Source organism: Bactrocera tryoni, chromosome 4, assembly GCF_016617805.1.
Source record: "Bactrocera tryoni isolate S06 chromosome 4, CSIRO_BtryS06_freeze2, whole genome shotgun sequence".
NCBI classification, from domain to species: domain Eukaryota; kingdom Metazoa; phylum Arthropoda; class Insecta; order Diptera; family Tephritidae; genus Bactrocera; species Bactrocera tryoni.
In genome coordinates, this window is record NC_052502.1 from 79,156,070 (window position 1) to 79,605,548 (window position 449,479).

A 449,479-nucleotide genomic window follows, 5' to 3' on the forward strand; every position below is an offset into this window, starting at 1 on the left:
AATATACCATAAGGAGAGGTCAGATACCCTCATACACCACCATATAGACGGTACATCTGGATGTACATATGTATGTACATGCAAACGAATCCATTTTGTGCTTATGTTATGAAGTATAAGCTTAATGTTTAAATAAGTATTTCTTATGTATTATCCTTGGCTCCAAAAGTTTAATAGAGTAAAATTAGTGTTAACGCTGTTAACGTCATTTAAAAGTTTTTTTTTTATTTATTTTTTTTTTGTTGTTTTTTCCATATGTAGTATGTATGTACATATGTGTGTATATTAAGCAATCGCATTGTTGGGTGCGCACAACGTCAATCACAATAAATATTGGCCAACTCCAACGACGCACAGCACTTAACCGTAATTGTTGTGCCACATGCATGCCTATAAGCCAGCCATAATGGTCCAATAATGGTCGTACACTTGCGACTCATCTAATAATGAATGTCATGTGGAAATTGCGTGTTCAAACCGACTTTAAGGCCGCCAATTGAACGGCGATCTTTAATTTGAGTTTTCATTTTTATTGAACGTCAATTCATTGAAAAGTGCAAAAACAGTTATTTTTGGCGGAAAATGGTAGGGTGACTATTACATACATAGATAATTTTTCGCACAATGTACAAATATTCATGCATATGTACATGCTTACATATTAATGTAAAATAATCAGATAAGGCTATACTTGAATGTACCCCGAAGTTTATGGGGCGTATGAGTGATTCTGAGTGGAAACTTTATATGTATGTATGTACATATGTACATACATATGTATGACATTTCACAAAATTGTGTAAAACTTTGTTTCGTTTGAAAAAGTATGGTAAATGAATTTACAATTAGTTTTAATTGGCCGTGAAGTCATCACTAGAAATTTGATGTTTCATTTCTTAATTCATTACTTTATTTACTGCTATATTTCGCACATTTGTATGTACATCCAGCACACACATCACTATTAATATTTAGAAAATATCTCTACATACATATTCATATATAAATTTATATATTTATATAATATTTGTAGATAAATCATTCAATTATGTAAGTTTGTAATGAGATTCAATATGCAAATGTTGTGACAACGGTCACGTTTGCAAGATGCCTGCTTCACATTTTCAATTTACATGTGTATATGTGTAGATATACATATGTGTGTATATGTATAGATGTAGACATTTGCCAAGATTGCAAAATTAATAGTCATTGTTTTATTTGCTAACAAAATCATTTTAATGTGAAATATTCATATCGATGTGCATACATACAAACATTTACAGCTTTATTTGCATGTATTTTCAAACATAAAAGTACAAATTCCATACGCCATCCGTTACGTTAGCTATTTTTAGCTGCATTTGGCGCGACCAGCCTCTATTCGACACGTAAATGACTTAGAAATACATACCTATGTATGTACTTATGAATGTACATATGTGCATTCGTTTATAGTTATGAATTTTTATATGTTTTCGCTCACTCATTTAAATTCTTGCAAATGCATGTGCTTATTCCTTAAACTGCTGTTGCTTCTTTAGAGGACAAGGTGCGCGACATTAAGGCAGACGATGTACTACAAACATACTTATGTATATGTACAAGCCTTTAAAACTTTTCTTTCAGATATTCCTTATAACAATAAATTCTATATAATATACTTACATACATACATATCCAACTAATTTCATTCAGAAATAAATACTACTATGGTATGTGTGTATGTAAGAATTATGTGTACATCATACATACATACATATGTACACATATACCTACAAATGTACATGGTATGCATATACAACGTGTAGAGGCAGTGGGTACGAACTGCATATTTTTACCTGGAATTTACTGTATATGTACATATGTAGGTATATATAAGCAAACATACATACACATATACATATGTATCTACACATATACATACATATATTTACAGTGTGACAGAATGTTGAAATGCCTCGTTCAGCTCTATATTTTTCCACCTTTTTGCTTTTGTTATTATAGCCGTTATTCTATTCGTCGTTGCACGAAATTGCTATTTTGCTTTTACTGCACTGCCCGCAGTGCACTCAACAAAAATGGGAAATACTAAAATCGCTTGTTGGCTGAGGTGTTCATATGGCCGCACAATGGCAAAAAGCAGAGCGAAAACAGCACAGAACTATAGCTAAACAAAACGTATTATAAACAGTTGAATTTTCCATTCGGTTTCAGTGCAATTTGCGCTGGGTGTATTAACCCCTTCGTTGCTGTGGCAACCCAGCAAGAAAACATACAAAAAAGTGTGCGCACATGCCAGATTTTCGGAGTTGTTAAACTACCCCTAATAAACAACAAACTGTTGGATCGAAAGTTATGGAAAGTTTTTGCAACAACACCCAGCAGGGGTTGGAACCCGTAAGATTACAATCGTATATACATACCTGCCTGTATTATAGTGCCTTTGCATGCGCGTATGCTGTAAACAAGGTCTCGTAACTGTCGTAATTTGAACTTTCTAGAATATAGTAGCTCGCAGATCTGGCTAGCAAATCTGTCGTATCAACTATCGTCTCAAAAACGCCAGGTAGCTGAGTCGGCTTTGCAAATGGTGATGCGTGTTCTGAAACAGCGCACTGCCACTTAGCGGGTTAATACAGCATGAAATTATCGCTTTGTAGTTTATTAAATTGCTGGCGAGCAAAAATTCCAACGCAGATGGTGCCACTGTTTGTGCGGAGACACTTTTTTAAATTAATTTGTATGTTTCGACTCACATACATACATATGTATGAATGCACGTTTCCATATCTTTGTATGAATGTATGTATGTAAATAATAATGATATCTAAAAGCGTGTGTGTTGGGCGAATTCGCCCAGTGAACAAAGCAAACGTCCATTGCGCGACAAAGTACAAACGAATTGAACCAAGGTAAAATTAATAAAACCGCGGTTTCATACTTGCTGCATTCTTACATACATACATATGTACATATGTATATACATATGTATGTATATACATGCTTTTTATTTACATATGAAAATATGTATGTATAATTTTTACAGCGCTCGCATGCTTTTTATCGGCGCTAAGATTTTATATGTAACTCAATTAGGCAAATAAATGAATGAAATGCAGGAAGTCAAAGTCATTGCTTTTCACAATACATACATAAGTACATATATGTATGTAAATTAAAGGCGAAACTGACAATAAGCAAACGAAATTGCAATGCATTGCGACTAAAAATAGTACGCAATTAAAAATATAAATATTGGGCAGTCGAAAACGTCTTTTCGTATTTCTAATCAAACTTCTGCTTATTTTTTTTATATATTTATAATGAACTTTAATGTACCAAATACATATGTACCATTTTGGTCAACCACTTTTTCCATTTTTCCGTTGGAGACATTATTTCATCAGTGTAAATCGAAATTTCATTATTTCCAGAATGAAAGCGACCATGGTTGTGTTACACGAACTGATACAGCGTCGTCTCCGTAAACTTCACAAATTTCATTGGTGGCTTGTGTGGCATTCTTCTCTTTTTTATTTCCAATGATTTTCGAGCAGCTGTAACTGTTTTTCGACTAGCCAATACTGCCCGTCAATATTCTTATGAATAGCAGTTAAACGATTTAGAATAAAACAATTTGTCTCCAGTTTCAAAAAAGTTATAATTATTGTACTTTTTTGGAGCAGGCAATTTGTATAAACTCAGGCATAAAAAGTAAAAACTTTTACTCCCAACTTCATGTTAGTATTCTGTCCACTTTCCGCTACGTTTTAGGACTTGATTAAATCTTTTCAGCATTGAAACAATTATGTTTCTTAACCTAAGCTTTAAACACGACTTTTAGGTCTATGACTCTGTTAAATTGTCGCCCTTTAGTATAAACTCCCTTAATATAATACCCCACAGATTTGCCTTAAAGTTTAACCTGAGCTACGAATTAAAAATAGACGAAATTATCTACAACTTCGAAGTTGTGACTGACATCAGTGACGTGGGTGCCTAGTCGCGAGTGCGACGACTGTTTGTTTGATGACAGGAGATACTTCGTCTTGCCCTCGTTCACCACTAGACCCATTTGCTTCGCTGCCTTATCCATTCTGGAGAAAACAGAACTACGCCAGCAGCTGTACACTCTTATAGAAGATGGTGCCTTCTCTGTTTAGTTCTGCAGCTCGAATTATTTTCTCCAGAAGTCACAGGAGGGGAGTCGCCTTGTCTGAAACCTCGTTTGGCATCGAACGGCTCGGAGAGGTCCTTCCCGATGCTGACGGAGCTTTTGATGTTGCTCAGCGTCAGTTTACAAAGCGCGGATACCAAATTCAGACTTCGCAGCATAAAGGCAGTTCTTCGCGGCGTGTTTATATAGCTCGCCCAGCAATTCATCGGCCAGCAGGCAGGAGAAGTGTTCCCTCCATAATTTTAGTATGCCCTGAGCATCAGTCACGAGATCACCTCTTGGGATTCTACAAGAGTATGCTCCGGTCTTGAAACCTTCTGTTAGTCGGCGCATCTTTTCGTAGAATTTTTGAGCATGACCCCTGTCGGCCAGCGTGTCAAGCTCTTCGTACTCACGCATTTCGGCCTCTCTCTTTTTTTTGTCTGCAAATGCGTCTCGATTCCTTCTTCAACTCTCGGTGAGATGTGAAATCTATTTGTATCAAAATACGCTCCGATGCTTAAAATCGCCTGTACAAAAGTGAAAAACTTATGTACATATGTATATGCTAAAGCTTTAGCTTTGTTCTAATTGGATATTATTACACCTTCGCATTATTTACTATTACGTACTATTTTCCGATTTTACATGCAAAAAATTTCCGACTTCCTCTTTTGTGCCCAAGCGAGGTGCATAAATCAAAATATTAACATCTGAAAGTAATCTGTTAATAGGGTGTGTTAGTTTCGCAGTGATCTCTACTCCCACCTGTCACTCGGTATGCACATTTGTAGCTGTTAATGGAGCGCATATGAGATAAGTGGCGTTGAGTGCTGCAAAAAGGTCGATTGCCGACAGCTTGTGGACATAATATAAATAAATAGACGATTAGTTGTTCGCCAACTGGTATGACACAACCGAGCCTCGTGAATAACAAATGGCCGGTGGGTGGCAAGTGCATGCGATACCGTTATATCTTGGCACTTGTAGGTGGTTAATTGAATCACGCGAGAGGTCCGACTACCAGCCCCCTAGTGGGCATATATAAGTATATATGTACATACATACATACATACGTACATATGTATATGTATACATCGTATATTGAATTATGACAGGAGGGTGGAGTATGAGCTAATGAAAAGTAATGCAAATTGTGCTCGCATTTCTAAAGATGGGAATTAATTATTTTGCAACGTTATCGCTGAATCAGCACAAGAAGCTGCATAAATTAAGCATTTCCAATAGCGTTGATTGCATCGTCAACACATACATACATATTAAATTATTTATTTACTGCATACAAATCTACACATAAATATAAAAATGTAAACAAACAGCATGAAAATATATAAACCAAATACATACACACATGTATGTACATATGTATATGCAAGTGAAGCGTATATTGGAAGCATTGTTGCAAATTTTGGACTTTTAAATAAAAATGTGCGCTAACTACCAAGAGAAAAGCAGAGTAAGCACAGATCAGGTTTGCAAAATGAGAGCTATAGATCGCGCGTTGTACTATTATACTCGCCGTTGATCGTCTGTTTACACTTCAGTTTGCGAAAATCTTTGCGCACCCCACAGAAGCGTTGCCCACGCACGACTTTAAAAAGTCGCAAATTTTGTGTTAATGTTTCTGAGAAACTTTTATTACATTCGTTATACCGATAGTTCGCTTACATACAAACATACTTATATAAAAAAATATAAACCCTATACCTATTTATAATGCGGTTTTTGAACCACTAAGCCTACGAGCCATTCACTGTCACCACTTCCATTTCGTTGTGCTTCGCGCTCTCGCTGAGTCCCACCAGTTTCTCGCTCTCCGTCCATAGCCAATCGGCTGTGTCCTTGTTCTTTGCCCACGGTAGTAGCGGCCAGCGCATTGAATCGCTGTAGTAATCGCCACTGCAGAGTTCCAAGGCTGGATCAAGCGCCAGCCGGAGTTGTGTTTGCGCACCATCCTCCGGCGACTTCCACAAGAACTGCACCAGGTAATGCAACAAACCGAAGCCTGGAAATTTTATATGTCGCACCAATTCAGTGCGCACTACGCCAGGATGACAGCAGTTCACTGTTACGCCAGTGCCTTGCAAAAGTTCCGCCAATTTACGAGTAAACAACACATTTGCCAACTTACTTTGCGCGTAAGCGCCGAAGAAGCTCGAATAATGGCGTTCGCTATTCAGGTCATTGCGTTTAATTCGCCCGAAAATGTACATGGCTGAGCTGACGACTACAATACGGCTTGGCGCTGATGCTTTGAGACGCTCCAGCAGTAGATTTGTCAGCAGAAAGTGGCCCAGATGATTCACGCCCAACTGCTGTTCGAAGCCGTCAGCTGTGAGTTTGCGCGGCGTGGCCATAATACCCGCATTATTCACTAAAATATCCAAACGTTGCTCATCGCCCAGAAAACGCGTTGCAAACTGGCGCACAGATGCCAGCGAAGCAAGATCCAAAGTACGATTATAGACATGCTGATTGCCAGTGCGCTCTATAATCTCCAGACGCGCAGCTTCACAACGCACCGCATCACGACACGCCATATAAACACGTCCGCCTCGACGCGCCAATTCCAAGGCGGTTGCCTTGCCGATGCCTGTGTTGCAGCCGGTCACAATCACCACTTTACCATCAATGCGGTTCGCCTTGCGATAACGCGGACCCTGTATGCATTTGCGCAGCAGCCACAACAACAATACAACGATTAAGCCAATAAGGAGAATTGGTAGTAGCCGTGCCCAAATGCCATAGAAACACAGCCTCTCATCCTCATTATCTGGCATATTGTAATCGGATCGTGTATTATTGCTTGTTTGTGTATGTATGTATGAATGTGTACGCGTCGTAGCGATTTATTTTATTTGTTTAAAGTGAGACTTTGCGTATTCAGCGTCGAGCTTAAACTGACTTTCCAGCTCAAATCACTTCCACTGGCAGCGATTCGCGTTTTCCTCACTCGTTGATAAATGCTAACCAAGTCAACATAATGTTTGCGCGCTGCTCAAGCTCAGTAAGCTCTTAATATTAGCTGCAGCATATTTTTCGACAGCGGTGAAAGTGGCGGCTCCCATATACAGAGGCCATAGCACAAAGGTTCATACAAATGTACATGGAAAAGGTAAACGATAGCCCAATTACTCCGGGCAGCTTTCGAATATACACAATTGCGGCTCTGGCTTCCGCTGCAGTCGTTGTTAAATGTAGCGAGTAAACAGCGACGCATTAAAGCCGTCTTTATACGCTCGACTCACTAATAGATAGAGCGTTAAATACCGGTATTCTAAGCCTCTCGAAGAACTTTGAGCTCGGTTGGCCTCAGAACTTTACACACACAGTTTCGAACATTGTAACAATTATAAGGTAGAGCAGTTTTGAGCACCGCTGGCAGCACAAAACGAGGCTACGCTTCTCACATGTTTACTTGTCAAATAGCCTCTGTTGTGGCTGCTTTGTATTCCAGGCATACCAGCTGCAAGCAGCGCCCGTGCCAGTGTAAGTCAAAGCTGGCAACCGGTTCGCCATGAACTTCCTCGCCAACAGCAAACAGTCTATAGATAGACTTGCATATATGGTTGTATTTGTGTACCAGTTATAAGTACACGAAGTAAGAACAGATTATTTCGTTGCAAGCGGCGCTGAATGCAAGCGCTCTAAACAGTGCTGCTGCTATAGCTAAACTTGGTCAATGCTGAGCAGCTGCACCCTATAAGCGGTCTAGGCTCATAGGTATTACTGATATACGGTACCAACAATGTTATAATAAAATCAGTTCAAAATCAAATCAGCAAATCGTGAAAGTGATAACTAAGAAACCTCCTCAACAAATATTTACCATTGCCCAAATTAAAACAAAAAACACTCTCTTGTCACTCTCGGTGTTATTGTTGCTTTATAAAAATAACTAAATGTGTAATATGTGTATACTTATGTATATATGCAGAGGCTTAAAAATTAAGTAAATACAATCAAAAAAAACTAAACAAATGCGATACACACTGAAGCATTTCTTACGAAAGACGCGGAGGAATAGTGCGCTACCTTCCTGGGGCGAGGCTTTATTGATCCACCACTATTGTTTGCACCGCATTTGGCGTTCCTTGAAGGCCGACTAATTTTTCGCTCTCTTTCCATAACCATTCCGCCATCTCTTTGTCTTTTGCTTTCGGCAGCAGAGGCAAGCTGGTCGAGTCTGCGTAGAAGTCACCACTGCACTTCTCTAGCGCCGGATCCAATGCTACGCGCAATGTCGTCTGCGCACCGGCTTTGGGCGTTTTGACGAAGCAGCCAAATACGCGGAACCAAATGGCGTTGAACCAGTGCGTAGAAATGCTGTAGCGACCCAATTCAGTACGCACTATACCGGGATGGACGGAGTTGACGGTTACGCCAGTATTTCTAAGCATTTCAGCCAACTTTCGTGTGAATAGTATATTGGCCAATTTGCTTTGGCAGTAGGCACCCAGGAATTTTGAATAGTGCTTCTCACTGTTCAAATCGTCTTTGTTGATGCGTCCGCAGATGTAGGCCGCTGAACTCACCACTACAATGCGACTCGGTGCACTAGACTTTAGGCGTTCTAGCAGTATATTTGTCAACAAGAAATGGCCCAAGTGATTCACACCAAACTGCTGTTCGAAGCCGTCGACGGTGAGCTTGCGCGGTGTGGCCATAATGCCGGCATTATTTATAAGAATGTCCAAGCGTTGTTCCTCTGCTAAAAAGCGTTCGGAAAATTGGCGCACCGACGACAATGAGGCCAAGTCCAATGTGCGATTGAAGACGTTTTGATTTTGTGTGCGTTCAATGATCTCCAAGCGTGCGGCCTCACAACGCGCAGCGTCACGGCAAGCCATGTAAATGCGCCCACCTCTGCGTGCCAGCTCCATGGCAGTCTCCTTACCTATGCCAGTATTACAGCCTGTCACAATCACTACTTTACCATCGATGCGGGTCTTCTTGCGGTAAAAGGGTCCCTGTACGCACTTGCGTAGCAACCACATAATCAATGCGATAACAAGGCAAAAGACAAGTACGAGCACCAGCCAGGCCCATAGACCGCGAAAGCACAATGATTTTTCGTCGTCTTCCAAAGGGCTGGGTACTTCATCCGGCATATTCAGTGGCTTTATTTGTATATGAAACGTTGGTTTTCAACTAAAATGTCGTTTGTCGATTTGCGCGCTCGCGTTGTTTACTCACACTGCAACTTTCTTTTAGGCACCGTTACAGACAACTAACTGCCATCCACCAACTTCCATCATCATCACTGTGACTTTCTTTTAATAACCAGGCTAATACACTGCCTACTACCACCAGCCGGCAACAACTAATGTCTTATCGCGGGCCGCTCACAGTGAAGATGGAATGCTACGAGCATGAACAAGCAAATACCAGTTTTGGTTTTGACTGTAAGACCTCTAGCTCTCAACGGCTGTGGCACACTCACAGCCCGACATATATACATACATACATAATATACGCCGAAACCGAGTTGATATTTGTCTTTGTTGTTTTTTTACATGTCATATACATATGTACATATGTATGTAATTAACACTTAAATTTGAATATTCGCTAAAAGAACATGCAAAACATTTTAAATTCGAAATATGGGTTGCACATTATTTTTAACGTTTATACATATATATTTTTCGATCTGCTGATTAGAAATGGTATTTTTATATATCTCAATACCTTTATTACTATAATTTACTTTTAATTGAATACACCATTAAATGAACAAAGTATTGTTGCCATCGTGGCAGCAGTCAGACAAAAATTCAAACTTCATACATCTGCCTTAACCTTGTCTCACACGGCGATTGTCTCAATACGTTCGGTTCTGCTTAACCCAACCAACCGCTCGCTCTCACGCCACAACCAGTCAGTCATCTTTTTGTCCGTGGCCCACGGTGGTAGTGGCCATCGTATGTAGTAAGAGTAGTAGCCGCCTGTCGAACGTTCCAAGCTTGGATCAAGCGCTACACGTAGCGCGGTCTGTGCACCTGCGCGGGGTGTGCGAGCGACTAGTCCGTAAAGCTTGTAGATGATGTCCCACAGCCAAGTTGGCGTTTGGTTCTTAAACATTAATTTGGTATACACCATTCCAGGATTGCAACAATTTACTGTTACGCTAGTACCGTCCAATATTGTCGCCAACTTGCGGGTGAAAAGTATGTTTGCTAACTTACTGTTACTATAAGAGCCGAAGATCTTCGAATAACGCAGCTCACTGTTCAGATCGTCCTTGTTAATGCGTCCGAAGAGGTGCATGAAGGAGCTCATTACGACTACGCGACTCGGCGCGGCTGCCTTCAGACGTTCAAGCAGTAGATTAGCGAGTAAGAAATGTCCAAAATGGTTGACGCCGAATTGGTACTCAAAACCGTCGGCAGTCATTGAGCGTGGTATAGCCATAACACCTGCGTTGTTCACTAAAATGTCCAGTCGTTGTTCTTCCGCGTTAAAGCGCGCTGCAAACTGATGCACCGACTCCAAAGAAGCCAGATCCAGGGTGCGGTTGTAGATTTGCTGATTGCCCGTGCGCTCAATAATATTCAGTCGAGTAGCCTCGCAACGCGCAGCATCACGGCAGGCCATATAAATGCGAGCGCCACGCCGCGCGAGCTCCAGCGCGATCTCTTTGCCAATGCCACTATTGCAGCCAGTGATAATGACGACCTTGTCGTCGATGCGATTTCGCTTGCGGTAGTATGGACCTTGTTTGATTTTGCGCAAAATATACAATATGCCAACAACGAGGAATGTTATAAGGAATATTTGTATGATCCAAGCCCAAGCGCCGTGAAAACATAATGTCTTTGGTGAACGCTTTGAGGGTGTATTCAACACAAGCTCCTCGGTCATGATTAAGCGAAGCTACCACACTGCTGCTCTTAAACGGCCTTACCTAAGTCTGCTCTGTCTGAGTGAAAAAGTTGAACTAAATTTCTAAATCTGTCATTTTAAGTTTACTGATTTTTTTGGTAACATTCATATTTTAGAGTTCGATACACGAACTAACCCACACAGCTGCTATTTTCTAGTATTTAAGGAGACGGTTGCCTTGACCGACTACGTGTCAGTTTTGTCCGAGTAGTTTAACCGTTGCACCAAATACTTGGCCCTCGTCTAATACATTATTAAGCATTGCGTGCCTGTGGCTTCAGGCATTTTCGGCACTTAAAATTGCTACCAAAAGAAACTCGGAACTGAATGGAGGGAAGCATTGGGTGTAGCTGTAAACACCATTATTTTTCATAATTAAAAATAATTAAGCCAATTTAAAAACCCTGCAGTCGCTGCTCTTAGCGGCGCTTACTTACATTGCTTCGAAGAAAAGTTATAAAAAAGTAAAATAGTATTTTATTTGCCTTATTTAATGACTGGTCGAGGTGAATAACATTTATGGGTTTCTGTTTTGATTCTGTATTTGAAGTGACAGTTGTTTATTTTTATTGGCCGCGTGTGCGGCTGCCGCACCCAACGACAGCGCCGCACCGAATTTTATATCTTCAGATTTCTTTCTCTCATTCACTCTTCTCTTGTGCTCTTCTGAAGTTTAAACTTTTCGTATATAGGTAAGCATATTCACAACCACGTGTCATTACTGGTCGAAAGGCAAGCAGCTGAGAGCATTTCATAACTCATAGTTCTGCCAAAATAATTTCTGGTGAAGCACCCCCTCGTTTCCTAAGCCAACAGCTGACCATGAGCAGTATTATGCTGTAAAACCTTGAAACATATACATACATATGTACTTGTCGCAATTTCGTCATGAACTGGAATTGTGCGCCATCTCGCTCGCCACTGTAAGGCTTACGCACCGCGTTGTGCCTTCCAGGAAGTTTAAACGCACGTTAGTGCGGTGTTGCAAAGTACACGCGTGCCTTATGACTTCCAACTGCGCTGTTGGAACAGTCGTACATTGGAAAACAAGCCCCATTTCCAGTGGAATACACTTGGGAGTGTTGCATGCCACTGCTTTGTCAAAGTTCTTGTGCCGTGACGAGGGCGGGGACCTCACTAACGCCGATGTGCTGCCCTGCACGTACACCCAACCCAGTGACGTGGCAAGAGGAGCAAGTCTTTTGCAACGCGGAGTATAACTGTTGCCTAGTTCTCGCAATTTTCGCTATTTTTTGTCGTGCTTTTTCGGCTATGCGCTTTTATACCGCCCCCGCCGTCGCAGCTGAGCGCACTTGCCTGCTGGTTTGGCTTTCGCGATTATCGACCGAACTGAGTGTAGGTCATGTCGCTTGTTGCACTGTTGGAAGTTTTGCTTTTTTTGTGATTGTGCGACCGTGCGCTCCAATTCGCCGATTTAGGGTGCGAGGTGCGAAATATGCCTTACGTGTCGCATATACATATGTATGTATAGAGTATTTATACATTACCGGTTATGACACCGTCTCTCTCCTTTGTTTCTAAAATCTGCATTCGAGTGACTTCCTTCAATGCAGTATTTTTAGGCTTTTGATTCGCTTTTATTTTTGGTGGATATTTGTAATGATTAAATAATGTGGCGCTGTCTTTCTACTCTGTCTGCGGCTAAGCTTTGCATGCCACTATATTCTCATACATACATTCACATTTCAGTGCATGTCACGCCATTTTGCTTGCGGTTTATGTCGCTTTTCTAGAGTTTCACTGCATTTCTTTGCCCAACTATTCTGTTTTCCCCATTCGGTTGGCTGGCCGCCCATTTGCCGGGGCGCTGCAGTCAACGGCTGTTATTCTCAGACCGTTTTGGCAGATCCAAATACGCTGGCTTTTGTTATTGCCAAACAATTTAAAAAAATAGTTGCGTCAAACGTCATTAAAGTCCCCTCACAACCGCCACCCAAACGCCGCTAACGTAGGCAAACAATTTGGCATGTCAATATGTGTAATTAACAGCGTACATATACTTATATGTATGTACACTATTCTAATTTAATTAACTGCTTGCGCGATGCCGTGCGCAAGTAAATAACTATTTTGTTTTTGTTCTGTTTTTTTTTTGTGAAAATGACATCTGTATGTAAACAGTCTGTTGTTGTTTATCGCTTGGTTGTGACAGCTGGCGCTCAACAGCGCATCAAATACCTCAAACGATGGCAATTGAAATTGGAATTTGGGTGTTAGAATGATACCTTAATTTCTGCTAATTGTTCTTGTTTTGCCATGCACGTGCTATTTGTGTGTTTTGTGCTGAAAAGTGAGTGCAACAAGCGTGTGTGCGAAGGCCAAACTCATATATTGACAGATCGCGGTGCATAGCTCACCTTGAGCGCAATCGCATGCACGCCTCTATATATTCGCATGCTGCTATTTCTAATTTGCATATACTATATGTATTTATGTATGTATGTATATATCTGCAGCGCTTGCAACCGCACTTGCAAGTTTTCACTTGTCGCCAGCGGCTTGTCTTCTAAGCTTGAGGTCTCGTGCCTGGCGGCATACAAAGTTGTGCTATACTGCATGTAAGCCGCTCAACTCGTGTCTGCATTTTGACTCATACTACCTGTGGGCAGCATTCGCCTGTTTATACAAAATATTCGCATGAATTCGCGATTTTATTGCCTACAAATGATGCAAATTGCAAATTCAAACGGTGTGTGTAAGAAGACTTACTTAACGACCACGCGTACATACATATATACATATGTTTATATATTTATGTATGCAGGAGCTATATTCATACTTTCTATTAATAAGCATTGCTATTTTCAAAAAGGCGCGAATGGCTATATAAAATCGTTTACAAATACACGTTGCTTATTCATTCACGATTTATGTACATATATATACAAACATATAAGTATATATGTATATTATGTTTATTTTGATTTCTGCAAAGTGCAGGGGCCCAGCGGAAATTCCGCAAACAAAGGCTGACCGATGCATGCCAAGCGTTTGCAAATGATATTTTATCCATTTTACATCTTCCGCATTACAGTTAAATATGAAGGTTCAAGTTCCTTAGTTTTAAAGATATTAGTCTGAAATTTTGCACATAATCTTTTCTCACTAAGGAGCTGCTATAGCATATAGCTGTCATATAAACTAACCAGAAGGGTATTATAGCTTCGGTGCAATCGAAGTTAACATTTTTTCTTTTTTATTGTGAGCAGTTGCGAATTAATGAAATTCCATAGCTAGCAAAAAGCTGTGTGTTTTGTAATGCAACCCTTTTCACGCCCATTTCCGCATTATATATCACATTGCAGCAAGTACCTTGAGAAAAAGACCTAGAAATGCTACATATGCGGTCTTTTTGTGTGGTCTTTCTCGACATTGGACTTATTGGACTTGCTAGGTCACCATTGCGGCAACGGAGTGATGGATTTGATCCTAGTAGTTTTTTCTGCTAACATTTCACATAGTCCAATCACACTTTCTTTCACTTTATAAAGGCTAATTACAGCTAGGCAACTCATAAAAGTAACTGAAAGCTTGCGAAAATTCTGTGTTTCAACGGCTGCTGAACATATTTTGTGTCTGTCTAATATATTCCACTGGCATTACAAATTTATGCATATTAATATACATACATAAGAGTTATAAACGTATTTTGTTGAAAGTAGCTTTTGCCTCTTTCATACACTCGCGCGAAAAGAATGCGGAAAGCCAACTTCTAGCTTCAGAGCGCTGGCAATTTCCAACATCTGCAGAGGGCGGCTGCCAATTAATATGCAACGCTATCTATTGGCGGCAAATAAACTGTGTATAGTATAACTGTAATATATGAGTACAGGCGAGTTTATTAGTTTCACATTTATTAAATCATAAATCACACGAGAAACAACGCAATATAACTGGTCGAAATCGAGATACAATATTTGTGTGCGTCAAATTGATAAAATTGTGTGCATGAAAAGCGGGTCCAAGAGCTGTCATCTAATTGCAATTTGCTTTTATTGTGCACTTTATTGGCACTAGACTGTCTTTATTTGCATATTGTCATGTACATACATATATACAAGTATATTATGGAATTGGGTGCATTTAGCCTCAAGGTGGGTGGTTACATGAGCGCCCGTTAACCAGTCAAATGTTGGAGAAATCAGTAAGTGCTGGAAAATTGCAGTTCAAGTTTATTAAAGCTGTGGATTGTGATTGCCTGTGAGTAAAGAATTCAAATTAAATTGCTGCGACACATGAGACTTCTTACATAATTAGAAGTAAACAGTTGTCTTTCGGTCTTTTATGAAGGCCATTTGGCGGTTACAATGAGTATGTAGTTTTGCAAAAGCATAATATTTGGTAGTCGAAAAAGGCTTTTCGTATTTCTCATCAAACTTCAACTTACTTTTTTTTAATTTATAATAATAAATAAATAGAAATTAGTGTAAAACTTTCGAAGATGTAAATCGAAATTTCCAGAACGGAAGCGAGCGAACCATTGTTGTGCTACACGAACTGATGCAGCATCGTTTCCGTAAACTTCGCAAATTTCTTTGGTGGCTTGCGTGGCATTCTTCCCTTTTTTATACAAAAAATTTAAAATATAGCGAATTTCTTCATTATTTTCACTCATTTTTGAATAGCTGTACCTTTTTTTCAACTACCCCGAATTTAATATTTTTTGGTTAAATTAAGCTTAAAATCTCACCTATATGGTATACAATGTGATTGCTAGCACGGGAGATGTACGACTGCAACGACATCTATTGACAAAATACGAAAAGACTTTTTCGACTACCCAATACATATGTATATAAAATGAGCTTGTATCGATTTTGAAATTTTAGTTTTCTAATAAAAATCAGTGTAATTCTCCCCTCTTTATTATATTCTAATTACAAAATCTCTATTTTAAGGGACTTAAGATTACTTCGACTGTCAAAAAAGTTGATTCGAATTACTTTCGTCGAATTTAGTTATTGCCACAAACTTGCATGTATGTCCATATGTATGTATGTGCGCACATGACATTAAATTTTTAAAATTGCACAGTCTCTACCACATGCACTTCATCTATGAACAAATGTAAATATATATGTATATATACATATGTATGTAGGTATGTATGTACTAATCCTTTTGAGTGCACATCAATCTTTTCCATTTATATTTAATTATCTAGACATATGTACATATGTACATATATACATTTATTATGCAATCGAAAGTTTCACTATGAGGTAGTTGGAGGCAGTGTGACAAATGTATATGCAAGCCTTTGACGCTGGGGGGAAGGCATAACGTGCGAAACTGGGTGAAGGCCAGCAAGCATTATTAAAACATGTCTATAAATGTTTACATGTCAGTCGTATTGTCAAGGCTTGGTGGAGCCGTATTTAACTGCAAAGCATTATTCTAACAAGCGACGCAACAATACGCATTTCATACTGCACTCAGCCTGTATACATATGTATGTATATGGCTGTATATATTCCTTTATAAGGGAGTCACCTTAGCAAAGAAGCAGCTTGTCTGCTTTCGTTATTAATTATAACTACTTTTTATAATCAAAATATGTGACTAAGGCGCAATTAAATACAAAAACCAAGTAAAGCAGCTGTGCTATTCTAGTATTGAAAACCAGTTCATGGTACCACTTATTATTATGCGAGTTTACTCAGTTCTGCTCCGCTCATTGTGTTCGGTTTGATTTCATGTCGTGGTCAATATAACTTCATGATTTTGTGCGGCAGCGAAAGCAAATTGCAGGTGTTATTAGTGGTGGTGGACGCGATTATTGATTACCGTTAATCTGCGTTGTAATTATATGTTTCTACCACACCCTTTTACTCTTCACCATATTTTCTATGGCGTTACCTGAATAATATAACAGTAAACTGTTAAATAACCTTTGAATCCTTGAATCCTTCTACATATATCAAACCTTTTAGTTAAAATCAAAAGCGAATATTTTTTTGTATTAATAAGTATTTATTGTTTTATTTTCTTAGAAACAAATTCTTATCGTCTATGGTATATGTACGTTATACTTAGATATATTTTGTGTAGACATGTATAGGTTGTATACATTTAAAGCATTTCACTTAACAAATATTTTTATTTTAAGCAAACTAACTGTTTTTAAGTTACCTCGTACATATTTGTATATATAGATTGATGTATATTTAAGTAAAATTCAACACTCATAAATTATATAAAGCAGAAAACTTTAAGTTATACTTGGCAAGTCCATTTTTTATACAAAGTTCACACTATAACTAGCAGCTAGTAAATATCTAAAATTTGTTTCTTTTTCTTTATGAACTATAAATGAACTGTCACGAAAACTGGAACTCGGTTTCCTGGTTCCTAAGCTCCACATTTTCGTAAAAGTTCAAGTATAGATTTACAATATGTTTAAGAATCTGGTATGCGAATTTTTTTCTAATTTCTTAACAGCGCAATTCGGAAATGGCAGTTTCAAAGTTTTATAGTTTTCGTTTTTTCTATAAAATTTGGAAGCATATTTCCCTGAAAACCGTTTGAAACTTATTTTTTATTACCTCTTCTCACCCCTTTTGCTACCGGCTTCCCACTAAATAGTACTTTTTGTTGTAAATTTAATGAATAATTATTTAAGTGAAATAAATTTATTCGCTGTTACTAACACAACCAGTATCTCATATGGTTTCATATCACACTGTATTAGTTTTAATATAAAAATCTGTTGATTAAATTAGTATACTTTCAAAGTTCGAATAGTTTATAAAAATGTTTTTCATAAAATATAACTATTTTATTTGTTGAATGCAAAAATATACCCTGTATCTATAATATAATGTTTTTGTGTGATATTCCCTTACCAGACGTCGTATGAGGCCAAAAATAGCCAGTGTACTGATCGCCGTTGCCTGTGAAATTTCGCAAATGAGCACCGTTGAAGCGCATTTTTCTTTTCAACTAGCTGTCACCATTGCATTCGTTTGCCCAGATTCAGCTATTTACAAAATTTTTGGGCTGCTTGCCAATTTACGGCGCAATTTCTTGGCGCGCTCCCTCGTCTGTCTAGTCACCGCTTCTTTTCCAACTACCAATGCGGCTGTGTCCTTGCATTTGTGTTGGTCGCGTCAAGTACTGTATAGCCATAGTATGTCGCTACTGTGACAGCCTTCGCTTCCACTTTTCCTCCGCCTTGTTTCGCTCAACTAAAAGCAATGCGTACCAAACATCTAAAGCCAACATTGCTGCCACACGAAACCCAAAATATAGCTGAAAGCATGCAAAGCCTGTTCTGGTGCATTCATGCGGTCTTATCCTGGCGCGCTCTTCGAACTGAATCGTGAGGTTGAGCGACGCAGGAAATGCAGTCGTTTACGTGTTTTTCGACTGCGCCCAGTCGCTTCCGCTTGTTTTGGTTTATCTGCAGAGTCCGCAGCAGCGCCTGTTGTTGTTGGAGTTTTAGTACGTTTCTGCTGTAGCTTCTTGCCCGTTAGCAATTGACGTCTGTCGCCGCCGCCAAACAAGCTTGATCCATCCGAGCTGGAGTATAGCTCAATTGTCGACGTGGCGTCTATTTGAGCAACGATCGAGTGCTGCTCAGCGGCGGAGAGTTGCATTTTAGCAAATTTCTTATGGCAACGCTTGAGATTTGCACGCGTTAACGGCGCCGTGATGCGCCGCCCCAAGTGAGCGGCCAGTGAACTGGGCGCTGCATTGATACTGTTATCTTCGAACTTAGGCCAATCCTCTGCATCTTCAGCGACATCTGCTGCAACGATATCGCTTTCCTTGTGGGTTGTGGCGGTATCCGCCGACGCGCAGTCAACATCGCCTGCGGCCGAATGTCGTCTGCTTGCTCTACCTTCCGGACTGTCGGCCAACGAACGCTGCTGCGTTTCCCTATTGTGTTTAAAATTATTGTTTTCTGCTTTTGTTGTGCTGCCATCTTCATTAGGATAGCTGCCGCTACTGTTGCTGTTGTGAAGAACGCTTTCCCGTTCTCATGAACGCTTGGCGCTGTCCTTACGAAAGGACTTGCGTAGCTTATCGACCAAACGCAAATGAAATTTCGTGATATCGTTCTGGCTTTCCGTCGTATTTATTGTCTTGGGCGGACTGGAGGCCTGGCTAAAGGAACGTGTAGGCGAAAGTGCTCCAGCGGCAGACGAGTGCGAGGTACGCGATGCGTTACGGGGAAAGGCGCGCGATGATTGACAACGCTGCATCTGCATGCGATAGGTGTGTGAAGGTGATGTGGCGAAGCTCTCGGACTTGCATTCAGACACTTTGCGGACACGTCCATTGGCCGGCACACCCATGGCGGAAGACAGTGTGGGTGCGCCACCATTCGAGCTGGTTGTGGAGCACTCCGATGTTTTTCGTGAACGACTATCCTTATAGATATCGTAGTTATTCTTCATGACAGGCATCATAAAAGCCATTTCGAATGTGAATTTAATTTGTGCAAATCGCGATTTCAATGAATAAGTTAGAGAAAATTATTGACTAAACCGCAAACTGCAAAGGCACTCCACTAAAGCGAAGTTAATAATAATTATATTTGCGTTTGTAAGGTTTCTTCTAGAACCTTCCAATGACTTCGTTTCGCTTCACTTTTCCAGTGACGAATTGCAATGCACTTCGTTTATTCTCTGGCCATAAACATATGTATATACACAATCAGTCGCACTTCTACACTTTATATCTTTACTTCACAATGTCTTTTGTTGCTCTTGTAGTCGTATATATTGTCTTGTACATATGTATATTCACAATAAAGATTGATAGTATATAAGTCACTTTTAACCAGTTCGTTTTGTTTTGCTGGTGATTTTCTAATTTTCTTAGTCTTCACTATTTCTATTTCCGGCGTTTTGTTCTTATCTGCTCAAGAGTTCGACTCCGAATGAACGGCAAACGGTGGTGTGGTTGTATTTTATAGAAAATCCAACAATTGTGACGAACTGCAGTACTCCGTCACGGTAGGCTGGTGAGAGCCGCAATAGGTTGAAAATGAGAGAGCGAAATCGAAAAGGCAATGCAAATAGATAAATTACAAACACGCTATGTATACATATGTATGTACTGTTGCCGCATATATCTTGCGGATGTACATAGTATGTATGCGCATTGCTGAAAAATGCAGTTTTCTTATTTTCTCTATTGTTGATTTGATTTTCCGATGTAGCACTGTGTGTCTGTAAAATCGCTTGTCATTTGAGCGAATCTATGAGTTGATGGTGGTTTGCCTAAATACTTTGTAAAGTCGAATCTCAGAGAAACTTCTGTCACTGTTCTCTCCGAATTCGTTACACTGAGAAAAATATTAGATAAAACTGTTTTTAAAATTTCGACATTATGAGAAATAATGATTGTTTTGAAATGTATAAACTGACTACAATACTTATTGTGGAATTCTACCGTTAGAACTGGACTTTCCAAGACAGACGGTAACTCTTGACACTATTTTCTATACGCAAGAATTTTGATTACTGAGGTCCACTGTTACAATCAAAATGTAGGGCGATTAGGTCAAAACGCTTGTTATGGACAAATAATATGAATGCCATTCGAAGTCTATTGAGTGATCGCACATCTGTCTAGTCTATTGTTCCAAGAGTGTCCGGCACAGGCCTGATATTGGTCGGTGATCATCACAAGTTGGTGCGACTACAGCTGTGTTACACCGTCAATCACAGTCATCAAATCTAACTGTTGCACACAATACAAAAACATACATATGTATGTAAGTACAAATGAGTGCTTCTCCAACAAATCTGTTGTTGTACAGGTATGTTGTAGTAGGTCCACGGCGAGGGGTTTATGGTTTATGTAAGCATAGCAAATGTTATACTTAGCAACTCATTAGACACAGACACACACCGGAAAATTGAGTATGTACATTTATGGTAATATATACGATATGATGTAGAGCACCGAGTCGTTGTGCAGCCGATAAGTGATTGATTACGAAACCTCTTCAGGCTGTCAGCGCTCAAGTGGCGAAAACAAAATACTTGCAGATATTTTAAAACGATCAACAACGATATTTTTAAACAATGCTTTTTTTTGTTGATATTTCAAAGCACATTTGCGATTATTCTATTCGAACTATTTTAGCAGCGATAATTGGCCCTTCAGCAGCTATGTATAGTTGAACTACGTACTGTAGACTGTCAGAAATGATCAACCAATGCAAATCTGATTGGCATTGATTCAAAATATATGCAACTAGTTGCAACGCTTCTGATCCTGCTGCATGCAAAGTGATACAGTAGCTTGAACATTGTACTACATACATACATACATATGTATGTATAATAAAATTGCATGTACCTACACACATAAATTGAAATTTGAGATTGAACCAGCCATCCAGTTCAGTTTTTTTTGCATGGAAACTCACGTTTGTGGAAAATTTTTTACTTACTCGTTGGCACTTGTGAATAACGGCGTAGTTATTCGCACAATTTTGGCGTTTCGGCACGATAACTTTGCTAGAATCAGCCAGCAATCGCACAGAGCAGCAAATACCTGTACCGTGAAAGATTTTCAAAGTGAATTCTATTTAAAAGGCAAACGCTTCTTTAGTTGTATTTGTCATTTAATGTTTTTTTCTGAGTTATACTTAAATGTATGTATATAAGTTTTATATAATAATGAAGTGCATGAAGTCAATTACTTGCATATTATAAGTTCAAAATTTTGAAGCTTTTGCTTTACTTAATTCTTGGTTGGATTTTAACTAGAAATAAATAATAGTAAATACCGATTAACAACTTGTAATCGCTGCTTTAATTTTTTATTTATTTATTTTTTTATATTTTTTTTTTCTTATTTCTCGGATCGATACTTGATTGCTCGCATCTAAGTTTTCTCATTTGATTTATTGTTGATCCATTTATAATTTAATTTCATTTTTAAATAACCTTAATTGGTAATTAAATGCATTTCCAACAACTTAACTAATATGTGTATGTATGCACTCGTATGTATGTATGTATGTATGTATGTATGCATTTCGTCTGTAATAATTCGAATAACATTTTAATTATTATTGTAATAATTTTAATGGGATTTTAAGGACTCCATGAGCATGCACACATCTTCCGTTTGACAATAGCGCAATGGTAGTTCGGGTATGTGGTTTCGTGGTTCGCAAGTATGAGATTTATCAAAATTGTCTGACTTATTAAAAAACGTTTTTATATTTATGAACGAATCAAATCGTTTACTAGATTGAAAAAAAAAATAACAAGCATTTAGGGGAATATAGAAACACGTTGCTAATTTTACGATTTTAAGAAGACTTTCGAACTATACTATATACATATGTATATGTTGTGAACAGAACACCTCATTTCATAGCTGTGACATTTTGTTAGTTGAAATAGGAAATCAGTTAGAAAAAGTTGTTTCAAAATAGAAATATTGATGACAATGCTGAATATTGGTAGCATAGTTAGCCAAAACATAGCGCTAGAAAGCCGAAAATTTCGCACAACTTTAAGGCGAAGTTTAAGTAAGTGATTATCAGTCACAGTAGATACCAAAAGCTTTATTCAGCGGCCTCAAACGTAGCTTGGATTACTTGATCGGGAAAGGGCAGATTTATAACACTAGTGTACATTTTTTAATTGTTTACGCGTGGTGGTTTGGCGAGCAGCCAGTCACTGCAGGCTTTTTCATTTTAATTTGAGGGAGGACTTATGGGCGCCTAGTACACATGCTCGTGTTGCTTGTACGCTAACGTTACGGGGTTCAGGTTTTGTATGTTGTTATAAAAATACATGCATAAACATCTAGAACTTTGAATAGGATCTCTTTTGCTTACACTCTATTGAAAACAACAACAACAACGCTTACTTATTGATATTTTTCAAACAACTTTATCGGGTCCCGCGCAATTCCTAATCCTAAAGGAGCCAGTAATATCATAAGAAGTTTTCAAATCTTAGTTCCAAATTCCATTTGCTGCTAATCTGGTTACTAATATTTTAGTACTTTGGTATTATTTTATCTAATCCATCGAAGTTACTTGTGAAACTGGACGCGAACACCTTGAGAAACGGTTCATTAGCAAGGAAGAAAATTTTCGAACATTTAGATGCTGTGATTATTTTAAATTTTCGAAAGAATTCAGCAAGGTGTAATACTAAGCACTTGAATATTTCATTCAAAATATTTCTTTGTCTGTTTGGTTTTAGTGTTTTTCCTGTACACCAAAATTCATTAAAACTCTCAATTAACTAAGCTAATTCCATGTACTTATCGGCAAGTAATTGGTACAATATGTATGTATGTATGTATGAATGTAATTTGAATATGTATTAATGTATGTAAATATGTACTTGTAGTTGTAGTAGTTATAAATATTTATCCAAGCACTAGCTGATTTCATATTTGTAAAGTGATTAATAACTTCTGATATTAGAGCTTAAACAAAGTTCATATTATAAGTCTCTTTGTTCACAAGAAAAAGTATTCGACTTTCTATGTCACGCAAGGAACACTGCAGAGGTAGCAGCAGAAGCACGAAAATAACAAAATGCAGTGCTTAATATTATAATAAACTGAAGAGTGAAATTAAAAATTCCAAATATTGCCTGCTATCCATTCAATGTGTCTTGGTCCGATACCGATAGATGGCATTTTGAAATGATTAAAGGCTTAAGTTAATACAAAGAATTAGTCCTCAAGTAGATGTGTTTTTATACAAAAAGCATTAACATATTCTAAGCATCTGGTCGCCCCAACAAAACCTCACAAATTTAACTATTTAAATGTAGTTATATATTATAAATATTTTACTAGCTGATTTTAAAAGATAACTACGAGTTAAAACCGCGCTAACAAAACAGAAAGGCATTCGAGTGTTATCTAAGTAAGCTAAGAATTCCTCTTAAGAAATTTAACTTAAGAACTTAATACGCGTGAGTGGTGAATCCAGCAACTTGTTGTTGAAACGTCAACGGCCTCACTTGCGATTGTCTGGAAACTTTCGATTTCGGGGACTGTGCGAAACATCACGCCGCGGAAACTCGTCCAACTGAAAATAAAAAGCATGATCTTTATCAAGTGTGGATCTGTGAAAATACTTTTGTTCTGTAAATACCTTAGAGGAATTCCCTTTTAAGCGACTTGAACTTGCCCGTCGCATTGGCACGTCCATCTCGTCATCCGTGTAGCAACTATACTCACGCGACGAGTCACTAAAAACAACAATGAGTTAATGGTATATAAATCCATTTCGAGAAGTTACTACCCCATCAGTTACCTTGGTTCAATTCCATCTTGAGTATCGGGATCCAGTAATGGCAACATGTCCTCTCCTTGTTGTAGCAGATCAACACTGGTTATGGATTTGCTGCTTGTTACACCCTCCATCTCATCATCTGCAACGGCTGCGCTCGCGTTGTCGTCCGCTCCAGCGCCTGTGCCACCTTCACGTTTGGTTTCATGACACTCACATTGACAATCCTCCGGCTTCACATAGTTGTAATGAATTTTGCCATCCATTGTCACATCAGGTTGTGCTGGTTGATGGTCATGTCCATGACTATGTGTATGCGTCTGGGGCTGCGATATATGTTGAACACTCGAAGTGGTGGCATGAACTCGGCTGCTGCTGGTGCTAGTTACAACACCGTCTTTGGGTAAAACCGTGATTCGTTTTGGTGGCTTGCGCTTTTCTGGTATGTTTTCGAAATCTATCCAGTGTCCGGAGAGTTTTCGTTGTGTTGTTGTTGTGCCCGACGTTGGTGTGATTTGTGTTTGCGTGGTCTGCACGGTAGTTGTTGTCGCTTTGCTGACAGCAACTTTGGTTTTGATATCCAACTCGGGTTGTGTCTGCTTCTGCAGCAATTGTTTATTGGAGTCCTTACGTTCCAAATTTGACGAAGTAGCACGAAGACCTTCTTCGGCAAACTCAAACCAGGACTTGCCGCTGGTATTAGATGGTCGTCGAGGGGACTTTGCGCTTTGTACTCGCTCTTTTGTAGAGTCTTTTCGTGGCAAACTTATTCGTAGTTTTTCACCACGAACTGGAACTGAACCGCTAAGTTCGTGTGCTTGTTCCTGAGGTGTAACTATTCCACAATATTCTTCTAAGTGTGAAGGATTCAGTGGTGTAGTTGAGCGTGGTCGTTCCACGGGACATGTTTTCAATTCCATATTGGCTCGATCTTTCATGGGAACAAGTGGCACACCATGTGCACGTTCCTCTGGTAACGTGGTTGGCACATAAGGAAGCTCATCAAAAGACTCTTGCGACACGAGTCCTGTGCTTTCATGGTCTTCAATTGTCCCAACATGACGAGGCAAATGTCGGCGCTTAGGATCGGCTGCAGCTGACGAGCCGCCAGCTAGGTCCGAGTCTCGTTCGCTTTCAGATGATTCGACTGGTTCATCGGTTGAAGGCATTGATTGTCTTTCTGTTCCGACATGAGAGCCCTGTGAGCGACGTGTGGGTGTAGAGGTTCGAGGTGGTTTAACGGGCGTTTGTTTTCCGGAGCGATCTACAGGTGACTGTGATTGTGAGCGCGGTACACGTTGTGTGGGCGTTGGCGAACGACTTCCAGCCACGGATGAAGTAGTTGGGGGAGGTGATGGTGAAGGAGCTGTAGATGGTGGTGGTGGTTGAGGCAGTGTCGGTTTCCGTTGCTGATGTTGCTTTGATAACTTTTGGTCGTCGCGCTGTTCTGCGACGTGAACAATCGCATCCTCCGTGCTGTCACCATGTTTTGGTTCCGAAACACTTTGCCTTTTAGGTTTTCGTGGCACATTCTCATGATACTTTTTTCGCACATCGAAATTTTCCAAGTAACGTGAATGTCGTTGATTCACAATCCCACCACCAGCATCTGCATCGTCTTCGGAAGTAGAACGTGATTTTCTCCGTGGTTCCTCATGAGATTCCTTACGACGCATAACCACTGCAGTCACTGTTGTTTGCACAATATGCTTTTCATCTTCTGATGTGGAAATCGATTTCTGCCGCCGAGCTGAAATCTCCGTAGAGGTCCGTCGTTTCGGCGGCAATTTCATAGACTCTTTAGATTCTTGTATTTTTGTTGAAGCATTCAATTCCACTTCTTCCTCTGAGCGACGGATTACTGTGCCTTGCCTGTGTAAAGTCTCTGAGCCAGGGCTTTCTATTATTGTCTCTTGAACCTGCTCTGAAAGTTGGCTGGATTGACTTTCGGTTTTAGAAATACTAAATTGTGTAGAAAATATTGGATCCTGACTACCTGAACCTAAACGTGTGGTGAAAAGTAATCGACGCTTTTCTTTTGTATGTTCATTTTCAGGCTGAACTTGTGTAATGTTTACATTGACTGTAGCTACAGTCTCAACAATCTTTGTTTCACCGCCACTATCCACAGAGGGTAAACGATGAATTTCAGCTTCCGCTGCCATGCCATTTTCTTGCACAACATTTTCTTTAACATTGGCCAAATTTGAACGAATATTGACTTTTATAGCACTTGCATAGCTGGTTTCAGAACCAGCTGTCTCCTGTGAGTCCTGTGAGCTATACTTGTTCACTTCTAAGCTCCATGTACGTTCTTTATTGTCATCTTCCTGTGAAAGAGTGTGTATTGCATCAAGATTTTCGAGGCGTTGTAGTTTTTCCACCTGTTGTGAACGTGGTTGCGATTGGCCACTACCTGAAGATCCACTTCCTGAACCTTTACGAGCGCCCACTGGTTTCAAAGCAGCAGCGGCCGCTGCAAGCTGGCTAGCAGTTATTGCAGTTGGAACCGGACGCATCGGCTCGGCATTGAGTTGTTGTATACCGTGCAATAGCTTGCGTGCCTCTTTTTCCTCTGGTGGGGTATGAAGAGGTATGTGTATTACGCCTTCCACAGGTTCATCGTAATAACGTAACCTACTGGCAGGGCGAGATCCACCTCCAGTGGTAGTCGATGATGGAGTGTGTGACTTACTGCGCATTTGTTGCATCTGTTGCTGAAGCTCATGCCCATCGATAGGTGAGGAGCTCTTCGAAGATTTAGCATCGGCGCCTGCATTACTTCCACGTTTTCCTGGTTTGAAAATCGCTAAAACGGATTTCTGTTTACTTGGCGTAACGTTTTGTGACTGCGGCGTTGGGCGTTCTTTACTTTTACTGCGGGATCGTGAACGTTCACGGGGTGAATCAGGTGAGTCTTTACCGCCTAGTCGAAACAGCGAACTAAATGAACTCTTTCTCGAAACTGAAACAGTGGCTGGTGAAGGTGAACGACTACCATGTGTATCCTTAGTCAAAGCACCGTGTCGCGTAGGCTTAGGACTAGCCGTGGGTGTAAGCCGATTTTCATCCACAGCGGTCCGACCTAAACTTAATGAAGCAGGCTTCTTTTGACTTCGCGAATAAAGCGGAGCAATGCTGTTAGGAGCCTCCACAATTTTCTCATGGGGGGCAATACCTTTGTCGTTATACATATAGTCAGGCTTCAGGTTAATGCGTATATACTCGGTGCCGCTGGGTGTTTTTCCAATTACCATTTGTCCAGGGCTTTTATTACTTCTTCGCTGAGCCCCCATAACTGGCTTTGCAACACCACCAGGTGCAATGGCTACAGCATTGGGTCGCTCTGCTTTCTTAGTACTTTTCATTGGCGGTTTAGCTTCACCGTTTGATAGCGATGTCGGCTTCTTCTTCGGTGAACTTTCCACTGTAATACCTTCCGCCAAAACAGCCTGTGTTGGATCGTGCTTACGTGACAGCAAAACTTGCTCAAGTAATTCAACAGTCGGTGGCTCAATGGTGGTTGAAACTCGACCGTCCACTACGTTTTCCAAAGGCTTTGGACCACAAAATGATGTCTCCAAAAGCATGCGATGAGGTGAAGGCGAACGTGAAACGCCCGATACCGCTGAGAGTCGACTCACAGCCGAACCCTGACTGCCAACGCTAGATATGCGACTTGTGCGTCCGGAAATACAAAGCAATGCAGCGACCTCGGAACTGGCCGAGTCTTTGCGCTGGTGCTGTTGCAAATAGCTTTGATGATCGTCGAATTTGAAGATGTGCGGGGAGGAGCGTTTCACTTGCTAAAAAAAAAAAGAAACACAATGTAAGTGTAAAAAGTTAAGTGGAGAAAGAACAGTGAAAGAAAATAAATGAGTGCGAGTATGTCCAAAACCGGTTGCTCCACCTGTACCTGTAGTCTACAAGCTTATTATGAGCAAACAGCCTCTAGTAGGCGATCACTTACAATTGAATTTTAATTACCAAAGCCAAGCCAAGTGGTCTTACTGACAGACAAGCAATACAATAAGTTGTCAAGAACCACTGCAGAAATCCTGCAACTCACTGCCACGGTATAGTAGACAATGTCGTAAATGATACCCAGTCTATGTTGACTGTTGATGAATTTACAAAACTCTGGCAGACAGTTCGGAAGGACACAAGCGAGATAAGTGAATGAAAAAGATGAACAGAGAAACATTGCTGACTTATTGAATTAAGGACAAACAGTAAACTGAGGTGAGGACTACAACAAACAAAAAATGGCAGATACAAGAGTAGAATATGAAGGCGAAATTAAGTTATAAAAGTCTTGATGAAGCCGGCACAAGCTACTGTGCTGATGTTGAGGGCAGTGTGAGGGAGTTGGGGACCAGTTGAAACCCTGATTGTCCTTTAAAAGCGCACTGCCTTGATATAAAGAATGGAGTTCATAAAATTTATGACTCAAAGTTATATATCTACAACTCTCAACAACACATATTATCAATTTTCTGGTTATAGAACCATATAAATGGTTCTCTTATCGTTTCTTCAGTTGGGTAAGAGCCAACAACGCAAACAATAACAGTGGCACAATAAAAATTCACAAAATGTCGTGCGAAGGCAAACCCAACTATGCCATTTACTAAGTTTTTCCAGCGTTAACCTACATTTAGGCGTCGCAACCGAGGAGTGGGCAGCAGATGTACACACATGCATGTATGTAATGGTGTGTGTCTTTCCTGCAATATCCATGTTTTTTTGTTGCATGGGAATTTCGGAAGGGTTTTAATTTTCAATCGATCAGCTCGCCAAACACAATTGCACAGTAAAGTAGACCAACTGATTCGAGGCCGTGCGTGTCATCAGCCTTGCAATATCTGAATGATTTTAACGTTCACCATGGCGCTGCAACATTTTCGTTTTCCTCCTCATACAGATGTGTAAATAACTGTTTATATATGTATGAATGGCATGCTCCACTTATTCTACCACATACAAATGCGAGTATTATGTGGTATAGCGACAAGCCTATAGATCGATTCTCTGTCTACAAATTTATATAAAGTCCTTTCCTTTTCGCCCAAACAAGCGCAGTTCTAAAATGCAGGATGCGACTTTAGCATTGGAGCAACTTTTCACTCAAGATAACGGTTAAAAATTGTAACGAGTAAGTAACAAATAGTTTGAAATTACCTGCTGTTGTTGTATCTTCTCCTGCTCCTCTTTCTTCTGCTCCGGATCCATAAAGTACAATTCCTCGGTTGAGCTTCGTAGCTCCAGGGCGCCCTCTTCGCGAAAGCCCAGTCCGATTGTTTCCTGTAGGGTGCCAGTGCCAACCTTCATTTGATTATCATTTTTATTGCAAAACATGTACAACAAAAAAATCAAAACGCGACAACAATTTTGAAAACCAAAAACAAAGTCAAAAGCGCGAATATATAACGACGATTTTTGTGGAATTTAATGGCATTATAGACAAAGCGGAGTGAACCCAAAAGTATGCAACAACAAAAAGAGAGTGTGGATGAGCGGGTCACGGAGCGTGTACCAATTTGCACATAAAACAAGGCGGCAAATGAAGGACGTGTATATGTATATTTAATAAAAGGGATGAATAGAAGCATGTAAAGGAAGAAGAAGAAAAGAGAAAAGCAAAGAAAAATTTACTTTCCAAGTGTCAGTGTCGAAAGTGATTTACACATACACACATATAGTCTTATGCATATGTATGTATTAAGTGCGCGTGACTTTATAATTATGTATGTGTGTGTGTGTGTGTGCGACGCGTTGTGTTTACACTTTTACAAGATTGAACGCTCGCAAGCACAGATGTGTTCAAATTGGTGACATATGTATGTATGTAAATGCTCACGTGCGTGTATGTATGGGACATTAGTGTTCGTGTGTACATTAATTGCTTTACAACAATAACAATAATAATAATCTACTAATCCCATGCGTCGTTACTAAATTATCAGCCGCGTTCTGACAGATGTGTGAATGTCGAGCTCGGCTGGGCAGCGGTGCGGCAAAGGAATGCGGGTGCGCAATTAGTAGGCATTCAAATGTCAGATGATAAGTTGCAGGCTATGTCTTTGTGTGTGTGGGTGCTTTTGATAGGGTTGTGTCGTTGAAATCCGAGAAACGTGGCAACTTTTTATGGCGTCGTAAGCAAATTAAGTTAATTTAATTAAATTAATTAAGTAAAATTTGCCTAAAGACGGCAATTACACTTTTGAAATGAGTCGAGGCGTGAGAACGCGATGAAGAACTGAAGTCTTATTTATGATTGGCGTCTGCCATAAAAAAATGCTAAAATGTCTTTCAATAAATGCAAAACTTAACTTCGACTTCTTGAGTGCTTTATGGCGGTGCTCCCATTTACACTGCAGTGAAGATCAGAACTTTTCACAACCATTGAGTGCTGCTACGGTGACTGCCAGTTGAGTGGGTCATACACTTTATACTTTATACTAATTTTCCTTCGCCCACACAACATCAACTGTGCTTTGCGAAAAGTAAATTTTCCGTCGCTTGCTTTCAATTGGCTCCTGTGCTCCACAAGTCCTACGTATATGTGTATTTGTGCACAATTAATTTTAAGCGCTGCTGTAAAACTTCAGCAACAGGCAATGAAAGTCGTGCACTCCCTCCGAAGTGCACTCACTCAGCCATGATACAATATTTGAGGTTGGTGCATGTGTTGATGTTCGGCCAGGACAGCGGTCGGGTACTTTTAACGTCAGCCTGGTTAGTTCTATCACATTTAGGGCACACAGCAAAACAATCGTCCGAAAACAATTGCTGACAGTGGAGGGAAAGCAGTGCAGGCGACCACACAACAAGCGCAGTAGCTGAAATATCACAATTGCAACTTGTACTTGCCACCAACAAGCAATGGTAGAAATAATACAAGCTAACTGTTAACAATAATAGCTTGTCATCCTGTTTTTCTACATAGCGGAAATTCGGTTTGTTTTAAGTTGTTATTCTCTTGCCTTTGCCTTTATTTGCACTGGTGCTTGACTTTGGTTTGAGAACCGTCGAATGAGTTTACACATTTCTAAAGTGGGTCACGTTAACAGTTTCTTGACACATTCCAAAGACAGCCAGAAAACAATCGCCTATAAAAAACTTGTGACAGAAATTTTCATAAATATAACTTTCGCAAAAGTTTAAGGGAAAGCCCTCTCTCGACGAACAAAAACGAAACTCTATAAGTCACTCATTATTCCCGTCCTGCAACATCTGATAAGTCGACGTTGCGAGTTTTCGAGAGAAAGGTTCAGCGAAAGATTTATGGTCCTTCGCGCGTTGGCCTCGGCGAATATCGTATTCGATGGAACGATGAGCTGTATGAGATATACGACGACAATGACATAGTTCAGCGAATAAAGAGACAGCGGCTACGCTGGCTAGGTCATGTCGTCCGAATGGACGAAAACACTCCAGCTCTGAAAGTATTCGACGCGGTACCCGCCGGGGGAAGCAGAGGAACAAGAAGACCTCCACTCCGTTGGAAAGACCAGGTGGGAAAGGATCTGGCTTCGCTTGGAATCTCCAATTGGCGCCATTTTGCGAAGAGAAGAAATGACTGGTGCGCTGTTGTTAATTCGGCTATAACCGCGTAACGGTAACCGGTTTCTACGCAAGTAAAGATGAAGAAGAAAGTTTAAGGAAAATAACAGTATAGAGGGCAACGTGAAATGTCTTTACAAGTTTTGCAAACACAATAGAGTGATTGTGTCTAGGAAGGTTAATTGTTTTGGGTTCAGTATGATAGTGTTTAGGTCACCCGTCGCAGTTATCTACGCTGAGACGGCAAAAATTCGGAGATTTTGAAGATCCTCATCGTCATACAATCCGTACAGCCAATTTGATAGGCAGGCCAAAGTAGAGAGATGTCAGATCGGCTAAACGTCGTGTTAATATTCTGATACCATGAACATACACACCATATGTAATTCTAAAACTCTCATCTAAAAAATCTGCGACATCAACAACCTAAATGCACTTTCAATATAACCAGCACTATGCATTCTTTCTTTTGGTCTGCCTTGTGCTATATTCTGATTGTAGCTGGTCCACTTTCTAACTGAACTCATTAACCCACAAAATGAACGAATGAGCAGAAGGAAAGGTGCAAGAAAGTGAAGCCCATACACCAACCGTGCACAGTGCGACTGCTATTAAAGAACAGGCGAGCGGGTGAAGCAGCTCAAAAACATGCAGAAAATCATGTTGGAGGGGAAGGATGCAAATGCAGAGCTTTAATGTTGGAAGTTGTGTTGTTGTTAACGACTGACGACAGCAACGGGAAGTAAATTCAATAACGGCAGTTAGACATTAATGTGTGCTCTTTTGTGCGACGCGACAAGATGTGAATGTGTATGAGTAGAAATGTGCGATAATTACGGCAAGAACGAGGGAAAATTTCAAGCAAAAACTGCAAACATTCGCTCACCCACTCAATTCTAAAGCAAAACCCAACTGGCGTTACTTTGAACTTCTACATTGTCCGGCTTACACACTAGCTCGCACTCACACACAGCGACATCAAGCCTCATGCACATTTACTATACATACATATGTACATATTTACAAATCGCATTTCTCGCATTATCATCACCTGTTCGAACACATTCTCGGGACTGCTTTCCCGGCTGTCCTCTTCGTGATGCGATGACGACGATGCACGACTTAGTTCGATGCGGGGCGTGGATGGTGTGGCAAGTGTAGTGGCTCCCTTATACGCTCCTCCTACTCCAGCCGCCAGCTGCTGATGCTGCGTTTGAGGCTGACCAACAGTGTCGCCGCCACCTGCTGTAGTGCTGGCGGAAATGGTCGCCTTTAAAAGAGGTGGTCGCCTCGTATTGTTGCCTTCGTGTTTAGTTCTATTGCTTGGGCTGACTGCAGCGGCGGCAGCGATGGCGTCTGTTGCAACTACAGCACTTCCCGACAACGATACGGCAATACTAGGTTGTTCTGCTTGGGCATTTCTTGCTTTCCCTATTGCGGTTGCTGTGTCCGCAGCTGTTTTATTAATGTGCTCGCGTGGCTCCATCTGTGCAGAAGAGAAATATGAGTTGCAAAAAAAATAAAAACAACGTTGTGTATTTTAATGAGTCGTTAATTTGAGATCAATTTATGTCGAAGTACATAATTAATGACTATTTATAAACTTCAATTCGACACAGCTGTGCTAGAGTCTCAATGTATAAAGTAAACGATATTGGCTCGACGCAGGGGAACTTAACTTAACGCCACCCCAAAGTGTACTTCTCTAACATTTAAGAAAACTAACTTTTGCTAGAGTTTTATTTGTAGAGCCAAGACAAGAAGGGTCTTTCAGCGCAACGCAACGGTAAATAGAAATAATATTTCAAGTATATGTGTGTTCATCAGCTTTTTCACAAAAAGTTTGCCAATGCATTTCCATTTTCCATACACTTGTGAGTGGTGCTTCCGGTGTTGTCATTGCTTTATAGATTTCATCCTTGAGCATGTCAGCTAATGGCGGCGTATTTAATAGCACGACATAATTTTATTTATAGCACAACATTCCCGCATATCTATACAGAGTTTTTGTAATTAAATTGATTTCCTTCACTTCCGATTTTCGAAGCTTTCAACGAATCTGAAACTTGCCACTTTCGAAACTTTGCAATTTAATTAACTGTCAAAGGAAAACGCACAGATAACGTCACTGGAAGCCACAACAACGCCGCTGGCTGAGCAAAATTCACTGGTTACATATTCAAAAGAAATTTCTTTTCCACTTTTGCCACTTCACATTACAAAGAACACATGCATTAAGGGCTTTCTTAGCATCTTTTGCTAGTTCACCTTTTACTGTATTTGGTTTTATCGATAATTTGTGGCAAAAAGACCTTACAACTTTCAATCGTCGTAAGGATTTTCACAACTCTTTGAACTTGTACTCTTCTAGGCCAGTTTAGGCCCACCACTTATTGTCGTTTTGACTACGGTTTCGAGTTGCATTGCAATTCACTAGACGAAGTGAAACGAATCAAATATTGAAGTGCAATATAAGACTTCTTCAATTATATTCGCGTTTTTATTCCTTTTCAAAAGTGTTGAACTTTACAATACACTAATTTTTTGCTTTGCCTGTGTCTCATATATTTTTATATTCGTGTGAGTGAACAAGCTCATGCTTTATTGTTGCTGTGTGGGAAATTTCAGCTCAACTGCACTTGAGCTCATACAGAAGCCTTGGATTAGACACTTCGCAGAGCGCCGAGTTTTGTACTGCTTAGGCGCCCAAATTTATATTCTTGAATTTTACACATAACTATTTTTTTGGAAGAAACAATAATGCAGACTGCCGTCGAAGGATTGCACGCGCACGAGAAATATAGAGCTCAAGTTGTTTTTCAGTTTCAGGGTACACACAAATTTTCGGTCAGCAAATTTTTGGACACCAGCTCTGCATAGCCCCTGCACAGGAAAAACCAATTCACGCACATAGCAAGCTTGAGGCTTTCACATGCAAATGTTGCCAATTGCACATGTATTTGTTGTCAATTTAAGTGCCTCCATTTAATTTGTATTGGATTTTTGATTAGTTAAAGTAGCTGTTAAAGCGCCTAGAAGTAGGCAAAGGGTACACATACCGCTTTCACAGTAGATATGTGCGGTGGTGACGAAGGAGGTGGCAATGAAGTTCACCACTTCCAGACGAGCCCAGCGACTGCGAATCCTGTAGCTGCTTCACGCACGCACCGAACACCAACTGACAGCCAGCGCTTGTCAGCGGCGACGACAGCTTGTCTGGCGACTGGGCATGTGAGCTTTGCTGGGAAGCCCGCGTGCTTTTCGAATACACACCTGCTGGCGACCAGTCGCTTTAGAACTTGCACATAGCCGCGCATAAAGCGTGCCATTGTCGGTGGGTGTGTGTGGCCACACAGCTGTTGGTTGCAACGTTTCGGCAGCTTTTCTGTTGAATTCATAAGCTTTTGTTCAGCACATTGTCAGCTATGGCAGCATTTTGCACGATTGCTGAAGAGAGATATAAATATTGTGGCAGAAGAGAGTAACGTAAACCTTTTGTTTACATTCGCATGTGACAATCGGCCCTTCTGCGCATTGTTTTCGTTGGGTTTGCGGTGGCCCTCTCTTTTTGACAACCGCAGGCACGTGACTTTGAATTCGAGTGACAAAAAGCGTTGGGTGGCGCGTGTGAGTATGCAACGAATTATCTTTAAATAAAGCAATAACTCGCGCCGGAGTTCGCAGACGCACTGGCGTCTAAGCACTGTGACGGTTTTCTTTTTTTTCATAAGAATACTTCAGAAACTCGAAATTCTACGTAGCAATCGAGTTGCTGTACAATGAAGTATATACATACATACAAAAGTAAAATTAAGCTTTCAAAAGTATGTGATCTATTTCGGTTGTTGCATGCGACAAGCGACTTACCAACATCTCGCCATTGCTGTGAATGTCCTTGGCAAGCGCTTCATGTTCCTGCGACGCATTGAACTTCGTTGAACCCGAGATAGACGCTGCTGGCATAACTGCTGCTGCTGTGGCTGAGCTGCTGCTTGTCATAGCGCTTGTTGTGCTGGTGTGGGCCGTGTTGCCCGCTGCTGCCGTGTCCTCAAACGACTTCTCGAACGATGCAATTGGCGCGGCGCCGAGCCGCTTCTGTTTTCGCGCATCCATTTCGGACGCCCTGACTTCTTAGCAGTTATGACTTTTATTTCGCTGCTTTTATTGTAGATTTGTATGTGATATGATTTGTAGCACTAAAATGTTGTACGCACAAATGCTGCGTTTTTCATTGAACGTTTTTATGAGCATCTGGATGTGCGCGTCGAATGTGTAACATTTAGGTCATCACAGTCACTAAATGACTCATGGCTTGAACGCAGAAAGTTTACTCTAACTTAAAATATATTTATTTTGCATTTTTATTTTTTTCTGCATTTCGGTAGTGATTTTAAATAATTTTATTTTCGTCTTTTCTAAATGCATCCAAGTCACTGCCTTCAACACAACGGCATTCAATTTTTTTTGTCAGTCACGTCTGCACTGAGGCCGCTGTGTTGCTTCAGGCGCACTGAATTGCACGTTAACTAACCGTATGCCCTTGAGGGCAATAAACTCGAGGTTATTACCAAAGTGTAGGCAACAATGCATCAAGCCAACCAAGTCGCCGTTGTGTCATGCAACGGATGTGCATACAGAGGCTTGGTGGCAAACATTGTCGTTCACATAAATAAATAAATATAATTAAATACGAAAAGTTTGTTGCTTGTCAAAATAATAAAAGCAACCAAATGTCGTTTGCTGCTCGATTTGGCTGTAGGCGCTGTAGCCTGACCTGTTTGCATACGCAACAGTAAGCCTGGACACTCCGTCTAGGTTTTTGGCATTTTGGAATAAATTGCTGTTTGCATAAAAAATGTAACAAAAACTGTATAAAATTAAACGCATCGTTGCAATGGAGCGCCTGTGTCTCCTGGCACGGAAGTTACTGACAGTGCCCTTTATAACTTACGCGCGGTGGAGTATTCGTTCGTGGTTCCCTCACTTGCACAAGATATGCGATAATCTAACGCAAGCCTATGGTGAATTGTGCGCTACCCTTGCCGTTAGTACGCTTAGTTAAACACGCCGCTTTTTTGACGTATATGTAAATAAGTAAGTGGTATATATTACTATGTAGAAAAAAATTAGCTCTTCGCCTTCGCTTATTTAATTTTATTATTTCGTTTATTTTTAGATTTCTCGTGAAGGATTGAATTAATTTATTATATGGGATATTAGAAAACTTCACGAATTTGCACATTTTGCGCTGTTTCATCATAAATATTGAGTACTCAATGTACAGTTATTGTATTTTAATTATCTGCTGCGAGCATTCTACCCTCAAAGGCTTCAGGTTTTTTTGAAGGTAAGTTTTACTATACTATAACTGTCTGGCTTAATTTATTCGCCCGACGCAAACAAAATTAATTTGCCCACTGCTACCGTATAACGGGCAACGCAAATTTAAGCGCAGCAGCAGCTTGTGTAAATTTACCCTCTAAATCGAATTGTATATCTCGTCGAACACTTTAACTAAGCGCCAATGAATGTACTTGCCAAACCCATACTTTGCCCAGCAGACGCCATCGATTAGCAACTCACATCCACATAACCGTATATAGAACACATATGTATGTATGTACATAGATCAAATGTGGCTTAGATTAGTAGCCATGAACTGTTGGCACTGCAACTGAGTCCGAGAACTGTAGGGTATCGGAAGCGGAACCACCAAAGTTAGTATTCAAGGTATTCCAAATGGTAATTAGCACTGAGCCGAACCTCTCAACACACAATGGGTAGCAAAACAGGCGATAACTGTGAAAAATGTATACAGGCAATGGTACTGTGAACCGTAATTATCATTTTCCGTAGGTGATTTCGTTTGCATGTTGCGATAACGGCACAACCAGCACTCATTAGTGGTGCGACGGGGCGTATGAGCAATAACATTTCTGCCAAATAACGAAGATTATCACAAATACGTACGCATAAACGTTAAGCAGCCCCTATTGATGCGAACGACTGCCTCCTAATTCGGCACCCATTATACAATTTAATGACATCACAAATCCCTCGATATGGCAACGACACTGTCTAATGACGATATTGGCCTTACAATGTTTATATCTTCTGATGCTTCAGTCACACAAGCTGATAGTTAGCGCTATTAGTTTTCTTCACTTTTTACTACCCGGCAAACACAAATATTCGCATATTCGAACACCTCTTAATGGATGTTATCGCGATATTACCATTTGTAGTTTGTCGTGTTAATATTGCTGCTTCTGCGCAAGTAAATTGAGTAAAAAAAAAGTTAATTGGTTTTTAATTGTTATGCCAGCCGGACATGCGAGATGTTTTGCCACTAATAGACTGGCCAACGAATCAAAATCGATTAGCACTACGTCGGCTGTGCGGCAGGTGTGTGTGTTTGTGTGTATGCGCGTATGCTGCTAGATCAATGACCACAACAAAATGGTGAAATATGGGTCAGCAAGTTATTTATGGCGGATAATAGCTGAGCGGTGTGGGACGGCAAGTCTGGCTGCAAACTTACGTAAGGTTAGTTACGCTACAAAGCGCAAAACTGTCTATACTTCCATGAGCTCAAGTGCATCGGTCAAGTTTTTGTTGTAACTTTTATTATTTTTTATTATCTTTTATTCATATTTAAAGACTTATGCGTAGAAAGGTGAAATAATTGTTCCATTTTGAAAGTCAAATTGTATTGAGCATCAAAGGAGTTCAAACTTATATTAAAAAATCTCCGTGTGAATATCGCTAACAAAATAGAAAGGTGAAAACGAAATTCGGTGTCAGCCAGCGACAAGAAAACTCTGTAACCTGCTGTGACACTACATTTGTCTTCACAATGACATCAGAAAATAGCCCAGCTTTAGTTAGCATAAAATATTGGAATAAAAGAGGAAGTAAAAACATATCGCGCAATTGAGCGAGCAACGATGATTGCGTGTACTGAAGGAAAGTCATAGACACCGCTGGAAGTTTAAGTTTTTCTTGCTTGACATGTTGTCAGTCACCAATTGGCCTAATATTTTCTCAGTGACCTATTTACTTATTATAAATTCATAAATTGCATAACTTAATTGCCGTTTATTGGCTTGAACATGGATTACTTCAGCGCAGTGACAACTAACCGGCTGTCACGCTTCTCTTCCGCTGAAAATATGCATGCATCTGTCATATATCCTTCAATGATCGAACGCTTGCGATTAGCCCCGACAACAGCTAGCACTAAAGGGCTTGAACGTGAACGAGCACAACTAGGGCGTAACTTCAGCACAAACTGAAATACAACTTAAAATTGCTTTGTGTGCAGTTAATAATGTTTGCTAGTTTAAGTTGGTGTGTTGTGCTTGTGGTGGTGCTATGGTGCTATGTTGCTGTGGTGGTGCTATGGTGCTATGTTGCTGTGGTGGGAGTCAACAGCAGAGAGCTCTTGACTGTATTAGTTAAACGCTAAATAGCCCCAAAACCCCATTTAAATAGATACATACATATATGAAGAAGCTTTTGCGTGCGATAACCCTTTAGGGAATTTCCCTCTCAAATGCAGACGGTTTTCAGGTTCTCGCGCCTATGGCAAGCAAATACAGACTTGCGATTGTTTTTCTGTCTTGGCAAGCTTTTCAGAAAACTTGTCGAATCTGTTGTTGTTATTGTAGTGCCAGAATTCTGCCGAGTTGACAGTGCTTGGCCGGACAAAAATCCGTGTCCGTACCGGTTACGTACACCCGACTGTCCTGGGAACGTTCTTGTCGAATCCGTATTTATCGGTTATGCTCAGAAATTACATACAGTTATATGGACACCCAGGTACGACATTTCCGCATAACACTCTCTGTCAGTCATCAAAGTCTCTTTAACCTTCTTGACCAGTTTCTAAAGGAAATTAGTTCAGTTTAGAGCTGCTCGAGCCTATGCAGCTTTAAATTTGTCCTACAAAGCACGTGCCTGCATATCAAATAAATATATGTATGACACAAGCACCGCCGTACAACTGCATATGTACTATATATGTTTACACGCCCGCAATGGTGGCTTTAAGTGTCCACTGTAGTGCTGCAGAGACAATACATTGAGTGACGCGACCAACGGAGGCGATCGAAGTGTGTCATATAGTGTTTGATTTGCAATACACGCAAACGACAGAGACCAACATGTTTGTAACGATTCAAGTTGTTATGTTCGATTGTACGGTTGCCTGGTGCAGCTCATTGTCTATGCGCCTGCTGCTATACTACCCAATATACAAAGACAAAACTGAATTTGCGAGTGTGTATGCGAACACGAACCGGCTTTCTAGCAGATGTGGGTGTCTGCGCACACAAAGCCAGAGGCACGACCTCTTTGAACGACAAGCGCCAACCACCCCCGTCTTGCCAACTGCCACCGCCTATAGCGGCTTTTATGGTAGCAAAAAGTGCACAGAAATAGAAGAAAACACATGCAAAACATGGGTGTAGGCAATGGAGGAAATGTTTGCCGAAACCGCTTACTTGTAAATATCCATTACGATAGCAAAAACACAAATACAACATCCCATTGTTTGTGGGAGTGTGTTTTGTGTGTGCGCGCTCTGGGGGTGGTTCTGCTTTGGTACGCTCCCAACGAAATATTAATGAACATTTTCATTACGAAATTATTTTTGCTGCTTTTCGCCTAAAACGACATGCTTTTCATATGTATGATTGAATTTATGCTTGCTGAGCGGTATGTAGGCGCGTTCTTAATGCATTTTAAGTAAGTGAGTGTGAGTGTGTCTGTGCGCAATAGTAAAAAGTCTATACATATTTATGATGTAATATGTATGATTATTTACAAGTGGCACTCTTGCTTTGCTCCGCTTCTTGAATATTGCTTTCTTCTTATGAATGCGCCTTTTTCAGTTCGCATTTACCAAGCAAATATGTATTTGTTATGCTTTGTTGTAATTATAATGCCTTACACTCATACAATTCTTTGTATTCTTCTTCTACTTGCACGCGCGCGGCCGAATACGCTTGTGCTTTTTATTTTTGCTTATATTTTAGGTTAGCATGCCAACCGGCAACTCGTTACGGCGTAGCGTCCCGCTGTTATCCCCACCCATAGCACCGTCGCACCATCTTGTGTCGGCCGCATAAGTCACCACTGAAATACTGAGGAAGCGTGATGTGAAGGCATTTTAGTTTGGTCTGCCTTTTTGCGATGTCTCGGTGTTTGTTTGGTTTTGTTTTTTCTTTTTTATTTTTTGCTACGAGCAGACTACATTCGACACTACTATAGTTGGCAGCGCAATGGAAAAAACACGCACGGAAATTCGATTGCGCAAATATATACCATTTTCTATGTATGCATGTATATGTAGATGTGTATGTATGCTGCTAGAACCACATACATGTGTGCCGGAAAAACGGGGGGAGAAGTGCTGAAGTAAGAAGAATTCTTTGAATTGATGCGAACTGAACTCAACTCAGCGAAATACAAAAGAAAACTTCGATAGTTTTCATTATATAAGACTCCATTAAAAGCTTTAACATTCTTCAAAACTTGATGGCTTAATGACTTATTAAATTCAGGGAAATTTAATAAACAAAGTCGAGTAATACAGAGCCATATACCGCACTATAGTTTCATTATTAAATCAGCGCAGAAATGTCCAAGTTACCACATGCTTAAAGCCGCAGCACTTTTAACTTAACGATGCAAAAATTTCGCTTATTTTTCACTTTAATAATTTTATTTTAATTTTTTTTTAACATAATTTGTCCTAAATGTTTATATGAACGGACACTGACCGCTAACGCTGAACCGCTCGTCTATGCAAAGGTATTCACACTTCCATTGTCAGACTAGAAATACTCAGCGCTGCCTGCGCCTCTGTGCGGCGTGCGATTTAGTATATACGTTATTCGGCTCGCTACAACATGTTGGATGTTGCATGTTGGCGATCCAAACGACTGGCCCCACAGCCAGAGAACATAAAACAATTTGTTTAATTTCCAATTTGGCGCCGCGATGTGATCTGCTTTGAGAGTCACGTTGTGATTTCGCGGGAAGCTGGCTGCAAGTTGGCGCTATAAAAGAAACGCAGGCACCGTGCCTGGCCAGTGCTTTGGTGATTCTCGCGCCGCGATGTCATGTAGTTTAACAGTCGCGAGGTGATTTCGCGGGAAGCTGGCTGCCAGTTGGCGCTATAAAAGAAACGCAGACACCGTGCCTGGCCAGTGCTTTGGTGATTCTCGTGCCACGATGTCATGTAGTTTAACAGTCGCGAGGTGATTTCGCGGATAGCTGGCTGCCAGTTGGCGCTATAAAAGAAACGCAGGCACCGTGCCTGGCCAGTGCTTAGGTGATTCTCGCGCCGCGATGTGATGTCGTTTAATAGTCGCGAGGTGATTTAGCGGATAGCTGGCTGCCAGTTGGCGCTATAAAAGAAACGCAGACACCGTGCCTGGCCAGTGCTTTGGTGATTCTCGTGCCACGATGTCATGTAGTTTAACAGTCGCGAGGTGATTTCGCGGATAGCTGGCTGCCAGTTGGCGCTATAAAAGAAACGCCGGCACCGTGCCTGGCCAGTGCTTAGGTGATTCTCGCGCCGCGATGTGATGTCGTTTAACAGTCGCGAGGTGATTTCGCGGGAAGCTGGCTGCCAGTTGGCGCTATAAAAGAAACGCAGACACCGTGCCTGGCCAGTGCTTTGGTGATTCTCGCGCCACGATGTCATGTAGTTTAACAGTCGCGAGGTGATTTCGTGGATAGCTGGCTGCCAGTTGGCGCTATAAAAGAAACGCCGGCACCGTGCCTGGCCAGTGCTTGGGTGACTCTCGCGCCGCGATGTCATTTAGTTTAACAGTCGCAAGGTGATTTCGCGGGAAGCTGGCTGCCAATTTGCTTTATTGTTTTATGTTCTCAGCCGTGCCGGCAGCAGTGCCATGCAGCTCTTTCTTCGTGTAGAAAGTGTTGTCTGCACTGGGACACCGCGATAAAACAATAGAATTCCCGTAGTTAAAGGCGGTCTAAAACGCTTGCGTTAGAAATTTCATGTGAGAATTATTATCGTCGAGTTCAAACAATGTTAGAGAGTTCCTATCATAATGAAACTAAGTCACCATACAGCCACTCAGTGTACTCACTTCTAACGGTTGCAATGCAACCGCCGCTTCTGCAGACACAATGTTATAAGTGTCATTGACTGAGCCGGTCGTATTAATAGCGCACTCGTACAGTGTACTACATTCACGTTTGCTTTGTTCTGCAATTTTGCCTCGCACAACAGTATAAGGTGGTCAACTGCAATCGATATCCCATCCGCTGTGCCATTAAGCGCGGACGGTGGCATGCTGAACTCTGGCAGTCTCTCATGCTGGGGCAACCGCCCACAGATGAACTCTTTATAGCCACTTTGGATATTCTATGCGTTAAGTCTTTTAGGTAGCTTCTTAGTAATAAATAATAGTGAAGAAGGTCTTGGCTTTATTAAGAGTTTTCAGTTGGCGCCAGCTTGTGAGTTTAAATGAGACACGCAGTGTGATGAACCCATCAACCATCGATGTAGACGCATATTTTAGTTTTCAGGAGATGACGCAAATTTCTCATATTGGACCTTGTGAATATAACTGTAGACCACTTGCTGAGCAGGAGTAAACTTGCCTTTCAGAAGGTCTGATGTAAGTTATTCTCTGCCGACAATTGCAAAGTAATTTAGGAGCGTTGCAGGTGAGGTTGCCCAATTACATTGGCATCATTTGCATATCTTAGCAGTTAGTCTTAAACTTTCTTACTTCTCTTTCTACAACACCCCCCTTCCCCCCTTTTGGACATGTTTCTTTGTTTCGCACTTTGTGCTTCACCGCATTCCAATTTTTCCGCAGTTTTGTGCCGACATAGCTTGACTATTCTTCCTGCTAAACGGGCGTGATTAATGCACTTGGAATGCAAGCCTCCCAAAGCAGCTCTTATCAGGCGTGCTTGCCTCGTCACAGCTGCACAACTTCGCTTTTGCATATATTCTTTCCTTTTTTTGTTTTTGTAGTCCAACCGCCTTTGCCACATGCGGCGCTTTAACTTTGGCCTCACTCCATGCTTGCTAACCTCTTCAAACAGGAAAAGGAAGTGCACAACGCCGTCTGAGGGTGTCCTCCGCATGAACGAGTTGAATGAATTACGCCATGCTTCTGACTGTTGAATGAGAATGCAAGGATTATGTGTTTCCGTTTGTTAAAGAGCCTGGCAACAATTGAAATTGTGGGCGAGCTTCGGCAAGTGTGGCCGCCTCTCGAGTTCAAATGCAATACTGCGATAAATCCTGACTTTTGAGTACAGTTTTGTTCATACAACCCAAGCGTTTATAAAAATTAATCTTTTCACATACAGGTATATGGTATGTATACAAATTTATAAAGCAAACTTAGTTATCTAATCAATCTCCAGTGTTTTCAAGTTGTGGCATATGCTATCCGACTGCCGGTTCGCTTCGGGAACTACAGCTTTCGGTTTCTTGCTTTTGTCGATTTTCCATGCATCGGGGTTCATTAAATAATTCCTAACAAATACTCGAATTTAGTCCTCCTATAAAAAGCAAAATTATATTTTTCAAAATAGTACCTCTTCTCTATGAGTAGTCCCGTCCATTTCGCTTTCAAAACGGCCAAAGTGCCGGCCTTACCGCCATACTCTTCCGGCAGCATATCACGTGGAAAATGTTTGTAGGGCGTATCAGCATTAGGTAGATGAAAGTGAATCTGTTCTTAGCAGAAATATATATCGCAATTATCAATACGTCTAATGATTGCGACGGGGGCACTTACCAGCTTAAACACCTCACTCTTAATGAACGGCTTCACCACCGTCAACACTTTATCCAGATAAGATGGACAATTTAGTACGTGTATGGCCTTCAAGCGCACTGGGTGTGCCTCCTGTACGAATTTCATATAAACACGCAGCGAGCTGAGCACTGTGCGCGCAACATGTCGCAAACTGTAGCCGGCCATGTCGAAAATGGGTACCTCGCCATCACACATGCCCGCCTCGTCGGGGAGGACGAATCGCAGGTCGGCCATCATAAAGAACACCTTAATGCTGGCCGTAAAGTTAAACTGAAGAACAAACATTTATTTAACGTTTAAACTACAACAACAAAAATAAATAGTGCACCTTATCTGCATCGAAATCGATAAGACGATACAAAAGCAGCTTGTTTTTGTCCGGTGTCAGTCCAGGCAGCGGCAACAAGTCGCTGCAATAGTTTTTTAAATATAAAACAAACAAAAAATAACAAAAAAAAAACAGATTAAAAGGCAAACCGGTAACAGTGAAACAAGAATATGCAATATTACGGAAACCGCGGAAACGGTAAATATAGCAGTAATCATATGTTAGCAGCAACTGGTTTGGTCGACAAATCGCCAATCCAGCTCCTTCGCCGTTACTTACGCGACTTGCAACAGCTGCTGCGACTCTTGATCCGTGGGATCGCGTTGCAGAAATATGTGCGCATACTTGTTGCGCAGCGCATAATTGAGCTCAAGCAAGCGTTGGGCGCCCGCCACATCTCCGAACATCGAATAGAGGAAGCGCTCGAGTACCGGCTTCTCTGCAAAAGACATAAAAACAAACAAAAGCTCAGTCGAAGGCGCGAACAGAGCCTACTAAAACAACATTTTATGCACATATGTATGTATGTATGTATGCATATCTGTGCATTTATGTACATACATTTAAGCGTATGTATTGTTCACGCAAAAAACGGCGCGGTTTTGGCAAAAAATTGCACCTAAATCACGATGCTAGTGTGTAGCCCACTGTTTTTCACATGTTTAACACAATTTTCACGTAAACATGTAATTAAAGGTGCATTTACATATGTATGTGTATATATACATATATGTATATTTAAGTAGTTGTATATTAAGGTAATTGGCTTGTAAGTGCAATAGAAATAAATGACACCGCCTTTCAGTATCTTCTTTAATGGAACCGGTTAACCTACTGTTTTGTTATTATTTTGTTGTTATTCGTATGCCATACATACACTTACAAAGCAAATGAAAACTAGCTGGTACAAGTACCAACGCAGTGGCATTAGGAAAATTGCAGTAACTAATTGGTAGCCTAAACAATACATAGTACATGCCTTCTTTAGCACAACTGCAATTAAGTCTGGTCGAGGTGTGAATATACATATGTACATTACATTATGTACATTTTGGCAATGCAAAGTTGTGTAGTTATGTAATATTTGAGTAAATCATAAAAATTACTACATACATATGTTGTGATAAGTATCAAATCATTTTTTTCTTGAATATATTAAATTATATAACAATCAGAAAAAGTGTGTGTGCTGATAAAAATGTTCAATTGGAATAACTCAATCGTCCTTAAGCATACATATATTTGCTTATGTATATTGGGTAGTCGAAAAAGTTTCTTCGTATTTTGTCATTAGATGTCGTTCCATCGTATATCTCCAGTGCAACCAATCACATTGTGTCATACCATGTAGTGTAGGAAAGGTGAGATTTTAAGCTTCATTTAGGCAAAAAAAAAAAGGGAAAATAATGAAGAAGTTCGCTATATTCTGAAATTTTTGTATAAAAAAGGTAAGATTGCCACGCAAGCCACCAATTTACATATATGTAATTTGTGAAGTTTACGGATACGACGCTGTATCAGTTCGTGCAGCACAACAATGGTTCGCTCGCTTCCGTTCTGGGTATTTCGAAATTTCGATTTACACTGATGAAATAATGTATCTAGCGAAAAAAGGCAAAAAGAGGTCGATCAAAATGGCATATATGTATTTGTTTGTTTATTTATTTATTATTATAAATATAAATAAAAAATACGAAAACACTTTTTCGACTACCCAATATAAACAGAACATATTAGATAAGTAAAATGTATGCGCAAAACAAAAATAAATGTTTTGTTGACCAGTGTTATTTGTACTGACTTTTGAACTGCAGATCTTAATTTTTTTTTCCTTTTTTACGCTAGTAAAACTTATTATGGGGATTTAATGTATATTTTAATAAAGCACTTTCGCGCGTTATTATTACTACAGGTTTATTATTTTTGGTTATGTGTAGCCCTAATTAGGAAAGAGAGTATCCACACCACAACACTGTTTTTTTCTTATTGCTGCACACATATTGAAACATTAAATTAATTATTTAATTACAAAAATAGAATACAAACCGGGCTTCAATAAGTTTGCAATAACAAAATTTATCAAAAATTGAATTTAAACTGGCCACTTGTCACTGGCAGTCGAGCCGTAAATGGCGCACGTATGACTTTGAAATTCCCTCAAACGAGATCGAAATACTTAAGTAAACAAAACAGCGCCTGCTTAGTATGCCAGACAGCGCATCGGTTTATGAGCTGGATTAGTGACTGTGCTTTGTAGGCATGTCTGTTTGCAAACAATTATAAAAATTATAAACCATTTGCGTAGCCAATCAGCAAATCTTTGTCAAAGGCGATTTCTAAATAATATATTGAAATAATGTACTATATGTAAAACTTTGTAGTTGAAAGGTTATTAACTGTGATAGAATATTTCAAAACGCGCTATCTAAATTAAAAACTGCGGGTCACCTATAGCTTGTGGCAAGTGCGGCTGCGTCCTAATCCAATTTTCCAATACTTTGACAAGTTCATCTAACTCAGGTCTTAAAACCATTTTGTTCCTAGAAGGAATTGCAAACATCAAACCAGAGAAATTAGAAAAATAACGCAGTTACTTTTGTAAACAAATAATCAGTGAACGTTAAATTAGTTTTGTGAATTCCACGTGAGAATTGTTTCTTTCACTTTTGCACTTTTGAACTTTTAGGTTATCCAGTTTTCCAAACACACATATGTTCTACGGTATAGCGAAATTTACACTTCTATGCAAAAGATGAGCAACGTTGACAAACGAACTACCGCGTGCAAGAAACCCGCAGCAACTGTGCGCGCCTCCCAGCCGGACGAACTAATATGTGGGTATAAGCACGGCGACAAACTTTTACGAAGTTGGCTTGCATAGTACAAAGTACGAAATGAGCATCACGTTTAAGCCACATTATTTGCTGTTGTGGCTTCGATAGAGTCGCTGTTAAAACTCAAATGCAGCAACTTGTCTGCATGCCAGCCGTAGCAATTTGGGCCACATCCCGGCAGTCACAATGGAAGCTATTCATTTTCTTATTTTTCCATATTTTTAAATTCATTGTCAATTCTATGCAAAGTTACTTATGTATGTACAAAACGTTGTTTATTTAGCGACATTGGACCGTTACGCATGCGCGAGCACATTCCATTTATCAAAAGCCGCCCAAGCATGTGTACACACATAAGTAGATAGACGTGTCGTTTCAATATATTTCGAAATGTTTAATATATTGATACTTAGTTTAAAAGAATGAAAAATATTAAAAAATAAATGCAATTGTTAGATAAATTGTTTAAAAAATGATCTTGTTACGATAGCAAAATAGAGATTTAGGTTTTAAAACTTTTTAAATTACTTGTAATACATTTGTACATCCTGTTCAACATATTTACTTATAAGTTTATGCATTCTGTTCAATATAAACTAAGATGTGTTCATATGTGTGTCTGTCCCCATTGGCGCAAATTAAAAATTTCGCTTGTGCTGTTTACAGCGCCATCTATACTATTAACACCTAACTTTTTCGTATATTTTGTTTTAATAAAGCTTTTATATTTTAACACTTTGGCAACTCTGAACACAAAAAGCAAACACGAGCCGCATCGTCAACTTCACGCAGAAATTAAAGAAAAACATTGAAGAGTATACTAATTTTTTAATTATTAAAGTAATATTCAATATTTATAAGAGAAAATAGATTCGGAGTGGCAAAAAGGCAACAGAAGTTTAATAAAAAACAGTTTCCACATACTGTATACAAAAACACAGCAACAACGTGCCGCGTGGAGCAGCACATCCAGTTAATATATTTGACAGTATATTTAAGCCGCAGCACTGAATTCGTGCCACGCGCCCCTTCCGCTAGTCCACAGGATGGTACCAATAGGTGTTGTACACGGTCACCCAGGCGTGCATCAACCACAACCAATGCCCACGGCACCCTCGGGTCCCAACACCCTACAATCTTCTTCATCAGCAACAACTAGCACTCCGTCGAACAAGAGTTCAATGTCTGTAAAACCGAACTATGCGCTGAAGTTTACTTTGGCTGGACATACGAAAGCAGTGTCCGCTGTTAAGTTTAGCCCAAACGGGGAATGGCTAGCTAGCTCATCGGCTGATAAACTGATAAAAATATGGGGTGCGTATGATGGTAAGTTCGAAAAAACCATATCTGGCCATAAACTCGGCATTAGTGATGTCGCTTGGGCATCTGACTCGCGTCTATTGGTAAGTGCGAGTGATGACAAAACGCTTAAAATTTGGGAACTGAGCTCAGGAAAATGTTTAAAAACACTTAAAGGACACAGCAACTATGTTTTCTGCTGTAACTTTAATCCGCAGTCTAATCTAATAGTATCAGGCAGTTTTGATGAAAGCGTACGTATATGGGATGTTCGTACCGGCAAGTGCTTGAAGACTCTTCCAGCTCATTCTGATCCTGTGTCTGCAGTTCATTTTAATCGTGACGGCTCTTTGATTGTAAGTTCAAGTTACGACGGACTTTGTCGTATTTGGGATACAGCGAGTGGACAGTGTCTGAAAACACTGATTGATGACGATAACCCACCAGTAAGCTTTGTTAAATTCTCTCCCAATGGAAAGTATATTCTGGCCGCGACGTTGGACAACACTTTGAAGCTGTGGGACTACTCGAAAGGAAAATGTTTGAAAACTTATACAGGCCATAAAAATGAAAAATATTGTATATTTGCAAATTTTTCTGTAACCGGGGGCAAGGTATGTGACAATAATTATTAGAGCTTTGTGCCAACAATTTTTTATGCAATTTTTGTTGGCTTTCGCAGTGGATTGTGTCAGGCAGTGAAGACAACATGGTTTACATATGGAACCTTCAGAGTAAAGAAGTAGTGCAAAAGCTGCAAGGTCATACCGACACTGTTCTGTGTACAGCATGTCATCCAACTGAAAATATAATTGCTTCTGCAGCGCTAGAAAACGATAAGACGATCAAATTATGGAAAAGTGATACTTAAAATTATCTGGCCGCTTATTTTGCTCGGTTGCATACTTATAGTTTATTGATAAAATTAGTTTAAGAAATTATTATCAAAACCTTTAATATATAGTATGTATCTACTTTTTAAAACAAAAACTCACATATATATAAATTCATCTATTTCATTTCTGATATGTATCTGTACGAAGACGAAATTGTCATCCAAATAAAGTTCTGCACCAAGATTTTCGCGTCTGCGTTCCTCTCTTAACAAACAAAAGAATTAACATATTTTTACTGAGTCAAACCCCATACTTATCTGAACACTGAATTCGGGTGTTTCTATTATAAATTTGCCGCAATTTCGCAATATTATGGATTTGTTTGACAATCACAAAATCCAATGTCATTTTGCAGACAATAATATTTTTTTTTATTAGATACGGCAACATTGTTTTCTTATCCACGTGAAGCAAACTGGTGAAACTGCATCAGTCGTCTGCGTTTTCCAAAATATCCAAATTTATTTCGTGTATACTTTTTCATAATAATACGACAGAATAAATATTTTGCAGCATGTCAAAGGCGAAAGGAAAGAAGAAAAACGAACGGTTCGAAGATGAAGAGGATTCTGAACTAGTAAAGCCAGTGCCCAACAAGAGTAGTAAAAAGGGGAAAAAGGGTAAACGTGGCGGAGATTCTAGTGAAGACGAGTCTTTAGCTAGTAGCAAAGTGACCAGTATTGACGCCGATGATTTGGAAAGTGTAAAGTCTGGAAGTAAAACGGCGCCTTCGAAAGGAAAAAAAGGAAAGAAAGGCAAGCGAAAAGATGACTGGAGTGATAATGATGACGAACCAGATGATATCGTGCAAATTGGTGGTAAGAATAAAATGTCAAACGCACAAGACAGTGATGACGAGGAAGTGATTGTTCCTCAACCAAGTTCCTTTGCTAAGAAACAGGGAAAGAAAGGAAAAAAGAATAAAAAGAAGAATGAATTTAGCGATGATGAGGACAGTAATACTCCAAAGTCAAAATTCATTGATTTGGAACAAGAAGAAGAAGATATCGATGATGATGAAGACCTTATTGCAGCCGCTAAACCATCAGCAAAAAATTCTAAAAAAGAACACCAACACAAAGTCAATAAATTTGCCATTAGTGACGATGATGACGAAGAGATTGAGGATGAATTAGGACAAGAAGAAAACTCAATTGAAACGGATAAGCTTGATTCAGAGCCAAGCATAGCAAGTACAGAAAATGTAAAAGACTCTGAAATTACCAAACAAGTCCAAGACTTGCAAATTGAAGACAACGTGCCTAAAGAAGTGCAACTTTTACCCGATGAGGACCAAACTCAGGAAAAAGAAATCAAAGAAGCAGCTAAAGAGGATACAGTTGATTCTACTTTAAAAGAAAAAAAGTTAACCCACAAAGAAAAAAAGAAGCAAAAGAAACAACAGGAATATGAAAAACAAATGGAGCTTATGACAAAGAAGGGTGGCTCCGGACATTCCGACTTAGATAGCAACTTCACTATGTCTCAAGTGCAACGTACTGCTGGCCAGCAAGCACAATTAGAACACGCAGTCGACATTAAAATCGAAAATTTCACCATATCAGCAAAAGGTAAATTATTGGTACAATTATTTTAAAACTTCTTTCAGATCGGACTTGAACGATTTGTATCTTTTACAGGAAATGACTTATTTGTAAATGCCAACTTGTTGATTGCTCACGGACGTCGTTATGGTTTGGTAGGCCCCAATGGACATGGAAAAACTACTCTACTCCGTCACATAGCCACTCGTGCTTTTGCTATTCCACCAAATATTGATGTATTGCTTTGTGAACAGGAAGTCGTGGCCACAGATAAAACAGCGATCGATACTATTCTAGAAGCTGATGTAAAGCGAAATAATCTTTTGGCAAAGAGCAAAGAGTTGGAGGATCAGTTTGCCGCTGGTGATATGAGTGTGCAAGAAGAACTAAATGACACATTTGCAGAGTTAAAAGCTATTGGAGCGTATTCGGCGGAAGCCCGTGCTCGACGTATTTTGGCTGGTTTAGGTTTTAGTGAAGAAATGCAAAATCGTCCGACTAACAAGTTTTCTGGTGGTTGGCGTATGCGAGTCTCATTAGCCCGTGCCCTTTATTTGGAACCAACGCTACTTATGCTTGATGAACCTACAAATCATTTAGATTTGAATGCTGTCATATGGTTGGACAACTATTTGCAAGGTTGGAAGAAGACTCTATTGATAGTTTCTCACGACCAGAGTTTCTTGGATAATGTATGTAACGAAATAATTCATCTCGATCAAAAAAAACTTCATTACTATAAAGGTAACTACTCCATGTTTAAGAAAATGTATGTTCAAAAGCGTCGTGAAATGATTAAAGAATATGAGAAACAAGAGAAACGTATTAAAGAGTTGAAGGCTCACGGCCAATCGAAAAAGGCGGCTGAGAAAAAACAGAAAGAAGTTCTCACGCGTAAACAAGAAAAGAATAAATCTAAACAACAAAAGCAGGACGATGATGAGGGCCCACAGGAACTATTGGCTCGTCCGAAAGAATATATTGTCAAATTCCGTTTTCCAGAACCGTCACAGTTACAACCGCCCATTTTAGGTATCCACAACGTTACCTTTGCTTTTGAAGGTCAGAAACCTTTGTTTATCAACACTGATTTCGGTATAGATCTCTCCAGTCGGGTGGCCATTGTAGGACCGAACGGTGTGGGAAAATCTACTTTTCTGAAGTTGTTATTAGGCGAACTCGAACCGCAAAAAGGAGAACAAAGAAAGAATCATAGACTACGTGTTGGTCGCTTTGACCAGCACTCCGGTGAACATTTAACAGCTGAGGAATCTGCAGCAGAGTATCTGCAGCGTCTGTTTAATCTCCAACATGAGAAAGCACGTAAAGCTCTTGGCTCCTTTGGTCTCGTAAGCCATGCACATACAATTAAAATGAAAGATCTTTCTGGTGGACAAAAAGCACGTGTTGCACTTGCCGAACTCTGCCTGAGTGCGCCTGATGTTTTGATCCTTGACGAGCCTACTAATAATTTGGATATTGAGTCTATTGATGCATTGGCTGAGGCCATTAACGAATATGAGGGTGGAGTGATAATAGTTTCTCACGACGAAAGATTGATACGTGAAACTGGATGTACACTGTACGTAATAGAAGACCAGACGATCAATGAAATCGATGGTGAATTCGATGACTACCGCAAGGAGGTTCTCGACGCACTGGGAGAAGTTGTCAATAATCCCAGTGTCGTTGCCAATGCAGCTGTATTGCAATAACAACCGCTTTCTTTGATGTTAGTATTTTGAAATTGTTTTGTTACACATACTATACGAATAACATATTGAAATTATTTAAAGAAATATACTGTTAAAGTTGAGTTTAAAAAAGGGACCACTTAAACTCAAGATGAATATGTGACTGTTTTTCGTGCTATTTTAAAGGAATAATATAAACTTATGTTAAAAATATAAGTTATAGAAAAATTTAAGAACGATTCATTTGAACGATTGCAGAAACGAACTAAGGCTATAATTATTGTTATTATATTGAATTAACACATTTTGATACATGTCTAATATCAATAGATATATCATTAGCATCAAATACCCTTCATAAGTAGTTATACAAACAAGCGTCGTCTGACACATTCATAAATATTTTGCACACAACCCGCCTTAATGCTTAAAAATATCCATTGCACGCACCAATATAAATAAGTTGCTTTCATACGAAACATAGATATGTGGCATCACTTTTAGAGCTTTTAAATTTGCTTTGTCAAATGCAATTTATAAGTAGGTTGTCACAAGTCTCCCATTTTCAGTGAACGTATAAACTTGGCGAAGAAAATAAAAACAATGAAATTTGAAAGTAGATCGCTTTTATAGGTATTTGCTAAAAAGTGCTTAGAATAGTTAAACATTTCGTTAGTAAATTTCTAAATATCAAGTGCAGAAACACTCTTTCCTTAAGGATTAATAAAGTCTTCAGAAACAAAAGTTTTGAATGAATTGGAAACAGAGGGACCAGACTCAAATGCTTTGACCTCAAAGATCGAACAAGTTTCTTTTATTGGTTTGGAAAATAACATTGGACAGAGCAATACACTCAATAATCCGGCGATCGTAAAATTTCCTGAAAATAAAAGAACAATGGATAATGAAAATATCCGCCTGCCTATTGAAGGCATGACTTGCCAGAGTTGCGTAAGGAATATCGAGAGCACAATATCAGGAAAACCTGGAATAATAAATGTCCGTGTCGTTCTTGAAGATAAATGTGGTTATTTTGAATATAACCCCGAGCAAACGGATCCCAGCAAAATCGCATTTGAAATAGAGGAAATGGGTTTCGATTGTCTGTATACGCAAACGGAATCACAACCTGCCTTTGAAAAGACCATGGAAAGGGACAGTTGTGTTGGTGCTGACATTCAAATACGTATTATTGGTATGACTTGCAATTCGTGTGTTCGGAACATTGAAGGAAATATAGGAACAAAGCCTGGAATATTACAAATCAACGTTAGTTTAGATGATAAGTGCGCTACGGTAAAGTACGACGCAAGCCAATTAACGCCCACAGACATCGCTGATATGATTGACGACATGGGTTTTGAAGCGACCGTATTGGAAAAAGATAACGTTGGTGACGGAATTAGTTCAAGCAAAGTTTCATCTGAACAGGATTCAAAATCCCCTAAAAAGCAACAGGTGTCAAATGTGACTTCTGCGAACATTTCCCAAAAAGCTCATACAGAAGTGTCCGTGGATGGGGCGCTATCCAAATGTTTTCTACATATACGTGGTATGACATGCGCCAGTTGTGTGGCAACTATTGAAAAACACTGTAAAAAGATATACGGGCTGGATAGTATACTTGTTGCACTACTTGCCGCTAAAGCAGAAGTAAAATATAATGCAAATGTTGTGACAGCGGAAAATATAGCGAAATCCATTACAGAGCTGGGATTTCCTTCAGAAATCATCGATGAACCGGGCAGTGGCGAGTCGGAGGTAGAAATTGAAATCACAGGTATGACCTGCGCGTCTTGTGTGAACAAAATCGAAACGCACGTATTAAAAGTGAAAGGCGTTACTGCAGCGTCTGTTACATTATTGACTCGAAAAGGTATGTGAACAAAAATATAAATAATCTTAAAACTTTGTAGAAAGGTTTTCTTGCCAACTAGCTGTAGTAATTACATACACTATGTAGTCAAAGAAAAAATCAAATATTTCCAATACCTTTACTTCTTGTGGGATTAAAGATTATTTCTATTAAGTAATTTTTTATTTTGCCATAAAGGCACATAATATATATAAACTTGAATGGTACAACTTAATTAGTTAAATTGATAAAAAATATAAACGATATTCGATTCAATATTTTATAAAATTTACGGTCAATGCATGTGTACCTGTAAGCGTACATATTTACAAATATGTACACATTTGTGTATGTTTAAAATGTATGTCTGTTATTTACTAAATATGTATGAAATTGGTTTGAATTACATATATTCGATAATATTAATCCTCAAATTGAGAAAATTGAAAAAATTAAGAGGCAAATATATTTAGGTAGGAGTATGACAGAGTGTCGAAACAAATGTGATAATGATGTCTGCAGAATATTTAAATTCTTATTTTTTGAACGCCCCAATAGTGCTTGATAACAAAAGGATGGACACCCAACCGCTTATCACTGAAAATACTGCTAAGGCATTAAATTTGTTAGCAGTTATCTTAAATTCACATATAGAAGTAAGACTTTTACCTACAGTAGATTTTTTAATTAAGCCTCCCACAATTTCATGTCAACCGTGAATAGATATGTATGTAGATAACATAAAATTGTAATAATGATAGGGTGCCTACACCTTTGATATACATTTTCCTAAATACATACAAATGATATTTAGCAAAGTAGGTAGGAATACTATATCGACATCATTTGCATGAATTTGTAAATTTAAATTTTCTGTATACATTTATTTATGGGTAATATGTCATCATTAAAATGCAATTACATATACTCTGTCATTCTTATCATTTGTTGTGACTTGTGAAACGTTAAAAAAAGTAAAATATCCAATGGTTATAACCACTTTTCCTGAGCATAGAATTAATATAGAATATACATATTCCTCAAATTGGAAATTTAAAAAGAAAATTAAGTTAGATTTACTTTATCACTTACATTGTAGGTAAATTCCGCTTTAATACCGAAAAGACGGGACCTCGCAGCATTTGCGAAGCCATTGAGCGACTGGGTTTTCAGGCACGACTGCATAATGGCCGAGACAAGATGACCCACGACTATTTGCAGCATAAAGAAGAGATTGCAAAATGGCGCAACGCTTTCTTGGTGTCTCTTATCTTTGGCGGGCCATGTATGGTTGCCATGATCTATTTCATGGTTGAAATGAATGACAGAGGTCACGCAGCTATGTGTTGTCTAGTTCCCGGGTTGTCAATGGAAAACCTTGTAATGTTTCTGCTATCAACGCCAGTGCAGTTTTTTGGTGGATGGCATTTTTACGTACAGTCTTTTCGAGCAATACGTCACGGTACCACTAATATGGACGTACTAATTTCTATGGTCACCACAATATCCTATATTTACTCTGTGGCTGTAGTCATAGCCGCTGTGTTGATGGAGCAAAACTCCTCGCCATTAACTTTCTTTGATACGCCGCCCATGTTGTTGATTTTCATATCTCTAGGTCGCTGGTTGGAACACATTGCAAAAGGAAAAACTTCAGAAGCACTATCAAAACTCTTATCACTGAAGGCGGCTGAGGCATTGTTGGTTGATGTGTCTGCTGACTTTGACATAAAATCAGAAAAAGTTATATCAGTGGACTACGTGCAACGTGGTGATGTTCTCAAGGTAATACCGGGTGCCAAGGTGCCTGTGGATGGCAAAGTACTTTACGGTAGTTCAACATGTGATGAAAGTCTCATAACCGGCGAGTCAATGCCGGTTGCCAAACGAAAGGGCGCAGTGGTAATTGGTGGTTCAATTAATCAGAATGGTGTCTTACTTATATCTGCTACTCATACTGGGGAAAATACTACCTTATCTCAAATTGTGCGCCTGGTTGAAGAGGCGCAAACTTCCAAAGCTCCAATACAACAGTTAGCTGATCGTATTGCAGGTTATTTTGTTCCATTCGTTGTGGCAGTTTCGAGCATAACATTGATCGGTTGGTTAATTGCTGGATTCACTGATCCAGACCTTGTGCCCGTAGCTATGGAACACAAGATGCACATGGATTCACATGCAATTGTCATTAGTCATGCTTTCAAGTGTGCCCTTAGCGTGTTGGCAATTGCATGCCCCTGTGCGTTGGGTCTGGCCACTCCAACTGCCGTTATGGTAGCTACAGGTACTGGTGCGATCAATGGTGTACTTGTTAAAGGTGCCACAGCATTGGAAAATGCTTATAAGGTATGCTTTTGAAATAAATGTTTCATATTTGAATAAATTAAATCTTTCTTCAATAATAGGTTAAAACCGTGGTTTTCGATAAAACGGGCACCATAACACACGGAATGCCTATGACATCTAAAATAGTTATGTTCGTCAAACCCGCTGTCTGTAGTTTGGCACGTGCGCTAACTATTATCGGTGCTGCAGAGTCGAATAGTGAGCATCCAATTGCATCTGCTATAGTACGCTTCTCCAAAGATTTATTGGGCTTACAAACATTTGGCAAAACACAGAACTTTCTCGCAGTACCAGGTTGTGGCATAAAGGTTACTGTATTGCAGTACGAACAAGCGTTGCGTCAAGCTACTATTGCTGAAAAAATAATTAACTATGAGAATAATTACCGATCAAATCCAAACACAGTGCATACGGAAAACGGTGCAAGCATTGAGGAACTCATACCGCAGTTGCCTACCAGTAAATCCATGGAGCTACAACAGCAACAACAATTGCTCCAATTAGACGAAACACTATATGGCGCCGCAGCAAACACCGAAACTATCTCAAATGTATTGAGTAGTGAGATAAATGTGTTGATTGGCAACCGTGAATGGATGCATCGCAACGCCATAGCCGTGCCACATGAAATTGACAACTGCTTGAGTGAAGAAGAGTCGAAGGGACATACAGCTGTGCTTTGCGCACTGAATGGTCAGTTAATATGCATGTATGGAGTGTCGGACATGGTCAAACCTGAGGCGCATCTAGCTGTATACACACTAAAAAAAATGGGCATCAACGTAATTTTGCTAACTGGTGATAATGAAAATACTGCTGCAAGTATAGCTAGACAGGTAAGTAACAAACAACAAGGGAGAACGTTTGCTTTATTTTACATTATTACAGGTTGGAATTAAGCGCATCTTTGCCGAGGTTTTACCATCGCACAAGGTGGCTAAAATACAACTAATACAAGAAAGCGGTGCACGGGTTGCAATGGTTGGCGATGGCGTCAACGATAGTCCTGCTCTTGCTCAAGCTGATGTGGGCATTGCGATCGCTGCTGGTACCGATGTAGCGGCTGAGGCGGCCGATGTGGTACTTATGCGTAACGACCTGCTCGACGTGGTGGCTTGCCTAGATCTGTCCCGCCGCACCGTGCGCCGTATACGGTACAATTTCCTGTTTGCCAGTATGTACAATCTACTCGGTATACCGCTGGCTTCAGGCATATTTGCACCTCTCGGTTTCACATTGCAGCCGTGGATGGCATCGGTAGCTATGGCAGCCAGTTCGGTTTCCGTAGTCTGCTCGTCATTAATGCTTAAATGTTATCGCAAACCATCGGCTGCTTCGCTGCGCACACCCGAATATATGAAATATTTGGAGCAAGAACGCGACGGCGACCGTGAACTCGACAAATTGTCCTTACATCGCGGTTTAGAAGACCTACCGCGCGCGAAGTTAAATCGCTCAAATAGTTCTTTGTTGTCGCGAATTTTCCTAGGGGGAGCACAGAGCCGCTATAATCACAATGAAGGTAGTCTCTTGGAGACAGACGGTGGTGAATTCACACCTAAAATTGTAAAGACGAAGAGCATCAAGAACGTGACGGAAATGCAGAAATTGTAGAGTGATTAAAGGCAAGTGCTTAGTGATTGTCCGTAGACAGTGAAATGTAGAAGTTGTTTTTGTTATTTTATATGTTATATTTATATATCTGAGACATATGTATATAAATTGTAGGAATAAGAAGCATAGCGCAGAAAATTTTCCATATATTTAGGTTCCTCATTTTTAAAACCACCTCTTTTGTACCGTTTTTGTACTTTGCCTAATTATGAGCATTTACTTTGAACACATGTATGTACATATGTATATAACAAATATATGCATCTGCGCTAAGTCAACGGATAGTGTACGACGAACAAATATTGATTAAGCTAATCTATACACAACATTTTTTTTTCCATTTTTTGCCTTCCTATAAATAACCAACCTGAACAATAAAATCCTTAAAGGTATGACAAACTAACAAGTGTGCATATAAAATCGTTAAACATGTTAAACCTTATTTTTTATATATATACAATATAGTCATATACATAAATATTCTTCAAAACGATTAAGAATAAAGACCCTGTATCAGTAAAAATCCAAACAAATGCGTTAATTCTACTTTTTTGTGAGGTACCTGCGAGTAGTGAAGTATGCATTTGTTTCGTTTCTTATCAATTTAAGGCGATAGTGCAATACAAATAAAACGGAATTTCTGATAATTATAATTTTTAATATTTAAAATAGTAAAAGAGCTTACTTTAAGCTAATTTTAATTTATATATACATATACAACTCCCCTATGATCGACTGACTTTTAAATACATATCTACATACAGCCTCGAGAACAGAGATATATTCAACAAGATGATAAAAACATTACATTGTACAAGTTTTAATTTCAAAATTAATCACTACAGTGTTATTTATCATGTTCAATAGAAGAGAACAAAAGTTAATATTTGATAAATGTGCGAGCTGATGACTGTGGCCCATAAATCATTCAAATATGTTGCTAAAAAGAACAGAACTGCTTGAAAAGTAAAATAATTACTCGTGGCACAATTATTTCACTAAACAAAATTCTATTATTTATACAGCAGCGCAGATGTTTTCCTTCAACGCATTGTTTGCTTAAGGCGTAATAATATTACTTCCGTATATATATATATATATATATATGTATATGTATATATATACATATATATATGTATGTATATCAGTTTATACATATTTTTTATTTAATTTTCGACTAAATCAGCCAAAATGCCAACACGTCTACACCTACTATACAAAATAGTTTTTGACTTACTGCTGTTTGATCAAACACATAGCAACTTCAACTGAAATATTTTGCAAATAAATCAAAATCAGGATGAATTTATGATTGCATAAATACCTAAGAGACAAGGCCATCGATTAATTCCACCACATGTACTCCATTTAGTGATGAATGAGTTTAGTACCATTTTCTTTATATGTTCACTTGTAAGTGAATTCATTTTATTGACTCAAAATTTTCAAATTATTTCAGTTTTTTAAACTACTGCGAATAAAAAGTGGTAATTACTAATGCAGGGCACATCATTGCTTTTAAATTTATGTTGAACCACCGCCAGTCCACTATGTGTTACCGGGTTTTCCAAGAACTCTTCAATACCCTAATCTTCCATCGTGATTTTTTTAACATTCCTCTATTATTTCCATCGGCGAACGCTCTGTGCCATTTTCCAATTTAGTTTTAGTAATCGGGTATATATGCAAGTTTTCCTTAAAGTCCTTAATATCTACTATTGTTGTTGCGTCCCCATCCTTCGGTATGAACCGCACATCCAATTTGCTAGCTAATGCATTGAAAAGCTCTTCATCATCGACCTCCGATTCACTGCCACTGCTGCCCGCACTGTTCTCATTGGAATTCTCCTCGTCACGTTTAGCTGAACGCTTAGAGCGCACTGAGTCCTTATTGCCGATGACTTGCACCGACAACTTGCGTAAATTGGTTCGTTCGTTGTTTAGGCAAAAATCGATTATATCTTGCTTAGTTAGCGCTCGCAAAACGTCAACTTCACGCCGCCTTCGATCGAAAACATATTCCTCGGATGTGATCTCCTCCCAATTGTGAGACACTTCCTCTGCGAGTGATATATCAACAACCTGCTTAATTTTTATTAACGACTCACGAACATGTTCGAAGTCTTCTTCACTCATCTCTTCCAAAATTTGCAACATTTTTCCTCGAAACACTTCAATCCTTTCGTCTACATGAGCGGCACTAAACTTTGTTTCCTGTGAATTTACAGCGATTGAGTAACCAATTATGCCATAGTTCATTCGCACTGATGCCGAAACATAGTATCCCAGCTGCTCCTTCGTACGGAGTGTGTCGAATAATGGTTCCTCAACAAACATCATTAAGAGATCCAAGATGCTTTCGACTCGGAGAGAACACGGGCCTATTTGGTAAAAGTTACAAATTACGGTGTTCACATCCTCCTCATTGAGAGAACGGCAGCGTATGAAGTGAGAACCTTGAGGCAACTGGACGGTACGATTCTCAATGTATTTAGTCTAAGGCAACAAGATATTAAGATATATAAAGTTTTAGTAGTAAAGTGCTTCACATTTGCCATACCTCCTTGATATTGCGACAATTGAGAGTAGTTAACACGGAATTCATTACATTATGTGCTGACTCCTCTGTCAAATTACCCTGCATTAGTGTCTGCAAATATAATTCGCTCGTATAGGCGTCGGAGAAATGTAACACATCATTTAATGTAAGGCTATCTAAACATTTATATTTAGTTATAATGGGCCAGCGGATGTGCTCTACGATACTTAAACGAATATCCCTAAAAATAAACAATACGGATTTTTAGACTAGGCTGTGTACAAGTTTTCGATTTTCTTACTTGTTGAGAGTTCTCGGCTTGATCAACGAATTGAAATAAGATTTCTTCTGATCTGTTTTGAATATATTAAACTGATCTTCCGTTATGTGTTCACGCATTGACACCATAGCTTTGGTTATAATGCCCACAAGCAAATGTAATTTTTCATTATAACCATTCACCTTGCAGTAATAGGAAATAAGAGTAAATTAATCGTAGTGAATCTAAAATTATGTCAAGTATACATACCTTTAGTATAATGCCCTTTTCGGCAGTGTAGAATTGATACGAAAGGCCTGCAACAGTGGCTGGATACAATTCTTCACTAAGTCGGAATTTAACTAATCTTTCATAGAGGGCACACAAAGCGTCGCTATAGACATTAAAAGAAATAAGTAAATTTTTCAACAATGGAAAAAAGTGTGGTGTTTACTTTTTGGGATCCTTGCGCAATAATGGTGATATAAAATAAAAGTACATGTAAGCCTCAGGTAGGAGAAACTTATCATCTTGTCTAAACCACAATTCACATATATCCGTCTGAAGTATTTTCTTAGGGGCAGTCGGCAACTCTGGTTTTCCGTTTTCCTCCCAGTGTAAACGAAAATCATTCGAAATAAAACGATTTGGCTTCGGCAGGAACAACTCTGGCATGGGCTTTGAATTCTCCCAGAGTTCACGCCATTTTTGAGGCATTTTAACTGTGGTATATTCAGTACTGAACCATTTTTCTTTTTTGTCATATGTTACACCTTCATATTTGTGTTGCGAGGTGATCATTATATTGAATCTGAATTCGTTTAAATGCTTTACAACATCTTGAATGTGATCTTCATTGTACTCGTAATACAATTCAGTGCCAGTCAATATATCCTTTGGTGGATAATATTTCATTTTTACAGCTAATTTTTCGACATTGTCCAAAGCCGGTCGCTGAGATTCGAACCGGAAGTTAGTCGCCTCAATTTTTTGCAACTCTGTGAAAGCATCTTTGAATGGGCCGCAGCCGGCAAAGAGTTTAATAAAGGCAAAACTAGCAGCAAGTACCTTAAATAAAAATTAGAAAATTAAATTTAATACAGAATCGTATTTTGTGCCTACTTCGTCGAGATGCTGGAAACCGCGATCAGTTAAAAAGATTCCGATAACAAAGGAAGAATATATGGAATTTGATTCAAAACCGCTTTCATCGATCCCCGCTGTAAGTTCCAATGCCCACAAGCGTTTCCTTAAATAGGCACATAAACTGCCCTCTCCTTCGTATCCAATCAAATGTGAAATAAATTGATCTGGTTTTGTTTTATATTGCTATACGAACGAGAGGTATTGATTAGTAAATATATGTAGTACTTTTGATTATCAATATCCATACCTTTATCATAGACGGCAGTACCCATGTAAGTTCTAGTTTACAAATATTTTCCACTGGTTTAACAAAAAATACTTCTTCGAAAAATTCCTTTCGGAAAGCGTCTCGATAATTGTACGGCGAAAGATCTAAACCCGGAAGATCGTTACTAGGAATACCCGAGAAGTGTTTCACAACCATTTGCTCCAACTCGTCGATGGGAAGACGAGCTTGCACACAAACACACATACGATGAGCACTATAATGTCGCTTTTGAAATTCATGTAACATTGCATGTAGATCATCATCACTTATTCCATCTTTAAGAGTTTTGAGATTGCCCCACGGGAACGTGGCATGTGGGTAGCCTGGTGTAGCGTAGGCAGCTACAAGTTGATCTCGGCGAACTTCGTCGTCATGTACAATTTGCTGAAATTCGGACTCAACCGAATCACGTTCACGTGTCATTGCTTCTTTTTTCATAAGTGGTGCTTTCAGTAATGCAGAGAAATAGTCCATACTGCTGTCCAAATGCTCTTCAGATACCTCAAAATAGAAACATGTTTCTTCGAACTCCGTATGCGCGTTGTCAAATCCGCCACATTTTTTAATGTGTGCATCAAACGCATTCTCCGCTGGATACTTTTCTGATCCCATAAAGATCATATGTTCCAGAAAATGGGCTAACCCTTGGTATTCGGTGGGTTCCGCGAAGGAGCCAACGTCGACCAACAATGCACAAGCAGCCAATTTCTCGTCACCTGTAGAGTCGATATAGTCGATATAGTTTACATTTCAAAAGATGCATTTATAGATAGTCGTATACGGATGTGTAAGACTAACCTTCCTCTGACTCTAAGTCTGAATCACTTTCACCGTTGTCTGTTGTGGATGTGCTCATAGATTCTTCATCTTCACTACTGGTACTACTACTCTCTTCAGCACAAGAGTCTCCCGTGGAGTCATATGATGATGAGGACGATGAAGAAGTTAGTCCACAATGCGGCACCGGTGTAGGGTCCGACACAAGCAATGCTCGAATACCATTACTCAATAATAAGGTTCTGAAAAAAATTTGTCAAACTCAAAAATGAACTGAAAGTATTATAGTTTTTACTTATAATGTTTTTTGTCGCTTTCCGATTTATCAGGAATTTCCAAATATTTCACAGAAGATTCTGTATTCACCATGTCTGTGGTTGAGAAACTATTTCTAAAATATCCTCGACGAGAAAAACGAGTTGATGTTCCTCGTTGTGGTAGGTATTCCGATTTAATATTTAGTGATATCGCTTGTGCTACAGGCGTGTAGCAATTGGTAAGGTCAAAAGAATATTCCAAAGATGTTTTTGTCACCAACAATTTCGAAAATCTTCGAATAATCATAAACCCTTTCACTAACTTCTTGAATTTTGGATGATCCCTATTATTATTTTTTGTTTGCAGTAGCGTTTTGTAGTCAAGGTTTTGAATTTTTTGAATATGTTGCAATTTTTTTTATTTATAATTTATTAAATGTAATAAAAACGTTCTAGATTTTTATTCTTAACCAAATTTACCGCAACCTCCATCGAAAAATGAAAGCAAAGTGGCCGAAAATTAAATCCTACTGATGAGTTTTTGTTCTTCTCTGTTTGCTTTGACGTTTAGTCCACGTTCGCATTTCCCACTAGATTTTTACTCTCTCTTATTGATGAGAGAGCGGGTGGAGAGAACGTTCTCTTACGATTGTACATGACCGTAAAAAAGGCTCAATAAGAGTGAAGCAAATATATTTTCATTGACATCAATAAGATTTTCAAAACCTAAATATAATTCATTACAAATATATCAACTCTCTGCTCATTATATTGTTTTAATACCAAACAATGTATGTAAATAATTTAAATAAATATGAATTTAATTATGGATAAAAGTGCTAATATCCGAACTGTATTCATTTAGTAAAAATGCTACCCTGATTGCTAAACAGGGAATGTCAATGAAAGCAAGTGATCAAAGTGATTTGGGAAATAAGCTAAAAGTGATTGAAAGTGAATTTTTTAACTTCATTCTACTGAAAAATATGGAATTCGTCCAGAAAAATAAATATTAGCATTTGAAATGCTTTAGAATTGAAAAATGCCATCATAAGTGAACCTTTGAAAATCAGTGAAAAGAAAAATTAATATAGATTTATTAAATCTTTGGTATGACGTTTGTGATGACACTACATGAATAAAGAAAACAAAATTTGCCAAATTCGTCGGGAAGTACTATCATTACTTATCTCATGCAAAGCAAGGAAAAACGATCAAAACATCAAAGAAAATAGATTTAAGCTAAAGTACAGTGCTGACGCAGAGGGCGGACGCAGTGCTTGTTCTGGCGTTTGCAACACGCCCGCCCACAAATCACCTAGCTTTTTGACGCGATAGAACGGATAAAACCAACATTACATTGCAACCACAAACATTTAAGTAGCAACATTGCGTTAACTGAATATTAAAATTCAACCAGAGACGGTGACAATATCTATAGCATTGAATATAGTACATAGGAAGAAGGTCGACAACAAGCAGACGGTAGGCAATTATCACCAAACATGGCTAGTATATCGGACCGGAAGCGAAATACTTTTTTGAGTTATGTTGCACCCTCACCTGGAGATGTAAGTATAATACAATACTTTTGAAGTCGATTATATTCAATAGAACTTAGTGTACCGTTATGAGGAAAAATGACATCACCTCGTAATGTGCATTTCTTTTATGAGTTGCTTTACTCAACAATTAAATTTCGATTTGATAGATTCCTCGCCAAGAAGGTAGTGATGATTGGCTTCCAACAGAGCTACGGGACCTTCATTTGGCTAAACCACGATTATTACCTAACGAACTGGTTGTAGCATCGGCACCCGCTTATCTGTTTTCTGCTATTTTGCCTGCACCCACTGAAGGTTCTGAACTCGATATGTCCCGCCAGGCAATATTCGGGTTGTTAAGTGTCACCAATTTCAAAGTGGCATTTGTGCCACTACAACGACATAAACAAGAAACACCTCCCCAAGAATCGTATCAGGAGCATCTATACTTGCAACGTAACGATGTTACCCTAAATAACATAGACTATGTGTACCAGCTGGCAGAGGGCGGTAGAGTCAGCGTAAGCGCATTAAGTGGAGGAAATAGACGCAAAAAACTTGACGCACAACAGAAAGTGATGAGTAGTCGTATTACGGCCCTTCACATTATTTGCAAAAATTTTCGTTTACTTAAATTCGCTTTCCAAAATTCAAGATCTGGCCCTGACTATGGAAAACTGATTGCTTCAGCTTTAGCGCGATTTGCATATCCATCGCGTCATGATCTAAGTTTTGCGTACTGTTATCGCGAGCCATATTATTCCATGTTAGGAAAATCTAGTGTGACTATGTACAGCACAAAAAATGACTGGGCACGAGAGTTAATACGATGTGGTTCAAATGAATGGCAAGTTGTAAGTGCCGATAGTGTGCCTCAATTACAAAACGTATTGCAAGCCCCAAAGTACACCCTACCGCCTCACTTTGTCATTCCTAAATGCTGCACAGTTGAACGTTTCTTGGATTTATCACGAGCCTTCTACGATTCGCGAGCGGCATTTTGGGTATATGGTTATGGCAATGCATCGCTTGTTCGTTTGGCGGAATTGAAACCAGCAATGCAGCAAGACACGAAAGTGGAAAATGTCACCCTCGAACTCGTGAGAAAGTGTGATCCACGTCATGCGCTAAAACTTCTACAATTGACGGATCGCCTTCCTAGTATACAAGATGTGCAAAGAGCATACCTAAAGTTTCGTCGCCTTTGTACTCCGGAAAGTCCCCAAGAATTTCTGGTTCAAGATTCCAAATTTCTTTCAAATGTGGAAAAGTCGAATTGGCTCTTCTACGTGTCACTGTGTTTACGATATTCGTGTGAAGCTGCAGAATCGTTGCGAACCGGTACAACATGTGTATTGCAGGAAACCAATGGTCGGGATTTGTGTTGTATTATTTCGAGCCTGACGCAAATAATACTAGATCCTCTATTTCGGACAATTGATGGATTTCAGTCTTTGGTACAAAAGGAATGGGTGTCTTTGGAGCATCCTTTTCAAACTAGATTAGGCCATGTTCGTGGTGATGCAGCAGAAGAAGATGAAAGTCCCGTTTTCTTACTGTTTCTTGACTGCGTATGGCAGTTGTTACAACAATTCCCAGACGAATTTGAATACAGTCAAACATATTTGACTACATTATGGGATTCGTGTTTTCTACCTATATTTGATACATTTCAATTTGATACTGAGGCGGATCGAGCACGTGCGGTTAATTTTGGTAACTTGGTACTGCGTCCTGTTTGGGATTGGGGTGAACAGTTCGCTGAGAAAGATAAGGTATTCTTTACAAATCCTTTCTATCAACGTCAGCGACAGGAACCACAGAATCGTCGTTCGATAGCGATACCTGCAGGTGCTGTTATGCTACCCGGACTCGCACAAATTTCCTCTATTAAACAAGGGCAACAGCAACGCTTTACAACCATCAATCCACAATTGTTTGTTACCTCCTCTACAATACCAAAGGACCGCTTTTTGGAACCGCAACATCGCATGGTTGATTTGGCAATATGGGAACAATGTTATTATCGTTGGATGCCTATTTTAGAAATCAAGCACGGCGGCTTTCCGCAGATAGATCTTAATCATCGTTTACTGTTGAGTAATATTGCCAAATTACAGCGATGCTTAGAACTTCAGGACTTTGAAGATTTACCAGATATTTACTATGAACGGACCTGTGAAAAAAGGCCCCTCATAGATAATACTACAAGAAGAAGTAATAGCATTGAAATGATCGATGGCGTAGAGCGACGTCGCAAGTCTTCCTTACCGGCTACCTTAAATGGATTCAATAGCAGTGGATTGCTTCCAGAAATTTCGTCATTTTTCCCCTTTAGCATAAACACGGGCGAATCTGAGCAGCTTATCGACATACTAACAAATAGCAATGAATTCCTGTTAGAAGGATCATTTATGGAACGTCTATCAATCGCATAGCATTCAGATATTTGTAAAATGTCTCAAGCAGCTAAATTCGGTTAAGATGCAAATCTGAAATTGAGCTTTTTGGTTAAAATACCAGTTTTTCTTTTTATTTATTGCAATGAATTGGTCCAATTGGGATTTAGAAAGACAATTACATAAAAGAAATATTTAGAAATAGCATTGGTATTTTGTAAAAAGAACTTATCTTTTATGCTGGCATTTATTAAAATCATGCAGTACCATCACACTCACATGCTATTATCCAAGCAATTCAAAATTCTTAATACATACCTTAAATGAGAACGTTATAGTATTATTTGCTAATTCAATTTTCATTACCAATCTTTTTTTTTTTGTTCAGAAACTATTCCGACTATTCGTATAAAAGTTTATATTATTAAAAATCTACAAATTTACTGAAGTGACGGCAGTTATGAATGTTAATGCAGAAAAAGTCTTACTCGTTAGACTTGTATGAAATGTTTGTATTATATAGGCGTATTTAAATAATAGTTGCAGTTTTCTTGTAATTGAAAAAATAATTGAAATTTTACTTTTATCGAGGTGGTTTTTTTATGGTATCGGTTGAGACCGATAAAAAATAACGATTTCATCCGACCGCAAGACAACCATAATAAAAATGTCGCACCAATGTCGTTACGATATTGCCTACATAGGTATATAAATAAATATATATGTATATGAAAAACAAATACTAAAATATTTATTATATTTTAATATTTCACACGTAAATTACTAATCGAAGAATTAGTAAATAAATTAAAAATGTAAAATATATTCAATGTATTGTCGAAAAGGTAAATCGAAAATAAAATTGAAGTTATACGAAGTTTGAATTTTTTAATCGAAAATGTTTGTAACAAAACCACTGTGCATTGGTTTGGTTTGTACATTATATACATATGTATGTACATGTATATTATACATAATATACAAAGTGTGTCACGGTAAAATAACGGTTTTATTATCATAAATTCGAGAAGGTTTTGTGCGCATTTAGCGAACCTAATATTTTATTCGAATTTCGCTGTATAATTTACTTATATTTTTTTGTAAATGTCACCACGTCGGAAGAAAAGTGTTCCATCTGTGGAACAGATGCATCATCGCACTGCTTTCTCGATCGCCATTATAATTGCTAATATGGTATTTAGCGAACATCGGCAGTACTGTATGGAAATATTAAGAATTCGTAATCCTACTCAAATCTATGTGAAAATCTTGGAGCTACTTGCTTTTGCTGAATATAAGCACCGTCGGAAGAGTATGTAGAAAATACTTTGAAAGGGTGATCACCTAAATTCAACGCAATTTTATTTTATTTAACATTATTATAATATAATAAATGTTTAATATATCGCGAAAGTTACATAAATATCCAACAAATTTTCCAAAGTGCTATTAATAATTCAATGATTTTACTATTGGTCGGGTTTAGTACACTTTTCTGGGTTTTTGGCTTCTGTCAGTAAGAGTGATTCTATGCCAACCTTCTTTAGCTCCTCTATCAAATCGCCGCTTTGGTGCATTTGCAATAGAATATCACAACCGCCAACAAATTCGCCATTTATGTAAATCTGAGGGATGGTGGGCCAATCGGAAAACTCCTTGATGCCTATAAATTAAATTTTTGATAAAAAATAGTTTGGAAAACACTGTAAATTAAAGCATACTTTGTCGCAATTCATCGCTTTGAAGTACATCATGTGCGTCATATTGTACACCATGCATTCGCAGTATTTGCACGACTGCATTGCTGAAACCACATTTCGGTGTTTCAGGATTACCTTTCATAAATATTACAACCTTATTTGTATTTACAAGCTGCTTCAAAGTGTCCTTATTGAATGTTGGCTGTTTGGTGGTGCTGGTCGTACCAGTAGCTGTTGACGCACTTTCATATCGTTTAAACACAGGCACGCGTTGTGCAAGTGCGCCCTGTCGAAAGAGCTGACGTAGGATTAATCTTCCAGACATTTTCTATTTTTTTTAATTTTTATTTCAGTTTTAATTTTGTTAAATAACAAACAAATTTCGAACACTTCCGATTTCCTCACCTATTTGACAGTCAGCTGTTTTGTTTTTGCATATGTTCCTTAATTGAGGTTATATATAACTTTGCCATACTTACTTAATTTTATAAGAAAATATAGAATAGAATATGATGACATTACTGATTTTAGAAGTAATTTTACAATTTAACAAAAGTCAAACAAATTATCAACGCGCAGTAGGTACATCAAAAATTGGTTAAGACAATAAAAATAAAAGATTGGCCAGTTTTTTTTAAGTTAAAAAAATATATGGCAGTTCATTCATAATAATATAAAAAGTTTACCAGAACGGCATCTCTTGAACTCGCATTTTACACCGCGTTTTTTGTTTGCAAAGTATATTCCGCAATTAAAATAGTTTTATATATTTTAGCAAATATATTAAATAATGGCGAGTTCTAGTTTCAAGGCTAGTTCATCAGCTAGTGAAAAAGCATCAATTTCAGAAGGGCATGAACCAGTAGCGACACCAGTATGCATGATTGTGCTTGGCATGGCTGGGTCTGGAAAGACCACATTTGTTCAGAAACTTACTCAGCTTTCATTTAATCATTTCAAGCCGTATGTGATAAATCTGGATCCTGCTTGTCGTGAAACTCCATACCATGCTAATATAGACATCAGAGATACCGTGAACTACAAAGAAGTAATGAAGCAGTACAAACTTGGTCCGAATGGTGGAATTGTCACCTCATTGAATTTGTTTGCCACTAAATTTGAAAAAGTGGTGGAATTAATAAGGCGCGCTGGACAGCAGGGTCACAAGTGGTGCATTATTGATACCCCTGGACAAATCGAAGTATTTACATGGTCAGCTTCTGGCACGATAATCACTGAGGCCTTAGCTACCATGTTTCCAACTGTTGTAGTTTATGTGATGGATGTTGTGCGTTCAATAAGCCCGACAACATTCATGTCGAATATGTTGTATGCCTGCTCTATATTGTACAAAGCACGCCTGCCTTTCATAGTAGCACTCAACAAGGTGAATGTGGTACAATGAAAAATCAGAGCCGATATCTCACGAAATTTTATTGTACATTTTACAGATAGATGTGCAAGACCATGATTTTGCTGTGGAGTGGATGAGCGATTTCGAAGCTTTCCAGGAAGCACTAGAAAAAGAACAAAACTACATCAGTAATTTGACAAGAACCATGTCCCTTACACTCGATGAGTTCTATCGCAATCTACGAACTTGTGGAGTGTCGTCGAAAACGGGCATTGGATTTGATAGATTTTATGATTTAGTGGGCGATTGTGCGAAAGAATACGAACGGTAATGAAGATTGTTATTAAAATGTACAAATTTGATATTAATTATGTTTTTTTTTTGTTCGCAGCGATTATAAAGCAGAATACATCAAACTACGAGAGGCCAAAATAGCTGAAGAAGCGAAAATCAAAGAAAATAAATTGGTTGCGATCGCAAAGAGCAAAGGTGAAGGAAGCGAAGTACCTTTGGGTAGTTTTGTAGAGGAAGTAAGTAATGATTAATTATGAAATTATGTACATATCATGAATGAGTGTTGTATTTAGGTTGCTCTTGGCCGAGAATTGTCTGATATTTATCTGAAACATCCTGGAAATGAGAGTTCAGAGGACGAAGAAGGTCGAGAAGAAGAAGCACCTACCTTTAATGAAGACCATGTGGAGGAACAAAACTTCAATCAGTTCGTGAAACAGCACACGGACGCTCAAAAAGAGAAAAATATACAGAAATGATATGAGAAGTGCGTGAAACAATAATAGTAGTTTAGGAAGTTCCTAACGATGATAATTATAATTTATATATATATGTATATACTTTATTAATGATTTAAATTGAGTAGATTTTTAGGCGCAAAAGCTAACTTATGTTTTGTATTAGGCGTTACAATATTCCGGCTTATAAGATAATTGAAATGTACGCACGATATACATACATATGGAGGCTTATATTTGTAGTTGTGTAGTATTACTTCTGAATTTGTGGTAACCTGTAAATTTATATATGAATATACATATATCCTCTACAGAATATACATAAGCTACTAGTTTTGTGGTAGCGTAGTAAAAAACAAAGCACTGTGTAATTATTTTAGAAATAGCAGTTATATAAAGCTTAAAAATTCCTTTAATTTGACACCAAAATCATTAAAATCGGTTCAGATTTAGCCGAGTTATGGCCATTCAAAGTCCTAACTGCTCTGCTCTGCCGACGTGGGCAGCGCTGCTGGGGATCTGCGATTTTTGTAAATTACAAAATTGCCCATTTCTACCAGGCGACCATAAACGTGCAGCAGGTGGCTGCCAAAAAAAAGTGGCTGGTACATGTAGATATGTATTGCCCATTTCTACCAGACGCCCGAAAGTATGCAGCAGGTGACAAAAAAAAGTGGCTGGTACATGTAGATATGTATGCGGCCGGCCAGCAGGTATGTATGTATGTATATGTGGGCCAACGGAAGCGACATGGATTACGGTACCACCCAAGGGGAAGTGCATAAACCGGAACCGGAAATGTACCAGATACCAACTTCAACCGGATGTAAATTTCCGGAAGCGGAAGTAATTAACCGGAAGTTGCGATAAACTGATATTTTCTTTTCTGTACAACTTCCTGTTAGTTACCACTTCCGCCTTTTGAAAATTATATCCGGAAATTCCCCACCGCTCATGAACTTCCTGTATAACCGTAACCGGCTGACAACTTCCGTTTCCGGAAATTTACATCCGGTTGAAGTTGGTAACTGGCACATTTCCGGTTCCGGTTTATGCACATCCGTTTCCGGGGATTTGTATCCGGTTTGAGTTCATGTCTAGTGAGTATCCGGTTCCGGTTTTTACACATCCGTTTCCGGAAATTTACATCCGGTTGAAGTTGCTACCTGGTACATTTCCGGTTCCGGTTTGTACACTTCCCCTTGGGTGGTACTGTAATCCATGTCGCTTCCGTTGGCCCACATATACATAAATACATACCTGCTGGCCGGCCGCATACATATCTACATGTACCAGCCACTTTTTTTTGTCACCTGCTGCATACTTTCGGGCGTCTGGTAGAAATGGGCAATACATATCTACATGTACCAGCCACTTTTTTTTGGCAGCCACCTGCTGCACGTTTATGGTCGCCTGGTAGAAATGGGCAATTTTGTAATTTACAAAAATCGCAGATCCCCAGCAGCGCTGCCCACGTCGGCAGAGCAGAGCAGTTAGGACTTTGAATGGCCATAACTAGGCTAAATCTGAACCGATATTAATGATTTTGGTGTCAAATTAAAGGAAATTTTCAGACCTCAGTTCTATAGGTCATGCTGAAATAGATATGATTATCTATTGGGGAATGGTTACATTGTTTATAATTTCAACAAATATTGAAGTTTTTTTTTTTTTTTTGGATTATATACAAAGCGAAGAGTGGAACCTTTCAAACACATGATTTATTAGCAACTGCAAAATACAATTATTAGAGAGTTTACAGGAACATTTTGTAAGTTGTCTCATTACCCATGATCCACTATGGGAACACATTTTTAAGCCAATTAAAATAAATAAAGCCAATTTTTATTTCATTATTGTGTTTATATGTATATATTTTGTTGGAAAGGGTTTTATGTACTTTAAAGTGAATTCGCTGTCAACTCTTTTAACTAATCATAAATGACATTTTTGCTTTTGTTGTTGTCATGTGGAGGGACTTCGGTGAGATGAAAGTCTCCTCCACATATATTTTCAGAGTTACATACGATAGATACTTGCGAATTACAAACTGCACTTATATACTTACATTCATAGGTATGTATAAATAAAAACATGTGCGCATACACTATTATTGTTGTTTTTGTAAAAGCGGTCAAAGAAAGTCGTACATATGTATGTACATTTGACTGCTGCCAATTTCTTTGCTAATTATTTGGTTTGTGTGATCAGTGGGTATAGGTTTATATTTTCAGATGTGTGTTTATATGTATGTGTGGGTGTGTGTTGTTGTCAACAATTACGTAACCATTTATTTCATTTGTTGCTTACATTCGCTTTGCTAGTCTGCTGTATTATCATTACTATCCAGAATAACAAGCGGAAACATTCAGCATATATGTATGTATGTATGTATATAAATAAATATGTATGCGTGTGTATCATTTATATAGGACAGTGTGTGTGTGTATGCACTTCACTCATAAATAGTTTCGTGTGATGTTGCACCTAAATTTAACATTTATTCGAACTTATGTGTCAATATTTGTATGTTTGTATGCATATATGTATAAGCAAACTATAGGTATAGGTATGTATGTGTGGCATGTGGCATGCGTACGAATACTAATGCAAAATGCAAATTAATCACATACAATTGTACAATCTACAATATACATACACAAATATCTCACGTGGCTTAACACTTCTTTGCATAAATAGTTTACATTTACATACTTAACGGTTTATATGCGCGCATATGTGTGTGCGCAACTTCTGAACTAACTTTAAATATGCCATAAGAAATGCACATACACCCATACACAAAAGTTTGCACCCCCTCCCTCCACTGTTATTGGAACAAGTGCAGAATCCGGAAAGTAACTGCGAAATTTTGCATGATTTCCAAGGCAGTGACCGTTACGGAAACTCGAACTATGTAAATTCAAACGCGGGAGGAACTTTTCGGAGTATTCTTGTCTAGAAGTTTGAAAAAAAAACCTTACTTTTTTGGTAATAATTTTGCATATTTAACCTAAACACAAATATCTCCCTTTTTCGGGATTTTTTAAAATTCAAATAATTTCCGAAGTTAAGTCGTTTTAGTGTCGTGTCAACAGTACCGGTAAACGTTAACGTAAAACGCGTTTTTTCTACTTTTGTGCGGTGGTTGACATGATATCTCAAAACATTTAAACATTTTTTTCAAGTAGATGCCATTTTGTGTGACTTTGCCAAATCATCAATCCGATAGCGACCTCCTTACTAATGAAGAACTTCAATTTCTTTGTTTTAGATCACTACAAGCGTTGGAATCATGTCAACCAGGAAGCACCACTTCGAAGTTTTTTTGAGATTTTTTATAATCTTGAAATGTCAATAAAAATCATACCAAACAAAGGGCAGTAGGCGACTAGGTCAAACCATCCCCTTATGCTGTCATTGGCAATGCGAACATTTGTGTATGTGTTGGTATCTACATACATATGTACAGAACATAATTATTTAGTTTAGTTGTTGTTGCATGTGCTTTGTATATGTGTGTGTTAACACTAATTACGCTTGTCTACTTACTATCACATCGTCTTACAAAAATAGTTTTCAAATTTCTGCTCTTCTTCTGTTCGATAACTAGATTTTTGTTCAACTTTGATTTGCTTTTTGGCAATTCTAGGCCGAACACCGTGTTTCAACAATACAATTTCGGGGCGAATACAGTTATACAGTTGTGTGTGTGTGTGGGAATATACATATATATATGTGGCTGTACCAGTTATGGCGCAGGATCGTTTAGCGTTACATACATATAAAGCCATTGGATCAGCGCGAGGTGAATATCTAAATTTAGTTGTTGTTTTTACAAGAGTTCTAAGCCTGTTTTTACTTATGTGTGTGTGTGTATGTTTGCAGATGGCACAAGCAAGTTAAGGGTATTATAGATACGGGCGTTGCATGTAGTCTACTTTTAGGCGTTGCAACTGGCGCGAAGAAAAATGTACTTTTCCGAATGCCTGTCGAACACAGCGGACGTTTGCGATATTTACTTTGTTTTTATACATATTTATATGCAGGCCTACGTTTGTTTGTATGTATGTCTATACTACTTGTGATTTGGTGAAGTTTTCAATTTGATGCTCAATTACATAATTTTCTCTAATTACATTGCATACGCATTTTTTCGGGTTTCTGATTTTATACAGTGGGACCTACAAATATAGCTCTGCTGTGCATGCATACACGTATGTATGTATGTAATTTTCTTAAGCTTGCATAGCTAGCTTGTTTGTTCGCTTCACCATTATCTTTGAGAGTTGAATATGTAAATTTAGAAACTATAATTAACTTATTTATAGTAAGTATGGTACTTTAAATACACAGCATATTTAATTAAATACAACAGTCTTAACATGAATTTTGTCTGTTTTGAACATAAAAGTCATAAAAGTTGGCCGTTTCAAAGTGCGCTTTGCAATCATACGCTCCACTTTGTTGCTGTGCTTGTCTTTCAGAAATCTGCTTCACATACTTTTCGAATGAATATATATGCAATTAGGTAATACTAGTGGTTTCTTGAGTGTTATCAACACATCTAAAGTAATATCTTCACTTAATAATGCTGATTGTGTCCTGTGTGAGCTTTGCTTACTTGGGAGAAAATAAACCCTACGATCAAACAAATAGTAGCGAATCTGTTTACACGGCACAATACTCCCGCTTCCACTTGCGCGGCAATGGTGGTCATAACCAATCGTCGTTTTACTTGCAACCTCTTTAAGGGCAGGTTCTTCCGGCTGGGAACATGTGTCTGTGTATGTGTTTGACTGTCAACAAAATGTGTGGTGTTGTTGGTGGCGTATTTAATCCTCATCGGAGAGATTTGCATTAGTCAAAAGCGTTGTGTTATCGTCGGCACCGGCCTCCTCCACATCCTGCGAATAAACACAAAATAATCAAAGTTAGTAGCTCTGCTGCTCTAGGTAACCAATATATGTATATACTTACGTTGCGCTTTCGCTTGCGCACCGATGAAACGATGGCGCGCTTGTTGCGTGCTATCAAGCAAATTGCAATGATTAGGATCATGCCAATTAAGGCGAAGCCCAGCAAAGCTGGCAGCAGAACGCTGTCCTCCTTGTAACCCTTTGTAGCGGCGCCATGCAAGTATAAAAATAGATATATGTATATGTATTAATGACTTACGTATAAATGTACATGTATTTGTGCAGGTGTATATTAATAAGTGGGCATAAGTTTTATAATAATAAATTATTCACACGCTTTTAATAAAGAACTAAGGGCATAACTCCATCTGAAGCATGTCGTTTGCGTAAGGTTCCATAAGAAATACAAGTACATAGTTAAGAAATATGTTTCTAAAAATATAGCCTTTGAGTTTATTAGCTGCTCTTTTATAAGTTAAATATATTAATATTTTCAAGAAATCATATGGTAGTCGAAAAAGTCTCTTCGTGTTTTTTCAATAGATGTCGGTGCAGTTGAAAGTTTTACACTGATGGAATAATGTCTCTAGAGGAAAAATGGCAAAAAGTGTTCGACCAAAATAGTATATATTTGTTAGTATAAATAAAAAAAATAAGTTGAAGTTTTATTAGAAATACGAAAAGACTTTTTCGACTACCCAATATTTTGAATCTTAATTTTTGAAAATTTTCGCTCTAGGAACAATTTCAAAGACACAGAAGTAATAGAGAGCTTAAAGCAAGTCCACACATCTACAATTATTGTGTTGTCAAAACGGGATTTAATGCTTACAGTCCATTGGAAATATGTCGACGGATCAATGTATGGCCAATGCGACTGAATCCAGGCGGCGTTCTTTGTTTCCGCGTTGACCTTAATAGACTCCAACACATCGGTTCCACTGGTATCAGCGGCAATGCCATCGTCTTCGGTTGGCGCTTTATTGCTGTTTTGGTTTTGTGATACAATTTCTGAGTTCGTGCGCACCAGCACGGGCGGTATGATCGGTTTCTTTGCTGTAGACTTGAGCAGCGGCAATCGCATTATGCGTGTGGTAATGGTGGGTATGGTGGAGCTTTGATTGGAAATCGCATTAGCATTGGCTGACGATGCCACCGCCATGGAGGCAGCCGCCGGTGCATGTGGGGAATATATGCTTGTTGTGGAGAAGGACGTTGTTGGACGTATTGCGGCTGTTGGAATATTTTGAACTATCCGACTGGGCACTTGAACGCTATTTGCATTGGAGTCCAGCTCTGTATTGCTGTTGCTACTGATTTCATCTACATTCTGCGAGAGCTGTGTACGTTGTGTGGTGATTACAACGATCTTGGGGGGCTGAATACTGTCCGATTCGAAACGAACCTCTGTGACGAAATTACCTGTTCCATCCGGCGCCTGCTTGACAGTTGCATTAGTAGCCGACACATGCACATCCTGCAGTGCATCGTTGCTCAATCCCGGCATTGTGGTTGTGAGTAGTGCCCCATCCTTAGTCTCAATAGCCGTTTGTGATTCAACGTTTCCCGGAGAAGTTTTTTCATCAATAGGTGGAATAGGCTGTTCTTTGTTTGAACCATAAGCAATGGGTCTTATTTGAGTCACATTTGTATTTGACTGCGTCTGTGTTTTATTGACGCGCAAAATTATTTTCTCCACTCCGTCGCGATTGATAATTTCCACTTTTTGGCCAATGCTAGCGGCGCTGTTGTGTAGCGGCACGTGTTGTGGGCTGCCAATGCCATTTGCACCGGCTTTCCTTGGTCCACCGCTGTTTCTATGCAGCCCATTAATGTTGGCTCCGTGTGTTAGTGCTGCCTTTGTCTTCAAGAACCATTCCGTAGGGTTGGGCAGGCATTCGGCTGAGACCAAAAACGGTATCAAAACTGCACCCACAATAACGGTACAAATGAAAATCAATCCCAAGTATGCGAAGAATGAACGCCGTCTTGGTCGACGCGCCTTTCCTTTGCGTCCAGTAGTGGAACTGCAGTTACTGCCGGCACTTGATAGCTTGCCCTCAATGCGAAAATCATCATTTTGTGGCAGTATTGTATATTGTAGGCTGTTCTCGCCATGCCGCACCGTCTTGTACATGTTTAGAATGCAATTTGCGGCGCTGAGTTGGTGTGAAAGGACTCGCTAACGTACACTTGTTTGGTCTAAGTAGTTTGAGAATGCCTTAGCATTGCGAGGGTGGGTGAAAGATTACTAGCTTTAAATTTGCTACACACACATGCAGCTCATAGAGGGGGTGTCGGTGGTTGTAACGTAGTAACCACTACGTTCACCAATCGCTCTATTCGTTATTGATTAAACAATATTCTGTGGCACGACAGGAAATTAAGTACAAGAGGGCACAATGAGCGGCTGTTTTGTGCGATAACTGTAATGAATTGCTAGTAAGGAGGCCAATTTCGCTTTGAGAGCTTCCTCCGAGCTCTTACAGACTTTTATCGTTATTCGCCAGTCCTTGTGTGGGGTAGGTTGGGACATTCAATTATATTACCACCTTTTTGCTGTCCTCCGCAAAATGAAGTGGTTTTTGAAGCAATCTGGAGGATTTTATTTCTTTGCGCTCGATTTTTGAAACTTACATACACTTTTTGTTAAAAAGTCATTTCAAGACCAGATGGAATGTTGTTGAAGGACGATTTTCTATGTTTATCCTTTTTTACACTGAACGGTTTATTTTCACTACCTTAACTCCAACGAGAAGTCACAATTTCTTAACACAATTATTTCGTTTGCAAATATTTCTTTTGTCAGTTTTCTTGCAATAACTTCTCACTGAAGTATAGTTTGTTTTGGTAATTTTCATAAGCAGTAATTCATGATGTACTGCAATCCCAACAATTTTCGCAAATCGCAAATCGCCAATTCGTGTCAAATATGTTAATTTTGTGTGTACTCGTCGATAAGCGTTCACTGTCAGCCACTTGAGTTGAGTATTTGACAAATACTTCGAGTTTGCTTTTTCTACTCGGCAAAGAAAAATCAATAAAAAGGACCTGTGGACGTATTCCTTGTGTTCCTTTCCGCGCTCACAATAAATTGCAGTGAGAGTACCTTATTACAAAAGAGAGTGCGACTGCCTTCGCTCCAAATTGAGTTATGTGATTTGTCATCAGGCGTTCTGTGCTTTGGCCGGCCGTTTTTGACGCACTTAACAAATGCGACTGGCAATGCTGCATTTGTTATGGCACATTCTTGCTCATAATGTAACGGTATTAGAGTAGCTAGGACTTACTTCATATGGTGGCTGTGCGAAACGAACTGATGTGAAACGAATGGGTGTCTTTTTCAGGGATAAATATTCAAAAACTGTTGTTGTGGTTTACATTTTCGTATTACTAATTAAGAAAGCAATCAAAAAACATGTATAAACCAATCTATAAACTGAACAGGGTAGAATACCCTTCACAAATAAACAAATTTCCATAAAGAACTTGATTTTTAAACGTTGGTTTGTATTGGCAGCAATATGCTATTGTGATCGAAACTGAACAATTTCTTCGGAGATTGCACCATTGCTTTGGAAAATAACTTATACCGAATTTCTTACTTAATACACCCTGTTCAGGGTATAAAGGTATAAACGCGTAAAATCTGCCAATTGTCGCATAACTCGTAAACACGATAATGATAATGTTCCATTTGTTGGCAGGCCCCCATTTCTCTAATACATGGACATGTAGACGCGTACACCGCGACCACGAGCCTCTGCTATTGTTCTATATAATATATAAGTATGTGCTCATATTAGCTGCTTATGATCGCACAATTTTCATATGAATGTAGATGTTCATACATATATTGTATGTACATATTATCTACAATCGCCAAGCAAAATAATAGAGACGCGTGCAATTATTTATAGATTCAATTTATAAATTTCTTGTTTGAGGTAAACAAGCCAGTCAAACGGAGCGCGGTTCGGAAAATTTTACTTTTAAAGGCCATATTAGTTAATTTTATTTACAGTGACGCCACGCAAAATCATCACCAATTTGAATATTAAGGAGTTTTCGCATGGAATGCTTTGGTGGAGCCACGTTTCGTGCTGGCCTTTTCTATAGGTTTTCGTATAACTTAATTAATAAATAATAAATAGCGACTCTCTGAGCGCCAAGTTGGCCCCTTATTGGAAGAGAGATAACCTGCCGTCGGCCGCTCACTCAGTTGCCGCTGTTGACTGGCTAGAAATCAAAAATCGTTGTGCATGTGGACGCTAGTCGCAAGATTTTTCAGTTCTAGTGGAGCCTTTGCGCGGGTTGGTTCAGTCACGTTTCGTCAGTACTTGAATAAAAAACAATTTGATTAAATATTTCCGCTGTGACGTGGTTAACTACTGTGAAGATGTCTTTGGTTCGTTTAATTGGCGCTGAGGTGAGGCTTTTATATTAAACGCCCTAATACGAAATGTACATACATTTGTATGAATGAAGTTGCTTTTATATTGTAAGCAATTAACATCCAGCCGCATTGTTGAGATAATATAATATAATAATATAATAATTCAACACAACAATTGTTATATTGGTGTTTATTTTGCTCGAAGCCACGCGTGGCAGTGAAATTATCACAATAATGTTATGTAACTTATTCGTGGGTAGAACACGACAACTGCTTGCCGTTGCCTAGCGGCTGGATGGAAATATTTTTTGTATTGTTTTTGTGTTTTTATTTAAGTAGATAGATATAGCATTTTAAGTTAATAGATTACGCTCACCTTGCTGCCGGCCAAAAGAGCGACTTGTGCTGAGTGCGTGGCTACCGGTCGGTAAATTATGAATTCGATTTTCGCGCCGGTTAAAACTATATAGAGGTATAAGTACTTAGTACATAACTGATAATACGATACGAAATTTTAGTTAGTCCTTTGCGAGAAGGAAATAATAAATAACAAATCTTGGTGTTATCAATTTTTAAAATGTGAAATCAGCAACTGGCGAGATTTGTATTGTAGCACTAGCAAACTAACTGAAGCAAATTGTTGTACTGTCTGTAAGATTTTCGTGCAGGGCATGTATACTTATACTCTTTATGTACATACTTATGTGTATATAGTATATGGTATATGGAAACTGATAATAAACCGGTTCATAAGTCAACCTAACAAGTGGAAAGAATAGGCATATGTATGCAGATATAATCAAGGTATATAGTATACCTATGTATGTACATATGTATATATACCAAGTATACCACATTACACATATTTGGTTTAACACTTTGAGCACGTACAACTTTTTTTATATAAGCAATATAAACAATAAAAATGTGATATTGTGTTTATCAGTTAGAGAAAATTAAGAAGCAGTTGGCGATAAAACTATAAAAATTAATTAAAAAGTATAACGGCACCAAGAAAAAGTAATTTGATTTTTATGACAATATAAACAAACACTGTCATACACATATGTACATACATTATAATTTAACGGTATATGAAGTCGTATGTGTATTCGACATTGGAGTAAACTTTTCGCTGCTTGAGAGTGTTTACTCTCTTATTATAAATACATGTACATAACATTAGTATATTCCTTCATTGATAAGCTTGTGTGATGCGATTTGATGCATTTACCCAAGCACTTTGACTTTTGCTCGTGGAAGAGTCCGTGCAATGTCAAATCAATTAAAACTGAAATCAACAGTTTTATCAACTAAATTTGAATACCTCAACAGTTCATGAACCTGACAGTTTCAGAATGCATTTATGTAGCTATTAATTTACGCGACAAGGAAAAAGCGAACCCAAGCGTATGGAAATGAATTAAATAGAAAGGAAACAAGAGTAAAACATATCTGCATTTCCAAATAAAAGGATTTTAAGGTGTGCATTGGATGGAATTCAGTTTTGTATTTGATGGCAATGAATCAAAGACCGTCAAGGATACCTCCCTAGAGTTAATATTTTGGCAAAATATATTAATTGCTTTTCTTTTCTTGTTTTAGTGCCGTTTGTTGGCTAAGCGCGGCTACGCTTCTTCTCCAGCAACTACAAAAATGTTCATCGATGGCAAATTTGTGGAGTCTCAAACCAAAGAATGGATCGATTTGCACGACCCCGCTACCAATGAGGTCATCAGCCGCGTACCCAAGTGCACACAGAGTGAGATGCAAGCAGCTTTGGAGTCCAACAAAAAAGCGTTCAAATCGTGGAGCCAGCAATCAGTGTTATCCCGCCAGCAGATTATGTTCAAATTACAAGCATTGATCAAATCGAATATGGGTGAATTGGCTAAGAACATAACCAAGGAACAAGGCAAAACACTTGCCGATGCTGAGGGTGACGTTTTACGTGGATTACGTAAGTCATTTTTTTTTTACCACTATTCCCTCTTTTGCATTAACAGCCAATATTTTTTATATTTTATAATTAAAACAGAGGTAGTTGAGCACTCTTGTAGCATTCCCTCGTTAGCAATGGGTGAGACTGTGGCTAACGTGGCACGCGATATGGATACTTATTCGCTTGTCTTGCCTTTGGGTGTCACTGCGGGTATTGCACCTTTCAACTTCCCCGCCATGATTCCACTATGGATGTTCCCTGTGGCCATTACCTGTGGTAACACCATGCTTCTGAAGCCATCAGAGCGAGTGCCCGGTTCGACTATGCTGTTGATGGAGCTGCTAAATGAAGCTGGCTGCCCACCTGGCGTTGTTAATGTCATTCACGGTCAACATGATGTTGTCAATTTCATCTGCGATGCACCCGAAATCAAAGCCGTTTCCTTTGTCGGCTCTGATGCTGCAGGCAAATACATTTATGAGCGTGCTGGCAAAAATGGCAAACGTGTGCAGAGCAATATGGGTGCCAAGAACCACGGTGTTATTGTGGCCGACGCAAACAAGGAGAACACCTTGAACCAACTGGCTGGCGCCGCTTTTGGTGCTGCGGGTCAACGTTGCATGGCACTTTCCACTGCTGTGTTTGTTGGCGAAGCACAGAAATGGATTCCAGATTTGGTTGAGCGCGCCAAGAAATTGAAGGTGAATGCTGGTCATGTGCCTGGCACTGATGTGGGTCCAGTCATCAGTGCACAATCGAAGAAACGTATTAATGATCTTGTTGAATCTGGAGTAAAGGAAGGAGCTAAACTTATTCTAGATGGACGCAATGTCAAGGTACCTGGCTATGAAGCAGGTTACTTCGTTGGACCCACCATCCTCTCTGACGTTACACCCAATATGGAGTGCTACAAAGAGGAAATATTTGGACCCGTCTTGGTAATTTTGAAAGCCGATACCCTGGACGAAGCTATTCAAACCGTCAATGCAAATCCCTACGGCAACGGTACAGCGATCTTCACCACTAATGGCGCAACTGCACGCAAGTTCGTCAACGAAATCGATGTAGGTCAAGTAGGTGTGAACGTACCCATACCCGTACCTCTACCCATGTTCTCGTTCACCGGCACACGTGGCTCCTTCCGAGGGGATCACCACTTCTATGGCAAAATGGGCATCAAATTCTACACACAAACCAAGACCGTAACTCAATTGTGGCGCGAAACCGATGTGACGCACACCCAGGCGGCGGTAGCCATGCCCACGATGAAATAGATCAAAATTACAACCTATATAAAGTGATAGTCCAGGACATTCGTCTTCCTATTTAAGATGCCTTAGTGTCAATGACCGGTACATAAATAACGAAGTTCATATATTTTTGTACGCTTGATATTTTCAAAACAATCCATACATGGAAATGCTGCATTTATTTTTTTGTATATACTTAATTATTAAGAATGTAAAGTTGCTATGAGCTCATTTGTTGCATAAATGTTATTAAGAAATAAATATATAAATACATACTGATAATAAAAGAATGGTTTCATGAAATAAGTATTAAGGTATTTACACGAAGGGCTCACGAAGGCTATGATTTCGTAGGCACATGTACATATATGGTAGTGGAATAAACTTTCTAAGATATTGGGAAATCGATTTCTTGCTGTGACATTTGATATTTTATTGACACGAATAATAATGGAACGAAAAATATGATAGCATAAATAGTGTGTGCGATCTTCCGAAAACTGCGATCAATAGTCATAAAAGTCATCCGACTGTCATACCCTTCTATTCAGTTGTTCTAATCTTCTATTTAGCCCATGGCATTCTTCGATTACGTGTTAGAAGGATATACAATTTTATTGCCTCATTGACACTGTCAAATTTGTATATACTCATAAATTCATTGGATCATCGCAATGATTGTCCGATCTTCAAAGCCATCAAATGGTAGCGAAAATAAAATCAAAGGATACATGAAGTGTTTTTGCGAAGCGCCTTCGTCATAAATTTGACATTATTGTGTGACATTCTACTAAAGGAGTTATTTCCGCCTCATGCCCTTTCTCTAAGGCAGAGTGTTGCTTGCCAATCTGCGGAAGCATTGAAGCGCACATTTTGCGGATTTCATTGCCGATTTTGGCTGTTGTAATATTTTATTGGCTAAATTGATGATTTCAGCTGTGTAAGTTAGTGATCGAAAAAGGGAGGAATCGTAAAACTCCTAGTGTATTGCTTATAAGTAGACGTTGATTACGTGAGAAAATATAGTCAAATTCATAAATGTCAAATGTCTCATACACGACTCCTCTAGTAACGCCCACTAATAACTCAAACTAAATAATTGAAACCTTTATATAATAATTGCTCTCAGAGAATGCGATCCGAAAAAAGTGTCGAGAGCAAAAAAAATCATATCTCACTTACATATGTATGTAGGTAAGAAAGAAATTTAGAACATATATTGTTGAGTTCCTTTTATAAAAGTAGTGATGGCTTTAACGAAATGCAAACTTTTAATTAAGTAGTACCTACTGTTATATGGATTCCTTTTATTTGAGAATGTTTCAATACACACCGAATTCAATCTGTATTTACTTTCTATCAAATTAAGTAGGTCCAAAGAATAGGCCCTAACCCAAAGAGTAAAAAATAAAGAAAATAAATAAAAAAAGTAAGGAAGAGTTAAGTTCGGATGTAACTGAAAATTATATACTCTTGTAACTTGCAAGGATCTAAGTGAGGGAAATACTGTCAGGTGTAGTTAATCTTCATATTAAACTAGCAAAACCCTTAACTTCAGCTGCACTGAAGCTGTTATTTTTGGGAAAAAGAACGTGTGCAATTTTGTCCACACTTTAAGGAGTAATTACCCTTTTGTTAAGCTTTTGTGGGTTCAGTGAGCTAATAGTTTACATTATGAGGTCACTAACTATTTTGTTTATATTTTATGAGGTCAATGACCCTTTGGTTTATATCTAGCAAAGTCCGAAACCAAATCAATGTGGTATTTGTTTATATTTTTCCAAGGTCAATTTATGAGATCAATGACCCTTGTTTTTACATTTAGCCAAGTCCACAATCTTTGTTTACAAAAAGATTCTCTCCGAATTTCAATAATATATCTTAACATTGATCAATATATTAGGCAAACAGTCAGTTATAGGCACTATGATCCACATCTTCGATATCTGCGGGCTTGAACAGTGCGATTTTAACAATTTTTAGACTTGAGATGACATACATACTTTAAAGGAACTACTTGTCAAGGAACATATGTACATATGTACCGAGTTTCATGAAGAAACCTTACGTTTTATTAAAGTTACAGCCTGTACTAGTAGATGGACCGACGGATGGACAGGCAGTCACCCGGATTTCAATTCGGCTCATCAACCTGATTATATATATGTAAATAATATATGTATAAATATATATTATAATAGTATAACCCTACACTTGTCTACTATATTCTGTAGCAACATGTTGCAAGAGAATAAAAAGAAAGAGTCCACGCTCGACTCTAATGCAGAATGATTTATAAATCTTTCCACGTGCCATAAGCATAAAAATACATGCAGCACTAGAAAACGATATGAAAAATCGAAGGATCTCATTAAATTGCCTGCCGGCATAACAGCCACTCTTATTCAGAGCGGTTTTTACGACCGAGCGCCTTAAAATCCTTAGGAAATGAGGAAAAAACAAAAGAAATATATTGCTGTGTGCTTTGTGGTTTACAACTTCATTCGGCTGGCAGCATAATTTTAAATACAACGTTGCACGTATTAAGATCTTACACACCTTTTCGTAGCGTGGACAGACTGCACAATCTGCCGATGAAGACATTCTTGTCGCTTACGTACTTTCTGCGCAGCTGCCTTTATTTTCATGCTGGTCAGACTTGATTAGCACGAAGGATGTAGAGCATTCTCACCTGTGGCGCAACCACTCAGAAATAAGTGTACCGACTGTGTGCTTAACAATAGCAGAGATAATTAAATAGTCAACTAGGGCGCATGCGCGAATGCGTCAATGTTTTATTACACATTTGCAAAGATAAGCAGATTGTGAAACAAACTAATTCAGTAGCGCATAACTATTTTGACACGCTTTGCAACTTTAGCTCTGCGGAAATCAATTTCATACTTTGACAACTGCTTTCGTTATACGAAGATAGTACGAATGGCGTACAGGCATGTATTTAAATATATGTTGTAAAATGAAGACAGTTAGTTAAATTTTTATATTAAAATTAGCCAAAAATCAAATACCTGCTATGGTGTGACTTTTCTAAAAACGGAAGTTTTCTCAACAATTTTTTGGCGGCTTTCCTCAGAGCTCCAACTGAATAAGACAATCAAGCAGAAATGTCTAACTAAAAGTTTATAACTCGAAATGAATTATCATTATACATATAAAAACATTGCAAACATATGCAGTCCATTTCGATGTCCATGTTAAATACCCAAAACTGCTACCCATTAATCCACACAAAATGCACTTAGCAATAATAATTTGAGGGAATTTCCATTCAAGCGTGAAAACTTTTAACATTGATTATTTCGGAATATTGCGCAAAATCTAATTAATCCGATTAAACAACGCTAAAACTATTCCACTCATCAGCTTTGGGCTAAACGAGCTATCCTCTAAAAGCATAGTTGTTACCATACCACTACAGTATGTATAGTATATATGTACATATAAATATATAATAGAGTGTGTAAATATGGCTTACGAACCATCGAAGGGATAAATAAAAAGCAATGAAATTATCCAATATTTTTTGCTTGTTTCGTTTGGACGTAAGAGCTGTATATTCATATACTTATACATAAGTACCTTATATAGTATATTCAACAAAGTGGAAAATTAAATGAAATCCCTCACGTCTGTAAAAAAGCCACAATATTTTAGCAAAATCCATTTTTCGCAAGTTTATGTAACAACATTATAGACTCCCCCTCCGATATTTTCCACATTCCATCGCCGTTTCATGAAATTCGAACACGGCAAAGGCCGAAATCTTATTTCTTCAACCTTTGCCGAAGGATTTCCTGCATTTTGAGTGCATTGAAGCACGAAATTAAGAAAGTTCCCACAAGCTAATAATAATAAATCAGAAAAACTCTCTCATATTTTTCATACACATGCGATTAAGATGACAGTTGTGTTGTTGTTGAATAGGATAACATATCCTGTCTGTCAGTTTTGACGGACATAAGTCGATTTCTCCTCAAATAAATTGTCAACTCGGAAAGTGTCATTGGAAAAACATTATAATATATGTACATATGTAAGAACATTAATGATGTAGACACATATGTATGTGCATATACACACTTACATATTATATGCTATATACATAAGTATGTATGTATGGCGCTTAATTTAAACCCAAAACAAGTATAGCGATGCAATATGTGCAGTTAATTTCAATATACAAAAGTACATATGTATAATATATTTTTTGCTTGAACTCTGTGCTCGCTGCGAGTCTGCCGAGTGTAATTATGTGCATATAATAGCATAATTACAGTGCAGTCGCGCTTAGGTTGGCATGAACAAATTTATACTTTTGCTAGTCCACCCAGTAATGAAGCGCACTTTGAGCCAATTTTGATGCGCATATCTTTAACGCAAACAAATAAATGAAATACAAAATACTCGACATGTGTAAAGTGTAACAATGTGTGGTTCGCTGTCAGTTGCCTGACACCCTCCTCCATGTGCACATTTATGTTGACATCTTCGGCATATGATACCCACAAACATACGAGACTCAGCGCGCGTGGGTAGCACAACGCTTTGTGATAATATCGTAGAATTCGACAATTTTACATCCCGGCACGCAGTGTGCCTTACCGTCGTTTTTTATTTACTCGTTTTTGTGTGCATTCCAATAACTAATTGCATGAAATTGTCAGCCCTCTATCAATTGGCTGACCATATGGCGCGCGTGCGCTGACTCTGCTCGCAATTGCAATGTATTTTTTATTGTAATTGTCCTTTATCTAAAACGTTTCACTACTCTTTTAATGACATCGAACTAACTTATTTGAGGTGTTTCGCTGGGACATGCATTAAATTGCTTTTGATTATTTGATTAGTTTCGATGTGGGCAGTGTGCCTTCTAATGATATAATTTTTAGGAACTGTTAGAGAATCTTACACATCAGATACATACATACTTATGTATAGTATGTATGTACATACATATACATATGTATAAATTCAGGTCTGTGAGAAAAAATGCATATTTTATTTTATTACTAGAGCCTATTGGTAAACAATTTTTTCCATCAGAAAGTGTGTCCATTCACAAATGATGCTGAGTTCTTTTAGAAGCCCGCTATTTACACCAGATTTGATCTGTAGGCAGACCTACCTATTTGTAGGAAGTTGTGTTAACATTTACACTTATAAAATGTGATTATATTCGATTGAAATAGCCAGAAAAGCAATTTTAAACGAGCAATCAGCTTAAAAGGTCAGATAAAGTCGTGAGAAATTTTCTGAGATTAGGAGCTAAATATGTCATATCCAATAAAAAATCAAGGAGCAATACCATTATATATATTATTAAAAAAGAAGCTACTAAAATCGATTAAGGTGCCTATGAAATAATCGCCAAATTAAATCTCCCAATAGCATAAGTTTAAACTTTTTCATTGGGGGCGTTTTTGTACGTGACGGCTCCCAAACACAGCGCGCAAACACGTTTCGCCTTCTACTTGGTACTTCGTCAAAGACCGGAAGTCGTAAGCGGCCTGAGCCATATGTAAAAGAATCGTTTCTGGCCACTCCCAAGTGAATGGCTATCAGAGATATCTCCTCACTTGCGTGAACTTCTACACATGACTCCATCCTAAATGGTTTCTACGCCAGTAAAGAAGAATAGCATATGAGTTGGACTGAAGCTGACACGCACAAGTGCCTGTAATAACTGTCTGTAAATAATTCCCCTAGAATTAGCCGTGATTTTGGTGGTGGATATGTCCCTACCATACATATCCCTACCATGGAAAGCTCAAACTTGATGTGTTCTTTGGGTATTTGGAGGATAGCGTGGAAATTAAGTTAACGTTTCAACGGGACAATGCCAGCATCTACCTCTCCAAGAAGACTAAGGAGCATTTTTCTCTCCATACAATTGCTCTAATGACCAGCCGAAAGACCAGATTTAAACCTCGTCGAAAATGTTTGGGGTATAATTCAAGGGCTACGTATGCGAATGGGCGACAATACTTGGCCTCACAAGATCTAAAAACAACAATTTAGCAGGCAGGATATGGAGAGAGGTATATTGCAACAGTTAATAAACTCGATCTCAGCCAGAATGTAAGTATGTATAAATGGGTTTTTTTAGATTTATATTGCCGGTAGAGGTGCTACCGTTATTAGAAGAAATAGAAACTTTTGAATTCGTCAATTTGAAGTCAAGAAAAAATTATATTTTTGAGTATTCACTGGTTCTCATTTCCTTAATAATTTGAAGAAATAATGTGTTTCTTGTTTTCACCAAACCGGCACATTCTTTGATAAGTTAGAACGATTAAAACTAATTTCCTGTCATTAATTTCTGACACGGACAAACATTAGAGCGCCCACACATTGACACTTAAAGAAGTTAAAAAAAGGTAAAACGAAGAGGCAACTCGAGAGAGCCTTTAGAAGTAATGCGTAACTCGCCATATAATAGCTCGTACTATTACGGAATTTATTTAATAATTGGTCAGTGAGTGTCCTCGATGTACTGCCCTGACTGACTTACGTCCTTTCACAACAGGCCAGCCAAAACGTTAACCAGCGATGCATGCCATTAGTGGGACATCACGGACATTTGCGCAGTGGTTCACGGGCTGACTATTCGAAAAGTTTCTTTAAAATATAATGATTTTTACTTTGCAGAACTTCCGCCAAGGAAATTATCTTGGAACGTAATAGCTACATCTCGGTCATTGCAGGAAGGAAGTTGAGGGTGCGATTTATAACAGTTTCTGCTGATGTGCGATGTGTTGATTTTGTGGTCGACTCAATGTCTTGTGTGGGAAAGTGATTTCGTTTTGTACATACATACCTATGTATGTATGTGTGTATATGGAGAAGAAGGGTCATCCACACATTTGTGTACATGTGTATGAGAAAAATGCGCGCAAAAATTAGCGTTCGGACTTATGATTGCAGAAGTGAATCTGAGTTATTTTTATGAGTTTCCGTGGAACAATGTTGCGTACTTGCCAATACAAAAGATTGTTTACAACAAAAGGATTTCATTTACAGGGGAAATGTATTAAAATAAATTAACTGTTACTGCGTTGGTAACACACGTTTTTCGCATGAAATTATAGTTTGTAAAAAAATGCTAATCTGAGTTTCGGCTCGCAGAGACTATGTGTTCTGCCTATGGCTTCCCTTTTTATACACTACCGCTGCGGATGTTCAATGAACATGTTTTCAGTTAAATATGCATTTATGTATATAGAAATATGCATATTCATATATACATATGTAAGTACGTGTTGTACATATGCATATTTAATGTAATAAAAATTATGTAAACGGTATGACTGACAAATGATTATGTGTGTCCGCTGTCAAAATATATTAGTCTCACTGAAAAAATGTTCATTTGAGAAACTTGCCTGGGATCGTAAAAAAAAAACAGAAGAGAAGTAAGATGTGCTACTATGAAACAGTGGAATTCACGCTTAATTTATGCAACAATCTCCAGGTACGGGCATAAAATGCATATTTGTGAGTGATGGAATGTCAGTCAGAAACTAACAATCATTTCTTGTATTTTTTTTCTTCGTGGCGAAATGTATCCTTTCGCTAAAGGTAAAAATGAAACGATGATCATAAAAAACGAAGATGGCACGAAATGTAATTAAATTCTTGTTAGCTATGGTAAACCCAATATCGGCGCGAAAGGGTTACATTTGAGTGTGTCACATTTTTTTTGACATCTTTGCAGCATGGGGAATTCATTGAAAGCAATTGTATGACGCCTCAAAATCAGTTAAGACATGAAAATACCAAATTTGCCGTAAGCAAAAACATATTGTTGGTATGACAGTACAGACCAATAAATGTAAAGTCAACGAGGAATATTTTTGGAAATGAAATTTAATGATAACCTAATGCTTCGGTTATACTTCTGCGTCCTTTACTTAGTTTATAAGTATAGTTAATAACAAACGTTCCTATAAAATCAATAGCTCTTAGTATATAAGTATAGTATAGTATATGAATACATCACTTACATATGTACATTAGAACTCTCATATAAGGTATTCGCAACTTGTTTGAAAAATATAATTTTATGCAAGTAAAGTAGTTGTCAATTAGTTGTTATTTTTTCAACAAAATAAACTCGTTTTCGAGACTTCAATTTGACCACTTCCCAATTAGCAAGCATGTTGAATAATGTAGAATGCTCGTTTTCCAAGTGATATGCGGCGTAGGTCACCAGACCTGATCACTTTCACATGCTGCAGCTCTTCATTTGTAAGCTCAAACGGATCAACTGACATTTATGTCTGACAACTTTGTCCCATGACCGCTATATTTACATTTAAATAAACATGTTGACACTTACAACTGTCCGACGTGACGAAACAATATCAGAGGTCCAATAAAAGTCTTAACCAAAGCAATCAAAGGAGGCATAAGAAAACAGTTACAGGACAATAGAAAAAAGGGTAAATAACCCTTACAAACTAGCTGACGTATAAGTCGCAATGCTGAACAAGACGAGAGCAAAGAAAGTTACTTATACAAGATTGCAGAAATGTTGTAACCCGTCGCAGAACATGTAGTTTTGTCACAAGAAACCGGACCAAATATTTGGACATTTCGAAACACATCATTGACATTTTACGCTCAACAACGTAAAACGGGACAGTTATCAATGCAGTTGTCTGGCCGCGAGGCGTCAGCCGCACAGACCGATCGCTAGCAAAGGATTCATAAGAAAGTTTTATTTGTTTTCTTTATTGGCTGGTGACCACATTTCCACACCGTTTTCCACGTCAATGTAAGTATAAGGAAACTACATATAATATACATATGCATGTGTGTAGTTGTGAGTGGCATGCGACAAGCGACTTAGTGCGTCTAACCGCCAGAACAAACAGTAATCCATGTGTTCGTATGCATATTCTTTGAGGTTTTCGCCTGCAACAACAACAGACTTGTTTGAAAAAATATGATGAATTGTATGAAAAGCCAGATTTTCGGGATTATCGATTGTTGTTGGCAATTTAGGTGCATACGACAGCTGTCATAACTGCGACGACTACCGCATGAATTATGTATATATGTACATATGTATGTAAAAATGTCTAAATGGGACTAAGCAGTTGCAAAATAAATTGAAATTGAAATTGAAAAAAGGTGCTAAGACTTTCCTTGGCGTAGGCAAACTGCTACACTTCTCTATTTGTTCGTTTGCTTGATACTGTGATTGTTTGTATTTTCATTGAAGACAGAAGCAAACCGAAATCTAACGTGTTACATCTTGAACAATCGTATTATATTTTTCTCACTTTTGTCCAATAGCGGTATTTTCTAGAAAGGATTACGTACACAAAGCAGAAGTGACAAATACTCGCAGTCGTTGAATTTTAATATGAAATGAAATGTTGCTTTTCCAGCTAATAGCAGTTAAACTGTAATAATTAACGTTTGTATTAGCATTTGTAAGGGCAACTATTGCTGGGTGTTGCGAACCGCATTTGCTTTTTGCTGAACTACTTAAAGCACGCCAATAAGTTCAATTGCCATGCCTTTGAGAAGACCGCGCAAGCGCAGACGTCTTTTTTGCCGAAAAATATAAGAAATAAATCAGTAAGACAGCTGTATGGTGCAAGGGTCATCTTAACTAATGTAACGTTTGTTTAGCCAAAGGCTACTCACACATTGCTCACCGTGAGTGCTGCTGCGGTAACTAAACTCATAAGTCGGTCGCCTTTACCGCCAACCCCTACTGTGCCACCGGTTCTGATTTTCACCAGTGTCCTCGCAATTTTTCGCTACATTTCCTAGTCTTGCCAAAGGCAACAGCTGTCATTTGCCAATGCTATGGTCGAACGGCCGCTGCTCCAGTTGCATAATCTCGGCAAAAGACGACGAAAATCCCCGGGCAACTGCACTGCTTTACCTTTACATCTTATTGTTGTTGTCTTATACGATTGCTTTCTTTGACGAAAATCAAATAAATTATAATGGCAATTTGTATGCATGGCATCTGTCGGTTAGCCAATGCAAAAAAGTGTGTGGACAGGCGTGCAACGGGTGAAAAGCGTAAAATTGCTAGAAGATTTCGAGATATTAAGTGCAAAGAATTGAACGACCGTAACGAACGGTTATGTGGGTTGAAGAACTTACTAAGAAATGCAAATGAAGTATCATTTATGAAAACTATTTGGTTAAAGCGAATGAAAAAAAAAATAAATGCACAGAGGACCATTGTGCAACATCGGTTTATAAGACAGCCGTTAAGAAGCAGTTAAATATCTGCTTAGTTCCCATGAAAAAGTTTGTCCTCCAGGAAGTACTAATTTAACTACTAAGCAGCCTCGCCTCCTTTTCGCCCGTTCATTCCACTTCACTTAACCGACAAACGAAAGTGCATTTCAAGCGTACCACCAATTACCGATTTTCAATTACTTGCAATTGCTATTTTTTAGGATCTCGTGCAAACTGTCGCACATAAATTGCAATTTACTTTGAGCCAAATCGTGTTCAATTTACGATGGGGCTGCAATAGCAACATGAAATTATCCTTTCGTTTGTTGATCGTCAACTTCATTAACGATGTCTTTTGTTCGGCTAGACAAGCCTGCGAAGATGTGAGCCTCGCTAAAGGTGGAAATCAACCTAAAGGAAGATGCTCTATATTATTTGCAATAACTGCATTGCTGCACTATATCTCTTGTATTTATGTGTACATGTGTGTGTGTATGTGGTTGCCAAGATCGCATTCCGTTTGCTACATGCACAACGCTTCCTTCCACTCCACTTCTGCTCGACAGTTCGTGTAGGGTCCTTGACTGTGTTTGAGTTTTCATTACGTACTCATTGTTCTCATTTCAAAGATTTGTCTGTTTGCAGCACTAGCTGTCTAAGGCACTCAGCCGCTGCGTGTCCTGCTGTAGCCTGTCAGTTGTTGGATTTTTAGTGCGAAAAGTTATGAGCATAAACATGACATTTAGAGGCACAAAAGGATATTTTCTGCACTTCTGCACTTCTGCACTGTAATTTGGCAGAACGGATCGGCCATAATGTTGGCGACAATACTCACTGGCAGCCGCTTGAACAGGAAGTAAAACGAAAAGAACATTTCGAGATGATTGTTTTACTTATAACAGCCAGCGGTAAAGTAAATATAAAATAAAAACATTTATTAAACTAAACCGTTGGAAAATAGTTTTCCAAAACAGCAGTCAACGCTTTTATGCCTCACTTCCGTCTGGTCCGATGAGAACGGTCGTCGGACAATGGTCAGAGTCCAATTATTCTTCAAGCATAAAAACATAATGGTCAAAGAATTAATAAGATTGAGTTAGTTGCGAATAGTATTACTCCAGACGTGTCTTTATATATTGCAAGCAATAGTTTTGAAATATTGAGTGTGGTCATAACGTCCCAAGGCAACGTGTATTAACATTTTTATCGGATGATAAATCATTCATTTAAAAATCAATATTAAAATAGCAAACCGCTTACAATACCTAAATATAATACAAGCAGAACACTCACTTCGTTCCACCCTTTAACCGTTCGCTAATTAATCATTTCCGCACTCAAATATTATTGCGAATTCAAATCGGTAAGCCAAAGAGCAAAGGATTGCGATCGGCACATGCTCAAAACATATTCAAACACAATGCCCAAAACATACAAAATGCACCGAAAATATACTCTCCGTTTGTTTTACATTTGTAAGCGGTTCAATTGTTTGTATTTTTCTGCGAAATGGAAATGGCAACAACAACGCATTGCTCCAATATTTTCAGATTGCAAAAAGTCGAAAGGATAACTAATCAAAATCACATTATTCATTGTTTGACGTTTTTGTTGCATTACTTTGGGAAAACTAAACCCTTTTTAGCGTATTAATGCGGCGCTGTGTTTGCGATATAATGTAGCGGCGAGGTAAAGGGTGAAAGTGAATGTTGTTTTTCGGCTTTTTCATAGCGCTTTGCCACAATTCGCAACACCTTTCAACAACCTATACAGCAAACAACTGAAGTTTTTCCTCGAAATTACGAATTGTGCGCTACTGTCTTACGCAAAGACATAAATCGTAGCCATTTGAAGACCAAGGGTTTAAGGAGATATTATTAATGAAATGCTTTATTCTTAGATTTGTTTTGAAATTGAAACCTATAGAACTTTTGCTTTTATACGCTGTTATTAAGTTTGCCACGATGTTTGTAACAAAAGGAAACGTCGGAGGCCCTACAAACTAAGTACTATACACCCTATCAAGAAAGTATCGGGAATTCTTCATTTCCCCCTCTCATCTCCCGCTTAAATGGAAGACAGGTAAATTTTTTCTTAGGTTGGTTTAACTGTCCTTAATTATGACGCCAAAAATTAGCGCGATCTGTCAACCAGTGTGTTTACAGCAACTGTTTATGTCAGTCGGTCTCAGTAGTGTTTGTCGAATTTTAAAATTTAAATCTACGTATTTGTGTTAAATTCTGGTCAAACATTCAACAAATATCATTAAGCAAGCACCGTAATCACCTGATATGGCCCCCTGTGACTTTTACCTTTCTCCACACAGAAATATCCACTTCGGGCAATATGCTTCGACTCAATTGAAGACATCAAAACAAATTCGACGCGAGAGCTGAAGGACATCCCGAAAAGTGCCTATAAATATTGTTTTGACGATTGGAAGAAGCGTTGCCACATGTGCATCGCTTCAACTGGATGTTACTTTGAAGGCAATAAAATAAATTTGGATGATGATTGAAAATTTTTCGTTTTATTTATAAATTCCCGATACTTTCTTGACAGGTATACACTTGTTCAGTGGGATAAGCTGAGTAAATTTAGCCATGTCCGTATGTCCTTCTGTCCGCCTGTATATACGCGAACAAGTACCTCAGTGTTCGAGATATCGAACTGAAATTTTGCACACTTATTTTTCTCCCCAAGAAGGAATCGATATCGGGCCACTTTAGCATATAGCTACCATACAAATTGGACTATCGGAAATCAAGTTCTTGTAGAGGACGAGATGTTTTCAAGAAATTTAGGCATCGCTACAATCTGAGAAAATATTCATCAGATCATGTTAAATGATTTTTAATACTTTCTCTTTACAAATAAACTTTTAAAACTTTTTTACATAAATACTTGTTTTTAATCGACTGGATGTGCTAAGGGCCACAAAGTTACCACTTTTAATTCATTTCTTATCTTCTCTTAAAATGACGCGCTACCCACTGTTTTACTTTCTTCAACTTGACATACCACACGAACTCACTTTCTCGTTGAAACTGACACATTTGCGCACCATTAACTCAAGCACTCATTAAGAAAGATTTTACATGCAAATGTGTTGGAAAATCACTGAATTATGTGAATCGACGTTAAACGACTGAAAACCTTGCTAATTGTCCGTCCCTAATTGCTTTGCGGTTTGGTCGGTTTTAAAATTCTCTAAAAATTCAAATCCGATCATAAAAAATTCAATCCCTAACTAAAGCGGTCGTAGAAAAGGACATTTTTCAACTAATGATGTGCAAAAGTGCAGAGGTACACGAAATTTACCATACAGATATACCATATATCTATACATACATATGGTTATGATAATGGGTTCGTAAGTATGAATATGTCTTTGAAGGACTCATATGTAAATTTTGTTTTTTCTGTTGTTGATTTGACGATTATAAAATAAGTTGTACTACAAGAAAACAGAGCACACTAAAGGTTCTAAAGTGCTGTGCAAAAATAGATCATTTTTTAAACCGAAATTTATTTGACAAATGGTGTGGAAAGAAGACTCCCATTGCATTAAAAAACTAAGAAAACTCGTAATGAGCTCTGATGAGAGGTTTACTCGCCACAGGAAGCAAAGTGAGGTTACTACGTAGTTACACCAAAACTGAACTTATGAAGAAAGGAAAAGAAACTCATGGCAAGTTATTCAGCTTAAACGACGATTTGGTATTTCCTATATACATATACATACTTATATGTAATAGCAGTACTAATTTAATACTACTAACCAGCGAGTGGAAGGTGCTTGTCTAAATTTTATGCATACGAACGTGAAACTACACTAGACTTTACAATCTGTTGCTCTCGGTGCAATTTTGATCAAAATTGTCGCAGGAAGCAAGTGTCACATTTAGCTTTAATAAATGTCACCGTCGAGGAGACAATTTTTAAAAAATATATTAACTACTTTTTAACATGCAAAAGCACTGTTGCATGCCTCCATTACCTTTAAAGGAGACGGTTTGCTTCGAAATCTTGACACCCCAGTAAATTAGAAATTATAGTCTAACTAATATAAGGAAAACCACTTCCTCTGCCATCCTAATTTTTTCACATTTACTACCCACGATACGATCTTTCTCATATACAGGACTTTCAATTTGCCGCTATGACTGCAGGAATGTGTGTGAGTTCAAACGAACAATCACAAGATTTTATCGCGCTGCCTGGCAGGAAGAGCATAAGGAGATGAGAAAAGGCGCACAAGCAGAGGTGCACCAAAGCAGCTCATAGTCACCAACAATGCAATGTCCTTCGTTGTCACACGGCTCTCACCGAGGCGAGAGTGCCCGGAATTCCGTCGTTGCACAATACTATGTATTTGCTTGTGTTCGCATGACTTCAAGAGCGCCGTCTCTTTACTCACAACGAAAAGAGCACATTACGCAATGAGAGGTCGATTTAGTAAAGAAAACGGGGTTGCTATGTTAATGGCCATGGCGGGTATAAAAGCAGTTTCGCGCGCGTCGACTAATCAGTTTGTCAGCAAATGTGAACGAGAGCATATATATCAAGACGTTCTGAAGCTCAAATAATATTAGAAAAATATAAATATGTTAAAGTGGACGGCATCAGCGCAGAAGCTGAATCAGCTTACACCAAATATCCGAACGGCCACCACATCGATACGAACACCACATCCATTAGCGGAGGCCAAGCGTCGACGCCGACGTGCAACCATTTGTAACAAGGAGAACATACCATATACGTCAACTCCAATGGTGGAGAGAGAGCGTAATAGTCCGCTGTTACTTTCTCCATTAACGGATATTTTGAATGTCACACCAAAAGACATGTCGCCTTTAATGGAGCGTACACCAGGACGAATTCGAGTCACAAGCACGAGTGTAGCTAGTCGCCCACTGCCAAATCGACGACATTCAACAGTGGGTCTTTTTCTACATCCGGCACCGACTTACGCATCTACTTTGCCATGTTTCGAGGAAGAATATTCGCCGAGTACCGCGCTGCCGACCGGACAACAAGTAGCTCTAAGGGGACTACTGCCGGATCCCTTTATTAGCAATTTGCGTTACTTCAACACACCCGAGTTGGCGAAACGGAAACAAAAACAGGACTTAGAGAAACTAAAGGCCGCCAGAAAATCATTACCTAGAAAACTGGAAACAGATTTTGCGGAGATCGCGAAGGAATGTGGCGAGGAAAAGTTAACGAAGCACATAAAGAACGAGTCAGACTCGGCCGGTATGAGTGACCAAACTCTGGATAAGCTAATTGATGCTATTTTAGACTCGGCGCGAAAGGATGAGAAGAAGAAGGTGAAACCACGCAAATCTTTTAACCTGCGTCGTCGTACGCTACTCAAAAATCAAGCCGAACAAAAAGTCAGTGAATTGGTTCTTTCCCCATCCTATGCTGCAGGCGAGGATCCAGCGAGTGATCTCAGCTTTATCTTCGTTGACCAGCGGCCAAAGCAAGTGATGAAAACAGCGAACGCCACCAAATCACCACTTACTCCAGCGCCAGTAACGCCTCCGCCAGGCACACCAATATCCACTGATATTCTCCAAAAAATGCCCACACCCGCATCTACAAGTATTTCGACAACCGTTGCTAACTCTGCATACCAACATCATTACCTAAGCAGAGAACGACTGGACAACACCTTTCAGTTGGAGACGCCCGTGCGACTACCGTTGCAAAGAAAGCGGCAACGGCGTAAAACATTAGCAGCGCCAATCGGCAGTACGAAACGTTTGAAAACTGGAGGCACCAACTACTTCGAGGTGGGATTGGCGTTGCCTTCAATCTATGTCTAATATTGTTGCAGCTGTTGCTGTTGTTGTTGTACGAATTTATTTCTGTTTAAGATTCGACTTTTTGTTAATTTGTTGACAAACTAGGGGAAATGCTCACTTATTACGCTTTTAGATTTTAAGAAACTTATTTATTTTTAGTACTTAGCTAAATTATGTATTAAATGTTTACTTTTAAGTTATATTATTTGTTTAATGAGTTGTCATACATCATCATCAGCGGTCTGAAAATGCATCATCACCGTTCTCAACATATTGGTGACACACTGAGGCTTCAAATAAATATATTTAATATGAAACAAAGAAAATTGTTTGAATTTCCAGACTCTTTACTCTCAAATACTGATTTTAAATTTCGGAATGGCTTGAAATATGCCAGCAAAACAACAATGTCTGATCAACAAATTGATAACTTCAAGAGCTGAAAGCGCAACAAATTAATTTCAAAGTATTGACAGAAATTTAATTTACGGTTTGCCGATGGTAAACCCTTCCATACTTCCGCTCTTCAGCAGACACACACAAATTGATTATTTGAAGGTTTGATCAACCAGTTGCGGAGGAAGGTTAAAATTAAATAGATATTTTTTTTTATTACTATAACAGGTTGTTTATTATAGAGCAAGGGTTAAACGAGCGAAAAAATGTCGGAAATAAAGAGCAAGGTTCAAAATGTTTTAGTGAGGGCGTGGATAAATGCAGCTGTTCATATGACGAAAATTAAGAACAGTGGATAAAAAGGAACATTTCTTATACATATGTACAAGTATATCGGGTTTTTGAAACTTCTTTCAGAAGTTTAATAAAATACGCGAATCTATATAAATTATTTTTCGACATTAAAAAAAAGAACAAATTTTTAAATGAGACAATCATCACTATTTTTATGCATCAAAAGTTGATTTTCTCGACCCCGCCTAGAAATGAAAGAACTACTAGGTTTTAAAGCAACTTATTAGAAAAATATGATTGGATCACTTTAGACTTACTCCTTGCGATTAGTGCTTGCACCTAACAAACGAGTCGCGCATTTAATACGAAGATGTGACTGCACTATATTTATATATGTATGTTCGGACTTTAACAACTTCCTGTTCTTAGCTCTTTGTCGTTTCCACCCGCATATTCTACGGTCTCTTTGGAGCAATGGCTTAGATGTAACAACTCGTAACTGTAGCAGGTAACAGTAAAAGGTAGGTAAGCGCCTTTCAACATATGCAACGCCTATCAATTAGTTAACGCAATTGTTTACTTAGGCTCGTTAATGCAAACAATCCGTCAAACGCTGACGATCAGGTGCTTCCCGTTGGCACAGCTATTCATAAGAATTGTTGGCACGCTTACACTGTTATAGTTCACTTTCCAGTTACTCCTTATTTGAGAACTTCGGTTGTTGCACGTACATACGAGCAGCACATCTCGCCATGCCTGCGTCTTCGCAGCTGTCACCAAATTCGGGCGATCAATTAGTGCGACACTTGTTGGCACTGGAACGCCTTCAGTTGTCTGTGCCACGCTGCACAATAATTCCATTTTCTACCAGCATTTTTGTTGGTTACACCACATTTACTGCTACGTAATCCTGTTTTTCCAACGACAGGTTTTTCTTGTCTACACAATTCGTATTTTCTGCGGGTTTTTCCCTCGTACCGAGGGTTTGTTTTGTTTCAAATGCGTAACGGATTTGGATTAGAATTCTGCTTGTCAGTTGAGTTCGGTGGCAGTGCCATGCTTGCTGTGGGGAGTAGGAGTTGTTGTTGCCTACAGTCGCGCACGTGGCTGTTGTCTAAAGTTACTGACAAATTGAAATTTCCTATGCGAATTGCCGGACGATTTAAATGTGTTGCCGGTTTCGCGGTGGTGTTTCGGAGAATTGAAACCTGCTGCTTGTTTCTTATAGCAGACACAATTGGTCAATTGGATTTGTGGTTCAGAAGGCGTCACCGCGTGACCTTTCTAATTGAATAATTGCTTTCCATTTGTATCTGCTTAGAAATGCAAGGTGTTTTCAATGAATTTTGAAGTGTTCTAAAACATTAACAGGGCTGCAAATTTCTAAAATGTTCAATGCTTCACCTTCTCAAACTTTGTTCTCTTCCTCGATAAATCACCTCCTTATTTGGTAATTAATTCCCATTGCGTTTCTGTGTGATAAAATACCTTTAACCGCAAATTGTCACAGATGCTGCCATTTTAATTGATATTAACTTAGCTAATTCATTCATATCGTCAATCAGTTGCCAAAGTGCGAGCTTCCAGGTCTTGAATCAGCTGTGTCGTTGCCTTAAGGCATATTCCGCGTCTTGGGGTAGCACGACAACTTATTTGACAGGCAACGGTACTCTGAGATTTTGCGTACTTCTTTGGATTCGTACTCCCCTAGAGCTGTGCATCCTTTACCTCGCTTCGCGTACACATGCCTTTTGTTGTTTTTATTGCGCTTATGTAGTGGCAGGGCGTGATTTAATTTCGATTTCAATTCATATAATACTGGTTGCCAAGGTTGGCCGTTTGCTTCCGTTGTTTCGCAGTTGCACCTTTATGCTGCGCAGTTGCTTCAAGCAACGACTGATTCCTGTCTGCCTCTGCGCCTTTGCGGTCGTTGCCGCGGGCAATTTTACGAGTTTCTTCGGCTGATGGCTGACGGCTGATGTTGCACCAAATGCTGCGCGAAAATTCGAAAGGAGTTCGGTGTGCAGTTTGTAATTTGCAAAATTAAGGAAGCATCTGCGGCTACGACCTACGTACATATATACCTTCATTTACTTATTCCACAATTTTTAGCGTAAATACAGTTCATAGTCGTACTGCGCTATGCTTTGCAATGCATATCCATGCATTCATCCTGTGAGTGTGTTTTGTCATTGGTATTTCTCCGCGCACCAAAGCGTATCCTTGCGGACAATATTTATATAGGCAGACATATGAACACATAAAGGTTTTTTGGCGATTGTTTGCATGCTTTCGAAGTCCTTTTCTCCTTTGGTTTAAGACATTATCCTTTGGGTACATTTATAGTGATTTATCGAAACTTGTTGTAAAAAAATCGCTAATTTCTGCTGCTTTAAACAGTTTCCAATCACCAAACATTTTATTTCCGTTACCAAAATCTGTGCGTCGCTGTTACTAATACACAGACCGCCCTAATTATCTTCACCACACATTTTGTTTACTTTCAACCACAGGAGCCCTGTATTCTACCACTAAATTTTAAAAATCTTTTAAATTTAATCTGCCCCCGGATGTGACACCAGGCAACTATTTTCAGCCTCCACGCTGCTAATCAAATCTGCTTAGCTGCTTACGGAGAAAGTAAATCTTCACAGCCACAAACAACTGCGCGAACCCCATCACGTACACACCCATAGGCTTATGAGCTTGCTGTATTTCTTTCATAAGCTGGTCATTGGAATGGTGCTGCTGAGTGAAAGTAACCAAACTGCAATTATGTATTGGCAAATATTATGCAAACAAAGGTTTGAAGCATGTATGCAGCGGCAAGCAGCCCGCGCACCCTGCCGTGAGCGACGAGAAAAGTATCCTGCCAGCACTTTGCCTAAACATCAATTCTACCATTTTTGGCCTGAAGTTGTTACTGGATGCGCTCTAGAAAAGCAAACAAGATGCAAATCCCTTTTTTATTGTCAACATGCTGCAGCTCAAAGCACTCGGCGCCCAGGTTGGTGGATGGTGAACGTAAGCAAAATCTAATAATTATAATTCATTTTGTATATATTTGTTTATGCGTCGATTTGAGGATGTTCCGCCGTACACGCCCCTTCTCAGCGTTGGTATCCTGCTGAGCGTGAATGTAGACCATGCCAAGTGGAGGTTGACTCAAACCTTGTTAGTTACTTAAAATAATGCACCGTTTCCCTGTTCTTCGAGTTCTGGCTAAGTTCTTTCGTGTTTGCAAATAGCAATATTTGAAATATGGATTAACGGGTTCGGTTGTGGTATTTGCATGACGGGACCTTTAAGTGCTAACATCTACAGACACAAACCGCACATTTCACATTCAACTAATTTTAATTGCCAAATAATTAGAACACACATTGATGGTGTCAATAACTATGTAAATACCAAACCAAAGGTAGGACCTACAGACAAACGGCAAGGACTAGTGATTTGAAGTGCAAAGCTCTTGATATCCGTAGGTTTTCAATGCAAATTCTAAAAGCGTAAACAGCGTAAAGGTAGGATAAAAGTAGGAGCTGTAAACAAATATATTCTTCTTCTTCTTTACTGGGGTAAAAACCGTTTACGCGGTCAAAGCCGAGTTAACAACAGCGCGCCAGAACTTTTCTTTCCAAAACTCTTAACCTCGACTTATCAGATATTGTCATCGTTCATGCCTCTGCGCTATATAGCAGGGCGGGGATAATGAGTGACTTATAGAGTTTTATTTTTGTTCGTCGAGAGAGAATTTTACTTCTCAATTGCCTATTTAGTCCGAGGATGGAGTCATGTGCAGAAGTTCACGCAAGTGAGGAAATTCAGTAGGGGAGTGGCCAGAAACGATTATTTTACATATGGCTCAAGCAGCTCACGATCAAGTATCCTCCGGGTAGGCAAAGAACATCCGTTTGAAGGCGAGCTAAAGTAAGAAAGCGAAACATCCCTTCCATAGGGTTGTGCGCTGGGTTTGGGACCCGATGGAAATTCTGTCAGAAAAGCCTTTTCTAGAGGCCTAATCGATATTTTCCGCCCATTTGTGGATGTCAACACCTTCAGCTTACTAAGGAAGTGACACACATTAAACCATATACATATATGACAGTAAAAAGTTTGGTTTGGCATCGCCTGTCGAGAGACAACTAATATAAGAAATCAATTTTTAAATATGCGAAAGAGATAATGAAACTTAACCCAAGCAACTTGTCAATCCCTAAAATAAAGATTTCAGTTTCACTATTTCAGCAAGTAAAGTTAGGGAACGACCAGAGCATTCGAAAAAGTTTTCTCACATATTATCAATTGCTTCAAAATCTCAACTCGCGCATAAAAACCAAATTACCTTTTATCGGAAATCTCATTATGTGTGTCGACTCCCACTTGACTTGCGCGCTTTATTGCTACAACAATCCTGCGACTGTGCCTTCGTAAGTTTCGAAAAGCGCAAAGTTACTATTTGTACAAATTTAATCTCATCTGCCGCATAATGACAGCTACTCAAAATGATTCGCACATAAATCCGCGTTGAAAGCGGAGCGGCAGGATAATGAGCGTATGCAACGTTAATGCCGTCGCGGGCAACAGCGCTGAATCGCACCCTCAACACGTTGTCGTTGCGAGGTGTTGCATGATGAATGCATGATTCGCCAGAATGTGGAATAAATGCTTTTGGAGGGAGAGTGCGTGTCGAAACGGGGTAGTTGCGCAAAAAACTACATTCTTTCGCTATTATGGAAAATTACAATTTTATTTCATATTTTTCGTTTACGAATGAATAAGTTTCGCTTTGGCACATTCTTATGCTCAAGAGCATTGTGTAGACTTTTGAAATTTGATGAAGTGACATTTAAGAAAGACTTTCAAATGAAAATCACACGAGACTTCATTATTTCGGACCGAACAGGCCATTGCTGTAGGTGATTCCACAGCATTACGCACGAACAATTAGGTGTGCTCTTTTATTACGATTGAATAATAAAAATTGCGCATTCACTGCCACCGAAAAGGACATGCAGAATCTTCACGTCCTCCACATGGGTCCACTGCTGTCAACAGTACTCATATGAAGACATCTGTTTGATGTTCAGAAGTGTTTCGAAAAAAAAACAGAAATGAGCAACTGTATTTAGAAGAAAGCCACAGCAGTTACGACAAAAGCACTTGAGGATAGACCAATCGAACAGAGAAAGTAGTCAAGTACCCAGGAGACTCTCAAACTGTTTTCATGCGGCTGTGTCTTTGTAACCGTTGCGAGGCGGGTTTTTGTTTTGGAAATAAAAACGGCAGCGCACTCGAAATAACTCAAACGTCATCATACATCGATTGTACGCTATTGGCAGCTGAAGAATATGTGTATGAAGAGTGGCAGACGCCTATCAGTGGCGGTAGTCGGCCTGCAGTTTTCGTTACACGTGACCTCATTAAAATGCGCAAAATCCTCGTTGTACAAATAAAATAAATGAAAATTTAATGCAAGCGAAGTCAAAAAGTTAATGAAGCGCATTCGGCACTTTGCCGCTCCCAATAGGCGGTGAATATGCAAATCGAGGGTGCGCATTGCACCATCTCGCACTGCAGCATGTTGCAAGCATTGCCGGCGGCAGGTTAACAGAGCAGTCGGAGCACTGCCCGAAGCTTCAAATCTACTGATTATTTCTATGCTAGCATTAATACCCAACCCATAGCTGCTGATGAGTTATATAAAAGTGCTTAGGCAGAGTCCGTTGGTCAGCTGGGCGCATTGGCATGAGATGGACATCACACAACCGCCCCTAAAGAGTGAAAGAGTGAATAAAAAATATGAGAATCTACGATAGTTGCTTGTGTTAACCCTCAATATAGGGTGGCCATACTGCATACCTCAAATGCATTGAAACGCGTATAAAAAATATTTACTATTTATAAAGTGTTAGGAAGCTCGTTTACCAGCTAGTGAGGGGGAAGGCAACGTTTATTTCCAAGCGATTACACATGTCAGCACGCGCTTTCAGCTGTCCTGTCACAAAAATTGGTATAAAAAAACACGAAAAAATGTAGCGACAGCATACAGCGGCTGCTGACTGAATTTCCACTTTTGTCGGTAATTTCCTCCCAAAACAGCATTTAAGTGGAAAACTCATGGGCGGTTGTGACAAGGCGGGCGCTTTGTCAACGCGAATGAAACTGTGAGCAACACAAATGCTGCATAAGTTTAGCGGAGTGAAAACAAGTGACGACTGTTGCGGCGCTCGGTAGTCACCCAGCCACACGCTTGTAACTTTATAACTATTCTAAGTGACATTTAGTTGTCATTGTTGACAGATCAAATTCTACAGTCTGCAAAACGTTTAGACTGGCAGAACAATAACGGGCATTTGTAATACTTAGTAAAAGAGAAACTTTGACATCTGTGGCATGATTACAATGGTAAAAACTAAAAGCGAGGTTTAATTGAGTATTAACCGGGCGGTGGGAAAGACACACCATGTGGGAAACTTTTTCAACGAACTTTTTATTAAAAGTAAAAAATAAATTACGAAGGGTTTACTTAGTGTTTGGAAGTGAGAAGAAAAACGCTTTTGCGGGAGGAAAGCATAAAATAGATTTTTGTATGACTAATAAAATAAATTCGCTATAAAAATTAAGTTGAAGTTTGATTAGAAATACGAAAATACTTTTTCGACTACCATAAAATCATTTTTGTTGATCAAGCTTTCACGAAAATGCCATGCAGCAATGAAAGCAAAGCACTGCGCTCTCACCCAATACATGCAATACAATATGTGTTTGTTATGACTTTAGCGCGCTAAATACGATACTAAAAGCCTTTTAGATCACTTGAGTTAAGCTATTCCATATAATCCCGCGCGGTCATTGAAACGTCATATAAAGTATTGCGTTCGTTAGACAGGCACGCGCCGATTGACTTAGTATTGACGCCAAATCATGTAAACAGGTTTACGGTCACGTGAGCATGCGCAAGCGAGCGGTTCACCAACCCACTTATTTCGTCAATTTAACGGAGCTTAAGAGACGACGGCATATTTGCATAACCGTAAAATTAAATATTTGTTGAAAATGCATATGAAATGCAAATAAAAAGATCAAATACAAATAACCACTGGTTCAGAGGGGTGGAAAACTTGGTAAAATTATGAATGTGCTTTGGCAGGATAAGCGAGCGCAGCACTTGTGTAACAATGGAGCGCAGTTTTGAAAATTATGTGAAATCATAAAAGCATTTGTTTGACATAGCTGTGAGCTATTTATGGAAAATGAGTTGGAAAACGCAATAGAGTTATGTATATGTATTTGCGTCAAATGTGTGTTGGCGCACATTTAAATTGAATAAATGCGCCACCTCACGGCGGCCGTTATTGTGCGCGGTAAGCGGCCACAGAAAAAACTCGGTATGAACGGAAGTGAAAGGTGGGGTGAGTTGGGGTGGTGTATTATGTGCTTTTCAAATAGAACAATGCAGGGTGCTTCGTTAGCAAACAAACAATGTAAAGCTAATTACAAAAGGCAAGCAGGTTAGCCATGAAGGACCGAAGCTGGTAGGATTAAAACATATACGCCATAAAACGTAGTGATTTGCCACTTTAGTAGAACGAATTAAATATTTATTAGAAACAATACCAGCACTATTAAACAATAATTTAACTTGAAATATAATGAACCGATAGCTAATGGTTGTCTGTTTGTCTTATTGAAAAATTGCTTACAAAGGAACGCGAAGGAATATGTCATTGTCAGCATTGAAACCGCAACAAATTTGTATATCCACAGAAAGCAATGTAAAGGTACCCACAATTTAAACCTCGTTGGAAATCCCTTAAAAAATGACACGAAGGCACAAAATTCAGTGAAAAATGCGAGGGAAAAAATAACGAAAAAACTCGCGAATTTCAGTAGAAGACTGCATACCTATCCATTGCCTAGGTTCACATGATAGCAGTGGCTTAATGACGTGCCAAGTTCTATATTAAATTGATAAAAAAAAAACATTAAAATTGATTTGAAAACGCCATTGAAAAGTTATAACAAAGGGATGATGAAAAATGGTGAAAGCAGGCAGAGGCTGACAGAATAAACATTTGGATTATTAGAAAGTAATGAGGCGCAGAATGATGCGATATTTGACTAGAAACGGCGCAAATGCTTAAAAAGGGAAAAAACCAAGGAAAATGTTGTTTGTAAAAAGAGGATTAAAGAAGTGAGCAAAGGCTGAAAAGTTGCCTAAAATAGAGAACTGCAAATACCAATGAAAATGAGGGGCACATACTTAAAGTAACGTGTGTACATAAGATAAGAGAAATATAAAACCATTTTTTATATCGTGAGAGAGTATAATTCGCAAATATATTTATTTACTTTGCAGAAACGCGAGGTATCAACTGCAAGGAAATCAGTGGCGATGCAATGCTATGCTCTAAACAATAATATACGAGTACTGTATAGAATATGGCATCATATTCAGTTAAGTTTATATGTATGTATATAGGTACATAGGTAGAGGCTTACTTAAGTCGAAGATATTAGCTAACCCGCAGTAACCAATGCACTTATTATTATTTATAATATTATTTTTGAGGTATTGCTGTGCGATGCCTATTCCAATTTACGGATCAGCAACTGATTCTCACACCTCTGAATATTATACCCAAACTATTATATCTATTGATGTACGATTTGTAAACAAGGCAAGGCCCTAAAAACTTTAAATAATAAAGGTTATAGCTTGGTAGGTTTGTCAAAAATATGTGCCTAATTCAATAGCGATTTCAGCATATTTATTTCACAATAAAAAATTTCCTTTTTTTGTTCACAAATATAAAAAGATTTATTCCTAAGCGGTTAAATTAAGAACAAAAAAGTATAAATGCATAAATCATGGCTAACCAAATTTTACCCAAAATTGAACATGGAAATTTCTTTGAAATAGGCATATGTGTACATAGTATACTTGCATATGTATGTATGCATTTGTAATTTTCGCACGGCGAAATTTTCCGAAATTTTCAGTTCTTTTCGGCACACAGCACACCTTAATTACGTATGTCTAATCGCATTTTGAATATTCTAAATTTAAGGCCAGCTTAGAATTTGGTTATGTAAAAATTTATTATTGAAATGCCACTCAAGCATGGCAAAATTTGGCATGCCACACGGCGTCCATCCTAATAGCAAAGCAGATGGACGCACAGTGCAAGTCATGATGCGCCGAGATGGGCCTAAGGGATGCTGTGCCGAAAAACGTTGGAATGCGTGTATTAAAAGTGCAAAGTTTATGAGTTTGGCACAGGCCTACGCTGTTACCAAAACAATTTTCTTTATTTTCTTACAATTTACAAGAATTTATCTTTATGTATTTTGCGTGTACTTTATGGCTTTTCCTTGGGTGTACTCTGCCACTGAAGCGAAGTTAAGGTGAGGAGGGTTAGTAAGCCGAGATTTGTGACGGTAGATCGCCGTATGTACTTTTGGGGTGTCAGTTTGCCATCAACTGTCAATTGAGTTGATGTTTATGTGTCCGGTATTGTTTTCACTTCTGATGTTATTTCACCACACAACAACAGCAACAATGTTAATAGAGACATGAAATATGCTCATAAAATTTAATTTGCGATTTGATTCGTTTTCGACTGTATTTGAGTATGGAAAATAATTGCGAAAACGTCATAAAATCATAAAATGTGACTGTTGACAAGCTGGAGTACCTTTGATGTTTCACAATTTCTTAAGCAGAATAGCATAGAATGCATACGCTCCTAAAGAATGTGGAGTCTATAATAGTAATAAAGGTGCAGATCGCAATAAGACTGTGTGAAAATGAAGAAACTTGTCGAAAGTGAACGGAATGATAATTAATGAACAATATGCAAAAACCAAAAATAACTACAAGAATAACTGTCAAAAATCACTCGGAAAATGAGAGTCAAGTTAAAAGCAAAACACATTAAAATAGAAAAAGAGAGTACGGCTTATGAGTCCCTTACAAACGACTCCTCTGGGTCTGTAGAAACCGTTGCAGGAGAGAGGCAGTAAGTTTCTTTACGGATGGGTCAAAACTTAGGCGGAACTTCAGTTTCAGACTACCTGACTATTGCAGCATTTATTCAAGTAGAGGTTGCTGCCATTAAGGTAGTGGTAGATTTACTGCTTCGGTGTGCAGCCTCCTTCAGAGAAGTGAATATCCACTTTTCGCTCCAGGTTGATTAACTTCGTTATGAATGGCAGCGAGTCACTTTGTTTGTTCTACTACTGTATAGCGCCACAAGGCGCTTTACTGATTTGCAAGTTCGAATTACAGCAGTTAAATTTTTAAGGCAGTCCTTTGGCTACATATAGCAATCCAAGTGCGACATTAGAATCAGCCATTTAACATAACCTTATAAACGGCCTTCTGTTAAATGATTTTGAATTTAAAAAATTTCATTCAGGGCTACATTCTACATTATACATGTTTGATGAATACCCATCACCTGGTCATGTAACAATGAAACCAGCAGTCCACGAACCGCCAGTTTATTTCAAATAAAAACTTCAGAAACTTTAACCAGCAACTGAATTATGAAGTGTTGAAAGGGGTTGCCCCTCACCATGCCGGAATGAGTAGCTACTATGTGACAGCTCCACATTTTATAGTTCCAATGAATTAACAACATAATGTGGCCATATGGTTGCGCTCTTTTCAGCTGTGGGATTCGCTCATAAATTATACAAAACGCTTGGTTACGCTTCCTGAAAACTGTATGTTTTTAATATTAAATTTACATAAATTTAATGCTTTTGTAAAAGAAGTGAACGTCTTCGCATTGAAGACACGTTTCGGGGTATAGCACGTTCATGTATGTCTTGTGACTTTTGTCCGATTGTTAAGCATTTTAGATAAGCATCGACAAGTAGACGATAACGGTTGAAGTGCCAACCGCTTAGCGGTGGCGGTAGCGAGGGAGACATTGATAGTGACAAGCATTTTAGTTGAACACACGCGTCAAGTAAGCCACCTCACTTGCACAACCAACACACAAACCTTCCCTTTGAGACACATCACAAAAAATACTGCATAAATTAACCTTGCCAACTGTTACAACTTGAAAATTCTATTACAACCATACACATGACACACTAACACATAATTCCAACAATTTTACTATCCACATTACACACAACTGACTGTTGCAGGCACCTGAGAGTTGGTTGGCAACCCTTGCGATCACCGCGTGCCATATGTCCACGTGTCAGAGACTGCGCCTGCGCAAACGCCAACAACGCGCATGTTGTGCAAATTTACACCCTCGCTCTGCGCACACGACCACAAGCGACACACACACACATAAATTTATGCAGCATTGCGAAACCATAAGCGCCTCATGCGCGGAATGTCCTGCTTGACCGCAATTCAGCTAGTTGTACGCCCACAACTTCATGGCTTTGCTGCTGTTGGCTTGCAGCTTTTCTATCGCTGGCGGTGGTGGTGGTAGGAGCGTGCATAATTGGCGCTGTGGCCTAATTTAAATTATTTTGATTAACACAATGCCTTTGTTCGGTTTGAACAGCGAGATATTAGCGTTCAGGCGTTTTAATGTGGACAGTGCACATTCCGAGGGTGACCACAAGCTACTTGTGGACTTTGTCGTGCACTAGTTTGTGCGCGTTTGTTCGTGTTGAATTAGTATTTTTGGTCAGTTATGTAATTGGAAATATGAGCATACAATATTGAATGGAAATTAATTGCCCACGGGCTTTTTGTTTACTATAAAACACGTTGCCAGAAATAAGCTGTGTGAGCGTTAACGGAAATTTGCACAAAAAATAATAATACACCACTAATTGTACTACTTTGAACTATCCTGAACGAAATTAACAATGCACCCAGATTTCTTTTTCGATTCCTTAATGAAGTGAAAGCATAAACAAGTACTACTGTTTAATACATATATACACATATGTATGTGTATCTCGAGAGACTGTAAAATCAGAAAATCTGCAACTACTTGATGAATGTATATGCATTTGAGCCGATGACCAATTTATTAAGCGACGCACAAACCGCACATGCCACCCGTTGACGTTTAGGCATGGTTAGTTTTCACTGCCACGTGTGATGCACCATTAATCATTTCACTGAACTGAATTGATCACTGATGGTTCGGAACTGTGATCATCAGTTTTTGTTGACAATTTCAACACTCAGCACTTGGCATGGGCTCATACAAACTATGTGTAAGTATATACCCGCTGGTACATGGAAAAAATAGTCCTGTGTCAAATGTTTTTAAATCGTGATCGACATGTGGTGCACTGAGGGCAGAAGAAATGTGTCCAACCGCCAAATTTCGTGTGGTCGGTTTGAATAAAACAGATCCGTTGTTTTAAGATTACTAGCATCTTGTAATGAGCATAGGCGCCGGCGCTCATGGCGCTTGTGCGAGCGCATCCTTAGTGAAATATGAAAGTCGTGTCCACTACACTTCAGAAACTTAGCACAAAATTAGCCTTAGAAAAATTGTAAATACTGTTTTCAGCACTCTGCAAAAGTAGTCATGTGAGTTCGTTTCAAGTGGCTTATTATTGCTTTGAAGTAGTCATTACAGCTTAGTAAATGTGGAATACATTTCCATGCAGCATTCACAATGTCAAAGTGCTGAGTATTTTGTCAACCTACCTTCTGGCTATCATTTTTGTATAATAAACACGAGCTGCTAAAAGTTATGTGACCTATTTTCTTGAACCACATTTACTCTACTCTCCTTCCTTCCTGTTACAATCTTATCGCCTTAATTACCACATAAGTCCTATTGGACATGGTTCTAATATTATATTATTCACATTTTTACGAGTATTTTTCAGTTTATTTGCTTTTTTATGACCTTGTCCGAAAAACCTTACATGAAAATTGCAAAAAAAATGCGACGAACGGACGACCTTTTTTGCTTGTGATCAAATGTGTGCTGCAGACACTGTTACGTCTTGCACTGAGAGTTACTTTTTACGACCGAATCCAGGCTGCAGTGTGATTTTCAATTTTTTATGGTGATTTCCTGTATCTCATGAATGCAAAAAAATACGCAAATGCAGCGTTAATTATGCAATTTGGTTGGGGAAATTCGCAGCGGTTCATTAACTGACATTCAAAATGTGTTTGGTTGACCGAAATTTCTAATTTATTGGCAATTAACGAAAACATTTGAAAATAATTTACGGACATTCTGCCTTACGAAACTGGTATATACTAATGTACATACATACATATGTATGTTGCTTGTTACATGAGCTTGGTTTTTGGCTTGCTTAGCACTAATTTCTAACCACTGTTTTTAATTATGCTTTCGCTAAAGTATCAGTTGGGAAGCGTGTATTCGCTAAATAGAGCAATTAAATAGCTATTTCAGAGGTGACATTTTTCCTCTCCCGCAAACTCACTTTCAATTAACCACCTGTTCAAAGTACTCGTTGCGCTCTCAGCATGCTGCGTGTGTGGAAGTGGTAAAGCGACGCTATAAAATTCTCATTAGCAGCCGATAAGATCAAATGTCCTGCGCTGCGATATCATGCGTTGTTGACGTAACGTCCGGTGAAAGCAGCACAGGCCGAGCATTTCAATTTTCCCACGACACGATGGCTGAACACTAAAAACTTTTTAATGTACTTGTAATGGAGTGGAATGGAGTAACCCCGTCCGAACGCGGACGCAGAGGTCACGTGAAATTTCAATCAAATACAGCTACATTCATATTCGATTCTATACATGTACATACATATGTATATGTGTATATATACCCAACTTAGGTGTAATCAGCGAAGCATGGAGCGCCGTTTTTCTTTTGAAAACACTGACCACATTCACAAATTCCGGGCCACTCAATTCCCCGTGGTAGACGTCTGACCACACATAAATTCATATAAAATTTTGAAAGAATGTGCAAATAAAATAAATGTGAAAATTTATGACATGTCTTCGGTGGTGGCGAATTTGCGTGGAAAGGTGAGAGAAAGTAAAATAAACGTATCGTCGGATTTGTGGCATGAACTGTTAGGAGTATCTTAAATAATATTTACAGATTATGGTTGCTATAATAAATATTAGTTGGCAGTATAAGCAGATTTGAATAAAGTTTGTATAGAGAAAAGATGAGACCGCCCTTGGCTGCTTGGCTGCGTGGTGAAAGTGGTTAAGCATATGCATATCCGTACTTCGAATGTCACTTGGCTTATGACAGAAAGTGTTCGTATGTATATATAAGCAAAGGTTCTAAGTCACTTAGCCGACAGTGAATTTTCGCTGCAATACTTACACAGCTGCCCACTGTGCCTTTTGTCGCTACTGTCAGTCAAAACACATAAAATTTGCCAAAAATCGAAATTGATAAGCGTGCAATATTGCTACTGTTTCTGGTTCTATTTCGTGTGCGGTCATCGGTACAGCTGCGCGCTGTCGTTGTAATACAATATAAACAAAAACAGTTATAAAGCAATTTTGCATGCCTCGTTGTTTTATTATTGTAGCATTTTGTTTAGTATTTACTAATTTTTGGCTGCATCAGCAATTGCATATGCAACAACGGTCGCTTAAGCTACAAAAACATTGCAAACATGATTGCTGCCGCTGTACAAATAATCCACAACGGCTTAACTTGTTCTGCACGAAATGTTTTTTTTTTGTGTTTTTAATATCATTCATTAATTTTTCTTTTTACTTGGCGTAAATAATCGCAATATGTTCGCTCAATTTGCATTTGTCTTATAATTCACATAAAAATTGCTTTACTGCTGCGCATGCGCGGCTACCAAAAAAAAACCCGAAATGTCTGCGATGATGAATGTGCGCTGTGTGAACTGCCAAAAAAATCACATAATTATAAAATTTTCGATTTTTTCCTAAACTTTTGTGCAATTGCACACAAAAGTGCATTTTTTCTATCGCCAACGGCAGACATTATGCAGCCAAAAATTCTCATTGAAAGCGCGCCGTGAAGGATACCTGAAAGGGCTGCGCGCGCCAGTGCACGACAAGCAAAGCCACGTCGCGCCGGTAAAGATGCACCTAAAAAACGTAAATTCGCTGCTAAATTTTAATTAAAATGGGCAGCTTAAAAATCCAAATAAATGAAAAAAAATCAAGAAACTTGTTCTGAAAGCGCGGCGCGCTAATTTGATGCATTTGCCACCACGAAAAGCGCCAACAGAGTGCCAGAGTGCGAGAGTGCGCGAGCGACAGATATGAAACAAGATACGCGTGTTCCAAGATGCTGCATATGAGACACGAGATTATGCATATGAAATATAAAATGAACGTCAAAGGGTGCTTGGACAGACGGTCGTCTCGGTCGTTTGTCGAAAGGATGCATGTGAAGTGAAAGAATGTCTGGGGTGCGGCGCATTACCCACAAGTTGCTTGAGGTTTTTTGTTGATTTTTCTCATTGCGTACATATTGTGTGCAGCATTTGCCTCTCTGCGTTTGTAAGTTAAAGGATTTTTTCTTATTAATTTTTTGTTTAGGTAAATAAATCCAAATATGTTTTACATGCACGCTGAATGTTGCAGCAGCAACAGATCTGGAGGGGTGGTAGCGGGCTGTGCACGAGTATGTGTTACAGTTTGATATGGGTGAAAGCAACGGCTGGGCTTGGTTCTGGGTGGCATCGCATCTTGTAATTGTAATTGACTCATTTGAATGTGCTTACAAAGGCGCAAACAGCAACTTCAGTTGTAACGCCGATAACTGCAACTTGAAATCTGAGATTTCTTTTCAGCGATAAGCGGCGTTCATTTCATAGCCATTAGCATGTTTACATTAATAATGTGATTAAGGTTTAATCGAAGGATTCAAGGCAGATCATCATCTTTGATTTGGAAGAAGGGGTATAATTAAGAAGTCGGCGTACTAATGATTGATTTTCGTTATTTCTTTATAGGTTTGCTAAAAAAACATGTGCTGCCACATTTACTGAAAACGTTGCATTTAAAGCAAAATTTTTGAAACTCAAAGTTCGCGATTATTACATAGTCATTCAGTACGAATTACTATCAACATCGAAAGTCACAGTTCATTCATCCGAAAATTTCTAATTAATCTCTTTCAACCTCTGCTTTTTACCGTCTATTTTCGAGATATTCTGCTCGAGGAAAATTTGCGGTTTTTGCAGTTCTAACGCGCGCTCACCTTCTCCTTCCTGCAATGCATGGATTTTTTCAATTCAGTGCACATTTCAAAAAATATACCACATGCATGTGAAAACCCCAAGAACACCGTAAGCGCCCTCAATTGTCAATAGCGCAGTACGAGCGTGTCAAAAATGGCATTCATTTGACAGATGTGCATAAAAAATGAATGACTAGAGCACAGCATCGCAGCATAGCATGGCAGAAAGAGGAATGGAGTAGTGAGAGAGGCGGACAGTTGCTTTCATTTGCAATTTTTAGATTAATGGAAAAATGCAATTAGGTCGACAATGATCGATAAAATGCATGTAATTATGTGTGTATACGCAGAGAAGTCATTATCACTCATTTTTTACTGTATCCCGCAAAATGACTGGCGAATTCTGAAGCATTTTCATTTTAAAAGCGAAACCGCAGTTTTCTGGCATCTAAGTGACAAGGCACGTTTTCCAATGCAAGCGATTTTGGCTAATAATGCCAGTGAATAATCGATTTGATTGAATCCTTTGCATTGATTAAAATATATTACACGGCAGCTCGATGATGATTTTACGCTTGAGTAAATGTTCAGCTTTGATGAAAATGTGAGAAATTTGGATTTTTTCAACATTTAAATTCAGCGAGAGTTTTTACTACTAACGGTAGAATAATTTATAATGAAATAAGTAAGGAAGAAATAAGTTCGGGTCGCGGAAAAATAGTTTCAAGTGTGACATAGCCTTATATGGAGAGTGAACGGAGCTATCATTCCAATTCACAGGGTATCCCAAGTAAAAAATATGGTTTTATTCACTAGAAGATATAAGATTCTGGTACACCGCTGCAACTAATGGGAGGTATTCGCCTGCAACCGGCGGATACAGTGAAATATCTAGGGCTCATCCTGGATAGCAAGCTTTCATGCAACCAAATATCGAAGAGAGAGTAAAAAAAGCATCGAATGCCCTATACTGCTGTAGGAAAGAGGTGGGGCCTCTCACCGAAAGTAGTCCTCTGGCTCTATGACACCATAGTCAAGCCCATTATGTTCTATTGAGTTTTTATGTGGTGGATGGTTTTAGAGAAGACCACACTTGCAAAGAAACTCGAGTGGTGCACAAACTAATGGTGCACCATGGAATCGTGGTCATCGCCGGAAGGTGTATGGCTATTAGACTCAGAGAATCTGGGTTCTTAAAAGAACGGGTATCTGAACACTCGGGTATCCTCACACACTTTGACTGCGTACCGAATCATCTGAATCACGGAGTCGCCAAACCGAACCCTGGCGGCTCCTTCTCTGCCCATATACCGACGATGGAGTTATGGGTTCTTCCCAACCGTTGGAGGAGAGACGGAGTGAGCTTCTTGGGGGGATGTTTGGTGGAGAGGTTTACTGTCGGGAGCTCTTTATCTACTCCAGTTTCAGACTTCCTTACTATTGAAGTGTCTTCCAGGCTAAAGTTGCAGCGATAAAGATAGCAGCAGGTTTGCTGCTCCGGAGTGCGTCCTCCTTTAGAGAAGTGCCCATTTACTCAAATAGTAGAGCGGTGATACTTGCCCAGAACTCATTTACAGTGCGTTCAGGGTTGGTCGAAGAGTATCTAACCTCGCTATCATTACCATCCAGTGTCTTTGTGATAAGACTGGTATGGGTGCCGGGCCATAGCGGAATCACAGGTAATTGCAAAGCTGATGAGCTAGCAAGGAAAGTCATTCTCGAATCATTATCGGTAGAATGGGAGCGGGTCGGTGCTCCCGCATTCTCTTGTGTTCTACTACTAGATAGCTAGGACTCGCGGATACTTGGCCAACGCTGGGCTACTATCGGTACTTGCGCTCACGCCCTCAGTAAGGCTAGCCTCCTCCAAGTTGTGGGGCTTTTAACGGGCCACTGCCCTATTGGCGTACATTCTGTAAGATTGGGAATCTTACCAGACGCCGTCTGCAAAAGCTGTTTGGAAGAAGATGCGCCTTCTTGACTGTCTTCTTGACTGTCCCGCGTTTCGGAGGTCACGACTTAGATACTTGGGAGCGCATACCTTCAGACATTCCACCGAACTGGCGGGTGTTGAAATTAAGCGCCTTTGCAAATTTGTATTGATTACTAAGCGTTTTGCCAATCTGTAAGTCCGAACACAGAAGTTCTTATTTTCAATGGCTTCACAAAGGACTACTGTTACCAGTCCACGTGCCGTCTTTGATAAGCCATTTAACATAACCTAACGCAAAATTAAAATATAACGATAAACCACAATATCAATTATTGTGGAATATGAAAGGCTTTATAAAGCTGTCACTAAAATGTGTTTTAAGATATAAAAATTCTGAATTCTGTAAACCAGTACATATTTTAAATATGTACTTCTATATGAAAATTTCAATACAATAAGGCTCCAATTCAAAGGATGAAAAGCACATTTGGCTACGTAAAACTTTGTCTAAAAAATAAGATATGTCAAAATTGGAATTATCTGCCATGAAATTATCACCTTGTCTGCTTATATTAGAACACTGCTGTGCCGCACAATTACATTAAAATCCAATACCACACTCATTTACTTAATGCACACTGCCGCTGAAAAGCTACACACTGAAAAATGATACTTTGAAACGGAAACGCTTCCAGAATTTACATATTTTGCTCTCACACACATCAAAATATTTTCCCAACAAATCATTACAATTTGCATAGAAAAGCCATAAATTTCCTATTGCACTAATAATGTCAAACGAATGAAAGTTGCCGAGCAAATTCGAAATACTTGAGACAATCTTACAAGACTGACTTGCAAATTACGGAAAACGCTGCACCCTTTCTAGGCGACATTCAAGAGAATCTGCAATCATAAATTCGAAAATAGCATTAAATGAATTTGCAAAATTAGCCGCTATCCTGGTGTGACGAGGCCGCCTAATCCGTGCGAACAAATGTGTTGCAACAACTTTGACATGAACAAAACTAATTCGCTGTCGATTTACGAGTAAAAGACAAATTGCATGAATATTAATTAAAGGTGCGCTATAAGCGAAAGGATGCGAGGCTGCGCCGATTTTGCACGACCGCCGAGCGCTATCACCCTTGCACGCCCATTTCAGATAGTGTATATTACAACAAAAACAGCAGCTATGAGCAGTGAGAAAAATCAAATTTTCACAAATTTTCGCATATTTAATGAGTTGGCAATTTGAACAAATCGCTTGGACGGCCTTCAAACGTGCATTGCGCCTTGATGTGTGCCGCAATTACGCGCAATTTATTGGTAATTTCAGAGCTCGGTGCGCATTTGGCATCTGAAATTTGTCAGGCTTTGCGAAATGTATCGATTACACTGCGGCAGCGAAAGGGTTCTAACCGCTTGATGTTGTTGTTTTTTTTTTTTAAATTTATACTTAGACGTGCATTCAAGTGTGTGCAAGTCTAGAAATTGCACTCTAATGCATTCAACTGATGTGTGGCGTGACGAATGTGGGTTGGATTTCAATTTGCCAGTTCGGCCCTGCCGCTTTGACTGAGAAAATGTGAGCGCAATATTGCCAATTTTGACTGACAGTTCAATTGTTTAACCAGCACTCGTATATATATGTACATATATACATATACATATATATATGAAAGTAGTTTTGACGCATGTGTCTGAGTTACTGTCATTTAACTGTTTCTTGTGCTTTCATTTTGCGGTTGTTGAAAGACCGTAAAACAGAAAAAAATTATTGCATTTAGTTCAAAGAGCTAAGATTATTTCCCAAAGAAATCACTTTCAACTCTCTTTGTGTGCTCGATCGACTGGATATCGCTCGTCTGCGCAGCTCCAACGCTTTCCTTTAATATGCTTTACATTTCGACTTAATATCGCAATTATTGTACTCCAGTTACCCATGGCATTCAAATGGTTATGAAATATTTGACATGTGTCACATAAAAACGCGCATAAATTGCCTCGAGCTGAATGAAGTTGCACGCGTGTCCTCCGGGGTCTGCGCAATTCAACACAACTTAGATTTAGAGCAGGAAACGCAGGGCTAAAGCCAACAATTTTTTAATGCCAGCAAACAAAAGAAAGTAAGAAGCATTCACAGGCACAATGGCTTGACACACCTACACATTAGCTGTAATAGACACCAGTGTGTCACTGATATCCTTTCATCTGCGAAGAAAATAGGAGTGTGAAAGATATGTGCACGAAAAGCAATGGCATCTGGTCAAATATTTAATCGGCGCATGCAAAGTGGTCCAAGTGAATGGACACGATGTGCGCCGTTGATGAGCAGGACAGTGGTTGTGCAATGTGCTCGGCTACTGGTAGCGTTTATGAGCGTCTATGAAAAATTGTAACAAAAAGAAAGTAAGGCATTCTGCACACCGTACACTTTTTTGTTGCGAAAATCAGTAGGCTACTGCCACAGGAGGGCAGCTGCCGCATTTTTCATGCGCAAAAGAAAGTAGAGTAGCAGTAAATTTGGCAAAGAAACGGGAGAAAATACAAGAAAAAGTAGTCCATTATCTATAATATTTATTTAAGAGGTGTGTGTGCGCCTATTCATGTGGTCGCATCGATTTAGTTTGGCTGGTAGCATGCTGAAGTCACTGCCATGCCATTTTTCATATTGGACTATCAATGAAAGCCAGCAAGACAGGCGAACAAGAAAAATAAACTGTCACGAATTGGGAACAAGCGCAACGAATCAGCGTAGCTTCTGTCAGAGAACAAATAGTGGCTGACTGAAGAAATGCGAAGTTTTACGTATAACTGTGCACGGTATCGGCTACAACAAATCAAATATTTTCTTCTCTTCCCGTATCAAAACAAACAACTTAACAAAAGTCAGGAAAAGAGCTTAGACTAACTAAGGTACTGAAGTGATCAAAGATATAAAGTCAGCCATAGCAGTGACCAAATTTGAGAACCTGAGGGGAAGTGGATTTATTAAGACTACTTGCTGGTTCTTGGATTGACTTGATATAAAGAAAATTGGCTATAAAATTAAAAAACTTCGCTCCTTGAAAAAAGGTATTGCAAATCAAAAAAGATGCATCCCTTATTTTCTTATCTGTTAGTTTAACTAACTTCTGTTTTAAAATATTTTATTTATATCGAAATCCAGAGAGTTTAAGAGATCATACTACAAAATTCAACATTTTCCAGATAACAAAAACTAAACCTTATCCTTAATATGAAAACGCGCAACACCCCACACATATGCAACAATCAGAAAAAAATCACAGTCTCTGCGTTTCTATTGGTTACTCGCCCAGGTGCATTGTCTCAAAATATCTCTTTCCGGCTAGGAAGAGCAGACAGTGCATTAACACGGGCGCTCTTCATTAACGCTGAGACTGGGAGACGTCACGAGCGCTGTTAGCTACCGACAATTGTCGACTCGTGGCAATGGTGTCGTCATTTGATCCTTATCTGTGCGACTCTCTTCGGGCGGTGAGCAACCACCAACTGTGCCGAGAGCAACCAAACTGACAGCCGACCGTTGACTGATCGAATCGCACAGTGTAGTGCGCACGCGTCACCGCATGGCAGGATCATTCGAGTTTATTAACTCAGACGCAACAGACGTGCCTAAACATTACCGGCTGTGCAGAAATATTTATTTTGTAACTTTTTTGAACTTTTTATTTATTTTATTGCAAAAATTGCATGTGTTAATAAGAACAAAATTTTGTGATTTGTATTCGGCTTGGAAATTTTAAATTTGCATATAATATATATCCACTAAAGTTAAGTGTTAAAGAGAAATTGTAGTTTTGGTGAAAATTTTTAAATTCATATTGTGTATCGCTATGGATTTGCAACGTACTTGACAGCGCAGCTGGCAAAAGCCACAGGTGAGTGAATGCAGTTTTTCACAGCCGCAGCTGGAAAAGTAGACCTGATCATACCATTTAAAAAATTTTGATTTATTTAATTGCATCGACCGTTGCTGCAATCAGCGCAGTTAATCATTACAGACAAAACGCCTTCCAATAATTTACATTTTCTCGTGGCATGTAAATCCCAAAAAACACACGCACACAACTTCATCGAAGAAAGAAAGACCATATACGGAAATAAGTAGGTCCCGTGTCCCGAAACGCCTCAGGCAAAGAACTTCTAACATAAAAAAAAAATAAAAAGAAACCCATCCCGAGGATATAATTCGTCTTAATCGATTTTTTCGCTCGCACAATTCCAGTTTTTCCACCAATCAGCAGTTGTTAAGGCTGTTTTGGTTTTGCCGCTTCTCTTTCTTCCTTTTCTTATATCACTTTGGCGACCTTCAGCATTCGTATTCCCCTTTTCGATCATGCCGCTCTTTACCTCATCATTTGTCCTAGCAACTGCACTAGTTCTAATTTTAATTTATCTAATTTCCAACCCCTCTTTAGCAGCCTTGCTGCCAATTTTGCCGAATGCCAGGGTAAACACCTTTGGAGTAAGCCAGCGCTCTAAGCACTGTTGATTGCCTTTCGCCATCCCTCAATGCATAACGTGCCGACCGCTGACGTCTTCAAGTCTGCTGGGTAGAGGAATTTTTTTGATCAACTATCAGCTGTAGGACAGTGTTACCGGCAGTTGTATAACGGTATGTTGTTGTTGCAAGACAAAGATTTTTTTCTATTCGGGGGGTGACGTGTATGGATTACACCAGATATGCCATTCTCTTCATACACAAACATGCGCATGCTCATACATACATACAAACATGTTGAATCTTGTTCATTTTACAAATACCGTAAAATAACAACAACTGCTCTACATTCATAGCCGCATTCTCATTCTCAATCCAGCCTCCTCAGCATTTCGTACGACCTCATCTGTCGATCCAGCTAATCTTCTGCTCTTTCTTCTGCATGCACACCTTTTCTTTTTGCTTGGCTGTGGACTTCATTTCAGTCGATCTTTGTACGATCGGCCGTAAGCCAATTTGTCTAAAGGTACGTGGCCAAATGGGTCGGCTGATTGTAGGGCTGCCCTGATTATGCCAAGCTGCACTCACGACAGCAGCCTTTACTCGGGGTGAGAGTAATCCCTAAATTTTGTTTTTGTTACGGCACACATTTTCAGTTTTTTGTTCGCCAAGCCTTGATATTAAACTTTACTTGTTTGGCTAAGTGAGTTTTCTGCTTAAGCAGGATGTCTTACACCTTTCACTACAGACAATGCAATTTGTTGCAGCCGAGGTCGCGTGATTAGATGAGGCAAGCAGGCTTCTTATGCGCCTTTGCGGTTTTCAATATTTTGCATAGAATTGTGGTCTGGTCTGAGCACCAGAATAATAATAATAGAAGATAGAAATATATGATACTTAAAACTGATTTTTTCGTATGCAAGAAAATTATATAAACCGAAGTCCTGCGAACGTACCGAAAATTAGTATTTTATTCCTATATGTCTTTAGGGGAGCCCCCGTGTGAAATTCGCTCAGCGACGTTCATGCCGTCTTTCACTCCATGCTCAGTTTTTTTTTTATATAATACACTTCATTTACATGAAATAGCAGTAAATCAATCGCGTTTTCGGTAGGCAGCTCCTTTACAGCAGCTCGTTTACCACTCAATAGGAGCTCGTCGCTAAATAAGTTCTTTTGCAAACTTCCTGCCCAAACATACACAATATTTCGCGTAAATGTCTGCCAGTCCTTTGTGTGCCAATTCAATGTGCTGTCCCAAGCGGCGGCAGTCAGTCAGTTGGTCGCTCATATGACTGGCTGTTTTGGTCTGCATGGCGCTGAACAATGTCAGGAGAGCACTTAATAAACACCCAGAATGGCTTTCGCATAACACTCGCAACACGCTTTTCACTTTAGCACACAATAAAGTTAAATTAAAATATGAGAAAAAATTCGTATATGGCAATTTGGGAGGGAATAATAAGAAATACAGTATATTGAAGGAATATAAAAGCCAAACAAAGACGTGCATTCGCTAAAGTCCTGTAATAGAACACGAGCACATCCATATACATATATACTACTTTTAAAAAGTCCATGCAGCATAAGGTAAAAGAGCTCAAGCTAAATGTGGTTCCTAAAAGGGTTTGCCTGCCGCTTCGAAGGCAGTAATAAACTTTACTGGCATACACACTAATATTTCAGCATCTCTACTAGAAAGAAATCGAAATCGAAAAGGCAATTGGAAGTCAAAGTCGGCAACGACAAATCATAACGGAATCATTTGCTGTCTAATTATTTTTACAGAAAAGCTTGACAAGTAAAATACGATCTCATGATCAAACTAATTAAATGTCACATTATCGGAATGAAGCGCGCAACCATTGCGGCAGCTAAAAACCAGAAAAGCGAAAAATTCGTTGCAAAATAAAGAAAAAAAAAAGATAATAAAGGAAAGGAAGGACTGACGGCGCTTTGAAATGGGCAGAATGACAATAAATGAATACATTAAATAGCCGCATACAAGCCAAAAAATGGCAGAGACAATGTAAGAAAGTGCATGTACGCTCCAGCAGCTCCTCGGCTTCAGTTGTCTCGCTGGCAACGGACCATTGTATTTGCGGTAAGCGCGGATTGCATTTGCGCGAGTACACAAACCTGAAAGCTTCAGCCGCAAGGATCCCCAAGACAAGCACACACTTATACCACAGTCTACCTGCTCGAAGGATCGTTACAAAAAGAAAACAAAAAAGGTATAAAAGTAGAATTGAAAAGACATTAAAAATAATAGCAAAGCAGGCGCTACATTTTGCAATTGGCACAATAACGGGTTCTAGAAAAGCAAAAAATGACAAAAGCTCTGAAGTGAACCGCGTCGTGTCCCTAAGAGGCGCCTGTACAGTGGGCACGCTGTAGAACGCTAAGGAACATAGCTTATATACATGTAGGCAACGGATTTTCGCCAACTTCTATTATGATTTTTTCTTATCGCCCGACCCTTCTTCTGTCGTTGGCTGCTTTTCTGCATTTATTTGCTAAAGAAACAAATTTAGCTTTGGCAATTTGCTATCTCTGTGTTGTTTCATTCGCGCGTCTTTTTACCCCTTTGTCGATAGTAAATCATACAAATTACCAGTTTTCAGCGATAAACTGGATTTTTATTAGCAACAAACGAATCATTTCAGATCTGCAATTTTTCCAACTTTGCTGCGTAAAATCGAAATTTGTAGATGATGCGGTCAGCACAACGCGCGCAAGGACAGGAAAAAGTACTAAAAGGATATTATTAAAAATAAATAACACATTTGAAGCATAAATAAAAAGTAATGTCATAGCATAAATCGATATGAACCACCTCAAAAAGACCTCATGCGTTTCCCTGCCTTCTCGCGATCATAGACGCTTCTGGCACAAAAGCTACACAGCATGACAGCTGTCAGTCAGTAAAAACTACTTGCACATACCTTAAGTAACACCAACGTCTGGAGTACCAACAAACACACACACACACATTTCCACATGTTTCCGCAGATATGTATGGTAGGGAAATGAAAAACAAGATCAATCAGAGTGTTACTTGTAACGCATATCCCTAGCATCCTTCGCACCGCCTTCCCTTCTCAGCGGAAAAGGTCAAATTCAGTCATGTGACAATCAAAAGTCGAAGTAACTGAACGCATTACTTTTCCACAACAACAACAACAACAACAACTATGATGTATTTAAAGAAAACAAGAACAAAGTGTTTAATTTAGCTGATTGCAAGCAATCAAAAAATCATATCGCTCACTTTAAAGGCGCGCAAAGCATGCAATAGAGGCTGAGGACCACAGCGCGACAGCCGCCAAAAAAACAACACATATACACATACATACATAAGAACTTAGTGAACGCGTACGCAATTAACTTGCGCTGCTTTACAACAATAGGAGCGTTGCCTGTATAGTCGGCGTAGAAAGTGGCAGCAATTTTCCAGCGTTCAACCGGTGAAATTCCATTGCACAGGCATATAATAATGCAATCGCACCGAAAGAGGGAATTTGGAATGGCGCACAGCACATTTAACACACCGATACTTTGCCATTTCACGCACGGGTCTCTTAGCGTTTTCAATTGCGCTTGTGTACGTGAAAAGAACATTCAGCCAAGCAGCGTAGGTGCCTTCTGTTTTCTTTCCCTTACTCTACTATTGAATAAAATTTTTCTGTTTGGCTCAAACTATTATCTGGATCGAAATTTGTCTGTGCGTCGTTATACTTAGAAAATCTTCCTTTTCGGTAGCTGATCATGCCATTGTTTGATATCGATTGCGCGTTAAAATCTCCAGAACAGCTGCTGCGCGTAGTTATTCTTTCCATGTTTCGAGGGTACTTCACTGAGGAAGAAGGTTAACTGCAGTTTGATAAAGCAGTTTTCGAAAGCAATCAACAAGCCATTCAAAGTACATCTGTCTTCATATATTATCACACAAACTATTTCAAAACTTAATCAGCAGCACCACATATAGTACATATTTATATACAATATATGCGGACCTTATTTAAACTAACAGAATGGTTCTCGGGCTAATTTAACAATGAAAAATGTGAAAATGCCGCATTTGAGACACCTTGTATCTAAGATGTGTCTTAGCTTAGCAAATACAACAACCTCTCACCGAAAAATTATGTTCACAATAGGGAAGTAGTAAATAAACGCACCTCTACATCTTATAATTTAGAATTGTTGTTAATTTGTTATAACAAACTTTGTTAGAATATAGTTGCATTTGTAGGAAATAATATTTCAGAAAGTGTATCTGTTCGTTCTAGGCTTAATTACCTTTCTGTTTGTTCGCAATGCTTAAGTGGGGAAAACATCAAAACCAGAAGCTTATTCCTGTCATCTAAACTCCATTCAAATACACATGCACTATCATAACAAGGCCATATTTTTACACCTCACTAGCTGTGAAACCAACAACAAAATCTCTCAACCACAAAACGTTTTTTAATCACTCCACACCCAGATCAATCATTGAAGTAAATAATACAACAAAAGGAAATGCCTACTATGACGCACGTTCTCGAACGTCGACGCTTGCAACGCTATTCCCTTGATAACCAACTTGAAGCGCATTCACCACGTCGCGTCCGACACTCTCTTACCAGCGCCGCTAATAAAGAAAACTTTGGCGTTCATTTTACACGAAGCTCTTTCGGCAATACCTCGCTCACCGCATTTCAGGACCTCAGCAATGGAAAGAGCCCCCTGCGAGTCGATTACACACCAACTCGTCCACCTTTGCGTTGCCAAACTCAAGGCAATATGAATTTAAACGTTAAACGTCGCAGCGGTACCCCAACGTCGCGCAATCGTTTTTCGGACGATTTTGTCAATCCGGAGACGCAGGATACACCACTAAGTCATTTGCGTTTCCGCAGCGCTTCCCGAGACGATTCACTTTCTTCTTCGCGTATGGGCGACGTAACACTTGACCGTATGTTAGACGCGATTATTGAGAGTGCACGTAAGGATGTAAAGCGTGTGAATGTGGTTCGTCCCAGAGATAGCGATCAGCAGCATGAAGTAAAAACCGCATTAAGAAGCTCTTCGCCTGCTGTTGTTAGCGACAGCGAAATCAGCGTGCATGAAATGGAAGTGCGAACCCCGACACATCTCAAGCGCCAACGTGTTGTACGGCGTAAGAATACCAAAACCACGGAGTCCCGACGCAAAATAGATTCAAAAGAAACGAAAATTTTTGGAAATGTAACACCGCCACCACCGCTCCAGCAATCAATGATCGGTGTTCCACTAGCCGACGGTGTGCATAGTCCGGACACACCACTTTTTAAGCCAAGTGCCGTGACTAACGCAGAGCTATTGGCGATGCAAACGCCACCAAATTCAACAGAAATCGATACTTTCACGACCGCAGCAACGGCCGGCGCAACGACAGCAGAAACTCAATCGCAGCAGTGCTGCTCAACACCGACGTTAGAGGAGACACATTCGATTAAGCGTTGCCTGAGCTTTTCCTCGACTAGTGATGATGAATACGATGTGGATTTTAGCAACGCTGCGAAACGCAGTTCTGTCGCATCATCCAATACGAGCTCTACAATGGGCGATCACTTCGGTTTGGGACAAACTTCACGACATTCTCAGGGTTCTTGGAAAGCTCCCAACAGTGCTGCAGTGCGTGGCCACGTGGAACTATCTATACAAGTGGAGCAGCAACAATTAAATGTACATGGTGAGTTCCAAATTTTTTGGGCTTTGGCGAAAGTGTCAACAAAAATCAACAAAAATTCTATGCAATTTGCAGTTTACAAATATAATATTCAATTAATTTTTCAATTGCAGTAATACGTTGTCGCGATCTACAGCGACCCAATGGTTCAACTGCGCTGAATGCCTACGTAAAGGTTGCATTGATACGCAACAAACCGGCTTCTAAAAAAATGGACAATCACTTCCAACGCACCGCTGTACACAGACATTCGAGTCGTCCGTACTTTGATCATCGCTTCAAGTTCGATTTGGGCGCGAAACCACAAGCACAACAGCAACCTAAAAATGATGGCACTAACGAACGTCTACAGCTGGCCGTGTGGCACCGAGACCGTCAACTAAAGTGAGTACGATCGCAAAATAACGATTTTCGTATAACTCACTGGTATAAAAATTCATTATTTTTGCTTTCTCTTGAACTTTGCTTAATCGCTGGTTAAATATACACTCAAATGGTGACCAAAGTACGCGAGCTCTGAATTTGAAAACCGCATTGGAACTATTTTTCCACAACTCGGCAACTAAAAATCTTTTTCAAACAATGCATTTGAATATTCGGAGCTTATAACAGACTTGTCTTGTGCTTTTTCAATTTAACCACTTATTAAGCGACCACACACTCTCATTGTCGCTAGATAACTACCGTGTACCGGTAGAACTGAATCTACCACATGTAGAAGTATATCTTTGATTGCACCCGTGCGGATCTTTAGTAGTAATTGTTCTGGCTAAATCATTTACGAGCGACTTATCAATAATTTAAAGAGGTTGCCGCCCGAATGATTAGCCTTTGAGACTGCGTCGTCACTAAACTCTGAAACTAATTAAAAATATGACATGCGTTACGCGCTACAAAGATAGAATGAAAGAGCCAAAAATGAGTGTCAACGACAGTACGAGTCATACAGGAACCATTCATGTACAGAAAGATACACATACACAATATATGTCTGTAATGTGTGACGAAATTTATGCACAGGTTGGACGAAAAGCACAACAACAAAGCTCATTACATGTAAATCACTTTCAGTTAAGACTTTTGTTTGGGTTCGGCAGACGCACGAAAATTGTTTGAACTAATTGAGCTTATTAAATTTTCACCATTCGGTGATGTTAAAATTGCCGAAATACATTAGCAGCACCACAATCCGCCCCCAAATTATTAATTCTTTTTAGATGTTGTGGCATGCTTTTAAAAATTTGATTCTTGTGAATTTATTAACTCTTCGCGCCACATACTTTCTTATTTCCTGTTTTATTTAAACAGCTAATCTTGTTTTGGCTCTTTTCGTATTTCACACCTTTCTCCTTCTCAGTTGAGCGCAATATTAACAACGGCAGGCAGCTTTAAAAAGGAAATGCTTAGTGGATGCATGAGTGGATGGGACGGTCAGTGCAATACTGCACGAGATTTGTATATTTCCAACAAAATTCGGGGTAAACAAAGTAGCAAGTCCTTGTTGAGCATCTCATTTATGTGCTTGAACTCTTGCCTGCTCATCTGTGAGAATATAGATTGGGAATATTAAGCAGTTATACGCATGCGTCAAACGTTGCAAGCGATTGAGAATGAGCACGCAAACTTTTGAGAGAAGTGAAGAAAAGTAAGAAAAATAACGTAAAGTCAGTTTATCTTTTGGCATGTGACGCAAAGTTAAAATAACAGCTGTTCCCAGAGAAGTTTGTCAAGCAATGTGGCTTCACTTCAGCAATGTATAGGTAACCGTTTGCTTGGTAAATTTGTAATCATGAAATTTTCATAAAAACTTAAATCGAAAATGAGAAAAATTAATTTCAATTTCAATTAAATTTCAAAAATTATTTTATTTTTTTATTATTATTCAAATGAAATGTTTTTGTTCCGACTTTCTACATACTAAATGTCAAACCACTCAAATCTTACAACCCATCTATGTTCGCAAATACTTCGTCTTAAGCTTTCAGGCATGTAAACAAATCATCGGCTGCCGGCAAAATGACGCGATTTCACGTGCACCCACCACTTGTCAGCGTGAATGTAACGGCATGTGAGCTAAAAGCCACAAATCAGCCGATTACTTAAGCTTTCGCGTGCGCTCTCCCAAACGCTCTATGCGCTCGTTGTGTGCTCACGCGCGCCTAGTTTCATTTTCATGCCCTCAAAAAATTTCTGGGCGAAATTTTCCAAGCAGAATCTCGACTGAGCTCAGTTTGTCTTTTCTACTGGTGGCGTTTAAACGAAAACTCGGAAATCTTAACGTTAACCAACCGCTCCACAAGGTGCTCTTAATAACCTAGACTCAGTTCATTGAAGCACCTATTGCAAACAGTACATTGGAAGAATTGAAGAAAAAACGAAAAAGCAGCTAATTATGTGTTTTAAGAAAATTTTCGCTATTCAAATGCTAAAGAAGTTATTTATTCGCAAATCAGTGTTCGATTACAAAGTATAGAGTAGAGAAAAAAGTGAAGTCAAGTGAAAGTATGTTACTAAATTATATAATTCATTAACGTGCAACGATCAAAACGAACGCGAGCCGAGCAGAATGGAGCCCCAAAGTGGATAAGTGAATGTGGTATGGTAGTTTGTGGGTGTGTGTAGGGACAATCATTAATTTATAACAAAAAAGTGATGTACTAAATCAGCAATATTTTCTGCACAGACACATGCACAACAGAAATGTGCGGAAGAATATGGAAATGAAAAATCAATAAACTCTCAAATAACGTGCTTAAAAATATATTCAAATATCGTATTGCGTATCCTAGTTTTCGAGACTTAACGTCTATGGTATTGCCTGTGTATGTATGCGTGGATTATGTGAATGCGTTTGTATATGTTCGTTTGCGGGTGAGTTTACGCTTATAGAAATATTCCCGCTGACGTTCTCGCATATTGGGATAACAGGAAGCAAGCACAGAGTGAAGTTGCCGAACGAATGAACCAGCAAGCCATCTACACTGAGAAACGAAGAGGGCGAACTTCAACAACGACGCCAGCTGACCGAGCGCACAACTAACTGTCCAACCGACCGAAGGGAGTACGAAGTAGGAAACAGCAAAAGTACTTCCCTACGAAAGGAGTTAGACAAACCACGCTATGAGAAACGAAATAAAAAAGCAACGATTGAAAGAATAAGCGTTCGTGTAGTAAGCGTGCTCTCACGCGCTGGATGCTATTGGTTATGGACATAAATATTCATATACGGCTGTAGAATGTCGGGTAGCCGTCCGCATCCGCTTTGATATTTACTACTCTCTATGAATTTACTTTTTTTAGACTAATTCGTTATCAGTCAGTGCGTTTGTTTGTTTGTAGTGTGAATCAGTACGTGCCCGCGAAACCAAAGTATGTGGTGCCACAAAAGTAAACCAAAGCTTGTTTCAGTAGATAAATAAGAGTCTGTAACAACTCATATATAAGTAAGACCAAAGCAAGTTCGCGTATACGCCGTGGCACAAAATCTATGGAGTAAAAACAAAATTCGTGATTTGTAAATGCGAAGAAATTTATAATCAAGAACCAGGGCTACCTTACAGAAACAGGGATAAATTTGAATACACCAAGAGGACAGCAGGGCATGTAAGCGAATATTAATAAATTTAACAAGAACAAGTAAGGAAGAGCTAAGTTCGGGTGCAACCAAACATTGCAACTTTCAAGAATCAAAGCCTTTACTTTAAGGTGTAAAACTAATAATATAGCGTAAAGTCAGCCGAATGTTCGAAAGTCCTGATATTAGTTACATATATGGGGACTCGGCCAAGTTTTCGCTCAAATTTATCTACATATTATCTAAATTTCGTCGTGCTACTTTGTCAAATGAGAAACATTTCTATACAAATGCTTGATTCCGATCATTCAGTTCGTATGACAGCTATATGCAACAGCGGTCTGATCTAAACAATTTCTTCGGAGATTGCACTATAATATAGGAACTATATAAATGTTTATTAAATTTAAGATTTATTAAAAAATTACGAAAAAATAGAAATATTGAAGTTAAATTTCGAATGTCAAGATTAACTCTCTCATTTTCCGTTAAGTAATTGACATGGCGGAATTCACTATTGAAATTATCATGAATATATTCACCTGGTCAGCTTATATACATATAAAAATACAAAACTCTTTGTAAAAAAGTAAAAAAAAAATAAAACGAAAAAATTTATATGAATGCGTCACGCATCTAATTTAGGTAGCTATATTAATCTTTATTGAACTGCCAACTTAAAATCCCATTTTTCGCCCTTAAACATTTTCGGTTTACTTTCTCGCCAAGAAATCAGAATTTATTATTTTGAGTTCCATGTACGTGTTTGTTATCATTCAATTTGTTCTGTGACCACAAAATGAATTTTATTAGTTATTCGCCACTAAGCTGCAATCATCAGCACACATACGCTGACGTTGCGGCACGTGCCACACCTGGCAGTCAGTTACCAACAACTCTTTGCAAATGTGTGTGTTCGACTGCCTCAAAATTCCCAGCGCGTTAATACCAATAAATTCAAGCAGACACCAACCGTGCTGCTCGTGAACCATAATTTTCAACTGCTTTTGTATTTCGCCTTTCCCCTCTTTGCTTGTGGCGGTCCCAAGGTGCACGAAGACGTGTTGGCACGCTGCCGCATATGCCACAGACGACGAGGTACACCTTGCTATATACTACTAATATACTCAATTCACTGTTGCATCGTCATTGGCAAATTCTCACTTTTCACCAGTGCTCGTATCTCACATTCACACATCCTTACGTATGAATATAAACCAGCAGCGTACACGAGCACGATACTCGCAGGTCACGGCAAGTGAAATGAGGAGGGTTAAGTTGGTGGAGAAGGTGAAGTGGGCAGAAATAATTTCGCCAGATGCAAAATTGAAAGCGCGCTGTGATTTTGTTTTATACCTAGCTTTTGAAGACCAAAATAAATATTGGCTAAAAGACAAACATACACATGCACATAAGTGTATATTATAAGCGACGTTTGTATTGCACATTTTCAACCGCTTTCTACCCCTGCGCTCGTTGCGTCCATTTGGTTTTTTCATGCTCCACTTTCGCTTATTTTCGGTTATTGATGAGCGATTGAAACACCAGCAACAGCAGCGCTAAAAGCAAGACTTTAGCGACAAACGAGGATATGTGGCGGCCTTGCCACATGGCCAGTTTCCATTTATTCATTAACTCATTGGACTGTCGCCGCTGTGGCGCTAGTCGTTGTGGCCACTGCCAGTCATTACACATATTTCTTCGTATTTTGGAACATTTGATTACCCAGTCTTCTTTACTATTATTTGCCAATAGCAAAATTCGAATTGTTTATTTTTTGAAAGCTGTTGCGTGCAGAAATTTCAGTAATTTATAAAAAACAAGGAATATAAATTGTGTTGCGGCAAAAGTTTCAAAATTTACTGAAAAATCTACGTGTTTTGATGTGAAAAGACACTGTTAAATGTAGCGAACCAACACTTCCACATGTTCGGGCTAATATCGCCGTGCTTAGCGCTACTATGTAGTCATATACATATATAGTAAAGATTTCATAAAATCGAGTTTACGCCTACTTTGCTTGCTTGCTTTGTTCCGCAGTTTGGGGATATTAAAACCAATCAATGGCAACACTAAACTGTATTCAATTTGGGTTATTGTGTTTGCTGCTGTTGTTGTTACCAATGCGTTTGCTTATTGTTCGAATGCCGTTACTGCACCCACAGTCTATAACTACTTTCTAATGTTGCACAATGAAAGCAGCCTAAACTTGTGTCGGGATTGGGCGTAAAGGGCACTAAAAAGGTCCTGTGCCATTTTTAATTATGCGAACCGCAATTAAACATGAATTTTGTATGATAATGCGTTAAACGTCAGTTACGTTGCGGGTGACACGCATATACAAATTCATATAAGCGCTACAATTTCGTTCGTTTCGAGCATTTATTCAACAAATTTGGGTGGTAACATGGTGAACGCTTCATTGAAACATTATGCCACCAAAGCGGTGGCCTCCGCAAACATTCATTATACATGAGTGTAAGCGATTATGTGAGGAAAAGCGCAGTTTTAGGCGCAATGGGCACTTTCAGCTTTAATGGGGCACTGTACATTCTCTTATATATGAATTAGCGCTGTGTCAAGCCTCATTGTTTTATTTAATTTATAGTAAGTGCACACTTATTTGCTTCTACGTATACATATACCTGTAGGCAACAGCCGCTTGTGTGCGTTGAATATTTTCTGAAAGTTTTATTAGTGGCACATTGAGTGCGGATGTTGATGGACAGCACTTAATAATGCGTCAATAATATAAATTAAAGCCACGCATGGAAACCCGTAAATTAAGATTTGGTGCAACACCTGTTCATGGTAATTTTATAGAGAGAAGACAGTTATTACTATAATCGTTATAATTGTGTCTATTACTGGAAACATAAAATTACAACCACAATAAATTCAAACAGCACATTTCGAAAATATGAAAAAAGGTAAGACAAAAAAATATATTAACACTAGAAAGACGGGAGCTTAGTATAGGTATATTATATATAGCTTGTCGACAATATAGGTATAATATAAGTATATACTACTGTGCCCAAAAAATAAGGTGACATTTGAATTTAAACTGCGCGCGTCGAAGGATTTGGAGAATTATTTTTTTTTAGGTTGGTAGTACTGTCAGTCACATTTATGTCAAATTTCATGTCAAAATATTCATTAGTGTTTGAGATACGTGTCGTTTTGTGAGCTGCTAAAAGTGAGTTTTTCGTTTTTTGCGCTGTCGAAATTTGTTGAGCAAAGAATTTGCATTAAATTTTGTTTACGGAATCAATTTTCTGCTGCAGATACGTTGAGGATGGTGCAGAAAGCCTTTGGTGATGAGGCTATGTCTAAAAAAATGTTTACAAGTGGTATAGTGAGTTCCAAGCCGGCCGTGAACGTGTCGAAGACGAAGAGCGTCCAGGGCGACCATCAACCTCAACCGACGAAGCTCACGTTCAACAAATCAAAGATTTGGTGTTGAAAAACCGTCGATTAACAATTAGAGACCTTGCTGATGAAGTTGGCATATCGAAAGGCTCAGCCAATACCATTTTGAAGGATGTTTTGGGCCTCAAGCGCGTCAAATCTCGACTGGTACCGAAAACATTGAATTTTTTGGAAAAAGGCGTCGCGTTGAAGTGTGTGAAACGATGCTTTCCGACTACCAGGGTGTCATGAAACGCATTATAACTGGCGATGAGACTTGGATCTATGCTTACGACCCCGAATATCGTGCCAAAAAAGAGCCGAGACCAAAAAAATCGCGCCAAAGTCGCTCAAAAATCAAGGTCAAGTTGACTGTTTTCTTCGATTATCGTGGTGTTGTGTTGTGTTGTGCATTATGAATATGCGTCATTTGCGTAACGCTATCCGCCTAAAAAGGCCGGAATTGTGGAAAGACAATTCTTGGTTTTTACACCACGATAATGCACCATCCCATACTGCCCTCATAATTCGTGATCATTTCGCCAAAAACTCAATCCATATCGTTCCGCAAACACCGTATTCACCTGATCTGGCGCCCTGCGACTTCTGATTGTTCAAAAAGCTCAAAAGACCGCTCCGGGGACACCGTTTTTATAGGAGATTCAAGCCGTAGCGAAGTCGGCCTTCAGATCCCGGAAAGTGACTACAACCAGTGTTTCGAAGATTGGAAAATCCGTTGGCATAAGTGCATTGCATCGGGAGGGGATTACTTTGAAGGGGATGAAATTGATTCGGAAGAATAAATAAAGAATTTTCAAAATAAATACAAGTATTATTTTTTGGGTACAGTAGTATATATACTATATTGGAAGTGAAGGAAGGGGACAACAACAATGATTAATTAATCGATTTATATATTGTAGAAAAAGTCAAAATGACTTGCTTAGGCAATCTAGTGTTAACAAAAAAATGTTTGACGAGAGAATAAAAGCTTCGTTTTAGTGAATTATATACCTTAGGATTTTAAGATCTGAATTTTATGACATTTCGAGAATATGCACCAAGAGTTACTTTTAACTTTATGCTTTTTCACGTCATTTTACATACTATATATGTATAATGTTTTATGCTCAGTCAAATTTATTTGCGAATGCCCCCCCTACTTGGCTTTGCAAAGTGGCACAGTTTTTCAGTTGATTGCATTAATAATTGAACAGCGTTTACCTTCAACTCTCAACTAAACTGATTTTTGTGCTATTTTTACATATTCTGTTGCCAATTTGTAGCCTGTTTAGGTCGTACTCCTATTTACTCAACTAGGAAATGACATTCAAAACTCTGTTTAATAAAACTCTGGTATAAGACAAAAAACACACTATGTTCAGGCATAATATGAACATACTTGGCTGCCAAAGTTATTTGCAGAAGCTTTTAATAAATCATAAATCAGTGGATAATTAGCAGCCACGCCAGGCTTAGGTTAATATGATAAAAATGTGTAAACGTTGCTGTTTAAATACGCGATTGCAGTCTGACCTAATTTTATAGAACCCTTTAATAATACATTTTATTTAAATTGAGTTTTCAGCTGAAAATAGTATGCCTTACAGTGAATAAAAAAAGAAATAAAACCAATTTTATATGATTTTCGTGATCTGCTTGTTACTCATACGCCATGGAGACATGTACCAGAGCTGATTTTGATATTTATTGCAGAAAAATTGAATGCGGGACCTAGTACATTGCATTAGAGTGAATGTATCCCCTCAAGTATTGACTTCTTTATTGTGCGAGTGCATTTTATGTGCCGCGGCTTGAATACTAAGTATTGAATTTGCTTTCAGCGGAGAGCAGCAGCATGCGAAACCATTCTATGAATGTATGTGTGCCTTTTGTTAGTGCTCTTTTTCACTCTGTCCCGCGATGAAATTCAAATTTAAATCAAATCACAACGACGCACGACCGTCGTAAGATCTTACCACAATGGAATCTTCAAATATTGCCTCGCGTATGAATAAAGATGAAGATAATAAAAATGAATTTTCCGTACTTAAACACAGAGTCCAAATCAAAATTTTTTTTCTGAATTTGTATATGAATGTATAAGCTCTTTTCAAAATAAATTTTCACTAAAATTGCTACACTTTTGATCCCACAAATTTGCTGCTATGTATCACGTAAGACTTAGTTGCAGGTCTTCGTACACTAAGCTCTATTTTCTGATATAATCACTCAAACACACATACCTACATGCGTTTGCATGTATGTAGTACATATTTGTCTAGTATGATCTGCTCGCTTTTCTCGCCTCTGTGTAGCGCTGTCCGCAGCGAAATCGCATTAAAAATGCATATTGCGCAAAGTGGAAAGTCGGGTAGTGAACACAGCGAAACCAACTATGTTCTAGCTTACAAATATACAAGTCCAAAACTATACAAATACAGAACATATGCTCTTGAATATTACGAGTATTTACGCAAAAGAAAGTAAAAATAACATTCGGAAATTTAAAGACGTGCGCATTCATTGTTGCAGGAAAAATAGTGACAGCGTAAGTGCCTTGAAATATGCGTTTTCTTTCGCGAAATTTTTTCACATCTTGTTGTTAAGTAAAATTAGTATAAAAACTAAAACCTTGGTGGTTATTGTTGCTTTGAATGACGGTTATAGGAAGCAACCGCTATTCGTATTTCGCTTTTTAGTTTTCCCATTCCTTTTGTTGCATTAAATAAAGCACAATGTTAGCGAGTCGTAAAGCGTGTACATGCGATTCCCATTAAAATATTAAAAGGCGGAATTGCTAATGCGAAAATTAAACTGTTGCGGCAAAAGATACGTATTTTGTTGCTTTCTTTGTAAGAATTCTTAAATTTCTAACAGTAAAAAACAATTTAACAGAATCTGACAGCTCAATTCAGATCTTGTTCTTACCGAGATGTGCTTATATTGTAGTCGAAAAAGTCTTTTCGTATTTTGTCCATAGATATCGTTGCAGTTACATATCTCCAGTACTACCAATCACAATGTGTCATACCATATAGTATAGTAAAGGTGAGATTTTAGACTTCATTAAAAAAATTATATTCGGAGAAGTTGAAAAAAGTTACAGTTGTTCAAAAATCAGTATGAAAAAATGTAGCACAACAATGTTTCGCTCGCTTCCGTTCTGGAAATTTCGAAATTTTGATTTACACTGATGGAATAATGGTTCTAGCGGAAAAATGGCAAAATCTGGTCGGCAAATTGGTGTACATTTCTTTATTTATTTATTAGTATAAATAAAAAATAATAAGTTGAAGATTGATTAGAAATGCAAAAAGGCTTTTTCGACTACCCAATATATCCGAATGACATATCTCCCATATAACCGATTTTTCAAATTTTTAAATTTCAACTTAAAAATCGCTGGCTTTAAATCGCTTTTAGACCCAATGTCTCTTAAGCAAAGTTGTATGGAGTGAACCGCAGAGAACAGACGATAAAAAAATCCACTCGTTCAAATATACATATTTGTATTAATATTGAACGTATTGAGTGCATAGCAAACTTTTATTCGTGCGGAAATTACTATAACCAGCCAACTCCACCTTGCCACGCAAACACACACACACACCTATTCAGAATAGGTGGTTTGAAGTGAGCGTGCAACAAGCGTGAAGGACGTGAATACGTCAAGAACCATCGACTTATTTATGAATTTATGTACATACGTATGTGCGCATAAATAAATAAATATTTTCATTTCATTTCCGTGAGCATTTCAATAAAATCGGATCCAAAAGCTAACCGCAAAAAGGCTATTTGAAAAACGCTGAAATGTTAAAAGGAAATAGACTGCGCTAAAGTGTCGAGTGTGTGCGTGTGTGTTTTATTCTGTCAAAAGCACCTACACGGAATTCATGATGCACTGACACTTGCCGCCGCTACTAGGCACATTTAATTTGAAAGGGCTGCATGGCTAATGCGAAGGCGCTTACTAACAGCTGCTTCAAATAGGCCAACTAAAGGTCTATTAATTCGAAAAATTTATTTTTCCAGTTACAACACCTACGCCAATCGTAATTGCTGTGCACAGAGCCACGCGCGCGAAGCAGAAGTACGTGTATGTTCAACACATATGCCATTTACGACGCCCTACGATGACACTTCAATCCGTACCACACCGCTGTTACAGTCACACCTGAGCCACCACACAAATCCAAGCACAAATAATTTCTGTAATCTAGCTGTAACTCCTACAAAAGGCATGCATTCAAAGGCTTAGAGCTCTTGCCGACGTACCGCGGCAACTGCAACGGCACGGCCAGCCAGCTATTTATGTCAGTTGTGTCGCACTGCCGATGAGTTATGACTTTTCATTCATGTGTGGCATGCCACATTTATAATGTAAGTACATTACAAAAACAAAAACAAAAATACATAAAAAGAAAGAGTGAAATGGATTTTTTTAATTGTGTCACGTTGCAGGCGGCAAAACACTGTGCAGTGCAGGTGAAAGCACACAGCTGCTTAAATGGGGTCACTGGCTTACATTTAAGCCTTGGCATGTGCATCCAGTCATTGTTCTTGGTATCGTGTTTTTTTCGCAATTTTCGCTCAAACGGTTCTACACACAGCACCAAAGCGTATGCTGCACCTTTGAGCAGCTGTATCGTGACTCCTGCGTCCCCGTAAACGCGCAGATAGTGCCGCTTCCATGCGCTTTTAATGTGCCAGAAATCTGTGCCGCCAGCTATTTACTCTGCTTTTTCCTGAACAAGCAGCAAACCATTTAAGCTTAATGCGGCGTACTGTTGTTTTGTGCTGCATACAATAACAACAGTCAGAGTGAGCCACAGCTACACATAACTGGGTTTATTCGCACAACGCATTTCACATATTGAAGATGGGGAAAAAGGGGAACGGGGAGTATTACCGAGGGAAATAGCACTGGCTTTGTGGTAGATTCGTATTTGTTGTTGTGTTGTGTTGCAGTTGCAGCCACTTGGTGGGATTTGCTCAAAGCCCTTAATCAGTTTTCCAAGGGTTTTTGTATGCTTTGGGAATGTCACGTATACGCCATGGGACCCAAACTGCGCGCCCTCGTTGGTTCTGCAGTGCAATTGCATTGTGGCATTGCTGCACGGGTTGACAGAGATTTTTTGTGATCAACGTGGGGTTTCTAAAAACAAATTGTAATGGAATTTAGAGAATAATGCAGCGATTTTTCGGATTTCAGAGCGAAAATTAAAAAGGAATGAAAACTACACTGCCCAGAAGCATAAATTACCATTTGGTAACAATTTATACAAGGTTCTACAATTATTTCTAATTTAAGGTTAATTGGAGAGGTGTCAAAGCGTGTACATGCTTTCCACACTTTCACGTGAAGCTGTCAAATTTGCACGAAGAAATAATTTATTATTTGTAATTGTATGGCAGCGCTCACTTACTTCCCGCAGCGCTGCGGAAGTGCCAGTTGCAACACTGAGTGCTATGGCGAACCGACAGTAGCTGGCGTTGTGCCAAAGAAACGCTTCAACTGACTAATGCACCAAATTATGGTATAACTTTAGCTATACCTACAAATAACTGAGCACATGAACTGTGCTGAAATAACATATTTCCGTAATTTTCACAATTCCACCGCTCGTGGGTCACTCGAACTATTCACAATCGTCAACAGGAACGATTATATTAATTAAACCTTTACGCTGGGCAGGAAATGAGAAATGTAGAAAAGTTTCCGGTAGTGTTCATCACCCCGGTTATATATGTTCATAAATACATATTTATTATAAATTAGTACATTTGAAAAGAAATGTGTGGCGGAAGGACTAACAACAAATCCACGGCATTAGACGAAAAGTATGGGTGGATATGTGTGTCTGCAGGGAGAGAATTATAATGTGAATTAAGTGGGTATTCTAGTCGAGAGGTATGCATTTTAGGTAATTTTTAATGTGTCGTAAAATAGGCAATTAATATTTTTGGTATCAATTTTTATTAGTTATTTATTAATATGAGAACAATACAGAAAATAATCAAAAAATAAAAAAAATAAAAAATTAGCAGCTGATGAAGTGTGGATTTCCTTAGCAATAGGTCTCCTAGCAATTTGATACCCAAAAAAATATTAATCTAGAATAATGTCAAAATGTCAGGAATTACGGAAAAGTTGAAAAAAAAATAGTAATCACAAAATGGTGGCTGCCTACAAAAATAATTAAATATGAGGACATGGCTAGTTTTAGACATAAAAAAGTCTATAAGGAAGACCCTGTAAAAATTTCAGGTAAATCGGTGCGGTAGAACCTGAGAAATCGTGGGTTTCGTTTTGAAAATGTCACTCTCGAGAAAAACGTGTTTAAATTTTCGCTATATGGTCCAACTAATTTGGATGCCGGCTCAGCAAAATACTAAATCTCCTAAAATAATTTGAATTTTAAAAAATCTGCTTGTAGACATATTTTTGAAAAGTTCAATTTTGAAAATAAAAAAAAAATATTTTTTTTATTATGAGATCAGCATACCCCCTCAATTTACGAATTTTCGTTTTATAAATGAGAAGTTTACGTTTTAAGTGGATCTAGCAAATTATTTTCTACAAAGTAGTATTTATCTATGCGCACATTTATTTCATTAACAAGTAACTACGAGAACGAAGATGTCATAACATTTTTTTACGGAACACATCCCAAGTTTACAAGTATGTCTGAGCGTCAAAATTATATGACAATAAACTTAATTTAATTCCAAACAAGTAAGTTTGCCTTGCGAAATATCTACAAACATACACTCGGTTCCAACAGCTCAGATGTATTTGATGAGGTAACTATGCCGTTGCTGTTCTTTCGCCACAATTTGTCTGTTACCTTCCAGTAGATAAAAGTCATTTGGCAAACTTTCCAACAACGTTGCCAGTTGCCACAAGTGAAAGTTTATAGTTTCATACACACTCGCACGCAATTTACGGAGAGCAAAGAGAAAAAATTTTAAAATAATATGACGCACACGTTTAAATATACCGTTTAGCATTGCAAAAGTATGTGTCTTCAGCATTTTCTTCGTTAACAATACAGTTTTTTTCAGTCACAAATATAAACGCTAGTTAATGCAGTAAACTCGCAAACGTGCAGCGAATAAGCGGAATCTTGAGTATTTTTCTTCCAAAATTTATTCAACATGATTGGTGTACGCTTTACAAATGGTTTTAGTTATGCACGAGTATTGTAAACCGTTAAGAGCGAACGTTAGTTATGCGACCTAATGAGTTTGGTGACTTCAAGGTCAAATCTACAGCTGAACCATCGATCGAACCGCCAAATCCAAGCGGCAACCACAAATTTCAAATTTAACGACGATCCATTAGTTTCCTTTATAGCTCACTCTTTCTATTACTACTAACTTTTTGCATGCACTTAGTTGATTATCTGGTCTGGTCTTTTACGAGGCGTTTATTTCTTGCTTCCTCAAGCGAGTGAATGACTAACAATTTGCCTAACGAAAGCGCAAATCATGTAATAAATATGGAAAACAATGACGAAACATTGGAATACGCGTCAATGGGCACCGTAAACCACCGAAGCTGGTGTCAGTGCCTCTCTTTTACTGCATCAGTGTCGAAGAATTTCGTGTTGGTCAAAACGGATATGGCACACACAAGTTTCTCTTGCTGCTTTCTTCTTTCTGCTTGCACAGTCGAAGCGCATATTCGGCGGCTATTTTTGAACTTCTAGCAAACACGCAAAACCTAAAGGCCACATTCTTTTATGGTTTGAAAGTTGCAAAATGAAAGCTAAAAGTAACTTTCGCAATTCACTCAAGTTAAAACGTTGCATTACAAAATTTAATATAAATAGAGCGGCGCTTGAGGGCAAACAGGCGCAGTCGGAAGTGACGGTCATTATTTAACAGTTAAAAAGTTCAGAAATGTCCGTGGGTGGAACTTTGAATACGGTTAAATGCAAAATGTTTGCAGTGCAACCTTCATTAAACGCGACGCCTGGCAAATTCCAAGGGATTTCAATTTAGTTGTGGTTGATAGCTACAGGAGGCGTTAACGCTACGACAACCATCATTATCTTAACATAGTTATACTCGTCGAAGACACTTTGTTGAAAAATGAAACTCCAATGTGGTGCTGAAAGCTTTCGAACAACAAAGTAGAAATTAAAATGACGTTGATTTTTCTGAGTGCATCACTACACTGAAGAGCAATATTTGCGGCAAGTATTGTCTTTACATAAGACACAATCGCATAGACATCGCATCATCCCTACAATGTCTACTTAAGTTGCGAATATTATACTTTAATATTGGTAGTCGAAAAAGTCTTTTCGTATTTTGTCAATAGATGTCGTTGCATTGTGTCATACCATATAGGGTTGGAAAGCTGAAATTTTAAACTTCATTTAATCAAAAAACATATTAAATTCTGGGAAGTTCATACAGCTGTTCAAAAATGAGTGAAAGTAATGAAGAAATTCGCTATATTTTGAAATTTTTGTATAAAAAAGGGAAGAATGTCACAATGAAATGGAACCAATTCTGAAGCGAATGGTAACAGGAGACGTCTGTGGATCAAATACGATAATAATATGCGAAAAACATCATGGTCCAAGCGTGGTGAAGCTCAACAAATGGTCGCAAAGCCAGGATTGACGCCTCGAAAGCTTATGCTGAGTGTTTAGTGGGATTGGAAAGGAATCATCCACTATGAGCTGCTCCAGCCTGGTCGAACGATTAACGATTTTACTGTCAACAATTGAAGCAAGCAATCGAAAAAAATGGCCAGAACTGATCAACAGAAAGAGCTTCTTCTTCCATCAGGACATTAAAGTTCATTATAAATAAAAAAAAAATAAGTTGAAGTTTGATTAGAAATACAAAAAGACTTTTTCGACTACCCAATATAATTCAGCTTTGCAGTTGCCTTCAAGTGTTGTATTATGGAAAATGGCATTTGGGCGACCTCTTAACTTCACTATCTTTAATTACGAACAACCTTTAGTTTTTGTAAGCTCGTAAACATGTTGTACATACAAATGTCCTTATGGTTTCGACTGTAAATTTTTGAGAGTTTGTGCGGCAGTGTGCTTAGTCATTTTCCTACAGTTTATACGTTGAACATAAAAGGTGTGCCTCATCTTGTATGGGCATAGCCTGACACATAAACACTCGCAATGGGACCAACCGCACTAAACGACAAACATAAATATTTTTTATTTCATGAAACGCCTAACTTTTGCACAATTTCGTGTTACTTTCGTTACTTTATCTTTCTGGAATACAACCTGACATTAAAATAAAGTGAAATTACGCCATTTCATTGGACAGTTGGCGAATTATGATCCCACTAGTATTTTTGACTGGCGGAAAGAACCGTTTGAGTAGTTTTACCACAACGCGCAATGCCGAGTAAGAGCCCAGTGTTTCAAAATGGGGTTAACTTGAAGATAATCAATGGGAAAGTGTGGTCCATAAACTACCTTTTAATGTGTTATATTCACGAAATAATTGATATTTGAATTCGAGGAGCAAAATTAAAATAAATTACTTTATGTATTTGCTACAGTTTATAGAAGTAGGTTATGTTAGGCTGGTCTTTAGTAGTAACTGGTCCTTAGCAGTAACAATGGAAGCTTTATCAATCTATGCTTGTTTAGTTGAAAATTTATTTATTTTTAAAATAAAACCTTCGATCTTCATACTAAAAATTGCAATTAAAATTTTGATTACTGCTTAGAGTTGGGTGGCTTAAATTTACGTATACAAAAGTTTGAAATTTTAACACAAAACAAGAAAGTGAACTTGCGTGCATACCACACTTAATTGATGGCCGTGTGTCCCGGTGGCATTAGCGATGTGTCGATGTGTGAACACGCGAATTCCGTCGCTGAGCAACTTGGTTATTTCAATTTAATTTATTGTAACAAAAAATCTTGAGAAAAAAATCGGAAGCGATTGCGTGAAGTTGTCGAGAAATTATTGCGTGTGCAAAAACAGAGTATATGCAGGAATGTTTGACACCTTCTCACGCCCTAATTTCCTGCGCTCATTTAATGTCCCGCACCTGTTTAATTTTAACTAAATTTATTTCGCTATCGTTAGGATATAATCGACGTAGGTAAGCCTAGGTCAAAAAAGTTCTCTATATTCCCGGGAATTTCCAAACGCTACACGCTGGCCAATCACAATTAAATATGTCCCCAACTCAGCCCTATCTACTACATCGTTCACTTTCACTTAGTACATAGATTTACAGGTTTTTGTGTTTCTAGTCTGCAGGCGACTAGAAATAAAAGTTGAATAAACAGAACTTCAGTACAACAAAAAATCCGACAGACGTGCGAGAAAACTTTGCTGGCTGCTGCCATTGATTGACAATTTTGCGGTTTTTTGCTTGCTTCGTGTAGTACAGACACACTTTTTCACTTGTGTGCTTGCCGCCACAAACAATGTATTTATGTAGTTTTGTTATCGGTTTAAGTATCGCATTTCGCTGCCTGCACTTGGGAACTGGTGCGCTTGGCGCCTATTTGCAACTGGCGGGGACAAAAAATACGCACACGTCAGGACACTATGTAAGGCTTAGCTAAGGATTTGATTGATTGCTCAACCGCGTCTGATTGGTTGCTCGGTCAATTTGTCGACTCGTCCGGTGCTCACTGCAACTACACACATCTTACAAAGCAAAGGATTGGTTCATGGTTGCTGACAACACTTATATTTGTGGCGATTTGCATTGGCAACAACGGGAGCATGTAAGCCTTTGTATACATACCACAATAACACACAACTAGGAATGTATACTACAAAGCAATCGAGCATATTTTCAGGCGTGCACAGGTTATATCACTCGTACGCCCGGAATGACCTCGTTGTAAACACGGAAATGTGTAAATTGTGGCAAATTGCAATTAATTTCCCATTAAAGGGCGTCGGGTCAAATAAAACCCGATGACCGGTAGCACGTAAAGAAGAATTTTGAAGCTTTTAGTTAACTGTTAACTGAGCTGCATTCATACATTTATGAAAAACGATGAACTGCTTACTAGTTAAATACATGGAATTAATAGAAAATTAAGTTTTCCGTTAACTACTTTTAGACACAAAGCGGTGAAGAAAAACAGCTCAATCAGCTAATCATACAAAATAAGAGCATAGCAATTATGTATACTAAGGAATAGCTTGTTGTTTAAGGAGAGCAGTAGAAAAGTAGCACCCGGAAATATTGAAGCAAAATACACTCGAAAAATTAATGCGAAAAAGTTTAAAAAAATTCAAATTTTCCTTACTGATGAAGAATTAATAAATTCAATTCCATAAATATTTCTTGCCATGTGACTGATTGTTTGTTTTCATATTTCTGCGTGTGCAATTTGCATTCTCGATTCCAATAAAAGTTCAATATTCCTGCTTTTGTGCTTTTGCAACGCAGACACACAAACTAAAACAATTCACAAATAAATGGACGTGGTTAAAGACAAAGGGGCCTGAACTAGAGTAAATCGATCAAAGTTAAGCGCTGAAATGAAGTAAGAAAACAATAGCGGAAAGTTGTAAGAAAGCGAAAAAATCGACAAATCAGTGGAAGTAAGCTGTCGCCAAATTAAAATCGATTACCGCCGCGCATGACGAACCACCCTCGCACATAAATTTTGAAGCTGACCGCTTATGATATAGGAGTCACTGCATTACATTTGTTGTTGAGAATGTCGAACAGTTTCTGTACACTTTTTGTTATAATTTGATGGCAGAACCATAAAATGCAGCATGCCTTTTACATGCAATTCTCAATTTCGTATTTAGTTTAGCTATAAACACATTTCGTTCGTGAACAATGCAGCCAATACACAGTCCGTTGACACAAATTCGAGACCAATTGTTGTAAGTTGGAAAGTTTATTGTATTGAAATCAGGAAAACAGACCAACAAAAAAATAAAAATGTACAATTAATGATAGAGTATCTTTGCTGAGTTGTTATCGGCTTAAAAACGAGAATTTCAAATGAAAATGCATAATTTTGAAAAAGACTTCGGTAGGAACTCTTAAAACTTTCTCCGATAAATACACGAGGATAATACGCCAGTTGGAGAGGAAACTAGGAAACACATAGAGGGTAGGCGCTTGTGCCGGTAAGCAATGCTATGCAATTAAAATTAGTTTAAATTAAACGCGAACTTCGCCAATGTTAAGGTGAAACACATTCGGCTAAATAACTCTAAATCAAAAACGTTCACTTTGGTTGCACCGAAGCTCTTATACCTTTCAAAAATAAGGATTCCTTACAAGTACTGGATTTCAACCAGTCAGTTCGTAAGGCCTTAGACAATAACCCATGCCAAATTTCGTGAAGATATCTCGACAAATGAAAACGCTTTTACAAGAACTTATTTCCGCTCGCCTTATAAATTGAGGAAGCTATAAGCTATAGTTATCCGATATCGGTTCCGACAAATGAGCAGCTTTTTATTGGAGAAAAGGACGTGTGCAATGTGTTCGATGTCTCAAAAACTAATATGCGTATGTACAGACAGACGGACGGACGGAAGTTTTTTAGGGATCATAAAAATTTGTTTATCGGTTTTTGAGATTTGCGAATGAAGTTCAATACGTAGGTGCATTTTGATATTCCCTTGAATAGGTAAAAGTTGTTCAAAATGATTCGTAGAACATTTCTCGCATACTACTGTGAGCAAAAAATAGTAAGACTTTTTAATTTAAATTTCACGCGAAAACCCATTCGTCGAAATATTTTTTCTAGGTTCGTACGACTGTCAGTAGCATCTGCGCCAAACATCATTACTGTTTACATCAAGTGTATTAGGCGATTTTTACGATGAGTGAAATTATGCAACAAAGAAGTTCCATTAAACTTTGCGTGCGGAGTCGAATTTCTGATGGCGTACATTCAGAATGTTGGAAAAAGCTTCGGTGATAATTGTTTACATTAAGAATTTTAAAATTATGATCAAAGTCTTACTATTTTTTGTCTTGGCGATTTTATGGAAAAAATTCGACACGCTCTATAATATATATATGTACATACATATGTAAAACCTTTTGTACTCACTTTTTCGTCACTTTGCTCATGTCATAAATTCGGTGGTTGTCCGTTTTCATAAACTGCTCGGCGCTGCATGCATTTTTTCTCTTTTTGGATTTTGCATTGAAATATACGTATTTTTTGTTGTTGCTGTAGAGTAAGGGGTGTTGATGCTGATGGAACGTTATGCTGTCAGCCACTTTGCAACACACTTAACAGCCAATCGCTGACGCAAAATATTGCCTCATACGAAGTCCCACGCACACACACCCTTCTGACGTCGACAAGTGGTCTTGTACTAGTTCATATGTACCATAATATGGCGGAAATTGTTCTTGCTTACTCCCAGCCACTTGTAACTGTTGTAGTAGTTGCTTTTGGTTTATTTTCGTCATTGTGTGTGGAATTGCACTGTCACTGTTAACGTTGCTGATAGTTTCTTGGCAGCAATTTTCGTTTACTGTTTCTTGAGCAAAACAATTTTTTTCTTTTCTTTCTGCATTCCGGCATTTTTTGTTGCTTGATAGGATAGTTTGTGGGTGTCGGCGAAGGTTATCGGATGAAGGAGCTGACTTGAATTTATGGTCTTTTCACTTGGCAGTGATTAGGTGGCGAGATAAAGTCTCGCATTACAAATTCTTGTCTATAAAGCGGAAGAATTCAGTTGCAATTTCAGTTCGCTCGCCTCACAGCAACAAGACGGATGAGACAGATTAGCTGCTTGCTTTTTGGTTGAAGTACTGAAATGAAAAATATTAAAAAATATCATATTAATAAAGTAAAGTAAACGTTTTGCACACAGCTAAGTAGTAAAATATTTACTTTTATCATTATGTGTATCTCTTATACATAAATGGATATGTTCCCTTTGAAAATCAAAATGAATTTTTATACTAATATTACCCCTCATCTACTCTTTACAGACGCAGCGAGTTTTTAGGATGCATGTCATTTCCACTACACACATTGCTGCAGCAACCTGTTAATGGATTCTATAAACTGCAATCGCAGGCATGTCTGAATAGACCACAGTCGCCAATATTATTGCAGTATCCGGCCGGAGTTGCACACCCAGCGCAGGTCCACAGCCAGGCTCATCAAACCCCTAGCCCAACGTCACGGAATAACCAGATTCCTAATAGCAACGATAAATTCATTCACTTAAATCCCCACTCGCAGCCCCAGACAGCTGTGCCAGAGACAAGTGTCGCCAACGGTATACGCACAATGACATCAACGCTGACAAGACAGAAAAGCGAAGAGGATGTCATGAGCATCGACAGCATGGCTCAGGCGACAGCTGGCAACAATATCGAGCATCCAATGACACTGAGCCGGAAGGCTTTGCATCAGCGTGATGCCGATGAGAATCTGTTTTTACGTTTCCTCGAGTTGGACCCACCCACAGATACAGCTGCGCCTACAAATGCCACCAGTGCCACACCATCCGCTTCTGGCGGACGTCGTCTGTCCGCTACTAGTAAATCCGTCGGTCGTACACCATTCACTATGACTAAAAAACTGACGCGTACCGCTGAGCGTGGCTTCGGATTTTCCATTGTGTGGACACATCCGCCGCGTGTCGAAAAGATTGAACCAGGGCTCTCAGCTGATCGGGCCGGCATACAGCCGGGCGACTATGTGATCTTTGTAGACAAACAAAATGTAGTAACCATGCCAGAAGCGGATGTGCTCAACTTAATACGTTCACAAGGTTCTACGCTGACGCTAGAGGTTTTTAGACGAACCGGACCCGCCGGAGGTGTAGGACTCGGCTCTATGCCACCTGCGCTCAGTGTTAGCAGCCGCGGCCATCCACCTGCACCGGTAATGAATGGAAAAGCCACACCAAATACGCGTTTAGCTAGTACCGCAAGCGATGAGCAGCAGTCAGTTACTGGTGGTCCAACGCTTTCATCACGCCGTGTCGGCGTGCCGACTGCGGCACCAACAATAACTGCAGGACCATCAGCAACATTTGCTGTCACGAACGTACGTCCGTCCACAGCCTGTTCCGGCGGCACTACCTCGTCCATTGAGGCGGCGAAGCGGCGACTGCACCTACCGCAGGTTACGTTCAGCAAGGAGGTAGGAAAAGGTGTCATTGTATAAGCCTGTCTTCGGGCATGCTTTGGAAGGGTTAAGAAAAAGACTAGTGCCAAAATATTGTGAACGAATTTATATGTTTAAGTTTGGGGTCGAATAAGTTTTTGCCGTTTTCACTTAATAATTTTACTCATTAGTGATTATTTATTTGTATGTTTTGTTTTTATAATATTTAATTTGAAAATATGTGTAAAAGCACAAAGTTGCCTCAACTGACGCTCCCAACCGAGTGAAAATGTCAGCGCTTTAGAAGAGTTAAGCCATTTACATTTAAGTTATATTTTTAGATATTAAAACTTGAGCACTCTATAGTCAAATGAGACAAAAAAAAACCAAGTGAATGTTTTTAAGCGGTATACCTCGTAACACAAAATCACGTACCATTTGAATTTTTTAAGTTTTCATTTGTAATCATTATTTTACTCCATACGTTAGCACCAACCAATTGGTAATCACCAAATCTTATAGGATACATATATTTAATTAGATTTTTGTAACCCCAATTTGAAGTTAATTTTAATCAGTCTGTGCTGTTACTTCGCATTTTTTTGCACGCATTGCTGATTTTTATTAGAATTAACTTAACTTTGCGTTTTTGTTTATGTTTATGTTTATTAATCCCATTCGTTGTAAATTTTATGCTGCTATGTTGACAATAAATGCTTATTAAAAATTCATTAAAATATGTTTATTTTCGAAAAAATGTTTTTAGTTTCCCAGATTTAGCTTTGCACATTTCCGTGGTGTAGAAGTCATAGCTTTGCATCATTTCGTTTTTAAAAAGACTAAGCTGTATATATAAACTTTTTTCCCGTCACAGTCTATAGGGCCGATTACAGATAACCGTCGCCGTTTACTGTTGCAACTGATCAGCCGCGAACAGAACTTTATCGCAGCGCTGCACTTCGGCATGCAGCGTTTCGTTCAGCCGTTGCAAGACCGCAAAGATCTCATATCGCCAAATGATCATCGGACACTCTTTCAGAACATTGATGAGCTGTTGCGCATCTCCGAGGATATACTGGAACAACTGTGCAATGATGATCAGGAACCACAAATGAACTTTGCCTCCCGTGTGTATCTTTCCAAAACCACCGCTATTTGTGCGGCCTATAAAAAGTATTGCAATGGCATCAAGCGAGCTGACTGTGTGCTAGTACGTTTGCTTATCGCATAATTTCTTTACATTTTAATATAATATTAACATTTTCCCAGGTGAACAAGTCGCGACAAATGGGCTCGGAGTTCGTTGCCTTCATTACAGAACCACAAGTGCCGCGAAAACGCCCAGATCTTACGATGTTTATTCATAGACCCTTGCAGCATTTTCGTGAAATATTGAAGCTAATGCAACTGCTCGCTTCCAACTGTCACGTTGATACCGAGGAACATAAAAATTTCACTACTGTAATCGCTGAGCTTCAGGCTGCGTATCGCGAAATTACTGTGAGCAGTGGCTTAATGGAGCCGCTTGGCGAAGGCCGGCCTTTGCTCACGTTGCAAGATCTCGAGTCCCGCATGGTCTTCACTAAGTGCAAACCATTCACGCTGGCCGTACAAGGACGCCAATGGATATTTGGTGGCGACCTGTCACGCGTGGAAGGCCGCTCCGTGAAACCCTACTGGACCTTGCTCTTTAGTGATATCATCGTGTTTGCAAAGGTCAGCCGAGACCGCGTCTTATTCATAACCGAGGAGCCTATTCCAATTGCGAATATTGTAGATTCCTGTTTTCATATGCGTAAAAAAAGTTAGTCTGAATTCAACATCCAATCGAGAGCAATTATTAATAAATTTTCATTTGTACCGCAGCCACAGAGTTCCGTCTTACAGTCGATCCGAACGGGCGTTTGGCCGAGAGCCCAACCGGCTATTGTGCACCGGATCTTACTCGCACACCCAAGAAAAGTGCTCGTCGAAAGAGTCTTCTGCTGCGAGCGCCCTCTTTAGAGCTAAAAGCTGTCTGGCAGAACCTCTTACAACGTCAAATGTGGGTTATTTTTCAAAGTTGTTTGAAATTTCTACATTAATTATAATTATTTGCAGTTTTTTGGTAAATGCCGCCCTTGGATCGACGCCGCTCTCAAGTCCACTAGATTCTCCCGATGTGCTTAATACTCTAGTGCCACTTAGTGATATCGGAATTGCATCTGCATCCATTGGCTCGATCAAGCACTCATCCATGGACAGCATCAACGCAAAAAACAGTCAGCAACAGGTGCGTTTATTACGTCAGGGTGGCCATTTGGCAACCGGCGATTCCTATGAAAACTTACAACGTCTCGCCAGCACACTGGTCGCTTCGCGCTGCAGTACACGCATGACCCAAACCACGCGAACTGCTTCCTGTTCCTCCCAAACAGCATCGCCGGCGCGCCACACACTCACAGGTTGTCTTGGGGGTCACGGTGGTGGTATTGCTGGGCTTAGTGGTCTCACAGACAGTGCACCTTCGCTGCGCTCATTAACATTAACGCGACGCCATTTAGTTGCCCAGCAGCTGGATGCGCGACCTTTGGCAGCTGCTCGTGCATACAACTCAAGCGCAAATAACTCCAGTACTTGGCTCAGCTTAAGTGGCAGCAGCCTGAACACACAAACGTTATGTTCCGGAGAGCATTTGCCCACTTGCAAGTGTCTCACCGCTATCCCAGAGGCAGCATGTGAGCCCGCCGCTGCCGATACAAAACATGACATCGACACATTTTTCTTGCAACAACGTTGCGCTGACGGAGGTGAACGACTGCTTTTAATCGACGGACAAGGACGCTATTGTGTAACTACGACGGCCAAGAGTAATGCACGATCTCCTCGACGTAGCGATAGTGCATTGCACACCACTCAAGCGGCAATGTCAACGCCAGCTCGGAGTGTGCGTAGCGTTGTGACAAGCTCTGCAATTGCTACCACCAGTAGACCACCTAAGTTACTAGAGTTTTCGCTTAGCTCAGTGGGACGCTCCTTTATTGACGAAACCGATGTGGCGCGACCAAATGACTCGCAGAACCTCTCACTGACGACTCCCGATACACCCACACCGAATATATCGCCTTCCTCGCAGCCATGCCATTCAGATGCATTCTCTAATGATTTTGTTCCCACTCAAAATATAAAAACACAAGAACACGAAAAAGCCAACAAAGTTGATATTAACACTTGCTCAGATACTGATGTTAATGGGAAAGTAGATAAAGGAGAAGAGCGCAAAAAATCACATGTTGCCAAAGACATACCATTGGCGCAATTTGGTGGATCTTGGGATCTACTCGAGTTGGATATGAACCTTCAGGAAGTGAACATTGATCCTTCCTACGATACTGATGTGGAAGAATGCATATTTATGGGAGATGAACATGAGGTGGACGAAGATGATGAGATCGATGTGAGTGTTGTTGTGGACGATCCATTTGGAGTACTACCGACAAAACCGACGCCTCCAGACTCATTGGATCTGTGATTTGATTTTTGGTTAGAAGGTGCAGGTATTTACGATGAGGACGACGATCTGGACGGTGAGAACAATAGAGACGAGAATGACTTTGATTGTCACATAGAATACCAAGTATTAACTAACTGAAGACCATACAACGTAACAATTTGAGCCAAATGCAAACACATGCCGACTGACATTAGCGACAATGTATAAAACAACTTTTCAATTATACGCTCATTTCCTAGATATATTATTGACATTGAAAACATTTACTATCCATTTCACAAAACTTAAATGGAGCCGCTTATTCCATGGAAACCTCACTACTTCCGCACACCCAAATTCATACTATAGCAAATACATGTATTGCCGTATACCACCGATCCCTCTCAAACACTAATCCGTCGTTTGCTTGCTCTCACTTGCACGCTCCTCAGCCACATTGACTTCGATGCTTCCGCAAAATAAAACCAGAAACATTTAGATATTAGAGTTGATATTGTTTTTGTTGTTTTGCCCTTAGCCCAGGCCAACTACACTTTGACAGATGTGTTGTTGTGGTCAACGCGTGCGCGTAGCGTTGTGCTGTGCGCGACCCCTTACCCCAAAATTATTCAAGTAAGCGAAGCCCAGCGGCTTGTTACCAAAGCTCAGCCGGTTGATTAAAGACAAAATGGATAAATAAGTGCCATACGCTTAGATAGGACATACATACACGAATTCAGTTGAAAAAATTACAACTCATCATTACGGTTGTTTAGTCTTAGAAGACGCAAATAGAGTAATTAAGTTTAAAGTAGATTTCAACAAAGTAGCTTAATTACGTATTGATTTATTTGTTGTTGTTGATATGTGTGTAAACAATAAACTAACCGTTGTACAATGATTTACGCAACATGCCACAAAGAAAGCGGTATGATAACTAGTTACGAGTTTTAGATTCATGTTCCGAAGAGTATGTTCATTACTTTGCTTATATAACGTTTAACCCAAAACACACTACTTATATATGGAACAGTGGAAAATGGAAAATTGTTAATGGCTCAAGAATTGACGCGCACAAAGAGCGAACTAATTATTAGAAATCACCACTGGTGAGGTAGAAGTTATTGATGATATGGTAGTCGACTATTTTATTTAATTCCTTGTATTTGTGAGTAAGTAGTTCAGATATAATAACGGTTGTTACTACTAATTAAGGTTTTTGTAGCTCAAACTAAAATCGTAGAATTTTTATGTTCTATCAAATTCGAATTAAATAGCAAATAAGTTGTTAATATTAAAAACTTTATAAAGCTAGCTAATATGGCTAACTACAACAAAGATATTCCTGCCGAAACACTCATGTACATATATGTATATAGTGCTCTCAAGATCAAATTTTACCCGACAAACAGCTGGCAAAAGCTCGCACTAATTGACGTGTAATAATCCAGAAAAATCTATTTTATCGATGCGGTTTGCGCGCACAGTTTACATGGTCCGGTTTAATTTGATCTTGAGTGCATAAGTGCATCCCTTTTTTACAGCATAGCCGATTACCAGTAGTCCAGTGTTGGAGTTAGTAAACACTGCTCTAAACTTTATTTGCAAAATTCGTTTTTTATTCTATTTTGTTTATTTAAATTTAAAAATTATTTGTACGAGTATAAAAGGATATTCTGGTCTAGACGCCTAAATTTGAGGCAATTTTCAAACCAAGATAAAACAAGTAAGGAAGGGCTAAGTTCGGGTGTCACCGAACATTTTATACTCTCGCATGATAAAGTGATAATCAAGATTTCATTATCCGCCATTTACATATTTTTTTATTTTGCTGTAAAATTAATCAGATTAGCAGTTCCTGAGATATGGTTTTTGGTCCATAAGTGGGCGACGCCACGCCCATTTTCAATTTAAAAAGAAAGCCTGGGTGCAGCTTCCTTCTGCCATTTCTTCCGTAAAATTTAATGTTTCTGACGTTTTTTTAACGCACTTTTAGTGATTTTCAACATAACCTTTGTATGGGAGGTGGGCGTGGTTATTATCTGATTTCTTCCATTTTTGAACTGTATATGGAAATGCCTGAAGGAAACGACTCTATAGAGTTTGGTTGACATAGCTATAGCAGTTTCTGAGATATGTACAACAAACTTAGTAGGGGGCGGGGCCACGGCCACTTTTCCAAAAAAATTTCGTCCAAATATGCCCCTTCCTAATGCGATCCTTTGTGCCAAATTTCACTTTAATGTCTTTATTTATGGCTTAGTTATGACACTTTATAGGTTTTCGGTTTTCGCCATTTGGTGGGCGTGGCAGTGGGCCGATTTTGCCCATCTTCGAACTTAACCTTCTTATGGAGCCAAGAAATACGTGTACCAAGTTTCATCATGATATGTCAGTTTTTACTCAAGTTACAGCTTGCACGGACGGACGGACAGACGGACGGACAGAGGGAGGGACAGACGGACGAACGGACAGACAGAAATCCGGATTTCAACTCTACTCGTCACCCTGATCAATTTGGTATATATAACCCTATATCTGACTCTTTTAGTTTAAGGACTTACAAACAACCGCTATGTGAACAAAACTATAATACTCTCTTTAGCAACTTTGTTGCGAGAGTATAAAAATTAAGAATATTTTTACTATTACCGGCTGGTGAAGTGGAGCGACATGATTTCAACTGTTGGACTAAACCCAAAAATTCGTCACTAGCAAATAAGTTGCCATCGGATTGATCTTTGACTAAGAAAAAAATCATAAAATGGTGTCAACTTATAAAAAAAAGGTTTTTACGCCTTTTCTTGATCCTTTCGAACTTTTTAAAAATACTTGAAATTAAAATTTTCCAAAAGCGGAGGCAGAAGCGAAAAGAAGATGTATAATAAAGATGTGTATCAAATTTCAAAGGAATCGGTTAAGTACAATTCGGAATATCAAGTAAACAACCTCAAAAAAAGGCGTTTCGAGAAAAACGCGTTCAAAGTTTTACGTTAACAAACGTTAACGGTCTAGTTGCTACGACACTAAAACGCCAAAACCTTCGGAAATAATTTGAATTTCGAAAAATCCTTTTAGGAAGATATTTTCGAATACCTAAACTAAAGAATTATGAAACAAAAATTTAGGTTTTTTCAAATTTCTAGACTAGAAGACCACACGAGTCAGATTAGCTTAGTAAAAAACATTGAGTTCAGTTTAGTTGATCAACAATTTAGTTATTAGCACAAAAGTAGAATCAAAGCCTCGCTGGTAAGACGCTATAATTCTTATTGTAGCTTCAAAACTCTTAGATATTGAAATGCTATTTCATTTTACTATTTAAATTGGCGATTGTGTTATTTAAAAGTCAAAAATTTTACTTAACAATCATTAACTATTTTTACGCAAAAGCTTTCAGAGAAGTTATATCGGAAAGCCAACACAATTTGGCTAGATGAGTTAGCGCCCCCCCCCTCAACACACGTTGAAAACTCCATAAACTCGTAGATTTTTCTCTAAACTATTATTGGTTGTAAGTAAATCTCATTTAATCTAATATTAAAATGCAATTATGAAAGTAAGTCAAATTCATATCCACCACAAAAATGCTTCCAAATACTTCCTTTTGCAATCAGAATTATTCCATTTTAATAACAATGCTCAAATTTGTTTATAGTTAGTACAAATTTACAAAACATAATTAATATAAAATCGTTGTCCAAACAAAAAAAAGCAAAAAAAACACAAGAAACTGCAAACTAATAAAGAGTTACAAAATTATATACATACATACTTGGAGTGTATGTAAGCCTAAGTGGAAAAGTAAATATATGTGCTTTTTACAATCAATCCTTAACGAAACGAAATTATTTTACAGTTATTTAAATAATTACATACATCGACTTTTGAGAATTAAAAACTCGCTACACTCTAGTCGCTTGGCAAGTTTCAAATAATAATATAAAAATTAAAAATCGCTATAAATTTCATTAGTAAGCAATACGATTACATAGCATACGAAGACATACCAAAGTACATAGTACACCACAAGCATATAATTACATAGAAATACTTGTAAAATATTATCATCAGACACTCATGTAGTTTAAACAATGTAGCTTAATTGATTATATAAATATTTATAGATACATCTCTTCGTTCAAAGTGTATTAATAGTCATTAGTAAGTGAGTAAGTGATTTTCATTTACAGTAATGCATTACAACTTCTATCAGCGCAAGAAAGGGCTGAACATATAGAGTTACTAAAAAAGCAAAAAAAAATATTGCAATTGAAATTGAAGAAATTTATGAATGAGAATAAATAAAACAAAATATGATTCTTTGAATAAAAACGCTTGTGAATTTATTTCGACGTTTTGAGTGTTGTGCTTTAGTTTTCGCTGCTGTTACACTTTACATGCCTCTTCGTTTACGTTTTCATTTTAATTTACAATTTATACTTCCTAACAAGCCTCCACCTTGGTGCAACTTCCCAAAGCAAAATAAACTAATTGACTATTTCAAAACTGAGAATTCGGCAGTATTTCCACTTCCTTAACAATATTTTCATTAAACATATTTTTTTAAATTAAAACTAAACCTTTCTACATAAAATAAATTAATGAATCAGGCACTGCAAACATCAAGAAGCCAAAAAATTATCTATATAAAATTGAAAGTTGTGATGGACTCCATTTCAAAAAATTATTACAAAAACAAAGCATTTCTTGCGCAGAAATACCTTTCTCGTTCCTTTTTTGATTTCGTGCGCCGCTGCTTGAATCGATATTGAACAATATTGCTATGAGCACAAGGCAGATCTATCGAAACTCTTCTAACTCCTAAACATTATTTGTTACAAGCGTTTTTAATCAAAGATTATCCAGTCGAGAATGTGACACATTTGTCCTATATTTGTAAATATTTAGAGCTTAATTAGTTTGCTCAAATTTTTTTTATTAATTTCAAATGCAATAATTTTCACCTACAGTTCAGTAGAAACAATTTGAGTTTTTTTAACGTTTTCTTTGTAAAGTAGTTATTTTGCACGAAAGTTAAATGAGACCATCACAATTTTCCATTTTATAACAAAAATATTAATCTCAATGAAATCGAGTTTGTTTCTTAAGTCTTTTGAATATGAGCGCAAGTAGAGTCGCTCAGTGGTTCGAGGCGAAAGTGTAGCAATCTATTGGGCATCGAGTAAATTAACTCCTTAATTCCCCACTGCCCCTCTACATTTCACTTCTCAATTACTATGCCTCCATGTGTGTATGTATTTGTATTCTTCACACAGCAGAAACGTCATTCTAACGCATCGGAGCAAATAGAAATGTTAATCGATGAAAAGTGTCGCATCCTAAACAAGACTGGCACTTCCAAGTCGAATGCTCTTCATCTTGCCAACTGGATGAAAGGTCAGCTGGACAAACAACAGGAGCAAGCGCGACTGGCAGCGCAGCGTTCACGCGAGAACATCAGTCATGAAGAGGAGCACTTACTCTATCCGGAGAATGATCAAGATGAGCGTATAACCTTTTGGACAAGGCAGCAGCTTGAGAAGCGCACCAAAGAACTAAATTTGGCCAAGGAAAATGGTAGTATGAAGGCCCGGCCGAATTTCGGCGGCAAACGTTTAAGTGGCGTGGAAGAGCTTAGCATGAGTGATGCCTACTCAGAGAACGTGAGTCAGTTGAGTCAATCTCACAGCACCACTTCTGGTAGTCAGGTAAGTCTCGTTTGACTTTTGCTAGTTCATCAAGTTCTTGCTTAGGTGTGCACATCATTGATGCTTTCATTTTTCATGCATATTACCTCAACTCATTGCCAGATCACCGTACGCTCTAGTCCCATTGTGCTTGATAAGCTAGCAGTCTGCCGTCATTGTCATAAGAATTGCCAACAAGCCGCTTTGGGTCTTCAACAGTCAATGTCACCCGCTATGTCCGCCTTACACGCGCAACGCTCGGCCATTGGCGCAATGATCGCCGAAGGTAGTGTAGGTGGTGGTAGTGGCAGCGGACTGGTGTGTACGTCACTGAAGGTTCAACATAGCCAGTCGTCACCCAATCGCTGCTGCAGACTCAATGGGAATGCTAGTCAGGCTGGCAGCTCCACTAGCATATCATCGAGTACTATCACGGGCGATCAGCCCAGCGAACACTCATCCAAGGTAGTGGCTAGCAGTAGTAAACGGGAGACCGGTGATACCGAAAGTGATGTGGCTCAATTAATAACTGACGATCTTTCGCAATCAGAGGCTACGGACGACAGCATCGGTGGAATACCCAGTAGCAGCAGCGGAGTCGCCGGTGTCGATGAAATACAACGCCGACTCACCGACAGCTTCAGTAAATTACGAATTCTAGACGAACGACGTGAGGCTAAAGGTTTGGATGTCAAGCCTGGACCACAGCCTATGCCTCGAATACAGGACCCACAACATATTCAACAGACGGTATTTATGAATGGATATTGTTTATCGAGCTCATCTAGCGGTGATAGAGACAATGAAAAGAAAGCAGCTGGCGACAAAAAACCACAACCACAGCCAAGAACATACCGAGTTACATTACAAACTGCTACGAAGGAAACAGCAAAGGAAGCCGCCGACAAACAGGTGAAAACCATTGTTACCATTACAGAAACAGCGCAAATAATCCGTACACAAGAGCAGGATCGAATGCAGGAGCAGGAAAGCGCGCATTTTGTGGATACGAGTCGCACTACAACGAAAAGCCCAAAGTCTCCACACATGCCTGTCATATTAAAATCTCCTAAGTCACCTGGCGCACCGGCCTCAGCGGCTCGGTTCATAGCATGCAATTGTCAATGCACACCCGCTGATTTTCAAAATACCACACTCAGTCCCGATGAGGTGGAACAGCAGACTTGCAAACTGATCGATTCACCAAAGCAGTCACCTCAAATGCCACGTCAACTGCAGTTGCAGGGGTCTGCGAATAGCATAATAACTGAAAAGACGCACAAGGTCTGCAAGTGCATTTGCGGTGACCAATCATTGGTTACAGCAAAGAATGAGCACTCATCATTCCCATTTAACGGTTTATCGGCGAGACAATTTGATATAAAACTCACACCCACTACTCCGCTGCCAACACCAACGTCTACATCAGCACCAGCACGCCCGTCCGCCTCCATGCCCACCAGCAACTTCGTGCCCACTATCGCTGTTGTACCACCCACGCCTGAGGCGTTGCTTACAATGACCTCGACGAATGTTTGGGATAATAGCGGAACAAATTTAACAACTAGCACAACAACTCAGCTGCAGCTGAACAACACACCCGGCCAGGCGGTTATTGAAAATATTCCAGAGGACTCTTGCGATGAATCGCCCCTAGACGAAGAACCGCCCTATCGTCCGATGAATAATGCCCTACGGCGCTACGGCACTATGTCCAGCCTGGAGAAACTGCCCTCAGATGATCGGATGGACGGCGACTTAGACGAATTAGAAAATGATGATGATAAAAGCGAAGTGCCTGGCGATACTGAAGAAGATGATGATGATCTGGATGATAAAGCACGTGCCGATACGGTAGACAATATGTGTGAAACCAGCAAGTCTAGCGTATACAGCAACGAAGTGGTGGCTGGCGGTTCATGTGTACTAGTGGGTGGTGTCTGGACAAGTCGAGCAAGCGGACTGGTGGGCGGCAACAAAATGTCGTTTTTCGAGGAATCACGAGCATTTATCGATAAATATTTAGGAAGGTGGAATCAAGAACAAACGACTTCCTCACCTGCTGCCACTACTTCCGAAACAGACGAACAAGTCGACGAATGCACCTCGGGTGCCACATCGGGCGAGGAAGTGTGGGGAACACCAACAAGTGGTGGAGACAATGACGATATGCATCTAGTAAACTCGGAAAATACATACTCAGTAAGAAAGTAAAAACAAGTGGGTGAAGCATATTCTAATACTACTTTCCACTATTTCTCATTTTTAGTCGCCTACCAAGTCAAGCAATTCACTAAATGATGACGACGATACCGAGCTAATGATGGACGAACTACTTATGGCGCCACCAATGACTGCAAGCACCATTCGAGGACTATTGCCACGGTAAGTTCTAACGCGTAATTTATGCTTTCAATTAGTTGCAGATATACTGTATTAAAAAGATGGACTTATATACATAGATAATAAATTTATTTGCTATAAGGGTTTATTCATAATATTTGTGTAGTTTCATTAGTGCTACTCGTACTGTGGATATAAATCGGATTTGAAAGTAAATAAAAAGTATTGTATTCAAGACACGCATCAAATACTTTTTTATTCTTACATGTAAACGTATAAAACTAAAAAAAAAAAAAAGTAACGTAACAAATAGTTGGGATATAGTCACACCTTAATTTTTGCGATATTTAGGTTCAACTAGAACATATATGTATGTATATTATGTATAAATGTTTGGAAAAAAAATGTCAGCCGGATTTCAAATATAGCTCATATTCGGTGTAGAGATACGAGTACAATATCATTTGATATAGATTTTTATAACAATTGCATTATTTAAATACAATTAGAAGTTTACTCTTAGTATATCAGAATGATCACTAGTTTGTAAATCTCATTGTAATCTCTGTTATAATTTACTTCATCAAATCATTTGAAATTCATCATTTAAAAATCAAACAAAAATTCCATTCATCAATGCTGTAGACGTCGCTTAGAGCCACTTTTTGAGGAGGAGACTGAGAGCGATGAAGAAAAGACCCAGCAGGAAAGTGAAGATGTTAAAAAGGTGGGTCAGCTTTTTGCGTTTGCATGTATAGTTTCAATATAGAAATCAAGAAGTTGTATCAATTTTCTTATATGTATATGTAAATATTGTGCGTTTTGTTGAATCACAAGCTCACAGCTTCAAATATTTCCGAACATTTTGTAATTTATATTTAGTAGTGAACTAATAACAGTTATCGACATTTACTATTAATTGCCGTTAGAAATATTTTATTTATTTTTTATATTGTATAATCGAATCACGTTTTATCGTATGTCTTGTTCGCTTTTATTCGATTCTTATATTCTTTTCTTCATTACATCTATTTCTTTTCATACTACATCAACTTCATGCTTTCTGTTGCCCATTGGTGTATGCACTCATGTTGCCATTTGCCATTTTATCATTGCGCCACTACTCAATATCTTTATGTATGTATGAACGTATGTATGTGTATGTGTTTTGGTCTTCTAGAAAGTCGTAGTGCGGCTAGTGAAGCTCTAGCACAACTTGCAACATTGTCAATTCATACAAATCAAGAAATGACAATTGCTCTACGCCAATTTTACAAATACAAAATACAAATTAATTGCTTATAACAACAACTATAAATCCATCAAATTACATGCTCATAAACAAAAAGTTACAACAAACAACAGCAACCATTATTACCTTCTACTAACAATCAAAAAATAGACAAAACACAAAAACTCTTCTTGGAATGTGTTTGGGCATAGTATAGTACATAAACCTTAACGGACAGCTAACTCCAAAAGTGTTAGGAATTAAAAATCTTTCAATTTGCTGACACCAGTACGTGTATTAAAGAAATACAAACAGACAATCCAAAATAGTAACATTCGCTGACATATTGTTTATGTTAAACATTCATCGAAAATTCCGTGGAAACTAATCACTAATTCCCACACTATCATCGTCATTCCATTGGCGGTCTTTGCGAGTCGCAATAACACTCGTCCACCAACAGTCCACGACTCTCCAGAACCAACTACACACCCACCAACCACAACAAACTTATAGTACGCTATAAACCAGAATTGATTAGTTGAATTCTATTCCCAACAATTGGTAGGGGGAAACAACGACAAATGGCCACTATTTAAAGGATTCAGCTGGAAGCTCAAGCGACGAGGATCTCTCGATCGAGAAGAGCTACGAATTGGAGCTGGAGGAGGAGAACGTGAACCCAACGCCATACGCCCCGAAGGCACAACATATACATGGTCATATTCCACCGCCGACGTCAATTCCGACGAGCTGGGAGCAGGCGTTCGCGCAATCCCAACTTCCTCTTATGGCCAGCAAGGTAGCTCTGCCAGTCGGTGTTCTGAAGGCCTCATCTTGCGAGTACCTACTCGAACAGCGTACAATGGTCCCACTGCGTACAACCAGCATTACCAGCAGTCCACCAACAGTGAGAGCCAATTCGGCAACACCAATGAAAGCAACAACTCTGCCATCGGCGAAAGTAGAAGTGGAATTGGGGGCGGCGTCACAGCAGACTGTCACGATGGAAGTGGAGATGAAAGCGACGATGAGGAGTACTACTACTATGATGATGACGACGACGCGGACGATCAAGACGCCACCGTCGCCACGGAATCAACCTCCTTCATCGATTTCTACAACAATCAACAGCGCGAGCGCCAGTACCGTGAAAAGCAGTTGCAACAACGGCAGTGGGAGTACCCAAACTACATCCACAACAACTGTACGACCGGCGAAATTCGTACCACCGCCACCTCCACCGCGCCGACTATTACTAACACAAACAAATTTGCAGACAAGTGGCATGGACATGCCGAAGGCGGTAAGCACTGATTCAACCAACTTCACACTATAGTTTCATAGAAAACCGTAAATGTATGTTTCTTTTCAACAGCCAGTACCACCTCAACGAAGTTCTGGCGCTTCTGCTGACGTTGGCTACTCAGCGGATGTAAGCACCGCCGGCGAAAGTACAAATGCAACGCGCGCAGCCGCTATGCCTATCACAAAAGTAGCACCGTCGGCAGCGATGGGGAAGGGGACAGCGAACCAGAAAGCAGCCGGTGGCAATCTGCGTTCTGCTGTCGCCGCAGCCGTTGTACCAAAGCGGGTGTCTTCAACGATAATAGAGACATCACTGCTGGGATCAGGCACCAGCAAGGCAGCCTCCACATTATCAACAACAGTTTCGAAGACGACGAAGGAGTCATTGCAGGAGGAGCGACAACAACAAACGCATCCGTTCCAGAAAATCCCAACCGAAGTAGTGACGAAATCAACGGTAACACAATGCGGCAACGAAAGTTCAAAATCGGACGTTGTCCCAGCGCCCATTGGTTCGGGCTTAAGTCCGCGTCTAGAAATGCGATTGGCACTCAATCACGACATTCTCGGCGACGAAGACTTAATTTGTTACGATCCTGGTCCGGATCTAACAAGAATATTGGGGTACAGAAAAAACATTTATTGATTGTAAAGTTAGAATAATTTTTAATAATATTTCTCTTTAGGCACGACCTATCCACATTTCAGCGACGGACGGGTCGCGATTTATTGAGTCGTTCAGCAACGAATCGCGTTCAGCCAAAAGAGGCTGTCATATCGTTCTCTCAACAGCGAAACTCGAAGATGGACACTCCGACTGTGAACCGACGTCCACGTCCGACTTACGGCAACGTCAGCACTTCTCTAACGACAGGTTTGGTTGGTGGCGCACGCGTCGGCGGCGCTCCACAACCCCTGCTTCCAAATCGAAATACATGGAGCAATTCTGTATCTGCGGATCAGAACAGCGGCGTCTACGCAAGAGGCGACGAAAACAGCAAAAACTACAATTACAGCAGCGACGAGAGCAAATTAAGCGATCTCGAAATCTTAGCGAGACGCGAGAAGACATATTGCATGTCTCAATTGAAGAGTGGCTCACGAGTCAAGACGAAGACGACGGCGACGGCTACAACAACCACAATGGCAATGGAAACAATGGCGGTGGCGATGAACAGAGATTCCTTGACAAGTCCTCAAGCGACGAGGAAGAGTACTTCTTCGATGGGCATGGAGATTGAATCTGCTAATGTGCGATCACGTAAGATCGGGCGTGATGAGAGTGCGTTGATTGAAGCGGGCAAAGGATCTCGACTGTAAGTAGTAAGCCCACAATAGTGTAGATTTTGAGAACGCTACTGAATGAGTATACATTTCCTCTTTAGAATTAACTTCATAAAACGACGCAACTCGGAAAGCCCGACTTCTCCGAACTGTTCTCAGAGCTCACTAAGTGAATCTAACGCAAGTGGTACACCAGTCCATCGTCTCGCGGTACAAATGTCACCACGAAAAGATAATGTAAAACAAACCCTATGGTAAAAAATTTCCTTTAAAATAATTGTTCTATTTTCCATTGTAGGATAAACCTTCGCTAAATCGCCGTCTATGGAAGCAGATCACTAAACGACGGCGTGCCAATTCTGTCTCGGAAGTAGTTGCCAGCTAATTTTACACACATATGTCGTCGTGGGTGATGAACGCAAGAGCTATTCGCACGATTCCACCGCTACACGTCCCGGGCTAAATATATGCTATTTCTCTAGTGGTAGATACCTTTTCCAAAGCGACCTCTATAGACTTAAAAAAAAAAAGCGAAATAATCGAGAAAGCAAAGTATTGGAATATTTTTTGTAGAACGTAAGCGTAGTTGTTGTTGTAATTCCGTAGGAAAGGTTAATTCTGGCGAGGAACTGCTTTAGTTTAAACAAGTTGACTTATCGAAAAAATAGTGGTACAATGTTCGGATATTTGTAGAGTATTAAGCGTATTTTGATAGATTTGTAAGCTTCAGAAATGGAGTTAGCGAAGACAGAGCATAAGCAAGCGATCGGTAACGTAAACATATTATACAGATATGACCAATTAAATCGGCGTTAGGAAAATTTTAAATTCGGAATATTTTATTAAGCAAAGCACAGGTTATTTTCGGTGCACTTAACAATAAATCTCGGGTGTGTGAGTGCGTGTAAATCCGACAAGTTGTACATGCGGTTTTAGGTATTTTTTAATAAAGTTTGGGCGTTCTACTTACATATATACGATTATGCACGTAGAAAACAAATAAACAGTAGATATGTAACTTTGTCCAATTTAATGCAAATCGGTCCATTTATTTGCGCTTCTTGTGCAGTGATAACACGCTTGTCCATAATTTATTGCACATGCACATACGTCACTAAAAGACTCAGCAACTTCCTGCCACTGAAGGTTTAAATAAAGACGAAAGTAGTAAACGAAAGTTTACATATAAACGGAAACTTACAGATAAGATAATTTAACTTAATCTCATATAACATTTTATGCTGTTTACTGATTTTTGGCCTTAGGCGCTGTGAAGCAAACTTTGGTTGGAATATTCATGAAAATAGTAATGTCATCTACTTCGGTAATAAAGTATTTGCAATAATTTGTAGTTGAGGCTTTTTATGCAGTTTAGGGTTTTCATTGAGCTTTCATAAGTTTGCAGAATGCCAGCAGTGTAATGAAAATAGAAAAATTGTCACAGTCAGCTTCGATAATTAAACAATTAGGAAAGGGTCTTTAATAACTTTAAGCTAATAGTTTTCGCACCTTTCCGGTGAACACGGCGGCTTAATACGGTATTATTAGCTACACGCCAAGTTGTGGAAAGATCAAAGAAGCTGATCAAACATGACATTTTATTATTAATGATATTCGAATGCAATTGAAACACATTACAAATTTAAATTACTTTAATTAATAAATGCAGAGAAGTACTCGGACGTTCATGCGAATTTTTAAATTAAAACAAAAAAGAAAATTAACAAAAACTCAAGTTTAAGCTTTAATGAAAAAATCAGTAAAAACAAAATATTTCAAATTTATTAGGTATTTTGAATACATAACTGCATTGATATTGAATTAATTCAAATTTTACGGTATTTGAAATTAAAAAGAGTCCACGAATGAAAAAACTAAAAACATAGCTATAAAAACAGTACAACTGTTTATTATGAATAAATAACTATAGAGGTAAGAGAAGAATAATCCATAAAAATATTTAAGAGAAAATCATATTGCTGTAATCAAAATGGATATTTTTTTTATTAGAAAACTTCGGTAATGATAATATTTGCAAGCAATTCTTTAACATTGTGAAATTTTTAAATCATTCCTTAATTGGAAGCACTTAAATTCTTTACAGAATAGATGTTATGTAGCAAGTTGGTGGAGAGTTTTTGCTATTTTTACTGTTTAGCACTTTGTTCGTGTGAGTGTCTTTAGTAAATTTATGATCAAGTATAATATTTCGCAATATATAAGATTAACATACATATGTATCTAATGAAAATTTTACTTTATTAATATATTAATAATTATTGAATATGTATACATATTTAATAATCAAACAAGCAAAAATAAAGTGTAACTAATTGAAGAAAAAATCAGTTCGATTTAAGCTTTGTTTGCACTTCAATTAAGCAACAGACATATAACAAAAACTGTGCAACGTACTCGTAAATGCAGCGCTTCCAATGAACTCTTGTTCTCTCCCTTCCAATGAGTGCTCTCTAAGAAGTAGAGAAATGTCAAAAAGCTGACAAGCAACCAAAACACAAACACCTGTCTCTTAGCTGCAACGCAGTTATGTGGGATACATATATACGTATGTATGCACAACCAAGCATGACTTACCAATCTAAACACGCACACAAGCATTAGTGCAGGCATCAATGAATTTACTGACAAGGTCATGTTTATGCAAAATTCTTATCGGTACAGTTTACTGACTGCACCCAGCTGCTGGAGTAAAAATATTGAGCGGAATGGAACGGCAACAAAAATTATTTGTTTTACTTTCACAATAATATTGGGTAATCGAAAAAGTCTTTTCGTATTTTGTCAATAGATGTCGTTGCAGTCGTATATCTCCTGCGCTACCAATCACGTGCTGTCATACCATATAGTGTTCGAAAGGTGAGATTTTAAGCTTCATTTAACCAAAACAAAAATTCGGGGTAGTTGAAAAAAAGGCAAAGCTGTTCAAAAATGAGTGAAAATAATTAAGAAATTCGCTATATTTCGAAATTTTTATATAAAACAGGGAACAATGCCACGCAAGCGACCAATGAAATTTGTGAAGTTTATGGAGATGATGCTGTAAGAATACCCAATATACATATGTATGAAAGATTGAAACAATGGCTGATATTTTGAATTGATGCAGTCGCATCCAGCTGATATACAAAGCAAGTCATAATTCCCATAAATACTCAAATATCTGCTTAACGTCTGCGACTGTATGCAAACGCATACTAACAGCTGTTTACATTCGTCTCTCTGTAGAAAAGCGTAAGCTGAATATTTCCAGCCAAAAGAGACTAAACAGAGAAACGAGTTTCGTTTAAGAGAGTGACTTCATTTACAAGCACTACAAAGTTGAGCGTGATCACTGAACAGCTGTTTCAACACACACATACTACTACTACACTCGGAAAGCAGCTTGTAATTAGACTGCACGTTCGGCACTTCTAGTTGAAAGCTCAGCAACTGAACTCCCCAAAAGCACTGCTCTTGTCCTATGATCAGCACGGCGTTCATATTACGAGCAGCAAGTCGTAGTTGGGTTTTCGAACGGATTTCAGTTTTCGAACGAGTGTCACGTTATACGGTTGGTAGGCTATGTTGTCTGACATTGTACGCTTTCTTGGTCACAGTGTTTACTACGTTCAACAAGAAAAGCAGTAGCAGTATAGGCAATCGTTAAGCAATTTATGCAACAAACGCGATCGTATGCGGTCAAATCTGTTTTTATTCAACCGATCTTTGGTGGATGGACACTTGAAGCTGAAAAAGTGTGTGTAAAATATTGTTACAATAGCAAGCTTTGCCTTTACAAAATTTACTCCGTGCTTTTTCTACATGCGAAATCGACATTTGTTTAAACATTCAAATCACCATAAACCCACTTCAGGTTTAATCACAAGTGCAGCTGCGATTATGTGAAAATGTGAAATCAAATGAAAGATACAAATTTAAGCCAAATATAAATTGAGACAAGTGTGAAAGGCAAAGAAATATGGTGCAAATCAGCAAACGGAATTCTTTTGGGCTACGCTTGCGGGCGCCAACGGACGCGGGACGACAATTTGTATGAGTGAATTTGCTAAATTTGCTTTTGCTAAATTCGCACTGGTCTACTTCTGTGATTTATGTGCAGCATTTTGCTTCAATCTCTGCAATCAAAGGCAAAAAATAAAAATGAGAATTGCAAAATATGTAAACACTTCGGATTCGGTTGCGAAAGTTAAAAATGTGCATAGTTAAATCATATACCTGAACTTGGAAACTTCATTTCAGGCGTTAATAGCTAATTAAACTGACCGAAAAAAGGCAGTACAAGCCGCATTTTAAACAACAATTCAATTTATTTTAATTTTTCTTTTTATTTATTCATTTGTTTTTGTTATTCTTGTAGTGTACAAAATTATAATACTTTTACTTAAAAAGCAATTATTTTTAGCGTATACGTTGCTTTTTATGGCGAAAACGTCAGCAAGAATTGCTAAACACACAAACTGACTGACGTTGTGCTGATAAACAGTATGCGCTAAAAATACGAGTATATTTCCACTTTACTCAGACACCGTAAATAACAACTGCGGTGCATACGATTTGTAAAAGGGTGTATAGGTTTCTATAGTATAGTGCTTTGTAATTCATGCGGTTATAATATCACTGAAGTCCAAACGACTTTATAATAAAAAATCTAATTAATTTCAGTGAAAAAGTATCACAACTAAATCAAACAGCAAATTAACTGCAAATAATTAGTTTGCAATTTTAAAGTTGTTTCAGCAATAGTCAGTTGAATAAGTGGACAGACTGTCATCCAGTCATTCAGCGAATCGTTCAGTTTTGTGCGGAAAATTGCAATTGGATACTTTTCCCTTTTTCGCGTTATTTTTCACTTTAGTATCTGCATCATTTTACAGTATGTGTAAGTGTATATAAGTATATGTACATATATGCATATGTATACATAAGTGCATTTATGTAAGCGCTGACGACAACCGAGTGAAATTCGCATCGTATTACTGAGTGGCTTTGGAGGCAGACGCGCTGCCATGCAACCACACCTGTCAGCTGACTAAAAGCAGAAACACTAATTACAGCAGGAAATATAGTTTTAACTTCACCTAATTTGGGATATACTGCCCAGCAGTATTGCGGACAACTTGTCGAAAGCGCGCATTTTAAACGTTTGGATGTTCGGTGAGTATGCTTAAAAATGGAAAATACTCGTAGTAGGTTCAAACTCATCGGAAACGCAAGATAAAATAACAAACATTAAGCGAAAAATGTTTTAAGGGCGATCTGAGATCATGAAAAGGGAAGTGGAGGGGTGTGTTTAAATTTTGAAGGGTTAAAAACGGTATATTTCGATTTGCAGCAAAACTACGACTGCTATAAAAAAAGTTACATGCCATTTTCGTGGCACAATTTTACTTTCACAATTTCATCATGGAGCAATACAATTTATGTAAAAACGCAATTCCCTCTCTCATGACAAAGCAGAAGCACAACTTCCTGTGACACAAGGACTGTTTAGCTGGATTTTATCGCAATTTAAATTTAGCATCGCTAATGTTGCATTTAATCATGGCAACAACAAAACGCATACCAATTATACCAATTGGAAGTAACTAGACGAACATATGTACATATATATTTATATATAAAATGGGTATACAAGATAGCAACAACACAAAATCACTTGAAACTCAAGTAAAGCGCCGTAATTAGTAGTGGGGTGGTGGCAAGGGAAGCTGTAGTAGCGTGTCAGTAGTGAATGCTCAAAATTGTAGATGCTTTTAGCGCACTTTATCCCCTCAACTGCTCCCCGATAGCAGCTACTTTGGATTGGACTGTTGGATTTTGCGCAGCTGCCGTTTGCTTTTCCACATGCTCCGCTTCCAAACAGGCAACTCTAATTCATATCATTATGTGAATTTTATGTCACACGTGACAGCAAGGCTGTCGGCAAGACAGGCAGACAGCGCAATAGGCGCACGGCCGCACATACAAGCCACCAGAGGGTTGCGCGAAAATGTGTTGTCTACAAAGACGTTCAGACAGTGATATGTATTGTTTGAGAAAAAAGCTGCGCAATTTCCTTTGTACACAACGAAAGCTCCGTTTTCTAAGTTCTGTTGCCACACGAACTTAATTTATTGCGAGCTGTCAATCGCCACACAAAATACGCGCGCATTACTTTAAAGTCTGCCTGTATTACAGCATTTGTATGCGTATGTATGCATAGCCCTGAGTATGACAAAAGCTGAACAGCTGTACTCGAAGATACTTTAAGCTCGGCAGGATGTATTTAGGGGTTCTTCGCTGCGTCTTGTTTTTATTATACCTGCTTAGAAATAACCGATTTTTAACTTTGTGTGTACATAATAATTTTGGTGTGAGTTCCAAAAAAGCAGTGAAACGAAAATGTATGAGGAAAGAGAAATTTCTACTTATTCAAAGGTTTACTTCACGATTGGGTGTGTTCAAGATTTTTTCTTAGATTACAAACTTTCCTGTTACCGAAAAAACGGACTATAATTGTGCGACTTGCTCTACTGCAATCAACGAAAAATGTTGGGTGCCACATAAACTTGACAAACACCCGAAATGTACACATGCGCAAATACAGCATTGCATTTATCAGCGATAAACAACAGAGCTTTTGCAGAGGCAGAGACAACAGGCGCCGTTAACTTTGTTGGTGCAGCTGAAAACGATGCATATTGGTAATGTGTTAGTGGCGACTTAAACCTGCTGCCTAGTCACAACCCGCAGTGTCGGAGCATGTCGGAGCATGCCGGACCTGATATTGCACCATGTTGCACGGGCATACCGTTGGTCAACTGCTGCGGCTTTAACGCGAATGAATATAAAGCAAGCACCAAAAAAAATAAATTCGTGATGTATTCGCAAATGAAACTCAGCGCACAAAGGAATTAATGCATTGTTACACTATTACGGTTTCTACCGAAACTTTTTGCTCTAGGCTTTACTTCGTCTTGTCAATATATTTTTTTTTGCGGTGGCAATTGCCTTGAAAAGCGCTGGCTACCTCAACGTGTTGCTACTGCAACCGTCAAATATATACATACTTGCACAAGCCAATGTATGCTTGCGTTGGCTATTTCAGCGAGGAATTTCTGCTGGTTTTGCATTCTCAAATCTTTCAATTTTGCACATTCTTTCAGCAGCCTCACAGCAGCCGCCTAAACAGTTAAACTCAAAATACAATGCTGCGGTCCGTAACTTGTTTACCGTTTTATTCTGAATTCAATGAGCCAGCAACTTTAGAAGTTCCATAAAAAAAAGCACACACACACACATGTTGAACTATATGCAAGTGTGTAAACATGTTTATGCAAAACAACGTGAACCAGCAAATGAATGGACAGCACAGACAAGGTCTATAAAAATGCAGCTAGTCACCGTGCTGCCAAGTTGCCAGACCGTCGCAGCTCCCACCGGACCGTTCGGTCTGCAGCGCCCAGCTGGCTACCTGGTCGCTCAAGCTGCTATTATTGCACTGCCGCTGCGGTATTTTGCTAAGCGCAACCATTAAGCGTTAATTGATTTGAGGTGCTTAACCAACAGCTTTCTTATTTTTTCGCATTAGAAATATAACGAGCAAAATAAACCGAAACATCAAACAGCTGCAAGAACTCAGCTAACTCAATTTGATTTCTGCAGTATTTCGAGCGTTGAGTTGGCGACAGCTCCATTCCACTTGGTCTATGTATATGAGGGGCGAGCTACTGCAACAGCATCGACGAAATTGTAATTGCCAATGGCTGGCTAAAACCAATTTTGTTGATATTTATTGCACCTCAGGCAAATATGCGAATTACAGTAATTGCAGTAGTTGAACTATTCAAGAACGGCGACTAAACGTATTATTTACAGTTCGTTCCCATGATTAACGGCTTTCTGACACAAAACATAATATTGTGTTCAAGTTCATTCAGGAAAAAGTTATGCAAAAGGCTTTGCTTTATTAAAAGTACATATGTACATATGTATGTATTTTTGTGTAATTTGGAAGCAACTGCTGAAAGGGCTATCAATATCACCAAAATACATCATAAAACCTTTACTATCAACGAGTTCCCCAAAAATGAAAGCAAGCTGTTGGCCTCAAAGAACTAGACGAGCTGTAAACAGAAAATCAAATTCAAAATTGGCAAAAAAAATAGTCAAAAAGGATATCGCCGAACCATAGTGTTTGAGCCATATAAAACGATCTTGAAATTTGATTCGTGTCAGTCCATACATATGTACATATGTATATGTATATGCAAGTTCTCATAACTTTTTGCAAACAGAAATAAAGCGGTTTTACGATACAATCGCTATTCAGAAAAAAAATATTTAGCACGCGCCGGAAAGTGCCGAAAATCCCATTCATAACAACTTCGAAATATTTTCGAAAGGAAAACAAAAAAAAATCTGTCTGAAAGAGCTTGTACACTTGCCACTGCAATCGGTAGATTGGCCCACAAACAGGTGATCGCTTTAAAACAACAACTCACTTTTATATTTCTGTATTCCTTTTTTGCATCTTGTTTGTGTCTGTTGGAGCAACAGCAGGTCAGTAATAGAAACTCGTTTATAAATATACCATACCAATTCGATTCGTTGTACATGCTGTTGTTGTTACCGCGTGGCATGCAGGTGTGTTCAGCAAGTGAGTGACCATAATAACAACAAATCAGCCTGTCACATAACTAAATTGTTGACCCACAAATGCTGCAACCATTAGCAAAATGCCAGCGAATCGCCGAAAAATGCTCGTAAAATAAAATAACAGTAAATTTAGCACAACATAAAATACCTGAATGATAAAATAATACAGAAATTTCATGCCGAATTATGCGAACCGAAAAACAATTATATACACCCCAAAGCATTAATTATTGCCATGAGTGGAGTGTACGGTAGCAAGCAAATTTAATTAAAAATTATATTTATCAAAATATTAAGACCTTGCCAAAATTTAAGACAGTCGGAAAGCACAAATCAAGTACCATTACTTACTTGGTGCTTCCCCGCTGGCTTTGAGCTTCTAAATGGTTTGTGCTTCTATCATTGAGTCAATGCTAATCCTCTCCATCCATTCCATCATTTACACATTCAGCCGCTGAAGCACTCACCCGTGCAATGCAACGGCGCTGCAAGCCTTCAAGCAGTCAATTGCATTTTATGACTAAAACAAATAGTTTACGGACGAACTGGGGCCACATCTTAGGTGCTCGAGAGCCTCTTAACCCAGATAACAAAAATCAGATAATTGATGTGATTCAATACAAGCACACCGAAGCGTGTACCCACTTACAAGTGTGGATGTACAAACAACGAAACACGACTAAGATCTTCTATGTAAAACACAGATATACAATAAATAGGGCTAAAGTCTGGGCTACAATCAATTGATGTTTTATCACGCTTATTGCTAATATTCGGTTTAATTTTGCAGAAGATCCGACTCGTCAGCAACCATTTGCGTCTATCGGGTTTCTACAGGAGGAATTTTTGGCTGTTTCAGCTGAGCACTTTTCATTTTTTCGCTGGAAGTTGCTGCTAAGCCATAGCCAAGCTCCGCCGGCCTCGGCCAACACTACGAAAAACTTTTATAGTTATTTATTTGTAATTCGCTTTTTATTTATTTATTGTTGCTGTTCTGCGTTGGGGTGTGGTGAATATTGTAAAATTGCTGATGGAAGCGCAAAAATTAATTAAGCAAAAGCAGAAGTAAAAACAAAACACGAACGGCTCGATTTTTATGCGCACGCTGACCTACTGATTTCTCGCTTCGGTGCTCACAAAGTGTACGTGTTGTTGTTTATACATACGTAGACTTACTGTTTGCAGCACTCGCACGGAAACAAGCTTTTGTTGTAAATTTTGTTTGCATTCTTGGCCGTTTTTAAGCCTCTTCTCTTTTCTCTCCTCCTCCGCCAATTTTCCTTCCACAAGCTTTTCGGCCTTTCTATTTTTTCTCTTCTCACGCGCGCTGCAGCTTTTGTTATAACTATTTTGTACTTTTATATGTATTTTTTGACCACCTCAATATGACCGGTTTTCTGTTTTTCTTTTGGGAAGTGATTATTAATTTTTCCTCGAGCGTAATGGCTGCAATTAGTTTCAGTAAAAGTGGATCATAGCGCCGTAAACGATCGAACCACACAAACCGGCCCGGCCATAGGTGTGAGTAGCAATTGTTGTGCGAGTGCAAGTGCGGCTGCGCACAATGGAAAGTGCCGGAAAATGTACGAACTGTTACAAATAATTGTAATCAGACTGATAATAAAACACTTGACTCGCTTGAGCAGGCAAACTACTATTGCTTGTGGGCTCTAAGCACTTATGATGACTTGCACGACATTATGCAACAGCTGAGCGGCGCAATGAGCACTAAAGATAATTGCTGCAACAACTTGAATAGAGATTTTAAAATCAGATGTTGTGTCACTAATAAAATACAGTGTCCACTCACAGCATACAGGGATAGCTCTTAGGTCGCCGCACTCACTCTCGGCAGTAGAAGTTAACGAACCCGTTGGAGGAAATTACATGCACCTACAAATGTAGAAACATACTTTCTAACACGAAGAACAGTGGCAGTGATTCAGACAGCAACTATCACCACAGTTGCATAACGAGCTTGCTGGCTTGGCGTTAAGTCGAAGTATTGCAAGAATGACGCTGTGGCAGTGGAAATGGCAAAAACGCCAGCAACATGGAAAGTGTAAGATAAGGCGCAAAGAGAGCTACTGTATTTAATTACAGTATTAACACCCATACACAACAAAAAAAAACATTGGCAATTACACAAGAAAGGCACAAACAAACGGCAATAGGCTTATGTAAAAAGCGATAACAACAGCATGCGGAAGAACACGTTAATAACAGCCAGATGTAAAGCCAAGACCGATTCCACTTCCAGTTACAGCGCCAATGAGTACCAATAACAACACCAGCGGCAGAGGCAGAAGACACGCTAAGCTTGGCTTTAACAGTGGCAGTGCCAGGTGGAATTTTGATATCTGCAATCTACGCTACACAAAACAAAAACGCTAGACTTTGATCTATCGTGTGTGCGCTTTGCGGCAATTGGCCTTACTAAATGAAACACAGAGAGCAAGGCAATTCATTTTTCGTAGCGAGCCGAGATTCATATGTATACTAGAAACATACCAATACTCAAGGGAAGATATGACGCATATGCACATAAATATGTACATATTAACTTCGTATATCATACACCGGCAGCCACACCATGGAAATTTAACTACGACCGCAGTCACAACTACAATTATACTGCTGACACTCATCAGCAACTTCCAGCGTTACCCTCTCGACCTACCGGCCCCACACTGCAAGCGTATGAAGAAATTTCCGGCGGTAATTTATAGAGTCTGACACAAACTCTACTTTTCAGTTCATGATTCACAAATGTTTGACTGCTTCCGAAATGTTTGATTTTTTTGAGATTTTTATGTGGTTTCTAGATGGTTGCTAGTGCCCTTGTTTTTGTAATCCTAACGGAAATCTGTATACATTTGTGTGTATTTTTACAGCCTGACTTACGCAAGGTTTGCGTCAGATAGTGGAGTAGCCAGTACGTCATTTAGTAGCGAATAAGCGGCATTATCGAATTTCCACTGTAGTTACCTTTTAGAATCGGGTATTTTAACTTCGTTTAGCACGTAGATTATTCGTAACTAAATAAAGTTCATTGGCTTTAGCTGAGATGTCGTAAATTTGAACGATATATCATTAGTGTCCAAAACATCACTTCTTCTAATACATTTCTTAGTGAAATAAGTTAAAACAGGCAAAACAAGTTTTCAAAAACGTTAAACACATTGATTACAATACGAAATTCTGCTTTCAAGATACCAGCGAAAATGCTAATAATACCTGTATGCTACGTATAAAAGCTACCTTTCATTCTAACTAAGCACGAAAGACTTAAAGAAGCACGCAATATTTACACTAGGTCATTAACAAAACAGATGGCAGGTTATTATAATTTAGCTTACTTTTTGCGGGATTCGAAAGCGAGGCGAATCGTTTTAGCCGATCATAAAAGGCAAGCTGCGGCAAATAAAGGATGCAATACCAAAATAAATTAATTGCAGAATTGAAGAATCCAGTTATAACTTTGTACACTAAAACAGATTGGCCCCAAATTACGCTGTACAAAAATGTTCGAAAGTTAAAAAGTAAAACTCAGATGACCCAATGGTATGAGTGGTTCGGATTATTAAAGTGTTTTTGAATGAAGTATTTAAGGAAAGTTTCCCACCCTTCATTTCACCTGATGGACTGATTTATAACAGCTGCGCAAACGCGGAAACCTCTTCGATCTTATGAAAAAAATCCAATCAAATACAAAAGCTTGTTGAAAATGGATTGCGATACGTCATATAGAGCATTGTATGCTGCCACTTAGTACTTCGCATTACTTGATTGGCGCATTGAGGGCATTCAGCGCATGCGCAACTCAGTTAAGTGCCGCAAAGCGAACGTATACGCCATACAAAACTAATAAAAACATTAATATTTTGAAAACAGCATTTGCGTGCATTAACACATATGTACATGTGTGAGTTTGTATGCGTATGAGTGTTTGCCAGGGTAGCCAAGTGAGTATGTAATAATATAATCGAGGGCAATATGCAGCACTGAACTGCAATGAACTTTGTACGCCTTCTGATGTGTTTTCTATGTTTATTGTTGTTTTGCTGTCGTGTAGATTGAGCAAGAAGTAACTGCAGCACCGTGCAACAGTAGAAAGAGAAAGGTTGAACCAAACGTTCAATATCTTGAATAAATACACATTGTACATACGCACACATTCACGTGCTTTGTAGTATTTATTAGTCGCTTTATAGTTATTTTTTATGGATTTAGTTCACAATTGGTGCTAATCACTTTTGGCCGTCGCACTAAAAAATTATGAGCAATTTTAATGGCTGAAATGAATAAATGCAAAAACAAATAATGCCACCACAACTAAGGCACATACACATACATATATGCATACATAGAGAGGTGTACATAAAAATCAGGCACACAAGTCTAAAATTAAGAACGAAATAAAGTGAAAGACCTTGGGTGAAAGAACGGCCGAAGTCATTAAATCCAACAACCAAACCGGAAAATAACATTAGACAGAAAGCACACCAGCAAGATCGCACACTAATGCATACCATACACACATACACACAGATTCACACCACTGCAATGCAGCCACCAGTTGCTGTGATTTTATCGCCAAATTACAAAGCTGTGGAATTTACTTATAACTCATTTCTTGAATTAGTTTTCTTTGAATTATGGTAATGCGGTTTTATTTTTTGTTGGACATTTCAATTAAATTCCACACAAAGCGGAAAAGCGCTCGGTTGCTCATCAGCCAACATCTTTCCTCAGTACCCGGCTCTGAGCTCCTTATAATCCCAATGGCAATATTAATAAAAGCCACAGATAAAGCAACAAAAATAACCGCAGTACAATAGTAATTGCAGTTAGAGATTGTGCCTGAGGCCACCTCGCGTTTGGTTTATCTTAACAACATCAAATTAAGACCTCTGGTCACAATTACGGATTGCAGCAGCCAACACGGCAGCGTCAGTTGCTTGCGAAAATTGGCAAACAGCGAAAAAACAAAAACTCACACACGCGAATACTCAAATAGACAGTATCAAAGTGAATGCTAAAGTAGCAGCACTAAAGACTACCATATAGCCGGTTTTAGAATAGCGATAGCGAGAGAATCATATTCAGTGGAAACAATGGCGTCAAGAGGCGTCTAGGCAGCGTGGAATAGTTGTCGTTCTAGTCGACACGGATGGCGAACGTTGACTGCCATCATTTGCAATTACTGAGCGTCATTAATCAGGGCCAAAAAGCACTTAAGCTGAAAGTAGAACCAGCGGCATTAGCAACAACAATAGTAGATTCAACTTTGTGGAAGATTGATGAAGAAGTCACCAACACGAAAGAATTCTACAAAAATAATTCCGATAAACTCGTTGCATAACCACCAGATGCCAGAGAAGGCGCTTGCTTGTAGGAACCACCGAGTTTTGATATCCGCTACACAAGTATGTATATACATACAGCTATATACAGGGTTTGTCCGGAAAGAAAGAACCGAGGTGCATGCTGCTTGGATCCCCTTTGTTTTCTAAAAATGCTTGGCTTTCATCGGCCTTTTCAGACAAGGAAACCAAAAAGTCCGGAGGGCCACATCTGGGCTGTATGGCGGCTGCGAAAGCGTTGGGATGCCGGCCTTGGTTAGGTAGCTGTTCGCAAGAAAGACGGTGTGAGCCGGGGCGTTATCGAAATGCAACTTCCAATCGGCTGCGATGTCTTGTCGGACCCGATTGACCATTCTTTTGAGTCTCTTGAGGACTTCCACGTAAAATTTGGCGTTGACGGTTTGTCCAGGAGGAACAAATTCATGGTGGACGATGCCTTTGATGTGAAAAAAGACAATGAGCATGGTTTTCACTTTGGATTTGCTCATTCTTCTCTTTTTTGAGCGTGTGCCATTCGAAAGATTGCCTCTTTGCGTAAGGATCATACTCAAAGAGCCATGAGTCGTCACCTGTGATTACGTTATTCAAAAATTGGATTTCAACACCTCTGCTTAAGGTGCGCGCTGGCTCCGAAGTACAGTAGCGGCGAAAGAAAATCAGTCCTATTACCATCCGCACTTTCACACCGAGACGGTAATTAAAAATTGCTGCTACTTTTCCTTCTGCGTGATCTGTTTTAAACTGCGGCTTTCGTCGAACCCACTATGGGTACTTCCACATAGTGGGTAACAACATCGATAATACGGTAGATAACAAACGGCGAGGAGGCGCCGCAAAGGTAGTACTAGCCAAACGCACCAATGAACACAAGTTCAGCGACCCAAAAAAGCAAACAATTACAGTTTCAGTCGTGACAGCAAAGGCGGCACACGCGACTATGTATTATTATATTTTGTAGTTGTTGTTTTCACAGTATTACTTTAATTTCTGCGACAATGTTTGACCGTGTGATATAAATGGACATGTGATGAGTAGAGATCCTAGCACGCACGTCCTTCATAGGCACAAACCGCCCTGACAGGTTTATCTACTTACAAATGTTGCAAGCACTGCCGCTTTCCCTCATCATCGCTTGCGCAACGGGCAAACATGTTTAAACGACTATTTATCTGCTGTCGAATGACCTTGGCAAGGGCAGCTTTTTTTAACCTGTTACTATGTTAGCGCCATACTGGCGCACAATTCATCAGATACGAGTATTCATTCCCTTGCTAAGATACTTTTACAGTTTTTTTGCGCGGCCCAAACACAACAATAGCAATAAACTATAGATCAGCAATACAAGGCAATAAACAAGCATTGAATGAGCCGCTTCGAACACACCTTAAAAGCTTTCGGCTGGACGCTGGCGACTACGTCTGGAACGTGCACAATTGCATTGTTCCTCGCGTATATGTGTTGTGTGTTGGTGGTATGTGCGATTTTAAGTACTTTTATTCGTTAAGAAATACTTATAGCTTTTTAATGGCGTAGTAGCAGCTCATTAAGTAGGCATCTAATTGTATGTGGAAGTATGGTCGTAAGCATATACAGCTGCATTTTTTAATTTAGAATATAATTATTTATTTTTAGAAACCTTTTATTGGGTATTAATGTGAGTTACGAAATCTATTGGAGTATTTAGCATTTTCAGCGTAACAAAAGCAAAGCTATGAAATAAGCTGAACCACTCGACCAACCGCGATAAAATTTCAATTTAATAAGTTATTTTTAATTATCAATGAAATGGTGGTTTTAGTTTATTTTTGTAGCTGAGCCTCATCACTTTTGCATTAAGTTCCAACTGCGAGATTGCAAACCTCACCAAATAATTTAAGCACCAGTGAATTGGGCACACCCGTTTCGTGCAGCAGCACAATTATGTTATTTGCCAAAGTATTAGCAGCACTTAGCAGGCAGCAGAAATGTGATGCAAAAGTTGGCAGCAATTTCGATTGAATTAAATAAAAAGAAGGAAATTTCGTGGACGTCAATGGGCGACAGGCACATGCTGCCCACAGCCTACTTACACTAATGAGCAGCGACAAGAGCATATTTTAAAGAGAGGCGTGGAGAATGCGGTGTAGGTTAGCTAGTTAAAAATAATTTCGCACAAATAGATATGTAAATAACATCACTTTCTCAATCAATTTATTCCTTTAAACATTTCAAACCATTTGCAGATTTTTTTCTCATTTGAGAACGAATGTGAATTATAAAAGATTTTCGCCTCTAAATTACAGATTAACATAACAATATTTAGCGATAATGGGCAGTAAACTTTTACTTTCTTCATAAAAAAGATTATTTTCTCAACGCACCCAAAGAAACCGTAACATACTTAATAAGTTTGTATACAGTTTTAAGGAAAACCATGAACGATACATATTTCCTAGGAATTGAAAGCAAATAATTTGCTACATTTAAGCTTCATTAGCGCTTTTGCAGTCGCACAAAAAGTTCCATTATTGCCACGGAGAGGCTTAGTGAATTAGAGAGAATAGTAGCTCTATATACACAGATACATATGTGAAATAAGAAAGTAAATACGTATGTATGTAGATAAATCTCAATGTAAAATTTGCGGATTTTTGTGAAAGTAAGGCGAGTCAGAATTGAAATGCCACTTTGGCATTATACAAATGATATAATGTGAGGGGACCGGTTGTTCACCAATAGTCATAACCAGTCCAAATTAGTACTAACAGACAATGTAGAATAAGTTAAAATCCTGTGTATACAAGTAGAGATACCTACAAGTATGTATGTATGTAGTTGCTAATTATTTTAACCAAAATAAATGTTCACTAAAAAGTGTTAAGCTCGTAATAATAATAACCAAACTCTGTGTAATTTCGTCACATTTTGTAACTTAGCGTATACTTCACACTAAATTACGATAAACTCGTATAATGGAATGTTCATCGTATTTATGAGTGCTATATTCGCATAATAAAGCAATTTGTTTGTAATTTTTTTTTTGCATAGTTTGCGATTTGCATTTCAGTATTTGCTCATAATGATTGTTAAAAACTACAATAGGTTTTGTTTAAATAAATCTTGCCCAATATAAAAGATGAAACCTTTATCAAATTTGTCTGAACGCAGAGAAAAATGGCGAAAAAAGATTGTATTAACATTTCAAATCAAATAATCTCTGCTATTTACCCGGTTAATTTTGATACCTCTTGAAAGCCTTTAAACATACATATTATACTTTTGTAGCTACAAATTAATAAAAATTTAAAAACAATATACATATGTACATATATTATTGGGTAGTCGAAAAAGCCTTTTCGTTTTTGTCAATAGATGTCGTTGCAGTCGTATATCTCCAGTGCTAATAATCACATTGTGTCATAACGTATAGTGTTGGAAAGGTGAGATTTTAAGCTTCATTTAATAAAAAAAAATTAAATTCGGGAAAGCTGAAACAGTTATCCGGAAATATGGCAAAAAGTGATTGGCCAAAATTCTTTATTTATTAAAAAGAAATAAGTTGAAGTTTGATTAAAAATACGAAAAGATATTTTGCAAAAGTTGAAATAAAGTCATCGACAAATAAAGCAAATTACTCATATAAGCCTCGTTTTTATACTTATTCAAAATATTTATATTCGGTGGTTTAAGCTGAATAATATTGCATACGAATGAATTATGCCTATTTTGACAAAGTGTCATCTCAAATCACTTTCCAACTTATTACACAACATTAAAAATGCTTATTTCCCCCATTAACGCCCGACCGCAAACGGAAATATCTGGCCACAAAAAATTCATATAGAAATCCAATGCACTCGTTGTGACAGCGGATCATTTTCACAATAAGCTTGTGACACCGCACAACAGTCGAAATACTAATTAAATACAAATCATAAAGATTGCCCAATTTTTGTCGCCGTTAGAGACGGGTTAAGCGCACTGCTATTGCTGGTATGATTACAACGCGACCAGTTCGTGAAGACATAACAAAATTAGGGCAAAATGCAAATATGCGGTCACGAAGAGTGCGAAGTGTAATGTGAAGCGCTGCATCATTGTAACGCGCGCTTTGAATTGGGCTTTGGGTGAATGAAAGCACAGCACCGGCGCTGCTCGACATGTTAGGCGCGCAAAAAAGTCGAATTTTAACAACTCAGCTTAGCTGGATGTCAAGCAGGCAAACAGCTGTTTGGGCGGCGCGCACATCGTAATCAGGCACGCCATGACAAGTGTCTTGCGATTCATTGCAATTCGTACATTTATATACTTCACTTTTCGCTTTTATTTTGGTTTTATGTTTTCAGGCGACCCATCAAGTGCTTCATGAGTATTAATGTTTGAGCTTATGTGCAAATACTTCACAAAAAAGCTGGTAAAGTAGCTTTCGTTATGACGAAGGTGTGGATTTCACCACATGTACTGGTAAAGTACACAATTGCAAGCGAACTAAGATGCAAGACTTCGCACGCATTGCAGGTCGTGAAATAGCCATAATAGCTGGAGATTTTAAGACGTGCGCGGCTCAAAACTTGCCATCAATTTGAGCACACATTAGTTCACAGCCAAGCTTACCACTTTCAAAAAAAAAATTGTTTGTAATATTTTTTTGGTATACCCAACAACATTGCCTACGAAATTAACAGAAAATATTGAAAATATTTACTTTATAAAAATACACTAGGATACACTTAACTGACGACGCCCTTTTCTCTTCTTTACAGATTTCAAAATTCTTGCTTTCTAAGAGGTGAGTAAAAAACGCTCACATAACCAATAATTAGTTACAAACTACACAGATATGAGTATAAACACTTAGAGATGCTATAGAACACGTTATTACTAGTAAATTAGCAGCGATAAACGAACAATCGACAGATCGGCTATTCGTCCAACTTCCACGACGCCATCCGCCGCGTCACGCCGCACTTCACCGCACTGTCCTCACATTGCGATGCACCAGCAACGCTTTGTGTTCACTCACTGTTTAATATGCGAGATTGGTGATTTAGATTTGCGATGGTTGTTTGCTTGTTTTGTTGCTGCTTCTCAACTATTCGCCTTCTTGGCTAGCATTTTGTAAAGCTAGTAACTTATGTGAATATTATACATTCGCAACAAAAGCAACAGCTACCAGTTGTTGATGATTTTAAAACGAAACGGGCTACCTAAAGGTATGCATATGATAAAATAAATTTATAATTCAAGGTCGCGATTTCACAGTTCGCTAAATTGCGTTGTAAGGCGATATAAATGCAGAATATCGTGAAAAATAGCCAGATGTGGCGTTGAATTTAAAATTGTGTCTCATCGATTATACAACCAAATGAGAGACGGTGTAAAATACTAATGAACAAATCACATAGAAATTTATGTGGCATCACAATAAGAATATAAAATATTGCGCTCAAGTAACGTGATCCCAGAAAAATCCGGCTCAAATTTTTTCGAAAATTCATTTAAGTTCCAATTTAGATGCAAAAAAAAGCTGAAATTAAGTTAAATCATAATCAGCAATGTTATTGCTGCAATTCTGTCAGATTTCGAAACAAAAACAAAAACTTTAACCTTGCTGAACAGTTGATGGTTCGCAATGGCAGATGGAACCTCTTTCGGATATCATTTCAATTAACTCCTTCAGAGACTGGCTACTTCATAATCTTTATGCAGCCGCGACAGCCGTTCAGTTTTCAATGTAATTTTTGTTTCAGCATGATTTTTATTGCTTTGGCACTTTCTATCAATCAATCGTAGCAATTTCCAGCACTGCCAATAAGCGCACAAAAATCGAAGCAATACGTTAGCTGGTATTGCAAGCTGCATAAAACGGGCTAAATGAGACAACGGCATTGTGGCGGCGCGCTGGCAGGCGGTGGCAAGCAATGCGCCGTTATTGCATTGCGAAAGCGCCTCGGTATTACCATTGGCTTCGCATAACGTGAAATGTAAACAGCAAGACGTTTCGCACCTAAGCTCTCGGATGTTTAGTACAGTTCGTTTCTTAGCACGCAGAGTAGGGGCGAGAAGGTGAGCTAACGTGTTGTATGCGATTCGGCGCTGAGGCACGAAACGCCGTACACGTAACAAAGCGGAAGCGCAGCGGCGCGAAAAATGCGGCAATACCAACAATTACAGGGAAAATCGATTTAGCCAAAGCAGTCGCAAGGCGGCATCAAATATCGGTTAGTGGACAAGGAAGTTAAAGTGCTGAAATCAAGCGGTGTTTGTTCTTTTTTGAATCTGACCGCTGCACCGGGAAGTGGTCAGCACATAACCTGTTGCTGCTGCTGCCGTTGCCGTTGCCATTTTCATTCACTTTCTCAAACATGCAGCAATTCGCTACAGTGGAAATTTTGTGTGAAAATCAAGTGAAAAATGGAAAGTCGGTAAGACGAAAGTGTGTCACTAATTACCGAAAATCCATTTTCAAAACAGGATTTGTCTAATTTCGATACGAGAAAAATACTAAAAACTTAATAGCTATGCGCCACAAATCGTCGTAACCCAGCAAAAGCCACACGAGTTCGTACACGGTACATGAAACTAAAACTGGTAGGCCAACTTTTCCAGGCATGCAGGCAAACAAGCACATCGCCCATGCCAAGCATTCCCCCAGCTGGCCGGCGGCAAGAGTTCATCAATTCAACCAGCTATGCATTCTGCCATCCATCCATCCAACTAACTGACTAACAAGCCACTCGATAGCGGCTGCACGTACACGCAACGCAAATACTGCAATACTGACGTGCGGATAAAGAGCGAACCCACTAACGTTGCCAACAACGTGACGTCAAGTCGGTGCATTTTCAGTTTTCCTTTCTGCAACAAACTTGCAGTCAGTGTTGCACCTACATACATATCGAGCGCACAGGTGGCCGCCGCCGCTGTTAGCCAAAACAGGTTCTTGACCATAAACGTAGAAAGGGGCCAGCCACCAGGAAGTACAACAGCAATGTAGGCACCCAAATGAGCAGGGCAATAGAAGCGCAAAGGCAGCTTTTCAGGCGCGCCACAAATGCTGACAAGCTCTCCATGCCACGTGCACATGTCGTTATGCTCCAAGGATGCCGTATACGCGTCGTAGGCTCACGAACTTCATAGATTTTATATTTCCAAATTTGTTTAGAAGTTTTGGAAAGACGTGCATACGTCATATTCAGTAGGTATGTGTAAACTTAATCGCATGTATTTAATCTGCTTATCGTGTCATATATAATTTGTTGTTTTTTCATGAATTCTTGACTTTTTTTAATTTAGTATGAGCGTGTTTAAAAAAGAAAACAGGTTTTCTGCTATTTTGATTCTACGCTACGCTTCATTGTTATTCGCTGACTGCGGCAGTAATTTTGTTTGTTTTCATAACATTTTTGTTGTCAACTTTTATATAACTTTATGTATGTATGCACTGTGTAAATACTACATGCCTTCAAATATGTCATAGTGTGTGTTTATGTGCTTGTGTACATTTATCAGTTTGTAACTGCTTGAGTCGACTGTAAGACGACCTCATTTCAAGGTCGAAATTTCTTACATTTTATTGTCATCATTTGCGTGTTGTTTTTTTATTATTATTTTTTGTTGTTGTTGTTTTAGCACCTTCTATGCTTACTAAGTAATTTTTATTTATCTCAAGCAAAAAATTTTTTCTTGTTTTGGTTGCCGTATATTATCTGCTACTGGTTTGCGGGCAGGCACAGCGATATCGTTTCACTTTATTTATAATCACTTTGTACTATATGAAATTAAATTCGGTTTGTTTTATTAAGCACATACATACATACATATGTGAAATTCCAAAGCAGTTAACAGCAATTCGCTTGTGAGCTTTCGCTCCACTGGACTGATTTCAAAGCTGCCGACAAATGATCAACAAACAGACTAACCATATTAAATTAACAAGTGAAGTGGCAAAATCACGGTTCAAAAAAGGAATTAGAATAATAAAAATTAATTAATTAAAAGCAGTTCTATGTGCACATTTGACCACACAGTTTCGCGCACCGATTTCAACAAGTTTAACCACGGAATATTTCAAGTATTTGTCCGTAGTTTTATTTCAGTGAATTTTTATTCAAACCTTAGCCATAAATAGAAGTAAGCTTAATCAAAAGCTATGTGAGCACATAAATTTATGTTATTTAAATAATATATCCTCATTTCCATAAAAAACGATATTTTTTGTAATAGTTTTCAATAAAGTCATGTCATTCGTGTAAAAAAATTAGATGCAGATACTTGGAAAATAAGTGAGGTCACACAGTCGTACAATACTGTATATACTGTGTTCATTAAAATAATACTGCAACATATTCAAATATCGTTCCCATCATATTTGGGCTCGCAAAGGCAACATGAGTGATTATTTTGGAGAACTAGACATTTCAAATTTAAAAACGGAAAAATTCTGTTACAATTGCTTCCACTGCCTTTTCTATATTTTTTGCAAACACAAGCTGTTCGTTAAAACAGTAGTGCTTATCGTTAGGGGTGTATAAATGCAAGAATTGTTAAAAAGTTGTGATAAATAAATGTGTTAAGTGATTTCTGATGAAATTTTTTGAATTTTGAAATCCCAGTGCTCTTTTCATTTTTAGTGGGTAGAAGAAGAAATTGTTGTATTGAGAAGCGATAAATAATGCTTTGCTATAATTTGCTAACTGGGAAATGTCTATAAAAAAATACATTGGAACTGGATGATATGCATCAGAAAGGTTCGACGTTATGTTCTGGCCAGCGCAGGCACTGGACCTGAATTCAATCGAAAATTAATGGGGGAAATGTTAAACGAGCAAATTCATCAAGTAGAACACAATGTAGTGCGGTGGTCAAGGAAGCATTGGTTTGAATCCTTATAACGCGAGATCAGAATATAATAGACCCCATGCAACGTCAGTGTATCGATGTAGCCAAATATTAGCGAATCGAAAAAATATATTTATCTTATATATATATATATATCTTGTGTGGGTGTGTATGTCACTAAACTCCTCTTAAACTACTGAACCGATTTTGATGAAATTTTTTGTGTGTGTTCAAGAAGATTCGAGGATGGTTTAGATTCACAATTTGTTAGCTAAATACTAACGTAAATACGGTTGCGTCTAACCTATTGACGGTGAGTGTATGTACATACATATCTACAAATCGCGCAATAACTCAGGGCATCGTTATTTTCGTGCGAGCCACCGTTAGTGAATATATAAAATTTTAAATAACTAGATCTTTTTCAATACTATTGAACAGACAAATTTTAAAATCTTTTTTTGTTGCAGATATGTATATTGAAAAACTAAAACGGTGTATATACGTTTTAGAGGTCTTAAATTCATAGTTGGTATTTTTAAGTTGATTTTTCTGGCACTACAATTTCCATGAACACAGCTGTATGTACATATGTACATATTTCAGAGCACAACATAGTGCAATTTGTGAAAAGCCTAAAAAGTGAAACTTATACACAAAAAGCAAGTACACATAAGTTTTGTGTGATTACTACAACCCATTTTGGCCCTGCACCTAAGTTACATGCAGCTGTCGCTCGTCACTTTTCCAACTTGAACGCATTTTTTTATGGAAGCCCATATTTGCTGTGCATGTCACTCACTAAACTCGTAACGAAATATTTCAAATAGTTGTGCTGTTGCATTGCACTAAATCGCAACATTATCAGCGCCTTTATTGTGACATTTGCAACTGTTGCTGTTTTTGCCACACTACAGTTGACAAGTTTATCGCTGGCGCAATCAATGTGAGCCCGCCGCTTCCTTCTCAAACTGTGCTAGCTGGTGAGCGTTAAACCAGCAGAAAACACTAAACACTTCACAGTTTGTACTTTACTATCCGAAAAACAAACGCCACAGACAACCAACATTTTGAAAATAATAAAACCCAAATAACAATAAAAACGATGCTGAACAAACTAAACCAAGCACGCATGTGAAAGTTGCCACTTTTTCACTTGCGAAATTTCTAATCAACACATAGCTGGTCTGTTGAATACCACGCCATACAGCCGCATATATGAATGTGTGCGCATGGCAGTTCACAGCACTCCACAAAGGCGCATAAAAAGCAGCCAGCAGCAAAAGCACAGTGCCACTTGTGACGCGCCTGACTCCTCGCATGCGCCGGGGCTGCACAAACAGCTATGTATGCCTATGTGTGTGCGACTCGTTGCATCATGCGGCTAACAACAACTTTCGCACGTTGGCAGTTGCAGCAAGCGAGCAAACAAATGCGGCATTTGTGTGTGAGTGTGGGGGTAGTTGTTGGCGGCGGTGCTCGCAACAAGTAGACAAGTGGCATACGGCAACTGAAATGTGGCGAGTGGCAAGTGGCAAACGGAGTGTGCAACTTTCAGACTTAGCAATTTTTACGCGTGCTCCAACCAGTGGAAGCTTGAAATCCGCAAGCGAAGCAATACACATGCGCACTGGCGCACACAGGTGTATATACATATATGTACATATGTACCTACATATGTATGTCTATATTTTGTATGTATGTAGAAGTCGTTAAATGATTACTATTTAAACGTTGTGTTGCAAAACTTGCAATTCCACCAATTTATTGGCAATCAACGCCCGAGTCCTCACCCAAGTTAGCGAAAACACGAAACGTCAGCTTGGCATTTGCAACACTTGCAGCTTCCAAAATGATGACAATTTATTTGGCGAACAAGAAAAACAACTGCAAGCAATACCAGATTATTATCTTTATGTGTGTGCGTGCATGTATGTAATTGCACAGTCACATATGCATATTTAAAAAGTAAAAGTGAAATTTATAATATTTGCAATTTTTCGTTGTTGTTGCGTGTCACGCCAAGGATGTCAACAATTATTAGATATACATATATAATACAACACTGAATGACTTGGCAAAATCAAAGAAAAAAAAATACAGTTATATAATTTAAAAATATTTTTAAAAAATATAATTATAGTGGTAGATTCAATCGGGCAACACAAGTAGCTTAATATTTGAGAAGAGCAGATATTCAACATTTCCATTAACATTAGCATTTACCAACGGATGTACATTAGGGTGGTGAAAAAACCAATATTTTTTTCGCTTGGTACTTGAAGAGACTTTCTTGGAGGTGTCTAAGCACCCATTTTTCAGAGTACCAAGTAAAAAGAGTATACGTTTTTTAACCCACCCTAATGTACATATGTAATTTAGTAGTGTGGAGGTATTAAAATTTCGATTTCACCTATCAGCTAAGGTAGAAAAACGGCATGCCTTGTAACAACGCTCTATGCACTGTGCCATAATACTACAATATTTAATTAAAGTGCATTTTAAAAGCAGCAACAAAATCTAAATGACCAACCATAAACAAGTGACACGAAAAAATGTGGAAATCAAGTGAAAAGCAAATTGCAGATAATTGAAATAACTTGAAAATATAAATACAAACTTCGAAACTTTTACTTTGCCAGTTGAGCGAAGTTATTTTGGCATCGATGTGGCATCAATATTGTCGCAAACGTCCAGAAAGCGAAAACGGTAAACAACATACAGCTGGAGTCATTGACACTGCCGTTCATCACCCCTAATAGCCGCGTGGTTGTTACAGGCTGAACCAGAAAAAAAAGTTTTCTTTATTTTCTATGTTGCATGTTGCAGCCGCGGCAAATGATGGCAACTATGCGCCACAAAAGCACAAGCATCAAGTGAAGAAGTAAGCGGTAAACATGATTGAAATGCCGCACCGTTGCTAAGTACACATGTCTGTAAGTGCGTTTAGGTTGCGCGGGTCAATAGACGATGACCGCGATTAGACAGCTAGCAACAGCCATCAGTTAATATATGATGGACGTTCAAAAATTAATTATGTGCTAATCCAAAGTTTGCTTACTGGGGCGTCGAACATACGATGCATCATTGCGTGTTTTTTTCTTCTAAATTTTACTCTGTATTACAAAACTTTTTCATATTTTTGGTTAGTTTGTTAAACAAAAATATTATTTGGGTTCCTTCAATCTCACACAACAATTAATTTATCTAAACTTTCTATACTAAAATGACAAAGAATTAATCAAAAACATCAAAAATTAGTCTAGAGACATACGTTTGTATGTGGCACAGTTTTATTAATATCGCCGAGAGGTATGAAGTCGCACCAATGGACCTCCAGCCCAAACTATACATGGCTCCTAACTTTCTTCACTCACTAAAACAATAACAGCAAAAACGTTATGTACGTTTATAACGTTTCTTTTATGTAGTTACTGCACTTCTGCCGAGATAAACTGTGTCTGCAGTAACTGAATTTGCTCTCGTTGGGTGCAACTCATGCGGCAACGAACGTGCTGACATTGCAAACGATCGCGACCGACAACAAATACCGCTATTGAAAAATTACTTAATGCTGCAACAAGAAAACAACCTATATACTAGCGCTGGCATGCAACAAGCACTGTTGCACACGAAGTACCACGACTACACATTGCTATGCCGCATAGGTCTATTGCTCTTGTTGCTAGTTTCAGCTTTGCTGCTGCAAGTTCGGCGGCATGGCTGCAACCTTCAGGCGAAATTCTTGCAGCGAAATAAATGTCTAACCGTGACTTTTCCAAAAGATAATCACAACGTTTCCGCTTCTTGTTGTTGGTGCTGTTGCTGGCAATTAATACACATACATACATTGTAGGTAGTGCTGCTGTTGCGATATTTCATGCCGTCATAACAGCTAATGCGTTGCAATGGTATGTCATTGACAGCTGTTGCATTCAACAAATGCAGAACAACACTTCAAATAAGGTAAGCAGCAGAGATCACATTATTTCAGTGCTTGGCTGAATTTTTGTTTTTGGCCATAGCGAAAACAACGGCACATCAAAATTGAAAATCGCTTTCAGAGATTACAACATAACAACAAAAATGCGTGACAACTGTGTCAATGTGTCACATTAGCAATAGACACCTGCAAGACCACTGAACTACCGAAGCTCTCAAAAGCCAAGCAGCTGCAAAGGCCGCCAATTCAGTTTTGTGCAGACTCTTAGCAGTTTCAGCAATGACTGCCGGCTCTAACGCCAACGCCAAAACTAACATTGCCAACAACGCCGTTGGCGAAACAATCAAAAAAATACATGCTCGCAGATGTAGTGCCGTTATTTTTTATCAACTTAATTGTCGTTGCTACAACAACAATAAATAAACAAATAACTCAAATAAAAAAATCGTGCAAAAGCCAAATGAAATTAATTTGTATTTAAGTTTGTCTGTGCGTGGCAGCGCCAATCAATTCATAAACAAGATTATAAATTGCAGCAACAACAATTGTCAAACAGCAGTTACGGCGACCGTTCGTGTACGTGGATGCCGTCCAAAACTGCAATAATTAAGACGAGCCACTGTCGCTCGGCTGTCATATTTGATATACTATAAATCAAGAAAAAGCTCAGACAAGAGCCAATCATATTTTGAGTTTAATTTATGCAACGCATCTGCATATCCAGTTTTCAAACTGACTTTTCCAGCATAACTTTCGGACATTTTAAAGCATTTAAATAATATTCAAATTCGTATAACTAATGAGCTACTAAAAGTCGAAGAAATCGATAAGAGACATAAATCATCTGGCAACAGAATATAGCATTTAATTTTTCAAAAATTAGTTAAATAGGACGTGTTCTATAATAAAAACAAGAAAAAACATTAACCTCGGCTTCACCAATATTAGCTTTATACTTTTCAGAAATACAAAATATGCTTTACAAGAACTTCATTTCGATCGGTGAATTTGTACGGTGGCTATATAGTGTATGCTATAGTTGTCCGATTTGAACAATTTGCCTTAGGCAATAACTCATAACAAATTCCGTGAAGATACCTCGTCGAATGGAAAAGCTTTCCAAACAAGCACTGGATTCCAATCATTCAGTTTGTATGGCAGATATATGGTACAGTGGTCCGATATCGGTAGTTCCGACAAATGAGCAGCTTGTTGGAGAAAAAAGATCGTCTGCAAATTTTCAAATCGATATCTGAAAAACCGAAGATACGAACAGACGGAATTGGCTAAATCGGCTCAGCTCGTCATGCGGATCATTTATATACACATACTAGTGGATCCGGCCACGCAAAAAATAACAAATTTAAGGCTGCTAATAGAGTTCTCTGCTTCATAGATTGTACTTAATAAACATCAACAAATTGTGGGACCGGCCAATGTGCATGGTTAATGGAGACTTCCGCTTAAGAGAGTCCATTTAATAGAGTATTTTTAATTTATGAATTGTTTTTACTATCCTATCTTCTAAGTTGGTTCAAACTGGACACAGTGTGCTAAATTTTGATGAAATCGGTTCAGTAGTTTAGGAGTCCATCGCGGACAAACAACATGACGCGTAATTTTTATATATAAAGATGTACATATAATATATTTAGTACGGTCTCCGACGATTCTTTCTGGATGTCACAAATTTGGTGGCAACCTTAAAATACCCTGTTCAGGGTATAAATAAGAGTCCGAAATATATATAGAAACATTAGAGCTATGTGGACCCATAGCATGAGTTAATAGAAATACAAGAAAAATTGGCGAATGAAACCTAAATACGAGTGCATTAGAAACCTGTTCGTATACCTATGCATTTAAAAAAGTTCACTTCAATCATGTGAATATTGACTTGTTGTTAGAAAGTTACTGCAACACTGTCGACCACCAAATCCATATAGTAATTTAACAAATTCACTTAGATTAAGATCGCTGTTAGAGCTAATGGTTGTTTAAAATGCTGAGCGCGATGCGTAGTGGATTTGGTATGGGAAAATTTGTCTTAATGGACTTACCTCCGGCGTCGCCCAGTTGCATATTGAAATCTAACAAACATCTTGATGACTCGGTACTTGCTACCGCGGCCACTTTTTCCCAAATTCCCTCACTTTCTTTAGACAATTTTGTATACTTATCGATACTTGCAGACCAACATATTTATGTACAAATACGGAATTCTTGAGAAATAATAGATTTGAAGGTTTAAAACCCAATGAAATGCGGCTTGTGAGATGCTGCGGACTACCCAGGGTCATCAGCTGATGCAATGAAAATCACGCATATAAACAATCTCTCTATATCAATTTCGTAAGCAGACATATGTACAAATGTAGAAATAGCTTGCATTTTTCTTAAATAAATCGACTGGCATACATATATACAAGTATATGTATGTATATATATGTACATAACTGCATGCCTATACGAACAATTGGGTGTAAAATTTTATGTCATATTTCTAAATTTATGTTCACCAAGTGCATGTATAAACCTAAATCGAGCTCTTTGGTGCAAGGTGAACCGCAAATTGCGGCGGCGGCGCACAGCCAAGCCGAACGTTGCCACTTAACGGTTGCAACCAGCATTATTCTAGAGTTCAATGCTCTACATTCTATGCTATTCAAGTATTTGTGCGCGTGCAGCTGTATGTGCGTTAGACACGCCTGCGGTTACTGTTACACACTAGCAATATTAACTCGAATCGCAATTGCATTTCAAGTCACAGTGGCGCATGCGCATTGTATGCCACAACGTGGCTAAGTGACTGACAACATGCCGGCCGCACTGCATGTTGGGCTTAATGCTATTAAAAGCGAGTGACAAATAACAATTCCAATAAATGCGGGCTGTCGTCAAAGTTGACGTTCACGCTTAGTGGACGCCTATTCTTGTGCGAAGCACTCGCATGCGTATATACATATGTATGTATGTACATTCATATGAATGTAAGTACAATGAGCATAAATATACATAAACAAAGCACTGGTTTTATGTAGTGGCTTGATGGGAGGTTCCCTTAAAAAGGATTTACTCCCGAAGTCAGTAAGGCGACGTAACCAAATTAATCAGGCTTCTCCAAAGCTTATTATTTTGTTGCGCAATTCCGAGCATTGCAGTTTAATTGGAATTATATGGAATGAGAAATTATGAATTATGGGGAAATGTTAAGATAAATAAAAAAAACCCGTTCTGTTAGGTTTTGTAGGCGCTGCCGAGTGGCGCTAAATGTCATACCACACAAATCAAGCAATCAAAATTTACGTGTGAAGTATCGATTCGCCGTGTGTTTCTCGATATATTCAACTGGCGACTTGTTTGACTGTCTAACTGATCGCCACTTAACCGATTATGAACTCGTCGTTGTGACTGTTTGTTCATAAGTATGTCCAAGCGTCTGTATCTCTCAGGCAGTCGACCGCTAACCGGTCTTGCTTGGCTCCACAACCATTAGCGAGTGCAAATAATCATACACAAGCAAACAACGTAAGTACACTCTCTATGCATATCTAAAGCCGAAGGAATGCGCCTATCTTTCAGCGTTCGCGAATAATATCTTAAAGACTGTTAAACAAGAGAATCGCCACTTTTATTTGATACACCGTTGCCTTGTTGGCCTTTTTCGCTTTCAGTTTTCTTCGTTACGTTTACTTTTACCTACATTATTGTCGTTGCTCACATACATACATATTTACAAAAATGCATATACGAATATTTACGAAGATAAGTCAACACATGTGGGTACGAAGTGGACTTACATATGTCCATATGGCATTGTATTGCCGTCTTTATAATAATTATTATTATTAGTTTTACTAGTCGGTTAATGAGTTTTTTATGGCCATGTCTCTGGCGATAAGCCTGCTTTAGGAATGTTCGTGTATATGTGTGTGTGTGATTTGTTTTATTGCACAAAATTTATGTACGTGTACATACAGACATATGTACAGCTATGTGCATACGTGAGTTTACTGGTCATATTTACAAAACAAACGTGTTTCTTATGGCATTTAAGTGTTGCATGTGGCACGTACCGTGCAAGTACACATGATAAACACCGAGAGAAAAAATTAAACAATTACGTAAACACATACTTATGTACATTTAGATTATAGATATGAATATATGTTTCTGCAACACCCTTCCACAATTGCAAGTTACCCACCGAAGTGTTTGTCGGTTGCTTAAGTAAAATCAGGAAGTTTCATAATTCAACTTCAAGTTCGTAAAACGAGATGCTTGCTACAAGACCATTAATGAAGAAGAGGAAAGAAAGAAAATTTTCCTTGTTGCACGTAGAAAATATTTGTATTTATGTAAAAAATGAAATTGACTTCTTAACACAAATCATATTCAGCTCATTATACACTAATCATAACAAAATATTACGTCGCCGATTTTAACTTCACGGGCCCTGTAAGATCCAAAAAAACTTTCGTTTTAATGAATTGGTTTTCGGAATACATGAACGAAATTTAATAGCCAAAACTTCACATTGAAAAACTTTAAAGGCTGATACCTGCAGTAATGCTAATAAGCTTTTATCTATTGGAAATATACGAACTAGTGCGAGAGGAAACTAGCATTCGAAGATGTTTTATTCAAGCAAAAGTCAAAAATGTTCATCAGGCGGTTAGAGCAGAGGAAATTGGTGGTTGGTTGCAAGCGGAGTAGCACGACTGTTAAGGAATTTGTTTTTGAAAAAATTAATATTTTTGAAAAAATTAATATTTATATAATTTTGGATAATAGCACAGTTCACGGATATAAACCCGAAAACATTTTCAATTTGCAACACTGCCACTTGCACAAGGAAAACGAAATCTAGCAAATAATAGTCGACTATTTGCGCCACTGATTCGTGCCGCATTCCAAACGTCAGAGTGAGTTGAGAGACTTTGCTGCATAGATCACCAAACGAAGCTTGAGCACACACACAAATAACACATACATATATATAATGATTTATGTACATACGTGTGACTTTTGCTGTCAAGAAATAGCTTGCGACACATGAAAATTACAAAATTAAAAGTACTCGCTTAACTATTTTACGAGTGACTGACACAAGTTGTTTAGATTTCAAGCTGTTTTGAGTAACCTGGTTTCCAATTCATTTTACTGTTTAACACACGATGCTGATGACACATTTACTATGCGCTGTTGTTTTTATTATTTTTGGAAAGAAATACGTCTTTTCATTAGACAATCAAATAAGTTAAAACAAGAAAAAAGGACTTGATTCCGATTATTCAGATTATATGGTAGCAATATACTATAGCGATCCCATCTTAAATTCTTTTCCAATTTCTTCGGAGATTGTAGCGATACTTTTGCAAATTAGTCATAGCACATTTCGGGAACATAACAACTTCAGATCGATATCTCAGTAACTGAGGGACTAGTTCGAGTATATAGAGATAGACCGACGGACTCAGCTCATCACGCCGATCACTTGTATACTTGTATACTAATAGGGTCTCCGACGTTTTCTTCTGGGTTTTACAAACTTCGTGACAAACTTAATATACCCTGTTCAAAGTATCAGTAAAGGCGTACAAATATATTATAATACAATTGCATATATCACCGAGAACTTTCAAAGGAAAGAGAGGTAAAATCTAAATATTTGATGAAGGTATCGATGTAACATATTTTATGCCGTAGCATAACATATGACGCCAATTTTAAATGCATTGGCAACTGTATATTTATATACTTCGACAATGTACATATGTATGTATGTAATTCATTGTGGCTGCGAGTAACGCCAATTGCAACTAATTGACTATTCGCATAGTCAATGAGTTCAAGCAGTTATTAGACGAGTCTTTATCGTCACACATCCGCATATAAATAGTGCAAGTGACAAAACGGACGGACAAGTGACGAATGACAGACAAATTTGAAATGACATTTTCAACTCCTGTGCATTGTATGTCAGTCATTTAATCGACGGCTCTCTTCTTTATTCGTTGTGGGAGTGAATTTTGTAATTTTATTTGCTTTTATACAATTGCCCCGCTTTGTGGTTTTTCACATACATGATTGAAATGTGTATATTTACATACTTATGCTAAGAAAGTTATAAGAAACAAAAGCTACTAGCGAGCGACGTTATACATATATTATCCTATAAACCTTTTCTCTCGATGAAGTTTCAGCCGTATTTTGGCATTGCATTAACTCTTGAAAGTGTGTCAAAGTTAAGTGCATACATACATATGTATGTACATGCATGTGTGCGTTTGTTTGCAGCTACAGAGCGGTGATCGCTGTGAATCATCATTACAAAATGCACCGCAACAAGATTTTTAATAAAAAGAGAACATTGGCAAGTGTTGGAAAGTTGGCACTTTTCGGGTTTGCTTTTTAACTTAGCTCAAATGGGTACCGATATAAGAAGCTGTTGCTATAAGGAAATTAAGTTGCCTGCTGAAAGCTTATTATTTACTGTATGTTGGCTTGAGTTGCCCTTAATCACCGACGTCAGTGATGGATAAAACGACGAGGGGGAAAGGGAACGAATAAGGAACTAAATGGAAAGTAGCACTAATGTCTGCAACAACAGCCACTATGAAGTGCAGTAGGGAACAAAAACATGTGTATGCCACACTGTGAATTAGGGCACAATCGCGTCGTCAGCTGATAATTCACGTATTGGAAAAATATACATACATATATGTAAGTATGTCTCTGTTAGAGAAGGTTAATTGCGTTGTTGTTGTAGCGGTAGAAACCACTTCTGAATTAATTCCAAGGAATGGTGCCAAGCTGACAGCCCATGGCCGGATGAAAATTCGATTCTATTCTGGTTACTAAGACCTGACTGTCGTGGGAATGGTCAATCGTGTCTTTATCAGTTGGTCGTGTCTACAACACGTCACAACATTTTAAGGCCTTGAAATTTGCTTCTTTTAAGTTTTCGAAAAGCGTTTGAGTATCATAAGGATCTTTGCTGTGCGCTCCAAATGTATTATTGTAAATTCACTATTCACTTTTTATGCCACCAAGAGCATTGCAGATCTTAGAAATATAAGAGTTCGTGCCACTTTTTCTTAACTTTTCACCATACTCTTTGCTCAGCCGTTCATCAGTCGTCTTCTACCTATATTAGCCACTCTACCGCTATGTTGGTACTGCAAATTGAGGCCAGCGAATGCTAGTATGCCAAAGCGCGCAAAGTAAAGTTCGCCACAGCGAAAAAGTAAAGCTCAACATCCAAGTAGCAGCAAAGTATGGTGACTTTTGCGTGCTTAGGAGCTAGCACCTATAGTGCTTTTGAACCAGCGGCTACTTTGGTACAATTTCACTACAGAAACTACTTGTAGGCTCACTACTCGTATAATCTCAATGAATGAAATTTTTTTGCGGTTTTACGCTCCATTGCTTCTTTGTCACGCATTTCACTTTTCTTTCAATTTCATATCGTGATTTTTACATTCGGTGCCACAGTGTGGTGTGAGAATCAGTGCATCATGAAGCTAATTTCTATTTCTGTAATAACAAAACTAAAGTGGCAATGCATATATACGAGGTACATAAGTATATGAATGCCGTACTTGGCTATTGGCCCACAAAGAAATCACATTGCCAAAGTTAAGGTTGTGGCTGCCGTTGCTGCCGCGGTCACGGCGCACCCATAAATTGCAGCCAGGGAGCTAGTATTCGGTTCAGACTTGACTACGAAAAGCAGCGGGCAACAACAATGGTAACCTTAAAAAACCAAATTGCAAGAAAAACGGAATATAAGTAAACTAGAAAAAAATAAACTATGAAATTTATAGCGATCAGGTTGAAGTGATAAGAAATTGAAATGGTGTTTATTTTACAAACGACTTTGCTTCCAAACATAACAGCGCCAGCGACTGCCGAAACACTTCTGTACTATTCTTGCACCAATTACATGCCACAAAGAAGGGATTAATCAACATGAAGTGTTATCAATATCTAGTCAAGAACTACATATAAGGCCCTGTCTGTCGAACAATGCCGGGACACCATAAAAACATTTACTCTGTTCTTTATGAGCACAGTGTAAAGACAAAAATTATTTATGGATGTTTAAAGTAGACATCAGTAATTACTAAATTTGATCATTAAGCAAAAACCAACCTGACAGCCTGCATCAAAAACACCACATTCTTACCAGTTACGAATTCAGAGGGGAAATGGGGGGAAATTTCCAAAGTTTCTCAAAACTTTTCTATTCAATACAAGAACTCCCAGCAAAATTTATTTACTAATCTGTGTCAACCACCTTCTGTCCCTGTAACTAAATCGAACGATATTTTCTTATCGGTTTCTGCGTTCTCAGCCTTGTCTTTTGTGCCTTTGTACGATTACTTATCAGTGATAAATATCAATAGCCCAGTTTACCTTTCGCTCGCATATACAAATGCGCACCTTTGCAAACTGACCAGCCATTATTGCGAAAGCGCGTGAACACCTAAACATTCACCTAATCGATTGCTACACCTAACGGTTTTTAAATAATTGGCCGATAAAGACAAGACTGTGACACACTTCATCCCCCTATTAAGTTAGTCAATTATACAATACTTCACCCACGCTCCAACCCACCAGATATATAAATCCACACTGAAACGTGCGCTTTGGCGTGCGTGCCGCCCGTGCTGAAGCGCTTACCGTCTTTAACTTCCATTAGTAGGCAATGCAGGCGCGGCATGGCTTCGTTTGTGTCAAAAGCGCCTATATTGTCTCATTGATGAGCTCATCAGCGTCGCCATCCGATTGGTGATGAAGGACAGGTGCCGCGGCGCGTAATGTGGCTGCCTAGTAAAACAACTCTCAAACAAGGGTGGAGCTTCCTCAGATAAAAGCTTCTTCATTTGTAAGCAAAAGTATAATATAAACGCAATCACTGCAAAAGCAAAGAATTTCAATTGGCGCTTGCCAAAAATGGTAACAGAACGCTCCTTTTCCGTCATGGGCATGGTTTAAGTAAGCATTACAGCGCACTTAAAAATGTCTGTTCATCAATTTAAAGATCACTTACAACGCGCTCGTATAACAGACATACTCGTATATATGTATATATTTATACGCCTACACATATTACATTTGTAATATTGCATAAAATATTTGGCTTTAAGAGCTGTTACGCCGACAGTTCTTGGGCAGCGCCACCCAAACACATTTAATATTCAAGCAAATTAAATTAAGCAACGACTACAGTACAGTGTTAACTTCTGCCCGAAGTAGTTGTGTAATCGAAGCAACCGAAACTGTTGTCAAATAGCACATTGTCTTAAAAACTGCGTGAGTATTTATCATTTTCACAGAAGTTCAACATTTCTCACAGCCGGCAGCACTAAATTATTTTCCTCCAAGTGTCATACATTTTCTTATGGCATTCTACATTCAAAGTTCATTACTTATAGGTACTATATTTCAATGCTGTGCGGGTTAAAGTGGTACAATAAGTCCTCACAATATCTAACGGCAACTAAGTATTTCTCTCTATGATCACATAAGGTCCGGCATAAGCGTATAAAATCACAAAGAAGTTTTGACCACGCACGCGCCAACTATTTGCAAGTGTTTCAATACATACATATGTATGTACATATATTTATGGGATCCTATGCACCATCACCAAAGGTAGGCGGGGAGAGTGGTTAGATGGAGTGATCTTGCTGCGCATATCGCGCCATTGCTATTTGATAAGATAAAATTGACATTCTTGTCGCAAACAGTTTCACTGATAAAACAATTAAGCATCAACGAGCATATAGCAAGTACAAGTTAAACAAGTGATAAAAAAGAGCATATGTACATACATACTTACGTAGAGAAACATTTGATGTACATACATACGTATGGAGAAAGTATACTGAGAACGTTCCATGCAAATAGAAAGCACTCTAATTGCTAATCGCTCTGAAATGTGCACAAATTTGGGCTCTCGAAAGGAGGGAATATATAGTTTGAGCGCAAATAAATAAGTGTGAATAGTGGGAAGGTCGGTAAAGTGTGCGCCTTTACTCAATAACGGTACATTGCAGCTGGCGCCAAGCGCCACTTCGCTGGAAGCGCTGCCGAATGTGTCTGTGAGAGTTTCGTGTTATCAGGTCGCCAGGTATGGCAGGTGATAGTAGACACGTCGCCCCCCTCGCTTTCGTTTCAAATTCAAGGGTTGGTAAACATGTGCTTTTATATGTACTCATAGTATGCGCCAACTGAAGAGCGACTGTTATCGCACGTCGCGTGGATGACGCTGAAGTTGCCTATACCTTGAAACTGAAGTTAGCGGCAGAATTTAGTAAAACTTGTAACGCTTAGTCAGTCGTTTGCGGAATTTTCAACCGAAATCAACGACGTTTTTCGTCGCGGTTTATTTTTAATGTCACGCAATAAGAACATTGCTTAGAAAACTATATCGTAAATAACCGACAAGAGTGAATGTCAAAGCCATAAAACAAAAACAAATTTTAGTTGTTGGTTTAGTGAAATAAATAAAGAATTTTTAAGCGACAATCATTCTGATATGCAAAAATGGAATAATAACGAAAAGGTATATTAAATAGGAAAACGTGGCTGTATCCGAAGCAATCGTAATAAAAAAGATAATTAGTCGCAGAAGAAGTGGAAGTGGATGGATGTCAAATACTAAAATAATTATTTGAAGGTGAGAGCTACGAAGGGCAGAGTATTGATTGCGAGCTGTAGAAAATACCACGTACACACAAAAAAACTACGCATTTATTCTAATGCTTATATTTGCAAGGAGTTGGTTGAAGGGCTATAAAAATAACCAATAGTCGAAATTTTTAAGTAAAACAAGTAATTGTGATATTAAATCCACAAAAAAATTAAATTCGTACATTTTTATAACAATCATGCGATTTTGCTGATCGGCTGATTTTGCTTGAACCTACCCTACACGATGATGAGTCTATGAGCTTAGGTCAGAAAATGTATTACAAATATTTCACATTTGTCGAAAAAGTAAACAAATATGATGGGCATTTGACTTATACACATTGCTATAGTCCCCTAACTTTATGCCCTGAACAGGATATATTAATGAAACGTCGGAGACCCTATAAAGTATATACATATACAAGTTAGCAAGGTGATGATTCGTCTGTATGTCTGTTAAAATGTATATTTCAGTTTTTGAGACATCGAACTGAGATTATGTACACGACTTTTTCTTCCCAAGAAACTGCTCATTTGTCGAAAACGATGATATCGGACCACTTTAGCATACAGCGGCCATACCAATTGAACGATCGGAATAAAGTGATTGTATGGAAACCTTTTTCATTTGACGAGATATATTCACGAAATTTTGCATCGGTTATTTTCTAAGACAGTAATACAATCTCCGAAGATATTGCTCAGAAGCGATCACTCTAACATAAAACTGCCATACAATACCTCCGAAGATATTGTTCAGATCGGATCATACAAACTGAACGATCAGAATCAAGTTTATGTAAAAAATATTGTTTATTTGTGAAAGATACTATAGCTAGGTTGCAGCCGAATTTAACGATTTTTCTTGTTACTAAATCGAAATAAGGATCTGTTTGTGCAAAAACTCCTCGAATTATTGAACTAACCGTAATTAAAAATTCATTCCTTTGAAGAAGGGGATCACTGCTCTGAGACCCCCCGTATTAAGTACCTTTTAAATATTTACTTATCGATATGTTACATATTTACTTTTACAATGTATGGAAAAATCTAACACTCCGAATGATTTAAGTGTTTAGACATACTATATATTTAGATAATTTGTAATTGCTTACTAAATAAATGCCTTACTTTCCACACTCCAAAAAAAACTTGAAAATTTTCCATGACAATTTTCTTTGTGGCAAACTAGTAAAGCGGACTTTCAAAATACATATACAGTAGCGGCAAAATACCATATCTTAAAAGCAAAATGCTTAATATAAATTTCGTTGTTTCTACTTTGAAAACGTTTTTGCTAATAAATTGTAATTATAACTAAACGATAATTGCCCTCTAGGTATAATAATTGAAAACCTCTAATTTTATTAATATACGGAATCAATATTATATACAGATGTTCTTTTTAGCAAGCGTATAAAAAAACATAAAAATTTCCAAGTCCCCAGACTTAATTTTACTGTCTTGACTATTATAAATATCAAGTGTACTGTATTATCTATATGTTGGGACCACTTTAGAGATATCGATAATTGACAAAACGACATAACAAATAAAAGCAAGGGAAAAACGCCAAATTATTAAAACGTTAAGGAATTCCAGATAATTATGCCTTGATTATAATCAATCTAAACAATGGAATTTTAGTTAATTGCTAGATATTATTTAATGATACTTGTTAGTCAAGCAACAAAATTGAAATAAATGGAAATGGGTTAAACTGTTATTTTATTGGTATTTATTTTTCTTTCAGGCGAAACACTAGATGAAAACACAAATTAGCTACAAATCAATATAAATAGTCAACGCCGTCCAGAAAAGGCGCCAAAGGTAAGTGAATAATTTACTAGTTTAATTGAAGAAAGTGTGCATGGGTATAAAAGAAACAGCTAAAAACAAATACTGCTACGTATACCTCAACTAGTAAGTAAGTGCGTGTGTGTGTGACATAAGTAGTGCAAACATACATAATTAAAATGATTAACGCAAATATTCACTGCCAACGGACCGGCGCACCATCTTCGGCAGCGCCAAAGAATTAACGCAACAAAAGAGGGCCAGAGTTCAATGACTTGCCGGCTTGCATACCATTCGGCACTCAGTCATCATCAGCATGTCCGCTGGCTTGACCACAGACATCCAGCAGCAGCAAGTCACTGCCAGCGCAACGCAACTCGACTTAGCTTCATTTAAGCCATGTTCACGTTCAAATATTCAAATATACCTGTACAAACATATGTACATAAGCACAAATGTATGCATGAATGTATGATTGTGCACATAAAGCAAAAACAACGTGTAAATAGCAATGTTAATGATAAATGGGGTAACACACACTTTTGTGGGTTCAGTGCCGCCAAAATCCTCATATGGGCCAACTGAGTATGCGTGCCTCTTGGGCCTTTATTGTTGTAATTATTATTACTTTGGGTTAGTACAATTGGCGGGTGTGCTCATGTTTTTTTACTGTGGCTAACCGCATACTTTACTTTTGTTCTGGTATAGTCATAATTGTAAATTTAAATATGGTTAGTGGCACAAGTATTGTTCTGTCATCAGAGGTTATTCTTATATACTTTATATGTATGTTTGTACATAGGCATATTTGGACATTCCTTTTTTTCAGTAATCGATTATTGGTAGTGTTCCACTTTACTATTAAGTAAATTGGAACTCAAGAATTTCATTGTGAGCCATTTAAGTGAATGGCACGTGACACGTCCCTTGTTTGATGCGAAGTAAGCAAACCGTTATGTACTTTGATGTGAGGTCATAGCTTATGAGCATAAAATAATATGGAATAGCATATATCCACCCACAATTCGCAGCACTGGTGACATCTATTGACAAAATACGAAAAGACTTTTTCGACTACCCAATTTTTCATAAATTCATTTCTTAACATGTATAGAATACGGTAGTAAAGCGATTTTTTAAAACTCGAAGTCGTTTTAAAGACATAACTTTCAGAAAAAGAAACAATTCCTTTAAAAACACCTCGTCACATGGGATGACCTTCTTGAATCTCTGTAGAGTTAGTGCCTTTCGCTTACACACATATTCACATTTTTATTATTGCGCGATCTTAACGTTTTGAGTTTCCCACAATAGCACTTATAAAAGTTCTCGCATTAACTAATCGTTATTAAATTTTTATAATTCTTTCTGCTAACCATAATTGCTAGCAATTTCTACAGTACATAGTGCAGTTCTATATGATGCCTGATAAACAGGTTAGATATGTACTAAAATACTACAAAGGTCGTTAATAGAATTATTATTTAGAAAATAATATTGATTGTGATTAAGAATAGAAGAGGCGGCAAATCAGGAAGAAATTCATTCATTCATGTTTGAAAGTAATAAAATCTATTTCAGAAGACTTTGTACTCAGAAGATCTGCGGCATATCTGTTTGAATACCAATAAATTATAGGCTAGTTTCCGCTGGACATATAACAGTTTTCTATTCATTATTTCTATTTATACTAAGTTGAATTAGAAAGATTCTTCGAAGATTGCTTAAAGAAAGTAAGCCGCTATTATAGAATCCGTTTCATCGTATTGAGTAGATTTTTAATGCTAATCCGACCTTCATTTTACATACTACTTTTTCACAAACAACAACTCAAAGCTTTAGTAAGCGAAAAAAATCTTTGTTCAATTTAGCTCTCGAATATATGTATTTAGCTACTATCTTTCCACTATTCGACATTGTCCCACTAGCGCTGCGCCTAAACTATCAAGAACGAATCAACAAAACACCACACCGAACAAAGCTTTAGCTTTACTATTTTACTATTGGCTGGTAAGACGTGTCTTCGGAGAGGGGAGAAAAACACGACGTGTGCTATTTTATCGATTTTTCTATACTTCATTATTACTGTCTAATGTCTGTTGCCAAATAAGGCCGCACGCTTCTTATTGTTATGGACTTACTTCTCATTTGCTTCGTTTTGTTTAGCTGATAAAGCTAGAATAAAAGCAATTGTAGAGAGTAATAGTAAGACCGTTTTCCGATAAACGCTAACATTCGACATGAAAATTAATAAAATTTTTCATTTTAATTCATGGCATTTGCATATTCAGAAAACACTTTGCTAATTTCAACGTACCAACAGGTGAAGACACTTGTTCACCGCTGAAATTCCCAACCTATGCGGTCATTCGCGAAATAAACACATGTTTAAATCACAACTCATTTCACTTAAATTAATTACTAATTGTTTATGTATGTAAATATGACTTAATCGCCGTCAATAATTTACGTCGAGAAGGTAAGCAATGCGATGTTGACAGAGCGTATGAGTAATTCTCGTTTCGCCCAAGACGAATGTAAGAGTTGTTCGTTTTTTGAATGCTCGGCTTCAGCGCCAGATTATGTGTACTTGCAAAAGTGACAAAATTATAAGCTCTGGAGCCTATGTACATACATATGTATATGTTTGAATAACTCCCAATGAAATTAATATAAAAATAGACCGCAAACATTCCACCGATACGTGCTCGTTTACTCGGCGACACCGAAGTATTTACGTACACAACTCGTCCGCAATACCCAATAGCAAAGCACATAGCATATATAATTTTTAATTTTAATTGCATTTGTGTTAAAAGCGCTCACGCACTGAATGTCAATGTTTTGAATTTTTTCAAGCCCTTTCCTCCGCTTGCGCTGATGCGTTTGGCATTCAAAGTAATCGAAAACAACAACAGGCAAAAATAGTAAAGCCATTAGGTGCATATGAGGGGACTTCGATTCGCAGCAGTCCATAATAGTTGCCGTCGTACTATTACGCTTCCACTCGTATTGTATCATCTTCTAATTTGAATGGCGAGACGTAAGCATTTTATTCAGCACCTAGCATTAAGCGCATGTCAGCTACACTTGACGTGCTTGGAGATTTAGCTACTTGGCTGTTGAACCAGTGCTGGAAATTTTACTTGCATTCAAGTGTATTTCGATTTGTCAGTTTGAAGTAAATGAGCAAAGCAAAAATAATTACTCGTACTTGAGCGTCGGCATTTTCTCTGCTAATACACTGCAATGAATGTGATGTTTTTTATTGTTGATGGCACGTCGGGCTGACGAGCGTCGTATATAATTGTTTTATGGTGTTTAGGTATTTAATTGAACAAGGAATATATTACATTGGCACATTCAGTTAATTTTTATACCCTGAACAGGGTACGTTAAGTTCGCCCCGATGCTTGTAACATGGATACTTATATATAAATGAGCAGCGTGATGAGCTGCGTCGATTTAGCCATGTCCGTCTGTCTCTCTGTATATACGCAAATTAGTCCCTCAGTTTTTGAGATATCGATTTGAAATATTGAAATGTTGAATATACACTTGGTAAGCACATTCTTGTATGTACGTACGGACCGATCACTTTCATTTTATGATTGATTCGTGTGTTTCGATAATCTGTATGGTGCCATAATCTCAAAAAAAATAAGACGCAACAGTTGCAGGCAGAAGATTTCTTAAAGTTCAATGCATAAATTTATCCAAGCAAATTTGATCGCAATCAGCTGCCAAAGCGCGGTTGTTGTTGCTAAGGCTGCTGAGCAATTCACAGCTCACTACCGTCAATCTCCTTGGGGGTAAGCCGCCGTGCATACATATGTACATACATATGTATGTATGACATTCGATGCCACGATCATGCGCGAGTAATTACATAGAGCTCAAGTGCGCATTTGACTGCAACTAAATAAGGGTTGCGAGCAAAAATCAATTCATATGAGCTTAACCATAGTAAGCAATAAATCCTTCTAATTCTGTTTAAAATGCATGATAAAATTCTCGTTTTGACCAAGGAATTCGCACAACTATGCCGTAATGAATGGCTTTTAGAGTGCAAGACAGCGAGTATTCCAGCTTTATTTGAATTTTAATACGTCAGCAGCCAGCAGAAAACAATTGAAAAATATTTCTAACTGTTGAAGCTAATGGGGCGCACTCTAGCGCTTATCTGGTCTATAAACAGATAAGATGAAGACGTTTGACGCAAATTCTTTTTGGGCCCAAATTGCAAAAAAAAAACAAATATAGTTTTCATTATTAATTCAAATATTGACGGAAGGGAAATTAGTATTGAGATAACGTAGATATAGAGAAAATAGCGGGTTTAACACACAATTCAATGCATGAAATTATTGAAATTATTGCACTAAAATCAAAGTAAATTATTCCATCGGAAACTTGTCAAAGCCTTTGGTCTCATAATCTATACTAAAACAAAGCTATTATCAAAACGATAACGATTTTTTAACGACCACTTATAAATTTTGTTTACGATTACAAATTTGCTAACTCGTTATTATTATTTTAGGCAGCAGCAACCAAGGTTGGAACCACATGATATTATGGCTAAGTGCCCAAATTGAATAAGCGCTCATTAGTAACAAGTTTTTAAGTGTCGGAATTCTACTGTCTTTATCGTGGGCGCATGTTTTAAGCATAAATTATGAGCAACATGAAAAATGGATTCTCCACACTCAACCGGTGGTTGGGGAAAAGGAGCAAAGGTGAGTGTTATTGTTTGCCTTCTTTTCAAACCTAACGAATGATAATCTTAATTTCTTTATAGCCGACAAGGCAACACCTAATGGCAAACTGTCCAAATCTAGCACAAACCTAAATAGCTTGTCAGTCTCGTCCACGAACATCAACGAAACTAGTCAATTGGAATACAATCGTATCACACCGTTACCGGCAGCCACCAGTAATGCGCCCTTTGAACAGACATTCCGCATCACTGTACTTCTGCCGAAGGATCAGCTGTACGTTGCGAGGTTGGGCGCACGAGTACCACTAAGCAAACTATTAGAGTTAGTATGCGAAAACAAGCTACTGGATGCATCAAAATATGAATTTAGAAATCCAGGTACAATTTTTTTTGTTATTGTACACACTTTATACAACTTTTCTTTACTATTGTAGTTGATTCGAGTCAAGTATACAGCTGTGAATTAACTATTGGTGCGGTGGGCCTTTCTGAAATTCGATTATGTAACAAATCCGAAACGTATGGAAATTTTAATGCCGATGAAATTATAAAACTACATCGAACGGCAATCATACGTGACTCGCTCTCTTCATCAGAGTTCAGTAGTCGCTACTCAAAGCACACAACGAAAACGACTAGTCCATACAGCTCAAGCAACTCGCTTAATTCGATGGACTCAACAGGCATGAATTGCGTTCGCACTCCGGTGTCTCCACCTGCAACCCTCACAACAACAACAACTCCATCCATAATATCGGCTCCTCCACGAAAGAAGCGTGCTGCACCACGACCGCCGAGTCAAACTGCCATACCAGAGAAGACAGTGCTCGTGACCAATGGTGAAACTAACGTAAAAGATACGAACTCCAATATTGATAAATTAGAGGTGTTAGAAAGTTCTCTGTCGCATAAAAATCACTTCGTATCAACGCCAAATCTTTCTACATTGAACGAAGTGACCACTCTAAATTCCAATGGACACATAAGCAGTCTTAACGTTGATAGCAAACAGGAGTCTAGCTTAAATGGTTATATTAATTTGGAAATTGAAATGGAACAATCACAGGTCAAACAGAAAAATGCACGAAATCTGGTTGGTAGCAGTGTACAGAATTTAAATAGTGCTGAAAACGTCCAACAACCTATCGAGTTCCCAGAACCATCGCCGCGTAAACGCATGATACAAAATAAGAAAAAGACAACAGCGCCTGCACCGCCTCCCAGAGGCAGTTCATATGCAGATTCGGATACTCTTTCAATCCATTCAATGTCTTCATCTACACCGGGTACACCTTTAAGTCCACTAATACCCATATCGCCCGAACCTATTTCGGCAAATACAAATCTTGAAGTACATATAGATCCCAATAGCAATAATCAGCAAATGGCAAATATACAGTCCCGTTATTCCGACCCCGTTACTAATGAAATACCAACACCAATGCTTGAGACAACCTCTCCTGTACCTAAACCCCTTCCAAGAATAACTACCAATGCGTCTCAAAACGACCAAAATACATTTACGGAAAGCCAAGTTTCCTCTCCTAAACCAACGAATGTCTCCAAAATTATATTGAATCGTACACCAACACCGGAGCCCCGGTCCCTTTCTGCTGAGCCACAGGATAACGATAGTTATCTGGGTGTCCATATCAGTGCACTGAAAAATACATCCCATTTAGAACACGACCAAGAGTCTAAGCAAATGGACTCGGGTAATTATTTGAATGCACATTTAACGGCTCTTAAAAATGCATCAATTCTGGAGCATGAGGATGACGCTTTTTCGAAGCAGGCTGATTCAGGTATCGGCGAGCCTATACCCTCTCCGATTCCCGATAGTTTGCCATCAGAGAGTTCAGTAAATGATGGCAAATCGGCATTTGAGTCAAGCTCAGATGACGACGACATTATTAAGGTGTATAATTTCAAGCTTGGAAAAACCGTAGTTAAAACGCAAATGGAACCACAAACTCTGGAAGATTTCGTCGTTTTAGCCGCTGAGGAACAGGTAAATAGCGGAGATAATACACCAGCACCAGGAACGCAAGAAGCAACACCTAATTTCTCGGATAGTTCGTCTTGGAACTTTACAATTCCAATATCTCCTCCGCCTAATTTTGCTGATGGACGTTTTGTAGACGGTTTTGTAACTGAGAAGACTCCGGATACGCCAATCACCCCCAAGATTAAAGAACGACCAATGTTGGATTTTAAATCAATTTCCCAAGCAGAAAGATCTTTTATCGAAGCTGTTGGTAATTCAAATCAGAAACCAACGAACACACATGAGATGGAGTTTAAAAAAGAGAGCTTAGCTTTGCCAAGCCCCACAACCCCTTTAAATGAAATTGTGGAAGAACTTTCTGAAATAATTCATAACAAGCGTTTGGACACCCTAATTAAAAGGCCAGAAGATGAACCAAAGATACAGGCTGCTAAGCCAGCTACGTTATCCAACTTCAGTATCACAACAATCACACAACAGATTCAGGAAAAAGAAAATGAAGATCCAAATGAAGTTTCTAAACTAAGCTCAGAAAATAGTGAGCCGAATTCCAACTTTGAGCAAGTAACCAATCAGAATCAATTCCCTTTAGAGAAGCTCACTCGCATAGCTGGACAACAAAACGTGACCAACTTAGATAAACCATCAGCACAAGTTACATATGAGAAAGTGGATCACAACGGATTTAGCTCCAGTCGTAGACGATCGTCCGGTGAACTTAGTATTGGTGAATCGCCATCCCTTCAAAGTCCTGAAGTCATCAAAACGATTCTAAATTCAAGGAAAAATAGCTCGGCTAGTAGTAGTGATGCAGAAACCAAAGTAGCGGGGGAACTTAAAAGGCAAGACGAAAAGGATGTAGAACAGAAAGTAAACATTCCCTCATTAGTGGAGCCACCAAAGAACATAGTTAATGCACAAAAACAAGTAGACACGAATATAACAATGCCACAGTTTATTGTCACTTCCAATTTCGAGAACACAGAGTCAAAAGAAGTACAGAAAGCGAGTTTGGTCAACACAGCGGAGACACCAAAAAATAAAGTTAATGCAGAAAAGGAAGAGGAAACAAGAGTTTCGTCGACAGATCACACCAAACACAAAGAGGTGCCTAAAGTATATCGATACTCTGGACCCCCAAGCATTAATTTTTCTACTTGGAGTGAACGTCCAAAAGTACAAGTATCCATAAAAAATGAAGGTGACTACATTTTCGGAGGTAAGAATGCCGACAGCCAAAGCGCGGCCGTTACAACAGCAGCAATCGAGATTAACACGCGATCTCATATTCGAAATAATAGAGTTTCAATGCCAGCGGCAGCCTTTTGGGCGGAAAGAGAGAACGCACCGCCGCCAGTCGCTCCTAAACCCATAACACTCACAGAACGTATGGGCATCCCCGAGAAAGAGTACCATATACCAATGAGTGTTAAACCATTACGCGATGTAACAATTGAAAACGTCGATTTAAATACAACTACCAATAACACAACTCAGCAGAGACCGTCGCCTAATACCCAATGGAAATCAACAAGTATTACAACCGTTCTGCTAAATGGAAATTCGGAATTGGAAAATAATAAAAGTGAAACAGTAACCAAACCAGTATTTACATCGACTTTGCCCCGCAGCAACGCCAGCCGATTTAGTATGCCGGCAGTTAATAATGTGGGTTCAGTGTTGCTCCGTTCAACCTCCATCACTCAATTGGAAGCTAATAAGCCCAAACTCAATCAGTCTGAAGCTGTAGCGGCTCCATTTGGTCAGAACACACTGCGAAAGACTGGGATGAAAGAGAAAATACTCGCAAACGATACCTTACCAAAAGAAAAGGCGGAAACCGAAAGCAATATTCGGGATCAAATTCCCAAGTCTCAAAGGTCAAGCCTCAAATCTTCTACTACTACTTCCAACAGTGTCGTAGGTATGACAAATGTAACAACAACGTCGGAAACAAAAAAAGTCCACCAAAAACCGGTGCAAAGTGCCAAATCAGAACTAAAACTTCAGAATTCGTCCAGCGTCTATTTAAACAGAACGAGCTTGAATCCAGCAACTAACATTACAACGACAACAAAGGCTCAGTCAGACGTAAAATCTACGTCCTTAGTACCACCACCACCACCAACGCCTCCCAAAGGTGTAACACTATCCACACCAAATAGTAGCCCTGCAACTACGCCCAGCAGTACAGATCCCAGAGATCAACTACTAATGGCAATACGCAACTTTAAGCGTGATAATCTAAATCGTATTTGAGAAAGCACGAAGGAGATATTTTATATTAATACCAACAAATGTTGGACACAATAGTCACAAAGAGCTGGACTGAAACCATGTAAAATATTATTGTAAATGTGTTTTTATAAATAATGTATTTTATAAGAACTATAGGAAACGATTTAAGCCGAAGTCAACTAATTTTATTAGCATAGTTTAAGATATAGGGAAAGCCAGGCGCTCGTCTTCACAACCACAAACACAATTTAGCAGTAATTGTGTCAAATGCTGGAAGCCCAATGTCTTCCCAAAAATAATATGGAATAATAAAAGCTACTATATTATATAAATGCACAAATAATGATAGGATAACACATAGATATATACATATATACAAATACGAAATTTAATATTCACTTGAATGATAATAATCTAATCGACTACTGTATATTAGCAAAGTCCTTTGTGACTGAGCAAACACGCTAACCAAATGTTTTTCATCAGTCTGTCTACCGAAGAGATGCCAGTTTTGATGGTTTTCGTTTAGTTAACTGGCATATCACGTGTCCCATACGTTAGTAAATATTCTGTAAATTATAATCTATATTCTAATTAACGTATGAATGGACATATATGTATATCTGCGTTTTATTTATATTTACTTGTTTTACCTATATGTATAAAAATGGAATATTACAATGTTGATAATAAACCCCCTAAAAATACGATTGCGAAAGTCTTTATTTTTAACCCCTTTCATCAAATGGTATAATGGTTGCTTGAAATTATTTATTGCTCATGGACCTAAGCAGTTTGGAAATATGAAGGTTAAAAGTAAGTAGAAACTTACCGTTTTTCGTTCCCTTCGTTGTATTTGTACTTAAGTAGTTATGTATATTTTTGATAGTGCTAAATGTTTAATGTATGATAGTTGATTGTTGATATAAGTATATAGATGATAGGTTTGTATATACAGATGAAAGTTTTAAGTATTTTTGTTTTTGTTTCTGTTTTGCGAAATATATGTACAACTAAATAGAAGCCAATTTCATTGTTTGAAAAATGGTTGAATAACTTATTCTTGTTCTTAATCCTAAAAATTATTAAAAATAAAAATTAATCTTTACAAATATACTTCTATATGTGTATGCAAATAGCTTTTAGTTATTTGCATTCATTTACCTTTTTATTTCACTTAACTTCACATCATTTCAATTCTTAATACAGCTTTTCATTCCGTTATTTTCTTTTTATTCAAATTTTACTAAACAAATAATTGAAGACTGCTTATAATGGTCGATTGAGGCCAATTGTTGTTTTGGTTAATAAACCAGTGTCACCCATATCTTCATTGTAACCAGGGCGATATTTCATGCCAGGAGCCTGTAATACAAAAAAAATTGCTAATGATTAAAGACTCATCAAATAAGATAAATCTTACGTTGAACCACACATCGCGCCAAACTTTGCTGCTATCCGCATCGCGCACCAGTTCTGGTACGTCGTAACGTGGCACATTAAAATAGTTCATCAAAGTGCTTTTTTCGTTACAGTATTTAATACGGGCTTCACACCACTCAGCTTCCAGTGGGAAACGCCAATCCTTCATTTTTTTATTGTGGTGATCAACTTCGAACTGTCCGAAATCAATTCGTTCGATATCTTCAACCACAACTTCGGTCTCACCACCAGCAGTCCAATCGTAAACCAGGATTTCAGCATGGCTACTTATATCCTTAAGGAAATGTTGTTTATAAAACGTTTCAACATCCTTTAGGTAGGTATCAGTGAAAACCTTCGAATTAACTTCGTAGTCAATATTACGAGCTTTGATGCGTTGCTGCAAAATATCAAATTTGACAAATTAAATGCTTTTTACCGATTATTGAAGTTGATTTACCTTAACAGCTTCGACAGGGCAGTCCAAGTAGATTACCAAATGCGGTTTCAGTAGTTCATCAATTGTATTTTGGCGAATTTCATAATATACGGAGTGGGCACCACGCGAAATATAACCGTTCTTATACATTGCTTCCAAGAACACAAAGTCCGAATAGCAGCTTCGATCCAAAACTACACCTTGGCCGGTAGAAAGCACATGTTGTAAGGCATCTATATATTGTGAATATCTCAACATGTACATGCGGATTTGGAACTGGGCAGCCAAAGGATGATTGGGTTCACGGCAAAAGTTAGACACATCATAAGAACGACAGAGTTCAGGTAATTGAGGGTCTAGCTTGCGCATATCGTAGCCGTAGGAATTGATGTAAATCAAGTCCATGTTGACTTCTGGAAAATAACACATTTCCAATTCATCTGCCAATTCTTTGGCAAACTTGCTTTTGCCTGCACCGATCGGCCCTTCAACACATATGACTTTAGAGTTCTCATCCATACGTTTTGATGTTTTATCGAAAAACGAATTCAGCACAGTGTATCGTTTCTCTTTGTAGGGATATGGGGATTCTTTAGGCACCCGTGGACCACCACGCATAGATTTACCCATGATAGAAGCCTTTTGCGTCAAAGCCATTGGTGAAGCAGCTTGCGTGTTCAGCAATGCAGGGCTAGCATTACGGCCACATAGACGCACAATGCCCACACGGAAAACAGCGGCCATTCTGAAAATAAATTAATTCGAAATATCAATTTATGTTTCTACTATGGCAAGCACACTATATATTTTAAGCGGTACGACTATTGGAATTAACTCATTACATCACAGCTCTGCACCGAAAACGTACTAAAACGACAAATTTAAATAAAAATTAAAACAAGTGCGATATTGACCCACTCTATATGCAAAGCGAAATATTTAAGACTTTTAAGCTTATAAAAGCTTAAATAAAACGATTATGATTGTTTTTCTCACCTTAAAACTGTTTAATGCAATTTCCTTATTTATTTCCTATACTAAAAATTGGAGGCCATATGAGAGCTGTTGACAACTGAACTGTCACTGAAATTGATTGGCCGCACTGGTAGCTTACAGAGTGATGAAAAATAAAATATGTTAGAATATATTAAGAGATATTGCGTTGGAAAATATTAAGAAAATATATTCTTACAATCCTCCTTACCTTCCTGTAATAAGAGTAATTGACATGTTGAAGTATTATTGATGTTGGGAACACGAACACTTTTAATGGCACTGCACCATTTTGGTGAGTTTAATGTGCAAGGCGGGATCGTCATTATTTTTAATGCGCAGACGCGGAAATGAAATTTCCTAAGTCCTGTGCATATTTAGGGCGGAAACTCTTTTATGATATACCAGAAATATTTGGCATTACAACGTATTGAACGGTTTTTAAAAGCGGTCACACATCTACGCTGCCCTAAATTATTCATAAATATTTGATATTTCAAATTTATTTGAACAAAAAGTATTATAAATGCTCAAAAAATTGCAAAATAAGTTGAAAATATAATAAGGTGTGTTAAGATAATATTACCGTACAAATAAAATGTCATGAGTGCGTCAGAGCAATGAAAGTGCAGTGAAGCACTCAAGTGCTTGAATTTAATGATTTTGTTACGGTTAGCCATATCTCCTCGAAATGTTCAAAAGTTCAGAATTTAAGTAATATTTTATTACGGTTACATTGCATGTATTTATGTGGAATAAAAACATGAGTTCGAAAGTAATTTCAATATATATACATACATATATACGTCAATGAGAAATCGACAGCAGAGCACATACATATGTATGTATGAAAACAACAACGGCATTCAAACCAGTAGCCTGGAGCAAATACAGCTTCCTTATTTCCTCCACAAGCTCCTCGTACTCCGCTTTCCAGGGTCAGCAAAATAGCTAAATGCTTGTCGTCAGCAAGCATTACCCTACCCAACAAAAGTTATAATTACCCTACCCAATGGTGTAATGAAATTTACAGCCCGCGATACAGTTTGAGTGCCACTGGTGACTGTGCACTTGATGCTAAATTTCAACGCACCACCTCAAATACCAATGCAAGAAAAAAAAAATTTCCCCTTTGGTGAAAAATACCATCGTGCAAGCTCATGTCTGAATACGAGCATTGACTCTGCATGCCGGCTAAATATATAATAGGTGTCGTGTCTGTTGACATTTTATAGAACGACTGGTGCAGAGCTACGTTGAATCACATTTTCAAACATAAACAAACAGAAATTTTGCTGTGGGGATGGGTGGGACATGCGCAGCGCCTGTTTCCTGCACTGAGTATCTTCGGACTCTCTGTTTTCCTCTTGCAATATTTGCACTGCCCTTTAGACACTATTATGTACATATGCTGCCCGAAAAAGCAAGCAAAAAGGTTGAAATATAAAATTCAAAAGGTCTTCGCTACAAAGTATGCGTTGCGAAAATATTTGTTCAGAGTCTAATCAACAGATTGGTCGTACCATACTAGAACACTAAGATCCTTACTCACTTCATAAGCACACGTACATACACAGATACCTCTTTGAACATTGCTATACGTACTTGTTCAATGCTAATGCCAACATTTAATACTTTCCGGTCCGCGCTGCAGTCGTCGCTACCCAACCAACACATTTCAATTGTCACACGATGCTGATACGTTGGAAGAGCAAAGATAAAAGTTCATCGAACCTGAGCAGCAGCAACAGCAGCAGCAGCTCATCAAAGAAAAAACGAAAAGGACGTGAAGGAGGTGGGTATGGGGGCAAATGTGAATATTCAAATAGTTCATGAAGTTAAATGCACACAAGTAGTTATCAGTACATACATACATATATACACATCTACACAAGCACATATTTGTATGAATACGGGTTGTTCGGATGTAGGCGTCAACGCCGATTGCTCACTTCCGTGTCACCTTCTATGCAAAGGTATCTTCCGAAATCAATAACTACGACATAAAAATTTCAACATTTGTTTACTCATTAGCTCAAACTCTCCGGTGAGCGTTAATTAAAATCAATAGATAATTTGAGCATAAATTCATATTCGCGTAGACAGCAGAGACTGTGATTTGTATTATACATTTGCAGCGACAAACAAAATAATTTTGACCGATCTAATCTAGCTATCGAATATTTCCATAAGGATATTTTACAAAACTCAAAATTTCATTAAAATTTGTCTCAGGCTTAAAAATTATATACAAGTATGGGATATTTTAAAGAAGGGACAAACTTGTTTTCACCCACTGCATTCATATTTACCCCTTGCTTCCAGAAGAAGACTGGCAGAATGAGGCTAAAACTGGGCGTATGCCACCCAATGAGCAAGGTGAGTTTTACCAAAATTTCGAATCGAATAAGTATCAAGAATGCTAGCATACACCCAATTGTTTATTTCTACAGTTAGCGATCATAGGAGAGGTATGCGGCGAGACGATCCGCGACGGCACACCCTGGGTGGCGATATGATATTGTATGCCGGTAATCAAGGACAGCAGCAGCAGCGGGCAATGGATCTAGAGGTGATTTGGATAAATCAATAAATATAGGCACATAACTAAAACATTTCTTTTTACAAACACATACAGATGAGTACGCGCGCACAAAAAAACAAAAAGGTATTTACAAAACTCTAATGTAATTGTTTGTTCAAAATGTAAGAAAACTTTTTCATTTATGTTTTTTTTATCTTATTTAAGAATAATGTACCACGCGGCTATACTCCCTTGAATCAAGGACCTTTGTTCGACGATGACCCAGGCATCATGTCCGAGGTAGAAACGGCAAGCACTGGCTTTCGGCGTGGCAATAAACAACGGTCTTCGCTCCCAGTCGTTAGAACACCGTCGAAGACGTTGGAGCGCCCTTTAGGTGAATTTTACACAAAAATTTCTTTTATGCAAATATTTTCTTTAAGAAATACTAAGTAATTTTTTTTAATTTCATATGCAGGATTAGTATTTTTACAGTATCGATCGGAAACAAAACGCGCTTTATTGCCTAACGAAATAACCTCAATTGATACCGTTCGAGCGCTTTTCGTTCGTTCCTTTCCACGACAACTAACCATGGCATATCTAGAGGGTCCAAACGTCAAGATCTACATACATGATGCAAGCAAGGACATGTTTTATGAACTGGAGGATGTGCGTTCACATTTACGAGAAATTCGTGACCGCTCAGTATTGAGACTTTTCGAATCCACTGAAGTTGCTGCACCGCCACAAATTCTACCAGGTGGCCCTGGTGTACCTCAGCCTCTCCCACAAGTTACACCTAATCATTGGGACCAAGATCAGGTAATTGATCTCGCTTAATCGAATATGTTTTAGTATCACTAAACGCGTCTCTTTTTTTTGTTTCCCCAGAGCTATTTCAGCGAACCAGAATTTGATTCAGATTACAAACATCAACACATTCATAAATCAAAGGTGAGATTTTTATTAGCATAAAATATAATAAAATAATTTTAAATAGGCATAAGTATATAACATACATATGTACATAAAATACAATACAAAAGAATATTATCTACAAATTAAACTAGTTAATGCAAGCACTACCGATAACGCCGCCTGCGCAATCAGTCGAAGCCCGCAATTAAATGCGTATTAAAATGCGTCAACCTACGAAACAGCTGCAATCTCCCCAAGCACTCATAAACCTGCTGACTAGTGCGGTCTCTTCTGCCCAAGCCATGGTAATCAGAAATTACCACATCCACCCACACTTAATCCTTTCAGTGTGTTATCCATTTGCTCCTTGACATTTTTCCATGCAAATACGATAGCACCTTGGAATGGTTCCGTGTCACAGGCACTACACAACGCCATTACTGCCTTCACTTCTTCCTCAGCTGGCTCGCGATCGTGTTCCTGAATCTCATCTTCGATGTTCATTTTCTGTGTTAAGTCCTGTTTGAACTGTTGCCCACCAAAATCTGCCAAACCATCATACTTGAAACTATTACCGAATAACGGGTCATCCACAACGCTTCCGTCCTCAAGCAATACCAAACCCCGTTTTTGTAAATTTTTACTTGTTTGATCCAACGCTTGTCTCCGCCTTGGATTCGCGGCTCGTTTACGAACCACTTTCTGACCAAATAACGTATTGGTGTTGTTGGTTTTTGCATGGCGCTTGAAAATAATTCGTGTCTCGGTTTCATCTATAAACTGCACATTGGCTGGATTATTTAGCGTACTGAATTCGCGTGTCGTTGAGCTAGTTTGCACAGTCTTTGGTCGCAATGCCAACGCCGCATTTGGCTGTCCGATATGTCCCAGTAACTGTTGCGACACCAACCGCGAGCCGGTATTGATTTGGCCGTTCACAAAGTTCGTATTGATGGTGACGGCTTGTTGTTGATCAGACAGTGGGAATAAAGTGTTATCGCCACTCTGTAACTGTGGCACCGTCTGCGTTGGTATGGTTGGTTGCGGCTGCATGAGTAATTGTTGCGGCTGTTGTGGCGGTTGTGCTAGATTCAGACGCACTCGAGTTGGTATTTGTCCACTTGCAAGCAAGCTGTGCATTGGCAATGGCCGGTTTATCTAGCATTTTAAAGGAGGAAAATATCCAATTTGCTAATACAACTATATAATGGTGTGAAGATAATGAACTCACAGCAGGGGGGGCTCTTGTTGTGGTTGACAACTCCTGTCCTTCATGATCGAAGTGGTGAACATGATGATGCTTGTGATCGCGGTGTGCCTTACCCGCGCTCAGCGCAATATGATATATCTGTACCAAAGTGATCTCAAAATGTAGGCCCTGAGATAGAATACCCGTTGGCGATGGCCCGCCCGAAAAGAGTTTGCCTTTAGCGGGAATGGTATGGCTAACCAACTACAATAAAGGAATTACAGATAATAAAATGCCTATATACCGGCTGGTGACGCGCTCATTGAGGACCACTTAAATTCAATTTTAAGATCGAATAATTTAAATAATTTCAAAGGCAATGCAGCCACGAATACCGAGCAGACAAGCTTCGGCACACTCACCGCGTTGTTAAAACCACGTCCAATACGCTCCGACTTCACCCAAACCTGCCATTCACCTGTTTTCCCGTTCCAAGACGAACACTGATGATGCCATTGACGCACACGTAACGGATAATTGAGCCTATAATTAATTGTGGAGCAATCACAATTGCAAAATGCGGCGAAACAATCAATTAAAATGCATGACTTTACGAGTATGATACAAATTCATAAGCTCAATGTAAGCATTACACCTTTTACGGGCTTACCTATATATTTGTTGACCTTTTATGGCCATTGAAATAAAACTGGAATTCTGTGAGTTCGAAACCCAAAACTGAAACTCGCGCGGTTCATCCTTAACTGGTATTTGCGGATTAGAGTGGGTCAGTTGGTCAACGGTCGTCGACGGAAATAGGAAAATACGAAAAACATTTAGAAATATGAAATGAAAACAGAGAATATGAGCACTGGAATATATTTGGATGTTATAGGCTATTGAAAACTGCCAGCAAGTTTTTTTTTTTATTTTTTCAAAAATGTTGACTGTATTCGGATCTTCTCAATGCATTGGAAAATAAGCGAGTCAATGTAGTAGTCAACTGACCTACTGTTACTTAAGTATGGTGGGTTATTTCCCCGCATTGCAATCGTGAGCTTTAAGTTGCCGCAGCTTCAGGTTTGATTTTTGTGTTTGAGCATGTGTTTTCGCGACATAGTCATTCTATGAGCGTTGCATGCACGTGTAGTGTAAAAATCAATTGCATTTCCGGTGATGTTCATCAGCGTTATTTACTGCTTATGTGGGATAGCCATCATAATTAATTTGCAAATCGAAGCTCAAACTTAAACTCGTTTGAGGAATTCCCAAGCATAACAATTGCAACGCAGTTGGAAGTAAACCGGAAAAGATGTTGTGATGTTGAGCATCCATATGAATGAAAATGAACGTTGCAACCAACAATCCGTTGAATTGCAGATTTATTACAACTGCGGACGCGCTTACCACTACACGCCACACAACAGCGCACAGGTCGCTGCCAACCATTTGCAATTAGCACGTACTTAGCATTGCCTCGCAATAATTAAATCCTCACTTTTTGCAAAAGGTAATTTCACTTTTATTAGCGCACTGGCGCTATTATAATTAAAAATCCATTTAATTCCGTTACTTTTTTATGACTGTTCACCGACTGGCAATAAGTTGTGCCATATGCTAAAACCTGTAACTTCAATTATGCAACTTTGGCACAGACTGCTGATGTGTGGTATGAAAACCTAGTTTTGCTGTGGCGAAAGCCAGGCGGCATCAATTTTGTACGAGTGACGTGCGTTGCTTGTTGAGTTGCAGCATCGGGGCAGCGAGGTTACTTATATATTGGAATCACCGTAGGCGCGTAGCTCGTTTACGATACCGTGGCTTTGGTGGTATGGTGTGGCCGCGAGTTGTACCTTATTGTGTTGTGTCGTAAACTAACGAAGACAGCAGGAAGCTGGCTTCCTTTCACTTTTTATACATCTCATAATAACGCTATGGTTACATAACTTTCTTCTATTCAACAAATTCAAGAGATATTCGTGGCGATGTAACATTGTAGTTCAAATGACATCGTTTTTTCCAAACAAACTTTGCATGCTGAATTAATGCCACGATTTACTATACATATTATCCGCGCCACTTAATGTGTAAATATGTATAATAACGCATGAATGCACGCACTGAGTTTAGGTTGAGTGGTCGCCGCGTAGTTCCATGCAGTTGCAAACCTGTATCCGCAATGAAATGGTGTCATGCCACACCCAACCAGCTTAGAAAGATCCAAATTTAAAATAGAAAATTTAATCATATGACCAAAATCGAACAATTCGAATTTTGCTTATCATTGCTGTACAATTAACCCAATTAACAATTTGCCCGAGGCTGGTGATCTTTCATTTACCACTTACCCGAATAGGTTAGTAATACGTGATCGCCACTATGATTTGTATATCGTGACCAGAAACAAATCGTGAATTGACTCAAGTCGGGCAAATCATTTTCGTATGCAACGGTACCATCGTGATTAAAGGCGAACTTTTTTACAGCGCAGTGATCCTATTTCCAACAATAACAAAAGAAAACCACAAATCATCATTGATAATTAGAATTGTAAAAACTTTAACAGTAGCATGCGTTGCACTGATTTGCGCTTGGCATATCCCATTACCTCTCCAAAATCAGCACCACCGAATAAATCGCGTTCATATTCAAATTCGTCGGTTTCAAACTTCAATCCAGTATGTGATCCTGGCAGTGCTGTCAAAGGTGCTGATATAGCGATGGCATCACTAACACCACTTAGCACCTTGCTCGCGGACTTCTGAGGAAGTAAGGGCGACGTCGAATACTCAGAACTCTCAGCCGAGCTACTGCCAAGAGTTAATTGTTTTGCGCTTGTCGCTGAACCGGGATGGGATTGCTGCAGATTGAAGGAGGTGGTAATTGAACCACCCACTATAGGTTTCCAGCCATAACCTAAATAAATGTTATGTAGTACTCCTATCGTGAGGACAAAGAAATGTATCCAACTCCAATGCATTTTAATTCGCACTTTAAAGCGAAATTTCTCACATAAATAAGTATTAGTGCCTATGCAAAAAAACTTTCGATCTCTTCCTTATCTTCCCGTTTTTTTTTTCTATTTTATTTTCCTAACCACTTTCGTCGCAATTCACTTTCGTTTTTAAATTGAAATTTCGCGCATTCGCCTGGCTTTTCTATTCACTTTTATTTATATATCTCTGCGAGTTGACTTCGCGTAGACACACGTCTGCACGCGACGATGTTTCGAACTTTATTGGCACTCAACTGTGGCGGTGGCACATATGGAAGCGACTCTAGCCGGGTTGTGCGACTGGAAGATGGAACGCTCGCGACGCCAAAAAACTAGTTTGTAAGCACAACAAGCACGTTGCTCACCCCTCTTCCGTATCCCCTGGTGTTCGAAGCTTTTGAATGGCTCAAACCACTAATCTACAGCACAATCACCGCTAGTAATTTTCATTCATTCATCAAGCTCCGAATATCAAACGCATTACAGACTTCAGCGCCATTGTTGAACGGTGTAGCCTCTGGTAGTAGATCTACAAGATAATTGCCAACGTACAGCGATATAGATGACACCTGTCTACCGACTGATTATTTACACTTTTTATGCTCACCCAACTAGACAAAAAAGGAATGCAGTAGCATACGCCCCTGAAAGAGCAATGCAGGCGTTCATCTCAGACACAAAAAAGACGGAAATTAGTTTGGAATGCTTTTAAGTGGACAGCTCAAGACAATTTAGCAAAAAAAAACATCTTGGTAACACTCTGACACTATTTCCATTAGTTTCATTAAAACACAGGCATTCGCTTACATACTTATACATAAATATACATACATACAAAGCAGTTTTAACAAATCCATTGACAGCCGTCTGGAAAACACCGATTGAAAGTGAAATTGCAATGGAAATACAAAAGCGTAATCTGCAACTGCTGATTGCCAATCGATCGTTGTTTTACTCGCTTTGCGCGCCAAAAATTATTTACGTGATCGACAGTTCGAAAAATTTGCTTTGCAAAACTTGTCAGCAGAGAAAACACATTCGTATACAATATTACAGCAAAAATACTGAAGATTTCTACTTGGCCGCTACCGCATAGTATTCTCAAGCATAGTCACAACTGCCAGCGCCAGCGATAAAGGCTCGATTTGGCTATAATTGTAATGACTCTTAGTCAACGAGCATTATGACGTTTTCAAATATTTTTCCTACACACAAATTTTCGTCAGTGTAATTGTTGTTATTCACGCTTATGACGACACATCATCTACTAAGTTTCAGTTTGAACCGTTATGATCTTCGTTTGCAGATCGGTAAACAGGCGGCACCGTACTACGTGGGCACCTCGCAGACGTTACCGCGCGGTATGTACTCATCAGAGCGCACAAAAGTTCCCATTGGTAAGTTAAATGGCTTAAATAGAATTTAGCCTTGTATTTAATTGTTTCTTAAAGAGGTAAAACTAAATATGATAAGCATGAAAATAAATAAACTGTAAATATCTGTGCTCTATTTTTTCAATACAATCGCCATTTTTAATTTACTTTAGTAAATTCTATGTGTGTTCTATGTTTGCGATTACCGAGCCTTTGAATTCTTAATTTCATCTCACATCCATTAATTACACCTCGCCCATACATTTGTATATATGTATTCGTATGTTGTTCTCTTCATTATCAATTATTCACGCCTACTAATGACTACCGCTACCTCCCCTCAAACTCCATAACTGTACTATACTCTGTCCATGCATACATGTGTGTAGGAGCGCCAGTGAAACCCTTGCGGGCGCACAACTCAAGAGGTAGCATGGAGCCATTATTTCCTTATACCCCGGATCAGTTATATAGCATCCCAGGTACATACGTTGCATTCATTGCCATTCATTATTTCATTTATAATTTTTTTTTTCAAAGAAAATGTGGTACATTATTGAGTACGAGAATCAATTCGGTACACCAAGGCTAAATCATTAAATTTTCTTTCAATTCGTAATAATTAGATATTTGTATATATTGTGTAATTAACATAATTTAGAGTTTGTCATATACAAAATTATGAATATAAATTAATTTTTGATTATGTACTAACATGTTTCCCTCTTTGACATTAGTAAACATTGAAATTGGCATTAACTCAACAAAACTTATTGGAAAAAATTTCAGATGGTTACTCAAGTTCACCTGAACGCAGCACACGAGGCAACTACGAGGAGCCATATTACAGTCAATATGGAACCAGAGGACCAGTGGTTGCGCCAATCATTGATGAAGAGCAGGGGTTGGTACAAAAAAGTACAAAACATAAACAATTTATGATTTCAAATCACTTTTTCCATTCACTACAGTGATGTGGGTCTTACTGAGGATCAATACGCCGTATACGGAATGAAAGTAGGACCAGGGCGACTACCGAGACCGAACCAAATGTACGATTCGGCTAGGTGAGTAATTTGATGCTATTAGCTGATATATCAAACGGTTAATACCTATGAAAATGCAATAGAAATATAATTTGTGCGGCTAATAATAAGCCATGTATGCATGCACTTCATTCGGCGTAGCGCGTATTCTTCTGCGACTACGCCGATAAATTTTTATTCTTTTAACTCCACCATTTGTGTTAGTCACCGCAGTGGTTGCAGCAGGGTGAAAGTAGGTTGTGCCTGTGTTTAATGGTAAAATATTTTATTCACAAATTTAACTAACATTCCGCTTCCTACCTTTGCTCCTTATAGCTTGCACAATAAGGCAAAGCAGATATCCGCCGAAGGAGAGAAAAGCCAACGCCGTTATGGTGATATGGAATAAAGTTTGCAATTTAGAAGGCTTTTCCTCTGGTTGCCAAGGATGATGCTCGTAGCCACTTTAAATAAAAAAAAAACTGTTTTATACCGAAAGCTTGTTTTCAGGCGTTAAAGGATAGATAAGCCCCTTCAATAGTACAATTTGCTATTTTTATCTAAGCACATTAGTGTTGGCAATTTGTTGACTATATTAAGCGGCTGCCTGAAACACCTCTAAAATGCATTTTGTGTTAATTCTAACCGTTTCTCGGCGGTTAACGGTAAGGCTTGTGGACTCACACAAGAACTATTTTTATAATTTTCTTTAGGCGAATCACAAACACCCGAATCGTTCTTAGTTTTGTTAAATTCATTATTTAAGTTTGATTCAAAATCTTCCTTCTCATGAAGTTCAGGTAGTCTTTCCAATGAACGCTGAAGTCGCAACAATTCTGATATGTTCAGTTGCATAAGACAGTCAGTCAACATCTCTTTTTCTAGACTATCAGGCGAATTCTCCATTGTATATGACGGGCGTATTACCAAAATTTGCAGGAAACATATGAGTAAGAAGACTTTTTTGCGCAAAGAAAACATTTTGTTGCACCTAAACCGCCAAGAAACTATCTGAGACTGAATATACACATCTATCTGCTAGTCACGAATAGTGCGATAATTGCGAAAGGCGTTCAACTCTGTCACGGTCCAAAAACGAAATTTTTAAAACCATTAAAGTAAAAGACACATTGAATGGAATGACTGAAGCAACATTTTAAGGAAGCATACGCAAGTTAGTTGACACCAATTAAAAATTAAGTTCACAACACTAGAACTTTGCTAAGCAGACTGGAAAATTGGAGCACAGAATAAAAGCGTTACTAATCAAAAAAAAGAAAGAAAAAAATGTTCATATTTCTGCACAGAAGCTGTAATACCCTTCACAAATACAAAATATTCCTTACAAGGACTTGATGTCGATCGATCAGGTGGTTTGGCAGCGACATATATGCTATAGTTGTCCCATCTGTACAATTTGTTCGGAGATTACACCAATGACTTAGACAATAAGTCGTGCCTAATTTGGTGAATATGTCTCGTCGAATGAAAATGTTTTCCATACAAGCACTTGATTTCGATGGTTCAGGTTGAATGACAGCTCTATTCTGTAGTGGTCCGTTATCTGCGGTTCCGACAACTAAACATGACATGACTAAATCGACTCAGCTCGGCAGGCTGTCACATATATGTATGTAGTTAGTAAACTTCATGATTTTACTAAATATATCTATAAAAACATATGTATAAAAACGATCTTTTGGAAGTATATATTATAAGAATTGGTTCGATTAACCTGCCCCACTAAAATTATTTACACTTTATGACTAGGCCTGAAGACTTGCATCGTATTCGGGTAGAACATATGGAACGCCAATTGGCCAATTTAACAGGTCTAGTACAGAAAGCTCTCGTAAATCAACAGCCGCAAATTACACCGATTCCCGTGCCAACCTTGGATCAAAACTATTTGGTTGTACCAACGCAGTGTCAAGGTATGTATGCCATTTATCCCACATCTGTAATTATCTGTCTGTTTGCATTTGTGCTGCTTACACAGACGAAATATCAATGCAAGACACATTGTACTTCGTTAACCCAATTGTCGAACGTTACAAGCGCACGCACTTGCAACTATCAATAATTCATTAACATTTACACCATCACTATTATTATCACCCTAGCTCACCACCATCATCATCATCTCCTCTAACATCAGTTTCACTTTAACGCATTGTTGTCTTATTGCAAGTAAAAAATCAATACCCACAAAAATTACTTAGCCAATCGTGCGATCTTTTGTTATGCAAATATATTGTTGAATTTCGTTGAAAAAACTCATTTAATCAAAATGTTATTTTATGTGTATGTGCGAAAAGTCTTTTATACAAAAAAATGTATACATGTTGCGCGCGTTGTAAAAGGTAAACAATCACAATATTAAATGTACAAACATACACATAACAATGCACACAAAGCTATATTTTTGCTAAAAATTAACTTCAAAATAAAAATGGACATCATTTTTAAGCCAAATGACAGCGTACAGGTTTTTACAATACACAAAATTGATTAGCTAACGGCAGATGTATTATTTTAAATGGGCATGAGAGTGGCTATGTGGGAATAATAGTAGGTATTATGGACTGTGGACTTCATAACTGAATATTTTGCATAGTTTATCTGCTAAGGGAAAGGCACAGCCTTTAGGATAAAAAAAATATGACCTTAGCACTTTAAAAACCCGCACAACATTAAAAATACATACATATACTATACACATAATTGTATACGTTACTCATTTTCATGCGAGGACACCAAATGCAATTAATTACTATGCGCCCACACATAATAATATAGTATATCGTTAAACTATCACAATTAAGCCATTAATACAACTTTAATATTGAACGGCTTATATTTTTTACAACCATTTCATGTAGCTAACGGGTCGGGAAATGATTTGTATATAAGGGAAAAGGCACCGAAGTTAGGGAAGAGCTCATGCCGTAAGTTTCACAGCAATGGATATCAATCAAAGCGAAATTTATTTATCTGCATGCTTAACCTTCCAAATAACTTACATAACTTTGTTTAATATAAAATTATAAAATTAAGAGTATTTGTACAGAGTTGTCAAAGAGTGGTAGTTTCAGCGTAAAAAAGCAATATTCAATGATATACAACACACATGTGGTATTTAGACTCATGTGTTTCTATTATTATTTATATTTGTATTAAAATGCGACTAGTTCGCGCTTAAAATTCATTAAGCCAGACGTATTAATTGTATTTTAACGACTTTGCAAAGCGCTCATTATGAAAAAGTAATTCAAAATGCAGTATTTGATTGTTCATGGTACAAGTGCTCCTAATATCGAAGCGTATTTTTTAACTTTTTGAATGCATGTTTAATAAATTAGTTCAAATAATCAATTAGACGCCTTTTAGTATTTAGCGTTTTGTACAAAAACTAATAAATCTTGTGCCTAACAAGTTATCACGCTTTGGGGTTTTTCTAATGGTATTCATTTGTTTTTCAGAGAAATCAGTGTCGTTTGAAAAGTCAGTTTCCTTTAGTGACGACATACAAGGAATACCCAAATCTCATAGTCCTCAACACGCTGGTAATTAATTCTCTTCTCGGAATATCTTGCTGTTTCTTGTTGTGTATTTTAATTCATTATATTCATTTTATAGTTAAATACCTGCATGTACAGATAACCGATTGTGTAATCGCCATTCACCTTTGAAAGCATGTAAATCTTCAAATTCCTTATATACTCGTATAAGATTAGGTATACAATATTGCTTATATACCACAAACAATATCCAACCCAAGTATTTTAAAATTTCGATAATCATGCATATAAGCGTATAGTATATTCATATATACTATATAATATATATACCTATAGTATTACTCAAAAATTGCATGCGTATATTACTAGCAATCCATCCACTTGTGCCTATTCTGGTGCTACATCCATACATATTATATACAAGTCTTCATGGTCACAGCTACGCCGCATATTTTGTAATATTCTATTCTTATTCCACACATACAAACACACCTGTCACTAATACTCTGGCGCGGCCGATCAAATGCTTTACTACTCAAAACAAACTAAAAGCCGATAACAAACCTACAAAACCAGCAATAAAATCATCGACTTTACCTCGTACATCTTCCCAGGGTAAGTACACTTGCACTATTACTTAATGGCTACTTCTTCATTCACCCCAAAAGCTAAGCAGTATTCACACAAACAAGAGCAAAAATATCCTTAGATATTCTCAAACACATGCTCATATATATAAAAGCTTAATGTTTAAAACACTGCAACAATATCGGGCTTGGAATGCACACAGGAACCAACATGCACACAAATGCTAAGTCACCTACACACATGCATATAGAGAAAACTGTTTTAGTGTGTTGATCTTTTGTCTATATTTACCTTGCTCCAGCAGAGAGAGACCGCCTTAAACCGCCGCCGCCCCCCAAGCCACTGGTTTTGGCTCAGACGCACCAAACCTATCGCGCTGATATAGCTCTTGCTCCAGAGGTCTACAATCATTTGCGTGGTTTGCAGAAAAAGGCCAAGGATCTTCGCATGGAGGTGCGTACACTGCGTCGTCTATCTCAAGCACAGGCGGTCGCAGTGCGCGAAGACATCAAAGGAACTTTTATGCGCATACGTGCCACACTGCTGGCCAGCAGCGGTACATTTTGGGGCAGCCATCAGGGTGATCAAGATGCCACGCGAATCTCGCGCGAAGAGGAACTCTATAAGCAAGAAGTTATCAGACTGGAAAAAGACCTTAGCGACTTGGAGGCATCTGTGGAGACACTACGCGGCGAAGTAATTAATCGACGTACACGTGTCAATATGACTGCCGTGGAGGACATGGCATTGGTACTCAGCAGAGCCAGGTAACCAAAACAAAAGCAGAATACAGTTATGATAGAATACAGTTATATATATATATATATATATACCCACACACACACACACACACACACACACATAAAAACACTTTGAAACCATGTAATCTTACAGTAAAACCGTTGCGGAATTAAAAATGAAATTTCCTGGACTCTCCAATGGACTACGTTGCATGCTATCGAGCGAAATGGAACGTGTCGTACGGGAGGAGAAATTTCTAAAAGAAGAACCTGACAGGCTTGAGTCGGCATTAAGGCGATGTAAAAAACTAACGGGTACATTAGTGACCTTGAAAAGGTATGATTTCTTGTTGATCTCGAAGTTACCGCCAATTAACTACTCCCCTTTACAGGCTGGCCAGCGTACAAGAGCAACGATTGCCCCCTAACGAACCGCAAATCAACGAAGAGCCGCCGCGTTCGGCCGAGATCTCCAATGCAGACAAAGTAAGTTCTCTTATAAAAACTTAATTGAATTATCAGGCTTAATTATCCCTTATAATAGCCACGAGAACTTAAAAATTATCGGATATTTCCTGGTATGTTTGTAGACTCGTTACAAGCAAAGAGAAAAGCAAAAGGCATCAAAAGGACTTGGCTGTGTGATTTCTTTGCTAAATGTGAATAACTTTTCTGATTTCAGGTATCTGTCGGGAAATATTCGATCAATTCCGAGTTCGAAGTATCATTTTCTTCGATCGATCTTTAACCTTCCTGAATTGCACTGTGCGTCAAACTTAGTGTTAAATACCAGACCGTTTGGCGAATAGTGCAATCCTCTGGGCTAAAATTTGATTTAAAGAATGAAAAATAAATAGCATTGTCCAATAAAAAAAGAAAAAAACAATTTCACTGAAATATCAGAGTATTCATTAAATTGCCTACTACCATTTGACTATTGCATTCATTATAACCGATTACAAATTCGCATTAGAATTTGATTACTTCTACTTTTGATTTTTCTTTTACTTTGATTTCGGTTAAATTTACCATATTCGTATACTTTACTTCGCTGGATCATCTTGCAAATATTGCAAAGCAATTTTCATTTATTTTGGTATATGAAACCGTTGAGTAAATAGTAGTTGAAACGTTTCCCGAAATACTACAAAATGCTATAATAACTAGTTTTGTGTGTAAATAAATTACATTTAATTACGTTTTAGTTGAGTACGAAATCATATTATGAATGGCATAAATAAATCGATTTAAGTTGATTTCAATTTGTTTTGCAATTGGCTGTTTGCTTACAAACTTAGTTGAAGTATTTGTGTTTTGAGTTACAAATTAATTTGAATATTTTTGATCTTCAAAAACGCTAAAATGGACAGTCCCAACCCTCATTCTGCTGCTAAACTCCCCTCGTTGAAAAATACTTACAAAGCAGTTATTACAAAAACATTATCAAAATTACATATGTCACAAAGTTAGTTTAAACATATATTTTACCACTGAACGGAAGCACCACGAATATCGATATAGCTCTTGGCTTTAATCTTCCTAAGTAAATACTATCATTAACCCAATCCGGCAAAGCTAAAATCAATTACATTTATATACATACATATGTATGTATGTATGGAAATTTTTAGTTAGTCATAAACTCCCTTCCAAGTACTCAGGATAAGTCTTAAAGCCTATACATTATATCCGCAATTTTAACACAATCAAATGGAAACTGTATAAGTTACCTTCAACCTGAGTGAAATCCATTTTAGATTCATATTGAATTCTATGAAAGCTTCACAGCCTTGCCGGAAAGGCCTTCACCTGCGCTTGTTATGTATAAATCAATGCTAATTTTCGGATTAAAAGTAACTAGAAATTGTAAATCAATTGCAAAGTACCGTTCCATCAGTGATGTTAGCTGCGCTTACATACTTCTTTAGTTGTTGTTGGTTTAAGAAACGCTTCACCGATTCACTTCACGCCTAACAAACACTTACATGCAAGCATTGCATTACTAAACATCCAACTTTTGGACTTTTTATACGTGTTCTTTTTTATATTATTTTTGCACTAAACATTTTTCAATGAAAATCGCTAATCGAATTCGATATTACAATAAAATTGCTGCCAGCGTCCCAATCGAATAGTTTCGAATCGGTGTGAGGTGGCTGAATATTGTGATGAGTGGACGTCGGCGGACTGCAACCGAGATAAAAAGTAAATCTTTAACATTGAAAATTAGCTATAACATAAAAAATACATTAACAATTGGCCAAAATTATTTAACAAAAATCCATTGCGCATAGTTACATATGTACATTAGCAGCAGCAAAGCACTCCCATCATTGTAAATTTATACATACCTATGTGCTTATGCGATTACTACATTTTTTCACATTTTGCGCAAAAAAACGCGCAATTTGATTTATGTACGTAAATGATTAAACATAAGTGCATAAATAGATATGTATGGTTTCGTCTTTGCTGCGACGCGTTGAACATCAATTGGACTGCATCCACAAACGCAAAAATTATTACGAAATATTTTATTTAATTGATAAAAGTAGAAGACTTCACGTTTTATGTCTTGTATCTATCAAACATAAAAAAAAAACAGTTCGTTTATCGTCGTTACATAATTAATCATTTAAAATCAACGATACCAATGTGGTCTTGTTTTCTTCTTGTTCTTCTTTGTATACCATAGTTTAACTGGCGATGGAGTTCTAACTTCAAAGAGGCAATCACTGAGTAATAATCGCATTTTTCTAATCATAACAATTACAATTTCTTGTATGACTATTTTTCTATCACTAGTGATCCTTTTACGCTTGATCAAACCTAAACTTCAGAGACATATTCTAAATTACAATCAAATCTAAACAAAATCAAAAGTTAATAATCATAATAACAATCAAAATCCCAAGATTTTAAATTCTCTAAAAAAAATTAATGAAATACAATTGAAATTAAATAGCAAACTGATATACTGTGTTAAATACTAATAATACATAATAGGTTGATGTTACAATAATGTAAAATAATGTTTCTTTAAATAAAAAAGCTTGTTAATCATTCATATTTAATTTTCACTTATACTTTTCAAGTACAATACTTCTTTAATTTCTTTTTCAATTTAACAATTGTGTGCAAAATCTTAAATTATACTTTTAACTGTATGTTTAGCTTCACAAGAACTCTTTTTATTACTGTTTTGCGTATTTATTATGAATACAAATAATTTTACTTTTCACATTTTATATATGTTCTTCCCTCTTTTTTGTCGCATAAATATTTAACACATTTGTTGCCTCTTTTTCACATTGATGTCAAAATCGAAGATTTCTGTTAATTATATAAAACTTTCATTGTATTAATTTTTGTTTTTTATTTACACATTAATGAAACATCATCATATGTAATCATCACATACTTTAGTGCAATCTAAATTGATATTATTCATGATTCGCCACATAGAAACCTCTGTCTCATTGCATCCAACCACTTCTACCGGAATACATGTACAACGCTGGTATATTTGCTAAATATGGTATGTCCGCAAAGCTTTACTGCATTATCAAATACATATGTATGTATGTATGTGTGCATATTAACTAATAGAAATGTACACATCTAAAAGAACTTGGCCTTGCCCTTGTCATAACTTAAGCATCTACATATACTATAAATAAGTATATGTTTAAACAATTTAAAGCAGGCAAATCGAAGTAAAAGCCGCAAATATGGTAGTTGAAATTATTAAAGACTTCAATGATGCTAATGATCTGTAAGAATTATTTCTGTAACAAAATGAAAAACGAAGACAACCGTTGAATGATGATGTTGTATGAATATATCTTTATATGATCTATGCATCGCCTACCGATATCAGGTTTTATTGATAACTTAATGTTATTTTAAATGTGTCCCAACAAAGAACAAGAAATTATCTAAAAACCTTCTAAGTAAAAAAAAACGTTTAATGCATTCCGATAGATAAGTAAACTTGTATCGCCAATACTCGTACCAAGCCGTGAAGAAGACGTACTGAGTTTGAAATTATATTCACTTTTAACAAAAGAAGCTACTGTGTTTAAAACATAAGCATATATGTATATATCTACACATATACATATGTTGTGCCCGTGTCCATTAATTTCTTTATAAATCGAAAATAGTATTTAAATTTATTGAAATCATCCATTCATTCAGATACTTCACACCAGTCTGCGTAGAGCGAAGCGTTTTAGGAAATTGAAGCAAAAATAAAAATATTTTCGGCAATGGATCTCAAAATAAAGCATAAAGCTTGTGTATTAACTGCCAATCGGTGAAGTATTCTTAGGACGACAGTACATGCAAAGTAATCAAATTTAATTTATGGCTCATTTGCGTTGGCAAATTTGATACGCAAGAACACCTAACATTCATTTTTGCTTGTTGGACATCAGTCGAATCGCGCTCGTATTTAAACCCCCTCCCGTTCACTTATTCCGATGTTCTGTTTTTCAATTACGCAAACAAACAGTGCAGTCCATTACCGAATTGGTAGTGTGAGGTTAACTTTGTTTTTTTTTTCGATTAAATTTACTTTTTATGATTTTTGATCTTTTTTTTCATTTTTATCGGCTTGCATGTAGAAATTACGTTTAAAACGCTTCACATACATAACATAGACTTTATTTGTTGTTTTTAAATAAAATTTATATATGTATGTGTATTAGAAGCATTTTTAATCTCATAAGGTTACGAACGAACATCTATTCAATGTATATTTTTCATTCTAAACTGTTGCCCTTAATTGGCAATGCATTTTATGAATGCATGTATGTATGTGCATATAAAGTATGATTTATGATATTTCTAGATACGTAGCTTTTGTAGCTTATGCATGTACATATGTATGTATGCACTAACTCTCTCAATAAATACCTATTGCATCAACATACATATTTTACTTTGGAAGCAATTTTCTTATTTAGTAAATGTACACACTTACTTACATACTATCTCCACTATCTATACTCCTACAATCACTATCAATACAGATGTTCAGTACTTTGAATGTTTGTTAACTGTACTTTATGATATGATCATCATCTTTTGTATATGTACTTTTCATATTTTTATACGTTGCGATTATTATTATTGTAAATTTATTACTTTAGCCAATCCCAACACCCAGGATGGGGTCGTTCGCTATCAGCGGGGGACCCGAAAACGCACTCGATGCTCTGCTAGACGAATTGCAGACTTTTTCGAAACCACTCTCACAGAATAATGAGGTTGGTCCACAACTATACATATTGCTTATAATATTGACCAGAAGAAAATTACTATATATCCAATAGGTACGCCCCGATGATTCAACATCTGATGAAAGTTCACAAGCTCTGCAAAGCACAGTCACCACACAAATATCCCAAGCACGTCTATATATACAAACTACCGACGCAAGCATCATTCCAATGCAATCGCAACCCATTTCCACCGCAGCCGCCAGCATTGTTAACACTTTGCCACATAAACAAAGCAATCACATCACCAGCGAAACCATTGTTAATGCAACCAATGTAACCTCTCTAATGGTGCATACCAATGTCGGCAGTCTTCGACGTCTCCATTCATATCCCAGTGGGTCAGATACAGACATATCACCGCCACAGAACGTGCGTGCGGTGACTACCAAGCCACCAGTCCCCGAACGCACCGCAGATCTGATAACTAAAGTGACTAACAAACGTATACCTCCACCACCCCCACCACGTACTAGTTCCCGTAGTCCACTCGCTAGCCCCACAAACCCAAATGTCCCACACCAATTACCAACAGTTAGCGAAACCGACGTCTTGGGCAACAAGTCAGATAGCGGCGGAGTAAGTGGCAATTCCAGCGGTAACGAGTCGGCGAACGACCACGTCCAGAGGCAAGTGGCTTTGGAAATGCGTCATCAGGAATTGCTTAAAAAGCAGAAACTCTTACAGGAACAATACCAACGCTTGCAGCAAATGACGAAGATTACCGGCGTGGAAATGACCGCCATAGATAGCACAGTCCAACTACAAAAAACTAACAGCGACTCTAATTTACAGCACCAGTCACCAATAGCCAATGTGGGAGAAAAGTCACAAGACAATGGCATGCCAGGAACAGAGAAAAGTGACAATACAAAACAAGTCGTCAACGTCATTGCATCAAATTCAGAAGCGCTGGGAAATTCGGGTGGTGGTGGCAAAAGTGTTGGTAGCGCTGGGGGCTCTACCACGAAGCAGCTATATGAGACAGAAATACTCTAACATAAACCAGTAATAATGGTGGAATGGCAAGAAACTGAAATCGATATTTGAGTAAAGGATAAAAAGCACAAGCACACATGACGCACTGGAGCACAGGTTTTACTTGGAACACGCTTACCGCTGACAACTGGCAACTGGCAAACGTTATTGTAATAAACGCACAGAAAACCTACACCGCACTATGTTGCAAGAAAACAACGATTAACATTAACGGTTGGAGATTTAAGAGAATGTTAGAAATTGAATTGTTTGAAAGAACAAAAGACACTAGTATCTGTATAAATATGTGGTAATTGTGGTGGTTAGCAGATAACTGGCAGATAGTGTTGATTTGTATTATGAAATTTCGTGAAATGCTGATGAAATTTTAGTCAGTATACAGAACATATTAGTACGATTTAAAAAAATGCTAAGAGGTTCTTCTAACACCTATGTATTGTAATATATTCGTGACTACATTCACATTTAATATAGGAAAGTCTAGTCAAGCTATTAATAACTGTCCCTTGCTCAATCCACCTAGAAAGCAAACATTTATCAGATTTAGAGTGCCAGTCATTTGCATCTGACCATAGCGCAACCATAATTTAGGTGAACCTATGTTCTAAGCTTCTTTCAAAGCTCATAAGAAATAAATGCATGTCTCAAACTGCAAAACTGAAATTATACCGCAAATTGACCTGTTCGAGTTTAAATGAAAAATGTGACAACTTTGGTGACTATCAAATAGCAACCTGCTTCAAAAGCATCGCGCTCATCAAAGTAACCCGCAAACTCATTATCAATAAGCAGACAACAGGCACTTAAAACAAAACCTAATCACATCGTAATGTTACATTCTCTGCAACGATACTCAATATATTTTCACGGTTCACTGGTATCTTTGCAATAGTAAGTTCAAGGGATATTCCCTGGATATACTATCAGTATCCATGAGTAAGGGTACTCATTTAATGTAGCATTGATATAATAGTAGCAAAGTGGCAAAATGGCCTCTTAGTTTAAATGAATGCTCCGTGGCATTTTGCCATAAGACAGCTGTTTTTCATTTAGCCGAGATCGTTTTCTCCATAAATATTTAATCAATTTAATTTAAAATAATCAAATGATACAACATTATATTTAAATTTACTTTCATTTCTCAGCAAAGAAACCAAAACGCGAGAAAAGCGTAACCAGCTTATTGGGGTTTGCGACAAATATCCATAGATGCCACTGAAATAGTTTCGTACAGTTGCAAATTTGTTTTGCAAAGCTGTTTTGCGACATTAAATGAGTACCAGTAGTGTTTTTGTTAATTTTATCAATGTATTTTTTCAGTGCAGGGCCATCACAACCACTACACTTTCTCACACATCACACACTTTTATAAATATAGATATGTATGTGCACTGGTGCATATTCAAATTGTCTGGTCTTAGTTTTAGGATATAAGCTGTTGTACTTGTAGTCTAGGATACAGTACTGCGTAAGGCTTTAGATTTAGAAATAGTTGCTACACTTACGTAATTTATTTTGGTACAATAAGTACACATTAATTTAATATAAAAAAATGAAATGGTATTTAGACATGCATATGATGTAGAATATATTGCTGCAATGTATGTACGAAAAGTTGGTGACCATAGCTCGAAGTGAATCGAATCAAAGTGGGAACGAAAAGACACTATGTCTGCTTAAATGAAATTTAGAAGGCATTTGTTTTGCCTAGTTGTTATTTAGTTAATATTTTAAAATTGCTAGTTATAAATGGTTGAATATATAAATTAAATTATTTGCACTTACAAGGGTATATCCACATATACATTGCGAAGAGTGGAATGGTCCTACAAGTCCTCGATAACAATATTTAAACAAGTATATATAGCAATGAAATCATAGTAAATCAGCAATTTGCAGTGCAAGTTGACCTAATTAATCGTCAAATGTATGTATGACTATGAGATGTTATTTGTTGTAATGCACTTGAAATTCGCAATTTTATCATTATATAAGTGAAATGTTAGATTTTAGTACGTATACATACAAAATTTCATATCCATGTATTTGTTTTTGTTAAATGTTCACAAATACTCCACGTACTAAATACATATTTACGAGTATACGTTAATGCTTTAGTCCTTTTGTTAACCAATAGTCATAATTCACCTTATCCGATTCTTATATGTATGAATGTATGTATATTCACAGAATAATATGTACTTGTGTGTGACTAACATGCAAATGAATTATATTAAATTAGTAATTGTACTAGCATAAAATGGCAAAGATCAAGCAAGAAGTAGAAAATAGTTGAAATAAAATTAAACTGCCTGCACTGGAGCTCATTACTAAAAATTAAATACATGTATGTATGTATAAGATCTCTGTGAGAGTAGGTGTGTGACAAAAATGTGCAGGCAGTAACCCAATAAGTTAACCATATACACATAACAAAGTAATCCCTAGCATATTGATGAAAAAGTCATGCCAATTACGCATTTTACTTGACAAAAGTTTTGTTAAATTGGCAAGGAAAGTGAGACTGATAGTTTTATGTACATTACACGCATTCAAAAAATAAGCAAACAAACGAACTATAGTATTTCGAATATTTATGAATACCAAATACAACATTATATGAAATTAAAATATTATATTATCATTTAGTTTAACATCAAGCGGGCGGCAATAATTTGATTGAACATACCATGTATAAAAAGGCAAGACATTCTCAGCTCTTGGCTGTTTTCAAAAATATTTTAATTCACATCATTCTTTCCTTTGCCCGGCTACACATACACAGAGATTTTTAAACAAATAATTGCCCCCGCCAATCACGTAAGCGTCGAATCAAAGCATAACTTAGAAAACATGCGTAAATTAAAGCTAATCAAAGAAATAAAATAACTGAATATTAACCCTATTACACACGCCATTCCATTCAGCAGTCTCTATGTCATTATAACTTCAGAATAAAATAAAAAGACAAACAAGCTGCATACTCACATACGTATGTATAGTTAATAAGGAAGATTATTGTTTTGCCCTACTGAATACTCGAGTTGCCTCTACAAGTTTGAACAAAGAAAGCCAATAAAGTTTATGGAGAAGTAATTTTTAAAATATACATATGTATGTGAAAACAGAACTACAACAATATTTTACATTATCAATGTTTCATAATTGGGGCCAAGAGTATTCACGTGGATATTTAGTAAGAACCAAGTTATCCCAAAAGTACTTACATACATACATATGTACGTATGTATGTACATACATGACTGCATACAGAGATATAAACACATATTGGTTTGGCTAAGAGCACTAAACATGCATACATATGTGAAATTAACTAAATACTGCAAGTACTTAAAATTTTTCTTCATAATAAATTTCGTGAATAAAATCGTAAAAAGAGTGTGACAACTTTTTTGGTTTCGGGCATAGAATATGTGCAGTACCTGTATATGTAGTAGTAAATGTTTTAATAAAATGCATACACTATGTACAATATTTTCCCAACAGCTGGCTCTGGCACATTCCCCCTCCTTGAGGCTTATGATACGTGACAATTTTCCGCAATGCTCGTTTGGTCGGTCAGCCACCGCATACTCAGACTATTGTTTACGTCAGAAGATAAATTAGGGCATCTTTAGGACGTCTATTCGGCGCGGATTGGCGCGTTCTCAAGCCTCTTTCCAATAAATTTCATAACAATTGTCCAATTTTTCACAAAACAAAAAATAACAACACACACAACAACAATATTGAAGAAAAAAAACCGCACTGAAAAAATGTCGAATGATTAAAGGTGATGTAATGTGCGAAAGAATTCTGCAATGTTTACACAAAGAAATGTACGGAGTCGTGAAGAAAGGAAAGGTGCCAGCAAGAAGGAAAGGACATATGGAATGTTAGCACGGTTATTGCAATTCGATAGCAAATAGAAATGGTTACAAACGAAAGTGAGAAAAGAAAGCCCAATTGAATGCGCGGGCAAACAGAGCCATGTCAATGGAATAAAATTTAATGAATTGTGAGCGCCGATTGAGCAGATGTTCGGTTAATCTTAAGCAATTGTACGGTGGATTTTATCGATTCTTATACACATATAGGATTGTATGTACATACATATGAATGTATATACACATATGTGTACTTACATAAATATGTATCATACATGCATGCCTAGATGAGGAGCAAATGAGTCGCCACTAAATTCTTGTACCGCAGATAATTATTACTTTCATATCAAAAAAAAAAACTATCGCAATCACACACAGACACACGTACATACACACGGTTCCAACCAGGATTCAATTCCTCCAAGCATTTGAAACATTTTTTTCCTAAGCACTTCCTTACTAAATATTGCTAAAATATCCACTGTGTACAAATCAATTTTGCAAATACTTAAAGCAAACTGCAGAGCTGAACTGCAAATCGAAAACGTAGAGCAGATAGCTTAACAAATGCGAAAGCTTGAACAATGTTGAGTTTCAAGTAATTTTAACTTCAAAGTATGGATCTATAAATCTATATTATATATATGTACATACATATATACATATATGTATGTCGTATACCCGAATCCAAATTTTGCTCCACTCATTCCCAACAAAGATTTGTTTTCAACTCTACAATTCTCACCCTTATTATAGCAAAGTCTTCATATAATTTAGCGGAGACTTTACTCTCTTCAAAAATGACAAGAGTTTGAAAAGGTGGTGCTGCCACGATCCAAAGGAAATGAAGTGGTTAAAACGTAGCACTGCTTGCACTCCGGTTCACATTCGAGTTTTGTACACAGCGGTGAACGGACGAGTTTGCCGAGGCCATATTATACAAACAGTGTCAGTGCCTTTTACGCGAATAAAATCATACATGCCTATACCCCAACTGAAATAAAAGCACCATAGAAAACAACGATTTTTATTCAAGTGCTTAAAAAGGTAAAAAATTGTGAAACGTGTATATGTATGATTGTGCATGTTCTATTATTGGTAATAATTCAAAGCAGCAGCCCTTATAAAAAATTTTTTAATCAAACTTTTATGTACATGCATATGTGCGTGTAATATAATTCATTACGAATTGTTTAAATACTTCTGAAGTGCACTTAAAATGCGTGGTATTCGCTAAAAAGCTTTGGACATAATCGATCAACGCGAAACTAATTAAAACGGCTAGACTGTAAATGAGCATGCGCAGCCACGCGGACTAAACAACCACTTGCAGACGCAATGCAATACGGGCAGCATCGCCACTCGAACACCACTTGAGGCCACTCTACATTTAAATGGAATAAAAGGTACGGAAATAGTGCGCGCGCGTTTTAAAGGTCGCAAATCTGAGAAAGAGTTTCAAAAAATATGGGAGAGCACAAAAGAAAGCAAAAAATTTGCAAAAGCAGTCGCTTTTTAATTCCTGTTTTCCAATTGAGACGAAAATCTGCCAATGGCAGCAACACATTCTCATACTCCGCGAATATCAGCACATGCGCCAGAAGACAGCAATTGGAGTGGCCAAACTACTTTACTTGCAAACAAAAACTGCGAAGTTAATCATTTGTAAACCTGATTTTCACTGCCTTTTCCATAAGCGCTTTGTTTATCCGATGTACGCAGACGAACATACATACATGATTCGCTTTCGTTGCGCAGCTGGAATGCCGGCAGGCAGAGTCGACTGCTGGACCCTTAAATGCCGTCAAGAGTGAAATTAGAATAAATAATTTGGAAAAAACGTTTTGCGTACGTTAAATTAAACTGAAGTGACAACTGAGTGAATGCACACGGGTGCCAATTTCTCTTTTTTTATTCGGCAATTTAAACATTTTTTAAACTAATAATTTACACGGTTAATTAATTAGTTGTTCTCCTTTCTTTGCAGATATTTAACTAAATTTCTATAAACAATGCTTAAGTGGGCAGTTAACACACCGCGACTGTCCTATCTTACAGTGGACGAATCAAAAGCAAATACCGAAAACTTGCAGCTGAAAACTTTAAGCGCCTTATCCCCGGGAAAACTCAGCACTCCTAATGAAATAATTTCCACCCAAACACAAACGCTCTCCGTCAAGCGGCAGAGGCTGAAACGGAAATCTTCTGATATTTACCTTTCACGACGTTTGCAAAACTGGTTGGATAAGGAAAATCAAGTGACATCTACTCCACTTCACTCAAGCTCAAAGGTATATAACAAAAACGGTCCTTTGCGTCGGCTTAACAGTTTCAAAGACTTATCCAACATCATACCTTATGAGAACGCTGTCTCAAACAATCCCCCAAACCCAAACTTATCACAGTTTAACGCACCAAGTCAGTGTATAGATAATGATATATTAACAAAGAACAATCCTGTCAACTATGCTACTACACTGCCTACTCTCGAAGTCGAATACTCGCCATGCGGCCTAGTTCCCGGACCGATTCTGGCATTGCGCGGTTTGGGTATTGCTGATAGATACTTTGATCAACCGCGATATCTGCCACATAATAAGAGCGAGGAAACTATAGTACAAACAAAACCAACCATTAATATAATTAATTCTACGTTTCAAAATCAAAGGCATACACGACGATCTTTAAATAGCATACGCGATGATACTGCATCATTGAGCTCTTCCAAAATGGGTGATCAAACGCTGGAACGTATGATAGACGCGATATTGGAGAGCACAAGAAAGGAAAAGAAGCCTATGAAGTTTGCGAGACAATCAAATAACCAGCAGTGCATGGTAATGTCACCCACATACACACCTGCAGAAGATCCCGCCAACGATTTAAGTGAATTTTGGATTGAGACACAAAATGAAGAGCCGCTTTTACAAACAATGCGAAAGAAACGACGTTCTCGACCAGCTAGTGTTACATCAATATACAGCGAGCGAGAGGTTCGGTCTCCACATCGAACAAGCAACCGTAAACGTAATATTTTTCACTTGCGCCGACAGCGAGCAGTGCGTAGAAAACGGAAAACTCCTAAGGACAGCGTGAAACAATATACACATAAAATAGGTGAGCCAACATCGACAAACAAAGAACTAACAGAATCGGCCGAGCATAATTGTAAACGGGTTGATAATTCAAGCCCTGATAGTGGTCACAATTCCTTCAGCGAATTGGATGACAATTCCATCATGCTGGAGAGTAATTGCTTAGCGATCGTCAGCCCGCTGGAGAGCTCTGATCTGTGTGCTTTAAATTCAACAAAACGGCGCCTTAGCTTTACAAATCAGACGTCAATCGTATAGTATACATATGCATACCCATACATATGTTTTATGGATTAGCGTTATAATTTGTTGCATTTTCTGTTTATTACTTGATATAACGTTTTTTTACAATTTATTTTCGAATAAAATCGTAATCTTTTGTAGCTAATATTGTTTTAATTGTTCACGTCAACTACCGGTAGAGGCCATAATATTGGCCATTTCTGCCCCGTTTAACAATAATTCAATTCTGTAAACACTTCACTATCTACGCGAACTTACTGCCACTTATAAGCACTTTACGCGGGATAGTTCCGTAAAGTGGACACAGTATTGCATTAGTATTCTGCGGGTGAAGGGCTTGCAAGTGTTTACAAACCATGACTAAATTATGCGTAAATTTAAAGAAAGAACAGCATTTGAAGTTGGACCCCGGGTGGTGTCATATGAAAATTACCAGCAAATACGCCGACGCTGGTCATTAAACCATACGTAAATGTCTGAGGGCCTGGGAAACATGTGTAACTATTTCGCAAGGCTAACGTCATCGACAAACAGCTGCCGTTATGGTATTCAACACCGTTTCCGTTTCAAGTAGTCTCAAACACTTTGGCTTTTTAGTAAGAAAGAAAGTACCTGCTTACAAACTACTGCATAAGCATAGGAACCTACTCCGCTACAAGTGCATATGTTTCCTCGTACTCGTACACTAAAATAACACGGATATAAACATTCCGTTAAAATTGTAATGGGATCAGTACCAATACACTACACCTAATGATGCTTACGTAAAAATATGTTTTCAAGTTTTTGCCTATTCAATTCTTTAACACATTATACACACACATGTGTACAATCAGCAAAATTTCGTACTCTGAATCATTTATTCACATATAGTACACTCTTCGCAGATAATGCTCTATACTAAGTTGTTGAGCGGCTTATTGTCATTTTAATAGCTTTTGCTTGCCGCAGCTGCTCTAGTTTGAACTGAAATGTGTGACTGAGATTGTGCCATAGCCTATACGCTGGCAATAGATACACATACAAACACAATAATTACACGAATGAATGTCAGTGCGTCTTAAGTGAATAACGTAAACGTGAATCGACATACAGACATACGTAAAAGGATTTGTGTGCAAACCTACCTATATACATATGTATGTACATACATATGTACGGTAAGCGTACCCAGGCAATGAAAGCAACACACGCGTGCAGACTTCTTGATACCCGTATATCTTAGAGAGCCGTGTGTGTTATTCACATACATACATATGCATGCATAATTTAGCGCCAAAAATTGGCAGGCTGGTAATTTGGCGACATATGCCAACGACGAAAACGACGAAGTACGCGTTTGCGCAACGCGCATCTGTCGCCAGTAGCGGCACGAGTCAAGAGCCAACACAACAATAAGACCTACATATACAATGTAGCAGCCGAGGCGGGCGTTTGCGTTGGCGCTGCCCGCACAAATTGCATTGCCACCGAAGCACTCTTTGCCATTCTTCAGTAACTTTTGTTGAACATAAGTAAGTGAATTGCTTGAAATGCGTTTAATGGGTTGTAGCGGCGTCATATACATATGTATACATAAGTGCATATGTATACATATATATAGTATACTCGTATGCGCATCGTTTCAAGTGTTCCTCTCTATTACTCATTGAAACGTTATTTTCCTCCGCTCTAGTACATGCTTTGAGTGAAGCTGTGCAGTTGTCGCTGCTTAAAATTTCCTGCCCGCAATCGCTCTTCCGTACTGCATATATACATGTACATGTGGATATGTATGTACTATAATATGTATGTATTTACACACGTTCTATAGCATTGAAAGCAAATTAATTTTGTATGTCGAAGTATTGATTTAACATTTGCCTGCTGCTGATGAGTTTTAATAACTCATTTACTGCATTATGATAGAAGGATTGTCAACCTATTTGCTCGCGATCGATCAGCAATCAGAGCACATTTCATGCATACGACGTCTACATCAGCGGTGACATTTTGTCTTGGCAACAATTGATCGATGGCTTCCAATCTTTTGCTCGCATGTGTAAATCACACATTTATGAAAGTAAAATGATCCGAAAAGCACTCAACGTGAAATAATGATTATTTTCCAGCGGCAATGTAATTTTTCACAAATACTTAAGACACGCACATACATACATACATATGTATGTATGCAGGATAATGTATAACCGTTGGCAGAGAAGGAGAGTTTGATTAATCACTTTGATAGTGTTGCAGAGAAAAATACATATCTATATACATACATATTTATATATGTCGAGAAACTGATGACTTCTACTTAGTATTTTGGACGCTTTATACTTATGATCCTCGGTAACATTGTATTTTTGCTTCCATTTCTACTTTGTTTAAACAGCACGGTGTTCCTTTGCAATCTCCTTCTATACGTATCGGGCCATTGTTGCTTTCCGTCTTTGTTGCTCTTTTGATCTGTTACTCTAGAGCGACTTCTCTGCTACTTCTTGAATAGTTGGAATTGTGTCTAGCACAATAGCCCAGAATGCGTTTTATATCGATTCGTAAAGGTAACTGGAGCAAGTATTGAATAAGGTAACATTGTTCTCCAAATTTTGATGATGTTTCGTAGTTCTTTCAATCTGAAGCCAGCAACAAGCAACAGTATCAATAAAAGCGCGCCAATATTGGCGCAACTGCAAATGTGGCGATCACTCAATTGCTGCACATTATTACATGTGCCACAAAAATATTCTTTAAGGATCCGCAAACGTTCTATGGATACCCAAAAAACCTTATTGAGTTTCTTCCCATTTGTTTGTCGCAACTATATACGTAAATCCTGTCATATTTGTTAATTTATTATGCAAATCATTATGTTTATGCCAATCCTACCGGATCACGAGTCGTGCCCAGCACTCATTTCTAGTTCCCAACTCGCTACCCATAAATGTGTGTACATATGTGCGTGCTCCTGTATTACTATTAATTTTCCTCTCCCGATGTGCTTTGTACCTTTTTAATTTAATCAATTTCGGTGTTACGAAAGGTGTCAATCTTACTCAGTGTAGCCCAGCGGACGGACATTCGCAAATGTCCGGATGCCGGTGTCTCCTTTATCGTATCAAAATATGTCTCAAAAGAGGGTTAAATGTAAATTATGTACATACATACATATGTATGTAAACACAAAAAAGAAGAAAACAGCCCAACAGTGGCAGATGCCACAGGCCTACAGCAAAGTTTTCGTATGACTAGAAGATTATAAGATTCCCATATGGGACGCGCAACGTCCTTACGTCTCGCAAGAGCAGCACCTCGCATAAAAACTAGCTCGTTCATGCGACACCTAATGAGTTAGGTAATATTGTTGCTGCAATTAAATTTAAATAAAAAGGTACACTTTTTGTATTTTTATGTGAGCTGCGAAGGCACAACAAACTTAAACACGTACAATTCTCAAACGGGATCAATCACAGGGCTTAAGTAAAAAGTTGTTTCCAACAACCAGTCGTCGGCAAACGTGGTGCTGTTTCTATACATACTTTTCACATGCATATCTGCTTAATTAGCGGCATAAAAGGCGCTCAACAAACAGCCGTCGTTTGCAACCGTCTAATCAAGAGTAAAGAAGTCAAAGAATAATTCCAGGACAATTGGCTGCAGCTTTAATTCTGTTTCGATTTGGTCTAACTATTGCCTAAAATTGTCAAATTCGCCTACCAAACAGATTAATTCAAGTTACACACTGCGCGGAGGATCAATAAATAAAAAGGGTAGTTAAAAAGGTGGGCAGTGCATTTTGCGGAAAGCAACTGTAAAATTAATGACTTTTCTAACTGTCCTGTGCAACCGGACATGCCGTCAGCCACTACGGGTACATTATACCAACAATAATTACTTAAGTCATATTATAAGCGCTTCAGTGTGCAACACCGCGATTAATTGATTCTTAACTGTTTTCAAAGATATAAAAATAAGAACTAAAAAGCACCCCTCAAGCTTATCATAATAGATTTCTCAGATTGCGGTTAATGACCACGGGACACGCTGCGACCGCGCCGACCGACTTCTTATTTCTCCTCTAAATGTTTTTATTTACGCGCCTTTCTTATGTGCGTTTATTTAATTGACCAGTGACTACAATATCCGCACGAAAACAATGCTTGCATGTCTCGCTGCCTGACACTTTCTTTACAACTATTCATGCTTGACTGGACGAAAATATATTTGTAAATGCATACATATGTACATAAGTATGTATGTACATGGCTTTAAATATATGTAGATGACCCTTGTCAACTGTAAACAAAACAGCGTGGACAGGAAACAAGTAAAGCCGTCAAGGCAGTCAAGGTGATGTGGGCGCTTTCCCGTAGCCGGAAAATGAAAACTTTCATGAGAAAATGAATCAGTTACTTGTTTATAACTTGGAAATTATGCATAATGGACAACAAATGTTTATGGTCAGTTGAGCAAATGAAATCAAATTATGGGAGCTAGAATCGGCTAAGGGTAAAATACATTTAAAATCGGAATCAATCGCTAATTGCTATGTAAATACGTATGTATATGTGAGTGAAAACGATCTTTTCCAAAGTGGGAAGAATATTCCTTTGAACGACTATTGAGAACGAAGAATAATTGAAACACTCTGCAATAGTTTAGTTGATAGTTGATCTCTTGCCAACAGGTGCTACTTCGGACTAAGTAGGCAATTGAGAAGTAAAGTTCTCTCTCGACGAACAAAAATAAAACTCTATAAGTCACTCATTATTCCCATCCTGCTATATGGTGCAGAGGCATGGACGATGACAGCATCTGATGAGACGATGTTACGAGTTTTCGAGAGAAAGGTTCTGCGGTAGATTTATGGTCCTTTGCGCGTTGGTCACGACGAATATCGCATTCGACGGAACAATGAGCTGTTTAAGATATACGACGACATTGACATAGTTCAGCCATTTAAAAGACAGTAGCTCCGCTGGCTGGGTCATGTCATCCGAATAGACCAAAACACTCCAGCTCTGAAAGTATTCGACGCAGTACCCGCCGGGGGAAGCAGAGGAAGAGGAAGACCTCCATTCCGTTGGAAAGACCAGATGGAGAAGGACGTGGTTTCGCTTGGAATCTCCAATTGACGCCACCTTGCGAACCTTATTGTTAAGAAAAGTCTGAAAATTGCATCGTAACGGCATTGATCTTTTTCACATTAAAGAAATAAACCGTTCCCGAGACGATATCAAAATATACCCTATGCGAGGATAATAAATTTTCCACATATAACGGTGTCTGTAATCAGAATTCACAGTTTTAACTGTTACTTTAATAAAACACACACAAGAACTCTAAAAAACTTTAGAGCTCATTTGCTTTCAGCACTTTTTAATAACACAGCATCTCGTAGTAATTGCCTGTTCATTTTATAGATTTTTGATGAAGTCATTAAGTGAATAAAACAGCGCTCCTATCATTACATAAAAACACATTTATGTATGTACATACATATGTACATGTACAAAAATTGGAAATATTCTGCGCATAGGGGTTAATCAAGTAATACTCGATAATCAATAGGGGTTCCTTGTACAAGCAGAGAGGAGATGTTGGCGATGTACATACGTATGTACATATGTATGTAAGTACATTCATATTAGAGTGGTTTGATTTACAGGGAGCTAAAAATCGTATAAGCGATCATTCTGAATGCTATGGGCTTAAAACCGGTTTTCAACCAGCGATTTTTAATGTGATAATTTTAGTGATCAAAAAATTTCTTCGTTAAATTTTGCGATATACGAATTAAATTCAATACGTAACTGCATTTTTATATTTTATTGATCATTTATCAGAACTATACAACCGATTATGCAGATTAATTAAAGTTAGCCTTAAAAATCACTGGCTCGAAACCGGTTTCAGATCCACAGTCTCTTAGCCAAACATGTTTAGAATGATCCGAGAAACATTTCTCGCATACGCGATTTTATAGAAAAAAATCGACCTGTTCTAGTGTACATACATATGTGCCTGAGCTAAAGCGATGTGTGTGTGTCCGCTAATGCGGCTATTGTTCTTCGTCCAGCGTTCGAGTGAGGCGACATACACATCAATCTAATCAAAGCACTAATAGAGTTTGGACCTTAAATCAAAAAAGGCACTAACGATGACAGGACATGTGCAAAATATCATTAATAAACAGCTATTTTATATTTGTATGTGCCGAAAATTTCACGCAGGACATACCCGCATATGGTCCCGGTGGACGGAACGGCATATAAACACACAAGATTGCCTAATTTGGCACATTCACACAGCGTTATTACAAATGACTTTCATACTCTGCAAGCGACCAGAGAGATAAAGGACGAACTGAAAATTCCGTTGGCCGGCAGCACGTGCTGCATTGCCCGGTGCAGAGAAACCAATCAAACAATATACAAGTACGAATAAGAAGACACAAATAAAGAAGCAAATATTTATTACCAACGCTTACTTCTATGTCTTTGTTTGACAATAACACAGCAACCTCAAATAATTCCATTCATTATTGCTGTTGGAACTTCTACCTACTAAAAACATCTGCCCAAGCAGGGCATACTGGCGCATACTGAGATTATACGCGCGTGCGCGCCTTTTATGTAAATATTCAATTCCTCACACATATTATGTATAGACATATGTATGTATGTATGTATATACGTGCGGCTTAGTTAACATTGCTCGGATCAAGGCATTCCATTATTGATGCACCTGTACTGGCGAACCACATGCCCTCAGGTTCGTTTTTATGCGTACAAACATACAAATATACACTCCTCACATTTACCTAGTTCTTTGACCAAAATACTTGCAATTACTATATTTCGGTTGTATGTTCAAAGGAGCCTTCCCCTATTGATTTCTTATCAAAACGTTAACAGGTAAGTGCGGGCGACGGTAGATTGGCTCCCCATGACTGACCGTTGCCGTTGTCCTGCAGGACAGTTGCCCTGGTAAAGACTGAAAGCTACATATAGCTACTAGCAGGTGATAAGTAGGAAATTCAAAATATAAACCATTTTTGGCTGTCAACTTTTTAATGACCTATAAAACCATAAATAAATATACATATGTACGTACATACTTTACTATGGATGGAGTTGGTGTGAAAGAGTAGTTTGGGAAGCTAGCTAATCTGGTTTATAATATGTTACGACTTAAGAAGTACACACATTCCCTTAAATATTTCGTTTATAGACTCCATAAATAATCAATATCATCTTCGTTTTTTTCGCTAAAGTCGAAAAGTGTTGCTCTGCCGTTGCCGCAGGTATTCTACTTTTTCTAATTTTCATGCAACTGGTTCCTTTAACTGCAATCCTCTTATAAGCAGTGAGAAAGAACATTATAAGCAAGTGGGTATTTGCATACATACTATACATACATACATACACATGTATGTACATTTATTCAAATAATTATTGCATAAATGTGCTCAAAACGGTTTAACCAACACACTTGGGTTGCTTTCTACTACATTCTACTATTTACTTCCCAAAACGTCAGCATTTGAATGGAAATTGTGTCGGCAGTTGCGACGAAGCGTAAAACTTGTATATTATATGAATGCCATCCAGCTGAACCGTGCAGGACATACATATGAACCGGAGCAAAAGATTTTCCTCGCTACCATATGGTCAACAAAAGAGAAGCGAATGCATTACGAAGAATAGGCAATTCGACATGTGTCGTGTCTGTTTACAGAAATAATTGGAAACGTTTAGGCTCACATTTGACCATTTCGAATTATAAGTACGCACTTGCGTACTCAAGCGTTAAGCCAAAAAGGATAAATTAAATTTGAAGTCATAAAAACGTAACGACCTACTGACAACTTCTTAGCTATTTAGTTGGCGCGCTGATCTTGTGAATTTAGCACAGGTTTAGAAGTCTGCTTTGCACGGAAGTTCTTACATATGTACATATGTACATATCTCTGGATCTCTATCTTTTGCATGCATATCTCTGGATTATACGTACATACATATGTACGTTTATATTTGTTTGCCAGACATACATATGTATGTATGTACTTGAATGGATCTGTTATAAAACAATGTTTTTTTGCTGCCTCTTAGTATAACAAACACACATTGTAATAATACATACTTACATATACAAGGTCTGTCGCAAAAGAAACAGGACTTTTTAAATATAACTGTTTCTGGTGGCGCTACCTATCTGTGGGTATATGAAATAAAAAGTTCGATCTCTTGTTGACATTTCGTAAAAATTTTAAGACAATTGGATAACTACAATCGATCTTATCGATCAAAAAGTGACAGCAGCTTTTGGTCATCGGTCGTAAAATGCAAAGAGCAAATATTAAGTTTTGTTTTAAACTTGGGAAAACGTTTCTTCTTCTTCTTAATTGGCGTAGACACCGCTTACGCGATTATAGCCGAGTTAACAACAGCGCGCCAGTCGTTTCTTCTTTTCGCTGCGTGGCGCCAATTGGATATTCCAAGCGAAGCCAGGTCCTTCTCCACTTGGTCCTTCCAACGGGTGGAGGTCTTCCTCTTCCTCTGCTTCCCCGGCGGTGCTGCTTCGAATACTTTCAGAGCTGGAGTGTTTTCATCCATCCGGACAACATGACCTAGCCAGCGTAGCCGCTGTCTTTTAATTCGCTGAACTATGTCAATGTCGTCAGCATATATCTCGTACAGCTCATCGTTCCATCGGATGCGATATTCGCCGTGGCCAATGCGCAAAGGACCATAAATCTTTCGCAGAATTTTTCTCTCGAAAACTCGTAACGTCGACTCATCGGTTGCTGTCATCGCCCAAGCCTCTGCACCATATAGCAGGACGGGAATTATGAGCGACTTATAAAGTTTTGCTTTTGTTCGTCGAGAGAGGACTTTACTTTTCAATTGCCTACTCAGTCCGAAGTAGCACCTGTTGGCAAGAGCAATCCTGCGTTGGATTTCCAGGCTGACATTATTAGTGGTGTTAATGCTGGTTCCTAAATAGACGAAATTATCTACAACTTCAAAGTTATGACTGTCAACAGTGACGTGAGAGCCAAGTCGCGAGTGCGACGACTGTTTGTTTGATGACAGGAGATATTTCGTTTTGCCCTCGTTCACTACCAGACCCATTTTCTGTGCTTCCTTGTCCAGCCTAGAGAAAGCAGAACTAACGGCGCGGGTGTTGAGGCCGATGATATCAATATCGTCGGCATACGCCAACAGCTGTACACTCTTATAGAAGATGGTACCTTCTCTGTTTAATTCTTCAGCTCGAACTATTTTCTCCAGGAGCAAGTTGAAGAAGTCGCACGATAGGGAGTCGCCTTGTCTGAAACCTCGTTTGGTATCGAACGGCTCGGAGAGGTCCTTCCCGATCCTGACGGAGCTTTTCGTGTTGTTCAACGTCAGTTTACACAGCCGTATTAGTTTTGCGGGGATACCAAATTCAGACATCGCGACATAAAGGCAGCTCCTTTTCGTGCTGTCGAAAGCAGCTTTGAAATGGACGAAGAGGTGGTGTGTGTCGATTCTCCTTTCACGGGTCTTTTCCAAGATTTGGCGCATGGTGAATATCTGGTCGGTTGTTGATTTTCCAGGTCTGAAGCCACACTGATAAGGTCCAATCAGTTTGTTGACGGTGGGCTTTAATCTTTCACACAATACGCTCGATAGAACCTTATATGCGATGTTGAGGAGGCTAATCCCACGGTAGTTGGCGCAGATTGTGGGGTCTCCTTTTTTATGGATTGGGCATAGCACACTTAAATTCCAATCGTTGGGCATGCTCTCGTCCGACCATATTTTACAAAAGAAGCTGATGCATGCTCCCTATTAGTTCTTCGCCGCCGTGTTTGAATAGCTCGGCCGGTAGTCCGTCGGCCCCTGCCGCTTTGTTGTTCTTGAGGCGGGCAATTGCTATTCGAACTTCTTCATGGTCGGGTAATGGAACGTCTGCTCCATCGTCATCGATTGGGAATCGGGTTCTCCTTCTCCTGGTGTTGTGCGTTCACTGCCATTCAGCAGGCTGGAGAAGTGTTCCCTCCATAATTTAACTATGCTCTGGGCATCAGTGACTAGATCACCTTTGGGGGTCCTACAAGAGTATGCTCCGGTCTTGAAACCTTCTGTAAGCCGCCGCATTTTTTCGTAGAATTTTCGAGCATTACCCCTGTCGGCCAGCTTATCAAGCTCTTCGTACTCACGCATTTCGGCCTCTTTCTTCTTCTGTCTGCAAATGCGTCTCGCGTCTCGGAAAACGTTTACTGAAACATTTTAAATGATGAAAAAAGTTTATGGTGATCAGCGCCTATCCCGTAGTAATGTGCATGAGTGGATTAAGCGATTCCAAGAAGGTCGTGAGAACCTCTGTGACGATCAGAAATCGGTCGTCTTCAGAAGTCAAAAATAAAGACAATGCTGATTTGTTTTTACGGTTCCGAGGGTATTGTACACCGAGAGTTCGTCCCACCTGGCCAAACGATTAATGCTGTATTTTACCTAGGTGTTCTGAAGGGACCTGGCGCCTGTTGCACGATAATGCGCCGTGTTATCGGTCGACGCTTGTCACTGATTTTTTGACAAAAAACTCCATATTAACCATTAATCACTCATCCTACTCACCTGATCTGGCACCCTGTGATTTTTACCTATTTGGAAAACTTCATTTGCCCATGAAAGGACACTGGTTTCAGGACATTTCAGCTATCCAAAAGGCGACGACCGATATTCTCAAGAGTATTCCGAAAAATGACATTAAACACTCATTTGAAATGCTAATTGACCGGGCTAAATGCTATATCGAAGCACAAGGAAACTACTTTGAATAAAAAAAATATAACTTTTGAAAAATATTAATTTTTTGATGTTTTTTTTAACAGTCCTGTTTCTTTTGCAGCGGACCTTGTATGTATATATATATATATACATATATATATGTATGTACACAGAACGTTTGTACATCGCTGCTTTAAGAATCCCTCTTTTATGTATATATTTATGTTACTTTGTGTATGTACATATGTATGTACTATATGTAGGTATGCAATCATCAAGCTGCACACGAAACCGCATTGTCGTTCTTTATAGACTCTCAGGTGATAAACAAAAAATTACATCATGCTGCAATAGCCAACATCCGGTCAAGCGACATAATCTAACTGCTAAGATCATATCGGACACACGTTAATGTGCTGCGCGCGTGGCCAGTCATAACCACAGACCGGCTATTGGCTGCATCTCTGACTAATGTGCGCCGTCGTCAGCTGCCTCGGGGGTCTCGATCCTTTTGTTTTGGTCATTAACAACTGAACTGTATGTATTCTAACACGTGATAATAGTGATAACGCAAGCCAACATGAGTATGTATGTATGTATGTGTTTTAATTTTGTGGTTTACCGTTTTTTCTTACCGCCCACTGATTGTGTTGCAAGATAAGAACGTCATTTTACCAATTTTAAATGTTCGTTCATTTCGGTGTTTATTGCTTTAAACTTAACCCGATTGTGTGACAGTTTATTTAACCCGCTGTCAACACTACCAATGCAAACGTATTGGGCTGCGCCATTGCATACCGTCTCGCGAATATAAATGTATGTATGTATAGGCAAATACAGTTATAACATAAGAACTGCGCTTATAGTACATGTGGTTCGTTATTTCAAACATTAGCCCACACACAGCAGTGAATTTTACACGATTGTGGCATAAATGCAATGGAGGGATAGGATCTTGCGGTTGCATAGGCTCACCAATGATTAATGATTTTTACATTTTGGGTTTAGAATTTTTATAATTGAAATTGTTTTAAAAGATGTTAAATAGAGTAATGATAATTGAAAACAACTTAGGGAGCCTACCGCTAATGTTAAAGTCGCTAAATTAGAAAGTTGAATAAGTTTGATAAAAATCACTATAACATCATTAAATGGCGCGAAAACTAACACATACACAGCGTGCAACTCATAAGTCATTTGCAGCAGAAAGGGATGAACAACCGTGCAACGTACACAAGAATCTTGATTAACTTTGCCAATTCAAACTTAGGAAATCTTAACTCATAGAAACGTTTAACAGCGCTATTGGGTTACCAGTAATTTACCCGTTAGTCTCATTTCCAGTAGACGCACATTGACCTTGATAAAAGTAGCGAAAATCACCAATATTAGAAAGATAAAAACGACTTGTCCAATTATTTCGCTAAAGGTTGTTCGCATAATGCTGCTGATGGCACTCCTAAAATAGAACGACACTTAAAGGGATAACCAAAAACACCTCTCAAATAGTACTTGTTTACTTAACGAACTCACACAGTGCTCTTTGTGCCAACGTCAGACGACCGTCGATCATATAAAGTATGATGTTGCAATTTTTTATTGAAGAATCGAACCACGACAGCCGGTTCTACGTACCGGAATTGACTCGAATTTTATCCGACCAAGGGCTGTTTTTTCGGCGATCTAAAAAAAAAATCTACCTACCTACAAGTTTCATGAGGTGGTTCAAACAAAAGTGAATTTTTACAAAATATCTTCGATATTAAGTATATAAAATTTAGGAACTAGAATTTTTGAACTTTTGAAAATTTGGAGAAATTAAAGTATTTGTTTCATTCAAAGCATAGGGTAACTGTGAGAGTGACACGTCGCTAGACCAAGCTAGAAAAGTGCATCTTTAAGTTCTATCACTATTTTTATGAAAGATATAAGACAAATTCAAAGACTGAAGAGTATTCGAGTAAAAATTAATATTTTTCATTGTTATTCAGATTATTACATTGTGAGTGTACAACTCTTTATCTTTTATAATAAATTTTGTAAACAAATTTGTTGAAGTATTTTTCTGAATATTAAAAACCGGCGAAGATCGTTTTTCCGCCCCCAAGACGTTGCGCCCGGGGCGACGGCCCCCTTCGCCCCCCCTAGCTACGCCACTGTCTGCAACCACTTTGCGCGCTTTTACATATGTATTTATGTACTTATGCGTACGTATAGGGTGAAAGTAAATGTCATTAAAATTTATTCGCACATTGGTGAATATTTTGCATACGAAATGTGTTCAACAAGCGAGTAACGACAACTTAAACAGTCATATCCTGCGATCCTTTTTCAGACGTCTTACTTCAGGGCGTATGCAGCATGTATACCTATTCGATTGAAGAAGGAATAATTGTCATTTCGCCACCTTAGAAAACAAGTGATGCGCATTTAATTGTACTTCAAACGAAGAAAAACATTTTGTTACAAATTTGTAATTCATAGGTGCGGCTGACACATCATTTTTCTCACTATTACAATGCAGAGGCAATCGCTCTAACTATGCACATATGTACATACATATGTAAGTGTCTAAAGGGGTTACATGGGCATCGTTTATATACATGATATGGAACAAAAGGCGTATCCTTTTATATGTTAAAGAATACTTGAGCCATATGCAAAAATTTTAAAGAGTACAATTATAATTTATTTAAGTATGTGAAATCGGCACTGAATATAATTTATATTTTTGCTTAAGGGTGCTTGCAAATCTTTCAGAAAATTTATATAGGAAAAACTCTCTGCAAAAAAACAGCACCCCATCACGTACTAGGGCAAGATCACGCCACGTTGGAAGCAACATTAAAGATCGAAGTGGTCGGTGGCAGGCACCGTGCCCGGCCAGTGCTTAGCTGACTCTTGCGCCGCGATGTGATGTAGTTTAAACGTCGCGAGGTGATTTCGCAGGAAGCTAGCTGCCAGTTGGCGCTATAAAAGAAACGCAGGCACCGTGCCTGGCCAGTGCTTAGCTGCCTCTTGCGCCGCGATGTGATGTAGTTTAACAGTCGCGAGGTGATTTCGCGGGAAGCAGGCTGCCAGTTGGCGCTATAAAAGAAACGCAGGCACAGTGCCTGACCAGTGCTTAGCTGACTCTTGCGCCGCGATGTGATGTAGTTTAAAAGTCGCGAGGTGATTTCGCAGGAAGCTAGCTGCCAGTTGGCGCTATAAAAGAAACGCAGGCACCGTGCCTGGCCAGTGCTTAGCTGACTCTTGCGCCGCGATGTGATGTAGTTTAACAGTCGCAAGGTGATGAAGTTTAACAGTCGCGAGGTGATTTCGCGGGAAGCAGGCTGACAGTTGGCGCTATAAAAGAAACGCAGGCACCGTGCCTGGCCAGTGCTTAGGTGACTCTCGCGTCTCAACATTATGTGATTTGAAAGTCACAAAATGATTTCAGGGGAAGCTGGCTGCCAGCTATCTATTTCTAATAATAGTCTCTTTGGAGCAGCTGCTCCTTTAATTTTCGCAAGGAATGTTATCGGCTGGATATATATGTACATACATACTCTGCATATAATAAGTTAGTATATGTGAGGTTACAGAACTGTGATCATTTCATCATACAATTAGCGGCATATACATGTGAATAAATCAGTTTAATGTTATGTAATTTGCTTTTGTTGGTGTTATTAACAAATTTAAAAAATACTATGAATATTTAAAACATACATACATGTATTTATCCACAACAGCAAAGGCAAATCAGATACGGAAAGTGCAGGTTGACCGACAACTTCTGAAACGTGAGCTGAAAACAAATAATAGATCTGATATAAAATATGAGATTAATATGAGGCTTTTAGATACATATTTATAAAATACAACTAACACATTTTTCTATAATAAACTCAAAACTCAATTATTTATCTACAGTAAGCGTTTTTTAAGGTACCAATTAACCATTAAGTTATATACGATTTTAACTAAGAACCTCAGAACGTTTTTTTGGTGCATGCCAAATTGTGTGAGGATATCATGTGAAATCCATACAGGTATTTGTTCTTGATCGGTCAATTTGTATGACAATATATAGAGGTCCTATCTGAACAATTTTAAAGGGGTCATAAATTGTAAACAAAGGGTCATTGATCCTATAAAGTGTAAACACAAGAGTCAATGTGAGCAAAATGTAAACAAAAAGGTAATTGACCAATTAATGTTAACAAAAGGGTCACCGGTAGTAATTGCCCGATAAATGGTAAACAAAGTTGCACACGTTCTTTTTTTCAAGAAACTTATCATTACTCGGAACTTCCGATATCGAATCACTATAAGCTATAAATGCCATACACAGCAATGGGTCAAAATCAAGTCCTTTCTCGTGTTCAGGCGGGACCACTAGCATTTAGTTGCCATACAAACTGATCGATCAATATCAAGATAAAAAAAAGTATTTCCCCTTTTTTGATCTTTGCAAGATGCAAGAGTATAAAGAGTTCGGTTACATACACATGCATACCGAATACCGTTCAATCGTCAATTTTTTTGCGCAATTTATGCAAATAAATCAGCAGCAATAAATTTTTGCCTGCACCTCAGCAAAGTATCAGAAAACATAAGCAATACTGCTTGTGCTTTTCTAATATTTACGTAGCTCGAACGCACCCGATGTCTTGCTATATTTTCGCAGTGATTAACACTTGCAACATCTCAGCAGTCGAATAAATGATATATGTGCATATGCTTGTAATTACCTCATCGGGTTATTTATTCATTAAATCATCTTTAGTATTAAGCAAAACAATTTCAGTAACTACTGTAACATTTAAACCAACATATCTATTTGCTGTATACAATATAAAGAAAGTATAAGACAACAGACGTCCTGAGTTCAACAATGGCTTATAAAATGGAAATGTTATAATGTATTTAATGTTTTCGGGCTATAGGACTTAGGAAAATTATATAATTTTCCCCATCTTTTTACTCCGTATTTACTTTGTGCCTCCGTCTGTGTTTATTCCTATATAATTTAATAGATTTTTAACGATATCGGCGCTCCTCATAGTCACGGCCACGACGCTCGAAATCTCTTTCCTTAGGCCTGTTTCGCTCACGTTCACGGTCCCTATCACAATCCAAATCTTTTCTCCGTTCAGTTCGATTCCGACTTTCACTTCGACTACGACTTCTACTTCTAGAATGGTGCTTGCGCTTATGTTTTTTCTTGTGCTTTTCTCGGTAGTGATCCCGATCCCTGCTGCTGTGGTATGAGTTTGAAGGCGAATCTTCACGTCTTCTGTTACAGTAGTTATCGCGGTCATCGTGCTCGTCTCGATAACTCCCACTACTTGCTTGTTGAAGTCTGCTTCGACTGCTACCAGCGCCACCACTTCTGCGATCATAAATTGCATCATCATAGTCATAATTCGCACCTCCACTATTGGGTGCCACATTCCTTGCTGAGCTTAATTGCTGTTGACTTATATTATTTTTGCGACAATATTCCTCCAATTTCTTTTCTATTTGCTTTTGGATAGGAACAGGTATACGAGGAAATAATGTAGAAAACCAATCGAGCTTAGTGAGAAATTGATACACCACCTGGCCAATAGTTATAGTCTGCATTGTAAGAGAAAAACAAAAGCAATTACTAATAATTTCCATTTTGAGAAAATAATATTTAATGTTTATTGATATATTGACTCATACACTCGACTCACCTGTCCACCGCCAGCCTTTACATCAATTTCTTCTTCATCTTGAAAATAATCTTCATACCAGTCGTACAAATCTGCTGGCGGTTGAGTATATCTAAGGTACATAAAACCTGAAAATAATTCATTGTTTTAATTGTTTGATGTACATAAATTTTTCTTTAAAAAATGTTACATTTGCAAAATACCTCCGAAAGCAGAACTGGATTGATCTGATATATCTGGATATTGTGATGACGGTGCTGTTAACACCTTTTGACTTACCACCTACCTAGAGCCCTTATATAGGGTGAATCTGTGTGGTTTAGAAGTCCGTTAACCTGCTTTCTAGTCAGCCTAAGGGTGTACAATTTATACAATAGACAGTAAGCCGTGGATACAATGCCGCCAGCGCCCACTCCTCGCACCTTAAATATATGAATGCTATTTAGTATGAAAATAAAATCCCTTTTAACTACTGCAAGTAATTTAACTTTTATATGCAGTATATTTATTTAAAACGAAATACTACATTTCATAAACTCACTCCGCCACACATGCCAGTTTGTCCAGACGTTTTTCGAGATCCTCGCTCCCAAGGCTCCATGTGTTTTACTTGATAATAGATCTCGTCAACAACTTCATGATAAGTTTTAAGTTTGAACAAATGAACTATAATTGATAAAAAAAAAAGAGATAATAAAAAATCCTTCAAAGACCAAAATCAAATGTGTGTTCGCTACTGTACCTTTCGGGACGTACCTTTGAAATAGCTAGAGCCCTGTATGTTCGCTAGAATAAGGGGATTGAGGTTCATAGTTGCTTCATTTCCCCACAGCGGCAGAGTATTATGTTGTTTACCAATCTTCTTCGCCGCTGAAGACTGCTGCTGATATTCTACAAAATATATTACAATTATTGAATGAGTCCAACGACTTTAAACAATCTGCCGATCTAAAATTGACTTCGCACATATCTTTGCCAATTTACAGATACTTCCTCTTACCTTCATCCATTTTAATTAATAGTTTATTCTCACACACTTTACAATTAATAATCAACAATTTTTAATAAAAATCTATTAGTTTCCATAACTCACGATAAAATACCATAAACGTTTGGCGACGGAAAAATATGTACAAAACGCGACAACCACGAATTCAGCGGAATAAGAAATCATTCAGCAAAGCTCTTACTTTCAATGCTGCCACTAAATTCTCTCTTTGTGAAATTATTCAGACGTAGACGAAATTCAATAAACGACCGAGTTGACAAAACTAACAGACTAGACTACACACATTCTGAAATTTCTGTATGAATTAGATTCGATAAAAATTTTTCAGACGAGTCTCGGGTATTAGCACTTGCTGGGTTGTTAAAAAAATATGCTACGCTAAACAATTTATTAAATATATCAAACCTCATTTCTAGCCTCTTGTCTAAATATCTTAAAAATTGATTTTAGACTGACATAAACTTCCAATCAAAATTGTGAGGTTATCAGTTTGCAATATTTGCGCTTACCGTCATCCATTTCCGCTAACAAGTCTGTTCACTTTATATATAACAATTAACCAATTACAACCAATTTTACACAATATTCTTAAATTGTATTGTTTTAAGTTTCACTCACGATCAGCACCGTTTTGTTTTAAGAATTAGAATTAAAAATTTACTGTATGTGAAAAAATGCTGCAGTATGAAATAAGCGAAAACCGTCTCCATATCACGCGTTGTTAAACTTAGCGGGAAATTTTTCAATGCTACCAACTGATTTTTTTATATTTAAAATGTTTACAACTATAATGTCGGCTTTTTTCGAGAATCGAAATTAATAACGTAAATGTAACTATTAATCAATTCGTTGTTTCCAGAACTAGCAAAAAAATCCTAGATAAGCAACCCTGTTCGTCGTATCCTTGCAGTCCGCATTTTTAACAGCAACAATGTAGTATTACATATTTGGGGAAATTCAATGTCACACACAATACTACCAGAAGTAAAAAATTGTTGAACAATTTTAATTATTGCTCTTTTAAACGGTAAAAGAAATTAATGAAGTTTTTACGTTTCGTGATTTTAACAATTTCTAAGGATGTGAAAGAGAAAGTATACACCTTTTGTGTGGTGCTGTAAGACTAACTAGGCTCAAAGCTACATTATATGTAAAAATTATGAATACTTATGTTTGGTTATTAGCTACACAATAAGGGAATATAATATAATATATAACATAAATTCATAATTGGACCACAAAAATATATAAAATCTATCGAAAATGTTAAAGTTAAATACAACAATATATATATTGTATTCTTAAGTTTGTAACATATACCCAAAAGAAATTAAACAGCTGACTTAAAGATGGAATAATACCAAGCCCACACACAGTAAGCACAAATGCTGTAAGAAAAGTATATTTGTATATCTTTTTTTATCATTGTCCACAAAATATTTCTCTTCCTGACGAAGTACCAAAATATATATATATTTTTATAAATAAATTGATTATTGCAACCCTGTCAATTTCTTTGTACAATCCGGCTTATTTGCGAATTTGTGTTAGCAAAAAAATTGAACGTCCGATACCTTGTTTAGTTTTCATATAAAATGGATTTTAACATTTAGAAGTTGGGCGAAAGCAGTTATATTTTTTACTATTATTTTTCTGCTTTGCAGAACTGCGGAGCTGATGTGAAAACATAAAAATAAGAATATATACCACTTATGTACATTTAAAGCGGAAAGTCGTGCTCTTAATAATTACCATTTCGAACAGCAGTATAGAAAACTAAATATCTAAACGCCAATATGTCTAGCACCTCTTCTACCGACGATAGTGGAGATTTGTTCGATCCTCTTGCCGAAGAGCTCCAAAATGTTCAATCTGTAATACATGTTACGCGTGAAAATATAGATGCCCTTAATGCAAAGTTTGCAAATTTACAAGAGCCGCCTCCAATGTATATAACAGAATATCAAGAACTTACTTCGAAGCTTCATGATCTTTTCGTAAAGGAACATGAACTAATGGAGCAAGTGAGCAGCCAGCAAGAGGAAGCAAATAAAATAGATCAACAAAAAATCCAGTTTGAATATACCAATCACCAATCCCAATATCAGAATCAGAATCAGCAACAATCATCGCATCAACATGCGCTTTTACCATCAATTGATATGGTTTGTAAATTGTTATGGTTTTTTTATTTCATTCCTATTCATATGGTAAAATTTTTTATATTTAGACGGATTCTTATGTGGCAAACAGTAATAGTGGAAGTCGATGTAGTACTTTAACGCGACCACCAAAAGTGCTGTTGCGAGCTCATTTACCAAATCAACAGCGAACATCTGTTGAAGTTGTACCAGGTGTTCGATTACGAGATGCGCTTATGAAGGCACTTAAATTACGACAACTAAAACCAGACATGTGTGAAGTTTCTGCAACAGATAGTGGCCGCAGCATTATTCCATGGGACACTGATATTGGTTCACTCATGGTGGAAGAAATTTATGTACGCTTATTGGATAAATTTCCAATAATGACTCATATATCACACCAGTTCATAAGAAAGACATTTTTTTCATTGGCCTTTTGTGAGGGCTGTCGTCGTTTGCTTTTTAGTGGTTTTTACTGCAGCCAGTGTAATTTTCGGTTCCATCAAAGATGTTCCGATAAAGTACCCACACTTTGTCAACAATTTCCAATGGATATTTCCTATTATCAACGACTTTTGGCACAAAACCCAGAAAATTTTGTTGGAATATTACATCCTGGAAGGAATGCGATATTAAATCAAGGAAGGCACCCTCGCACAATTAGCCAACAAGATCGCTCAAACTCAGCTCCGAATGTGTGTATTAATAGACCATTAACAGAGGCGCAACGGTGTTTAGTGCAGAATCATGTTCCTTTACAGGTTACTATTGCAGAAATAATAATAAAGGTTTTAATATTCTGATGGATATTTAATTTCAGCATCATGGTAGCGATCACCCTAACTCAACACAGGCTTCACCCACCGGCACGTTGAAAACTATAAAGCGACAAAGAGCTCGGTCTGCAGACGAAAGCAATAAAAATCTTTTGTCACCTCGGGACGGAAAAGGTTCTGAAGAAAATTGGGTATGGTTTTTAAAAGCGAAGTGAAAAAGTACATTTAATCATACATTTATATACATTATAGAATATTCAAGCTGAGGAAATCCTGATTGGTCCGAGGATTGGTTCCGGATCTTTTGGTACCGTATATAAAGCTCATTGGCATGGTCCAGTGGCTGTAAAAACATTGAATGTTAAAACTCCAAGTCCTGTCCAGTTGCAGGCATTTAAAAATGAAGTGGCCATGTTAAAAAAGACCCGACATTGCAATATTCTTTTGTTTATGGGGTGTGTCTCTAAACCGTCGTTAGCTATTGTAACGCAATGGTGCGAAGGTTCTAGTCTGTACAAACATATACACGTAAATGAAACTAAGTTTAAACTCAACACTTTAATCGATATTGGTAGACAAGTGGCGCAAGGAATGGATTATCTTCATGCAAAAAATATAATTCATAGGTATAAGATTCAGCTGTATATTCGAAAATTATTTTAATCTGCAACGTTTGATTACCTTTTAGGGATTTAAAATCTAACAACATATTTTTACATGAGGATTTGTCGGTAAAGATAGGTGATTTCGGTTTGGCCACTGCAAAGACACGCTGGTCTGGAGAAAAACAAGCGAATCAACCTACTGGCAGTATTTTGTGGATGGCTCCCGAAGTGATACGCATGCAAGAACAGAATCCTTATTCCTTCCAATCGGACGTTTATGCCTTTGGTATTGTTATATACGAGCTATTAGCTGAATGTTTACCATATAGTCATATCAACAACAAAGACCAAATTTTGTTCATGGTTGGACGGGGATTGCTTCGACCAGATATGACTAAAGTGCGAGGGGACGCCCCACAAGCTCTCAAACGTCTGGCCGAGGATTGTATTAAATATGATCGAAACGATCGCCCACTATTTCGACCTCTACTGAACATGTTGGAAACTATGTTAAGGGCAATGCCGAAAATTCACCGTAGTGCTAGTGAACCAAATATGACGCAAACACAGTTACATAGTGAAGATTTCTATCAGTGCCCTAGTCCTAAAACTCCAGTTAACTTCAGTAATTTCCAGTTTTATAATAGTGCGGGTAATATCTAGCGATGCTGATCCGATATTACTATTGTGATAACAAAAATGAGGGACAGGCGATATCCCTTTTGAACACTAAAAACTAGTGTAGGTACCTTTGACTATGTAACAAAGAGCAAGGAAATTTAGTTACATACACTTAAAATTTTCGGGCCATTGTTATTGACGGCAAAATATACTTAAAATAATATTTTATTTTCTCTAAGTCTGAGTTAATATACAAACACAGTTATTGCATTAGTAAAAAAAAAATTCTCTAAACAGTTTTCAGGAATTTTGTTGAGCAAACAGTTCTTGGCTTAAAGTTCGTTCCGGTGTATAGATCCGAGTGTTTTGAAAGCATTTGCCAATTTGTTAATTGAATTTAATAAAACATGAACCGCTCGCCAGCAATGGTGACTTGTTGGTATCTTCGGAATCTTCAGCTTAGCCTGATATTTCATAGATGCTTATGAATAGAATTACGTTTTTGTGAAACACTACCTTAATTAAAGTTTTAAGTAGAATAATTAGAGGGCAAGAGCATTTAATTGCATTGAGAATGTAACTAAAAAATAAGTAAATTAATATAATATGTAAATGATTTTAAGATATTAAGATTATATAAAATATGTTTCACCGGACAAGTTTAGACATTAAGCTTGTCCAACTAAATAAAATAAAATTCAAAACTAATTTTACCTTTAATTAGTAGGTATATTTACAAAGGTAATATTTTGTGTGATATAGTATAAAAACATTTGAATTAAAGAAAACAATCATATTGAAGACACCTAGTGTACTAACAAGATTTTATGTATTTGTAATTGTAATAGATTGTTAGTTGCAAGTAGCGATATGGCATTATTCAATGGTATGGATTTTATTTTGACAAAATTATTTGTCACATCTGGCAATACTTTCAAACGATTTCCAATTGATGCTCTGAAATTTCTGATTTTTCGTGTGCTTAGAATTTTATTGATATCTGGTTAGTAGAAAATATTTTGGCTAAGTTTTAAATACGCAAAATAGTTTGAAAAATCATAAAAACATAAGAACGAGTGTAACTATATAAGCTTAGTGTTATTACCACAAGAAAACAAGTGAAACTACAAACGTTTTCGGTACTGCTTTCGTGTTTCTCGTCTCCTCGTTTTCGTATGACTTTTCTCTATCTATTTTCCTCAGCGGTTACAAATGCACTTGTTTGTGTACATAGTATAAATTATCCACTTAAACTATTTAAAGTTTTACTTATTTACTTTTTTTAATCGTGTACAACTTTACATTTTTAGTTTTCTGTAATTTAATATCACACTGTTCCTCTAAATGTAAGTAAATATAATTCATATGCAATATTACATATACATATAGTAAATATACGTACGCAAATGTGTATTCAAAATGGGTAGAGCAGATTGCGCAGGTTACCTCTAAAATACTAACGTTGTACAGCGTATTTTTACCTAAAAAATTTCTAAAAAACAGAGGTGTAATATCATTAAATTGTAAAACCTATGTGCTCCAATGAAGTTTCAGCGAGTCGCCACTCCACAGCCTTTTTATGAATTAGTTTCTACAACTGTCACCTAAACATGGATTCAGGCGACGGTGGGCTACTACATGTACCCAAATTTATTCTATTAGGAAAAGTTTGTTATCACATCATTTGGAGCAAACCACACCCAGGTTTATTAAATTGCATATGTGGAAAGTTCCATATTTTTTTTTATATTACAGTTGTTAGTAGGATGTATGTATATACGTCCACTATTATTCAAGGTTAAAAATTTTAACTACTCTGTTATCTTTGGGAAACAGCAAATTTTACAACGTGAAATAGTAATACTGATTGTAAAACCTTAAACAGACTTATCATAATATAAAAAGGATACCAAAGCTAATACAAATCACCAATCATAAGATAAAGTATTTCGAAGATAAAATCTACCTTTGCAAATGAAAGTGTCAAGTGTCGCTAAGTATTTCCGACAGCCAATGTTAAATACGATTTATTGTGATATTTCAAAATTAAATATATTAAAATAATACATGAATTATATATACACCATAAATATTTTGTTCAAAATAATGGTAGCTAATAACGAAGGGTACATGCCCACGAAAAATTTACGGCAATATGATATTGATTCGATTCTTAATTGATTTGAGCTTCTATTCCGTGTTCCGAAGAGGTCACCTCCACACCATTGGAACTGTTTAACAAAATACTGCATAAAGTACCGCTCTTAAAAATGAAATAGGGTCTTGTTTTATAAAAGTTATTATTGTATCTTCTGCAACCGAAAAAACCCTAATAGTCATAATATATCACTTTGAGATTAACATGATTTGTACATGTGTCCTTTATTTTAAAATATAGACCACAGGCAAATATCTCATGCATGCAGTAAGTATTTATCGTCTTAGGAACAGACCAGTTATATTAATTAGAAGGCAACTAGTGTCCTTCTATTTGGTACTCGTAACGACAAACTACCGTCATATGTTATATCCTTGAAATTTAAACAATTAGATATTCATAAACATAATGTTAAGTCTTTTGTTCATCTGACTACGTTTTTAGTTACGAGATGAGAGTAGCAAAACAATTGTGGCGTGTCTGATTGCCTGCTGTTCATTTTAAGAGTATATGTCAAAAGCAGTGAGCTAAGAGCTAAGCATCGAGAGAACAGGCACGCGTAAAAGATATGTATGTATCTGATTCGGTAGCTTGAACGTTGCCCTATAATCAGTTTTGATTTTAGTTTTCAATTGAATCTCGTTGGCAGTGGAATTAATACGCTTTGTTTGCCTTCTTTCTAGTAAGAAAATTCAATAACATGATTTTTCGCAAATAATTTGTACATATAGAACATACATAAGTAAATTTATTGTACTTGCACAGTGTCGCTATTTGCTCAAATTTTATACGAATGAAAATGCATTTAAAGATAAGTGGTTTTTCGTAATATTTAGAAACGGCATTAAAGCATTGCGGCGGACACAATATGGAAGACCCCAATCGTATGATGGCTCATACGGGCGGTATGATGGCTCCGCAAGCCTATGGTATGCCAGGTCAGGATGATGGACAAAATACTGGAAACGAAAATGAAGTGCGTAAACAGAAAGATATCGGTGAAATTTTGCAGCAGATCATGAGCATTTCGGAGCAATCATTAGATGAGGCGCAAGCAAGAAAACACACTTTAAACTGTCATCGTATGAAGCCGGCTTTGTTTTCGGTGCTGTGTGAGATTAAGGAGAAAACCGGTAAGTGAAAAATTATTATTTTTTCCCTCGTTTCCCCCTTATATTTTGGCCGACATATTTAAAATTTCTGCACCATAATCAATTGAGCGCAAAATCAACCAATATTTGTTGATTTTCATTAATTCTGTTTTATGTTTGCACAAATAGTACAAAACAAACTATATTTGCTTTGTCGCCAGTGTTCATAAAATGCAAAGCACGTTCCCAGTGGTCCACAATGTAAGATTCTATAGAGTATTTAAATCTTCATGCTACAACCCCTATTTTTCACATTTTCATTGGCGAAATGTAAGCTTATGTGACTTTATTGAAAATGTAACATGTGTTTTGAATGGGTCAACAGCATTGTCGTAGAAATCACAATTGACAATTTTCTTATGTAGATATTACTAAACCGAAAAAATGAGCAAGAGGTAAAGTGACAGGTTATAATAAAAAATATTAAAGACAAAAGTTGGTTCCTAGATGGAAACTGAAATCATCAGATAAAAATCAAATAACTATTATTTTAAATCCTATGTAATGCTTTTTAGTTGTTGTTTAAATAAGAAAATGTAGAATTATGTTTTGAATTTGACATGCCAACATATTATATACAAAAATATTAAACGTTTTAAAAGGTTTTTATTTTTCTAACTACGAATTTAAGTTTGAAATATAATATCAAGCATCATTTAATAGTTTTTCATAATTTTGAAACCATTTTTGTTATCTTAACGCATTCGCGAATATTTAACATGTTCACATCATTGTCTCAGGATCTTTACATATCTTAAATGTAGTGATGTTAGAAATCAAGAAGATGTTTTAAATGTTTATCCATTACTTGTCAGCTTGCACCGTTTAAACTAAAGTTCAGCACCGCAACTCTGCAGCATCGATCCGGTTTAATATTCAATGTCTCCTGAGTTCGTACAGTGTATAACAGGCATATGCAAATTGCATGTAATGTTAAATCTTGTCGCGCCTACTTGCTGTGACAGAATTTTATTAACGCGACAATGCTTTTTCCATAAAGTTGCTTAAAATATACTCGAATAAACAATTTACCTCATTTGTTTATTTGATATTCATATGTATGCAGGTAAATAATTGTCTTCTATAATTACGATAATACAAATGAAAGGGTATTATTATGGTTGTTATTAATAAAATGCTCTGCTCAACAGAAGAGTTATATGAATAAAATATGCCATATTCAATAAAAAATTAACCCGATATTGAAATTCTCTTGAATATCTCTCTGACCACACATTTTTTTCTACTCAATGGCATATCTATGTGCATTGCAGTTCCTTAAAGTTCTACCTTGCAAATTTAATCATGTTTTAAGTGCAAAATCTACACGGCATTTTAATAATTTTGCCAACTTGGTTCAGCTAGTGCGTGTGTTTCATTGCTTGTGCATACTTTCTTGTATACATAAAGACATATGTATGTATATTTACATATGCACTACGAGAAGCAAGCAAAGCAATACGAATCTATAGTGGCAACACAAAGGAATACAATAAGAAAATGAAAGCTAAAGTTTTTTAATCTAATCTTAAATTGGCATACAACTACTTTGCAAGCTCAGGGACCATCCCTGTGAGCTGTACGTGCCGATGGTTGGGGTTATGATGCGTTTGTATTTCTTGTTGTCTGTTTTTCTATTTCTGCCTTGGTTCATCCCTTCAATATGAGTAGCAAGCCACAATACACGGATGTGCGTTCTGAATGGTTGCGGACTATTTCGCACAAGTTTTAGATTAAATGATTTGGGTGTGGGCTATGCAAACGATGTAATGGTACAGGATGTTACTTTATGAGTACCTTGTTGTTAGCTTTGAATGAAATGTTTGCAACATCTTGCGTATTGAGTTCTGATTTTGTCTATTTTTATTTGAAAAACGAAACAAAATTATGTATATTGTCATGAGTATTTCTGGACAAAATGCAAATAGAGACAAAATCTCTTGAGTAACTGGGCAAATACAAATTGGGAATTTAATTTCATTATCTGTTGCAGAGGTGAATCTGAAATGTTATGCGATTATACGAAGTATGAAACTATAAAATAAATATAAAAAGGACTAAATATAATAATAAATAATAGATTCAGTCCTATGTTATAACTAGCTCAAGATTTTAGGCGAAAGTAAATGTATAACGAAAAAATAATTAGTGAAACGGCTTAAAAAATTTATATATTAAATGTATAAATAAAAATAATATATGTATATGAATACTTTGTTAATTAATATATTAAAAATTTTTTCTGCGAAGTCCTTTCAATTCGTAATACGCAAGAGGAAGAACCACCAGATCCACAGTTAATGCGTCTGGATAATATGCTTATCGCAGAAGGTGTTGCAGGACCAGAAAAAGGTGGTGGCGGAGCAGCGGCCGCTTCCGCGGCAGCAGCAAGTCAAGGTATATTCAACAATATATATACTTTGCTTTGCACTAAATTTTCACTAAACAGGATCTTCCTTGTCGATCGATGGAGCTGACAACGCAATTGAGCATTCAGATTACCGAGCAAAGCTTGCACAGATTCGTCAGATATATCATCAAGAGCTAGAGAAATATGAACAGGCGTGCAATGAATTCACCACACATGTTATGAACTTACTTCGAGAACAAAGTAGGACCAGGTGCGTAATTATACTAAGGATACAAATACATGGTTCTCGAGTATTCTCTATTTACAGGCCAATTACACCTAAGGAAATTGAACGCATGGTCCAAATAATTCACAAAAAATTCAGCTCAATACAAATGCAGTTGAAGCAATCGACGTGCGAAGCTGTAATGATATTACGATCTCGATTTCTGGACGCTAGACGTAAGCGTCGCAATTTTAGTAAGCAAGCTTCCGAAATTCTCAATGAGTATTTCTATAGTCATTTGAGCAACCCATATCCATCTGAGGAAGCAAAAGAGGAGTTAGCGAGAAAGTGTGGAATAACAGTGCGTTTATAAACCAAAATTATGTGTAAAAAGTTATGAAATATTTTAATTTTTTAAGGTTTCCCAAGTTTCTAATTGGTTCGGTAACAAACGCATTCGATACAAAAAGAACATAGGTAAGGCACAGGAAGAGGCCAATTTATATGCTGCTAAGAAGGCAGCTGGTGCTTCGCCATATTCAATGGCTGGCCCACCAAGTGGCACCACTACACCTATGATGTCACCAGCACCTCCACAGGATTCTATGGGCTACCCCATGGGCTCAGGCGGGTACGATCAGCAGCAATACGATAACAGTATGGGCGGTTACGACCATACTCTACATCAGGACCTTAGCCCTTGAGGCGGTTTAACATACCACACTTCACATGTATACGAGCAAAAGTGAACATCAAAAATCACTTGTGAAATATATTAAGATACATATTTTTATTATTAAATTAAAAACTTGATATGCTTTGTCAATATCTTAATATTATAATGTTAATTTCAGACAAAGTATTCAATATTTTTACAATTCTTACAAATCATATAAAATTGCAGATACCTTAACTTTTTGATTTCAATATACTTATTTACGTTATCCTAATCAATATCACGCCCAGTTCGTTTACCTAGGAAATCTTTTATTTTAAGCTTCAAAAGCATAAAAACTCCACTTTATATGTTCATTTTTGCTCCGCAGTGTGTATACGCAATTAACAATAATGTATACGTAATATTGCATACGATAATATGTAGGCATCTATATATAATTTGAATTAAGCGTAACAATCTTTTATTGAAATGAAAATCCGTATACGAAACTTTAGATATAAATATTAACATACATCATAGTAATAAAAATATAAAAAACATGTGCAAATTCAGAAGCAGCTATCAAAATCTACAATTTTAATTGTATGGTAACAGCTAAAACAGCTAATTATAGAGTGCAAATTCGATGATGTATGTAGGTGTGCATATAATATTAATACTTTGCCAAGCCCAAATTTACGATACTTATATTTTTTTAGCACAACCTTTTAACTGACGATACATCTCAAGAGAGGTAGATAAAAAAAGTTATGCAAGCTAAAGCAAAAATCTCAATATGAGCACATTTACTTATCTATTACCTATGTACGTAACTATTGTACTTTTGGCCAACATTCTTCAAGTATTTAATAGAAAGTATTGTAACAAGTTCTCTAATATAACTATAAAAAGCATTACCTTCAATTTATAATGTGTAATTATTTTAAATTAATAAAGTATATAAAATTGTGGCAAACAATTTATCTGACCGTTTATTGGGTTCATAAAACGATATGTGTACAGATTTATCGAATTGAAGACATGAATTAGAAAACCTGATGGTAATATGAGCGAAGTCTCTACTGACGTAGGTATACGAATATATGTAGTGACAATAGCTTATAAATGTAGTGTGAGAGAGACACTGAGCGCACACACAGAGTGAATGAATGAAGATATTTTCGCTTAATCGTCTCAACTCAACCCAATAAACATATGCTATTGTGAGTTGGTGAGACACAGGTGAGCCAGTAACTTTGTAGTGAGCTCTCTTCCAAATCACGTCGGCTAAGAACCTGCCTACATTCCACAGTTTAAGTTATGGCGGCAGCCTTAACAAGTTATTTCTGATCGAGATGGCTTCAACGATTCAGTTACCTGCTGACTTTCGAACGGATTCGTTGTATGTGCTCGTCGCAAATTAATTAGAAAAACAAGAAGTGTAATGGATTGAAAAGATCTCAAACGACACACATATACATACAAAAGTACAAAGCTGTATACGTACATAAATAAAGCAAATATTGGTCAGTGAATGAAAAAATTCTATGTGTGAATAAGAGTATAATATTAATATATTTTTCTGTAACAACCACATCCATGTGTGGAAACAAATGTTCGTTCTTAAAAACGCACACGAATAAGCGTAGTGAAATCGGTAAAATACACCAAAAGAGTCAATCCACACGAAAAAAGTCTATATAATCGGCCGGCTAAAATTTAAACACAAAAAGGAAATATCCGTTTTGGAGCACATTTCCTCATATAATCCCACGGTATTCTTGGTTTACAACACAAAGGTGTGACGGTTAAGTTTATACATACATATTTAATAACTAATCGAGTACAATTTTTTTTCAAGTAAATACATAGAAATATGCTATCGCACCTTAACTGAACAACAACGAACGAAAATTTAACTTCGTGGCAGTGGCTCATGCTATCGGAGCGATCTCACTAGTTCTCTGTGTATTGGTGTTGATCAAGTATGTATTTTTTAAGCCCTGCTGTGACCTGATCTCATGTGTAAAACAATATATACAACTGCATGCACTCTTACATATGCATATGTATATTAGTTTTATACCTTGCAATTCTATTGTTTTCGTTTTTACTTTTATCCCCACCTTTTTAGATAAATAAAGCAAATATGAAGTTATGGAAGTTGAAATTATTGAACTTTTCATTTTCCATGATTAAAAATTCTTAATAATGTGAGTGAACACAGCTATGTTTTTTTTACAATAAAGCTGCTACTTAGAAATACATTTATCGAATATAGGGGAGTCCACAAAATAACTAAATACCGATTTACCTAAATAATCAACCATCGAATAGCGGCTCAACCGTTAATCATGCGCAATAAATAATAGCATACAACTGAACAGGTTCCGCTTCTTCAATGCCTTCTAGAAAAGCAATGGCCACCAGCGACAGCTAAATTGCAGTAACAGTTAATAGCTTTATGCGCGTAAAAGTAAAAAAGGTCTACAATATTTAAGAAACTACTTGGGTATTACTATTATACTATTAAATTGTGCCCAACAAACAATCATTCTTGTATATGTGTCTGCAGTTTTATTTCGTTAACCTCATCTTAGGGCAAGTGAAATAAAAATATTACAAATAGAGCGCTAAAGAGAGGTAGCAAAAGAGCAGGTGCTCCGTTTGTGGAACTCTAGTGGGAGAGGGTGGAGAAAGCTCAGTTTATCAGATTTAAAATGCGTCAGTAGTTAATATGACTTATTTATTTATTTGATTTGCAATAATATTAGTTAAAAAAGGTTTTCCCTTGCTTCGGTGTACCTTCTTATTGTTATCAAATTCTCATTCAAGCATATGTGAACTCCATGCAGCTACCGTGTTGCTTTTATATCGTGAGTACATATAATAACCCGAGACTATTGGTACACCTGTGTTCTTATTATCCCTTTTCAATTTTTAGCTTTTAACGTTTTTTTAGTCACTGTCGTTGTAAAGTAATCAGTACTTCTATGAATTGACTGTGATCACTATTTAACCGCTTAACACCAAATGCATGAGTATCAGCTACTTTACGGTGTAGCAAATTGTTGACCAATTATCAGTGACAGTCGTACTCATTGACTGAAAAGACAACAACACCGATCGAATGTTTTGCATTAAACGCACCATTGAGCGAAGATATATGGACAGAGAAATCGCAAAGGGCAACAAACTGTAGGCAGCTAATGCGCTGGCACATACAGTAGACAGCTAAGGCTCGCGCTGTTACGCCGCCATTGTCTTTACCGACTTTCTTGCTTCCGTTGCGACTATATTTATAATAGACTACCATACCATCTGCGGAACGGTAAATCAATTCGATGAGCAATGGGTATTGCTTGAATATAACATACCGAAGGTTTGAGATCTGATAAAAAAAATGGACAAGGCGCGTGCCTTTTATTTTTGACTCATAACAGGGCATGCAGTTTCTCGGATAAAGCTTTTCAGAGAATTTTGTACTATACTTCTTTTATGCTATCATATATATGTATGTATATACTGTAACAGAGGGCTCTAAATAATTGATTGTTTTAGAATACTGTTATTGGCTGTTTTTTGAGTCGGGGCTACATATCGTCGCACTAAAATTCGTGACCCAATTTTCATATTTTCTCTCATTACTGTCCATCGATTCTCGCTTTTTTATTTTATTTTGTATACATTAAAATTCATAAAGAGTTCAATTCCCCCGGTGCCTGGCATGTTTGCATTACTCTTAATAATGCTAATCATCTCTTTTTATGCTGTTTATCATGTATTTTTTAACAGATGCAAATAATTTCGATTATATTTGAGAAACTACAAGTGTATTTCATGCGGCCACGCAGCAGTTAACAACTAATATTGACTTCGCGAAAAAAATATGTTGATCTTACTTTGCCCCGACACAGTCGCGTGTTGAACTGAGCGTTAATACATAGCTGATGCGCACTCAAGTGTTACTGATAAAAACGATTAGCAACTTACATATGCCAATATGATTCAGTGCCCAATGTCTAATTTCAAACATGTAGAATGGCAATAACATTCAATTCGGATATTTCATTAAGATTTGTTTTTTTTTTTATGTTTGTTGATTTTTTCATAAAACACCTGCGTACCTATGTATATAAATATATACGTTTTGTTTTTGCATTATATGAATAGTTGGCATAAACGCTAAGTAATGCACGAAGGTCTACGGGCATGCAACAAATGAAACTGACTGCAAAATGAATTAATTCACTTTCTTTGCGCACGCGCCTTTTCTAAACGATTACTCGACGTTAACTTGGGACATTGCCCCACAATGTAACATCCCAACTTTAAATTCCTAAAGTAAGCTCACTATGAATTAAATACTAAAGTAGACAAACTAAATGGAACATTTTTTCCACATATGTATGTTCATATTTCATATTTGAAAATTAATAATTTCCTTCTGAACACGTCCATATAATTAACTCCTCAGTACATACTTGGTAGATTCTTGCCTTGAGCTTTTGTCAAGCTTTAAAATCCACCTATGCAGTCAATAATTAACAATATTCGGCAGATGCAGACAAAATACGCCTCCGCCGCTCCCACTTTTATTACGACGGTTTAAGTTATGTTTGTATTACTATCTCAAAACTAGCTGCTCTTTGGAATTTCATATAATTTTTGCTATATAAAGTGTACTTAAGTTAATATCAGTGTGATTTCTTGATTCACACAATAATTGAAAAATATTTTCAACAATATTAGTAAATATTTACTTCGAAATCATATTTCCTTTTCTGATCTATTCTTTGTCAACACCAAGTGCTGATATTTTTGCTTTGGAATGCGGTCGAACAACAATGTTAAACGGTGATGTTCAATGGTGGCGCTCCCAGTTGAAGCAAAACCAACTCTCTACGTCGCCCGAAAATATCCTCTCTTCAAACACACCACTTGTATCATTGTATTGTATGTGTTGTACCAAGTAGTTTACATAGCTGTTGTTCAAAGAGCATTCAGCACTCAAATTTCAGCTGCCCATAAAAACAAGTTCTGCACCGATTCCGGCTTTACTCTGTCCGATGATCGGTATGCATACTGTTAGACTACGTCAACTCGAAAATCTACCAGTTTGCATTCTTAATATACAAGTGAAGGCATTTGTCAAACATATTTCGGTGTTTTGTTATCTAAGCACGATTTAACGCAGTGAAATGTGTAAAACCTACTTCCACAATTAACTCGAACCCAAACAGGTGAAAGTTTTTTATATCTCGATTTCTTGCACATTGGTTTAAATTGTTTAGGTCTGTGGTAGCTCTGATCACTGCTTAAAACGAGTGTTGAAAGAGATAGAAATTAAATTGGAATAAAAGATCTAATGAACTACGAGTGTGCATTGGAATATTAAAGGAGTCAGTGAGATTGCTGTTTAATTTCACTTGGCAAGCAATTGTATGTATATACACAACTCCAATTGATAATGGGAATAAAAAAGGTCGGGAAGTTTGTGTCTTCAGTCTATTGATTTCGACAAACAGGCGCAAAAATATGGCAGCTGGTTGACATAGTGTGCATTATGTTAAATGTAAATATACATACATATATAGCAATCGAACAATTAATTCGGCGCAAAATTAATTATTGCTGATTCAATGATTGAACTGCACCCATTTTGCGCCATAGATATGTCGTACCGCCTCCGTTAAATATTCCAGCCCACAACATGAAATAATGGACATCTCGGTGGGTGTCACTAGCATAGGTGCATCATATCTATAAAATGTTGAAGTTTGCCTATATCGCTCAGCAATGAAAGCCCACACATACAAAAATTTTCGTTTTTCTTATTTTTGCTGTTTTGCAAACTTTTAAAATGAATCTAGCAATTATAATTCAAATGAATGAATTTTTTATGTGTAAGTGCCAGTGGTGAACAATTGACGATGCGTAGGGTGACGGTGAAAGTGTGTAAATAGTGTGAAAGGTGCCAAAGCGACGTGAGAAGGTTTGTTTATTTGCTGGTTAGCGTTGGGTTTAAGACGAATTTTTGCTAGCAATGTACGCGTTTATACCGTTGACTCAGTGGTATGTATATGAGTAAACAGAAATTAACCGCCCAAAATGTGTTTGATTATTTTTAGAAAACATTTTACAAATATTTATACATGAAAAATTTTGAAATTATTTTTAAAACCGTTTCTTTCAGAAATGCAGTTAATGAACAATTAACATAAAAAAGTAAATTTCTACTGAATACCTAAAAGACGACTTGTACTCTTACTCAGGGGCTAAGGCAGATATTTGGGGGAAATGGATTGGGTGGAAGGTGATTTGGTGTGGTTTGACCCCGGCGTGGGTCATCCCATACCAGGCGAAATACAAGAGGTGCATCGTGCTGCTCAAGTAATTGTTGTACAGGCGCTCATCAAAGGAAAGGTTAGTAAATATAGTACTTATGTTATCAGTAAATATCTATAACATTCAATGGTATAACATCGTACAGAACAAACTAAAATTTTTAGCAAATGTGGAAACAAAAATACCTGGACCTTATCATACAGAAGTTTGATATTTGTTTTGTTTATATGCTCTAAATCAAAGAGACTTTAACAGTGCAACAGAGTCGCTGTGCATGAGCAATGCCGCCATGAGACCGAAGCAAAATCAAAACATCAAATCCAATCTGTATAGCGAAGAACTCTTAGCCGTAATACCGGAATGCTGTGTTAAGCAGCAACACGTTTCTTGGCCACATCTTGGTCAGCGCTGTTAATATATACGTAGTTTTGTTATACATTTTATCTAACAAGAGTGCAGTGCAGTGCGCTGTGGAGAGTAGTTGCTGCATGGCATCTTCAGTTGGACAATTGCCGATGTCTCTTTTAAACTAATAACAGTCCACTCTACTGACTGACATTGCAAAGTGTAGACACGTAGTTTTCGCGCGGCGTCTGTTGTCTATCATTTTTTTAAGAAATAGTTTCACACAAGAGTTTCGATATTTTGCAAATAAGCATGCGTATTGTGCGTTTTCATCTAGAACCATGGCAGCGGTGCGGTTCCATCACGCCCAGCCCGGCTCCATCGCCGTCAATTGCGATTTTATCGCCTCACATACAGCGTCGTCAGCGGCCACCAAGCGTTGAGAATGTTCCTTCTACAAACACTCAACTTGCGATAGTGCACTTAAAGCAACGGCATGATCAGGAACGCAAAGCAAAAAATCGTTACCCGCAGTCTGTGAAAAAGCTTTCGACAATTTGCAGCGATGTCATAGCAAAACACGTTCGTAACTGTTGAATATCCAAAACATTACACATACTTACATACATATGTATGTGTACTTATACACACGATGCAAAACTCGTTTTCAAGCAGCTTATAATAATAATATGAATATAAGTTTAATCATACTACTCCTGTTCTCTATTTTAGGCCCAGACATTTGCACTGCAACCAGGAGAGGGAAATTTACGACCGCGACAAGATCTTGGAAGTAGTGGTGTAGATGATATGACAATGCTGGAGGATCTACACGAAGCTTCATTGCTATGGAACTTACGTCTGCGCTATGATAAAGGTCTCATTTATACCTTCGCTGGAAGCATTTTAATTGCTGTTAATCCATATAAAATGTTTCCCGATTCTTATGGACTAGAGGTAGCTAAGAAATATGCTGGAAAACCTTTGGGCACAATGCCACCACACTTGTTTGCCATAGGTGCAGCTGCACATGCTGCATTACCATCACCACAAGTGGTAGTAATATCTGGAGAATCTGGTTCAGGAAAGACAGAGTCAACTAAATTAGTAATGCAATATTTGGCTGCTGTAGTACCGGGTGGTGGTTCGGCATCAGCCGTCATTGCTGAACAGATACTTGAGGCAGCGCCACTGCTGGAGGCCTTTGGTAATGCTCGTACAGCTCGCAATGATAACAGTTCCCGATTTGGGAAATATCTTGAGGTTTACTTTAAAAATGGAGCAATTGTTGGTGCAAAAATTACGCAATACCTATTGGAAAAGTCGCGTATTGTGACACAGGCGCCTGGAGAGAGAAATTATCACGTTTTCTATGAAATGCTTGGTGGGTTGTCGGAGACTGAGCGGACAAAATATGGTCTGCTTGAAGCTGATAAATATTTTTACTTAAATCAAGGTGCTACAGACTGCGCCCCCGGACGAGTGGATTGGGACTCACTTCAAAGCGCCATGCAAGTCTTAGGCGTTTCAGAAGGAGAACGCGAGGGGATTATACGAGTATTGGCATCGGTGCTACATTTGGGAAATGTGTATTTTCATCGTCGCCAACTACGTCACGGTCAAGAAGGTGTGGAAGTTGGATCTGATGCTGAAATCAAATGGGCGGCACATTTGTTGCATATATCTGCTGATGGACTTCACAGAGCACTAACTAGTCGAATTACCGAGGCTCGATCGGAACGTTTGCACACTCCCCTTGGTATTGATCAGGCGCTAGATTCACGAGACGCCTTTGCCAAAGCATTATATGCTGGGCTTTTTAATTGGTTGGTATCGCGTATAAACTCTATAGTACAGAAAGGTGGCACCCATGACGCTCATCGCATATCAATTTTGGATATATTTGGCTTTGAAGATCTTGTGGAGAACTCATTTGAACAGTTATGTATAAATTATGCGAATGAAAATCTTCAATTATATTTCAATAAACATGTTTTTAAACTGGAACAAGCTGAATATTCACGCGAGCGACTTGAGTGGACGCCACTGACATGGGACGACAATTTACCAGTCATTCATTTGCTGGCTAAAAAACCGGTTGGTATATTTCACTTATTAGACGACGAATCCAATTTTCCTCGTGCAACAGATATGAGTTTCTTAGAGAAGTGTCACTATAACCATGCCCTTAATGAATTATATTCTCGACCACGAATAGGTGCTCAAGAATTCGGTATAACACATTACGCAGGCCAAGTATGGTATTGCGTTGACGGATTTCTAGATAAAAACCGAGATGCTTTGCGAAGTGATGTTTTGGAACTGTTGGGATCGAGCAAATTGCAGTTAGTGGTGGAATTAACGAAGCAATTGCGAGCTCAACGTGACTCCGGCAAAACTCTTCCAAAGGGAAGCAATGGTCGATTTGTAACAATGAAACCACGTACACCCACAGTTGCGGCTAGATTCTCCGACTCGCTGCAGCAGCTTCTTCAATCAATGGGACGTTGCAATCCTTGGTTCGTTCGCTGCATCAAACCGAATAACGAAAAACATGCATTAAAGATGGATATGCCCTGTGTTCTACAACAATTACGTTATTTAGGTATGCTTGATACTATTCAAATTAGGCAAAAGGGTTATCCAGTTCGTTTGAAATTTCAACACTTTGTCGAAAGGTATCGCCACCTTCTACGTACGCCACTTCCTCGTGGTACACCATATCGTGAATTGTGTCGCATTTTACTGGAGTCTCTTCCACGTACCGGTATAGAAGGACCCGATTTCCAACTAGGTGCAACACGCGTATTTCTACGAGAAGCCCTTCATCGACTGTTAGAAAGTGGACGTTCAGATCGTCTCAAGTCAGCAGCAGTTATTATACAAAAGAATGTTCGCGGCATGTTAGTACGTCGTCATATGTTCCGCAAAAAGAAAGCTGCTATAAAGATTCAATCAACTTGGCGGGGACATCGTGAATCGAACAAATATTCACAGCTTAAGAAGAGTGTAATTCAGGCTCAGTCCTTATGGCGAGGCAAGATGGATCGAAAGAGAGTTGCTAAACTTAAGGCTGATTATAAACGACGATTGGAAATGCAAAAAGCACAGAAAGAACGAGAAGCCAAAAAACTGGCTAGAGAGCATATAGAGCGAAGCCAAGTAGCTTATTTGGACATACCAGCGGAACTAGCTTTTATTTATTCAAAGATAGACGGTTGGACTCCTGTGCATGGCGATCGCCATCTTGTTAAAGTAGTTGGTACCGTACCAGGGCCACCTGTAGCAGGAGATTTGCCAAAGGATCTGGATCAATTCTCTTTTGGTAAATTCAGCTCCGTATATTGCAATGGTATGCGTTTATCACCACGACGAGAACCGATTGCAACACCGTTTCTCACAAGAGCTGCTTCGCGAGACCAAGATTTTCAAGATTCTTTGGCGGTATTCAAATTGATCCTTCGATGGACAAATGATAAAACTTTAGATGGAAATAAGGAAAAAGTTCTCTCAGATTATATTGTACACAAAGGATTATCCTCTCGCGGGCTACGAGATGAGATATTGGTTCAGCTATGTAATCAAGTTTATAACGCAGAGGATTCCAACTCCCAACGTATATGGCAATTGATGGCGCACTGTTTATCATGCTTTCAACCTGGTCCTGCATTTAGTAAATATTTGATGAAATTCATAATGGACAATGCACCATCATCAATGAAGGAACTCCTTTTGAAAAAAATTTTACGCAATTCAAATAATACGCAGGCAAATGCTTGTCGAAATTTTGTACCATCATGGGTTGAATGGCGAGCTATCTCAAAAATGTCGGATATCGCGGTATCTTTGACGATGCCAGATGATACTTCTCAAACTGTTGCAATTGATTCATGGACTACTTGTGAAGAAGCAGCCTCCCTGGCTATATCTACTCTCGGGATAACAAATCGTGGCTGGACAGTCGTCTTAGATGATGGAAAGTTGATCACTGATTCATGTGGTTTGGACTACGTTTTAGATTTAATATCAGAAAAAGAATTATGTCCAGCCTTCCCTGCTGTTCGAAGTGATCTTTTTAAAACTGGTGCTAAGTTTGTGCGAACAAATATGCCTGAATCCGAGTCAAATAGCCCTAAAAGGCCGCAAATTCCACCTCCAGAACCTCCAAAAGCTAAACAGAGTACATCGAAAGAATCCCCTATCGCCGAGCCTAAAATAGAGCAGCCAGTTAGGAAAACATCAAGAGATTTGTTGTCACGAAGTTCCGTACTTAATGAAAGATATTTTGAACAAGAAAAAAATAGATCAAAATCATTAGATGACCTACTAGCCGGAGATGTTGCTGATCTTGATCCAACTCCTGAACCTGAACCCTTAACAAATCTTGGTCTATCTGAAAGTCGACTAAATGATAGGTATCACTCTGCAGAGCGTTTGACGCCTATGGGAAAAGAAACTGGTCCTCGCTATCAAAAGTCGCAACATGCTGGTCGTCGATCACATGCTGGTTCTCACTCTAGCAAATACATGGAAAAATCCGAGTATGCAACTCGTTCCTCAGCAATGTCAGACACAAGTGAAGCGCCATCGTTGGCTTCGCACGTTCGTCGCGTACGTGTACCATCCCAAGCTTCGGATGTCGATCAATTCCTTGATGATTTATTTAGTCCTGTACTAGATGGATCTTTGGATGAATTATCAGATGCAAGATCATTGGCAGCAAGCATACGAGGAGGCGGAGAGAAACAGTTAGAGAATACTAAAGCCTCAACTGATATTTACGAGTTTTTAGAAGTTCCTAACACTCTTCAATCGTCTGTAGACCTTTTTACAAATGTGGATGCCCTCTGCGAAAAAATTAAAGGCGGTGGCGATAAAAAGGATGGTAATGACGAATCATCAACTAATAATTTGGATGAGTACATAACGGGTCTCTTTAAGCCGATATTTATCAATGAAGCAGTTAACACACTAACAAAACAAGCTGAACTAATAGAGATCATTAAAGGGGGTGGTACCACACACACACAATCCACATCTAATTCTAGTTTCGTCACTTCACCGGTGGTTAGCCCAATAAGCCCCATGATTGCAAATGCGGATAATATTATGCAAATGATTAATATTCCTCCTGACACGGATCCTAATTTATATCAACAACAAGTTCAACGCGCGTTTCTGCAATCTGCAATGGCCCAAAACTTGCAAATTCAACAGCAGTTACTGGCACAAAATCAAGCTTTACAAACATTACTCAGCCAGCAGGATACACCTACGGGTACAACATCTCCACCCTTAGTACCCGTGCTAACAACAGTGCAGCAAACCAGTCTCACAACAAAAAATGTAATGACTAACGTAAACCCTTCACCACCAGTAATTCAAAATAATGTTCGAAAACAAAGTGTTAAAAACAGAATTTCTCAATTTTCTGAGAACGACCGAAACAGAAAAGCCTCCTCAGAAAGTGTTGGATCTTTAATACCACCTCCACCGCCTCCGCCTATGCCTCCACCTATAGAAGCTAAAGATCCATCAGAAACACGACATTTTCTTGATCCCTATGGTCGAGCGAAGACAGTAAGAATAGGGAAGTGGCGTTGGCCACCACCACAGGATGCCCCTCAGTTTGAAACTGAGGAAGACTTTTTTGCTTTCAAAATGCGGCAGTCTCAACGAAAAACTACACCGCAATCACAGTTTCACAGCAGTAACGGTTCATTGACTGGCTCAGCCATGGAATGGGAGGAATTTGAAATCGATACTTCTAATAGCCCATCCCCTGTTTCTAATATGCCACAAATGCATGCTCAAATGGTGCGAACAACTCTTAAGATCGAAACAACCGGAAATAAAATTTCTAATAAGGAGGTTATTGAACAGCAACAACAGCAAACATTAGTAACGACGAAAGTTGCTAAAAAGAGCTTCGAAATCGGTGCTGAAAGACCCCCACCTGGAAGTGTTGGCAAACTAAAATTAAGTTCTGAAATGCGTCAGAGATTGGAACAAGTAACTGCTGGTCATTCTGTCCGTTCAACGGTTAGTACCAAGTCAGAGCAGAGAACCCCAGCTAAACTTGAAGATACAAGAAAACTGATGTTACAGCAGCAACTAAGTGGACATTTTCTGAATATTGAAAGCAAACATGATAAGGACTTGCCCTCAGTGCGTTCACAAATTGAGCGTATGGAGGGTAAGCTTTCTCCCCCACCAATTTGGCCAACTGGTGTGCCTCCAGCTCCAAGCGTTCCGGCTCCACCGCCACCCATACGCCCCCCATCAATTGCACCCCCAGCTCCACCCCCTGCTCCAAAAACACCACCAACCCAACTCGGTTTTGAGGAGGATGACGTTATTTTCCGTAGTCAAAATGGTAAAGATATTCCAGCATTTATACAACGACAAGATCGAGACACTTTTGGAGCTCGCCATAACTGGAATGGCTCTGATGATTCTAAGGAGACATATGACTCTTGGGGACGTGCCGAAGCGGCCAAACTAGATATGGTGTATGAAACTAGTTTTAAAAAGGAAATTAAAAGTGAGCGAGAACGATCCAGATCACGATCTCGTTCCCGAGATCGCGATGACTTTTCAGAATCTGTTTGGGATCGAGCAGAAGTTGAAGGTCCATCTTCAAGTGGTAGCGATCGAGAAAAGGAGCGTGAAAAACGAGAACGTATCTACGAAATAAGACAAGTTGAACGTGAAAAAGAGAGCAATAAAGTATATCATCCGGCGCCACCCAAGGTGATAATGGCTACTGTCGAACGCGCTGATAAATCATCCATAGTTTCTCAAATGGAACGTAAGTTTTCGCAACCCTCCTTGCAAACCAACCAGAAACCAAACACTGCTTCAGTCAGCATGAATCCCGCCCCAATCACAGGTCCTGCCACATTTCGAACACATATGGCACAAAAATATGAAAAAGAACGTAAGCGAAAATCGTCTGCATCCACAGAACTGTCACAAAGTACACGTCGCGAAGAAGAGACTGATGGTGGCGACGAATGGCCATTGCCAGCTATACCAGCTCCTGTACCAGCCCCTCCGTCCATTAAAAGCCCAGCCACTGCGTGTTTCACATATAACAGGGTGCCATGGAGACTACGTGTCCGTAAAGAGGTCTTTCATCCGAATGAACCTATAGGCCCACCTATTGCATTGGATTTACTTTTCTCACAGGTGGTAGCCGACGTTTTTGGAATCACTCCCTGTTTACGCATTTCTCCACAAGAGAAATCTGTGGCAGTGAGTATGCTGAACGGGCATGGCGTAACAGTTGAGACTATATATAGTCAAAATGTTAGAGCATTGGTTAAACGTCATCTGATCGACATGGCACGCGGTTGGCCACTGTATTTTGCTCGTCTATTTGCAGTACAGGGCGCTCCACAGTATCCCGATGTTTCAATAATGGGTATTTCCCACAACGGTATTTACTTAGCACGCCGCGATGCAGAATATCTGATTGTTGTGCAAGCCATTTCATTGAGCGAAATTCAAAATGCAATCACACTGCCCCGACCTGCTTCATTGCAGTTAAATATACGCAGTGGAGAGCATTTGGCATTGCATGCAGCTCGGGCAGCCTCTATTCAGGCGATGATTACCACATTTGTTCAAGAGTATCGCAAGGTAAGTGAACAAACATTTCTCACGCACCAACTATATATGTACATATGTATATAAAAAATGTATTCAATAGAACAAAAAGAGGCTGCTTATTATAATATCCATAAAAATAATTGTACTAATACATATGTATTAATACCTGGCAGAATTGAAAATATTTTACTAGTTGATATGTCGTCCCAAAATACATGCATATTTTAAGAACAAAAATGGGAAATATAAACACATTGATAGACTGACAATAGCCGACGGAAGCGAAATGCCGGGCAAATTTGTAAACAAACGATGATTATAAAGCGACTGATTTCTAAAGCGTCCTATGCAATTGCGCCATACAAAAACCGGCTTGATCACACGACGAATCAAATAGGTTTATTCATAAATTTTACAATTAAAATAAAAGTCTCAAATGATAATGATAAAAGCTAGTATTTTGTGAAGGCAAAGTTTCATGGCCAAAAAGCCTTTTGTGTTTTACATATGTATGTATGTTTGTATCTCTGTGCTATGAAATTGCCCACATACTTACATACATATGTATATCACATAGGTATGCACAAGTGAGTACGCAAGTTAAAGATGCAATCTTTTATAATCAACAATTATGACAGTTTAGGTAAGCTTATTATATTGTTTATAACACCTATTTTTTTATATTCACCTATATTACAACTAAGCATACATATATGTATGTGAACGAAGTTGGAAATGTTGTAAACATTATGCATTCATGAATAAATTAATATGTATTTACCAAGCAAAATATGAAAGCTTCCATGCATCAAAATTAAACTAAAAAATAGAGTTCATTCAATTAAATTTCCACATTTTCGGGCTGAGCACACGTCCAAAACGCTACATCTATAATGTCAGAAGTATTTCAAATGTAATGGCGAGTTCTGCATATGCACACATACTTATTTGTGTATGTGTTTGAATATAAGTATATATGTACATATACCACTATCCATGCACAAACACATACATGCGTGTACAAATATATAGACAACGGATACCATTTTCTGACTCTTTGCTAGCTACAAAGTTGATCGTGGGCACAGTAAGCGAGTCTATAGATTCGACAAAAAAGTGCACTGAAACACACTCGTATGAGTATTAAGCCACGTACAGCTATCCACTGACGCACATACATACATGCATAAGTGTACAATGTGTATATGTATTTATATAATGCCGCAACTTGGCTTTCTGTCGACGATTGCTTGGTTAGTGAAATGGTCAAGTGAGTGCTCCGCGATTTTCAAATCTTTAGTTGCGACAAACGAGCTTCGGTGGCTACTACAGCTGTGCGGAAAATTTACCGTTTAATCACATAGCTGCAGAAAGTTTTTTTAGTCTCCAACAATTGGTATTATTAGATTTTTTTATATTTTTAACGGGATGAGAGATGGTCAGGCAACCAGTCGCGTAAAATAATAAAACGATTCGTAACTGTCACATAAGGTTATTGTATATCCGGTTGTAGTGCAATTAGTTCCGCTGCATCATATATGAATATACATATATAAAATAATAAAAAGTGAACATCATAGACAAAGTGTTGCAAGTTATGTATATTGAAACCGTTCTTACTCGATCGAATAAATGCGTAAACGTAATTGCGATGTTCAGCAGCTGGTATTTGGTCAATTGACAATAACTAGTACGCGCATAGAGTTCGTTGACAGTGCCGCGAAGCAGCTCAGTCGGTTACTTAGCCAATTACGGCCTTTTAATTGCGCAGAGACTTTGGTGTGCGGTCGGTGCTAATCGGTGCGCATATACAACTTTCACTTGTTTTGCAGCAAAGTTAACTAAAACAAGATGCTAGATACAATTTAAACAAAAGAAATATAGATACATATGTACATATGTATATGCCTGCAGACATGTGTGCCACTAAATTTAAATGAAGTTAAAGTTAAATTTGTCGAAACATATGCACATGCGTATAATGAATATGTGTCTGAAAAATGGACTATAAATTTCTTAAAGTTTTTAGCCGTACGTAGCAAAAATGTCATCTCAAGCGCAATCGATGTCTTCTTCTAAATCTCAAAGCAGCCACAGTAGTGGCTCATCTCACCATAAATTCAGCAGTATCGTCAATAAAGTTGAGTCTTTGATCAATAAAATGAACAATGACAAATTTAATAACTTTAAGCTACTCCAAAGCAATGCATTACTTCCTGGGCGGAAGTTAACATCTCGAATAGATGGACGTAGCAGTGTGACGAGCACGTTCCAGTCGGAGGAATTCGTTTTAAATTCTTGTGTGGAGTGTACCACTCAGCAAAATCAGCAAGGATTAGAAACCTTTGATGACACCCTGACGCGAACGGCATCTTTAGATTCCTTGAATCAGCTAACTGATGTGGAAGATGCGTTCGATAATCAAGATTTGATTTATACCGATTCGGATGATGCGGAAATTGCACATATAACTGGTACAACTGCTGTTCAGGTACATCGCCGTAGCGATTTGGATCAATTAACAGACGAGACAATTCGCGAATTCAATGAACAATGCTCCTCTCTGAGTCATGACGTTGACTTTGAAAATGCATGGAGTGCGGAGGATGATGAAGAGAAATGTTGGACGCAAGCTAGTGACGATAAAGGTTATTCTGGTGATAGTGATAGTCAAAAGAATGTCAACGAAACTTTTGGCAAGATATACAGATGTGAAACATATAGTAACCGCAGTGATAGTAACAATAGTAACGGCAATAACAGTTTTAACAATAGTGAAAACGGAAAATACCAAAGAGATACAAATAATAACAATAAGAGAGAGATTGTGCAACTAAATCATTCTCCAGAAAAAACTTGGAGTTCTATGCAACAAAAACAACAAAACTGTCAAGATAATGATTCCGAATTCGCGCAACAAAGTTATATTAATGGGTCTGAGGCGGACGGAAATGAAAACACGGAAGCTTGTCATGAACAATGCAATCCAGAAAATGGATATGAAAATTCATCGATAATTACTGCTGATGTAAACAGTAATAATGATACCCATAACGGTAGCATTAACAACACCACTAATCAAACGCAAATATCAACTAAGCGACGTCCAAGCCTGGCAAGTAGTGGTTCTGTTGGCCGAATGGAGACCATTCTCGAGGAACCTGGCGAATGCAAAGTATCTGTTAAAGAAATATTGGCAAGATTTGAAACAATGAGCCTCACAGAGGTAAAATTATTATCTGCAGCTATTTGTTACTTTTAAATATCCCTTCTACTGCACTTAACACAATTCTACTGTAATTTTATATTACTTTAATTAAAAACAAGAAAAAACGTTAACTTCGGTTGCACCGAAGCTAAATACCCTTCACAGGTGCATTTATGTTAGTAACTATGTGTTTAGTTTGTATGGAAGCTATATGCTATAGTAATCCGTTCTAAACAAGTTTTTTAGAGATTACTTTGTTGCCTTAAAAAATAACATATTCCAAATTTCGTGAATATATCTTGTTAAATGTGAAAGTTGTCCATACAAGAACTTGATTCCGATCGTTCAGTTTGTATGGCAACTATATGCTACAGTAAACCGATCTGAACAATTTCTTCGGAAATTACATTGTTGCCTTAGGAAATAACATATTCCAAATTTCGTGAATATATCTTTTCAAATGTGAAAGTTTTCCATACAAGCATTTGATTCCGATCGTTCAGTTTGTATGGCAGCTATATGCTATAGTTAACCGATCTGAACAATTTCTTCGGAGATTACATTGTTGCCATAGAAAATAACATATACCAAATTTCGTGAATATATCTTTTCAAATGTGAAAGTTTTCCATACAAGCATTTGATTCCGATCGTTCAGTTTGTATGGCAGCTATATGTTATAGTGGTCCGATATCGGCCATTCCGACAAATGAGCAGCTTCTTGAAGAGAAAATGACGTTTGCAAAATTTCAAAACGATATCTTAAAAACTGAGGGACTAGTTCGTATATATACAGACAGACGGACAGACGGACAGACAGACGGACATGGCTAAATCGACTCAGCTCGACATACTGATCATTTATATATATACTTTATAGGGTCTCCGACGATTCCTTCTGGGTGTTACAAACTTCGTGACAAACTTAATATACCCTGTTTAGGGTATAATGAAAATATTGATATACAAACATATGTATGTATAGTATACAAACTATATATGATGTGTTTGCGTTTAGCAGATATTTTGTAGGAACATCTATTTTGAAGTGTGCCATTAGATACTACAGTAATATCATTACAATTTAACCATAATAATAACGATGTATGAAACGGATATGAAATTCTTTTCGCTGAACTTCGAGAACAATTATTATTTTGATTCGTTAGTATATAATTCATTGTTTCTATCTATACTATATGCATACATATGTACATATATGACATATAATACATAAACAGCGGTTGTATGCACATATGTATATGCTGATATGCTGTTTGCCTGTACAGACATATGTATGTATGTACATATATATCAATGGCCTGGGATGCATGGAGGCCAAAAATTAATTAGCTGAGATGCAAACAGAGCAGAGTTCAATTCTACATTTCGAATATAAAATAATTAACTTGAAAATATGAAATAGAAAGTTACAGGTGCATGAAAATGATCCGAATAGCAACGAAATTACATGAGTTTATAAATATGGTCAGTGTTGTGACTGAACGGTCATTTTGGTGCATCGGCGCAAACCGCAATTCGCACTTCAGACTGGTTCATAGCCGTTGTGTTGTATCACATATGTACTTGCAACATATATTTATTTCATTATCAAAGTGAACGAGAATAAATGAAATTAAATTCACAGTCTTAATTTTCTCACTGGACGTGCTGCGTACAGGTGAAATGCATTGTTGAAGCGGTTCGGTGCCCGTACCGTACCGTCAGCCGTGAGCTACAGCTTCATAACATATGTACATATGTATGTATAAGTATGAACACTAGTAAAAAACGCAACACTTTAAGATGTAATGTATTTGGACGCATAAACATGTTCATTGTACTCTTATGTGTGTATACGTATGTATGTATGTAGTTATGTGCATATGTAATATACAAATTCACCATAAATGTGTCTATGAATGAATTTGTGTGTGTAATTGCTTAGTATAAAATGCTCTTAGGCTGTGAAGTCACTAGGACGCACCATAACGGTCACATACGCTGTGCTGCTGAAACTGGCCCAGTTCGTGTTGTTGCCATGATCATTTAACAACAAAGTTTAAAAAATATCTCATCTAATAAAAATCATTTTAATGTAATAAGTTAGGCCGTTAAAAATATGCGTGTAAACACATTTTCATCGTTTGTACAGATAATACCCAAAAAGGTTTTAGGGCAGAATCCTTAGTGTCAAGGCATTTTATCAAAGAATGTTCAAGAGGAATGAATATGGAAAAAAACTAAGCAATATTTAAAAAGCATGAAATTGATTTTATAACTTTTTTCATGTTTAATATTACTTAATTTACCCCGACATAGTTGGTCATTGTTAATAACAAGCATTAATATAAACACCGACTCGGTAAAACTTTTTAGCCAAAGGACAAACTTAAAATACAAAAAAAAAAAAACGGAAAAAGTCCGAATGAACTCTAAACGAGGAAGTATCACCCATGTATACCCATCCCTATATACCTGTATATATATTTGTATCCTCCACGGAAAATTGTCGGTTTGATCAAACCGCGCTGTAAATAGTTAAATATGCAAAAGAGCGTGGGTTACCCGTTACAAATATACGTGCATACACACTTCAACTAACATTTATGTCTACTGTTTCAACAGTTTGTTTGAATACTGCATGATTTATTTTCTTGAAGTGGTGTACAGCTTTCACAATTGCTTCGATAGACCAGTTTTTGGCCACTGATATGTACATATATGAATGACTTCATAACGGTAACATTTATTTTCCAAATTTCAGAGCCAATCGAAAGCATCTACACTATCTTCGGGTGCCCGTGCAGCTGCACAAACACTCAATGTTCCAATTGAACGTTTGGAATCGCGCCAATCCAATCACCGTGAACATGGAAACGCGGTCAATAACCATAACGATGTTGTAGCAATGACCTCTGCAAGTGGCCATGAAATTAACATGGAAAAGTCAGTTGCTATGCAACATGGACGACATAGTGTCGACACAGAGGTCGATGTTCATCAGGACGCACACCATATAATGGATAGCGAGGCTGAATCAACGGCAATTACTGCGGACCGTCATCAGTTCACAAAACAATCGAGTTACCTGCATCCTACGCGTAAAGTCTCGAATACCCAACAACAACATACGCAGCAACATCAACAACTTCAACATGGTAGCAATCACGTTTCGATGTCACATCAGCTTGATGCCAATTATTTGACAGAGGAACCAAATGGCAGCAATGGACCATCGCCATCTGTAACTAAATATTCTCTTCTTCAATTTGCCATGCAACACTTCCGGAATGAGTAATGGAATTTATTCACATATGCTTTCAACATACTTTCTTATTTACCAAACTTTTCACTTTTCAGTCAATACCCTGAAGGTCGTGTGAATAATCGCGATGCCGTTCGAGATCATGCCGATCGTAGAACACCTTCTTATGCAGATTTGGTGAAATGGCAAGGAACTCCGATTCGTATGCCGTTGCTGCGGTTGCCCAATGATCTGGCACCTTTGGCGCTTGAATGTTTTGAATGTATTTTACGCTATTGTGGCGATATACCGCACGATCCTGAGCTTACCGAAGTCAAATGTGTTTACACTGTGCTCATGGTAAGTTAAAAAATAAAAATATTGTGGTCTTGTTCAGCTTTTAAATGTGATAAAAAAAATTATAGCATTGCCACAAGTATTTGGCGCTGCGGGACGAAGTATACTGTCAGTTGATGAAACAAACGACTGCTAATCGCTCTCCATGCCCGGATTCCGCCCAACGCGCATGGCGTTTACTGAGCATTTTAGCAGCATACTTTGGTTGTTCAGATGCGCTACGCCCTTACTTAATGGAACACTTGACATCAGCAGCTTCAGATCGACGACGTTCTTGTCATGGCACCGCCGCAGTTTGCCTAGCCAATTTGCGTAAAACAGCGCGCTGCGGTGGGCGTAAAAACGTGCCTAGTGTTGAGGAAGTTACTGCTGTGTCAGCTGGACGTTCAGCGCGTCGTCAAATTTATCGTCTACCTGGAGGGGCGGAACGCGTAGTAAACACTCGCTGCTCCACTGTGGTCGCTGACGTTATTGCCGAACTTTGTGCATTACTGAGTGTGGAGTCGGAAGCTGAACAACAGGAATTTTCTTTATACTGCATTGTTCAAGGTGACGCTTTTACTATGCCCCTGGCAGCCGATGAATATATATTAGACGTTACCACGGAGCTCCTTAAATCAGGTCAACCATTCTACTTAATATTCTGCCGATCCGTTTGGCATTTTCCTTTAAAACGAGAACCAGCACCAACGCCGCTATACGTAGAAGTACTCTTTAATCAAGTGGCTCCAGATTACTTAGAGGGTTTGTTATTAGAACTACCTGGAAACGGTGTACCAATTCCAGAGATAGTCCGCGATATGGCACGTATAGCAGCATTACTTCATCGTGCTGCTGATTTAACACATGTTCCGGCTATGAAAGAAATCAAATTTCTATTACCCAAACCGGCGCTTAGTGTTCGAGAAATCCGTCCTGCACAATGGGTAAGCTTAGTGCAATCAGCTTGGCCACAAATTGCTGGATTAACACCTGGACAAGTAAAAGCTCAATTTCTTACGGTACTATCTGCGTGGCCTCTGTTCGGCAGTAGTTTCTTTGCGGTGAAACGCATTTGGGCCGAAGAGGGACCCCACGTCGAAGACAGCAACCCAATGTGGCGTGATTTGATATTGGCCTTAAATAGACGCGGTGTGCTATTCCTGGATCCAAACACGCACGAAACACTACAGCACTGGCCATTCATGGAAGTTATTTCCACACGCAAAGTAAGTACACTTACATACATACATATGTGTGTACCTAAATCTGATTTCACATTTTTACTTAATAACTCAAATATTTTAGGTGCGTTCGGAAGACGGTGCACTCTTTTTGGACATGAAAGTGGGCAATCTTATGCAGCAACGCGTTATACGCGTCCAAACTGAACAAGCACATGAGATATCTCGACTCGTGCGGCAATATATAACAATGGCGCAAATTAGCCAAAGAGACAAACGAGAACTGAATTAAATTCAAATTAAGTAGTTTGTTTCGCAGTAAAATTGAAATTCTATACGATTTCAATCTTATATAACGTTATTTCTCTAATATCTATATCTAGTTTTATAGTAATATTTGTAGCTCTTTAAGATAATTGACTTTATCGGAAGCAAAATTCTTGAATGTGAGCAGCTATACAAGAATACAATCTGATCGGCGGCTCGGTGGATATTATACTAACATACGTATATCTGCTATAAATAAAGTTTTCATTTGTTCAAATTGTTACAGTATCTATAAATTCTTATGTACATACAGTACATTATAAATATACATATCTAATAATTAGAGAATGGAAAAAATAAATATACATTCATATAATCTTAAATTATTTTTCACTTAGAGAATCACGTAAGAAGTTATTTTATATTATTAAAATGGTTCATGCAATATGTTGAAAGTTTTGTTGATATGCGAGTCTTCCATTTTCAATTCAAATTTAAGGAAATTTTTTTAATTAGTTATTTAAACATCCTACCTATGATGTGCAGCTGGCTTATCTACATATACGAGTATGTGTAAACTCGTATGCGTCGATTTATATAAAAATGTATTTCAAAATCAGAATTTAATGTCACTTACCACTGAAAAGGCGGGTGCAGTTTTGAAATGAATATCAACCGGAAGGAGGTCACACACTGAACGCACGCTGTGCAATGCATGGAAATTTCCATTCGAAAACTTGTACACAATTGCATTTATTCAGCGCGCATGAGTAATCAAAATACTTTTAAAATATGAAAAGAAACTAAAGCTTTACTATATATCTAATGTAATGCATAATTATCACTAAATAAAGCCGTTTTATCCAAATTATATATTTCACTCATCCTGCACTGTAAATTTCCGAATTTGTAACTTGTAGGAATGTGAAGGTTGCCACAAAGTTTACATCAATGTTCCTATTGATAAAATTACCAAATCGTTATTTTCTATTTTAGTACATATTTTAATAAAAAAAATATACAGAATATGGAAATAATTAAAATATATGTTTATATAATGTGTATGTGAAATGAAATTGTTAATTTGTAAAGTCAGATTAACATATTTGCACACGTAAACAAACGCAACTTTTCGTCAAATTCTGCCATAAATTCTAAAATTGGTACAAAAGAAGTGAAATGCAAAAGGAATTAATTTATTTAAAATACTTTGTTTCATTTTTGCATGCATTAAGCACTGCACGTCAAGAAACTTTTAAGAAAAATTTCTTTTAACGCGTTGAAAATATCTTTCAAACCAATTAATTTGACTTTTATGATATGGCAACTTTTGCATTTATTTACAGTGCAGCCAACATTTGCGAGTTTACTTCAACGCTCCGACAGTTATTCGCCGCAGACCGAACTTGGCAGCGGAATTGAGTTTTTCGCATTTTTCACAAACCAATAGTCCGATTGTGTGTTTCTCGTGTTATTAATTTCAATTTTTTTCTTGAGGAATTTATTTGATATTTCAAGTTGAGGTATACAGAAACAACGGCAATTGTAAGTTCTGTTTGTTGAGACTTAAATAAAAGTGAAGATTGTATAATTTTAAGAGTGAAACTAGAAGTGGGCGCGTTCATTTCAATATTGGCATGTGGGCAAGGCTTTGTATAATTTAGCGTGGTTTTGACTGTTTTCGTTTTTATCATTATCGAAAACTACAATTGCAATATTTTAAGAATTTGTGAAATAGTTGTAAAGTGGTATGCAAAAAAACATTTGCTAAAGAACTATTCTAAGTGGTTAGTTATTTATCGTAGGAACACAAAATTTTGCATATGCAAATGTTTCGTTTTCATCAGTTGAGGTTAGGTATTTCTTACTCGTAAGTGACGATTCATACGCAGCTGTCTACCGGCATTTATGTACAAGTTGAAGTAAATATGTTTCGGAAAATCGATTATTGTGAAAATTTCACGTAAAACTTGAAATTTTATGAAATTCATCACTCTGCTCACGGCAGCGTCGTTTGTATAGGATTTTGGCGCCAAAGCCTTGCTAGAGTTCGCAAAATTTTTATATATGCACATGCATATACCTTTATATACATACATATATATATGGACATATGTATATGTGTTTGATTTGTATGCGTCAGAAAATATTTCTAGAAAGCAGCGCTTGGCTTGTTTTTTAGTATTTCGATTATTTCTGGACTTTTTCAAATATTTTATATTAATTTATTTTATTTCCTAGAATCTCCATTAAGCAATAACGAAGGAAGCATTTCACAAATGGCTCAAGAAGGTGATATTCCCACATTCAAATGCGTTTTGGTCGGAGATGGTGGTACTGGCAAGACCACTTTTGTTAAGCGTCATATGACAGGCGAATTTGAAAAGAAATATGTTGCCACACTTGGTGTTGAGGTACATCCCCTTATTTTCCATACAAATCGTGGCGCTATCCGTTTTAATGTCTGGGACACTGCTGGTCAAGAGAAATTTGGTGGCTTACGTGACGGCTATTACATCCAGGGACAATGTGCTATTATTATGTTTGATGTAACTTCACGTGTCACATACAAAAACGTACCCAATTGGCATAGGGATTTAGTACGCGTTTGCGAAAATATACCTATTGTCTTATGCGGTAATAAGGCTGATATCAAGGATCGCAAAGTAAAGGCCAAAAGCATAATTTTTCATAGAAAGAAAAACTTGCAGGTAAGTTTTTTCGAAATAATTTTTTTATTTATAAATTACAAATATAAACATATTCTAAATTATTTTTCAGTATTACGACATATCTGCAAAATCAAATTACAACTTTGAAAAACCTTTCTTATGGTTGGCACGGAAATTAGTAGGAGATCCAAATTTGGAATTTGTGGCTATGCCTGCGTTACTTCCGCCAGAAGTCAAAATGGACAAGGATTGGCAGCTACAAATCGAGAGAGATTTACAAGAAGCTCAAGAAACCGCATTACCAGAAGAGGATGAGGATTTGTAATTTTTTCCTTAATGCCGATTTCACAAGTTATCCAGAACACACAATTCTAAAGTTACTGCAAAAACGAAAACGGCGAGAAAAATAGAAGTACTAAGATTTACATTGCAGAAATTTTGATATATATTGGAAAATAGTTTTCCATACCTTTCTTTGTTCATGTAATTGGTATTTAAGTTTTTCTATTTTCTTATTTTTAGTGTACAATTTAAATAATTTTGTATTAAATTAATTTGAATAATACTTGGAGGAGTTTGATAAATAATTTTTATTCTGTTAATGTATCCACTCAGGCCTCAATAAACATAAGTAAATAATGGCTTTTTGGGCTAATAAAATGTGGCGAGTAATTATGGCGTGGAGGGGCTGCTAGTGAAATAAGAGGTTTTTAGCATGTTAAGTGCATTCATATTCACAATTTTGTAGTAGCGCAATAATTGAAGTCAAATTGACGCAGCTGTTTTAATTGACATTTGCAAATCTTTTTGCGAGTTTTAAACATCCCTGTTTCCCGATTCAGTCATATGTAGCGGAACCGGAATCATACTAAAATGGTAATGTCAGTAGTTAATAGTCCTCAGACTGGTAAAGTGTTCATTTTCAAAGCTGTAATTTTTCATATGTACATAGTTGGAATAGAGACCTATTTTCTTTAAAAGTTGTCTTCAATAAGTAAGTATATTAATAGAACGTCTACTATCCTTTCTTGATTTTATGTGGATTATTTTTTATTGTAGTCTATTGCGAGTTGAACACAGGAAACGAAAATGCAAAGTTCGATATAATAAAGATATATAGAATTTTGAGGTTAGCATTTTTTATTTGGTAAAATATTCTTTGTGCAAAAAGTTAAGAAATTACTAGTTATTAGTAAACTCTTTGAAATTAATTTAAGTAGAGAAAATCGCGTCTTATGTTTAAATATGCTAAAAAGAGTGCTAAACGTAAATCAAAATTAATTTCTATGTGCAAGCTTCATCAAGAAATACATACATATACACATAAGCATAAGCGGAAAATTTTCTAATGGCTGCCTGGATAAACAGGTATGTAGCTCTGCAAGTGTATTTACGAATATGCATCCTTTTTCAACCGTGGTTATATAATTATTTATAAATAATATAACATAAAATATGTCTGATAAGTTTTAAAACAAAAAATGGCAATGTTTGCCATAAATTTTGCTGTCGCTGATCCTATAACTACATAACCTTCAGATATATATATTGCTTTTCTCTTTAAAATTCACTGGAATTACTATTAGGTATATTGGGCCCAATATACGCTCTTTCCCAAAATTAAAGAATCATATAAATGGCTTTGATTAATATGTTTTTATTTATAGTATGAATATCTACGACTATTTATACATTATTGGCTTATGTATATTATGAGTATGTGTGCAAGAATATCGATCAAGTATTTTTTTAAAATACTACTGTTTTCAAAAGTAGTTTGTTTTTTCTCTAAAATAATGTTTCAAACAAAAACTGCTTTTTTTTAAATATTTTTCTAAGCACATCTGCGCTCATAACTATGTATATCATATACAATAATATTTTGATGTCTTATTACATTATTCCTTTTTACCAAAAGTTTAAAACTTGCAGCAGTAAAACTTTACTCGGTTCGTACTTAATTGAAAGTGTTTCGGTTGTATTATTTTTCAAACTCAAAAGCTTATACTAATATCACTATTTCTACCAGCAATTTTATAGAAATATTTTTTTTTCATTGTATATACACAGATCCAATATATAATGAAGAATTTTAACAAAACCTTTCTATTTATTACCTTCCATGTAAATTGCAGTATTATTATAAAACTAGTTCCAATTTTATATTTGAAAACGAAAAATTAGATATTTGTATTATAGTTGCACAAATGTACATTCATAAATTTTGTTATCGATGATTAGTTCTCTTGATTTGTAACGTTGTATAGTATTTCCATTTGCTGAATAGATAAAATTTTATAACTCTTAAGGTGCATATCAGAGAATGTTGTGCTTTACTTATTGCCCTCAGTATTGATTATTTGTATTATAAATCAAAATCGGTTCTCTTTAAATTCAATACAGAATTACTAAATATATATTCTTGTTGAGTATATAGAACTAAAAATAAGTAGTAAGTGGATATCATAAATAAATATAATATTATGATATTTTGTAACAAAATGCACTGAATACATCCAGACGTGTAAACATGGTCTTTTCTGAGAAATTAACCAATATAATTATAAAATCAACTGCGTTATTGCACATTCAAAATGCAGTACTGAATTTCAATATAAATATTAAAAATTGTTGAAAATATATATGATACTTAAAGTTAAACAAATATTGCACTAAAATCAGATTTATTAATAAGCGCCTAATAGCACATAACTTTTATATAAATTTGTATCTAGATTAGTTTTGCTCTTTGAGCTGCTCAACGAAACTTACACACGAGTGTGCAAGTAACAAACTCTATTTACAAGTTCGTTCTTTAATGTGAGAATTAAATTAAAATTAATAACAAATACTTTCAAACATTTTTTTTTCAAATATATATGAATATATTTATGTATATGTATGATTTCAATATGTGCGTAAATTTATTATGGATTTTGCGGTCTTGACGCTTTCGCATATTAGCATTCATGTAAATAGTGCTTATATAGTATATGTATGTAGTAGTAATGTAAATAAATATGTTTTGTGTATATGTACACTTTATTTAGTGTGTGTGAGTGGAAGTTAATGTACTTCTGCATGTGTATGTTTTGATCCTTTGCATCTAACTTTATTGGAATTATAATAACTGCTTATCCTCAAGTCACCTCCTATTTTCTAGCGTAAGCGTGTGACTATACATATGCATGTATGTCATTGATACGTTACTCCTGGTGCAAAGGCAATAGTTTTTTGTCACCTAGGAACACATGCATACATATTAAATAAATATATTTGCATATGGGTTTAATGCAATCGTATTATTTTACTGGTATTGTCTTATTATTTATCGTTTTCTGTTCCTTTAATTTTATCAGTAAACGTGAATACATTCTTGTATATGTATGCGTATATTAACAACTAAAAACTGCATTATATGTTTAATAACATATGCACATATCTATAGTTATCGAAAATTATCTCTTGTAATGGCCTATAATAACTGAACTATGACTGGCTCAATTAAGCACATATGCTCGGCTCCACGAACTGGCAAGCGATTTAAGCAAAAATGTCGGATCATATCGGGAACAGCTTCAAATGGACGACTAAACTGGCCTAAAATGTATTGGCCTGATTCGTTGCGTTGGATACGCATATGCATAAATCCTTTGGCACCCCTAAATTTATTTCAAATTATTATATATTATATATACATATAAGTATCTTTGTTTTCAAAACGTTTTCTTTTAAATACTTACTTAAGTGAAAGTGAATAGTCTTGCTTGGTGGATTCGCAGTTACGCACAAGGAAACTTCCTTCATTGAGTGGCCGTAAGGTATTTTCTGCTTCGATGCGAGTAATGGCTCCATGATACCAACTTTATCGAAAATATTGATTACTATGGTTTTAACATTAATATGTAAAATGCATCTTACCCTTGGCGCTCAAGTGGTATGGAAATGTCAATTAAATCGACAGCCGATGTAAAGCCTTTTCCTATGTTAAGATTGAGTTCTTTATTGTTGGATGAAAGGCCTCGTAAGTCGAGACTACCGAATTTATTTGTTGGTCGCGGTTCATTAAAGTTTAAAGTTAAGTTTTGTCGAAAGATAGCACCGTCTGAGCCAAAGAAAACAAATATTTATATTATACTACTCTGCAACACACATTAATCGGTATATTTTAAAAAATTACTTACCTAACTTTAAGGAGATTTTGTTTTCATCACGCATTGAATGACTAGAAGATGCTTGTGACAATCCGCTGGATTCAGTACTATGACACAAAAGCCCTGTTTCTGTTTGATTCGTGCGAAGTCGTCTTCTCAGTTTCGGCATGTCAAATGGTAACTCGCCCAAATCCACAGATGTGGCACTTCCGGATGTACAAGCTTCCTAAAAATAAGTAATGATAATCATTTAAAGTTAGAGCTATAGTTGTTTTTTCTATTTAGTTACCTGTTGCAGAGCTTTTTTTCGTCTTAATTTTGGCATATCAAAAGGTAAATCACGTAAGTCTTTGGGTACCCCGCATGAATGGCCAGCAGTCGCAGCTGCGCTGGTGCTACTCTCATTTACTTTGTCAGACTGTGGGAAGTTAAGCTTTGAAAGACTAAAATTTTGAATACCAGCACTCAATTTGGAGTCTTCGCGCGAGTGAAGTGAAATGCCACTGTCCGAACCAATAATTTCATCGGTTAAATTGAGAAGTGTTTTGTTTGCGGGCAGCTTCTTTTTCTTTAATATATCTATCGATGTTTGTTGTAGGGTTTTTGTAATTTCAACATTTAATGTTGAAGTGTGGGAACCTGTTTGGAGCTGTTGACCAATTTGCGTAATTTCCTCAGGGGAGGTATGTTGAGTTTTATTTTGTTCTGACAATTCGGAAGCTGGTTCTTGGGAAGACTTGTCTGATATTGGACTTAAGATATGTAATTTTGAGTGGACAACAATAGGTGCTCGCAAAGGGAGCGCAACGCTCGAGCTACCAGATTCAGAGCTATGTGAACTCAACGAGGTTGAGTTCCTTGATTCTGAACTGGAAGTACTTCTATTTCCTTCACTGGTACTCGACCGCAAAGATTCCATGCTGCCACCACTACTCGATGTGGCAATGCTTTCGGTCGAGGAATAATTATGTGGCCTGCGACCGTCATTTCCCACATGGTGGCGGTGAGAGACGTGGCTTTTTCTTAGTTCCAATACTCGTCCCGATTCAATAACAAATGAGCGAGGTCTGTTCCGACCTCTTGAACTGTGGGATTGTGTAATATTATGAATGTTTCGTGAAGTTGAAGATGGTGGATTAACGTATGCGCTATCTGTAATGCTATTTTCATTACTAGTACCCACAGATACAGCATGTTGATGTTGTTGACGCAAAGAAGACTGTAGTGGAAGACGTAAGTCTCGCAATCGTGGATGAGCTGGATTAGAATATGGCAAGTTCGGAGCACTTTTTATACTATTCATTAGAAAACGGTCATGTTTTCCTGGAAATTTAATCGGTAATGGAGCAGTTGACGGAGGAGATGGAGTGTATCCACGAATAGGTAATTGCGATGTAGAAGTCGATGGTAAATCCGTTTGTTGGCCATCAATTTGATCGCTAACAAGTACTTTCTCGATGCCTGCTGTTATTTTTAAAATATGAGTTTCATAGTCAGCATCTTTCGGAGGGTCACCTTCTGGAGGGAAAGTCGAGAGTGGCGAACCATTTCCACTGGCATTTCCGCCAGAGTTGCTGCTTTTCTCTTGTATGGCATGATTCTTTGAATTTTTTAACCTCTTACCTTCGAGACGAGACTTCACTTGTGTAGTTTTTGTAGGGCGAGGCTCAGGCTTTATGACTGCATCAGTACTACTGTTCGGCTGAAATAATACAGAGTGGTTTGTAACTCGATCAACCTCGTCAAGATCGTCGTCCGATTTAGCTATTTTACAATCAAACGCTGTCTCATACAATTGTCGTGTTCGGCTAGACATTTCGTCGTCGTCTGCCTCAGCAATTGTACAATTTAATTGAGTTTCACTATTCTCTTCAAACACATTTCCAATAGAGGATTTGAAATTGCTTATGTCTGGTACACAGTCAGGGCATTCATGTACGCCATTTGGATGGACATAAAATATACTACGTGGTCGAAAGAATTCGTCAATGTCGTCTCCAACAGTCGGTGCAACACAGGCGCAGATTGCCGGTCCGAACTGTTTATGAGGAGGCATCGACGAATTGTCTTCCGCAACTGGCAGAACCTGTAATTTTGCAGTCTGATGAATACAAGTTCCTGTGTTCACACCTGCGTTAATTGGCTGAATATTACATGTTTTTCGAACTAAAGCTAAAGCCCTTGCATGCCACTGTCTACGCTTCTGACATTCACTACAATCAGATTCTTCAGAAGTTGAAGTGGTAGGCGAATCACAACGAATTATATGTACTCCCTCCTCAGTAAATGAGTAGCGTTTTGGTGTATCAATAGAACCAATGTCTGACACTAAGAGTGGCTTTGCAGAGCTTCCATCTTGTTCAATCTGATTATTATCGTGCTCTTTATCCTCTGGTATGTCAAGACTTGTACTTTTACGATAAAAACCTATATCAATAGATGAATGTGTCAAATGCGGTGGTTCAGACACAGTTGATTGACGGCTTTTGTTTTTTGTATCCTTATCGGGCGGTCCTATCTCGTTATCTTTGGGTTTTAATATGTCCGAGTAGTAATATGGTGACGGATTTCTTTTGCTAGTATCTGATGGGGCAGCTACCAATTTACGAGGGCTTCGATATAATTGCGAAGGTAATGCTTGTACAAGGTCGTCAGAAATGCTATCAGGTGAATTAAGCTCAGGAACTTTTATTGATTCATTATTTTCATCACCCGAAGACTTAGGACCTGATGAATCTGCAGACAAATATTTCTTCCACAATTTTAATCAATATACTTGTATTATATTGTCTCGAACTTACCTGAACTGCAATTAAAACGCTTGGTTATTTTTTGATCTTTAGCGGCGCTAATCTGATGCGCAGGTCGTTGATGTTTGTTTATCCTTCGCTTTACTCTCTTTTGTTTCTGTTTCTTGTGACGCTTGGAATCTTTAGGATCTGAGTAACCTTCGATAAGTTTAATCGATGCGTGCTTTACTGTTGTGGGAAGAGGAGGATGTGGTTGAAGAAGGAATTGCGGTTGCGGTTGCGATTGCGTTTGATTTGTCTGGTTATGTGATTTTAATTGAAAAGAGTGGTTGTTTAATGCTTGTAGGTCAGTATGTTCAGATTGATTAGAATGTTGTATGCTATTCGAAACATGTGTAGATGGAAGTATATTTAAAGTGGTCTTGTTTGGCGGTAACGTTGATAAAGATGCTGATAGTGGTGGAGGTGGTAGTGCTTCCAAGTCTTGAAATTGAGGTTCTTTCCTTTCGTTTAACGTAATCTGCATAAATATTTAATAAAATAATTACAAAATCGCAAAATTGCATAAGTATGTATGTATTAGCTTACAAATTCTGTGTGTGGACTAGGATGAATCCAATGCTCTGGATTGGTTGGAATAGCTTCTGCTAAGCATGGATCAAAGCTGGACGGCCGTTTCTTAACAAAATCAACTGGTAAACTGTAATCGTCACAGATGGCAATCTGAAGTGAAAGCAAAAAATTGTGTTAATATTTGAATTTCTGAAGTGTGTATTATTACTGCTATAATACGAAGGGAATTTGACTTGCGCACCTCAAAATATAATTGTAAACGATATAGCTTCCGACAATCATAACAATACCACTCAAGATATTTGCTTTCGTGCATTTTCTTACTAGTAGAAGGCGATAACCCAATGCATTTGTCGTGGAAAAGACGAGAACATGGTCCAGCACATTGTACAGTCATCTCATTTGATGAAAAGTTTATCCAGCACCGACGACAAAACATTTTATGTATTTTTGTTTAATATTAACTTTTACGACTAAATGTGCACATCTTTACTAAAAGAGTTACCGTTTACTATTAACGACATTTCCTTAGCATTACAATATAGTATCTCCTATCACATAACATTCTATCCTAAAATAAACCGTACGTGAGGGGACACACATACATACATATGTAGATTTCAAGCTCGAGGGTATTAATACATTTTGTAGAACGAATGCTGTTCCTCTAAAGAAATACTATTGAATGTGCGTTCTTTACAAATACAAAATATGGCTTGAGTTATTTTTTTTTCGCTGTAAGGTGTTTACATTGCTTAGATGAATGCGTCAAAGGAGAGTAGGCGTAGCTCATGTTTTATTTCGCATTCTTTTCATAAGATGTAGCTTGCTCATTAAAGTGACCGCAACTACACTTACATATACATATATGTATGTAATATCTTAAGTTTTTAGGGTATATTTATATGCATATACATATGTACTTATTTAGGTATTGAAATGTAAAAAGTGTAACACAAGTAATGATAGTTAACCCAAATAAATTTTTAACCAAATACTTAAGCAAGCTATTTATTGAGACTTTTTCAATGATTCATTTTACCCAGATACATATGTGTGTTTGTGAATATTAATATGAATATATATGTATATTATATAATATTTATATTCCTAACTTTAACAGAAGAATATCAAATTAAATTCGCAGAAACAGAACTAGTTGTTCTATAACTAAACCACTACCCACTGATGTACGGGCAACCATAGAGGAGTACGTAGGTGATTATTCGGCAAATAAGTTTCACAAGTTTTGTGATGACAATCGACTGAGACATTGGGAAACCCCTCAAGCGGGTTCCAAATGTGTCCCTTTCTCTTTTTATCAGCAACGATGAGTCATGAAGGTCGTGACGAAAACAAGGTATATGCTGTGGCGCTGTGCCTAGTATTTCTTCGAAATTTCGAATTATTTGTACACATGTATGTATGTACATACATATGTATATTCATTGCATTATATTTACATTCGAAGAGAGTAAAAGCGTCTGTTGAAAAGTAATGGCGAATGCAACCGTTCTTTAAAAAAAAACTTCAAGTTAAAAAATAAACCATAGAAGTACTTACAAATTAGCACTTCGATGCTGGGAAAATCAATCTAGTCGTTAATACGTATTTTTTATTGTTTTTAATTAAAGATTCATGTGTTTTACATAAAGGGATCAAAAACAAAAATTGGAATCACGAAATCTTTCCACTGTCGATTTTTTCAACATGTGCAACACACAACGATAATCACTCACACACAAGCGGATATACGCAAATGAAGAGGTTTTAGTGAAATTATGCGGAAATGGAATATATTGTATATTATCTCACCTTTTACAATTTCCAAGATTCACGAAACCTCAAGACTAGTTATACAAATATAAAACTTTTTTTTACATTAACAATAAAGTAAATAACAAAAAGGAAAAATTTCCAAAAAATTTTGTATTGAAGATGGATGGACTGTGCAATAGTTAAAAGCCGTTCCACAACGTTGTGGTGATATGTACGGTTTGTGTTCTACTTTGGTAATATGCGACTTTTCACTGCTTCGCTTACAAAATTGGATGTATCCACACAATACATTTCGTTTGTAATTTATTTTCAATTTGAGTTATGAATTATATTCACGAACCGGAAGGTAGCTTTATGTTTTTGTTTTTCTATTAAATAGAATAAAATGTTTCACTCATAAGTAATCTGTTTATTTCACTTGACGTTGACTTTAGAACTGCGGATATAATTTGCAGAAAGACATTTTACATCAAATTCAACCCCTAACAGCGAAAAAGTGGGGTTGAAGAGCTGCGAGAGCGATATTCGATTGCGAAAGCTTTTGCAATACGGATTCAGACTCTCTTTTGAACATTATATTCGAAAGTATGGATGTGAAATATCGGATCTAAATTTAAAAAAGTAATTAGTTGTGAATTTTTTAAATTAAATATAACATATGCATCATCAGTTTTAAAATATATTTACATATTTATTTATCTATATCTTCAGACATGACGTGTGAAAACGCGAACTTTTAAAATTTGTTGTCATGTAATATTTTAATTAGTAGATAAATTAATTAATATAACATTTTAGTTTTGATAAGAGAGATAGGTCAATAGGAAATTGCATGTAATTTGAAGTATCCATCCACCTATGCTATGCTATATTATATGAATCCATATTTTATATTATTTTTTTATATTTCGTACGTATGCATCTAACCAAAAATTATAACAAATTTGAATGATTCTCCTAGTACATTTACGTACATGTATATATGTATGTATGTATGTCTATTGTCAGTAATTAAGACGAATGATTGTCAGGAAATCCGTTTATAATGAATTCAAAATGCTGCGTTTCAAATTCGTGACACATCCAAGCATCTTTATGAACTATAATTGCATGTCTTTAAGTATATACACACATATGTACATATACGAGTTTGCCTAAATATGTACACCTATCATGTGTGTGTTATTGGTCAAAACTTAGCATACAGGGAACAAATATGAGTAATTTGTGTATGTACATACATATGTACATAGTACATGTAAATCGCCAGTATTCAGCGATTACGCTGTCGCCGGTAGATATATGGCAAATAAGAGTTTGTTCTAAACGCATCTACTATTTTTTCGGTCTTGCATTTGTGCATTCTACCGTAGCTGTGCGCTTATTCACAGACAATTAATACGTTGTTAGTATGTTCCTACATACATACATATACATATGTATATATATATATATATATTATGTTCGACTTCTCAACGTTAAATTGGCGGAAAATTACAAAAAAAAAGTAAATTTACATATAAAGAACATACATTTGCATATTGTCTTCGTATTTTTTGAAGCAAATATTAAATCCAATGCCTAAAAACTCACATGTACATATATATTATTCTTCTGTCGTACATATTTATACTACGTCTGCCTATTAACAGTGCAGAACTATTTTGGTTAAAATGAACGCGTACATAAAATGTTACCTTTTTCAAAACAAACCACATCAATTTAAAATGGACGGCTAGTAAGAAAAAAATAGGGAATGCCAAAAAATAAGCGAAAAACATGTGCTCGACAATGATTAATAATGCATAATATAGTTTCGACTTGTTTGCCAATTATAAACTTCTAAATTCTTAAAAGCAGATTCTAATAATAGCGTTGATCTTTTGATCTTATTAACAGTAATACAAAATACAGTCAAGCCGGATCAAGTGAAACGTGAAAAGTCACAAAACTATTCGAATATCATAAAAATGTATTCAATTGGTTTATAAAATTAATTTTATAGTTTTAATTTCTTTTACTGAATATAAAGCAGAATTTTATGAAGTAAAGAAAAGATATTTTTTTAAAACAAAATGCAAGAGATATTAAATTTAAAATTGAAATGAGAATGCTAAACTTAACCGAGTTTAGCTGTACAGTGCATGTACATACATAATTTTAGCATATCGACTTCCTTGTCGAATTGTATTTATTAATTACATATAACAATTTGCTTGTATGTATACTCATAAATATCGATAAACTCATTTCGTGAACGCTTTTAATTTCAAAGCTTGATTAATTTGATTTCCTTTAACACGTTGAGATTTTAAGTCACAACACAAAAATAGTTATGAACTTATAGTAATTTCTATATTAAAAATAGTTCCAGAAAGGAGTTTTTATATATTATGCTTCAAGACTTCTTCGTATTAAATTGTATGTGTTCTTGTTCTTTCGATGTTAGAGTATTGGTGTCATCAACTGACAATGAAAAATCAAATTGCTTGAAGTTAAGCTAAATGAAAGAAGAATAATTTGATAATCCTATGCCATTTGCGATATTCTGCTATAAAAGAATGTACCGCATGGCTTACAATCGGCAGTCTCTTTACAGTCCCCGTCAGATGCGAAGTAACCGGAACAACAATTCGTCAGTCGTAAATAAAAATAACAGATCTTAATTGTTTATAAAAATGAAAGGGGTAAATAAAAAGTTAGTTGATATAAATACAATATGTACATATATTAATACTCTCATTTAGCAAATTGCATTATTTATCTTGTGCGAGTACGTGTTATTCTCAAAAGTTATGAGCCTAGCTCCGCCTTCTTTGAAGTATTTACCGCCTGGAAATATTGGTGTTCCCTCTCGCCAATATTTGGCATCTGATCGAGACAGAAACTTGCACTATAAGAGAGTGAATGAAGCGCCGAGTGTTACAGAATACGAACGTGGTACTGGTAGTGGACGAACAAGATATGTTGCAACAAAGCATATACAGGTACCTATCGTCAGACAGGACTACGTAAGCGATTCAAGCGGAAATTATAATTTTGGGTAATATGCTTAAAAAAAGCTGTAAACCTATAGTTATTCGACATGAATATTTTCATAACCCAAATATGTAGATTCGAAACTGCAAATGGTATTCAACGCGTTGAATCGGGGGATATTTATAACAAACCGCAAAGCTCACTAAACGTGGAAGGTTCATATTCTTACACAGGAGATGACGGTCGTACATATACCGTTAAATACAGAGCTGATGAAAATGGATTTCATGCAGAAGGTGATCATTTACCAACGCCTCCGCCCTCACATAACCAGAATGGTGTAGAAGGAACTTTCTCTAGCAGTGGTTCTCAAAACAAAGCCAATGTTTACTCACCCTCGATACAATATCTACCACCTCAGCGTTTTTATTCGAAGCGGCATTAGAAAGATATTATTGAAAGTGTTTTTTTTATATTTTTTTGAGATGGCTGGTCATCCAAAATTAGTATTATATTCATATTTATAAATATATATATATGTGTAGCGTAACAGATACTCCTTTCATTGTTTACGTAGATTTAAAATAAAAACTTAACACTTGCATTTTATTTAAAGTTTTAATATCCTACCTGTTTTTTCATCGTATCTGTTAGTTCATCGATACACTCCTTTCTTTCGAATCTTTCGAATTTGAAGCTATTAGAGCGATAAAGTTCGTTATCTTCATGCCGTCGATTCCGGCATAACCGTCGCATTATAATATTACCACTGCCACTTCCTCCAAGTCGTGGGCTAGTTTAAATGAAATATAGTAAAGTCTAATAAGATTTCAGTATTTCAACAAATAATAAAGTACATAATTATTTGGAACAATAAAAGTTCTCACATAAACTTTGCATATTTGCTGGTTTAATTGGGATCATATTGTATATAACCATATTTTAGTGACTGTAACGAAAAGTATAAATTGTTTTAAAGCCTTCACTTTGCTAGATGTTACATTGTTGCACAAAGGAAATTATTGAAGTTCCCTTAAGAGGGTTTGGAAGACAAAGGCATGCGTATATGCGTATGTACAAGTTTTTAGATAAAAAGTGTGGATACAAGAATCTATGTATATATGAGAGTAGCTGGGACTGGCTGAGAGTGTCTGCGAAAGTGAAAATAGTCAAGCAAAACAAACATCTGCAGAATTTAAAAAGACGTATTTGGGCCCTTCGTAATAGGTATGTACATACCTACATACATATGTATATGTACGTATATGTATGCAGTAACTATACCTGAATACATGCGTACATAAGTTATTTATATGAGTTAATTTATTTGCAGCTGCTGGCATCTTTTTAATTCGCAACTGGTCTTACAAAAACGGAACCAAATTAGTTATTTTTGAAGTTTTCGTTTATAATAATAAGGGAGTTCATATAATATAATTTAATATTAATATGCATGTTGGGAATAGTTCGGGTTTGTTCAAAGACACTAAATGCTCTTATGAATACAAAAACCTAAATCGTTTAGTAATATCATGAAGGAACCCTTAATAAATATTTAAACGGACGACGGACTAACAGAACATAATTATTAAGCATTAGATTAACTATGTCAAATATATTGAGTTCAAGATTCGAAATGATTATGTATCAATTTCATATTAACTACTATGCGTACCCGCATGGCTTGCAATGAGTCATGTGCAAATCCCAGTTAAGGTGAAAATTGAACATGCGAAGTTTCGCTACGGCTCGTTGCCGTAACGATATGTCTGGAGCAGCTGATATGGCTGTTGCTGTTGCTGTAGTGGTAGTACCCGTTGCTTCTTGGCTAGAATCCACTTCCCGACCTGTATTAGGGTACATCATAACTGTGCCACTGGGTGCAGAGGTAGCCATTACCCGGCTTGACGAAAGCCTTAATTGGCGGTGATGACGGTGACTTCCAATTGTGGCATCAGAAGAGTCTTTTATTGTGTAAAAACCACCAGATGATCTAAAAATAGTTTTATTTATTTTTATTCGTAACAAAAACACAAAATCAAATGAAGACTTACGACATGTTATCACCACCGCCTCCTCCGACACAACTGACTCCACTTCGTCGCGAACGACTTTTACGACGACGTCGTCTGCGCCGATCAGATGATGCATGGCTATGGAGGACGTGTTGGCTCAGAGATTTTGGATATTGCGATGGTATATTCTTTCCCTCGGTAGCTGTTGTTGGTCCACTGCCTACTGTAATTAGACCGCTTGCTGCCAAGCGACGACCAGTGGCAGTACTGGAGGGCATGTTGCCAGTGTTGTTTCCACTCGCAGCTGTCATTCCCATATTGCCATCGCAAATACCTCCCCCCGAACTTGTTGTGTCAGCAGCTTGTGTGACGGTTGCTGTTTTTGACGAACGACCACCAAAGCTGTGATTAACTTTGCGCCACATACGTTCCATTTCAAAGAACACATATGCTTATACGTTGATTGAAGGGGCTTGCAATATGCACGTGATGTTCGAAAGTAACTATGACAAATAATGTTGATAGAGCGCCGATCTTACTTTTTTAATATAGTAAGGAACCATTTAAGTTATTATAATTATTTTGTTTGAACTGTTTAGACAAAAGGAACCATACAAGTCGATTTTGTTTGATTATTTATTTATGTGTTTTTGATTTTCTAATTCATCAATTGTTACTAAAGCATATACATACATACATGTACATGCGTATATTTTGTAATTATTATATTTTTTTATTTATTCCGCACGTTTGCAGCGCTGCTGTGAATTTTTACATTTGAAATCTGCATTTATATACATATGTCTATGGGAAATTTGATGTACATGCTTATTTATTGGGGTATACTCTATAAACTCAATTTATTACAAGTAAAATTACCTCTGCAACATTTCAGAGAATAATAATTATTATTATAAAATAACACAACTTTTTAGAGAATTGCCCTAATAAAAAAATGAGTAGACACGATTAAAGTCTGTCTACTGAACTGAGCACCTTAAAGGAATCGCATTGTCATTGCAGGAACTTAGCTTTGTAGTGCACTACAGTTTCTGCCAGAATGTTGAATACATAGTTATTTTCGTATACTTTTGAATAGTTATTACACTACTAGTTTGAATTATCAAAGGCATTAATTAACAGGATATCGAATTGTATCAGCAAAAATGTAAAGACCATATACATAAATATCGCTTTTGTAACGTATACACCAAGGATAGGCCGACGGATTTTTTTCTGTGGTGAACACAATCACTCATTTTACCAAATCACACACATTTTTCCATAACAATCGTCGTAAAAAAACAAATATGCGCAATTGTGTTTTTATTAGTTTTAAAATATTGAAATGTATTTTATGTATTAATTGACAATTACGAAAATAGACACGTTTTTTGGAAAGTATTAAATTTTTATGCACTGATGTATACAGTACTCGATTCTCAGCAAACCCTTCTTCACGAATAAAATTTCCACCATAGGAAAAGGTTTGCTCTGTTGGCTCAAAGCTTTTGATAGAAAATATTTTAGAAAAGCTTTTGGTTCACTCGCCACCTGTCATATGGCAAACATCAACAATTTCAATGCATCCTTTGGAAGGTGGTGGAATTTCCTTTTCAATTTATTCGAAATCAACCCTCGCACAATTCAAACGGCTCATACTTATTATACTGAGAGTTGTATTTTGCTCAGTAGAAGCGCTTTTTTCTGTGAATAGACGTTTTTCGAAAATTATTGGTTTGTTTATTAAGGTTTTTGATTTATAAAATTATAAGCATGTGTGCATTCTATATCTGCATATACTGTATTTACTTTTGTCATACAAATAAATTTCGTATTTCGTATAATTTTCGTATTCCTTGGTTGCAGTCAGGCTGAAAAGTTCGGTGTCGTCCCTTCGGTGAAATTTTTGTGAGATCACTATTGACCGATTTACGGTGTCAAAAATCAAAATGACAATATTCTAAGATTTCGACTTCGAATTGTTTCCGCATCTAACGTATGCTTCATATATGGCCTTAAGCAACTTTTTTTTATCATTTGCAAAAATAAGAATATATTTTTAGAGGTGTTTTAAGGATTTGCATTGAATGCACATTTGTGTGATATTCCAATTGGAAGTTAATAAGCTAACAATAATACAAATCAGCTAATTTATTTGAATTATTACTTTTTTAAAATGTTCCAAGTCTTCTTAGTATGCAAATACATCTATATATTTGAATGTAATTATTTTAATGTATAAATATGTATACAATATGAATATTTAAATTAAATATGTACATACGTGTATATACTTGCACATACATATTATGTTAAGTGCTTATCAGCATTTATAATTCCTATGTATGTACATAGCAAAATTATACCAACTTTTGTTACGTACATGCATACATACATACATATATACAAATATGTTGAAATAGACAACTGGTCTTTGCCTTATAGGGGCGTTCTAATCTGATCAGTTTTATACAGCGTTGCTCATATTGCAGATGAATTTAGAAAATGCCTCCTAAAGATTATTTAGGCAGCTTCTGTATACTTTTTGTGTGTCTCTTTGGAATAAATTCGTTTCGGTTGGTATGGACTTCTGATATCGCGCGATATGACTACTATCGCGTTTATCATGTGGAATTATCTATGCAACAACACGTTGCTTTATTCCAACAGTTGGAGGAAAAGAGTGACAGTTGTACATTTTTTGGTCATGCACGGCACCCAAAACAAAAATTAACTATCATGGTAGCTGCGCATAAAGTCGCCGATTTTGCCGATTTACTACAAACTTACGATATTAAGTATGATGTGTTGGTAAGAAGTCAAAGAAATAATAGACTCAACTTTGTTTTGGTATATTTATTTAGATTTTTTAATTATACTGAATAGAGTTACAATTTTCAAGAAATCATTGATCGAAACCTCGCAGAAGTTCTTTCAAAAGATATTGATCCAAAAAGTATGGACTGGAAACATTATTTTCATCTTGAAACTATTTATTCATGGATGAATTTCTTGGTCCAAGATCATCCCAACGATTTGGCAATTATAAATATTGGAGAAAGCGCCCAGGGTATACCAATCAAAGGCATTAATCTCAAGAAAAACAAAAAGGACAACGCTACAACAATATTCATTGAAAGTGGTATTCATGCACGCGAGTGGATAGCACCTGCAACAGCAAATTATATCATCAATGAGCTTCTTTCATCAAATGACACGGAAGTTCAAAGACTTGCAGAAAACTACAACTGGATTATCCTCCCTGTTGTCAATACAGATGGTTATAAGTATACATTCGAAGGTGATCGCATGTGGCGTAAAAACCGCGAGCTCTTTGGGATTTGTCGTGGTGTAGATTTAAATAGAAATTTTCCATTCCATTGGAATTCTACTGGATCTAGTGGCGATCCTTGTCGTTATGATTATTCAGGACCTTCGGCAGCGAGTGAAACGGAAACCAAACAAATGATAAAATTTCTTCAAGAAAATTTGACAGTTGACAATATAAAAACTTTTATTTCGTTACATTCATATTCTCAAATGATTATGTTCCCTTATGGACATACAGCAGATCACGTAGAGAATTATAATGATCTTTCAGCGATTGGAAGGAAAGCTAGTGAAAAGATAAAACAAGTATCCGGGCGCACTTACAAAAGTGGTAGCATTTATGAGGTCATATATCCATCGAGTGGTGGTTCAAAAGATTGGGCCCATGGCGAACTGAAAATTCCCTTAACTTTTTCATTTGAATTGCGTGGACCGCCCGACAGTAAGGACTTATTTATCCTTCCGGCTGCAGAAATCGAATCTACTGCGCAGGAGACATTCGCAGCAATAATGACCATAATAGAAGAGTCTGAATCAAGAGGATATTATTCGTGAAATTATAGCGCACATACATATACATACATACACATATAAATATTTCAATACTCACTGTTTTATTAAAATCGAATTTTGTAAATTAGCGATTGATACGCTAGAATTTATATGTTTCTTAAATGCAATAAATATATTCTGATTTACTTCGATCATTAACAAGTTGCTTTTTATAACTTTCATTTCGTTTTAACAAAGATAAATACCATAAAGATTTAAAAATATTTAGCTTTCGTCATCATAGAGTGATTTCGAACTCAACCCTCGTTTCGTGGAATCTCCCTATGATATTTTAATGCCTAAAGATTAATAGTAAAATACTCGTAACATATACATACGTATGTACATAATATAATACTTTTCCACAAAGATATTGGTAACAAATTCCAGCTATGTTACTTTGTTTGGTAATTGTGAATTTTGTTTAGTCAAAAGTTTTTATGTACATACATAATTATTCCCAGCATACATAAATATGTTTACATTTAATCTGTGTTTGCTAATTTGTTTTTCTAATTTATTAGAATCTAGTCTTCATTTGGCACTGTGGTGTTGCGCACAGCATTCATTTGTATACGATTTTCCCATTCCACTATGAGCCGGTGCGAAGAGGGCGCCTCCTCAGGCGTAAGATCACACAACTGTGCCAATGACATAGCGGGGCGCATTGTGCCACCTCCATTCTTTTTCAAATCGTAATCAGGACTAGGAGTTGCTCTAATAAAAGGTTTATTTTTTTAATTGGTTATACAATAGAATGTGTGTATTCTTGCCTACCTGGGAGAGATGCTATTATTTAATGATGTAGAGTAGGAGATTTCAGTGACAGACTTCGCTGAACGCAGTTGTCTAGGTCCAAGACAATGTTCTACTTCGGAATCTTCGTCATCTGTTTGTTCATTGCTGTGAATATATATGTGTTTGTTTAAATTATGAAATAAAAACGTCTTAAAATAAATTAGGTGACTTACTCGTTTTCAATTGACTCTAGTAAATCGGATGTAGATTGTCGAAATTTGTTGCGCTTTTTCAGTTCATGCTCACGAGCTTGTAAGTCCTTTATCTCTTTCTGGATCTTCACCTCCGCTGGTACGTAACCTCGCCGAATTACTCTACCTTCTGCATCTCGTTCGATTTGTGGTGGAGTCATAGTAACCGTTGGTATGATTATAGGAGGAGTCAGGGCTTCAGGCGTCATTGCTGGGTGTAATGCACTTGACACAACTGTTGGTGGCGTGATAGATGATGTGGAAATATTATTGTTAAGCAAAACATTTGCGGTTTTTGGATTTAATATAATTTGATTTGCTGTTGTATTATTGTTGCTTGGTTGTAATTTTCCTCGAGAAGCTATAAAGCGCTGCATGACCCCTTTGTTTGCAGGATTAAAAGCAAAGATACGTTGTCTATTAAGAACTGGGGGTGTAACCGGAACCGTGCCCGCGATCATCATCTGACGGGGTGGTTCTGGTGTAATTGTATAGAAATTCGGACCAATATAACGTTGTTCTTTTGACGGCTTCATCGGTTCTATGTAAAGAGGAGTAGCTGAGATGCCATTTATTGGACTTGGCGACGCTGATATTCCTGAGTCCTCGTCAATACATTCTTTACTATTAATGCTATTTTTACCATGTGATAAGGAATCTTCGCCGTTATTCAAAGACGAATGTGGTAAGGGACTGATTGATAGGCTATTAGAGCTATCATTGTCATTATGACCGTTATTATCATTAGTAATGTCATTTTCATTGTGCATTTCGTATTCGTCTGTTGATATGAGGGAGCTACCGGTGATAAGTTGGCGATGTTCTTCTTCGCGACGTACAACTTCTTTTATTTCTTCTTGAATGCGGATCAACGGATCAATTTTCTGAAAGTGATAAAATAAGAAATATGTAGGTGATTATGATTGTGTTTTTGTATCGCACTAAGTCTCAAAAGATTCCTTTTTCTTATTATTACTTGCCAAATCATAAAAAGTGTGCGCACATGCACATGCATATATCACGGCAAAAAATTTATCAAAAAATCTGCCCTGCAAAGAAAAATATTAACAAAATAAGGCTATGTATACATTAGGCTTGAAAGAAATTGCACACATCCATTCGACTTTTGATTTCTAAATACCTGCCTACAATTTATTTGTGGGGATAAAATGAGGGCTTTTTTCTAAACTGCAATTATATCTATGTGCACACATACATAAGAATATATTGTATGTGTGTTCCCATTGCACCCATGATTACATTTCCTTTCAGTATCTTAAAATACATAAATATTTGCTATCGTATCTACCTTCCATTTGATGGAATTATTTTGACTGATAATTATTGGTTCTTTACGAAAGCTTTTGTGATTAAATAACAAGTAAGTTATACGCAAACGTCGAAAATTTATATGTCCCAACACGCACAGGTTCCGCATACGAGTACAAACATTAGATCGGGTCGATTTTCTTTCTATACAATCGCGTATGAGGGATCATTCAACAACAACAACTTTGCCTAAGAGACTATGTGTCTAAACCCAGTTTCAAGTCAGCGATTTTTAAAGCAAAGTTTACCTTTAAGGAAATATAAATGACGAAGAAGTCAACTGTATCATATACATACATATCTCCCATATAACCTATTATTATTTTTTTTTAGTATAATGCTTTCAATTAAAAAGCTAAGAACTCGTCATTTTGCAGAATAGTCTGGTTGTTCACAATGAGTCGAAGATTTATTGTATACACGATTTTTCCGTTTTTTTGGCTTCCTATAAGTCAACCCGCTCTAATATTATTACGTACATACATATGTCTTATTAGTTTGTCGGCAATTTTATACTTAATTTGATTGACTGTGTGTTGAGTTTGCACAGGACTCCGTTTTGATAGCATTATTTATACACTATTATGCAATTCGCTTACATACAACGATAACGAAGGAATTATCATTATTTCTTATTGATAAATATATTTAATGTTTTCTATTAATAATTGATTTGATTTAACTTCATAGATGTTTTGCTAATGTGACCTTTTGAAAATACATATGTATGTAAGTACATACATACCTTCCTACTTCGATAAATTTTACCATCTAAGTATGTTAAATGAAATTTCATATTGAATTCAAAACATTCGACTCAAAAAGCATATTGTTTTCGCATTTAACCAAAGCTATATTAATTAGCCTGTTTTCATATTTCTGCCAGCTGCCGAACATATTCCGTAATGATTGTATGATATTAAGAAAATATTACCATAAATACTTAAAATTGAAATATATTACTCCATTTGTCGATTGTGATGGAAGGTTATATTGCAATTCATTTAGCGGTCACTCCAGTAACACTGGAGGCGCATTTTTAAATATTGCCGCCTATTTTGTCTCGCCTACCGACCTAAATGCTGGGACTTGTTATGACGGTAATGTGTTTTAGCAATAATCTTTTCAGTTTGTTTATGGAATTTTCGATATATAGACATATAAATATTTATTTTTGAGTAATTGACATTGAAAGTACACTGGCAATAATCCCGGTCAAATACCTGTATATGCCAAAATCAAAAACAACATACATATATAGTATATATGTTCGGTGCTTCCAGAAAAAGTATGATATGCTGTGTAAGACTTTTAAATATTGTCAAATCTTTTATCGTACATATGAGAAAAATGTCTGAAAATAAACTTTGTCATATGTTTATATTAGATACATGTATGTATGTATGTATTATATTATATACATACATGTATGTATAAACAACGAGATTATCTTGCGAAATGTGTAATGATGTTTTTAAATATTGTTACAATTTTAGTTATTGCATTTATATGCAAATTACCTTTACTATTTTATGATCATTACTATTTGGTACAAAACTCCTTTCAAAACCTTGTAATAGGCTACCGAATATAAATATAAAAGTATGTATAACATAATTAGGCAATTATCTCGTTTGGCAAAGTTTTTCCCAAATAAAAGAGGCTTATTGACGAAATTTTAGAATGACTCATATGTACCACTTGCCATAATTGCTCTATTCGTCAATAATAATTACAACTGCACGAACTTCCATGTTCGAAATATGTCAATATCTTATCAACTCGCTCGGTACATTTTTTCATTTTAAATTGCACAGGCTTTTTTAGATAAAGTTGTGCAAATTCACCGTCAAACCAGTATGTATGTAGGTGCACAGGTACATATGTGGATGTACTTTCGGAAAAATTACATTTCTCGTACACATATTTGCTTTTTCCTCGAATTTTAACTTGCTTACCAACAATTCATTTATTGAACACTTTTGTTATCGGTAGAACTATAAAAACAAAAATACAAACACAGTCATATTTGAAAAGTTTCTAATTTGCGATAAGGTGACAATGAGTAAAAAGAGTATAAATAATTGTTTATAGTATATCTGTGTATGTATATGAAGTACCTGAATATTATTTCGAAATTCTCTTTAATAATGAAGGCTAAATTAGCTTTGGAGGTGTACATTCTATGTATTATATATATGCATATACTATATATCAATCCATAAAAGTACGTGATTTTAATTAAACATTATTACTACATTTCTTGATAAAAATATAATAGTTTTAACGTGAATATACATACATATATTAATTATAGGTATATGTATATGATAAGCTTGCGAAGTCTGAAAACTCATGAGTAGTGTTTATTTGTATTTGACTTATGTAGTTGCGTTAAACGAACGACACCCTAAAATTAGAGATTCCGTAACCATTATGGTCCTAGTGTATAGTAGTGGAGGTCTTTGTCTGGGCTAACTGTTGAGCGTTAACACTGCATTCACAAAATGTTCAACATTTGGCTGTTGCTGCATCCGACGGTAGCTGTTGTGGAGTGAAACTAACGTTTCAGTTTGCTTTAATTAGATGTGAAAATATTTTCGAAACAGTACTTTTGTAGAGGAATAATGAGAGCTTCAAACAAGCATTCACCAAAGCCATTTAGTTTTACTTTCGTTGCTTTTGAAACTATATTCATGTAACGGATACATATGTATGTACATATGAACACATTACCACATGGAACAGAATATATGTATGTAGATATATACAAGTAGATATGAATGAGATTTTGTTTAATTGGTGTATAGGAATTGACATCGCACATTGAATTGATTCCATAATACTTATGTATATCATTAGTGAATTTATGTTGCCTTAGTACATCTGATAAGAAATATTATCTAAATACACAGTTGAGTTAAATTTGGGTTCAAAGAAATATGTAGGAATGTACAATTTGTTTTACTATTTTTGGAAAAGTCAAATAAACAGAATTAATAGGTGACTAATCAAATCTGAGTGTACATCAAAGCTTGGAATAAAATTTGGAGACAGAATTCCGGTTCACAAATTATAAAAATGTGTTGTCACGGGCTTAGGTAATTGCAATGTTAACAAACTCTGTCACGTTTCATGTTCCTACTTTCTTATTTTCGATGATCTCGTGTTTTGTTTTTTATGTTTTGTTTTAGTTTACATTTTTTATAGGTCATGGACGAATAATAATTTCAACAAAATTAACGGTACGGTCGTTACAGTATACATAATATACTGAATTTTATATGAAAAAGGCGCAATATATCACTGTCATTTTTTGCCAGTACGTCTGCAAGTTATGGGAAGTTAATATTGTTTATAAATCACTTTAGTAACAAGTTTAAATAATACAAGTTCAAATAATGCATATCATTTGCCTATGTACATATGTTATTAAAATAGTTCAGAGGTGATTGAACTCCTTCAGTATATATATATATGTATATATATGTATGTATGTATGTATTTCTTATAAAAACTAAGTATGTACCCAAGTTTATCGTACACGCAAGTTTGTACCCACATTATTTACTTTTTCACCATTTCATTTTTCAGCATGAAAAGAAGTAAATTAACTTTCCGTCTTTTCTTTTTCGTAGGCCGATATACCAGTTTCTGCTTTGGTGGAACCTGTGTTGGCTTTGCCATTAACAGCATCAATACTAACGCGAAGCACTGCGGCTTACAATTGCCACAAGTCTTGGCATTGTTTGTTTACCTCGCTATTCAGTGGCACGATCTTGTACTCTAACTTGGTTTTGATCGTGGCGTTTGCCATTGACAATACGTTTATATGAATATGTGGAATTTTTTTTGCTTCTTTGTTTTGCAAACGATTTAGGAGCATAGTGAAATTTCTACTACATACTATATGTTAGTTGTTATACTCACAATAATTTCTAACTCTTGTCATGCTAATTATAAGCTTATTTCGAACAGAAAAGTTTTTTTTTCATTTATCATAAACAAAGCTTCAACTAACGGAAAGATCATTGGCGACGTAAAATAAGAAAGATCAAGAATAGTTTGCATTCTCTTTTCCAACAGTCACTATCATACTTTTACATACTTATATTATAGTATTTTTTTTTATTTATATGCGTGTGGTACGTACATAAGTACATGACAATTAAATTTTTATGTGGTCGAAAAGTTTTTCCATAGGAAAAGAGTAGTATATCTTTTCTTACACTTACTCTTGGAGGAAAATCGCTGATTGTGCATGAACACAAAAAAATTACTTGGTGTCAAAAATGATTTAAAACGTCCACGATTTTCTTGACTTTGTTAATTAGCTTTGGAGAAAATATGCCTTATTTTTACATACTTTCATTTATATACATAGATGTACCCCAGAAACACCCTTAACACAATCATTTATTAAAGCATACTTCTTACATACCTAGGTATGTATGTATGTATTTGGACTTACTTAAGTGGAATAACAGTATAAACAAGTGTTTCCTTATGAAAGAAAATATTTACATACATACGAATGTAAGAATGATTTTACGAATACATTCACATGATCGTGGTAATGAAGGTAAATTGATGGTGAACTGAAAAACACACCATCTGTCATAAACAGAAATACAGAAAACTTTGGCTTCAGCTAAACTAACTCGTAGTCACCAACCGTAACGTATCCAACCAATGAATGCGACCGGGATCTATTATGGAACAAAACTAAGATCGTTTTCATATGCGAAAATCTGTTACCGGCAGTGATGGCTTCTGGTATATACATATCTATCTACTTACATATGTAGATCGGAACTTCTGTATGTACGAATGTACAAGTATAACATATGCACCTTTGAAATCTTTTAAGGTTTCATTCTAAAGAGTTTTTTGTTAGCTTTAATTGAGCACAGATAAAATAACTGTATTTTAAATCCTTATCATGTACATATAAATGTACCCACATGTACTGATTTCTTATTTGATAAATATTTTCGATATGCAAAAACGCTTACCTCACTTTTAATTTGACCCATGATAATTAACTATTTATTAATGATAAAAACGAATGTATGTTTATTATAATATTAAATTTTTTTTCTATTCCGATTTGAAATCAAATTAAAAATTCCATTTTACAAAATAAGTATGACTTTAAGCGACACTGGCTACGGATCCGAACGAAAGTTGGCAACAAACTAAATTCGAATACGTTGAGAAAGCAACCAATTCTTCTACTTCCAACTTCACGCTCCCAAACATGTAACATAAAAATTACTCTCTAGATTAAATGCTTTTATAATGAGCTCTGAAAACCAAACAAATTCACCACACTTTAGTGAAGGCTGCCACTTTAACAGTTAATATTTAATAACCAACTTCTAGTATAAATAGTAAAATAATTAACTTTAGATTATTAATATTATGAAGGATCTAATTTTTTTTATGAAAATTTATTTAAAATACTAATGTATGTATTTGTATGTAAATATCCTAACGTTCTTCGAGGTTATGGGTTGTCGTCATGCATCAAGCAGATTTTGGAATATGTCGGCTGAACTTACCAAAAATTTTTAATAATTTTAAACAACATCTACATATTATATATTTAGGAAATACGTTGTTATGAAAATAAATTTGAAATAAGTTATGGGATCAGCTCTCATACACATATGTATGTATGTAATAGGTATAAATTATATTTGATTGTTTTTATGGGAAAAGAAAAACAGATTTGAGTACTCACCGCGAACTGTTATTCATAAATTAAAACATGAGATTTTGTGATTACGTCTACAATTTATTGCGATTGTAAATCTGCAACTCATATTATTATATATTTATATTAAAAACTTCATTTTTAAAGTTATTAATGCTAATAATTATATTAATTCTGATGAGCTTGCTTAGCTACAATAACATTAGCAGCTTAAATCTGCAAACGTATGTATGTGAATGTAGTGTGTGGGAATTTCAAGCTAGATTTCATTGTTAAGTGCAGCACAAACTTAAATGTAGTTATACGCAGTTCATTTTAAAGCCAATATAAATATTTTTTCTTCCAAATATTAACAACTCTCTTTCAAATTAAAACTGAAATGAAATAAAAAAGAAATAACTTTGCATATTCTGTACACGCGAATATTATGAATTGGCTTTGCAGTTCGAACTTTTTAATATGCTGTGAAAGAAGAATATAGATACAGATGTTCGGAAGTACAAGACTCTACTTTCAATCTTGTTTTTTTTTTTTAATGTAATAAACCTTATTTTAAATCGTATAAAAGTTTAGAACGACCTTTTTCTTCTGTTCGTTAAGCGCTCATTCAACAAGTTGTTGTTTACATGTTGCATGATACGGTACTTTTACGATTGTGAATTTAGTTTTCGGTAAATTGTCTGCTAGAATGAATTCCACTTTGTCTAACGGCAATATTTCAATTTGTGGAACATCGCTTGGCACTGGCTCCTCTTTTGGCTTTTCCATTTCTTCATCATCTTCATCGTCAGCGGTAGGTGCGCCTGGCACTGGTTTCAGTACCGGAATACATTCATCAAAGTGATGTTTCTCTTTTTTAGTTGATTCTTCGCACTGATCAACATACAAAGCAGTGACGCGCAACAGTTCAACCGTCACACCCCACGTAAACACTTTCAATGTAGAAGCCACTTGTTGGACAGCATTCAAAACTATGTGATTCGTGGTCGCTGATTGTGATATATATGTCGGAATGATAAGTAACTTCCGAAGATTGGTACAAAGTTGTAATTTTTCATCAAATCCTGCTTTAATGTCGAAGTTAACAAGCTCAAGTTGTGCAAGTTCTTTTAGTTGTGCGACGGCGTCTAATATTTCCAGTGTACAACAGCTTGTTTCTTGTCCATTTTCAAGACGTAAGCGGCGCAGATTTTTTAATTTGGGAAGTACAACCTTTGCGAATGTTGAATCAAAGTCGCCGCATTCACCTAATTCCAAAGAACGTAAATTCAAAAGTTCACCAAGAACTTCGACCCCTTTAGAACCCAACTCGCGTACGGCAGTTAAAGACAACTGGTTGAGTTTTTTTAATGATTGTAGGGATTGCAAGTTGCCTGTAATTACACCTGGTTCACATGTGCGGAGACGCAGCTCTTCAAGTCTTATTAACATTCCAATGTGTTCAAGATTTATAGAATCATCATTAATGGCAACAGCATTTAAAATGCGTAGGTTTTTGTTGCTTTGAAATAAACCTTCAACAATACGGGCTGAGCAACGACATAAATCGATAATTTCTAATGAAAAGACAGTTCCAATATGTTCAGAAAATTCTTGCCACATTTCTTCACCGCGCGTGCTAGATACCAACATTTTTCTAAGATCCAAATGCCTTGTTTCGCCTCGGCGTAATGCAGCAGCAAATCCCGCCCAGCTACTCACTCTGGAGTTTTTCATGCGAACTGTTTGCCATAAGGATGTATCCTTTGCAGCAAGATTCCACAGTTTACACACTGAAGCTGCACGTGGACGTTCCTGTAGAAATATTGTTGAAACTACATAATTTGAATTCATAATATTTGGGTTCATTGAGTTTTTTTTTTAATATATGTACTTACGTGAATTTTCAAGTACTTAAGAATGCAAAGTAATGCGTCATAAGCAAAAGATACATTTGCAAAAAAATTTGTGGCAAACGCTTTGTTTGATTGATCTGATGTAGTTTGGGTGGGTGAAATAACGAGAGTTTGAATAGGTGCATCTAATGAAACTGTGGATGTTTTACGATTATTTCGGATGCTTTCATTAATTTGTTTCAGATCATTTTCGATATCGTTGACATGTCTGTAATTAAAAGAAATATATCAAAATTTAATCTCAGACTAAACTTTTAGCTTTAATTATAAAAATATTTGGCTCGCTCTCGCTCTTGTTTTCTTTCTTAATTATGGGAGTGGAGAAAATTTTTCTTGTGGGACACAATACGTTCGCACACTCACTCAGTTGTGGGAGCAATTGGTTTGGCAACCATCACATACTTTTTTCCTTTTACTACGGCAATTGTTTGAGGATACTTATTTTCAGGACGTGTAAGGCGAGCGTTTGATGGCTTACGTGCTACTACTTTTGTTGATATCTCTGGAACGGATGTACAAGCCTATAATATGGGATAAAAATCAATGAAATTCACAGAAATATGAGATTGAATATTAAAGCGTCACCTCACAAATATATTCACGTCCCTTCGTTTGAGAAATACCTTCTCCAGTAATACGATATTCACTATTTGAACGGTTTAATCCGACACACTCATGATGAAATAGACAGAGGCATTTTACACATTTTAGTTGCGGAATATGTCCCGTTGCTCGTGAGCATTTGATTGTGCATGGTTCAAGTGTTGAAATGGATTTGATATTATTTACTGATCCTGCATTTGACTGATATGTTGCAGTCACATTTGTAGTGATAGATCCCCTTAAAACCAGAATTCAAACTTTCTAATGAAAATTGCCAGTAAAATATTTAAAAATGAACAAATGCTACTTAATCCAACCAAAAAATAAAAGTATTGGATTTTTGTTACATACAGCTACAACAGCTACAAAAAACATACTAACGAGAGCGAGAAATAATTATATTATATTTCAATAAAATAATACTTACTTCTTTAATTTACTACTTTTATGACTTGTTCCACTACTGGAACTGGCATGCCGGCTACTTGGAGGTGTACCAGGAGTCGAGTTAGTGATATATCTACTCGAGGCAGTACCACTGAGCAAAGCATTATTCACTTTAAGCGCTCGCGTTGGTGTCCATCCTTGAGGAGGCGGACTTGCCCCTTTGGGGCCTTTAGGTTTAGAAATTCGTTTACCAATATTAGGAGTTGGAGCTGCAGCGATTGTAGCCGCCGCTGCTGAAACTCGTGAAGACGGCTTTGCACTGCGCACAGTCTCGAAATCCGACCCAACACCAAGAGGCTCTCGAGCAAAACTGAAATGATCTATAGTTAGATCACCCTCGAGTAAAGGCAAAATATCACTCCTTGTTCGCAATTTTTTACCACCAGGCGATATAAAGTACACATCAGCTTTATCTTTACTTGATTCTATATTTGCACGCCATACTAATTCACGTTTCCAACCATAATCAAAGGGCTTTTTATAAAAATCATTTTGAGCGGATAATGGCTTTTTGGTCACACCTATTCCACTTGGGGTTGCGGAACTTGTTACCACATTGATATTTTTCGTAATATGGGTTTCAGTTTCTTCATTATCAGCCACTATATGCTCCGATTGCTCTTCTGAACACTTTTCTTCTTTTTTAACTTGTTCTTCCTCAAACACCTTTACCAATGACGAATCTTTCGAAGATACTTGTAATCCTGGTGAAGTTCGTGATGGAGAAGCATTTGAATTCTAGGGAAAAAATGTTTTTTACAATTATATTTGATCGTAATAATTTTAAAATTAATTAATTAAAAACCTGTTGAGAAAACATACTTGCTTCATTTTTTTGATGGTTCGGGAAATTAAATTTGGACTTTCCTTATTTTCATGTTCAATAATCGTAACTTTCATTAGTGTTTCTAAATCTGCCTTTATAACCTTGGGTTCTCCACTTTGCTCATCAAATCCTAACAAACATTCGTTTGAATCTGAATGGTGTATTTCGTACCGTTTACGTTTGAGTGACATATTAATTGCATTCATTTTCATATCTCTATTTTGAGTATTTAATATTGATTGTTGACGTTCTGCGGAGCCACCGTCCCGACTATCTTCATCCTCTGTACCGGATACTTCTAACTTTAATGCCGACTCCAAATAAGGTGAATCATCCTCGTTTTTATCATCGGAATGTATTTCCATATTTTCTTCTTCGGGCTGTGATTCTATCTCAAAAGAATCCCCCACGTTTTCGCTTTTCTCAACAGGCTTTGAACCATTACGTTGCTCAATGTGACTGGCTGTACGAGAACTGCCGTTCTCTGCTAACCAGCGTGGAGACTCTGCCCGTTCAGCGTATATCGCATCTCTTGTCAGGCTAGAGGCATCATCCACTTCCATTCTTATATGATGAAAACTTTGCTTCCTTTTTGGTGAAATTTTCGCAAGTTTTGCTCGAGCAACCGCTTATTAATTCCCAAATTATCTATCTGATACACTTCCTACAACAAAGGCAAAGGAAGGTGCTGACACTAATGCTAATGTTTGACGTTTGCTTTGCCCGCTTTTTCCACAATGATGAGGTTATGTTTTGTTTGCGACGTTACGTTTTTGTTATTCACCTTTCGTCTTCTGTTTTGTAATTGTGTCTTTCTAGTCGTAAATAATTTATTAATGTATATTCAAAAACTTTGATTTCGCGAGTGAATGTGTTCTTGGTCTAATTTAAAGAAAACTTAATTTCTTAAATAAATAAAACAATTATGTTGTTATAGTACATTATTTTTAACGCAGTGCAAAACAAACGGTTTAATCGAATTCTTTATTCTTGTTGTTTTTCTGACGCTTGTCGAAAGTGTTACCAAGTGCATCAACAAACGAAACGCGAAAAGGATGATAGAGAAAATACAGAATATAAAATTTTGCATCAATGTAAAGAATGTTGCCAGTACAATATTTTAGTTTACAATTTTTAATAGGCATTGTGTATAGGAATAAGTGTAAAATTTCACAATTAACTTATATTTTCGTATAAACCTATTTGTATCTTTGGTTTAATTCGTAACTCAATAAGATCACTTTGAAAAAAATTACAATATTTTTGAAATAGATTTAATGCCAGTGCTACCAATTTAGTGAAATGCAACCAATCAAATCAGGATGGTATCGCTATTTTTGCATTCGGATGCTAAACTTTTATTCGTTCCCGCTCATTTCCTATTGGAATGCAGCTACAAATTGTTCATATCGTCATCCATTTAATGAACTTAAATAAATTGTTTAGGAAATAAGTAAAAGTATTGTTTTGAAATAGTGCGTTTGGAATATTAAATCAACACATTTGAGTAAACAAGACGACCATATTTTATAAACAGCTCAAAAGCCGGGAATGAAAACTCCGTTCTTGGTTGCAGCATTGTAAGTAATTTTATCTAACCTATTTTTTTTAACTTCTGTAATCCATTTATCTTTTCTGGTTAGTTAATTTTCATTTTATATAAATGCGTATATAATGTAAGTATGAAAAGACTTATTTCGTTCAATAATATTGACACTAGTTTAAATTTATTTGATACACAATCAAGTAGGATTTATCTTCTCATTCCCCTAACTGAGATTATGTGATGAGCGCATGTCACAAAGCAGAGAGCAATGTTATATGTAGGAGCAACAATTTATGTTCAATTCATGTTACAGTCGTCCTTTTGCCATTTAATAAGATTGTTCGGTGACCGGCGTAATAGTGAAAATGTTAAGATAAAGAAATGCTAACAAATTTGCAAATAAATAAGTATAAAAAATCACTTCGCTTGAAAGGTGGAATATCGAATGTGTATTAGGAGAATTAATGGACTAGAGGCTAACAATCATTATTTATTCAAAGTTACAAATAATTAGATAATAATACATATATATGCAATTGTTTTGAAATTGTTATTTTGGCACTATCGCGAGTATGCCGGTTGATATAAGTATATTTGTTTTCTGCTTAGTTATGGCATAAAATAATATATAAAAAGTGAAAAAACATGAATAATTTCATGAACAATTTGATTTAACATGAAACGCAAATACCATTTCTAGGTAGTATATTTGATTAAGGACTAAATGCTAATAAATGTTCATAACACGCGTGTACATTATTTTCAGGTATAAATTTATGTATATGCACATATGCTGCATGTAACTACGTAATTGTAGTCTATAATCTATGTGATTTTATAATATTTAAGATTTAACTAATTTTCAACATCACTGTCGCTTCAACAACAATCAGTATTACTGATACTTGGTTCAATTGCGGAAACTCTTTAGTCAATTTCACGGAAATGTGTACAACACAGTCTACAATATCTCCGACATGCATCATATTTGTATTGTCTGCCATCCGTACTGAAAAAATGCACTATCGATGTTTTCACATAACAGCTCTTCTATTGGAATTATTGATTGTGGCTGTATTGCTATTGCAACCGCAATCAGTTTCAGCAGGGTCATGTCGTGAAGCGCAGCTCTGCTGCAATGGGCGTGACTCCTCTTGTGTTGTTCAAAAGACACCAATTAATGCAATAATTGAAGACCTAAACGAAAAACCATGTTATTGTGACCACGCTTGTCTGAAATTAGGCGACTGTTGTACCGATTTTAAGGATCACTGTCGAGGTAAATTTAAGTTACAAAGAATAAATTAATCAAATAAAACCTAATAAATGAAGTTAGTAATAATTTTAAAGAATGACTGAATCGATTAAAATTTAATATATAAAATTAATATTAAAAATATATTTATATTCTTATTATCCAAAGAGAACACACACTAATATACCATATACATAAATATGAATGTACATATGTACATACATAAGGATGATAAGCTATTCTAGGATTACATGTACAAAGTTATTAAAATTTCGCTTAACACCATAATTGAATATAAAAAGGTAGCAAACATTAGAAATTTACATCCAGTTTAACTGATAATGTTTTTTTATAATTGTAACACAGTTCACATAAATATTATATTACGAATTAGGTAGGGCAACCAACCATTTCAAAAAAGATTTAGGCAATGTAGATTGGGGATGGTTGTTGTCAAATTTTGATGTCATTTTTTATTTTGGTAGAGGATAAGAGAAATGTTATTTTCGTATGCGTTAGGACATATATTTAGTGCTTATGTACGTGGGTCGCAACTGGCTTGAAGTTTGTGTGGTCTTCGCCAGCTTTCCCCGAAATATATTTAAAATAACACAACACCCATAAAGTGGTGCTTTATACATTGTATATACATATGTATATAATGGTATATGTATTATATGTATATTACCTTATGCGTGAGATTGCGATTAGCAGAACAAAAGCACGTTTTAATACACTCCCAACATCAAAGTGGTGCAACGTAGAGAATTAAATTTTTATACATTCAGTCGAAGGTGTTCGAGCTCATTGATCTATTAAATTTATAATCTAAAAATATCTGTATTTTCTGGTTTTAAGATTTTATCTTAAATCTGTAAACTTTTTAGAAAAGCGAATAAAATACTTGGCTCGTCATGTAACCGTAATTATGAGCGTTTATTTTATATACATATGTATGTAGGTGTATTTACATATGTATATGCGTACATAATGGCTCTATATATGTACATATATAGGTTTGATAAACAGATTAAAGGTACTTTTGATAAAATTGAGGTAATCTGAATATTTAGCTGTCCTGAACCTTTGTAATGTACATCTACCTAGTAGTCACCAGAAAAACGTCGGAAATTTTTATTGTGTGTTGTGATAAGTTTTGATTTATCCAGAAGCTGGCTTTATATAGAAATTGGATCTGCAATGTTACCTCATACAAATAATTACATGTGCATCATGTATTTTCTTGATTAAAAAAGTACAAAAGCTGATATTGAAAATTTGGGTATGTGATTTTATTTACAGATAAAGTTTACAAAATAAAAACATAAAGTGGTAACAAATTTCAAATATATGTATGTAATAAGGAAGTTAAATCAAAAATAGTCTTAGTACTAAATATTTATATGTGCATATTTGATTTTTATTTTTTTATAATCTTTAGTGATTATGTATATATGATATTAATAGCCAATATTATTACCATTATTCAGTATTACGGAATTAAGTCGGGATGGCATCTAATCCACCAAGGATTTAAGGTGGGCTGGATCAATATTGGCCTATTCTTAGTCTATTGCCTTTTTAAGGTCCTTGCTGTCTCAAACCGTTTACCGTTCTTGAACACTTTGTCAGAGACGATACCCCAGAGGATCTCAATCGGATTTAGGGCCGGACTTAAGGCGGACCAGTCCAATACAGACATATTACAGAATTAAGTCGGGATGGCATCTAATCCACCAAGGATTTAAGGTGGGCTGGATCAATATTGGCCTACTCTTAGTCTATTGCCTTTTTAAGGTCCTTGCTGTCTCAAACCGTTTACCGTTCTTGAACACTTTGTCAGAGACGATACCCCAGAGGATCTCAATCGGATTTAGGGCCGGACTTAAGGCGGACCAGTCCAATACAGGCATTTTTCGCCCCGTAAAGATGGATTTGGTGACCTAAACTGTGTGTATTGAAGTATTGTCCTACTGAAAAGTTCTGTCTTCGCCTTATAAATTGCCACCAAATTCTATTAATTCACTCTACAGGAAACCCACATACATTTGAATATTCATTAGGGTAGAGATGTAGCACTTATTTCCTTTCCCCTATGGCAGAACGCAGCCCATACTATCCCACTGCCAACGCCAACCCTCGCTTAAAACAGGATCGCCGATCCTCGCGCATATCTCTCCAATATCTTTTGTAACTACTTTATTACTAAAAATTACGTTATGCCATTCTTAGCATCAAAAACGGTACTTATTTGCAAACTCCATGCGAGCCTTCAAGTGTCGCTGTGAAGGCTTGGGTTTAGGCACCATGGGGGTATGTTTCAGTAATGGATTTTTATGGGTTCTTTGCACTATTCGACTGTCAGTTATTTGGAGACCCATACGACATTAAATTTTTTCGCTACTCATTAAACCAACCACAGCAAACAGCAAGTCCTTGTATTTGCCGTTTGCAACGCAAATCGATGTTGCTTTTCCGCCCACTTCGTCGAATTGTACCATATTAACTTAAATTTTTTAGGTAATTAGAGATGCAGTTCCGGTGTCGGTTTATTTTTTTTGCGATATTGGTGATGTTCGCACCGCTATCATGTATTCCTTTAATGATACCTTGTTCAGGGTCTGTCAAACTGGTTTCATGGCATTTTAACTAATCAATGTCGAAATATTTAAATTAATTCCACTATTTTGAACAATTACATACATACTTATATTAAATATCTCAAACTAATTTTTGCAACTTAACTTCCGAAAACGCTATTATCAGCAGTTGCGATCATTTCGCACTGATGTGCACATATAATTATTTACTACGCAGTACCGAAAGCTCACGCTCGTTTTGAAAGCAACGGTACAACGAACGAAAGGAGAAAGAAAAAATTTTGGTCATTTCACAACAACAACATATCACCAAAGAATTAATCAATTTCAGAAACAGGATAGTTTTTCATATACATATAGCGAGAAAACAGGAAACCTAGTTATGCACATATAATTATTTGTATGAGGTATACCTAAATATATTAATGTAATGTGCCTAAGTGCACCCATCCACAATAAACGTAAAATGTATACATGTGTAATTACTTAGTTATTATCCTTTACTGGTGTAAATTCAACTTAAATATTGTATTAATAACTGTAATCTTCTCTCTTCTAGTGGTTGACTGTCAAGTGAGTGAATGGACTGCATGGAGTGAGTGTGATAAGAGTTGCGGTACAGGGGTCATGCTGCGTACCCGTAAAATAATTCGGGCACCGCAAAATGGTGGAAAGCATTGCCCATCTCTGACACAAAAGAAAAGCTGTTTAGGTATTCGATGTCACACCGAGAGAGGAAAACGAATCTTTCGAGGTAGGTGGAAGTTTATTTTAAAAAATATGATTTTGTCTGCATTTTGCTGAATTAAATTATGAATATTGTCAAAAAACGTTAAATACAAAAAAAAGTCCATACACATTTTTGCATACCCACAAACGATAAGTAAGCTCCTCATTGCCTCGTGTCTCAAATATAATTTTACATTTACAATTGCTATTAGCAAAAGTAGTCGCGTTGAGGAGTAAAACGCCACACTTTACAAATAGTGTTCAAAACGAACGCTTGGCAATAATTACGTAAAAAGCAACTCTTTGCTCCTTGCTCCTTAACAGGGCAAAACTAATTGCACACAAACTCGCGAGAGTGCAGAAATTTAAGTGTATTTATACATACAAATTATACTCTTGAATGTATTCATATTATGTTAGTACTTAGTAAATTCAACTAGTTATAAACTACTTTACAACTAGTATCAGGAGAACTACTAGTCCATCGGCGGTTTTTTGTATTAAATTTTTATTCATGTTTTTATGTATAATGGTTCGGAATGGTTCCATCAGATTCAGAAAATTGAAGATATAAACCGCTTTCACTCCTTACTAGTTGACCGCAGAGTGAGCAAGCAATTTTATATAACAGTTGCCTATTTATGAGTGTACCTATGGCTATGTATTCGTCTTTTTATACACATGCATATAAATATATGAATATGGCCACATATATGCATTTAAAATTGCACGCGTGGGGGTGACGTTGTGACCGTATTATGAGTGACACAGTAATCACCTCTAAATTTCGTGATGCTGCGGGGAAGCATACAACTGAATTCTTGCAACTTAAACACATCGAGACTACAAATTGTCAGCGATGAGCACACTTTGTAATGCGTAAAGGGACGCACACATCAGAATGTTTTAAAAGTCTGAAAGTGAGCTTTGTAGTAAGAAAGTCATTTTCATGCCATCAAATTTGCATGAGGCTTTTATTTTTTGCCCTTTAAATAATATACATGTGCGAGTTTGTAGATGTATAAGTTCCACTAACTTTAGCAATATATGTATAATAATTAAAGCAAATTAACAGATGCTTTTCCATATTAAAATTAGCAAGAAGTTGCAGTAAATGTTTTTACGTAATATTACAGATGTAGACGATAGTATGTATTATACACGTGCTAAGTAATTGAAACAAATAATTGTATTTGATAATGTTGAAATAAGTTTAAATTACATATATGTATATTCATTTCTGTTTCATCCACTACAGTTAAACTTTGGTTCCGTTATTTTTATACAATAATCAATACATTCCGCTTAGAACAACATTTCTACACAATATTCTTGCCGATCTTCATTGTGTTTAACTTGTTATCTAAATATTTAAATATTTTAAAAATATTAAAAGGCACTTTCCTTACACTTACATACATATGTATGTATATACTTATGTATGTATATTGTTACATACATAAACATCTACATATATCTATTTAAATATGTTTTATTTTTATTTTAATACTAAAATTGTAAGGATTTTGGTATAATTTCAGAAAATGCAGTTCTACTTCCATCTTCGGTATTCTATAATTATAATTCAAATACAAGTAAAGAATCTCTTCGGCAAACAAACAATCTCAAGAGGTATGTCTCAATTTTTTATTAGATATTTACAATTATTATTAATAAATAGCTCAAAGTATATGTATGCGGTATGATAGGATTTAAATAATTTAATATACATATATTATATATTTTAGTATATACTGAATAATAATGATTTTCGGTTGTTCCTCCAAAGTCTTCGATTAGGCGCGTCTTTTTTATATATTTCTCATTGAAAAACTTGTCAGAAATTTTGGAATTAGCGAAAATAAACTAAATATAACAATAATACTAAAATGGGAATAAGAGAAATAAGTAATAATTGGGTCTGTCCGCATTCAGTAAGCTTTGCATACCTCTTTACTAGCGCTTTCCGGAATTACATATGTACGTTTTATTACTGTGCTGCCGAAAACCATGTTACGAATTTAGCATAATTTGCTTATACCATACCTGCCAATTGGCGGTCTGTTCTTACTCATTCCTTCGGATAAGCAGCACGTGAAACTCTAGGGACAAAATGTAATCCTCAGGAAAAGCAAATATTCGTGTACGAGGTGTTGATAAAGTAACTGAAAACAACCGAAACAGATGTATGGCAATTCAAACTTGAAATTTCTTTGTGTGGGTTTGTGTGTGTTTTCGGTTCTTTACAGCATTATGAACTCTTGCAAGAAAGAGTGACTTGTGAAAAGTATACATACAGCTGTTAGTTTATCTTTTGCCAATTATTATGTAAATTTGTTTAATTTCAAATTAGCTTTTGCTTTAAAATTAAGTTAAGTTTCATAGAGTGCATCAAATGAATAACAAATCAGATATTAACAAGTACTAAATATTTTTAAAAGTTAGATGACATATATTTGTACAAATTCGAACATATTGGTTATAACATATAACGTTTCGTCAGTTCTTTATTGAGAATAAAATAAATACTCATATTTGTAAATCGGTTTGTTTTGGACGGGTTTTCATAACCTTGATATAGCTTCGTTAATTTGAGAGCTCATACCAATATTAATTACTTCTATTTCCGTTTCGATTAATTGAGAATCGTCAGATATTGTTTCAGTGCCGACGTCTTGATAAAATGTTTCCAACTGAGTTAGCAAGCTTACATTGCTATTTATTGGTTCAGTGGGAACTTTATGAGCTTTTTTTTTTGCAACCGTGAACATAGGAAATGTACTCAAACAACTTTCTTCCTGATTAGCATATACAGCATTATCAGAGCTGTCATTTGTAAATCCTAAATTAATTCGTCTTAACTCTGTTTTAATCCTTAACAATTCAACAAAACAATTTCCAAACGATGGACGGTCTTCCGGCGGTTTACTCCAACATTGTAACAACAAAGTAAACCTGTGGATATTTCGATAATAAAACGAATCTGTATAATATTTTGTATATTAAGACTTACAGTTCAGCGGGACAAGTTTCAGGCTTCTCTAGTCTTCCTCCGTCCTTCACGTAATTTAGGACTTCATAGTTATTTCTTGCAGCATAAGGCTGCTGACCCAAAGTAAATATTTCCCAACAAAGAACGGCAAAAGCCCACACGTCAGAATGTGTTGTGAAAATACCATCGACTAGACTTTCTGGAGACATCCAACGAACTGGCAAAAGACCTTCACCTTCTTTACGATAATAGTCGCTTTTATATATGTCACGAGCTAATCCAAAGTCACCAATTTTCACCATACGTTTACTTGGATCATTGGAAGATACCAAGCAGTTACGGCATGCAAGGTCGCGATGTACAAAATGCATATCTTCTAGATAACAACAACCTTTGCATACGTCAATACACATTGATATTAGGTCTAAGAGTTTCAGGGAAGCTATAGGCCTCTATAAAGATAGTTTGTGTAGATTGTAGTCTCAATTTAATGAAGATAAAATAGTATGTAGGTACCTTAGAGTTCGGTCTTGAATTGCGAACATAAGTCAGTAAGTCCCCTCCTTCCATATGCTCCATTATTATAGAAATAGACTCAGTGTCAAAGCAAACACCAATAAGTTGGACAATATTATCATGCTTGAAGTTGCTCATTAATTGAGCTTCTTGTAGAAGTTCAGCAAATTCACTAGCACCTTTTCGGAGGCTCTAAATAATGAAATATACACACTTACTTTCGTTTTATTTACTTATATCATTTTCAATACTTGCTTTAATAGCAACTTTTTCCTGTTGATCACTATTTTCGTGTTTTATTAATCCTTCATAGACTTCTCCAAATGCACCGCTTCCCAAAAAATGCAATATTGTTATTTGGCTCCAATTGATGTGAGGTAAAAGAGCAATATCGGCATCACTAAGAGGACCACCAGTATACAATGTCGAATGGCTTGTGGTAGAAAATGCTCTATTACGAGATGCCATAAGTTGCTGGTGCTGTAGTGTAGATATATTGCTCCATATACTTGGACGGCTTTTTTCAAGTAGTTTTTTAGCTTTTTGCCGTCTAACTTGTACTAAATATGTAAAAGTTAATGGAATTGTTAATTGATACAAACAACCGTTTGGTATGTTGCAAGAGTGCAAAAAGTATAAGTGCAAACTTACATGTACGTAATAGAATTAAAATAATCACGAATGTAGAAACAATAGCTGCCGGAGTTATGATAGCTAATACCAATGAATCCCTTTTCTCTGGAGACACAAAAGGTTCTGAAATTCGTTCGCTATCCACACTATATGGACCCCAACCATATAGGTCGTTTCTTGCGCGCACTCGGAACATCAAAAGCCTCTGTATATAAATTTCTCGTATAATGCAACTTAATTCCGTTGTACTACATGCAACTATCCATTTATCTTCAATTGGACTTGGTTCTTCCGCCCAAAGAACTTGACTGTAACCGTCTACTGAATTATTTATGTAGTCTAGGTTTATCGCTTGACTTCTTCTTATGCGTTTGGTTTTACGAGCTTGTAGCGCCTCCAAAGAATATTCAGTTATTAACTCCCCATTATTTGGAGCTGCGTCCCAAAATATCCTAAACACGTCACTTATGGTATGTTCGATCTGCGGTTGACCCGGTCGTCCAGGAGCTGCTCCCAGGGTTTCATAAATGAAATATTCATTAGGAACCTCTGGCCATATATAAGGATCTACAAGAGATCCATAAAATATTTCAAGGAAAAACTGATATTTCGTTTTTGGATCTAAATTTGGTACAACTATTAAAGAAGAATCTTCTGTAATATCAATGCTGAACTCATTGTCTCCATTTACTTCTTGACATGCTAGAACCGACCTTGTAACGTTATCCGAAGTAACCCAACTTAAAGTGAAGTTATGAGCAGATTTTTTGACCAGCCAAAGTCGAGAAGGAGTTTCAAATGTCTTCACTATGACTGAAAGTGTGCTGTTGAATTTGGATTTGGTGGAAAAAGCTTTCAACCAAAATTTATACTCTCGAGAAGATTCTAAATTCGTAACTAAGTAGTTTAGACCGTTAATTCGTTTGTATGCCCCTTCACTAGAGATCGTCTCTTGCCAATGTAGTTCATACCATACTTTTCCACAATTGGGTCGCTCCGGAGGATTCCACATAACATAAATTTGAGTGGGATTTAATGCATATGCCGTAAAATTGAGAGGCATAGAAGGCGTACCCACATCTGTGAGCACTGTCATAATGTCAGAATACCATTCATCTAATTTGAACTTTCTTTGATAATATGATGATATAGACAATTGTAATGTATAATTGGTAAAAGGCTGAATATTTGTTACGTTTAGAGTGTTATCGAATGTTATATGGCTTCGCGACACTTTGTCATTATCTGTAATCCATAAAGTATTTTTTATCCCCGGAACTTTTACTTTACATTTCTCAATTTCATCTAAGTTTGGAAAACTCAATGTCATATAGTTTTCACCCACAGAAATTACTTTGGGGTTTAATGATTGCTTATTTTTTAATAAGATATTATGATCCGGTAAAAGGCAGTTGCGCTCAGGAAAATGTTGATAGTTATATGCCTTGACATTTTTTATGTGTTCAATGTTTACTTGATATTCAATTTTTTTGTTTTGGACACTATAAGAATATACTTTTTCATTTTCCAATATATATATATAATTGCCATCACGGTCTACTTTAATTATTTCCTCTGGGTTGGCCAGTACTGTTTGAATTTGTGAACTACATACACGCTTTGAAATGTCATAAATACAAATATTTCCATCCTTATCTACAAGGCTAACTGACACTGGTGATGACACAAACATTTTGTCAATATATGTGGTTTCGAAATCTATAAAGGTGGAATTACTCAAAATTCGACCAGCAAGAGAAGAAGTATTAGCTTCCTTGTCACGTTCAAGCCAAAGAAGAATATTCAAAAATGGCATTATCGTGAGGTCTCGCACATTCTTCCCTCTGTCAAGAGTAAGTAATTTATGTGGTGCCATTACTTTTCCTTCGAATTGACATAAATCAAGCTCATATATGGAGACACTGGATTTATCTTCTGTATCCAATTCGGCCCAGTATACAATTCGTTGAATCCAGTCAACTGTCAACGACAGCACTTCAGCTCGCATTCTGGCTAATTTGATTGGCTTTAAATCAGATATTGTCGAAATAAGCTCTACATTTTCGTTTACCCACAAAATACGCTTTTCGCTTGACATAACTGCTAAATGCTCCACTTGGCTGCTGATTTGTATTAATACTTTGCTGATATTTAAATCCAGATCATATTCTGCAATATATTCACTTGTGGCATATATAAATGCGGGTTTGGGTTGAACTTCTGGATTAATGTGAAGTTGAATTGTACTGTTCTGCCCTTGTTTTTCAATTCCCGATATAAAAGATTGTACTTGAAAAACATAAGACTCCCCAATACGCAGACCATCAATTGATATTTCATAAAATTGTTCATTACTCGAATTATATATTCTTTCAGCGTGCAGTTCCTTTCCAAGCCAACAATAAATTTTATATGCCATTTTGGAAGAGGTATTTTCATTTTCCGGAGATTCCCAACGAACTGTTGCGGTAATATTGTTTATAGCCTCAAGTGGATCATTGAAAGGCTCAATAAAAATTCGCATTTGTTTTGGAGGGGAGATACTAGTACTAGGGATAAAAATCGGTAGCGTCGTGGTTGAACCAAAGCTCCAATATGTGAACGGTGTTATAGAAATATTAAAATGTGACTCCAACGTGTGAGTTTTATCCATTACTACGAATGATTCGTTAGTCTTATAAATTACATTTGTTGGATATTTAGAATTATTGAATTGTAAAAGAATGTTGTAGAATATTGTATAATTTTCTGAGGTATTAACTGGATGCCATCTAATAATCCATTCATTTGTATAGGCTTGATTAATACGAATACTTTTGATGTCAACAGCTTCAGGAACAACAGACAAATCAATGGATAGTATATAACTTGACTTCAAATAAATGCAGTTTATTTTGCTTAACTGAGGAAGTTCAATTTGCATTTCATTAGTTGAATTGCCTGCTCTTGCAAAAATAATTGCATTTGAATTCGATTTCAACCAAATAACACTGTCAATTTCATGTAAAAATTCTATGGAGCCCGTTTGAATGTCATTTTCTATGAAACTGTATTGCAAATCATCTATAAACATGTCAATGCTAACTCGGAATAACTGAACGTCTCCATCGCCTTTTCGAACAACCCAAAACAGTCGTTTAGCTATAATATCCAAGGCAAATCCACTTATTATGTCTTCATTTGTGTTCGTATGGTAATATTCATATTCATCCGTGTCAAGCGTATCACCTAAAAGTCGTCTCACTAATCTCGTTCTTGTTGAGTAGTAAATGTGACCATTATGTGAATCTATTGCAATATACTCAGCGCGGAATATGGGTAGCATCTCTTCTTGACTGCCATCTAAGTTCGCTCTCTTCACACAATTTCCCAGAGAATCTACCCAATACATCTTCCCACCTCGCCACTCATATGACAAGCTAATCGCATTTGTGGCTGTAAATGAGCAATTTATCTCAGGATTTATGATGTTCGCACATTGCAAGCGATTGTCCTGAGTTATGTAGTATATTGTTGCATTCAACTGCACAAAATCTCTTACGTTTTCCATTTGACCGACCTGCTCTATATGCTCACCGGTTTCATTAATTTCGTATATACCATTTAGGCTTGCCGCTAAAAATATATACTCCCCAAAGGGCCAAGTACGTGTCAACAGTGCTCTAGACCACAAGCCCATTGTACCACCAAGAACTACACGTACACGAAACTTATACACATTGTTCGGTTGCAATTTTTCCACATTGAAATAGTTTGTCTTTATATTGCGTATATTAAAAGCGCTATTACTTGCCAAGTCCATTATTTCAAGCTCATAATCCCACTTGCGCCAAGCATATTCTGTCTGGTATTCATTTAGCTTCGGTTCATTCCAAACAATTTTCGCCATCTTAGAAGTGACAAAAGCTCTCACATTTTCCGGGATTTTCTCTAGCGTTGGTTGTGCTTGTATAAAATTAGCTTGTCGTGTCAATGGCGTAATACTCCAACACCATTCCAACTCTCTCACCATCGAAATGTCATACTCATTTGAATTGTAGTTCTTCCTGAATAAATGTGTACCGTTCGTGCCGAGCAGATGAATCCCGTTGTACCAAAAGCTTTGAATTTGTTGCATGCTAGCAGATAGTTTTAAACGAAGATTTTGTTTATATTTCCCATCAAAAGTGCTTTCATATAATTCGTGATCACTTGTGTTATAAAATATTATTAAACTCCTTTGATAATTGTTTGAAAAAATACCAACATTACTCTTAATTACGATTTCTGAGTAATTAGAAGCAAGATTTGTTCGAATAAGGCTGCCATTGTTGATCCAAAATAACCAGCCATTTATGGGATCTACTTGCATTTGATCTATTGACTTAGTTACATTTTTTATTATAAAACTATGAAAGTTTCCATCTAAATCCGTGGAAATAATTGCCCACTCGGCAATAGGTGTCTAAAATGGTGGAAGAGTATTCAGCTTATAACTATGAAGAAGGCATTTGCAATAAACTTACTTGGACCGCTATGAAAAGCAATTTATTTAACCAATCCACGCTAATTTTCTTCGGTTTAAATTCAGTCAATTTGTCTAAAGTAGGAATCGCACCTTTTGGATTTTCATCATTCCAAGGGACTCTGTAAATAGCAGTGATTTCGAATAACAAACAATAAATTTCTTATTTAAAAAACTATATAACGTACCTCATAATATTTCCCAAATAATCAATTATATAAACAATGTACTCTCCAAAATATGAGTAAAGCGCATAATCTATTATAAGATGCTCACTTTCGAATACAAGTTCAGAGTCTGTTAAAGATTCTAGACTTTTAATTCTAATGCTATATTCCCCAGCTAAAAGCACTAGGTCAATGTTCTCTGAATTTCCATACAAAAGCGCAACTTTTGTTTGAATAAATGTTTCAACAAAACTACCTTCCCCCTCCGAATTTAACATGGATAGTTTTACAGAGTATTTCGTAGCTGGTAGCAAATGAGAAAAAACAAAACTTCTTCTGTCGTGCGATAATATCTATTTACAATGAGACTAGTAGTTTTATAATTAAACATTCGCAACCTTTGCTTTTAAATACCTGTTTTTGTGATGAATTTGCATTTTCCAATGTCAACACATAACCTTTTAAAGGCCCACAAGTAAAAATACCTGGTTCCCAAGTGATACTGATGTGATTGGGATCTAAAGCAATTGCTTGTTTCAACAGTGGTTTCGAAAGCGGTACCCCCTTGGCTTTGGTTCTGAATGGCTTTGTTGGTGGTGAATGTAAAATTTGATTCATATTCTTTCCAAATTTCAAATTGTAACGAAACTGAAGAGGAAAACATTTCAATACAGTTTGTACAGCTTTTAAGTTTATGCTTACCTTATATACGGCAAAAGGAATCAAATCATTTAATATTTCGCAGATGAAATGCCGGTTGCAGTTAAAATTTGTAAGATTTTTCCAAGCTTGTGGTTCGGATATGTTTTCTTTAATGTATTGGTATTGTATGTATATACTAAACTGGTGGCTTGCAAAAAAGGAATCAGGAAACAATATATTCCAAACCAATTTAAACTCATCTGTGTTATTTGACATTTTTACATAAGGTACTTCTAGTTTTATTTTCGGTTCTATCGTTTCCTTTGCGTAATCCCAGTATCGCCTTTGACCCATCTCGCAAGCAAACGTGCATGGTAAATCAAGGCTATGTAGTTGCGTTGAAACCTAATATGTTGTAAAAAGGTAAGTGTGGGAATTAATATATGAAGCCTGATAAATAGTGCATGTGATGTGCAAGACCATATGCACATAATATAAACACTTACACATATTTCCTGGCAGCCCTCAGGGTTGGTTAACGCTTCCACCCATTGTTCACATCCTTTTGTGCACTGTAAGAATTAGTCTTTATATTTTAAATATACATACATACATACATAGGTATGTACCTACGTTAAACGCTGCATACTATGTATTAAGTGATACATTCGTTTTTCTCGCAGCTATATACTATACATACTATGTATGTGTGCAAGCATTCGCTAATAAGTCAGGTTGCAACCTTTGTAAGCTTAAGAAATTAAAGAGGAAGTTGGGGATGTTGATTTGTGGCACGAGTATAGTTATAAAATAATTGATTAGGAAAGTGAGATTTTAGGTACAGTAACCAAAATACAAACATATATTACTTGCACAAGGTAGTTTAAACACTGCGAATTGTTGGTCCATTCAAACTGTGTTTTAATTTATATGTTCCCTTAGGTAAACTTCTTACTTAGTTTTCTTGAAAACTTCAATGTCTCTTAGTCCCTTTCGTCTTAATTCTCCTTTATTTGTTCCTTACGATAATTCCTGTTCTCAAATTTCCATTGGCCATTGCACGCCGTGTTATTTTGATTGCTTTATATATTCGATTAATTTTTTTTCTTATTTTTCTACGTATACAAATTTTTAAAGGAAAAATACGTTATATCTTATTTGCCCTCAAATAAATTTTAACTATGATACAATTTTTATTATACATGTACATACTTTTAAGCGACGTTTGAAAAAAAAATATTTAAAAGGGATCTGACCGTATTTTTTCATTTGTAAAACATGCGAAAATGTATACGATTTTAGTGGCTTTAACCTTTCGATGTGACTTACGGTAATTAACATTTTTACTTACTCGTCTCTCGAAGCAAACGGAACTCCCGCCTTTTTCACCACAATCCAATCCGTACTCATTGAAATAATTAGCCGCCTTAAAAATATATTGCAACAATCAGTTTCGTTGGTATAAGAAAAATCAGTTAGTACATACTGTTATAATTCTTATTTACGAAACTACAATAGTAGTATATTAAATATTAGTAGTAATATTCAAGATAAATACGTTATTTCATGTATACACACGTATCTATTGTAAAATTATTTGTTTTATGTACTTCAAGCTTGAAGTATTTTATTTTTGTGCAGAATCGGTAAACAAACATCTAAAACAAACATTTTAAAGTGCTTTTTGTTTTTTTTGTAATATGAATAACATATTTATGTAGTAGTCTCGTGTTGTTGGGTTACGAAATTTTGCTATACTAAAATATAATATAGTATAAATCTATAGATGCATGTGACGTGCATATGATAGTAGTAATAGAACTAGGGGAGAAAAGGTCAATAAAAGAAGTTTTGAAATGATAAATTATGCACAACCATGGTAATTTGGTCACGTGTTACTATTTTCTTCTTTGGCTGAATTATATCTTATAGACAGTACTAGACATTCGAATCTACCTAATTTTGCAACTAGTCCTCACCGTTACTCACAAATGCTGCTGCGATTCATCTTGCTGAGCTTACTTAAATGCAATTGTATGAAGATCTCTAATCAATTGGCCATTGTTGTAAAAGGAATGTGCATTCGACTACATGTGTACTAATACATATGTATATATTCGGTGATATAGTAGCTATTAAATGTTAGCATTCGTTTATATAATTCATATTACATATTTAACGACTGCCCAATGAAGATGTGTTCCACATTTCTAGCGCAAGCAAGCTGTGCTCGTAGAAATCGTGCAAAGTGTGGTAAGCGGCGCTACCATAATGGCACTGTGTTTTCTATACATATGTACATACATACGTGAGTATATACCATATGTATGTACATATACGCACGTATGAGCTTATGCTTCTTTGCGAATTGTCTGTTTTAATTGACAAAAAGTACATGAGCTGCACATATGTATGTACATATATAAAAATCTTCACTGCTTAAAGACAATTTCAAACACGTGAGCAAGCAGCGTACGACACGGCACATGAGATTGGTTGATCTTAGTTTAGATGCTACTAATTAGCCGTTAATTAAAGTAAATATTTGGTATCTAGTATGTACATCTACGCCTATGTAAAAAGTGTCAGCTAATTGTAGTTATGTCATTGTAGAAGTGACAATTTAAGAAGTGCTTTTGGAAAAATACATTTTCAATCCGTCAAGTTTTTATTTAATGTTAAGATAATAGTGCAAAGGTGAAAAAAATAAAATAAATACAGTGAAATTCTCCATTACGGACAGATCTCATAGACGGAACGCTCCCATAACTGGACGAATTTCATGAACAAAACGTTTTCATTAATATGTTCATACAAAACCAATTTTAATAGCTGGACATAAATAAGTACGTTTCAATGATTGGACACAAACACTAATTCGCTCAAATTATCTCCGATAAACGGACAAGGTTTCATAAAAAGAAAAGTGCGAAAAATTTATAGTTCCCAATTTTTTTTTCACAACAAATAAATTGACTTGCGCCGGCGCCGTCTGGTTCGCGGTAGCTCAACGGAAACTAATAGGATGACAATCATTCATTCACTCCTGGCTATCATTGGTTCGCAATTATTAGTTCTGTAGAAATATAATTCTGAGTTTCAGCTACTGACTCTAAAAAAAAAACATTTTAAACACAAATTTTTGCCACTTCCCCACATATAGAAATTCTCTTAACCGGACGAAACACCCTGATGTGGGTATCCGGCTATGAGGAAATTCAATGTATATGGTATGTAAATATTGAACTACTCTCCATATATAAATGCTGTGCTATGACTAGCGGGAATTCATCAAAGTTAATATCTATTTGCTCAGTCATGTATTAAAGTAATTCTCTAGCAAGATGCATAATTGTTATTGCAAATAGGTATGCACATACGAGTTAATTATAATTACAGAAATCTTGTATTGCAAAATTACGTTTGTTTAAATACAGTGAGTACATATTTATAATTAATAAAAACTAGTTGCAAATCGCTACGTTTGCATTTCTTTCCATTTACCAATTCTTATATTGTCACAGATGCAATAATGATGCTCAGAGGAATAACTTTTTTTATATAATTTTTACCGTAAACTTACTTCCAGTTTGCAGTGTTCCAAACACTCGTTTGTTACATTTATAATCGTTGCATTTTTTACATTTATTGTATCAAAGATCTCTCCTCTTTGAGTAGTGGCGTATTCAGATTCAAGGTCAATTTTCTGTCCAATATTTGCATCGAACAGATGTGTAGTAACATTCGTTACTTGCTCGTCACTGTTTGTGCTGCCAGTAACTGCTTTGCTTGTCACTGGATATTCATTTGATTTGCACATATCACAACTAACCAACAATAGGAGTATTATCAGCCAATGAAATGAGTTCATTATTGATGCCAATGAAATTCCGTCACATATTTTGTTCGCACATTTGCAGGATATGTGACAAATTGTATATAGTCGTGCCCACACATCAACATGAATAATCATTCTTAATTGTTCTTGTACAATGATCTACATATGCATAAATGTATGCATGCGGTAAAGATCCCCTCCTCACGCAAGTTGGTTATGCAGAGAGTATTTAATTTTTAATACAAGAAACGGTCGCAGTGTTTGCTATGTAAGTGGTTTAGTAAATTCATTATAGTTGTGACCTTATTCACAAACATATTGTAAAGAACATTCCAAAAGCTAGTCTTTTTTAGCAGAAATTTTGAAATTTTCGGTATATACCAGTGCGTTAATTGTTTTCTTCAAGTCAACTTGAGACGCCGCGTGTATTTTAGATTCAATTAATTTTTTGTGTCGTCAATTAATTTTTATTAATTCGTATACCATATGTGAGTTGATATATATTTATTTAGATTTTTCTTTGTGAGTATGCACACATGCGGTTAACAAAACTTATTTCTCCATTTGAGAAATTTTTGTTGTGAATATAATTACATCGATTATATACCACAGTTTGAGTTTATAAAAAGTAAATATGTTATAATTAGACCATTATTGTCATAATATTGTTGATTTTTTGTACTCTGTCAATTACCACACTTTTTTGACTTTCATCAAAAATTGATTAAGCTATAAACTAAAATTATTAAGTATTAATTGTTCGCTTCTCTGGCATTTTTAATAATTAAATTTTCATAAATCTCTTTTATATTCACTTTCGCTCATTTATAGTATATACATATGTATATAAATATGTAGATACAATCTAATATGTAACTGACGTATACTTGTATATCGTTTTTGTTCAATATTTATAAGTTAAACAAAGTACGCGCGTTCTCATAGGTTTACTTTAGTATTCACTCGCGCTACCTTTGTTCTGGTGTTCTTTCCCGAACCACGCTCAAATCACAACTGATCGCTCAAAGCCAGCTCAGCTCTTACTTGTAGCTCGAATGTCAGTATATTTATTCTTGCAATGTGGCCTCTTAGATTCAATTCCAAACAAATATCTTTTCATATTCAGAGAGCTTTTCGATATACGCAAAAATATGTTTATAAGTATACCTGATATATTTTCATTGTATGTATAATGTATACATATGTAGGCTTATTTAGACCTTTGACAATAATTTGAAGTGTGAAAATTACTTCTGTTTCAGTAAAATTAGATTAAATTCTTATATAAAAACGCTGTAGAAAAACAGGAAGAGGGAAGACTGAATATGAGCAGTATAGTATGTGAATAAAAACTTCCGAGCACAAACCAATATTTAACTTCATTTCTCTTAGTTTGTAAAACAAGAAGAAACAGTTAATACAGTTTGTAATTTATAAATTAATTATTTTTTAACACATACAATTGACAATTTTTATGTACCTGCAGTAACAGATAACGGATTTTAATGATTTCCGTTTCCGTTAAGAAATGAATGAAGGTGCTATATTTTGATTTCCTTTACCTTTTGTGTTTAAAGTGCGTTCATGTGAAAAAGAAATGGTTTATTTTAGCGAACGGGCTATTGAAGCTTAAAAAATAAATTGGCTGGAAAATCTAAATTTAATTGGCACAATTTAATCCTGGATGAACATGTATGTACATATGTATGTAAGTTTTTTTATTTTCTTTCATATTTTATGTTTAAAGAAGTGTTTTAGTGTGAAAAGTGGATTCAAAGGGATGAATTAATATTTTGAGATATTTACGAATAAATAGTGGAACTGAACTCTATTTTCATAATAATTTTTATACATAATCATATACATATATTTTTGATCTTTCAGCTATTGCATAGAATTTGAAGTAATTAATGCAGCAAAGGAGTGCAACAAAATTGCTCCCTACAATTTTCTTTTAGAAGGTGATTTTTTTTTCATATTTTCTCTAATTTGTAACTATATTTATATGAAGAACATGTACACAAATATAAATAAAAACATATACATACCTTTAAAGGTGATCGAATATCAGTGCGATGTAATATAAGGAAAATGTCCAACAAATTGACCTTATGGAATGACGAAATGAATATAGCCGCGCAAAACTTTACATTGCGAGACACTAACAGAGTAGCAAAATTGAATGCACCGCGTTTGATGCCTAGAAACTCTGCAGTTCATAACAATAATATTAAATACAGGGAAAATACGCAGTGTCGTGGTGAAGGTGCGACGGGTAGATCTTCATGGTGGCGAGCATCCGCAATTCCGTCTTGTCAAGGGAAATGGCTGCGACTCACTCTAGAGACGGCTAAATGTTCACATACACATTTTGAATTCGCTTAAAACTATAAGCATATCAAATATGTAATTTTAAAATGTTTATATTAATTACACGAAACAAAATATTTATTATATGTATAATTAGAAACATTCGCCACAGGCAATATTATTGTAATTAAATACAGATATACATATGTATGTATAAACATGAAAGCTCAGTCTTTCAGTAGGAATTGACATCAATTATATAAAATTTGTAAGTTGGAAAGTCGACCCGACTTCCAACATATACTTTTATAAATAGTGAAAGAAAGCAATACTTATAAATAGTAAAATAAATATGAAATAAAAAAATAATTATATATATTTTCATTATAAGATTAGCACCTGAAACATAATTTATGAGTAGGTTTTAAATCCCGTTTTGATGTGACTGTCCTGTGATACAATTTCTTAATTCAAAAACGTAGATATAGAAAATTGCTTTGAATATAGTTAAAGCCGATTTTGTCAACCATTTTTTATATTAAGTTCCTCCGATATTTACTACATTTTAGTATATTAACCATAACATAACGGTACGTCAAAATGGTAAATTCATTTTTGTTTTAGCCTGAGAACGAAAGTCTGATCATTTGTATTCGGAGCAACTCCGCGCAGTTTACTCAGTCGGTCTTCATGTGTACCTCATAAGATTGAAAATGAATGAAATAAATGATCTCAGTTAAAAAACGAATAATTTTAAAAGTTTGACATTCTTATAATCTTCAAAAGAAGATATCGTCATTTCGACATATCGTTATCTTTTCAGTGGTATACTTAAAATAGCGTTATCTTTCTAGAGTTAAATACCAATATACTTGTATCTACATATATAATATATTCTTATGTCTGCAATAAATTCATTCTATACAGCGAAAAGTTGATGCAATAAGTGCACTATGGCTTTTTCAAATATTTTAAGTTAGCGAAGTCTTGATTGTTTGATACGAACGATTACGTTTAAAGTAGAATATGAAGTTATTTGCTATAATATAATAGAGCGCATTAAGAATATATAAAAAATTTAAATTGATGTTCAATGATAGGGGTAGATTAACCACGAGATTTTATTCATTTTCATAATATTAAATACTATATTACTTTGATTAAATCACTTGGAAACTCTAAATTTACGCATTTACATACATATGCAAATATGTATTTACATATATGTACCTGTATACGTATACGTGTTGATTGATTACCCGTGTTTTTCAGAGCAGCATGAAAAGGCGATGCACACATGTGACCCACAAGGATTTATTCATTTTTAAATTAGCATATAAAAAGTAATGGAGAGTTTTAGAGCATATGTTCCTCATCAGCTGGTTTTAAAATCCAATCAAAGTGTTTTTGTTTTTGTTTATATGTTGGGTAAGTACATATTTTATTATAATTTTATTGAATTGTTTTTCTTTTTGATTTGCCAATTCAGTACATGTCACATATGTATATTGAATACATTGAAAAGAATTAAAAGGCCGGTAATATATGGATGTAAAATTCTATATTTTAACTTAAAAAAGCAAAATTACCAATGAATTTAATAACATCATAGCTAGTACATACACTCACATACTTTCGTATACAATCTTACATAGGCAACAATATTTTCAATATTTTCTGTAACTTAATTTAAGTAAAATTCTGAAATTCTGTTATGATAATTAGAGCTAAAAAAAAGAACTCCCACCGTGACAATGTTTTCGTAACATTGCCGTGACCAGGATTCGAACCTGGGTTACTACGGCCACAACGTAGGGTCCTAACCACTAGACGATCACGGCTACCGGGAAGTTATTACAATTTTGACAAATGCCACAAATGCCACAAATGCCACAAATGCCGCACATATCATATTTGCCAAATTTCCATCTTATATTTATATGTACATAATCTTTTCAAGCTTTGATAAAATATTCGGCACTTACGGATTGAAAGGTAAAAACATAACATAACAAAAGGAAGTCTAAATTTATCTACATTTTCGAAAGTAATGGGCGTAGAAAGTAGTATTAAAATCGTATTAATGCACAACTTGTTTAGGATTTAGCATTTTTATTTTTCATTTGAATATTTCATATCATTTTTGTATATATGGTCTTATCTACTATACCACTTGACTAGTCCACGAGGCAAATAGGGATAATTCCTTCAGGATATAAGAAAGGTTGAAGAGTATTTTCAAAATCACCAAAAAGCCAGAAATGTACCTTCCCGCTGAAGATAATTTAACGATAGGAATAGAAATGTGAAAATATTTGCAAGCAACATTAGCTAAAATGTCTAACAAGTTTATTTTGTTAGCTGGTTTGACAGATATGTATAAATAGATAAAAAGGCGCTAGAAATTAAAAAATGTTTGCATATAACAAGCAAAGATTTTGTAAATATACCATACATTTATTTTTCTGTCTAAAGGTTTCTCTTGTATATCCAATTTGAAATAAAGGTGCATATAAGAATGTGAAAATAGTGGTACACTAAAAATCAACTGCAACGAAACATTCTATATGCTATTGTTTTCATTAATTTCGAGTTATTTACATATATGCTTATAAATAATATTACTTACTACTCTTCAAGTGAAATACCGGTTTTAAGAATTATGAAAAAATATCTTCCTCCGTGACAATGTTGATTACAACATTGCCGTGACCAGGATTCGAACCTGGGTTACTACGGCCACAACGTAGGGTCCTAACCACTAGACGATCACGGCTATTGAAGACAATTTAAAATCTAACCAAAGTACAATTATGTTCATATATATAAATATTTACCATACCGTTATTATTTACCAAAATCAAAAGCTTACAAAGAGCTTTCAGTTGAATTTTTATCAGAGAATTACACATACATTTTCATAGCGAGGCAAGGACAAAAGGAAGGAAGCATCAGCTTATGTATATTTTAATTAAGCCACCTCAAAAAGGGAGCGCGAGCGCTTTAGCTACTACTTTATTGTAATTTTTGTCTATTAAGTATTCGACGTTTTAGGTAATCTTTTTTTTACACGTTTCATTATCTTTTTGTATCTTTCTAATAGAAATAGTTTTTTCTATCTAAGTCGTCAGTGAGGGTATTAATAACAAATATTTCGCACATTTTTATCTTTGAAAATGGAAATTTTCAAATGCACAGTGTGGGCAGAATTTACTACATTATCAAAAAAAGTCCAAACCTATTTTTAAGCATAAATAGACAAGGGCATCGATAATTCATGTAAAAACCATTCTTTGTGACTATTTTTAGCATTTTTCCCCCGCTTACCTGATGTATTTTTTGAAGGTATATTTTTCAATGATCTCGTTTCCGAAAACTATAAATTCATTAACCTTGTCTGCTTTTACAGAATTGGGTCTTCATTCCCAAAATTTCTCAAGATAGACAATTACTTTATAGTTTCTCTGGTCCTCACCACTATACTTACTGTCTGCGTATTGCTACAAAATGTTTCTTTGAAAGAATGAAAAAGAGTAAATAATAATACAGTTCTCGGCTGTTTTAATGCATTTATTTTTATTTTTGGTTTTAGTACTTCATCCTTTAGTAATTAGTATTTTATTTTTTAATTTTCCACGAATGTGCACCTGTCCCAAAATATGTTTGTATATAGTACGTAAGTACTTTATTGAGTGCCATTTTAATAACATTTTTTACAGTGTTTTTCATTTAAATACGGTAGACTTCTTTTCTTGTTTTGTCGAACTTATGTGAGGTCGAATATCTAACATCGAACCAATGCTGTTTTAAAAAGTGCATTATTGCGAAATTGGTCAATTATTCACTTTACAGTTGTGATAAATATACAGACATGTACATATAAATGTTTCATATTATTGTAAAGTTGACAAGATTTTAGTTGTATGTCTGCATAAATATACATACATATAATCTACTAAAACATATAATCCAATACAATCAAAAGTAAAACAAAATTAAACATAACAGGGTATTTGCCTCTAGCGTTTATTATTTGAGGTTACGGGTGTGCATTTTTTGGTTACGTATTAATAAGTTATTTTATATCAACAACATTTTATTATTTTGTACCATATGCCTTTATACAAACATAATGCAACAGAAAATAAATTCTTAAAACAAATAGTAACAAGAATTAAAAAAAAAACATAAATTGAATCATTCTATAAACAAACAGGCATATATTTAATATATGTATATATTTGTTGGCTTGGATTATCCTGGAGACTAGGCGTAATACAAATACATATATTTAAGTATGTTTTTGCACACGTCAAAAACATGTTAATATTATTTTATTTGTAAGCCCTTTGACACTCATAACTACCTCTTGAAATAAATACATGGAAAGCTTTGAATCAATCGATATTATAACATCGTACATTATGGACATTATAGACATTTTTTTTTGTTTTGTTTTTTATGTAATTGAAATATAAAACTACCAACAATTGCACATAAGATAATCTGTAAGTTTATTTATGAAAAAATTCTTTAGATTGTTCAAGCTGTTTTACGCCATTCAAAAGGTACTGTATACCGAGCAGGTACTTTTGTAGCGCTAAATTCTGACTTAATTTATTTGTTTATAAATTTTCTTTAGGTAATTCAATTTACAAAAAATTAGTGTAACCTAAAATTATTTTCCTATTTTGTACTTTTTTCCACTGGTGATAGGTTCAAGTTTAATATTTTGAAATAGCTGACTCAAAAATAGACAACAAATATTTATTTATGTTTCATTTTCGTTTAAAAAAATGTGCAGTTGTTGGCAATTGCTTATTAATAAGCACTGATTCAATGACTGTTATTTAATTTTATGCAGAATTATATATAATTTTCTTTCTTGTGAATTTTTTATTTAATTTTTTTTGTTTGTTTCTGTAATATTTAATTGCCGATTAAACATTTGATTCGAACATCATATAAGTATTTTTGGATTAGTTATAATTTGTTGTGGTAATTTTGTTGCCTAATTTGTTAATTAGAGTGCCTCTTAAATATACATATACACACATTTTTTGCGGCTCCATAGAATTCATGTCAATATGAATACTCAAATGCTTCTATATCTGAATAAATGTTAAATAGAGTGGTATGAAAGCCAATGATGATTTCCTATTCTATATACATATGTACATATGTAGGTCTGCCTGTCGTCACTTATTTTCACAAATAGGAAAGTATTTTATAGCTTTTCGCATTTCTTTGGCATTGTTGCCTTATATTAAACTAATACATTTCATATAATAAATTTTTCAAACGTTGAAACTTTAGTCATGGTATATTTTTGAGTACATGAATATGTACATGTAAAACATTATTCATTAAATAAGGAAAGCCATTTGTTTTGTATTTTGTTTTTGTTTTGCTACTGCCATTTTCTTTTCGTTTTAAATTTTTGTTATATATTATACCATACATACATACATTATTAGGCACTTATACATTGTGATTAAGTTCGTTTTGCAAAAATCTGCAAAACCGTAATAATTTGTACAACTATTATTCGGTCCCATCGTTACTTTTAGACCATAAACATGTGTATATCTGTATCTTTTATATCAATTGCATCAAAGAGAATATTAGATCCAAATATTTAACTTCATGCTCAATTCTGAATATAGTAAAATTCCAATGTTTTTTTTTTATTTACACATCACACATTTAATATTTTAATCGTTATTTACTAAAAAAGAAGCATTATAATGAAGGCACATGCAACCGCATATATTTTATTTAAAATGAGCCAAGTTGTGTCATTTATGTCTTAAGTGATTTTTATTAACACCCATACATGCAAATTTTGACCACTTAATTTTATAAACCGCAACCGGCGCATATATTTATTTCATTTTAATTCGTTGAACTTTTCTATTCTAATACAATTTTCGATGCAAAAACCTTTTTGTATTGATTACAAACAAATGTGCATGGCGATTTACATCTTTAATATAGATTTCTGTACGTGTATAATTTGAAAAATAGAAATATTTTATTTTAAGCGCACTTTTAGAATGGTAACTCTTTATTCAAATTCAAACTATTTCGTATTGTTGATTTGTTTTCAGATTATATTCGTTTGAATGAACATTTAAGGCAACATTGAACATCGCATATTTTTAACTTTCGGTTGTAAACATCATTTCTTTTTTGTTTATTTTAGTATATTAGTTTTATACATTAATATATTTATAAAATATGAGGTTAGCTGAGTTTAGTTTTAAGCAGATCGTATGTTACATTGGTTGTTGCTAGTTCTGTTTATATAAGGCATTCTTAAATTACTGCATATATATGGAACCTCATACATATGCGCACATATATCACTTATATATAATATCATAAATTTTTGTTTAAATACTAAATTGCAAAATAAAAATATCTGTACAATTAAAACCTACATAAAATAAATACAACTATACATAAAGGTTTAGAAAGCATATAAAAAATATCAATCACGTAGCTCAGTTATTCTGCATAACCTAACCTTCGCATATAGAAATCTTTGTATATAAGATTTTGAAATTAGTATATATAAAAATGATGGGCTTTCTACACACCTAATCTCATTAACATATTACCATAATTAGTATGTAATTCATTGCAGTTTGACTTTGATTTTCTAGAATTTCACTCAGATCTGTTTACTTTTATCGGACCTTGATACTCGTATAACAAAGTGTGCCTTTCATTAAGCATAAAATAAAATAAATATTGTTGCTATTAAAAATAGTAATTACTGCTGCGGATGTGATTCTTCAAATAGCTATGTTTATAAAATATTTAGCAATTAAATTTTATATCTACTGGTTTTGTAGTTTTGGAATGCTATGTATGTCAATAGAAAAAATATAAAACAAAAATTCCCTTAGTGCTATTCCCAATATATGAAAGCCCTACAATTACCAATTTGCAGATTGTAACGAAATTTAACAGATTATCTCGTTTCTATGAATCTTTGAGATAGTAAAGCCACCGAAAGTTCTCGTCTAAAATACTTGATTTTATTTGAATTATGTATTAAAACCACCAAGTCAATTAATATATTCGAGATTGGTGGTAACTGGGCTTCATTTATTTAACTGGTATGGAAATAATCAAATTGTTTTTGGAAGGTAATAATCAAATGTAAAAAATGTAAGCATATAAATAAATTCAGCATTACTTAGTGGAAGACTTAAAACACATTTAGAAGTGTATACGCATGTGTTATTGAAATCCCGTACCAGTTTTGTGAAGCCTAGACTACCTTTTACTTACTTCAATTCTAGGATGTTTTGATTGGAGAAGCATACACATACTTTGACTAACCTTTCATTTGTAGTCAGTGCTGCCTCTGTTTGACTATTTACCTTTTATTTACTTTAGCCTTAATAATTGCATGATTATCATATTCACTGGGATGCTAAATGTTTCAATTTAAAGAAAAAACATATTCTAATTTTCTCAATAACTATTAAATCGAATTTACGCCAAACATCCATTGTTTGTCATGAATGTTGCCGCAACACTAGAATCAAGGTCCACAAATTCAGCACCATCTCCGGTGAGTTGTGCCAACAAATCGGTGTCGTGCAAGTAGTCATTTTTAATCGATATTTGATCGTGGAAAGGTACAATCCCACTACTTCCACCTATCAGTGAGGTATTGAAATCCATAAGGTTGTTATTGCTGCTTTGATGTAGAGCTGTGATGCTATTATTGTTGTTGTTGTTATTACTGAGACTTCCATGATGTAAGCTGACAGCATGTTTAATGTCTACGTAACTGTCACAATTACTCTCAAAAAGGAAACGTTCTGCTGATTGAGCGGTGGTGTAGGGGCTTTGCGAGTCGACTAGCTCATTTTTTACGAATTCTGTCGCCGTCGTAGGTGTAGGCATGACTGAAATGGGGCTAACAATGTCACCAAGTAATACACTGCCGTCGTCGTTGCTTTGAACCGAGGTGGGAGTATTAGCTAATACCAAACCAAGACTATTTTCACAGTTAGGAATGTAATCAGAGAGCTGTTGGTTAATGGAAGAAACTACGGGGGCACTTCCAATTTGGGGGGTAGCAGAAGATTGTGACGAAAGTTTCGGTAAGTTTGCAGGCAAGCATATATTTTCTTGTGATGGAGAAGTTATATATCCAAGCTCCTGTGGCGTTGGTGACGGCTTGCAATAGCCATTTGGCAAATGCTGTTGTTGTGTTGGTAGTTGATGCAGTTGGTGATTAACAGCAGCGGCAACAGCTGCGGCATTCCGTGGAAATTTGATGGTTGACATTGGTGGGATTGCGGTGCGTTGTGTTCCATGAGTTGACTGATTACTGAAAGTGTTGTTAACTTGAACTTGTTGTTGCGTTTGGGACTGAATTCTATTAACTGTGGCGTTTGCTGTAGACATGTCTCCATTGGCAGTACTATTGTCATCCATATCAATGGCGGTGAGGTACTTATGAGCTGGTGAATGCAATAGTTTAGAAGGTAAATTTAATCCACCTGCATGTATACAAGTTGTTGAATGGCCTTGCAACATATCAAGTAATTTGCGACGTTCAACTTCTAAAGACCGAACTTGGGTTTTTAAGTCAACATTTTGGGTTTCCAATTGCTCCGACTCTTTTATAAGGTTTTGTGTGCGCTCGCGTTTCTTCATACGACATTTAGTAGCAGCGATTTTATTGCGTTCGCGGCGTCGTCGCCGTCGATCCTCATCTTCTGGTGTGAGGCCTTTTGAAGACGTCTTACATTCAGTTTCTTCATCCGTTGATTCCTCGCCATCTTCATCTGGACGGGAATATTTGGAGTTTGGCTGATCGGAGCTAGAGCTTGAATCGCAAGTTGACAGTTTTCGCTTGCTTTGAATTGAAAGCTTAAGTCCAGCCTTAATGAGTTGAGAACACGTCTGTAACCGAAAAAGAATTCATCAAAAGCAGATGCATCAGTAAGCTCGTTACTTTAAGTGAAATAATTAAATTAAATTCTTTTTTTATAAAAATTGTTATAATAATGATATAATGATAGTTTTCTTTTTTCTTTTAAATCTATGCACTATTTTTAATGGGTAATCTGAGTTTGAATTAAAAAAAAAAAATATTGCCAGGTTAATGTGTATATCCAATATACATATGTATGTATTTGTCGTCATTGGAAAATGAAGTAGTGTTTTTGGTTTATACAAAAAACAAAATACCATTGTTTACTTTTTTTTAAGTAAATCTTGCTTGTCGGCAATATCCATAAATGCAAAAAGGCTTATTTTTGAAGTAAAGTGGATAATACATATTTGGGAAGTATGTTGCACTGGTTTGAAGTTTCCAAGTATGGCAGCTTGTCCACTTTTCGTTCCATCTCAATACGCTGCTATGTAAAAGTGATTACTCTTTGGTATGGAACGAAGAGTGCAGTAATTTTTACGAAACTGAAATATAAATAAATCCATGTATTTACTAAACACCTACAACAGCACGTGACATACATTTGCTGATACACACATGCATATAGTTCGAATCTTGTTATGCATGCATTTTCTTGAAGAAATACATATGTCCATACGTACAAAGCTTATGGATGAGCTGGTTAAATCTTGACTGGTACATTATGTGATCGCCTGAGCCACAAAATATTTTTTTTTTTTACTTCTGTACGAAATTATTCAAGTTCAAATATAATACATATATGCAAATTTATATACATACATACATACATAAGTTCATATAAAATTTTAAAGGGTTCTTTAAGAGATAGAAAGGCATAATATGAAAGCAGACAGATTTTATACGTTTTTTGCAGTTGTTTCTGTTACAAAATCAATGCGGACTGGACCGCGTCAATCTTGATAAGAAAACTTCACACATCAATGTCACGAGGAGAGACTGCATGCACTGGTCGTTGAGTAAGCCCACACCTTTAAATGAATGAAGGCAAAAGCAATAAAACACCAGCACACACTTTTGTAAACGCGTTTTATGCATGTACTAAGTATAGGTGCGCACGCATATAAAGAAAACAGCAATGTAAATATTTGACCTAAATTTGGAAGCCGTTCGGGCTTTTGGTAATATTTACTATTTATTTGTTTAGTTAATATAATATTCTTAAGCTTTCAGAAAGATGACGGGTAAAAGTCGTAGAAAGGAGATATTATTCGGGGAGGATAGCCTTTTATATTTATGAAATATTAATGATTGCTTGTATTCTAGACATACATATGTACATATGTGCGTTAAGTTATAAAAATTTAGTTCGAATTATAAATAATAAAAGTGTACCTGTTGAACACTTGGTGTAGTATTTATCCCACTAGGCGAGTCTGCAGGTGATGTTGAAGAACTGGAATGACTACTATCTTGCGATATGATCTATAAAGGATAAATTTAATATGCACTATTTTCAAATTATCATAATAAAAAGTTTTTTTAACCTGGGCGATCGAGGTTCCATTAAAGCTACGCATTGAGACAGCGCTACCAGGAGTTGACGCAGCTGAATCATTATTTAAAGGTGCGAAGCTATAGTTGTCCATCGGATTTGTCATTGCGATTAAAGAGTTCACAATTTCAGGAGTTTTTGGTGTAGTGCTTAGGCCAGAGCAATCGATGCCCAGCAATGACGATGGTGTGTTGAGGTTAAACATTATGTTGTCTTATGGTTTTAATTTCGTTTTTAGACCAAAGCCCAAAACAATATATATTAATGCGAATTATTACAGCGCAAAATCACAGATAAAAGCGTTGAATGGCGTGTTTCAAACTTCCTTTTTGTTATTATTTCTTAATTTATTTTTATTACTTGTATCACATTCAAATTTATATTCATAAAGTATGAATTTTTTCGCCGCCCATATAATCCATCCTCATTTCTCTGTAACGTTAGACTAATTTTGAGTCTTATATAAAAATCTATTTACGAAGGCAGATCCAAAGACATTCAAAACAAAATTTCTGTAATAGAAAGACAGATACATTAATTTGGTTTTAAAGATATGCAGGGAAATAGATATCAGTGAAATATTTCAGCGAGGCAACATACAATAATTAGACTCATTCGTTAGAATTTTAATTCATTTAGGGCTAATTGAAATTTATGAGTAAGAATTTTCGTTACTTTTAATTATTCAATTAACTACAATATGTACATATGTACATACTGTTATACATATATACTGAAGGTCGCTGTCTTCTAATTTGTGAAAGGCAACATCGGTTGAGCAATGAAAAAATATATATTGCCGAAAGTTGTAGATGTAATTAAAAGTATTTCATATTTTTATGTTAAAAAGTATTGTCATAAATTTAAAAAATCATAATTTTTAATACAACATAACTTAATAATTTTGACATTTTTGCGATTATGTATGTATGCATGTATGTGGAAGTGTATGTGTCTATGTACATATGAATAAAAAGCCATAAATCATAATAGTTGAGATTCAAGTGGAGCTGAAATTATGACTTCTACATGGTTGGTGGCATTAGTCTTTTAAAAGTCTATTTATGACATTCGACAATGTTTATATAACTATATACTCACGGACTTATTACATATCTATGTAGGTATGTATGCATACGTACATACAAAAATATATATTAAGAATTTCTTCTTGGTTGTTATTGTGTATTGGATGGGCATCTATCTTTCTTTGTGCTTTTTTGGACTCACGCTTATTACTATTTATATACATACATATAAATATTATGATATTTATTGTTTACTGCTCATTATCAAATCAGATAATCATAAATTAAAAATGCCCGGTGAAGCAATTGTTACTAGTGGGTTATGACGGTTTACCGATTGAATTAGACGTATGTACATATGTATGTATGTTTAAACTATTTAGTATAATGAAATATATTACATAGAATGGTATTCATTTATATGTATACACATACCTATACATATGTATAGGTACGTTTTATTAATTTTTATTTTACTTCTGTTTTCAATAGATATTTTATAGAAAATGTGTACATATGTATGTATGTATGTACATATATTGTGTATTTTATTACAATATTATTATTTTTTAATTTCAGTGTATTTAAAGGCATGTAGTTCACTTAGGCACAAATCACGCTTTTGGTATGTACATAAATGTTTATTTCAATCATTTATTATTTATCATTTTATTATATGTATATTTATCCACATTTTCCGAATTTTGCACCACTATAATACATACATACACACATACATACATATGTATATGTTAATTTTGGGATTGTGAATAAATCTGAGCCATTAAAAGTTTTTATTAATTATTACATTGTAGACACTTTTATATAACTTCTAATATATAATATAGTAGTATTTATTTAGAATATTTGCTTATGTACTCATGGATTTGTATGTATGTACAAATTTTCGTATATGGTACAATACGTGAATTTATTTAAGCAAGAAGTCAGGGAATGTATATTATTTTGATGTGCTAATTGTGGTCACAGCTGTGCACTGCTGGCTTAAAAAATTTAATGGAATCGCGATGAACATATTTGATTATAAATACTCATGTACATACATATGTATGTATGTATAATTTTTGGGGAACATGTAAACAATGAATCAAACTAAATGCAAATTTACAATTATGTTTTTTTATTTTTTATTTTTTCTTTAATTTTTTAATGTTTAAACGGAATTGTCCAAATATTTATGAATTCGCATGCATGTACATATACTCTTGAACATCTGTTATGATAAATCATTATACACTAGCTGGATGGAAGTTTGTGCTTCGAAAAATACGAAGTCAAACGAACATGTGTACCTGTTTGCATGAATACTTATGTACATATGTACATAGTACAACTGCACGTATATTACATATAATACATATGTATAGTACGTTTCGTGGGTGTGGTTCATTCGCGGCCGAACAGCATGCGCAAAAGAGGGGCTCACGTTTTTAAATATTATAGTGCTAAATTTTGTAGATTTCGTTTTACTGAGACACAGGAAAGTCAGACCATACAAACAATATATGTAGGTATAACTTTATACATATTGTCTTTATTTTACTGAGTTTAATTTGTGAATATCGTTTTGAGAATAGCTTGTTGTTTTCAAGTGGGTGAATTCGGTGCGAAGAAAACAAAGCACAAAGGTGGAGATGAAATTTAAAACTTTGATTTTTATTAATTTTTGCGTTTTTAAGCTACTTATCTCCTAAGCGCGAAAACACGAAACCTTATACATACCCATAAACATAATTTGCATTTCTATGAATTTGTGTATAGTTTTTTGGTGGTTTGTCTTTTCTATTTCATTCCATCATTTTGCACACCGTTTTTTAAATATATTTGTTTTGAATTTCCGTATAATGTGAATAAATAATAATAATATTAAGCAAAATTCAATGTTTGAATTGAATAAACTCTATTCTTAAATTTTCCGGTTTGGAACAATATTAAAACGTTTTCTTGTTTTTCGCCTGCTGTTAAACAATTTGTTGCATTTTATAGCATTTTCTGCTAATTAAAATGCGACTCTAAAATTTCTAATTAAGCGTTATTTGTTCACTTCCAGTAATTAAAGGGCTATTTCATTTTTATAGAAATATACACATACTTAGGTGCATACATACATATGTACATACATACATATTTCATTTAGACTTGCTTGTTATTTTTTATTTTATGTTATTTACTATATTATTTACATACAAACATTTACCGCTTTTGTTCATTATTTCATTCAAATGTACTAAAGGGGTTCCATGACATTAAATGTATTTTTTTAGTATAGTATTTCCTTATTAGCATTTTAGTACTCTTATGATCATATGAGTGGGTATGAAGTTTCTATTCATATGTACATACTTATGTACATACATACATACATACATATGTATATCCGGTGAATGCGTGGTTGCTTGTATTTCTTATTATTTATACGCTGTGCTAAAACAGCAATCAATTCTAACGTCTATAACATAAATTTGCAAGTTCGGTACCAATTTTGGATATCGGGCATTAACACGGCTTTGCCAAAAAAAGTCATGTGGATATGTATTTGTCGCCATACATATGTATGTATGTACATAGATAGTTGGTGGACACATCAGTTATTTTCTATAACCACATTTCTTATATACATATGTATATGTATATGTATTAACTTTTTCCGATTTGTGTTAGTATTGTTTATTTTACATAGCGTTTATTTCATCATCAGACTGCGAAAAGTCAATGCACACAAGGACAGTGTTGATAGACACGTTCGCAGGAAGTGCTTCAGGGAGCAGCATATTTATTCGCTTTAATACGGCGGTAGAAGTCTAAAAATATTAAAAGTAATTTTTGTGCTTACATATGTATATACACAAGTTGTTATATACATATGTAAATGCACATAATCGTATAAGTCAATAACTTATTTTTTTTTAATCTGCAAGAGTATGTTAAGGAAAGTTTCAAACGTTTGCTAAGTCATGACATAGTTGAAAGAATAAGATTTTATACATAACTCTATCAGAACAGCACGTATCTAAATAATGTGCGCCTCCTTTCTAAAAATCAGACTGTTTCTGACTTTTCAAACTAAAATCCATTCCTTTTTTTTAAATTAGTAAGAATACAGCCTGAAAAAATAGTTGAGCATTAAACATTGATTAAAATGCATATTTTAAGCAATTCATGTGATAAAGAGGTCGGCACTCCTTTCAAATTTAGTCATTTAGCCAATCCCAATTTCATTTTTGGTAAAATGAATTATGTTCATGTGGCATGCCAATCGCTGTTTTGAAGATTTTTATAACATAGTTGCAAGTTCGCTAATAAGTTTTAATACGACTGGGGAATATCTGTGCTACCACAGAATAATGCGCGGGCTGTGACGGCAACAGTGCTGCCTGAATTCATATATCAAAGGAAGACGTATCCATACCAACTTATGTACATAAATACATACATACATATATAAGACGTCACTTCGGTTGGCCTTGACACACTTAACTCTATGAATATATTTATATATATATGTGCTTATACATACATAAGTATGCCCATGTATCTGAAAGCTCTCCCATTCCGTAAAATCTATACATACATACATATCACAAGTAAATGCGCGTATACTATTTCAAACTGTCTCCCATTAATTATATGCAAATGTAGCTTAGAGTAGATTAATCTGCTTAAATACAATAAGTTTTACTCACGCTTAATTTTGGGTAATATTAGATTTCTTGTCTTTAAGTTAAATATTGTATGGCTGCTTGCACTTGAAGTGATTTTAAGGAGCGGATGTACTAGCCACTAATTACCTTACATATGTATACATATTTATTTACCAGGTTTACAACTTGGTTTTTATAAAGGTTATTAAAGGTTGTACTTCATGTTTAAATAAGTCGTCATATTTTATGCATGTGAATAAAATTTGTTTCTTTAACATTTTTTTTCAGAGAAGGATAGCAAATAGATAGTATGAAAAATCTTTGTTTTATTTATTTTTTTATAATAGCCTGGCTATTTTCTGAAATTTCAAAGAGTCCAATTTTTTTCTCCTATAGAATATTTTATGTACATACATACATAAAATATACATATGTATGTACACATGTTTGTTCACATTAAGGGTGCCTTATAGTATCTATTACCCTTCGTGGTGCAGCCCGAAGTTAATTTTGTTGCGTGTAAAAGCCGACGTCTGTCTAACGCCATATAATGTAAAAGATATACATATACTATAATGAAATAGATAACAAATGGAAGAGAAATTGAAGTTTCTACGAATTTGAAGACGTTTTTAACACTAACATTTACGTAATATACGAATATAATTATTTAGATATACAGTGAAATGCCTTATAACCGGATTCTCAACGTCGCAGTATTTTTGTCCGACAATAAGAGTTGTCCTCATATCGAGGCGTGGCAAAAACGTGTGTTTAAAAAAGTTTTTCTTAGAGCCATAAGCTACAACTAATAACTAATTTCTACGGAACTAATAAATGCGAGCCAATGTCCCGCAGAAGTGAATGAATGACAATTATCCCATTAGTTTCCGTTGAGCTACCGCGAACTAGACGGCGCTTGCGCAAGTAAAGTTGTTTGCTGCATTGTTTTTAAAAAACTGTCGCAAAACTCCATAAATTATTAAGAATAAACCAACAAAACGGGAATACAAATAGTACACAATTTTCTTTGCACATTTTATGAAATCTTGTCTGTTAATCAGAGATAATTTGAACGAAGTATTAACTAAATAGTGTCTGTCCGGTTAGGAGAAGTGTTCGTTCATAAGGACTATCTGTAATGGGGAATTTCACTGTATCTACATACATACATATGTATGGTTAAAAATTGACAAAATTAAATTAAATCTATTGAAAGTACGTATAATACCTACATATGTGACCCTGCATTTCAGAATTACTAAATTAAGCTTTTCAATTAATTTCGGTTTTTGTGTTTTGTTGTTTGCATGTTTTTCTTTTTATTGTAACATTAAAGTTAAAAAGTAATGGTTTTCATAAAGCACAAAACGAAATTTTAGCAATTATCATTAATTGCAACTACTTTTTAGGGATATATCACCCCTTCTCCCATTTGCTTACATTTGTAGTAAAAACCATTTCGTGAAATTTATAGTTACATTTATGGTTTCTTTTTTATGACAGCCATCACCTTTGCCACCAGCGCAAAGCAACGTGAGACACGTTTATTGTCGACATTGTTGCATTGACGCACCCTACACCACCACGTACGCTAGCATGTCAGTACAGCGTTGGGCAATAAAAGTGGAAATATGTAGTATCTACAGCTGCAACGTCCCGCTATAGCGATAGCTCATCCCGCCTCTACACTTGCTGCAGTTTTTGTCGATCATAAAATTCACAGAGCTTTCATGCATCCTTTGACATTGAATTAACTATAATTTTGCACAATTCCCCAGTTCACCCTCTCTTTTTCCATTTTACTTTTCTACTTACATTTTTACAAATATCGCTATAAAAATTTGAGTACGCCCCACCTCCGCATGTGTGATGTGTTCTTTCTAAGTGAGTGTGTGTACATGAATATAGGAAAATACAATAGCATGAGCGTAATTAGACGAAATGCTAGTAAAATTCAAATTAAGCTGTACCGCAATCGTTCAAAGCAATACCGCCGTCAAACGCACAGAATCAAAAATTTTAACAACAGCAAAAATTGCAGTAATAAAATTTACAAAAATAAGTTACAATGAGGAACTTTGTTTTACTTTTTCAGTACTTTTATTTCGTATAATTTTTCATATTAAATTCATTTTCAAAACATTTCGCTTTGCTGTTTCATTTTTATATCTCACTAAATAAACTTACGGCAGACATGTCAATTTGTATATTTAAGCATATACATATGTACATTACGTATATGTACAAACAATTATGTATTGCATGCTTGACTAAATGGCGATTGCTTAGTAACTAGATTGAATACATCCTCCTTCTGCTCTATGCATATAATTTTTGTGAAGCCTGCGCAAGTCCGCTAATATATGTACATCCATACATATGTATATACATATAAGTAGGGGAGCAAAATATCTGGTATTCATGTATCATGACTTATTTATCAAATTTTATGCCATAGAAATTCTTGAGCATAAAATGAATGAAATTCTTTTGGCGTCAATACAGTCTGCGATTCTGTGACGGTGTTGCATCTGAATACATTTATAAATCAAGCAAAGAGAATTGACCCATCGTCGACCTTTCTGAATGTGTGCCAAGAAGGAGTCGGCATTTTTGTAATTCTCGTTATTTGTGAATTGGCAATGAATTTGTTATACATTTTGTTAGAAGTGGGTGTTTTAGAAATAAGTGTAACTTTTATTATTTGTTGCTGTTTGTTCACCTGATGACAATCATATGTACATATGTATATCGCTTGAATTTGCCGTTGACACGACCACTACCAATTACAGATTTTAGGATTTTTAGTTAAAACGATTCTAAATGAAACATATACATATGTACATACATATGTTTTTAAAAGGGAATACACATATTTACATTTTTTGGCGCTTGCTGTCTTTTGACTAATTTGAATATCAATGAAAACAGGTTTTTCATATTCAAATTTAGAAATCTAGAAGTAGCATTTCTTGTTACTTGATTTCACTTGATATTTCATCGACTAGATAAGAATTTGGCTTCCTCATTTTGGCATTTCCCCAAACTCTTAATTTCTAACTATTTCTGATACCATGCAGCTAAATTGTCATTAGAGTTTTTAATTCCAAAAATTTGATATTTCCTGTAAATCCTTATGTAATGACAAAATACGAATTTCAGGTATGCTACTAAGTACATATATACTCAGGTTCGACCTAACAACCCATGGAGCTCTTGCCTCGCGTTCAACACGTAAATATTATATTCATATCGGACCCAAAATTAAAAAAAAATAATAATCCAAATGTTAAAAGCGTAAAAACCTGTCTCAAACCAGATATCGAAACAAAAATATGATAATTTTTTTAATAAACCACGTCCAATACTACAATACCAGAAGTTTGCGAGAAAAAGCTTTAACCCTAGAATATGAATTAAGTCTTAGCTGTTGTTTAATTTATTATTCTTATTTTAACAATAGTAATTTTGCAATTTGTCCAATTAAATTTGTATACGAGATCGAAAACGACTACTATCATTACACATAGTCATATTTACGTCAGAACATTTGCAAATAAATACGCGAATATACATATGTATATATACATACATACATATGTATGTATGTATAAATACAAGATTCTTAAACACAACTAAACAATGTACATATAGAAAGTACTATTCAAATATTTTGGGACAAATGTTTAAAAAATGTTAAACCTAATTTGACAGTGTGCATTACATTACCCCTATGGGTTAACATTTATTACAATCATCCTACAAGTTTAACCAATTGCTAATGACAAACAGTGCACATAGGTATGTATAGTATACTCATGCGCGTAGACAAACCAACTGAGAAATGTTCGGAATAAAATATTAAACGAATTAAAGCGTTGCGCCACAATTAAAGTTAAATTAATTAGATGGCTGTTAGTCGCTCCGCTCTCTTCTTCTGTTACTCCATGTGTACATACATATATTTTGGGTGTGGTCGACGCATACTTATTTAGCTTTCGGGGTTAAAACTCTAGAAGGCCAAAAGCGAAATGTTTATGAAGCGGTTGTGCAATAGTGGCACAGCACGCTGGCTTGGATGGATTCTCACCGGATTTCCGTAAAACGCAGAACGCGGATCGCACCCACCATATCTAATTTCAATACTGCGCCATTCAAACCTTCTTCGCTTCTCTTTTTTCTTTGGTGCGCAAAAGAGTACTAATAGTTTTACATTAATGTTGGCTTATTTATCACCTTCTAATTAGCTGATTATCCCATCTCCTAATTATGCGTAGTTTAGTTTATTATTATTTTATATACGTTATATGTTGTGTATCTTCGAATTAAAGTGGTTGATTCGATCAATCTAATGATACATTCAATATGAATTTGTCTTTGTGAAAATTTGTTTAAAGTAGTAATCAAAACAAATCACTGCATTGGATTTTTGGTTCATATAGACCGGGAGGTAGTTGTCTTCATTATACAAATTTGTTCAAAAACGCTGATGCGTGTAATCCGGAAATGATCGCCCACCTCAATTGCTAATGTAGCTGATCCTAACCTCTACTTTAAAGTCAATTGTTCAATGAGCGAGGTGTATGGACGATAGCGGGCGGTGCAACTTGTATATATGTATTATTGCACTTTTTTTTTTATTTACTTCTCGTTTACCGCCGAATCGAGTTTTGCTCTATACCCACGCAAAATAAATCCCTCTATACTATAACAACCACCTACACAACACCTGACGATCTCTGAAGCGACAGTATTGCTTCCATTGCCATGGTGTTACCATTGTTACAGCACTACTAACACACATGAATGTTTAGTTGATTTTCAATTTATTGTGTATGTACATACATACATACATATTTACATACATATATACCTACATGTGCGCTCATATACATATAAATTGTTTTGTTTTTATTAGTATTCATCTCTTAATAATTATATACTACTGATGGCACACTTTGCAAATATTTATTATAAATGGTTGATGCACTACTTGTTGCAGCGTTAAACAGCTGATTTGAATATCCCGTGCTCAAGAGTGCTACATCGACTTGCATAAAATTCGAACATACATATTAATCACATTACAAACATAAATAATGTATCTTTAATAAAATGGTCCAAGTAAAGGTTAGTTCTTATAGAATTAATATGTTCGCAAATCATAGCACATATGTACATACATATATTAATATTAATAATCTGTTAAGGTGTTCAATTCAAATTAAAATTTGTCAGAGAATTGAAATGGAAAATTCTGACAATCGGAATATATAGCAAAAAACAGCATTTTTATTTAATTGTAAGCTAAAACATTATATATTTTTTTAAGCCTATGATTGAAAAAATTGCTTGATGTTTGTGTAGCCATGTTATGGAAGCAAACCCATTGTGATTATATACATACATATGTATTAGTAAAGTGCCATCACATACTGTTGAAATGCTAATTGTGTTTTGTTGTAATTTTTTTTTCGGTAATTAACATGTTATGCATGAATGCCATTTTGCTTCTGGTCAAATCTAAATTTGTATTAGTTTTCACTTCTACGATGTATGTTTGCTATCCATTGTAAACATTCTTTTTTTAATTCTTTTTGGAAAGAAAAGCTATACATAAATAAATTTATATTCAAAAACCTCTAATAAAAAATAAAAATATAAAAAAATTTAAAGGTTTTGAGCAATTTTCTGACAATATACATACATATGTATGTACTATATTTCAGTAATGTTATTATTATATATTCTACGAAGTACGGTTTTAAACGTTGCTTTTTAACTTGAATACTTTTAAGTTAGTAGTATTAATACAACTAACTACATTGAGGTATTCATTTAAAAAAGAAGTCGTATTACCCCACTGTAATTGAATTCAAAATGAAAGCAACGAAGCGATACATAATCAAAAAATAATAATGTACCACACACACTAATACCTTCAAACACTTTGCTAACGTAAATAAATTAATACTAAAGTAAGAAAAATAGAATACATAAGCAAATTTAAGCTACTAACTCTATATAATCATATATACATATATCTACATATATCTAGATACATACATATGTATGTATATACACAGACCAACTCACGCACATGTACTGTACTTAATAAAATATATGTACTTCAAGGTTAGACGGAAAGCAACAGAACGTCAAAAAATAAAAACCGACACTAAACCTACGGCAAAAGTAATACTAACAATAATAAAGCGAACACCAAATTAACAACAAAAACAAATCAACATAAAAAACACCGGCAAGAGCAGCTAACGTACTGAGTTCCAAATGAAAACAAAAAGTACGAACTCTGTTTGTACATGTTTTTCGGCGGATTTCAGTGGAGCTTTTTCTTGTCCGACAGCTAAGAATTAATGTTTGGTGTAGCGTCCGTCCGTAAGGAGGGTGGATTTAATTATAAATGCCAAACGAGTTTTCGTTTTATTAAAATGGAGAAATAGTCATACTAAATGTGAATGAGAAAAGGAAACGTAAAATTACGACGTGAATCAATTAATTCAAGTAAAAATAGCAAACCTTTTATAATTTCGTTTTAATAAGTTATTATTACCAAAATTTGTTGTTAAAATAGAATAATTTTGAGACGTAACACAAACATATGTATATACATTTGTGTGTATATATGAATGTATGTATGTATGTACATAGAAATTTTTTTTGCTAAAATATATGTATGTATGTCGAACTAAAAATAAAATATTTTTAAAGTAGACTCCGAAATACATGCATATGCATATTGGTGATTTTTTTTGGACCATATGGTCCACCTTTACATAGTAACATGAATGTCTGTCAGCTGGTATCTAGTTGTATACATATGAATGTATGTCCATACACCATTCAGCTTACTTATCTGTAGGTATATACATATGTACATACTTACATACATGTATTGCCTATGCTCACCATAGATTTGGGAACGCTCAATTGCATTCTACAGTGTTTTAATATGTTAAAAAACGATAAGATAAAAAACCTATAAACATGAGAATTACTTTACAAGTTCCTTTTGCACCGAGTCAATGAGAATTTAACGTCTTTTGTTAGAAATTGTCTAACCATTCATTTGCTTACAAGAAAAATTAAGCTTACGACCGCCTTTTATCTGATAAGTTTTAATCGGTACGTTTTTTTTGGTTAAAATAAATCGAAAATGGATTTAAATAAAAATGTAAATTCAAAATAATTCATTTAAGTCCATATTCAGCAATAGCAGATAATATCTAAATACTTTGAAAGTGTCTTTTGTCATTATGTGGAAAGTTTCTATATTCCATATACTACATACTTATACATACATAGGTAGTACATATAACTCATAATTAAAGATTTTGACTATTGCTAGTAGCTTGTAAAAAGAAAAATCGTATTGGCCTAATTCATTACATATTATATAGTATATTCTATATACATATGTATATTAAATTAATGTGCATTTGTAAGAGTTTGAAGAATCATCCCTTTTAATAACAATATATGTACATATCTATGTATATATATTATAATACATATGTACATATGAAGTTACTGTTGACTTGCCACCCTTGAAAATGTTATTCGCATTGTCCTTAATACAAACATGTACATAATATTTTTCTTTAAGCTTTTATTTCATATATGTATGGATGTATGTATGTACCTCCACATAACTCCGATTTTAAGTGAAATTACTACGCAATATCGCTTCGCTCATCTGGAGTTCCAAAACAAAAATTCTGGAATCTAGTTGTGCGAATAAGTGTACGATTACATGGGGCAACTTTAGTTGCTAATTCTCGGGCGATTCTCTTTTGCTGTCGCCCATTACCTTCACACGAGCAACTTGTGTTGCGCAACTCTGCTCGAGTTTTTTTCTCATTCTCTTTCACTTTTCTTTAACCCATTGTCTACTCTTTACTTTAACCCATTGTCGTTTCTTTTTCCTTATAGGTATTTGGGCCACTCTGTCACATATATTAATCAGTTCTGTCAATTAAGAAATACATTTTATTTATTAAAACAAATTTTTACTATCGTCTGAATCAATTTGTATGGCTTCCTCCATACATTTCACAATATCTTTAATTAATTCGATTTTTTCGTCATACTCCATTTTCTAAAATATTTATATTATATTATGTATATTTGTATACATATTTTCAAATTACTTACCAAAAGATGAAATTAAATTTTTTAAATATATTCAAAATATTAATTTCAAAAAAATAAGAACACGAATGCCGAAAAACGTCGCAGCGAACTGCTACGAATAAGAACACAAAGCGAGTTGCTGAACACTGGAAACTCGGCGCGAGTCCCCTCTCCTCGTCGCCCCCTCGCCTATAAACCAAGAGTTGCCGCAACAAAAGTTGCCTCGTGTGATAAGGCTCTAATAGACACAAATTTCGTTTTCCCAAAGCATTTTCCTCTAAATTCAAACTCATTTCAATTTTGTATAAATGTATATTATTATATATGTATGTATGTATGTATGTGTATACTATAAGACAGGGCACACATTATGTATACATTTTTGCTTAGAATTATGTATACTTGTATATAGAGGGACTTTTTTAATATTTATAATCATATTGTGAGAGATTTATTTGAAAGTGTGTGTTCATACGGAAATGTGTAGAAACGAATAGTTTTATTGATCAAAGAAGAAAATTCTAATATCTTTGGGTCCACGTTTTCCGCTGTTAGCTATAATTCATGTTTTCCTATTTAATACTCATTCAAAGATTTGCAGAAGAGAGGGTGGTTGAGCAAGACAAGGTGATTAGCTGATACGTCAGCGATTGGCAAGTGTGCCAAAAAATACATAAGTGCCCGCGGCGCACATCAAACAAATTAAGAATGATGAGATTATATTCCAACCAAGAAGATATCTTTTATAAAGCAGAATCTTATTCAAACTGATGGCATACGGCCACGAGAAAAGAAAAGTAAAATGAATATAAGTATGTAAATATTATTTTTTGTATACATACATACATACATGTGTATATGAGAATATATTTATATACATATCCATACATACATATATACATATATAGGCGCATTTCATACAAATATTAAATTATATACATATGTATCTATAGAATATGTATATGATGGAAAAATGTTCAAAAGTGGAGAATACTGTATGGACTTATGCAAATAGTGTGCACATACTGACAATACATACATACATATGTATGTATAGTATGTGTGAATATTTTCGAATGTATGCATTTAAAATTTACAGAGTGAATAAGTAAACACCTGTTGACAAAGATGTACATACATACATACATATGTACATTTATTTTTTCTAGTATTGTATGTACATATGTATGTATGTACATATATAATTATGATAAAATTCAAATTATTATTAAAGTTAATTGAATAACTTCATTTAGAAACTTACGATTTTTAAACAGATTTCAAGCTTCAGTTTTTATTGCGAGATTTGCATATATGTACATATGTATGTATGTACATAAATATGCATATTAGCAGTTTAGTAAATATACTAAATCGTCTTAATAATCCGTATTTCTTTAACACTAATTTGATAAGTCACTTTTTAATATACATGTATTTAATAAGCAGCTTTATAATTCTTAGTTTTTCATCTTATTTTTCTTATTTAGGAGACTTTTGTAAAAAATATTAAACACAAACATTAGGCACTTTTAGTTTTCAAACTGTATAAAATTGGTAACTTTCTTTTTTTTTAACCTTTACTGGTTGTTACAACTTGTTTGCACATTTTATTTGCATTCTTAATTACTAATAAATATTTGGTCTTGTCGTCACATTCCACTTTATCCACACAATCATAGGACACTTCAAATAATTTGAACCGATTTAAGACGAAAGGGGTTACTAAAAGTTTAACAAATTTTGTTTTAAAACAGTTTATTGTTTTTCATAGTTTTTACCGAAAATCAACAGGCAATCGGACTTATAAAGCGCGAGTGATTGTTGCGTTCACGACGAGTCCAACACATTAAATAAACTTAGGAGCAAATTTTGAATTTGTTTAATGCGACAATACATAAACTAACAGCAAAGTCAACGCTGACAACGCCAACGCCAGCGACAGCGACAACTGTTACGATGGCGGCACAATCGATGTCTACGAAGACAACTCGTAGAGTCGTTGAGTCAACCTATGGATTCTATTCTAACGGCGATAGCCATTTATTAACCGGCACCGAAAAATAAGAAGATACGGCCTCGCCTTTTAGAGAGAGAGAGCACGCTTCTCGCGTGTTTCTCGTCTAGCTTTCGAGTTAGTTGTTTATTTAGTATAACTTCTATGATATTGATATTTGTCCTACGGTTCGAGATTACGCTAATAGTGGTTGTTTTTTACTTTAATTTCTAAAGTCGGAGCAGAGAGCTTTGCACTCTCTTGACACAATTCGACCACAAGTACTCAAACAACCCCTATTATAGAGCAATAATTTCACTACCAATGTTGGCATTATTAACATTTCAAAAGAGAAGGCAATTGGCAATAAAAAAATCGATGGGAGTTAAACACTGAAAGATTATTTCTTCAATGACAAAGGTTGATAATGGTGTAATATTGGAAATCTCTTAATATATTCGCGAACGCTTTTACATTATGTAACGTCCGAGTTTACTGCACAATAATGACTGAAGTCAACTCGTGTAGTATTGAAGTCTGTTCCAAATGCCGAAGTAAATAGCATACCAAATGACCAAAAGCTAAAAGCTCTGGAGAGAATTGAATTACTATCAGTTAGCACCACGCCATCAAACAAAGCAAAAACGAAAACGAGAAACTTTTGCTACGCTCTTCGTAAATATTGGCTACCCAGTCAGCATTTGCAAACATAAATATTAAACGTCTAGAAATCGAATCTTCTTGTGTAATGCAAAATTGTATAATGAAATACATATGTATGTATATTGCAGACCCAACGCTATTATTTATGACTATAAGGTGAATTGTGAAAGCCAGCAAAAGATTACTCTAGAATAAAAACTGAGACATATATCTAAAGCAAAAAAATTTAGCCAGAAGTAATTATTTTTAATATGAAATTTAAGTTTCCGCTCAACCAAACAATGCTCCAAATGTTGGTTGGGTACATGGATGTCTGTATTTGATTGTATTTCGACGTGTTCATTAATGTCTAGATATCAAGAGTGTGCTCTCGTACGCACGTCTTCGTGTATGTATGCGTGTTTATGCACACAAAGCTTTATTCATATATGTATATAGAAACTTTAGTGACCCAAACGAAGCAAACAAAGTTAAATCGTTTAGGTCGAATCTGTAGCATACACCGCACAAGATGCTTTTAGAATACACAGTAATACAGTTTATAGGGCCGAATCAAAGCCAATAAAGAGTAGGCAATAATATACAGATCTACAAAAGTTGGTGAAGCGACGAATAGTAACAACAATCAGTATAAGTAGAGCTTAAGTAAATACTAACACTGCATTTATTAATATCTATATTAATTTCTAAATGTAAGCACATACATACATATACATACATATATTGGAAAAGTACGTACAAATGTACATACATAAGTTTGTATTTGCATGAGTGCATATGAATTATTGTGATCATTAGTCCAATGCCGGTATCTTGCATGAAAATTTTCTCTTAAAAATGTTTAATGCGTGTCCTATGATAGCTTAAAATATATAACATCGTCAAGGTTTTATAAAATATGTACGTTGGGTCGAGTCCATAAAAATAAGAATCCATAAATCTGGCAAAATTGTAACATTTTGGCTGAAAAAAATGTACAGTCAAACTTCCCTATAATGAATTCGCTCACGACCTGAAAATCATTTCACTATGTAAAAGCTATGACTTTTTGGCAACTTTATTTAAAATAATCAGTAAGTTTGGTTGGAATTACACTATTCCATTTTTCATTTGCAACAAAACATTCCAATTCATTTAGAGAGTATTTATGAAAACATTAATCGGTACGTTACGCCTCATCTGCACAAAGGTTCTGATTAAATTAATAAATGATGAAACGTGTCCGCATCTACCAATTCTTCTTTAACGGCCAAATCGTCTTCATCGTTATCTGTATATGTACATATGTTAAAGTATAAATATTGTTTTCTACATTTTTTGCTTAACTACAACCAAGTACAGCTGGAACTCCGCGACTTTCTAGAACATCGCTGAGGATATTTTCATCGGACTGGCTGTCCCAGGTCTTCGCACCAATATCAAAATTAAGGTCTATGATCATAACCGAATTTTCCTCATCCAGTTGATTTTATAAAATCATTTCTTAGTATTTCATAAATTGTTAGCATGAATTCCAAGCTGAACCATTTTATTTGTCTTACATTTTTTATACTCTCGCAACAAAGTTGCTAAGGAGAGTATTATAGTTTTGTACACATAACGGTTGTTTGTAAGTCCTAAAACTAAAAGAGTCAGATATAGGGTTGTATATACCAAAGTGATCAGGGTGACGAGTAGAGTTGAAATCCAGATGTCTGTCTGTCCGTCCGTCCGTGCAAGCTGTAACTTGAGTAAAAATTGAGATATCATGATGAAACTTGGTATACGTATTTCTTGGCTCCATAAGAAGGTTAAGTTCGAAGATGGGCAAAATCGACCCACTGCCACGCCCACAAAATGGCGAAAACCGAAAACCTATAAAGTTTCATAACAAAGCCATAAATAAAGATATTAAAGTGAAATTTTGCACAAAGGATCGCATTAGAGAGGGGCATATTTGGACGTAATTTTTTTGGAAAAGTGGGCGTGGCCCCGCCCCCTTCTAAGTTTTTTGTACATATCTGGGAAACTACTATAGCTATGTCAACCAAACTCTATAGAGTCGTTTCCTTCAGGCAGTTCCATATACAGTTCAAAAATGGAAGAAATCGGATAATAACCACGCCCACCTCCCATACAAAGGTTATGTTGAAAATCACTAGAAGTGCGTTAAACCGACTAACCGAAAAACGTCAGAAACACTAAATTTTACGGAAGAAATGGCAAAAGGAAGCTGCACCCAGGCTTTTTTTAAAAATTGAAAATGGGCGTGGCGTCGCCCACTTATGGACCAAAAACCATATCTCAGGAACTACTCAACCGATTTCAAAGAAATTCGGTATATAATATTTTCTTAACACCCTGATAACATGTACGAAATATGGGTGAAATCGGTTTACCATCACGCCTTCTTCCAATATAACGCTATTTTGAATTCCATCTGATGCCTTCTCTGTATAATATATACATTAGGAACCAAAGATGATAGCGGAATAAAACTTTACACAAATACGGTATTTGAAAAATATGTAAATGACGGATAATGAAATCTCGATTATCACTTTATGCGAGAGTATAAAATGTTGGGTGACACCCGAACTTAGCCCTTCCTTACTTGTTAACTTTATTAATAATCAACATTTTTTAAAGTGAAATGCTGTTTCAGTGCATCATTTTAACTTCAATCACTGATTACTACTCAAAAAGCTGAAATATCTTTTTTAATTTTGAGACAAAAACATATCAGGCTTGAATTTTCAGCTGTAAAATTTGTTCATTATATAGAAAACTTCACTATATAGAAATTCATTATAAGGAGACAAAAATACGCCGAAAGTGGATCAAAAAGCTGTGTCTTTGAAATTAATTCGGTTTAAGGCGATCTTCATAAGTTTATGGAAGTTCGCAATAAGGAAGTTCGAAAAAAACATATCAGACTTGAATTTTCAGCTGTAAAATTTGTTCATTATAAGGAAGTTCGACTGTGTGTATGTATATATGTATGTACATATGTATTTACTACCCGTTTCTTCACCAGATAATTATTCGCTATACATATCAATGCTGGACTAAGGCAAACCACATTGGTTACGATAACCGAGACAAGTAAGAAAAGATAAAACACCTCTGTCGCACCCAATATTGTACTACATACATATTTATGTGTGTATACGTATGTACATATATTACATATACATATGTATGTATATATAATGTAAGTGTTAATAAATCAATGAGCTTTTTTCAGTTTCGGCTTTTATATTGAAATTTGTGGCATTAAACCAAGGCATGGGATACAGAGGGGATAATGAGACAGTACGAAGTAAACTAAATGTTTTCGCACACAAAATATACATCTGGAAGTGTTGGGCGGCAGTGAAACAAAATAAATGACTGTGTGCGAACACGTTTAACAAACACCACTCACTATGTGTGAGTGGGTTAAAAGCATGACTTTGTTTCTACTGGTGTGTGTAAAAATTCAATAGAAGAAGAGAATGCTAGAGTGCCAACGCCAAAATTCGTATTTTTGTTAGATTTCAAATGTGCTATATGTAGTATCTACGTACATATACCCATACATATGTATGTACATATGTACATAAATACGTTTGTTTCTCAGAGTTTGTCTTGACTTTAGAATGTTTAATAACGCGATTGCGTGGATATATTTGTACGTAAATATTGTGTTCGTAGATCGTTTATGTATACACATGTACGTTATTAGGTACCGGTCTTTTCTTTCTACTTCTGTGGATAAGTCTGTATACATATACATACATACATACATATGCCCCATTGTACATAAGAGAAGAAGAATTTGAGCAAGCATTTAATATATGAAAATTCAACGGCATGGTATTAAGTTGTTTGAGTTGATTCCCAGGTAGTCCGTTTATGACCTTGATATTTTCCGACATTATCAAAAAAATTGGGAAACCTCTCATAGCGTAGAATGTATGGAATGTATGTACATACGTCAGAGTGCAAGTTGAAAGCTCTACAGGTGTATAGCCAAAAACACAGCTAGTTGTCCATAATATAACATCGTTCAGCATTAAAACGCGGAATACTCATTTATAAATGATTCCCTTACTTTATTGATTGCCTTTTTATTTCTTTGTTGTTATACAGAACACGGAGACATTGCGGCACTTCGATATCAAAATTGTTGCTGCTAAGATATTTATGTTCATACATACATACATACATATGTTTCGATTGTATGTACAATGTACATACAAATGTATTATATGTATGTACATATGTGTATGTGTTTGTAAAAATGTCTTTATACTTTGATCAGTAATAATTTTTGTTATCATTATTAATTATTGTTCGGTCAATGAATTGCAACATACATTAGTATGTACATACATACATACATACATACATATTTAGCTGTTATCAAATACCAATTGTCCAGTTGTGGCTGCAGCTTCAACTTCAATTATTGAATTATTAAAATACTAACTGTTTCCAATCTCCAACTTAACTTGTTATGAATTTAAATGTTTGATCATTCCTTGAGATATCAGCAAGAAAATATTTGCAGGATACAAGTACATTTACAAATGAGATAAATTGCTAGTGTTTCAGTGTTCGCATAACTGCTCTCTAAGAGATTGCTGGCTTGCCTATGCATCTCTAAATAATAACCCACACATTTAATGCAAAAATTGTAATATACTTACATACATATACATATGTATATATGTATGTACATAGTTGTGTATGCATTCTACTTCAAAACTTAAAAATGAGCCAGACAGCAATAATCGTCGGTCGTTGGTCGTCATGTCAACGAGTGCGGCAGTCGATGTGTCGACGGGCGTACTGTTAGATGTGCCATTCTAATGGTCAGGCACGAAATCAATTCGAAATCCGTACGTATGTATATACAAGTACATATGTACATATGCATGCATGCATGAGTAATAGGACAAAGTCGGCAAAGGGGGGTATAAAGAAAATACGACCCAACAAATATTCCAAAAGAATCGTATGTGTGTCAATTTGCTGCTCGTTTATTTGATGCCTACCCCGCTGCCAATCGTAATTCCCACCGATGTCTCCCCTACTCTTCTCTACTTCAGCATTTTTGCTACGACTATCACACAATCCACTGCTCCACCTCATTCAAGTACTCATACCGCTCTCTCCCTGTCCAAACTCGTATTTACCTATCGATATGCTGCTGAACAGCATTTTGCCGCGAACTGAGACAAGTGGTTGATAGGTTTACCAACGGTATGCGGGTTACAGGCAGTATAGTAAATATAAAACAACTAACAAATCGCATGCCTAAGCTTTTGTGAATGTGAAAATTCTATTTTTAGTAAATTCTCTCATCATTGCGTACCTCTGATTCGCCAACGATCTCGTCACCGATATGTGTGGTTGGCCACGACTCACTACTGTTTTCAACCGTAAAGTCGAACGTGCAGCCGAAGCTGTTCGGTGTATACCACAGTCAAAGCAAAAAGTGAAAAAATAAAATAAAACATAAAAGCGACATTTCATAGGGGATATGAACAATAAGATTGCTATGAAACGGAGAACACAAAATTGCAAAAGCAATTGCTTGCTTCGGAAACATGTGGCATGATAACTGAGGGGATTAAAGAGAGTTGTGTCTAACCTACCGAAGAAGATTGACGAGCCCACGAGTGTTCTAAAAACAACAACAAATTCACTATAGAAACAATTAAGACAAAGTATTAAAAGCACAGAGAAATTTGCAATACATAACTACCCTGACTGTTTTTTGTCAATGTTAGTTCAGTTTTGTTTATTAATTTATGTACATGTCGGTGTTTCGGTATGTGTGTTATTTTACATACAAATATATGTACATATGTATAGGCACAAATGTGTATATACATACATATGTATGTATGTCATAAAAAATGAATTCTCTTTCTTTGCAGATTCAATATTTTACTTAACTCATTGCTAGATTGATATATGTACATACATAAGTATTTATTCCCACTTTAAAATATCATTGAATTATGTAGCATCACAATATCCATATATTCATTGCCATATCAATCCCATCTGCTGTGTATCACATTTAGCTTATATTCGCCCTATTGAATGAGGTGTTTTGCAGTGAAGTGATCTGGTTGCCTGGTAGCATTACCTAATATACTTCTAGTTAAAATCTAAATTCTACTGCCCTGCCCATAGTGGGTGTAGTAGATTTGCTTTTGCGTGACCCTTCTTCCTATTTTGTGGTTATATTTGAATTTTTTGATAAAGACACCTCATTCCGAGACAAAACAAATTATGAGCCTTTGATACAATCAATCGTTTGATAGAAGACATCACCTCGAATTATGAATTGGACAGGCTAATTAATACAAAAATTAAGAATAAAAAACCAGGAGAACTCAAGAATATGTAAACACACAATTTGTATATTTTTAATTTACACATAAAAACATACATATATATATATACAATACAATCAATCGTTTGATAGAAGACATCACCTCGAATTATGAATTGGACAGGCTAATTAATACAAAAATTAAGAATAAAAAACCAGGAGAACTCAAGAATATGTAAACACACAATTTGTATATTTTTAATTTACACATAAAAACATACATATATATATATATATGTATATATACATATATGTACATACACATACATATGTATGTGTATAAGCATTAATTTTAAGAAGCTGCTTAAGAATTAACGTTTCATTGGCATTTGGTAATTCTACACAAAATATGTTACAAACCTGTTAATTATAAAAATGTCAACAGCCGTACATGTTGACTGACCCTCAAATATGTCCATGAATATTTTTGAATTACCACACCTTTTCAATAACATAAAAATATAATACTTATTTGAAATATAATCTATGAAATTTTGTTTCTATTGAAAATTTGTTTGTTAATAAACAACCCAGTGCGTGTATACAGGAAAAAACCTGTTGTTAAACTTGGAAAATGTTAAATTTGGAAAGTGTAGTTATTGGAAGACATTATAAAATATACTCATGCAATTTAACACTTTCAAATAATATTTTCTCGTTAAGGCGTGGTTTTGAATTATTTGTCAATAACTCATTAAACAATACCATCACCAATCGTAATGTTAAGTTAATCTTTTTCTCTTTAACAATAAAAACTCTATTGGTTCAATTGATGTTTTGGAGGATATATACACACATACATATACACATAAATATGCACATATGTATGTATGTATGTTAAAGGAAATTCAGCCTGGCCTTACTAGGCCAAAGAATGCTGGCGCCAGTTTTTGCATTGAATAAAGTAATCCCCGAACTGTTTTTGTTGTCTTTTATTGTCAGTGTTCGTTTAGTCATGTAAGTTTACTATCCTTCTAACCAAGGGACATGTATATGTTCTTACATAGTATATACGTATGTATATACATATATGTAAATATAATGTAACTTATAGTATAAAACTACTCTGCGAATGATTTTCATGTGCATGTGCGCTTCTTCAATGTAAATTCCCTGCAGTTAAATCAACAAGTTATAAAGCATTTTGTAACCAACTTTGAACACAGATTGAACTAGTTAGCCAACTGTCTTTTCTCCGTACAAACGACTTTATTCGAGTTTATGTATGTATATGACAACTCCTAGAGGGTTCAAAAATAAGACGAAAAATTCAAGTTGGATTTTGGAGTAAAACCATTAGTGTGATAAAATAGCACATTACAAGATCCTATAATAGGAATCTATTTAAAGTTCATCTAACATTTGGATTTCAGACAGGAAGATAGAATCTGGTAAATTTCATGACTAGTTTAATCCTTCACTAAAGGATTTATGTTCACCACTATTCAAGAAACTAAAGTATTAGCGTATGGAAGAATATGTGGGAAGTTAGTGAAGCTACGGGTATTTTCTCTACTTCAGATGTACGTATATTAATAAGTGGTGCTAATATCTGTCTTAACTGTTTCACCAAGCTTATCTTAAATTTCTTGTTTTCTGACAAATGGAGGGAACTACAAGTTTCAACCCGACATCAAATGGCTAATGAATTATATAAGAAGGTTAAATTCGTTCGACGAAAGATTTTAATATAATACTATAAATATAAAATAAATCTTTGGTCACCCAGTAAATTTGACACTATCTTACGGGTCAAGATTTTCTCCAATCTTATATGTTCCATAGATTCAAATATAGTCGAATAATAAACAAATGCCAAGTCAAGCTGAACAAGTTGACAACTGTTGGATAATAAAACACAATAAATTTCTTCAATGGCTTACAATTGAAGTAATCTATATAAATAAAAATGAATCGTCAAAATGTATGTACGCTCATAACTCAATAACGACTGGACCAATTTGGCCAATTATTTTTCTTAAATGTTCGTTGAAGTTCAAAGATGGTTTTCACGGCGAGAAAAAATCGAATAATTTCCGGAAAACCCCTTAACACAGCCCTTTCTTTTCCCCATACAAACGTTATATAAAAATGAATGTTTGTTTGTTAGTAACACTAAGAGAACGATTGAACCAATCTTGATGAAATTTTTAAAGGTTGTTTGTTGTGGATCAGGAAAGGTTTAGAAACAAAATACCTTATACTTTTCATGAGGAGAAGTCGGAAAATTGGACAATTCCAAAAAGTAACATTTTCCATACACTTTTTTCAATTTTTGTTCGTTTTGTTTTTCAATATTTTGATTTGTACATTATTTGAATCGTTCAATTGCGGTCGCTTGCTTTTTTATTCCGACTATCCAAAGGAAAAATTATTGAAAGTTATTCAGTGAAAACTTTATTTGTGTTTCAGACGAAGTGATCAATTATAGATTGAAATTTGTTACGAAGCCATGAAAAGGTCGCGCTAATATTGGTCGGCGTTCTTTTTGCCATCAACGTAAGGCAGCCCAAGGAAATGCAAGAATTACTCCCAAAATGTGATGACATACGTGCGGAATTATAGATCGCGGTCAATCAGCTAGCGATTGTAACGATATCACAGCACGACTTTTTAAACAATAGCTGCGATGTTTGATGGTCTTTATCTTGAAGCAACCTATGGTATATATGGTGCTGTTAGATGCTGAATGTATTCTGTTGAGTAGCAAAAAAGAGGTTAGCTGCACGCACACAGTCATCTTTGGATGCGGATGGTGATTACGCCAGATCAAATTGATTATATCATTTCAGCGGAAATTCCTTATTCAGAGATAGATCCAGAATTATACGAAGTGCTGAAAACCAATATGGTTCATGGACCTTGCGAACCTTACAATCCTACTTTGGTTTGTATGTCTGACAATAAATGTACGAAACACTACTCATGTGCTTTTCTTTCGGAAACGGAAATGGGAAATGATGGATATTCACTATATCGGCGTCGCTCACCAGACGACAATGGCAGAACATTTAGCATTTAGAGGCGTAAATATCGACGTTAACAACACATCGAAGTTGACAACACATGGATCGTACCATATTCGCCACTTTTGTCTAATTCACATTCAAAACTCATGTCAATGTTGAATATTGCAGATTGGTGAAATCGATCAAATACGTTTGCAAGTACGTCACCAAAGAAAGCAACATAGCGGGTATTGGAGATCAGCAGTATCAAATGGGTCGATATGTGAACTGCAATAAAGCGCTTTGTAGGATATTTACTTTTGCAATTCATGAAAGTTTTCCGACTGTTATGCGTCTCGCGGTTCAACTTCATTTAATTCATTGGTTATTGTGAATGGTACAGTGTGTGCAACTTTTTGAGAAGCATGCCAGCAGTTGCATTTGTTGGAGCAAGATAATCACTGGAATCAGACGAAGGACAATGCGATAGTTACTTCGCATGCCACTGAAGTTCGCATACTTTTCGCGAAGATCATTTCGACATATCAGCTTTCAAATTAGCGTTAATTATAGGATACGAAAAAATGACATTGCCGATGACATTTTACATTGTATTCGCTAAGAATTGGAAATGGGCAAATTTCGGTTGATACTTCCAGTGGTTTGATATCAATTTCACCTCCCTTTTGTCAATTCACTTCAACGGAAGTTGAACTCATCACGAATGTTTATCCGACCATTATTATTTATCGTAACTGCAATTGCTTGAGTGCACGCGCAATTTTAGCTGCCAAAAATACCGATGTTATTCAAAGTCAAATTCCGGGAGGTTTGCGCACATATAAATCGATCGATCGTCTTGACAAGAAAGACGAAACCGCAAATTATCCAGTGGAATTTCCAAATTCTTTGGAGAGACTTGGTATGCCCCAGCATCATTTGCGTCTCAAAATTGGATCTGTCATCATAATGTTTCACAATCTTCATGCACCGAAACTGTGTAATGGAATCCGACTGATTATGACGCAGTTATCGAATACAAGGGACAGCCATTTCAGTTCAAACGTATTCAATTTCCAGGGAAAATTGCCTTTGCGTTGACAATCAACAGGACACAAGGAAATCGGGAAATGCTATGTTTTTCGTACGGCCAGATATATGTGGCGTGTTGACGAGTTGGAAACCCATCTTCTCTGTATATTTACGCACCAGTACAGAAATCAAAAAATTATGTTTATTAAGCTGCGTTACATTAAAAAAATGTAGAAAAATCGAAAATAAATCATTTTCGACACAATATAATTTCAACTTTTTTCATTTCAAAACACATAATTTCACCCAGGACAACGGCTGCGGGGTCAGCTAGTATAAAATAAAAATTAAACTCTCGTAAACACATTTTTTCATGCTTTGTTGTTTCGTTTTTATGAATACTCGTATGAGCAAATAATCAAACAATTCTTAAATCTACTTTTTTCTAAACCATAATTTTTTTTTTGAATAAATTGAGTTATTTGTGCTCCTTAATTAGTGTTCAAAACTGAAACGAATAAAAATACAACTGAAAAACAGTATGTATCATATTTTAATCGCCTTTCAAGGCTGCCGTCGCTATAACATACGCAGACATAACCAGATTCAGTCAACCTTTTAAAAAAAAGGGTATGTAAGCTTATTTTGTTATTCAATGTATAGACCAAAAATTGAATAAACAACCAAACACATAAACAATAAAAATAAATAAGCCGAAATTATTTAATTTCATTGATCATTGATCATTCAAATGCTGGTGTTTCGCGTTTTCTAAAGACTAGAATAAATTATGCAAGCGCTTTATTTTTTCACATTTAATATTCCCGTTAAGTGTTACCGAGAGTGTGATATTGGTAAACAAAGACTCATAATCGCGATTATAATTCCTTATGCTATATCTGCTTGCTAGTTCAACGGATAACTTAGGTAACAAATGACATACCTTAGCAATCTGTATCTACGTGTCCCTTGGCACCATAAGAAACATTTGAAAATGGGAAAAATTTAGTAATACTCATTTCCCCCTATAAGGATCTTGTTCGGTCAGTTTATATGACTGCTAAATGCTTAATAGTTGGATGTGAACATTTCTTCGGAGATTACATTCAATATAAGCACTCGATTCCGAGCGTTCAGTTTGTATAGCAGCTATAGTGGTCCGATATCAGCAGTTCAGTCAAATGTGCAGCTACGTGGGGAGAAAAATTAAAAATTTTAGAACGGTATCTCAAAAACTGAGGATCTAGTTCGCATATATACATACAGACGGACAAACATCCAGCCAGGCAGTCTAGTTAGTTGCTACAAACATCGTGGCAAACTTAATTTACCCTGTTATGGTATACAAACTATTTTTTATTAAAATGGCTGACCAATTACACATTGCGTATATTACTGATATTGTTATCGCTAGCATCGCTCTTTATGTGATACCACATAAGCCTTTAAGAAATGTCAATAAATCGTAATATATGATAGAATTTATCTACACAAAATAAAAATTTTTTGGTTTAGCAAATGTTTAAAAATAAATATCATAATATTTTAACTATTTACCTGTATGTACTTATAAGCGGCTGCAATTATTGCGATTGATATTTATCCTTATCGCTAAGATCCCATTTATATACTATAATTTATTTGAATTTCCAAAAAATAATGGAAAAAGTTCGCACCGCTTAGTATAAATAATAAAGTTCTTAAGTTATTTATTACTCAAGTAGGTAATTTGTATAGTATTTCAACCGTTCGTAATAAATCAAGTAGTTTCTATTGACATACAATTTACTCAATTTCCATTTATGTGTATTCATATCAACTAACCTAACTTTTACTTATATTGATGAAAAAACTCTGCAAAAGTCTTAAAGGACTAAGAATACAAGACAAGTTGAACTCATACTTACATATTCCTTTCTTCTGTGTTATATGCATGAGTATATGTTCAATAACAGAAGATCATATAATGAATTACTAATGCATTTAAATTGATATATTAAAAATATATTCTACACATGAAAACCCAGGTTGAACTTCTGTTCTGTTGTTCATACAATACAATATATTATTCAGTTGTTATGTAAAATGTATATTATGTACTTGTGCAAAATGTATATATATTATTAAAGATTAACTCTCTCCCCACAAACGCTAAGTTTAACCAATACAGTAGGTTTACTTGTGAATCGGTAAGAAACTTGAGTAATGGGTATCTTTTGCTGCTAATTTTGTGGGCTTCTACTTGTAGTTTTTTTCAAGAATACTTTGATTTAATGTCTAAAGAAATTATACACAATACTCTAAATATTGTCTTTGTGTTTGAGTTTATACCGTATACATAGCTATTATTTCAATTAGTATTATGTGATTCTGTAGTAAAAATTAGTGATTTTGTTATTTAACTTCTCAAATCAATAATATGATACACATATTGGTATCTGCTAAATGGGATAATATTAGTATCAGTTAATAAGATACCAAATACAATTTTAATGCACATATTGTATAATAACGAAAGTGGAATTCTCATTATTCACTTTTTAGTTTTCTGACCAATATTAATTTTTATGACTTTTAGAGATACCAACTGCAAGAGTATAAAATGTTTGGGCGCACGCACCTTAATCTACTTCACAACTTTAAAAATAAAAAAATGCGTTCCATTCCATCAAGGCATAAACGTTCCATTTTCATAAAGAGAAGCAAAGTAATGGGAGCTAAGCAAATACTCAAAAATAGCCGATGATTAAGCATTTGGTGCCCAGAGTCACTCTTAAGCTGCTACTTGCTGTGTTTGTTGCAGCGCAGTCGTGAAAAATTGTTCGCATATAGAAAGAATAAAAAAATTATAATTAATATTTCAATTATTTTCAACGCCCACACTATACGGGCTGCTAGCTGTGAGCACATTGTGGCTCACCCAGTGCTATTCACGGCTTACAGCTTTTCTCTTACTTAGAAATCGTAGTTAGTTTTAGCATCATTAGCAATGTAACTAAGCACATAGTTATATAAATAGCAATAACAAAATTGGTACCACAATAAGCTTCTATAAATTACTAATGTGTGGAGATTCAGCATTTAAATTATTGGCGATGCGCAAGCGCCGTTTAATAATCGCCGATGATTAATATTGATTTTGCTATATATTTTTTGTTCACATTTTTAAACAAGCATTTGTACATATGTTTTTACGCATATATACATACATATAGGTATATATAGATGTATCTATGGCCAAAAGCTTACTAATTACTTATTTTATACATACAAATATGTACAAATATTTACACATCAAAAACGTAAATTATATAATATACATATATGTTTTACTTATTTTTATTCACATATGTATGTATGTACATATATACACACTACTGTTGTAAAAAAGTTTCACAATAGATAATACATATATCGCCGTTTCCCTATTTATTAAGTTTTTAAATTGGGGCATAGTGCAATACTAAATATCATTGCGCGCCGACTCTGTTATGTTAGTGATTCGAACTTATTTACTTTGGTATTTATTGTCAGTTCATGAATGGTTGAGACCATGGCGTATACGTAATTCGTACTCATCGAACATTTTTACGTATGCATGGTTATTAATTGGCGATTACGTTATGTCATTTGACTCCGGTAATTTTGTGGGGTTGACATACCAGACATATAGACAATGATCTATGCCGTCCATGTAAAAGAGTGGTGCAAAAGTACACAGAAAGGATAACCTCCAAAATTTTTAAACATGCAAACAAAAAACACAAAATATAGTGAATATTTAAGATTTACGATACTTGTAATTATGTTATCATTTACATACAAAAATTGGATACAGTCGCGTATGCTAAAATAAGAGAATTTATTTATTGATAAAAGCTTTAGAAAATAAATTTTACTCAGTTGTTATCAGTACCTATTATTTTAAATTTTGCTATTTCGTTATTAATATGAAGCGACATCTATTGGTGAAACTTTAAAATAACTAAAAGCATAAATAACATAAAATGTTAACAGAATATTCACTACTGAATAGGAAGGCGCAAATGTTAAAAAGTTCTAATTTTCAAATACAATTTCGAAAAAACAAACACCATGCCAAGAGGTAAACGGGGAAAGGGGCTAAAAATAGACATCAATGGGCAAAATATTTGATGTTACAATAAGAAAATATACTATACAAACAGCACCACAAATAACATCTGAATATAGTGTCTTTTGTGTGAAGTCAAACAGCTATCTTTGTTTATATGTTTCAAATGACAAATTTGAATGAAAATATTTTCGAATATTCTCTTCCTTTCATACGCATGCATATTTTTTCATATAGATAAGTACATACAATATGCAATTGTAAAAAATTAAACATTCGTGCAATCGATAAAACAAACGCAGACGCCCCATCATCAATCAATAACATTGCAGAAAGCGTTTGCCATATCTTCTAAATACGGTTGAACTTCCATAACTCGAAGTTTACTATAACTCGAACCCTTGAATTGATTTTTTTGAAATAAAACAATTGCTAAAACATTTCTGGTACAGCATTTGCGCCTTCTCAATTTGTTAACATTCCCTGATTGTACTTAGTTCAGATTAGAACCTAACATATTAAATTTTGTTATTTTATATAAGGAGGTTATATTGGTGGAACTTTTAAATAGCAAAAATCATAAAATTTATTATATTCCATTCGGAGCAATTCTAAAGTAAAATTACAGTTAAACAAACTTGCCTCTGTGACTACTCACCCACCTACTAATAACACACCATCGACGGTTTTAACGTAAATAAATTTGGTTACTTCAACCATTTAAGAAGTTTATTCTGAAAACGGCAGGAAATGAAATAACTTCGAATTAATTTTCAGATACAGTCAGTTTTATTGCGTTTGCAGTGATATATTGAATATCCATAATAACATCAAACACATATATGTATATAATTTATATTAACAAAAATAAGTTTCTGAAACACAAATTTATTCAACAAAACAAGCTAATATATGTATGTATATATTACAAGTTTCAGAATTTTTCGTGTGCAGTATAACTATTACAAACAGGTATGTATTTAAAAGTCCGATTTTATTTCTCCAAAATTCCTCCACAAAGGAAAATTCAGTGTATTATAATGTCTATGTCAATGAGCGCAGCGGTTGTTGAAATAGAAAGTTGAAAACAATTCTCACTAAACAGTGAATCGTGAAAATAACAGCTGACTGCATCCCATGACCATGATTCAGTACATTAAGAGCTAATTTTAAAAGCTATGTAAATTTTTCTCTAGCAATGTTACCAAAATTTGTATTGAAGGAATGCACATGCGCATTTACAATTTATCTTCTGTCATTTACATACATTTACATATGTATCATAACTCTAAATGAAATAATAGTAAGGAAGAATTTACGGTACTGTGCCCATTGTATGATGTCATCAAAACAGACTGGAAACATACATATGTACATATGTATGTACATATGTACATATGTATGTACATATGTAAATAAAACTTAAATATTTAAAAGCACGTGTATTTGTATGCAAATAACCATATTCGGCATAAAATCCTCAGACATAAAATATTACAAAAGCGTAGAAATGTAATAAAAAAGCTTTGGTACACCTACAAATACATATGTATGTACATGTAAATTCGTCACTATTAACTCGTCATAATATTTAACGCACTGAAGTCACTTACCTTACCGTAGGCACTAGCATAATTTTTTTTTTTAATTTCTACAAGTTTAAACATGTGTATGTACATATGTATATATGTATATTCAACTTATCATATCGAGGACGAATGCACTCAAACTATCCATATTTCATTTCAATCGCTGGCGCAATTTGTAATGTATATTAGTGGTTGGTGCATTCCTTTGCTCTAGTAGCAGTTGCTGGGGAGCTTATTTTGTGTGCGCACAAATAGTTACCATCGCAACCTTAAACATATATAACAAGAAATAGAATGTCAAAGGAATAAAATAATATTGATGGATTGAAGTCGCGTGAGGAGAAGGCAGTATTGGAGCGACGAGATAATGACGTCCACTAAATTGGTGTATGGTGTACTATAGAACAAATGAGTGATCCAAAGTTGAACAATTGCTTTATTTTCCAAATGTAAATATTCGCCTATTCTTCTTTGTCTACGAGTATATTAATTTCTATAACACCAATATAAAATCCATTTATCGTGGCCTGCAGGATTTGTGCAAAGATTTCGTACATATGTATGTATACAAACGTCATTTTAACGTATACGTTGTAACTTTTAAATGGAAATAACATTTTTGCGGAAACGTCAATTTGAGTAAGTTAAGTGTGTACAATAGGAAAACATATGTGCATAATTAGTCTTACTTGTTCTACTATATTGAAAAGTTCCAATTTTAATACTATTTACATATGTATGTACATATGTAGTATTTTCTTTTCTTTCGCATCGTATTAAGGACTCTTATACCGTTTATGAATGGGAATTTGAACAGGATTCATTTTCAACTGTACTCTACTTCTCTGCCATCTATTCTATTATTACCCATTCTGTGTTGTTTTTAATATCCTCTGATTTTTCTTTTTCTTTCAAAAGTGAGTCAGTTATATGTGTCGACTTCGTTGCTTGACGTTTCTACAATTATCTGTCAAAATTTGACGAAAATTTACCGATAGTTCGATAAATGTTAGAGGAGCATAAAACGAAGCATTTCGTATCCGCTCGGGTGTCCTAATGACCGAGTATTGTGAGCGTAAACGGGTTGGTGCTGGCAAACGGGTGGGGTCATTGAGTGGCCGCCAAAGGCTGACTTTATGATGTGTTTGTCGTTTGTTGTAAAGAAAAGACCGTGGCACATGGTCTGTGAGGTATTGCGTGCGACATGCAACTTATGTACATATGTGTATATATCCCAGGCGCCAATATATCTTTTCGTTAAATAATCACACGAACTTACAAACAAATTTATTGTTATTGCAACAAACTTAACGAAGCATAGACTTCCAAGGTATTCATTTCAAGCACAAGACGACAGTTTAAACGAACCACAGAGGCGAACGGATTTTCGGGTAAAAGGCAACGCTTGCAACACTTACTAACTGTTCATTTCCCTAAGTCAATACATAGAAAATATACTATAAGGATTTTTTCAAGCTGTCTAAAATGTAATTTAAACGGTTTATTTATAAAATTTTCTTGAAAATCGGTTCGTTTTTATGAAAGCGCAATATGTTAACACTAAGAATCAGTTTTTTTAGTGTTTAACATTGTGAATATAAAAAAGAAAATTGTTAAATAATATAGTGTATAGTATGTTCACAGAAAGTTTTTCTTGATATCAAAGATAACTTGAAAATAGTATAAAATTATACAATTTAAAGAAATGATATAAAAAAATTGACTTTCGATTTTTCTATCCGGGGTTGTGTATCTGGTAAAATGGTATGAGCATAGGTGGAGTGTGAAAAGGAAGGCACAAGCTTAAACGAAGAAAAAGCAATACCAGTTCCATACTCGCACGAGTAAAAGGCGAGCCAAGCACAAGGATATGTCATTATACGCCACCCAGAGTAGCAATACTATAGATGTACAATATATGTATATACATATGTCCATGCCCCTTATTGAATACGTATAGAAAAAATATCTATATACATATGTAATCTACATATATGAGTAAATATAAGTATGTGTTTTCACGAAGCACCTATGTCAGAAGACCGAATACATTGCCAAGAGTGAAACGTTTATTCAAATTTTATTTTTATTAGCCTGTACGACGAAGTTCTTTGAGTGTAGAACGAAAATCAAATTTAATTGTGGGTTACTTTCGTACAAGTTGAAAAATATTGCGTTTCACGACATTTATAACTTAAATACTTTTTTTTGCTAAAGTGGAACCAGGTAGAGTTAATAAAACAAGTGCAAGAAATTAGAAAAAAGTGCTACTATTTTTTTTTCTTTCATAGCAATAAGAATAGTGTTCAGGCCTTTGCTGATTCATTACTTCGTCATACCATGCTGTTCTGTTTTTTCTCGTCCTACAAATGGTGTCATATCTGTTGTCTTTCTGTCGTTTCTGTTGCCGATGGCACTGCTGTTGCTACCGCTGAGGCGGATGGTTGTTTCGAAGTTGCCGCAATCCCCAGTTAACGTGATCTTTGCAATAATAAATAAAGTGGTAAATTTAGTTGTTACTAAAAATTCGCGTAAAATAATATTTACTTGTTTTATATTGAGCAAAAACGAATGGCTAATAAAACATATAAAATGATATAATTATTAGTGACGAAAATTCTAATTTCCAGAAATATAAGTTTAAACAGTAATACTATAAATAAAATATAAATTTCTAGCTTGAACCGAAATCAATATTTTCTTCTAATATTTTCCAGATTATTTCGTTCTACAACACATTGCCTCTATTATTGGGCGTATGCATGACTTATGCATAAAAATCGATATTAGGGATTTTCATTGAATAATTCTATTTTCGTGATTATCAATGTAAACCCTTCGGCACTAGATGACGAAGCAATGTATGCATATGTACATATATACAAATATATATGGATACAAACATATATACATAAATATTAAATATCGTACTTTATTAGCACTTTTTTTTGAGTTTACTCAGAATTTCGTCTTTTTAATGTCCTTGTAGTCTTAATTCACATACATATGTACATATGTATGTTTATGTACGTACATATTGTATACTTACTGCGGTATTTTATGTACGTGTTCACACTCATACAATTAACCTACATATAGATATTTCAGATTATGTAATAAAAGTGCTTTATAAAATCAAATGGAGTAAAAGTTCGACGTATCCCAAAACAACGGTTATATTTTTTTGTTGATTTCTTTAAGTATATAACGAGAATGATATGTTTAAGTAACAGTTTCTTAGCCCCTCTAAATATGAAAAAGATATTAAAGTGAAAATTGTGTTTTAAAATTTATTAAAATTTTTTAACGTTTTTTAGAATGGTTTAATTTGGTATTTTTTGTATATTGTAAAGATAAAAAAAATCGAAAACAGAATTGCCGTTGAATATTTTTCTCAATTTGGTTAGTGTGATACTAAGATTTTAAGTGACACAGTGTATATAAACGAAATTAATACACATACATGTATGTATGTACGTACATACATACATACATATGTCCATATTTGCATACTAATAAAATATATATAATACTATACACTACTACTTTGGTATGAGTAGTAGATCCTGCTTCCGTAGATGATAAAAGTGATTACGATATTTATTTTTGCTATATACCTGTGTTATATATGCATTAATATCAGCTTACATATATTCAAACAAAGTCAAAGTAAGAAATTTAAAAAATTCCGTAAAAAGCGCATATCTCTCTTTATAAGGAATATAATTCTCAATATTTATAATGTGAAAGTGCTAAAAATGTGGTATATACATACATACATATCCTATGTATGTGTATATATATTCATAAGTGAAATAACAAGAATAAAAATTAAATGTTCTAATAAAAGTGAATGTACATATGTTGACACATATGTAAATATACATATATTTGAAAATAATGTGAAGCTATAAAAAAACATATATTTGGCGAAAAGTAATAAGTGATGTTGTTGAAAGTGATCTAAAGAGATATACATACATATTTCATATCAAAAAGAGTTAACGTTCGTAACAACAGTAGCAACAGCAGCAAAAATTATAATATATCAAATTATAAAAATTAACAGAGGCTTGGGCAGTTGCTTCTTGGTACCATTCCTCATAATTTAATCATAATATTATTTCTACCATACTTACGTTGTTATAATTTATGTCTATAAATCAACGCACTTAAAAACCAGTAGAAAATAAATAAAAATGAAACCAATAATTTATTTCAACAATTGATTTATGAGTGATGCCAAGTGTGAGCTGCTGTAGAAAATACGGAGCCATTCAGTTCTAAAATAGTTCACAACATTTACACAAAAGGACTTAATACGCTCTCCCGCTCACCTGAACAATCTCAGGTCAACCTTAAATAGGTTATTAGAAACATATAACCACAGCAAGGATCATTGTAATCAAAAGCAATTAATTTTGCTGGGATCAAAGGTATGTGTGACTTATCATATTAACAATATTTCATTAATTAATTTTCAAATAAAAGTATGTATTTGTAAAACGCCGTAGTTTTTAAGAGGTCGAGCTCATTTTCAACGTTTTTACCATTGATTGCAAAGCAGTTGAATAAGATCCTAGTAATTTGTTTACAGCTATTGAAACATACATACATACATACAAATACACTGGAATTTAAGCTGTTGTTAAGTATATATGTACATATGTAAAAACATATATGCGTCAATGTAAATTGGAACATAACATCCAATTCTCTCTCTCTCTCTCTCTTCTACTTCGCATAACAGACATCTGTAAATGAGAATTCAGAGAGAATGGTTCCGAGTTTCGTTAAGTTTCCAAATGTCATTGACTACGTACAAATAAATATATGAAAATGTGATAAAAACAAAAAGGATAACAAGTATTTATGCAAGTTCGCAATGCTCTCGGTGCACTTTTGATTTTAAGTATTATTGTTTTTTTATTTAGTAACAATATATAATCCTATAGAGGCTCTCTGACGGCGATAATTCTGAATATTCAATATCTTTAGTAGTTTACTATATAATATTTAATATCTTTTGTAGTTTACTGTATAATATTTCCCATATGCAAATAAATAGTTCGGTGTCTTCTTTGATACCTATGCATTTCTTTCTCGTCAACATATTTGACTTCTTAACTGTAAATTTTGCATTTCCTCAAAGGACTTAAAATTTTTTATTGCAGATTTATAAAAGCGGAGGGCGCTTATTGAAAATGGCGCCTCGGATATAGCTGTAATCCAAAGCTAACCCGCGACATCCATGTGCCTCATGTAAGAATTTTTAATCCATCCGTTATTTAATTTTTTTTTAATATATACATACATTTACTGCTATTGTGTAATTACTCGAAAAAATAACTTTGACAGGCCTTGGAAATCTGAGGCTCTCACTGCTGGCCGTATAGACAATGACAGAAGATTCCGACTCGATATCTGAGGAAGAACGTAGCTTGTTCCGTCCCTTCACCCGCGAATCGTTGATTCAAATTGAAAAACGCATAGCCGCTGAATATGAAAAACAAAAGGAGTTTGAAAGAAAAAGAGCCGAGGGCGAGGTGGTAAATACTTTAATTCAACTTTGTGTTGTAAAATTAGTTAACTTCTCAATATGTTTAAACTTAATGTTTTGTTTATTATTAAATCAACATCTTACGTATATTTGTGCATACACCTTTTATCTCAAAGTATTATTTACATTTTTATAATAACTTTATATACTCTTTACAAATGAGTAATACATAGTATTCATTGTTATTCAAAATGGTTTTGGTAATAATCAGACTTCACCAAATAATAATGTGTAACCATTAGTACTTCATTACCGATTATAACAATGTTTCACGGTTTACTTCATTTTACAATTGTACTGTACAGTTACTGTACCTAGAACATAAACTGGCATAGTGTATGCGATTTTTCTCTTAATAATCGCAATGTGTCTAAAGTAACTAAAATATTCCAAATTGATTTGTTATACCTATTCCTCAAATAAAGGATTTCATTAAAATATTATATACAGTTAAATTCCACATAACCGGACACACAACGTCGCAGCATTTTTGTTCGATGTTAAAAACGGGAACAAGAAATTGTACACAACGCAGGTGTCCGGTTATAAAGACGGTCCGTTATGGGAATTTCACTGTATACATGCATACATATAGCAATTAAGGAGATACTCTGATTAATAAAAATGTATATAAACATATATGTACATATGCATACCATTATGTGAAAATCACATTTTGAAGTCTCTTGTATATCAGTATCTCCTAATAGAACGGCAGCGGTTAAAATTTGGTTTATTAAATGTCCTTAATTTTCTCTTTTATTATTTAAAAACCTCGCACTTTTTTGAATTGTCGTAAATTTCAAATGCTTGCATTGAATTTAAAACTGTTTTGAACTAATGGAAAGAGCTTCTACTTGTAACTGTATTATAAAATAGTTATTTGCGTGTTATATAAAATATTTTTGTTTGAAACTACGTAATAATCTTAATAATATACTCGTATATGTAGATAACGTCATTTACTGTTTTGAAAACACCAACCTCTGTGTCATATCCTAATAATTTAGGGTGTTAATACTTCTACAAATAAATTAAGCATCTTAGTCTCTCCACATTCCCCATCATATTTTTATATCAAGTATCTATTAATGCCTCAAAATTACAAAACTCGATGGAAATTTCTTTACTAACATAACTATGTACAATATATGATTATACATTATATTCGCCATACATTTTATTTTACTTAAACTCATAATTTGTGTCAGAGTCGAATGTAAACGTTATTTTTGCTTATATTTGACATTGTTTGGTATATGTATATAAAATTGTATTATTTTATATAATGTAATATGAATTTAACTACTTGCCGATGTATATATGTACATATATACATACATGTTTCAGTTATTGGTTTTAAATATAATTTTGTTTCACATACTTTTTTGTTTAAGTTAATGGGTTACATTTTAAAAATATTTTACAGTGAAGAATATATTTTAACAAATTAGGCTACAAACAAAATTTTAAATTCTATATATATTTATATATTGTTTCTGTTAAAATAATTGTGACGATAAAATAATAACCCATATTTGAAATATGGTGTCAATCACTACGACAGAAATTATTAATTTACGAGCAAAGTAACATGTATATTAAGAATTCTTAATAAGTTTAACAAAACATTAATTTTAAAGGTTGCTGGCGAAAGTTATACACATAATTTTGTTTCTTATTTTTCTCTTTTTCTCTATCTTTTTCTTCCTAATATTATAACCAAACAAAACAACTTTCCCTTTTTCTATTTTCTCTTTTTCGTGGTTTCATATTACCTCTAATTGAAAATAATCAAATACTAATTAATGTTTGTGATATTGTACCAAATAATACAATATCACTCCTGAATAAATCATCATCGTACCGCTTATCATTCATCGGTTATCTTTTAAACAAAATCTTAATAATAAATTCATACCGTTACATTTCAAATTTCATTAAAATTATTCGATAAAATCTTCATTCAGCCGCAATATGGTCGCAAGAAAAAACAAAAAGAAGTAAGACTTTCAGAAATAGTAAATCAATTGTTTTATTCAAGCAGCTGTTTGCCTACTTTATTTTATTCCTACAAACATACTTATATGCACTTCTAATTCTTACTCAAACAAGATTTTACTTTTTTTGCCGATTTAGGTATAATTGTATATATGTAAAAGTCCAAACAATACAGTTAGGGTTTTAATCTGATAGTTATTTTAACCTTACTCTTAGGTCAGAGTTTTTTTTAATAAATTCGATCCAATAAGTCCTAACCATGCACACTTTAATCCATTTTGTATTCAATCCATAAATCTATGCAATTGTGCCTACGACAACTACGGACAATTACTTATTTGGTCTATGTATGTATGTACATACTAATTTTTTAAATGTTTCATTGAATCAAGTAGTTAACTCTTCAGTCCTCTACAGGAATACACTTTCTTGAACTGAAAACTTAAGTTTATTTGAAGAAACTGTATTAGAGAGTCTAAACAATTCGTTACTACATTTAATATATTAATTACATACATACATACATATATACTAACGAATGCATGTGTCATGATCATTACGTTTTTTTTCCTATATGTTATGTCGAATAGTTGTAACTATACTTAAATTTATCATTTCAAAAATGTAAGCAAAATTGTATGTGTAAAAAAGTGTCTATTTTAATCAATCATCCGTAATAATAATCTGCCGAATTATATATATTTTGTTAAGATACTAAGAATGCTAAATCAAAGCCTATATTATTTGTTTGAGATGTATACGTATCTATAAATAACTGACTGTCATCCCCAAATAAAAGTGGCAGCGGCGGCGGTAACGCTGAGAGTTGAACGCGACGCTCAACGGTTTTTGGGTACGCCAGTGAATCATATGTTTAATCGCATAATTTGGGAATTTACCATCTAAACCTCTTATATTTTGCAAAATGACGGTATATCATTTTCATTTCACGTCATAACATTTTTAAGCATACATATGAGCGTATTTACATTTATACTGACACTTGAATCACAACGAAAATATGTTAGTAGTTAGGTACCTCTAAAAAAATTGAGCAAATACGTGTTCACCTAACAACCTATACTTGCATAAGAAGAATATAGATTTACATATATAAAATATGTGAGTAAGAGTAAATACCTTCCAATTCGTAGGAATAGTTTAATATTTTACATGAAAATTAATTAGTAAACCTTAGGTTGTTCTACCTTGATATTAGGAAGTACTTTTCTTTTGACCATACTACGCAGATGTCTGATGATTTAGATTTGGGGTGCAACAATTTCCAGCGCTTTTTGCGGAAAATGCATACATACATATGTATATGTATGTGTATTATATAAATGTATAACGGCGTACAATACACATGCATACAGCTGGGTAATGTTGCATTAAATAAAGTGTTATAACATTGCAAATTTCATTCTTTCCGGAAAAGGTACAAATTTAAAAATTCCTAAGAAAATAACGTTTATGAGCAACAGGTAACTTTCAAGTATCACGTTTCTATAATAGTTTTTATTTGTAGTAATTATTATTCCTATTGCAGTTTTCCACCCTTATTATTATTTTTTCATTGCAATAAAATATTTTCATACTTAAAGTTATAACTGCGTCATATACGTAAATATATTTTATTAACTTCAAATTTAAGTTTTAGTTTTGTTTAACAAAACTAGCTGTTGATATAAATATATACATAAGTAGATTCTTATTTGAAAATAAATAATGAAGTATAGAAGTTTTCTATATACGCAGTGGCTGGGGCAGAACTACCTACAAATGTGTTTTTATGTAGAATACAACTTTTACATGTGTGGGACACTAAACACTGAAATAGCACACCTATCAATCTTGTCATAGGAGGAATTACTTGAGATTTATTTATATATGTATGTTAACCAGGATACCAGCAATAAAAATAGTATTGTATCGTGTTAAGGAAATTTATTTAGATTAAGTATAACATAGTATAACAGAAGGATAAGTTCCGACTATTCATGACCGCATGTCTTTTGAATTGAAAAATTAACCAATGGTTATAACATCGATTGCTTTTTGAGGAAATGTTATATTTCTCTAGCTACTAACTCAATCCAAGCAATATTTGGTGGACAATACTTATGTGTCACCTCCTTAACATCGCCACTTCTAATCGGCAATATCTTCGTCTAACTCTCATATGTCAGTTAAATGACATGTTTTATATATAACTACTAATTTGCGTCTAGTGAGTTAACTTTAAAGCGAAGGGGATAAGTAATATATTGGTTATTTGGTGAGTTCACAGAACCCGATCGGTTGCTTAATAACGATAATATCGATTTCGTATTTTTTATATTATCTTTTCCAGGATCTATGTCATAATAAATATATAGGGCTACATAACCTTTGTTTCTACCAAAATTAGCTCTTCCTTGTCAATTTTAAATAAGTCAGTGGACTGCTTCTCGGTATTTTTTATAAGTGTATAGTTTTAAAAACATTATTTGAGATTCAATTATCAGTAATTTATTTTGTACTTGTATGTATGTACAGCAGACAGTAGCTTTTATTGTCATTGTATAAGTATATTATATAAATGTGCTACGTTTGCAAATTTGTGTTTATGCCGTATCTACACCACTCTTTTGCTTTAGCTTCTCAATTGAAACAGCTGTGTATTATTAAATATAAATGAGTTTCAGTTATTGTTTTATTCAATATTTAAAAGCATTTTACTATTCTTATTACCTAAATACCTGATTCGGCCAAAAAGTTAACAGACAATAATTTCGAAAACCGAATACAAATAATAATATTAGGAATCAAAATTGTTTAAGTCTACCAAAATCAATATGTTGCCTTAACAAAACCCACCACTTAGTTTTATATTTAATTACACACTTTGACCTAATTTTCATTGAATATAATTACACTTTTGTATTTTTGAGACTCATGTCTTTGTATAGCAGAGTTTGCCATCAATCTCACATTCGCAATTTTTTACTAATCTATCATTTTCAACGTATTTTCTGTACTACCAAACATTCTTACAATTACACCTAATGGAATATTGAAATCGAAAATCACAGATCCGATATGATGACGAGGATGAGGATGAAGGTCCACAACCGGATCCTACACTTGAACAGGGCGTGCCAATACCTGTTCGATTGCAGGGCAGCTTCCCTCCGGAACTGGCCTCCACTCCTCTCGAGGATATTGATCCTTTTTATAACAATGTACTGGTATGTAATTTATGTAATTGGGTTTGGTCCTGAAATATTTAATGCCTTTTTTTTCTTTTTGCAGACCTTTGTAGTTGTAAGTAAGGGAAAAGATATTTTTCGCTTTTCTGCATCCAAAGCAATGTGGTTGCTCGACCCGTTCAATCCCATACGTCGCGTAGCTATTTATATTTTAGTGCATCCGTTGTTTTCGTTATTTATAATTACAACTATTCTGGTTAACTGCATTCTGATGATCATGCCTACAACGCCAACAGTCGAATCCACTGAGTAAGTATAACCTTCCAGTAATTTATATATCCCCATGTTATACGTTTTTGGCTAAAAAGGAGAGTAAGTGCATAAATGCATACATATTTTTTCTATGTAAACATATACACGCAAATATGTATTGATATAGGACTTCTGTGATAGTAGTACTTGATTACTACTCTTTAATTTAAACTTTACCAAAACTGCACTTACGCTCATGTATATTATAAATAAATTATTGTATACATGAGTAATATACAAGGAAATTTGAAACATAACTATATGTATGTATAGATATCCAAATTTAATCTAAGCCACAATCAAATTAATTTATACTTGCCATAGCATAGTACTTATTAATCATTATCTATTAGAATAAAATGATGAGAGTAGCAAATTATACGCGTTAGTGTTTGTGATGTAAATATACCTTATTATAATATATAAATTCCTCTTCTTATAATTTTGATTATAATTTCGAATAAATTTAGAAATTTATATAAACACACATAAGTAATTATGAAAGTAGAACGATATAATTAAATTAGAACTCGAAATATGTATAACAGTTTGATATAAATATGATTCCAATACACAAGTAGAATTTAAACATTATTCTTATGTCGTATATACAATTTTTGAAGAGTAAATTAGAAGTTTATATAATTATGATGATGAGTACAGTATTAAAAACAAATTTAGCCTTATTGAGTAGTTATCGTTATCAGTAACATTCAGCCTTTTTGGCGCGATATATACAATATATACATTTACGAGAGTTTTTACCCATTGACCACGTATTTATTTATGTTCATCCTCAAGTATACTTACTCAAATTTACATACATTTGCCTGCATAAAAGACCAATTTTGCTTTGACATAATATAATTTAAATTAGAATAAAATGTCAAGTACTGAAAAATTGTAATAACTTTTAAAAAGTATCGCTTCCATATAAAATTTTATACACACGTATGTATAAAATATACTCCGTTTTGAAATACTACCTATCATTTCAAAGGAAATTATGTAATAGTGGGTAATGTTTATTTGTTGTACAACGTCCTTATCACAAATGTAAATAGTTCTCATCTAACAGATTGTTAAACTTTGTTAGCTTTTCCTTATATAGATGAAAACTTAAATAGTAGGAGACCGTATTATATACTAAAGCAATTTAAATGGCTTGGAAATATATAAATACATACGTATATATTTTTTTTTTAATTATTCAAGTTCTTTACCAAAAAGTTATCCCATTAAGCTATCCTTTTATTTAATTAAACTGTAAATAGTAAAAATATTAAAAATGATCCCTTACTGGGCAGCGTAAGAGAACACTTGCAATACTATATAAAACAAATAAATGTAAAATTTTGTAACAGTCGACTTTCATAAAATATATATATATAATGTATATATAAAATATACAGCATAAAATACGAATTAAAAATCAATCCTTAATAGCTTAGTAGTAGTGTGCAAATAATAAAAGTATATACTCGTATTATTGTACAGTTTTCTAACCAACTAGATGCAAAAAACAGTAGTTGAATTGTAAAACAAATATATGATTTATGTTTCCAAAAAAAAAATAGAAATGTATTTATCTACGTAGAAATTATGTATGTTCATATTTAATGTATTAGAGCGGCGAAAAAGTAACGTCATTTTTTTAGCTGATGTCAATATTGTCATCGTAGATTTTGTATTTGAATGAGTACCCTAGCAGTTGCGGATAAACAAGTGGACCTGAAGTAAATAATGGACCTGAAAAATACTGTATTTTTTGCAGTTATAAAATATCTACTAATTACCTGCTATTGAAGAAAATATTCTGCAATTTCAGCTAAAGGCAAAGGTCGCCATCAAATACAAACTAAATTAGTCAAATCCATGTAAGAAGAACATTATCAATTATCACTTACAATATTTACTACTACTTTATCGAAGCTTTGGAAAATACCTTGATCGAATTCCGACTTCATGCGCTCTTTTAATTATAGATATTTATAGTATGTATAAACTTATGTATGTACTTACATAAGAACACAACGTGAATTACAATTTCAAAATGTACTATTATCGATCGAAAAAGATGTAATACAATGACAAATATGGTATTTACATATACATATGTATGTATACGAACACTATTACTCATAATTTAGTCTTTACCAGAATCAGCTCAAACATATAAAAATATCTATATAATTGAATAGATGTATTTAACCTAATGTGCTGAAAGTTCCCATGCAAATATTTGTTAGAGGTATTAGCTAAACATATAATTTGACAATTGAAATATTTCGTCATTTTAATGATGATAAAATGCAACTAGTTTTTCTAAACATTTATTATGCTAGGAACAAGTCATATCTTATTTAACTAATTTTTTCCATAAAACATTTTGTTACTGACAATTACAATGATAAAAAATGTTATATAAATTACATTTAAATAGGTACTTTGTAAGTAATTTTAAGTCAAGATTAAACGATTAAAAGAAATTAAAATATCGCATTTATAATAATTATAAACCAAAGGTGACACATTTAATATGAAGCTACAGAAAATTTAAAAATTCGTTTTTAGGGTGATATTCACCGGAATCTACACATTTGAATCAGCTGTTAAAGTGATGGCACGAGGTTTCATTTTATGCCCGTTTACGTATCTTAGAGATGCATGGAATTGGCTGGACTTCGTAGTAATAGCTTTAGCGTGAGTTTATAACAATATATATATATATATATTCAGTTGAACTATCATAGTGTATTTTAGTATTATTTTAATTGTTTACTTATTTTTTAACTACTTATATTTAGAAATGCTTATTCCACTTTATTTTCTTTGTGAATTAATTACATTATCTGTATTAAATATACATACTGTATACATATGTATAGCCGGAGTTACATATTTTCTGTAATGTAAAATAATCACACACATACATCACTTTCATACTAACTACTAAATACAATTTCATTCATTTTTCGTTTGCACTTTGACATATTTAATATATTTTTTCCCGACGCAATACTAAAGTATTAGACAACCGGAGTAGATTCATTACTTGAACATACATACCTACATACATACACCCATACACATTATTCTAAAACTTCATCATCATAGATAAAAATACATAAAACTAAGACCGATATTCATCGAGTTCGTAATTTGCTAAAAAAATTGTATTGCATGTTCTATCATTAGTCGCATATAATCATTACTCACGCATATATAATTAAATATATGTATATTCATTAGTTTTTACACCATACGGTCGCAATCTTTGATCTAATTTATAATCTTTATTGAAATATAAGAAATCCATCTTAGATTGAGCAAAGTAATATTTAAAACTTTTGAAAAATTCTTATTTTGAAAGTATTAAAATATTGTAAAAATATATAAATATGTGTAATTGCTCATTGCTTTTGCAGTGAATACAAATTTTGAAGTTAAATAAAGTTATGAACATCTCAAGAAACCGCATCGGTTTTTAAAATACACATTTACACACATTAATTAAAAAATTATATTGTATATATACTCTCATTTAAAGCAATTCCTTTTATGTTCACATATAAACACCCAAAGCGTTTTCAGAACTCTTCGTTTAATTTTGTAAGTGGCATTATCACTGAATACAGCAGCTCACTTATAAATATTACATAGAAGAAATATGCATTTTTTCGTAATACTAATAAAGCGTTTTAATTTTATTCCTTCATTTATAATACATATTGTTCGCTCTCGATGCTCTTCTGTAGTTATGTGACTATGGGTATTGACTTAGGTAACCTCGCAGCATTGAGAACCTTTAGGGTATTGCGTGCACTTAAAACAGTAGCCATCGTGCCAGGTAAATAAAAATATTTACTTTCTTTTCCAATAGGCTATATCTGGGAAATCTATATGTTTACCATTCTATTCAATTCATATTCTACTCTTAATATACTTATTTTCTTAGGCTTGAAGACTATTGTTGGTGCTGTCATCGAATCTGTAAAAAATTTGCGTGATGTGATAATTTTAACAATGTTCTCGCTGTCAGTATTTGCTCTGATGGGGCTACAAATTTACATGGGTGTTCTAACACAGAAGTGCATTAAAAAATTTCCCTTGGATGGTTCATGGGGAAATTTGACTGATGAAAACTGGGACTACCATAATCGCAATAGTTCGAATTGGTATTCAGAGGATGATGGTTATTCCTTCCCCCTTTGTGGGAACATATCTGGTGCTGGGTGAGTTAATACCTTCGATAAAATATGCATAAAATATGCATATATACATAGCTAAATAAATATAGTGGTATACATTTATTCTATAAATATTTTTAAACATTTATTCATATGCAGGCAATGTAGTGATGAGTACGTTTGTCTGCAAGGCTTTGGTCCTAATCCAAATTATGGATACACCAGTTTCGATTCATTCGGTTGGGCTTTCCTCTCGGCGTTCCGTCTAATGACACAGGACTTTTGGGAAGATTTGTACCAGCTCGTTCTTAGAGCGGCTGGTCCCTGGCACATGCTGTTTTTTATAGTCATCATCTTCCTAGGTTCATTCTATCTTGTGAATTTGATTTTGGCCATTGTTGCCATGTCTTATGACGAATTACAAAAGAAGGCCGAAGAAGAAGAGGCTGCCGAAGAGGAGGCGATTCGTGTAAGTAGTACCATGCATGCGAGTAAATATATTCAATTTTAATTTGGCACCGAGCGGCCAGGCTCGAGCAGGCCGATTAGAGTGGAAATATTTACTCAACCCATTGAATGTTGAGTGGTTTGTTTTGCCTTTGTTATAACTACTGTACAAACTTTATTTTCTTCGGAAGATTTTATAAATGTATGTATTAACTTTTATTGTGATATAATATCAATTATTATATATTACATTGTTAGTATGAGATGAGTTTCTTCATATAACAGCATTTGCGATATATGATAATTATTACAACCCCACGTGAACACATTCAATTCTACGATACTGAAAGAATCCGATTAAATTACGAAACAAACTAACGAGTACCTTAGTTTTCTGAAAAAAAAGATAATGTGCATGTGCGAAAGGTATTTATTATTCGGACAATCGAAAGGTTTCTTCAACTTCGTCCAATGAACAATGTTTGATGGCTTTGGTGGCTTTAATTTTTATTTGCATAGCACGCAGTTTGAAATATTCAAACGCACCTGAGGCTTAACCCTTCAACCTCAATTAATATATCCTTGTAGGAAGCAGAAGAAGCGGCGGCAGCAAAAGCTGCCAAGTTGGAAGAACGAGCAAATGCAGCAGCACAAGCAGCGGCAGATGCAGCTGAAGCGGCCGAAGCAGCCTTGCATCCGGAACTGGCGAAAAGTCCCACATATTCGTGTATTAGCTATGAGCTCTTTGTTGGTGCCGAGAAAGGGAATGATGACAACAATAAGGAGAAAATGTCGATTCGCAGCGTTGAAGTTGTATCGGAGTCGGTGAGCGTTATTCAAAGACAACCAGCACCTACCACAGCACCCGCTACTAAAGTCAGAAAAGTAAGCACGGTAAGTATATTACAGCTGGCTGATCTGCTTAAAATGTATTTATTTTTGCTTTTCTTTCCGCCTTGCCAACTTTTATTTTATATAAATTATTCGAAATTTTATTATAAAATATCCAGATATTTTTTATTGTATATTATATTATTTTGTAGTTTAATAATTTCTAACGCTGTACAAAAATTCGAATCAATCACCCTTAGATGTAAATTCGATTATATTTTGTTAAAATAACTAGTATCATTTCCTTATATAAATTTATATAATTATTAACGGATTGCATGTACAATGCTTGCTTGAATGCTTTTTTTTGTTTTGTTTTTTTTAAAGTTATATTGTACTTTTCAAATGACGAGAATAGAGTATCTATATAATTCAGTGGCAAGTTAGATTACTGATGAGGAGATGGATGCAAGATCAGTGGGTTTTTAACTGTATTCTGAAAAATTGTTCATATGTTTAGTAGTACAATAGCGATAGCTTGAACTGTTGAACGCGGTGTTCGAAATATTTCTCCACTCATTGGTCTAATTATGTTCTTAAAGGTAAATACAAACTTAGAAATCTGAAAGATTATACTGCAAAAATGTAACTTAATCTTACACACAGTTACGTAATTCCAGCCCTAGCTATTGATTAAACAATACTGTATAAAATCTCATGAACTATTTGTGCAATTGCAGCCCATTGAATTCTAGTAACCGTCCTTCAAGTTTATGTATTTAGCTTGAAAGAGTTTTTTATACCTTGAAGGCCCAATTTAGCAAATTTTTCCGATATTTTCATTTGTCCTTGATTTAAATATTGTAAAGTGAAAGAGTGACATGGAATGTAAAATAGTGTTATAAGAGTAGTAGGCTTTGTTGTTCTCATATTTCGCCCGCTTTCATGAATTTGGTTGAAATCGGTCGATTAGTTCCTGACATACATATAAATTCAACTACAAGCGGCTAGTGTTTGTTCAGCCAAATTTAACGCTTCTGAAGTGCATGAGTGACATAAAGTTATATAATTAGGTGGTGATTATTGTTATAATGAGGTTTTCCCCTGTATGTGAAAGTGCGGCAAGCACTTGTCCTCAGTTGTAGTTAATGTAGCTTTAATGATTTGTGAGATAGGTACATTAACCTATTGACAAGTTAGACATACATATATACATATGTATTTACATATATCTATATATATGTATGTTTATATCATATATACTTATCATGCATAGAAATTATTTTAAGCTTTATGGATACAAATAATAAAAAGGTTATGGTATGTACGCAATTGAAATGCTTTATTATTGACTATAAATGTAGCCAGTTTAGTGCCTACACATGTTGCTGTTAATATCAGCTTACGCCTACAACATAGTAAATCTACTAAATACCAAAATTTAGTTTGAAACCCTTTCTTCCTAAATGTAATTATTTATGTTTAAACTTAACGCTTTTAAATCTTACCCGTATAATACTGATAATATAAACGTTTTGTTACCCTTTAATTTGCCTTTCCCCGAATTGCTGTATTTTTTATCTGATTAATGATTGGAAATAATGCCACTATAATGCTAAATAGCTTCGATTCTTAGCGCTATCATATTTTATGCATTTTTGGGTCAAAATATTTCTCATATCACAAAGCTGTAATAAGTTCTACAAATTTTAAATGGTTTTTAAAAACTGCAAAGCTTTCATTATAATTTTTTTGAATAAAAATTAAATGAATTTTGGTCCATCATTATTGAAGGTAGGTGTAAATCTTGTTGTATAAAAATAATTTTATAATATACCTATAACTTATTCAATATCAAATATCTTTGCCCGATTGGGACACTTCTGATACATAACTATATATTTAAATATTATATTTATAACAATTATGCACTAACAAACCCGACCCTTCTCATTCTCCCATTGTTTTATACATTCATGCTCGCAGTTTTGATATTTGTAATTAAAAGAAAAAACAGGGACCGTAACAGTTATGAGGAAATGGGCAAAAAATCATGTTTAATAATTATTTTTCAGTTTTAATTTTTATTTTTCGCTTGCAAAATAAGTTATTTCATAATTTTTAATACTCTCCCGTTATTACTTTCAATTCGAAAAGACTAAATAAAAGCTTGCTATTCAACTCTTATTATTCTGTGAGCAATAAATAAAATATTATGAAATAACTCTTATTTTGTAAGCGAAAAATAAAAATCAAAATAAAATGATTACTTTGTGAGGAAAAAAATAAAAATCATATTTTAAAAGTTTTTGACATATTTGTGTACTCCTTCTTCAATATTTCTAAAATAATATAATAATTTGTATTTGCACATTAATATGCTTAGTGTAATAACATCCAAACATTTATGATCATATATTTTTACTCGCGAAGAATATATAGTATGTTTAAATGCATTGTTATTTAATTTTCTCATATAGAAAATATACATACATATGTACATAACTTTAGTTGATTATTTTTTCACTAAAATTAACCTTGGTTTTGTTTCTCCTTATATCAATGTATATTAAATCTGTTATACTAAAAGCATAGTACACAAAATATATATACAATTTTAAATATAATTTACTTCAAATTTTTCCTACATAAATTTAATGCACCTAAAATGACCAAATCTTAGATTGATATGTATCCAAGAAAACACGGAAATAATATGAAATAGTTTGAATATACAATTTTTTATTTACTTATATTTTTCTATTTCTTCTTCTATATACTTTTATTTGTTACAAAACATAGACATCCTTATCCTTACCTGGTTCACCGTTTAACATACGCAGGGGATCACGTAGTTCACATAAGGTAAGCGCTATTAATCAACTCCACCCCCGCGGCTAAAGAATACGGGGCATACATAAAAATAAACATAAGCACCTGATCATTCTCGTAATAATATTCCTGAACGCACCGTACGAATACTAAGCCATATATTTTAAGTTAGACGCACGAACTGAATCAAAAATTCAAAGTTTTAGTCAATGTCGATATAATTTAAACCTGATACAAAATAAAAACTTTTCTAAAAGAAATAAAATCATTACATGTATGTAATATGTGAAATATCTTTGTATACGAACTGATGTATTATCTTTTAGTAATAATTGTTTATCTGTAACCATATTTGTACTGTTTGATGCCCATGTTATTCATGTGATTTTCATAACACTCCCATATCACTCATATACATATTTACCGCAAGAAATTAATAGACCAATCAATATAAAAATAAATAACAGCTCTTGGTAAACTTACTGGCTGTCTCTCCATGTTTATTATAATTAGTTTTGTACTGACACTGCTTAAAATGTTTTATGATGATTTTTATCTTTATTTTTTAACTAGTTTAACCTTTTTTAGGTTTCGCATTTAATTTTTTCATAATCATTGTTTCAAAGAGTTGTTTTTTTCAACTTTTTCTTACAAATTTAAATATGTACATATTATAGAAAAAAACCTAGGTAAAATAAATTAAACTTATTCATGATTCGTGCATGTATTTCATTTTTAACTATTAGTACACAATTCGAAATGGGCGAGGTCGTTTCGGTATTCCTGGGAGTGATCGAAAACCCCTTGTACTGTCAACATATCAGGATGCGCAACAGCATTTGCCATATGCCGATGATTCGAACGCAGTAACACCGATGTCCGAAGAGAATGGCGCTATTATTGTGCCGGTATATTATGGCAATTTAGGTTAGTAATATTAATATATTTATATCAAATTAAAATTTCTCAAACCTTAATTAATAGTGTTAATAGTCTATGAAATATTTTCTTGAATTGTCATTCAATTTATGGATGTAAAATATTCCAGGTTCTAGACATTCATCATATACCTCGCATCAATCACGAATCTCGTATACATCACATGGCGATCTGTTAGGGGGTATGGTGGCTATGGGTGTCAGCACGATGACTAAAGAAAGTAAACTAAGAAGCCGTAATACGCGTAACCAGTCAGCAGGTGCATCAAATGGCACTAGTTATGTCGATACAAATCACAAGGAATCACACCGAGACTTTGTAATTACGTTGATTAAATATATATGAATATTGAAATAATGTGTATCCCTATATATTGTATATACATATATTTAATTTGTTTGAATTTTTTCTCTCACTCGTCGTTTCAGGAAATGGGCCTTGAATGTACCGACGAAACCGGAAAGATAAAACATCACGACAATCCTTTTATAGAGCCCGTCCAAAACCAAACAGTCGTCGACATGAAAGGTCATATTATATACATATATTTTCCTTTTCTTATAATCAAATATTTAACTCAAATTGCAGATGTGATGGTTTTAAATGATATCATAGAGCAAGCCGCTGGTCGGCATAGTCGTGCTAGTGACCGTGGTGGTAAGACAATAACTTCAAAAACATGATATTTTTTATTTTGATATTTTTTTTTTTGAATTAATAGTTTGATGATAATATTGTTTTATTTTCAAAAGGCATACATACCTACGCTTAAATTCATTTAATTGTAAATACAAAACATTTTTGTTATAAAGAAGTAAATTTTAAATAATGTGTTGTATGTATGTATGTTTATATGTGTGTGTTTTCGTGTGCGTTTTCCATTATACTGTTTTCTACTGATTGGACTGTTATGTAAATATCCTCCATATATCCACAGCAGTTTATTTGGACAATTTATTTTAGATATCTTTGCAAATGTACAAATTTATTTTTATGCTGCCAAAATATTCTATACTAAAATAAATTGTCTAATTGCGTATGCTTGTATTAGTTTACATATATAAATATATATGTACATATACATATTCAATTGATATACATTTTTATCAAGATGATTTAACTTAAAATAATTGTTTGCCTATTTTCCACCATTATAATTAATGTCACACTAATTTCAAGTGACAGGAATCTTTTAATATTCAGTCCAACACTGTCGCCTGCCTATAATAAAATGTACATACAATAAATATAATATAATTTGCAATTGCTTTGGAAATGCCATTGGCATGCTTCTTTCGAACTCCTTTAATTTACTACTGGTTTCAATTACTTATACATACCTGGTAATGCTGCAATTGATTTGAATATATTATCCAAAAAGTACGAGAGTGCTAGTATAATGACAACTGTTACCAGATGTTTGTAATGGATTTCATCATACAAACACATGTTTTGTAAGAAAAGCGGTAATCGTTTTTTCTATCTTTAACATTCTTGCATATGACGTTTAACTTCTGCATTTTTGTTATAAAATGAAGTATATAAGTCTCAGAAAATATATGTATGTATGTATAATAAATAATTATAACAATATTGCAGATAAAGGGATCCAAATCAAAGTTAATTGTTTTTCATAAATTTCATTCTAATAAAATATTGATTCTCTCGTAACATAATATACAACCTATTTGTCATTTCCATTCATTAAGATTTATATATTTTATTTAAGTAACATTTTTATATACATAATATACATTATGGAATCCTTCTATAAACTATATGACTTCTTTGACTCGTCTATTTTACTTGCTACGGTGATGCTGAAAGCAATTTAAATATTTTGAGACACAAAATTTTTAAGCTAATCACATTATTTTCGTAGTTGAAAACAAATTAAAGAATGATAGCGCATACTTATGTACTTGAAATAAATGAAACGATTTTTACCAATAAAAATTTTTTGCTTTTAACTTTTTATGCAAACACTTTAAATTAAATGTGGAAAAATGTTAGAATTAATTTTTTTAAATGTTGAATTTAATTTTTACACTACACTTACATATAAGGTAAATAAAAATGTTCGTTTTCTGAAAATTATATATTTTAATTTAGATTTAGTTTGATGTAGTTTGGTTAGTTTCCTAGCTGCATGATCGATAGTGATGTAAGATGTGTACTATTTCTTTATAGCCTATTTAAATCTATGCTCCGAATTTCGATAGCTTAAGTATTCTACCACGCATGAGTTTATATTTATTTGAACACGTAACTAGTTGAGAATATTTTCGTAGTAATTTCAACAAATAATATAAAATTTCTCAATTAAAAATATTAGTTTTTCACTTACAAAGATTTTCTATCACATATGTATTTATATTATCACAACAACAGCAGAAGCTTTTTGTTGCATTAAGGAAATAATTAATATATTTTTAAACTTTTAGTTATCCATCTAAATGGTTTAGTTTTGAAATTTGTATGCTTTTATTAGTTTTCTTGTATTTAAGATCGTCTTAAAATTAATTGGAAAAATAATTATAAATAAGTTTCAGTTCTTTAACAAAAAAAGCGGAAAGTAAAATGTCATTAAAGTTATATTTATCTTAATGAGACGATTTTTGATAACGATTTCAAAAAACGTTTTTTCAAATATTTAGTCAATGAGCAATACAACATGGAAATTACAAAAATATAATATATGTATGTCTGTATGTAAAGAGTCGCTCACAATTACTGTCATTAAAACTTAACTCCTTTATACAATATGAAGTAATCGAACGGACTTAATTTTACTAATCTTGCATACAACATGTCTAAATTATATCTATACATACATACATGTATATATTACCAAGACTTTTTAAACTTTTCCATTTTTATGAGTTTCCAATTAGTTTAAATGGTAGACAACATTAAACTTAAACTGAGCAAAAACGTTTAACGTTTTATATTACGCACATTTTGCTATTCAATATTGTTTTGAAACAATTTAATAGATGGCTTCATCGAAATATTCAACGATCAAAAGAAATATAAATGATACATAATTGATTACAAATGCTAAAAATGACACCTAAAATCGACGAAGTCAAAGCTGGTCAAAATTGACTAATCTGAAACTTTATGGTTCAGTCTCTGTTTACTATTTTCCAACAGAGGACGATGATGAAGATGGTCCCACATTCAAGGACAAAGCTCTAGAGGCCATACTTAGAGGAATTGACATTTTTTGTGTGTGGGATTGTTGCTGGGTATGGCTAAAATTTCAAGAATGGGTTTCGCTCATCGTCTTTGATCCATTCGTTGAGCTTTTCATTACATTGTGTATCGTTGTAAACACAATGTTCATGGCAATGGACCACCATGATATGAATAAGGAGATGGAAAAAATTTTGAAAAGCGGCAATTATGTAAGTTTAAATAATATAATATTTAATCTTGTTTTTGACATTACTTACATTGCAAATCAAGTAACATAAAGCCAAAGAGTTCTATCCTTACGATTGACTGCAATGATAAAATACTAATTTACGTTACAGTTCTTCACTGCGACTTTCGCAATCGAGGCCACTATGAAACTAATGGCTATGAGCCCGAAATATTACTTTCAAGAAGGCTGGAATATATTCGATTTTATTATTGTGGCACTTTCCCTTCTTGAACTTGGTCTGGAAGGAGTTCAAGGTCTTTCTGTTTTGAGATCTTTTCGCTTGGTAAGAATTATTGTCAAATACATATATTAAATACAAGTATATATACTATATATAAACATTTCATATAATTATATAAATAGTTATTTATAAATATTTGCCAAATTTGTCAAAACCTTTAGATCAATATGTAGTATATTATATACATATATATAGCTAAAATAATCTAATATTATAACGAAAATATAATAGATATGAGATAATGAAATTTTAAAACGTAGTAAAATATTTATAGTTTAAATAAAGTACAAAGTCTTTGTATCTTTAACTATTCTACAAATGCCTTGTAAAAATTGAGTATTGAATTGAGGCATAATCATAGTTACGACTTGCACTCTATTATACTAAATACTATAAACTTTTTTGGACACTGTAAACAATAAAATACATAACAAAATTTCACTACAATACAAAACTATGATAATGCACTCATTCATTTAATTTTTGCATTTAACTATAATGTATTCCATAAATTGCAGTTGAGAGTCTTTAAATTAGCCAAATCGTGGCCAACGTTAAATTTACTTATATCCATCATGGGCCGTACCGTTGGTGCCCTAGGCAACTTAACATTCGTTCTGTGTATCATTATCTTCATATTTGCTGTAATGGGAATGCAATTATTTGGCAAAAACTATACAGGTATTAGGAGCGTGACTAAATTATCAAGCAAAAAGGAATCGCTTACGTTAAATTTTAAATTGCAGTTCTTTAATAACAATATTGCAATTCACTTTTTTGCTAATTTACCTAACAGTTTTTATATGTACAAACGTGCGTTTAATATTTTCTTTTAATCACTTTTTACTCAAGTAATAAAATATAGAGTAATCAAAAAAGTTAAGAATGTCTTAAACATTAACATTTCTACCATTAACTACTTTAATATTTAAGCTTGAGCACGTTTTTTAGCTTACACAAGAAGTGAAGAACCCGCTTGAACGATTTTACTTGCTTTATTCAAGCCGCATTTTTAATACTAATTTTTTCTAAAAAGTTATACCAAAAAATTGGGGAAAGAAAACAATCAAATAGTGCAGCAATACATGCATATACTTATGTAAAATGTATCTACATATTATAAAACTGTTATTCCGGTAGTTGTTTAAATTTCATAAATTTCCATTAACACATATGTTATTTGAGATATAACATACCATACATAGTATTAGCCATTAGTTAGACTAAAATCCTTGGATATATTTTAGAAGCTATAAAATCAGGTTTCTTTCTTATAGCATAAAATGGTATCTCAATTTTTTTTTTGTACGTTCAGTTTTTATTGCAGCTATACCATATACTATATTGATTCGAACAATATACATTATTTGGAGTTTGTTACTTTGATTATTGATAATAATCTGTACTAAATTTCGTGATAATATCTTGGCAAATAAAAATTAACTTGATTTTGATCGGTCAATGTATATGGCAGCTTTTCGCTATAGTAGTCTGAACTTAACAATATAGCTGGTTGGCAGCTGACCTATATATATGTATATACATACATATACATATGTAGGCAGGCAACGTGCCAGGCCTGTATTTAAGTGACTCTCTTGCCTCGACATGATGAGATTTGGAAGTCACAAGGTAACTTCAGGGAAAGCTGGCTAGCAGCTGGCTTTATTTCACTAAAGGAAGCTGCGTGCCTGTGCCTGGCCAGTGTTTAGGTGACTCTCGCGCATCGATGTGATGTAATATGAATCTGAACAAGTCAATAATCCATGCCAAAGTGAGATATCCTAGTCAAATGAGAAAGTTTTTCATGTAAGCACTTGATTCCGATCGCTAAGTTTGTATGGCAGCTCTATGCTATAATGGGCCGATCTGAACAATAGACATCATGCTGATCATTTATGCATATATAGATACATTTTATAGATTTTCCGACCTTTCCTTCTGAGTGTTAAAAACTTCGTGGCCAACTTAATATACCCTCCAAAGCATAAAGATATTGCGAAAAAATTCGACATTCATTATTCGACGATTCAGTTTAAATTTAGTCATGTGAATATGCACACTTAGTATGTGCCTTTATCCAAACAACAACACAACAAACTATCTGTTCTTAAGTATACATAGGTACATCGTCTCAAGGTATAAATATGCATATGTTTGTATGTAAAAAACATAATCATTGACATATAATCTTTATTATTATTTTAGGACAATTATTGTATTTAACTTAAAAATTTAACTAAATCATTTATACAATACTGTATGCGTTAGTTTATTGTATTACCATTATCACAGAACAACACTTTAAGAAATAAGTAATTGAACAGTTTATTAATAATCATTCTATTATTCCAATATATTTTTCCTGATGCTTTGCCCGGCTTACTAATAAAATTCATGCTATATTTTATCATGAAACCTCTTCGGCACATTTTTCATCAACAAATAATTGCACAATTCATCGCATAAAACACATTGGGAATGTATGGCTTGTGATTTATATCAAATCTATTTGAATATATATCCCATATGTGAAATCGAAATTAATATTCTCGAAATACCAGCTACGAGTTTTTAAACTTGCTAAATCGTGGCCTACATTAAATTTGCTAATTTCAATTATGGGTCGTACTATGGGTGCATTGGGTAACTTAACATTTGTCCTTTGCATTATCATCTTCATCTTTGCCGTAATGGGAATGCAACTATTCGGAAAGAACTATACGGGTAAGTAGATAAAAGTTAGGTGGAGATTTTCGTTGTGGGAATTGTCGTAGCACATATGTATGCACAATCAAAATCATCTTATTTTTTCCATTAAATGGTAAACATTTCCATTTCCATTTTCGTTTTAAATATGTACATATATATTTTTATATCTACAATGTGATTCATACTTTTTCGCATTTCTATATAATCATATACTCACATTTTTTTAATTTTGTTACACATAAGTGTATACACATACTTATACTTACTTATATTTGAAAGCAAAATAAGGTAATTTATACAAAATCACCAACTTAATTCCATGTGGAGTTTTACATAATGCTTGTTGCACTCTTTATTATGTTTACCAAATCTATTTCTTCCTTCGCATTTTACGAGCTTCATTATTTGTACAATAATTACATAGTATTTTTAGATGTTTGCAATATAATTTGTGTATAATGCAAATAATTCTTTTTTTACCATAGACAATCAGGATCGATTCCCAGATGGTGATTTGCCTCGTTGGAATTTCACAGATTTCATGCATTCGTTTATGATTGTATTTCGAGTATTATGTGGTGAGTGGATCGAGTCCATGTGGGATTGCATGTACGTTGGAGATGTATCCTGTATTCCGTTCTTTTTGGCCACAGTCGTGATTGGAAACCTAGTCGTACGTATAAAAGGAAGACCTATTGTGACTTCTTATTGAAACAAATATACCTAATATAATTAAGTTAATAACAGTAATTGATTTCAATGTATTTTCTATATCTTTAACAGGTGCTTAATCTTTTCTTAGCTTTGCTTTTGTCTAATTTTGGTTCATCTAGTCTCTCAGCGCCCACGGCAGACAATGATACAAACAAAATAGTTGAGGCGTTTAACAGAATATCTCGTTTCAAAGCATGGATAAAGCGTAATTTTGCCAATTGTTTCAATTATATTCGTAACAAGTTGACAAATCAAATTAGTGATCAACCATCAGGTGAGAGGATCAACCAGATCAGTTGGATTTGGAGCGAAGGTTTTTATCCACATGTTTTCTTCTACTTCTTGTTATATAGAAATGTATTCGTAAACAGAAGTAACGATTAGATGAATTATAAGAAATGTATATCCGAATTAACAGTTAAAACGTTATTAAAGGCCTATAGTATAAACTCTAGACAATTATAAATAAATGTGCATAAAATGACTATGGTTGCCCTTATCTTTATTACATATCGTACATAATCATATTCTCCAGAGTTGCATACATAGGTAACTTACGTAGAGTGAAGTAATTTTGATTTAGAATATAACGGCCATATAATTTAAATAAATATTTTCTCTATTATGTTCATCATGTATACACATAATTCTTAAACATTTCATGACGCAAATTATCTAATGATTGCAAATGTTCAGAAAAAAACTAAACTGCGGTTTTACTGTAGCTCCCCTTGTTTGTTGAAAATCAATATTAGCTTGTATTAACGTGTTTTCGTTGTATATAATGGGTGAATGCGTGAATAAAGTTGCTTTGATATCGAAGATGATTTATATTTATGTTCGGATGAAATTATATTAATTTCTAAAAATCATAAATATCTAAAAATAAGATTTTACAAAAAAAATATCTAAACATTTCTTTGAATATTCCCCAATTATTTTTGTTTTTATAACTAGCATAATAATAGTGATTGTATTTGAAAGTATACTCCTTGCGTAATCGATTGATCGGAACTCTTAACAAAGACCTAACAGTTTAAGTTTATGAATATATAAAAGTAAATTCAATATGGCTAAAATTAGTTGCAATAATGTTTTAGGTTAGTCTGGATTTACTCGTACTTTATTAAATTATTTATGAAATTGAAAGTAAAACAGTGGATTTTACCCTTCTTATAATTGTTTTATTTTATAAATAATTTTAATGTTTAAAAATTCCCTTAATATTATAATACGAAAGCACAACAGCATACTTCTTTTTTGTACCTCATTGTAGTAACAGTACAAAAATAAGTTGATTATACAATTTCATATATTTTAACTTGCCAAAAAACTTTATTTGCATCCTATTAGTTTAAGTTGCTTTTTAAATAGTACTACATTATATGTATTAAATACTAACATATATAAATGTATGAGATCTATGCACATACATTTTACGTTATATTAACAAATATACAATACATATAGAGAATATCATTTAGTATTATTTATGGTTACTTATTGCACACAAACATCTACATTCCTACATTTGCAGGGCTTAATAAGTTGTATACTAATATAGATCAATCATTGACATAGTATTCAAAATTTATTAATTCTTTTTTCTCTGGACATATAAATGCAATTAAAAATCAAATAATTCGATCTTTCGCGCCTCATCATCATAAAATGAATTGCTATCCAAACGCAAAAATTAAAATGTGTTGTCTATATTCACATTTCGATAATCAATTGAATATACTTACATTCATATGTATGTATGTAACATCACAATACTGCAATCCATGATGCGCATCTCACTGTTCATATATCGCTGATCGATCGCTTAATGGCATGTCAACATTTTTACACAAATTTGTATTAAAATTGATTTACTTAAATTGAACGATTGAAAATTCTGAATGGATGCGAAGGCAAAGGGGTATGTCGTTGTATATCTACAGAACATGGGGATAACGAATTGGAGCTTGGTCAGGATGAAATTATAGCCGATGGTATTATCAAGAAAGGGATCAAAGAGCAAAACCAGTTAGAAGTAGCAATTGGTGATGGTATGGAATTCACTATACATGGCGATATGAAAAACAACAAGACGAAGAAGTCCAAATATCTGAATAACGCAACGGTAATATGCCACATTGTAGAATAACATATGTATATAATACTCACTTTGTTCGATTTCATGCAGATGATTGGCAACTCAATTAACCACCAAGATAATAGACTGGAACATGAGCTAAACCATAGAGGTTTGTCCCTACAGGACGACGACACTGCCAGCATAAACTCATATGGTAGCCATAAAAATAGACCATTCAAAGATGAAAGCCACAAAGGTAGTGCAGAAACTATGGAAGGTGAAGAAAAACGAGATGCCAGCAAAGAAGACCTTGGTCTTGATGAAGAACTTGACGAAGATGGAGAATGTGAAGAAGGTCCACTTGACGGAGATATTATAATACAAGCAAATGAAACAGATATATTGGACGAGTACCCAGCAGACTGCTGTCCTGATTCATACTACAAAAAGTTTCCAATATTAGCTGGCGATGAGGACTCGCCTTTTTGGCAAGGATGGGGCAATTTACGACTGAAAACGTTTCAATTAATTGAAAATAAATATTTTGAAACAGCTGTTATCACTATGATATTGATGAGTAGCTTAGCTTTGGTAAGTTTATTTCAAATTCAATTAATTTATATATATTAATTATTTAATCTAGTCAATACACTCATGTATATACATATTTATTGATGGTCTTTTTTATTTTTGTATAAATTTGATAACACATTATGGTATATTACCGTGTGTCTATGTTTTGCTGTATTATCTATCTCTATTTTTCAATTTATTGAATAAATTTATCTCATTCAGGCTTTAGAGGATGTCCACCTTCCACAAAGACCCATACTGCAGGATATACTTTATTATATGGACAGAATTTTTACGGTTATATTTTTCTTAGAAATGTTAATCAAATGGTTAGCTCTTGGCTTCAAGGTTTACTTCACAAACGCATGGTGTTGGCTTGATTTCGTCATCGTTATGGTAAGTAAACCCGTTATCCAATAATTTTTTCAAATAATTTTGAATATTTGGACTCAAATATATGTATGTATATCACATATAAATACTTACAAGTGAAATGAGTACGTGCGAAACAAATATACATTTGCTTACCAAAATACAGAAAAACTGTTACTGAAAACTGTTTTTTCAATGACGGACAAATATTTCTATACTGAATACACGAACAGAAAATTAACATAATATTTACAAGTATAAAAATAATTTAATTCATTTAAAATTTCTTATGTTAGTTGTGCTTTTACAATAGTTTCTTTTGAATCCATATTTATTTCTGTTGAAGTTTTTAGCATTACAATTTTTGTATAACATTATTTAAACTCTTGAATTAATTAAAATCCCAATAGACCATCGTTTAAAAAATGTGTAAATAGATAATAATATAAGGAAATTCCGTTTTGATTTATATTTAACGATATGTTAAGAGTAAATTAAATGTGCTTCTTCCTTCACTTTCACCTGTCTGATGCATTGTTAAAATGCGCGGTATATTAGCTTTCCCTCATCAATTTGGCCGCGGTTTGGTCCGGAGCCGACGATGTCCCGGCATTCCGTTCTATGCGAACTTTACGTGCACTTCGACCGCTACGTGCGGTATCCCGGTGGGAGGGTATGAAAGTAAGTAGTTGCTGAGTAAGCATTCCAAACAGTGCTTTCGTACTACGCCTAATTGAGTGTTGTGATGCAACAGTTTCTTCTACGTGTTCAACTCTAACTTAAACTAACTTACATGCTATTCTTCAAAACTTATATATTTATGTTGTTGTGTAATAACCATTAATAAATCTACGAATGTTACCATATTTTTCGTACAAGTTAAATATGTTTAACCAATATTCGCAATTGCGTAAACGATTTAACACTTTACTCAATTTAAAATGTAGGGAGTACATACATATGTATGTATCTATTTGTGTATTTTCTTCATGCCCTGGCATATAGTTTTTGATATATAAATATGAAGGGTTTCATATTACTTACATTAATATATACATATTTCCAAAATAAGATCAGGAAATTATTTTTGTTCTTGCTGCCACAGTTTGGAGAAACTTATGTTTTGTACATAAAATTTTCTTTGAAAGAAAAGTTGCAACTAATTTGTGAGAAATTTTTCTCAAATATTGTATTCTCAAAAAATAGCTACAAATAATTATCTTTTGTAAACAATGGACTAGACTAACTTTATACTAATTGTATTGTACCTGTAAATGCTCTGTGTCACTATCACGTCAATTGTATAGTATCTGGGCTTTTGTTGTATATGTTTGTGTTAAATATTCGGCCATAGTCGAAATTCATACTTTCCTGTTTCCAATCACATAACGTGCTCAAGACATCATTTAATATTTTCAGTTATATTGTTAGCTAACTTAACTACTTCACACATTTAAAATTAACTTCTATTTTTTGGTGTTGTTATATAACTTTGAGTGTGAAACATGAAAATATAAAAGGTAAAACACGTTCATACAATATTTATGAAATTATTGCAATTAGAAAAAAATTACATCCTAAATTTTTGTACAGTTATGTATTAAATGCCTACTATCTAATCTGCTTAAATTATATGAATATGTATAAGCTTAGAAAAAAGAAGGAAATCCTTTTAGCGCGTTGTAGTTGAATTTGGACAATAAGAGTGTATGCCATTTTGACGCGATCCCCTGTTAAAAGCATACTGATTCACATAGATAGTCACTTCTGCTTGTCTCTGGATACCACTTAAAAGAAAACATTTTCGCACTGTTATCAAATATGAAATAGATATAGAATTAGATAAGTTATCAAATATAATAGACTTAGATGAAACGATAGATTTAGATATGTCATAGTTCCCGAGATGCCTTAGTGTTCCTAATTTTTACATATCATTTATTCTAAGCCAAAACGAAAATTCTCTTAAAGTATGTGGTTTCTTATATATAGTATACCTATAGATGCAAGATAGATACTAGTTGTAATAAAGTAAAACCACTGACGGATATATTTAAATAAAATGTAAAGCTCATATTGTAAACGCATTATTCAATATATCGATTAATAGAAGTGACTGCCCAAATAAGCATCGTCTATTTAATCCTTGCTTCATTTATCATTGTTTGCTACTACATTAACAATAACCGAAGCAAAGACATCATGCAAACTAAACTACTTTTAAGTAAATCAAATCCACTGTATTATAGTTCAAAAGTCATAGAAACTTTCGAAACTTTTATTTCACTTTCTCCCTATAAGCGAAGTATCTTTGTACGCCATGTATAAATTTAACCCTGAAAAAAGGTGTACTTAATATTTAATTCCCATTTGTAACCGATTTGATTTTTATATAATATATGTAAATATTTTCAAAAGCACAAACACTTCTTTGCCTACGCAGTGGTGGCAGTGTTTTACTTAAAATAAAATTTTTACAAAATACGAAGTTACTTTACTCTCAGAATCGCTTGGTCTTGGCTTCTTTTGTGACTTATTCCATCGACAATTCTTATATTAATATAATATATACACTAAATCACTTCTCCATTGAGTCTGGCAGCAAAGTTAGAGCAATAATTTGTCAGAATTTCGGCAAGCCAACCTAGTTCCCTATACCGCTCCGCTCGGTGCTCCACAATAGACAAATGCAATATAATTTCATTTGTACATATTTGCATAAACGTGCACAGATTCTTTATATTTGTGCTTGCTTTGAAAACCACGGAAACATATTAGTTCTTGTGTCGAAATTGATAATCTACTCCTACCTAAACATGTAAATAAAAAAGTAGTCACAACAGGAATTACAACTTCAATAACCTCTCCCATAGCAACACGTCTTAAAAATTCGTTATTTGTGTTTGGCCATTGTGGAGCTTAACAACAGTTTCTGTAAAATAATCGATACAACAGCTGGAATTAAAATATGAGCTTTTTGAAACCGTTAGGCAAATACAATTATAAAACTCAAAGATATTATAAAATTATATGTGTAAGTATATCCAATCAATTAACAGACTAAGCACAAAGGCATCACGGAAATCGCTGATTTTAATAGGAAATTCGCAGTGTTTTTGATTTGACAGGAGTGTTGAGGAGTTACATCATGAATAGTTGTTACATGTTCTATAATTATATAAAACATAATTCTCATACTTTTTTCACATGACTTGATGTTCGTCTTGTGAATATGTAACAATATCCAAAATTAAAAAGTCATAGCTATAAGAAACATACATTCGTAAGAATTATTTTATTTTAAACATATTTCTTAGGCATAATAAATGTTTATTGATGAATTCTAAAAAGAGTTAAATTATGTGACATCTCTATTGTATTTATATTTATTTTTTGCAGTTTCCTTCCTTTCCTTTCATATTGTTCTGTTCACTTTATTTAATTTTATTTGGTATTGTTTTATGAAACAATAACTTTTCAGATTCAGTTGACGTTTGAAATGACAGTTCGATAAATACCAAATTCAAAAACACTAAGCCAAGAAGAAGAGTAACCCCTCTTCAGATTATCAATATATACGAAAATCACAATGTCACAAGCCACAGAATTTATAATGAAAAAATAATCCCTTTAAAACACATACAACTTCCGTTACTTGTATTGAATAGAATATTTGTTTATAATGACTTTCGAAAAACCGGTACTAGGTGTCGCTTATCAACTTCGTTGCTTCACTTGCTGGAGCTGGTGGTATTCAAGCCTTCAAGACTATGCGAACGTTAAGAGCACTGAGACCACTACGTGCCATGTCCCGAATGCAGGGCATGAGGGTACGTACTTTCATAAACATATTCTCTCGTTAATGCAATCGTTATATTCGTTTAACAGCAGTGAAAACCAAAATGCATCATAATATGTCAAATTTCATTCAAAACAAAAAATGCATCATTAACGTTAGTTGAATTATTCATTATATAATCAATTAACTATTCTACTAATTGTTGGATTGGTATGATTTTAGTTATCAATTTATAGTAAAATATTAGATAAGTAGTGATTTGTTCGAGAACAATATTTGTTGAATATACTTTTCCCTTAGTTTATTAACAATTTTCACACTTCATCTAATTCAAATACAATGTAAAAATTCACATTTGAAACAAATACTTATATAAAATATATTACTGCACATTCCAAGTCAAGTAATTATATTAATTATTTTACTTCACATACATAAAATCAGAACACCCGTGCGCGTACGCGCGTGAAATCAGCATATTCAAAATATGCACCATACATATACATATACTACATATTTTTAAGGGTGTTTTAAAGCCTTAGAGAGAAAATATGCACGTTTCAATACAAAAGATATTGTTTGAAACACGAACATCACATACATACATGTAACTTTAACAACCCATTATTTAATAAATTGTTTTTATTCTTCCTTCGGTTTTTTTTTATTTATTTCATATTTTCATGATTGTTTGTTGAGATATAATAAATCTGCAGTATTATGCATTGAAATTGAATTTGTTAAATTTATGTTATTATATTATATATCGTTATTGAATTCTCTACAGATCAGTATAGTCATTTTATTTTGCAATTTGATTTTTTCTACTTACATCCCGTACATTATTAATTGAAACAAATTAATTGTGGATAGTAGTTATTTATATTTTGATAAAAGGTTTTTTTTGTTGATTAACTGTCCTTCTTGCTTGAGGTAAATAAATATGTGTGTCTAATTTAGCTTTTCCAAATAAAATTTTACTGTGTCAAATTGTGAGCATGTAGATATTTTTATCATTACTATATACATACATATGTGTTTATTATGTTGCTGCACCTAACTGGATTCAGTTTATATGAACAATAATCATTGATTCCAATAAGTAATGCATATTGCTGCAGTAAACGCATTCAAAATCAATACTGTTGTCATGGTTGCTTTGAAATAATTACTCACATACTATTTATTGTTTATAAAACTAACTCTAATTAAAAAATTTGTTTAAATTTATTCTCCTATCGTGTTTTCTCATAACAATTTTAAAACCAAACTTCCATTTGCACTCAATATTTTTATATCAAAATTTGACGATTGGATACAATCATCAAACTAAATTTCTCTCATATGTTGTGCGCTGAAAAATTTGTTGACATCTCATTGTTTTTATTGCTAACATCACTTTATTGAAATGCGATCATCGACGAAAACATAACTGGCTTTGTTGCTGCCATCATTTCGAACCCACAGGTCGTCGTGAATGCATTGGTTCAAGCTATACCGTCCATCTTTAATGTGCTATTGGTGTGTCTAATATTTTGGCTAATTTTTGCCATAATGGGTGTACAGCTTTTTGCTGGAAAATATTTTAAGGTACGTTGAAATCTTATCAAAAAAAAAACAAAAACAACAGTAACAAATTGTTATTAAAAATTGCCACACACATGTTTTATTAAATCGCCTTAGTGGTAATACAAGTATATCCACTCAGTTGATTTACAACAACATACAAAATATGGCTTTTATAAGTGCTTTATCAAAGCCTAAAGTATGATCAGTAACCAATAATGCTAAAACCAAATTCGATCAGAATATTTGATCAGAAATATTTTTACCAATGAAAAAGTGAACTAATTTAGAGCGTATCTTTATATCTATTTTTCGTAAATAGTTGGATATTTCAAGTAAGAAAAGAACCGTGAGGCGTGTTTCTTATTGCCGCGTTAATTTCTAACACATTTATTCACACTCAAATATAGATTTTCTTTATTGTGATAAAAAACAGACACATATAGAATGCAATATTATTTAACGCGGTTTAAAAATATTCAGATTTTCTACAAATTTGAAGGGATATTAACCCCACCAAATTAAAACCGTTTAGATAAAACTCAACGTTTATAGTGCGTAATGTCAAAATTTATCTAATCGTAGCCATTTTTCCCACTCAAACTTAACACATAATAATCGTAGTTAAATGTCTCTCCAATATTAAGACATACATTTACATACATATATACGTGACATGGTACAGAGGACTTTTTATAATTGATTGAGAAACTAACTTTGGCAATAACTAGTAATAGTTATATAAATGCATACAAAAAATATAGATATTTTATGTACATAACCTGATAAATATTTACTATATACTTGTAGAATAAATATTGTAAACAGTTAGCTTTATAGCCATAAGTAGCTAAAAATATTAAAGTTAATTCACTGTGAAATGTCCTATTACATATTTTATTTAATGAAATAGGTATTTCGAAATGCTGTAATACATATATGAATTAAACGTGAACTCTATCCGTAAAAGTCTATTTGTTAAAATTAAAATACAAATAAGCTTATATAAAAATGTCATATTGTACAGTAATTTACGTTTTCTTTATTATAAAATATTTACATTAATTATTTCTATTTATTATCATTGCTAATTACTGCTCGTCTTCTCAGTGCGAAGATCAAAATGGTACTAAGCTAAGTCATGAAATTATACCAAACCGCAATGCCTGCGAGAGTGAAAACTACACATGGGTAAATTCAGCTATGAATTTTGATCATGTAGGTAATGCGTATCTGTGCCTTTTCCAAGTGGCCACGTTTAAAGGCTGGATACCAATCATGAATGATGCAATTGATTCACGCGAGGTAATTCAAAACTGTTCCGGTTCAATAAATAATTATATTTATATACATATACATATACATATATGCATCGACTTATTGAACATTTCTGAACAGTATATAATACTAACGTAAAAAATTTTCTTTTTTCTTTCCCGTTCACATATACAAAAATAAACAACCCTATAAATACAACAAATTACGTTACACTGTTCTCCCGTCATAATTGCACGTCCGAACTACACCTACAACGTAAATGAAATTAATCAAACACCAATAACAAAAAAATTATAATTATTACATTTATCAACACAAATAAAAATATATCAACACCACCACCAATTCCAACCTAAATACACATGGATTAAATGATTATAACCATTAACGTCCAATAGGTGGGCAAGCAACCAATCCGTGAAACCAATATCTACATGTATTTATATTTCGTATTCTTCATTATATTTGGATCATTTTTCACTCTCAATCTGTTCATTGGTGTTATCATTGATAATTTTAACGAGCAAAAGAAAAAAGCAGGTGGATCATTAGAAATGTTCATGACAGAAGATCAGAAAAAGTACTATAATGCTATGAAAAAGATGGGCTCTAAAAAACCATTAAAAGCCATTCCTAGACCGAGGGTAAGGCTTATATCTTTTTATCACAAAACAACAATACAATAATCGATCAATAAATATAAAAAATGATTATTAATTATTTACTTAAATCTGTGCCAATTGTTAATACTTTTTTCTAAGTTTCGCGATTTATTACATTATAAGTTTCCTCTTTTTATGCGCGTGTAAACCAATCAGTACGTCCTCATTTGAAATACTGATGACGTAATTAAATAAAATCAATGAGGGCCCAGCTATATATCTAGCAATATTTTAAATCATCAGCATCCATGGCAACGGATGTATGAGCGCGTGCATTATCCGCGTTGAGTGGTCGAATTGTATAGTCAAGCAAAACTATTCATCAGGAGTTATGCCATTCTTCCACTGTTATTTAAAAAAGTTGCTTTAGTATGTTAACACTTGGTATAATCCATACACATGCCAAAACGCAAACTAAGTTCCATGTTCGGTAGTCTGTCCTTAAACATTTTTATATCTGCCGATACATAAATCTACCAAAATTGATTACCTATAGATTTTCTTTACATATTAAAAACTTATTTTATTTGTATGAATTTGCATGAACTGCAAATTCAGGTCTTTTTATAAAAGGGTGCAAGCATGAGAACAAATATATATGTATCTACTTATCTATCATAGTAGATAGATACAGATGTACAATGCATTCTACTTTGCGACACATACTCGATTGCATGTTTTTGGGAAATTTTTCAACACCTATAAATATCGATTGCAATTTATTCAAATGCATTTTAATAACCCTACTATTAACTACGAGTGAACTTAATGAAATAATTGATTAAGAACTTTTAAAATTAATTAAATACACAGTTTAATCATAATCACTGTTAGTTGTCCTTTCTCTAGATAATTTTAAATGCAAATATATGCACGTTTCTTTTTATAGATACAGTACAATAAAAAATTATCACTCTTATTAAAGATTGCCAATCTTTTTCAAAATACCATACTCAATAATTATTTGTGACCTACATACATATAACTAACCACAATTCGGTTGTATTGAATAATTAATAAAATTTCATTTCGGAAATTTTAGAAAATTACCAATAATACAGTACAGAAATGCGTAATAAAAAGAATTGCCATTGAAACTTATTATTTTTTTTTATAAAAGTCGTACCAAATTCTTGAGAAAAAAGTTGCTTTTGGCACAGATCAACAATAATAATTTAAATAATATAAATGATGATTAATTTGTAACACTGGCATGTTATCGTAGCCTTTATAATAATAATAAAAAATAAGCTAACAATAGCTTACATGTACCAAAATAGCAAAATTGAAGTATTCCCAAGTAATTTTGAATTCACGGTTTTAATATTTCTCTTTCTTCTCTTACAGTGGCGTCCACAAGCAATAGTATTTGAAATAGTTACAGATAAAAAATTCGATATAATAATTATGTTATTTATTGGCCTAAATATGTTTACCATGACACTCGATCGATACGATGCGTCCGAAACATATAATGCTGTCCTAGACTATTTAAATGCGATATTCGTAGTTATTTTCAGTTCCGAATGTCTATTAAAAATATTCGCATTACGGTATCACTATTTTATAGAGCCGTGGAATTTATTTGATGTAGTAGTTGTCATTTTATCCATCTTAGGTAAGTAAAAGCCAAAAGTCCTTTTGTCTGGTAATTTTGCAATTATCGTTTAAATATGCGTTATATGTGTAAATTTGTAATTTGTTGTTGTTCAATATTAAAAATTTTAACCGTAAAATCCCACAATTGTAAATTCTAAATTTTTAAATAAAACCAACCGTGCTATGAATTGTTCGCAATCCGTATATGTGTATACGTATAAATATTTTTGTTCGAATTAAAATATGGCTTACATTATTCTTTTTCTAATTATTCATTCGCGTGTTTTAAAAATGTTTAATATACTCATATTATCCAGACGTCCTATTTTACTGAAAGCTATATGTTGTGCTTTGGTATTTCTCTTGGTTTTTTAACCAATAGATTTGCTTATTTATTTTTTTGGAATTTTTATGATACTATCCAAAAACATCAAATTATGTACAACTCCATTTTGTTTTTATTTTTAGTTTCTATTGGTGTCGTATAAAGGCTTCCCCTTTCTATTCACATGTACATATGTATATATGTATGTATGTGATTTTTGTTTTTATTAATTGTTGTACATACATATATTAGTTTTAATAATCATTAAGGGGTTCAAAGCCGTGTTATTTATCATATTTCTATTGTGTTTTTGCTGCACTGTTATAACTTTAAATATTTTGTATTACATATAAAGAGATTTATTTAAATTAAACTCTGAGGATAGTATGTAAAGAAAAGAAATTATATCTTACTAATGAAATAATTGCAGATTAATTTAAATCTATTATGGTAAAATAGTTCAAGAAATACCACAAGGCACTCGTTGCACTTTGCAACTACATATGTTACTTAATATAAAACTATAAAAAAGCGGTAAATAGCGCGACTATTGAATTCCATGATTATGTTGCTGTATAACATAACATTTTGTTTGTATTTTATATTGACTTCCATGAGGTTATGTTCTTATATTATATTTCTTTGCGTATATCTAATACCACGAATCTATCGAATAAACTTGGTAAAATTGTGAAACATTGTGTTCTGTACTTTAAAACATATAAATTAATTTATTTTTAAATTTAGATGATTTCAATATAAGTATGCTTGAGTAAAAGATTTAGTATTTTTTACAAATACAATATTTTCTTTATTTGATGTACAGAACTTTCTGGATTTAATTACAGATTATCTTTTTTATTGCTTCATTCGAAAAAAGAACTTCTTTTAAGTTCGTGGTTTGGAATAGAAATCTATTTTTTCTTTGTTGAAATGCTTTGAAACTTTTTTATTCATACTTATTTGAAATATTATACAAAAGCACAAACGATTACTTGCTTGGTTTTTATTTATACACTTTCTTAAATTAAAGGCTTAAATTGCCGGAATAAAACGGCAACTCATCAAAAATATGATAACAATATATAGCAAAAATGTAAAAGTCCTAAATTTAATGGAATTTACTTCTACAGAAGATGGCTTAAAATATGCTTTACTACATAATTAACCAAAAAGAGTCTTTTTCATAAAAATTTGGCTTGAAATACAACTAATGTATTTAGACATTTTATAATACGGGTGTGCTATTTATGGAAAAGATACTTTTTTCTACTATGAAATAGCACATATAACTTTCGTTAGGATCCAAATTCGTTACTGTTAAGATAGGCTTCATAAGTATATTTCTTCAGCTTTGAGTAAAAAACAGTTTACAGTACTTATTAGTAATAATGAATACACCTTTTCAATTTAATTTAGCAATACATTATTATGCCTTCACATATTAATTGGCTTCTATATTGTGATTAGAACCTTTTTATTTGCAAGCTTCAAAAGCGTTACAACTTAAACTATCTGCTTGATGCCCTATATCATACATATGTATAGATTTACGATTTCAAATATCCAATATATCTGCGGCTTTGCGCCCTTTTCAATTTGATAAATTAAATCGTCAACTCTAAATTATTTTTAGCTTAAAGCTTTACTTTAATAACAGATAAGCTTATGTAATATGTGAAAGTTTGCGGCCAGGTATTATGGTCGTTTCTAGCAGTAATATTATGCTCTCAGGAAAAAATTTAATAGTAAAGCATATACAAAATTAATGGAAAGGAATCAATGAATTTAAGGTGATATCAAATAGCGAAATATATTAATATACGTCGCCCTGAACCAGAATATCCCCTGAATGTATATGAGCGAGTCAGTTCTCTCAATTTAATGGCTGTGATTGAAAGTCTACAATATATACCCAAGAAAACATAGAATCAATCAGAGATATCAATAGAATACTCTATTGCATACTTCTGTTTGCTCTTCGCACCAGATTTTTTAAATGCAAAATATCCCATTAAGAGTTTATTATTTACTCTTTTTCCCCGTTGCATAATCCAATGGCTATCTCAATTAATGGTTTTTGTCCATTTTGTCGATGGAAATTATGTACTTTACTATGAACGCAAGTCGCAACTTAACTAAATTCATCTTATGTAAGTAGTTTGCGACCCCTTCGATAAATCACAGTTATAATTGATAAGCGTTATAGTACAAACTTCGTAGGTATAAAACAAATATAGAACATTACATATTTGTATTAATACATACACACTACATTTGTATATTAAACTACTATAAAATTAAATATACAGATAGAAATTCAGTTATAACATTATTAATATTACTAAGTAAGGAAGTTCAACAATTTGATTAATTATGCATATTCATAATGACGAAAGATTATATACTCTTACAACTTACAGTTACATCCGTATTTACATAGATAAACAAATTACATATGGTATACACAATGACTAATTAGTGTTATTAAGCCACGTTCTGGCCATTCCCAAATGTAGCCTTCATTTTGACAATTAAATAGAAATGAGTAAAACACTGAGTGTAGCTTCAAATGAATTAATTAATTACTATACATACATACATAGTATGTTTGTTGACATAAAAATATAAAATTTATATTACAGATTGGTATTGTCACTATTCATTCACGATATTTGGTACTAAATATATGCTGCGAATTATCGCTTAGACTCATGCATTTTCCAATAACTGAAATTTCTATTTGGCTCACTCTAAAGAAAGTATTTTCTTGTGAAACATAGAAATTGTTCAGTGTTGGTAGTAGGTAAGAAAAAATCTTCGAAGAGGATATGCTAATGTTTCCTTATTATTTCAACTATTATTTTAATAGATACATACGTAACGTAACTACGCATCCAAACTAATCGCTTGCGAATTGTAAATTTCGACTGCGAGCGCCTATATACACATTAAACGTAATAGAAATTTCGAAGAAGGTGCAATTATTTACACACACTGCTGGTGTTTTGCTTACGCGTTGAGCTTATGTTTTGTTATATTTCGAACAAAAATTGTTTCATATTAAATATATTATTAACAACTAATAATTTTAAATAGCCATTCAAACGATTGCTTCCTTCAATAAAGGCTTTCATTGGATTAAATATTTTTTATCAACAGTGCCAATAATTTTAAGTTATTTTCTTTTTGACATATGCATATATGTATATATACTTCTATACAACATTGTATCTAATTATCAATTTGGATAATTTAACAAAACTAACTTTTTATTTGTAAAACTGTCCTGCTTATAATATACTTATTTTTTTTTCCTCGTAATATGTGTAAATGTTCCAAATACACCACGTGTAGGTGTGCTTCAGATATTTTATTCATTCACTTTAGTAATTAGTAATTAGTATTTACTTGTGTATTCGTATATATAAATACTGGATACGGCCACGTAGGCCGTAACAGCGTTGAATATTGTGGCATCCTTTTTTTACATCTGACTTTGTTTTGGACGAAAATATTTACTCCTTCTCTAACAGGTCTCGTGCTTAGTGATATTATTGAAAAATACTTCGTATCACCAACACTCTTACGTGTAGTTCGCGTTGCAAAAGTGGGTCGAGTACTGCGTCTGGTCAAAGGTGCTAAAGGTATCCGCACATTATTGTTCGCACTAGCTATGTCGCTGCCAGCTCTGTTCAACATTTGTTTGCTGCTCTTTCTCGTCATGTTTATCTTCGCTATTTTCGGGATGTCATTTTTTATGCATGTACAGGAAAAAAGTGGCATTAACGACGTTTATAACTTTAAAACATTTGGCCAGAGTATGATATTGCTGTTCCAGGTAAGAAGCCACAATTCATGTTCCGTTCATGTTGTCTATTGTTGTTGTCGTTGGGTAATATTCCCGTTGGCGGTTGATTGAGTGTCGTTATTATGCGGCGCACCAATACTCATCAGTGTATTTCTCTTTCATCTATTGGTGCGTTGTCTTTCTGATCCATTCATCCAAAAGAGGGAATATTACATTGTTGATTAAGCTATGGTAGTTGTTGATAAAAGCTAAATTAGTAACATTGAACGAATTTTTCAAAGCATATTCATTTATTATTTAATTTATTTCTGAACAATGAAATACTACCATGAATTCAAATTTCTGATCATAATAATAAAAAAAAAATTATAAATATCATTCATTACCAGTAGAAAAATTAATCTCAGTGAAATTTTTATTTTAAAGTTGTTGTTTTCATCGTTTCACAATTTAAAATGTTAAAAAATTAGCAAAAAGTTAAAAAGCGTAAATAATTTCTCCCCACTTTAATTATCAGTTGTGTTTTTACATATGCCAGTATACAGACATACATACATACACATTTTTGCTCTCGCAACATGTTGCAACCGATCATAATAGTTTTGTTCACTTACCGGTTTACCTAATGTCAGGATGATGAAACGTGTTGGGTGACCATGTGTCCGTCTAACGATTATTTTGAAAAGCAAAAGAAGTATCTACATTTCACAACCAATTTCAATTGAATTCGATACGTACCCTTAATCCAAACATCCTTATGTTACAGTTGATTACAACTACGCCTACTTCCCATATAATATAATTTTGAATTCCATCTGATTCCTTCACTTTACTGCATGCATGTTAAGAACTAATATATATAATGGGTTACAAAATAGCAAATATGTACATATAATGCTCTAAAGGCATGCCATCTCACGTCTAAAAGTGATCAAAAACAGATAATAACTTCAAGTCTCTCGATCTTATATTTAATATAAGAATTTCAGTCTTCCGATTAGATTTATATCATTTACACCGGTCGTTGTAAGATATAGTATCGTAGCAAAATTAAGTGAAAGAATAATATACTAAGTATATCACTGCCGAAAATGTGTAAAATCGATCCACAAAGTACTATTTGGTTGAGTTTATATCGTATATTTCATTTGAGGTAATTGAATTGATTCTAAAATATCCTCGTATATCTCGGACACGAAACAATAACATATGTACTTATGTACATACATATGTAATAGTAATGAAACTAATCGAGTTCATGACCTAAAATAATGTATAAGTTATTAAGAGATTAAATATAATTGCAATACGTTTACATTTTCGTCGAATAATGATTGCTAAATTCTTACCAAACATTTTGGAATATAAAATTTTGTCTACATCTGCAAGTAATTTCACTTTCAGCTTTGATCCTTTGAATTTGCGAGAGAATGAAATGTTCGGTAACACCCGAACTTAGCGCTTCCTTACTTTTTATTATCATTATTCATACGTCATTGACTATTCTACACCCTCTTTTGCTTCTATCTAATTAAGCTCTTTCAACAATCGCCAATTTTAAAATTAATAAAAAATCCTCATAAATTTGCGCAACTATTGATTAAGAAGCTTTCTCAATGTCGAGTTACTTCATAAATAAAAGCGCTTTCCGTATAATTGCACAGAAATGCCTTCAATTTAGAGATATTTTGATTTGAAGCAAATTTTCCATTTACTGCTTCAATCACAGCTTAACTTTCAGTACTTACACGGAAAATTAATAACTAGTATAGTTATTTCTAATTTAAACTTCAATAAATCCTTGATTTCTAAAATATCCATTGTAAAGATTTTTGTATTCTTAGCAAAAAAAGAACCATTTATGAAAAAATACGTACCCTGAATCCAGCAGAAATTTTCAGTTTGCTGTTTCGCTAGCAACATTGCATAAGCTACAAATTATTTTTATAGAAAAATAGATAAAAAGGTATTACATTAAAATATATACTATATTTTGCGTCTATTCTGCTTTTTGTACATTGCCCAACTTCCAAAATACTTCGTTTCAAGTAGTTCATAAACTATTAATACGAGTATAATATATGTATATAGGTAGAAAAAATATGTAAATAGGACGAATTAAATTAGTTGATTGAATTTTGCTGCCATGTTGTTCTGTTAGCTTCAAACAACCCTTAAACTAATAAAATTAACTTATTCTAAACTTTTTTGCTGCCTCACCAATACGTTTTTGAATTAAATCACCCAATCGGACCTATATAATTGACTCTGTAACCGCTAAATGCACTGCGGAACACAGATGTCTACCTCAGCCGGTTGGGATGGCGTTTTAGATGCTATTATCAATGAGGAAAATTGCGATCCACCCGACAACGACAAGGGCTATCCGGGCAATTGTGGTTCAGCGACAGTTGGAATAACGTTTCTTCTCTCATACTTAGTTATAAGCTTTTTGATAGTTATTAATATGTATATTGCTGTCATTCTCGAAAACTATAGTCAGGCAACCGAGGACGTGCAGGAAGGTCTAACTGATGATGATTATGATATGTATTACGAGATTTGGCAACAGTTTGATCCTGAGGGAACACAATATATTCGGTATGATCAACTTTCTGAGTTTCTGGATGTTTTAGAACCGCCTTTACAAATACATAAGCCGAATAAGTACAAAATCATATCTATGGATATACCAATATGTAGAGGAGACATGATGTATTGTGTCGATATTTTGGATGCGCTAACCAAGGACTTTTTCGCACGGAAAGGAAATCCAATAGAAGATACTGGTGAAATAGGCGAAATTGCTCCTAGGGCAGATGCGGAAGGACATGAACCGGTGTCATCAACTTTATGGCGACAACGGGAAGAGTATTGTACACGATTGATACAAAATGCCTGGCGAAAGTACAAAGCACGTACATCTGGTCAAATTCAAGGAAACATCGAATGCAACTCTGCTCCTGAAAATGGCGATGGTACCGACCCTGGTGTCGGACGAAAATCTGGAGACACCGATCGTGATGACAAAGCTAGCGGCTTAAATAGCCCGGAAGGGTGCGTCTGTGGGAGTCCAGTTAGTGCCGGTCTTGCTAGTGGTGGAGTAGGTGGTGGATCAAATGGCAATAATGGTCGCCAAACGGCCGTGTTGGTCGAAAGTGATGGCTTTGTGACAAAGAACGGTCATAAGGTTGTAATACACTCGCGCTCACCGAGTATAACGTCGAGAACTGCAGACGTCTGAGCCAGGCCTCGCCCCTCCCTCCAGGATGCACCTTCATTGAACTGACTTAAATCACCATAAATAATTTTCTGCCACATTCAACAACAACGACAGCGTACAACAAAAACACAAATGTAATAAAGCTACAAGATCCAGCATCACTATAAATGTCTGCAGTGTTTGTGGAATCTGTAAACAATAATATGCGTATAGATATATACATACATATATTTACTCTACATATCTATATATAAACATGTATTTGTATATATATATATATATATATCTTGCTACGGAAATTAATTACAGGAAGCACAAACAACACCATATTACTGTGACTCTAAACAAATTGAAATTAATCGATTAAATGATGCTTATTTGTCTATTCAAATTTTAAATTATTAAAAAATTTAATTACTTCCTTACTTCTTATAGTAATTGTATACATAAGTATACATTTAACGGATTATTCCTATAACCGTCTTAATTGTCAAATGTTTTACGCTTAGTTTCGCTTGCCGCAATTAAGAAAAATTAAATACATTTTAAAATGTACTTATTGTTCATTCAAATGGTACATTCTAAACGTTTTCTTTTATGGCAGCGTTATGCCGCAATTTTTCTTTAATTTGAAGCAAATTTGCGGCCGAAAGTTAGTAAACATACATATATAAATTGCAATACAAAGCCTACTGCCATATCTCTAAACTCAAATGCACCGCAATTGAAGAAAAGAGAAATATTTACATACTTACACCACTATTCTTAAATCTAAATTAAATAAAAAAAGCATCATTCCATGTCCATCGCTATATCAGTGAATTTACGCCGCTCATTAAGAAAATTTTGCAAGTATGGTCATAAAATATTAAGATTTTTTGGAGATGGGGTACATGGAAAATCGTAAAACACATAGCAAATTAGAAGCAGTCGGTGAATAAGAGTTTATTGCAACGGCTGAAGTTAAAATTTATTATAAATAAATTTCACAAAATAATGTTTTCAAAAATCTAACGATTAAAGGACGTCTTGCTTGCAGTAAGCTATTTTAAAAAATTATATTTGAAGAATTATTTGACATGACATTGATGAGTTATAAAATATATTAAAACTACAAACTTGTAGAAAATATGAGTGAATAAGAGCATGGAGCCTGATCAGAAAAACTAACAATATTTACCATAGTTTACTACAACATTTCACGATTTATTCTGCATTACACTTACTTCAAAAAACATTTGAGAGCATAATAAAATATTGTGAATTAGTAACAAAACTAAGCAGTTAAAAACAAATGATCCATAATTCGAGTACGTCAAATTTTAAGCAATGTATGGTCATTAGGGTATGATTAATGAGTGTAAGAAATTTCTTACGGCTGTAATTGTTCGCCCATATGCAGAAATAATGAGTAAATCTGACACAGAATTTTAGACAACTCCTGATTTCAAAGAATAATACAATAGTACAATCTGAATTAGCAACAATGGCTATATCGGAATAAATTTGTGTCAATTGAAGATTCGAAAATTTTGGCACAAAATGACATACTTTCGTTGCTTAAGAACAGAAACGAAAGTGCTCACGATGAAAGTGGATGGGTATAATTGTTTGCGCATGAATATTATTACATTTTGAGCAACTATTCAAAACTAAAAACCAAAAATACGTATATACATATATACATATATGGTCACAAGCGTATTCTTTTGAAATGTTTTTATAACATATACATACATACAATAGCTGCAGGATATCGGTAAATAGTATATGCTCACAGCTAGTCAGAAAAAACTCTGTAAACACAATTACATTATTATGGCTTAAAACTCACAGACACTCAGTGACCCAATAAAGACCATTTCATCATTAAAATTATACGAATTGTATGTTTTTTAATGATCTTAATTACTTATTAAATATTGATTGACACTTTCGCAAATTTAATGCTTAAATCACCTAGATGTTATTACCAACTATATGTTCCAACGCGAACATGTATTTAACGAAAAAAGAAACGCTTTAGTACTGCTATGTATCATTTAAATAAATCTATATTCCTATGGCTTGCCATTAGTTGAGCAAAAATATTTAAGCTTTCGTTGTTTTTGATTGCGACTGCAGCGTAAACAATATGCAATAAAGAATATAATGAGCAGAAGCATTACGGCTGATGTGGCTACCGCCAATTCTAGCCCAAAAGCCAAGTTGCTTCACTAAATATTTTTTAAGCTGTTTATGAGATGCTACATACAGAAAATAAGTTCATTGAATAAACCAAAATCTATCAATTGGGTGCAAAAACTTAAAAAAATGAGGGGCGGGCGAGATGAAAAGTATGTGAATTAAAAATATTATAAACATTTTAATAACCAAAAAGAACATTAATAGTACATATGATAACGAAACAATTCATAAATGAGTAGAGACAATAGATAAAAATGTGTAATAAGTAGTAAAATTTCGTAAATATATGTAAATATTAAAAAAAGCTAATGAGGGAAGTTATTATCAGAAAGCGAATAGTCAAACAAAATCTGCAAAAAATTAAAATCCTGGACTTGGAATAATGTAGAGGCTTAATTAATAATTTACATTACAAGCGCCAACTTTATAGTTACAACGTTTAATGGTTTGTGTTACCAGGACACATTCACTACTTCAAAATAATTTAATTTTGATTACACCAGCCTTTACATTTTGGTAGTATCGATAATGAATATGTGAGCAATGGCTGATTGAAAGAGTTTAATACACATAATTAACTCGAAAATACATAGGCATATACAGTAAAAACCGTAAAAATATGAACCTAAAATCGATAACACTTAGAGCATAACAAAATAAAGCTGAATACAAAATGCTTTTTCATAAAAATTATTAAGCTTTATATATAAATGTATTTGTAAGAAATTAAACATACACAATATGTACATTCGGTAACTTTTTAACTCATACATGACATAATAAAACGTTCGTACAGGTTCACTCCTTAATACTTATGTAAATGTATAAAAAATGACATAATTTATGTGTTTAAGCGAATGTAAATGTAATGGCGGAAATTGTAATTAGCTATAGCTATCAAATTGCGTTAGATATTCTAATAAAACTAGCAAAAAAAAATTTGATAAATAAAAAAATAGGAACAAAAATGCTTTATTTCTTAAGAAAAATCTAAGATATTAAACAAATTGCATAAAATATATTAATTTCTATTCTATTACATTTTTAAGAGCTTGATATGTTTTTTTATTGAAATCTGTGTGCATACATCTCGTTCAAAATATTTGCGACGGTTAAGTACTACATACATACATATGTATATTGTTTAATATGGTAGTCTATTAAATTTACCTGCAAAAATTACGACATTTTGTTATGGTATATACTCAAAAGGCCAGCAGATACATACATATGTACATATATTAATCAAGCCGTGAAATTATTGGAATATTTCAAGTTTGCTTTATAGTTTTTATTATAATTTGTAAGGCATCAGAGTATTTTGGTCTTTTTTAAACTGAGCTTAAAACGTACAATATAAAATGAGGTCTAACGAATATAGTGCATATTAAGGACGCTATTGAAAGCTTTGCCCATAACAATGAATGTTGTATTTGCTTACAGAAGGATAAAGTGTTGATTTAGAAATGCTGTGATACGGTATAGTATCACTATATTTTCGTTATACAGGCCGAATTACAAAACCAATTTAAAGCTAAAATTAATCTTAATTTATGTGTTTGTTTCACCCACATCAGAAAATCGTTGGTTCGAAGAATAAATGTTGATAACTTCAAGGTTCAACTAGTATTTCTTATAGTTGCTGGCCTTTGGGTTTTCACTATAACCCAACATATGTAACTATATGTTAAAATAATTTTCACACTCGTACTTATATAAGTATAAGTGAATATATATGGGTATAGAAACTAATAATAGCGCATGAGTTATTAAGCTCGATATGTATATTTTTGTAATGCAAAAAAAAAAACTTTAAGGCAGAATTAAATATTACAAACAAATTAATAAATTGTTAAAATCAACAAAGAAGTCAAATAAAAAACATCTTCTAATCTACATTATGATAGTATTCATATCCAAATGCACTGGCAAATTAAGAAATGGCATGGACCTATAAAAAACTTAAACTGAAAAGTAGCCTCTGCTAATGAAATTTCAACTATGAATTATATTTTATCAATTTATCTTAACACCAGAATATTTATAAATCCTCGCATTCACTAAATATGTACATAACTGCAAGTACATACATTCATAACCATTTAAAATATTTAATATACGCGTGTATATACGTGTACTAATTATTTTCACTTTTTTTTGAGGGCAACTCAACAAACATGCCTAAGCTTTCAGCTATCGTTCTCAAACGTTTTGGCATTAACCGCTTTATTCAGTTATCATGACCCTAAGCTGAATAAGGGCTGAAATCTAAAAGGCCTAAAAAGCGTTGTATGGGGTTATAGCTTTCATAATAAGAGGATATATGTACATACAAATATGTACATTCATAAGTACACATTCCGGCGCTCTCTGAAATTTCATATAAGCATTTCCTATAGACTTTTATCACTTTACAGTTTCGTAGGTTCTTATACGAATAAAAAATTTTGACCTCAGTTAAATTTAACAGAAAAAATTAGTACCTTAATTATTTATAGATGTATTATTTAATTCTCCGACCTGAGGTCAACTTAAAAGAAATCCAACAATTTATTTAAAGATAAATTGTTTAATTTTTCGTACTCTTCATTGTAAATGTTCAATAAATACCAACGTAGGAAATCTTTACAAACAATAAATATTCTAAAGCAGGTTTTATCAAAGATTAACAAAGATTAAATTTATAATAAAACTCTATTAAATAGCAACTTCCCCGGCTATACTAGGGTTTAAGTAATTTTTATATTTAAGTTAGTTAAGAAATTCGAAAGTTTTAAAATTACCACTTTTTCATTTCTAGCTTTTCTGAACTTGTTTCAATGTCATAGTAGGGTAATAAAAGCTTCGTACCAGAATAAACTATAATTATTCGCAAAAAATATGAACTATCTAGCCCTTTCACTTCTTAACAATATTTTACATTATACCCAGAATACACGAGAAAATGCCTTCATTAAAATATTTCAGTGTCACACCCTATTGATGGACATACATTCATACAAACATATGTACATTTACACGACGCATGAATCAAGGTGCAAAGATTTATAGATGAAACATTAGTCTTAGCAGTGAAACGATTGAAAGCCAATGCACAATAATATTTTAAATGTCATTTAGTAAAAAAAAAAAAAATAATAATAATATAATAATAGCAATAGTTTCAAAAAATATGTGGAAGAATAGAGAAATAGGCGTGACAGTTTAAAAATAAAATCATCAGATTATATAATAATATGTAAAAAAATATTAAATTAGTTTAATATATAAGTAAGTACCGCTTTTTTAGTTTTTGAGAGTTGCGTATTTACATTTCTATATGATTTTCACAAGAAAAATCGTAAAATATAAATTAATAAGTAATGTAATCTAAAATATATACAAATATTAAAGCGAAATTTTTTTCACACTTTAGCTTAATAAATTGTAAAAAGGAGAACAAATAAAATAGATCTCTCATTGAATTTGTTATGCAAATGAATTCCGGTTTTTTATTTCATTGAAAAAATTATAATAAATTATTGCAGGCATAAACAAATCAGTTTAACGGAAATAATTTAAAGCCCACACTATTTGAATTCCAATACTCTTGAAAATAGTCAGGAAATCTGTAGTGACCAAAAAAAAATGTTATTTTTCCTAAGATACCGTGACGGTTGGAAATTTTCGATTTCTCATATAAATAACAAAGGAGTATTTTCTAATTTTGTTTGGATATTTAATGCATTAGAGCAAAACATTGTAAAGGGAAAATGAGTTATATGATAAATTGTTCAGGAATCAGTAAACGAAGTCGTGTTCGTGTTGAAACAGGTGAGGAAACATAGGCATACGGACATCACGTTGAAACTAAGACTCAATCTTATACATTTTACCAATATCTTTAGAAAACGAAAATCGCCAAGCGCATAAACTCATCTAATCTTAGCGGCTGCTACAAACAAAGTAAGCGATCAATACAGCTGAAGTTTATCTTACTTCAAGGGTATGTATGTAGTAAAAAATTTACAATTGGACACTCCAAACCGGTTAAATGTTAAATTTTTTGTTATATTCTGAACACACCTCGTCTACATACATATGTATATGCATATTTTCTTATATTCAAACAGTGTCTATGACATTTCAGGAATACTAGTTGAAGAGTGGGATTGAGAATTAATTTGAAATATGTAAATAATTTGGTCGTATACTACAAAATTTGGTTCTTACTAGATTTTATATCCCTTGCTATATAATAATTTTGTAATTCATAGAAAACAAAATATATATGTACATACATATGTATGTATATGTTTTTGCATAAAATCCCAATTCTTAAAATGTTTTAAATTTAAATGATATTGAATTGTGCATATGTATGTACATATGTATGTTTGTAATTAAATTTAGCTGTATTTTCTAGTATACATACATATGTTTAAACGACAACATTATCATTTGATATTATAATTTAAAAACAATTCGATTCGATTAACAATCGTCATGTTTTGCAAACTGGAGTAAAAAACGAAGCCCGTCCAGGCAGAAAACTTAAACCATACATATGTATGTCTTTAAGTTCTCTGCTTGAATTTCGTTTCGATTTTATTGTTTTTAAAGTGATGCACCGACTAAACTTCGTGTTTTCGTGTTTCAATTAAAAAAATAAAATAAAATATTAATTTCAATTATAGTGCAAATGAAATTAAATTAAAAAAATAAAAAATATAATTTTTTCATCGCATGCCAGTCTCTTACATTTCGAGCTCATTTTGTGTTTTTAATTTTTAATATTTTTGATTAATAACATGTCATTACCTTATTTCTAAATAAAATATTTCTATACCGCAAAAAGTACCCAAAGTAATAAAATGAACGATGTGGAAAGTTTCGTTATGGAAAAAAGCATTAGGAGGGTGACTCTGCAGCACAAAGGCAATGCAATTTGTAAAAATGTACACAATATATTTATTTTAGAAAAGTTACCTTCACATAAAATACCGGTTTCATTTCAATACCAGTTCAGAGTTTCATTCAAATTTCCTAAAATATTTCCAAACAAAATGTTTTTTAATGCATTTTATTTTGATTATTTGCAGTTATTGCAGCTCTTCTTAATTTTTATTGACATGTACAAATATACATTATTTGTTATTCATTGTTTTCGGTTCACATAGTTTTTAAAGGTAAGCAAATATATTTAGTATTATTCATTTATGTATATACATACATATGTACCCAAAATTACGTATTTATATATATTATATGTACTTATGTATATAGTTACATGTTAACATGTTTAAATAAACCTAGTTACCTTGGGACAAGACATTACAATACAATAGGGTTAATACACTTATGCACATATTTATAAATAAATAATTTAATTGTATCAGTTAGCAAAATATGATATTAAATTTATTAATTTGAGAACTGCTAAGGTTCCAATAAAAATAATAAAAGGAAAATAAGATTTAAGTGAAAAGTGAGAACGCGCTCGTTTTAGCTACTATTTTATTATTATACTGTACTTTTTTGCGACAACCGTTGATGTCATAAAACATATGTATGTACATACATCGTCATAATTTCACTGGCACAAATAAAAAAATCATTGCTTATAGTACTAATGTTTTTTAACTTTGCAATATCTTTCCTTTATTGCACATTAAGTTAAAAAAGTGTGTGTGTTAGCCTTACACTTGTATTGTCTTGTCTTGTATATATAGATATGTACGTCCTCTGTACATACATATGTATACACATGTGCATGCTACAGAGAACGTAAAAGAATATACGTTCTCTGCATGCTATACAAATCAGAGAACGTATATTCTTTTACGTTCTCTGCCTTCTCTATTCTCAGAGAACGTCTATGATAGACGTTCTCTGTCTTTTACGTTCTCTGGTTGAAACTTTCATTTAAACGTTGCATACTTTCAAGCGCCTCTTTTTGGTGAGTATACACTTATGTATGCTACACAAATGTCACCAACAATAGCTGAAACTTTTATGTAAATGTTGCGTACTTTTAAGTGCATCTTTTTGGTGAGTATACACATATGTATGCTATACAAATGTCACTAACAATAGTTGAAACTAACGTTGCATACTTTCAAGCGCATCTTTTTTGCGAGTATACATTTATGTATATTATACCAATGGCACAACAATAGGTGAAACTAACGTTGCATACTTTGAAGCGAGTTTTTATGGTGAGCTATTTCGCTCAAATATTCTAAGTTTCAACCTTGGGTTACCTGACTTGTAATCTCTTCTCCCTTACACAATAGAATGTTCTATTTTTTGAGACTTTGTAAGACATGTAAAACCAAAACCTATATGTACATATAAATGTAAACATTTTCATAACATCTTATTTACAAGTTAATATTTGGTTTCTAGCTTTTTATACTTAATAATTTAAGCTGTTTCAAAGACAAAAGAAAGCAAACCTATTAAAACGACAATGGCAACCAACCATTTTGAAACTACTTTGTCATCAAACATATGATTTCCAAACTGCCCTTACGTTGTATTCTATGAACGCGACGAAGTGGCTATACTTCTCAACCGTTTCCTACCACACTGCGTATAAAAGATGCGCACATCAAAATTACCAAATATTCGTTGAAACCTACCAAATTAGTGTGGTTAGGATTATAGAGTAGGTAGAACAGGTAATGGGTAGTACAATAAAATAAATCTCGAGATAGCAATAAAAATCACATATAGTAAAAAAAAAAAGACGAGATAATAGTAATTATGCAGAAAATAAAAATGTGATAATGAATATAGAGAAAATAACATTAACACATTTGGACGGGTGGGTTAAGGGGACAAAAATATATATATACACATACCCACATTTTGGGGAAAATATACATACATACGCACGACTTGAGAAACATGCATATATGCATATTAACACACGCACGACTTGGAAGCGAAGGCATACTGGTGGCCAGTGTCTCTCACTCTTGGGGGGGGCCGACATGGTGAAAACGGGGGTTATTTGATTCCCGTTTTTGTGCAAATGGCCGCCAAAAGTACATATAAATTTACCAATATTCTCGCAACCTCTTTTTCT

General features: G+C 35.8%; 38 protein-coding genes and 2 non-coding genes across 135 annotated transcripts; 20 read left to right on the forward strand and 20 right to left on the reverse strand.

Annotated features, from left to right (window-relative positions):
• Nucleotides 1-5,788: 5,788 nt before the first annotated feature.
• On the reverse strand, nt 5,789-7,085 carry LOC120774456 (retinol dehydrogenase 12). The gene has a single exon (XM_040104108.1). It carries the CDS (start codon nt 6,958-6,960, stop codon nt 5,920-5,922), a length of 1,041 nt encoding a protein of 346 aa, XP_039960042.1. The 5' UTR covers nt 6,961-7,085; the 3' UTR covers nt 5,789-5,919.
• Nucleotides 7,086-8,174: 1,089 nt separating this feature from the next.
• LOC120775250 (retinol dehydrogenase 12-like) lies at nt 8,175-9,523 on the reverse strand. The gene has a single exon (XM_040105331.1). The coding sequence runs from the start codon at nt 9,289-9,291 to the stop codon at nt 8,233-8,235; it is 1,059 nt and encodes a 352-aa protein (XP_039961265.1). The 5' UTR covers nt 9,292-9,523; the 3' UTR covers nt 8,175-8,232.
• Nucleotides 9,524-9,957: 434 nt separating this feature from the next.
• LOC120774703 (retinol dehydrogenase 12-like) lies at nt 9,958-11,044 on the reverse strand. The gene has a single exon (XM_040104432.1). The coding sequence runs from the start codon at nt 11,042-11,044 to the stop codon at nt 9,989-9,991; it is 1,056 nt and encodes a 351-aa protein (XP_039960366.1). The 3' UTR covers nt 9,958-9,988.
• A 7,924-nt stretch (nt 11,045-18,968) lies between these two features.
• On the reverse strand, nt 18,969-19,985 carry LOC120774496. The gene has a single exon (XM_040104167.1). The coding sequence runs from the start codon at nt 19,507-19,509 to the stop codon at nt 19,069-19,071; it is 441 nt and encodes a 146-aa protein (XP_039960101.1). The 5' UTR covers nt 19,510-19,985; the 3' UTR covers nt 18,969-19,068.
• Nucleotides 19,986-22,707: 2,722 nt separating this feature from the next.
• On the reverse strand, nt 22,708-36,223 carry LOC120774870. Of its 3 annotated transcripts, none has more exons than XM_040104707.1 (6): nt 35,754-36,223; nt 32,938-33,372; nt 29,502-29,645; nt 24,345-28,126; nt 24,183-24,279; nt 22,708-24,116 (listed from the first exon to the last, which is right to left on the reverse strand). In XM_040104707.1, the coding sequence occupies exons 1-6, from the start codon at nt 35,997-35,999 to the stop codon at nt 24,045-24,047; spliced, it is 4,776 nt and encodes a 1,591-aa protein (XP_039960641.1). In that variant the 5' UTR covers nt 36,000-36,223; the 3' UTR covers nt 22,708-24,044. The 3 variants fall into 3 exon arrangements, with proteins under 3 accessions (XP_039960641.1, XP_039960642.1, XP_039960643.1); XM_040104708.1 differs by having other exon boundaries at nt 29,502-29,624; nt 35,754-36,222; XM_040104709.1 differs by lacking the exon at nt 35,754-36,223 and adding an exon at nt 34,946-35,050.
• An 878-nt stretch (nt 36,224-37,101) lies between these two features.
• On the forward strand, nt 37,102-50,282 carry LOC120774890 (protein will die slowly). The gene is made up of 3 exons (XM_040104754.1): nt 37,102-37,233; nt 47,719-49,779; nt 49,848-50,282. The coding sequence occupies exons 2-3, from the start codon at nt 48,913-48,915 to the stop codon at nt 50,034-50,036; spliced, it is 1,056 nt and encodes a 351-aa protein (XP_039960688.1). The 5' UTR covers nt 37,102-37,233; nt 47,719-48,912; the 3' UTR covers nt 50,037-50,282.
• Nucleotides 44,194-50,432, reverse strand: LOC120774891 (alpha-tocopherol transfer protein). 5 transcript variants are annotated; one of them, XM_040104758.1, is made up of 7 exons: nt 50,315-50,432; nt 50,161-50,265; nt 45,312-45,471; nt 45,033-45,114; nt 44,684-44,974; nt 44,481-44,617; nt 44,194-44,418 (listed from the first exon to the last, which is right to left on the reverse strand). In XM_040104758.1, exons 3-7 carry the CDS (start codon nt 45,437-45,439, stop codon nt 44,292-44,294), a joined length of 765 nt encoding a protein of 254 aa, XP_039960692.1. In that variant the 5' UTR covers nt 45,440-45,471; nt 50,161-50,265; nt 50,315-50,432; the 3' UTR covers nt 44,194-44,291. The 5 variants fall into 5 exon arrangements, with proteins under 5 accessions (XP_039960692.1, XP_039960690.1, XP_039960689.1 ...); XM_040104756.1 differs by lacking the exons at nt 50,161-50,265; nt 50,315-50,432 and adding exons at nt 47,481-47,572; nt 47,627-47,701; XM_040104755.1 differs by lacking the exons at nt 50,161-50,265; nt 50,315-50,432 and adding an exon at nt 47,481-47,701.
• Nucleotides 50,433-50,473: 41 nt separating this feature from the next.
• Nucleotides 50,474-53,457, forward strand: LOC120774877 (ATP-binding cassette sub-family F member 1). Its single transcript, XM_040104731.1, has 2 exons — nt 50,474-51,632; nt 51,702-53,457. The coding sequence occupies exons 1-2, from the start codon at nt 50,576-50,578 to the stop codon at nt 53,318-53,320; spliced, it is 2,676 nt and encodes an 891-aa protein (XP_039960665.1). The 5' UTR covers nt 50,474-50,575; the 3' UTR covers nt 53,321-53,457.
• A 445-nt stretch (nt 53,458-53,902) lies between these two features.
• On the forward strand, nt 53,903-59,517 carry LOC120774704 (copper-transporting ATPase 1). Its single transcript, XM_040104433.1, has 5 exons — nt 53,903-53,915; nt 54,018-55,175; nt 56,254-57,500; nt 57,560-58,336; nt 58,389-59,517. The coding sequence occupies exons 1-5, from the start codon at nt 53,903-53,905 to the stop codon at nt 59,112-59,114; spliced, it is 3,921 nt and encodes a 1,306-aa protein (XP_039960367.1). The 3' UTR covers nt 59,115-59,517.
• Nucleotides 59,518-60,507: 990 nt separating this feature from the next.
• Nucleotides 60,508-64,867, reverse strand: LOC120774872 (nardilysin). Its single transcript, XM_040104718.1, has 9 exons — nt 64,399-64,867; nt 64,125-64,345; nt 63,306-64,042; nt 63,035-63,241; nt 62,367-62,980; nt 62,183-62,306; nt 61,955-62,115; nt 61,675-61,894; nt 60,508-61,610 (listed from the first exon to the last, which is right to left on the reverse strand). The coding sequence occupies exons 1-9, from the start codon at nt 64,665-64,667 to the stop codon at nt 60,723-60,725; spliced, it is 3,441 nt and encodes a 1,146-aa protein (XP_039960652.1). The 5' UTR covers nt 64,668-64,867; the 3' UTR covers nt 60,508-60,722.
• Nucleotides 64,868-65,209: 342 nt separating this feature from the next.
• Nucleotides 65,210-69,176, forward strand: LOC120774878 (myotubularin-related protein 10-B). Its single transcript, XM_040104732.1, has 2 exons — nt 65,210-65,931; nt 66,072-69,176. Exons 1-2 carry the CDS (start codon nt 65,866-65,868, stop codon nt 68,340-68,342), a joined length of 2,337 nt encoding a protein of 778 aa, XP_039960666.1. The 5' UTR covers nt 65,210-65,865; the 3' UTR covers nt 68,343-69,176.
• A 454-nt stretch (nt 69,177-69,630) lies between these two features.
• On the reverse strand, nt 69,631-70,414 carry LOC120774892 (glutaredoxin-related protein 5, mitochondrial). Its single transcript, XM_040104760.1, has 2 exons — nt 70,025-70,414; nt 69,631-69,966 (listed from the first exon to the last, which is right to left on the reverse strand). Exons 1-2 carry the CDS (start codon nt 70,326-70,328, stop codon nt 69,773-69,775), a joined length of 498 nt encoding a protein of 165 aa, XP_039960694.1. The 5' UTR covers nt 70,329-70,414; the 3' UTR covers nt 69,631-69,772.
• Nucleotides 70,415-70,646: 232 nt separating this feature from the next.
• Nucleotides 70,647-72,469, forward strand: LOC120774888 (GPN-loop GTPase 1). Its single transcript, XM_040104750.1, has 4 exons — nt 70,647-71,390; nt 71,455-71,684; nt 71,749-71,887; nt 71,945-72,469. The coding sequence occupies exons 1-4, from the start codon at nt 70,794-70,796 to the stop codon at nt 72,128-72,130; spliced, it is 1,152 nt and encodes a 383-aa protein (XP_039960684.1). The 5' UTR covers nt 70,647-70,793; the 3' UTR covers nt 72,131-72,469.
• Nucleotides 72,470-73,726: 1,257 nt separating this feature from the next.
• LOC120774883 lies at nt 73,727-80,391 on the reverse strand. The gene is made up of 3 exons (XM_040104739.1): nt 77,861-80,391; nt 77,090-77,227; nt 73,727-77,016 (listed from the first exon to the last, which is right to left on the reverse strand). The coding sequence occupies exons 1-3, from the start codon at nt 79,163-79,165 to the stop codon at nt 76,945-76,947; spliced, it is 1,515 nt and encodes a 504-aa protein (XP_039960673.1). The 5' UTR covers nt 79,166-80,391; the 3' UTR covers nt 73,727-76,944.
• A 923-nt stretch (nt 80,392-81,314) lies between these two features.
• LOC120774881 (probable methylmalonate-semialdehyde dehydrogenase [acylating], mitochondrial) lies at nt 81,315-84,906 on the forward strand. Its single transcript, XM_040104738.1, has 3 exons — nt 81,315-81,457; nt 83,030-83,384; nt 83,463-84,906. The coding sequence occupies exons 1-3, from the start codon at nt 81,428-81,430 to the stop codon at nt 84,638-84,640; spliced, it is 1,563 nt and encodes a 520-aa protein (XP_039960672.1). The 5' UTR covers nt 81,315-81,427; the 3' UTR covers nt 84,641-84,906.
• Nucleotides 84,907-99,400: 14,494 nt separating this feature from the next.
• LOC120774886 lies at nt 99,401-100,942 on the forward strand. Its single transcript, XM_040104747.1, has one exon. The coding sequence runs from the start codon at nt 99,454-99,456 to the stop codon at nt 100,678-100,680; it is 1,227 nt and encodes a 408-aa protein (XP_039960681.1). The 5' UTR covers nt 99,401-99,453; the 3' UTR covers nt 100,681-100,942.
• A 27,462-nt stretch (nt 100,943-128,404) lies between these two features.
• LOC120774705 lies at nt 128,405-129,984 on the forward strand. Its single transcript, XM_040104435.1, has 2 exons — nt 128,405-129,599; nt 129,710-129,984. Exons 1-2 carry the CDS (start codon nt 128,405-128,407, stop codon nt 129,982-129,984), a joined length of 1,470 nt encoding a protein of 489 aa, XP_039960369.1.
• A 1,869-nt stretch (nt 129,985-131,853) lies between these two features.
• Nucleotides 131,854-168,928, forward strand: LOC120774869 (serine-rich adhesin for platelets-like). 6 transcript variants are annotated; one of them, XM_040104700.1, is made up of 15 exons: nt 131,854-132,208; nt 150,536-151,700; nt 152,539-152,874; nt 152,934-153,468; nt 153,531-153,708; nt 153,765-153,936; nt 160,416-160,847; nt 160,950-163,028; nt 163,096-163,211; nt 163,815-163,896; nt 164,969-165,706; nt 165,779-166,332; nt 166,395-167,024; nt 167,094-167,229; nt 167,291-168,928. In XM_040104700.1, the coding sequence occupies exons 1-15, from the start codon at nt 132,195-132,197 to the stop codon at nt 167,375-167,377; spliced, it is 7,254 nt and encodes a 2,417-aa protein (XP_039960634.1). In that variant the 5' UTR covers nt 131,854-132,194; the 3' UTR covers nt 167,378-168,928. The 6 variants fall into 6 exon arrangements, with proteins under 6 accessions (XP_039960634.1, XP_039960635.1, XP_039960636.1 ...); XM_040104701.1 differs by having other exon boundaries at nt 160,419-160,847; XM_040104702.1 differs by having other exon boundaries at nt 131,854-132,192; nt 167,291-167,383.
• A 1,621-nt stretch (nt 168,929-170,549) lies between these two features.
• LOC120774871 (mucin-17) lies at nt 170,550-215,960 on the forward strand. Of its 5 annotated transcripts, XM_040104712.1 has the most exons (7): nt 170,550-170,747; nt 171,676-172,167; nt 185,759-185,784; nt 206,240-206,316; nt 210,827-211,022; nt 211,085-211,381; nt 211,438-215,960. In XM_040104712.1, the coding sequence occupies exons 5-7, from the start codon at nt 210,962-210,964 to the stop codon at nt 215,268-215,270; spliced, it is 4,191 nt and encodes a 1,396-aa protein (XP_039960646.1). In that variant the 5' UTR covers nt 170,550-170,747; nt 171,676-172,167; nt 185,759-185,784; nt 206,240-206,316; nt 210,827-210,961; the 3' UTR covers nt 215,271-215,960. The 5 variants fall into 5 exon arrangements, with proteins under 5 accessions (XP_039960646.1, XP_039960647.1, XP_039960644.1 ...); XM_040104713.1 differs by lacking the exons at nt 170,550-170,747; nt 185,759-185,784 and having other exon boundaries at nt 171,436-172,167; XM_040104710.1 differs by lacking the exons at nt 170,550-170,747; nt 171,676-172,167; nt 185,759-185,784 and adding an exon at nt 203,229-203,445.
• A 387-nt stretch (nt 215,961-216,347) lies between these two features.
• LOC120774887 (NADH dehydrogenase [ubiquinone] 1 alpha subcomplex subunit 10, mitochondrial) lies at nt 216,348-218,219 on the reverse strand. 2 transcript variants are annotated; one of them, XM_040104749.1, is made up of 5 exons: nt 218,107-218,201; nt 217,953-217,977; nt 217,132-217,855; nt 216,673-217,071; nt 216,348-216,614 (listed from the first exon to the last, which is right to left on the reverse strand). In XM_040104749.1, exons 3-5 carry the CDS (start codon nt 217,852-217,854, stop codon nt 216,519-216,521), a joined length of 1,218 nt encoding a protein of 405 aa, XP_039960683.1. In that variant the 5' UTR covers nt 217,855; nt 217,953-217,977; nt 218,107-218,201; the 3' UTR covers nt 216,348-216,518. The 2 variants fall into 2 exon arrangements, with proteins under 2 accessions (XP_039960683.1, XP_039960682.1); XM_040104748.1 differs by lacking the exon at nt 217,953-217,977 and having other exon boundaries at nt 218,107-218,219.
• Nucleotides 218,220-218,329: 110 nt separating this feature from the next.
• On the forward strand, nt 218,330-242,482 carry LOC120774873 (coiled-coil domain-containing protein CG32809). 9 transcript variants are annotated; one of them, XM_040104724.1, is made up of 21 exons: nt 218,330-218,669; nt 219,758-219,898; nt 220,429-220,482; nt 220,557-220,675; nt 220,742-220,771; nt 220,853-221,024; nt 221,106-221,452; nt 221,522-221,584; nt 227,039-227,129; nt 227,895-228,009; nt 228,077-228,172; nt 229,901-230,064; nt 231,013-231,078; nt 231,613-231,696; nt 232,204-232,266; nt 232,544-233,006; nt 233,134-233,316; nt 233,372-233,465; nt 235,675-235,718; nt 238,136-238,252; nt 238,319-238,407. In XM_040104724.1, the coding sequence occupies exons 2-20, from the start codon at nt 219,796-219,798 to the stop codon at nt 238,206-238,208; spliced, it is 2,424 nt and encodes an 807-aa protein (XP_039960658.1). In that variant the 5' UTR covers nt 218,330-218,669; nt 219,758-219,795; the 3' UTR covers nt 238,209-238,252; nt 238,319-238,407. The 9 variants fall into 9 exon arrangements, with proteins under 9 accessions (XP_039960658.1, XP_039960659.1, XP_039960661.1 ...); XM_040104725.1 differs by having other exon boundaries at nt 220,432-220,482; XM_040104727.1 differs by lacking the exon at nt 235,675-235,718 and adding an exon at nt 227,495-227,587 and having other exon boundaries at nt 218,340-218,669; nt 220,432-220,482; nt 238,319-242,482.
• Nucleotides 221,571-227,027, reverse strand: LOC120774880. 2 transcript variants are annotated; one of them, XM_040104737.1, is made up of 7 exons: nt 226,340-227,027; nt 225,346-226,261; nt 225,086-225,233; nt 223,408-223,501; nt 223,160-223,280; nt 222,780-223,001; nt 221,571-222,706 (listed from the first exon to the last, which is right to left on the reverse strand). In XM_040104737.1, exons 2-7 carry the CDS (start codon nt 225,715-225,717, stop codon nt 221,858-221,860), a joined length of 1,806 nt encoding a protein of 601 aa, XP_039960671.1. In that variant the 5' UTR covers nt 225,718-226,261; nt 226,340-227,027; the 3' UTR covers nt 221,571-221,857. The 2 variants fall into 2 exon arrangements, with proteins under 2 accessions (XP_039960671.1, XP_039960670.1); XM_040104736.1 differs by having other exon boundaries at nt 225,346-227,027.
• LOC120774894 lies at nt 228,181-229,889 on the reverse strand. The gene is made up of 3 exons (XM_040104761.1): nt 228,777-229,889; nt 228,452-228,594; nt 228,181-228,394 (listed from the first exon to the last, which is right to left on the reverse strand). Exons 1-3 carry the CDS (start codon nt 229,109-229,111, stop codon nt 228,252-228,254), a joined length of 621 nt encoding a protein of 206 aa, XP_039960695.1. The 5' UTR covers nt 229,112-229,889; the 3' UTR covers nt 228,181-228,251.
• Nucleotides 242,483-243,449: 967 nt separating the features above from the next.
• Nucleotides 243,450-246,565, forward strand: LOC120774884. Its single transcript, XM_040104740.1, has 2 exons — nt 243,450-244,197; nt 245,138-246,565. Exon 2 carries the CDS (start codon nt 245,163-245,165, stop codon nt 246,501-246,503), a length of 1,341 nt encoding a protein of 446 aa, XP_039960674.1. The 5' UTR covers nt 243,450-244,197; nt 245,138-245,162; the 3' UTR covers nt 246,504-246,565.
• A 15,407-nt stretch (nt 246,566-261,972) lies between these two features.
• On the reverse strand, nt 261,973-264,081 carry LOC120774889 (pre-mRNA-splicing factor 38B). 2 transcript variants are annotated; one of them, XM_040104752.1, is made up of 6 exons: nt 263,936-264,081; nt 263,692-263,826; nt 263,477-263,601; nt 263,222-263,357; nt 262,957-263,063; nt 261,973-262,855 (listed from the first exon to the last, which is right to left on the reverse strand). In XM_040104752.1, exons 1-6 carry the CDS (start codon nt 263,943-263,945, stop codon nt 262,277-262,279), a joined length of 1,092 nt encoding a protein of 363 aa, XP_039960686.1. In that variant the 5' UTR covers nt 263,946-264,081; the 3' UTR covers nt 261,973-262,276. The 2 variants fall into 2 exon arrangements, with proteins under 2 accessions (XP_039960686.1, XP_039960687.1); XM_040104753.1 differs by lacking the exon at nt 263,936-264,081 and having other exon boundaries at nt 263,678-263,770.
• Nucleotides 264,082-264,869: 788 nt separating this feature from the next.
• On the forward strand, nt 264,870-268,681 carry LOC120774879 (raf homolog serine/threonine-protein kinase Raf). Of its 3 annotated transcripts, none has more exons than XM_040104735.1 (6): nt 264,870-264,971; nt 265,609-266,109; nt 266,175-266,849; nt 266,909-267,055; nt 267,117-267,490; nt 267,553-268,681. In XM_040104735.1, exons 2-6 carry the CDS (start codon nt 265,741-265,743, stop codon nt 268,130-268,132), a joined length of 2,145 nt encoding a protein of 714 aa, XP_039960669.1. In that variant the 5' UTR covers nt 264,870-264,971; nt 265,609-265,740; the 3' UTR covers nt 268,133-268,681. The 3 variants fall into 3 exon arrangements, with proteins under 3 accessions (XP_039960669.1, XP_039960668.1, XP_039960667.1); XM_040104734.1 differs by lacking the exon at nt 264,870-264,971 and adding an exon at nt 264,978-265,334; XM_040104733.1 differs by lacking the exon at nt 264,870-264,971 and adding an exon at nt 264,978-265,319.
• A 311-nt stretch (nt 268,682-268,992) lies between these two features.
• Nucleotides 268,993-275,612, forward strand: LOC120774885 (homeobox protein extradenticle). 5 transcript variants are annotated; one of them, XM_040104744.1, is made up of 7 exons: nt 269,051-269,093; nt 269,401-269,436; nt 271,085-271,381; nt 273,650-273,796; nt 273,849-274,020; nt 274,078-274,336; nt 274,395-275,612. In XM_040104744.1, the coding sequence occupies exons 3-7, from the start codon at nt 271,117-271,119 to the stop codon at nt 274,677-274,679; spliced, it is 1,128 nt and encodes a 375-aa protein (XP_039960678.1). In that variant the 5' UTR covers nt 269,051-269,093; nt 269,401-269,436; nt 271,085-271,116; the 3' UTR covers nt 274,680-275,612. The 5 variants fall into 5 exon arrangements, with proteins under 5 accessions (XP_039960675.1, XP_039960678.1, XP_039960677.1 ...); XM_040104745.1 differs by lacking the exon at nt 269,051-269,093 and adding an exon at nt 269,121-269,229; XM_040104741.1 differs by lacking the exon at nt 269,401-269,436 and having other exon boundaries at nt 268,993-269,093.
• Nucleotides 275,613-275,979: 367 nt separating this feature from the next.
• Nucleotides 275,980-297,458, forward strand: LOC120774867 (unconventional myosin-XV). Of its 3 annotated transcripts, XM_040104697.1 has the most exons (8): nt 275,980-276,432; nt 276,495-276,618; nt 280,830-281,059; nt 282,059-288,970; nt 294,915-295,444; nt 295,511-295,754; nt 295,820-296,959; nt 297,039-297,458. In XM_040104697.1, the coding sequence occupies exons 3-8, from the start codon at nt 280,934-280,936 to the stop codon at nt 297,204-297,206; spliced, it is 9,120 nt and encodes a 3,039-aa protein (XP_039960631.1). In that variant the 5' UTR covers nt 275,980-276,432; nt 276,495-276,618; nt 280,830-280,933; the 3' UTR covers nt 297,207-297,458. The 3 variants fall into 3 exon arrangements, with proteins under 3 accessions (XP_039960631.1, XP_039960632.1, XP_039960633.1); XM_040104698.1 differs by lacking the exon at nt 276,495-276,618; XM_040104699.1 differs by lacking the exon at nt 276,495-276,618 and having other exon boundaries at nt 275,980-276,159.
• Nucleotides 297,459-298,574: 1,116 nt separating this feature from the next.
• Nucleotides 298,575-300,276, forward strand: LOC120775742 (GTP-binding nuclear protein Ran). Its single transcript, XM_040106067.1, has 3 exons — nt 298,575-298,726; nt 299,423-299,892; nt 299,963-300,276. The coding sequence occupies exons 2-3, from the start codon at nt 299,461-299,463 to the stop codon at nt 300,176-300,178; spliced, it is 648 nt and encodes a 215-aa protein (XP_039962001.1). The 5' UTR covers nt 298,575-298,726; nt 299,423-299,460; the 3' UTR covers nt 300,179-300,276.
• Nucleotides 300,277-301,486: 1,210 nt separating this feature from the next.
• On the reverse strand, nt 301,487-314,811 carry LOC120775739. Of its 2 annotated transcripts, XM_040106057.1 has the most exons (10): nt 314,143-314,811; nt 313,764-314,081; nt 312,719-312,881; nt 307,346-307,480; nt 306,809-307,277; nt 304,297-306,743; nt 304,038-304,233; nt 303,775-303,958; nt 303,597-303,716; nt 301,487-303,515 (listed from the first exon to the last, which is right to left on the reverse strand). In XM_040106057.1, the coding sequence occupies exons 1-10, from the start codon at nt 314,535-314,537 to the stop codon at nt 303,329-303,331; spliced, it is 4,614 nt and encodes a 1,537-aa protein (XP_039961991.1). In that variant the 5' UTR covers nt 314,538-314,811; the 3' UTR covers nt 301,487-303,328. The 2 variants fall into 2 exon arrangements, with proteins under 2 accessions (XP_039961991.1, XP_039961993.1); XM_040106059.1 differs by lacking the exons at nt 312,719-312,881; nt 313,764-314,081; nt 314,143-314,811 and adding an exon at nt 307,572-307,983.
• On the forward strand, nt 311,180-312,653 carry LOC120775744 (pupal cuticle protein 20). 2 transcript variants are annotated; one of them, XM_040106069.1, is made up of 3 exons: nt 311,180-311,807; nt 311,857-312,152; nt 312,224-312,653. In XM_040106069.1, exons 2-3 carry the CDS (start codon nt 311,905-311,907, stop codon nt 312,531-312,533), a joined length of 558 nt encoding a protein of 185 aa, XP_039962003.1. In that variant the 5' UTR covers nt 311,180-311,807; nt 311,857-311,904; the 3' UTR covers nt 312,534-312,653. The 2 variants fall into 2 exon arrangements, with proteins under 2 accessions (XP_039962003.1, XP_039962002.1); XM_040106068.1 differs by having other exon boundaries at nt 311,180-311,796.
• A 1,781-nt stretch (nt 314,812-316,592) lies between the features above and the next one.
• LOC120775741 (zinc carboxypeptidase-like) lies at nt 316,593-318,147 on the forward strand. Its single transcript, XM_040106066.1, has 2 exons — nt 316,593-316,917; nt 316,993-318,147. Exons 1-2 carry the CDS (start codon nt 316,612-316,614, stop codon nt 317,989-317,991), a joined length of 1,305 nt encoding a protein of 434 aa, XP_039962000.1. The 5' UTR covers nt 316,593-316,611; the 3' UTR covers nt 317,992-318,147.
• Nucleotides 318,095-325,501, reverse strand: LOC120775740. Of its 6 annotated transcripts, none has more exons than XM_040106061.1 (5): nt 325,322-325,501; nt 319,958-320,026; nt 318,960-319,861; nt 318,766-318,891; nt 318,095-318,705 (listed from the first exon to the last, which is right to left on the reverse strand). In XM_040106061.1, exons 1-5 carry the CDS (start codon nt 325,340-325,342, stop codon nt 318,516-318,518), a joined length of 1,308 nt encoding a protein of 435 aa, XP_039961995.1. In that variant the 5' UTR covers nt 325,343-325,501; the 3' UTR covers nt 318,095-318,515. The 6 variants fall into 6 exon arrangements, with proteins under 6 accessions (XP_039961995.1, XP_039961994.1, XP_039961998.1 ...); XM_040106060.1 differs by lacking the exon at nt 325,322-325,501 and adding an exon at nt 324,835-324,955; XM_040106064.1 differs by lacking the exon at nt 319,958-320,026 and having other exon boundaries at nt 325,322-325,500.
• A 584-nt stretch (nt 325,502-326,085) lies between these two features.
• Nucleotides 326,086-330,809, reverse strand: LOC120774508. Of its 3 annotated transcripts, none has more exons than XM_040104192.1 (6): nt 329,793-330,809; nt 328,951-329,708; nt 328,506-328,761; nt 328,323-328,441; nt 327,903-328,128; nt 326,086-327,819 (listed from the first exon to the last, which is right to left on the reverse strand). In XM_040104192.1, the coding sequence occupies exons 1-6, from the start codon at nt 330,357-330,359 to the stop codon at nt 326,629-326,631; spliced, it is 3,117 nt and encodes a 1,038-aa protein (XP_039960126.1). In that variant the 5' UTR covers nt 330,360-330,809; the 3' UTR covers nt 326,086-326,628. The 3 variants fall into 3 exon arrangements, with proteins under 3 accessions (XP_039960126.1, XP_039960125.1, XP_039960127.1); XM_040104191.1 differs by having other exon boundaries at nt 328,284-328,441; nt 329,793-330,359; XM_040104193.1 differs by lacking the exons at nt 328,323-328,441; nt 328,506-328,761.
• Nucleotides 330,810-331,113: 304 nt separating this feature from the next.
• Nucleotides 331,114-352,482, forward strand: LOC120774509 (somatomedin-B and thrombospondin type-1 domain-containing protein). Of its 9 annotated transcripts, none has more exons than XM_040104195.1 (6): nt 331,114-331,376; nt 332,236-332,621; nt 335,757-335,951; nt 337,468-337,558; nt 351,103-351,179; nt 351,275-352,482. In XM_040104195.1, exons 1-6 carry the CDS (start codon nt 331,348-331,350, stop codon nt 351,601-351,603), a joined length of 1,107 nt encoding a protein of 368 aa, XP_039960129.1. In that variant the 5' UTR covers nt 331,114-331,347; the 3' UTR covers nt 351,604-352,482. The 9 variants fall into 9 exon arrangements, with proteins under 9 accessions (XP_039960129.1, XP_039960132.1, XP_039960128.1 ...); XM_040104198.1 differs by lacking the exon at nt 331,114-331,376 and adding an exon at nt 331,663-332,108 and having other exon boundaries at nt 332,192-332,621; XM_040104194.1 differs by lacking the exon at nt 331,114-331,376 and adding an exon at nt 331,663-332,108.
• Nucleotides 338,356-351,078, reverse strand: LOC120774507 (protein sevenless). Its single transcript, XM_040104189.1, has 12 exons — nt 348,964-351,078; nt 346,732-346,806; nt 345,887-345,952; nt 345,441-345,785; nt 345,153-345,386; nt 344,760-345,091; nt 344,573-344,693; nt 340,086-344,511; nt 339,690-339,994; nt 339,435-339,626; nt 338,940-339,370; nt 338,356-338,881 (listed from the first exon to the last, which is right to left on the reverse strand). The coding sequence occupies exons 1-12, from the start codon at nt 349,351-349,353 to the stop codon at nt 338,491-338,493; spliced, it is 7,308 nt and encodes a 2,435-aa protein (XP_039960123.1). The 5' UTR covers nt 349,354-351,078; the 3' UTR covers nt 338,356-338,490.
• An 815-nt stretch (nt 352,483-353,297) lies between the features above and the next one.
• Trnah-gug lies at nt 353,298-353,369 on the reverse strand. Its single transcript has one exon. It is a non-coding gene; the product is annotated as a tRNA-His (tRNA).
• An 863-nt stretch (nt 353,370-354,232) lies between these two features.
• Nucleotides 354,233-354,304, reverse strand: Trnah-gug. The gene has a single exon. It is a non-coding gene; the product is annotated as a tRNA-His (tRNA).
• Nucleotides 354,305-357,949: 3,645 nt separating this feature from the next.
• On the reverse strand, nt 357,950-377,289 carry LOC120774244 (activating transcription factor 3). Its single transcript, XM_040103709.1, has 4 exons — nt 376,100-377,289; nt 361,981-362,500; nt 361,829-361,918; nt 357,950-360,462 (listed from the first exon to the last, which is right to left on the reverse strand). Exons 2-4 carry the CDS (start codon nt 362,191-362,193, stop codon nt 359,038-359,040), a joined length of 1,728 nt encoding a protein of 575 aa, XP_039959643.1. The 5' UTR covers nt 362,194-362,500; nt 376,100-377,289; the 3' UTR covers nt 357,950-359,037.
• Nucleotides 377,290-394,909: 17,620 nt separating this feature from the next.
• LOC120776155 (sodium channel protein para) lies at nt 394,910-443,363 on the forward strand. 45 transcript variants are annotated; one of them, XM_040106706.1, is made up of 32 exons: nt 394,910-395,016; nt 397,716-397,965; nt 398,704-398,791; nt 398,888-399,078; nt 401,060-401,092; nt 404,165-404,320; nt 404,385-404,590; nt 407,168-407,296; nt 408,352-408,443; nt 408,552-408,828; nt 408,943-409,252; nt 409,819-410,124; nt 412,864-412,926; nt 413,640-413,820; nt 413,942-414,150; nt 414,261-414,360; nt 414,421-414,489; nt 416,965-417,242; nt 417,372-417,545; nt 420,068-420,230; nt 420,701-420,888; nt 420,999-421,242; nt 422,846-423,057; nt 423,121-423,603; nt 423,808-423,981; nt 427,665-427,787; nt 429,224-429,346; nt 430,433-430,627; nt 430,999-431,244; nt 432,610-432,880; nt 436,723-437,027; nt 439,297-440,241. In XM_040106706.1, the coding sequence occupies exons 4-32, from the start codon at nt 398,929-398,931 to the stop codon at nt 440,239-440,241; spliced, it is 6,405 nt and encodes a 2,134-aa protein (XP_039962640.1). In that variant the 5' UTR covers nt 394,910-395,016; nt 397,716-397,965; nt 398,704-398,791; nt 398,888-398,928. The 45 variants fall into 45 exon arrangements, with proteins under 45 accessions (XP_039962640.1, XP_039962643.1, XP_039962642.1 ...); XM_040106709.1 differs by lacking the exons at nt 394,910-395,016; nt 427,665-427,787 and adding an exon at nt 424,516-424,638 and having other exon boundaries at nt 397,380-397,965; nt 439,297-443,363; XM_040106708.1 differs by lacking the exon at nt 394,910-395,016 and having other exon boundaries at nt 397,380-397,965; nt 439,297-443,363.
• The last annotated feature ends 6,116 nt before the right edge of the window (nt 443,364-449,479 follow it).

What these genes read in the sequence shown, in the direction of transcription:
- LOC120775740 (XM_040106060.1), bottom strand. Translation starts at nt 324,927, where the DNA reads ATGACAGATGGTGTGTTTTTCAGTTCACCATCAATTTACCTTCATTAC. An exon ending in AATCATTCTTACATTCGTAT is followed by an intron (nt 320,027 to 324,834) that starts GTATGTAAATAT and finishes TTTTCTTTGCAG; the next exon opens with GGCAGATTTTTTGATAAATT. An exon ending in AATAATAGCATCTCTCCCAG is followed by an intron (nt 318,706 to 318,765) that starts GTAGGCAAGAAT and finishes ACCTTTTATTAG; the next exon opens with AGCAACTCCTAGTCCTGATT.
- LOC120774703 (XM_040104432.1), bottom strand. Translation starts at nt 11,044, where the DNA reads ATGACCGAGGAGCTTGTGTTGAATACACCCTCAAAGCGTTCACCAAAG.
- LOC120774883 (XM_040104739.1), bottom strand. Translation starts at nt 79,165, where the DNA reads ATGTACAAGACGGTGCGGCATGGCGAGAACAGCCTACAATATACAATA. An exon ending in CGACATATTTCCAATGGACT is followed by an intron (nt 77,228 to 77,860) that starts GTAAGCATTAAA and finishes GCCGCTACAAAG; the next exon opens with GGTTACAAGGAGGACAGCGT. An exon ending in TGCGCAAGCGAAAGCGCAAC is followed by an intron (nt 77,017 to 77,089) that starts GTAAGTATATAC and finishes GTTTATTCGCAG; the next exon opens with GATGTGGAGGAGGCCGGTGC.
- LOC120774889 (XM_040104752.1), bottom strand. An exon ending in GGGCTCTAGCTATTTCAAAG is followed by an intron (nt 263,602 to 263,691) that starts GTACGTCCCGAA and finishes TATCAATTATAG; the next exon opens with TTCATTTGTTCAAACTTAAA. An exon ending in TAAAGGCTGGCGGTGGACAG is followed by an intron (nt 262,856 to 262,956) that starts GTGAGTCGAGTG and finishes CTTACAATGCAG; the next exon opens with ACTATAACTATTGGCCAGGT.
- LOC120774894 (XM_040104761.1), bottom strand. Translation starts at nt 229,111, where the DNA reads ATGTTTTCTTTGCGCAAAAAAGTCTTCTTACTCATATGTTTCCTGCAA. An exon ending in CCGTTAACCGCCGAGAAACG is followed by an intron (nt 228,595 to 228,776) that starts GTTAGAATTAAC and finishes TTTTATTTAAAG; the next exon opens with TGGCTACGAGCATCATCCTT. An exon ending in GCAAGCTATAAGGAGCAAAG is followed by an intron (nt 228,395 to 228,451) that starts GTAGGAAGCGGA and finishes CATTAAACACAG; the next exon opens with GCACAACCTACTTTCACCCT.
- LOC120774509 (XM_040104194.1), top strand. Translation starts at nt 332,077, where the DNA reads ATGTTCATAACACGCGTGTACATTATTTTCAG. An exon ending in TTTTAAGGATCACTGTCGAG is followed by an intron (nt 332,622 to 335,756) that starts GTAAATTTAAGT and finishes TCTCTCTTCTAG; the next exon opens with TGGTTGACTGTCAAGTGAGT. An exon ending in CAAACAAACAATCTCAAGAG is followed by an intron (nt 337,559 to 351,102) that starts GTATGTCTCAAT and finishes TTGATCTTTCAG; the next exon opens with CTATTGCATAGAATTTGAAG.
- LOC120775741 (XM_040106066.1), top strand. Translation starts at nt 316,612, where the DNA reads ATGCCTCCTAAAGATTATTTAGGCAGCTTCTGTATACTTTTTGTGTGT. An exon ending in ATATTAAGTATGATGTGTTG is followed by an intron (nt 316,918 to 316,992) that starts GTAAGAAGTCAA and finishes TATACTGAATAG; the next exon opens with AGTTACAATTTTCAAGAAAT.
- LOC120774872 (XM_040104718.1), bottom strand. Translation starts at nt 64,667, where the DNA reads ATGATTATTCGAAGATTTTCGAAATTGTTGGTGACAAAAACATCTTTG. An exon ending in TTGCGCAAGGATCCCAAAAA is followed by an intron (nt 62,307 to 62,366) that starts GTAAACACCACA and finishes TAATGTCTATAG; the next exon opens with CGACGCTTTGTGTGCCCTCT. An exon ending in AAGCCGAGAACTCTCAACAA is followed by an intron (nt 61,895 to 61,954) that starts GTAAGAAAATCG and finishes GTTTATTTTTAG; the next exon opens with GGATATTCGTTTAAGTATCG.
- LOC120775250 (XM_040105331.1), bottom strand. Translation starts at nt 9,291, where the DNA reads ATGCCGGATGAAGTACCCAGCCCTTTGGAAGACGACGAAAAATCATTG.
- LOC120774877 (XM_040104731.1), top strand. Translation starts at nt 50,576, where the DNA reads ATGTCAAAGGCGAAAGGAAAGAAGAAAAACGAACGGTTCGAAGATGAA. An exon ending in TTTCACCATATCAGCAAAAG is followed by an intron (nt 51,633 to 51,701) that starts GTAAATTATTGG and finishes TATCTTTTACAG; the next exon opens with GAAATGACTTATTTGTAAAT.
- LOC120774867 (XM_040104697.1), top strand. Translation starts at nt 280,934, where the DNA reads ATGGATTGGGTGGAAGGTGATTTGGTGTGGTTTGACCCCGGCGTGGGT. An exon ending in ATGCAACACTTCCGGAATGA is followed by an intron (nt 295,445 to 295,510) that starts GTAATGGAATTT and finishes TTCACTTTTCAG; the next exon opens with TCAATACCCTGAAGGTCGTG. An exon ending in AAGTTATTTCCACACGCAAA is followed by an intron (nt 296,960 to 297,038) that starts GTAAGTACACTT and finishes CAAATATTTTAG; the next exon opens with GTGCGTTCGGAAGACGGTGC.
- LOC120774887 (XM_040104748.1), bottom strand. Translation starts at nt 217,854, where the DNA reads ATGGCCGCTGTTTTCCGTGTGGGCATTGTGCGTCTATGTGGCCGTAAT. An exon ending in GCCCTGTCGAAGCTGTTAAG is followed by an intron (nt 217,072 to 217,131) that starts GTAAATCAACTT and finishes GATATTTTGCAG; the next exon opens with CAACGCATCAAAGCTCGTAA. An exon ending in GGCGCGATGTGTGGTTCAAC is followed by an intron (nt 216,615 to 216,672) that starts GTAAGATTTATC and finishes TTTGTATTACAG; the next exon opens with GCTCCTGGCATGAAATATCG.
- LOC120774879 (XM_040104735.1), top strand. Translation starts at nt 265,741, where the DNA reads ATGTCTAGCACCTCTTCTACCGACGATAGTGGAGATTTGTTCGATCCT. An exon ending in AAGGTTCTGAAGAAAATTGG is followed by an intron (nt 267,056 to 267,116) that starts GTATGGTTTTTA and finishes TATACATTATAG; the next exon opens with AATATTCAAGCTGAGGAAAT. An exon ending in GCAAAAAATATAATTCATAG is followed by an intron (nt 267,491 to 267,552) that starts GTATAAGATTCA and finishes ATTACCTTTTAG; the next exon opens with GGATTTAAAATCTAACAACA.
- LOC120774871 (XM_040104712.1), top strand. Translation starts at nt 210,962, where the DNA reads ATGAGCAACATGAAAAATGGATTCTCCACACTCAACCGGTGGTTGGGG. An exon ending in GTTGGGGAAAAGGAGCAAAG is followed by an intron (nt 211,023 to 211,084) that starts GTGAGTGTTATT and finishes ATTTCTTTATAG; the next exon opens with CCGACAAGGCAACACCTAAT. An exon ending in ATATGAATTTAGAAATCCAG is followed by an intron (nt 211,382 to 211,437) that starts GTACAATTTTTT and finishes TTACTATTGTAG; the next exon opens with TTGATTCGAGTCAAGTATAC.
- LOC120774888 (XM_040104750.1), top strand. Translation starts at nt 70,794, where the DNA reads ATGGCGAGTTCTAGTTTCAAGGCTAGTTCATCAGCTAGTGAAAAAGCA. An exon ending in TGTGCGAAAGAATACGAACG is followed by an intron (nt 71,685 to 71,748) that starts GTAATGAAGATT and finishes TTTTGTTCGCAG; the next exon opens with CGATTATAAAGCAGAATACA. An exon ending in TGGGTAGTTTTGTAGAGGAA is followed by an intron (nt 71,888 to 71,944) that starts GTAAGTAATGAT and finishes TGTTGTATTTAG; the next exon opens with GTTGCTCTTGGCCGAGAATT.
- LOC120775744 (XM_040106068.1), top strand. An exon ending in AGCGGAAATTATAATTTTGG is followed by an intron (nt 312,153 to 312,223) that starts GTAATATGCTTA and finishes CCAAATATGTAG; the next exon opens with ATTCGAAACTGCAAATGGTA.
- LOC120774244 (XM_040103709.1), bottom strand. Translation starts at nt 362,193, where the DNA reads ATGTTTAACCTCAACACACCATCGTCATTGCTGGGCATCGATTGCTCT. An exon ending in ATGGAACCTCGATCGCCCAG is followed by an intron (nt 361,919 to 361,980) that starts GTTAAAAAAACT and finishes TATCCTTTATAG; the next exon opens with ATCATATCGCAAGATAGTAG. An exon ending in CTACACCAAGTGTTCAACAG is followed by an intron (nt 360,463 to 361,828) that starts GTACACTTTTAT and finishes TTTCGGTTACAG; the next exon opens with ACGTGTTCTCAACTCATTAA.
- LOC120774884 (XM_040104740.1), top strand. Translation starts at nt 245,163, where the DNA reads ATGCTTAAGTGGGCAGTTAACACACCGCGACTGTCCTATCTTACAGTG.
- LOC120774496 (XM_040104167.1), bottom strand. Translation starts at nt 19,509, where the DNA reads ATGGCTTTTATGATGCCTGTCATGAAGAATAACTACGATATCTATAAG.
- LOC120775742 (XM_040106067.1), top strand. Translation starts at nt 299,461, where the DNA reads ATGGCTCAAGAAGGTGATATTCCCACATTCAAATGCGTTTTGGTCGGA. An exon ending in ATAGAAAGAAAAACTTGCAG is followed by an intron (nt 299,893 to 299,962) that starts GTAAGTTTTTTC and finishes ATTATTTTTCAG; the next exon opens with TATTACGACATATCTGCAAA.
- LOC120774891 (XM_040104755.1), bottom strand. Translation starts at nt 47,592, where the DNA reads ATGTTTGCAATTCCTTCTAGGAACAAAATGGTTTTAAGACCTGAGTTA. An exon ending in CAGCAGCTGTTGCAAGTCGC is followed by an intron (nt 45,115 to 45,311) that starts GTAAGTAACGGC and finishes AAACTATTGCAG; the next exon opens with CGACTTGTTGCCGCTGCCTG. An exon ending in GGACTACTCATAGAGAAGAG is followed by an intron (nt 44,419 to 44,480) that starts GTACTATTTTGA and finishes AGTATTTGTTAG; the next exon opens with GAATTATTTAATGAACCCCG.
- LOC120774890 (XM_040104754.1), top strand. Translation starts at nt 48,913, where the DNA reads ATGGTACCAATAGGTGTTGTACACGGTCACCCAGGCGTGCATCAACCA. An exon ending in TTTCTGTAACCGGGGGCAAG is followed by an intron (nt 49,780 to 49,847) that starts GTATGTGACAAT and finishes TGGCTTTCGCAG; the next exon opens with TGGATTGTGTCAGGCAGTGA.
- LOC120774705 (XM_040104435.1), top strand. Translation starts at nt 128,405, where the DNA reads ATGCCTACTATGACGCACGTTCTCGAACGTCGACGCTTGCAACGCTAT. An exon ending in GCAACAATTAAATGTACATG is followed by an intron (nt 129,600 to 129,709) that starts GTGAGTTCCAAA and finishes TTTCAATTGCAG; the next exon opens with TAATACGTTGTCGCGATCTA.
- LOC120774507 (XM_040104189.1), bottom strand. Translation starts at nt 349,353, where the DNA reads ATGATTATTCATGTTGATGTGTGGGCACGACTATATACAATTTGTCAC. An exon ending in TGGAACACTGCAAACTGGAA is followed by an intron (nt 346,807 to 348,963) that starts GTAAGTTTACGG and finishes TATATTTTTAAG; the next exon opens with GCGGCTAATTATTTCAATGA. An exon ending in GAAACTTGTCCCGCTGAACT is followed by an intron (nt 338,882 to 338,939) that starts GTAAGTCTTAAT and finishes AAATATCCACAG; the next exon opens with GTTTACTTTGTTGTTACAAT.
- LOC120775739 (XM_040106057.1), bottom strand. Translation starts at nt 314,537, where the DNA reads ATGGAACGTATGTGGCGCAAAGTTAATCACAGCTTTGGTGGTCGTTCG. An exon ending in GGCGGTGGTGATAACATGTC is followed by an intron (nt 314,082 to 314,142) that starts GTAAGTCTTCAT and finishes AACTATTTTTAG; the next exon opens with ATCATCTGGTGGTTTTTACA. An exon ending in GCGTTTTAATTGCAGTTCAG is followed by an intron (nt 306,744 to 306,808) that starts GTAAGTTCGAGA and finishes ATTTGTCTGCAG; the next exon opens with ATTCATCAGGTCCTAAGTCT.
- LOC120774892 (XM_040104760.1), bottom strand. Translation starts at nt 70,328, where the DNA reads ATGTCTGGAAGATTAATCCTACGTCAGCTCTTTCGACAGGGCGCACTT. An exon ending in AAGCGATGAATTGCGACAAA is followed by an intron (nt 69,967 to 70,024) that starts GTATGCTTTAAT and finishes TTTAATTTATAG; the next exon opens with GCATCAAGGAGTTTTCCGAT.
- LOC120774881 (XM_040104738.1), top strand. Translation starts at nt 81,428, where the DNA reads ATGTCTTTGGTTCGTTTAATTGGCGCTGAG. An exon ending in TTCGTTTAATTGGCGCTGAG is followed by an intron (nt 81,458 to 83,029) that starts GTGAGGCTTTTA and finishes TTCTTGTTTTAG; the next exon opens with TGCCGTTTGTTGGCTAAGCG. An exon ending in TGACGTTTTACGTGGATTAC is followed by an intron (nt 83,385 to 83,462) that starts GTAAGTCATTTT and finishes TAATTAAAACAG; the next exon opens with AGGTAGTTGAGCACTCTTGT.
- LOC120774456 (XM_040104108.1), bottom strand. Translation starts at nt 6,960, where the DNA reads ATGCCAGATAATGAGGATGAGAGGCTGTGTTTCTATGGCATTTGGGCA.
- LOC120776155 (XM_040106706.1), top strand. Translation starts at nt 398,929, where the DNA reads ATGACAGAAGATTCCGACTCGATATCTGAGGAAGAACGTAGCTTGTTC. An exon ending in AAAGAGCCGAGGGCGAGGTG is followed by an intron (nt 399,079 to 401,059) that starts GTAAATACTTTA and finishes ATCTTCATTCAG; the next exon opens with CCGCAATATGGTCGCAAGAA. An exon ending in GGGAACATATCTGGTGCTGG is followed by an intron (nt 408,829 to 408,942) that starts GTGAGTTAATAC and finishes ATTCATATGCAG; the next exon opens with GCAATGTAGTGATGAGTACG.
- LOC120774870 (XM_040104707.1), bottom strand. Translation starts at nt 35,999, where the DNA reads ATGGATGCGCGAAAACAGAAGCGGCTCGGCGCCGCGCCAATTGCATCG. An exon ending in AGAAGATACAACAACAGCAG is followed by an intron (nt 28,127 to 29,501) that starts GTAATTTCAAAC and finishes TTTTTTTTTTAG; the next exon opens with CAAGTGAAACGCTCCTCCCC. An exon ending in TAAAAGGGAATTCCTCTAAG is followed by an intron (nt 24,117 to 24,182) that starts GTATTTACAGAA and finishes TTTTATTTTCAG; the next exon opens with TTGGACGAGTTTCCGCGGCG.
- LOC120774508 (XM_040104191.1), bottom strand. Translation starts at nt 330,359, where the DNA reads ATGGAAGTGGATGATGCCTCTAGCCTGACAAGAGATGCGATATACGCT. An exon ending in GACGTGAATATATTTGTGAG is followed by an intron (nt 328,442 to 328,505) that starts GTGACGCTTTAA and finishes CCCATATTATAG; the next exon opens with GCTTGTACATCCGTTCCAGA. An exon ending in CCAATTGCTCCCACAACTGA is followed by an intron (nt 328,129 to 328,283) that starts GTGAGTGTGCGA and finishes TTTTAATTACAG; the next exon opens with ACATGTCAACGATATCGAAA.
- LOC120774704 (XM_040104433.1), top strand. An exon ending in TACATTATTGACTCGAAAAG is followed by an intron (nt 55,176 to 56,253) that starts GTATGTGAACAA and finishes CTTACATTGTAG; the next exon opens with GTAAATTCCGCTTTAATACC. An exon ending in CATTGGAAAATGCTTATAAG is followed by an intron (nt 57,501 to 57,559) that starts GTATGCTTTTGA and finishes CTTCAATAATAG; the next exon opens with GTTAAAACCGTGGTTTTCGA.
- LOC120774869 (XM_040104700.1), top strand. An exon ending in TTTTCATATGCGTAAAAAAA is followed by an intron (nt 153,469 to 153,530) that starts GTTAGTCTGAAT and finishes TTTGTACCGCAG; the next exon opens with CCACAGAGTTCCGTCTTACA. An exon ending in CAAAAAACAGTCAGCAACAG is followed by an intron (nt 153,937 to 160,415) that starts GTGCGTTTATTA and finishes TTCTTCACACAG; the next exon opens with CAGAAACGTCATTCTAACGC.
- LOC120774885 (XM_040104741.1), top strand. Translation starts at nt 271,117, where the DNA reads ATGGAAGACCCCAATCGTATGATGGCTCATACGGGCGGTATGATGGCT. An exon ending in CGCGGCAGCAGCAAGTCAAG is followed by an intron (nt 273,797 to 273,848) that starts GTATATTCAACA and finishes TTCACTAAACAG; the next exon opens with GATCTTCCTTGTCGATCGAT. An exon ending in CGAGAAAGTGTGGAATAACA is followed by an intron (nt 274,337 to 274,394) that starts GTGCGTTTATAA and finishes TAATTTTTTAAG; the next exon opens with GTTTCCCAAGTTTCTAATTG.
- LOC120774880 (XM_040104737.1), bottom strand. Translation starts at nt 225,717, where the DNA reads ATGCATTGGAGTTGGATACATTTCTTTGTCCTCACGATAGGAGTACTA. An exon ending in AAAGGTCAACAAATATATAG is followed by an intron (nt 223,281 to 223,407) that starts GTAAGCCCGTAA and finishes AATTAATTATAG; the next exon opens with GCTCAATTATCCGTTACGTG. An exon ending in CAACAAGAGCCCCCCCTGCT is followed by an intron (nt 222,707 to 222,779) that starts GTGAGTTCATTA and finishes TTAAAATGCTAG; the next exon opens with ATAAACCGGCCATTGCCAAT.
- LOC120774873 (XM_040104727.1), top strand. Translation starts at nt 219,796, where the DNA reads ATGCTGATACGTTGGAAGAGCAAAGATAAAAGTTCATCGAACCTGAGC. An exon ending in AGCGGGCAATGGATCTAGAG is followed by an intron (nt 220,676 to 220,741) that starts GTGATTTGGATA and finishes AAACACATACAG; the next exon opens with ATGAGTACGCGCGCACAAAA. An exon ending in GTTAGGGAAGAGCTCATGCC is followed by an intron (nt 231,079 to 231,612) that starts GTAAGTTTCACA and finishes TTTGTTTTTCAG; the next exon opens with AGAAATCAGTGTCGTTTGAA.
- LOC120774886 (XM_040104747.1), top strand. Translation starts at nt 99,454, where the DNA reads ATGTTAAAGTGGACGGCATCAGCGCAGAAGCTGAATCAGCTTACACCA.
- LOC120774878 (XM_040104732.1), top strand. Translation starts at nt 65,866, where the DNA reads ATGGCTAGTATATCGGACCGGAAGCGAAATACTTTTTTGAGTTATGTT. An exon ending in TTGCACCCTCACCTGGAGAT is followed by an intron (nt 65,932 to 66,071) that starts GTAAGTATAATA and finishes TCGATTTGATAG; the next exon opens with ATTCCTCGCCAAGAAGGTAG.